This window comes from Cyprinus carpio, chromosome A7 (genome assembly GCF_018340385.1).
Source record: "Cyprinus carpio isolate SPL01 chromosome A7, ASM1834038v1, whole genome shotgun sequence".
Classification (NCBI taxonomy): domain Eukaryota; kingdom Metazoa; phylum Chordata; class Actinopteri; order Cypriniformes; family Cyprinidae; genus Cyprinus; species Cyprinus carpio.
In genome coordinates, this window is record NC_056578.1 from 13,076,849 (window position 1) to 13,609,524 (window position 532,676).

The window sequence follows — 532,676 nt, forward strand, 5'->3', positions numbered from 1 at the left end:
TATTCCGAATTTCATAACAGAATTCAAACAATACAGTGTTGGCGCTCCTTAATGGGGAAGGCGCGCGGGGGGAGCTTTAGCTCCTCAGTTCGAGGCAAGGGAACCATTTAATATTTCTCTTTACTAATATAGTACTAATGACAGGAAATTAACATCAAAAGATAGTCTATTTTATAAGAGATCCGTACCGTACAACTTACTGAAATGTCTCATTAGGCGGGACCAAGCTACACTCAGTGGGCAAGTGATGGCTTATGCTCCTTGATACTGTACAGATTCTGGGTAATAAACAATTCTTTGTGGACTGTAGATACCAAGCGATGGAAAGCCATTTAGTTCCCTAATTTAAGGAACCTAGTCCCAGGTCCTCTACAAGATGATTAAATGCTGATAAAGTCAAGAAAAGAGAGACTAAAACCTGACAATATGATTGAAATGTAAATAAATAATAATAATTGTAAAATAAATAGAACCAAGGTTATTCTATGGCACTAAAAAAATATTGGCTCCAAGTTTTTTTTCTAGGCAGCCAATGGCTCCTTACTCGATGTTTTTTTTTTTTTGTTTGGAGCCCTGAAGGTATTATTTCTCTATATATATTTATATATATATATAATATATATCTATATAATATAATTATAATTGATGGATGTTAAATAGAAAACTCGACAAATAAATGTTTAGAATGTATTTATGTTTTGTTGCAATGAATTAAGAATTTATAGTGCTATATCTCAGCTTAATTAAGCATTGTATACATGGTTTAAAAAAATATGTAAAAATATCACACACAAATGTGCGCTTAAGGAATTTGGATATTTTAATTCATCATTATACAGTCGTGTAAGATAAATATTCAGACAGCATGCCGTGATATTTTTGTCGTTTGTCTGTAAACTTGTAAACTGCAGATCAAAATAGAAAAGGCCTATACCCTAAATAAGGATAAATTATATTGGAACGCATCTCCAAAATAATCGCATGCGTGTTGCCATTACAGTGATCAGTGCAGAACAACAGGCAATTGAAATATAAACCGAGGTAGGCATGGGCCGGTATGAGATTTTGACGCTATGATAACTTTAAGCAAAAAAATATCATTGTTACAGCTCGGAAATGTGTTATTTTTAAATGACTGTCCCCTTGGGAAAAAAAAAAATCCCCACTGGAACACACGTATATTTGTTTTGGAGCAACATACCGAATATAGGAAAATGGTAGAATTATGTTTAGTTTTTCTTTGATTTGTTACACAAAAGCAAGACTGACATCTTTATTTTAAACCTAAATCTGTAATTAGTTTATTATTAATAATTACATATAATTATTATATAATAATAAGCATACACATTTGCGCATGTAGGTACTGTTTCAGGAAACAGTCCATCCTTCATAATGCGGGCACATATCTGTACAATTTGAGTTGAACTTTTCGGAACCAGTGTTGTAAGAAATTAACCAATGATTTTAGTTGTGTCTTTTTTCGAAGGCAAAAGTAGTTTCGCTTTCTCAACGAAACAACAAGCATCTCCAAAACATGGCAGTGGCAGCACAGCAGAATAAATGTTACGCGCCTTTCTTGCGTGAACGTTTGGGTAGAGTTATGCCAAATATTCCCACACGGGCATAGAGATGTGTCCGCGTCTGTGCAGGGATGGGAATATTAGCATGGGTGATTTTGTGTTAGTGGTGGGTAAATCATTCACCTACTGGCCGACCTTGGCGGGTAATAAAAATTAAGCATACTGTTTCACCTGGGCGGTGGACAAAAAAAGTAATTCCATCCCTGGTTGTGTGTACAACACGCACATAAAAGGTGACTATCATCTGAAGCAGCTTCTGTGGGAAGGAGGGAAACCGGGCTCGAAACGGAGGGCGTTGATTCAACAGTTACAGTGTTTGCAGCTGAAGTTAGTGCCGCGGCCAGAGGATATATCTTGTTATTTACAGTAAGTTTTCTAGCACGGCTATGATACTACAAGAGCGCGTGAAGGAGTTGGATTTATTCGCACACAAAATTTCCGCATACTGTCAGGTTTTGTCAACCCCCGGCCGTTCATTCTTCCTCCAGCATTCTGCAACCTTTTAGATTAAATGGCAGGTTTTGCGGTTATCGTATTGTTTTGAAACGGCATGAGGCAAACTAACAAAAATGTATAATCAGTAGTGTCTAATTGCTGTCCAGGGGATGCATTTGATTTTGCAGAGGTCTCAAGTACTTTTTCAGAAGTTAGTCACTTTGGCTAGCTAATTGTTAACCGTTCATTTGTGTTTGTAGAAACAACGGTGTATCGCTACACATGTTGACAGATCTGCATGACGAGACCGCGAAAAACAATGTATAAAAAATGCCTTGCGTTGAATTTGTCGACGGGTAAGAGTTGCGAGCCGGATTTTTCTTCAGTGGATGCAGGGTGAAACGGGGACTTTCCCCACGTGTTCCCGCAACCACGAAAAAAAAAAAAAAAAAAAACCTTATTAATGGTGAATACTTCCTTTGGAATAAATCAACACTATTTTAACTATTTTTAATCTTAAATACATTAACATAAAATAATTATAATTTTTAATTTAGGCGTACGATAAAAACTGTTTCTTTTTTTTAGAAAATTATCGACAGAAAAATGTTTCTGTGCATTAAAAAAAGGTGAGGTGCCAGTGTATCAGCCGGTTGGGCCACATACGGAGTTTGAGGAGAATGAGTATTCAGCAAGAGTAGGCTGTTCCAAAACCAAGTAACGCTGCCTAGATAACGGCAGCCATTTTGACATCACTGAAAGAGAAAATGTCAGTATTTCATTGAAAACTTGAGATTAAACGGCCTTAAATTGGTAGATCTTTAGTATTAATTTTCGATGCAGTTACACCATTTCGGTTAAAAACACGGAGGGAAAACGTGCTGGTAAAAACATTGAGTGGCTTGCTAGATTTTGAAAGCACCAGCCCCCAGGGCAGGTGGCCAAAAAGTAATTTTCCTCCCTGGGAGGTTGGTCGTTTTTAAATCATGGCGGTATACGACATGGAGAACCTCTCCGAACCTGGATCGGAGAGTAACTTCATGAGACATTTGACAGTTTTGATTGATTTAAAACTAGATCAATCACATACACAATGGGGGTATAGTGTAAGAGGTCGCCCGATATATCGGCGGCTGATATATCGGGCCGATGTGTGTTTTTTTTTTTTTTTTTTTTTAATTTTAATTATTTTTTTTTTTTTTGTTTTTTTTTTAATATATCGCATCTGGTCTGATATCAGTGGTTTAGTAGCGCCGATTTACTTCGGCACGTCGGCGGGCGCCGTGTTATTGGTTATTGCGGTGTGGGAAAAAAAGTGCTGCTGATGCTGTGAAGCGACCCCCAAAAAAAAACCCCCCCCCCCCCTAAGCCAAAACTTTTTGCGGTGAAAAGATCTTTTAAGATAGATCTCAACAACAGTCTGGGAGGGGATAAAGGTAGTCGAGGAATTTCACTCTGTAAATGGGGGTGGAGAAGGAAGGTGGCAGCTTTCACACCAAAACAATGGCAGTCGTGGTTGAGGGCTACGTTACTCCGCCCCCGCTCACAGAAAGCACCGTTGCTAGGAGAGACAGCTGTCTGGAGACTGCCCAGAACGGTGAAGACATGTTGTTCGGAAGCCATAGGTGTGATTAAGAGTTCATTTGATTAAAAATGAAGAGAGCGACGCAATACGTCCTGAAGATCAATTTTACTTAGTTGACTGTTTATCGCCAAGGGAGGGCCCACCACACCGAGGACCACTGATATTTGCGCCTCTTTAAATGGTTCGGGTGGGGGATCGCGTTGTTGTATATGTTTAAAACGCAATTGCAATGTTTTCAATGACACTATAGTATTAAAAATAAAATTATCCCAAACGGTAACTGTGGCGCATGTGGCAGTCAAGTGAAACCGCTTTGTTTACATTAACCATTTTATGCGAGTATTATGACAGTACTTTATTTGATCCGTTCTGGATTGCAATGTCCGAAATTAGATTTTTTGCATTACGTAGGCCTATTGTTTTAAACAATCTGCATGTACAGTGATTAGATCGTGACAGTGGGCGGCGTGCAAGACGAGGACGAGTGAGCTGCGGGTTGGCTAGGTGTATTTTGGAGGTTATTGCCCGTCTCTTCTGACATATCCAAATGTGTCCATATTCGCAATTGGTATGCTGAATTGTTAAAACTTTTATTTTATATATATATAATATATTATATTATATATATATTCATATACACACACACACACACACAACACAGAGCGGGTAGATTAATTAGAATTGTAATCAGGTACAGAGTACTGACAAAAATTTGTAGTCAGTTAATATAATCTATTAGATTACACATTTTTGGTAACGTAATATGATTACTTTTGGATTACATTTAGATTACATTTGTGCGAACCCTTATTTGATATCACATAAATTGGAATAGCCTAACTGTATATTTTTGCCATACAAAGAACAAAATATAGTCCAAAAAATATATTTAATTCAACCAACAAGAGCCACAATAGGTCTGTTCAAGTGCAATGTATGGACAGTTAATACTTACAAATACAAACACTAATGTACCTTGCTGTTAGGGTTAGCTAGTAACAATGAAATAAAAAAAAATTACAATCTATTTCATATATTGTAGATTCATTGCACACCAACTGAAAATATTTCAGGTCTTTTATTGTTTTAATACCTTGATGATTTTGGCATACAGCTCATGAAAACCCAAAATTCCTATCTCAAAAAATTAGCATATTTCATCCGACCAATAAAAAAGAAAAGTGTTTTTAATACAAAAAAAGTCAACCATTCAAATAATTATGTTCAGTTATGCACTCAATACTTGGTCGGGAAATCCTTTTGCAGAAAGGACTGCTTCAATGCGGCGTGGCATGGAGGGCAATCACCTGTGGCACTGCTGAGGTGTTATGGAGGCCCAGGATGCTTCGATAGCGGCCTTAAGCTCATCCAGAGTGTTGGGTCTTGCGTCTCTTCAACTTTCTCTTCACAATATCCCACAGATTCTCTATGGGGTTCAGGTCAGGAGAGTTGGCAGGCCAATTGAGCACAGTAATACCATGGTCAGTAAACCATTTACCAGTGGTTTTGGCACTGTGAGCAGGTGCCAGGTCGTGCTGAAAAACGAAATCTTCATCTCCATAAAGCTTTCAGCAGATGGGAAGCATGAAGTGCTCCAAAATCTCCTGATAGCTAGCTGCATTGACCCTTGCCCTTGATAAAAACACAGTGGACCAACACCAGCAGCTGACATGGCACCCCAGACCATCACTGACTGTGGGTACTTGACACTGGACTTCAGGCATTTTGGCATTTCCTTCTCCCCAGTCTTCCTCCAGACTCTGGCACCCTTGATTTCCGAATGACATGCAAAATTTGCTTTCATCCGAAAAAAAAGTACTTTGGACCACTGAGCAACAGTCCAGTGCTGCTTCTCTGTAGCCCAGGTCAGGCGCTTCTGCCGCTGTTTCTGGTTCAAAAGCACACGCCTGTGCACGGTGGCTCTGGATGTTTCTACTCCAGACTCAGTCCACTGCTTCCGCAGGTCCCCCAAGGTCTGGAATCGGTCCTTCTCACAATCTTCCTCAGGGTCCGGTCACCTCTTCTCGTTGTGCAGCGTTTTTTGCCACACTTTTTCCTTCCCACAGACTTCCCACTGAGGTGACTTGATACAGCACTCTGGGAACAGCTATTCGTTCAGAAATTTCTTTCTGTGTTACCCTCTCGCTTGAGGGTGTCAATGATGGCTTTGGACAGCAGTCAGGTCGGCAGTCTTACCCATGATTGCGGTTTTGAGTAATGAACCAGGCTGGGAGTTTTTTAAAAGCCTCACGGAATCTTTTGCAGGTGTTTCGAGTTAATTAGTTGATTCAGATGATTAGGTTAATAGCTCGTTTAGAGAACCTTTCATGATATGCTAATTTTTTGAGATAGGAATTTTGGGTTTTCATGAAGCTGTATGCCAAAAATCACGCAGTATTAAAACAATATTTAAAAGGTACCTGAAATATTTCAGTGTTGGTGTGCAATGAAGCTAAAATATAATGAAAGTTAAATTTTATCAGTACATTATGGAAAAATAATGAACTTTTCACATCGTGCTAATTTTTTGAGAAGGACCTGAATGTGTGGAAATACTACCACGTTGTACACTGAGTAATCACTTACTTTTATTAATAGTTTTTTTTTAGTTGTTAGATCTTTGGTCTATTTGGAAAGGAAACAGAACATATCAGCTGACACCAGTACTTTCCACAGCACTATATTTTAAAAAAACCTTTACATGTGATATACAGTTAAGTAAGTGTACTGTCCCACTAAAATGTTTTTATGCATTTTGTTATAAAAAATATTAATAATAATTATTAATATAATTTTATAATCATTTATTATATGTATAATATACATTTTTATTATACACGTTTACATACAGTTTTTTTATGAAATTTATCATTAATTTGATTTATTCATTTCACATCTTTATTTTATTTTTAGATATATAGACTGCATTTTCTATAATATTTTATTTCTTTATGAATCTATATATTGATTATCAATATTTATATAATTATATGTATCTATTGTAGCACATGTATGTTTTTATATATATCTTTTATTACTTTTACACCCTACACACCTATATATATATTATATATCTATATATATATATATATGATATTAGATATATATATATATATGTGTGGTGTGTGGTGTGTATCTATATATTATATAATAATATATATATATATATATCTTAATATATAAATAATATAAGACCATTTCTAATCAAATATTTCATTTCAAAACACCTGAAGTGAATAAGGTAGTAACAAGGAAACAAAAAATCAACATTACAAAACATTATTGAAAGAACATGAAATCCCAACAATAAATTTGCTAGTCCGAGATTTCGTGGAAAGCAATTACTCCTGGTAGGCAGAGCTTACACTGAACAGTGCCATTTTGCCAAATTTTTTATTTATTTATTTATTTATTTTAAATGAAATTCTGTTAGTACATCCAGTGATTAAAGGCTGAGTTTCCCCTCATTACATATCTTGTGCTATTTCTTCTGAGCCGATTCTGGATAACCCTCACTCCTCTCCGCCGGAAAAACCGAAGAATAACAAATCATATTGTAGCAGCAGGTTTATTATGAAAAATATAAACGTTACCAATAAGGAAATTTAGGAGCATCAAGATTTGTACACAACTTATTACCATTGTGTAAATGTATGTAAATCTGTAATCCAATAAAGTAACTGAGTCTGATTACGAGTATTTTAAAAGTAGTTTACTCAAGTACAAGTACTTGAGTTTGGAATCTGTTTAGAGCGCCAACTAACGATTATTTTCTGTCGATAATCTAGCGATTATTTTTGTTTCGAGCTAGTCGATACTCTAACGATATTTTCTTTACTTGTTTTTGCCTCTTAATACTAGTGTTCTTTTTTTGCTTAACTAATTAATCTTTGGAGAACTTTGACAAAAAATGATAGTACAACTCTAATATAATATGTTTCAACTTTTATTACATTTTTTCCAAAAATACTTCAATGTGGTTTGAAGTTTTAAAGTATACAAAAAAAGTGCCAAAAATACAACTGTAAAACAACACTTAGCATCAGGCATGAATAATGCCATATAAATTCGAAAGCATTCCAAATGCCATATAAATTCACCAAAAGCACTGCTCAAACACGTGGCAAAAATACATGAAAGGGACATATACCAAAAATGAAGTGCCAAAAATTAAATGTAAACAACACTTTAGGGAATCAGGATGAAAAATGCCATATAAAATTCTGCCTAACACTTGCAAAAAGAGATTCTGAAGGCATTATGTGTTTGAATAGAAACACACCACAAAAATACTGGTCAACAACACTATGAAAACATACCTGAAAGGTAAACCAATTTAAAGGAGCCAAAGTCCAACAAAAGCACGCCAACACTGTGCCACACAAATGGCAAATACATGCAAAGCTTACTGAAGCATCTGTAGTTTGAAGAAGTCCACATAAATACAGCCCAACATAAACAGTGCAAAAGGCTGGGGGCCTGGGTTCTAAATTATATAGCTTGCAATGGGAGGAAGGTTAGCATACGACATGCCTCTGAAGTTAGGCTGCTCTTTTTTTATCACACGGTTTCCGCCAACTGAGAAAAAGCCTTTCAGGGATGGGGTTGATGTTTGCAGGAACAGAAACGTAACCTTTGCCAGCATGGCAGAAGGGAAACCTCACTGTCATTTTCCTTCCACCATTTCGCGGGATTTTCTTCCTTTGGAATAGCCTGCGCACTAAAGTACATGTTATCTCATCCTCACAACTTTCACTGTGGTTTCTGATCTTGGATGTGACCAGTGTTTTTTTTTTTCATCCTAAACATACTGCGGTCATCTGAATCTGAACCGAGGCAAAGTTGGCCAACATCACTTGCCTTTCTCTGAAATTTTCATGTCTGCACTGGCTGACTGAACCTGTTCCTCACATTGATGTTGATGGTTTGCTCTCATATCTTATTTTCTCTTCAAGCGCAAGAGCGTGGAAACCTGAGGGTGAACTTTAAACTGTTTTGCTGCAGGAATTTTCGTTTGCGGGACTCTGCGGGTCAGGGCTCTGCAATAAGACATATTGTCTCCATCTCTGAATTAGTTTCCCGCTCCATCTTTTGTCATCTCCTGGGCAGCAACACTCTGGAACGCATTGATGCTGCTGTCTCGCAAATTGTGCTCTGTCGGAGTCTGGAGGCCTTTACAGAGGAGGGTAGAGCGGAAACAGTCCAATAGCACTCTCCACTCAAGAAAACAGTAGCCACTCGAAAGGCTCAGGACTTTTTCCCTTCAAGTAAGCTCCACTGAGAATGTTTACAATCCAGAAGCGCTTCCCTGTGGTGTGAATCAGGTCGGAAATGTTGCAGTCGCAGGCACCTCTTGTTCAAGCAGGCGCTGATCTGTGTAAAGTACTGTTCCATTTACGGATACATTCCCATTGATTAGGGGCAGATCAGGGGACCCATTGTTGCTGTTTGCTTTACCGCTTGTAGGGCCAGCGCACTTTTTTTTTAAATGTTCCACAAGGCCACTTGCAGCCTCATTGTCTTGCTGATATGGGATCCCTCAGGGCATGGTGACAACTAACTGCAATGTATGACCAGCACACTGAGAGAGAGATGCCATGCTTTTCTCCCAAAAATACGCAGAGCAGCTACAACATTTGCAGCATTATCCTGAACAACTACAATTACAATATGGGGGGGGGGCATGGATTCATCTCAAACTTCTCAGATGCTTTTTACACCCAGTTCGCAATGTTTTAAGCTGTGTGACGATCTTCAAGTGGCATGGTGGTCAGATTGGACGAGTACGCTCCCAGTCTTCATTCATGAAGTGGCATGTGACCCCAAGTATGCCTCTGTGGCAATATGGTCCATGCGTCTTTGGTGAGGAGCATTTTTGATTTCACTCTTTGAGTGGACGCTTTCAATCTTTCAAAATTGTTTCCCTCTATTCTTCTCCATCAGCTTAGTGAAATGGGACCTGGAGGGAAGTGTGTATCCTGGGTAAAAGTGTTGATCAGCGCACGAAACCTTGACCGTCTACAAATAGAAAGAGGTTCATACTTTACACTCATGTGAGTATGCTATCGGTAAGTGTAACGGCCATTTGGGGCGTGCAAACGTGACATCCTTTTTATGGAAAGAATCTTGTTACACAGCTTTGCCTCTCTGAGAAAAAAAAAACATAAATTAACATAGGAACATTAAACATGATATTAGAATGCTACCCTATAAAACCCTCTTTTGAAATACTTACTGTATTTCAAAGAGCGGTAGTAAATTCATGCATATTTTAAATTAACCGAATGTGATTAATAAAAGTTAATATGATACTTTACACTATTAAGGTTTTTAGGAAGGTAGTTGAATTGCATTTATTATGCAAACAGAAAAGCATTTAAAACTCTTTGTAATAATGAGAAGTTGTTATAATTAACGAACTTATGATATATTTTATTAATTGCTTGTGCCAAAGGTAAACAAAAATGCAATTAGCTTATTTATCTAGCTGTTCACTTACTAGATTACAGCAATGTTAATGTAAATCTAGTAGTTAATTTTAAGTATGTATGTGTACATAAAACAACTGGTCCAACAACCTTACATGTAAATAAAAGTAAAGTTTGCTTTATAGTCGCAAAGTAACTATACAGTCTATGTACAGTTATACAGTTCGCGATTGCATTACTTATGTACCTAGCATATATTAATTATTCTCGACCCAACACAGCAGGTAAGAAAGCAACAATTCTAACAAAACTAATAAATTTAAATAAGACTTACAAAGATGGCTCGTCCTTTTGGGGTGGAGAGCGTCAGGATGTTTTCTTTGAGGTGCCTCGGGGCATCGCCGTTGTGATCCATGGTACGCCATTTGGTTTGCTAAGCGGAACAAGGACCTTTTATTGGCCTCTGTTTAAGTATTCCATAATTTTGATAAAGCGTGGTCTAGCTTTTTTTGCGATAGACTGGACTGTCTCCATTCCAGGAGCAGGAAGCCGCCATACGCGAGATGAATGAAATAGTGTGAGGTCGACGCATTTCACGCATGTCGAGTATTTTCGTGTCGAGTCATCGATACGTCGACGAGTCGTTGCAGACTGATCTGATTACGTAATCCCGATTACATGTTAATCAGTTACTACCAGGGCCCGGTTCCCGATAACGCTTCACTCGTAGAGCGGTAAGAAGCTCGAAGAATATCTTACCAAAATTGTTTATGTCTAGTGGTGTTCCCGAAGTGTCCCTTAGGAAGCGTAGTAAAACGCGGCTATACTTTCGACGTTACAAAGGCGCTGTCCCAAGTGAAAGGTGCTGAATTAGTTGGCATCGATTGCTCAGGAAATCGATTTTCAACTCATGCGAAGGTGGCATTCGGCGTTAAGAAAGACAACACGTTCTATGCAAAGTGAAACATCCCTCACAATATTACAGTAACATTTATGTTAACATAGTTATCAGTAAATATAGACTATTTAATTAAATAATCAATCGTAGGTAATATGTTACATGATATGTGTGAGGGTAGCCCGAACCGGGTTATCCCTCGTAATCATCACCTCCTATCCCGTTGGGCGGACTTGTTTCCGCTTCGGACTGGGTTAACGACTTCTAAAAATTATGTTAATACCCTTTTATATTAATGGTAAGGTACTTACAATCAGAATTCCCTGCATGCGCAGAGGGGTTGGTGGACAGTGTGGACGCACCTCCACACGCGGTCTTGCTAGGCGTAGGCCCTCTCCACCGACTCGATGAACGCTCACTGTAGCAAAAAAACTTAGCGCTGGCAAGCAGCTGGACTTCGGAGCTTAAAGCAAATTCCGCGCGTCCCTGGCAAGCGCAGGTCTGAGAAGGTCGCGCGCCCATAATGAGTTGTCTTGGCGGAGGCGATTTTTTTAAATATAGGCACGTCAGGCAAAATGTCAAAAGGGCTTAAGTTTTGCCGATAAAGAAATTGACATGGGATAAAAAGCTCCGCTGCCGGCGCCGTCTTGATTCAATACAAGGACAGTTGGAAACACTGTCATAGGTGTTCGCTTACTGGGACAACACAATGCTTAACATGTTATAGATCGTGAGCCATTTAGAGCCAAAAATGTGTGCCAGATTTTTAATTCATCAAAAAGGGAATTTGCCAATTTACAACGCTTAATGACATTCCGAAATTAGGTAGGCTAATTACCAACCATATTATAGTTCTCATACCAAAATAAAGTCAACTTCATAAATAGGCCTGTACAGAGGGGTGTCTACGTGGTGGCCAGGGGTGGCACCGGCCCCCCCCACGAAAATTTGGCTGGCCCGCCCAGGTGACCACCCCATCCACCACACCACCCCCCCAACCCACCACAACAGATGTAGTGCGATAAGACTTGTTTTAAGTAAATGCTAACTGTGACAAGGGGCCAAAAAGTGGAGGATCCTGCCATGTGTAGCTTGCCTACGGCCGCTTTCTTATCCTCTTTATACTTAATTTTAGCGCGGTTTTTAATCGCGTTGATATTTGACATATCGAGAGAGGCATAATGTTACGTGATACATGTAAGCCGCAGAGCAAGAATCTCCACTCGCAAGTGGATTTCCTTCACTCACACAAAAGGGATGTGTGCTTTTTTAAAGTATACATTGTGTTTTATGAATTGGCGTTTCTGCTTGTGCTCAAAGATTACGTGTATGCTCAAACGTTATTGCATCACTGAAGACTCGAGCGCCTTTTTTTCTAATTCAGTTGAGGAGTAGGCTTATCTCATTAAATGGAAAAGCAAGTGATTAAAGTCTGCTTAGTTATTATGTGTTATTAATTCCTTTATTTTAGGTTAAGTGCTTAACTTATAACAATGCATTTATTCAATTGTTTTATTAAGTGCACTTTGTATTTTGTTGTTTTTGTATAGTTTGGCACTAAAAGCGTATGAACCAGGTTCCAGAAATAATTACTGATGGTGCTTTTAAAATTTAGTGAGGGGTGCTCTAGTCTTAAGGCCCATTTTCAACAATATTTCTAACGTCTATTTATTTGGTCATCATTTTTTGTGTCACTCACTGCTACTTCCGAGAGTGAATCCCACATATAAATATGACAGAGGTCCCCCCCCGCCAACCTCTTTTGAGCCCGTGCCCCCGACTGGCCACCCCATTAAAATGCTCGAAGGACACGCCCCTGGGCCAGTATCCATTGCGAACATATTTGATTATTAGTCTTAAAAATGTCCATAACAGTAAAATCATTTTCGTCCACAACATTGTCAACATACCATAGTTGGACTTTTGTACTGCGCGGCGCTGATTTCTAAAAGACCAAAGTTGGCAGGCGGACTAGCGTTCTCGAGCTAAAACAACGCTAAGACGAGAGCTTACGAATGGTTCCAGACCAACCTTACGAAAAGTGTGCACTTAGCAGGAAGATATTACTTAGCGTACGAAGTGTCGCGAAGCGGCCATTAACTTTAAGAGAGAGGTTATAGGAATAGGTTAAGAACTACTTAGCGATTTAAGACGTTTTGGGGAACGGGGCCAGCTCGGTATATGTATGGGGGTGTGTATATATGTGTGTGTGTGTACTATAGATATATATATATTATAGATATATAGATATATAGATAGTAATATATATAAATTATATCTAGATATATATATATATATAGATATTAGGGATGTCAAATTTACGATTATTCCATGATCGATCGTTGTTTATAATGAACGACTAGCATAATCGCAAACCCTAATGCTTGAAAATGCGTCTATTGCAGGCACGCGTCTTTAAATGGTTTTGTGGTGCTCGTTGTATTTTAAAACACAATTGCAATGTTTTCAACTGACAACATTATGGTATTTAAAATAAAAAATTATCCCAAGACGTAACTATGGCGCGCGTGTGGCTGTGCAGATATCTTCAAAAAAAAAAAAAAAACTTTAACATCGGCGATGCTGCACCAAAACAAAACTGTTGCTCACATGAATTTGATCCTGCGGGATCTGTCCTAGAAAATGTCAGATTTTGAATTTTTGCTGAGTTTCGTTAGGCCCTATTTATTTTTAATAATCAGACAGTCCTGCATTAGCTATCGTGACTCCAGTGCATGCGTGCGTGCAGACGACGACGCTGAGCGGTGGCTTGGCTAGATTTTATTTGGAGGGTTATTGCTTCACACGTCTCATTCGGCTCACAATCCCAAATGTTTCCATATTCGCAATCGTATTTGAATGTTAAAACTTTATTTATAATGTAAAAAATAGGCTTGTACTCCTACCACGCATTCGCCAATAGACGGAAAAGATCTTACCTCTTCACATGAGCAAAAACGTGCACATTGGCAGAGTGAACCGGTATTACTGCGGTCTATTTAAACTGGACCAGTGTAAAACCTTTCTCAATCTTGTCTGTGGACTATTTTATTTTGATAATGAACAGACTGCGATGTAAGTTTGAATCACTAGAATATACGTATGTATGCTCTTGTAAAATAAAGCAAACAGAATGCATTGTCATCCTCTTTTTTTTTGTGAACTTATGGAGCGCCGCCACACTTCTGTTTTAAATCCGTTATTATTTAAATCGGATATTTCGCATATTAAAAAAAAAAAAAAATAACAACAAGTATGAAAACCAAATTGTTATTTTTATGTTGGGCTATTACTTAGGCTACATAGGCTACCATCACATTTCCTTAAACGATCCCATTTTGTCCCAGGGCTTGAGAACCTTTTCTGTGCCCTAGTTAGGTCCAGCAGTATGAAACCAACTTGTGATACGACGCTTGTTGTGGCTTCATCGTTTAGTGACATCACTGAATGCTCCGGGAAAACGTATTGTCAGTGTCGGTCACATCGCTTATTAATCGCTGTTTTGATTCCAGCAATTATTATTTTACAAATTATAAGAATATGTTGGTTATGACAAGTGTGGTATAAAAGGTTTGTTTATTAGAGGAAGAATAGGAAAAGGTTAGATGCGACCATGCCTCTGGATTGCCATTCGAGCCCATAGAGCTTTCATTAACCGCGGCTTTGTTTGGTTTGCCGGTTAGTCACGAATTTCCAAAAAAAAACAATCATTTCTTCTCCTAAATAAACAGTCTAACCCTCTAATTTCGCAGGTTTATTTTATTATCTTTCACTTTTAATAACTGTATTCGCATCTCTTACTGTGGTAAAAATGTGGGAAGGGAAAGGAAATTAAAGATTTAATGAATTAAAAATTGTTCGATTTATTAATTTGTCCGTTATTCAACTTAAATCATGGGTTAGGTTAGGGAAACAAAATTAATGAAAATCATGGACAGTTGCAAACAAATTAATAAGTCATAGGAACGAATTAACAAGTTCGTAGGATGAATAGACTACATGTCCTGTCACATTGTGTCCCGCAGCCCTGCAAAGCGCACGATATGAAACAGTTATCTGATGAAATGACTTAGTTACCACATTTCTATTGCTGCATGAGCCGCATGCAGCCCAACTTTAAAAAGTTTAAATCACATTAAAAGCTTAATTTGTACATTGTGAATGCTTTTATATACCGTCACCGTCACTCACAGCCGCTCTCACGTGTTTTGCGCATGAGCCGCATGCAGCCCAACATTAAAAATCGGGATTACCGACCATCGCACAGGCCTTAATCGATTGCATCTCTATCGGACAATTAATCGATCATCGATTAATCCGTGAAATCCCTAAGATATATAAAAAAAAAAAAAATGATAACTATAATATATATTTATCATATATATATATATATATATAATTTTTTTTTTTTTTTTTTATGTAAACGTAGAGGGGAAAGGTTCATCCTCTTCACACTGACGCAAAAAAAACGTCACTGGCATACCAGCGGTAGTGGACCGTATACCTACGGTCTCATTTAAAAATGACCAGTGTAAACTTTTAAATGCTTTTGGTTGACCTGAAACCTTATCTAATAGATGAACAGGACTGCGAGTGTAAGTTTTGAACTTAGAATGAAGCTTTAGATGTTCTGTGTCATTTATACCACCACACAAATGTGCTGGTTGATCGTGTGTTGCCGCAATACTTATTATAGTATTTTTTATAATTTCAGTTACATTGATTTTATTCATAAAAATCGGGTATGTATGTTATTTAATGTATATTAAAGGTTAACAATTATCGTTCCAAACAAACTTGAAAAATTCGGCTTTGAATACACGGTGTATATACACACTCACACACATACACACACACACAAATATATATGATGTGTGTGTATTACATCTTAAAAATGTTATTTATTTTAAATATATATGATGTGTGTGTATTACATCTTAAAAATGTTATTTTGTTTATTTTTTGGACCAAAGGTATTCCAATGTTACTAAACACAAACTGATGATTTCATCCAGATCAAAGTCAAGATTGGATTTTGTGACTTAATCCGATTTCAGAATTATTCTTTTGTACAACCAAATATCAATATACATCAAAATCAATATAAATGTGTTCCTACAATCTATAAAACATCTGTGTTGTCAAAAATAATCAGATTTCAGCTATCGAATTGGATCAAATCTTGAAAATGGGTTGTACAAAAGAAGAATTCTGAAATCGGATTAAGTCACAAAATCCAATCTTGACTTTGATCTGGATGAAATCATCAGTTGTGTGTTTAGTAACAATTGGAATACCTTTGGCCAAAAAAAAATAAATACATTTTTAAGAGGTAATTTACACACACAATAGAATTGTGTGTGTATGTGTGTGGATGGTGTATCTACATTCGTATCAATAGTCAATAAGTACATAAAATGTTTTAGTAGCATTATCAAGCAGAATTTTTTCAAGTTTGTGGAACAAAATGTTACCTTAATAACATTTAAATAAAATTACTACAATTTATGAATTAAAACAATAAATGAAAATTATAAAAATAAAATAATATAGTATGCTGCAAACCACACTAGCAACCAGAAACATTTGGATTTGGTATAAATGACACAGAACATCTAAGTGATTCTAATTTCAAAATTACCTCGCAGTCGTTTCATTATTAAGATAAGTTCAGTCAACCAAACATTACAGGTACACTGGTCAGTTAAAATAGGACCGTAGTATACCGGTCCACTCCGTGTTATGCCAAGGACGTTTTGCTCATGGAAGAGGATGACCTTTCCCTCTAGTTACATAAAAAAAAAAAAAAAATTATAATAATATATATTATTATATATATATATATATATGAATTTTTTTTTGTTTATATCTATTAGGGATGTCAACGATGAATCGATGATCGAATTAATTGCGATAAGAGATGCAATCGATTAAGCGCTGTCGATGGTCGGTTAACCGATTGAATGTGGGCTGCATGCGGCTCATGGCGCAAAACACGTGGAGCGGCTGTGAGTGACGGGGAACGGTATATAAAAGCATTCACAAGACAAATAAGCCTTTTGAATGTGATTAAACTTTTAAAGCGTAATTGTACATTGTGAATGCTTTTATTATACGCACCGTCATCAGGAGGCATGAGCCCATCGCAACTAACATTTCGGACAGCCTTACCTATCTCTTATTCTCTAAATCGTTGAACAAACATTTTATATACATACACTGTCATACATAAGATACTATATAATTTTTTTTTTTTTATGTAAACTAGATCTTCTTCATAATTTGGCATAAATAAATACTACGGTAAATGCTGGAATCAAAACAGCGATTAATAATATATTAATATATATATATATATAATAATTTTTTTTTTTTTATAATATTAGGATGTCGACTGTTTTTTTTGAATTTTTTTTTCCGGACAATTGTCTGACAATACGTTTTCCCGGAGCATTCAAGTGATGTCATGCGCACTTGAGGAAGTGACGATGACGGATATAAAAGCATTCACAACAAGGCAATGTGTTCTTTTACAACAAAAGTTCAACATCTGCCTGGATACCTAACTGCGGCACAGTGGACAGGGACAGGTAGGTTAATCTCATGACTTATAATTTGCCCTGGGACAAAATAACCCATTGGGTGAAATGCTTTAAGGGAAAATGTTTTAAATTCATAATCGCCTAGTTACCACAGTAGCCTGAAGTTGAATAAGCCCGAAATTAGAGGGTGAGGACTGAACATAAAAAAGAAACAATATATTGTGGGAAATCAATTTGTTTTGGCATAATGGTCGCAATCTAAAATTTTTTTTTCTAATTCTTTTATACCACACTTGTCATAACCAGGAAATAAATCATTGTGGAATAAAAAACAGCGATTAACTAAGCGATAACACTGAACGTTTTCCGGATTTAAAACAGACGCCACAACAAGTGTGGCGGCGCTCCAATAAGTTCACAAAAAAAATAGAGGATGACAATGCATTCTGTTTTTTTTTTTTTTTTAATATTTTTTTTGCTTCCGATTTACAAGAAGTGTGGCGGCGATACATACGTATATTTAGTGATTCAAACTTACATTCGCAGTCTTTTGTTCATTATCCAAAATAAAATAGTCCACTAAAGATTTAAAAGGTTACACTGGTCAGTTTAAATAGACCGCAGTATACCGGTTCACTCTGCCAATGACGTTTTTGCTCATGTGAAGAGGATGATCTTTTCCGTCTATTGGCGAATGCGTGTAAAGTACAAGCCTAGTTTACATTATAAAATAATAGTTTAACATTCAAATACATTGCGAATATGGAAACATTTGGATTTGAGCCGAATGAGACGTGAGCAATAACCTCCAAATAAATCTAGCCAAAGCCACGCTCGCTCGTCGTCTGCACGCACGCATGCACTGTCACGATCTAATGCACTGTCGGATTATTAAAAATAAATAGGCCTAACGAAACGCAAAAATTCAAAATCTGACATTTTCTAGTACAGAATCCAGCAGGATCAAATTCATGTGAGCAACAGTTTGTTTTGGTGCAGCATCGCCGATGTAGTTTATGCGCTGCACAGCCACACGCGCGCCATAGTTACGTTTGGGATAATTTTATTTTAAATACCATAATGTCAGTTGAAAACATTGCAATTGTGTTTTAAAATACAACGAGCACCACAAAACCATATAAAGAGGCGCGTGCCTGCAATAGACGCATTTTGCAGCATTATGGTTAGCGATTAATCGATCGTTAATTTAAACGACGATCGATCATGGAAATAATCGAAATTTGACATCCTAAATATATATATATATATATAATATATATATTATATATATATATATATATATATATATATATATATATAGTATATATATATATATATATATACACACACACATATATACACACACACACATACATATACAGAGCTGGGCCCGGTTCCCCAAAACGTTCTTATCGCTAAGTAGTTCTTAACCTATTCCTTAACCTCTCTCTTAAAGTTATGGCACGATTCCCGACACGTTCGTACGCTAAGTATATCTTCTGTAAGTCACACTTTCGTAAGGTTGGTCTGGACCATTCGTAAGCTCTCTCTTAGCGTTGTTTGAGCTCGAGACGCTAGTCGCCGCCACTTTGTCTTTAGAAATCAGCGCAGCGCAGTACAAGTCCAACTATGGTATGTGACAATGTTGTGGCTCAAAATGATTTTATGTTATGGACATTTTAAGACTAATAATAAAAATATGTTCGCAATGGATACAGGCCCAGGGGCGTGTCTAGAGCATTTTAAATGGGGTGGCCAGTCTGGGGCACTGGCTCAAAAGAGGTTGGCGTGGGGACATCTGCATATTTATGTGGGATTCACTCTCGAAGTAGCAGTGATTGACACAATGATGACCAAAGAAATAGACGGGAGAAAATATGTGAAAATGGGCATTAAGACTGTCTAGAGCACCCTCACTAATTTTAGAAGCACCATCAGTAATTATTTTTCTGGAACCTGGTTTAATACGCTTTTATTGCAAAACTATACAAAAACAACAACAAAATACAAATGCACTTAATAAAACAATTGAATAAATGCATATTTATAAGTTAAGCACTTAACTAAAATAAGGATATTAATAAAATAAATAACTAAGGCTGACTTTAATCAGCTTGCTTCCATTTAATGAGATAAGCCTACTCCTCATCTGAATTAGAAAAAAAGGCGCTTCTAGTCTTCAGTGATGCAAGAACGTTTGAGCATACACGTAATCTTTGAGCACAAGCAGAGCCAATTCATAAAAAAACAATGTATATTTAAAAGCACACATCCAGTTTTGTGTGAGTGAAGGAAATCCACTTGCGGAGTGGAGATTCGTGCTCGCGCGCATTACATGGATCACGTAACATTATGCGCTCTCGATATGTCAAATATCACGCTATAGAAACCGCCTAAAATTAAGTATAAAGAGGAGAAGAAAGCGGCCGTAGGCAGCTACACATGGCAGGATCCGCCACTGCCTGATGCAGTTAGAAATTTACTTAAAACAAGTCTATCGCAAGACATCTGGTGGTGGTGGTGGGGGGGTGGGGGTGGGATGGGGTGGTCACCTGGGCTGGCCAGCCAAATTTCAGGGGGGGGGCCGGTGCCACCCCTGGCCACCACGTAGACACGCCTCTGTACAGGCCTATTTATGAAGTTGACTTTATTTGGTATGAGAACTAATATGGTGGTAATTAGCCTACGCTATTTCGTAATGTCATTAAAGCGTTTAAATTGGCAAATCCCTTTGATAATTAAAATCTGGCAAACAATTTGGCTCTAAATGGCTAAGATCTATAAATGGGTAAGCATGGTGGTTGTCCCAGTAAGCGACCAAACTATGACAGTGTTCCAACGTGTCCTTGTATTGAATCAAAGACGGCGCCGGCAGCGGAGCTGTTTAGTCCATGTCAATTTTTTTATTCGGCAAAACTTAAGCCCTTTTGACATTTTGCCTGACGTGCTATATTAAAAAAAAATTCTCGCCTCCCAAGACAAATCATTATGGAGCTGCTGGACCTTCTCAGACCTGCGCTTGCCAGGGGCTAACGCGGCGGAATTTTGCTTTAAGCTCTGAAGTCCAGCGCTGCTTGCAGCGCTAAGTTTTTTTGCTACAGGGAGCTTCATCGAGGTCGTGGGAGAGGGCTACGGCCTAAGCAAGACCTCGGTGTGGAGGTGCGTCCACACTGTCACCAACGCCCTTCTGCGTCATGCCGGGGAATTCTGATTGTAAAGTACCTTACCATTAATATAAAAGTGTATTACATAATTTTTAGAAGTTGTTAAACACCATGTCCAGAAGCGGCACAAGTCGCACAACGGGATAAGGAGGGTGGATGATTAGCGAGGGGATACCCGGTTCGTCTACCCGTCACAACATATCATGTGAACATATTACCTGACGATTTGATAATTTAATTAATAGTCTATATTTTACGGATAACTATGTTAAAATAAATGTTACTGGAATAATTTGAGGAATGTTTCATTTGCATAGAACGTGTTGTCTTTCTTAACGCCGTAATGCACCTTCGCGTGAAGTGGGAAAATCGATTCCTGAGCAATCGATGCCAACTTATTCAGCACCTTCACTTGGGACAGCGCCTTTGTAAACGTCGAAAGTAAGAGGCAGCGTGTTAAGAAGCTTCCTAAGGGACACTTCGGGGAACACACTTAGGAACATAAACAATTTTGGTAAGATATATCTTTCGAGTCTTCTTACCGCGCTAAGAGTGAGCGTTATCGGGAAACCGGGCCCTGGGTAGTAACGGATTACATGTAATCTGGATTACGTAATCAGATCAGTGCTGCAACGACGCGTCGACGTCATCGATTACGTCGACTACGAAAATACGTCGACATGCGTGAAATGCGTCGACGCGTCACACTATTTACATTCATCTCGCGTAATGGCGGCTTCTGCTCCTGGGAATGGAGAAAGTTCCAGTCTATCGCAAAAAGCTAGACCACGATTATCAAAAGTATGGGAATACTTTAAACAGAGGCCAAATAAAACGGTCCTTTGTTCCCTTAGCAAAACCGAAATGGCGTACCATGGCAGCACAACGGCGATGCACGAGCACCTCAGAAGAAAACATCCTGACGCTCTCCGACCCCAAAAGGACGAGCCATCTTTGTAAGTATTTATTATTATAATTAGTTTTGTTAGTAATTGTTGCGTTCTTACCTGCTGTGTTTGGGTCGAGAATTAATTAATATATGCTAGGTAATAATGGTAATGCTAATCGCTAACTGTATAAACTGTAAACATATACTGTATATGTTACTTTGCCGACGATAAAGCAAACTTTAACTTTTAATTTACATGTACTGGTTGTTGGAAGTTGTTTATGTACACATAGACTTAAAATTAACTACTAGATTTACATTAACAGTTCGCTGTAATCTAGTACGTGAACATATAGATAAATAGGCTACTAGTGCATTTTTGTTTACTTTTGGCACAAGCAATTAAATAAAATATAATCATAAGTACGTTATTAATAACAACTTCTCATTAGTTAAAAAGAGTTTAAAATGCTTTCTGTATTTCATAATAAAATGACAAATTCACTACACTTTCTAAAAACAATTAATATTGTAAAGTAATCATATTAAACATTTAATTAATCACATTCAGTTAATTTAAAAATATGCAGATTTACTACCCTCTTTGAAATACAGTAGTATTTCAAAGAGGGTTTATATATTGTTAGCATTCATAGATGTCATGTTTAAATTGGTTCCTAATGTTAATTATTATGTTTTTTTTTTCTCAGGAAGAGGCAAAGCTGTGTACAAGATTTCTTTCATAAAAAGGATGTCACTGTTTGCACGCCCCAAATGGCCGTTACACTTACCGATAGCATACTCAACATGATTGTAAAAGATATGAGACCTCTTTCTATTGTAGACGGTCAAGGATTTCGTGAGATGATCAACACGTTTTACCCAGGATACACACTTCCCTCCAGGTCCCATTTCACTAAGCTGATGGAGAAGAAATATGAGGACAATTTTGAAAGATTGAAAGCGTCACTCAAAGATGTGAAATCAAAAATAGCTCTCACCACAGACGCATGGACCAGTATTGCCACAGAGGCATACTTGGGTGTCACATGCCACTTCATTAATGAAGACTGGGAGCTTACATCGTACAATCTGACCACCATGCCACTTGAAGATCGGCACACAGCTGAAAACATTGCTAACTGGGTGGAAAAAGCAGCTGAGAAGTTTGAGATATCCATGGCCAATGTAATTGTAGTTGTTCATGATAATGCTGCAAATGTTGTAGCTGCTCTGCGTATTTTGGGAGAAAAGCATGGCATCTCTTCTCTCAGGTGTGCTGGTCATACATTGCAGTTAGTTGTCAACCATGCCCTGAGGGATCCCCAGATCAGCAAGACACTGAGGGCTGCAAAGTGCCTTGTGGAACATTTAAAAAAAAGTGAGCTGGCCACTACAAAGCTTAAAGCAAAGCAGCAACAAATGGGTACCCCTGAGCATGCACTAATAAATGATGTATCCGTAAGATGGAACAGTACTTTACACATGATCAGCCGCCTGCTTGAACAGAGGTGGCCTGTGACTGCAACACTTTCCGATCCTGATGTCACACCACGAGGGAAGCGCTTCCTGGATTTAAAACATGATCAGTGGAGCTTACTTGAAGTGGAACAAGTCCTGAGGCCTTTCGAGTGTGCTACTGTTTTCTTGAGTGGAGAGTCCTATGTGACTGGTTCCGCTCTACCTCCTCTGGTAAAGGGCCCTCCAGAAATCCATACAGAGCACAATTTTCGAGACAGCAGCAGTCAAGGCTTTCCAAAGTGTTGCTGCACAGGAGATGACATCAAGATGGGAGCGGGAAACTAAATTCAGAGATGGAGAAAATATGTCTTATTGCAGCAGCCCTGGACCCCAGATTCCGCAAACTAAAATTCCTGCCAGCAGAGGACAGTTTAAAAGTTCACCTCAAGGTCCAAGCTCTTGCTCTTGAAGAGAAAATAAGATATGAGGAGCAAACACATCAACATCAATGTGAGGAACAGGTTCAGTCAGCCAGTGCAGACATGAAAATTTCAGAGAAGAGGCAAGTGTCTCTGTTGGACACTTTGCTCGGTTCAGATTCAGATGACCTCAGTAATGGTGAGGATGACACTGGTCACATCCAAGATCAAGAAACTCACAGTGAAGTTGTGAGGAATGAGATACACATGTACTTTAGTGAGCAGGCTATTCCAAAGGAAGAAAATCCGCTGAAATGGTGGAAGGAAAATGAAGTGAGGTTTCCCGTCTTGGCCATGCTGGCAAAGAGTTACTTGTCTGTGCCTGCAACATCAACCCCATCTGAAAGGCTTTTCTCAGTTGCTGGCAACATTGTGACTAAAAAAAAGAGCAAGCCTAACTTCAGAGCATGTCGATATGCTAACCTTCCTCCATTGCAATGCTATATAATTAGTAACACAGGCCCCCAGCCTTTTGCACTGTTTATGTTGGGCTGTATTTATGTTGGACTTCTTCAAACTACAAGATGCTTTCAGGTAATCTTTGCACTGTATTTGCCATTATTTTTGCACAGTGTTGAGCAGTGCTTTTGTTGGACTTGGCTCCTTTAAAATTGTTACCTTTCAGGTATGTTTTACATAGTGTTGTTGACCAGTATTTTTGTGGTGTGTTTCTATTTCAAACCACATAATGCCTTCAGAATGCATCTTTTGCAAAGTGTTAGGCAGAATTTATATGGCATTTTTCATGCCTGATGCCCTAAAGTGTTGTTTACATTTTATTTTTTGGCACTTCATTTTTGTATATGTCTTTCATGTATTTTTGCACAGTGTTGAGCAGTGCTTTTGTTGAATTTATATGGCATTTTGAATGCTTTCGAATTTATATGGCATTATTCATGCCTGATGCTAAAGTGTTGTTTACATTTTATTTTTGGCACTTTATTTTGTATACTTTAAAAACTTCAACCACATTGAAGTATTTTTTGGAAAAAATGTAATAAAAGTTGAAATATTATATTAGAAGTTGTACGTATCATTTTTTGTAAAGTTATCCAAAGGATTAATTAGTTAATCAAAAAAAGAACACTAGATTAAGCAAAAAAAAAGGAAAGAAAAATAATCGTTAGAGTAGTCGACTAATCGAAAAAAATAATCGCTAGATTAGTCGACAGAAAAAATAATCGTTAGTTGCAGCTCTAAATCAGATTCCAAAACTCAAGTACTTGTAATTAGAGTAAACTACTTTTTAAAATACTCGTAATCAGACTACAGTTACTTTATGGATTACATGATTACATATTTACACAATGGTAAAAAGTTGTTCACAAATCATTGATTCTCCTAAATTTCCTTATTTTTAACGTTTATATTTTTTCATAAACCTGCTGCTAAAATATCTTTGTGATTCTTCGAGTTTTTCCGGCGGAGAGGAGGAGGGGTATCAGAATCGTGTTCAGAAGAAATCAGCAACAAGATAATGGAAAATAGAGGGGAACGCAGCCTTAAATCACTGGATGTACTGACATAATTTCATTTAAAATAAATAAATAAATAAAAAATTTGGAAAAATGTCACTGTTCAGTGTAAACTCTGCCTACCAAGGAATAATTTGCTTTCCACTGAAATCTCTGACCTAGCAAAGTTATTGTTGGGAATTTCATGTTCTTTAATATATTTTTTGTAATGTTGATTTTTTTTCATTGTTACTACCTTATGCACTTCAGGTGTTTTGAAATGAAATTATTTGACTTAGAAATGGTCATTATATATATAGATATATATATATATATATATATATATATATATATACATAGATACACATATATACACACACACACACACACACACATATTATATATATATAATATATATATATATATATTATATATATATATATATATATTATATAGATATGTATGTGTGTGTGTGTAAAATGTATGTATATATATATATTTATATATATATATATATATATATATATCTATATATATATATATATATATATATATATAAGATATATATATATATATATATATATAAATATACACACATGCATGTATATATTTAAGAAAGCTGTCAAAAGATTAAATCACATACAAAATAAAATTATATATAAACACAAAATCATTGTACTGTGTACACTTATGTATATATAAATATACACACATGCATGTATATATTTAAGAAAAATATTTAGTTTACATATTAAATATATTTATATATAATATAAAATATAAGAATATACATAAATGTATATACATGTAAATATTTTCTAAATATATAATTTATGTGTGTGTATTTATATATACATAATAAAATATACCCTGTACACATACATATATTATGTAAACAAAACTTTTACTTTGGATGTGATTAATCGTGATTAATCATTTGACAGCCCTAATATATATACACACATACAGTTCCTTCTCAAAAAATTAGCATACTGTGAAAAAGTTCATTATTTTCCATAATGTAATGATAAAAATTTAACTTTCATATATTTTAGATTCATTGCACACCAACTGAAATATTTCAGGTCTTTTATTGTTTTAATACTGATGATTTGGGCATACAGCTCATGAAAACCCAAAATTCCTATCTCAAAAAATTAGCATATCATGAAAGGTTCTCTAAACGAGCTATTAACCTAATCATCTGAATCAACTAATTAACTCTAAAACACCTGCAAAAGATTCCTGAGGCTTTTAAAAACTCCCAGTCTGGTTCATTACTCAAAACCGCAATCATGGGTAAGACTGCCGACTTGACTGCTGTCCAGAAGGCCATCATTGACACCCTCAAGCGAGAGGGTAAGACACAGAAAGAAATTTCTGAACGAATAGGCTGTTCCCAGGCTGAACAAGGCACCTCAGTGGGAAGTCTGTGGGAAGGAAAAAGTGTGGCAAAAAACGCTGCACAACGAGAAGAGATGACCGGACCCTGAGGAAGATTGTGGAGAAGGACCGATTCCAGACCTTGGTGGACCTGCGGAAGCAGTGGACTGAGTATGGAGTAGAAACATCCAGAGCCACCGTGCACAGGCGTGTGCAGGAAATGGGCTACAGAGAAGCAGCACTGGACTGTTGCTCAGTGGTCCAAAGTACTTTGTTCGGATGAAAGCAAATTTTGCATGTCATTCGGAAATCAAGGTGCCAGAGTCTGGAGGAAGACTGGGGAGAAGGAAATGCCAAAATGCCTGAAGTCCAGTGTCAAGTACCCACAGTCAGTGATGGTCTGGGGTTGCCATGTCAGCTGCTGGTGTTGGTCCACTGTGTCTTATCAAGGGCAGGGTCAATGCAGCTAGCTATCAGGAGATTTTGGAGCACTTCATGCTTCCATCTGCTGAAAAGCTTTATGGAGATGAAGATTTCGTTTTTTCAGCACGACCTGGCACCTGCTCACAGTGCCAAAACCACTGGTAAATGGTTTACTGACCATGGTATTACTGTGCTCAATTGGCCTGCCAACTCTCCTGACCTGAACCCCATAGAGAATCAGTGGGATATTGTGAAGAGAAAGTTGAGACGCAAGACCCAACACTCTGGATGAGGTTAAGGCCGCTATCGAAGCATCCTGGGCCTCCATAACACCTCAGCAGTGCCACAGGCTGATTGCCTCCATGCCACGCCGCATTGAGGCAGTCCTTTCTGCAAAAGGATTCCCGACCAAGTATTGAGTGCATAACTGAACATAATTATTTGAAGGTTGACTTTTTTTGTATTAAAAACACTTTCCTTTTATTGGTCGGATGAAATATGCTAATTTTTTTGAGATAGGAATTTTGGGTTTTCATGAGCTGTATGCCAAAATCATCAGTATTAAAACAATAAAAAGACCTGAAATATTTCAGTTGGTGTGCAATGAATCTAAAATATATGAAAGTTTAATTTTTATCAATTACATTATGGAAAATAATGAACTTTTTCACAATATGCTAATTTTTTGAGAAGGACATATCTATATATATATATATATATATATAATATATATATATATATATATATATATATATATATATATATATATATATATATATATATATATAGATATATATATATATATATATATATATATATATATATATATATATATGTTTTTCATTGATACAGTCATATACACTTCGAGTTTTTTTTAGATTAAATATTTGACCTAGCAATTATATTGCTGTTAATTTCATGTTTTTCAATATTGGTTTTTGTAATGTAGCTGTTTTCTAAATTTACTTATAAGTAAATATGCTTTAAAATCATAAGATGTGATTTTGTTTTATTCAGTGTTACTAGCTAACACTAACAGCAAGGTACATTAGTGTTTGTATTTTGTAAGTATTAACTGTCCATACATTGCACTTGAAAAAGAAGCTATTGTGGCTCTTGTTGGTGAATTAAATATATTTTTTGGACTATATTTTTTCTTTGTATGTCAAAATAGTACAAGATTAGGCTAATTCAATTTATGTGATATCAAATAAGGGTTCGCACAAATGTAATCTAAATGTAATCCAAAAGTAATCATATTACGTTACCAAAAATGTGTAATCTAAGAGATTATATTACTGACTACAAATTTTGTCATGTAATCTTTAACTGATTACAATTCATAAGTAATCTACCCAGATATATGTGTGTGTGTGTGTGTGTGTGTATATATATATATATATATATATATATATATATATATATATAAATAAAAGTTTAACATTCAGATACATTGCGAATATGGAAACATTTGGATATGTGCAGAACGAGACGTGAGCAATAACCTCCAAATACATCTAGCCAAACCCGCACTCACTCGTCCTCGTCTGCACGCACGCACTGTCACGATCTAATGCACTGTAAATGCAGGATTAAAAAAACAAAACAAATAGGCCTACCGGAATGCAAAAATTCTAATTCTGACATTCTCCAGAACAGGATCAAATAAAGTACTGGTCATAATACTCGCATAAAATGTTTAATGTGAAAAAAGCGGTTCACTGACTGCCACATGCGCCACAGTTACGTTTGGGATAATTTTATTTTTAATACTATAGTGTCATTTGAAAACATTGCAATTGCGTTTTAAAATACAACAACGAGCACCACGAAACCATTTAAAGAGGCGCATTCAGTGGTCTCCTTGACGAGAAACAGTCAACTAAGTAAAATGATCTCAAACGTATGGCGCGCTCTCTTCATTTTATCAAATGATCTTAATCACATGCTTCCGAACAAATGTCATTCACCATTCTGGGCAACTCCAGGACAGCTGTCTCTCCGAGCACGGTGCTGTCTGTGAGCGGGGCGGAGTAACGTAGCCCTCAACCACACTGCAGTGTTTGTGAGAACTGCCACCTTCTCCACCCCATTTACAGAGTGAAATTCTCTGACTACCTTTATCTCCCAGGACTGTTGTTGAATCTTCCAAAAGTTTTGGCTTGGGGTCCTTCACATGCAGCAGCAGCACTTTCCACCGCACCAACAACACGGGGCTGCCCGCCGACGTGCCTGAATTTAAATCGGCGCTACTAAACACAGATATCGGCCAATGCTGATATATTAAAAAAAAAAAAAAAATAATTAAATTAAAAAAAAAAAAAAAAAAAAACACAAACATCGGCCCGATATATCAGCCGACCGATATATCGGTCGACCTCTACACTATACCATTGTGTATGTGATATGATGCTAGTTTTAATCAAATCAAACTGTCAAATGCTCATGAAGTGATTCTCAGAGCAGTTCTGGAGATGTTCTCCATGCGTTTATGCCATGATTTAAAGACAACAGACCAGGGATGGAAATTAACTTTTTTGTCCACCGGCCACTGTGGCTGGTGGATTTCAAAATCTACCAGCCACTCAATGTTTTTACCAGCCACTTTCTTGTTTTTAACCGACAATGTGTAACTGCATGTGAAAATTAATACTAGAAGATCTACAATACTTAAGCAGTTTAATCTCAAGTCTCAATGAAATACTGACATTTTCTCTTTCAGAGATGCTCAAAAATGCTGCCTTATCTAGGCAACTTACTTGGTTTTGAAACAGCTGACGCTTGCTGAAGTAGCTCATTCTCTTAACTCCGTAGCCCAACCGGATGATACACTGCACTCAACTTTTTTAATGCACAGAAACATTTTTGCGATATTCTAAACAGTTATCATACGCATTAATAGTGTTGTATTTAATTCCAAAGGAAAGGATTCACCAGTATAAGGTTTTTTTGTTTTTTTTTCGTGGTTGAGGGAACACATGGGGAAAAGTCCCCGTTCAACACTGCATCACTGAAAGAAATCTCGGCTCGCAAACTTTTACGCCGTCGACAAACAAACGCAAGGCATTTTTTATACATTGTTTTCTCGTCATGCCAGAGCTGTCAAACATGTGTAGCGATACAACGTTGTTTCTACAAACAAAAATGAACAGGTTAACAACTTACTAGCCACAGAGCTAACTTCTGAAAAAGTACTTGAAGACTGCAAATAAAATGCATCCCCTGGACAGCAATTAGACACTGATAATACAGTTTTGTTAGTTTGCTCATGCCGTTAAAAACAATAAGATAAACGCAAACTGTCCATTTAATCTAAAATGTTGCAGAATGCTGGAGGAGAATGAACTTGCCGGGGTTTGACAGAAACATGACAGTATGCGGAAATTTGTGTGCGATAACAAATCCAACTCTTCACGCGATCTTGTATATCATGAGCGCGTGCTATAAAACTTACTGTAAATAAACAAATATATCACTCTGCCAGCAGCACTAACTTCAGCTGCAAACACTGTACTGGGAACAACGCCACCGTTTCGAGCCCGGTTTACACCGCCTTTCTCCACAGAGCTGCTTCAGATGATATTACACTTTATTGCGTGTTGTACACACACCAGGGATGGAAATTAACTTTTTATGTCCACCGCCCAGGTGAAACAGTATGCTATTTTTAATTACCCGCCACGGTGGCCAGTAGGTGAAGTGAGTTTACCCACCACAACACAAAATCACCCATGCTAATTTCCATCCCTGCAACAGACGCTGAAAACATCTCTATGACACGATGTGGGAAGATTTGCATAACGCCACCCAAATGTTCACGCAAAGAAAGGCGGCATAACATTTATTCTGCTGTGTCTGCCACTGCCATGTTGTGGAGACGCTGTGTTTCGTTGAGAAAGCGAAACTACTTTGTTTGGCCTTCCAAAAGAGGACAACTAGAAATCAGTGGTTAAGTTGTGCTTACAACACTGTTCCAGAACAGTTCAACTCAAATGTACAGATATGTGCGCGCATTATGAAGGATGAGGACTGTTTCCTGAACCAGTAGCCTACAATGCACAAATGTGTATGATTATTATATAACTAAATGATATGTATATGAATTAAATAACTAATTACAGATTTAGGTTAGATAAAGATGTCAGTCTTTCTTTTTTGTAAACAAATCAAAGAAAAACTAAACTAATTCTACCATTTCTAATATTCTGTATGTTGCTCCAAAAACAAAATATACTGTGTCCAGTGGGGATTTTTTTTTTACCCAGTCATTTAAAAATAACACATTTCAGAGCTGTAACAATGATATTTTTGCTTAAAGTTATCATACCGTCCAAATCTCATACCGGCCCATGCCTACCTCGGTTTATATTTCAATTACAATTTATCCTTAACTAATCAATATAACTACAACACGCATCTGTGTATACAATTACTTTGGAGATGTGTTCCAATATAATTTATCCTTATTTAGGGTATAGGCCTATTCTATTTTGATCTGCAGTTTAAAGTTTAACAGAAAAAAGACGAAAAGTATCACTGCATGCGTTTCTGAATATTTATTTAAACAGACTAAATAATAATTAAAAAAAACAAACAAATTACATAACACAACATTTTTTTAAAAAATTTACACATATTTTTTTAAACCATGTATACAATGCTTAATTAAGCTGAGATATAGCACTATAAATTCTTAATTCATTTGCAACAAAACTATAAAGTACATCATAAACATTTATTTTTCCAGTTTATATTTCACATCACATACAATTTATATATATAAATATATATATATATATATATATATATATATATATATATATATATATATATATCTAATAAATATCCTTCAGGGCTCCAAACAAAAAAAATCGAGTAAGGAGCCATTGGCTCCTATAAGAAAAAAACTTAGGAGCCAAATAATTTTTTTTAGGTGCCATAGAATAAACGTGTTTATTTTTTTGCATTTACTGTACAATTATCAACATTTCAATCATATTGTCATGTGTTTATGTCTCATCTTTTCTTGACTTTATCAGCATTTTAATCCATCTTGTAGATGACCTGGGAACTAAGGTTCACTTAAAGTGGGAACTAAATGTCTTTTCCAGCTTGGTATCTACAGTCACAAAGAATTGTTTATTACACAGAATCTGTACGAGTATCAAGGAGCATAAGCATCACTTGGCCACTGAGTGTAGCTTGGGCTCCTCCTACATGAAACTTTTCAGTAAGTTGTACTGTAGGATCTCTTATAAAATAGTCTATCTTTTGATGTTAATTCATGTTCATTATGTACAATATTAGTAAAGAGAAAGATTAAATGGGTTCACTTGCCCTCGAACTGAGGCGCTAAAGCGACCGCGCCTGCCCCATTAAGGAGCGCCAAAACTGTATTGTTTGAATTTCGTTATGAATTCGGAATAATTTTAAAGCTGGTACTTTTTAAAAGTTACAAAGCACAGAGCTTTTTGCGATTACTGGACGGCAGTTGCACTTCAAATAATGAAGTTCACGCATTAAAAGAACACAGACCAAGATCTTGTTTAGAAGAAGCCATATTAGTAATTAATATAAACGAGAATTGTTAACGATATTGCCAATATTCACACAGCTGACAGCTTTACCTGTTCTAGATTGTTCAAGTTGTGCACGAAATAGACGCTGTATTTTCTGCACTTTCCCTTCTTACGTCTTCGTCATTTCTCTCTCGCTGCACAGCGGAGCTGCGTTTATCAGACTGTGTGCGGCAGAGAAGAGGACTGTCTGAAACTCTTTTTCCACTAAAACTTTAATGCGCATCGTCTCAGTTTAATACGTGAACATAACAAAAGATTTGATCGCAAAACAATTAGGAAAAAAGCCATTACATTCAAATTTTTAAGTTATAACATGTAAATATACCCAGATAGCAATAACACTCGGGCTGATTCTGGCTGAAATGCATCTCTGTCGGTTCAGTCTCGGCATCGGTGAGAAGATAATGGGCCAGAGCCACGCCGACTCTACAAAACACTTCTGGCTGACAGACGGCTTTTTCCCTATGGGCCAATCTCGGCTGAAAGCTGTTGTACACGCGGCAGGTCCACACTCGGTGTAGTTGTGTGTATTAACCTTCGGCCCGAGTTCGTTTTATCACAGACAGGGTGCTGCTAGAATGAAGTAAATCATCCGCCTGAGAAAACTTTTTTAGCGGTTAAATCAGGAGGAGCTTTCGGCGGGTAGTCGCCAGTGGCGACCTCAGCAAAAACATCACTCGCAAATTAATATTTATGGACTAAAACAAAACATATTAATTAAAAATATAAAAATATTTCCTTTATAAACAATAAGGCTCTTAGGTACTTTGACAAAACAAATAATGCTTTTTGGCTCTCTGTTAGGCTAATGTTGCTAAAGCTTCCATTGTCTCTGCCTGTTTTCACTAATGCTACCTTAACATGCTACTAGAATGATCGTAAATAGGAATGTGGTAGTTAAAAATTGCATTTGGAAACATGAGGATCGGTAACACGGTCACCACCAGTTAAACCGTAACACAGAATGCCCGCGGGTATGAGCTCTTGACTAGCTAGCAGGTTTAAAAAAAATAAAATATGAACAGTTTGATTAAATAAGTGCATTAAAAAAAAAAAAAAAACTTATGATAGTAGTACCATTCACTAACATTATGCTACTTCATGCATTATCTAACATCAACTTACAGTGAGTGAATATATTTTCCAACATTAATTAATGTTTGTGCGGATGTTAATACAAACACTAGATCATTCACATTTATTCACTGTGCATTAAATTAAGTTAACAGATAAAAACTTTTTTTATTTTATAAATGTATGAGTACATTTTGAAAAGTATAATTTTTAATCTTTTAAACTTATCTAGATTTATTATAAAAGCTGAGGTTTGCTATTTAAATAAAAAAAATGTTTCATTTGTTCAGACTCAGCCCATTGTTTGACTTCTATACTTATAACGTATATTTATTATATTTTCCTTTTACAGCTGCAGGCTGAGGAAGACCATGGAACACCCCAGCAAACTCATAAACAGGCAACAGTTACAGAAGCTTTTCAGTGGCAGCAAAAATGACAAAAACTCACCTGAGGCAAGAAAGCTGAACCGAGCTGTTGCTGAATTCATATGTATGGATAAAGTGCCCATTTATACAGTTCAAAAATGTGGATTCCAACAAATGTTCCATCATTTCAACCCAAAATACCAGCTTCCAAGTCGAAACTTTTTTATGTACACTGAGATTCCCCGCATCTACAATGAAACCAGAGACCTCATAATCCAGCATCTCAGAGACAAACTGTTTTACAGCTGCACAACAGATCTTTGGCCAAGTAGAACTGCAGACACTCATGTCTGTAACTCTGCAGTACATTACTAAATCGTGGGAATTGCGATCCTGGTGTCTTGGCTGTTGTGGTCTCAACACAGATCACACTGCTGAAAGTTTGAAGGAGGCCTTTGAAGAAAACTTGAAGACTGGAAGTTGGATATTGCAAGAATGTCAGGCATCACATCAGACAATGCCACAAATAACAAAAAAGCCTTTGAGGACTACACCTGGATCCCTTGTTTTGGACACAATCTCCACCTTGCTGTAAATAAGGCATTAGACATAAACAGGGTGTCTGCAGTGCTGTCAAGGCTTCGAAAAACTATTTCTGCCTTTACAAGATCACCAAAACTTTCACGCCAGCTGACCAAGAAACCAAGATCTGTCCTCTCAAGACCACAAACTCATTCATGATGAACCCACTCACTGGAATTCTTCATACAATATGGTGGAACGTTTCTTGGAGCAGCAGCAGGTTGTCTGTGCTGTCCTGGCTGAAGACAGGAAAAAATGGTATCTGATGCCAAAAGACTCAGACATTACAGTTTTAGAAACTGTTAAAGCAGTTCTTGAGCCACTCAGTCCTTTTACTGATGCACTTAGCTGGGAAAAACATACCACCCTGTCTTCAGTCTTGCCATTCTTCTGGAAGATATTTGAGTGTCTCAGTCATGAACAAAGTGACTCTGCATTAGCCCAAGAGATGAAGGAAAAGATACACGAGTATCTTCAGCATCGCTATGATGACCTGCAGCTGCGGTTTCTTTTGAACACTGCAACCTACCTTGATCCACGATTTAAGAACAGCTTTGTCTCTCTAAAGGATGATGTGAAGCAAAGTCTCCAGGATGAGGTGAGGAAAATGGGCAATGAAAAAGAAGGAATTGCATCTCGGGTATCTGGAGGAGAGTCAAGTCAAGAAGTCAGGCCATCAAAAAGAATCCAAAAATGACCTGAAGTTTCTGCTTTCCACCATACAAGGGGAAAAGAAAGAAAAAGGAGAGCCAGCATCCTCAAGTCAAGCACCTCTTTCTGCAAGTGACGAGATAAATGGTGAATTCTTGGTGTACGGTCAGATGCCTGAGGTCAGTGCTGAGGATGATCCACTTTCCTGGTGGAAAACAAATATGGATACACTACCTCAACTATCAGAGTTTACCAGGAAGTACCTTTGCATTGCTGCCTCTAGCTGTTCATCTGAAAGAGTGTTCAGTACTGCAGGGTACACTGTTAGCCCAAGACGCTTAAGACTGAGTCAGGAACATGTTGATATGTTAATGTTTCTTTCGGAAAATCTGGAAATGGCAAAGAAAGTAACTTAAGGCATAACTGTGTAGGCCAGTATTGATTTGGGTGAAACTTGTTTGAAAAAAATGCTTGTTATTTATCTATTTAATTACTCAAATATTTACAATCCTTGGCTTGAAATACTTAAATTATGCCATTGTTTTTTTTTTTTTACATTTATAATAATATTTTAATTTATAACTTGTTGTTCAGTCATGGCATATTTTGTTTAATTTATAAAAATGTTAAAGTTTATAAATAAGAAGAGTGTTTATTCAGTCATGGCTTATTGTTTTGTTATTTATCTAGTTATTTAATCACTCAAATGTTTACAATCCTTGTCTTGAAATACTTAAATTATGCCACTGTTTTTTTTTTGTTTTTTTTTTTACATTTATAATAATATTTTAGTTTATAACTTGTTGGTCATGGCATATTTTGTTTAATTTATAAAAATTGTGTTTTTTAGGTTTGTAATTTATTTTCATTTATTACTTGTGGAAAAACTTGAAACAATTTTAAACAAGTATGAAGAATGGCATTGTTTAACTTTATTAATAAAAATAGTGTGTTGTTCAGCTAGCATGTTTTTGTGTTTTGCTTTGGTACCAAGAACCATGAATTTTTACTGGTAAATTTAGTCTAAATTAAACTTTGGTTTGGTACCGAAATTGGTACCGAGAACCGTGGATTTTCACTGATATCGGTACCGAATACTGAAATTTTGGTACCGTGACAACACTAGTATGTATGTATGAATATATATATCTATTTTTTTAAGGAAGATGAGAAATAATAATAAAAATCCTGTACAGCTATGATCAGCTGTTCGTCAATCTTGACTGAGCTTTCTAATTCTATTTGTGTCTACATTTAAAATAACGCACTTGAGTGGGAAAAAAGATAAAACAAGAAATGCCTCCGTGTTCTGTGTGCGTGAGAACTGTTTACTCCCACTGACAGTCCTACATGCGCTGCAGAGACGTGTTGGATCGTTCAGACAAAGACCAGGTATGTGTGCCTGCGCATTTGTGTGATCATGTTTGTTCCACATTGCATTTATAAGAGCACTTGGGCACATCCAGAAATATGAATTGATCTCTATAGGCCTCTGTGGTTAGAGAGTTTGACTCCTAACCCTAAGGTTGTGGGTTCGAGTCTTGGGCCGGCAATACCACGACTGAGGTGCCCTTGGTGAATATTTACAGATACTAGTCCATATCGCAATTTGATTTAAGTGTAATGACCTACTTTTGATTAATTCATTCAAAATTTGACAAATTCCGTGTTAAACTGTGAATTCCGTTTTTATGACTGGATTCCGTCCGCGTTTTCTGCATTGCAGAAATCATAGGGCCCTACATGAGGACCTGTGCCACATGACTGCGGGACAGTTTTTTCCCCTCAGGCTGTCAGACTATGTTAAAATTAATTATTAAAATAAATTGCTATTGCTAATTGCTAAGTGGCCAAAGAAACCGCAGAGAAACATGCACAAATGTAACGCATAAAAATAAATAAAAACATTGAAAAAGGAAAAAGCAAAAGTTTAATAGAATGATAAACCTCACACTTCAGACTTTAAATCATTTTTTTGTTTGAAGGAGTCAAAACGATATATTATAGGCATTTGATCTGCTCCATAAACAATTCTACATAGGCTGCCTAATCCAAAGTGTTGAGATTTTTAGAATGCACAATACGTTTGTTTTCCATCCACCGGTTAAGACTTACAACAAACATTTGGTCCAATTTTTGCATTATTATAAACTAAAAGAGCAGACAGACTGAATAAAAGCATAAATCAACTGTCTGGCAGAAGTTAAGGCGCAGCAGACATAGAGCTGTTTCCACAGTAACATATCTGTATACAAAACAGTGTCTATTAAGCATAGAAATCAGTGTTCTCTCTTATTTATAATTAGGTCTATATAATTTTACCTCTAATGAGACTTAAACATTCAAAATCATGGAAGCTAATAAAAAGTAAAAGTAATAAAAACCTAGCAATAACACGAGTAAGACGCGCATGCGCAGTAAAGCATCACGTCAAAATACATGACGTCATCGCGCTAAAGTTTGCAGCAAGGACACGCTCCAAGGAAAAGAAAAAACACGCTCTAAGAATCACAAAACGCAAAGAACCAACATTAACGCTGTATACAGATTGCCACGGCAATACACTGTTAAACATGTTACATTAAAACAATTATTCCTCACTAGGAGATGTTGTATTTCTATTTTTAACCATTTTAGGGGGGTGCACCGTTCCCGGAAGTACTGCAATACCGGGTCGATGCGTGGAGTGGACGGAGCAAGCCCCTATTCCATCTCCCAGCTCCAAAAATCAATTTAATATATGGTGCCCGGGTAGGGCACGTATCAGATATTAAACTGATAAGAACAGATACTACACTTGATCTTAGCCAAAAGGCCGAGAAGCGATACCTACAAATCGTCAACAGGAGGAACCACATTCTTTAAGACAGTAAATATGACGACGGCAAGCATTATTATTATTTCTTTTAATCCTAAAAGATTCTTGTGCATAATGTTATCAAGATTGAACACTCACATTGCTACCTGTTAATATAATTTCGTTTTTTTAAAATAGTACTTTCTTCAACAAAGACTGGCAGGACGTGTCGATATTACACAAGGGTACTTGTTTGCCAATCAGAAACAGAGATACAATTCCAGGAGTATTATACAATAAAGCTACGGTCAAAATGAAACGTATCAAATGGAAATGAAAATAAAAATAACTTGCGACAAGACAGCAGAGGTAAAATGCACGGAATCCATTACGTTAACGTGAAATTATGGCTTCAAATACAGAAAGGGTCTGCCCCCGAGTGGACCAAAAAAGAATTGCAAAGAGCTGCCACCAAATCAATGCTGACGCAGGTAAAAATAAATTATGTATAAAACATATAAAAACCAACAACAACAACAACACTTATAGAGGAAACAGCTTTGTACAAAACAACAATATAACTAAAGAGGTTCATACATCGTGCTTTTTCCTAAAGATAAACCAACTATAGGCAGACGCAGTGTTTCCTTACTCAACCGTTTTAAAAACTGTGTACGTTATAAATAAACGTTACAAACATATCACCTGAAGTTCACTTCATGCACACACATAATCAACACATAACCACTTTCGCATCTTCAAATCAGTATTTTTAGAAACGTACTCAACTAACTTACGTTAGCTGTACAAGTTTACCACGCACGACTAGCAAAATGCCATAGGCCTAATCATATTCATCTTCATGCTAATAACATAATTGGAACTGCAGGTAATGTCATCCACCAACCCACAAATTTTGTCAGATAACTCAAGTTAAACCAACACCTCGATGTTATAAAATCATACGTTTTGAGTTCAAACAACTTGTCCAATGTTAGCTGGATAGCGTTAACGGTCCCTGAATTTAAACTAGCAACATCGAAAACCAACCGAACAATCTGTCGACATCTTCGACAAAACATATCAAATAACATTTGACTTTCGACTCATGTGAAGCAAAATTGTTTTAAATTACTTACCTTGCTTCGATTCCGAGCTGTACTAACAGTTGTTAAGCTTAACTACGCAGAACCAAAACCTCACGAGGAGTCGCGCGCGCTCTACACACTCACGTGCGCCCCTTAATGACGTTGCACTTCTTCTTCTTCTTCTTTTTAATGTTTAACGGCGGTTGGCATCAAGCATAATTGGTGCATTACCGCCAATGACGTTGCAGATTTACATACAGATTTACGTACAAATTACAAGACCAGCAAAGCCAAATATTTAGTTTTCCTTTACTTGAGTTTTTGTCTCAAAATCTTGGTCTGCTGGTGTTATTAAAACGTTTTATCAACCTTTTCATTTTCGATACAGTTGAATAGTTACATAGTTTATTTTTTTTTTGTTGTTGTTTTTTTTTTTTACAATAATATTGGAAAGGTATAAACAAGATGATGTCCCTTCAATCACAACAATCTTTAACCCAAACCACTGTTTTAGTTATAAAAACCGTTGCTGAAGACATATAACAGAAATATTGTAACACTCAAGAGTTGTGTTAAATTAATTTATAAGTGTTTTAATCATGCTTGCTTCAGTAAAGATGGTCGAGTGAATGAAGAAGATCAAAAGAGAAATGACAATCCAGAAGTATCAATAACCTTTACAAAAGCATTATAAATTAAGTTATATAATTGCCATTTATAACACAAGATATTATAAAACGGCATTTAAATCAGCGCCTTGTTGTTCTGTTAGGATTCATTAAATGGCGTTACTGTCCCCACACACCTTACACTGATTAACCAGGCACAATACACCTATGTTTAACAGTAATTATACAAAGCAGAAACTTCATCCACCGTCAGCTGTTATGTTAACAGACCATAAATGGCACTGATAAAAGCACTGTAAATATTGTCAAGTCTCAAAGGGCATTTTTTGGTATCAGTCAGAGCCTGTACTGCACAGAGAACACAGCTTTCAACAATTTCTCCTGATTTATAACATTTGGTTTTGTTTTATTCGTCGCAATGTGTACTGGAAAGTGTGCGCGGTTAGTGGGGCTAATACTTCTGCCTTCAGCTTTTTTGTGTATAATAGCAAATATACTTTTATTCTTCCCTAATGGAGAACAGTTGGAAACTGGCCAGATTTCCCTTCAAGTCTGGCTTATGGGAGGTGTTCTTGGTGGAGGATTAATTGTGAGTAATTCAGTTTGTTGTATTTATCTCATCATTAATGTGGTGTTTGTCTGAACTTGGCTGTTTCCTGAGAAAACAAGAGATTATGTTATTATGAGATGCACTTTTAGAAAAAAAGCTACAGAAGTTCTCACCGGGGTGGTAGTTTTTTTGAAAGGTACAAATATGTACCATTAAAGTACAATATACACTTTAGGTATTGATATGTACCTTTAAGATCCTTATATGCACCCTGTAGGGGTAAATAAGGTTAGAATGTGTACATTTTGAAAGGGAACCACCCCAGTGACAGATCTTTTTTTTGAGAATGTGCAATAGGAATTTTATTATTTCCTAACCTGAACATGAACTGACTTGGCCTGATGTTTTAGAAGTGAAGTGAAATGTAGCCAAGGATGGTGTACCATACTCGGAATTTGTGCTCTACATTTGTCCCATCCAAGAGAACACACACACACACACACACACACACACACACCCAGAGTAGTGGGTAGCCATTTTTGCTGTGTCGTCCGGGGAGCAGTTGGGGGTTCGGTGTCTTGCTCAAGGGCCTCAGTCATGCTATTGAGGGTGGAAGAGAGTCATTCACTCCCCCCACCTACAATCCCTGCCGGTACCAAGACTCAAACCCGGTGACCTTTGAGTTACAAGTTTTGACTCTCTAACCATTAAGCCACGAACATCAGATACTTCAAACAGACTGCTACAAGCCTTTCTGTGCCATTTACTTTATTATGTATGTGTCTGATAATATATAGCATACCAATCAATAAATTGGAATGGTTGAATTATCAATATTAGTCAATAAAAATAAAAGAACCTTAGAATTGAGGAACAAAAGCATAATGTCTGCGGTGAGCAAGTACAGTTATGAGGAACAGTGGTCCATTATGCAGAGCTTCACCGCTCACACCCTGAAAAATACATTGACTTCGTACTACACTATCAGAAAAAAATGGTACAAAATCTGGGGCAGAAACCTTTCAAAATGTACATGCTTATACCTTATTTACCCCTAAAGTGTGCATATAAGTACCTTAAAGGTACATTTTAGTGTACATATTAGTACCTTGATGGCACATATTTTTACCCTTTGAAAAGGTATCGTCTAATTTTTTTTTCCTTTCTGAGAGTGTATTGAACATCCTGGATATGACCAGGATGCATTAATCCTGAGGTTACGTAAGTTAGCTCATGTTCCCTTCAAGCAATAATTGCATTTACAAACGACCACGCTATGAGCAAGTAAACATGTTTCAGAAAAAGTAGAGAGAGTTTTCATTTTGAAGAAACAATCACTCTTAAAAATAAAGGTTCCAAAAGGGGATGTTGTACAGTGATGTCAGAAGAACAATTTTGAGTTCTCAAAAGAAACATTTGAATAGTTATTTAAAGAACAAATTTTCTCATTGTGAAGAACATTTTAATAATCTGAAGAACATTTTTCAATGTTCAGAGATGAACAATAAATGCCATAAATGCCAATAAAAAAAACTTTTTTTTTTTTTAAGAGTTTATCATAGAGTAAGTAATTTAGACAAATATTATTTAACCTGCTTTACAGCAACCCTTATCTCCTTGACATTACAGCTGATAAGTTAATTTGCACTCACTTTTATTTATCAGATGATGTGTCCAAGCTGCTCAGCCATCAGAGCCGGGGGCAAAGGCTGTTGCGGGGCAGGTTGCTGTGGAAACCGATGCCGTGTGAGTAAACCTGCCACAGAAAAACACCAAAAAAAATCACTATCGATCACAACTGGAAGCTCATTGGAAAAGCTGTACAATGTGACAATATTTTCAGCAGTTAGACAAAAACAACCTCTTTTGAATATAAACAAATGTATTGTACAGATAAATTACATACAGTGTATATATTAAATTTTTTGATTGTTTTACATTTCATGCTGTTTTTGTTTTGTTCAGATGCTGAATTCTGTTTTCTCGTCTGTATTTGGCATTGCTGGGTCGGCCTATTGTGCATGTGTTGCTATTGCAGCACTCGCTGTTGGGCCAAAATGCCAAGTTGAGGATGGTCAATGGCTGTATCCCTTTGAGCATACAGTAGGGTAAGAACACCTAAAACCTAAAAGAAAAACTAAATGAATGCACTGAAATTGCAGCTCTTTGTATGACCACTAGATGAGGTCTTATCCCGCACCTCAACTAAAGCTCCTTCTCTTTTCTTTCTGTCTTGTTGTAACAGGAACAGCAGTTACCTAGCGGATAAGACTATATGGTCCGAGTGTGTCTTTCCCGAGAATGTGGTTCTCTGGCACATCGTGCTGTTCTCCATACTTTTGGGTCTGTCTCTGATCCAGATGATACTCTGTGTCCTTCAGGTTGTGAATGGATGTGTGGGCTGCCTGTGTGGAGACTGCCGAAAAAGAAAATCTGTAAGTTTTACGTAACAGCATTTACATTAACATTGAAACAGTTGTGAGTTTAATTGCTTGAACGAAAACTACATTTGACAGACTGGCATGTAAAAGAGAATCACTTTTTGCTGTCTCCTAAACAGAATATTGGCAGCATGGACAATATACTGTATTATAACCAGTTACCACTGTAGTCTTTGAGGTCAATACTATAGACAAACAAATCCAAACTGTGTAAACATTAAGACCTCTGGACACTAAAATAATAATGAGATGCTCTATTCATATATTGAGAATGATCTCTTTTCTCTGTACAACAGGATGAGGGAGGTCTGTAAGGTCTGCAGAGGAGGAAAACCAAAACAAACAAATAAAAAAATGATTCAATGTGGAGTCCTCATAACAGGACAAGAGCTTTCACACAATACTAACAACTTGCAATCCATATCATCCCTAAAAAGTGATGTTGTGTGTAAATGTAACCTTAATGTAACTTTATTATGTGTAAGTGCTATTGTAGCAGTACACTATGACCAAATATCAAGCTCAGTAACCTAGATTTTATGATAGAAATTGTGTAGAAATGTAGAAATTCTTTGTCCTTTTTTAATGCAAAACTTTGTGCATTTTCGAATACTAAATCATCAGATCCTAATGATCCAAAACAACCTTCTTTCACAATAAACAATTTGCTGACATATTTAGTCCCTCATGAGCCATAAAATTTAGTTTTGTGTCATGAATTATTAACTTGAGTAATATCTATCTTTAGAGTTGGCATTAGATTGCATGAGAAAAATATTTCCTCTAATCTACAGGTTACAGAAATACCCTGAGTGCTTTCTTTTTCTGGTGTTCTTGGCAGGAAGCATACATTTTTTATTTTTTTCCACACATCTAGAGTCTGCATTTGGGGTGAGACTCTGAAAGCATGGGCTGGCTGTTTTCGATTAGCTTTCTGAATGGTCTGATAAAGTCACAACAATACTTTTTGCTTTCCTCCCTTCATCTCGACACATGTGTGATTCACTCTTTTTACTACTCACTGCTTTCACTATTGTAACTCTGACACCGGAACAAACCGGATCTTGCAGCACACACAGAAAAACAGTAAGTCAAACCCCCTGGTGGTGAAAGGCAGACCTGCAGCTGTGAAAATATTAATTCATTGAAACCAGGGAGTGTTTTAAGAAAAAGGGACATTTTCTATTGCTATTAACTCCTTGAACTCTGAGATGCATATGAATTTATGAGTCTATAGACCCCGTGCTGACATTTAGCCCATAATCATTGTTACCACAGCAGCCCTCCACTCTAAATGCTAATCCTGCACACAAACACCTATTTGAAGCTCATGTTAGGATAAAGGCTGCAGAATCTCAAAACAAGATTACAGATTGCCCAGACCATGCAAACTGATCACTGTAAACATGCCATTCATGTCTCAGCCACAACAGGAGAGAGGTAACAGCATGTCCTAGTACACATTACTACATCAGTATAATGTATAGACCTTGTTCAATCATGACGGAGTGTTCCAGGAAATGATGTTCTGTTCTTGAGATCACACATGTGAACACACAAACACATACCTTTTTTACCTGGAGAGGATTTTCTTCGTTTCTAGTTAATGTTATATTGTTGGACTAAAACTTAAACTAAAACTGGTTACCAACTAAAACTTTTAAACTAAAACTTATTACCAAATATTCACTTCAATCTTTTCACCAGTTTTTTTTTTTACATAGGTTTTGTATTTTCTTTTGGAGCTGATAGGACTTGATCTGAGCTTATGCACCTTTTTTAAAGTAAACATTACCAAAATGATCCACAAATAATGCTTTTTTAACCCAAAATCTTGGTGCATAAGCTCTGATGAATGAGCCTGGTGACCAATGTCCTATGTGATTCTTGAAAGAAAACAATTTGACAAAAAGATTGAATCCAATATTTGGTGATAATGTAGCATAATGAGAAATTTACAAGCACTTTTTAAAAAGCTGGTAATTTTTCTACCAGGAACACCAAATTAGGTTAAGCATTTTCTGCACAGCACAAGGGTTAAAGAAAAAGATTGAGACGTGGCATGGACCTGACCAGACTAATTCAATGACCATCCATCAATTAGACACAGAGAACAGACACAAAGCACTCATTAACATCCACAATGGCTCAGGACAAGAAGGAAACAGACCAGAAAAGCACTGATTTTTTTTAATTCAAACAGCATTCTGTTTAATGGATCATTAAAATTAGTTAAAAACTAACTCCATTAATCCTGATTAATTTAAAAGGATTTGTCTTTGTATGTCTTTAAGAATGTAACACACATTGGATTGCAATCATGAAGAATCAACAGCTTCATGTCACTGCATGTCTTTCTCCATGTGATTCATTCCCTCTAAAATAGACAAGTAACATCATAGGCGTTATTGGCTATGAATGTTGGAATTTGACACTGACTTGTTGTGAGCTCACACACAATCATGGAGTAGTGTGTGTGGAGGGGAGGTGGATTGTTGACAGGGACAAAATTGGGGTGGGAGAGGGGGATGACAATTTTAAGGAGGGGACATTTTGGGTGAGAACAGGGTGGGAAAACTTGTAAAAAGCGATTCAAGCTAGACTAGAGCAGATATTCTGTGCACTGAAGCCAAACAACAGCATGCGAGTAAGCTCTGCAGCTTTGCAGCTTTGCATGAAACAGTAAATACAGGTGCATCTTAATAAATTAGAATGTCGTGGAAAAGTTCATTTATTTCAGTAAATCATCTCAAATTGTGAAACTTGTGTATTAAATAAATTCAATGCACACAGACTGAAGTAGTTTAAGTCTTTGGTTCTTTAATTGTGATGATTTTGGCTCACATTTAACAAAAACCCACCAATTCACTTTTACTTGAAATTTGAGTGAACTTTACAAGGAATAGACTGAGGCTGGGGTCATGGCATCAAGAGCCACCACACACAGACGTGTCAAGGAATTTGGCTACAGTTGTCATATTTGTCTTGATAAGCCACTCCCGAACCACAGACAACGTCAGAGGTGTCTTACCTGGGCTAAGGAGAAGAAGAACTGGACTGTTGCCCAGTGGTCCAAAGTCCTATTTTCAGGTGAGAGCAAGTTTTGTATTTCATTTGGAAACCAAGGTCCTAGAGTCTGGAGGAAGGGTGGAGAAGCTCATAGCCCAAGTTGCTTAAAGTCCAGTGTTAAGTTAACATTTTGGAGCACTTCATGCTTCCTTGTGCTGACCAGCTTTTTGAAGATGCTGATTTCATTTTCCAGCAGGATTTGGCACCTGCCAAAAGCACCAAAAGTTGGTTAAATGACCATGGTGTTGGTGTGCTTGACTGGCCAGCAAACTCACCAGACCTGAACCCCATAGAGAATCTATGGGGTATTATCAAGAGGAAAGTGAGAAACAAGATCCAAAAAATGCAGATGAGCTGAAGGCCACTGTCAAAGAAACCTGGGCTTCCATACCACCTCAGCAGTGCTACAAACTGATCACCTCCATGCCACGCCGAATTGAGGCAGTAATTAAAGCAAAAGGAGCCCCTACCAAGTATTGAGGACATGTACAGTAAATTAACATTTTCCAGAAGGCCAACAATTCACTAAAAAGGTTTTTTTTTTTATTATTGGTCTTATGAAGTATTCTAATTTGTTGAGATGAATTGGTGGGGTTTTGTTAAATGTGAGCCAAATCATCACAATTAAAGAACCAAAGACTTAAACTACTTCAGTCTGTGTGCATTGAATTTATTTAATGACCCAAAGACTTAAAGCATTAGTTCACCCAAAAATGAAAATTATGTTATTAATGACTCACCCTCATGTTGTTCCAAACCCGTAAGACCTCCATTCATCTTCGGAACACAGTTTAAGATATTTTAGATTTAGTCCGAGAGCTTTCTGATCCTCCATTGAAAATGTATGTACGGTATACTGTCCATGTCCAGAAAAGTAATAAAAACATCATCAAAGTAGACCATTTGACATCAGAGGGTCAGTTAGAATTTGTTGAAGCATCTTGAAGCATCAGTGCGTTCACGACGCTGCAGTCACGCCGCTGACGTACGACGCTGCTGACGTGTTTTCTGGTGTGCCCAATAACAAAGATAACACATCAGCAGCGTCGTACGTCAACTGCAGTATTGTGAACGCGCTCACAACAGACCCGGAAGAGAAGAAAATGCTGAATAAAGTCGTAATTTTTTCTTATTTTTGGAGCAAAATGTATATTCGATGCGTCAACAAATTCTGTGTGTGATCAGTCTGTGTGCATTGAACTTATTTAAAACATGAGTTTCACAATTTGAGTTGAATTACTGAAATAAATGAACTTTTCAACAACATTCTAATTTACTGAGATGCACCTGTACTCATTAAATCACTCATCTTTCTCTGAGAGTGTGTATATATGCAACCAAATAGAACACCAGGCATATCATTTCTTTTTGGGTTTCTGCAAATTTTGTCATTCTGTTTAAACTATTTCACTACCATACACTTTTGTTGAAGGTTTGTGCTTTACTAGTAAAGCACAGTTTTTTCCTCTTAAGCTAACATTATTTTTTCCTTTACTATAGCTTATTTATCTCTCATTATCATCTATATCAGTACATATTTTCTGTAATATACACTTAATGAAGTTTCATCTTAGTTGATGTTTTTAATCATAGGTAATTATTCTTCTCACAATGCCACACAAAGCAGGAGAGAGTTGATTAGATTTGGCTAAATCATCAACAATAGTGGAGAAACACAATGGAAAATCCATTTGATTGGATTTATAGAAAAGCAACAAGTGTTTAGAGATAAAGGTAAATCTGGTAAGGCAAAACAAATGGAGTGTATCAACAATAGACAGTTAGGCCTACATTAGGCTGTCAGTGGAAAACTAATGTTAACAGCTGTGATCCATGATCTGATTGCATAAACATGGGTGTTTCTTTGTATGCCTGCTATAATACACTACTATCTGTAAATGTGACCTTAATTGCGTCATCTCACCTCAGTGATAAGTTTGCACAGTCTGCAGTATAAGATGCATTCTATATGAGGTATCAGATCCCCAATCCCATTTAATGCTCTTGACAAACATTATTTTACTTACGTGGGAGAACAAGTTTTAAACAGTGTTAAAGAAGCTTCTTTTTACCGTTTAAACAGAACAATTTTCAAGTTATAAAAATATATTTTGCTTTAAAAGCATGGAAGGAGAGAGTCAGAAATAGAATGGAACCAAATTTCATTTTCTCTTACTGTAAAGCTAGCAAAAACTATTTTCATGCAAGTCTGAGATGAGTTGTCTTCTGGTTCAGGGTTTTTGTTATAGAAAGAAAATGTGGAGTGATTCTACTTTCAGACACTATTTGTTTAAGTGTGTCACTACAGGACTGCACATTTCTTCTTTACTTTCTTCCTGTAGATGTCAAAATTAGGAAAAAAAGAGGAGGAGCTAAACAGGAGAAACAGGTGAGACCAGGAGAGAAAGAAATGAAAAAAAAAAACATGGAACATGAAAATGGCTTCATTCAGAGGGAGCAAAAAATAAGAAAGACACTTTCTGTACCAAGTCAAAAACAATGAGAAAAATGTTACTGTTTTTTTTTTTTTTTTTTGTGGAGTCTAAAGTGAAAAAAGAGGTTTGGGTTCAGATAATAAAATGGATCTCAATTAACTGAAAAAACAAATCCCACCACAACTTTTTTGGGACAAACAATTTCCTGCTGTCCCATATGGACGATAAGAATTCAAAGAAAATCTCTGGATTTATTTATCCTTTTAACACTGTTCCTGAATCAGCCTTCAAACAGAAGCCTACAGAACTAGGACAAACTTCAGACTGCTCTCTGATCAATGGCAAGTGGGTTAATGCTATTGGTGTGAAGTCACACAATTACCAGCAATGGGGGGCCTTGGCCTTCAACCCAGATTGAGCAGCAGGCTTGCTGTTCAGAATTCTAATCTGTTTCTCCTTTGGAATTTGCCTCTGTAAACTTCCACTGCAAAAAAAAAAAAAAAAAAAAAAAAAAAAAAAACACACAACAAACAGACTGTCAGCTAGAAAATAAAAATGAATAAGGGTGGAAATACATATTTCCTGGTATGGTGTTTCTGGAACACCTGTTTCTCAGAAATGTGAATATGAGCTTTCTTTGATCTTTTACTCTTGAGAAGTTGCCATGTTATTCAAATTCACCCTATGAAGTAGCGTCCAATGGTGCTGGAAGCCTGAATTTAAACTGGAGCCATGGGGACTTGTGGAGACTTGCCTGATGCCTAAAAGTGTAGTTATATTAAGCAAAACTGAATTGGCCAGGAGTAATGATCTAAGAATATCTTAAACACACTATAAAACTTTGATTGTGTGAAATAATTTTTAACTTCTAAACACTTTAACAATGGTGATCAATCTTAAACATCATAATGGTCTTGTGAACAAAATTTAAAGTACAGAAAAACTAGGTTAAAATTCTCAATGGCTGAATTCTAAAATGTTCATTGTCCTTAATCTTATATTGTAGCACACAAAAGTTTTCAAAAAGAACTATAATCCCATCTCATCTGTTGCTATCTTTCATTTGAGTTTTTCATTTGAGACATCTTTCACAATCATTCCTTTAAATGTCCACTAATTAAATTAATCAGGCATGTTTGAATTGTTTTGAATGGTTACAATAAAACGGATTAGCTTTTTCAATTTTACCAGTAGCAACATACCAAAGCCAAGATTCTAACTTATTTCAAGTCCCAGTTATATGACATGCTGAATTATGGAAGTCTAAAAACTTAAAACCTTACACATATGAAAATGATAAAAAGTTTAATAAATTGGTCCTGAATAGTGAGAATGTTTTCCTCATGTTTCACTGGAGACGTTCCAGCACAATAGCAAGCTACTGAGTGAAAGAGAAGGAGGAGGAGGAGGAGGAGGAGGGCGTGCTGCTCAGATAAGCTATTTAAAGCTGAAACTTCTGTGTGCTCAGACCTGAAGCTTTCCATGTTGTCATAGCTGAACAGGTTCTATCATCGTCAGTGATTTGGACAAAATTTCAACTATCGCAAGTCACTTGGAATTTGAAGAATTCTTTTGGGTGACAGTGCCAGTGTAAGTGCGTTTCAAGAGAACAACCGGTGAGTCAATTTGATTAACCTATTTAATAATATCTATCAAACTGCATACTGAATTATACAAATATGCAAAATTCAGGGTAAATACCAACTCGTATAAAGGCTGTTAAACAATCTGGAGGTGTGTCAAAGTGGGAGTGTCACAGTAATAATTTTCTTGCTACAGACAAGAAAATGGCTATACATTGTTAAAATGGTTTGTAATTTTAACAAGACAAACGTAAAATGCTACAGTAAAAACGTGTTAAGTGGAAAGCTGTTAATAAAAATATATAACATACAATAATAACAATTTAACTGTAAAACTCCTTTGGTGTATGAATTACCATGTACAGTTTAATCTTAATTGCTTCCAACAAGACAATACACGTATACTTTTACAGTAACATTTTTCAAATTGTTTAGTACAAAATATGATTCACCTTGTAATTTACAATAAAAGTTTACGTAGTGCTTATTTAGCCTTTTTTTGCTGCATTTTTTTTTTTTATTATTGTTTTATGTATGGTACGCTGCAGTGTTTTTTTTTTTTATTTTTTTTTTATTTGTTCTTGAGTAAAGTCAAATTTACATAAATATTAATGTGACCTTATATTTTATCATCCATTTTACGACTTATATAGGATACCTACAAAATATTCAAAGTCACAAAAATAACATCCCACATGCCTAAAAACTTTCTTTAGGCTTTTTAGGCTACATATGAAAGATTATTTTTTATTGTGTAGTACCGTGAACTTCCTGAGGGTTAAATGCATTATTAAACCAATAAATCATTCCACATACTCTCTATCAACAAATATCCTGTAATCTTCAGAGGGCACTTTGCATGTTAGGTTTTCATTCATTACTTGGCACACTAGGGACAGTTCACCCAAAAATGAAAATTACCCCATGATTTACTCACCCTCAATGCATCCTAGGAGTATATGACTTTTTCTTTCAGACAAATCGGAGTTATATTAAAAAATGTCCTGTCTCTTCCAAGTTTTATAATGGCAGTGAATGAATGTTATTTTTCAACTGTCCAAAAGAAGTCCAATAAAGTGCACCCCAGCAAAGGGGTTTTCTTTGCTCTAAACAAAACTTGGTTCTCGTGAGACTAGCATATTCTCACCGAAGCTTACGCTACACCTATGTCACCACCATGTGACTTCTTTTGGACCATTAAAAATAACACCCATTCACTGCCATTATTAAGCTTGGAAGAGCCAGGACATTGTTTAATTCTTATTAAAGGGGTCATATGATGCTGCTAAAAAGAACATTATTTTGTGTATTTGGTGTAATGAAATGTGTTTATGCAGTTTAAGGTTCAAAAAACACATTATTTTCCACATACTGTACATTATTGTTTCTCCTCTATGCCCCGCCTTCTGAAACACGCCAATTTTTACAAAGCTCATCGGACTGAAAAGCGAGGTGTGCTCTGATTGGCCAGCTACCAGTTCGTCGTGATTGGCTGAATACCTCAATCCACGGTGCAAAGTTGATGTATTTCCTCAGCAACCAGCACGGCTCAGCCCCAGGCATGACAAAGCGGATATCGTTCTCTTTTGGAAGGCCTAACAAAGTAGTTTCGCTTTCACAGTGAAACACACAGCATCTATACGGTGGCGTCAACAACAATACTACAATGAGAATAAGAGGTACGCCTTCCTTCTTTGCGTGAACATCTGGGCGGCATTATCCAAATCTTCCAACATAGTGACGTAGAGATGTGGGGGCGTGTTAGAACGAGCCGTTTTAAGGGGGTGTGGACGAGTCTTAACTTTTATAAAGAATATCTCTTTGGATTTGAGACTTTAGTCTTTGCAACTTTACAGATCATCTTCATGCACCAAGAGCTTGTAACACTCCAAAGAGAAAGGAAAAATTTAAATCACATCATATGACCCCTTTAATAACTCTTACTGGATTCTTCCTGAGAGAAGAAAGTCATATACAAGGATGCCTTGAGGGTGAGTAAATCATGGGATAATTTTCGGTTGTGACTAGAAGAGATACATATGACTGGAAGTAAACAAAAAATGACATTTTTTACCTATTAGATTGTGTTTTATTAAGGTCTATACCTACCCCTACTCTAAACCTAACCCTCACAATGATGCAAATACAGTAATTATTGTTCACCGTGACAAAAATTACACTATATTGATGTGCTCATGCCTAGTTGCCCAGCTGTATCGCTTCTAGTCTTAACAGTAATTTAAATTTTTGGGTGAACTATCCCTTTAACAGCAATGAGTTTATTGAATGAATGAATGTAGCTCAACTGCTAGGGTATCTCTATTTTTGCGTAAAGAGCTTTACTTTTCTTCTGAACTCTGGATGATCTCTTGGACCGAGATTTTATGTAACATACTTTTCTGTGAATGATGCATCTGGACCAAACTGCCTGCGTATGGAAATCACAAGAGATCTTGTAAACATTCTTTCATAATTAATATGCATTTGCCTGCCCCCTTTTCCCATCGCCCGAGTAGACCACAGTGTGCCCGAACATCACGTACTGCAAAATCTCAATGGGAAAGCACGTGTGCGCGCACGAGCATGGGAGTGGGGGATGTTCACAGAGTAGCAAGAGAGAAATCAAAATCATAAAACTCATTTTGAGATACTAACAATCTTTTAAAACATCAATAATTCAATTTATGAACTGCCTAAAAGAACTTAAATTCAAAAGTCTTTTTCTATTTATTGGACACCAAAAAGGGCCATCAGCCCCTCATATAGTCTTTATAACACAATGTAAATACTAAAGATAATGAAACTGAAAACTACTGACACTAAAAAGAAGGAATATAAAAAAGTGTGAATTCACAGGTTATCCTTATCTCCTTCAGCTTGTTGAGAAAAAAGCAGTGTGGTTGAAATGATTGGAAAGGCATTCAACCTATCCAGTGCTGCAATTCACAGTCTGCAATTCCAGGAAAAATGCTGTGGAACTCTAAATTAATGACAAATGAAACTGACAGCCCTGGTTTGTTTCTGAGGGCGTGCAATATGTTTGCACTGCTAGTGTCTTATTCTCCGAAAAGAGGCTGGGGATATAGGAGAAGGTAAAATGGAATGAAGTGTCGTAACTATAGATTACTTAACTGTTTTAAGCAGCAGTCCTCCAGAGTTTACTTAACCTATAAAAGACAAAACACAGGCATACCGATACACAAACGCATCTCATAGTGTTTAGTAAATGACATGGAGCGGGTCATCATATTAGGTCACAAGTCTAGATTAAATACCCTATAAGGGTGTTGTGTGTGTGCATGTGTTTGTGTCTACAAGATCTTGATTGTAGTACATTTATAAATGCATGTCTATAGCACTAGTAAACAACTTAGCTCTAAATCGTACACTTCTTACATCATTTCTGGGCAAGAGCCTCCTCATCTACTTTTTCCCAAACTAGTCTGGGCCTTTTTCTTATGCTTTTCAACACAAACTGAACACACAGAGAAATAAGAATGAAAACTAAAATTCCGGTGACGAGCACTTACACAAAAATAATGTTTTGCTTGAGTTATGAAAATGACTGAGAGGAGAAAAGAAGCGAGAGGAATGGTTATGGATAAATGTATAGCATATAATTGGCACAAGAAGTGATGGAAATGTTTGTGTGTGTGTGTATTTACTAGAACCAAGGGAAAGTTAATAAGAAAAACATTTGCCTTTACTTTTCAGCGTCAGTTTTAGAAAATATTTTGGACACAAATGTTCTCCACAAAAAGGTTCTTGGTTTGATGCAATAACTGATGCAAACCATTTGAGGCAGTACAGACAGAAGGCTATGAAGAGGTCATTTTTACATCATTTACAACACAAATCATTTTATCTGCAGTCTCAAATGGTGACACTTTATGCCTATAATGAAAAGAAGACATTTGCAGAAGCCAGAAAACTTGAAAAGAAACAAACTGAGTTAAACCAAGCAGTTCTTTCTTATCACTTAGACTCTCTAAATAATCAAGATCTGAAGATATAAACTATAGAATGATCATAAAGCTAAAACTCAAATCAAACAGCAAAACAAATTTTCATAACATTCTGATATGTTTGCATATCAGATCTGAACAGATGTTGTCCAAAAATATTATTTTTTCCACAATACAAAGAGCTATTCCAACACTTCTGATTTATGAGAGTTCATAACAGAAATAAAAGAGATGGGTGGGAACAGAGTGTTATGTATGACAGTGAACGTCTGTGGCGTGTGGTGACGTGGTTCTGTGACAACGGTTTACTAACACACAAACATTCTCTTGTGTTGTGTGTTAATGTTTAAGAACGACATGTAGTTGGGTGGAAAACATGCCCTGATTTTATTTTTTATGTCATGCCTTGCATTTCAAGCCCAACAACTATGATCTCATGACTTATTTCACAAGCTTGTAGTTTATGATCCCATTCAGCATGTATTTTTTTAATGTGAAAACTAACCTAAGAAAAAATATGCAGGTCAGCCCCTAAAGTATCACGTTGGTTTCTGGGGCAGACTGGATTCATAGAGCATTTCAGAACAGTGTAAAAAGCCAAGTCATTAAAAATTAACCATTAACCCTGTATACTACAAACCAAAGGCCAAACCTGGGAAAAGGTGATAAGAGTAGCACTGGCCACTTTGACACAAAAAGCTCTTAAGAAGACATGCTTGTATTTGTATTTGTATTTGGCATAGGGTTCTAATGGAAATTAACCAAGTCATACACTTAGCAGAAACCACTCTGTAACCCACATACTAAACAACTGCAGGGCATAAATCACTTCGTACACGAGTTCATAAACGAATTATGAATAATACGCGTAGCAGTAGGGATGCACGATATTTAATGCGCATCTCGTCAGTAAAGCAGGTTCTGTAATCAGCCTTAAATCTCTACACGTGCGTGCTTTCACGTGGAGCAGCATTTACTACACAGAGCCGTTGTTCAATGACAATCTGCGCAAGACCACAATCATATTTTGCGCAGCTTGTCGTGCCGATATTTATCGTGCATTCCTACTTAGCAGCTGTCAAAAATGATTCAAACTGAACTCCCTATATCGCTAATATTGTTAAACTGACAGTCTCTATCAGGAGAACTTGACCTGTCGTGTAATACCCAATCACGGATTTATTAGATCGGATGACTCCGTTCAGTCTACACACTTACGTCGCTATATGGGATTAGACACACACAATGCTGTAATGTGATTATACAGTACAGTACATAAAACCCACGGTGACCTGGGAAGTTTTAGACAAGTAACGTTAACAATCACAACAAACAGCAGCGGTTTTACATAAAAGGGTTAGTTCACCTAAATTAGTTGAAAATTAGACTGTTTTACTCACCCTCGAGTGGGGTCTTCTTTCAGACGAATCCTGCCGGAGTGAATAAAGGCCTCCTGTAGTGAATCCATGCCTTTTTGTAAGAAAAATCGTAAGATGTCGGCGTTGCGTGATTAGTGACGAACGCGGAGAGAGAACAAAACAAAACCCGGTCATGAATTAGAAGTACAAACCGAGGATTTGCAAAGAAAAATGTCGGAGGATTTCAATATAAACCAAAAGGAGACTGGTTTTCCTTTGCTAAAGTAACGAAACTTTACGTCATTTGCTCCTAAAAACAACTGTCAAGACTAGCATATCTCTGAGGCGCCCGCTGCGCATACGTGCTGCGTCATCCGCTGGAACGTCTTCCGTGTATGACAGAGAACGGAAGTGAGAGAAACGTGTTTATTACGTTTGAAAAATTTATATTTTTCTTACAAAAACTCATAGATTCACTACAGGAGGTGTTTACACAAGTAGAGTTTTTATAATGCACGACTGCAATGATAAGAGCTTGGAATAGCCAGGGCGATTTTTAATATAACTCAGACTGGATTAGTCTGAAAGAAGAAAGTCATATACACCTAGGATGGCTCGAGGGTGAGTAAAACACAGTCTAATTTTCATGTTTGGGTGAACTAACCCTTTGATGACCACAGAAGCAACTGAAGGGCATTAACAAGCAAAACTTTTGCTTGTTTTGAAACGTTATTTAGTGTTGTTTTGATGGAGCAGGTCAGGCCAGGGATGTGAAACTCAAGTCCTGGAGGACTGTAGCACTGCATAGTTTAGATTCAACCCTAATTAAACACACTAATCCTACTAATCAAGTCTTTCAAGCTTATTTGAAAGCTACATGGTTTCTGTGTTGAAGCAGGGTTGGAACAAAACTCTGCAGGGCTCCGGTGTTCTGACGATTTGTCCTACCCTGTTTGCTACCTCCTATTAAAAACAGTGGGTAGTACAATTCCACAATGAAAAATGCTACTGTAAAGTCATGGTTTATTAACGTCTTTACCCCCCACAACCCTAAACCTACCCTTACAGTAATGCAAATACAGTAATTATGTGTTATATTCGCGGTTGTAACTAGAAGGGATACAGCTACAGGAAACCAACAATATTTTTTTTCTACCTGTTAGATTGTGTTTTATTAAAGTATACACCTACCCCAACCCGAAACCTACCCTTACAGTAATGCAGATACATTAAATGATGTTCAGAATGAGAAAAAGGAGGCAATATTGGTGTGCGCATGCGCAGTATACCCTGGTAGGAAACACCTCTGGGCTAACAGATGTTTCTCTTGTCCTTTAGTTCCTCCTACTGATATGGGTGTAAAAATGCTGCAGTGCTTTCCCTTCTACAGACGCTGCAAGGAGAGGTGCAAAAAACAGTGCCCTCCTGAGACGGGTAAGTAATGTTCTCAAACTTTGTAACTTTTCCAGATAGATCCAAAAGGTAATTTATAATCTGGCCAAATGATAAATTGGTAGGTGACATGAAAATTAAAGCAGTGAAAATTGTCATCTAGTGTGACATGGTATGAAAAAAAAAATTCAATTATATTTTTTATAAGTGCATTAACATTTTATTTTTAGATTGTATTTATTATATTATGATGAGGTGTAACAATTATATATTTGTATATTATTTTTACTTTATATTTTTATGAAGTGAGATAATTATATAATTATTTTTGTCTGCTTATTCAGCAGTAGCAAGTGAAGAGGTGAAACCTCGGCTATGTTCCACTACCTCTTGGGGCAGTGAAGGGGACAGCAGCAATCTGAGCTGCCCACAGGCCTATTTTTCCCACAAGGCTCGGCTCTCACTTCGACACCAGATGGATAGCAACATCAATGCAGTGGATGCAACATACTAACTTTTCTCTGCAGAACCCTTGAAAGTAAACTTTAGATTTACAGCCCCAGTCCAGTTTAAGTCCCTTATTGGAGAGTTTTTGCCGGGAACTGGAGGATGAGCCATTAGGAGGAACAAGCAGCATGGAAGTTTGCCTCTCTTTGAATGCTTATGGACACTCATGAGCATCAGCTGTATGCATTGCAGTAACAATATCAAAATAAGTGTCAGAATTTAATTTAACAATACAGCAGCAAGTGTAAAATGGTACAGCTGAGTGTAATTTGGTGAAAGGGGATATTATGAAACACTCTTAAGAGTTACAGTATGTTTACATGATAACCAATAAGTGCTTTTTTTCCTAGCCTGCATTTGCCCTCCATAGCAACTGCTATACATGAATCTGCAGTATCTGAACTGGATAATGGCTTTATCTGAGGAGACACCGACATCATTATGCAATTGGGTTTTTTGAGCCCGATATAAATTCGTTCCGTAGGATTCTTTGATGAATAGCAGTCTACCTAATAAAATCAACCACGTTTTGCCTTGCTGGTGATAAATTCAGTGTGTATTGTGAAGCAACTGAATGTTTTTCTTCTTTTACATAAAAAGAAAGGAGGTTTCTAAAGCTTATTTTGTTTTCTGTGTAAGTGCCATTTTCTATGCCCTGCAGCTGCATCAAGGTCCATTAACAGTGTGCACAGCTCTAACTTTAATTACATTTTTTATTATGTTTAGATTTCAGGGCTTTTTGAAATATGCCCTGACCATAAACACATTTTGCTTGAGAAGTGTTTTTGAAACAATTCTATAAAAGATGGTTGGTTGGTTGGACTTTATGCAAGAAGGCCTGGTTTTTAAATCTTTATAAGGTTTTCTTCTTATTGCATGTATAAAACCGGTCAAGTGAAAGGAGAAGTTTGTTGTGTTTGAAAAAACATGTTTTTCATTATGTGTATCTGGACTTCTTCACATTGTTGTGTGCATATGTATTAAAATTTGAATTTTTTAAACATTAAAGGTGGATTTTTACACCCTAACCCAGTAAAAGAACAGAATTCACAAGACACTGTTACACACTGTTAAAAAAATGTATAACAAATAAAAAAGACAGAAAACTAAATTACAATGAAGTTAAAACAACACATGAATTGTTGTTTTCACTGATGATTGTAAAAATAATAATTAAAAATAAAACTGTTTTTCAAAAAGAAACAAGCAACTTTTTTATACTTTTCTAACAACAGCAACAAAGAAAATGTCTTTAAAGAATTACCTGTGATATCATTAATTAGTTTGTACAAAAAGACAACAAAAATGTGGTTTAGGATTTTTATGAAAAAAAGAAGAAGCAAAATGTAAAGGGGTATGAAAGTTCCTGAAGCAGTCATTTGAAACTATCTTTTAGTCTTGAATCCTGTGACAGGGTTCAACCAAGAGCTGTTCATTCTCTCACTAGCCCAGTCCTCACATGTTTTTAGGTTTGGAGATGACTCCGTCAGGGTAGCGCTTCTTAAAACGTGCAACTACTTCAGGGTCTAAAAGATGAATACCGTCTAATTGATTGCCAAGGGTTATCCTGGAAAACAAAACAAGGTGCGAATGAGAGAGATCAGAGAAAACAAGCAGGTTAGTAATAAAGAGAACAGCACATCTGATTACTTAAACATGTCCTTAGTCACGTAAGTGATTTGGAAATCAAAAAAAGTTCCTGAATATCTGACTTACCAGTTAGGCTGCACATTGTGTGGTCTCCCAAACAATTCAATTTTTCGTGTACCTGGTGACAAACGCTCAATCATCCCATAGATTTCATCTGGTTTATGACTAGTGGAGCGGACCTTGTGTAGACAGATGACAGATGTTCTTTTAGTGCACTGATCATCACTGACTTGAAATTCATCACTGCTTTATCAGTTATAATGGTTATGACTGACCTCTGCCACTATAACATCACAATCAAGGCCTCTGTTAAAACCTTGTGGGTTTCCTTTTACTCCCACCTGAAAAAAACAAACAGAGAGAGAGAAAGAGGATATATGTAATATATGGTTAATGCATAACAAGAAGATTAAGATTCTTTCATTGTGGAATGGTTACCAAATTCTGCTTGTACACTACGTTCAAAAGTCTGGGGTCTTTTTTTTTTAAATAAATGAATACTTTCATTCAGCAAGAATCCATTAAACTAATCTAAAGTGACAATAACAACTTTAACACTTAAAAGAAAGAAACAAATAAATGCTGTTCTTTTTAACCTATTTATTAAAGAATCCTGAAAAAAAATGCACCACAGTTTTCACAAGAATTAAGAAACTGTTTTCAACTGTGATAAGAACCAAATCAGCCTCTTAGTTCAAACGGATCATGTGACACTGGAGACAGCATTAATGGCTGCTTTGCCATCTCGGGAATAAAATACATTTTAAAATTCATTAAATCGTCATTTTAAATTGTAACAATATTTCACATAATTTTTACTGTATTTTTGATCAAATATGCAGATATGATGACAATAACAGACTTGTAAAAACATCTTATCGACCCCAAACATTCGAACGCTTGTGTATATTCTCACACATACCAAGCAATGCTCTTTGCCATGATTCAGCCAATGTCCAGTCCTTCCAGTACGAATGATTCTCTGAAGCTGGTTAGTCTTCACCCAGATAATCTCATCTACACGCTCGTAGCTAATTGAGTGACAGAATACAAAAAGATTTAGCTGACTGAATCAGTTATATTTAACGAGATCACTCACTTTACATTTTCCACATATAAAATCACCTACCCCCATAAGTTTAGACACTCTCTGCCCAGCTCCATAGCTCTGTAAAGACAGAAAATGAACTATTGTTGACCTGCATTTGGACTGTTGCCAAGATAGCATTACATAACCTCCTTTCAATTTTTCATATCATTTGTTCATAGATTAAAAAAAAAAAAAAATGGAATGCAAAATAAAAAAGCTTTTGGAAAATGTAACTCTGGAATATCAAAAACATGTGTGTTATAATCACAAATTTTAATACAAGATGATTTTATTTTGTATACATTTATTAGTATGATAAAAGTGATGCAAAATCTTGTTACACTGAGATAAAAGGGTCTCAAGAAGCTTTGTGTTCAGTCATTCCCCAGAGCCCCTACCTTCCTGTGACCCAGAGGAAGAGGAAACCGTCATCCTGCAGAATAGGAATGTTGAGTTTCCTCATCTCGTCGTCTGTGAGCGTTCCATATGGAAGCTCCATGTGAATGTCCCAAGGTGGGTCGGCCATCACCACTGCAAACTTCCCCAGGATGGACACATCCAGATAACGGATGTCACAGCAGATCCACTGAGATATGTCAGAGGGCATATATCTGTTATGTCTTAAAATAAAAATGCCTATCACAGTTTTATGTTTGAAATCATAATAAAAATGATTTTTTTAAATATATAGACAAATAGAAGAACAGCAAAAGCAAATGAGAGAATGAGAAATGATTGCTCTGAAAGCAATTACAGGTCAGAAACACATACTAGGGCCAGTTGCACCAGCTGTACTTAAGTTACAACTATTTTTGTTGTAAAGGGGCACTAAGTTACAGCTTACGCATTACTACTACATTTGCATTGCACCATTAAACTTAGTTCAAATGTAACTCTACATACACTCTGAATATTAACAGAAGCTTCCAACCACGTGTAACAGTTGAAAAAAAAAAAATTGCATATTGACGGAATTACCTCAGTAAGCTCTTGTTTAACCCGACAAACTTCAGTCCTCTAGAAATGTAGGATAACGTTGATATTTACACTTGCATATAATTTGAGAGAGAGAACATTATGTGAATGAATTGCTTTGTTAGCGTCTCTTCAACACAAACTCAGAGTGCATCTGTGGTCACCGGTCCATGTTGTGCATGTGAAATAAATAAATCTTAATTAATAAATGTCATTTCTTTTTGATTCTTATAAATTAAAAATACCTATTACGTTATTCATGAGTAAGTCGTATCATATTACAATGGAAATGTATGTATCGTTAGTTACATGAGGCAAAATAAGTTCAAATCACGGATAAACTGAAAATCATGGCATTGAATCTCACGTATTTGAGGGCTGCTATTAGATCACTGAGGGTACACGTCATATTACGTGACTATACATTACTTTCCAGTGCATACAACCTATTTGCTAAATTCTGCCTTAAGAACAAATGGTGCAACTTAATAAAGTACTGAGTTAGTTTCATGCTAGCTAGTAGTTACTAAGACTCTAGTGTGTACTTTATGTTCCAGTAGGAATAAGAACGTAGGAACTGGTGCAACCTTACCCAAGAAACCATGTCTAATTCTATATTCCTATATTATAGTGGTTTTGGTGGATTTCAGCTTCAAGTCAATTACTGTATATTATAGCTTGACAGAAGCTGTGGAACATGTCAATTCTTACGATATTTTACCTGTGAAGGAAACAACTTGTCAACGTTGCTGTCTCCCACCGTGGAGTGCAGTCCAAGCTCAGTGGCCCCTGCCTGGGGCCCCAATGTGTCACCCTCTGCTTCAGGAGGGCTGTCAATCTCATAGTGAACATATTTACAAGTGTCCATGTGGAAACAAGTATTCAGAAAGGAGCAGTCCCCAAGGCTCTCGTCTGTGTGTTTGTTGATGATTCGCTTAGAAAGTTAAATTAGAATTCAACAAATAAAAAGCGTTCAGATAATATTATTATAATCAATAATAATAATAATCAATAATAATATTGGGAAGTCATGGCCTAATGGTTAGAGAGTTTAACTCCTAACCCTAAGGTTGTGGGTTCAAGTCTCGGCCGGCAATACCACGACTGAGGTGCCCTTGAGCAAGGCACTGAACCCCCAACTGCTCCCCGGGCGCCACAACATAAATGGCTGCCCACTGCTCCGGGTGTGTGATCACAGTGTGTGTGTGTGTGTGTGTGTGTGTGTGTGTGTGTGTGTTTGTGTGTGTGTGTGTGTGTGTGTGTGTGTTCACTGCTGTGTGTGTGCACTTTGGATGGGTTAAATCCAGAGCACAAATTCTGAGTATGGGTCACCATACTTGGCAGTTTGTCACGTCACTTTTTTTTTTTTTATAATAATAAAAATGATTAGTTTTACAATTTCTAAGTGTATAATTATATAGTTTATTCATTATTTTAATTTATATACATTTGATATGGCTGCTATTTATTTTAGTTATGTTTTTTAAAGTGTGTGAGTGTGAACTGACCTGAAGTGCAATTTGGTGCAGGGCTGAGGTGTGTCCCCCGACTGCACACACTCTTCTTTCGTCCCATGATCACAGAACTCCTGTACTTGAGCTCTGCCTCGTGATCGAAACTTCTCCACAATCGACTGTTCCTTTGCCGAACTGGTGTTCAACAGCTCTAGGATCTCTTGGCTCACCTGAGGCACAAGCATACATACATCAGACTCCACATTCACATAAACACACAAGGCCTTTGCTGACTTGCTACTTAGTTATTATACCTTTTTGCTTTGCTGTTCCTTAGTGGACTGCTGGCTCAGCAGACTCTCAATTTCCATGTCCAGATGAGACGCTTGCACCTTACTGTTCCGCCCTTTTTTCTCAGGTCCATCCCCTCCAACCCCAGAGGATCCAGTAAGCTGCGAGTTTGAGGCAGGACCCAGTGATGCAGAGGATTTCTTTGGAGGTGAAGATGGTGTTTGAAGCAAAGGGGAGGAACCTGGGGCTCTTTTTTGATGGATGATGTCATCTCCTTTTCTTTTAATGGCAGTTCTCTGTGGCTGGGCTGTGCTGCCAATCATAGCCCATAGTTTGGTGTGGTCGACTGAAGTGACAAGGGTGGAGGAGGAACAGGACGAGGAGGCAGTGATGGATGGCTGCCGAACTTCAATAAGTTCTTGGGCAGAAAATTTGAGGAGGAGACTTTGAATGCAGGCATGGGAAACTGCAGACTCAGACTGAGTCAAAGTTGCAAATGAGGGAGAGTGAGAAGGACAGAAAGACAAAAACATAGATATGAGTGTTTGTGGAGTACTCACAATAGGTTTTTATGATTCACATTATCCATGTACTTCACAGTTTTAAAAACTTTACTATTTTTTTTTTCTCAAATGCGGGAAATAGTAATAGTGAGTACACATCCAGGTTTTTGACTGGTTGTGTATACAAGCATGCACACAGGTCTTACTGTGTTTAACTGGTTGGTGATGGCTAGGGAATCAGTTGGCAGAGAAAGACTCAGTTCAGACAGGTATCCCAGCAGCCTCTTCTCTAGTTCCGGGTCTGGAGGCTGCTCAACTTCCACTTGCGGAGGACTCTGTAGTGCCGGTCCAGGGCTGTCGCTCCTTGCGGATCCACCCTCAACACCTCCAATCTCTGTTAAAAACAAGATCTAATACAGCAGGTGGCACCACAGACCCACTAAACTCACTATTGCAATAAAAAAAAACTAATTCATTCTTCCTCTGGCATGCATTTAAATTTTCAACATCATGATGCCACACTTCTGACAGAATGCTGTGTGGTCTCTATATTCAGCATTTGATATTAAGCAAATAAAACTGACTGTATTATCAACATGGTTTGCAATGGTGACTCATTACATATTTGGTCGTATTTTTTAGCAAATAAATCAAATGCTATTTAAGGAACAGTTAATAGTTTTGCGGATCTCACAGCATGCAGTTGCTCAACGCACCGATGCCCAGCTGAGTTGTGTCTTTTCTTCTCCTCTGCAGCCTCTCTCGCAGGGAATCCAGCTGCTTTTTGTGCGCCTGGATGTGACTCCATGTATCCGACATGGCTTAACTTAAACTAGATAAACAGTGAATTAAAAGACCGGACAAATGAAACAGATTTTTCATAAAGTTCAGTGAGTGTACTCTGCGTTCACACCAAGCCGCTAAACTGGCTGGATTTCAAAATAAAAGACCCTCAAAGCGTTCAGTTTCAAATTGGCACTTAGACACATATAAACAGTTTCATTTATTGGGCTTAATTTATAATTATATAATATACGAAATAAAAAAAATATAAGTTTCATCCAAGAAAAGACCAGTATGTATTATGTAATCAAAGAGAGCAGCTTAAGCATCAGTTCCTGTGTAAGTGAGAGGTCTTCCGGTTACATGAGGAGAGAAGACAAACCTGAAAATACGCGGATTCAGTTATTTACCAATTGGATAAGAGTACAGCTGAAAAACAACCTCATCTAATTCAAGGTACTACTCACGCTCAAAAACAAAACAATCAGATACATTAATGTAGCATGTCGATAATGACGGTAATGACATAGACTTAGCAACCGAGAACAGGTTCCATGCAAAATATACCAGAACCGAATGTTTCTCGACAGAAATGGAACGCAGAAGAAGTGTTTCCTTCTTTTCTGTTTAGCGGCGCCGCAACGATAAAGTGAAACATACAGCGCGACCAGTGTATAACGATTCACGAACGATGACTCGTATGAGTCGGTTCTTTTTATTGAACCAGTAGAACACAGTCCGATTGCGGAACCGATTGACTCATATGAGCCGATTCTTTTAAGTGAATCAAATGAATCAATTCAAACCAGCGTATGAATTAGTCGCCATTAATTTGTAGCTACTCCTAGATATAGACACATAAAAAATTAAAATATTCAGTTGCTAACCTTACTGCCAATTTAGAACATTTATGAGCGCGGACAGGTCTGCTGTGTCATTTTCCCTCGGTGAAAAAAACAGATCATCATTAAACGTTCATTAACGGATGTCTTGTTTTCATTGTGCAGTGATTTGACATGGCCGAGCCACGCAGCCCGGTATCCGCATCTGTACCCCACAATCCGATGGTGTTGCCCACCCCGGAGGGCTCGACCCTTGAGATGGACCCGGTGGAGTACACCCTCCGCAAGCGACTGCCCCGCAAACTGCCCAAACGACGGAACGACGTCTACGTCAATATGAAAACAGACTTCAAGGCCCAGCTGGCGAGGTGTCAGAAACTTCTGGACGCTCACAGGGAAATCTGCATCCACGGTCTGGGACTGGCTATCAACCGGGCCATTAACATCGCCCTGCAGCTTCAGACGTCCAGCCAGGGTGCGCTGCAGCTGGCGGCCAACACATCCACCGTGGAGCTCATAGATGATCTGGAGCCCGAGGATCCGGACGAGGCGGGAGAGCCGCTTACACGCACCCGTAATAACTCTGCCATCCATATCAAGGTGTTTTATCCCAAACTGTAGAGCCAGTTTTAGTATTACCACAATAAATGGCAACTTCAGAGACTCCATAAACATTCATGTAAAGTTCGTGGTGTGTATTAGTTGTTTAAAGGCGATGCCTGTTTTATTTTGGATGACTTCTGTTCTGGTTCAGCCTGAAGCTAAAACTCTCAAATCTTGCACTGGCTTTGCTTATTTATTTATTTATTTATTAATTAATTGCTGTGGTGTTCTTGAATGTTTTTCATTTGGAAAACAAGAAGTAGAAAGGAAATGTGCCATATGTTTTTCCACTTTCAGAAACCACTTTATGTATTTGTTTTCTTGTGTATAGTAAACTCATAACCAAAAGATCATGCAGTTGTGATTTAAAGCTCAGTTTAATGGAAGGTAAAAATACATTGTTAGACCTACCTGCTGTTTTTCCTCTTCCTGTATTTATAGTTATAGCCTATGTTAAGGGTAATTTATTTTATGTATATTGTTTCATAGTAATAACAATAGTAAATGCTTTAATAAACATTGCATTATATGAGTATAAATATATTTAACAATAATATAATTTAAGAATAAAAATAAAATAATGACAGATTTGACAAGGGTCTGCTTTCACCTGCTAAACGGCATATCGCTGATCTCAAGTCTGTTGCTATAACATGGGGCACAAATGTCATCATAATTGCAATTTATATTACCTAATGTGTGGTAAATGGAGATGGCATGTTAGCAAGGTTGGGATGAAAGGCTAAACTTAAATATTACTCAAAGATAAGCCTGGTTTACCAGATGGTTAAAGTCTGATGGCTGATGGGTAATAGATCAAGTCTTCTTTCAATAAGTAAACTTGATCAAAATGTTTGTCCAGCCCTTCATGACTAAACTAAAAGAACAGACCTATTGGTGATAAGTAAAGGAAAGACACAAATGATTGTTCAAAAATATTTAGTTGTGTGACTAAATTACTTCAGTGGAAACGTGACAAAAATGCAGTACTTATTTTATAATCTGGTTTAGTCTTAGGCATAATGTATGCCTATTCTCTCTCTCATATCTAAAAAAGTACTTGTTTTCACATCTAATTCTTCAAAAATTCACATTGGAATCACATGTATTTACAGAATTGCGAGCAGTGTATTGACATTCTCAGCAGAGATGCTTCATAAGACAAAAAGAAAACTTCCTCTCTACTTGTTTTTACAGTTCTATTTTTTTAGCTAAGAATAATATTTTGTATTTGAATACCAAATGACAATGTGATGAAAGAACCACACAACAGCAAAATAACCGGAAAAAAAAATCTACAAACATATTTTGTTGCATCTAGACAGAGACTGATTGACAGATGTAAAAAACAAACAAACAAAAAAAAAACGGCTATTTACGAAAACCACAAACAAGTTCTACAAAAAAAGAGAAACAAGATGTCAACCTTACAATCATTTCCCAAAGGCAAATATGCAGCATCGTGTGTGAAGTGGAAGCAGGCCAGGATGTTCGTCAAACACACACTAATCAATATTTTTCCTGGCAGTGGCGTTATCTGCACAAGACCGCGTAATTCAGACATGAGCTAACACAGCCTCATCAGGTCTCACGAAAGCTTCTAATTCCCCCGACACAAGCAGCAATCTAGTCCTGCTTCCTGTTCACCCCAACTGACCCGTAAGAATCCAGCATTACAACCTTCCTCCCCTGTTGCTTGAAACATTCCCTGCAGCATTCACAAAAGTCGCACATGCACATACAGACACACACTTAACACTGAAATTAATATAAAACCTACAGTGCATAATTAATATTGATAAATAGTTTTCTCTATCAACAGTTCAATGTTTGGAAGTGCTTGAGGCCGAAGAGAGGTCTTCACTTGAACAGCTTCAGAAAAGAATCTGCAAAAGCCAGTGATTCCAGCTCTAAGAAATATATCATCTATATAAATAATGACAATTTCATAAGCAATACAAAACCATTTTTAAGAATCCCAGATAAACCTTCCTAGTTGAGCTGGGCAAGTGCCATCAGTCATATGGGGTGAGAGGAGTGATTTCTTAAGTTTTATGTTTGCATCTGGTTGATTTTGCCAGGTAACGCAGATGAGTTTGCAAATGCTCAACAAACAGAGAGTAGGGCGCTTAGTATTCTGAGGGGATGTCTTCTTTTCCCTTTGTGAGTAAATCTTTCAAAGTGCTACAACTCCCAGTCATTCAAACTCGGCGACATATCCTTTGTAATAGCCCATATCCTGCCTCCTGATACGAGGAGCTCCAATTAGTTTGGCCCTTGCCCAGAATTGTCTATCAGCTGACACCTTGATGGCAGACAGGTGCATTGGCAAGCAGAAGACGCACTTTTCCACGCAGGAAGTTGATGTGGACCTGAAACAGCTCTGAGATCGAGGATACTTTCTGCATCTCTTTGTCTTCTCCATCACTGGTTGGAGGTACATATTCCTGAGAGACAGATGGAAATTAGTAAATATGCAGTGTAACTAACAGTCTATAACGGCTTTATGTTTTAGACACACATATTCATGCTTTTAAATTTGTATTGGCTGTATGAAAAACAGAAAAATTACTGGTAATTTTATGCCGGAACATTTTCCGTCAAGTTTCCGGGCATTTGCTGAAAATGTACTTACCCTCAGACCATCCAAGATATCAATGACTTTATTTCTTCACTGAAACAGATTTGCACTGCATCACTTGCTCACCAATGGATCCTCTGCAGTGAATGGATGCCGTCAGAATGAGAGTTCACAAAGCTGATAAAAACATCACAATAATCCACAAGTAATCCAGTCCACCAATGAATGTCTTGTTTAAAATTTGTAATAAACTAATTCTTTATTAAGATGTTTTACAACAGAGGATGGACTTAATTGTGGATTATGGTAAAAACACTGGATTTGTTTCTTACAAACATGTAGCTTTCCACTTTAATTAAACTGTTAATTGATGATTACTCGTGGATTATTGTTATCATCTGTTTTGAACTCTCATTCATTTGTTTTGATGGCACCTATTCAATGCAGAGGATCTATTGGTGAGCAAGTGATCTAATGCTAAAATTTTTTCCAAATCTGTTCCATTGAAGTCATCGATATCTTGGATGGGCTGAGGGTGAGTAAATTTTCAGCAAATTTTCATTTTTGAGTGAACTATTCCTCTAACCCTTAAACATAATACAATACAATGCATAATTTCAAAGTATGGCAAAAACACCTGTGAAAAATCAATAAAGAAAATTCCTTCATATTTACCCTATTTTTACAGACTTTTTTTAAGAGTGTAGTCTCATAGCCGCTGTTTGTTTTAGCACTACGCCAAAATTATACAATCACCATTAAGTGACAAACATGTTCTCTTCCTGAAGTTGACATAAGTTTGTAGTATACTGCGCTTGATTAGCATAACACCTTGATTAGCATAACACCCATTTTCCTGTTCCTGTAGCTTGAGTGATTGAACATGACGCAAGCAATGCCAAGGTCACACGATTTGATTCCCAGACAACAGATTAGCTGATGTAATGTATGTGTCAAAATAATTTTTCTTTTAGTTTCATCATCATGGAATTTTAATTTGTTTTCTCTGGTTTCCTGTCTTCCTTTGTTCAGTTTTCCCACCACTCTTTAGTTGTAATGGAAATTCATTTAATTATCACAGGTGTTATTCATTAGTTCCCTACTTTGTCTTGTATTAATGTTGCTCCATCTCATTCTTGATTTGTCTGGCATTGTTTGAGTTATACTGTACACAACTGTCTAGCATGAGTAATTTATTAAATAATGCATTTCTTTATATTCATCTTCGTCTTCCTTGGACATTACGTGACAGTATGTATGTTGAATGTAATGAACAGCTTGAATGTATTGCACAATTGCTTTGGATAAAAGGGTCTGCCAAATACACACATATAAATGTAAATTCAGTTCTTAGTGTATTTCCTCAACCAAAATGCTAATGAACAATGTAATTTCAAAACGAACACTATTCTTACTGACTACGGTTCAAAAGTTTGTGGTCAGTAAGAATTTTTATAGTTGTTGTTTTGAAATGAATTAAACTTTATTCAGTAAGGACACATTCATTTTGTTCAAAAGTTACAAAAGATGTCTATTTCAACTCATTTCTGTTCTTTTTAACAAAGAAACTAGAAAAGATTTCAGTTTTCAACATTGATAATAATAAGAAATGTTACTTGAGCACCAAATCAGCAAATGAGAAGGATTATGTGACACTGAAGACTGGAGAAATAACTGCTAAAAATTCAGCTTTGTTATCACAGGAATAAATAAAATTTTAAAATAGAAAACTGTTATAATAAACTGTAATAACATTTTATAATATTACTGTTTTATTGTATTTTTGGTCAAATGAATGCAGCCTTGGTGAGCATAAGAGACTTCTAAAAACGTACAGGTGTCAAACTTTTAACGGCAATATATATGTTGAAATATTTTATGAAACTTTCTCCAAGGGACCTGTGTAACTCACCGGTATGCTGAGACTTCGCAACACTTGTCTGATGCTGGCAATGTTGTTAATACTGGCATCTATGTGGGACTGTAGCACATCAGTCTGATTAGATGCCTGTAGTGAGCTGATGGCCTCGTTCAGCACATGTATGCCTGACTGGACCTCTTGAGCTTGCTCCTCTATCTGAAGTCACATACAGAATATATTCATAAAGGAATGTTAATACTAAATGATTTAACCACGTGATATTAATTTTGGTACTGTCTATATCATATTATAATCTTTACAACAGGAACATGCAGGAAAACTTACATTCATCGCTTCCCAGACGTCAAAATCTACTCTGGTCAGAGGAACAGTGAAGTTTGTTGCAATGCTGCAGGCATCCTTACAAGCTCTCTGTGATAGCAGAAAAATTCAAGTCAAGTCACATTTATTAATACAGCACTATACACAATAGAGATTCAAAGCAGCTTTATAGTACTACTCAAGAAATGAACAGTATTAATGTTGCACATTTCTTCAAGAATAAAATATGATATCAGTGAATCAATGAAATGAAATACAATTTCAGCTGAAAAGCATCTCTAAAAATACAATAGTTCCATTATTAAGCTCACTTTAGTTCAGTGTTGATTCATCAAATTATGAAACAAGCTTAATTCAGCTATACACAGCTCCAAAGAAGCAGCAGTGTCATTATTCATCTCAAGTCCGATCAGTGTTGTTCAATTCATTTCAATAACAGTATCGATTATGAAATGAATTCAAATCAGCTATGAAACAGCTCTACAGAAGACAATTGTCACTGCTAAATTCAGTTCAGAGTCATGTGATGTTCAGTGAGAATTATTTCAGGGGTCATTCACACAGGAAATTATCTAGTGTTCAAAAACAGCAAGAGGGAGCACATGAGAAGAGGATAGAACATGTGTTCTCTTTAGCTTGACATTGCAGAGATGTTTGCCTGGTGCATGTGTAAGATTAAAGATTAAAAAATTGATAAAATCACAGCATCAGCCATCTTGCACATGTCTCTCACCAAAGCAGCCTCCGCATCCCATGCCTCCTTAATGAAATGGTCTAGGACACGCAGGTCGCAGATGGGGCGTAATGGGGAGGACAGGCCTGGACGGGTCCACTCCAGCACCATCAGCAGTAAGGCAAAGAGTCCTGGCACACACAGAACAAATGAAGATCAGTTTAAAACTAACTCAATCTTTGGATGAGATTAAAAACTAAACACCAGTTTTACACTTCTGCTATCTAACAAAGACTAGCAGCACTAGCCAAAATAACCAGAATCCTGAAGAGTTTCTTTCCACAGGCTGTCAGGTTTAACATAACCAACTCTCTAATTTTTATGTGGCAATTACATCGCTCCATTGGTCTGTAATTTATAAAAACTGCAATGAACCCAACTGACTGTCTTAAAGCAAATGTGCTATTAACGCATGGTAACAAGACTTGCCACAAGGTGGTGCACTGCTACATTTTGGTAAAGAAATATAGGAAGTGATTTTGTATTTATATAAAGTACTTCTACTCTTCTGGCTCCTGAACCAGACCTTTCCTAGTCAATGGATTGACACAGAAAACGGAACTCAACCACCCCATCTGTATTTGTATAAAAGCCAAAAGCAATAAAGGTAAATAACAATAACTATATTAATGTCCACACCAATGCATGGTAATGTTTTCTTTATTATAAGGACATGCTTCAGTTATGTCATGTGCTGCTTTTAAATGCTCAAGCTGCAAGATGGATTCTGATTGGCTTTCAAAGTTCTTATCATTCATCAGCTGGAAAAATCATTCTGAAAGTGATTCCAACTGTATCTTCTGTATATTCTTCTGTCAATATCATTAGAGTTGTGGTGTGAACTTCCCTATACTCATAGAATTAAAGCTATTATTAAAAGTATGAATGGGCCTATATACTCTATGACTGTCTTCCAGATTAAATAAGAAGTGTCACTCTGTTGCTTCTTGATCTATAACTTTAACATGTCTTTATTAGTAAATGGGTTAGATTTTTATGATGTGCATGCTGTAAATAACCATCTGATTGCACTCTCTGCCAAGACAAATAAATCATTGTCTGTACAAAACTAACTTAGGTAAACAAGCCAATAAAAAAGACAATCAAGAAACGAATCACACCAACATTATGACCTGGAAAAAAAGAACTAGATTTATATAAGAAGCATCTGAAAAGCAATAAAAATAACAATTAATAAATAAAATTCTATTCATTAAGAAAAGACAACACACGAAACATGGAGACACACCCACACAATGCTGAATCTTCTGTCTTTCTGGAATAAAGAGACAGATTACACAGAAAGAGTGTTTGTGTATGTCTGGTCTGCAGCATCTAATCCTCTATCACATGCGTGTCAGATTGTGTGAAACCTAACGTCTGAGTCCAAGCAAAAATTAAAGCATAAAAATACATATTTGGAGTGGCAACAAATGGTAATTCTAATCCTTTCCTATTGCTTCCTAAGCCACGAGGTTCTACATCTGTACTGCTGGTGTACTTCTAGGGAAGAGAAGTACTGCGTGAATAAGTATTAATCCTATGTAACTAGTCATGTGATATTCTAGCATTTACTTCTTATTGGAAAATTTTGAATGCAGTCTTTCAGCTTTAGCAGGCTATGACGCAATAGGACTATTATCAAAGCAGATGTACCCTCTGGAGATGCTCTGATGTTGAGCACATGTTATAAAGAACTCCAGGTTGTGTCAAAAATTTAAGTAGAACATCAATGATCAGAATTTTCTTCAGACTTCGAGACAAGAAAGCATGTGATTCCTCTTTTGGTCTCACTTTACTGCAGATCTTGGCAAAGAATGGTGTCTTGTCACAAAGGCAACAGAAGTTCTGTTCACACCATGATCCAATGAAAAACCAAGAACTGTATGAATGCTACAAAATGCACGTCCACCATGTAATCAGACCATCTCTAACAGCTTTTCCAGGAACTAGAATTATATATTTTTTTTCTGACAAAGACTCCAGCATTTTCAGTCACATAATTTCATTAAGGGTGGCCTCCTACACTTAAACATATGAGCATAGAGCTCTAATTATTTTAGGCAGCCCCCATCTCCATCTCTCATTCAATTATATTAACTCAGCTACTATAAGGTCACTTAGAGACCACCATGCATGGATGCTGTTGCCTTCCCCCATATATACATTCCGTTCAAAGGTTTGGGCATCAGTGAGTTTTTTAAATGTTTTTGAAAGAAGTCTTTAATGCTCACCAAGTTTGCATTTAATTGATTGAAACTAAAGTCAAAACAGTAATATTGTGAAATATTATTACAATTTCAAAGAACTGGTCTCTTTGTTAACATATTTTAAAATGTAATTTATTCCTGTGATTAGATGACAAAGTTTAATTTTCAGCAGCCATCACGCTCTACAGTGCCACATAATCCTTCAAAAATCATTGTAAAAATATTGATTTAGCACATTTCTTATTATTATCAAAGTTTAAAAATAGCTGAGCTAATAATATTTTTGTGGAGATTGTGATACATTTTTTTCAGGATATTTTGTAAAATACAAATATCCATTTTTGTGAAATTGAAAATTTGCAACAATTTAAAAAGTCGTTGCTGTCACTTTTGATGAATTGAATATATGCTTGCTCAGTAAAAATATACATTTTTATTTTAATGTTTTTTATTTTTCTTTTAAAGAGCTTAATCTATATACTATAAACTTTTAGACAATAAAAGAATGAAGTTGATTATGTTTTCATTAAGTGGTTCTTGAATTACAACAATTAGTTTTTTTTGTCTTGTGAGTCGCAGTGTTTTTGTCTTCATCGCGTCTACCTGTCTTTAAACGCGCATACAGTCGTGTGTCTCTGCTGAATGTTGGCAGAACCACATTTTTAGAGTTAAACTCCATGCACGCGGAACAGCTGCGGGATCTCGGTCTGATCCAGAGGCCTACACCATCACCGACCACAACTGCTGCATCTCACCCACAGCCGAGGCGCCACAAGCGGCGAGAGAGGAAGCAGAAGAGGGGTAAGTGCGAAGGTTTCCGGGCTAGGCTAACGGCTAACCCACACAAGCCATCTATCCCCACCATCGTACTGGCTAGAGTACGCTCTTTGGACAATAAACTGGACTACATCCGACTACGCTCAACTCAGAGGACTATAAGAGACTGTTGTGTTTTTGTGTTCACTGAAACATGGCTTAGCAACAGCTTTCCAGACAGTGCTAATCAGCTCGATCAGCGGATGTGCTATCGAGCGGACAGAGCTCTGGTTGCGGGAGGTAAAACCCGCGGCGGCGGGCTTTGTGTTAACATCAATGACGCGTGGTGCCGCGATGGAGTTTATGATTATTAAGTACCGGCCGTTCTATCTACCGAGGGAATATACAGCCATACTGCTCGTTGCTGTATACATTCCTCCGAACAACAACAACAGCAACATGAACTGTACTAGCACATCAGTGAGCAGCAGACAGCCCACCCTGATGCTTTTCTCATCATAGCTGGGGATTTCAACCATGCAGACTTAAAGAGTGTGTTTCCAAAAATACATCAACCCATTAACTTTCCAACAAGAGGTAAAAACATTTTAGACTTTGTTTATACCACACAGAGAGGAGCTTACAAATCCCTCCCCCTCCCCCACCTTGGTGCCTCAGACCACATCACTGTGATGCTAATGCCTGCCTACAGACCACTCGTTAAAGTCGCCAAACCAGTTCACAAACAAGTGTGGCCGGAAGGGTCGTCAGAGGCTCTTCAAGACTGTTTTGACTGGAATATGTTTAAGCAGGCTGCCACATACAAAAACACCACAGACCTCCAAGAGTATTCAGAGACTGTCACTGCCTACATCAACAAGTGTATTGATGATGTAACAGTCACAAAGACCATCACTGTCCAGGCCAACCAGAAGCCGTGGATGACAAGGGAGGTCTACAGACTCCTGAAGAAGCGGAACGCTGCCTTCATAGCTGGAGATGAGGTGGGCCTGAGGACAGCTAGGGCCAACCTATCCCGCGGCATCAGACAGGCTAAGAGACAGTACTCCAGGAGGATAGCCCATCGTTTCAGCGACAGCAGAGACACTCAAAGCCTGTGGTAGGGGATACAGACCATTACAGACTACAAGCACCCACACCCCACCTGTGACAGCAACATCTCACTCCTGAATGAGCTGAACACCTTCTTCGCTCGCTTTGAGAAACAAAACAGCCCCACTGCACAGAAGACTCCACCTCCTCCCGGTGACCAGGTGATGACGCTTACCCCAGACAGTGTGAGGAGATCCTTCAGCAGGATCAATGCACGCAAAGCTCCGGGTCCTGACAACATTCCTGGGCATGTACTGAGAGACTGTGCAGTGGAACTCACTGATGTCTTCACAGACATTTTCAACATCTTGCTTAGTCAGGCTGTTGTTCCCACATGCTTCAAAGCTACCACCATCATTCCAGTCCCGAAGAATCCATCTCCATCCTGCTTCAATGACTACCGTCCTGTTGCACTTACTCCCATCCTCATGAAGTGCTTTGAACTGCTAGTCATGCACCATATCAAGTCTGCCCTCCCCCTCCCTGGACCACTTCCAGTTTGCATATCGGTCCAACCACTCGACTGATGACGCCATGGCAGCTGACCTCCACTCAGCACACACATATAGACAAAAAGGACTCATACGTCAGAATGCTGTTAATAGATTTCAGTTCAGCATTCAACAAAATCATACCTCAGCAGCTCATTTACAAACTGGTCCAGCTGGGACTCAACACTTCGCTGTGCAACTGGCTGTTGGACTTTCTGACTGGAAGACCTCAGGCAGTACGGGTCTTCAGCAAAACATCCAGCACCATCACACTGAACACTGGGGCCCCCCAAGGATGTGTGCTGAGCCCCCTCCTCTTCACTCTGCTGACGCACAACTGCACACCGTAACAAAACTCCAACCTCTTTATTAAGTTTGCGGATGACACGACTGTGGTGGGTCTCATTAGCAACAGAGATGAGACAAACTACAGGAGCGAGGTGAGCCGCCTGGCTGGGTGGTGCAGTGACAACAATCTCTCTCTGAACGTGGAGAAGGAGGTTGTTGTTGACTTCAGGAGAGTGCACACTCAGCATGCTCCTCTGACCATCAATGGTGCAACTGTGGAGAGAGTGAGCAGCACCAAATTCCAGGGTGTGCACATCACAGAGGACCTCTCCTGGACCGACAACACCGCAACACTGGCCAAGAAAGCACAGCAGCGTCTCTACTTCCTCCGCAAACTGAGAAGAGCTAGAGCCCCGGCCCCCATCATGTGCACCTTCTACAGAGGCACCATTGAGAGCATCCTAACTAGCTGCATCACTGTGTGGTATGGCGCCTGGAACGAGTCCTGCCAGAAGACTCTTCAACGCATAGTGAGAGCAGCTGAGAAGATCATTGGTGTCTCTCTCCAGGACATTTACGGAACTGGTCTCACTCGCAAAGCCCTCTGCATTGCAGGTGATCCCACACACCCGTCACACAGCTTCTTCAGTCTGCTGCCATCATGGAGGAGATTGTGGAGTCTCCAGGCCAGGACCAGCAGACTGAACGACAGCTTCATTAATCAGGCTGTCAGGAAGCTGAACTTGCTCCCGAACTTGCCCCCCCCCCTTCCCTCTCCTGCCCCAGGCACCACTGAACTATGAACCTCACCCCCCCAGTCCCACATCCCCAGGTCCTTCCACTAACATACGAAGACATGCACCAGTCACTTTGTGCAGCATTGGTCTGCTCACTACCTCATTCAGCATAGAACTGACGTCATTCTACTACCTCTTCAGTCAGTTAAATAAAATAACAAATCCCTTAGCCACTTTACACATAAATAATAATCAATAATCTTCACTACAACACTAAAATCCACATCTTCACCACCTCACCACCTCACACGACTACACTCTTATCTGCCATGTGCCTTGTGCTGCTTTATTTAACTTTATTTTTATTTTTATAAAAAATTTTTACATGCCCTTATTTGTATAGTTGTATTTTAGATTTTAGATTTGATCTGTATCTATCTATATTTTTAGGATCTACTGTTAGTGTTATCTGTATGCACCATGGGTCTGAGAGTAACACAATTTCAATTCTCTGTATGTATGTACTGTACATGTAGAAGAATTGACAATAAAGCAGACTTGACTTGACTTGAATTAGTCAATGAAAAGACAATAATTGACTTGCATGGTCTCGGATAGACAGTATGTTGATTTTAAAGGGGTCATATGATACTTTTTTAAAGATCATTATTTTGTGTATTTGGCGTAACAGATTATGCTGACATGCTTTAATGTTCAAAAAACACAAATATTATGTTCAAATATTGTACATTATTGTAGGTCCTCTATGCCCCGCCTCTCTTAAATGAGTCGTTTTCTACAAAGTCCCTCCTTCCGACACGCGCAGTCTGCTCTGATCGGCCAACTGACCCAGTGCATTGTGATTGGCTGAACACTGCAAGCACTGGTTGGAAATGTAACGCCCCTTTCCATAATCGCGAGCTTCATCTTTCAAAATAAATGTAAAGACAGTTAATAATGTCCTTAGTTTTACCATCAATTGAAGCCCGAAAGGGGAACAGAGTCTAGTGACAGACACAGTGATGAAGCTCGTATGTATTTGCAGTACACAAGCCACGGAAGGTTAAAACAGCTGACTCCACTGTGTGACCCTGTCTCTCTCTCTCTCTCTCTCTCTCTCTCTCTCTCTCTTTCTCACACACACACACAACATGCAAAACTCTGCATTTGAACAGTCAACAGCAGATACTTAAACTTATAACAAAACATACTCACAGTAGCTGATTCAGAAGCGCCTGATTGTCGTAGCAAAGTCAGAATTACTTCTTCTCCTAGGTTCACGAAGCGGTCATCCATAAAATGCGTTGCTGTTCTGTTGTAAATAATCTTAACGATTCCTAAATGTATCTACTATCGGAAGGCCAAATAAAGTGCTTTTGCTTTTGCCTAGATACACACAGCATCTCCCTCACATAGCTGCTTCAACACTAACTGCGGTTACAGAAACCACGCCGCCTTTCTTTGCGTGAACATTTGGGTGGCATTACACAAATATTCCCACATAGTGATGTAGATATGTGGGGGAGTGTTAGAACGAGCCATTTAAGGGGGGCGTGGCAGAGTCTTAACTTTGATAAAGAATATCTCTTTGGATTTGAGACTTCAGTCTTTGCAACTTCACAGATCTTCTTCATGCACCAAGAGCTTGTAACACTCCAAAGACAAAGGAAGAATTGAAATCGCATCATATGACCCCTTTAAGAGAATAAACCTCAAAGTCATTCAATGAAGCATGTGCTGACTCTACATAACCTTACACAAACACATACACTTGACCTTACCCCTCTAAATGATTAAGTGATAGCAATAGGAAGAGGGGGAGAGACTATATACCACATCTTACTCTCCAGCAGAGGGAACAGCCAGCTACATTGAGTGTCTATGAGTTTAAGGGCTTGAAGTTAGGATCTTAGCCAATGTTAAAGGTAACAGAGAAAGTGCCAACATTAAATGCCAACAACTAGAGTCTATTTTTGCCTTGCAAGAGAGAGCAATGTCACAGAGGCAAGTCTAACCTTCAATAAAACCAAGGACCTTGACTCTAAAAGTAAAAATTTGATATATTTCAGCATGTATAATTTGAATGTGAATATAGGCCTACACTACACCATTAAAACAGCTATAGGAATTCACTGAAGTTTTAACCTAAGAAGCTCAATAGGAAACTACAATTTAACCTGATCTACAATAATTCTCATAGCATTGTTTTTCTTACAGGGTAAATCTTTGCATGGAGAAGCCATTTGTGATCATCCCATGATCTGCATTTGATTGTTGTTTTTTTCCTGCAAAGTCAATATCTCATTTTCAGAACAGAATTGGCTAGTCCATTGTCAACTTTCGATGATGCAGCAATTTTACAGTGAGTCAACTCTCATTGTAATGTAAAACTCATGCTTAATATAGATGCCAGGTCACGCATTTTGAAAGTCCAACACAAATAGATTGCAAGTAAGTAATGCTGAGTGTTCAAAACAATCCCACTGAACTTCCTATGTGAATAATACATTTATTTTCTGATTAAAAATAATAATAATAAAAAAAAGTAATGTGATTGATCACTATGGGAATCAGAATTTTAAATTATTTTTTTATTTCTAAATGCACTATATTATAATTGCAGAGATAAACTGCCCCACTATACCCTTTCGCGTAGGCCTATATAATGTTCACTTTCCTAGCAAAACAACAACACAAAAAACAATCATAAATTTTCCCAACGACACATATAAACAATAAACATTTAACGTTTTGCTTGCTATTCATTGCTACACATTTTTAAACTCGTGTTTGCTAAATACACGTTAAAACCGTAAGAATCAATTTTATAAAAGCGAAATTATCTTACCTGAACCGTGAAACATTCGCAAAACAACTTTGCATTTTTCAAACACATGATTAAAAATGACAAATATCGCGCAAAGACAGCTCAACTGGTGGCACAAAAGACATGGATAGGCTGGAGCACAGACGCATCCAGTCCTACGCGCTGCTTCCAAGTACTCTGTGGACCCACACGCGATCAAATACAATGACACCGTCCCTTCCTACGAGGCACGTACTGCGATCCGTGCGGCTTTGCAGCACCCTATTGGCAAGCTTTCTATGAATGTAAATTCCCCCTCACTCCACGAAAGCGCACCGCGACTAAGCAGAAAAGGTGGACCTCTCTCATCAATGTTCAGAAAGAGGTGGAGAATGGACTTGTCACACACGAGACGGCTACAGAATGTTAAACCTCAGGAGGGATAAAAAGGCTGAGGCCGTTAAATTAACTCACTGGTTATCTGCATCTCAGAATCTAGTCCTCACAGGATCTTCTCCGTTTCGTCCATAGCCGGGTCTATTGCCCGTTAATTGCAACCGAAGCTTTTTAAGGTATTGTCAGCACTCATCGGCTCCGTAATGCTTATTTATTTATTTTCAAGCCATGACTTTGAAAATAAAAATCAAATATAACAGTCTCGTGATAGTTATCAGATCAACTTCCTGTTTTGGAAGGGATTAGTCTTTCATTGTTACTCACATAATATCTGTTTTCTCAAAGTAAATAGCGCACCAAAAAAAGTTAGCAGGGCTTCCTCTCAAGGCAATTTACAATGATCCTTTAACTGAATTTTCCCCTGTATACTTCCAGACAAGGGTGGTAACACAAAGAAATGAAACAATACTCACAACTATGCATCCCTGTATGCTTATTAGGCTACCCCATGTTGGTATTTGTTTTTAGAAGCAGTTCTTCATATTCATTCAGCAAACCTTTACATTTGCAAGAATTACAGGCCCGGTTTACACAGGCTATATGCAGTTTAAATATAGATAACGGGTTGTATGCCAGTGCAGGGCTCGCAAAATTTTGAAATCCCGGTTAGACCTTCGGGCAGGTACTCTTGAGATTTTGGTAGCCCGAAAATTAATTTAACTAGCCCAAATAAAAAAAGATTTTTTTTTGTTTGTTTTTTTAAATATAGAAAGTCAGATAGGAGTTTAAATGTCAAAAATATTTTTAATACACAAATATTAACAAATATGAAGGAAGGAATTTGTAAAAATAAATTCAAGGCAATTTATGACCCATTTTAAGAGCTGCACAAGTAAAATGAACACCATATAAGTGGTGTTGGAAAATGTCTATGGTAACATACAGTACTGAGCCATAAAAGTACATGATTTACAGTTCAGATACAGCTTCACAAAACCACTTTTATGAAAAGGGATAAATCAAGCATATAAATTATGTCAGTTTAAAACGTATAAATATTATTGTCTTAATTGTTTAGACTTTTAGAAGGCACATTAACTTCTTTTCCATTTACAACTCTGTGTTTGCTGGGTAAAACATGAGTTCATATTTGCATTGATCTGACCATAAACCGCAGGAAAAGCTTGTTGGAAATACCACTAGGTGGCGCTTTAGGAGCGCTGAAATATTGCGTTTTGCCCGGTAACGGCTGTACACAAAGCAGCTCCGCACTCATAAATGCTGCTTTATCAGGAATTATAGGTAAAATTAAATAAAAATGCCAACGACACGTTTCTGAGGACAGTTGGTTCCCTTCAGATACATTCAAATAAAGACATCCGCGCCGCGTTTTGACTTGAAAGAGCATCACTCATATTTATTTAATGACATCATTGCATTTTGCAGTTTAATCCAGCCGCATCGCGACTCTTGTCTTTCCGTCCCCCACCTCTTGAAATTATGGTTAAGACATTTCTTATCCAATTTAACGTACTATTTAAAACTTTTTATGGCCTTAAGTTTGATACTACTCACTTTATGAGTTTTTAAGGACCCACAGGAGATCTGTATTTAAGTAACGTAAACCCGTCGGGCAGAGTGGTGGTACACTTTGGTAGCCCGACTGGAAAACACAATAGCCCCGGGACGTCGGGATAGCGATTTAGCGAGCCCTGCAGTGGTGACCTAGCACCTTGGAGATCTTAAGCCAACGAGGTAAGTCAAACGAATGACTGAGGCTTCAGTTTTGCAACCATCCAAATGCTCCAGGGGAACTATCCACATAGATGTTAAAAACAAGTATAAAATGGTAACTTTCAGTTAAAAACAACATTTAGACTCCCAACCACCTCCACCCTTATTTCTTACATTTATATTACTAATTAAGTAGGGGAACTTAAACATCTCCCTCCACCATGAATCGTGTAATCAGTTTACTTTCATTACTCTCCACGAATACTATAGGAACATAAAGGTTTTTTTTGTCTGCATTTATGGTTCCATGAAGACCCATTAAAGGGATACTCCATCTCAAAATGAAAATTTTGTCATTAATCAATTATCCCCATGTCGTTGCAAACCCGTAAAAGCTTCATTCATCTTCAGAACACAATTTAAGATATTTTGGATGAAAACCTGGAGGCTTGTGACTGTCCCATTCACTACCAAGTAAAATACATTGTCAATGTCCAGAAAAGTATGAAAGACGTCTTCAAAATAATCCATCTGCCATCAGTGGTTCAACCGTAACGTTATGAAGTGACGAGAATACTTTTTGTACAGGAAGAAAACAAAAATAATGACTTTATTCAACAAATCGTCTCCTCTGTGTCTCTCCACATCACCGTAGTGCCATTTTGGAGAATATGAGCCGACGCAGGCTCAATGAACAATGACAAGTTCTTTGGGGAACCAACAAAAAGGTTCTTTTATGGCATCGCTGTAAAAGAAAAACCCTTTTTAAAACCTTGTTATTTAAGAGCCTTGAACTTTATTTGTTGACCAAATTTTGAATCTCTGGAAATTGTTCTGGATACCATTTGGAATTGAACTAATGGATGAACTTTGTATAGCCTTTCAATAACTCTTACAAGAGTAATCTAAAATCAAGGAGAAAATATACAAGAACTACTTTATATTGTCTGGTAAATGGACAAAAAGCTTTAGGAATATTACACCTCAAATGTGTTTAAATGTAATTAGCACAGAATAGTGTAATCCAGGAAGGTAAAGAGAGTCTATCCAGGAAAACATACTGGGTCACTGAGAAGACAAAGAGTGTACGGAGTTCAAAGCTGCTGAATTTATCCTCAGGGATCAATAAAGTTTATCTATACATCTCTAGAGGGCATTCACAAGAGAGAATCTCTATGGGTTTTGTCTAAGGCACAAAAGTTACTTGTGTGGCTTTTTTTTTTTTTTTTTCAGAATAGTTACAGCCAAAAATACTAGGCTGAATTACGTGTCAGTTTCAGTAGTGAGTCTTGAGTACGTTTCCTATAAGTGTATCAACAGAAGAATACATTTTTTACATGCATTTGTATACTTGCAGCACATGTATCTCACGTGCTCTTTCAAGCAGGTCTGTTTGTTGAAGGATGGCAGAATAGAGGTTGTTTGGGCAACAGTTGTACAATGTATTTTTTTCCAAGTATATATGTACTCATGAGGCCCAACTCTTCTCAGTTCTAAGGATAATCAATAAAAAATCTCTCTGCTTAAATGCTTCTGCAGACTACTTTTAACCTTTTAATTCTATCTCTCTATATTTACTTATAATCTCTTCGCCTGTTTGCAAGAGATATTAGACACAGTCACTGAATAATATTTCATCTGTTTTCAATAAACATCAGAATTATAGGCTGTTTATGCACACACACACCAAGTTCTGTATCGCTTAGACTCTTTGTGTTAGATGCCATGGCTCTGCAGCTCACAAAGCTAGAAAAACAGTTTGGATATCGCTGTATATTATTTCCTCTGTTTTAGTAACACACCACAATAATAAGGTGTTTTCACACATGTAGACAAGTTCTGTATTTGCCTACAGACACATTGTTTTGTTGTCATGGCTCTAAATCTTTCTAAATCATTTGTCGCCTTGTTTGATCAAACTACTGTTTGCTCTGCTTGAGCCAAACTGAGAGCAAAGAGAGACAAGGTACGTGCTGTGGAACATGTGTGATGGCTGGGGAGGGGGTGAAGGCGGGGGAGTCTCGGCATAGTGACTCCGAGGCTTGGACCCTGTCATTGAAATTGGGATGATTAAAAAAAAAAGACTGGGGTTTTGTGTGGAGGAAGACACCCTCCCCTTTTTACTAGTAAACAAAGACAGCCATCCATAGCCTGGTCTATTGCCGTTAATTGCACCGGACAAAAAAAAGCTGTTTTTTTGTTTGTTAAGGTATTGTCAGCACTCATCGGCTCGCGTAATGCTTATTTATTTATTTCAAGCCATGACTTTGAAAATAAAATCAAATATAACGTCTCGTGATAGTTTTATCAATCAACTTCCTGTTTTGGAAGGGAATTAGTCTTTCATTGTTACTCACATAATATCTGTTTTTTCCTCAAGTACATAGCGCACTACCAAAAAAAGTTAGCAGGGCTTTCCTCGCAAGGCAAGTTACATGATCCTTTAACTGAATTTTCCCTGTTACTTCCAGACAAGGGTGTAACACAAAGAAATGAAACAATCTCCAACTAATGCCACTCCCTGTATGCTTGTTAGTAGGCTACCCCATGTTGGTAGTTGTTTTTTAGAAGCATGTCTTTTCATATTCATTCAGCAAACCTTACATTTGCAAGAATTACAAGGCCCGGTTTACAGCTATATGCAGTTTTAAATATAGATACGGGTTTGAGGCCAGTGCGGGCTCGCAAAATTTTGAAATCCAGGTTAAGACCTTCGGCAGGTACTCTTGAATTTTTGGTAGCCCGAATCTTAATTTAACTAGCCCAAATAAAAACCCGATTTTTTGTTTGGTTTGTTTTTTAAATATTAGAAAGGCAGATAGGAGTTTCAAAAATGTCAAAAATATTTTTATACACAAATATTACCCAATAGTTAAGGAATGGAATTTTAAAAATACATTCAGGCCAATTTATGACCCATTTTAAGAGCTGCAACAAGAAAATTAACACACCATATATAGTGGTGTTGGACATGTCTATGGTAACCTACAGTACTGAGCCATAAAAGTACATGATTTACCTTTCATATACAAGCTTTTCACAAAACCAAATCTTATACACAACAGCAGTTGCAGCCTTTAGAAACCACCTTTATGGAAGGGTAAATCAAGCATATAATATGTCAGTTAAAAACGTAATAATATTATTGTCTTAATTTTTTAGACTTTTAGAGGCACATTCACGTCTTTTCCATTTACAACTCTGTGTTTGCTGGTAAACATGAGTCATATTTGCATTGACTGACCCCTAAACCGCTGAAAAGCTTTTGGAATACCACTAGGTGCCTTTAGGAGCGCTGAAATATTGCGTTTTGGCCCGAGTAACGGCTGTACACAAAGCAGCTCCGCACTCATAAATGCTGCTTATCAGGAATTATAGGTCAAATTAAATAAAAATTGCCAACGACAACGTTTCTGAGGTCGTTGGTTCACTTCAGATACATTCAAATAAGAACATCCTCGCCGCGTTTTGACTTGAAAGAGCCTCACTCATATTTTTTAAGGAAAACATCATTGCATTTTTGCAGTTTATCCAGCCAGCATCGCTCCTCTTGCTTTCGCCCCCACCTCTTGAATTAATGGTTTAAGACATTTCTTATTCCAATTTAACGTGTACTATTTTAAAACTTTTTATGGCCTTAAGTTTGATACTACTCACTTTATGAGTTTTTAGGACCCACAGATATCTGTATTTAATTAACGTAAAACACGCGGCAGAGTGGGGTATACCACTTTTTTGGTACCCTACTGGAAAACACAATATCCCCGGACGTCGGGATAGCGATTTAGCGGCCCTGCAGGGAGACCTAGCACCTTGGAGATTAAGGCCACCGAGGTTATCGAACCGATGACTGGCTGCAGTTTTGCAACCTCCAATTCCCATGGGAACTTCCACCAGAGATTTAAAACAAGTATAAAATGGTAACTTTCCAGTTAAAACAAACATTGACTCCCAACCAACCTCCACCCTTATTTCTTACATTATATTAACTAATTAAGTAGGGGACTTAAACATCTCCCTCCACCATGAATCGTGTAATCATTTAACTTTCATTACTCCTCCACGAATACGATAGGAACAAAATGTGTTTTTGTCTGCATTTATGGTTCCATGAAGACCCATTAAAGGGATAACTCCATCCCCCCAAAATGCACAATTTTGTCCATTTAATCAATTTCCCCATGTCGTTGCAAAACCCGTAAAATCTGATCATTCATCTTCAGAACAACAATTTAAGATATTTTTGGATGAAAACCTGGAGGCGTGTGACTGTCCCATCGCTACCAAGTAAATACATTGTGCCAATGTCCAGAAAAGTATGAAAGACGTCTTCAAAATATCCATCTGCCATCGTGGTTCACCGTACGTTATGAGTGGACGAGAATACTTTTTGTACAGAAGACACAAAATAATGACTTTTATTCATCAATCGTCTCCTCTGTGTCTCTCCACATCATCCCGTAGTGCCATTTTGTAGAATATGAAGTCCGACGCAGCTCATGAACATGACGAGTGCTTTGGGGAACCACAAAAGGTTCTTTTATGGCATCGCTGTAAAAAAAAACCCTTTTTAAAACCTTGTTCTTGAGAGCCTTGAAACTTTATTGTTACCAAATGTTTGAAATCCTCTGGAATTGTTCTGATACCATTTGGAATTGAACATGTAGATGAACTTTGTATAGCCTTTCAATAACTCTTCCAAGAGTAATCTAAAAAATCCAAGGAGAAACATATACAAGAACTACTTTATATTGTCCTGGTAATGGCAAAGAAAGCTTTAGGCATATTACAACGTCAAATGGCTTACAAATGTATTAGCACGAATTTGTACTCCAGGAAGGTAAAGAGAGTCTATCAGGAAAACATAGCTGGTCACTGATAGCCAAAGATGTACGAGAGTTCAAACTGCTGAATTTTATCCTCAGGATCAATAAGTTTATCTATCCAGCTCAAGGGCATTCACAAGAGAAATCTCTATGGTTTTTGTCTAAGCACAAAGTTACTTGTGTGGGCTTTTTTTTTTTTATTTTTCAGAATAGTTACAGCCAAAACTACTAGCTTAATTACGTGGTCAGTTTCAGTATGAGTCTTGAGTACGTTCTATTAATTGTATCACAACAGAAGAATACATTTTTTACATGCATTTGTACTACTTGCAGCACATGTATCTCACGTGCTCTTTCAAGCCAGGTCTGTTTGTTGAAGGATGGCAGAATAGAGTTGTTTTGGTCACAGTTTTTACAATGTATTTTTTTTTCCAAGTAGATATGTACTCATGAGGCCAACCTCCTCTCAGTTCTAAGGATAATCAATAAAAAATCTTCTCTGCTTAAATCTTCTGCAGACTTTACTAACCTTTTAATCTATCTCTCTATATTACTTATCACTCTTCGCCTGTTTTTGCAAGAGATATAGACAAGTCCACTGAATAATATTTCATCTGGTTTTCAATAAACATCAGAATTATCGGCTGTTGTATGCATACCCACCCAAGTTTCTGTATCGCTTATACTCTTTGTGTTAGATCCATGGCTCGCAGCTCACAACGCTAGAAAAACAGTTTGGATACGCTGGTAATACTTATTCCTCTGGTTAGTAAACACCACAATAATAGGTGTTTTCACACCTATTAGCCCGGTTCTGTATTGCCTACAGACAATTGTTTGTGTGTCATGGCGTCTAAATCTTTCTAATCCATTTGTCGCCTTTTTTGATCAAACTACTGTTTTCTCTGCTTGAAGGCCAAACTGGAGAGCAAGGGAGACAAGGTACGTGCTTTGGAACAGGTGTGGCTGTGATGGGGTGAAGGCGTGGAGTCTCGGCCTAGTGACTCCGAGGCTTGGACCCTGTCATTGAATTGTGATGATAAAAAAAAAGACTGGGGTTATGTGTGGGAGGAAGACCACCCTCCCCTGTTTTACTAGTAACCCAGACGCCAGAAGCTGGTGATGCAGATATGAGAAGAAGAGCGAGTGAGAATAATAGGGAGATCTGCGAGTAAATAGAGATAGACTTGTCTTGATTACTGATTGGAAAGAGAGCCAGATCAAGGGCTCCTGTCTATTTGTAGCGTCACAAGGCAAGGGTTAGCAAAGAAGACGCCACACGTAGAGAACGAGAGGAAAACTATAACTACTACAAGGAGAATGGGGCACCACACACCCACTCCAGGTAGTGGTAGTTCGCAGCGTACACACAGTTATGATCATAGGCTCGATGTTACAAGAAATAGTGTAAAATTTTGCATAGAGCGTGTTGCAGATTGAATACGTGTGTTCATGGGTAAGCTTTCGTGTTCAGGTGTGGCCCCGGTTTATGAGTCCCTTTAGACTCCATAGGGATTACATGTATATAAACCACTGGTACGTACTGCGGTCCATAACACATATCACAAATTAATAAAATGGTGGGGAGATCCAAACGACGAATGCTTTTATTGGGACAATACACACAAACTAAGCAAAACGGCAACATTTCAATACACAGCAACAAACTAAATGCAGCTGTGCCATTTTAGGATTAAATCCATTTTAAATACCTAGCCTTACCTATAAATATATATATATTATTATAGGGAAGGTATATTCTTAACTTATTTTTATAAGTCAAAATAAATGCCGTAAACAATGAATTAAAAAAATACATAAACAGTAAGATTTAATATTCTTACAATTTAAAATAACTGTTTCTGGTTCAGATATTTAAAAATATAATTATTCCTGGGGGGCAAGTGGAATTTTCACAGCCATATACTCCCAGTTTTTGGGCACCTGCATCCTTTAGATAAATCATTTAAATATGCTGATTGGGATTCAGAACATTTTTTTAACATTAAAACCTTGAGAACTAGCTTTACTCTTAAAAACTTTTTGTGATATACACCATTTAATCTCACCACAGATTGGGGTAAGGAAAAGAAATTAATAGTTTTGCAGTAAGAGAATTCTACATTGACATTGATGAAAAGCGTGACTGTAAATACATGTATAATTTGTCAAAATTATTTTAAATGAATGCTGTTCTTTGAACTTTCTATTATCAAAGAAGCTTGAAAAATTCGCATGACAGTTTCCCCTCAAAAATATTAAGCAGCCATAATAATAAACATGAATAATCAATAATAATAATAATAATAATAATATAAGAAATAATAATATGAATAATAATTGAGCAACAAATGCACATATTATAATTAATCTCGAAGGATCATGTACATTTAGAGTAATGCTGCAAAAAAATGCAGCGAGTTTTAATTTACATAGGATGCATTACAGTGAAGCTCTAACTACTCTGATTCAAAAACGAAGAGAAGAGGTCTCTGGCCAATAAAGTAAACCTGTAGATTGTTTGTCAGTGTTCTCGCCACACACAACCGCTGTGGGGCCATACTGATCTAAACAACCGACCTCATTGGTTTCAGGAAACCCTTTCCTCTTGCCCGGACCCCGTACCCACGCCCTTCATCTTCAACATATAAATATCATCTGCCCTTTTGGGAGGTGTTGTATTTAATAGACTGGAAATAGCTTCATTACTGATAAAACTGCACTTTACAATGAGACTGCAGCTTTTTCTGGCCTGTAAATTATAATAAAGTAATTTCTAGATCTTTGGTCTATGCTCTCTTTCCGCAGAAAATATAATAGAAATATTCCATTATCTTTGGCACTTCAACAAAATGATACAATCTTTATTTTCAGAATGAAATTCTTTTTTTTCAAAAAATGTCCCTAGTCAATAAATTTCAGGGTCCTTTCACATACAATCCACAACCATCTTCCACCCTTAACAATTTTTCTCCCCCAATGCATATTTAATTTGCCTTTTTTGCACAGCTATACTGATTCATCCAAAATGCTTAAATAGTTTTTTTCATGCCGATTGGCAAATAGTCAACTGGACTTTTTTTTTTTTTTCTTGAAGGCGTTCATTCGAAAATTAACATTAAGTCAAACCATGGGTTCTAAAGCAGTTTATGTACATTTCCTTCAAAAACACCAATAAAAAAAAAAAAAATAACATTATTAGTTAATATGCGGTTTTTGGTTTACTCTGCTGCCGGCAAAACATGGAACGGAGGGTTAATTGTTGTTAATCAGATACGGGGTTGGTCCTTATTCTGATTCTGCCTGTTGCCTCAGTCCTTATACAGCAAGATACAGGCTAATACATTTTCACTATGCCAAATTCCACAGTTAAGAACACCATAAAAAAAAAAAAAAATGCAGAAAAACAAATAAAAAAAGAATTGACAACACAGCCTGCCATAGACAAAAGAAATCTTGAGGTCATTTCATGATTAAGACCCCAGCATACTTATACCGGTCGGCGAATGTCCCTTACATAAATATGAAATAAATTCACAATTACACTCAACGAAATTTATCCTGTGTGCTTAGTAGGTTTGGGCCACAAACATTCACAAAGATGGCACCTTATAAGTAAGTGTATTCCTGACGACGCTATTTCATTCCATGGTACTCTAAACAACAAATGTACACATATTCCAAAATCCCAGAAAGGGGTGAGTCAAACAAGGCAAAAGTTGGATGCAGCTATGTGCTTTCGGTGATGCACACGCAAAAAAAAAAAAAAACAAAACAAAAAAAGCCCAACAAAGGCTCCACTCACCTACCGGTTTTTCCGTGGACGGGGGTCTTGGTAGTCGGGCGAAGAAACTCTGTGTGGGTGGGGGGGGTCATCCCCTACTGCGCGCGCACAACGTGTGACCGAATTGATCTTTATATATAATATCGACGGTTTTTATTCTTTCTTTCCATTCTTAACCACTGTTTTTGCATCAGAATCGTGATATTTAGGATAGTTTTGAATGTCTTCCATCTCCAGATTGCTTCTGATCTTAAAGGTTCTCTTTAGTCTTCTCAAACAAAACATTCAATTTCAAGCCAGAGCATTCGCAACTCACCGTTAATCATGCATTGTTTAATCGTAGTCTAAATTTGTTTGACCTTGTGATCCTGTTTGTGGTCAGTGGGGCTAGAATATTTTTCTGGTATTTTTTAATATCGTACCTGTTGTGGTAGCGGGGACTGGTGAAGTACCTTTTTTTAGTAATTGTTTAAATTCCTCCTTTCAGTTTAAATGGCTCCTTTATATCCAATCCATAAGATGCTCGAGTTTACCTTTATATCTCTTTAATTATATCCCTACTTTTTGTTTTGGATGGTACAATTCTCATTTTCAAACACTAAACAACCATTTACACGTAGGCTATATGGTAAAATAATGCACTGGACATTTCCTTTAAAACAAGTCATTCTTCATTTAATTATAAAAGGACAAAAAGCCATCTCAATTGCAAACGCCATCATGGCGAAATCAATGTGCATGACTAATCCTAAAACTGACTGGGGGGAAAAAAAAAAGAGGGTGGGCGTAAGCTATCAGACTAGGGTGTTTACCAAGCTCTTTAGAATTAACATGGATGAGACTACATCCGGTTGGTTTTCTGATTCCCTATGACATGGCATCCATCTATCCAGAAGATATTTTGGGGTTTGTTTTTTCTCCTGCTTTGGGAACCTTTTTCATTATTTAACGAGTGATATTCTTTCTGCCAGTGTTGTTTCTGTCTCTGGGTTGCAATAGTTTTGTTTATCTTCATTTGTATGGAAATTTTAACGGAGGTGCAGTCTGATTTGGGTTTCTGTTCCATAAGGAAACAACTGTCGAGAAAACAAAAACATTAAACTCCAATAATTTTTTAAAGATATAACACACAGACAAATGGGTGTGTCGACAAACAAGCAATTTCCACTATAACAATTATTTCCTCAATAATATGATTCCATTGTAGAAAATTATTTCCTCTCTCAAGTACGATGAAAATACATATTTTCTATAACATCTTTATATAGGCGTAAATAATGCCCAAATCTGGACATAAATCTTGTAGTCCAGATTCATATACACAGTGTAACACGTGTATAGGATTGTAAGTCTATTATGTGGGAAAATTATTTCTGTTGGCTGAGTATGTCGAGATAGTTTAGTGGTATGCCTGTTGTATGCTGTAATGTACCTTTGCGCACACACTGTCGAATAAGCGATCTTATTCTGATCAAATCATTATTCCAAGACACGTGATCTTTAAACAAAATCTGTCAGTAGGCTTGTAACATGATGCATCACAATACAATAATGCAATACACAAAATGTTGACCACAAGGTTTGGCATTTATTGCATAATCAATTATTAAAAAAGTGTGAACAGAACGAGCTTACCGTATTCAGAGCACTGGCCAAAGCGAGCAGTGCTCTCCAAGCCAAGTGTACTGGATCTAAGGATTTCCCAAAAGCATTGGCTCCCCACCCTTCTGACGGTACTGGGTAAATCGCTCCAAACACAGTGTGGGCGTGTTTAATATATTAGGGGATGAGTTTTTTTTATTTTGTTTAAACCATAGGCATTTATGGTGATAATTTATCTATGATCTGCAGCTACCTGATTAAATCGACAGGAGGCCGTGTGCGTTAAAAGCCAGTAAAAGATACAAGCTAGTAACATCTGAAACAATTAGCTTATACTTTCAGTGGTCTGTAAATCCAGTAATATACAGCGGCAACAGCAGAATAAATTCTTTTGTATTAAATAAAGTATGGGGGGCGTGGGCTTAAAATGTGATGAGGAAAAAAAGACCATGATCACAGCGGCCTTCACATCACATTGGTCTGTTACAAAAACATCCCAGAAAAAAACAGTAGGCTGCGGGGTGGAAATTCAAAATACACACGGAGGCTAATTAGTATGAAACTTATGGATAGATTATTAACCACCTTCTTTTTAATAATAATTCATTAATCCGTTTACATGGTTGAATCATGCCCTTCAACCGTTACCTGTACAGAAGGACTAGTCATAAAGGAGAACCTCAGCATTTAATGTATTGCCACAGGGGGGGGTTTCACACCACTTAAACAGTTTAGGCTTTGATATAAGGGATAAGCTGATTCAGGGATGTGCGAAGAACTGTGTTTCGTGAGATTGCATGACTGGTGGTTTGTTCATAATACATTAAAGATTCACATTTGCATACAAAAGACTCTTCAAAACCCGTGGTACTAACGTTTAAAGTACCGGTGTGGAAGGAGTCCCGATTGTTTCTGTTGGGTTTTTGTGTGAATCGTCTCCTCTGTGTCTCTCCACATCACCGTAGTGCCATTTTGGAGAATATGAGCCGACGCAGGCTCAATGAACAATGACAAGTTCTTTGGGGAACCAACAAAAAGGTTCTTTTATGGCATCGCTGTAAAAGAAAAACCCTTTTTAAAACCTTGTTATTTAAGAGCCCTGAACTGTTATTTGTTGACCAAATTTTGAATCTCTGGAAATTGTTCTGGATACCATTTGGAATTGAACTAATGGATGAACTTTGTATAGCCTTTCAATAACTCTTACAAGAGTAATCTAAAATCAAGGAGAAAATATACAAGAACTACTTTATATTGTCTGGTAAATGGACAAAAAGCTTTAGGAATATTACACGTCAAATGTGTTTAAATGTAATTAGCACAGAATAGTGTAATCCAGGAAGGTAAAGAGAGTCTATCCAGGAAAACATACTGGGTCACTGAGAAGACAAAGAGTGTACGGAGTTCAAAGCTGCTGAATTTATCCTCAGGGATCAATAAAGTTTATCTATACATCTCTAGAGGGCATTCACAAGAGAGAATCTCTATGGGTTTTGTCTAAGGCACAAAAGTTACTTGTGTGGCTTTTTTTTTTTTTTTTTCAGAATAGTTACAGCCAAAATAAAATACTAGGCTGAATTACGTGTCAGTTTCAGTAGTGAGTCTTGAGTACGTTTCCTATAAGTGTATCAACAGAAGAATACATTTTTTACATGCATTTGTATACTTGCAGCACATGTATCTCACGTGCTCTTTCAAGCAGGTCTGTTTGTTGGAAGGATGGCAGAATAGAGGTTGTTTGGGCAACAGTTGTACAATGTATTTTTTTCCAAGTATATATGTACTCATGAGGCCCAACTCTTCTCAGTTCTAAGGATAATCAATAAAAAATCTCTCTGCTTAAATGCTTCTGCAGACTTTTAACCTTTTAATCTATCTCTCTATATTTACTTATAATCTCTTCGCCTGTTTGCAAGAGATATTAGATACAGTCACTGAATAATATTTCATCTGTTTCAATAAACATCAGAATTATAGGCTGTTTACGCACACACACCCAAGTTCTGTATCGCTTAGACTCTTTGTGTTAGATGCCATGGCTCTGCAGCTCACAAAGCTAGAAAAACAGTTTGGATATCGCTGTATATTATTTCCTCTGTTTTAGTAAACACCACAATAATAAGGTGTTTTCACACATGTAGACAAGTTCTGTATTGCCTACAGACACATTGTTTGTTGTCATGGCTCTAAATCTTTCTAAATCATTTGTCGCCTTGTTTGATCAAACTACTGTTTGCTCTGCTTGAGCCAAACTGAGAGCAAAGAGAGACAAGGTACGTGCTGTGGAACATGTGTGATGGCTGGGGAGGGGGTGAAGGCGGGGGAGTCTCGGCATAGTGACTCCGAGGCTTGGACCCTGTCATTGAAATTGGGATGATAAAAAAAAAGACTGGGGTTATGTGTGGGAGGAAGACACCCTCCCCTTTTTACTAGTAAACAAAGACAGCCAGAAGCTGGTGATGCAGAGATGAGGAGAGAGAGCGAGTGAGAATAAGAGGGAGATCTGCATAGTAAATAGAGAATGACTGTCTTGATTACTGAATGGAAAGAGAGCCAGATCAAGGCTCGTTTGAGGTCCAGTGGCGCGCCACAAGACAGGAAACTTACATAAAAGAATAGGGGACAGGGAGGTCGGAGCCACTAAGGTGGCCTGTCAGAAGTTATTGTTTATGAATAAGAGGCTTTCAGATTTAATACTTGTGAGTTCAATGGGTAAAGCTTTCTTTCAGATTGTTTGCCCTGTTAGTGATTCTCTTTATACTCCATAGGGATTACATGGTATATAAACACACTGTTACGTACTGCTCCTAGACATGAAAGGTTGGAGATCCAAACGCAGCTTTTATTGGGACAATCCAGAAACATAATCCAAAATACAGGCAACATTTCAATACACAGGCAACAAACTTAAAATTCAGCTTTGCCATTTTAGGAATTAATCACATTTTAATACCTATACCTTACCTATATATATATATATATATATAGGTAAGGTAATAATCTGTAACTTATTTTAGGTCAAATAAATGCAGTAAACAATGATTAAAAAAATACAATAAAACAGTAATATTATGAAATATTCTTACAATTTAAAATAACTGTTTTCTATTTTCATATATTTAAAAATATAATTTATTCCTGTGATGCCATTACTCCAGTTTTTAGTGTCACATGATCCTTTAGAAATCATTATAATATGCTGATTTGGTGTTCAAGAAACATTTTTTTAACATTAAAACATTGAAAACTGCTTTTACTGCTTAAACTTTTTTTGTGATATACAACCATTTAATCTCACCACAGATTGGGGTAAGGAAAAGAAATTAATAGTTTTACATTAAGAGAATTCACATTACATTGATGAAAAGCGACTGTAAATACATTTATAATGTTTCAAAAGATTATTTAAAATGAATGCTGTTCTTTTGAACTTTCTAATTATCAAAGAATCTTGAAAAAATGTAGTACAGTTTCCTCAAAAATATTAAGCAGCAATAATAATAAAAATGAATAAGTAATAATAATAATAATAATAATAATAATAATAATAATAAATATGAATAATAATTGAGCACCAAATCAACATATTAGAATTATCTCTGAAGGATCATGTGACATTTAAGAATAATGGCTGCTAAAAATTCAGCGAGTTTTAATTTACATAGGGATGCATTACAAAGTGAAGCTCTAACTCTGTTCCAAGAGAAGGGTCTGCTGGCCAAAAAAGAAACCTGTAGATTGTTTGGCAGTGTTCTCCCACACACAACCTGCTGGTGGCCCTACTGCTCTAAACAACCTGAATCATTGTTTCAGGAAGACCCTTTCCTCTTGCCCTGGACCCCTACCCACCCCTTCATCTTCAGCTATAAATATCATACTGCCCTTTGGGAGGTGTTGGGATTTTAATAGACTGGAAAGAGCTTCATTTACTGATAAAAACTGCACTTTACAATGGTAGACTGCCAGCTTTTTCTGGCTGTAAGTATATAAGGATATTTCTAGCTTTGGTCTTTGCTCTCTCCAGCAGAAAATATAGAAATAGAAATATTCATTATCTTTGGCACTTCAACAAAAGTGAATAACAATCTTTATTTCAGAATGAAATTATTTTTTTCAAAATGTATATTCAATAAATTTCAGGGTCATTTCACATGACATCCAACAACCATCTTTCACCAGCTTAACAATTTTTCTCCCCCAATGCATATTATTTGCCTTTTTGCACAGCTATACTGATTATATCCAAAATGCTATAAATTAGTTTGTTCATGCAATTGTCAAATAGTCACTGGACTTTTTTTTTTTTCTTGAAAGCTTTCAGTTAGCGCAAATTAACATTAGTCAAAAACATGCTGTGCATAAAGTCAGGTAGTGTACATTTCCTTCAACACCAATAAAAAAAAGAAAATTTTAGTTAATAGGTTTGTGTGTAATCTGCTGCCACTGACATAGTTATTGTTGTTAGATCAGTACTCCTTATTCTGCCTGTTGACCAGTCTTATACAGCAGATACATGCTAATCATTTCACTATGCCAAATTCACAGTTAAACCATTCAGAGAATGACCAACAGCCTGCCAATAGACAAAAAGAAATCTTGAGGTCATTTCATGAATGAAGACAGCAGTACTTACTACAGTCGCAAGTGTCTTACATAATATTACATAAAATTCACAATTACACATCAACGAAAATGTTAAGCCTGTGTGCTTAGTAAGGTTTTGGCAACAAACATTTTCAAAAAGTGGCAACATTTAAGTAAGTTATTCCTGTACGCTATTTGCATGCAATGTTTAAACAACAGAATGTACACATATTCACAAAATCTCAGAAAAGGATTCAACAAGCAAAAGTTGGATGCAATATGTGCAATTCGGTGTGACACTGCCAGCCTCCACTCACCTACAGTTATCCGTACAGTCTTGTGTCCAGCATGAATCATAACTACACACCCACAAACAGTGTGACCTCTTTAAGTACGGGTTTTATTCTTTCCATTCTTACCACTGTATTTTGCATCAGAAGCTTGATATTTAGGATAGTTTTGGAATGTCTTCCATCTCCAGATTTCTGTCTGATCTTAAGTGTTAATCTTTAGTCTATCTCAAGACAAAACATTCAATTTCAGGCCAGCATTCACACATCCCTTATCATGCATTGTTTATCGTAGTCTATTTTTTGACCTTGTGATCTGTTTTGTGCATGCTGATATTTTTCTGTATTTTTATTATCTACCTGTTGTGTCTTGACCTTGTTTTAGTAATTGTTTAAATCCCTTTCAGTTTAATGGCTCATATCCAATCCATAAAGATGCATCGAATTTTACCTTTATCCCTACTTTTGGTTTGGATGGTACAGATTCTATTTTCAACCATTTCACAGTAGGCTTATATGGTAAATGCACTGGACATTTCTATGTAAAACAAGTCATTTCATTTAATGATTAAAAGGACAAAAAGCCATCTCATGCAAACGCCTCATGCATCAATATGCAAGGACTAATCCTACATAATGGGTCAAAAACAGCTGTGTTTACCAAACTCTTTGTTTATACTCATACAGGTTGTTTTCTTTTCCCTGACAATGGCATCCAGTCTATCCAGAGATATTTTGGGGTTTGTTTCTGCTTTGGAACCTTTTTAACAGAGTGATATTACTTCTGCCAGTGTTGTTTCTCTGGTTGCATAGGTTTTTGTTTATCTTCATTTGTATGGGAAATTAACAGGAGGATGCAGTCTGAATTTGTGTTTCTGTCCATAAGGAAACAACTTCGAGAAACAAAAAAAAATGTAAACTCCAATAATTTTTTAAAGATAGAACACACAACAAGGGTAACAAACAAAATGTCCACTATATTATTTCCTAAATAATATTATAATTGTAAAAATTATTTCCTCTCTCAAGTACTATGAAAATACATATTTTCTATACAGCTGTATATAGAGTAAATAATGCACAAATCTGTACATAAATCTTGTATTCCAGATTCATACACAGTAATATTTATTGTAAAGTCTTATTTGAATGTTTCTGTTCTTGTGTCAGATATGTTTATGTATGCATGTATGTATGCATGTATGTACCTTTGCGCACACTTGGCGAATAAAGCTGATTCTTATTCTGGATCTAAATCATTATTCAAGACACGTGATCTTTAAACAATCGGTTCAGTAGCTGTAACATGATGCATCACAATACAATAAATGCAATACACAAAATGTTGACCACAAGGTTGGCATTTATTGCATAATCAATTAATAAAAGTGTGTAACAGAACATAGCTTACCTTATTCATAGCACTGGCCAAAGCGAGCAGTGCTCTCCAAAGCCAGAGTGGACTGGATCTAAGGATATTTCCAAAAGCATTGGCTCCCCCTGCTGACGGACTGACGGTATCGCTCCAAACACTTGTGGCGTGTTTAATTAGGGGATGAGTTTTTTTTTTGTTAAACATGCAATTTAGATAATTTATCTGCAGCTACCTGATAAATCACAGCCAGTGCTTTAAAGAATTAAAAGAGAAAACTAAGAACAATATGACATGCACGTATACTGTCAGCTGTAAATCAGCATTAAATATACAGCGGCACAGCAGAAGAAATATTTTAGGCGAGCTGTGAATGTGAAGAGAAAAAGACCATGCACAGCGTCTTTCAGTGGGCTGCAAAACAATCACACGGAACTGAAATTCAAATCACGAGCAAATATATAAACTTATTAACCAGCTCTTTTAATTAATAATTCATTAAATCGTTTACATGTTTGAATCAGGCCGTCAATCCTTTACCTGTACAAAGGACTGTATAAAGGACCTCAGCATTTAGTGTTTCCACATTTCACTCACTTAACGTTAGGCTTTTACTTTCAGTGATGTGCGAAGCTGTGTTTCAGTGTAATTGCTGAATGGTTGTTCATAATACATTAAAGATTCACATTTGCAATACAAAGACTCTTCAGCCCTTGGTACGAACGGTTTAAAGTACGGTGTGGAATGATTCCCGATTGTTTCGGTTGGGTTTTTGTGTGTAAAAAAGGAAAGATCCCGAATTTGAGGCGGAACTGTTTCAGAACGAGCTCATACACCACAGGGAAGAGTATCAGAGATGGACGCGTGTGTGTGAGCTGTCATGACCACATGAGACGTTTATTCGTATTTTTTAGTATGTGAACGCTAGCTATCGGCGCTGATATACACGTACTGACATGGAAGAGACAGAAAAAACAGCGACACACAAGAAAACTGAGTGTATAGATTGGGGAAGACTAGTTTGTGCTCAAACGCCGACAACAGCCAATAACGAAACACGGAAGGATATATTGGTAAAGAATGCCCATGACGGACTGCCCCAGCCGTCTCCAGACTGTGACAGATGCTCAGTGATATCAGGAGAGTGTCTCTATTATCATTATGGTTGTGATGGCAAAGACGACAGAGGTTGGGGTTGTGGATACAGGACTCTTCAGACCATGGCTTCATGGTTGTGTCTTAATCAGCCTCTCACTGTGAGCCGCAGACACCCGCCTGGTCTTTCTGAAATACAACAGACTTTGGTGGAAATAGGGGACAAGCCCGATTCGTTCCTGGGTTCTAAGGAGTGGATTGGGACATTTGAGGCAAGTCTTGTTCTTGACCAGCTCTATGATGTTCCCTGCCGCATACTGCATGTGCGATATGGCAAGGAGCTTGATCAAGCTGTAGAAGATCTCCATGACCACTTCCTTACCCGTGGGTCACCTGTTATGATGGGAGGAGACAGGGACAATTCCTCTAAGGGGATTTTAGGTGTGTGCACTGGTAAACGGGGAAGTTATTTGCTTGTTATGGACCCTCATTACTTCGGCTGTCCCTTGGATAAAAAGTCATTGCAAAGTCAAGGTTGGGTTTCATGGAAAGCAGTTGGTTCTTTGGATCAGTGCTCTTTCTACAATCTTTGTCTCCCTCTTACTGCTAAGAAGTGACAGTGGTGTCAACGAACTGATAAATGAACAGAAATATGTGACTGTACAGTAGACACTGAATTTTATTTTTATATTTACTTCACAGATGAGACTTGTAAGTGTTAACAGCATACTGATGTCTGTCACACTGTTGTGTGTGTTTACATTTAATCTCATTCATTTACCCAAAATGTGCTTTAGCATTACAGAATGTTAAACAACATGTTGACATCCAATAAAGGTAAAGATCATACCAGAAATAAAGCAGTGGAATATTAAGCACATATATTGTTAATCTCTAAAATGTATCTTTGAACTGCTTTGTCCCAAACAAAAAGATAAGAAAATCATTATGTATTTTAATGTGTGATGAAGGAGGATTAAATGCCTTAAAGGAATGGTTGATGGAAAAATTCTTTTAACATTAAGTTATCATCCATAATATTGTTCCAAACCTGTAAGAGTTTATTTTTTATTTTTTTCTGCTGAACACAAAAGAAGATATTTTGAAAAATGTGGGTAACCACACAAATGCTAGTTCCTATTGACTTCCATAGTATGGGGAAAAAAGTGGAAGTCAATGGAGACTAGTAACCCAATACCCAAATTCTTTAAGCTATCTTTTATGTTCAACAGAAAAAAAAAAAAAAAAAAAAAACTAATAAAGGTGTGGAACAGCATGAGGGTGAGTAAATAATGACAGAATTTTCATTTTTGGGTGAACTTTCCGTTTAATTCCATGCATAAATTTTACTATTCATTACAAATGCAATGCAAATGTCTTCATATTAATCTTAATGTAATATCTGCAATTCTGATGATGAACCCTTTGGATTGGTTTATTATCCAACTCTAATCTTTACACATCTGACACACAGTCACTGTAAAAGATCTGGAAGTTCTTGTCCACCTCCATTTTGCCCTTGAGAAACTTCTCCAGATTCTTGATGGGAACCTCCACCATGTGGTTGTTCACACGATCATTAAGACCGTAGGCGCCGAAAGCTGGAAACTTGTACCGCTCTGAGTAGGGAGCGTTGTGATCGTAATCTGTGCAGCAATAGGCTGTCCACATGAATTCTGGGATGGTGACACGATCTAGGTTATCTCGTCGAATCATGTTACCTGATGTTGTCACACCCGTGATCACATAAGCCTTTCCGTGACAATAGTTGTTGAGCCGTTTGCGGGTAACTTCTACCTGTGTGCTCCAGGGACCAGAATTGAACTCCCTTATCAGGGGAACTACATTGGTCAATGTGTAGGTGGCAGCTTTGTCCAGCGGGTCTGCCTGATGCTCATCTGGGTTCATTTGGCTGCGTTCATATTGCACTACATCGGCGTAGTCTTCTAACACAGCCTGCGTGTCTTCAAAGTTTTTGTGCATTAAGGAAGACTGGGGAAAGGGTTCCATGTTACTGCTTCCTTTCTCAGTTGCCAGCTGTGCAAAATGAGAAATGCAGGTGATTAAGATGGATTTAGATTCCCAGAAGCATAACGAGAAAGAGGAATAAACACCCTTGTCAAATCTAATGATTAAAATACCCAGATCACATTCAAACATTTCAGGAGAGAAACATTCAAATTCTGTACACACGGACACACACACACACACACACACACACACACATATATATTTGTATTGAAACATATTATTAATTGATTGTTTGATTGATTGCAAAGTCAGGTAAACATTCAAAAGTTTGGGTGGTATTGTGTTTTTCAGTCTGTTATGCTCACCCAGTCTGCTTTGATTTGATTAAAATAAGAGTGATATTGTAAAATGTTAATAAAAGTTGATTTTAATATATTTTAAAGTGTAATTTATTCCTGTGATGACAAAAATGAATTTTCAACACCAATCATTCCAGTCTTAAATTACATGATCAATAAAAAATCAAAAAAAAATGCATATATTTGTAAAAAAAAAAAAAAAAAAAAATTTTTTATTCGTTAAAAAAAAATTGTGCTACTTAAAGTCATTGTGGAAAATATAATAAATATGTTATTCTTAGCACACACTCACCTGTGGTTCAAACATCCAGGGAAGGTCTACCCATTTCTCCCCATCTGATTTCTTGAAGGTGTATGCTGAGTAGATGGGGATGTGTTTTTTGGGGTCATAGAGGGTAACAAAGCGAGGCTTGTCCACGTAGTGCTGGCAGATCTTTTTTAGGGAAGTACTGAGGTAACCTCGTGGTGGAGTGCCCATATAAAGGAAATCCTTACAGCGATCTACTTGGGAGAAGTCGTCCACCAGCCCGGCTTGTGATTTTAATATCAAACACATCAGTGGGATCAGCAAGGTTCCAAACCAGGACCAGCAAAAGACTGTGAGATTCATGTTTCCGAAAAAGTTTAAATTGTTGTCTTTCTTCTTTGTATAATGTTCTTTGGACTGACCTAGGTAGGACAGTATCACAAGAAAGAATCAGAAAAAAAACCCTCCCTTTTCTGTGGCTGGTTTCTTCACTGTCTCCAATGGACTGTCTTTATCTCTTTTAAAATTGACTGACTTCACTGGTAGGTGGAGAATAAAATAAGAGCCACTGAATTTCTAATGCAGAGTACAAAGTACATGCAAAACCATGTTCGGAAAGTAATACAATACAATTATACAAACTTCAAAATTGATAAGACAAATTTCAGTGTTGCATTATCCTCATCAACATGCAAATCAGCAAGGTAAATTTGCTCACTGCTGGGCGATTGTTCATTGGCTCCTTAAAGGTGAATATAGTTTTCTGGTCAGCCAGCAACCTGAGCCTGAATAGGATGTGATAGAAAAGAACAGTGACTTTAAATTTAACTAAATGCTAATTTTAGACAAATGTTTGAGTAATATGCAATCACATGTGATTATCTGAATGAAACACTCAATAATCTACGCAAATGTGAGAACAATAAATTGCTAATGCTATATGGACTGTTAACTGACTTATCTTTCCATTTTGCACCTAGGTTTGTACTTAGTTCAGTAAAAAACGACAAGTAATCTTACACACCCTTTCCACAATAACAGTAGATCAGACTGTAACTATTGATTAGTCACCAGTGAATTGTGTTCACAATTTCAGCAGTTTAAACATCTTTAAATTCACATTCATAAACACACTATATCAACAATATATATTTAAATGCAGTGCTATAAGCCATGTAAAGTCATGGACACACATCTTACTCTGCAGTATGGCATTATAATATGGAAATCATCTACAAAGAGTAGAACAAAGTCTGACAGGTGACTTCATTCTCTTCTCAGGTAGGGTAGTCTTGGATGACTGCATTTAAATTAAATAAAAAAATATTACAGCACAGGCATAGAGCACTTAGTTTCCAAAAGCTAAATCTGGATTTCCTTAGCTCTCTTGCCAGCATCTGCAGCAAGCCACACTCACTGGACACATATATATATATATATATATATATTTAAATTTCTTTTTTTATTAGTTTATTTACATTATTCTATTGACTGGTTCTTAATTCATTATCACTGAGCAGATGCTTAAATTTTATGTTCACAAATTCTTCCTAACACTAAAATATATCAGCATGATCAAAACCTAATGAAACTTTTTGCTCAGTTTGGGAATAAATTGAGGTGTTTTTTCCTCCTCCATATTCCCAATACTATACACACACACATATTTTTTTTCCCCCAAAGGTTCAATAAACTTTCCCATTTAAACTAAACAATTTTTTCTGACAACTATTACATATGTAAGGCTTTACACCTTACAGGCTTGAGTAGCTTTCATTCACTTCCTATTGATATGTGTATTATCTGTGAGACAGTCTTTGAAAAAGATGCTCACGCTTTTGTCCATGCCTGTCTGATTTTTTAGGAAGGTCTCTAAAGCTTTCAAAGGCACTTCTGTAACACTGTGTCCCGCTATCTCATTCAAAGCATATGCTGCATAAGTGGGAAACATGTACCGTACATCATAGGGTGAATTTCGATCAAACCGTGGACAGCAATAAGTGGACCACAAGTGCTTTGGGACAACCATGCGGTCCTCTCTTCCTCTTCGAATGGTCACCCCTGATACAGTCACCCCAGTCACCACATAGGCAGCACCACGGCAGAAGTTATTCAGGCAGCAGCGCACTGTATACATAATATACATGGTCCAAGGACCCTCTAAGAAGTCTGTGATCTGAGGCACCACATTTGTCCAAGTAGCTGCTTTGTCTTGGTTGTGTGCCTGGTGCTGGTCAGGGTTAAGTGGGCCACGCTCAAACTCCACTGCATCAACATAGTCTGCTTGCACAGCCTGGCTCTCCTCAAGCAGTTGGTCGGTTTCACCACTAGAGGGCAACCCTCTCATGTTTCCACTTTCATCAGCAGAAACCAGCTGGGGAAAAAAAAAAACAAGAAATCAAAAACCATATAGAAGCTCATTTTAACAAGGGGGTAAGGAAGTCGACCGGAAGTTGAAGTCGGCCGCGTGCCGCCATCTTGTAGCAGAACTTCACTTGCGTTAGCATCCCATTGACTCCCATTCATTTTGGCGTCACTTTGACAGCGAATAACTTTACATCTGAGGTGTTTAAAGACTCCATTTGTCCATTATTTATTTCTAAAGATACACGACAATGTATAAACGGCTCCATTACCTTCTATGTTACATTATGGCCCCGAAGAAACAGTTTTTGTAAAAAATAGGCTAACGATTGCGTCATAACCACTCGACTCTCTGTCGCACAGTAGAGAAATCACCGTACAGACAGGAGGAGAAGCTCGCAGGCAATCGGGGAGACGTCAAGAGATATGGCGTACTGGCGTTACATTTTAAAATACTATACAAAATAATTAATCAGAATACTTACTCCTGCTCACTCAGGCCAAAGAACTCCCCGCTCAAGCTCGCCGTCTCTGCAAGATTAACTATGGCAGTTTGCATGCACAGCTACTAGAAGATTTACATCTGTCAGACAGGTTGCTGACGTCATCAAGTTTAGTTTGAGTCTGCGCGTCAGAAACGGAAGTTCTAAAAATCGCTAAAAATGGGCTTCACTTGTCTCAATTGAGTTCCAATGGGGTCGCTGTGTCCATTTCTTTTACTGTCTATGATATTAACAGAGCAATAAAAGTATGTGGACAGTAACAATAAGTGTTATGTGGTGATTTCACTGTTGTCAAAATAAAGACTAATTTGTTTAAATGATGTAGAAGATTTTAAATTTTATAAAATACACAAATTATTTATTTATTTTATTTTAAATATCCAGAGACCAAATTAAAGAGCAGGTCATATGGTATTTTAAAGTGTCCTAATATTGTGTTGGAGTGCCCTACAACAGGTTTAAATGCATCTAAGATCAGAAAACATTGTAATTTTCTCAGAATATACATTTAATATTAGAGTCATTTGCCAATGATTAGGAAATGATTCGTTTCAAGCAAGTTCGGAGCAAGCCCCTCCCTTCCTCAAGCCTACTCTACTCTGATTGGTCAGCTGGCCAAACCTGTTGTGATTGGCACAGAGATGAGTCCTTGAGCCAGTTAGCCAGAGCTACCATTGACAAAGCACCTTTACATAAAACAATAATATAATCAATCCGTTCTTATAATGACATAAAATACAAAAACACTTATGCAAGCGAATCGTGCCCACAGCTAACAGTTAGCTGATAAACTGTGAACACTAGGTGGGATACGTTAGCCGAGTGCTAACGTGACTAACTGATTAAACAATACAGTTTGTAAACCAAAATGTGTCTACTGTAATGTTTGAAGAACAACAGACAAAAGACGCTCACAGGAGCACCAGCCGAAATCACTCATCTCTCCCGCATTAACCCTGTAACTGCCAGTGCAGCACAATAAACAGCAGTTTCACAATTATTATAAAGTCTGTGTGCTACACTACATTCTTCATTATTAAACAAAGTATTTAGAACGACGTCAGTCTACAATAATCGACATATTCTTAGGTTCACTGCGAATTTTTAGAACTACTTCAGTAAGACAGTAATATCATGCTTTACCTGGAAACACATTATATGTACTTTGAAAAGATAGAAAGCATATATAAAAAAAATTAACATAGTAATAGTTATTTAACACGGGCTACAACTACACAGAAACAATTTGCAACTTTAAAATACTGATCAGACAACACAACGACAAACAATTCACATATCTCAATACAATTGTCATTGAAGACCTAGAAGCTAAACGGTGCTTACACAACAAACCAAACAATTATTAAGCATGCTACATAAAACGTAAAAGCAACAATTATTAATAACACTTACAGGTTGTGATACGGAGGAGGAAGCTGATGCAAATACACTTGGAACTGAACCTTCCTTCAATATCAGCCGGCTCGCTAATCCAAGTTTGATTGCATATAAGTTGGTAAAGCAATCGTCTTCAAAATGGCGTGAACAAAGCACAAGGCTCGGACTATACTTCTGTGGTACACTTGTATATATGAATTGTAGCCACTTAGTCTTCAAATGCTCATCCTTGGGCAGATGAAAAAAGTTTGCTTTTGAGTCGCACTTCAGATCACAGCGTCTCGTCGCCATGATGTTTTCTAGTTTTCACTGGCGTCTTGGAGCGCAATAAGTGGGCGTATCGTATTCAAATAACTTGACAAGTTGACGTCATCTAGTCAGAGAAAAAGCTTCGGTCTTCTAACGATTCATAAAAATGACTCAGAGTCGACTCTTACTTTTGAAAGACAATAACTTTATATACGGTGCACTGTCATATTTCAAACTTTGCAGGATGTTTTTGTTCACTTAGATCTATGTTACACACTACATGAAAGGTAAATTTCAAAATTCCATGATAGGTGCTCTTTAAGGTAATCTGCTACCTGTGGTTCATACATCCAGGGTGTGTCCATCCTCCTCTGTTCATCTGATTTTTTGAAGGTGTAAGCCGAATAAAGTGCCAAACGATGACTGCTGTCATGGCATAACGTAGTTTATCTCCATAGCGTTGGCATATTCTCTTCAGGTTGCCCCCTCGGATACCTGTGGGTTCTGTATGCATGTAGAACTGACTGCATTCTTTAAAGCTGTCGGAGACCGTGCCAAGTACACCCGGCTGCAGCCTGCAGATCGAGGCGGGGCTGCACGTGTCGCCCCGCCCCATACCTACTCTGATTGGTTCGATCGTCTTTCATAGACAGACATGATAGGAAATGTGTGTGTAGTTAGTGTAGGACGGATTATGTTGTTTAAAAAGCTAAAAACGCTGTGCAGTTTACAAAGCCTTTATTATAATGCACAGTTGTTTGTTGTTAACTTGTCTCACTATTTCTGATTTATTGAATCACGAGATGTTAGCTGCTGCAAGTTTAATCTTCTGAACCAGTCGAATACACAAATTAATCACTGGGACATTCTAAAGCGCTTAATGTGAAAGTACGTGGCGTTATGCATTAAAGGGTTAGTTCAGCCAAAAACAAGTAGGGGTAACTGCAGCCTGGAGCAATGGGCGTGCCAAAAGGTGGGGGCGTGCCGAAAGGTGTGGGGCGTGCCAAAAGGTTTTTCATTGGTGAAACGAAAGGTAGGGGGCGTGCCAAAAGGTAATGCGAAAGATGGCTGTAAAAAAAAAAAAAAAAAAAAAAAAAAAAAAAAAACCTGGCGAGCCATATACTCTTAATCGCAGATTAAAAGGAAACCATAAATTCAACATAATCCAAATTTAATTCTTCCAAGGTAAAAACGGCGTTAATGATATTAAGAATATTATTTTAAATTACTTTTGAAATTACCTTCAAAACTTCTGCATGGCAGGGGTTACTGACGTCATCGCCGCAAGTTTAGGTCTTGATTTATCAATAATCAAAAACAAATTACAATTATTTTTCGAGAATACAAACGTCTCTTAACACGGTTAGTCGCACTAGCTGTTCTTAAGTTAAAGTCAAAAGTTGTATTTGTTAACATTAGTTAATGCACTGTGAAGTGAACTAACAAGAAAAAACAACGAGCAGCTGTATTTTATAAACTAACAAAGTTTAATAAACACTGTATCAAATGTATTGCTCATAGTTAATGTTAGTTAATACATCAATGTCAACAAATGAAACCTTATTGTAAAGTGTTACCCTCGAAAAATGTTTTGCCTGATAGAGAAAAATACATAGTTGACAAAACTAAATTACTAAATTATAAAATTTAAAAATTAGTCAGAAGAGTTTAGTAACCTTATGTTAAGTGGCATAAGCAAACAGACACACCTTTATCCACTAAAACATTTATTTAGCTTTCAGTTTCAGCCGCCAATTCAAGTACAAAAAATATATATATTTATAGATAGATAGATAGATAGATAAACCACTCATTCATTCATTCATTCATTCTGTAGTAGCAGTCCATAGAACAGAATCCAGCTCTTTGTCTGAAAAGAAAGCTGTGAAGACCCCCTTCTTTCCGAGACCACAGTATCTACAGCCATCACACCTGCTGAGCTCAAACTCACTCTGTAGGTCTTCCTCACATCTGGACTGACAGACTTCCAGTCAACGATACCTACACAAGAAAAAAACAAATGTTGAGAGATTCAAACAAAAAGTAACCAATAAGTAGAACTAAATACAAATTAAAAAAGACCGCAAGTGTTGTCACTAGCAGAAGCGCAAGTGTCTGAGAGTGCAAGTGCAAGTCTGCAGCCAGACCCTTCTCCATTATATTATAATATAATTGTACTGCAGACTCTTCACTGAGACAGTCATTTTTGTTACCAAAAGTACATATGATTCCTGTGCATGTTTTCTAAAAGAATGGAATCACAAAAAAGGTTATACCACAGGTTATACTAAAATTTGGTTCATGTGCATGTACAACTCCAACATGTTGGATTAACTTCAAAAGAGTGAATGTCCTTCGAGTGCACTTTGTGTAATGGTACAGTTGAGGCATGAGGATCTAATACAAAAGGCTGATCAGAGGAAAGTTACTGGCAGTGCAATACTCAAACTTCTAATGCTGAGAATGAGCCTCTGAAGGAAAGTCAGTGTCTTTCTCAGGTATGTTGGATATGCAATGTTGAAAGCAAAATACATCCAGAAGGCTGTTATGAAGGCTTCACCAAGGCTGGTGCACTGACACACGTCTATTCCATCTTCTGTCACCACACTGAACCCTCCTCCTATGATTACCATTTTCCAGTCAGTATCCATCAGCTGTATGGTAGGAAATGGTGTAACAGGGTCCCCCTACATAAAAAAAAAATAAATAAATAAAAAATTATAATAATTTAAAAAAAAGAAGACACTTTTCATATTCATCAGATTCTGTTCCATCCTCTTTGGCTCAGACAGTGTAGCTACATACAGTGCAGAACTGCAAAAACTATTAGAAGCTAATGTATAAGGGTCACAATATACGATGCATTTCATGTTCTTGTATACACTGATAAATCTTACATTGTTTTCTAAAACTATTGTTTTAAATTTTTAACAGATGGGCTAAAAGGGTACAGAAGAATAAAATATTACATGAAAAGATTTGAAACAAGATATTTTATAATTGATGATTTTTTTTTTACTATACTCACTCCAGCAGGTGTCCTTAAGTATGGGTGTGTTTGAGTACATCCTCCACAGACATTCCTTCTGTGCTTTCTCAGCGTCTCCAGGAGAATGTTTGTGCTGTGTGGTCTTTGACAGTCCAGGTGTCTGGATGTGTTTTCTGATACTCCCCAACACAAGTTTCCTTCATCAGAACAACAGAAACAGATCATGCTTAGACCGTGACAGATATGAGAAACATCTAAATACTTATTGAACAAGGTGCTTTAGATATAAAAAATAATAAAAACATTGAACTGCATAAACATTAAGATGATGGTCGGGCAGTGAAAAAGTGGAGTAGATACAAAAAAAGATTTAAATATCTGTAGTACAGTATCTTCCTTACACTGACCTGCACTAAGTGAAAATGTAAAATTGATTAACAGTGCAAAATAAATTATGCATATGGCAGTGTGCCTACATATGCTACAATAACCTGCAAGTGGTGCACGCTCTGCTTTAAATTTCCGATTTAGGGATGTGTCAGGTGTGCTAAAAACACAAATTTGACTGATTGTCATTTTCCAGCAAATAAAGATTACAATATATTGTTACTAAAATATCGTGTGTGATTATGTTGATAGCGATAAACCAATGGATTAAAAACAATGCAACTTACACAGTCATTTCCTTTTATATTTCTCTGGAAAGGGTTCTTCACAACCAGTATGTTGGCAACTTGAATATACTCTGCATTAGTTGGATACCCAGCAGAAAGGTAGAAACAAACTCTAAATTAGTTTTTTTTTATTTTATTTTGTCTAATCGTCTTCACAGATTGTGAATTGATCTTAGTTCAGTGGTAATAGCAGAGGTGGTAATAATTATTATACTTACAGGATGTATTCTGTACTGTATTGCACAAAAAGGACGCAGGAATAAACTATCAGCTCTGAGAGCTTCACCTTCGATGCAGATGCGCTCATCGTTCTGTCTCACTGTACATACAGTATGTCTGTCAACAACAATAAACCAATTACTAAAGCTGCAAGATATAACGCAAAGAGAAAATTATGATCGTATTGTAACAAGCTATCTTAATATACATATTTGTGGTATATAAATTATAGATAAACGTATGATGAATAATTACCTCACGTCTTATCGCCGCCACCTTCTCTTGTCTAAAGGAAATTACGTACATGTATATTTACCGCTGATTGGCCAACACAGTAAAACTCCTTTGACCAATGAGAAACCTTTTGGCACGCCCCTACCTTTCGGCACGCCCATTGCTCCAGGCTGCAGTTACCCCTGTCTCGCCAAAAACGAAAATTATGTCATTAATGACTCACCCTCATGTCGTTTCAAACCCGTAAGACCTCCGTTCATCTTCGGAACACAGTTTAAGATATTTTAGATTTAGTCTGAGAGCTTTCAGTCCCTCCATTGAAAATGTATGTACGGTATACTGTCCACGTCCACAGAGTGAGAAGCCTAGTTATCAGTGTTTGTAACAAAATTTCCAGTTTTCAAATGAAAAAAGACAGGCAGATCCATCTGTTCTTCCATGGTGTTCCAAGCCAGAATGATAACCTGAAAGAGCGAAAGCCACCATATGCAAAGCATCACCTCTACCCTGCCAGTCATACAGTATCTGTTTCTGACCAACAGAACACTGGGAGGTTTTGAAAAAAAGAATAATCACAGATTTAGCTTATGAATTATTTTGGCTGAATGAAATGGCAATGTAGGCTATGTCTCTTGAAACTAAATATAAGCACTGATCATATCCCGTGCAATAATTTACACATGGTTGACAATGGATTTAATTAGAAAGTGGTCATACAGAATTGCCTCATATGCCAAAATGTTCTTTAGGAATTATGGCATTTCTGTAAATACTCACAAGCTGAAGTATGAAGAAATTACAATACATAAAATGTTGTCCTTCCAGCAGGTTTATTCAAGATAGGGCGGGGACATTTACAAGGAACGCATAAGTTTCGTTTAACTTGTAAATGGTTTCGTTTCATGTTTTTTTCCCCCGTTCGGACCAAACCACTGAATAAAACGTTATTGTTACTTTTTTATACACACGTAAAGATTTTAAACCTATAACACTAATTCGGAGACAATACAAATATAAACGCATGCTTTTTACAAAACACTTAAAACAACACGGTAAATGCAGTCGAAATTAATTTCAAATAGACTTGGTTCAGTCTGCTAAACGTCACTTACTGTTGCGTTAGAAAATCTGAGTTACACCCTGAGAAATGCAGAGATTTTTCATCACTGGATGCGTGGACATCACTTGTAAGTATCCTTTGAAAAATTATAAACTATAAAAAGAACTGTTAATGAAACCCACTTAAATATTTAAAAGAATTCGACGTAGGCTACTTACATTTCTCTTTTTTTCATCTTACTATTAGACCAGTGGTTCCCAACCTTTTTCAACTCGCGGCCCAAATTAACTGACCCCGCTATTGTTGGGTTAATAACTTAGTACTCAGAAGCTAGATTGTTAACTGTATTTATTGAATGAACTAGGGCTTTGCGATATGGACAAAAAAAAAAAACTATCGCAATTTCTTTGATCAATTTTACGATTTCGATTTTAATCACAATTTGGACACACACACAGATATGCTTTACAGTCATAAATGCATTCAGGATGAATTTGAAACATATTTCCAAAAGAAAACCAATTAGATATATATATATATCCTGTGTCCAGGGACTTTTTTTCTTTTTTGCCATACGTTGTTCATAGAGCTCATTAATTGTAGCGGTGCCTCAGGTGTTGAAATAGATTTGTTATACATTATACAGGTTCACACGTAGGCCTACTCCGTCTGCAGTGCGTATACAGTATGTGTATGCGGTGCAGAAGCAGCAGCGAGAGCGCATTAATGTAACGCGCAACAAAATAAATCGAAAGCGCGAACCCGAACCCACCCACGCACGCACGCACATTTCTTTTGCTCTGTCACAAAACCAGACGCGCTTGCTCAGATACACGCTGCTCTCGCCCGGAGAAAGTCCGCGCACTCACAACTCTCTCTATGCTCATGTGCTAGATATTAATTATTTTCGCACGTTTTTATTTCTAGCCTTTTACCGCGTGCAGTGTGAACACTCTGATCCGTTAACATGGGCTCGGAAAAAAAGGCGCATCACATCTGTTCTCGCGCTAGGCGCGTTGCATTCTGATTAAATCGGATGGCATACTGCGGGAGGTCAGGGCCGCGGAAAATCGTGCTATAAAGCGATTTAGAAATCGCGCACGCTGAAATCGTGATTTTATGACAATTTCTATCGCACAGCCCTAGAATGAACTGGCAATGAACAGAAAATAACTCGGGCTTATTTAATTATATATATGAAATGATGTTATAATGTTATGACTTAGACATTTTTACATATATTAACAATATTATTATTTATTTTAATAGTAATTGGCGGCCCACCTTCAATACCATCGCGACCCACTAGGGGGCCGCGGCCCACAGGTTGAAAACCACTGAGTTGGACTAATAGTAATTAGTGTCTTATTCCTTCTTATTGTGATTTCAACTAGTTTATAAAGTAATATAAGTAATTTTTTTCACATTAGCTTAAGCTTTCCCATATGAAAATGGCATTTCAGATATTCACCTGGTAGATAATGTTAATATAATTTAGTTTAAATTATTATAATGCTAGTAGGCTAATACTCCTTGAACGTGTTTTTAAATTACCGTTTTTAAGTTAAGTTTGTAATCCGTTTAACGTTACCGTTTTGGTGCCATCTCTACAGTTAAGGTTTGGGTCTGTGTCAGGTGCATCCTCTCGACAAATAATAACCGACTGCAAAATTTGCATAATCCCCGCGAAAATACGAACAGAGTCTGACCTGCCCACAAACACTTCCACTAGTTAGTGCATTTACATCATGTTTAAGAAGACGCTGGCCTTTATCTTTGTTGGCTTCTAATCTTCTTAATTTGGACTAACAAGCTTTCCGAACCACAACCTGTAAGTACGATTAATATGTTGTGTATATTTTCAATTGAATGCTCAAAAAAAGTTTTTGTGCTAATATGTGATGTATACCTAGTGCAGCTTTAGGTTTCCAGGTAAAGCACAATATTACTATCTTACTGAAGTAGTTCTGATAATTCACTGTGAACCCACTATTTCCTAAGAATGTGTCGATTATTGTATACTTATGTTGTTCTAATTACTTCGTTTAATAATTAAAGAATGTAGTGTAGCACAGACTTTATAATCATTGTGAAATTGCTGTTTATTGTACTGCACTGGCAGTTATAGGGTTAATGTGGGAGAAACGAGTGAGTTACACTTGTGCTCCTGTGATACAACTGATCTGCGTTCTGATTAAAAGTTAAGACAGCGTAATTTGTCTGTCGTATTTCAAACATTACAGTAGACATATTTTGGTTTTCAAACTGTATTGTTTCATCAGTTAGTCACGTCGGCTAACTTATCCACCAAGTGTACACAATTTAGTAGCTAAACTTTAGTTGTGGGCACGATTCGCTTGCATAAGTGTTTTTGTATTTTATGTCATTATTATAATAACAGATTGGAGCACTATTTTACTGTTTTATGTAAAGGTGGTTTGTCAATGGTAGCGCTGGCTAACTGACTCAAGGACTCATCTCTGTGCCAATCACAAAAGGCTTGGCCAGCTGACCAATCAGAGCAGAGTAGGCTAATGGAAGGGAAGGGTTTGCTATGAACTTGCTGAGAAGGGTCTGGCTGCAGACTTGCACTTGCACTCTCAGACTTGCATTCTCACACTCTAAGACACTTGCACTTCCGCTAGCGACATCACTTGCAGTGTTTATTTTTTTTATTTTGTTCTATTCATTGATAACTTTTTGTTTGAATCTCTCAACAATAGCCAGGTGGCGAAGACAAGAAAAAATAAACTAAATTACAATGTCACTTGCAATCGCCACTTGCACTCTCCGCTACCTGTGACATCACTTGCAATCAACACAAATCGTGCATGTTGCCAATGGAGACAAGACGCTGTGGTGGTGATTAAACGATTAAAACTAATTCACTATGTGGTGGGGGAGGCGTGGTTCAGCGAGGTCTGCGACGGGAGAGCAAGTGAGGAGACGAGCGGTGGTAAGTGGGCCAAGTGAAAAACGATTAACACCTGGATCTCGTTGCAGTGATTGGCATGGGGAACCGGTATTTAAGCCGGCTGAGGACCGGCGAGAAGGGAGAGAGGGCTGGGGACTCGTGGGAGTGAGAAGCTGTGGAGCTACAAACCCCAAAGATAGGAAGACTACAATAGTGCGAAGTAGAGAACTACTGTGAACTGCATGCGCATGTGGCGCGATTGTTTATTTGTTTTTATTGTTTTGTGTCAAATAAAGTATCCCACGAGCCTCAGCACGCCGACCCCGGTCTCCTTCCTCTTTTACTTGAACGAACTTTGTTACACTGGTGCCGAAACCCGGGAGTATTAAGGGGGGTACCTATCGGGCCTTGGTGGATTCAGGTTGTAACCAGACCTCCATCCATCAAAGCCTGATACAAGCAGGGGCATTGGATACGGGCCGCATGGTTAAGGTGAGGTGTGTGCACGGGGATATAGTGGAATACCCCGTAAAAGCCATAGCCATCCAATTTAGGGGCCAAAAGCATAATGTGGAGGTGGCTGTTAGTCCGCGCCTCCGGCATCCGCTAATCTTGGGAACCAATTGGCCAGCCTTTGAGCAGTTATTGGGGTGTTTAACAGTGGATGCCTCGGGGGAAAAGGGACGGCAAGGGGGGGGGGCGAGCACGCAGGTGGGAGAATCTGTGCCGGGACCTAGTGGGGCGGTCTCAGGGGAACCGAGCGGCCTGGCGAGGCTAAACCTTTCCAGCCGCGATGACTTTCCCCTGGAACAGTCCCAGGATGAGACCCTCAAACATGCTTTCGAGCAGGTCCGTGCCATCGATGGGCAGGTTCTCCACCCTGACCGCGCGCTCTCCCATCCGTATTTTGCCATTATTAAGGACCGGTTGTATCGAGTGACCCGCGACGCTCAGACAAAGGAAGATACAACCCAATTGTTAGTACCTTGGAGCCGTCGGGAAATGCTTTTCCAGACGGCGCATTGTAATCCTATGGCAGGGCATTTAGGAGTGACGGCGACACTAAATCGTCTTATGACCCGATTCTTTTGGCCGGGCATTCACGAGAACGTGCGCAGGTGGTGCGCGTCTTGTCGGGAATGTCAGTTGGTAAACCCACCGGCCGCCCCAAAGCGCCATTGCGCCCTATTCCTCTAGTGCAGGTCCCCTTCGAACAAATTGGTATGGACCTCATCGGGCCATTAGAACGATCAGCACGGGGACATCGTTTTGCGTTAGTCATAGTGGATTACGCAACACGATATCCTGAGGCAGTGGCGCTCCGCAACATCTCGGCAAAGAGTGTGGCGGACGCCCTGTTTCGTTTAATCTCCCGCGTGGGAATCCCGAAAGAGAATCTCACAGACCAGGGCACCGCGTTTATGTCACGCACATTAAGCGAATTGTATGGATTGTTGGGCACTAAAGCAGTGCGTACCAGCATCTATCACCCACAAACGGACGGCCTGGTCGAACGATCCGGAAGTTCGTACAAGAAGACGCGGAAAATTGGGACTGTTGGCTAGAACCCCTCTTATTTCGCTGTGCGCGAGGTCCCCCAAGCCTCCACGGGGTTTCCCCCTTCGAGCTTCTTTATGGAAGCCAGCCCCGAGGGGTGTTAGACGTCCTAAAAGAAACTTGGGAGGACGGACGTTCGGATAGTAAAAACGAAATTCAATATGTCCTGGACCTGAGAGCAAAACTCCATACACTGGGGCGGCTCTCTGTGGAGAATTTGCTTCAGGCCCAGGACAGGCAAAGCCAGCTGTATAACCGGGGGACTAAGTTACGAGAATTTTGCACTGCCAGATAAAGTGCTCGTATTACTCCCAACCTCTAGCTCCAAATTATTAGCAAAGTGGCAAGGACCCTTTGAGGTCACACGGCGGATAGGAGATCTCAATTATGAAGTAGTTCGGACAGATAGAGGCGACTCACGGCAAATCTACCACCTCAACCTCCTTAAAAAATGGAGCGCGGAGGGGTCAGTGTTGCTAGCGACGGCAGTGAGTGAAGAGGAGGATCTCGGGCCAGAAGCGATCATTAAAGAGAAATCCCTCAGGAGTCCCACAGGTATTGGGTGAGCCCGATAGTTTTGGTGCCTAAAACGGACGGCTCGGTGCGGTTTTGTGTGGACTATCGCAGGGTGAACGCAGTATCAAAATTTGATGCTTATCCAATGCCGCGGATTGACGAGCTGCTCGATCGGTTAGGCACGGCTCGCTTTTACTCGACACTGGACTTAACAAAGGGATATTGGCAGATCCCCTTATCTCCCATGTCCAAAGAAAAAACAGCCTTCACCACGCCGTTTGGATTACACCAATTTGTGACGCTTCCTTTCGGTTTGTTCGGGGCCCCAGCTACGTTTCAGCGCCTCATGGATTGAGTGCTGCGACCCCATGCTGCATATGCCGCTGCCTACTTGGATGATATCATCATCTACAGTGGGGACTGGCAGCGGCATATGGAGCATGTGAGGGCTGTCCTCGGGGCGCTGAGACGGGCAGGGCTAACGGCCAACCCGAAGAAGTGCGCAGTTGGGCGGGTGGAGGTAAGGTATCTGGGCTTCCACTTGGGCCATGGGCAGGTGCGTCCCCAAATTGATAAGACGGCAGCCATTGCGACCTGCCCCAGGCCCAAGACCAAAAAGGAGGTGAGGCAGTTCCTGGGGCTGGCGGGATATTATAGGAGGTTTATTCCTCGTTATTCGGACCTCACCAGCCCGCTGACTGACCTCACTAAAAAAGGAGGTACCAGATACGGTCCAGTGGACGGAGCAGTGTCAACAGGCCTTTACCCGGGTTAAGGCTGCCCTGTGTGGCGGACTGCTCCTGCACTCTCCTAACTTTTCTCTCCCCTTTCTGTTGCAGACCGTTCATATTCTGCTGTTCTGTGGCCACGGATTTACCGGTCTTGTCTTTTTCTTGCAGGAGCCAGTACGTTATAGTAGTGAATTAGTTTTAGTCGTTTAATCACCACCACATCGTCTTGTCTCCATTGGCAACATGCCCGATTTGTGTCGACTGCAAGTGGCGTCACAGGTAGCGGAGAGTGCCAGTGGCGATTGCAAGTGACATTGTAATTTAGTTTCTTTTTTCTTGTCTTCGCCACCTGGCTACTGTTATTATATGTTGAGAGATTCAAACAAAAAGTTATTGATAAATAGAACAAAATAAAAATAAAGACTGCAAGTGAGGTCGCTAGCGGAAGTGCAAGTGTCTGAGAGTGCAAGTCTGAGAATGCAAGTCTGAGAGTGCAAGTCTGAGAGAGCAAGTCTGCAGCCAGACCCTCTTGGACTTGCTTGGAACGAACCCTTTCGAAATCATTGGCAAATGACTCTAATATTAAATGTATATTTTGAGAAAATTACAATGTTTTCTGACCTGAGATGCATTTAAACCTGTTGTAGGGGACTCCAACACAATATTAGGATAAGTTTGCAATGATAAGTTTATTTAGCTCTTCCTGTCCTATAGTTGTAAAGCGCTGCAGTCTTTGGGTGCGATGGATGAAGCTGAAGTATTAGACACTGTAGAATCTACATTTGTTATTGTATTTCTGATGTTATCTATTTTATCATTGAAGAAATGCATAAAGTCATTACTATTTAACTGTGAAGGAATAAATAGATTGGGTGGCGTCTGGTTATTTTATTTGGTTTGTGGATATGCTCGGCCCTGGCAGTTTTTAGAGCCTGTCTATAGCTGGACATACTGTTTTTCCATGCAATTCTAAAAACTTCCAAGTTAGTTTTTCTCCATTTGCTATGAGTTTCTTTCTTGACAGAGTGGGTATTACTGTTATACCATGGCACAGTACGTTTTTCTCTAACCTTTTTCAATTTGATGGGGGCAACAGCTTCTAATGTATTAGAGAAGATAGTGCCAATGTTGCCAGTCATTTCGTCTAGTTCATGTGTATTTATGAGTACACAGAGCAGTTGAGAAAAAGCAGGCAGGTTATTTGTGAATCTGTCTTTGGTGGCTGGAACAATAGTTCTGCCCGGATGATAACGCGGAGCCATATAGTTAATATCAGTAATACGCAGAATGCACGATACAAGGAAATGGTCAGTAACATCATCACTTTGAGGTACGATATCTATATCATTGAGATTGATTCCATGCAATATAATTAAATCTAACGTATGATTTAAAATGATGAATGGACCCGGTGACATTTTTCTTGACTCCAAAAGAGTTTATTAGGTCAGTAAACAAGTCCTAATGCATCATTTGTATTATCAGCGTGAATGTTAAAATCTCTGACAATTAGCACTCTATCAATGGTAACCAATAGGTCTGAGAGGAAATCTGCAAATTCTTTTAGGAATTCTGTATACGGCCCTGGTGGTCTATACACAGTAGCCATAGCAAGAGATACAATAGATTTCTTTTGCATATCTGACAGTCTAACTTTAAGCAGAAGTATTCTGAATGATTTAAACCTGTATCCTGTTTTCTGGGTGTCATAACCTGGTTTAAAGGCTATGACAAAAAAGAGGGGTTGAATCAAAATATAATATATTTAACAAGCAAAGCAATAATTAAACACAAACGCAGGCAAAAAAGCAACATAAAAGGTGGTGCACGGGAGAGATTAACTCCCCACACACACCCAACAGGGGAAATTTATAATGAGGAAAGACTCCAGGCCCAGGTGTCCTCCATCGGCATTTAGGCTGCAGCCCCTCCCCACTGAAACACAGAAAAGAAAAAAAACACACAGCAGGCCGTCACAGGGTAACACTGAGAATATCACTATACAGGTGCTGGTCATATAATTAGAATATCATCAAAAAGTTGATTTATTTCACTAACTCCATTCAAAAAGTGAAACTTGTATATTATATTATTCATTACACACAGACTGATATATTTCAAATGTTTATTTCTTTTAATTTTGATGTTTATAACTGACAACTAAGGAAAATCCCAAATTCAGTATCTCAGAAAATTAGAATATTATGAAAAGGTTCAATATTGAAGACACCTGGTGCCACACTCTGCCAAAGCTCCAGCACACAGTGCCAAAGCTTCCAGTACCTGGTTTAAGGACCATGTTATCCCTGTTCTTAATTGGCCAGCAAAATCGCCTGACCTTAACCCCATAGAAAATCTATGGGGTATTGGGAAGAGGAAGATGCGATATGCCAGACCCAACAATGCAGAAGAGCTGAAGGCCACTATCAGAGAAAGCTGGGCTCTCATAACACCTGCGCAGTGCCACAGACTGATCCACTCCATGCCACGCAGCATTGCTGCAGAAATTCAGGCAAAAGGAGCCCCAACTAAGTATTGAGTGCTGTACATGCTCATACTTTTTATTTTTATACTTTTTAGTTGGCCAAGATTTCTAAAAATCCTTTCTTTGTATTGGTCTTAAGTTATATTCTAATTTTCTGAGATACTGGATTTGGGATTTTCCTTAGTTGTCAGTTATAATCATCAAAATTAAAAGAAATAAACATTTAAAATATATCAGTCTGTGTGTAATGAATGAATATAATATACAAGTTTCACTTTTTGAATGGAATTAATGAAATAAACTTTTTGATGATATTCTAATTATATGACCAGCACCTGTATATTGTTGCAACACCTCTGCCATGACCAGTCTGACGGGCCTAATGCTTATAACAGTAGTTCGCTGGAGTAGTCTCATTTAGACCAATATAATCATTTGGTTTTAGCCAGGTTTCAGTCAAGCGTGTACATCAAAACTATTATCTGTGATCATTTCATTTACAATAACTGCTTTGGGTGTGAGTGATCTAATGTTTTTGAGCCCAAACTTTAAAATTTGTTTTTGTTCATTTACTTTACATTTTTCTGGTTTAATCACGATCAGATTTTTTCTTGATCCTAAATTAAATCTATATTTTGACCTCACTATTCGGGGAACAGACACAGTCTTAATAGATTGGACAGCGCAAGTACTTCTATCATTTAAGCGGTTAGAACCATGATGAAAAGCCATCATAGCAGTTATATGAGAATTGGCTTACTAGTCATATGGAGCATAGTGTCCTGGAGATGTTGTCCGACAGGAGTTCTGCTCTGACTCTGCTGGGGTGCAGGCCATCAGCGTGAAAAAGCCAAAGACGCTCACAGAAAAGATTCCAATTATTAAAAAAGAGCAGTTTCTGTACTTTACACCATGACAATAACCATTCATTTAAAGCAAAAAGTCTCCTGAAGCTTTCATGTCCTTGTCGATATGTGGGAAGCGGTCCTGACATGATGATCGTCGCCACGGGCGTTGTGCTGCGCACCATCTCAATCAGGATCCTTTGGCTTACGTAGCATGGACGTGTCAGACGATGGAGTCTCCGATGATCATAGTGTCGCGTTCCGTCTCGCGGAGGGGAGTGAAGCGGTTCTGGGTGGAGATCTCGAAGACTGGAGGTGGCGGAGGGGGAGAGGTCGTCGCCCAGGCCCTGGCTTGCATCCTCCTCCGCTGCGGGTGTACTCAGGGTCCATGGTGTCCCGGGGCCAGAGTGAAGGACATCTGGGAAGATCGCGTCCTGGGTGCACCGGGCCTATGCAGAGAAACACACTGAGTAGAGGTGGTGGGACTATTAGCAGCGCGCTGTATACTTATCCCGGACTTGTGAGCGTCAGCAAGGGAGGTTTCCAGCACGGCTCTCCGCTCTCTCAGCTGGGCCTGCCTCTCCTCCAGGTCACGAATCTGCTTCTCCATGGCCTTGAGCTCGCTGAATGCAGCTCATACGTGTCTTCACCTGCACTCAAAGGTAGACATACATCCGCCATTAAAGCAAGTAACAGTGAGTAAAGCAATGGTAATGTGTGTGAATAGAGTATTAGCAATGCACACGCGATTAGCGGTTACCACGCTGGTGATGCTAACGGGCTATAAGCTAATAGCGGACTCTGGAAATCAAAATAAAACTACTGATAACAAGGCGCTCTGATTGTTTTTGTTGTAGAATATCATATAGGATATATTCACATGTTATAGAAACGAAAATGATGGTGTATAAAATAGATTTTAAAATAAAAAAATAGATGATAAAGAATTAACGTGAGGGAGCACAGACTCAAAACACACGACACAAAACAATGGTAACAAAAATAACTCTCCTAAATGAGAGTAAGCCTACAACACTTAATTAGTTAAAGACATACACTTTACTATCAAACATGGTACCAGACCATCAGATCTTTTTTTCTAATTGGTTTGGTTTGGATGTTATCCCAACTCCAAATGTTTGATTATATCCTTAATATATAGCTGTTTTCACATCCAGTTTGATTTTCTTTTATGTTTGCATGTCTTACTATTAGCCATGATTATTCTGCTAATTAAAAGGCTTTTTATAGCTATGCATATTACCAATATTTTATTAGTCACTTAGTCGCAAAAAAAACAAAACAAAAAAACAATCCACATGAAGTGGTGAAATCACTCAGTCCGTGACAGACAAATTGTTAATGGCTGGTCTGTGTGGTAATATAGCACATTGGGCAGGACATCCATGTGAGATATGTATGTAATAGCAACTTTACATGGCAGCTCAATCTAATGTTAGCCTAGAAAAAAGTGCGCAGGTCACGTGTTTTTGCAGAGTGTGGAAGTTGAACAGTAGCGCTTGGGCTACTGCATGACAGATGGAGGCGCTGCTGCGATCATTTGCTCTTAATATACTTTGTCATTTTTGGTCATACAGGATAAGAGTAATGCATCTTTTGTATCTGTAAAGACTCTACGTTTATTTGTGTGCACTCAGAAAAGCAACAAAATGTTGCGCTTTTGTAAAATAATTAAAGCAAACAGGATGCACTTTCTGTCGTCTCGGACTCTGTGAACTTGAGTGCATCACTTCGAAATTCTGTGGATGCTTGCCTTATTACAAAATCTATAGAAAGTGAAACTTTTAAATGAACCAATTCAAACAGAAATCAAATATTATTTTTATATTTATATATAAATATTATATTTGCCGGGTGCGCTGTGGAAAGCCTTTTTTGCGTGCGCTTGAGCACTTATTAAGCTATGTAGGCAATTAAAGGCTTATTATTATGATTTATATGGTTTATTAATAAAAGTGTGACTAATAGTCGACTAATGCTTAAAATGAACGACTTCTAGTCATTAGAAAACAAGATGGCGGCGTGTCCACACACAGTGGCTTCTCTCTCTTCCATCAGAACAGTGTTTTTGTGGTTTTTTGTCCTGTGAGTCACAGTGTTTTTGTACGTCTTCATTGCGTCTACCTGTCTTTAAGCGCACATGCAGTCGTGAGTTTCTGTTCGATGTCGGCAGAACCACTTATTTAGAGTTAAACTCTGCGCATGCCGAAGAGCTGCGGGATCTCGGTCTGCTACGGAGGCCTTCACCATCACCGACCCCACTGCTGCATCTCCCCCACAGCGGAGACAGCACAATCGGCGTGAGAGGAAGCAGAAGAGGGGTAAGCGGGGAGGTATCTAGGCTACCCTTACCAAAAAGTAGTATACTTCAAGTTTATTTTATTAAGTATACTTAAGTATAGTTCAAGTATATTTAGACTTTTTTTAAGTATAAGTCAAGTATACTTAAATGTCATTTTAAGTATATTTCTGAGAAGTACATAAAGCCCATTTCTGAGAAGTAAATAAAAAGTAAACTAAAAGCATACTTTCCTATTTTTTGTTTAAAAGAAGTATACTAAAACAACACTTGAATAAACTTCTTTTTCGTAAGGGTAGGCTAATGGCTAACCCACACAAGCCAGATATCCCCACCATCGTACTGGCTAATGTACGCTCTTTGGACTAAACTGGACTACATCCGATTATTATGCTCAACTCAGAGGGATGTAAGAGACTTTTGTGTGTTTGTGTTCATGGAAACATGGCTCAGCAACAGCGTTCCAGACTGCTCTCATTGCTGGAGGTAAATCACGAGGCGGCAGGCTTTGTGTTTACATCAATGATACGTGGTGCCGCAATGCTGTTGTGGTCTGCAAACACTGCTCACCCCTGGTGGAGTTTATGATTATTAAGTGCCGGCCGTTCTGTCTACTGAGGGAATATACAGTCATACTGCTCATTGCTGTATACATTCCTCCCAGTTCCAGCAGCAACAACAGGAGTGAGGCACTGAATGAACTGTACCAGCACATCAGTGAGCAGCAGACAGCCCACCCTGATGCTTTTCTCATCTTGAACGCTCGTTAAAGTCACCAAACTAGTTCACAAACAGATACAAGTGTGGCCGGAAGGGTCGTCAGAGGTTTTCAAAACTGTTTTGACACCACTGACAGATGATGCCATCGCCACTACCCTCCACTCAGCATTCACACATCTAGAGAAAAAAGACTCATAGGTCAGAATGCTGTTCATAGACTTCAGTTCAGCATTCAACACAATCATCCCTCAACAAACTGGTCCAGCTGGGGCTCAACACTTCGCTGTCTAACTGGCTGTTAGACTTTCTGACTGGAAGACCTCAGGCAGTACGGGTCGGCAGCAACACATCCAGCACCATCACACTGAACACTGGGGCCCCCCAAGGATGTGTGCTGAGCCCCATCCTCTTCACTCTGCTGACCCACGACTGCACACCATCACACAACTCCAACCTCTTTATTAAGTTTGCGGATGACACGACTGTGGTGGGTCTCATTAGCAACAGAGATGAGACAAACTACAGGAACAAGGTGAGCCACCTGGCCGGGTGGTGCAGTGACAACAATCTCTCTCTGAACGTGGAGAAGACGAAGGAGATCGAGAGTATCCTGACTAGCTGCATCACTGTGTGGTATGGCGCCTGCAACGCATCCTGCCGGAAGACCCTTCAATGCATAGTGAGAGCAGCTGAGAACATCGTTGGTGTTTCTCTCCCCTCCCTCCAGGACATTTATGGAGCCTGTCTCACCCATAAAGCCCTCTGCATTGCAGGTGATCCCACCCACCCATCACACAGCTTCTTCAGTCTGCTGCCATCAGGGAGGAACTGTGGAGTCTCCAGGCCAGGACCAGCAGACTGAAGGACAGCTTCATTCATCAGGCTGTCAGGAAGCTGAACTTGCCCCCACCCACCCTCTTTTTCCCCATGCACTACTGAACTCTGAACCTCAGTCCCCCCACCAGCTCCCACTAACACACTGGGACCTGCACCAGTCACTTTGTGCAGCATTGGTCTGCTCACTACCTCATTCAGCAGTTAACTGTCCTCATTCAACTATCTCTCCTGTCAGTTTAAATAAAGAACTGCTCTCTGAGATTTTTGACACTTTAATCAGACTGAATAAGCTTTTTTGCACTACAATCATTTAGGGCTGGGCGATATATCTAACGATATGATCATGCGCATCTAGTCAGTAAATCTGGCTCCCTGATTACCGCTAAATCGCCATCACCTGCTTTCAAATGGAGCAGCATTTTTAATAGACAGAGCTGTAGTTCACTGACAAGCTACGCAATATTGCGTTCATTATCGCAGATGTATCGCCTTCGATAATGAACGCGATATTGCGTACCTTGTCAGTGATCTACGGCTCTGTCTATTAAATGCCGCTCCATTTGAAAGCAGGTGATGGCGATTTAGCTCTAATGAGGGAACCGGCTTTACTGACTAGATGCGCATGATTATATCGTTAGATATATCGCCCAGCCCTACAATCATTATATATGCACTGTTTACTTCACAGGTTTGCACTCTATCTGCCATGTGCCTTGTGCCGTTACTTATCTGTCTTTTTACATGACCTATTTGTATATTTGTGTAGTTGTACTTTATATTTTATCTATATTTAATGTTCTACTGTTAGTGTTATCTGTATGCACCAAGGGTCTGAGAGTAATGCAATTTCAATTCTCTGTATGTACTGTACATTGAAGGAAGAATTGACAATAAAGCAGACTTGACTAGTCAACCAGAAAAATATTTAGTCAAAGTCAGCCCTAATGCATATTGACTAATTGTTTATGAGAAGCATACATATAAGGGGCTGACAGTTAGCTGAATATATAGCCTACTTGTATAATAAGTGACACTTAGCCTGCATTTTAAAATCTTTATTTAAATGTGGCAATTAACATTTTTATTTTAAAACCTTTATTTGAATATGGCAACATAATATTGCGCTCTACAATAATTCTAGGAATAAATCTCTGACAGAGACTTTCAGCCAATCACTGTGTGCATAGTTAGTAAGTATGCTGACATCATCCATAGCAACGAGGTCAACCTCTTAGGTTAAGACTTGTGTCTATTCCTTAGTAAAAGTTTGTCTCAGCAGCTTTGTGAATGGGTTTTAAGAAAAAACTCTTAGCTAAAACTTTTACTGCTATTTAGGAAAACTCTTAGTGGTAAGATAAAATGTTTTGTGAATACGGGCCCAGGGGTGCATCCTTGCTCCTGGAAATCTACCTTTCTACAGTTCAGTTCCAACCCTGATTAAACAAAACTGTCTGTAATTATCAAGTGCTCCTTCAGATCCTAATTAGTTGGTTCAGGTGTGTTGATCAGGAACAGGGTTGGGCACCCCTGTTGTAGATTAATAGTGTGGGCAAAGGAGGGCTGCCTGTGCAGGGCCAGCACTAAGGGGCCAACATTTTACCAATGAGCAAAATCTCAGAGGCGCTGCACTGGCTTTTTTGCAGGGATAGTTTATCCCATGCCTTCTCAATCTCACTATGACGATCTGGAAGGAATGAGAGGCTCACGGGAGCTGGGTGATTATGTCAAGAAAGAAATTGCTTATCAAGTCTACTGCGATCAAGTTCCCCTTTTTTGTGCCTCCACTGTAGGTCTAATCTAGCAGAGGCTCGATCCATAACCTCCAACAACTTATCATACGTGGGACAGGCAGGCTGAGAATGCTCAGAAATATCCTCTTTTATGTCACGATTTTTACGTCACGCATACCATAGCGGACACTAGTGGACTGGCGCACGCGGAAAGTATAACACAGGCTAAACTCGTCAGCAAGCTCCATCTGCGATCCCCACGATGTCAGTCTCCTCGCTGTCTTGGTAGTGGCAGGTCCCAAGCTGTGGGGGGCAGATGATTGTCCCAATTCCCTTGAGAAAAGGGACAAATGAGAGCAGAGCTTTTTCAAAGAAAAACGCTTACAATGAACGCACTCTGTTCCCTCAAGAGTAGAGCGTGAAAATACTTTTCACAAAATATTGTTTGTTTTGATGCCTTTTGCAAGACATTGCATTTTTTCATACTTTTTATCTTCAGAAAGATATTTCTTCCTCACCATATTTCATGAGAACTGTGACTTGCTTAATGTGGAACAACCTCTTCAAGTAGGGTTTCCATTTACCTAATAAGACCTGGCAAACTATTGAACAAACCTGTCTGAGATTGATACCAGTTATCTAAAAAAAAAGAGGTGAAAAACCACACAACCAAAAATCTGACACTTTATTGTACCAAAATCCTATTGATATATCACTTGCATAATAATTTGGAACGCAGTGTAGTGAGATAAGCCTACTCCTCTCCTGAATTAGAAAAAAAAGCTATTCTAGTCTTCAGTAATGCGAAGACAATATTTGAGGGTGTACACGCAATATCTGAGAGAGAGCAGAGACAATTAATAAAAGAACAATGTATATTTAAAAGGACATGTCCAGTTTTGTGAGAGTGGAGAGATTCGTCCTCACACATTACATGGATCACGTCACATTATGCGCTCTTGATATTTGTCATATATCATGATACAGAAACCGCCTAAAATTAAGTATAAAGAGGAGAAGAAAGCAGCCCTAGGCAGCTGCACATGCCAGGATCCGCCACTGCCAGATGCTGTTAGAAATTTTATAAAAACAAGCCTATCACCAGACATCTGGTGGGGGGGCACCTGGGGTGGCCAGCCAAATTATTATTTGGATCATTTATTTGGACTCCTGCATCATCTGGTGTCAGATAGCGCTGACACGGATCCGCACACTTCCTAAAACGCTTGACAACAGACATTGTCTTACCAAATCACTTCAGAAACAGATTCGACCCTGAAGACAAAAAAGAGGATGACGTATTCCCCAGTTAACCTTTTATAACCGCAGGCATTATTGTTCACGTCATAGGCTGCCCCCTGCCAATGTCATGTTCATTGACTTTTTTTTTCATTCATGCTTCAGACTCTCCCTGCGTCTCAATGTTCATACTATCCATCCTTAATAGTGTGTGAGTTTAGAATAAGTGTGTCCCAAAGCATAGCATGTTGAAGAGAGTATGCCAAAAGTCCCCAGATGGTTTACTATTTGAGGTCGATTTTTGAAGTATGGATCCATGTACACTCCAATGGCTAAAATTGCCCACAATCCATTGCGCTTTGGAAAAGGATTCAGTACAGAACTACAAACACAAATAAAATGCATTAGAAAATCTACAAATGTGGCGTATGCGCACGATCAATGGTTAGGTAGAGAGGTTTACAAAAAGGGGTTTGAGTTACTAATAATCAACATTTAACCTGGTGAAAATGTATATTTCATCTGCAACAGCAATGTGAGCTTTTATAAACATCCATTTGGTCGTTAACTTTTAAATGCATCATTATGCAGAAAATTTGAGCAGAGTTCTCCACATGAAAGACCGACTGGCAGATCAATGAGCTACTTCTTTTCATCTCCAGTACCGTAGAAAGCTAAATTAAACGAAATGTGGACGATGTTAACTGTGACAAGATGATTGACAGGCCAGTTTACAGTGACAGGGTGCGTGCAACAGGTGCGACAGAGCTGTCCTTTAAAGACACAATTGTGTGACGTGATAATATGTCCCAAAGATTGCCTACTCTTCAACTACACACTCAAAAGTGTGTACTTTTTCTTCACTAAAAGAGTACATACTTAAGGGCATAGTGTAAGTAGGAACATTGAGATGCAGGGATAGTCACGCTGAAGGCGCTCCCCTAGCGCCCTCTAGAAGACGAAGTGTAGAGGGAACAAATGGTTCATGCACTTGACAAATGGTCATGAACTTGTTGATTATTCATTATTCATGTATATAGTCTTCAATGACTCTCTTTCTCTCGCTCTCTCTCTCTCTTTCTCTGTTGTTGCTTCAATTCTCTCACTCACATCTCTACAGTAGGCTATGCATTCTTTCTATTCTAAATAACTGGAGAGAGACAGCCAGAATCTCAGTCAAAAGTGTAGCATCCAAACTATTAATGACAGTAGCCTGCTGCAGTGAATTAATTAAGTGCAGACAAGACAAACAGTTCTTACTTTTTTTTTGTGGATCAGACACCTACTAGAGGCACCATTAAATCACTTCACACTTTTAACAGTTATTGAATGTTTCAAACATATTTAAGTAATTAAAACAGCATCTTCTTTCTCTTAGGAGTCTCAACAAACTCCCAATCAGTTGCAATGGACTGTTCCAGTAAGGAAGAAGTAAGTAATAGATCTTCTTTCCTTCATAAGGCAGATTTTCCTAATTATCTTTGCAAATTATTTTTCTTATGAGAGTTTCAGAAACATATTTGGATTTAAGTGAATGTCTCGACACACCTAAGTTTGTATGCCACTAACTTCGAAAATACTTTCAAATAAAGGAAAGTCCAAATGAATCTCCCAGTGAAGATGCTGGAGACAAACAGCAAATATTTCCACATTCTTCTGAGTCATATCAAAAGGAAGAAGTTGCCAAATTACAAGGTAACAAAATTACTCTAGTATCATATTTAAGCTCTAATGAGATGCTGGCCATAGTTTACATTAAAATGTAAATGTTGCAGACATGTTGAATTTTTTTTTCCCCCAACATTTATTAAGTTGGCTTGAGAAAGCCAACTTACTGATCTACTATTTAAACTTATTATTATTATTATTATTCTTTTTCTGAGACTAAAATTTCTGACTCTAACTCCTCCTAGAGCTTTAAACTCTACAGACTTCAAACTCAGCCCAGCTCTTCAGACTGATCTCGCCGGGTGTGCTATATCTTTTCTAACTGATCAGACTTATGGTTTCATAAAAATGAAGATTAAAAATCATAAAAATCCCATAGACTTTTATTGACGGAATGTTCAGATGAGCCAAGCTCCAACTGTCAAAAATTCAAAACTAAACAAACTAAACCCCATTAGACTCCATCAAGCTTCGCTTCTATGTACTATTTCTAATCCATTTAAACTCATTCAAACTCATCTATCTAATATTTCTAATCTATCTATCTATCTATCTATCTATCTATCTATCTATCTATCTATCTATCTATCTATCATCTGACTCTATCTATCTATCTATCTATCTATCTATCTATCTATCTATCTATCTATCTATCTATCTATCTATCTATCTATCTATCATCTGACTCTATCTATCTATCTATCTATCTATCTATCTATCTATCTATCTATCTATCTATCTATCTATCATCTGACTATCTATCTATCTATCATCTGACTCTATCTATCCTATCTATCTATCTATCTAATCTATCTATCTATCTATCTATCTATCTATCTATCTATCCTAGCAACATGCTAATAATGTTAGAAACATGCTAGTCACTCGCTAATCATGCTAAAAAAACATGCTAGCGACATGCTAGTCACTCGCTAATCATACTAAAAACATGCTAGCGACATGCTAGTAACTCGCTAATCATGCTAGAAACATGCTAGCGACATGCTAGTAACTCGCTAATCATGCTAGAAACATGCTAGCGACATGCTAGTCCTCGCTAATCATGCTAAAAAACATGCTAGCGACATGCTAGTCACTCGCTAATCATGCTAGAAACATGCTAGCGACATGCTAGTAACTCGCTAATCATGCTAGAAACATGCTAGCGACATGCTAGTCCTCGCTAATCATGCTAAAAACATGCTAGCGACATGCTAGTCACTCGCTAATCATGCTAAAAAACATGCTAGCAACATGCTAGTAACTCGCTAATCATGCTAGAAACATGCTAGCGACATGCTAGTCACTCGCTAATCATGCTAGAAAACATGCTAGCGACATGCTAGTCACTCGCTAATCATGTTAAAAACATGCTAGCGACATGCTAGTCACCCGCTAATCATGCTAGAAACATGCTAACGACATGCTAGTCACTTGCTAATCATGCTAGAAACATGCTAGCGACATGCTAGTCACCGGCTAATCATGCTAAAAACATGGTAGCGACATGCTAGTCACTTGCTAATCATGCTAAAAACATGCTAGCGACATGCTAGTCATTTGCTAATCATGCTAGAAACATGCTAGCGACATGCTAGTCACTCGCTAATCATGCTAAAAACATGCTAGTGAAATGCTAGTGACATGCTAGTCACATGCTAATCATGCTAGAAAAATGCTAGTGACACTGCTAGTAACTTGCTAATCATGCTACTGACATGCTAGTCACTTGCTAATCATGCTAGAAACATGCTAGTGACATGCTAGTAACTTGCTTATCATGCTAGTGACATGCTAGTCACTTGCTAATCATGCTAGAAAAATGCTAACGACATGCTAGGTCACTCGCTAAATCATGCTAAAAACATATTAGTGACATGCTAGTCACTTGCTAATCATGCTAAAAACATGCTAGCAACATGCTAGTCATTTGCTAATCATGCTAGAAACATGCTAGCGACATGCTAGTCACTCGCTAATCATGCTAAAAAACATGCTAGTGACATGCTAGTCACTTGCTAATCATGCTAGAAACATGCTAGCGACATGCTAGTCACTTACTAATCATTGCTAGAAACATTGCTAGCGACATGCTAGTCACTCGCTAATAATGCTAAAAACATGCTAGCGACATGCTAGTCATTTGCTAATCATGCCAGAAACATGCTAGCGACATGCTAGTCACTCGCTAATCATGCCAAAAAACATGCTAGTGAAATGCTAGTGACATGCTAGTCACATGCTAATCATGCTAGAAAAAGGCTAGTGACATGCTAGTAACTTGCTAATCATGCTACTGACATGCTAGTCACTTGCTAATCATGCTAGAAAAAATGCTAGCGACATGCTAGTAACATGCTTATCATGCTAGTGACATGCTAGTCACTTGCTAATCATGCTAGAAAAATGCTAACGACATGCTAGTCACTCGCTAATCATGCTAAAAAACATATTAGTGACATGCTAGTCACTTGCTAATCATGCTAAAAACATGCTAGCAACATGCTAGTCATTTGTTAATCATGCTAGAAACATGCTAGCGACATGCTAGTCACTCGCTAATAATGCTAAAAACATGCTAGTGACATGCTAGTCACTTGCTAATCATGCTAGAAACATGCTAGCGACATGCTACTGACATGCTAGTCACTTGCTAATCATGCTAGAAACATGCTAGCGACATGCTAGTCACTCGCTAATCATGCTAAAAACATGCTAGTCACTTGCTAATCATGCTAGAAACATGCTAGCGACATGCTAGTAACTTGCTAATTATGCTAGCAACATGCTAGTAACTAGCTTATCATGCTAGAAACATGCTAGTAACTTTGCTAATCATGCTAATGACATGCTAGTCACTTGCTTAATTAAACTTCTTAAACTTTTCAAACTTCAAACTTCAAACTTTTCAAACTTTCCAAACTTTTTAAACTTTCTGTTCAGGCTTTCTCAAGCCAACTTAAAGTTTGTCTTGACAAACTTTTTTATCTAGTCTATATTTACTATTATTTAGTTAAATGTGTTCAATTGGCTTTACTGTCTTCCTTAACAAGTTGATATCATGTTATGTTTTTTGGCTCAAATTTAAACCAAAATTGAACCTAGATTTTTTTTTTTACATATTTCTGCACTGTAAAAAAAAATGTAATGTGCTATTTACTTAAAATTATGGTAAAAAAAATTATGGTAACTTCAAAAAAATAATATCACTATTACACTAATATTATTAGTGAAATGGGCTCATTTATTTTCTCAAAAGTGTGTGATTTTGAGTAAGGTCAGTTTGTATTTCAGTTTGAAATATTTGGTACAGTTAAAAGACTATATACAGCTAAACAACTCAAGTAGGAAAAAAATCATAACTGCACTAGAATAAACAAAGCAACACTCATCAAACACAAAATCATGCCTCATTACAGCAGTACACGCACCCTAACCATAATCCCTACTCTTCTGCACAATGATAATGACAAAAATTGAAAAATAAAAAATAAAAATAACTCTTTCAAATGTCAAACATAACTGAACATGAAACATTTAACTCAAAAACACATAAAATAGCACTTAATTTCAATAGTTACTCTCCATATCCATTCATATGCAAAGCATGCTGGGAACTAACGATCACCAAAATAAAAACTGTAATTGAGCTAATTCTCTTAAAATAAATAGGTAGCTGTAACGTTTGAGCCTGAGAGACGTGAGATGTGCGGATCCATGTGCAAGCTTTTATTGGTCAGAGACGTGGTCATAACAGGCATGGGTCAAACAATGGCAAACAGGTATTTAGAGGGCAAGACACAAGAATAATCCTAGGGCAAGCGTGGGTCTTCGATGAGCGAACAATATCCAGACAGGGTAATCCAAAGGGTAAATCCAAAAACACGAAAGCAAGAATCAAAACCAAGGCAAGGAAACAAGACAACATGGGCTAAACAATACTCAGCAGTGAATGGTGGTGTGAGACTGAGTTATATACTGTTAGGATAATGAGGTAACGAGGAGGGAGGAGCTAATCAATTACTATAGAAACTAATAAGATGGACAAAGGAACACAGAATCAATGGGGAACAAGAACATTTCAAAATAAGAGTCCACAAAACCAAAGACAGGGGAACATACACTGGGATTCTGACATACCCGACCCCCCCCCCCCCCCCCCCCCCCCAAGGGGCGGATTGCAGATGCCCTTATGCAATGTAGGAGGGCGGGTGGAGCGGAACAGGGGGAGGGACGGAGGGCCAGGTCCACGTGGAAGTGGAGTGGCCAGGGACCGAGGCAGAGCCGGCAGAGCAGGAAGCCAGGGTGGAGCCAATGGCACTGGAGCCCACCAGGGAAGAGCAGAGGACCACCACAGCCGAGCAGATGGGACAGAAGCCCACCAGGGAGGAGCAGATGGGGCCGGGACCCATGGCAGAGAACGGGGCCAAGGGAAAGCAGAGACAGACAACACATGGACAGTGTTGTTCATGGACAGCCTCCATTGCCATGACAGGACGAAGTTTCACAGGTGGATACTACTGACACCTCTGGAGGTTCTGCAGTGGATGCCGCCACCTCTGGAGGTTCTACAGCAGTACCCTCAGTGCACAGGGAGAGCTCAGTAATGGTCTCTCTGATCGTGACATGACAGACTGAGAGTGTATTGCTGGGCGCCACCACCGCGCAAGGAGCTGAAGTGAGCGCCGCCGCCTCGGGAGGTTCTGCAGCATTGGCCGCCACCTCTGGAGAAGCTGCAGCAGGTGCCATCACCTCAGGATGAACAGATGAGACACAGTGATCAGCTGTCAGCTGATGACGACACTCTAGAAGATCAGCTGAGATGTGACAAGGCTCTGGACGATTGGCTGAGATGTGACGAGTCTCTGGATGATCGGCTGAGACGTGACAAGGCTCTGGACAATCAACTGAGATGTGACAAGGCTCTGGACAATTAGCTGAGATGTGACGAGTCTCTGGATGACCAGCTGTGACGTGCCGAGACTCTGGATGATCAACTGAAAAGTGACGAGACTCTGGAAATTCAGCGGCGATGTGACTTGACTCAGGAAGAGCAACTGTGATTTGACTTGACTCTGGAAGGTCAGCGGTGACTTGACTTGTGAAAATCAGCGGTGACTTTACTTGACTACTGAAGATCAGCTGTGGCTGCCATTTTGAAATCAGGCTCAGCTGTTACCGTCATTTTGTGCTCGTGCTCTAGTGCGGCTGCCATTACATGAATGAGTGCGTTCGATGAGCGAACAACATTCAGACAGGGTAATCCAAAAACACGAAAGCAAGAATCAAAACCAGGTAAACAATCCAAAACAAACCACAAAGGCCAGACAAGGCAGGATACGAGACAACATGGGCTAAACAATTCTCAGCAGTGAATAATGAGGTAACGGGGAGGGAGGAGCTAATCAATTACTATAGAAACTAACAAGATGGGCAAAGGAACAAGGGAACACAGAATCAATGGGGAACAAGAACATTTCAAAATAAGAGTCCTCAAAACCAAAGACAGGGGAACATAGACTGGGATCCTGACAGTAGCCTTTTTTCTCAATTTTATCAGCTTAATCAGTTCCTCAATTCAAGCATCAAACCTACTAAAGTTTCCTTGAAAATTACAAGACCCATGATTTATTTTTGACAGTTATTGTGAATGATTCACAAGAATCAATTGTGCATGTTATTCAAAAGAAAAATGATAAGATGACTGTTTGTAGCCCTTCTTAACTATCCATGTTGTTGAATCACATACAGAATGCGATGGTAACTGCATACCTATACTGACTGTGATAAATTAGTCAGTACTGGCAATACTTTGTCAAAACTGCTTTCAGATACTGAAAATTTATGATTTTTGTTTACACAGATGTTCCTGCACCAGGTGAAATTTTAGTGCAGCTTATTGGGACCAGTTCTGTTATTCTTGCTTGGGACAGTCCAGACAACATATCTTCATTTGAGTTGACTTGCTTCAGTCCTACAATTACAAAGACCTTTACTGTCACCAATGCTACAGCCACAGAAGTAGAAGATCTGTGTCCAGGGACTGAATACACGTTCAGTCTTGTTTCAGTTTCAGCAAATGGAGATCGAAGTGTCGGAGTTGAAGTGACTGCATGCACCAGTAATTGTCTTGCATTAACTTAAAATTTTATGAGATGTGTAATTTGTGACTTAAAAAAAGTAGCAAAATAAAGAAGTATTTATTTATTTATTTCACAGGGCCAGTTCCACCTGACAAATTCAAGGCTGAGAATGTGGGACCCACATCAGTTACTCTTATTTGGGATGCATCTGGCTGTGAAGACAAGAAGTTTCATGTAGTCTGCTGCCAGAATGGCAGAATCATTCATGAAGAGACGACAGAATCAAGCAGTGTGGTTTTCAGTGACCTAAGTCCTGGGAATAAGTACTCTTTTTACAATACAATAGTGCTTCCAAATGGCATTCGAAGCAAAGAAGCAGTCACATACGCTCAAACCAGTTAGTATGACATATTTGACTAAAAATTGTCTTCTTAAGTTCTTCATTTTGTAGTATTACCAAAACATGAAATTATCAAATTATGAATTAAAATACTTGCTTTTTCAACAGAAACAAACATTCAGAGCCTCTTACAGGATTTGGGGTTGGAGCAATACTACCCAAACAAACTCTCACTCAGCAATGTGCTACAGATTGACACAAGGTCAGTGACAGATGAGCCAGCCCAGTCTCTATCATCTTTACCATGGCTGTTCCTGAAGAAACTGATGATGGTGAATGTGACTGCGAGAAGTGTCAAATATTCATGTAATGACAGTGAAGATTGGTCAAACTTAGATATTTACAATGATACATTTGATTTCCTTAATGATCAGAACAGCAGTGTGAACCCTTTAGACATAGTGACAGCGCTCTTTTTTTGTTCAGATGGTTTCCTCCAACAGGAAATGGTCTCAAAAATGTCAATGTGTCAGTTTTCTGTGCCTTTGCTCCTTCCAGAATCTGATTCTCAGTGTATGTACATGCTTTGGGCCATGAGAGATATTGTGAAGAAATTTAGACCTCATTCATTGTCAGACCCAAGAGGCTTTGTGGAGGAGAGAATTGTTCACTCTGAGCTCCCTCTAGTATCCTTTGTTAGACTTGGAAATTGCAGCATTTCTAAATCTCAGATCTTAAACAAATTGCTCAGCAACCCCCAACAGTATCATGACACTTTTGTACATCGTGATATGGATTGCGGAGACATTCCAAGAAAGATATCAAATGGATTAGTGGAGATGAGTTGGTATCTACCTTGTGGAAACAAAAACATTGATGTTTTTCCTGAACCTGTGGCTGTTGCAAACTTGAGAGGTGACATCAATGCCTTTGAAACACAGTACTCCTTCTTATGCCAGACCTCCACTGCAGTTTTTGTGTTCTTTGACAATCTAGACACAAACTACAAGTTACTCACCAACCAACATGCTAAAGCACAGTTTTTTTTAGTGGGCAATGTACAAAGCAAAACATTTGATTTGGAGCAGCTGAAACGGGCAGCCTTTGAAATGAGTTTGAAGAAAAACAACGTAATTCTGAAAACCAATCAAAATGATGCACATTTTGTGAAAACTCTGCATTCTACAGTAAATTACATACTTAATAATGTCCCAAACAGAGCGTGTCTGGAGGAAATGGACACCATAGCACATGAACTTGGAATTCAAGTTGATGAAGACATCAAAGAATGTCAGAGAGCAAAAAATAATGTGCATGTCTTGACGAAAAGTATACAGGATACACTGCAGTTCAAAGAGAATCAGCTTCCCCTTCAGGGTAAAATATGGAAAGATTTGGCAAAACTGGAAAAAGAGGAATGCAGACTCCGGAAAGCTGGTGACCAAAACATAGAGACATACAAAAGTGATCTCCAGATTAAAAAGACTGAACTCAGGAAACAGCAAAGTAAATATGATATCTCAGAGGCCATGTCCTGTTTTGTTAGTGCATTATCAAGCTCAAACCAGGAGAGGTCCTACTTCTTAAAGTGGATGCGGATGAACCTTGACAATCTCTCCCGAAAAAGCCTCTCTAGCCTCCGAGAGCAATACAAAGAAAAGTGTCAGCAACTGTTAGAAAACAAAGAAGAAATTATACAGCTTGATCAACAAATTTCTAACAGCTCTTTAGGAATAGAGCACTTCCTGCGTGAAATGGGCCAACTCTATGAAGCTGCAGTGTTGCTTCCTGAAAACGAAGAATCACGTCTACAAATGCTACACTTACCCCGGCTATGTGCTGAGCTGATGTTGGATGGCTTCCCTCTGGAGCTTGTTGATGGAGATGCATCAAATATTCCCCTAAGGTGGGTGAGTGATGTGCTCCAGTATCTGGACACTTTGTTGCAGCCAAATAATAAAATCATGGTGGTCACAGTTTTGGGAGTCCAGAGCACAGGGAAGTCCACCTTGCTGAACACCATGTTTGGAGTTCAGTTTGCTGTCAGCAGTGGAAGATGCACCAGAGGAGCTTTTATGCAACTAATTAAAGTCACAGAGGAAATCAAAAAAGAACTTGGCTGTGATTTTTTAGTAATAATTGATACTGAAGGACTGAAATCCCCAGAGCTGGCAAAACTAGATGAAAGCCATGAACATGACAATGAATTAGCCACACTTGTTGTTGGATTGAGTGACATCACAATCATCAACATTGCAATGGAGAATTCCACAGAGATGAAGGACATTTTGCAGATAGTGGTCCATGCTTTCCTCAGAATGAAGGAAATAGGTAAAAAACCTAAGTGTCAGTTTGTCCACCAAAATGTTGCTGATGTATCAGCCCATGACAAGAACATGAGAGACCGAAAACTTCTGCTTGAGCAGCTGAATGAGATGACAGAGGCTGCAGCTAAAATGGAGAACAAGGAGGAGTATAAATTGTTTACTGATGTGATGGAGTATAATCCAGAGACTTGCAATTGGTATATCCCTGGGCTTTGGCATGGAAATCCTCCAATGGCACCAGTGAACGCTGGCTACTCTGAGGCTGTCTATGACCTTAAAAAGAACATGATTGATGTAATTGGAAAATGCAAACACAAAACACCTGGAAACAACATATCAGAATTTTTGGAGTGGACAAGAAGCTTGTGGAATGCAGTGAAATATGAAAATTTCATATTTAGCTTCAGGAATAGCTTGGTGGCTGATGCATACATGAGACTGTGTACAGAATTCCATAAATGGGATTGGTCTTTCAAGAAGGATATGCACTCTTGGTTAACAGTAGCCGAAATCAGAGTGTCAAATTTTGAGATAATCAAACATAAACAAGAAAAACCATACCAAAAACATCTAACAAACAAACTGAAACAGAGCTGTCACAAAGCTTGACTCGTTGGAAAAGATCACCATGGAAAACCTTTCCAAATACTTTGAACAAACAGAGGGTCATGTCTATCTTGTGGAAAAGTACAAAGAAGACTTTGTGAGCAGTGTAAAATCTCTCAGGAGGGAAACCGAGAGCTCTTTGCGGACACAACTTGAGGCAACAGTGGAAATTAGGAGAGCAATGAACAATATGAATAACATCAAGAAAACATTCACTGATACAATGGAGAAAAAAGTGCTGGGCCTACTGGAGGACTTGCGCAAAAACAACAGCTCAAAATGTGATGCACATATGACAGATGAGCAGCTTGACAGATTTTTTGACCAAATATGGCAAAAAACCATAAATGAGCTGTTGTTTACTGGATTGAAGCAAAGAAATATATTCGATTTAGTTTTCAAGCAACTTCGAGAGAACATGAAACAGAAAGGAAGCTCTGTTGCAGAGCAATTAATGACAGTGAAACTGAAAGATCAAGGAAGAGAGGAGTTTAAAATCACTAAAGATGTCTTTTATAAAAGGTGGATTAAACGTATGACCAATAACAACTCTGCAGTGGATCTACAGAAATTAGCAGATAATATTATTCAGACATGCTCTCAGTTTGTCCTGGACAAGACGGCAAAGCATTCAGATTACCATGACACCTACATTCAGGAAATCCTAAACATAATTGATGAAAGATTGACTACTCACAAAAAGATAGGATTTTCAGACAAATTTGAACTGTCCCTAAAATTGCACATTTGTGGGATGTCTGCAAGAGAATTTCAACACATGCATGAATGCTTCATTAAGGATAATGACCCACATAGATGCCTTGATCAGTTTAAAGACAAATATCGCAATGATTTTAAAGACCTGTTCCATGATCGTGATCAGTGTCAGAGAAAGGCTGAAGAATTCACCACACTGTGCTTGATGCCTGCAGTTGAGACATTCATTTACAGCTCCTTGGGTCCAGACATTGTTGACAAAATGCTTCAGGGAAAAAACGCATTTCAATTCAGCACTCGTGCATTTTTCCAGTACACACTCTTAAAGCAACTTTTGAATGAAGACAATTTTGAACAGTATGTAAAATACATCAGCTCTTATGAATGTTTTGTTAAAGTCTGGATATTAGATCGAATCACTGAACAGTTTTCGAATGGCCAAGAAGTTTCTGAGTTGGAGGAATGTCACCTAAGAATAATCACCAAGGAAATACTAGAAGCTGTCAAAATGGCACAGAATGAAACAAATGAAGATGGCATCAAGGGATTTATACAATGCATATGCAGGAAGCTTGGACAAAAGCTAATAATTCCCAAAGATGCCCTAGAAACAGTGATGATCCTAAACAACGCATCTCAAGAACCATTTGCTCGCTGTCTAAACAATTCTGTAAAAGAAATGGAACAGACACTAAAGGAACAGTTGAAGAAAGTCAACATACAGGGCAAACTGTCCAAACTCAAAATGAAACCCCAGGATGAGCTCTTCAAGCGAGTGTTTGGATGTGGGAAACAGTGCCCATTCTGCAAAGCTCCATGTGAGGCTGGTGGGGAAGCCCACACTGATCACTTTGCTTCAGTACACAGACCTCAGGGACTTGGTTCCTACAGAAAAAATAGCTCTAAAACATTAGTGACAAATATTTGCTCAACAAATGTCCAGAGTGAAAAACATTTTATTTGTTTCCAGACTAATGATAAAAGACATCCTTACAAAAAATACAGAGAAATCTTTCCTGACTGGCACATCCCAGCTGATGCTAGCATACAGGCCTCAGATTACTGGAAAAACGTGTTGGCCCGTTTCAACTCTAAGTTTGCTGAAGAATACAATGCTCGTCCTGCTGATATACCTTTGACCTGGAAATTCATCACAAAGCAGCAAGCTGAGAACAGTTTAAAAGAGTCTTTCAGCATCAAATAAACAATTCTTTTCTTTCACAACTATAGATCCAGTGATTTGGCTGCACTCTCACACTCAGTCTACAAAAATATACATTGGTAATATGACCACCAAAACCACTGACTGCTCTTTGTGATTGAAAAATGTTATTGATTACTTCTGAATAGTTTCAGCTGATTTCTGTTTGATGTCTGACTATGAATTTCTGTAATTATTATTCAGTAGTTTATTATAACTTTCTCTATATAAACCTTGCTTTTCATTTGCACTTGTAACACATAAGTGAATCACATGGTGATCTCCTGATAGTGTGTTGATCATTCTGTTTATGACAATCAGATTAATATTTACTGTTATTTTGGTCAAAGAGGACATTTTCATCAAAGTTGTTGTTGGGAAATACACTAAAGGTACAGCAGCTTATTGCAGTTAATTCATGTATTACTTCCAATAAAATGAGTCATTTAGATGATTAGTAGTTTGATGAGAAGGAAACAGAGTCTGATATCTGGCTATGAATTTCTTTAATGTTCCCCAGATCAGAGTCACAGCATACAGTGTGTAATAACTTCTAAATAAAGAGAAATATCATAACCTTATTTATATATTTTTACTTTTCTTCTTTTAAAATCCATTATTAACATGTTTTTCATCAAGTGTGTCATTCTGATTCTGAACATGTATAGTAAAACAGGGCAACAGGTGTAAATTTGCTTTAGGACCCAGTAAAATGTGTTTATTTTCTTAGAGGAATAACATGTGCTTCATTTATTCAGTCTTCATCTTTAAACCATCAGACTTGACATATTGAGATCCTTGCACGCTCTTTATGCCATCTTTAATTTGGCATTATATCGCTAGATGCTTAATTCATTCAAAAATAATAAAATGTATACTTAAGTGTATAAATGTGACCATAAAACAATACTTTCCCCCTATTTTAGATGTCTCATAAAATCTCTACCACCTTTTGGTAAGAATTCAATGCTACAAGTTCATGGTAGATGAAAGACTTTTCACATCCTCCATGGTTTCCAGTGCTTCTTTTGCTTAAATAAACTGGACATTCGAGTCCATCTCCATATCAAAGATTTTTGAAAAATGGCAGGCTTTGTATATGAAACGAACAGCTAATCATACTTGTGCAGAAATATGACTAGCTGATGATTCAAGTGATACTGGTATGCTACATAATACACAATCTCATTATGCTCAAATATAAGAGTAATACATCATCTCCATCCACAGATCTAAAAATTAAAAGAAGCAGCAGAAAGTGAATTTAACAAATGAGATTCATCAATTTTGCTGGTGGCTGAATTATAACTTGCACCTGTTGTCCTGACCACAAAGTATTTCAAATTTCATTAGACCAGAAAAAAATGAAACAAAAAAACAAACCATTAAACAAGTAACTGAATATTTACAAATATTTTTAGTTGATTTGTTCTTACACTTAAAAATGTACAGTTTTTCTCTATTTATCCTTCTCTCACTGTACGCCTAACTGAAGACCCAATGAATGGCTCGTAATGGATGTAGAGTCTTTATTCTGTATGTACCACAACATCACACTCTAGTGGTGGAGCGTACAAAAACAAAGAAGAGAAATAACAAGAGTCTGAACTCATCTCTTAAAACAGTATTGATTATTAGAACTGAGGTTGTTTTGTACACAGCTCTAGTTAACTCCTCATAGTTTGTTTAAAATGGAGTTCAGTTATACCTACAACCACACAGAAGTCCACAGATGGTACATATCCACAGGTCCAAAATACACTCTCGGATCTCCAGAATGTATCTGCAACTGAAGTGTGTTTATTGTCCAGTTGTTGTTGTTTTCAGTCCACACCGCAGAATAAAGTTCTGTTTTCATGGCATACTGAGCCTCCAGTATGTTTGCTCAGCAATGCTTGTAAAGCCTGTTCATGTTTTAGTACATTGAGCAGCATACTGGCATTCTTGATCCATCGTGATGGTCCTGGGCATCTCTGACTCAATACACTGGCAATCTGAGCCAACAGTGAGACATTTCCGGATTGAAACGGTCATCCTCCCTTGACACACAGCAGTGGTAGAAAAATATGACTAACAAGGCATGAACCAAACATAAGTGATTGTGTTAATTTCACAGATACTGTCCTGTGATTCTGAGCCATTTGTTCTTTAACCTGAACATGTATTCTGGAGAAACTATCTGTAAGATTTGTCTACATATAGATCTGGTTTTCCGCAACCACTATTTGCTGTGCTTGTCATAACCAAAAAGGTCAGGTGTGTGGTGCAGATAGATGTGAGATATGTAGAGATGTGGGTAAACTGATAATATGAGGTGCTTCCAGGCTTTTCCTATAGCACAACATATAACTATTCTGTATGTAAAATGGCACAGAGCCAGGTATGTTTTTCTGAAGGAATGATAGAGGGCCACAGATGAGGGAATCTGCAAATTTTGTGTTATGAGACTTGAACTAACTCAGAAGTCTACTTTTCTCTCTCTTGTTGTGCCTCTCTGTCACATATGCTCTTAACTCACACATTCACATTAACACAAATGCACAGGACACCTTGCTATTGCCTAGAAAACACACTCTTTATGTGTGCACACGCACAAATACACAAAAAAGATGCTTATTAAACTTGGTTGTCAAAAACCAAATGATGTTTAACTGAAAGAGCAAGGACAGAGATAGAACTAGAGAGGGAAAAGAGAGCTACAGAGAGAGAAAGACGAGCTGAGGTGTAAGAGCATCATATTTATGCAACTGCCCGGACCATCACAGATGGCTCTGGTAGAGCCACTACATGGTTGATGGTCAAATAATAGCACCAACAACTGCATATGAATGTTAAAAATCATTTAAAAGAATACTGCCAATAGCTTTCCTTCTGGATGTGGTGGGAGGATACCTTCCTATAGAGTGGTCAGAATGAGCTAATGCTGATGAAAACACCACTGGGGAGAAGGCTATTGTAGGCATTTTAAGCAAGCAAACTTAAAAAAAAAATGCAAATAAGCTGTGGGAGTTTACAGCTCAGGGTCCTTCTTGGTGCTTTAAAATATTTCATGCATAGATCCCACCGAGCAATCCATGTAAATATATATTTATATAATTCTTTTATATATTTGTCTTTATATTTATACATAGAAAAATCTTCCTAGGAAACAACACATAGCCAAGTCAAATATGTGTGATAAAATGACACAAACATAGCAGAGCGAGAGCGAAAGAAAAAGGAGGAGGTTGGCACTTTTGATTTCGTCTTCTGTCAGATGCTGTCATTTTCTCTCATTCTCTGCGTCTTTTGTTACAAGGTATGATTTAATACTTGACACTGGACTGCAGGTAAACACAACACATCCAGCTTCCGTCTTTTATCGAATGCCCCTGTAAAACATAATCCAAGAACACAGATCACATTCGGACAGAGAGTGATGGGCTTGTAATGGAATAACAAAGGAGAATGACAAAAAGGATTGATGAAATCTGCACTCTGCCAATTTAGTGAAAGAAGAAAAGTGGGAAAATGTCATCACTGTCAATCACTGACGCCCCATTCCTTTAAGAACAATGTGGAAAAACAAACAGCAAGTTACGAGTCACTGCCAACCAAATCTGTTGCTCACCGTAGAGTCCATAAACAGAGCTCCTCTAGTCTATACAACTTCTACAAAACCTTTGACTGTGTCTATGAGAACGCCAACAGGATGCATTGTCACTGCTCTAGGCAGCTGAACCGAGAGCATCTTAAGTTTAGGAGCTTGAAAAGGTGGACAGACAGAGAAAACTGGATATGTATGAGAGCTAGTCCTCTCTTTTGGGGGCTCTACTATACACGTGTGGTGGAGTGAGGGTGGGGTAAGGTGTTGTTGTGGCCGGTGGTTGTAGGGAATGTGTTGAAGGCATGGAGGGGTTGCATGCCGGTGATGGTGCTAGGAATCATGGTGATAGTATTAGGGGTCATGAGTGGAACATCATCGGGCGCCCGCCTCAGTGCCAATGTGTAGTCGGGTGGGCAAGCGGGGCGTAAAATATCATGCGGTCGCAATGGCTCCATGTCGTGGTGGGCGTCGTGCTCCGAATGCTTCATTTGCAGGGACATGATCTCTTCCTCTTGGCTGTGTGCTAAGTCATTAGCAGGGATGCCTCGTTGCGGGGATAAGCGGTGCCGTCGCATCTCGTGCCGTTTGTCGCGCTTGTAGTAAAGTGCGGCGAAGGCAAGGATGTTGAGAAAGAGGAGTGATGCCCCAACAGCTACCGTCACGCTCAGTTCCGTAGAGTAGTCCCGGGTGTCACCTGGGAAGGGAGGGAATCGAGGGGGCTCTGACCCATCTGGGTCCGATTCTGTAGGGAAGGTTGGGATGGGATGGCGTGTCGTACGGGGTACCTGACCCTTCCTGTGTGGGGTACGGGCGGTTCCTGGAGGCAGACGGGTTGTGGCGGTGCTGAAGACCTCCTCGTGAAGGTTGTGGAGGTGAGGAACCAGTTCCAGCCAGAAGGCAACCTTATTTGCTCGGTAGTTGTCCCGGATGCGAGGCTTCAGGCCAATGTGGAGATACTGCTTGTCTTTAGAGTTGAACTTGGTCCAGATCACTTCCTCAAAGCGGTTTGGCTTGGTGTGGATGAACTTGGTGTCCTGAGGAACAGGCAAGTTGGGATCCCTAGAGAAAACAGATATCTTATGTCAAAAGGGTATTTTAATGAATTCCACACCATGGGTTGTAATTTTTGAAATTGAGAAGCCTTTTTAAATTCTCGAATCAGGAATCAAATTGGAATTCAAAACAGGATACAGAAATTTAATTTGAATTTGGGCCGGGTGATGACAACATCTAGACAATCTGGAACACTGAAACTCAAGGTCTTCTTGGCAAGTTGCCAAAATAAAGGTTTGGTTTAGCCTGATTTTTTTGAGAGAAATATATTATTATTGTATAGTAAAATGTATCTCTCAAAGTAATATTATTATTATTATCATACCAATATGATTTCAATAAATATCATACAACCAAGATATTGTTTCAACTGTGTTTTAATTAATACAACATTGAATTGGTATAGTTTTTGTAAAAAAAATTTAAAATTATATATTTTTTAATTCATTTATAAAAAACAGAATACTGAAAAATAAAACTTAAAACAAAAAATAAAACATAACTTGTTTGTTTACATTCAATTTCAAGGTCTAACACACATGTGGAATTTCCTTCTATATTAATTGTATTAAATAAATATGGACACTGAATGCTATGGAAAAAATGGAAAAAAGAAAGAAAGAATATTTTGCATATTCAGACCCACCCGGTCTTGGCAAAGTTGGTCCAGTATGTCATCACCACAGCGCTAAGCATGACATCATTTTTGGAAAAGTTGCAAGGGAAGAGGTCTGTTGCTCCAATCATGGGCACACCAAACACATATGGTATCTCATCTCCGTGTGCGGCGTCTGCCCATTCGGGTCGAGCCTCAGTTTGGCAGTGGTGATAGAAGGTGTAGAAGTAGACGGGGGACTGGTAATCTGCATGGAGCTTGGCAGTAGCGACGGCTGGCGCCACCCACTGGTGATCAGTGAATAATGCCAGAAGAGTCTTGCGCCGCATTTCCCCATTGTCCCGATCTGCCCAGTCTGTGTACATGAACTTAATAGTCTCCCTCAGGATGTCTTTACCTACAAAAAGATAGAGAATAATTACAGTAAAGAAAGAGCAGACAAGAAAATGAAAGTGAAATTTGAACAATAATGTGAATATGTTGGATAAAATTTGTCCATGAATGCATGCTATTTGTAAAAATAACAATATATATGATAGCTCACATCCATAGAACATTAAATACCAGGTATAAAATCTCTACATCACAGGTCACACAAAGTAGCATGCTGATGGATATTGCTTGTCTTAATCGCCCTCTGGTGGAAAAAGTTAACAACTAACAACTAGCTAATCAAGAGTCAGCAGAATACCTACAGTAGTACTAATTTTATTGCTGTACTCAGCATTGCCCCTCATTAAAAGTCAGAATGATGTTTACCCAACTAGACTTGAGTCTTCACTAAGCAAAATAAACATAAGAACTACAAGGACTGCTCTGCATTAAACCTGTATTCAGGAGCGTTAATGTTACGATTTAATCTAAACATCCATTTTTTCACCCTGATAAAACTGTCATACTCTGGCACAGTTTAATATGAAATATGCTGATATAGAAGCCTAATTGTTTACTTTCTAATGATAACTGTAAAACAGGCAAGAAAAATAAAAGTCAAATAAAAAAACTTTACCTTTAGGGTATCCATAGAGGTTATCCACAAAGTTGGAGATGGTGTAGTCAAAAGCTGCAGCTGAAATGCCCTCTTCACTCTCAGTGCCCCCATCATCCACAAACTTCAGCCCCTCCCCTTGATTTACACCAATCAGAAGATCGTAGTTTAAGAACTCCCCCTAGTGGAGAAAGAATTTAACATTCTCAGACAAACTTAATGCAAGTAACCAGCAGGTAAAAGCAGTTATTTATTGATTTCTTAATTATATGGCATTTTTCAACCCTTCTTCCCTAGAATTATTCTAAAGAAAAGCTGAATTCACAAAAGTTGTTAACAATTTTACTTTGCACTTTTTTTCATCTTAAAAAATACTGACCTTAATTGAAGAATCACACACATATCTGACATTGTTGTATAACATGATTGCATATTATTGCATATCAAAAGTAAATGGTGTCATTTTCATGGAACATTCAATCCTGCATTTACAAAAGTAGGTCTGATCACTAAGATCTGGTTTTAAAGGTAGTTTGGATGGTTTACTGGACATAGTTTAAACCTAATCCTTGGCCTGGAAAGTTACAATTCACATGGAAAAATGTTTGATAGACTACACTGAATTTAAACCAACATAAGTCTTGCAAACCATCTTCACAAATGACAGTAATCTCAAAATCACCTGCTGCATCAAGATCTCAGGGTCATCTGGCACAACGTCTCCGTCCATCACAGGTCCAAATGCAATATGGTAGCGGGCCGGCTGGATGTCCTGATCCACCAACTCTCTGAAATTTTTCCTGCGGAGACAGTCCACCAGGTCTGCAGTCTCCCCGTATGTGCATCCCACTTTACGGGCCAGAATCTTAGTGTACTTCAAGGGCTGGTAGCTAATGGACCAGCTGGAGATGGCTGAACCACTCTGAGCAATGGCTCTCTGAAACAGGCCTGGGACGGAAGGAAGCAATAACAAGCTGTTAACTACACAGAAGGAAACTTGCATACATAATAACATAACATACCTGGTTTATACATGTAAGGATAGTTGAGGCACAACATATCATGGATCTAATATATATATATATATGTATATATAAGAAAGTGTCCTCTAACTGGTCACCATCAGTTTTGCATAAATTATCAATGGTTTGAAATGGTTTTCCTCATTTCCTTGAAGTCCTGAGGTGTGACAAATTAATTTTTGAGCACATACCTCGTAATAGTCTCAAAAATAATATGAGGTCAAAAAAATCTGTATATTAATTAGCAAAATTCTGTCTAAAACAAATTTAAAAGTCTTAAAAGAGTTTAGCATGTCACACTGCAGGACATTTTCAATTCTCAATTTTCCAGAAGTAGCCATTTAACTGTGATATGAAAGTATACTGTAGTATGGTTATTTAAATGTTATTAGTATATCCGGAGCTTGTTAATTGGATGTAATTACTGTCAGTTCCAGTAGCGCTTAACACAGTGTCAGATGGAATTGCATCAATGAAAAAACTGAGAACAGAGGAAAATGAGGATTTGGTTTGGCACAAACTCCATTCTTCAGTGATTATTGAGATAACATTGTACTAATTCCATCTTGCATTGAAATAATAACAATAAATATATTATTCTCTTACAAATACAAACACTTTACAAACAAAGCCTTTTTCCTAAACTCAAGAGAAGAGTAGAAACATATTACCGAATGGCTCTTCTTTTCCTTGTTCTACCCTCCATCCTCTCTTTCTGTCTTTTTAATTATTGAAGAACATGTTACCTTTCCCAGGGAAATCAATAAGGGGCTACTGTAGCTTTGTCTCTGCTAACACGCCTGTGCTTTTCTCTTTACCTAGCTTGTCCAAACAGGCACACAAACAGACATCAAGCATAGCGTTAGTTCTGGCAGGTCACTTGAGTCAAGCTTGCATCAGCTGTCGATCCACGTCTACCAATAGGAATACGACACCTATCACAGCATTCCTATATAAGGTCTATTCAGTATCATTCATATCGCTTGCTCAGGAACAAATGACCCTCCTCCATCCCCAACTCCTCCTTTCATCAAAGTCAGGACTTGGCTGTCTGATATTCCTCATTGAATCAGACTCCCTTTATCTTGAATAATGTTACACTAAATTGTGATTAATAACATTAATGATATCTGGATTTGTTTCTGTTCTGTTTACCCAAAGGGGGTTATTGCTATATTGTTTTTTTATATATAATTTATTGTCTATTCTCTTTATTATTAGTGTTTTTATTACCTTAAATCAGTGGTTCTCAAACATAGTTAAGCGGTGATCAAAAACTGACTTTGTTGTTGTTTTTTTGCTCCACTTGAGTGAACGTTATTCACTTACTTAACCTTAAAGGGATAGTCCACCCAAAAAGGAAAATTCATAATTTACTCACCCTGATGTCATTCCAAATATGTATGCATTTTTTACCTAGACAACACAAGAAGATAATTTGCAGAATGAAAACCAAACAGTTTTGATCCCCTTTGACTTTACTCTATTTTTTGTCCGTACAATGGATGTTAGTGAGACCGAAAAGTGTTCGGTAACTAACATTCTTCAGAATGTTCTTTTGTGTTCCACAAAAGTCATACAAGTTTGGAACGACATGAGAGTACAGGGAAATTATGACAGAATTTTCATTTTTAGGTGGAGTATCCCTTTAACACTTACCTAAAAACCTTTATTTGTTTATTTGTTCCTATCTCCGTTGGCTTGGGCTCCTTACAGGGAAATAACATGATTGGTTGCTCCAGGGTAACAACTGTCATGACTTACCTAGTGTGATTGACAGTTGTGAGCTGTAGGACTGATGTTAGGGGAGGATGACAGTGATGATGAAGATGGTGCGGGTGAAGGTGGACTTTTTTGACGAGCAATGCAGCAAAACAGAGTTGGACAGGACGGTGAGACAATTTGTAAAGTAACACGCACAAACACAACATTAATAATGAGATTGAAACCTGTGCAAAGATAGTATTAGTCTGTTAAAGCATTAACACATAAACAAACACACACATACACCCGTGCACATGCACACACACACACACACACACACACACACACACACGCATTTGTCTTACCCTCAGAGTGGTGGGACAGGATGAGTAGGTTGACACAAGATGCTCCAGCCCCAGAGCCAAAGATAGTGATCCTTTCAGGGTCCCCACCGAAGTGTCCAATATTCTCTTTCAGCCAACGCAAGGCCTGGATTTGATCCAACAGACCATAGTTCCCTTTAGCAGACTGATCTCCTGTGCTAAGAAAACCTGAAGTAACGAAAGGAGAAATGGAAGAAAGGGGGAAAGGAAAAATAAGGACAGATTTGTTAATGGAAAGCAGTATTTTAATTGTTAGCTAAAACTATAACAAATTGTTTTTGGTCATTGAAATACAGCTGATATAAAATAAAAAATAAAAAATAAAATAAAAAATAAATCCTTCCTAATAAAATAAATAATATAAATTAAAAAAATAAAAAAACAAAAACAAAAAAAATATAAAATTATATAAATAATAAATGAGAAAAAATAAACTAAAATGTAATTTTTTAAGATAATTTTTCAAATTTAAAAATACTATAGCATATAAAAATACTAAAATAATTGAAAGAGATGGCAATAATCCCGTCAGCTAGCATTGTTTAGCAAGTTAACTGCTGAACAGTGAGAGAAGACAGAAAGCACTGTAAAGAAGAGAAGAAGAAAGTAAGAAAAATAGTGGACTGAAAAAAAACAACAACAAAACAAAACATAGAAAACATTTGATTTGGCAGTTGACCACTGATCTTTAGTCAAATGTCTGATAACAGCAGGGTAAGAATGAAAGACAGCTTTACACAGCAAAGAGAGAGAGAGAGAGAGAGAGAGAGAGAGAGAGAGAGAGAGAGAGAGAGAGAGAGAGAGAGAGAGAGAGAGAGAGAGAGAGAGAGAGAGAGAGAGAGAGAGAGAGAGAGGGATGGCTGAGACAGGGTGAGTGAGTGGATTCTCTAATTTGGAAAAACTGTTTCATCTGCCTCCAAGTCACGAGAAACTTACTGATCAAAGTCTGACACACACACACAAACCAGCTTTTAAGGCACCATAATTGAACATTCAATGCCTTCAAATGTATATCCTGCTTCTTCGGCAGTTATTATTCAAATCATTCTAATATGCTGATTTGTTGATCAAAAAACTTTTCTTATTTCTAAAAAAGTTGTATTTTTGGGGAAACCATTATATATTTTTCTGGATCCTTGAATAAAAAGTTCAAAAGAACAACTTTTTTTAAATGGATTTTTCTTTTCCAACAATATAAAAATCTTTACTGTCATTTTTTTTGTCAGCCACTGAATGGGTCACTGCTGGTTAAAAATATTAATTTCTTTAAAACATATAGAAAAATATCTTACTAACCCCAAACCTTTGAACGGTAGTGTAGAAACTAATTTACAGTTTTCAACCACTCTGTCAGACACTTGTCTTATTATAGGCTAGAAAAAAAAAAAAAAAACTAAAAGAAGAAACAACAAGATGATGGCATCTTAGTAGTCACAATGTTACGCAAACATTGAACTCGGATGTGCCTTGATACCTTCCTTCATCCATATACTGCCTGTGAAAGTGCAGCTTTCAGACAGCTGTATTCTCACTTCTCAAAAATACATGAGCACATACACTAAACTCTTTTTACTCTTCTCACCTATAACCTTTCTTCTGGATTTTTGTGAATATTGTGACACTACCTGAATTCATAACTACTATGTGATAGTCTGAGGTTGCTATGAGAGATAAGAGAGGGCAGATTATGGTTGTGGAAAGACAGTTAACAATGTAGATTGATCTGTCATGGAGAGTACACAGCTTGACAGTAAGACAGCTGTGACTTGGCATGATCCTTATTTGCTATGAATAAAATAACCATAAACACACACACAATGGTTTCCATGTTTTATGGGGACATTTCATATAGGTGTAATGGTTTTTATACAAACTGTATTTTCTATCCCCTTATTCTGTCCCTACACCTAAACCTACACCTCACACAAAACATTTAGCAGCATTGTTAGATTTTCAGTCACACTTTATTTTAAGGTCCAATTCCTGCTATTAACAAACGTTAACTATGACTTTTGCCTCAAAAAACTCCTAATTTGCTGCTTATTAATAGTTAGTAAGGTAGATATTAAAGTTTAAATATTGGCTATTAGGATATGTGCAGGATATGTGCTTTATAAGTACTAATAAACAACCAGTATGCATGCTAATAAGCAATAGTAAGAATTGGTCCCTATTCTAAAGTGTTACCAGATTTGGTATGATTTATTAGCTGTTGTCCTCATGGGGACCAAAAAATGTCCCCACAAGGTCAAAATTTACTGGTATTACTATCCCTGGGGGGACATTTGGTCCCCATAACATAGTGAATACCAGGTACATGCACACACTTGACCAAGTTCTTCATTATAGAGGGGCATTACAAGTTAACGTTTATGTTTTCAGGAACGATTAAAAGAAAGTCAATCTGTCAGTCAGTCCTCCTTCAACCACAACCACACTTCCTTAATCTGTTCACAACCATTAAATACATTCTGCCACACACAGAATGAATTTCTCTGCAAATCATTCATAAATTCATTAATATGCAAAATTTTGGCAATTTATATAAAACTGTTTTTTATGTATGATTTACACAGAATTTAATTCTGCTCGTGTTTCATTAAAAAGGTCCTTGAAATGTACGCCTTAGAAACAATTTAATCTAACTCATGTCGATTTTTATTGAAAGCGTACGTGGCAAATTCACTAAAAGTTGTTTCAGTTTAGCATGCGTATGATCATTGCTTGATTTGCATAATTTCTTTAGTGAATTGGGTGCTAAAACAACTCAAACAGCACAATGAAATAAATGGTGCTAACAGCGGCACACCATTCATTCTTAGAGAATTGCTCCCAAAGTGAACCATTATTATGACAATTTTTAATCAATTCCAACCCATCTATACACTATTAGCATGCAGTCCACATCCACACACAGAATGCAGAGAGAGAGATTTGGATTATTCCTCAAAGAGCATCAAAATAGACTGTGCAAAAATGTCACATCAAAGAGCGTCAGTTATGGAAATGAGATTATCCGTGGCTGTTTAGATTTATTACATCACCTTTAGTAGATCTCTCACAGCAGTCAAATGATTTGCTAGTACAATGCAACCTCTTGGTCAAACATATGAGTTGGCCTCAAAATCTCCTTGCGGACCTTAAAATAACAAAATTAAATTGTTTTTTGGCCAGAGCTTTGTAAGCAGCCATTAAAACCACCATGATCATTACTGAGATTTCACCCCCTAACATCTTCGGCTTTAGATTTATCTTCATTATCATTATTTCTATGCTCTGTCAGCCACATTATCCTGTTGAAGTGTATGGGTACGCCTCTGTAAAATTGTCTTTAAAAGAATCCTCAGCAGAAATTTGGACTGGAAAATAAGGTCCCACTTTTCTGATTAGCTTCTGTGGCTGTGTGTGTGTGTATATGTGCACAATGCTTGTTGAACTGCATTGAAGACCTTAGGTGACATTTCCCATAATGGCTTTAAAGAGATCATTTGCATTTGCAATGCAGCACAACCAATTATTTTATATCATCATAATATTAAACTGTACCCATTCTGACACTTGACATTTTTGGATCAATTTCTAAATGCCTGGATTTGAACAGAAAAATCAATGTCTGTATAAAGTACAGACAAGTATTTCAGCTCTGGAAACCAATGAAAAGGAAACCAAAAGACTGAACTGATGGGTCATTCCTACAGTAATGTACATTTTCATGTTATCATCAGTTATATATGTCTTAACATAGTGGATAAAACGGTAAACAGTTTCTAAAGATGGAAATCACATGAGTTAAATTTCTCAGAATATCACAGCTAAGGGAACATGGGGTGAATTTTAAATCATTATAGTACTTTGAGCAGATGTTGCTGTGTTTGCCATGTCCCCAGGTGCTACAATATGAAACTTGGAATGGAAAAACAGGCAATATATTAAGAAATATTCCATGTGTCTCTTCATTTTCCCCTTTCCCTCATTGTTTCAAACAAAACATGCTTTCTTGGGCATTTTAATTTAGTTAATCATTTTATCACTTAATATTACTCGTCTGAAGTCGATAGAGTCAGTAAAGTCAGTTTTGAGAAAAATCGAGTTTTCTGAAGGTTCCAAAGCAAAATCAAATAGCAACGTTGCATCTTTTCCTCCATTTCTTTTCTTAATAATAATTACTATATTAGTAATCACAATATAGATATTTTTATTTTATCTTTGTTATTAAAAATTAGAACAAAGATGCAAATAAACAGTAGAACAAATATACAGGTAAGAGAAAAGTGCTATTAAATAGTACATTACTTTTTTCATCATCTACATCTAAACAGAAGCATTAAAGTAAGAAAAACAAATAGGCTAATTAAATGTAAAAATCAGTTTACTGTATTCACTACAAATAAACTGATTATTAAAATACAGAAACAGTTTAATCAAGAGAAATTAGTGATTCCCTCTTTTCTTTTATTGTTTGATTAACATTAATGAGACAGACAACCTACAGGTGCTTCTCAATAAATTAGAATGTTGTGGAAAAGTTCATTTATTTCAGTAATTCAACTCAAATTGTGAAACTCATCTATTAAATAAATTAATTGCACACAGACTGAAGTAGTTTAAGTCTTTGGTTCTTTTAATTGTGATCATTTTGGCTCACATTTAACAAAAACCCACCAATTCAGTATCTCAACAAATTAGAATATGGTGACATGCCAATCAGCTAATCAACTCAAAACATCTGCAAAGGTTTCCTGATCCTTCAAAATGGTCTCTCAGTGTGGTTCACTAGGCTACACAATCATGGGGAAGACTGCTGATCTGACAGTTGTCCAGAAGACAATCATCGACACCCTTCACAAGGAGGGTAAGCCACAAACATTCATTGCCAAAGAAGCTGGCTGTTTACAGAGTGTTGTATCCAAGCATGTTAACAGAAAGTTGTGTGGAAGAAAAATGTGTGGAAGAAAAAGATGCACAACCAACCGAGAGAACCACAGCCTTATGAAGATTGTCAAGCAAAATTGATTCAAGAATTTGAGTGAACTTTACAAGGAATAGACTGAGGCTGGGATCAAGGCATCAAGAGCCACCACACACAGACGTGTCAAGGAATTTGCCTACAGTTGTCGTATTCCTCTTTTTAAGCCACTCCTGAACCACAGACAACGTCAGAGGCGTCTTACCTGGGCTAAGGAGAACTGGACTGTTGCCCAGTGAACTGGACTGTTGCGCAGTGGTCCAAAGTCCTCTTTTCAGATGAGAACAAGTTTTGTATTTCATTTGGAAACCAAGGTCCTAGAGTCTGGAGGAGGGGTGTAGAAGCTCATAGCCCAAGCTGCTTAAAGTCCAGTGTTAAGTTTCCACAGTCTGTGATGATTTGGGGTGCAATGTCATCTACTGGTGTTGGTCCATTGTGTTTTTTGAAAACCAAAGTCACTGTACCTGTTTACCAAGAAATTTTGGAGCACTTCATGCTTCCTTCTTCTGACCAGCTTTTTGAAGATGCTGATTTTATTTTCCAGCAGGATTTGGCACCTGCCCACACTGCCAAAAGCACCAAAAGTTGGTTAAATGACCATGGTGTTGGTGTGCTTGACTGGCCAGCAAACTCACCAGACCTGAACCTCATAGAGAGTCTATGGGGTATTGTCAAGATGAAAATGAGAAACAGTAGACCAGAAAATGAAGATGAGCTGAAGGCCACTGTCAAAGAAACCTGGGCTTCCATACCACCTCACCAGTGCCACAAACTGATCACCTCCATCACGCTGAATTGAGGCAGTAATTAAAGCAAAAGGAGCCCCTACCAAGTATTGAGGACATGTACAGTAAATTAACATATTTTCCAGAAGGCCAACAATTCAGTAAAAATGTTTTTTTTTTTAAATTTTTTTTTTATTGGTCTTATGAAGTATTCTAATTTGGTGAGATTGTGAATTGTTTTTCTCCAACAGTGAACCAGATGTTCACTTTAGACATAACATGTTATGTTTGTGTGAATACTAACCAAGACAGATATATTGAAATACCATAATTCTGTGCATATGCTGGAATGCTGTGCTTCACAACTATACCAAAGTTGTGCTGACAAAAAGCACCAGTCGTCAAGAAGTGAGAGGAGAAAAAAGGTACACCTCTCAGAAAATATACAAATAAAGATCATTTTAGATGTTTAATTACTATGTAGAGCATTGGGATCGCTAGACAAGGGCTTAATGAACCAATTTTTATGAAAACCTCTAGACTGACTTTTTTTTGCCTGTAGTAATGAATGAAGTGACTGAGCTTAACCAGGGCACATTTCTGAAATTTTGTTAGCCTTTTACAGAAATTCCTCCTTGAATAACAACACAAGCATATTCAAGTTACAGAGTTTTAAAGGCACTGCATAACATGAATGACCCAGATGCTCTTATTGTGCCTCCTACCATGATGCCTACCTGTGTGGCATCATTTGACTGACTTCACATGTTGGTACTATAAATGGCAACAATGTGCCTAAAATATAGGCCTATATATAGCAAATTTATAAAAGCAAGCTCATGCAGTATTGAATAACTTGAACATCAGGAGGAATGCACTGCTGCTTTATGAATACATGAATGCTTAGTGATGACATACTGTGTGCTAGTGGGTGTTTATATGTATGTATGTGTGTGTGTGTGTGGTTGCTCACAGTTCTCTGGTGTAATTCCCACTGTGCTTGCAGGGACAAGACTGAGAAAGCCAGACTCTCACACACACACACACACACACACAGACGCACACATACTGTACAGTACATGCAACAACAGATGGCGGGGACAGACACATGGGACTGTTATAGAAACTGTTTACTGAATGTAAGCACAGAGATGTGTGCATGGATCTGTATAACTGCTCAGTTAGAACAAGATATGGACCAAAATAATAGGTTGGGATCTTCTTTTGCTTTCTATTCCTCTGTCTGATACTTTTTAGCTCCCTTTCTCTCTCACTCCCTCTTCCATTTACTCTCATTTGCTGTGCCTTCACACACTCTACTGGCCCTCCTGCCCAGGGTAATTGGGGGTGAAATAGGGGAGACAGTGGGCATTTGTAGTCCAGCACTGCATGATGGAACACAGAACACACAAACGCTCATACACACACCTCCACAGGTGCAATAAATGCCAGCGGGGCTGCCACAATCCGTGTGCAGTATCAGAGCTCTAGAAAAGAGTGAAGGCAAAATGTATTTGAACACACATTCCAGATAAAACAACACTTATTTAAACAAAATCTGCCAGGCTTGCACTGTTCAAGAACAGATGTACTCACTGTTTAAATAATGTGTGTATGTGTGCCAGGGTTGTGTATCATTCAGAACTGAATTGAGCATGCCATTCAAATTTCAATTTGTTTCCTGAATTTGAATTGAGGCAGCATACAGGATGCAGAATTGCAATTTAAATTTGAATGCAAAGAAGTAGAATTACAATGAATTGTGAAGAAATTCCTATATAATAAGCAGCTTTGAAACTTTAAATACTGGCTTGACAAAGCATTGTTTTAAAGTTTAAAAAAAGTTAAACTCTTGAACTTTGAAGCATAGAGGATTTATACAGTAGACAGAAAAACAATTGATATAGAAAAACAGACAGACAGACAGATAGATATACATATAGATAGATAGACAGACAGACAAACAGACAAAGATAGACAGACAGACAGACAGACAGACAGACACAGACACACATACACACACACACACACAGACAGACAGACAGACAGATAGACAGACACACACACACACACACACACACACACACACACACACACAGAGACAGACAGACAGACAGACATACAGATATACAGACAGACAGACAGACAGACAGACAGACAGACAGATAGATACACAAACAGACAGACAGACAGACAGACAGACAGACAGACAGATGATGATAGATAGATAGAAAATGGCAACTTTTTTATGAATCATTAAATTAAATTATGTTTTATTTTGAGATGGGAAAACTGTGGGTGGAACTGAGGTTGGTTAATGATTAATAATTAACATACTCCTTTGTGTGTAACAGATGGCGCTTGAACCATAAATACCATCTCTTAACATCCTGACTATATCGTTCTATCTCCTCTGAACTTTTGTGCATTACTGTCACATTTTTGTTCTGCAAGGCACGAGACTGACCCTGCGTGACTGCTTCTCTGAGAGTGTCCAGGCAGCATCATGCTTCAGTGGCTGCATGACTTCCTGTGATCCTACGCTGTTTCCTCCCACAGCTCTGAACATTCCCTCCTCTTTAACTTTATTTTTATGGCACTCAGGCGAACAGTGGCTCAAACACTCAAACAAATCTTTTTCCACTCATACCCTCTCATTCTCTCCCCTTCCTTCTTGCCTCGCAGCATAATTAAAAAATGCTAATTATATGATAAACTACAATTCATTTTGATGCTGCAGATTGCATCCATTTGTGCTGAATGTGGCGAATATTTGAATAAATCTGTCTGATAACAAGCTGTGTGCACTGATAAGCATGTAATGAAGGGGGACAAAAATATGAGGTTACATCTGTTTGGTGTAAAAAGGTGGAGGATCTGGACATGGAGACGCTGGCTGGAAAGTCAAAGGGTCAGAACTGTGTCCGCATATTCAGGTGAACCTGTCAAGAAATTCTGGGTCATATTCAGTCCCCAAAATCATAGACAAATTGTAAAATTCAAGATTATATTAAGATTATAAAACAACAAATCACATTTTTTATTTTAATTAGGATTTCTTTTTTTGCATTAACAATTCTAGTTACCATAATGAACGTAAACAAATTTTATTCTCACATTTCAGTAATGTTAATATGTGAACAGCAATGTTTTGCATTTTGATAATGAGAATTTGGGATGAAAATATGCTTAATTTTCATGAAAATATGGCAAAAAAAAAAAAAAAATTATATAAAATAATATATTTCAAAAACAAAATATTTTTTTTTTATTTCTCTGATCCGTCCATTCACATCCTTCTATAAAGCCATATAACTCTACTCTTTGTCTGTCTGATTTTTTTTTTCTTTGCCCTGAAAAAAGCTGCCAGTCAAAATTTCCTGAGTTTCTATGATGGTAGTGAAAGTGATGGACTCATGCATTCATAACTCACACTATAAATAAATTAATACAATAAATTATACATTAATGTCATAATGTTTTTCTTCATTATTGGGAATATTTCAGCAGGGAAAGAAAGAGAAAGATATGTACTCACACACAATGCCTGGACTACCGTTGAGCCTTTCAGAATTCACAAACCTTTCATAATATTTTGCAACTGGCGGACATTTATAAATGATCATCTACAAAAATAAATGGCTCATGAATACAGATTAGAATCCCACAGTTTCATATTTTTAAGTTAAGACTTTACACTGTCTAACCAGATGAGAAAGAGAGATAGAGAAAAAAAAAGAAGAAAAAAGCTACTTGGCAGGAAGAACGACATGGTAGACGCTAAAGAGTCTGGTTCACACGGTAGCCAATTTATTTTTTTTTTTCAGAACCATCTGATTAGACAGAAAGAGAGTGACTGATCGACATGTAAATCTGTGTTTATATAAAATAAATTATACCACAATAATAGGCTGATCAATTTAAATTGCAGCATGATAGTCTTCAGGAATAGCAGTACACAAAAATCTGTAAAAATGTAGCAAAATGCATACAGACGCAGATCAGATTTTCTGCCTGTCCAAAAGTAATAAGTATAGACTATCTTACACATACTGTAGATTATATTGCACAGACATAAGAAAACAGTCTGTGTACTTTTGCATCCATTCGTTTTTCGTTTTTTAACCCAGAAATGAAATACGAAAAATGCGGTTTCTTCTTTAATGGTTCAAACACTGATAAATAGAATAAGCAGACACAAACTAATTTCATTATTCAAAATCTGTATTTCATTAAAAATCATAAAAATTATATAAAGCTTGTTTTTTTAATGTACATAAAATAAAATTTTAATACACATAGGGCAAACCTAGTGACAATCTTAAAGCAAACATTCATGTGTCTTATCTGCAGAGGTACCCCCCCGACACACACACACAGCTTGAAGTGTGAAGTTTATTCTTGTACACAGATATGGCATATTCATGGCAGTACACATGAAATTCATGCATTTATTTGTCATTTAAACTGATGTAAACAGAAAAAGAGTAGACTGGATTTTTTAAACCTGTCGCCCACTCTATAGTGGAAATTAAGTGTTAAGGCCTTAATTGCTCAGATAACAAAAGTCACTAGGATTTTTTAAGAAGGTAAAAGTCTGACCAGTTATACAGCAACGAATCAGACGAGTCTGAAGATCTGAGCTGAATTTGGTGGAACATTAAAGTTCTAGTCGGTGTCAATTACTCTCATAATAAATAATAATAATGTTTAAATATATGTTGGCTTTCTCAAACCCAACAAAGAAGACTAAGAAGAGAAACATCAACCAATTTAATATGTGATAAAACTAATATTACTAATTTATTTCATAAATTTAACTTTATTCATTTTCACAATTATTTATTAATGTCACACACATACTTAGTGCCTTTTGACTTAAAAGACGAGAGCGGTAAATGTTACAGACAGATTATCATAGAACTGGTCAGTTTTTTTTTTTTTTTTTTAAATTTCCACTTCACTTTTATCCAAGGAGACAGAACTATTTGCACTGTATTTATCAGTGGGACAATATTCATACAATACTTTAACCTAGAAATAATTTAAAGGGGTCACTTGCAAGTCACAACAGCGCGAATTATGTGCCCAACAACATCTGATTCAATTATTATGCTAATTAACAGTGAGTGGTGGTTGGTCCGTGTACTTTTGCGTCCATTCGTTTTTCGTTTTTTAACCCAGAAATGAAATACGGAAGATGCGGTTTCTTCTTTAATGGTTTAAACACTGATGAACAGAAGCAGACACAAACAAATGTTCATTATTCAAAATTTTTATTTCATTAAAAATCTTAAAAATTATATAAAGCTTGTTTTTTTTAATGTATATAAATTCTAAATTTAATTTCACTCTACCCATTTTTTAGCGTCTCTATACAGACGCTAGCGCCCTCTCGCTCTACTGACGTAGCTAACATAACTGTTTTATAAAAACTTTTAGCGTCAATATTTTTATGATCTTAAACATACTGTACACATACTGGTAAAAAAATAAAAAAAATAAATAAAAAATAATAAAAAATAAAAACCGTATAGCCTGAATGCACTGTAAGTCGCTTAGGATAAAATTGTATGCTAAATGCATAAATGTAAATTATCTTAAAGTGCCCCTATTATGCCATTTCTAAGGTTCCAGAGTTTTTTTTTGGGAGTCTTCTACAATAGGTTTACATGTATGCAAGGTCAAACAACCCTTATCTCAAAATATGCATTTAACATCACCTCCTTTCCCAACGATTCTCAAATGATTTGTTCGAAGCAGTTCTAAGATTCAGTCTCTCTAAACCCCTCGTATGGTCGAGTCTCATTGATTATAAGGATTTTTGAGATCGGGATAAACTGAAATGAATGACAGCTTTATAATTATTATAGGGAGCGCAGAGCACGCTTTCTTGGCCAATTCATTCAGAATTTCAATAAATTTAGTTTTTTCATGATGCTGTTGGACTAGTGACAGCTGCACGCTGCAAACATCTGCATATAGACTGCAACCAAAATGGTCGCATTTTTCACAATTTTTTTGAGAATGTGCGAGTTCAGATTTGACGTGTTCGCATTTGTGCTAGTGCATGGTCTGCCCTGCTCCAAAGCATCTGCTCCATACTGTAGCAGGAGTCAGATTTCACTGATCACATGAAGAGAGGCGCTTTCAGTGACTGGTATGGTTTATACTTGCAGCATCAGCACGAGCGCGAAGGTGCGAGCAACGCTCGGCAAAAATGACGCAAATATTAAGGAAATGATGGAAGACGGCGGATTTGGATTTCACACTAAAATAAAATAAAAGACTGCTTCATAAACCAGAGAAGGTGAACATATTGGTATTCTTGTGGAAACAACAACAACAACAACAAAAAAACATGCAAGTCCTGTCAGCGACAGCCAGTTTAGTTTCACTTTCTTTTTGTTTTCAAAAAGCTTGTTATCTTTGCTGTTTACCTCACGTTACGCCATGGAGGCTTTCTTTATTATTATTATTTGCTGTTGTTGTTTGTTTTTTATTTATTTGATTCCTCGCTGTTTGCTAAACATTCTGTAATTTATTAGTCTGTGTATATAACAGCATGTGGAGCCATGCCTCATCTTACTAGTTTTTTGTTAATAAACGTTAGGCTATCTCGTTTGTCATTATAGCTTATATATATATATTATAGTTTTATTGTTGTTGTGCTTTTTAATTAAGTATAACAATTAATCAAACTTTTGTTTTAGTCTTAAAAAATGAAAAGTGTATAGATATAGCCTAAGCAAAACAGACAATTATCTTTTCTTGTAAAACGTGACACAAAGATCGCTAATTCGAAGTGAAAGCGTCCAAAGTCTGACTTATAACACAGCAAAAGAGGAATTCCCATTCACAAAATTTAAATCACAAATGATACTGATGAAAAAGAACGGGTTGAATGTTGAACAGTCGTTACCATATAACTATAAACTATGATAAAAGTTAATCAGCATGCATTGATTAATGCCATGCTGTAGCAAAAAAAAAAACAAAAAAAAAAACCTGCGACCAAATGATGTGCTCCTGCGACCAACTGAGAAAGTCGAAAAAACAGAGACCAGTGGGAAGAATGAGTCTAGAGCCCTGTAGCCTAAACACAGCATCATGTGAATGCCACTATCAGTGAACAGAGCAAAATATGTCAAAATGTATAAGGCATGTGTAGCCTACACATTGTAGCCTACTGTACGTGCACTGAGCGACCATGCATGGGTCCTCTCCAATAACCCATACAGCACACAAAGTTATGACAAAATTATATCCCAATATATAATTTTATGATGATAGATTTCCCAGGATTCTGCAATGTCTATTTTAAAAATAATATCTGTATCAAGTCTTTGCATTGTTCCAAAGAAGGCTCTAGTTCTCATGTGAAAGTGCGGGAGAAGCATCACTAAATTTGGCCAAAGAAAAAACTTGTTAAAATCGACATTTTTTTTATATTAATTTGTGCATTTTTCAAATGTTCATTAAAAGTGCAAAAAAATCATTAACAAAAATCTGAAAAGAAGTCAATATTTTACGTTTTTCGGGCAGCATTTTGTGTGTACGGTTCTAATTTCAATTTTGGTTTTCAGCATAGCATTTAAAAATACAATAACCGTTCATTTTTCGTTTTTTCCGTCATGGTTAAAAAATGAAAAACGAATGGACGCAAAAGTACACGGACCAGGGTTTCAGACATTATAGTACTGACTCTTATTCTGCCTGAATGAATGAAAAGACCGTGCTGAAGGCGGAGTGATTCGACCAATTAGATGAGATGAGTGTTTCAGCACCGCCCACAAGTGCGAATGAAATATTGAAGGCAAACCAATTTGTAAACCTCAGACAAAAAAATGAGAAATCGAGCCAAAATCTGATTTTCCGTTTGTTAAACTAAACGGAAAAATGAATAAACGAGCCATTTTTCCATTTCTTGTTATTGCATTCTAAATAAGAAATGACATGATCAAAACGTACACGGACCGTACACAATTACACTGGCCTTTTTTTCATTTTTTTCGTCCAATTTTCTAATACTATTATTTGATGACAACAATACATTTGGAAAACAAAATACAGCCATTTCTGCTTTTTTTTCTTTTAAACAAAAAACCAAGCTGCACCCTTTTTTAAATTTCATCTTTCATTCCGAAATAGAATAATGAATGAACGAAAAAGTACACGGACCATTAATTTGTGTATTTTTCAAATGTTTATTAAAAGTGCAAAAATTTATTAGCAAAAATCTTAAAGGAAGTCAATATTTTACTTTTTTGGGCAGCATTTTGTGTATACGGTTCTAATTTCAATTTTGGTTTTCAGCATAGCATTTAAAAATACAATAACCTTTTTTTTTTTCCCCGTCATGGTTAAAAAACTAAAAATGAGTGGACGCAAAAGTACACAGACTGAAAACGTAGCAGTTTCTGGATAACTAGTTAACCTCAAAGTGACTCAAAGGAAACTCTGAATATATTTCAAAGATTTAATGCAAAACTGTGACACTTGATCCTCAAAATCTCGTTTCATCCCGGTATTCCTTGTAAACATGACTTCTTCAGTTTTTAGGTGTACTAAATACAATACTAAAATAAAAACAGCAAACGAAAAAAAAAAAAAAAACTCTGCCTGCACATAATCCTGAAAACTTCTTAGAAATAGCCATTTAATTTTGAACTGCTTTCCAATTCAGAAGTGCCATATGCATCAGATTGCCAGTGAATGGACTGCTCCATCTGAGGCTTAGACTATTAAATGTCACTGATCATAGACTTCGCTCTACAGGTGAAGGAGACTGTCAGGAAAACGAGAGATGCATAAGACTGAATTTGCATGCACTTTACCGCATAGGAAGTTTACACAGTAAACACATTTTCTGGAGTTTTTCCTTCAATGTGCATCCGTCTCTCTTTCCTCCTTCTCCCTCTATTCTGCAGTGTGCAGGGTTAGTATAGTTTGGCTTCTGGGAGTGACGTGAGTTTTTGTGTTTACCCACTGTGTGTAGGGAACAGCGCAATGCACCAGTGCTACCTGAAAACACACAGTTATACACACTTTCTGTCTCTATTTCTCACAGACAAACAGACACAATCAAATACAGACACACTCAGCAGGGTCAACCTCAATCTTTTCAGGATTTACACACAATAATGCCAGTATCTCTGTGTGTGAATATGAGAATGAGACCTGTAACTTCATTCTATTTCATCTGAAAAAAACATAGGCTAAAAATGTTAATGCTTTCTCCTAACCTGCCAAGTTGGTGTTAAGCTTGCTGGCAAGATGGCCTCTCAGTCTGACCAGCTAAAAAGTGCCCCAAACCCCTCTTAAAAAGGCTGTTTTTTCTTTTGCAGGGATAGTAATGGTCACAGTGAGCAACTGCAAAGTAACTGTATCAGTAACATAATGGTAACAATGATGCAATGGTAACCATGCTAGATATATTTCTGGAAAAATAGCTGGAAAATGCAGATGCTCACTGGGAGAATGACAGAGAAGAACACACAGGGAGGAAGAGACAAAGACATGGCAAGAAAGCGATGTTCTCATATTTATTTGATGATGGAGCAGTGGCTTTTACTAGTAGGTGTAAAGGGCCCTGTCCTCTGTTAGATAAACGGTCCCAAATAGTCAAAGAGCTAAAACATTCATCCTCTTTATTTCATACAGGACAGAATATATATATTCATATTCATGACCTCATGACTGGACTAATGTAATGCACTGCTAGGTGGTTGTCCTGCATCTTCAATAAACAAGCAACAGGGAGTCCAAAATGCAGTTGCTACAGTCTTTACAGGTCAAGAAAATATGATCATATTACTCCAATTTTATAATCTCTACACTGGCTACCTATTAAATTAAATTCCATAGCAGTTACAAAATTTGACTACTTACTTATAAGGCCATAAATGGTTTCGCTCCTGCCTACCTAACTAGTCTTCTATCATGCTACAATCCATCATGATTCCTAAGGTCACAAAACTCTGGAATTTTGGTAGCATAGTATTGCATAATATTTTTTGATAATGCTTTTCAGTATTATTTGATTAATAAAAAAAGAAAAAAAAGAACAGTATTTATTTGAAATAGAAATGTTATAACATCATAAATGTATTTACTGTCACTTTTGATCAATTTAAGGCATCCTTGCTGAACAAAAGTATTAATTTATTTTTTCTTTCTTTCTTTTGAATAGTAGTGCATCATGGTTTCCAAAAAAAAAAAAAAAAAAAACAACAACAACAACAACAACAAAAAAATATTAAGTAGCACAACTATTTTCAACATTTATAATAATAAGAAATGTTTCTTGAGTGTCAAATCAGAATTTTACAATGATTTCTGAAGGACCATGTGCCACTGAAGACTGGAGTAATGGCTGCTGAAAATTCAGCTTTGCCATAATATAAATTACATTTTAAAATATTTTAAAATAGATGTAATAATATCAAATAAATGCAGCCTTTGTGAGAATAAGAGACTTCTTTCAAAAGCATTACAATAACTGTAATTATTGCAAACTTTGACTGCCAGTATACAGTTAAATGATCAAGGGTACTGCACAGGGTTCCATTGCTGCTGAAAGGCCACTGTTGCCTGGCAACCTTCCAAAGCTGCTGCAAAGAGACTTGCCTGTGAAGAGACAATTCTTGTCTGTCGACATCTGTCTCTGTCCTTCTGTCTGTGACTTTTTATCTCCCTGTGAGTGTGTACATGTGTATGTGTGTTGGTGCATTACATGTACCTCTCTAGAAGTGTGTTGTATAGGTACTAGTGTTTGTGGGTTAGATTGTGATTAATTTGCTGCTTCAGGTAAGCAGCAAGACCAGAAGAGATTAAACCGAGGAGATACAGAAAGAGTGATAGAAAACATGGAGAAAGATTCATCAAGATGGAGGAAGAGAGCAAATGTGACAGAGCAGACCGCAGAAGGAGCGAAAGGAAGATGGCACCAGGAGTGATTGAAATAGACTAAGATAAACAGAAAACAACTGAATGAGAGAAAACAAAGTGAGACTAAAACACACAAAACGTGATAAACATCAAGATGGAGAGTAAGATTGAGAGTTAGAGTAAAAAAAAGACTACGAGGCTAACTGGGCTTCCATTCACATATTGTTATGGGAATATTGTGACCTAACATTAAATGTGCTGCATGGAAACACTAAGATGTGATTTCAACTTCTACCATGTTTACATGGATATTATTACTATTTAAAAAAAAACAAAAAAACAAACTGATTAATTGATTATACATGAACTACAATGGCACATTTTTAAGCAAATATTGTGATATAACATTAAAGTTGCTGGATGGAAACACTAAGATGTGATTTCAACTTCTACCAAATTTAAGTGGATTTTATATATAAAATAGTAATAATAAAAAAAATAAGACTAATTGGTTATACATAAACTACAGTGGAAAACCCCCCCAAAAATTGCTAAAAAAAAGTCATATGCCTCAACAAGTTCTGTATCTGACAAGGTATATTATTTTGGTTAATTTATTTAAATCCAGTTTATTTATTTTTTTAATTGAATCAAAAATGTTTACTACAAATAAAATAACTACAATTAATTACTACATATGACATCAGAGCATTTGTCTGCATGATTTAAACTGCAAGTAATTTATTATCTTTAATAACAACAAACAAAAAAGGTCAAAATTTGGATGGAAACATTGATGTAAATGACAAGCAAGAAACTCTGCAGCAAAGAGAAAGGAGCAGTGTGGTAAAATCTGTGCATCACAAATGCTTCTCCTAGATAACTAAATCTGTGAGTCTGTGACACCATTCTGGGGTGGTTTATTAGTATTTGACAAGCAGTGTGTGTGTATATGTCCTTCTCTTGAGCTCCATCTATCATTCTCCACACACACACACACACACACACACACACACACACACACACACACACACACACACACACACACACACACACACACACACACACACAGAGAATAATATAGCGTTTTGAAATGATGGATCTCGCTTCATACGTTATAAAACTGATTTTTTTCCCAACCTCTACTTTATGAAAATTAAAAATTCAACATTTTTCCGTCCATCTAATTTTTCAAACCAGAGACTCATTACTCCACTAATTAGTACTGTGAATATCTCATTTTCACCAAAATATTAAATCAAACTCTGATTATAATGAGAAAATTATGATACGATCATTAAATATTCTGATGGTACTGATTATTCTAGGATTAAAAAGGCTTCATATGTTCAATACCCAATCAATGTGTGAGAAAGAGCAATATGGACACATTCATAATCCCTTTCCTTGCATCCCTTCCATTAGGCTCCTTTTATGCATGTATATGTTTTACAGCACTTTCAGAAACAACTTTATCTGTATTATTATTATTATTAACTGTAAGCTAGTGAATACGCATCTAAGTGTTATGAATAGCTGGAGACTGATCTTATCTTGCCTCCTTATTACCATGCTGCATTCAGACGGCCTTATCCAGCCAATGGCAACACGGCCTGCCTCATCATATTCATAAGCTGATTTGAATATGGATTAATACATGCAAAGGCTCAAAATCCTTAGGCCCTCTGCAGTCTTAAATGCTGACTAACTAGAAGTGATTCTAGATGATGCATGAGCAACTACTTAGTCATCTGTGCTGAGAAGCAGCAATAATGCATTTCATTACATACTTTTAGTGGTTCTGATAATCTGTAAGAGTAATGCAGAATTGGACTGACAGGTTTGACTTGTTGTGGGAAGCTCAGGAATTCAGCGTTTTGACAAAACTGGGGAAAAAAGCAAGTGACAGTTCAATCATCATGATGGGCAGGAGCAACTGAACATGCTGCCTCTAAAAAAATTGAAAGAAACTTCATAGATATTCAGTAAACACTGTCAATTTCTTTCAAGCATTGGCAGTTAAATATGTAAATTTTGGTGCATACTGCAATCTGGTTCACTTTTGAGTATGTGGGGGAGTGTGTGTGTGTATTTATGTGTGTATAATCACTCTTTAAATCTTACTTGCCTACCAGCTTGCTGATGCCACCACATTAAGAGCTGCTGATAATCGAAGTTGGATGGAAAAGATTTCTTCCTCTCTTTCTGTCATCCTATTCTACTTTTTACAATTGTTTCATAATCTTGTTCAGCTTTCTTTTATGCTATCGTCTATCATGCAATAAGCAAATCTCAAACATCTCAACGCTCTCCTGTACATCAAGGGCATCTTCGACACTGAGACAACATTTCAGTAACATTTACATAGTATAGAACAACACGTCTATTTATCTCAGTCTTCAACAATAGACTCAACAGATCTGCAGTCCTAGTTCTTATGAGTATGTGTGGTGTGTGTGTGTGTTTCAATGTGTTGATAAGAGAGAAGCACACTGTGCTGAATAATATCTTATCTGTAGCGCCAACGGGAGGAAAGAAAAAGACCAAATGCTCTGATTAGTTATTGCAGACTATAACAACAGCCTCCAACTCCAAGCCTTCGCCATTACAGAATGGGATAGGGAAAATTAAATGGAAAAAGAAACAAAAGCGGAATAAAAATGAATGGAGAGGCTAACAATAAGAGTAAAATGACTAAAATTGAGAAAAATGAGAAATAAAAAAGCAAATGAATCGGCAAGTTAATGAGCTGGACCACTCATGGTTGCCCTTAGACAAATAGGAAGTTGTAGTGGTATATGCAAATACTGGTAATAAGGAAGACATTGATTTATCCATAAGTGGAGGGGCTCTGCCCTGAGATGGCCATTCATCATTGAACTTCTGTCAGAGACTCGGGACATTACACATGAGTGATATTGTGGTGAGTCATAATTCACTTCACGGCGAGAGTTAACCTGGAGCATATGTAGCATGCAGATAATCACAGTTAATGCAATTTTGAATGTGATTTTGCAGAGGAAATCCAAGAGAACCACAGACTTACTATGCACAGAGCTGCTCCGCAGGGGTTAAAACAACTTCAAAGTGATCAACAAATATCAAACACAGGCAAACTCAAATCATTAGGGGGAAAATGCTTTAATCGAATAGGTGCTGATGTGTGATCTTTTAGCCCTGACTCTGCAGCTCCTTAGGTGACTTTTGGTAAATAAATCTCAAATTTAATCTTACCTTCACAAGGGGAACTAAGATCTTTTCAATCCAAATGAAGACAGGGGTCACAGCCTTCAGATGGGTGCGTTCTCACATGCTTGACTGAACCATTCTGCCTCAAAGGATTCATGTGCATCTCTACATGCTGTGGTATAGTAAATGTGCTCCAGGAACTAACCACTTTTCTGATGGCCTGGAGTGGTCAGCTCCATTTGGATTTATTATGTGGATTATCCTTGTGATTTTTTTTTTTTTAATTGAAATGCTAGTTTATACCACAAAGAGAAATCAAAATCTGCAAGGTATTTGTTGTTAATCTAATCCGAAAATTCCTTATAATTTCTTACATGAGCAATTAGAGACCAAAAATTAGTTGGGTATTAAATGGATAGTTAAAAAAAAAACATGGAAAATTCAGACATTTTTTTACTTACCTTTGTTTCGTTCCAAACCTGTAGAACTTTTTTTCTTCTCCGAAACACAAATGAAGATATTCTGAATAATGTTTTCACTGTTTTCGCCCATACACTGAAAGTCAAGGTCCAAAACAATACTGGAACCCATTGACTTTCAATGTATTGTCAAAATATCTTGTTTTGTGTTCCACAGAACAAAGAAACAGCTTTGGAATGACATAAGGATGAGTAAATGATGAAAGAATTTTCATTTTTGTGTGAAATATTCCTTTAGGATTAAGATCTAAAGCCAACAATTCAGTATTTCAGGCAAAAAGTGCTCACAAGTACTCAAAGTGATAGGTTTTTTGAGCTATTTTCTTAACTTTATTTTATATGTGCTGCTTGTCTATCATCTCCTAAGTGTTACCAGGACAGTGGTATTTAAACTGGCACAGCTCATTTGCACATGACACTGCATGACTGGCTGATTTGGTTGAGAGAAACGAGATGTGGATGACAGCTATGATAGAAACATCTGGGATTTGAGGGTGTGAGAGGGAATCTCTTGTTCTCTTCATAGGGTTCGATGGCAGGTCTGTGCCAAAACAGTACATTCCATCTGGACAGAGTTGTCAGCCAGGACAAACCAACATGTTTGTAGAGGAAGAATCCATTTGAAAGAGGATATTCAGTAAAGACAAATGATACTGTATCCTCATGATAACTACACAAACATTTCATTAGTTCAGCAAACAAATGCATTAAAATAGAGGCGCTTTGAAGGTCAGTAGACAAGTGACATATAATACACAATATTTATACTTAAAAGATCAATTCCACTAAAATAGCACTGTACTATTGACATGAGACTGGCTAGCAAATGTATGCACAGACAGAACAGAACAAAATGTGCCTAGAAAAAAAGCTTTTATCGAAAACTGAGTCTCATAATATTTAAGTGGAATTGTATCTCATGAATATATTTGCAACAGTGTTGTTGAATTAAATATGTGAAACTAATCTGTTAAAATTACCATTTATTAAAGCAGAAAAATTCTTAAAATAAAAGACACATTTACAAGTTAGTCAGACAATTCCGGATGCATGAAACAAAGCTCCATAGATTGTGTCCCAAACATTAGGCAGGTCTGTTCATTACAATGAAAATGAATTAGATTAATTAGAATGATAAAAATTGTATATATGTATGTATGTTAAGGTCAGTGCTAATAAAGCTCATGAGGATTAATGCTAGGAAATAGACTTTAGTAGCAAAAATACCGGGGTCAAGAAGGAAATACACGGCAACATAAACGAGGACCAACAAACACGGAAGGAGAACTGAGGACTTATAAGCATGAACCAAACAAAGCAACTAATGAGATAACTAACAAGACAACAGGTGGACAGAATGAATTAATCAGAATACAGGAAAACTAGGTCAAACCATCAACACAATGGAAACATATGACATACATGTTACACATAATAATATATATGTGTATGTGTGTATTTATGTATGTGAATGTTCAGATTATATTATGTTATTAATTATATTAATTAGTGAAAGTGAAAGTGACGTGACATACAGCCAAGTATGGTGACCCATACTCAGAATTTGTGCTCTGCATTTAACCCATCTAAAGTGCACACACACAGCAGTGAACACACACACACCGTGAACACACACCCGGAACAGTGGGCAGCCATTTATGCTGCGGCGCCCGGGGAGCAGTTGGGGGTTTGGTGCCTTGCTCAAGGGCACCTCAGTAGTGGTATTGCCGGCCCGAGACTCAAACCACAACCTTAGGGTTAGGAGTCGACTTCCCCCAGGAGGATTATATATAAGTTAAATGTGTGTGTATATGCATTTATATGTGTGACTATTTAGAAAATGCATGTAAGAATTTAGCTTAAAAAGAGGTTTCCTTTCAAAATAGAGAAAATTAGTAGTTTGTTCTTAAAGAATTAAAGTGCCTTTCATGTAAGGAGAAACCAAGATGACAGGGCAGCTCAGATAAAAAAAAAGATGTTCTTTATGCTTTATAGTGAACGAAAGCTAGATAAATGCGAGTCTGTATTGTATATTTGTTGCTGTTTGTTATAATACACAATTCCATAAAATATATTTTCCCCAAAACAGAAAATCATTGTGAAATTTGAACCATATAGACAGAATAACGATGCCAGCCTGCCATCTGAGAATATTGTTTACATGTAAAACGAAATGCTGATAGATATAAAAAATGAGCTCATTACAAAAACCCAACAAGAGGAATGAACTGCATGTGCATGAGATTTGAAATTGTTGGGCTTTTCTCTAGTTTCTGTAGTAAACATAAACAGACGTGCACACAAGATAAAGGGTAATACCGGTAAACGTGTTTACTTGCAGAGCACAAAATCTGTGCCAATCGTGTTTTGCTTAAACCATTTTTGACCTTTCCTTGATTAAATAACACAGTTTAAGGTGTTTATATGACCTTCCACATTGGGTTATGGAACATAATCAGTAAGAATTTAAATACACTCAAAAGCGCAATGTGATTTTCATACTTTACTCAAGACTGCTCAGAGTGAGTTCCTTGCACATCATATCTCCAGATATGTATGCAAGGAACATGTTGTGAGGCACAAAAGGCCATTTCAGAGGCAATCTGTGATCATTATTTCACTTTAATGGCAAAAATGTGCATTCCTTTGATCGCATATGACAGGATGTAAAAATGTATTCCTGCTGCTCATTCTGCTTTCACATTCTCCTCCTTTCCCAGCTGTTTGACAGTGAACAACCCTGGGAATTCGCTCCCATTTCCCCAGGAATGCATTCTGCTGCCTTGTGTCTTTTAGTGGTTGTTCAATACCACATAATCCACATTGAAAAGCCTGCTCTGGCTTTAAGTTGAGAGGCTAAACAAATTCCGTTATCAGCGTTATTACTATTAGTAGCAATAATGTGGAAATAATTACGGAAAGCATGCCCCCAACCCCTCCTGCTCCACTGGGTAGCAACCTGAATTAATAAAGAGAAAATGAATCCTGTGTTCGTAGGCGAAAAGGCAACGTCGTATACAGACTGGGCTTTCTCACCATGGTAACCATTTAAGAATGATCTATGGAAAGTGCTTGTCTCTCTCTCACACTCTTTCTCTCTCTCCTTCGCCAGTTCGGCCGTCTTAACCGCTCTGTTCATCCATGGAAGGATTCATAATTAATGGCCGTTATAATTGTAGAAACAGAGCAGGAAAGCGGGAATGGGAGAGCAGTAATGAGGAAGGGAGAAAAAAGAATGCGACCTCAACACTTCTTGCCAGTTCTAAATACGGATCTGGCACACATAATCACAGAGACATGAATATACAAGCGCCATGCATCTGGGGATTAAAAACATACGTTAAAATGCAGGATTAATAGATCATACATGCATACAAATAAGGCCTTTATTTAAAATACATTATTAACAATGTAAATATTTAAAGTACATTATTAACAAGTACATTAAAAACAAGAAAATCCATTGCCTGACAAATGCAAAGAGAAAAACATCTACTTAGTTCAAGCCACAACAATGCTTTTGAGGATATAATATCACCCTCCTCGTGACCAATTCTGCCTGTCACTCTAAACATTCATCCGTTTATTCCATGTTGGTGTTACATGTATGCCTTGTTTTCTATTCTCTCCGTTGTGACCTAGTTTCCTGTGTTGCCTGATTATGTCATTCGGTTTACCTGTCATCTGTTAATCATCTCATTAGTTCCCATTTGTTTGGTTCATGCTTGTAAGTCCTCAGTTCTCCCTTGGTCTTTGCCGTTCTCCATCTTAAGTCGGTTTCTGTACATGTTCTCCTGGATTTATCTGATTAAAGGGCTTTTCGTTGATCTCCTTCGTCTTCGTGCAGTTTGTATTACCAATGCGTGACAGAAGAACGGACCGACTACAGTTTTTTTTTTTTTGTGGTGTTTTGTTCCCTTTTTCCCAACTCTTCTGTCACCATGGACATTCCTGCTGTGGACCTGCTATGCTTGGAGCAGGGTGACCATCCACTGGAAGACCACACACGGGACTTTTTACATCTCGCGTGCCTGACTTATTTCCCTGATTGCTCACTTTGTGTTTTTTACCATGCCAGCCTGAGCAAGCGGTCGAAGGCATGCATTCCAGCGGACGTTCCCAGGGACAATTTTGCTGCATTTGTGGAATGGGTGCTGAAGAATAATGGACTGTATTTCTCCATCTACCCCACTGATGAGGACATCTCCAGCCCCACTCTCAAACCAGAGACCAGCCAGCCGTCATCCTGATGCATGGAGGTATAGCCTGAGCCCTCCGCAGACGGAGAGCCTGAGCCTGCCGCGACACGTTTTTTTAGAGAATAGTGCAATGGAAAGCACACATTTAAACACCTTTGTGGGAGTTTGTGTGAGAGTGAATGCATCCAGCATTGGCAAGCCTTAAAGAATTTTGTAGAACACAAAAGAAAATGTTTTGAAGTGCAATGAATTTCAGTGGGGTCCAATATTGTAAGTAGATGATGAGAAAAGTTTCATTTATGGGTGAACTGTGCCTTTAATTACACACATACAGCAGAGTCCCTAATATTGGTTAGTTTCCTTTATTGTGATTTTTTTATTTATTTTTTATCAGTTAATTAAAGGATATAAAATAATGATTGTAAAATGCTAATAATTTAGATCAAAATTTAATTTAGGAATTAATTTTCAGTATTTAAGAATATAAAATATATTAATTTAGCAAAAGAGAACAGGACAAAGTACTTTCATTACATTCTGTGATGGCTGAAATATTGTGAAAAATGTTTAGTAATCTCTTGACTTTTAAGGACATGTACCTACTGCTATAGCCAAATCAACACCCATGTTTCAGACCATCCCTCGCTCTCTTCAACTCTCGACTCTTGGCTTCCTGTGTCATTAAATGTGAATTCAAATACACTTCTCCAAACTCAACCAGCTGCTGATAAAGTCTTGCAAAAGGTTTCTTGCCAGATCTCACCAGGTCATTCTGACCTTCTATCTCTTGCCAATAAAATCTCTCAAACTCTCAGAAATAAGTTGACCTGCTCTTTATCTGAAGTTTACAATTTTATTAAAGTGAAAAATTATATGTTAACCTTTTGTGTGTTGATTCTTGACGAGATGGGGTAAAGAATTTGAAAAGAGGTCTCAAGCACACAGACTGACCTTCTTTGTAGTCGTTACAAACTTGCTTTGTGTTAGAGTTCAATGTTATATGTATAAACAGCTCATAAACCAGTCTGGGAGACCAGAGGCAACTGTGATGCTCTAAAATTCTTCAAAAATAAACAACCTAGTAAGTCATGACACTTGTTCATGCTCAGCTAGTTTCTCTCTACATGATAAAAACAAATGTGATCATGACACAAAGAAGGTTCTGATGTATAAATGTGATTTTAGGGATGTCCTGTAAGATTCCTCCTGGGGTCCTGCATCAGAAACTGCCAATGAGATGAATGAAAATGCAAACAGACAGCTCTTTCTAGGTACTGTAGACCTTGGCAGCTACTATACAAAATGTCATTATGGCTGTCAGATTGGGCGTAATTGTGACACTAATTTCCCATTACATCACTTCCATCAATTAAAGCTGCATGTCTGTAATAAACAAATCCATCACTGTAATTCACCTGTTTTCACCTGTAAACAGGACTTGATCTGTGCATATTTCATTCCTGATTCAGACAAAACAACTTTGAATTTCAAATTTGAATTTTTGATTGAACTTTCCCTTTAAGTAATGTCAGTAAATTACTAAATGTATAATGAACATTATTTCATTAATTATATAGTTGAATACAGTTTTTGACTCATCAACTGATTAGCATATTTTAGTTTTAACCCATTCCACATAATTATAATGTAGGTTCCACTTAGACCTGTGAATAAGTACAGATTATATCTGACAGATAAAAGAACCAGTACCATACAAAAGTGAAAATTATTCAACATTTTATTAATTATTAGCTGTGTCAATGCGATGATTTCATTGAAGGTTTGCTCTACTGTGACATACAGTGGGCAATGATTTTTTTTTTATTGCAATTACAAATAGTTTCAATTGCCCCCAAACACTTTTATAATCACCACTGTTTTTCTTCTGGCAAAGATGACAGGTTTAAAGTACCTAGAGTTAAGAAAATAAGTGTGTTAGAGAGTATGTGTGTAAGACAGAGCATTTAAAGAGAATAATTTAGTACCCTGCTGCTTTTGCTACTGTAATTGTCAGGTTAGTGAGAACAGGAGTTGACAGATAGTCCAAAGAACAAAGGTGATACAGACCTGATTTTTTAATAATTAATTGAGCCAAGTTTAAGTAGCTAAATTCACACAAATGATCCAGTGATAACACAAGCATCTGAACCTGAACGCTATTTCAGCTGGAACACACACAGACACGCGTGTGTGTTCCAAATCGATTTGTTCCCTCAGGGCTCCGAGGGTAATCATAAGGTGTTGAATGGCAACCCCGGCATTTTCCAAACCCGTCCAATTCCCCTTCGTCAATCACCCCAGCACACTCTTTTTCCTTCTCTGCTTATTTATGTCCAATCACAAGGGACACGCAGGTGACATAAGAATCTAAATGCACGATCACGACCAGGTCGCTGTGACTTAATAACTTTGTTCAAGTACAACAAAACCATCCGACCTTTCAACCTATTTTCTGTCTCTTTCCTCATCACTTTCCCTCCTGGACAGCGATAACCATGGGTATAAAGCACTTTTACCCATCATACTTCAGTGATCCGATTAGCTCTATTGATTGTCTGGGAGATCATGCTGGTAACCTTGTTAACTTGTCAGGAAACATTTATACAAACACAAAAATGTGAGCAAATGCACACACACATGCTATTTGATTCAAAAAAAAAAAAAATCATCAATAATGTTTTTCTTGTATCATCAATAATTCTTTAACTTGTAAAGTAATGAGAAATTAAATGGTCACTTTAATTAGCCTACATGCAAGTTTTTTTTTAGCCACAGCAAAGACCCTGCAATTAACCTAAATGGGTAAACAACAAAATCTCAAAAAGTGGTAGCTTAATTCATGCTTCAGAATGTGAAATCAGCTAAAGCTGAAATCTTGCTAAAACAAATTATAGTTATTTTTAGAACTCCAAATCTGACCCATAAAGAGCTGTATATGGTAATAAATATAGAGGCTATGAGAAAAAAGGTCAGGTGACTGAAATAGATGAATAGAATACAATGTTGAAGAGTACAGTACATTAATGCTGGGCAGTGTGTAGAGGACCCAGGATTTAGTCGGGCTGTGTGTGTCTGTGTGTGTGTGTGTGTGTGTGTGTGTGTGTGTGTATGTGTGTGTCCGCACTCCTGCTGTCACTCATTCTAACTGAATATGAAGGCCAACACTAAACAGGCCCTAATGGAACTTGACGAGCAAAAGCTTACTGCTGTCTGAACCAGCCAGTAACACACTTACAAAAACACACAGGCTCACTTGCCAGTGACACACTCACATTCAGAATGTGTCTTGGTTCAATAGAGATCAGCCTTTATTCAGTAGCAGCATTTGCACATGGTTATTCCACTAACAGCAGCTTGTAAGGGTGCAAATCTACATCAGGTTTGAACCGGCACCGTTCAACCCAGAGCTGTGAGAGTCACAGAGGTATGAGAGAGGCGCCAGAGAGATGACGAGTGTTATAAAACTGTAAATGTGTAAAAAAAAAAAAAAAAAAAAAAAAATGTTTTTTATAGTTATAGATGAATGAGCACACATGAGGACATTTTTATGTCACCAATTTATTTTGATAAAACTGACAGGTTTTTCTTTTTTATATGAACATTAAAATTTAGAATCTTTTTATGGCTTTATCCTTTACTTTTGCTATTCTTAAAATTATTTTTTTTTTACCAAACCCGGACTTTCAGTCTTAAACCATGAAAATGTAATGTGTTTTGAAAATTAAAGCACATGATAAAGGAGTATAATCCAAAAATAGTCTTTTAATTATAAATCCACAAGACATACACACAGAAGAACAAACATAGCACAATGGTAAAGAATGTAAGGATCCACCCGCCAGCCCAAAAAGCGGAATCCAGCGGCCTGGTCGAAGGTTTAATGCGTATTCGGTCTTTTCTTTGCACTTCTGAATTTATCAGGATTTAGTTTGAATTTTAGTCTAGCTCCATGTTTAATCTGACTCCAATTTCACGTGATCATTAAATTTAGGCAATATTTCTATCAAAAGCTGATCACAGATATCGATTGTTTATTAATTTAGATATTTAAGTATTCTGAAAATCCCATACTTTCAATTATTCGTTCATTGCAGACCCAGTATCGCTTTAGAAGTAACATTTTGGCCGATTGAATGCTCTTCCCGAACACAAACTCGTCAGTCTGATCTTAAACATTGGATGCAGGGTAAATATCTACCTTTAAGTCGGTCGCGCCCTGCTTACTCGTACAAAAAGTATAGTTTTTTATATATTTACAAAAACTGCAACTTATTTAAGACAGTGATAGTCAGAAATCGAAATGGACTCAATTGATGTGCCCCATGCTCCATCTATTAAACCTTTCGTATGAACAATCCTGAACACAGATTTGACGTAATACCTTTGCTTTAATCTACTAGTAATAATGAATTAAGAATAATGCAGAATAAATCAAATATAACAATTTATTATCAGTCAGGTAAAATTGTATCATGCCAATTACATAATGAAAATAATTAGAAGCCAATTTAGAAAGGATAGTGTAATTGTAAATCACATTGTAGTTGTGTTGCAACTTTGCTCCTGCACAAAGACACTGTAGCCATATTGGGAACGGCCAAGTGATCCATGCAGGAGGCACAAAAATTTAACATAGTCACACATGTAACAGTTATCCTAATTTAAGACACATGGTCTAAAATGCATAGCAAAGCACTCAGGTGTTTTAGAGAATAAACTTAACTAGCCAATGTGTACATGTAGTAGCACAAACAACTATACAGTGTGCTCTGTAGGCACAATGTGTTTAACACAATTACATAATAGTATACCTGACTTCAGGAAGATACATAGTATGGAGCATATGAAATACACTCCACACTACGGGCTTTCTGGCAACAGAATCGCCCAGTAGTGTTTTGTCACTTCCCTTAAATACTCAGACCAGACAACAAATAATCTTCAAATCAGCTGTAAAAACATAAAAGACCTTTTGGTTTTTCTAGGTTCCCGTGGTCACATCAGGGTCACACCTGGCTGGAGATAAACATTCTCACAGACCCCTAAAGGGGGACACACCCCCTTCACAGCAGAACACAATTCTACAAAAGTTTTCAATCTTTCTCATAATATAAATGACTACTTTGAAATTGAGACCATTTTACCAATCGCACAGAGACCTTTAAAATGATACCAAACATGAAAAGTTTACAAGCATGAATCCTGAAGATATAGTAAATGTTTTATGTGAGCGTAACAACTGTTAGATGCCTGGACCATGTGCCCTGGGGGGAAGGATGGGTGAAGGTACCAAAGAGCAAATGGTCTTTCTTCCAGATCTTCCTATCTGTTTGTTTGGTCCACGAGGAGATCAAAGCCCATTGTTTTGGTGCATCTGCATTTGCATTGCGAGAGTTCCTGAAAGTCTGGCTTCACAAAGAATTAATTTCATAAGGAAATAATTTCACTCCTTACAGGAAAAATAACCGGCAATGACTGAATAGAATAGGGAGTATAAATATGGAGAATAATGAATGAGTAACAGCTGCAAATCATAAGTAACCATAGTAGAAACAAGTCAGGACTGAACAGAAACTAGTTTTTAAAAAGTGTACTTCTAAGGTTATTGCACACCGATTCCGAAAATTTCATCCGAATATAATAACTATAATATAAAAATAAGTACATCCTCACGTTATGTCAATCATGTTTACACACTGCCTCCGAAATATTCTTCCGTCATAAAAAAATTTGGATCCGGTTCGATTTTTCCATTTTTCGCATCCGTAGCAAACATTTTGAGAGGTGTTTTGACAGTTCTGAGCCACCGTACAAGCAAGATTGGCGATTGTCAAGTTCATCCACTTTGTCTCACAGCACAAAGCACTGTATATAGATCCTTGCACACTGAGTTCACAGAAATTGGTGGTCGTCTTTTTAATATGTGGCTCTAGTATCACTAGCAAAAGCGTCAAACTGAGCCACTGACATCCTGAAGTAAACTTTAAATCACCCGGGATAATCCCGCTGCTCCTGAGGGGGAACTCTCCGTCCTCTCTATATCTCTGGATTGGATGGACCCAATATTTCCTTTCTTTTGCTTTTTTTAGAAGCGAGTGGACAACAAAATCATCCTCACTGCTTGAAGACTCCATTTAGTGCTGTTTTGTGAATTTGTCCTCAACTGATTAATTAATACGCATTGGATTCAGTGTGCAAGATTTTTGTGCATGACAAATTTTTAAGATTTTGAATACGAAAATTTCGGACTCAGTTTGCAGAGACCTTAGGATTTGAAGCATACTAAAAGTGCAGATTCAATACAATTAAGCACACTTCTTTTTCACAAGGGAATACACGATTTCAAGCTCAAGAAACAATGCTGAAATCAGTTGTTGCTTAATATTTGCATATGTTATAGGTTACATGTCATTTTTGATCAACTAAATGCATCAGTTTAATAAAAGTATCAATTTCTTTCAAAAGAAAAAACGTTTGAACAGTATATTGCACCTAAAATCACATATGAAGTGCACTTTCAGCAGAATGTTGTCTAATAATAAAATTTGTTCTGTGGTAGAAAACACATTTGCTGACTTGAATTACAGTTGAAAAAAAGTTTTAATTCTGTAGGGATGCATGCATGTCTACATTGGAACATCTGATTAATCTAACAAACTAGAGTGTGAAAAGGTTTTTTTTTTTTTTTTAGATTATTAAGTCCACAGGGCCAAAAGTGGCCATAGTTAAAGAAACACCCGTAAATAGGGAGAGGTGAAGAAAAAGAGAAAGAGAGAGTACACATGTATACGAGAGAGAAAGACAGACACAGATGAATGAATCTGGGGTTTAGGGATGTTAGCCTCTGAAAACAGAGGGGATAAAGGAATGGGATAGGGGAAAAGGGAATGACAAACAGGTGAGATAGGAGGAGAGCAAAAGGAGACAGATGTTGATGTGGTGATTTGGATAGACGGGTGGCTATTAATGTTTAAGACGAGGGGAACGGAAGTGAAGCAGACAATGAGAGGATGATGGATGAGGAGGAGGAGTGGGACGGAAAAGTACAACAAGCGGAGAGAGAGCATGAACAACACATTTTCCTGGTGAGGGACACTGAAAGAAAGAGAGCGAGAGAGTGCTGTGAATGTACTCTGACAGGCTGTCATAACAGCCACGGGCCTGGACCTGTTAGTCAGGGTGAGAGTGCATGGAAAAGAAGGATAGAGGGAAGGAATGAACAAAGGATGGAGCTAGAACTCCAGAGACAACATGGTACTTTGTTCTTCCTGGTCAGTAAACACGTCCTGCCCTTGTCATGAAATCTGATCAACGGTTGAGCTCAAGTGAATTTTCTGTGAGGTTGTGGACTGATCTTTTGACTGGAAAAAGTGTAATGTTCCTGATTACCATCTTTAATAAAGCATAGGTAGTATGAGCGTCATCAGACAAAACAGTGATGACTCTTATGAAATGAACTTATTTGTTATTCTGCTCTCTGGAATACTCCATACTTCTATTCAGCACTTAGTTGTAAAAAGTTAAAGTAAAAAAACACAAAGTTGGATAAACAAAATATAAGACATATTACATTGTTGGTAAATATGTTAACTATGACATCACTAGCTAATCGAACATTATTCCTAATACATATCTCAATCTAATTTGTTTTTACACAGCTTTTGTCACGGTTTTATGTGTGTTAGTGTGAGAAACATGTCTTTAGCACGTTTCCTGTATATATTGTATGCTGAATTGTTTTCAACCCATCATTCTGGTGGAAATTTTGTTTTATAATGATTGCATGAGTGGACAATTAATTTTTTGATCAAATTATGCTCAGCGGGGACTGAGATTTCCGTGCGGTGACTCACCCTATAAGAAGTCTTTCACAGACTGTGAGTGGCTACATTAATTCTTCCACTGTTTTCAGTTTACTTTTCATAAGATACTATGTACAAAAAGTATATACTTGCACTGGTGATGGTAAAGTACAAACGTTTAAGTTTGAAGTTAGCCTGTGTGTTACATGCAACCTTGTCACAAAATTGCTTTTGATAAACCTTTTGTCAAATAAATTAATTACATAAGGGATTGTAAGGTAATGTAGTCTGAGCTGCACAAAACCCTATTGTAAGGGTATATTTGACATGCTAGTATTTATAAATACAATTTAATATACATTTTTATATTTGAAATGAACCCCTAATCTGGCATAATGTATAAAAATAAAAATACATAAAACTACACTTGTTATAATAACACAATACATATGCCACACTAAATTACATTTTATTACACTAAAATATACTTTTCGGGAATTTGATTGTATATATATGCTTCCATGAGCTACAGTGTTGGGATCAAAAAGATCAAAGGTCACACATTTGCCACCATAAGTGCTGAGAGTCCCTCCCTGACAGCACTGAAGTAAAAAAATTTAATTTACAGTTATTTTTGAACTGATTAGAACATGAAATTCCTCACATTCATGGTAATGTTACCAAAAGACTAACTGACCCATGAATTTATCCAGTGACCTACAAAATCCCGGGACTGACTGTGGCGAATGTAGGAATCAAGTTAATTAAATGTGTCAAGTTCATTTGAGCACTCAAAATGTTTGACAGGAATGATTCCTCCGTCACATTACTGGAATAAATATCTAGTTATATGTTGAAAAGTAACTTGATATTGAAACTGAAAAACATTTTGTTTTGGCTTGGAACTTTTCCCGGACTATTTATCTAATAAATTACTAATAAATTACTTGTGCATAACCTAATTAATATTTATATGCCATTTTATGACATCACAATCAGCAGTCTGTTAATTCTCCCACACTGTCTGTCCCTACCACTTTTTGAAACTGTGACACCAAAGGCATTACCTATTGAGGTTCAGTGTAAGGTAATCCTACAAAATGACAACATTTGTTTAAAAGTGACAGTTCTCAGGTTGACACACTGTGTAATTTTCTTCACATGAGTAATTTCAGCAGTATTGTTGAAGTGAAGTACTGGGTGCCAACTTCAAGATTCATATTGAATAATACATCATACGAATTTATACATATTTAAAAAGTATGTTAGAAAGCAAATAGAGCGAATGTAAATGAAATGAAACTGGAGTGTAGGTACGAATGAGAATGACAGAAAAAAATTATTATGTAAATGTGTAAAGGTATAGAATGGGAGAGAGAGACAAAAGAAAGATGAGGTAAAGCTACATTTTTAATTCAGCACAGTATATAGTGCCGTATGGTTATAAAATACATCAAATGAGACAGCTAAGTAAATGTGAACCAATATTTCTGTAATTTCCCCCTTCCATTCTTTATGTGTAATTCTTTAGCTGCATGTAGATCTTTGATTTGATCTGTAACTGTTCTGCTAGTTTCGCGTTCCACATGAAAAATTCAAAATTTGGTACAAATCCAGACTGATTAAACAAAAGCAAACCTCAACGTGAAGCAAGAGAAATGCTGTTGGGAATGAAAAGACGCTGTGGAAGACTCCTCTATCCAGGGAATGCAGCCAAACTGTCAGCTTGCGAAAGTGTCTTAATTGGGCTCACACAAACACATAGTCAACCAACCAGGACTCCCATGTCTCCAGTTATGAAAGTCTCATATCTGAGGTTATGCTTTTGGACTTGGACTCTATTTTGTTGCCTCATATATTACAAATTACCTTTGACCAATCCAAAAAGTCATGATTTAGTTCTTAACCTCAGATAAAAAGATTTTCTTGATATCATCAGTGTTTCTTGTGCCCATATACATACACACGTGTATACTGTACAGTGACCTCAAAAATTATTTGGATACTTAAAAAAATTATTATTATTTTTTTTAAGAAATATAGCACAAGCACACCTTTCAATCATAACATTTCAGAAAATGTAGTTTAATGGGCTTCAATTATGAAGCAATAGGTGCATTTTGAACAACAGTTCAAAATGAAACAAAAAGTTGGTTTTTGGTTGACACATTTATTGTTAATGAACTACACCTTTGATTTTTATGATAGGACACACACACACACACACACACACACACACACACACACACACACACACACACACACACACATCTGGACACTTTAACCGGGAACTAACACTAACATCATTTAAATACAATTTTATTTATTATATTTTTTATTTGTTATGAAAACATATTATTATATACATATCATATTATTTTTTAATAAAAACAAATAAATAAATACAAAATCAACCCAAGACTCAAGACCCAAACTTAGCAGGGTGTCTGGCAAACAGATCAGCACAGAATGGCAAAGTGGACAGGGAACTCATGGCTACTGTGCTGTTGGCAGCTCTGTTTGAGTTAATAAAGCTCTCATTGTTGAATTTAACTCACATTGATTGTGTGAACAAGGCTGTGATTACATGATGACTTCTTTCCATGAGTAAACACAGCTCAGTGTGGTACCCTCAGTGGAGGGAAATATTTGAGAATAAAGCAGCCAGTTTGCTGAATGTTAATTGATTCTGAATGCTGAAATGTGTAAGATGCTTAAATATCCAACACTGATTAAGCAACAAAATAAACAAACATACAAAAAATACTTTGGGCTACATTGACTGCAGTGCTCTTCTAGATACAAGCTAAATTTCATCAAAGCTGCTTCTCCAATGAATCTCAGCCCCAGACGGCACATGCACCAACCTCTGCTTATAGACCACCTGATGCAAACGCACAAGCACTTGGGAAAATCACATCAATTGCTGCTTGCAACCTCCATGAGTCAGGGTGCACCATTCAGAATTGAATTTAGAATGCTCTTTAAATTCCAATTCGATATACATTTTAATTGAGTTTGAAATGAGGTAGGAGAGGGGCTGCAGGATATACATTTAATTAAAAGAAATTCATATGTTACAATTTTTAATTATAAAAGCATAGATCGATAGATAGATCAGTTTGAACTCAGTATCAAATAAACTGCACATCCATGACTATAACTATATATTCTGCTTTTTCCTGTGAAATAATCAGTGCTTATCAGTTCAAGCAATTAAGACTTGCCACCTATGAACTAATTAACACAAAGGTTGTTTTAGTAAGCAAACCTTGAAGCATTTTCTGAGTGCGTCACGATGAGCAGAGGGGGTTTGAATAATTACAATTAGTGGCAGATGAATTATAAAGAAAACAAATGAGATCAGGCCGGACTTAAAAAGCCAAACATCTCATTGCTGATTCTAGCCGCTCTCTGTCTCCTCTAAACTGTTTGTATGCAGAAGCCGCAGGCTAGAATTCATTATCAAAAAAGCTACTCTGTCTGCATTAAGGATGGGAAAAACAAACACATGTTGATTTCAAATCATATACTAGCGCTTCTAGCACTGTCCCGTCCAATCCCACATCGACACGGGGGCTCCGGAACACCTGATTGGCTAGAGGTGTGCAGCTTCTAAAGCCTTCGATTTGTCTCCAAGTTCTGTCCGAGGAACACTGCTGTTAGATACTTTAGCGCTGTCTGACGGAGAATGAAACAAGGAGCCTTGCTGAGCACCGCAAACTGAAGAGAATGGTTCGGGTGTAAACACGCCCCCCCCCCACCACCCCATAATTCCTCCTTCTATAGAAAAGCATTGCTGGAATAAGTAAGTACCGATAATAGCGGTGGAGGTCATTTTCTCTGCTCAGCAGAGTGTGGGAGGTTTATTAAACACTCAGTGCAAGACAGCGGAATGAAAGTAGACTGGCAGAGATATCACCATCCCCTGAGTCTGCAAGACCAGCGTGAAAACACGCTGACAGGAAATGGGCTGCTTCTCCAGAATGCACCAGTTAATTGGTTAATGAGTTAATTAGCATGAGGAGCCTGTAAACTTGGAATTTTGCACCGAATGTACAGTAGGTGTGCTAGGGCACACAGGTATGCAGCCTTACTCATTTAAACACACGCAATATGGCGTATGCAAACCTGATTATGCCAAATTGCAGCCTGAAATGAACCTTAAACCAACCTCTCTCTCACCATATGCTACTTTCCATCAGTCATCCATGTGCTATGTGTGTGTGTTTAACCTGCAGTAATTGCGGCTTTGTATAGTCCTTTCGGATCTAATTTGCATGCAAGGAAAATTGAAGTTGAGGGAGGGGAGGCACCTGATCTCCACGGCTATGACCTCAAAATGGAGAGAAATGGAGGATATCGAGGCACAAGGCCAAGAAAAACAGAGGGAGGAGAAAATTGACATTTTGCGGATCTTTTTACAAATATAAATGGGCTGGTGACATTAAATAATTTTGGGGAGACATAGGATAGTTGGACTTTTAAAGATTCATTAGTCATACTATCTAAACTGACTAGTGCAGGCAAAAAGGTGATTAAAAAGTTAGTCACACCCTTTCTTTTTCTTATACATTCATATAAATTACAACCTTAAATCTTGATAATTAAATTACAACCTTAAATCAGTGGCCACTAAAAGATTCAAAATGCTGTCAATGCAACTGATGCAAAATATGAAACCAAGTGGCATCTGAAAATTCCTTGCTTGAATTTATTATAATTACTTTTAACCTTAGGCCCTTAAAACATTTTTTTTTTTTTTGTGTCTCCTAGCAAAATCACACAACTCTGGAGATGGGAAGAACTATAGAAACTTTACCTAAGTCTGATATCCAGAAAGTTTCCAAATACCTTTTGTCTTAAAGGAATAGTTCATCTTCAGTCAAGCTCATCAGACATCCAGCTATCAAATGTTTCAGAGAACTTTGAATATAGAGCATGAGTCTTGACACTTTTATTGTTTTTTTTTGTGTGTGTGTTTTTTTGACAGTCCCAGTTCTCATTCACTCTACTTATATGAAAAAGAACAACTAGGATATACAGTAGGTATAGTAAAGAACCCCCCACCCCATTAAATAAATAATATTTAAATAATCACATTTTGCCTTGCAGCCTGAAATGGAGACGGACAGTTTTTTTCCCCACAGCTGTATTTACTCAGTGCAACTTATAACATCCAAGTGAGAGATAAAACACCAACAAATAACAGAAACACTGAGTGGGAAAAGGGATCACCCCCTTGTGTCAGTATTTTGTTGAAGCACCTTTTGCTTTAATTACAGCCTTTAGTCTTTTTAAGTACTGTATGTCTCTACTAACTTTGCAAATCTAAACTTTGCAATATTTGCCCGCTCTTCTTTGCAGAACTGCTCAAGTTCAGTTAAATTTGATGCTGACTGTTTGTGGACTGCAGTCTTCAAGTCATTCCACAGGTTTTCAATAGTCGCTTTTCCACTGTTGGGCCAGAAGCTCCGCTGCGCTAAAACCCGCCCTTTACACACCTCTCTGGAACAATGCCATGCAACCCCATCATTTCACCAACAAAGAGAAGTTATCATAATTAATCAGAAAGAAATCGCTGGAACTAGCGAGATCACAAAACGAATGTGATAAAAGCGGATGTTTGTTTGCATTTTTTGTTGTTTACTTTAAGATTTAAATCCAAAACATCAATGTTTTACCGGTTTTACAATAATAAGTGATACATTGATCATAATGAATTATTTTTGTTAGGACTGGAAAAAGAGTCATACAGAAATAAAGTGGTATTTACTGTTATTTCACAAAAGAAAGAGGACACACATCAGCCGCATCTGTTTCTGTTTATTTGTAGTCACAGTTTACATCACATTTAGAAAGAATGATAATTTCTATAATTTTTCCATCAAAAATATGACCATGGAGCTAAATATGTACATCAGACAGTCAGGTATATAAAAAGGAGACTTACTGACAGATAACTTTTTCTATGGTTACGACTGTTGTTTACACTTCAAAAATTCGAAGACCCCGTTTTAATTTGAAAACTCTGGGGTTGCGTTTCAGTGTAAACAGACCAAAACGGAGACTTTTGAAAACAATGGCGTGGATGCCCACATTCGCTCAGTATTTTATAATACAGCAGTTACCTACATGTGCCATCATGTTCATTGTTGAACCTGCCAGTGACAAGCAACCAATTTAATGTTTATACTTTTACACACATGCCCAGTGTGCATAAATGGTCATGTGACATGCGTTTCCGGTTGTGTAGTGTGGACTGAGATCGTTTCTGAAACGCAGTGAAAACGCCAGTTTAGAAGAGGATTATTTTAATTTTAAAACACTAAGGCCCTAGTCTCATCTGCCTCAAGGTGCGTTTTGGCAAAGCTCAGTCGTGACTCGTGACTGCATGTGGCTTTTCTTGAGGAGTGGCTTTTTTATTTTATTTGTGGAGAACTTGTGATATTGTTGTCACATGCACACACATGACCACCTTTTGTCATAACTTCCTGCAACTGCTTCAGAGTTGCTGTAGGACTTTTGGTCACCTCTCTCACCAGTTTCCTCCTGGCTCTTTCATCCAGTTTGGAGTGATGTCTTGATCCAGGGAGGATCTGTGTTGTACCAAATACCTTCCACTTAATAACATGCATGAGATAAAAACTATTGATATGGAATGGGTAATAATTGTAGTTCTTAAAAATGATTAATCTGATCAGAGTCAGTTACTCCATTTTTAAATATTTTGACTGAAATTGAACAAAATATTAAATACATTGGTAACACTTTAGATTAGGGAACACATATTCACTATCACCTGGTTTTCCCTCAGTTAACTGCTAATTTGCTACTTATTAATAGTTAATAAGGTAGTTGTTAAGTTTAGGTATGGGTTGGGTTAAGGGATCTAGAATATGGTCATGCAGAATAAGGCATTAATATGTGAATAATAAGTACTAATAAACAGCCAATATGCTAGTAATATGCATGCTAATAAGCAATTAGTTAAGAATGAGAATTGGTCCTTAAATTAAAGTGCTACCGATACATCTAAAAAATATAATGCTACTTGAATATTAATATATTTTCTTGAAATTCCTGTAAAATAAGAGATGTAATTCTTAGACAAAATTAAAAGATTTTTAAACAAAAATAGCATGCCCTTCTCAAATAATAATAATTTCATATAGCTTTTTATTATTGTGATACTTATAAAGACACCAAATTATTTTCTAGAATAAATAGCTAGGGCCAAGCAGCTAGAAAACATGCTTTGGCATGTCAAGCTTTAGTGCTCATCTGCTTGACATTCTCGCTCATATCACTCCGTACTATATGAATAGACATGTAGACATGAATAACCCTGAGAATTTCTGATGAGTCACATAAAGAAGAGTGAAAATCGAACTTGGACCTATAAAATTATATGTATAAAAAATGACCAGAGTTTTGTTTTATGGTCTATGTTTATTCTATACCCTAATACATCTACTACAAAATCCCAATACGGAGATGAGCTGAATTCAACCGTCAGTCAAACTCAGAGATGGCTGATACATATGGGCCTGTGTCTCCTTCTGTACCCACTTAAAATCCAAAGCTGTAATTCCCACAGGTTAAAGCACCTGTCAGGAGGAAAACTCCAAGATCCGAACACTCGCTCTATAAGCACAAAAGTTGTGTCAGCTGTTTGAAGCAAAGTTGCTCAAATCCGACTGAATTCTCTCCTGTCTGTCAGAAGCTTCAGGAAACTTATCTCCAACTATAATGGAACCATAAGTTTTCAGGAAGTTATAGAAAACATGTCTATGTTGTAATACATCCATCAGTACCGTTAATCTTTTTTAAAATCTCGCTGAGAAAGTTGGAAAACAAAGAAATAGATAATGAAGGGAAAGGGAGAGAGGAAGAAAAAGTATATAAACTTTCAGTGGTGTCAAACAGCTGAGACTGAATGAAATTTTGTGATGAGGGCAAAAGAGCAAATAAAAAAGGAACGCAAATAAATGGATAAAACACATGATGAGAAATGTGTTTCTTGCATAATCAGTAATGTGTTTGTGTGTGTGTGCAATAGTGCAACTCTCTGCTTCAAGATCAGACCACTTATTTATGTCATCCTTCCATCTCTGTCTCCTTCATTACTTTACCTGCCTGATCTTTCAGTCTCTCTTTTGAGTTTTTTCCCATCTCTTCCTCTCTCTCACTCACACTCTTGGAGTCAAGAGGCCTCTGCTTATCTGTTCTGCCTCAGGTTGCTATGGAAACTGCCTGGATGGTCAGGATTCAGAGTTTGGCTCTTCGTTCACATCTTAATATCTCTCTCAACCTTGTCAGGACACACACTCACACGTAGAAAAAGACACCCCACAAACTATAAGGGTTTCCACTTTCCCCATGAATGTTTTTTACCCCAAAATTAAAAGAAAGAAAATGTTTTTCTTAAGAAAAAAGGAAAAGATCAAGTTAATGCATCAACTACTAATAACTAACAATGAGCAAAACAACTGTTCATTGTTACTTCACGTTAGCTCAGTTCATGAAATAATACTAACAGATACAACTTTTGATTTAATAATGTATTAGTAAATGTTGAAATTAACATTATGAATACTAAATTAGTTTGTGGACCAATTCTTATTGTTAACTAACTACAAACTATGACTCTTGCCTCAATAAACTCATAATTTGCTGCTTATTAATAGTAAGGTAGTTGTCAAGTTTATGTATGGGTCGGATTAAGGGATCTAAAATATAGTCAGGCCGAATAAGGCATTAATATGTGTTTTACAATTACTAATAAACAGCCAATATGCTAGTAATACGCATGCTAATAAGCAACTAGTTAATAGTGAGAATTGGTTCCTAAACTAAACTGTTACCTTAATTTTCAATAAAATAATTTTAACAAATGGAAGTTTATTGTAAAGTTTACCATTTTTTTTCTACATAATGGTACTTTAATTAATTAATTTAATTAATGTGTGATGCTAAAAATGATTTCCTTAGATTCAACCTATTTTTTCAGCCTATTATAATTATTTTTTAAATGTACCCTAACAAAACAGTACTGTACCATAGCTCTGCACGACTGCCTATTTTAACATTGTACTCCACAGTACTTCAAAGAATAACGTAGTGTAAAAAGATAGTACCATCTTTTACTATAAAGTATCTCCCTATCAATATATAATTTTAACTAATATCTTTTAAATCTCTCTTTCATGTCTTTTCACTCCTCTTTCCCACTCTCCTCCTCCAAAAATCCTCACTGTATTTTCAGTATTTAATTGTCATTTTTTTCCATCTCTGTCTCTCTCAGCAAAGCCAAGGTCAAGCTCTTAATGACTTTACAAGCACCTGATTTATCCATTAACAAAGGGAGATGAATTCCCTTCAGAATGCACTCCAAACTGAGAGAGAGCAAGAGACAAACAGAAATCAGAGAATGATCCTACAAAAAAAAGACAAGAAAGAAAAGGAACAGACAAACAAAAAAGCTACAGAGTAAAATATCCACTGGGATGTGCTTTTTTGTATAGGTACTGATGTGATATCCAGCACGTGATGGTTGGGGTCGAGACACCATTTCCACCTTCAGCCACAGAAAGACGCAGTGCAAGTGGAAAGCCTAAATCATTACCTCCAAGGCAACCGCCGTCATGGCAACCACTATCACGGTAACAGGGGATGCTGTGAAAAAAAAAGAGCCACATGGCTGTGTTGGGGAATATGAAGATGGCACTTCTACCTGCAGCTCACCACTCACCAGAGCAAAAACAGAGTGTAGCAGGAGGGGAAAAAGATGTATGAACAAGTGATGGTGTCAAAGCAATGATGAATGTTGGTGTAGTATTCAGAAAAACCTGCAGCAGGGTAAGAAAAGACAGGCAGAACTACCAAAAAGGCTAAAGAGAGAGTAAGAGGTGTGTGTAAATAAGGAATTTATAACTATCACTCCTTGTTCCCCCCAAGCCTTTTCACTATGTGTGTTTGTGCATGAGATATATTATGTGACAGATGATATAAAAATAATGAAATGTGGTTTTGCTAAATTGGATCCAAGAGAGTTTCCAATGCACAGACAAACATATACATTCGATACTAACAATAGCAGACATTCAGACATAAATATGAGCTAAACTGAGCTATATAGCTGAGCTAACAGACTTGGGTCAGTTGTCAAAACCAATTGAAACAAATCACATAAAAAGATTCAAAGGATATTTAAAGTTCTCTCATCCTCAGTTTAGCTCTTTTAGATTTTAGATGTGCAGCTCAACTATTCATTTTGAGTATCCACATCAGTTTCACTGGATATTAATGTTAATAGCACCATACAGCAGAGTTGGGGTACTTGGACTTGTGACTTGGACTGCAGCTAAGAATGAATTCGGACAGACACGGGTGGATTTGTATTCAGACTTGACATGGACTTCAGAGTTAAGATGAATCCACGTCATGTGTAACATGAAAGATGATATATATATATATATATATATACACACACACACACACACACACACACACACATATATATATATATATATATACACACACATACCCCTACCACACACACACACACACACACACACACATATATATATATAGTTAACAGCATAAAATTAAGATAAAAAGACATTAATAAACATCTCTCACTCAAACTCAATTGGTTAAAGACTAGGACTCGACTCTGACTCAACAAGGTGGACTCTGACCCAACACTATCATATAATACAGGGCAAATGAATAAAGTCAGTAAAATCACATAAAAAATGTGATCAAATATTACGTACTCGATAAAAATGGAGATAAATTTAATCTGGATTGAAATATGAGAGCACCAGATCTAACTGAAGTTACACTCCCTAACACTGTATAACAAGGTTCAATTTGGTAACCACAAGTTAATGCATTAAGAATCACAAACTAACAATGAAAACCTTTTTTTTTATGTAATTTTTTTTATTATTTTTTTTTTTACATTTAATAAATGTAAAATTCTTAATAAATGTATTTTTTTTAACATTTTATAAAGGAACATTAGTTTACATTAGTGTTAATTTATTAAATCACGCATGTTCATTCATAACAGATCAACCTTATGTTCATTTATACATTTTGAAATGTTAAAAATGTATGTGTAAAATTAACATTAACCAATTTAATAAATTCTCCTATGCATTACCTAATGTTAACAGATTCAATGTTTTTGTTACTGATTACTTCATATAAACATTTTTTTTTCTTTTTTATTGACTTATTTATTGATTCAATGGTTATGATGGGTCAGTAGCTGCTTTTGAGTCCCAGTTTGCCCTTCAGACACTTGGCAAAGCCAGTCGAATGACTATAGGGTATACATGACCTTGGACAGTAAGCACAAGTCAATGTCTATAACATAAGATCTCTGGCAGCTATTAATTATTAAAAATACCATCCAATGGCTTATATAATCTTCAAACGACCAACACAACCTTCAAATGACCTGTGCAACTATACGACCTTTAAATGAATGAATTATGCAATCTTCCTAAACTCTAAAAATGAAATCGAATTCTTTCAGTTGGATGTGGTTTGACTATAAATTGAATCCATAACTCTAATGAACAAAGCATCTGTGACTGAACAAGTGACAGACTGTGTGCAGGCCAATGGTTTTATCTAAATTATAGTTTGATTCACGTCACTCATTCTCATTTCAAATGACGGCCCATGATGATAGAGGATCTGCCATTCCTTGAATCACTGTCGCCTCTGTGCTCATTTTGCTGGCCCTCATCCAGAATCATGATAGAAGCTGATAGTTGAGAGGAGGGGCATGACGACGGAACACTGCTGCCAGTGCATGATGAGATGTGCTGATGTTAATTGCATCCTGTCACTGCTGCTATATATCCTACATCATATCTTTCCTTTGTGGAGACTTGCATGCACCAGGTGTCCTTGAGGTCCAGATTTGGCACGACTCAACATAATGACTTAAAGTAAAGCTTGCCTTCTGAAAAAGTACTTAGCTAAGCTACAGGCTACTAAAGAAGCTATGATGGGGAACAATATTTTTATATACACTATCGTTCAATAAAGTTTGGGGTCGAAGATTTTTTTTTGTGTTTTTAAAAGAAGTCTCCTATAAGGCTGTATTTATTTGATCAAAAATACAGTAAAAATGTTACAGTAATATTGTAAAATATCATTCCAATTTAAAATAACTGTTTTATACTTGAATTTATAGTAGTCTAAAATTTGATTTACTGTATCTCTGTGATGCCAAAGTTAAATTACTACAGTCTTCAGAAATTCAGAAATCATTCTAATATGCTGCATTGGTGCTTAAGAAACATTTCTTATTATTATCAATGTTGAAAACAGTTGCGCTGCTTAATATTTCTGTGGAAACCCTGATGATTTTTTTTTTAAGAATTCTTTGATGAATAGAGAATTCAAAAGAACAGCATTCATTTGAAGTGTCTGTACTGTCAATTTAATGCAGCCTTGCCATATGAGAATATTTATTTATTTTAAATACATCTTACTGACCCCAAACGTTTGAACAACAGTGATCTCAATATGGGTGACAGCATTAAACCAAAATTAAAAGATAACTTTTAATGAAATACAACCATTAAAACTAGAAAACACACCAAATTCTATAACAGTTAAACAGTGATGAAGAACATGGTTTACCTAAATATTGTTAAAAAATAAATCTCATAAGAACTTCAATACAGAGCCTCAAATAAGTCAGTGATTTATTTTAGTGATACTGTTTGTTAACATAGAATGTTACCATAAAAAGATAACCATCTAATTTATACAAACTGGTTCACAAAAAGTGAACCACTTGTTTCAAGTGAGCCAAATTAAACAGTTTGCTAAACTTAAATGTGCAGTTCAAATTGTATGAGAGAAAGAACCATTTAAGAGAGCACATAAAAAAGATTCATGTGCAAACAATGTGATGATAAAAAAAAAAATGTATGTAGATATGCAATGTAGCAATGTCACAAATAACTTTAAAGGGGTCATGAACTCCCTTTGTTTATTATTTTGTACTGATCTCTATGGTCCACTTATAATATTATCAAGATTTTTACATCAAAAACATCATAATTTAGAAGTAATAGGTTATTTTCTGTCCTGTTTTGATGCCCCTCCATTAGAATGCTCTGTTTGAATAGGTGTGGCGAATTGTAGACTTAGAAGTAAACACCCACTGCTATGATTGGCTAACAGCTGTGTATGTTTGACAGCTTACTACTTTCTTAGATGGACGCTGCTTTGATTTAGGTTAAAAACACATAAATACTCAATACATATCAAACGATCTGTAATAACAGACAAAGTAATAGTGACCATGTAATAAAAACAGTTTTGTTGTGCGAAATTACTGTTGGATCCAATATAGTCACACATCATCATCTTTTAGTTTCAATCTCTCTGAAAATCCTGCGTCAAATTGTACCTTGTTTGTAAATGAATGAGTGGAAAAAATGAAGCAAAAAAAAAAAATGCAGTGAACAACTCAGTGGGCAGGGCTAAACAGGCAGTGATGTAGAAGCAGATATTGATCTTGTGTGGAGGTGGAGTTTAGCCACACTATTATGTCATAAAGTGGCACATTCCACCACCTGTCGTCTTGGCAGATTGGCTTCAATATAAGCTGTTTTTAGACTAACAAGAAAGTTTTGAATTCTGAAACTTACAGGAGATTTTTATAGTACAATGACCTCTTATATGTCAAAAGATCAAGGGAATTTTGATTTCTCAGTTCATAACTCCTGAAAAAAGCTACACTGGTTTGAAAACAGCTTAGCTACTATCAAGCTATCAATAAGCATCTCTACTTTTATTTAGTTACTCCGCAACACAGCTCCATAAACGGTTTTGCCAATCAAATTTATATATTTATTTAAACAAACAGGTCACCACTAATCCCAATGCGGCTTCACTGCTCGTCGCACCAGACAGACATTTTTCATCAGTATTTTAGACACACACACACACACACACACACTCTCTCTCTCTCTCTCTCTCTCTCTCTCTCTCTTTCTCTGCATCAATTTAAATTCCTCGTGCTTTGCATTATATTTAGAGGGGAAAGTCTTGAGTCTATGAGAAGACAAACAGGTAGTGAGAGAAAGGCATTTACAAACAAACATAAGCACTCTCTTTTGCATGGCAGGAAGAAATGAGCTGAGAGGCTGACATTTCTAAGCTTCACTATCTGCACTAAGCTCCAGAGCCAAGTACATAACGCGCTAATATGCCAGAGAAAGTCAAAATGCTAAAGCACCACACCCAGGGCCTTAGAACCATCTGACTCAGCCTCAGCCCTTCAGCTGTATTTGTGTGTATGTTATATATTACAAGTATTACGAATTCAAACTGGCACCAACTTTTCTGCAGTTTAGCAGTAAAGCTTTGAACATCCCAAGCGCCTTTCTTTTTTATTTCCTTGTCATTTTTTATTTTTTTTATTAAGTGCAAATCTAAAGGCTGCCTTATCCCCGCTCTGGGCAGTGCCGCAGTTAAAGTAAGAAATGGAAAAATATATTTCTAACTGCTGTGGCCTAATAAACCCGTCAGAGCCAAAGCTAATCTGCATGAATATATCACTCTTCAATATTTCAGACTTGTAAAATAATAAAAGAGAGAAAGAGAGGAAATAAGAAAGGATTTAGCACTTTAATTCAAAAACGCTTTCATAAGACCTCATATTACCCTTAAGAAACTTGCACACTTCTGAACTATGCGTATTCAGCTTTGCGGTCAAAACTAATGAAGAAACTCAGTCTAATGACAATAGCAGGTAGCCTCCCTGGGGAGTTATTCTGATCCAGGATTCACTTCCATATAAGCGACTTTTATATAATAAGAACAATTAAGCAGAAATTGACCTATAGCCTGTAATTGGAGCACTGTGGGATCTGCTGGTGCTCTTTTCTGTAGAAGATTAAACCATTAACTAAAAGCTAACTATCTTGACCAAACCTGCTAAAAGTGACCCCACATTAGAGTTGTGTAGTCAGAATGTTAATGCACATGCCCTAATATACTGAGTTTAAATCAGTATTCCCTCATCTCATTCCATCTTTTCCTTATAAATTCTAGTCATTGATGTAATGTTCACATAAACAAAGCAGTAAAACTTCCTCAAATTAATCAGTAAATTGGTTCGTTCAGACAAAAACCTTTGCTTGATGTACATTAACTACATGAACAAAACATGAAGCACTTGATTTACATGAACAGTCCAAATGAACAGTTCAAATGAACAAATGAATAAAATTAATGAATCCCAAAGCTGAGTATATAAACATAATATAAAAAGGAGCATAAATGCCTAAAATAAAAAAATAAAATAACTTGAGTCAGAACTCACTGCTAACTGATCTGCCATATGGAGCAGCTTCTGTGCCTCTTGCGATTTCAGACCTACATGAAGGGTTAATGGGAAAAAATAAATGAAGTACACTTACCCAGAACTCCCAGCCTATAGTTCATGGTGACTACAATGACGTTCCCATATGCCGCAAGAACACTGGCGTCAAACATGTTTCCGGTTCCTTCCATATAAGAGCCACCGTGAATGAACAGCATGACTGGTTTCTTCCTGCGGTCACGGATGTCTAAAAAAAAGTCAAAATGATGAGAAAGAGAGTGTTGTGTAAGTGAGAGCTACAGAAATGAGTCACTTTGTGAAACTACTTATTTTATTTTATTTTTTTATCTGAGGGTGATGGTTGGATCCTTTGTTTGAGAGTAAATAGCTAGACGTTAGGTCACTTTAGACACCAATAAGCTCTTACTCTTCAAGATATAACAACACATACACACACTCACACACCGAAACAGATGCAGAGGCAGCTGCAATGAAGCGTCGCTATAGTAACTGCCTCAATTTGATTTCCCCATCTACCCAGCAGAGGCCATTCCATCAATGTGACTCGCTCCCATTGACTGTTGCCGTGGAGATCTATTATACAGACACACATACTTTCACTTTTCTAACCCCTTGGCACCTTCAATCACCATCTGAATCTCAGTCGATTTCATTAAAGCAGATAACTGATAAAGTCAGGCGCTCCAAAATGCAGCAGGAGCCAACAAACACAAAAACACAAATGTATCCAAAGCATTACTAGATTAGAGCATTAAACAGACGGTCAGTCAAGAAGGATTACTAACTTATTCATCCATAAAACAAATACAGACAAATACTGTCATACATGACTAGACAGACACAAAGATGCTGTGACATGAACACACATTTTCAAACTGTGCGATTCCAAGCGTTACGTTATCCACAAATTTGTTTCAGTTATGGTCAAACCAGAACACTTTTCCAAAATGCACACAGGCTCCAAAATAAACTCTGTCATTAAACCTGCCAATGGAAAATACTTCCTGAAACTGTATTGTCATTAAAGTGATGAAATGAAATGAAAATTCTGTCATCATTTACCCCATACTACAGAATTTACTCCATAGTGGAAAAAAATACTATGGAAGTCAATGGCTACAGTCAACATTTTGATTACCAATGATGACAGAATATTCTTGGGTGAATATTTCTAGGTGAACTTTCGCTTTAAGAGGAATAATGAAATTTAATCAATTACATTTTAAATTCAGATTCAGTTGCTCATATAATATTGGTGGTTGGGAAAAAGTTAAGCAGACTGATAAATACAGTGATAGAAAAAATGATAGATAGAACTAAAGACAGAACGGCAGAATGATAAAACAAACAATAGAACAAGTGAATGATCGATAGATGCAACGAATGATAGATAGAACATAGACAGACCAAACGACAGACAGAACGTACAACAAGTCGAACAATAGATAAAACAAATGATAGATAGTCCAAATGATGGGTATAATGGATAGAACGATGGAAGGATAAAACAATGGATAGAGATCTATCTATCTATCTATCTATCTATCTATCTATCTATCTATCTATCTATCTATCTATCTATCTATCTATCTATCTATCTATCTATCTATCTATGTTTTGGTGGTTGGAGGAAAAAGTTATATAGCCATCATAAACTTATTTTGTGTTGCAAAATAAGTAATAAGTGTTGTGTTGCAGTTCCTATAAGTACCTAATACCCTCAGTAGCAACTTATATTATATATTCAGTATAAAATATATTATATACTCTCCAAAGCCATTTTTACCTGCATGAATTGTTTGACGGGTGTTAATTTTGGACCCTGCGCATGCACATCGTCACATGTCCCCAGAGGCGGCATTCAAACACTCAATCAGTACCGTATATCTGTGTTCATTGTGATTCATTTCCAACCTGTTTTTCCTCACTGCCTCTTTCTAACCCTTTTAATAGATTCATTTCAAGTCTCAATGTGTTCTGTCTTATAACCACCAAAACATCCTGTTCTTTTATTTTGCCCCCTGGAGTCCTACGTCCTCACATTCAAACATACCATAAAATAGGTGTACAAAGGGAGGACGAGCAGGTTTGCAAGCACACTGAGAGATGGAGGGAAAGAAAGAAAAACATGGAGATTAGAAGGGAGGAAACAGGGGCCGATATTAAGGAAAAGTAGGAGAGGGCGTGAAAGGGAACAATCTAAAAAAAAAAAAAAAAAAAAAAAAAAAAAAAAAAAGGAACATGTGAACTCAGAGAGAGAGGCCCACAGGAGCTTGCTGCTCACCTCTGATCCTCTCATGCAGAACGGAGACAATGGTGTGATTAGAAACAAACTTGTGTTTACTGCTCAGTGCGTTCGCATGTGTGTGGGTGAACCCACAAACACGTACACATTCTGCCATAATGTCACTCTGATGGTGGCGAGCCTCTATCTCTTGTGTGAACTTAATTAGCTCTGAATCCATTAGACACAGCCACATAGACAATTCCTTCCTCTATTCTCCTGTCACCCGCATCCAATTAAACTGGTGCTAAAACACAATACCATATTTCTCACTTGAGACAACATGGCCTGATAGGCTGGCTACCAAATGCCATCATAGCTAGCACTTGTAAATTTTGTGTTCACTAGAGCAAATTCCAAAAACTTGTGATTTTGTACATATAAATGTAAAATGTATCCTTTTTTGTGGGTAAATTTGGTTTCGTATACAAATTTGATTGACAGTCCATGACTGACAGTCCAAAAGACTCCATTAGTATGTATTATGTTGGCTTGAATGACAGATAGAATAACAGATGGACCGATAGATAGAACGACATAAAGTTAGAATGATATACTGTATAGACAGAAAGAATACACAGACAGACAAATGATAGATAGATAGACAGACAGATAGATAGACAGACAGACAGACAGACAGACAGACACTTTTTAAAAATATATATATATAATACGATATGGTACCAGAAATGGCAAAACCCTGTTTTTCTGTCATACCTTTCTAGAGGACTACCTGCGATTGCTGCTATTTTTGCAGATGGTAAAGCAAGAGTTACTTTTCCTGGTTATAAAAACCGCAATGCTATTGCTTTATTACAGCTGTGGAAATTTTCTTCAGTCTCATCGTTATACTGAATGAAAGAAGATACACCACACGATTGAAAGAATGGAGAGGAGCACAAGAGAAGAGAGAGATAAAAAGGAGGGAGCCTTTGGTGGGGTTTTTGACTAGTGAATGTCAAGCTAGAGAAAATGATGGAATTTTCATTTTGGGGTGAACTATTCACCTTCGCTCATTTAAGCACAGCAGCACTGTTTGTATGTGATCTCAGTTTGTCTGAATTCAAGACAGAAGAATTCCCAATGACATTCTTGATACTGAAGAGAGAGGGAGGGGGTCAAATATAGTGAAAAAGAGAGAGAAGCGTTTTTCTCTGAAACAAAGAGCTCCCTATCTTTTCATCCCCACGGCCTCCTCATACATCCACTGAAACAAGAGATCTATTCATCTTATTTATGATCTCCTGCTATAGCACTTATGAACTCCATCACTTCTTTCTGTACACTTGTTTTGACTTTTGTTTTCTCCCACATAGTTAACTCATTTTTATTTTTCAGTATTCACCACATCCTCCCCCACTTTATTTAAAAATACCCCAATATTAAAATTCTGTTATTATTTATTCACTCATATGCGTGTATATTTTTTACGTGGAGTATATAGGTAGAGTTTTCATACTTCTCTTTTCCCATACAGTTTTTGTCAAGCTTCATGTCTGTCAAGCTCCAAAAGGACAAAAATGCCCGATAAACTTAGTCTATATGACTTGTACACTATATAATAATTCTAGAAGTCACACAATAACTTTTGTGAGAAATGGACCTGAAATATAACTTATTCACTGATAATCTTATGCTGGGTTTTAAAGATTTTCAAAATGTGAGAGACCACAAACATGAGGACAAAAAGTCCTAGATTTAACCATTTTGCTCCTATAGTATGTGGTGTGACACGATGTGACAAAGACAGCACACCACACACTCCCGACTGTGAACACAAGAAATCTCACAAAATCTCTTGAGACTTGAGAATAAACATGGCGGACAATAGGCAGGAAGAAATTGCGATGACTGTGTTTGTTATGCTTCTGTCTTCAGTCAGCTTGCTTTCTGATTGGATATTGTTTCATTTCACGTGATAAATCTCCAGATCGTATACGCGTTTGTCCTCGGGGTTCCCCCACACATTAGGATTTCTGATCGTAAATATTCAACGTTGAATATTTACGATTCGTAATCGGGGCACCTCCGACGTTCTTCCGAGCAGATTTATTCACTCTTAACAAACCTCACACCACAGGAAAATCTGATAAGATAATCTTTAGAACCACCAAGATAATCGGGACATTACCTAGGGGAGAAATCAGCCCAGTTATCTTGTGGTGGGTACCCAGCATTACCAACCTCTGAGGTCTTCGTTTGAGAATCTTTGACCTCTAGCAATAGTAACTGAGTTAAATGCTCACTTAAAAGGCAGATTAATAATGAATAATGACTTAAATTTCCAATCTGTATTGCACAAAAAGATAGCATATGGCTTCAGAAGACTTGAGATATAGCGCACAAATCATACGGACCACATTTATGTTACTTTTACTGTGTTTTTAAACATTTTTGGAGCTTGGTTCATGTGGTTACGTTGAACTTACTAAGAGCTGCATAATGATTCTTCATAATTTTTTTCATATAAAAAACAACAACTAGGGTACACTAAACCTTTTAAATCTTTCTCGTGCTATTGCTCGGCACTTGTCTCAGCACTTCTCTCCTTGACTTCTTAAAGGGCTTCCAAAATAGCATGCTTAAATTGAGCTGACTTGATTTGTTTTTATTTAAAGAGGATCAATTACTGAGATCTAGTAGCGCAAAAGTTCTTCAACCGTGAATAACAACCATGCACTTTAACACACACCCGAATCAAACCACACATGAACTATCACAAAAAGCACATATGAAGGCCTCATTTTTCAATTCCTTTCTTGCTCATTATTTTCACCCTCATTCTTCTTCCCCCACTTTCTTTATTCTCTTTCTCCCATGCATGCTCACTCTTGTTTGTTTCAGGATAATGGTGAGACCAACAATAATAGACTGGACTCTCCTGGCAGTCGTTGTGAGAATGTCTGTGTTCGTGGAAAGGGTGTCCTAATTTAACCTCATTAAGTCCCTGTCTCCCCTTTCTCCATAAACTTCCCCTCATCCAGCAAGCCCCATTTAATTGGCAGTGAATTCTGAGGGAATCTGAATGGCGGGCCGCTTGACTGGATGAGGTTCATTAAACCTATCTCCATCCTCCTCTCATTTAGATTACAGAGAAGCGCTGTGAAGAGTACCGCTGTCTGGCCTGTTGACAAGAGAGAAGCATCACTGACTGGTGAAACAGAAAAAAACTCAGCATCCTGTTCAATCCTGTGATTGGAACTCACATGAATTTACTTTAAGGATTCGCTAGTTTTATACTGAGAAATAAGAAAAAAGTTTCAGAGAAAACTAATGTGCATGTGCTGTTGGGTGAATGAGCTTTATTACATGCAATGACTAATAATTTAAAGACATTTACTGAACACTGCAGTTCTCAATGGAAACACAGACAGATATTGATCACGATTTTAAAATTTTCAGCTTTACTTTAGGGCCTATTGAAATGCACTGATAAATTTTAAAATGTATTTACACACACTTATTTTATACTTTCAATGTCTGCTATTCTAAATGTTATTCGCAATATGTATTATATTTTTGCAGATGATATTGTAAAAGAAGTGTAAAAGTGATCTCTGACAAAATTCAAAGGTTCATACACTGACATACAGAATACATTCAGTAATTTTTCATTTATTCTTAAAGACCTTTTTGATCTATAAGCTTGTTTAAATTAAAGGTGCCTATGAATTTCTTTACATCATTTATGTTAAATATTCTATAGTAAATAATTTTAAAATAAAATAAGTGACTTTTAAATATATTAGTTTAGTAATAAATATCAAATAATGTATAATTTAAATTAAATAAATAATATATAATTTGTTATTTATAATAATAAATTGTGTCCAAACATACGGTACTGTTGGTGAAACTCCACTTTCAATTATGGACTATACAAATTAAGATATATGTCTTTCAGAAAGAGATAAAACATTTTAGAAGGTATCTATTGAGAATAATAAAAGAAAGCCAGAAGTCAGTGACACCAAGAGTCTCTGTTTGTGCCCCAGCATATTTATTACTAAACAAATGTTGAATGTTGGAGATGTTGCGAGTACACTGCTGTTCCCCTCTTTGAAAATGTCTGTTGAAAAGCTCGCTGGTAAAACTCAAACATGAATTATTCTATTACAATGTGAATGTGATTTGATCAACACTTGCTCTCTCTCTCTTTCTCTCTCTCTCTCCCGCTATGTCTTTCCCTGCCAGCTCATCTAACCTGCTCTCTTAGACAGAGATCTGACATAAGTAGGACATACCTGTCTTTCTCTATCTCTACTGTAATGGTTGTATAGGTAAGTGAATCTCTCCTTTTATTCTATTATTTCTGCCTTTAATGTTCCTTTCGGACCATTTTTTCAGCTCTTTTGTTCTCTCTCGATAGCTTTCCTCCTGCCTCACTTTAAATCCTCTAACTTACAAAATGAACAAGCAGCAGATGTTGTTCTGTGGTGTAATGTATAGGTAATGTGTTTGCCCCTAGGGCAGGGCTGTTCAATTAGTTTCATTTGAGGGCTGTATTATTGAATTGAAAATTTGAAGGGGGCCAAGGGGGTGGGGAGCCATCCTGATCTCTTTCTGTGGGGCCTAAAAAATTAGAAATTAAATGTAAATGCATATTCAGCAGTAATGAACTAACATTACCAACACCAACATCTATAAAAGGCTAACATTAATGCTGGCTGTCAGTCGATTAAAAAAAAAAAATGTGCAAATTTTTCTGTAATTAATCGTGATTAACTGCATACTAATATATTGTCATACTTTCACATTGAACCTTCAAATTAATGTAGAAACAACATAAAGGTGGTATATTTTAAATGTGCGTTTAAAGGGATAGTTCACCCAAAAATGAAAATTTGATGTTTATCTGCTTACCCCCAGGGCATCCAAGATGTAGGTGACTTTGTTTCTTCAGTAGAACACAAACAAAGATTTTTTACACAAACCGTTGCAGTCTGTCAGTCTTATAATGGAAGTGGATGGGAATCACTGCTAAAACATACAATAAAACAAAACAAAACAAAACAAAAAACATAAACAAACAAAACCAAATAAACCCTGCGGCTCGAGACAATACATTGATGTGTAAAGACACAAAATGATCGGTCTTTGCAAGAAATTGAACAGAATTTATATAATATGTTTTTTTTGTTTGTTTTTTTTTACCTCTGATTCACGCAATGTCCGAACTGTTAGAAGTCTCCTGTGCATGTCCTCCTGAGCGCGTTCTCATCAGCAGGTGTGTGAGGCATTGTCTTCTTCTTGCTTTATGGTAGATCGCTGACTTATAAGTGCATTACCGCCACCTATCTCTCAAGTGGACCATTGACACTCTGTCTACAATTTCAATTAGGAGTGTCATTGTTCCAGTGCTGCTGAGAACGCGCTCAGGAGAGGTTTTTTTTAGTTTTATTGTATGTTTTAGCCGTGATTCCCATCCACTTCCATTATAAGACGGATAGACCGCAACGGTTTGTGTTAAAATAATTGGTTTGTGTTCTACTGAAGAAACAAAGTCACCTACATCTTGGATGTCCTGGGGGTAGGCAGATAAACATCAAATTTTCATTTTCGGGTGAACTATCCATTTAATGGCATCTCTTTACTTAGTAGCCTATTATTAAAAAAGGGGCAGTATTTTTTATACCAATACTGCTATTGATGTCTCTATTAAATGCATTTTCATTTTAGCCATTAATTATAACCATTCAACATTACAGTATAATTAAAAGCCATTTTTTTTAACATTTAGTAGGCTCTGAAAAATATAACAACTTTTAATTTAAGTGAACTTAAAACAATCTTCACATAAACTATAAATTGTATTTTATAGTTTTGACATAATTGTGTGTTTTTGTCGGTTGAAGAGCTACTGGAAGCGGCTCAGCATATATAGCCTACAGCAGAATGCACAGCCTTTCAAACTATATTCCATGTGGTAATTATCTTTGTCCAGTGCATGTGCTATTTCTCGCCAGAAGTTATGACCGAAAACACTGCCATACTCGTTTAAACTAGAGTTGTGGATATCTCATGTTGTTGTTGCGTCTCTTCCTTTTCTTTTTTGGCTGTGTGAAACAACAGGCTGGACCAGTGTTGCCACCTTGTGGACAAACTAATTAGCGCAAAAACAATTTAAGGCATATTTGCAACCTGCGTACTCTTCCTTTTGGTCTGGATGAAGATGATTGACGGGCCAGACTGGGGCCATGGGCCACCACTTGAATAGCCCTGCCCTAGGGGGTGCTGTAAGGCTCAGCACTCTGTGGATGAGTGATCATGGAGGGTAGTGCACTAATGCTAATGAAACAGAACATGCAAATAATTAGACGTAAGCACACATCAATGCCAAGAGGCAAATACATTACAACACACACACACACACACACACACACACACACACACACACACACACACACACACACACACACACACACACACACACACACACACACACACACACACACACACACCCATTTTACAAATGAGAAAGTCCCTAAATGGAGGTTTTTGGCAATTTTGTCAGATTTTGCTCACTTCTGGGTACAAATTTGTTCCCAAAATATGGTTAAGTAGGCACACACACACACACACACACACACACACACACATTGCACTCAACACAATCAATCCCAAAGGGAACTCTGTGCGTGTGTGTTTGTGTGTGCATTCAGGTCGACAGCAAATCTATTGCTTGCAGGAGTGTGTCGGCACTTCTGTGGCACTAGAGTTCTAATGATAAATGTATGTGCAGTCCTGAACACTGTAGAGGTTACAGAACATCTCATCACGACGTGTCAACAACAGCAAAGTTAGTTTTCATGGGTCTCTTTGCAAACTTAAACTATGCTACTTCTTATTATGTAGCTTATATTATGCTGCATAAACATTTTGCTAAAGTACTGAGTAGGCAAAATGAGGCTTAGGTGTCAAATATCAAAAATGATTGAGAATATTATCAATTAGGCCTAAATTTGGAGGCAAACTCAGACAGATGTGCCTTTTAGCTCAAGTAAATAAACAAGCAAATCTATATGCTGTGGGATCATCCCACTTTACAGATTTGCTGTCAATTTGTCTTTATCTGAAGGATTGCTGTCTACTTAAATGTATAGCACATAAGTCTTGTCACCAGAGTTGTTACTGTTAACTAAAACTAAATCTAAAACTTTTAAAAATGGCTTTCCTTAATTTAAATAAAGCTGAAATTAAATAAAACCATTAAGCTTAATAAAAGAGTAGCCTTGGCACCAACGGAATTGAAATAAGTTTTTAAGTTGAAGTACTAAGATGAAAATTGAAATTAAAGTTGCCACAGTAGTTTTGTTTGTGGTAATGTGTTTTGTAAGTCAGGGTAAACATGCGTGAAAGACTTGTTCAGTAACCAATGAAGAAAAATAGTGTGAGATATAAAAATAACCTTAAAAATAAACCTATTTTATATATATATATAATACTGAAAAGTTTTGTGTGGACTGTGTGATGTCAAATTGGCCTACAATATCTCTACTGGAGCGATGCATAATCATATTCGATACAGGCACGTAGGCGTTAGCTTAGAGACTAGCCAAAGCCAGATAATGCTAATTTTTTCATATAAAAAATATTTGACATTGCGCTATGAGGCGGGATAACTTGACTAGCAGCGGACTGCACGATCTTGTTCCACAGCATCTGAAATTTTGTTATGGTCGTTCTGAAATACCTGAGCAAAGTCTGTCATCTAAGTATTTCTGTATAATGTCTTGCTCGACTGCGTTCCCAAACAGCAGCATGCATCCGCCTCCTCCGAAAGCAATGACATCATTTATTGTGTTTCATCTGCTCACCCTTAGACTCAAAAAATACATCATATATGAAAATTATTACATTCAGTTCTACTAGTTTTCTTACTGATATTTAGTGCCAGTTTAACAGGAAGTGACGATCTTGATCTCTTTGATGCGTTGGATGGAAACAGTGCTTGTTCGCAAATGTTTTATGTGATATTCCAATTTTGCGCATAGCCTAAGTTAAATTCGCAACTTTGGATGGAAACCCTAATCGCCTCAGGTCCTGTCTTTCTTTTTGGTCGTTTTGTTTTTAGATGATATAGCCTACATGACAAAGAACTGTATGTTTTTAAAAGCTGTTCTAATGCTATTCCTTGATAAAATTCCCTATTGTTTTTGTCTTGTGTTTTAATATGTTGGCTAACGTTATATGAAGATGAAGGATTCTGTTAGGCTACTGATTGATTTTCCATTGTTCTGCATTTCCCCATCATATTAAAAAAAAAAACAATTGCCTACATTTAATTTTTGCTTTCTTCTATTTTTTTAACGACCACCTAAAATTAAATGATGATAACGCGAGGCAAGAGTACAGCATAATTGTGACCTATATATATATATATATATACACTGAACAAAATTATAAACACAACACTTTTGTTTTTGCCCCCATTTTTCATGAGCTGAACTCAAAGATCTAAGACTTTTTCTATGTACACAAAAGGCCTATTTTTCTCAAATATTGTTCACAAATCTGTCTAAATCTGTGTTAGTGAGTACTTCTTTGCCGAGATAATCCAGGTGTGGCATATCAAGATGCTGACTAGACAGCATGATTATTGCACAGGTGTGCCTTAGGCTGGCCACGATAAAAGGCCACTCTAAAATGTGCAGTTTTACTGTACTGGGGGATCTGGGGATGGGGGTCCAAAAACCAGTCAGTATCTGGTGTGACCACCATTTGCCTCATGCAATGCAACACATCTCCTTTGCATAGAGTCGATCAGGTTGTTGATTGTGGCCTGTGGAATGTTGTTTGACTCCTCTTCAATGGCTGTGCGAAGTTGCTGGATATTGGCAGGAACTGGAACACGCTGTTGATATGCCGATCCAGAGCATCCCAAACATGCTCAATGCCACCAATAAAATGCACCTGTGTTCATTTGTCCATAACATATGCCTGACCATACCATAACCCCACTGCCACCATGGGCCACTCGATCCACAATGTTGACATCGGCAAACCGCTCACCCACACGACGCCATACACGCTGTCTGCCATCTGCCCTGTACAGTGAAAACCGGGATTCATCCGTGAAGAGAACACCTCTCCAAAGTGCCAGATGCCATCGAATGTGAGCATTTGCCCACTCAAGTCGGTTACGATGACAAGCATGCAGATGATCTTCCCTGAGACGGTTTCTGACAGTTTGTGCAGAAATTCTTTGGTTATGCAAACTGATTGTTGCAGCAGCTGTCCGGGTGGCTGGTCTCAGACGATCTTGGAGGTGAAGATGCTGGATGTGGAGGTCCTGGGCTGGTGTGGTTTCAAGTGGTCTGCGGTTGTGAGGCCAGTTGGATGTACTGCCAAATTCTCTGAAACACTTTTGGAGATGGCTTATGGTAGAGAAATGAACATTCAATTCAAGGGCAACAGCTCTGGTGGACATTCCTGCAGTCAGCATGCCAATTTCACGCTCCCTCAAAAATTGGGACATCTGTGGCATTGTGCTGTGTGATAAAACTGCACATTTTAGAGTGGCCTTTTATTGTGGACAGCCTAATGCACACCTGTGCAATAATCATGCCGTCTAATCAGCATCTTGATATGCAACACCTGTGAGGTGGATGGATTATCTCGGCAAAGGAGAAGTGCTCAGTAACACAGATTTAGACAGATTTGTGAACAATATTTGAGAGACATAGGCCTTTTGTGTACATAGAAAAAGTCTTAGATCTTTGAGTTCAGCTCATGAAAAATGGGGGCAAAAACAAAAGTATATATATATATATATATATATATATATATATATATATATATATATATATATATATATATCTCACTTTTGATGAATTTAATGGACCCTTTGTTGAACAAAATTGCTGTAATAAAATTATAAAAATAAGAAAATGAGATGGGAGTTTTTCAACATACCCTAACTGTTTCGAACGGGACTGCACAGAGTATGTATGTGCATTGCAGAGCTACACAACACGAGAGTTTGAGGTTAAAAAGTACATACATTTGTTTTATTTTTATTTAAATGACCGATCGTTTCACTAGATAAGACCCTTCTTCCTCGGCTGGGATCGTTTAGATCACTTTAAAGCTGCATTGAAACTACATTTTGTAAGTTCAAACTCGTGGGCACCATAGAAGTCCACTATATGGAGAAAATTCCTGAAATGTTTTCCTCAAAAAAAAAAAAAAACAACAACAACAACAACATAATTTCTTTATGACTGAAGAAAGAAAGACATGCACATCTTGGATGACAAGGGTTGTATCTGTAAATTTTTGTTCTGGAAGTGCACTACTCCTATAGTAGAAGACTCTTATTTAACTCTTATTTCTCACAGTATTTACTTAAAATTTAAAAATAGTGTTTTGCATTGCCAAAGCTTTCAGTAAACTTTGGAACTGACAAATCTGGGGAATTGTATTAATCTTTTTTGTTGTTTAGGCCACATGGGAACATATTTCTAAATATAATAAACCAATAAGTAAATAAAAAAAAAAAAAAAACTGGCTGATAAATTGGTTTATGAGTAATACCATTAATTGATCTCCAAACCTTAAAAAAACACAAACATTCTTTCTGCTATGTTGCATAAGTCTCATATATACTAAAAGGAAAGACCCTGAGTGAGGTGAGCCATGAACAGCATAACCCCTAAACAGATGGCTTGTATCATAGCAGTTAGGTCTATTGTGGACAGGGATGCATGGATTCAGGGTCCTAAAGTCTTTGCTTTTCAATCCAACTGATCTAGACTGAGGTGCTGATAGACTGGTGTTGAGTGTGAGGTAGTGCTTGATGCTGTTGGGCTGAACAATTTATAAAATGTGCGTGGCACAGATGGAGTGTGAGAGACGGCAGAGAAATCGAGCATGAAGCTGTATATTTCAAGTGTGTGTGAGTGAGTGTGTGTTCACGTTGATAATGATGTGACACACAGCCTGAATAATGAGCTAGGCTCAGGTGGACACACACCTTTGTCTCGACATTCGGCCTTCGGCTGAAGCTTACACTAATCACGCACTCACTCACTCGGACACATGCACAAATTCGAGCTCAGATGTCACTCTTTCTCCCTCAGCAATAAATTGATCCTGTTTTTTCAGCAGCTTAATGCTGCCATCTTCACAAATAGCATTTCCCATAAACACCTGACAAACACTCACATACCTATTTACCTATTGTAGTTAAATGAAGACAGAACTATATTGCATGTACAAAAGCTAATTATGTTGATGATAAACCAAACATTTTAATGATTCATAAAGTTTGTGTTTCAGACTGAGGACAACCTCATTTAGTCATTTTTTCCCCATCTGTAAAAAAATAAACAAATAAATAAAAAAAATAAAAATGTCCACAGACCTAATCTGGCAAAATATTCTTCCTTATTTGGTAAAACAATTAATAAATAAAGTATATAATTACATTGAGTACATACTAATGAAAATGAAAACTGTATATAATTATATATTTTATTTATGATTTGATAAATTGACGGACAGATCTTTTTTCTCCACACTTATCTTTATAATCTATTAATGAAGTGGTAAAGAAGACTAGTCATGACTGGGTTATAGTTCAGTACAGTTCAGATATTCAGTACTAATTACAATCAAATTGGTCAATAATTCAGTTCTAGAGAAGCCACAAGCTTTTAAGGATCCAACCAACAGTTTATCAATATATTAAAACCATTGAGTGTCAATTTGCATGAAACTTATTTTCAGAGCTTTTCCAATCCCATTTTTTCCACATTCTCAAAGAATTATAAGAAACCCAGCAAGAATAAGAGGGAAGAAGAAGAAGAAGGAAAAGAAAAAAAAAATTGTAAACACAAGAAAGAACATCAGGGCAAAAAAAACCACACACTGCTTTCAAGAAAAGAGCTAAAAAAAAAGAACATTCATAGCAATATCGAAGATAAAAGATGACAACATGTGCTGATCCATGTGTGTGTGTATCTGTGTTTTTCTGGCTTTTCTCCCCATGGTAGCATTTTATTCCTTAGATTTATTGGCTGGTCTTTACTACCGCATCCAGAGAACTATTCACACTGACAAAACACCTCTTTGTCTTCGTGAGAGTTGGAGATAAGTTTAAAGCCTAATAATCGCTCTGAGTCTTGAAACACATCATAAAGCAACTGCTGTAAAATTGTGCTTCAGACAGCACTATCGAAGAATTACATTTCAAAACCACAGTTCTTCTCTCATTTAATGAAAATAGCTTTTTTTTCTTCCATCGTCTACAACTTTCAGAAATCAAACAAGAAAGTTTCAGCTCACTGCACACAGACATACACAGACATATATGCACACGTGGTTCATATACTCTTCATCACTACCAAGGAAAGGCTGTTTGCTTTTTAATTTTCCAAAAAAGACTTTTCTAAAAAAGACAAGAAAAAAGGAAAAACATGCAACAAAAATACCTTCATCTCGTGGCCGGTTCAGTGTTGATTCATCATGTTTTTTTGTGAGTGGACCTAGGGTTAAGAAAAAAAGGAGGGAAAAAGAGAAAAGAGAAAATTCAAAAAAAGATTACTGTGGCAAGAGAAAAATCAAAAAAGAAAACAAGAAAGAGCAAAAAACAAGAAATCAGCAAGAGGTTATTGTTCTCATTCTGTTCAAAAGGTGACAAAAAAGAAAAGCAAAGGCAAACAACAAAAAGCATCATAAACACAGAATATCAAGAAAGACACAAATCGGCTACAAGATCAAAGAAGTTTGATGTTAGCTCTGTGAATATTCTCTCTCGCCATTGTTCTGCTGCGGCTCGCAGGCCTTTCTTTAACACCAGCTTTACTTGATACCATTCCGATGGGGGATGAAGGAAAAATCAATGTGGAGGAATCAGGAAGTAACCTCTGAAGTATGAAAAACAAGAATTCCCATTCCCACCGCAGTCCCCCTCCCTCCTCTGACGTTCCTCGTGCTCTGGTCAAGCTATCAACCGCATCGCTTTGAAAATGTGAGAGGTGACAGAAAAGAAGCCCTGAGGGAAGGAGGGCATAACACACCAGGCACGTGTCCGTGTTCTCACACAAACACCCTTTAGGGAAACAGGAACAGAGGGGGCTGTGCTCGCACATACAGTACACACACAGTGTTGACACTCTTGTCTTTGTTTAGCCTTTTTATACATACACAGCACAAAAATAAAAGTTTAACACCATCTCTCATTAATAAACCCTGAAAGTGTTCTGAATGTTTGTGATTGTGCAGTGCAGACAGATGAGGAAGAGTATAAATGAGTGTAACTTCATGAAACAGATCACTTTTGGTGCTCAAATAACAATTCTTATTATCAATGTTAAAAAAACAAAACTATTTTTGTGGAAACCATGATACTTTGTTCTTTGATAAACAGCATTTATTTGAAATAGAAATCTTTTGTAACATTCTAAATATCTTTACTGTCACTTTTGATCAATTTAATACAACCTTGCTGAATCAAAATAGCGTCTTGGGTTTCTAAATTTCACTGTAAACTAAACAGGTGCAGATAGAAGTGGAACTTCATGAAACAAATCATTTTTTTCAGCAAATGCATTATAAAGATATTTTTAGACCCCTTTTAGACTTCTTTCTGTGTGACTTGACCTGAGAAATGCTTGTCAAAGAGAGAGAGAGAGTGTAAAAGAGAGAGATACATATAGAAAAATATTGAAGATTTCACTTTACTGGACATGACTTTCCTTCCCTGACATTAAAGAGGAAAAAGGTAAGAGTGCATGTATGTGTGAGAGAAAGAGGTCAAATCACTTTCGCTCTGGTAGAGATGGAGAATAAAATCAGGGGACAATGTGTGTATTTGCTGACTGAGAGTAATATCATGTCAATCAAACACACACGCAAGAAAGGCAGTCCGGCCAAACAGGAAGTGCCATCTGCTACAAAGTTTACAGGCGCATCTGTGAATCCACTACTGTCTCCCCTTTCCTGCGATGACGGGAATACTCTATGGACCACTTGGTGTCAGAAGGGAATCTGATTGGGTGGAAAACAAAATGACAGGATGTGGAAGCCAAATTTAATGAGATTCAATAAAGGATATTGTATGTGAGTATTAAAAAAGAGGAGGGAGTGTTATATAAAGTTTGAATTTTGGAAATTTCTAGTATTATTGCACTATAATGCTTCCCACTTTTGTTCATAATCATTGAGGACTCAATGCTGTGCTTAGTTTGCATACATTTCCTACCCTTATATAAATGAAGGTCAATAAAAATAAAATTTTGCATAAAAAATATGTATGTTACAAACTACCAGGCTCAGGGCAGGGTGACATAAATGGGGAGGCCACGCACAAAGTAAATTAACTCAAAATAAACTTTTATTAATGTGATTTATACTAAAGTTAAAAGGGGAAGAGAAAAGAAAACAACAAAAGATCAAACATTAAAGAAAGCTCAAAGGGCCCTATTTTAACGATCTAAGCACATGGTCTAAAGCGCATGGCGAAGGTGCACTCAGGGCGTGTCCGAATCCACTTTTGCTAGTTTAACAATGGGAAAATGGTCAGCGCGCCCAGACACATGGTCTAAATGGGTTGTCCCTATTCTCTTAATGCATAATGGGTGTTTTTTTGGGCATAACGTGCAATAAAACTATCAGAGTCTCATCTCCCATGCCCTTTAAAATCCAGTTGCGCTCATGCCATGGCAGGTTCACTAAATACATGGCGAAATTAAATTTTTCATTTTTAAAAATGTGTTGTGTGCTGCTCCCTGTGTGTTTAATAAGCAAAGTGCATGTGCGTTGTGCACCCACCTATAGGCGCATATTACTAACATGCTCTTTAAATAACAAAGAAAAATATTGCGCCACAGTTTAGACCAGGTTTGAGTTGGTCTATGCCGCAGTCTATTTTCAGTTCCTCAAAACAGCAATGCGCCAACAATGTGCCTTAACACACCAGCATGCCCATTGGTACACAAATAGGCGCAAATGCATTTGCTGTTTAAACAACGCGACACTGTACTGGAAAATGAGAACTGCATTGGGCTTAAACTAGCAAAAACACTTGCTCATCATTGCGCCGGGTGTATGATAAGGCCCAAAATCAAAAACTCATTATAGGTAATCCACTGCACCTGCCGCTTGTCTCCACCCTACAAACAGACAAAAGTAAAAACACACGACACCAGAACCTAGAACGCCACCTAGAGGCGAACAGATCCTGTTTAGGGAACAGGTGCTACATGATATAATTTTTCATTTCTATATTAAGACCCCAAATGTTTGAATGATAGTGTACACACACACACACACACACACACAAATTGAGCCATTTTCCTAATTTCTTCATTATTATAATTTCTCCATATATAGACTTACTGTTACAATTATGGACTTCTGTTCCTTTTGTGTTCTCCTTATTTGGTCATGTTCCATTCCTCGTTTTGTTAATTGATTACTCCCCACCTGATTCCATTCCTCTCATTACGTTCCTTGTGTGCTTAAATACCCTGTCTGTTTAGTTCTTCCTCGTCCGTGATTGATGTTGTTCTAATGTTGTATTGTAGTTTATGTTGGATGTGCCCCTGTTCCTCCGCTAGCATTAAAAGAAACTCTTTATATATCTTCTTCCTCGTGCGCTTTATTTAACACACCAGTGACTGTAACAGAATCACGGACCCAAAACAGTTTAGCGGCGTTTTTCTTTTTGTTTTGTTTTCCCCCCTCTCGGAATGGCAAGCCCAGCAGTCCAACTCCTGTGCCTGGAGCAACTGGATCGTTCGCTGGAGGACCATACCAGGGACTTTTTCGATCTGGCGTGTCTTACAGACTTCCCTGACCGCTCGCTCTGTGCATTCTACTATGCTGGCCTGAGCGAGCGGTGTAAGGCATGCCTCCCAGCGAACGGTCCCAGAGAGGATTTCGCCGCTTTCGTGGAGTGGGTGCTGGAGAAAAATGGATCCCCATTTACCATCTGCACCGCCGAAGAGGATATCTCCAGCCCCACTCCCGAACCGGAGACCAGCCAGCCGCCATCCCGCCGCACGGAGCTAGAGCCCACCGCAGCCGCAGAGCCCGAGCCTATGACAGACAGGGAGCAGGAACTCGAGTGCGCGACTGACCAGGTGTGTGAGCCGGCAACACCGTGCGTCGTGGGACGATTGGTGGAGATCGAGGGCGTGGAGGAAAGCCCTGCCCACACTCCTGCGACTGAGGGTGAGCTGCATTTGGTTTCTGGGAAGTATACAGAGGAATTAATGGACCTTATAGACTGGTTTGGGGAGGCAATTCCTGATCCTCCTGTTTCTCCGCTGGTTCCGTCCAGCCCTGACCCTCCTGTGTTCCCTCCCAACCTCCCTCTCCCGCCTCCTCTTAGACCTGTCAGTTCCTCTGTTTCTCTTCCGCTGGTTCCGTCCAGCCCTGATCCTCCTGTTTCTCTCCGCTGGTTCCGTCCAGCCCTGATCCTCCTGTTTCTCCACTGGTTCCGTCCAGCCCTGATCCTCCTGTTTCTCCGCTGGTTCCGCCCAGCCCTGATCCTCCTGTTTCTCCGCTGGTTCCGCCCAGCCCTGACAATCCTGTGTTCCCTCCCAACCTCCCTCTCCCGCCTCCTCCTAGACATGTCAGTTCCTCTGCTCCTCTTCCACTGGTTCCGTCCAGCCCTGACCCTCCTGTTTCTCTTCGCTGGTTCCACCCAGCCCTGACCCTCCTGTTTCTCCACTGGTTCCGCCCAGCTCAGATTCTCCTGTGTTTCCTCCCACCCTCCCTCTCTCATCTCCTCCTAGACCAGCCAGTTCCTCGACCTCATCTCCGCTGGTGCCAGTCAGTCCCGCAGCTCACCCTCAGTCCGCGCCATCTGGCCGCGATGGTTCGCCGCAGGACTTCCAGTCTCCAGCTCCGCCTTGGCGTGTGGATTCCCTGTCTCCGCCTCCAACCTCCGAGCCCTGGACTCCTCCTCGGTCCTTCGACCCGGCGGCTCCACCTTGGCTCTTAGCTCCCTCGTCTCCGCCGTGGCCCGGCATCCCACCTGCTCCACCGGGCTTCCTTGTCCCTCCGGCTCCACCTTGGTCAGTCGTCGACCATCCGCCGCCTCGGGACTCCATTCCTCTGGCTTCGCCTCGTCACTCCATCCCTTCGGCTCTGTCAGGCTCCTCCTTCCCCCCGGCTCCACCTCCATCCTCAGTCACTCCGGCTCCGCAGCGGTCTTCCGGTGCCCCGCCTCCGCCTTGGTCGCCTGAGCCCTCTGCTCCGCCTTGGCCCTCCGGATCCTCGGCTTCACCCTGGCTCTGTGGCTGCTCTGCTCTGCTCCATCTTGGGCTCCTCACCCACCGGCGCTGTCTCCGTCTGTCGGCCCCCTGGTGTCTTCGGCTCCTCCTCCACCATGGCTCCTCCCGCCGTCGACTCCACCGTGGATCTCCATCCTGGCTGGTCTCTGGAGCACCATCTGGCTCCTCCTGCTCCGGGCTCCTCCCTGGCTCCTCCCTCCATCCACTCCGCCCGGGTTCCTAGCTCCTTGCTCCCTCTTCGCCTGCCCCTTGCCTGCCCCACGCCCGCCTCCAGAACCCCCACCCTCCCTCCGCTGGTATTCCTCTTACGGTGCAAGGACGCACCGTTCCGGGAGGGGGCGAACTGTTACAATTATGGACTTCTGTTCCTTTTGTGTTCTCCTTATTTGGTCATGTTCCGTTCCTCGTTTTGTTAATTGATTACTCCCCACCTGTTTCCATTCCTCTCATTACGTTCCTTGTGTGCTTAAATACCCTGTCTGTTTAGTTCTTCCTGGTCCGTGATTGATGTTGTTCTAATGTTGTATAGTAGTTTATGTTGGATGTGCCCCTGTTCCTCCGCTATCATTAAAAGAAACTCTTTATATATATATCTTCTTCCTCGTGCGCTTTATTTAACACACCAGCGACTGTAACACTTACTGTCTCAGGATGGCCCTTCAACCTTCCAAAATCAGTCCAAGAGGCTCATTTCTACTTTCCACTCTCTGATTTTTACCTCGATGGAGATATTGCACCCAAATTCCTCCTCCTCCAATCCATTTGACCGTACCTTGCCTCTCTCATATTCATTTTTCTCTCTCCTCTGCTTCACACCTCCCATCCTATTTTTTTTCTGATCATCTCTTCTCATCATTTCTCTCCTCATAACCTATTTTTCCAAACCTGTCTTCTCTCTATTCTCTTTGGTGAAGTGCTTATGCATTATTATTATTATTAAAAAATGCATAATTAGCTTATATAACCATTGGTATTTCATTAAAAAGAAGACCATGTTCTTGTTCTTTATGAGAAGTGGTTTTATTTAATTTTAACATCAAGGCATGTTGTATGTCACAGCAGTTAAATCGGTGTCTATCATGATAAAACCTTAATATCAAACCTATATAATGAGATTGGAAATTTTAGAGAAATGCTTAATAAATGCACTGTAACTAAATCCATTAGGTTTTAACCGACTAAATTTACTGTAGATTTAGTCGACTAAAATCTTATGATATAAAGACTAAAAAAACAAAAAAAAATAAATACTACTAAAATACAAATAAAACTAAATAAAATAAAATTAAAAATACCATTAAAAAAAAAAAATGCAAAATGCTCTCTCAAAATTAACACTGATGCGTGCATGTGATTGCATCTGAGTGTGTGTATGTGTGTATATGTGACCAAAAACAGATGAACGCTGCCCAGGAGTTACACGAGGTCACTGTTTTGCATGGATGAGCTGTTCACACATACACACACACGCATTCACACACAGCGAGCCTCATCAGCAGATGCCAGTCGAATTACACACTCCCTCAGTGTTAGATGTCAGGGCTCGTAATCAGGCAGACCACAGGTGTCTGTGGACCGGAACATTCTAGCAGGAATCAACCCTCTCCTCTGATATCCTAGTCTCAGACGTCACGCCCACGGACCGTTGGCACACAAAAGTGGAAACACTTCAGGATTTTCGAAGTCGTCATCGGATTGGTTGAATTATACAAGATTTCCGGGAGACGTGCGTGTCACATTCTGTCTGGAAACGAAGATAGGGTGGCACAAAACCCCCTCACGAAAGAAGAAAGCCAACAATTGTGACAACGAGCACTTATCAGGATCAACTAAACGCTGGATTCTCAAAAGTATGTGAAATATTGAAAGTTTGTGGCATAGAATCTTTAAAATATTTACACATAGGTCTATTATTGTGGCGACATTTCCACACCCCGAAACGTCATGCTGAAACGAAACTGCCATGGATTCCAGACCTTCAGCCATCAGTCTGAAGGTCTAGCTATGCAAGACTACTGATATCCCAAACAGGGGGATATGAGTTCAATCTGCTACCTGTGGCTCATCCTCTTTACAGAAATATAATTCAGAAAATCAGCTTGAAAGAGGAATGAGATAGCCAGATGGCTTCCACCTGATGTTTTCATGCCTCTCAGCTTCTCCTGAGTGGAAATTGGTAGAAATTAGAGCGGAGATGGAAAAAGAGCACCCAAGTGACTTAGATAGACTGGATATAATTGAGCTCTATTTAACAGCATTAAAGATGCCTGGCCGACCTGGTGTGAAGTGGGTTTCTATTATACGACATGGGGAGATGTAAATTAGAGTTAGATTAAGCATTAGAGGCATTTTAGAGGCATTTCTATTAAACAGAGTATTGCCAGAGTCCAGCATTGATCTATAATGAGTTGAGTGTTTTTTTGTTGTTGTTGTTGTTGTTGTTTTTTTTTTTTTTTGATAAAGTGGTGAGGTATATTCTAACTACTGAGAAAGGAAATATGTACCAGTTTTTAGTATCACTGAGATAGAATTATAGTTTTATTTAATATTTTGAATTCATTTTTATATGGTCAATTTTTTTATTTTAGTTCAAGTTTTAGTAATTTAGTTGCATATTTTTGCCATTTTTATTAGCTTTTTTTTTTACTTTCTAAAAAATATGCATATATATATAGTTTTTATTTATTTTGTTTAGGTTTTAGTTTTAGTTGTTTTAGCACATAAAGTTAAACTAAATGAAAATGAGAAATGTTGCCCTGCAATCAAGATGAATATTTTTTAAATTATTATTTTATTTCAGCTATCCTTTATTTCAATTCAAATAACAAAACTTTTTTTTTTTTTTTTTTATGGTTTTAGTTTTAGTTAACTTTAGACCCTGATAGATGCACAATAAAAAGAGCGGGATTAAAAGAGAGACAGAAAGTCTTATTATGGTACAGTTATAGTATCAGTTGGTAATACCATAGAGTTTCAGGGTGTTAGGGTTAAGTTATTATGAAAATATGACTATTAAAAAAATATTAAAATCTAAATGTAACATTTTTCTGAGTGAAAGTGGATATTCAATAAGGAAAAAGATGGGACATGATTGATATACAATCAGAAAATTGATGGAATGGCTCACTATACATATCAGAAAGGTGGCAAAGTAAATTTTAATTTGATCAACAGCAATCCCTAACTAGCTGCTACAGTATTTGGTTATTACTTGACATTGTCCAATAACACGCACAGCCTAATACAGAGTTTCTCATTCCTGGTCCCGAAGAGCCACTTTCCTGCTGAGTTCAGTTTCAGCACATGAATAAACTAATCAAGGTCTTTGGTTTTGCTTAATTAAAAATACATTTAGGTGTGTTGGAACACGATTGGAACTAAACCCTAGCTGTGTCTGAAAGCTGAAAAATGCTGCCTCCTCAGGCACCATAAGGTAAGAAGGCAACAAGGAACATCTGAATCCTATGATCATGTCAAATCCTGTCTAATCCTTCATGTGATCGATTTTTGAAGGCACCATTGATGTATCCTTCACCGCCTATAATATCCCACTATGCTGTGCATTCAATGCTGTGACAGATGAGAGGAAAAGGAAAGAAATTAGTATTGTAGTAAAAAGCTCCCTTTATTTTGTAGGAGATAATTAGACTATTATGCTGTCTCAAAGCCTTTTCTAAATAAGTTTCAGGACGTAACTTTGTGTGCAAACACTGGCTGTGGAGTCACTACCTGATAGGGCAGCAAGGCAACAAGTTGTCGGACACAGCATGTGTGGGAAAAAAATCTTGGGTCTTGTATGATTATCAGATTCATATGCCATTACATTAACATGGAGCTCCAAAGCAGTGGTTCTCAACCAGTGGGCCAGGAACCACTAGGGGGCCTTAACCTAACTACCAAGGGTGGCTTACAAGTATTTGAATTAAGAAATTATTAATTTAATAAAAAATTTCAGTCAATAAAAAACTTTGAGAATGAACAGCAGAAATATTGTGTTGGACTTTCAGTCAAAAAGGTTGAGAACCACTTCTGCAAATGATTTTATATAACCCTATTATATTACCATCAAAGTAGTTTCACAGTATTGTCATGGTGCCATGTACAAAAAAAGAGAGAAAGTAATAATTATACAAAGGAAAGAGAGCACAAATGATAAATGGAGAAAATGAGGAGGCTGAATGAAAGTGTTTGCTGTAGATAGAGAGAAAGTAAGGGAGGTACACACAGAGAAAAGGTGACTGGAATGGAGTGAATGTGTGAAAAGAGGAGTATTTGAACAGAGCAGAGCTGGATGGGATGACATTTAGGTGCAGTGGAGATGCAGACAGCATGAAGGTTAAAACTGTTTCCCCGGTAACCCCCGCCACATGGAATTAAAGCTGGTTCTCCAGAGAAAAATGATGCCAGGCAATATATCTGCCTGTTCAGTCATAAAGACTGCAGAGAGCTGTCATAAGACTGACATTAGGCTCTTCACGTCCTGCATACAATTGACATGAGCCAAGAGCTCATTATAATGACTCTTGTAATATTATATTCTAAGAACTAATACAATTAAATGGTCCACTACTACACTGAAAAAACTCAATCAGTATCTTTTTTTTACCATAAAAATATCTAAGCATTCTTAGAACAAGATCAATATATCTGGAAAGCAAAACTGCATAAAATATTGTGTTCTATGTATTCAGAGAACGTACTGTAAATATACTTGAATTTGTCTTGCTTGATAACTTCTTTTTTTATAGCAAAAATCTAATTAAATTCATGTTTAATTCCAGTGTATGATATATACACTACTGCTTAAAATTTGTCAGTAAGATTTTTTTTTTTGTTTTTTGAAAGAAGTAACTGTTTACAGCAAGGATGCATTATATTGATCAAAAGTGACAGAAAAAAACTTTATTTAAAAAACAATCCCGAAAAATGTATCACCGTTTCCGGAAAACTATTAAGCGAAATATTAACTATTATTCATTTTTAACATTGCAAATAATATGAAATGCTACCTGAGCATCAAAACAGCATATTAGTTATATTTTTTTAACTGGAGTAATGGCTACTGAAAATTTAGCTTTACCATTACAGGGATAAAATGACATTTTACATATATACAAAAAGACAGTCTTACTATTTTTACAGTATATTTGATCAAATAAGCACAAGCTTGGTATGAGCATATATGACACATATATGAATCTCAACCTTTTGAAACGATGGGTTACTTAACGTAAACCCAGGTTCTTTGATAACAGAGTGAGGTGTTTCACTATGGGAATTGCTTTGGGCGCGACCAACTGCGGAAGCTCCTATGACACCACGTCTGTCTTTGACATTATAGAGAGATTTCTTCCCGTACCCGTGCAAGGAGGGAAGTGCTGGTGAAACACCTCACTCTGTTATCAAAGAAGCTGGGTTTACGTTAAGTAACTCATCGTTCTTTTTCTAACTTTGCTCAGTGTTTCACTATAGGAGACATAGACCACTCTCGGATTGCACTCATACCAATGCTAACTTCCATAACAATTAAATGGGCACGGAACACTTGGCTTCCAGCACTGCATGTGCTAAGGAAGGCTCAGACATGTCCAGTCTATAGAACCGCACAAAAGTATGTATCGTAGCCCAACTTGCTGCTGAAGAAATATCTTGAATTGAAATCCCTCTGAGTAAGGCCCAGGATGTAGCCATCCCCCGGGTAGAGTGGGCTCTCAAGCCCTTAGGCGGTTGAAGACCCTTGCAAATATAGGCTAAAGATATAGCCTCTATGATCCAATGAGACAGCTGTTGACGAGACAATGGCTTCCCCTTGTGAGGAGTAGACCATGACACAAACAGCTGGTCATGAGTCCTAACACCTGCTGTTCTTTTCACATACATATGAAGTGCCCGAACAGGACATAATGAATTCGTTCTCTGCTCTCCTGGAGAAGAGAACAGAGAAGGGGTGAAAAGCTTCCAGTTCAGTAGATAGGCACCTATACGCTGAGTCAACTACCTTAGGCACAAAAGCCAGGTTATGGCAAAAGGAAAACTTAGCGAGCCCTGCAGCGATCTGCAAACAAGACGGGCTAACAGACAAAGCATGTAAGTCACTTGCACGCTTGGCCGTTACTAAAGCCCTGAGCAGAAACTTAGAGAGAGAAACTTAATACCAATTCCCTCTAATGGCTCAAAAGGGTGTGGAGAAAGGGCTTGCAGGACAATGGATAAATCCCATAAAGGAACCATCTGTCTGAACACAGGACGTTTATGGTGTGCCCCTTTCATAAAACGACTTATCAAGGGGTGCTGACCTGCTTATTTCTCGCCAAAATCTACATGACAAGCTGAAATAGCTGCTAAATGCACCTTAATGGTGGAGAAAGCCTTCCCCTTATCTAGAAGATCCTGGAGAAAGCATAGAATATCCCCCACTGAGCATTGAAAAGGGATAATATGAGTCTGTTCACACCATCTTTCAAAGTCTCGCAATTTATTGCTATAAAGTGAGCGAGTAGAGGAGGCTCTTGCACTCTGTATAGTATATATGACTGATGGGGGCAGACCTGCTGCATTCAAATTCCACCTGTCATGGGCCAAGCCCAGAGAGCTATCTTGTCTGGGTGAGGGTGGTAAATTTCTCCCCTTGCCTGAGACAGTAGATCCCTTCGTGGAGGGAGGGGCCATGGCTGGCTCGAAAGCAGTTGAACTATCTCGGCCACCCACTGCCTGGATGGCCAGCATGGATCTATCAGTATTAATGACAGACCCTGTTAGCTCACTCTGGGTGGAGTGGGGGAAATTAAACACAGAGGAGGGAATGTGTAAAGAAGGACGTCTGGACATGGGCGGGCTAGAACATCCACACCCAATGGTGCATTTTCATTTGCTAGAGAGAAATACAGAGGACATTGAGAGTTTTCTTGCGAAGAGATCTACGGCTGCCTGACCGTACCTCTGCCATATTTGGACCACCACCTGGTGATGGAGTTCCCATTCCCTATACAGGGGGTTTCCCCTGGATAATAAATCTGCTCCTCTGTTAAAAATCCCTGGAACATGAGTTTCCCTGAGGGATAAAAGCCTGAGAGCTCCACACTATCAGCCTCTTCGCCAGCTGATGCAGCTGAAGGGAGCATGTGCCCCCCTGCCGATTAATGTAAGCAACCACTCTGGAATTATCAGTCTTCACTAACATATGCTGCCCTCTGATGAAGCTTCGAAAATGTTTCAGTGCTAACCACACTGCTAGCAACTCTAGATAATTTATGTGTTTGTGAATCAGCTGTGGCGGCCACACGCCGTTCAGAGCTCTGCCCATCAGAGTAGGGCAATCGCGGGAGAATCGCGGGACTTTTCCAGTTCCTGAGCACTCTGACGCACGGGTGAGTAATTCTCACCGGCCGGCTGAGATGCCGCCGAGAGCACAGGCGTAACTGTGGGATCCAGCTCTGAAAATCCCTCATTTTGAGCAATCCCCGATGTACTACTGAAATCAATGAAGCCATTAAACCCAGCATTTGTAAGCATAATCTGTATGGAACCAGTTTCCCCATCTTGGGCGATGCATTGTTTGAAAGACGCGACTCTCCCCTTTGTCAGTTAGACATGATACGAGAGAGAGTCTATGCTGAACCCCAAATATTCTGTTTGTTGTGAGGGCTCCAAGTGGCTCTTTATCATGTTGATCCAGAACCCCAAGCTGCTGAGGTGATTTAACACTATCACTGGGTATTTCACCGCTTGCTCTCTCGATGACGAGCATATCAGATAATCGTCTATGTAAGAAAATATTCTTATTCCCTTATTCCTTAACAGGAACAGGGCAGCTTCCACACACTTGGTAAAAACCCTCGGAGCTAAAGCTAGCCCGAATTAAATAGTTTGAAACACATAAGCAGTGCATCTGTAAGCAAATCTGAGGAATTTCCTGTGTGAGGGGTACATGTCTATGTGAAAATAAGCATCTGACAGATCGATTGTCACAAACCAATTGTTCGGACGAATAGATCGACAGAGTGCTTTTGTGTGTTAACATTCTGAACAAATATTTTCCAAGGTGCTTGTTTAACACACGCATGTCCAGAACTGGACGAATGGCTGTGCCCCTTTCTTTGGAATTACAAAATAACGAGAATAAAAGTTTGTTTAAGAGTTTCGATTTCAGCCATCAGGACATGAGCCGATTTTCCCTTGGCCACTGACACAATCACCCCGTTGAATTGAGGTGGTTTCATGGCGAACTGAAGTCTGAATCCCCGTGAAATTGTTGACAAAACCCACGGATGAACCGCACATGCTTGCCAATTGGCTATCCGGGCAGAGAGAAGTCCTCCATATACAGTAGGTGGATAACCAAAATGGGTAATACCAACGCAGGGCCGCGTCGTTAACTGCAAGTCAGTCGCGTGTTAAAGTTATTCGCGAAACTGCCGCCAGGTGGCGCAAAGGCATGGGTTGCAAACTGATAATTATAATACATTTAATATATCATTGTAACATACTTAAAAACCATTAGAAAATTTACAGTGAGTTAATTTCAAAACGTGGGATAGTCTTAGGCTACAGATACGCATCAAAAATTAAAAGAAAGACCTTTACACAAAGGCTCTTACTACTTGCTATTGTTATTAAACATATATATAAATACACAGATTAAAAGGTAAATGTTTTCATTTCAGTTCATTCTTGGCAAAAAAAAAAAATATATATAAAATCCTTCCGGCTCCATATGCAGAGCGAAATGAGAAAGGTCCATCATTTAGAAATAATTCTTATTAACTCTGCTATTATTCTTGATTTTTCAATTCGAATTATGCCTTTACTGTGTGACCAAAAATGGAGTATTATCTGTTTCAGCTATTTGACCGCGCTGGTGCCTCACGCACACACATTCATTCGAAACAGCGCAGCCGTTCACAGTGCCATAAGGAGTGAGCAGTGGTCCATTTTGGTATATTTTTTGCTCATTATGGTTTTTTTCTGTCGATACTGAAACACGCGTGAACTGCAAAGCCTATTTTACCTAATGAATAATAGTTTAGCTTCAAAATGTGCAACATCACAAATGTCCCAAATGAAAGAGGTAAGCCCAACCTTACCTTATGTTTCACTTTAAATTATTATTATTATTTTGTTGTTTTTTGTTTCTTTATAGCTAAGCCTATATTATTATATACTGCAATTATATTTATCCATTAGAATTATTTTAATTCTTGCTCTGTTAAATGTAAAGGATTTGTTGTAAATTGAGGGGAACTAAAAATATCCTGAGGTACATTATAACATTATTAGGCCTGCCGTTATTATTTCTGAATGTAATAAAATGCGATTTATACATGACATATTTTTTTCCCTCTTAAAAACGTAATTTATTTTTAGCGTGTTTTTAAAAAACATGCAGCAAATGAAAATAGGCTATTAATCGGTTAAAATTTGTCAGTGTGGGTTAATCTAGACCAGGGGTTCTCAACCTTTTGCAAGCTGGGCCCCCCCAAAGCTGGTTCATTGCAGTTGGGACAAACCGTTTGAGTCAAAGATTCAATGACCCATTCACAAACATCTGTCTCATTCTTGATGAATTGGCCGTTTGAATGAATCGTTTAAAATGAACGACTCAATGACTCGCTTAATAAAACCGCTTATCACCTGCATTTGCACTCACTATCGACAAACCAATCAAATTTGTCCAAATTTTTTTTTTATAAAAATCAGTCCAAACACATTTTAATTTTTATTCAGGAGTTATGTATATACAAAACTATACATTTTAATGACAGTAGTTTAGTGGAAAAAAAAAAAATTAGAATTTTTTTTTTTTTTAGTTTTTTTTTTCTCCCATCCTGTAGCCTACTCGCGCCCCCCGGGAGAGTGTCCGCGCCCAGAACCAGTGTTTTAAGGAATAGAATACACTCCTGCATTTAAATGCGTCTAAATTGTCGATTATAATGAGAGAACTTGAGTTTAAACGTGAGGACATTTTATTAATCCATCCATTCTTTTCAGTTTCAATGATTTAGCTAAATCGTGGCCAGGTTTAATTTATTCGTTTCTTCTTTTAGTTTGGCCTAAATAATGGGAGCGAAATTATTCAGTGCCTCGTGTTTTACTAAAATAATGGAAATAATTTATAAAACAGGCAACAATTTTTAAATCAGTGTACAAACAGATATCTTTTCCCCAAGAAGTTATCTGCCAAAATAAAGGACAGGTAACGAATAACAAAGTATGTGCATGTTTCATTCTGTTTTATTCGTTCTAAGAAACTAACATAACTTATTAAATAGGCTACAAAATTTTCATGTGTGAATATTCAATATTTTAACTACAGCGTTTTTCTTTCATTTTCCTCTGACTGCAGCCGTCAAAGCTGACGGCTATTTACGAAAATGTACTTTGATGCGTTTGTTTGATAACGTGGTTAAAGCGCCACTTAGTGGTCAAAAACTGCAAATGCACTTTGCAGACACGGCGGCGGCAGTACTCGCGGTGGTAGAAAGCACACACTGGTTGGCCACCTACTGTATTTCCGCCCGGCCGGCATTGCACAGTGATGACATAATCACCGCGGCCATGCTGGTTCCCACTGAAGGAGCCAGCACTACCTCCAGCGGTGAGACTGGGGTAGCGCTTATCATACCTTTGGATTTTTGTGCATTTATTGAGTCTCTGGAACATATTGCCCTCGGCTGCTTGCCTGGCTGCGATAATGCAACATTTATTAATATGTTTCTTGAACTCGGGGAGCATATCGCCTTCAGCCCGTGGCATGGATGCGATGATGCATTTTTTATTTTCAATTTCCCTAAACTGAAAGGTGTCTGAACACACAGAATGAGTGCTTGGTGACACTGTTGAACATGACTCTGAGCTTCCTCGTCTCTCAGACTTCGAGGAGAGCTCACTGAACGGGCCCTTACTTAACTCAGAACAATATGGCTGTAATCCCACCTTCTTCTCTTTGCGGGTGGAGAGAGAAGGGCCGGGGGAATACCTGCATGTCAGGTCACATGCCTCTTCTTCCTTATCCTCGGGGTGGGACAGGCGTTTTTTTGCTGCCATGGCCACAAACAAGTGCTTTCCCCAAGGCCCAGAGCGATCCGGTCATGAGCGCTGGCCAGCTTGCTGCCCGCCGTGACCAGGTCTTTGAGTCCTAGCACCCATTGGTCTCCCTCTCACTGCTGCCTGACCCAAGCCTGACAGGTTTAGCCATAACACTCTCTCACCTGACACAGCCAAGCCTATCACATGGCCACAGCCCTGAACCGCCGTCGGAAGAGCACAGAATCAGATCATTGACCACACAAATTTTGTCCCAGAGCGCTGGGTTCAGTGCTCCTGAGTCCAGCTGCCGCCCTATCTCCTCCAAAATCTCCGCTTGATTTGCAGACAGTAAAGTCACGACGTTCAGCGAGCACATGGACTCCCCTGCATATTTGTACATCCTCTGATATACTGACACATTCAACCACTCCATTTTACTTGGCAGCGCAATCTGAGAGGAGGCAGAAATAGAGCGCCGTTTCGGATGGAGATGATAATCCACTGAAGACCCTACCGCTGGGGGTCCGGCCAACCCCAGCTCTCCCATCCCCTGAATCTCCAACATGGAATGGCCCTTAGTAGGGAGATTGCTTTTAAAAGGGCTAGACCAGTAACGGGACATTTTCTTCATGCAAGCAGTCATGGAAGGAGTTGTCTCACTGCAGGCTGAGCGGAAGGCAACATTTTCCCATCAAAAAGGTCCCTTTCCGCTGCTTTGGCATCTTTGTCCATGGGCCAAGCTTGGCCCAATTCACACCTCGTGCAAGTTACTGTCAACTTGTGAAGCCGAGTCATTGGTGCTAGGAGGCCTAGGCTGTTGGGCGGGGAAGAGGGAGTTGTCTTTCTCCTCATTGTAGTCCATGTCTAAATCGAGGAGATCACAGTTAGCATCACCCGCTGTGTCCTCGTCCCTGGGCCCTCAAACAGGTGAGGCATATCCGGGGATTCGGCTTCCATCATGTCCACCCAGCTCGTACTAGCCCGCGGGAGATGGTCAGTCACTGAAGATTGTGTGGCCGCTATGGATAGACATGGGTCCTGCTTGTTAGCCACTGCCACTCTCAGCCTCCTTTCCTGGATTTTTACCAGCAATGATGCACAGTGAGTGCATGTTTGTGGATCTGCCAGCGATGTTTGAGTGTGTGAGGGTCCCTGCCTGAGATGGTAGCTCCACATGAGGATAGACATGAGCGGGATGCAACCTCCCTGATCTTCAATTCTTTCCCATTGGCGAGGGTGATGGTCGTCGACATAATGGCTGAGAAGTGAGTAAACCTCAGACTCGTCACAACACATAAGCTTGTTGGTTTAAGGTAATTAAACCTTCTGAGAGCTTGCCTTGAGGCGTAAAATCCTAGTTGACTTGACTTCGCCTACTGCAGTAATTTAATATGCAATAGGCCGATTAGAATAGCTCGCCTTGACGCGGACACTATCTAATGTTAATGATGTCACTCAACACAATCCGGTGCAACTGACCTCACATTCGGTGACGGATTCCAATGACTGCCCGTCTGTTGAAAAGTTTAGCGAAATCAACAAAGTCAGGATATACCGAGAGAGTTTGCTGCAGTCTCCCAAGGGAAGAAAGTGTGAATGATTTTGGCAGGGGTCGACCTGACTGATTAAGGTGATTGATATGACCTGTCTGTCAAAGACATACATGGTGTCATAGGAGCTTCCGCAGTTGGTCACGTCCAAAGCAATTCCCATAGTGAAACACCAAGCGAAGTTAGAAAAAGAACGTAGTGTAATTAGATTTTTCTAATTCCTAGTCCCTAGCAGCCAATACATGCAATACATGAGAACAGGGTTCAAAATTAACACTCACCAAGTAAAAATTTACTTTGGGTGAATGAACTGAAGGCCAGTTGGCCAGTAAAGTTATTAAGAACTGCAATATAATGCATGATTTAAGACAGGGCTATCCAATCTGCTCCTGGAGGGCCGCCTTCCTGCAGTATTTAGCTCTAAACCACTCCAATACTCCGGCCTGGAAGAATCTTGTAATCCTCAAAGCCTTGATTAGCTGGTTCAGGTGTGTTTAATTATGAAGGGCCTTCAGGAGCAGAACTGGACATCCCTGATTTAAGTCAAATCTGAAAAAAACACCTGTCAGGACTAACACACAAATTTGTGTTGTGTTGGCGACACATGGTACAGTGCTTGCATTACGCAATCAAATATGAGGTACATATGGGTCTTTAGTTTTTGATCTGCATTGTCACAAAGATGCAGAGAAAAACCACTAAAAATACAGTAGATAATTAATTCTAGGAGCAAATCTATATTATTACAAATCTAATGTAATGATAATATTATAAATGGCTTCAAATAAAATATAAAAATAAAAGGATAATTTATGGAATAAAAAGAAATATTTATGGCTGTGAATATTGTCATTTAATATTGATATTTTAACTAAAAATATATTTACGAGGGGAAAACTATATTTTAGGTGCTGGTAACTGTTCACTTTTAATCAATAATAATAAACAAAAACATTCTAAATAGTACTACCATGTGAGAAATGCATTTATTGGAGTACAAATCTAATAATAGTATTAATCTCAATGATCTAATTATTGATATATCTCAATTAAAATGAGATTCTAATATATGCATGCATAATAATTGCATAATGCTGTTGTTTGTAATCATATAGTGTCTTGGAGAGCAAAAACATAATAACTCTACAATAATGGTTTGTGTCAGCTAAGTCAAACACTCCATGGTGACTTATGAGGCCTATTCATGACTTTTATGTGTGTGTGAATGTAAGATATTGTGTGTTTGAGTGCACAAATGACAGATGCAGGCTAATCTATCTGATTTAACATAATCTAGCTCATTTTAAGTGACTATTGTTTTCCTTCCTTTCCTGCTGACATTGCTGTAATCCTGTTAAAACACACAAAAGCAGCCGCTAATCACATGGATCCTAATAGAACATGTTACTGTCACTGACAGTGTTCCATCTCATCTCATCTCATCTCATCTCATCTCATCTCATCTCATCTCATCTCATCTCATCTCATCTTCTGCTGTGTCCCCAACAAGAGTTTCAATACCTCCATTCCACATAAATCTACAGTTTTTCTCACAAAATCATCATAGAAAATGGCAAAAAAGTCTGCAGAGTCTCGCCTGGGCCTGCCTATGGGACGTGTATAAAATCTTTTTTTCCAACAGTAAAAACTGATATAAGGTCAGACTAGTTTGCTCTTCATACATCCTCAAACTCTTATCCTCTTTATTTTCACCATATTCCATCTTTCTCCCCATTGCTCTTTCCTTCTTTTTTTCCCACAGTTTCTACTTCCACATTCATCCTTCTCCGAGGCATGAGGAGAGGTACAAGCCCTGTGTACGAGTGTGCATTTGTGTGTCTGTTTTTGAATCTAATTTGCATTCAAATCCACTTGCCGCCTAAGCTGCAGCAGGCACTGAAGAGATGGCCCTTTGAGCTACACTGAGAGAGAGAGAAAGAGAAAGAGAGAAGGAGAGAAAGAGAGAGAAGAAACAAGTGTGAAAGAAAGCAGCAGGAGGAAAGAGAGGGAAAGAGAGACAGAGGACAGAGAAACAGAAAGGGAATGAGAGGAAAGACGCAGGGTGGCATTTTTGAAGCTTGTTACCACCTGAGACAATGAAACTGTAGTAGTAAGTAGTAAGAAATAATTTTTCTGTGAAAAAAAAAAAATATTCTTGCAATTAAAAATATTAATAAATCTGTAAAAGTATCTTAATGATACTAGAGTAACATCTCGCGTAGGGCTGGGTATTGATTCAGATGTCTCGATTTGATTTCAATTCACAAGCTCTCGATTGGATTCAATTCTCAATTTTTTAACATTTTTTATTACATTTAGTGAATATAGTTTTAATATAAATTGCTATTGATATTTCTAAAAAATGAACAGTAAACATAGTTTTACAAATGGTGAATTTATAAAAAGAAGTTAAGAGCCATAGGCCTGTATTTTAAACCTTTTCTCTTTTTTAAACAATAATAGGGCCATAATGTTATTCTTAATTTTCTGGTTATCAGATGAAGGCATAAAACAATTTAATTTATCTTAATCAAATGAAAAACCCTTTTATTTTTTGGCAAACAAAGTACTGCACAACAGAGGTTTACTGTTAAAATTAAAAAGAAAACAAATGTGATTATTCCTTTAAAAATAAAGATTTATTGATATTTATTATAAGTAGTAGTAGTAGCATTGTTGTTACATTGAGTCCTAAGACTGCTAAATAGTAATTCACATGAAACTAAACTTTTATTTTGACGGGTTGCCGTGAGGAACTTGCAGATGCTGTGTATGAGATATGATGGTAGTTTTGTCAGATTAAACAGTAAAATGCTAATGAAGTGACTCTCAGAGCAGCTGGGGATGAAATTCGTGTATTCATATCATGATAGTGAGATGACAGGCTGAAAACACCGCGAGCGTCATCTGCGCTTGTGTAAACAAAACCACCACCATCCGCCATTCATTCATTCATTCATTCATTCATTTATTCATTGAGGAAATTATATGACGCCTTTACACGTGATGTCAAATGCTTCCGCAGATTTTTAGTATTACTGTAGAATTTTACCCGAGCATTGGAAAAAAACGTGCATATTGCTTTGTTCTTGGTTCTTGTAAACAGTATCTGCGCCATATGCCGCTGCTCCGGAAGTGTCTGGACTCCACAAGTTTGTGTAGTGTGTGCATAAACATTAAAGAGGTCTCAGACATGACTCTGGGATGTCAACTCAAGGACATGCGAGCCTGGAGTAGCATGAATGTGTGTTGGGAGGACCAGCCTGCCGCATCACACACTTGCTGCAAGGGTACACCTTTTGCTAGGGCCTTAGAGGATGCAACCCCCCTGATTGAATGGGCCATAACTCCTAGAGGCGAAGCACGTCCGTGCGCCTCTTAGGCTAGGGCAATAGCATCCCTCACCCAATAAGATATCATATGCCTAGTGGCAGCTGACCCCGGTTGAGGGTGCAACAAATGCACCTGTCCCAGTTTCATGGTAGTGGAGACCATGCCGCTGAAGGACACACCCCCACGGTCCTGGGCGCATCACCCTCAGGATTTTTTTTTAGGTCCCTTAGGTCCAGCCTCTTACTGGGCTGTGGAGAGCGACAAGCTGCTCCTCAGTTCCTAAGAGGGGCGCACAACACACTACGCTCTGTTTTTGTGACTCTCGCCGCAGAGGGTCGAGGCTGGTTGGCCGACAGCTTTGACGCCTGAACATGGTGGGGGAGAAAATTATCAAAAGCTTCTGCGAGTCTCGCATAAAGAGACAGATCCATGGCACGGTGTAGCTCTGAAAACACCTTCTCACAAACGCTCAGGGCACAAACTGTGTGTTCTTCTCTCAGACACTCCAAACAGAAATCTTGTGGGTCATCATCAGGGATGAGTTGCAAACATGGTGACAAACATCTCTTGACAGACTCGCTAGACATGATCCCGTTTTATTTTCCGCTAAACACTTTCTGTTTTACAACAGCACACACTGAATGCACTGAACATACAGCACACACAGACACACAATGCAGTATCTGAAGACAAAGAAACCTGAAGTTGTGTCCGTTTCATGTCTATTTATAACCCCACAGGTGCATGCAATCCAACGACGTCACCTACTAAAGTTATTTAAGCCAAATTCTTGGCGTGTTTGCCACACATGCTTCATAATCGGTTGAACAAAGAATGTTCCCATAGCGCAATGAGCGCAGCATTGAGAGTTGAAAGGGAACACTGGTTCTAAGTGACCCTGGGCTATCAAGTGCCAAAAAAGACAAAAGGCACCATAAAAGTAGTCCATCTAACTCAGGGTGTCTCAAATCTTGCCCTAGAGGGTCAATGCGCTGCAGAGTTTGGCTCCAACCCTGATCAAACTCAACTACCTGGGATTTGATCCTGAAGACATTGATTAGCATGCTCAGGTTAGTTCCATAATTGATAAACCCAGACCCAGCAGGAAAATGGATCTCGTGGGCCAGATTTGAGGATCTGAGTCTACAGAACTCATACAGTAGTACAGTAGGTACAGACCACAGTGTAATTAATTTCTTGTAATAATCCTTCTTTCTGGTGCAGCTTTTAATTTAAAACAGTGGTTAATGTAGATGGAATGTCAATAGCATCAACGTCAAGTGTCTCATAACAAAACACCATGGCATCAGACCTGTGATCCTACTGATATGAAATACAGCACACAAGACATACAGTATGAACTACTTTTATTTCTACTCTAAATCAGTCGATATCTGCCATTATACTAACACTATTATACTTTTTTAGTACACTGTCGGCATTCAGAAAATACACATTTGCATAATTTAAAGGGTGGCAAATAGTATAAAAGTTTGTTTCTCTTTTTGCATGTTTAAACCTGTTATTTTAGCACTATTTGCTGTGTTCTTTGAATTACAAAATCAAAAGAAGCAGTGAATACCTTTATTTTCCTTGAGTTGTCAGTAGGTGGTGCTGTGTATGTTACGTATAGGAAATGTACATGCGCTCTCATCCTTGGACATTTTGTGTGATGTTACCAGCGGCAAATATAATGTTTCCTGCTAATATTCTTGTTAAATATCATTTCTGAATATATATGTATACCATGCAGTGTTCATTTGTAATTTTACAAAACGTTGTACACTTCATTTTGAAAATGTTTCATGTGTTTTCATGTGATTTATAATTTATGTGATGATCTACACAGTGTACGGCATAATGTTGGGGATTTCAGCCCTTAAAAAGTGAACATGAGGTGTAAAGTAGGAGCTCATCGTTATGTGAGTGTCATTTCCTTTTACTTTTCGCAAGTGATGTGTACGTGGGTAATTTAACAATGTATTTATGATGCTTTTTTTTTTTTGTACAGTATTCCCACTGCCGTAGTGTACCGTATTATGCCATATTGCTTGTGTAATACTTTTTCAGTATTTTATTAAAGCAATCTTGTGTCGTGTCGTGTCGCATTGCATTATTTATTTGTATGTCAGTATTTTCCTTTTGTATTTTGTGACGGCTGTATTTTTGTATTGCCATGTTCTGACGTATAAGAGTTTTGTTTTTGCTTACACACAAGAAAGTAGTGCATCAGAGAGATAATTATACACTGAGTAATATAGATCTTAGAGATTTAATTGCATCACTAGTTCTGTATATTTATTTATTTATTTATTTTTGTTTATCTAAAATCTGTTTTACTTCATCTTTTTCCAGTCCTTTTTGTGAAAGCTATGAGCCAGAACTCTACGTTTTTGAGAAAACAGTTTAGAAAGAATCATAATTCTTGAAAATAGTAAAAGAATACATTTCAAATCAATTCAATTCAGTTCAATTTATTTATTTTGTTTATTTGTTTAGCCATTAGTGTAAATACTGTCCTCCATCTTACATACGTAGCAATTAGAAGGTCCTGAAAAACCGCTTCTTTAGAAACCCGATCTATATATGTTTATTAATGGAGTCCATTCATTCACAGTACTTTCTGTAAAAGTCCCAGAAGTCAGTGGGATCTTTAGGAAGCTCATTTCCATCAATTGCCTGCAACTGTACAAACACTTCCAATGACAACTGGTGTCAAAGCAATTAGCTTTTTAGCATGTGAAGAGAGTTTCTGTGTGGGGCAAAGAGGAGAGGGAGAAAGAAAGCATGGCACGCACTAGCACAATGTGCCATCTGCACATCGACGCCCTACGTCAAGAATAAACACACACACACACACACACACACACACACACACACACACACACACACACACACACACACACACACACACACACACACACACACACACCTAATAACTTTCTCTCAAGTGGATCTCTCTTCTGTGGCTATAAATAGAGTGTGTGGCAGAGCTGTTGCTAATTCCTTCATTGACAGTCTAGTGGTAAGGAGACACACACACACACACACGCTCACACGGCTCTGACGTGCTGCCTGACAGCTACACGCAGAAAGAGCTGAGGGGTTGCCAAGGCGACCCCTTCCCCTGCCAAATCCTTGTTCTGTGTCAGCGTTATCTATCCATACATATCTGCTCTCATCTCATTCCCTCTCCATTTTCCCTCTCTTTCTCGGCATCTTTCTTGTTATAATGTTTATTTTATTTTAATACTCTCGCTTATTCAGTCTCACTTTGCTGTATATTCACTCTTGCACTTTACATCTTTATTACTCACGACTCGTCTTATTCTCTTTCTTGTGTCCATCAGCTGTTATCTCATTCTTTTAATTGAGTATTTGTTATTCTCTTGAGCTGACAGCCGTGTAGACACATTCATTAACACACACTTCCTTCCCAAAATCTCATGGCCCAGCAATCTAACAATATAACAGTTCTGCTCTGGGATTTCCACACACACACACACTCACACAATTTCAAGTAAGCCTGCACACATTCTCCACTGGAAAGTTACCAATTTGTTCTCATTACCTTCCACTAAAAACTATAAGCTGAGAAACTGACCTCAGCTGATTCCATTGGTTTGACCTTGCTGCAAAATTGAAGCCTTCCTTTGGTTTTCATTTAGCGAAAGAAAAAAGCACTATAGAAAAGAACAAGCTACAGTAGTTTAGGTGAGAGAAGGCTAAATGATTCTTTTCCCTCTAAACATTTATTTGGTCATAATGCTTTTTGCTAAATGCAGCCCACTGACTCTACTAATCCTGTTTAAATTCAAAATCTCAAACATTCCAGCTGTAGCCTGTAAAATTCTGTTGGAATACTTGTTTTGTTGTCTTACATCGCAGAATTGTTTGCGTGAATCTCGGCTTCTAATACTTCAAAGGGCCCCGCAATGGTCCATCTATATTCAGAATACCTCGGAGCTTATAGGAGCTAATTAAAAAACGCCCTCTACACCAACACCCAGGTGCTCTCCAAAGTAGTTTTGATTTCCCTTCCATAGAAAACAATAGTGCTGTTCAATTTCATCTTTTGTTCAAGTGTTCCCTCATTTCTTTCTTCCATTTCTCATTTCTATGTCCTTGGCCTTTGGGATACTTATATATACTACAATAACATACCATATATTTAATATATGGTGTGTTATTGTAGCTCCTTAAGGCAGAATCATATTATGTCTTCACTGCTTTGCTTTGTGTAAAGCCAATCTATTCAGATTTTACTTGCTTGTTGATTTACTGATCAATTTATATTCAAATATATTTTTACTTAAAACAATGAGAAAATTCTGTAGGCTTTGTGTTCTCTCTTGGTCAAATCGATCTGACAGAGAAGAGTGAGTAGACATGCCTGTGACAGTATCAGGTGGGCTGCAGAGTGCACAGTCATGCTAAAACCAACCCATCAGTCCTGCTCACACATGCCTCTGATTGACTAGGCCACCGGACAAGAGAAAGAAAAAAGCAATTTGTGCATCCAAAAACAAGAAATAGGCTTATAATAATAATAATAATAATAATAATAATAATAATAATAATAAAAGGGGAAATATTTAATCTCTTGTTGCAGAAGGTAAATGACTACTGCAGGAAATGGCATATTTAAAAGTTTGGGTTTTATTACTATTATTTTTTTTAAATCAAATTAATACTTTTATTCAGCAAGGACACACTAAATTGATCAAAAGAGACCGTAAATACTTTTACACTGCTACAAAGCATTTGTTTTAAATAAATGCTGTTCTTTTAAACATTTTATCAAAGAATCCTTAAAAATACATCGTTGTTTCCACACAAATAGTAAGCATCACAACTGTATAATTTCTTGAGGAGCAAATCAGCCTATTAAAATGATTTCTGAAGGATCATGTTACACTGAAGACTGGACTAATGACTGCTGAAAACTCAATTTTGCCTTCACAGGAATAACTAACATTTTAAAATATAGAAATTAAGAAATTTAAAATTGTTATTTTAAATCGTTATAGGCCTAATAATTCATAATAGTTTTGCTGTATTTCTCAACAAAATAAATGCCTTGGTGAGCTTAAAAGATGCTATAACAGATGTCACTATATATAGTCAGAGGAACAAGAACAAAGGGAGACAAATAATGAGACTATATACTGCTGTATAAGTTGCCTGGGGCAGTTTGGGGCCAAGATGGTCCCCACATATAGCAACTGATGTAGTAGCTTTGATCTTCTGTCCACCCCCTCTTCCAACTCTCACACAGATCAACTGCAGCACAGCATGTATACACTTCTGCTGTATATCTTTACAGCAGTTCTAAGGCATAGACTTTCTCTACATATGTAAGACTAAACAAAAAGCTCGATTATTTGATCTGAATTTATATACAGTAGTCATGTAAAGCTTAAACATACTCTAAATTCATGAATGACTCCACCAATTGGTGCAGATACAGGATGCATTGGATAACGTATTTTATTCTAAATAGCTACTCTGATGCGCAGGATTGCAAGCTGGCTTGGGAGAGACTGAGTGGATTAAAGGGAGTTTGGGAAAATGGGAACTGGCACATTTGGGAATCTAGGAATCGGCAGATTTGCAGAGGGCTTTGTGAAAGACACATGGCGAAGAGAAAGAGATAATGTGGAATGAAAATGTGTGTTGGAAGACAGAACGAGACAGAGAAGTAGAAAGGCAAGGAAGGAAAAGAGACATATTGCTGATGGTGTCAAAAAACAAGAAAACAACACTGGCATCTTTGCTGTGAACAAACACTTACACGCCTATGCAGATGTTCAGTCTGACTGTAATGTGCTGGAATATGCTGATGTGCTATGAGGCATTATACACTACGCATTGGCATGTATAGTGCAAATATTGAGGTAATAAGTTTGATGACTTTTTTTCTCATTAACACAGGTTGCAAATTACAAAGCACTCTTTCATTATAAAAAGAATTGCTTAAACAAGACAATTACCATTGTAAACACAAATCAACTACACTGGCTGCCAAAAAGAGGTAAAAACTGAGAGGAAAGGAGTAAAAAGGGCTCTGAGATTGCAAATTAGTGCCGATGTCAATAATTTGTTTCTTTGGGCAACTTGGCGGCTGGAACCTTAATTGCGAGAGAAAAACACCTCTTCGCAAATCAGTTCTTTCCATCCTCTGAGAGTATCTGTCCACTTTGCTCTCTCTCAAAAGAAAAAAAAAGACAAAAAAGAACTAGAAGAGGAGAAGAAAAAAGACAAATGTTGAGGGGTTTTACCTCAGTATAAAAAGTCAGTCACTTATTTGGTTTGTTAACTCTCCATAAATTTACTGCAATTTGTCGTAAATGTACCTTTTATACTGGAGCACAAGTAATTTCCCAGAACACTTTAATCTTTTCAGCTGGTCTCACTCTTTAAGTGAATCATAGGGTAAACTATTCCTGACAAGTCCTGATCCAGAGTGCAGTGGACTGATTATAACTAGGAGAAGGCAAAGACATGTCCTTAGTCAAGGTCTGGTAAAGCTGCACTGAAGTTCAAAGGCATCTCATTTTCACTGTATGGTACTTTGTAGTGTTAAAGAGGTAGTCCAGTCAAAAATGAAAATTCTATAATGATTTACTCACTTTCATGTCATTCCAAACTTGTATGGCTTTCTTTCTTCTGCAGAACACATACAATGATGATACTGTGAAGAATATTTCAACTGTTTCTGTTCTTACAGTGAAAGTCAGTGTGGCCCAGAACAACACTTGACCCCACTGACTTTCATCATATGCACAAGACTGTGTTTAAAATATCTTTTGTGTTCCACAGAAGAAAGTAAGTCATATAGGTTTGGAACAACAGTAAAATAATGAGTAAATGATAACAATTTTCATTTTTGGGAGAACTGTCCCTAAGTATTGTAGTATCTATTATGAAGCACTGTAGGCATGTAAAAAAGCATGTCTATAGGTTCCATTACTCTATAGAGTGCAGCAGCTGGGTTTCAGAAGTAAAATCACCATTCATTTTCTTCATAGGGGAATTGCTTTTTAACGATAACTTATAAACCTTTAAAGACAGACCTTCTGTGATCTATGAGGTGGCTAACTGAATTAATTACCTGATTCTGCAAAACAATCCCCACCAATCAGAGAATCTAAACAAGCAGATTTTGCCAAAAGAACTCATTAGCACCTGTCCACTCCCATGAGGCACTGCGAATGTTGTAGGGCGAGTCTCCCTATTTGTATATATTCGTAATATCTGAATATAGTGCATATTTTGCAACAAATATAAACTATATTGTTTCTAGATCAATAATCAACATCAATAGGTTTAGACTTATTCATCATTTTTTAATATTTTGATAATTTATTTCGCAATGCCTATTGGGAGTATTGTTACCTCCCTTATTAAAGACCCGTCTTTTTGTCTAATTTTCAAATACTTTTTGCTTTACATCAAAGTTTGTAATGTTTTGATATACCTCATAGGTGGTTGTTTTGGTTCATGGCTTATAACCCTTGAACTTCTTCAAAATCCCTATGAGAAAATGCTTCCTGAACCAAGGCTGCTGAAAAAGTGGATGGGCATTGTTGCACTCTACTCCCCTATTAGATATAACCACAATGCTTTGCTGTGTTGTGTCAGACACTCACCATCCTCTGTGGGCACATAGATATTGAGGTAGAGACAGTCTTCGCTCTGATTCTGAATGTAGGTGGCGGCCACGTCTAAGTTGTCGGTAAACCACACAGGCAGCATGATCTCGGGCAAAACACCATGCACATTCTGCGGGCAAACAGGGGCGAACTGTGTAGCGTTCCGCACTTCCTGCCAGGACCCGGGAGCTTCAGGTGGCTGAAAACGACGGTCTCCAATTGGCGCCGTGGCATAGGGGACGCCAAGGTACTGTTCCACGGGACCCAAAATCTCGTTGTTAAGCTCTTTTTTAATCCCACGCAATTTGCCGTAGTTTGTGGTGACGGTGGGATATTTGGAGCTGGGATCAATGCGTTGACATGATGCCAAGGTGATCCACAGTGCCAACCAGAGGAAAGTACTTGCGTGGGTTGCCTCTGAATTGTGGGCATGGCCCAAATCACGTTTACAGGCATGGGGCAGATACATGACTGTCTTGTTTTCTCCTCCTTCACTTTACTGGTTTATTGACCTATGCTTTGCTTTTTCATGAGTGAAAGTAAAAAGGAAAGTAAAATTATTATAACAAATTAAGAAAAAGTGATCCTGCTGGTTTGTTTTGGTCTTTCAGGGAGCAAGAGGGAGGACAGGAATGGGGGGACTGTGGAAGGGTTGGGGTGGATGTGGGGCAGAGGTTGTGCTCAGCCCTGGTGGGTTATCGTGGTAATGCCGCAGTAAGTAAAGAAGAAAAGTCTGTTACGTTCCATCTCCCTCAGCCGTCCTCATGGGGTCAGTTAAAGAGGTCACGCAGATGATTGCAGATCCTGTCAAGAACAGCAAAAAGGGAAAGGGTTAGTGAGTAAAGGTTAATTTACGAGTTGCTACCCTTTGCATGCACATATCAACCACATGGATTTGTACCATGTTGAATGCTGCAACCTGGATTAAAGGGATAGTTCACATGAAGATGAAAATTTGAAAATCAATTACGAGCCCTGATGTCATTCCAAACCTATTTTCCTCCGCAGAACACAATAGAAGATATTTTGAAGATTGTTTCAGTGTTTTTGTGTCTATCCAGTGAAAGTCAATGGTTATTTTGGACCCAGCTGTTTTACATAGTTACGGTGTGGTCATAATTACCATTGCTCAACAACATCTTATGAAATGAATTCTTTTCAACAGGAATTTGTGTGATCGGGAAAAAGTTCTCCAAGCAGATTTCGCTAGTGTTCATATTGGTAACATAAATTTTCCATGTTGACCAACAGAAAGCTGCTTGGCTTGAAAGTGACTGCTATGTGAGCAATGATTCATACATCACTGCACTATTAATAATAGACAATGAAGCTTCATTTGCCTGTGAAGTTTGCTAATGTGACCACACATGAAGTCCAAAAGCAGCTGCAACCTTCTTCAAAATACCTCTTTTTGTGTTCCACAGTCATACAGGTTTGCATCTACTCATTTTTAGGCAACTATCCTATCCTAAGCATCTTGCTCACACTGGTGATAAGTGAAGGATTTCCAGGAGGTTTGAACTTACAACAGTTTTTTAGCCCAGATCTTTAATGACAAGGATAGACTGCATTTGAGACAGAAAGAAGTGCAAAATCCTTTAACATTTCCCATCAAACATTAATGGTTTTCAGTGTTTATATGTAACTTAAGAATTCAATGACTCAGCAGCTATAGTGCCTCCTGTAGTGTTCTACGTCTAAACCTTGGAAAAAAGGAATACTGCAGGCAAATGACAGCTCAGACGACTCGTTCAGGGCATTATGAGGATCATAAACACAATAAGATAGAGACAGGGAGGCAGCGATGCAAAGGGAAACATCTCGAAACACCCACACAAAGAGCCTCTATCAGTCAGTTGTGACTAACAAACTAAAAATAGATGTTTTAGCTCTCACATCCTGAATGAAATCATCTGTGCGGATATGAAGTCTAATTAAGAACCGACGCATTTCGCCGTGAATGCATCTTTTGTATTTTAAAGCCTCTAATCGCCTGACAGAGCTGATTGATGCTTTAAAACTTTGATGTTCGTTTCACATGGTGTTAGCATTTAGCCAAGAGCGCTTAGCTCAGACGCTTAAGCATTTTAATGGTTAGCTAAAACAGAGGAAAGAGAGATTTATGTGATGTGAATGGATTTAACGTGGGTTTAGATTTGAAGTCCGGACAAGATGGAGGGCAAAAGGTCGAGCATAAGCAGTGAACTTTAAAACTAATGGAGAAAGAGGCATTAAATCTCAACTCCTGAGATGACAGGAATGTCATACATAACAGCACTGAAGGACAAAAATAGGTGCAGACCAGAGACATTATAAAAGGTAGGAGGGGAAACAGATAAAAAATTGAATGAGAAATCATAACACTCAATATGCCTGCTGTACAAATGGATTCAGCATTGTTGTGACATCATTTCCTGTGGCTCCAGAGGTGATTGGCTCAAAAAAAAATAAGAAAATAAAAAACCATTGCAAACTATGGCAGATTTCAAACTGCGCAACTGCCATTGGGGGGAATGGGAATGCTAACAGAGAGCTGCCTGCAAGTATTATAGACCTCCTTGGCGCAGTAAATGTAGATGGCAAGCTATTTAAAAGGCAAAACAATGCTTCCTCATCATCATCACCATCATCATCACCATCATCGTTAATGTCGCAACAATCATCATGCAGAATGGACTCCTCCAGTGATATTACTTTATCACCATCCTATAATAGTCTCATTTAATGTGGCCATTAGCGTTTCTAGTGCAGCACTGTCACCGCGTGTGTGTCTGTCTTTTTGTTATGCCAATAAAGCTATTTGAATTTGAGAACTATTGATTGGAGAGAGAGAGAAAAAAGAATGAAGGAAAGATAAAGGAATATGAGAGAGAGAAAACTGAGGTGTGAGGATACAGTAGGTATTTGGCTCTGGGGCCTGTACAGGCACTTGCGCATTAAATACAGATAAATGCTGTAAAAATCCAATCGCAACTCTGGTATAACTCCCCAAGTAGTCTATAGGTAATGTGGTATTTAAGGAGGTCATGCAGAAATGGGAAAGGAATAAAACAGTTGAGCTGCCTATTCCTCTTATTACTGCACTATAATTCTTCCTACTGTCGTTCATAATAATGTAAGACTCAATGCTGTGCTTAATTTGCATTCATTTAAATATCCATCCAAGTAAAGTAAAAATGTTGCATAAAAGATATGTATATACATTTAGCCTTTGTATGCAATAAAGAGTGTCTCACTCATGTTATGCTATATGTATATGTTGTTCATTCCCCTACAATTTGTATATATACTATACATACCCCTACACAAAATATATACAAAATTTTATCTGATTATCTGATACAATAATATCCCTTATAAAACCTTCATTTACTTAGGTTCCTTAACTAATATTTCAATGTACAATATATCATGTAATATAAAAAATATTAACATAAAATATATGTGTATGCATATAGATTTTGTATGCATTAAATGTTGACCAAATTACCTTCAATAAATTAATTATACAATTAAATCTTTTTAAATATAATATACACACACGCCTTTATACAAAATGGATTGACTGTAAATCTTTTAATTTAAATGTTTATTTATTAAAGGTGCTGTATGTAGGATTGACACCGAGTGGTTAAACTAGGTATTGCAGTCCAAATTCAAAATATTGGAGAGGTTTTTTTCACCCGGCCCCTCCTCCTCAGACTTGACACACAGGCAGGTTGCCAGATTGACGACACAAACAGGAACGAGCACACTTGACAATGAATGAAATGAAACACGCTGTGTTTTTCGCCAACTGGCAACCCGGGGGTGCCAAAATAGAATTGGGTAAACTGGCAGTGGGCGGGTTTCACAAAACAACAACAAACATTCCGGCCAGAACGCACATTTTCAAAGGAGAATAACTGACTGTAGCATTGTTTTTCAGATAAACAAGTATGTTAACAACATGTTTCTTAAATATCTACATATTATGGTATTTTATGCTTTAGTTGAGTCATACAGCACCTTTAATATTGCAATTTTATACCATATTTTTATAATATCTAAAATAAAATTATTGTCTGTTGTACCTTATACATCTTCAGTTTACAACATTTATTTTTCAAATTGCAGAGTTCAAAGTCCTGCCAATAAAACTGAAAACCCTCTCTCTCTATACTATTCCTCCTATAATTCTTTATCGTCCGTCTCTCTCTCTATGTGTGTTCTGTGAAGTGTAAAATAGAAGAGGATGACTCTGGGGTTCTGAGGAGAGTCTTGGGACCATTGACAAGATTCTCTGGCTGCTCTTTAATTAAACCTTAGAGACTAAACATACTGCACAACACACACACCCACCCACCCAATCACGCACTAAACACACTCTTCTTAATAATACACCCGAATTGATCTGGAGAAAAGCAGGACAGTGAAAAACACTAGACAGAAGGAGAAAGATTAGGAAAAAAGCATGACAGAGATTAGAGATGGAAATGAGTGGCAAGAGCATGACTAGCTTCTGGTCAGTGTTTCGTAAGTAAGTAGCAACGCTCTAATAACTCAATAACTAAACTGCATTCTCAGTAGCGTGACCAAAGTTTGGCTGTTTTCAAAATTGTGTAGCTTTTCAAATAACAAGCTATTTTTGCCAGCAGTGTTGCATGACATGCCTGTTTTTATGTCATACTGTATTGGGCAAACTGCCTTACAACTGAGCAAGCTGAGGCAATAAAAATCTATTCCGTCTCTTATGTAGTGCTCTGATATCTGATATCCATCTTTATTTTTAATTCCTGACAAATTAATTGCCCAGTCATCATTCACAATTACACTCTTAAAAATAAAGGTGCTTCAAAAGTATCTTCAATATTGTGCGCGTGATCCAATTTCCAAACACCTTTATTTTTAAGAGTGTAATTGTGAATGATGACTGGGCATTTTTGGTTCCACAAAGTCAAAGGTTCTTTAAAGAACCACCTCTTTCTTACCTTTTTATAATCTGAAGAACCTTCTTTTGCCACGAAGAACCTTCTTTTGCCACAAAGAACCTTTTGTGAGACAGAAAGGTTCTTCAGATGATAGAGGTTCTTTATGGAACCATTTAGACAAAAACGTTCTTCTATGGCATCGTGAAGTACCTTTATTTTTAAGAGTGAACTACTAATAACAACAACAGTATATTACAAAGCAGAACTTATTTCTTGCAATAAACAGCAATTTGATGAGATATAACTAATAAATAGATGTAATTAATATTAATAATAGGAGTTAACTATGTGCTCTGCCAAGTAATAAGAGGCTAACTTATTGTATAGTTACCAAGCAACATGCAGCTCCTCTAAAACATAATTTAGTATCAGAATTACGAATTTTTATAAATCGTTTGCAACTGCTAAATCCATAAATATACCTACCTTCTAAAGTAAATGAAAAAACAAAAAATGAAATAAACATTCAACAAATATCGGTTAGGTTATAAAAATAATGACATTTTTAAAATATATATTCCGTTTTCTTTTTAATTTAGGTTTTATGTCATTTTTATTAGTTTTAGTAATTTTAGTACTTTAAGTCAGTTGCCAAAATGTTTAGACTGTTTACATTTTTCATCATTAGTTTATTTCACCTTTATTTCAATTAACCAAAACGTTACTAAAGCTTAACTGAAACCTTTTTAAAAGTTATATTTTTAGTTTTAGTTAACAGTAACAACACTGGTTACATACAATCAACAACAACAACAAAAAAGTCATCAATTATCCATCCTTGTGTTGTTCCAAACCATTATGAGGTGACAAACCATTCTGCATTTTTTAAATATAATGAAATGCCCATATAATGAAAGCCAAAGGGTAATATGATGAAAACATTTTTGGATGAACAATCCCTTCAAAGTTCTTGACCACACTTTTTCTTTTGTGCAACAATCAAATAGCCAATAATCAATCAGAGAAAATGCAGAAGTAAATCTATTTCAGAGAATTCATTTGACATTTTTTTTTTTTTTTTTTTTATTTAGTGGGATGATGTCCCTTTTGGATGGGCACCTCTTACTTGTAGCCACTATTTGACTTGAGGGTGGCATTGGCTTCATTTTGTTAGCTAATAACTTTTTCAATAGTGCAGCTTGCCTGTATTCAACTACTTTGTGGGCAGTTTGAAGCTTAGCAGGCTACATTTTCAAACTAGTTTTCCTACACTGCACATGATGCATGCAAAAGGACTCACACCAGGTTCCTGTGTTTCATAACCCTGCTGAACTGTTGCATTTACCCTCTGACAGTTCATCACATATGTCAATCAACTCCCATGCAATGACTTTCCCACTATCCATCTGCTATTCCATTCCACGCTGATCTAGAATCAGGCGCCACAGTAATTAAGGCTTATGTCAGACTAATGAGCTTGTCACCTCCCTGATCGTGAGCCAGTGTGTGCTGTGTTTAATCAAAGGACTGGATGGGTCCAGCAGCAGCTGATGCCCCTGCAGCCGGGGCAAGAGAGTAAGAAGAGCGGCAGGACCGGAGCGAGCACAAAGTTGGCATTAGCAGAGAGGCTGGAGGGGGGCACACAGGTTGTTTGGGTCTTAATTGCTTGATTGGCATCATTACAAGGCTTAAATTGGCCAATTGTGGCCATGCTGTGTGCCCTCCGGGTGTGATGAAAAATGATGAATGGAAGAAATAAACAGAAAGAGAGAGACAGACAAAACAGGCTATGAGTGAGAAAATAGGCGAGAGAGATAGAGGAACACACACTTGCACTCTCACACTCACTTATACAGTGCGTTATCTGAATGGGGAACTGTGAGGTGTGAATTGGAGACACTAGCATCAGGCCTGTCTGTGTCTGAGACAGCAGATACCTGCAGCAAGTGTCATAAAGGAGGACAGATGTGTGTAGGACCGGTTCTGAGAATCACCTTCATTCAGACCCTCAAGGTTTCGCTGCTTCTCAGTGCCCTGGGAGATGACAGTGGTTACGATTTGTATGAGTGTGTGTGTGTGTGTGTGTGTACAGTATATATGTGTGTGTGCAAGTGTGTGTCAGACAGCCAACTGATAGCAGAGCTGCTGACGGTCAGGTCAAAAGACGTTCACAACATGTCGGTACCACAAGTCGATAACACAATTTTATTGCATTTTTATAAAATAAATGCAGCCTTAGGAAGCATAATAGTTCTCAAAGGTCCTTCAAAACTTCTTTCAGCTTCTTTCAAAAACATTTTAAAAATCTTATAGTTATAGTTATATTTTACTATATGAAAAATTTTTTCTCCAAAAACAATAAAAATAAAATAAAAAAACATTTAGCCTATTAATTGCATCACTTCAATATTCTATGAACTAAAGGGATTTTAAATAATTTGTTAATTTGAGTAAAACTATTCATACAAGAGAGGCATGTTTAGATATTAATACATAAATCATTTATGTTTCATTGTTTTTGTAAACTAAAACACTTTTCATTATGTAAGAATACATATAATTACTAATGGAATAATATTGCCCCTACTTTTTGTGCCAAACATAAAAAAATAAACCTGTCTATATTTAACACAAATGATTTAACACAGTTATTTGTCATGCCAAGTGCATTAATCTGAAACAAAATTTTGATTTTTTTTTAAAGACTTTTCTGAGAGTTTTTAGGAGAGAATTAACCTCTAATCCCACTGACCATTCAAAGTCCCCTCCCCCAATTTTTAAATATATATATATGTGTGTGTGTGTGTGTGTGTGTGTGTGTGAGTGTGTGTGTGTGTGTGTGTGTGTGTGTGTGTGAGTGTGTGTGTGTGTGTGAGAGTAATATCACATGAGTGAGCTTTGAATCCGTGTGAGAGTTGAGATTAGAACTCGTAGCCATGAGACATAGCTGTATATCGGCACACTGTGATTACCTACGGCACGAGGCCGAATCTAAGCCATGCTGATATACAGCCGTATCTCATGGCTATGAGTATGATATTGTGTTTATACAACAGTTTGACAGCACGAGTGTGTAAATATATAAGAAACAACAATGGGGTGTCTTTAAAAACCCTCTTTTGTTAATTCAAATCTCAGTTTGACAGTTTAACAGCTAAGCCCAAGCCTCCACTACTAATTTGAAAACGTCACTTTAGAACTAAAGAACATTGAGTTGCTTCATTGAAAACTTACTGTATTGTATTAAGCTCACTGTATTAGGTAGAGTAGAGTATTATGAGAGAGAAATGGACTGAGCCAGTGTGATTATTACCTGCATCTGATACAGGATTCATTCTTCAGATCAATCTCATATTCACATTAAAACATTAGTTTGAATGTCTGCTAAAGAAAACGGTATCTTTGTCGTACTATCCTTTCATCTGTTTAGTGTGATTCTCGATGACAGAGCTGCTTAGTGCATTTGTTGATTACGTCTTACAATGTGTTGTAAAAAATAAAAATAACTTCCTAGTTTACAACAGCGTTTCAGTCTCTTTCAATATAAAAGTCTTGTCGCCATCTAATAGCGGATGTAACTAAAATCACCATCACTGTTTACCAATACTAAACACTAATATTATTTATATAAAATATTATTTATGAATATGAATACTAATATTTAATAAACAACAACAACAGCCATCATAAAAGTTGCTGGGCAATTCAGTCAAAAGCGCTATAGATCACTGAAGTTACATAAAATATAATGTGATGAGATTTTGCTCTCAGCCAAACTATTTGAAACAAATAATAGATTAATGAGACCAAAGACTGCCAGTTAGATTTATCCAAAACAATTATTTCTCACGTTTAACCACTATATCGGAGCCAGCGGCAAATTCCAAAGTCTGGCAGAGGTACGGCTGCTCTCGGTGGGTTCATGAGCACTGAATGGCCGCTGATGCCCTGGCCCTCTCGAAGAAACGTCGAAGAAAATTTTTAAATAGATGTTATCTTTATTAACAAACCGCATATTTTAAGTCTAAACAAGTACATTCTCGCCTAAAGAAAGCCTTAAAACTACATTCCGTGACACAAAACAGTATTATTTTAAAAATTATAGTGGATTTGGGTGTCCGTCATGACACTCACTGTGAGAAATACTGCAAGCGGAGTGATACAAACGATGAAACAGTTGGAGTTCTGTTATCATTCTAATGTCACACTCTTATCAGCCAATCAGATTCGAGGACATACATATATATACATATATATACATATACAAATATACATACATATATACATACATAAATACATACATACATACATATATATATATATATATATATATATATATATTTATATTAAAGACAAGACATTACTCTATTCCTCACAACCAGTTTAGAGAAAGAGAGAGAGATGAGGAGTATAACCTTAGTCCAGACACAGGACACACACACAAACACACTGGACTAAATGAGTGGTCGCAGCCCACCAGAGCACAAAATTGGAATCAACAGAAGAGGAAGAGTTAAAAGCAAATATTTACAGGGGTTTAATGTGTGCTGGGACACGGCCGTTCTGTGAAGGGTCAGCGACAGTCAGCACTGTGCTAATTAGACAGAACCATTACTCACACACCACTCATATATGCTTAATCACTGCCTGATGAAGTGTGTGTGTGCCTGTGTTAAACTGGCAGTACATTTGTAGTCAATTTACTGTATAACAAAAACCAGCAGAGTAGCTCCTAAAAATGGTAGAGCACAATTTCTCCTTCATTGATATTCAAAACCAAGTGAGGCTGTAACAATTGCATATTCAACACATGTGCTGCCTACAGAGCCAACACCCTCTAGCCAATTAGAATGTATTCTCCTGTACAGAGAAACTCCAAGCAATAACAGAGAGAGGAAAGGATAGAAGGAAAACCAACAGAAAGAAGACTAGAAGAGACATCAAGAATAGCCAAAAGAGAATCTCATCCCAATCACTCTTATATAAAATCAATAATAAATGGGTTTTTGTGTGTTTCATAGAGACAAAGAGCACAAGTGAGAGGAAGATAGAGACTTTTTCTCTACTTCTCTGTGTGAGTAAGCCACTGTTTAGGCCTCAGGGTAGCTCACAGCCTGAGTCCTTTATCAATGATGAATGACCAAGTTTATGTATAACCGTGTATGTCTGTATCTGTGCATTTTTAAGTGAACATGTATGCAAAACTGCGCCATAAAATATGGCAATGCTGTTTTGCGGTGCTTTTCTCAATTTCAGTTATTTAGTGGCTGATACCATCTTTTTCTTCTCTTTATTTCTTTCTCTCCCTTTCTATCTGTCAGATGGTATGAAAAGTGAATAGAAATAGATGCAAATAATGTTGCTCATGTATCAAGCAGTGCTGCTGCTGCTGCGACTGATGTTGCAGTCACTATTGTACAGTCTCAATCACATATTGTGTCCTAACCAGGTGCTAACAAGTAATTTGTCTATCTACTCTTAAAGTAAAATGCTGGGCATGCAAAAATCAGCCATTTAGAAGATACACTGCATTCAAATTTTGGGTGACAGAATTTAAAAATAAATAAATAAAATAAATAATAATTTTAATATTTAATATTAATACTTTTATTTTAACATTGAAAATAATAATAATAATAGTAATGATATATATATATTTCTTGAGCACCAAATCAGAATTCTAAAATGATATCTGAAGGATTGCATGACTGAAGCCTGGAGTGACAACATGTGCCCACCAAAGCAATTTTAGGCAGCTGAAAATGGCATGCACTTTTTAGAAAATGCCCAGTTGTGGGCGATTGAGAGTGCTTTGGAATACAGAAATAAACTGCATTTTAAAATACATTTAAAAAAAAAAAAATCAAATAATGGAGCTTTGATGAAAGGAAGATACTTCTTTCTAAAACATTTTAAAAGTGTTAAATGCAAACCTAATTGGTAGTGTACAGAAATTTTCATTTAGTTTGAAATACTTAGTAGCAGGTAAATTTGAAATTTCAGACCCCATGCTGTGTATTCTTGGACAGAATAGGCAGTAAATAGTACCAACCATCGAAAGTCTGAGTCTGCAAGGGAGTACACCCCCAACACAGTACAGCAAGTGTGTGTGTGTCCTTACATTTACATGCACATACAATGCATTAGGCAGAGTGTAACACAGTTCATAGTTCAGGAAGGAGGAGGCGGGAACCGGCGAACATTCAAACAAAAACTTTAATAATAAAATAAACACAAAGTAGAGCGACAGCCCCTCGCGGATGACTGTCACACACAAACAGAACCAAAATACAATACTTATCTGTTCATGCATTCCCCAAAAATCAAACCCATGACCTCGACATTGCTACCATCAAGCATCATGCTCATGCTTGGAGACATGGCAAATTCTCTCCTTTATACTAGTTTTTTTCAAAATCCAGCAGTCTCACCAACTGCATTCAACTGCATGAATATTAAATTATTAATGCATGCTAACTGGAATGGAACCTCATATAGACAGGAACTGTTCACAAAAAAAAAAAAAAAAAAAAAAATTGGAGAAAAAAAAAAAAGAGTTCTTTTTTTCTGGAAATACGGTTGTTAGATGACACTGATATTTTACCATTATAGATTGTACACAATACTAAGAGAGCTGCATTCAACTGCATGAATATTAAATTATTAATGCATGCTAACTGGAACGGAACCTCATATAGACAGGAACTGTTCACAAAAAAAAAAATGGAGAAAAAAAAAGATATTTTTTCTGGAAATACGTTTTTTAGATGACACTGATATTTTACCATTATAGATTGTACACAATATTAGCTTAACTAATATAAGTAAAGGGTTCTCAAGTTTATTAAACACTTGTATATAGTCTGTATTAAATAAAAACAAAAGAAAACAATCACAAGATATAGGACAAATAAATAAAACAGAAAAAAGTTAGAAATTAAATAAAAAGTTAGTTTGTTATAAATAAAAATAGTTTATTGGGTATCTCAATCTAACAGAATTAAAAAATATTACAGAAACTGTAATATGTAAAACAGAACACTGCACAGTCTTCATGTAAGTTAAATGTACAATGATCTTTATTAAAGCTACAAAAGTTATTTAAAATCACTTGAAAGTTTAAAGTGCCAAGGTATAAAATCGCATAAAACAGGATAAACTTTCATGTCGATGCAACCCTGCAGTGTCACATAAGCGTAACTGAAACAGAGATGAAAGTATAAACTAATTGTCATATTCATACCTGTTTACTAGAATATCACTCACCACTATTTAAACTGAATATACATCTCAGATCATACACCATGCTGGATTAATTGTTTTCACAGGAGTTGCAATTGCATTCTCAGTGAAGCATAAATGCAATGCTGCTTTAGAATTTGGCAAAAATGAGGTGTTTTAGGAGGCAGCATAATTTAGTTTTGACAGTCTTCATGTTGGAAGCTTGCCTACGAGGCCTTAAAATGCTTGCCTCCATAGGCAGCTCACTAGGTTTTGGAACAGAGCTTATTTGTCGGGTTCCTCCAACTATCCTTTCAAATACTGCTGGGACGCGATTTTCGCTCCACACCTTTTCAATTCATCCCTCTATCACATCAATACACTACTCCTGATTCAGCCTCTGTTTCCACACAATAACAGCTGCTACACAAATTAATTACCATGGCTAATAACGATTACTGGACGGACCTAAAGCTGAGGCTGGACATAGGATTGGGCAGAGAACATTAAACTGGAGCTGTGTTTGTGCATGCACATGTGTATGCCAGTGTTTGTGTGTGCCTGTGGCAAAGGCAAAGCACAGCAGTGGCACCAACAGCACATTAAGTAAGAGATCCTATTTATGATGCCAAATGATGACCACCGTATTCTGCTCTGAGCACTTCACATGAGAGGTATAAGGCTGAAACATTGTTTGGGGTATACTATTTAAAAAGCATCAGATAAATCTCAGTCTAAATACCTTGAAAAGTGAGTTCAGCATTGGTCTCCATGTCAAGGTTTTCCTTAGCAAACAGCTTTCACAAGAATGCTAGATAAGCAAACTACTCTGTGAATGTTTGTACAGTCCCATGTACTGTATACTTATTCATATTCGTAAACGGATACATATACAAAAAATAAAAAATATAATATAAATATATACAATAAATAAATATAATAAAAATATTTCAAGTCTGTTTCAATAAAGAAGAACAAGAAAGGGAAGGAGGGAGGGAGAAGAAGTAGAAGAAGGAGAAGAATAATAAAAAATAAGTAGAAGTAGAAGAAGGAGAAGGAGAATGATAATAAGGAGGAGGAGGAGAAGTAAAAGATGGAAGAAGAAACATCATAATTTACAATTAGTTGATTTTCCACAAAATGCAGAAATTTGTTCTAAAATAATGAAGTCCAGTCAGTGTGTTCAGAGAAAAAAGACATATGTTAGAGAAAATGGGCTGCTAGAAGAAAAATGAATCACAATACTCAGTGTGGGATCTGTAAGAAATGAAGTCCCGCCTTTAAATTTAAAAAGCCAATTTAGAATTTAGGCATCGGTCTGTTTGCTCTAGAGCACATTTAGCATTAGCTGGACTGGATTTGCATTTGTTTTGGTGGTTTTGGTCTTTATCCCATTAGGAAGAAACCATCCATGCGTAGCAAGAAAATAGTTGCCAAGATGGATGTTGAGTGAAGTGTCTTACTCTAAAAAAGGACTTCAAAAAATAAACCTATTATTCTGTTCAGCCCTGTACTTCCAGCAGGTAGAAATAAATCCCAACCCCAACCAAGAGATAATGTTTCCACATATGTGCCTATAAATGATACACACACACACACACACACACCTGAATAAATACAGCCAGCATCATGAATCTCAACATCTTGCGTGTGAACTCTTCCATGGAACCATGCCTGAATGCACAAACCTAAACATTTTCATGTGCAGTGAAAAATCACAGCGCACAGGTGACATGAGCAGGTGTCTGACTGAGCTTTAAACGCTCATTGCTCTTAAAGAACAGTACTCTTCATCAGTCCATCAATGTCTTCGTCACGTCGATCCCTCTATCACTCCATCACAGCTTATGCTACAGAGCCAGAGAGGATCAAGCAGCCACCCCACCAGCACTTGTCCTAGTTACATATATCTACTAACGGAATGATCACAGGGTGCTCGCTCTCAAAACAACAACCCCTCTCAACTGACAGTGCACAGATTTTAAGCTCAAATTCTGCAGTGCATTAAAAATGATTTGGGATGCAGTAAAACTAAATGTCAATTAAACTCGTAAATTTACAGTAGTATGATCAATTATACATAAATCTTATTTATTAACTATTTTATTAATATTCCTGTGATTGCAAAGATAAATTTTCAGCAGCCATTACTCCAGTCTTCAGTGTCACATGATCCTCCAGAAATCATTCTAATATGCTGAGCTGACTTGGTGATCAAGTAACATTTATTATTATCAAAGCTGATACCAGTTGTGCTCCTTAATATTTTTCTGGAAACCATGACAGAATTTTTCAGGATTCTTTGATAAACAGAAAGAAAAGCATTTATTTGAAATAGAAATCTTTTATATATTATATATTATAAATGTATTTACTGTTACTTTTAATCAATTTAATGCATCCTTGCTGAATAAAAGTATTAATTTCTTTAAAAAAAAAGAAAGAAATTACTGACCCCAAACTTTTGAACATAGGATATATAAAATATGGCTATCCGCCATTTGCAATCGCTATCAAGCATTGTTGTGGACTAAAGGGCAGGCTTATGTTCAAAAATATAGAAATAAAACAAACAATATATTGACTTCAAAAACCCCCGAGTGTCTAATTGTGAATACGCTTCATTCGAGCTGTTCTCATCAAATATTTATGTATGTGATTACAATTAATTTGATTAATCAGCATATCATGTTAATTGTATGCTGGTTAATGATATGCTGAATTGAAATCGTTAATCGATTGACAGCCCTAATTAAAACAAAAGGATTCCATAAACAAACTAAACAGAAAGAGTGAGGGTAGCCAGTTTGCTCCAGTTTGCAAATAGCAGAGGTTGTGTTTCACATTACAAGGGCCGCTAGGCTGCCTTGGGCCAGACAGGGTTGGACTGCGTCATCATCAAGGGGTTCAAGCCAATATTAATTATGCCAGCCTAGGCTTGGAAAAATCAGTCTCAATGCCACGGCACTGGTTGCTAACCACCGTGGCAGCTGTCCACATGGCCATGACCTTTGCCCCTGAACATGCTTGCCAGAAGCCTGGAAGTAAACAAGCAAAGTGTGTGTCTATGTGTGGCACTAGGGATGCCATCATCACACATCTAGACATCACGTAATTTCTTCACTTAATCTGACACTGAATGATATTCATGCCAGCGCGTGTCTGCATGTGAATGTGAGAGAAAAGGAGGGGAAGCGATGGCTCATGGTGCTGCTCATCTTTTTGACATGTTTTTAGATATTCTGCCAGCCTTTCTGCCACCAGGGAGTCTTAGTTTGTGCTATTGACTGAGAGCTGAGAAGCAACACAATCCCAAAGTAATCAACACACATGCACACAAACACACAACACAGGCCCTACCGCATTACGGGAAGCACTGAATGAACAGAGGTCACCCTTCTGAGTCTCATAATATATTAAACAAAATATCAGCTTAATAATCTTTAACACATGTAACTGTGTGATAATTAATGTAAGACAGAAAAATGATGAATTATTTGGCCCACGCATTAGATATATTATTATCTACTGCCAGACAGATCACTGCGGCACGCAAAACCATATACAACAGGACTCATATCTTTCAGTATTCAAGGATTCAAGATTCAAGCCTTACTGTAGCTCAATCAGTAGAGCACGACATTAGCAACGTCAATGTCATGGGTTCGATTTCCAGAGAAGGCAATTAGTGATAAAATATGTACCTTGACTGCAATGAATGTCGCTGTGCTAACTTCAGAAGATTTTGGTTGATGGATCTCATGCAATCTAAAATCATAGAAAAAATAATCTTTAAATGTCACTATTTCTCCCAGATTATAGTAATAAGATTAAATGGAGACCAAATGCAGACTTTTGAATCTAAACAATATCACTCACTCACAAGACTGTAAATTCTGCAATCAAAAGTCTGATATTATATGAACGTTTGTCAGCTAATTGTTCCAAGATCGATGCTGCCCAAATTACTTTTATTTCACTACACTCTTTCTGTATATCAACAAATGTTTCATTTGTTTTTACTTTTATTTCAACAGAAATGTATTTCAAAAGCTGCTATTGAAAGTGTTTAATTTTGGGGCTACTAGTTGCACCAGTGGGAATTGTAAAAATACTGAGTGTTTTTTAACAAACACACCAACTATCTTACAGTAGTGAGAAAGTATTTTAACATTAAAGTACTACAAGCCTTTAAATGACAAATATCTGAAACCTCTATTAAGTCTCCTGAACTTCTGTACAGTATGAAAGAATAACCTAGTAACAAACATTTCCTTTTATTTATTTTTATCCTATCACAGAAATACTAAGTTTTTCCTTCTAAGTAAAGAACTTTATAAGCCTTATTCAGATGCTACTAGTTTTCCCTGAGTAAGTCAGGTTCATTTGTGTTTCACAGATGTACTTAGTGTTTTTAATAATGTTATTTACTTACAAATTACACAGCAAATTACCTACTGTTATTCATAAGGGGTCCTCTGAGGAATCTTACCCCAATCATATAGGAATGTCTGTGATTACAATACATAAATTTTTCACAATGTTCTCCTATTTTGACCAACACTGAATACTATAGCTAAAGCAACATTTTCTGTTTTTCTCCCTCATAAACCATATGGGGACAGGCCTTTTGGCCAACTTTTAAGCATTCAAATGAATTCCTTACCTTATTTATATACATAATGTTATAAATCTATCACATTAACTTTTTCAATTAGTTTCATGATGCACACATCCAGAATTTACCAGGGCTTAACATTTAATCCTGGGTATTCATAAATTGACATTTCATGCTGTATGTTTCTAAAACCCAGGTAAACGTTCATATTTGTGGTGTCAGTATCATTGATTGGACAAATGTTTAAATAACGGCTCTAGCATTACACATCCTTATAGACCTTAGTCAGGGTAGTGCCATATTTAATTTTTGACTGGAATGAAAATGAGGCTATGAGAAATGGAAGTTCAGTGCATTTAATTAATTGTACTGTTCTTTAACAGCATACCGATTGTTTATCTGGCGAAACATCTTTCTGATAAAAACTTTCAGTGCACAAAGACTACATAAAAGAGCTGGCAAAAAATAATGTAATTTAAGACCATTATACAGCACATGCCATTGAAAAGATGGTAAAGGCCTGTTCAATGACAATAACTATAAAAATAACATACAGTAAACATATAGTTCTAAAAATCGTTCTTAATATTAAAGAATAGCAGAGTCCACATCACAGAGATAACTTAAGGTAAAAAAGGGAAAAATAAAATCTTTTTCACTTGAATTCATATGTTTTCTATCACCATTTCACATTTTCCCCCTCAAACCTGAAACAACATGCAGTGTTTCCATGACTGTCCAAAGCAAAAGCAATGCTAATTCAGATCTGACCAGGGTTTCATAACCCTGGATATAAAGCAGTGATAACCCCACTTCTAAATTACAAGTGTGAAACAGACATTTACCTGGGATTAAAATGGAGTTAGAATGACAATAATCCGGGGTTAAGCACAGTGTAAAAACCCCTAGAGATTCCAATTATGTACAAAGCAGTACGTCATGTGTTAATAACTCTCTGTTATGTATGGTAACCTTCGTTCCCTGAAGGAGGGAACAGAGACGTCACACCGGTGACCGACGAATTGGCTGGGCCGTCAGGGGATGGAGTCGCCATTCTCCTCGGAGCATTGCTCGAGACAGCTCGTCGGCTGCATGGTTGAGCAGGCCTGAAATGTGAACAGCACGAATTGACCTCAGAACCTTCTGACTCCAAAGGAGGCGACAAGCAGGCTGGGGTGCTGTGGCCGGCGGACAGGTGGAGGCAGCAGCTGCCCGCCAGGCAGAAGGTTGGACCACCTCAGTCTGCTCCTGTGCAACCGAGAACTGCTGGGCCAGGTTCTCGACCGCATCGCCGAAGAGGCTGGTCTCGGACACAGGGGCACTAAGGAACCGATCTTTGTTGACGTCCCTCATTTCAACCAGACTCAGCCAGAGATGGCGCTCCTGGACCACAAGCGTGGACATCGCAAGACCCAGATAACTCGCGGTGACCTTCGTCGTTCGGAGTGCGAGGTCAGTGGCGGTTCGGAGTTCTTTCAGAACTTCCGGATCATGACCACCCTCATGCAGGTCCTTCAGTGCCTTGGCTTGGTGCACCTTCAGTGCCTTGTCTTGGTGGAAGCAGCTTCCCCGCAAGCCATATAGGCACTGCCGGTTAGACCAGATGAATGCCTACAGGCCCGGGAAGGAAGCACCGGCACCAGGAGGCAGACTCAGGACACAACTGCAAGGGTGGTGAGGGAGGAGGAGCCCACCAGCCGGTTTCTGGCAGTAAAAGGTGCCATCCACGACCTGATGAGCTCGTCATGCACTTCCTGGAAGAATGGCATGGGTTGGGGTGCTGAGAACCAGCACGAGCCACCTCGAGAAACTAATCATCCTGCCCGAGGACTTGGGACACGATGGAGATTTCCACTCGAGCCCTACCCTCTCGTTGGCCCGGGAAAGCATAGCTGTCACCTCCGGATCCGATTCAGGCTTTGCCACTGTCCCGGAGGGCAGCAGCGCAGCCGAATCTTCATTGGACAGCTCTCTCTCCGATGCTGAGTTCGACATCTGGTCGGGGGGATGCCCACTGGATACTGCTGGCACGCTCTTTGAAGAGGGCCCAGCGCATTCCGTGGGTTGCTCCATTGGATCGGAGGTGCAAGAGGAGTGATGGTCCCCAGAGGGTTGGTTCCCTGTGGGGTTTGCCACCACTGTAATCCTCAAACCACCCACGCTACTGCCAGAAGTGGTTCTTGTCTGTCGGCCGCCAGAACGAGCCCCAGATCACGGCAACAGGACTCCACCCCCCTGAAAGTAGAGGAGCCTGGTTCGCAGCTCTGCGATGGTCATCTTCCCACAGTGGGAACATGACTCATCCATGAAGGCCAACTCAGAGTGCTTGATGCCCAGACAAGTGAGGCAGCGATCGTGACCATCCCCCGTTTCCAGGTAATGAATGCACCCAGAAACACACGGGTGAAACAGCATCCTTATAAGGATGATCCGTCGTCTTTACAAAGACACACCTGTGAAGCTCTTTTAGAGAAATTTGCTCTTTAGGAAGTGCTCTTTTAGTGCTGAGGCGCACAGGGGAATTGGCTGCTTGCAACATGACAGGGGGTAGTGCAGCCTGAATTGTGCAACCCACTCAACTCGGGAACGACCACCGCTGAAGCGCCGTCTCGCCAACACACGAAGCTTCAGAGAGCGTGCTGAACTCATAGTTCACAGCAGACACAGTTGAGCAGAACGATACTAACATTCGGCTCCGAAGCGAAAAGCTGGTATGTATTGCACCTGCTGGCTTATTATACTCACACTGTGATCAGCGGCAGCTGGATGCAATAATTGCATGCCAATGTGCATTGGCTCGTTTAGTTTACACTCGAAGTAGATTGGTCTATCGAAGCGATATCCCAATTCATTGTTCACCAACGTGATGTTGAGAGTGACTGACTAAAAGGGAACTCAAATGTTGTTTGGAAAATTAATCCTGAATAGCGCTTTAGTGTGGAACAGTTTCTGTGCAGCCATTAAGATTCTCTCAGTGTTAGTCCTGTGTGGGGTGTCATCTCGATTAGATTTTAATATCAGTAAGGTAATTTTCACTTAAAAGGGCCTGCGATACTAAACTCATGCAGTGTGGAGTGAGGAGGATTTACTGTCACCTGATGCGACGGTGTCTCATAATTCTTGTGACCTGGCTGCTGCTGTGGCCCTTCAGTTTCTGCTGGGATCAAACGCTCGCAGTAAACGGTCTATTAACCAGCACAGGATGGGCCGACACACAAACACACACGCTCTCTCATATCTCATATCCTCTATCTTCACAAAAACACTTATACTCTGTACACATGCTTTCAATTTATCATCTGATTACTATTCAGGTGCCCACACATTCTCACACCCCACCCCTGAGCACACATACACACATCCATATAAACTTAAAATACACAATGTTTGAAGCCATATTAGCTTTGATTATGGAAATGAATGCAGAGAGAAGCATGCCAGTGTCATCTTACTCTCTCTGAGCCAAGCAACGTGTGGATGTGAAGTGTTCAAACAGACTCCATCTCCCGAACACACTTGTATACACACATATGCATGTGGCTAAATGACAAAGAGCAGCATTTTATTAGTGCTTGTGACACATCTGATAAATTGACTTCTTTATGTGAGTGGAAAGTTGGCAGGTATATGTTTGTGTGTTTGTCTATATGTGATTCAACATGTTCATTGGCAGTAAGGAAGCAAATGTAATAACAACAAAACACAGACATTGCATTTCATGATAGAAGTTCCCATTGATGAAGTGCCCTGAACACAGAAATCTGCAAAACAAAAACTTATTTTTAAAAACTTAAAAATTCAAATGAATAAATAAATTTGAAAAAAATAAAATAAAAAAATAACAATTACAATAGTGTTGATTTTAAATTTTATACAAATGAAAGAATTAATGGATGGATGGATGGATGGATGGACGGAAGAATGAATGAATGACATCCATTGACAATACAGTTTTTTAAATGTTTCTTTAAAAACCATCTTTGCAAAATAGAATAGGTGCCTGTTTCAAATAATGACTCCACAGTTAGGCCCCCACACATGCCTGAGGAGTGCTAACATATGGTGAGTGTGATAAATGCACATGCACACACACACACACACACACACACACACACACACACACACGCACACACACGCACATGATGTGAATACAAAGCAAGCAAAGAGTTTTAGATAAACCTACAAGATCCAAATGAACACAATTTGCCCCTGGTAATGTTCTTTCTGCTGCTGACCAAAACATCATCATGGCAAATTAAACTTGGTAACGACCTCTGCCTTTATAATGATACTGAAATGAACCAGAGAAATCAGCTGATGCCTTTGCGTGAGTCACCTTGGTCACGGATTAGTAATAAGAGCAGAGTCTAATTGTTATAAATTGTGCTGTATTTGTGTGTGATACATTTGTCACAGATCAGTAATAAGGACATACACTAATTGTTCTAGAATTAAACTGTTTGTGTTTTTTTGTGTTTCTGACCTTGCTATAATTCTTGCTGTAAATATCATCTGAATTGAGCAAAATCTGACAAAAAGAGTAATTGACATTTTTAATTGACTATTTTTCCTTAATTTATGATACTTAATTAGTTTTCCGCTGTGCATAAAATAGCACAGACCAGCACAAACCAGCCTGGTTTAAAACCTGACATAAACCAGCTCTTTTTAAACTGTGTAAATCATATCCAACCTTTTAGACGTTTTTGGATGAGTTCTCTCATGTCATTCCTATAGGAAAGAAAAACTCTTTAATGTCTCAGTTACTTTTCATAGAAATCAGTGAGAACAAATGAAGACTTTTGCTGCTGCTCAGAGATTTCTCCTGAGCAAAAAAAGCCTAGCAAGCTCCAGGGTTTCAGAAGAGATCTAAATACAGATCTTACTTCTAAAAATGCCAAAAGCTGCATTTTTAACCATGTGTTGATCTCCCTGCTGTTTGATAGCAACTTGTTAAATTAATGGAGTTCAAAACATTATGACCAGCCCCTGATCAGTCTCTGGTATGTTAAAGACAAGCTTTCACTAATGTCTTGAATAATAACCTCACACAGTTCCCAAATCAGCAATAAGTGTGCGCCATTAAAGAGTCAGAGTATTTAAACACAATGACCTGGAATCATGTTTCCCAGTCAATCATGAGTCTACATGGTAGAACTGTAGAACATTAAACTGATGATAAGATGTGCTGTCCAAGGTCAGATTTAAATTTGTTAGGGGCAGGGTTCTAAAATGCTCTTGACGGACACAGATGAACCCTTCAGCTCTCCTGCAGACAGCAGATTGCCCACTCATACTATATATACACATTCAGAACTGAAAAACTGGGTTTCAATTCATGAATGAAGTATGAATATTGTTGGCTCTTTGATGAATTGCTATGTTTCTCCTGTTTGTCCCTGCACAGGAAGTTGAAGAGGACTTTACTGAATAGTACTTCAAAGACATTCAACAGGTAATGCATTCTGGTAAATTAAGAGCATTTTTTTTCTATCTGTCCATCCATCCATCCATCCATCCATCCATCCATCCATCCATTTATCTATCTATCTATCTATCTATCTATCTATCTATCTATCTATCTATCTATCTATCTATCTATCTATCTATCTATCTATCTATCTATCTATCTATCTATCTATCTATCTATCTAATCTTCAAGTTCTTTAACTTTTTTTAAACAAAACTTTCAATCAAAGATTTGACAAGTCTACATTCAAAGCCAAAATATGCTTTTCTAGTTTAAAAATTTCAGTTTTATTAATTTCTCTGAATTTCAATTAAATTCTACCTTGCATTCTAATTCGAATAGTAATTCTGCAATTCTGCATCCAGGGTATTACCTCAATGCATGTCCTTGAATTTTTTTCAGTGCTGACACACACACACACACACACACACACACACACACACACACACACACACACACACACACACACACACACACACACACACACACACACACACACACACACACACGTACATGACTGCACAGCCCAAAAATGTCGCAAATCTATGGCAACTGCCCTCAGCAACAGACCACGATTCATCAGAACAGATGTTACATGTCAAAACAGGCCTGGGTCAAAACTGTAAACTAACCGTTGCAGAGTTACTCAAGCATTTTATGGTACAAGTGTCCATTTCAGATGTTATATAGTCTGTAAATGTCTATAGAAATGAGCATTTGGATTAGTAGTTCATGAAACACAATTTAACATCACTAGCTTACTGTTCTGTTAACACCTGTCCAAACAATTACCTCTCTCACACACACAAACACACCTTCTCAATAATACACCTGGCTCTCAGTTATAAACGCACTCAGAGTTGTTAAGTTCTTAGCTCATCATCTCCTCTGACCCTGCAAAATCTTTCAATGTACCACGGTGGGACACCTTCTAGTCTCCAGTGGTAACTGAAATATAAAAACCCAAGCCTGCGTGACACTTATCGCTGCCTCCTAACAAAGTTTTTTCAACTGAGTGCATGGGGAAAGAGAGGGATATGGCACTTCAGATCAATAAAGACATCTGTTTATTAGATAGAGTGGCGCTGTGACATGGTTGAGCTGGGGAGTGCAGCGCTGGGGTGTAATATTATAGATGTTTCCCTGCTGAGAGCTGACAAGACACACGGTGGCCTGGAGTTATATGAGCACTGCAAATTTATTCAGTTAGAGAACAAGCAAGGAGACAAGGTGTGAGATGGAGGGAAAAAGAAAGGGAGATTGGATGAGGCTGAGAAAGAGAAGATATAGGGTCTTAGCAAAACTACAATAAACTTTTATATGCTGGCTTGCTAGAGTTTGCACAACACACAAAATACCGTTCTACTGTATACATCTGCATATCTTGTATGCTTATTAAACATATTTATAAGTTAGGAATTATTTCAGCCATCGATAAGAGTCCAAAAATATTTGCTGAAAACAGGGCATCTACACCTTTTGACCAGTGTATTTTCATAACATTTCCATGACATTTTCTAGTAATTTGTGGTTACTGGATAAGGATTGTTCTAAATGTTTTTACAGAGTTTGCATTCAGAGAGCACTTTCAAGCCAATAATAATTTAGTGCAGACCATAACTAAAAAAAAAAAAAAAGAAAGAAAATTCATGACTTTTCAAGATTGTATTCATTTTAGGGATTAATGATAAATCACCTTGTTGGTTATCTGCTGAGATTGGGATTTTTTTAAATTATTTATTTATTGGATTCTTAATATTTCATATAAATATAAAATATATTTATTACATACTTAATATATGTATCTTACATTAACATGTAACTATGTATTTAAGAAACCTGGCTTATAAACAAATATACTGCAACATAAAATAACAGTTTTTAATATTTGAAAATGTAATATTTCTGTGACCGCAAAGCTGAATTTTTAGCAGCCATTACTCCAGTTTTCAGTTTCAAGTGATCCTTCAGAAATCACTCTAATATGTTGTTTTGTTGCTCGAGTAATATTCTCATTGTCAGTGTTGAACAGTCGTGCTACTTAATATTTTATGTGGAAACTGTGATAAATATTTTTCAGGATTCTTTGATGAAACAGCATTTATTTGTAATACAAATGTTTTGTAACATTGTAAATGTCTTTACTGTCATTTTTGATTAATTTAATGTGTCCTTGCTGAATAAAAGTATGAATTTCTTTCAAATAAAACGTTTTTCTATTCATTATATCAAGCCATTCAATGGTAGCATACTCTGTTCCTAAATTAAATGAAGAGCAGATTGATTAGAAACCTTTTCAAACAAGTTTTTGTAACATATCTTCAAAAACTAGCTTGTCTAAACTCAGCGTCACATATAATTATTGTGCATGGTTTTCAGATCACAAGCAGAAATTCTAAGACAGCATCTATTAAATTCCCTTTCTACTGCAGAGTTTGACATTTTGGCTTTCAGCAGCTGTGGAACAGAACAGAGAACTCTATTCACGGTACGAAAAGTCTGGCACCAGACCTAAAGCTATCTGTAAGAAGATAAAAAAAAAGTTGCAGACTAAAAGTAAGCATTACATTCGCAGAAGGCAACTTCTGGCACAGGCCTGGCATGTATCGTAGCGATGGTGTTGTGGTCCATTCATTCCATACAGCTGTGAAAATGCCCACTGGAGTTTCACTCTAAATAAGAGGAGGCGTCATTGAGACAAATGCATGCTGCTGTTCAGATGGAGGCGGCCATAGATCACAATGCTTGTGGCTGTTTTATCTAGTGTGTTATTACATTAAACTAAATCAAAGGCATACACACAAGTAAGCCCTCGTGTAATGAAATGCCAGTCTGTGTATCAGCTTAAATGGTATATGTTCGTTCTTCAGCTAGCGAATTGGTGCAAAAGCGTATGTGTTTTTCTAATTCGGTTTCTGAAGATGGCCTATTTCAAGAGAAGCACAAGACGCTACTCTCTAAATATTTTCTTTTCCCTCAAGATCCTGTCTGAACACAACTTGTGAATGTCATTACAAACACTCCATCTACACAGCATTAAAATATCTCTCCCTCTCTCAGGCTTTCTTCCTGATTCATGCCATAGAATACAAAGACAAAAACTTCAGTCATTTATAGCAGGCAACTTCCTCCAAAATAATAAGCCACTATAAATTTAAAGTCTCTCCATAAACTTGCAAGGAAAAAAAGGAAATAACTACCTAAAAAATGGCTGAGGGCTGCACAAAGCACTCAAGATGGCAACATGTCCACAATTTGAGCGTCGCAGGGCATGGGTGTGATTTACAAACCCATTTGGCTGTACTTTATGATGGCGATTGATTTAATATTTTGACAGGACTCTGGAATTGATCGGGAAATAGAAATCGCAGAAAATATTAGGCGCACTTTGATGAATTGTAACTATAATCCACTGAGATGTTGCTGATGTAGAGATGCTTCAGAGTTATGCAATTATAATAGTTAAATGCATAATCATTGTGCCGCTGGATAATGAAGAGTCCTGATTTAGTCTTTAGATTGCGTGTGTGTGTGTGTGTGTGTGTGTGTGTGTGTGTGTGTGTGTGTGCAAATGACTTCTGATGGCTTGTTTTCTCAGTGGTCGCACAAAAGATCCATTGCTCTGAGCGTGCAGACAGGGGGTGGCCATGGCAACACAGCCATTAAAGACCCATTGAAGAAAATGCCACTAAGTACGAGAAAACACATAAACACACACACACATACACACGGTAGTCACCCAAGCACTTAGAGGAAATAATACACTTCAAAAGCTTGTGTGTACGTAGTTCACACATACACACACAAGTCTTAAAAGCATAAAATACACTTTGAAAATCAGAGACACACACGAACATACAACAGGTTTACATCCCTATTTGATAGCTAGCGGAGTGAGTGAATAGTAAAAAGTGTGTGTGTGTGTGTGCATTTAAAGCACTCTCCTCCATTCCACTGCATTCGGCTCTTTCCATCCCACTGACTGTATCTTAGCATTTACTCTCTGGCTTTCATCTGGTCTGATCTCTGATGTGTGTGATGGAGTTATTGGAAGTGAATTGCAGTGAATTACACATGTGAAATATACGTCCCTTTTATTAAAGAGATTTGTGTGATGTCATACATGAGTGCAAACATGTACGGACACTCCCGGGATGTGTTACTTTACTGTATGTGTGTGTGCATGTAATGAAGGCTTGGCAGTGATTCTTTTTGTGCAGAGTCCACTCCTTTGGAAAAGTACGCTAACACGCAAATAGACAAAGCACAGCTGTGCTTGAAATAGAAGAGTGGTGGTCTTTAATAAAAGATGACATAGAGCAGGCTCATCTACGTGTAAATGTCTGACACAACTAGTGAAGTGCTTCTATTTTGCATTTTTCTACTTTAATACAGTTTTTTTTTTCTTTTTGGTACACATTATAACAATTTGCTTTCATGCAGTAGCACTGAAGCTGGATTAATTCTTCAAGTTTGTGTAAAACCTGATATGCATGCTCTCTAGCATGATTTGAGAATGATCCAAAGATCGTCTTGTACTTCAGTGTAAGCAGGAACATCTGACCATCTGTACGAAAGAGTCACATGATAAATGTCGTAAATGTACTCGTTTGATTAGTCATCTAAAAATATTGTACAATCTTAAATGTTTGCGATTTATCTTGTGACATTCTACTGTAAATTTAGAATGAAAAAAGATTAAGAAAAATGTGGAAACATTACCACAATATTTTCAGTAGTCATAATTATGATAAAAGGTTCCATTATGACATTAAAGTCATAAAATGTTGTGAAGAAAGTAACATCAAAGGGGATATTCCTGTAAAACCACGGGGAGTGTTTTCCTCTCATCATAAAATTAATTACTGTGAAACAATGATAGTATAATGCAGGAAGAAATGCGATCATTTCTAAAAACATTTTATTCCTGAAACCTTGTTAATAAAAGGCCTTGTAAATAAAAAATTCCTTGTTAATAAAAGGCCTGTTATGAGATTATTCTCAAAACACACCAACTTAATTCGTGAAATCTTTTATTATTTATTTATTTTTTGCACTACAACATTGTCATTCTGTAAATGTAATTTTGGTAACACTTTACAATAAATTCTAATTTTTTAACATTAGTTAATGCATTAATTATCAATAAAAAAATTTTTTTTACATTATTTATTAACTGTCATTAATGTTACTTACTATCTACTTACTATGTTACTATCCTAAAACTGTTAATTTCCAGGTTTAAATAATGCATTGAATCCCAGATTTTCTATGTGGATTGTTGAACCCCACTGTATGCATATATATACTCTTTATAGATGTGGGTCTTTGGGTGAAGGATGCATATCTATATGTAAAAAAAAACTATGTAAACAAAGTTTCTGCCTTTCTCAAACACACACAAACACACACACACTCACCTATTTCTATTTCATCTTTTTATATGAAGTACAGCTCTGCGTTGAGCTCTATACATGTTGAATAAACATATAAATAATAACTGTATTTTTGTTTTCTCTTTTTTTTGTTTAAAGGTCACAAATGCAATAGCGCTCAGAAATCGAGTCTATATAATTTTCTCGAAGGAAAAGTAGGAACAAAAAGACGTGGAGAGAATAACATCAGGCCACAGAAAAAAAAAGAAAGAAGATGTGAATTTTTAACTGTTTGAATATCTGAGCCTGTCGACAGTGGCTCCGGGACACAGTGAGCACCCTTGAATCTTTGAAGCAGCTGTCATTGTGTAGTGCATACTCAAGGGAGCACATTTAAGCATACTTCAGTGTAAGGGAGAGTAACTGGGAGTGTGTGAGGGGGTGAAAGGCACAGGCCAGGCTCTGTGTGATTACTGCTTCTGATCACTCAAGTGTTCTTAATAAACCCATCACTGTCTCTGCAGCACTAATACACCAGAAAGCCTCCTTTTTCATTTTCAGCAGGATGGGGACAGCAGCGTGCATGCTTATGTGCTTGAGAATGTGACAGAGCAAAAGAAGAATTTATGGGAAAGTCTGTGTGCATAGGTAACACCTGCCAGCTCAGCTTCCAGAGTAGCTTCCAAAAAAATAAAATAAATAAATAAATAATTTCCATAGTGAGCAATAGAACACACACACTTCACATACACACCAAGACGTAGCAGCCATTTCAAAAGTAGGGGAACACATCTGTCAGAAGTGATGGCCCTCACATGTACAATATACTTCACGACAGAATCACGAGAGAAAAGTACAGCAGTGAGTGACTATTTAAATCAATTAAATCTGCATTTGCTAGACAGAGTTAAACAAATCAGCCATAGAGATCCATCCTTAAAGTCAACATGAAATTATTTTGCATTCATAAACATCTTGTTTTGTATGATTCATTAGTGCACATCATTCTAAATTGGGAAAAAAGTCTTCATAATCTTTCATGAAAAACGTAAGATTTCAGTCTGCCTATTTGTGTGTGTGTGTGTGTGTGTGGTGTCACCAAGTCCTCTTATTTTTCAAAACTCCTGCTGTCATAGAGGGTAATTTTTCAATATTCTTTCAATTCCTTGATGGATTAAATTAAGCCCCACACCCCTTTTCTTGTTATATCCAGAATATATTGTTTCACTTAAAAATATATCACATTATGGGGATGTTGCAAGGATTCTGATGTAGGGAAAATGAAACTAGTTTTTTGTTAAAAGCAAACAAAGATATTTTTAGAAATGCCTTTATATATATATATATATATATATATATATATATATATATATATATATATATATATATATATATATATATATATATCTTACGTTCTGCAGTAGAAAAAAGTAATACAGGTTTAGAACAACATGATGTTGAGTACATGATGACTTTTTTGATTTTGGGATTGAGTATCCCTGTACTGCCATTTTCACCCCAGCTGAAGAACACAGAAATAATAATAAATCAGACAATGACAATGTATTTAGCTCATGACAAGTAACCTGCTTAAATGAGCAATAAGAACCAGTCAAAACTGAACTAATATCCTCACAAACAGGCATTATAACCTAAAGCCGAAGTGTGTAATTTTTTTGATGTTAAATGTTTTTTTTTTTTCCATCCCATCTTAATATGCAGAGACACAACCAACCCTACACAGAAACAGAAGCTGAACCAAAAGCACATGAAATTAAACAAAAGATAAAAAAGTAAAATAAAAAATGAAAACAATGAAAATATAAAAGCTAAATCAAAATATTAATACTATAATGGTATAATAATACTAAAACAACACTGGTCGGAAACCTGTTTGCAATGATAAAGCAAAACCTAATATAAGATGGAATCATGCCGAGTGCTACAAATGTACACACTGCACACACTCTCTCATATATAAACACCACCCACCACACACACACACACACACACACACACACACACACACACACACACACACACACACACACACACACACACACACACACACACACACACACAAGCCATCTTATTTTCCATTCCTGAATTATTTAGCACCTTTTCCATTCCAAGTATAATGTGAGAGAAAACCCTTCCTCTGACTATTTGTCCAGCTCTTTCTCTCTGTTGCCATCCCCCCTTTTCTCACTTTTTCCACACTCTCTCTTGTCCCTTTCACCTGCCACAGCAAATGCATCTTTACTCAACTCCATTTATGAGTGACTGGCCCTCCTATCTATTTTTAGGCCTTCATGCCCCCCGCCCCACCACCACCACCACTCCGTTCAACTCTCTCCCTACATTATTCCGTCAGACGTTTCTGCTGAGCCATGGCCGTGGTTGATGAAACACCCCTGTGCACCCAAGTATTAGAAGACACACACACACACACCCCTTGCAGAGCTGAAGGAGAGGAAGGCACCTCTCTAGAACTCATCTGAGCTTTTTAGGAGCCAGGCTGAGGAGAGTCGAGATTAAAGGAAGAGTGGAGCGGAAAAAATATAGTTAATAGTTATTGAGAAGGTCCTCAGTAAAAGGAAAATGGAAACAGAATGGAAGGGCTACATTAAGACAGTTTCTATGTTATCCTTCGGATGCAATCCTGGAGCCAAAGATTCACCTACAATCTCTGCTAGCGAGTCTTGCTCTTTAAAGTATGACTAACTGGATGGCCAGTGTGATTTAAAATAAGTCAATAAATCAAAAGAAATATTGTCACGTGGAGTCCACAGACAATTTCCAAATTTAAGAATTTTGAAAAAAGAAAAAAATATGCAAAATGTGCTGTGAAAACATACTGTAAAACTCAGAACACACCAATTACACTTTTATTGAAAATTTGTGAATCTAGGCTGCAAAAAAACAGATTGTTCTGTGACCTGATATTTAGATGACAGAAAGCTGCAAACATTAACATCTGATCGCCCACATTTACTGTACATATCAACAAGTCATGTTCAATACTGAGGAATGTAGTACGTCCAGTCATGGTAAACTAATAGATCTTAGCAGGGTAGGTGTCATATTGACTATTTTACACATTTATCATGTTTTACACAGGTGAATATAAGTCTGTGAGGAATGGCATCCACTTTATACTTGTATAATGGTTTATAAAAGTGTTCTGAAAAGATGTATCATCAGATTAACAATCCTTATGTTGCTCAACAAAAGTACAGTCTGTTAAACACACTGTACGTCTATCCCTCAATTTAATTCTTGTCAAACATTTAATGACACTACCCTCACTAAGGTCTTTAAGGAAGAATTAGAATGGATAATTTAATATACAAACTTTAGAGAAATAAGAAAACCAGTATATAACTAACAATAACTGCGCAAATGTTTGAAATTTTGCCAAACCTTGAGATTCTCCTAGTCTGCAAAAACCTGTGGCCTTTAAAAAGATCACAAAGTTAGAAATTAACAACCTAAATAAGCCTGACATTAACCATTTGAATAGCACATTTCAGCCTGTTTTTTTTTTTTTTTTTTTTTTTTTTTGTGAACCCGTCACAATGTAAATCCAGCTTTGAAATGGAACAAGTGGGCGCCAAATATATTGGGCTTCACTGCAAGCCTGCAGACTGTGATGTAGGATTGTTACTCAGTCTGAGTATGACTGATTTTGGTGCACAAACCCATGACTAATGTTATAAGTGAACTCCCAGGGAAATACAACAACATAAAAATAAATTAAACTCAAAAAACAACAAAAAATAAAATAACACAACTTTAAGATTTCACATCATTATTGGGAAAACCCATGCATTGGCACTGAGATTAACAAACAGTGATGTTTACTGTAGGGCCACAGGAAGGAATGTGTGACAGTGTGGTGATGTTCAAATTTATGCAGATTTATGTAAATGTTCTCACATTCATGAGTCGTGACATTTTGGGCTTGTTTTGCACCATGCAGCTCTGAGTATAGGGGGAATGAAAGCCAATTTAGGCTTGATTCTAATTATGACTCATCTGCTTAGCTGAGCTGCGAGGGGCACACTTACAATAACGCAGAGGCGTAACCAAGTTGTGGCTTTCCAAACTGCAAGTCAAACTTAAGTATAAGGGCTCATGCCAAATAATTGGTTTTATGTGTCAAAAATAATCAAAGCAAATTCAAATTTCCTGTTGATTCAAATCTCTATCACCACACCCATTGCTAATTTCAAAGATCAGGATATTTGATTGTAAATCAATCCGTTACGCAGTTGTTGTTTTTTTTTTTTTTGCATAGATTGTACATGCCATTTTACTTGCCAATTCTCTAAAGAAATTATGTAAATCAAGTAACAGCGCCCACAATAATCTGTGCTAAACAAAATTTGCATGGCAAATCAATAAAAAAAATTTACACAAACATAATTTTAAATTAATTTTTTAATCTACTCTCATTCATCCACAGGCAGAAATTGTGGTAGAAAAAATATTATATATATATATATATATATATATATATATATATATATATATATATATATATATATATATATATATATATATACACACAATTATTTTTTTTTGGAACTCGCGATCTATAATCCCACTAACCTTTGAAGTAAAGGGGCGTGTTTGCACTTAAAATAAATGACAGTGATTTGATTTTAATAATTAAGCCACAGCAATATTTCAGCACATTTAAGTAAGGAATAACTGACGACGGGCCGTTGAATTATTAAACAAAAACAATGCACACTCGAGGTGTGCAATACGTTACACCTCGGGTGTGCATTATTTTTCTAATAATTCAATGGCCTGGAGTCAATTATTCCGCTTATACTACGGTTACCACTCCTCAAGACATTGATCAGATGATATATTTAAAGGGATTCGTCTGGTTTTTGTACTTAAATTGCTATTGTGAGTAGGATTATTTCTTCCGGATCTCATCCAACGCCTCTTTTGCTAGTTCCAAAACGTTCGTTAGCCAATCAGATTCAAGCATTCACCGTCCCCGTAGTATAATGCTGATTAATCTGTATTGGTAGTGGTTATGAATATATGAATATATGCACATTCATTTAGGGATTTGTCTCTAAAAAATCATGAATAAACAAAAAAAAAATCTACATTTGCAACATTGTAACTTTTAATAAATGTGCAGGCAGTTGGTGAACAATTTGTATAAGCAAATAAATATAAGGTAGTCACAGGTTAATTGACTTGAGTTACATGTCAATATAACTCAAATCCAACATCCAATTATCTTCTAAGCTCTATCAGACAAAAAGATTGCAATAGCAAAATTCACTGTGACTACTGTTTGTTTGAGATTCCACCTTTTGAGATGCAGCACGGTTGGTTTTTTCCTAGAAGCTCCTCTTTCCGCCACATTTTTTTCTCAGACTTACATCTACCGTTTTACCATAAATCAACATGAGCATTTATCTTATACTACCACATAGCATCATTTTGGCAAATGCAGGCAGATGGGTGTTAGCTAATCTGTGGAGAAAACAGGCCATATCCCAAATGATGAAAGATCCATTTCACCACTTAAATAGTGTTTCTAAGATGACACAGTAAAAATAGCCAACAGTAAACAATATAGAGTGGCATATGTGTTAGCATCTGTTATAACGGCAGCTAATTTAAATTCCATCTATCTCTTTATCTCTCTGCACCTGTTTGAAATACCATGCTTTCTATGATTTTATGCTTTTCCTTTTTCTCACTTTCTCAGTTGCTCTCTTGGAACTGACCCCTTTGCACATTAAAGAGGAGAAAAAAAAGAAAGAAAGAAGAAAAATATGTAAAAATTGTGTAACAGAAAAAGGACATAACACTTGAACAAATAGAAGTGGTGGAGGGAAAAAGAGGAATTATAGTGGACAGAGAAGGTTGTAAGAATAAAGTAGAGATACCAAAAAAGTTACAATTCCAGTATTTTTACTTAACTAATATTTAAACTAGCTACATGTAATTGTTGTGATTTAATTCAATTTATTTATAGTTGAGAGTGGGAGCTTCATGCACTCAGACACTAGCGTTATCAGCACTGTCAAAATAAAAGTCCCACTTATCATACATCAGCTAAATATAAAAACTGATTGGCCCATGCCAGCAATAAAAAAATAATGCCAAATATTGGCCAATATATCGGCCTTGCCGATATATTGTTGTACCACTATAGTATATTAGTTGCTGTTAAATACAATGTTGGTATCATCGTGAAATTTCATTGGTATTAGAATTAAACACTGAAACTCCATGACAACCCTAGAACAGACACAAAATGGCACAGGATAAAAGGAGTAAAGTGAGAAATGGATGAAACATAAAAAAAATCCAATTTAAGTGAATATGGCAGAGACTTTCAAAAAAGTAAATAGATATGGATGCCAAGCACAGAAAAAGTCTTTGCCTACAGCAAAAGACCATAAAGTCTGAGGAAAATAAGGCATAAAATGAGGACTTCTTGAAAAGGTGGAGCCCTGCAGTGATGCGAGTGATGCCTCCATAGTAACAGGCTGTTTTGATTTAAACCACACCTCTGAGCGCTAGCTGCTGAGTCAATATGCCTGGCAGAATAATCACCAGTCCACGTTCTCTATTGCGTTACTGAGGAAAAATCACTGGCTAAATCATCAGTGCATGAGGAAGAACAGAGATATATGAGGAAGAGGGACAGAGGTGTACAGCGAGGGAGGAATCCAATGACTGGTGCTGAGAGACAGTAGTAATGAATGAGAAATACAAAATATGAGGAGAGATACAAAACAGAGAAAATAACTTGTGGTCAAGCACCTTGGCCCCTAAATTATATTGGCTATTTTGGGCTATATGATCCTGGGTTAGTAATTATATAAACTTATTTGCATATTTCTGTCTCAGCATTTTTTTTGGTGCTTTTTACCTTATATACTTTATAAACTGTCCATACACACATACTGTACCATAGATATGTACAGTATAAGTAGATGCCTCATTAGCAACTGTTTCTATGGGCTGCTATAAGTATACCATCCGCCATATTCAACAGGTCAACTTGACGTCATTCACCATAACAGCCGATGGTCTGTGAACCCTTGAGTACGGTGGCCGTGTTGTTGTTTAAGAACTAACTAAGAAGTTACCACTGTTTCAAAACTTGTAATATAGAGTTAATACATTTAAAAATCCCGTCGGTTTTTACAACCATCGGCTGTGCAGGATTTTGGCATCTTTGAATATTCATTGATTATTATGGTGAATGACATCAAGTTGAACGTTAAAGATGGCGGACGTGTCTACGTGCTTGGCGCAGTCGAATGGGGCAGCTACCTATACATATCTGCACACACATACTGCATCTTGCTGAATCTCAAAAGCATTAACAGTGGCTGCATTCACACAGTCACTGTTTCTCCTCTTCAGAATCAGCAAAAACCTTGAAATTCTTTCTCACTGTCAAAAAAAAAAACCACGTTATCGTTACCTCAGATAAAGAGCAAAAGGTCTATATCCCATCTGAAGATTTTAAAATTACAAGGCTGTAAATGGCTGATGTAATTCAACCTGTCTTCTTTCAGAAGAAGTCCATCAATGAGACATTTTAAGCATTATCCTCCGTGAGAGTTTGGAGAGGATGGTTTCCAGAGGAACGGAAGATGTCAATTGGTCATAATTATCATCACTGCTGGAGAGGATAAATACCCACTTCTCAACATTTCACCCACCTGTCATCTTAACACCCTCTCCCCCCAAACCACCACCACCACCGACAATTTGAAACCTCACACTCGAAGGAAGTGAGAGCCCTTTGAAGAGACCACTGAGAAACCCTTCAGGACAAAGTGAAGAGCTCTGATCATGAGGTGTTTAAAACAGGGGCGAGAGAGATGTTCATGAAAGGAAATAAATAGCACCTCACGCTGAGGAGGAAACTGACTGCTGGGTCAAGCGGCTGCAGTTACCAGTAAATTGGAATAAATTTAATCAAATTATATTTTATTTAATAAGTGAACTTGCATATGTCATTCAAGTAGTTACCACATGGGGAGTTAATCACAAATCTTCTAGACAGCAATGAGCCAAAAAGGAGACCAAATGGAGACTACTGCTTACATTAAGACAAGAATCATGGAAGTAGTTTCCGCTATGAAAGGTCAGGGGAATCACAAATCGGCTCTCTTTAATACTGTAACTATTTATTTTAGACAAAAATTAAACAATGGAGACTATATAATGTCTTTTCCAGAGGTCTCAAATCTTACTGACCCCAAACCTTTGAATAATAGTGTATGCCTTGTCTTTTTTGTGTCTATTTTAATATCAAGTTATCTCTTTTGAGCTATGAAAGAGACAACACTGAGCAATACAATCTCCAGGATAGTTTTGCCCCCTTTACAAGAGGAACTAAATGCATAGCCTGCCTATTTATGCAGACACAGAGCTATGCTTCACATTTAATTGAGTTGTGATTGTATTTGCCTGGTTTCCATGGCTTCTGGTCTACCTGTGGATAACTGCGGGCTGTGACCTCGATGCTGCAGTCTCTGTTGTTCCCACATAGCAAACTTTATCTACAAAATTAAGGGATGGATCAAAAGAATGTGCACAGTAGGAAATGAGAAAATGAAAAAAAGGATGAAGAGACAATGGGGAGGGGTCTTTTTTTATCTCCTCTGGCGCCATATGTGCCATTGTCTCATCAAAAGCTCATAAAGAATTACATGGAACCGCTAATTAATTTAATGGCTTTATATGCATCACTTGAAATACCCCCAATGCACAAAAAAGCTAGTAAAAGTTTATATGTCTAATAAAGAAATCATAATAACTGTCTCAGGAACAAAAGAGCAATATACTTAATGTTATTTCAATCAAATACCATAAGTCATGATAATTTCTTGTGTAATAATCATAAACACAATTTGTTATGTTCTGTAAATGAATTAGTAGCTATTATTTGACCAATATTGCTCAAGACACAGCAGTCATATTGCAGCAGTCCACTTCCTGTCTAGAGACACCACGACTCTGAGACTTTGTTGACTGCTCAAGTGCTCTTTTTAATTGATGAGAAAGAGATTAATTGGTTAGCTTTGAATGGAGGATCAATCATCAACGATTGTCAAAGATTACGTTGTGACATTTGCAGGTACTAAACCAGTACTATTTTTGTGAGACAAACATTTTGCAACAGTGAAATGCATACAATTTAATTTGTACACAAGCAATAATGTGAAGTATAATTACAATATAAAATAACTTTTTTCTATTTTAATATATTTTAAAATGGAATTGAAGACACATTTCTCATTTATTTTTGTACGTTTTTGTTATATATATATATATATATATATATATATATATATATATATATATATATATATATATATATATATATATATATATATATATATATATATATATATATATATATACATATATATGTATGTATGTATAGTTGGAAACAGGATGGATTAGTAAAAAAAATTCAAATAAATGCTTTTCTTTTAAATTTTTAACAAAAAAATTAGAAGTTTTAACTTCTTTTACAACTTCTGAACAGTAAATAATGTTTGGAGTCTAATGCTTTTGGAGAGTCTTGCATCGCTGATGTCAGCATAAAATGTCTTAAAAAAAAAAAAAAAAAAAAAAAAAAAAAAAAAAACACCATAACTGAAATAATAATTACAGTTCATCACATTTCCAGAATATAAGGGTTCTCTCGTTTGCCCAGTTCTAATTGCACTGCCTCTGTCAGGTAACAACAGATTAAAAGAGCTCTTAGTCCCCCTCTAACAGTCACCAATTTCAAAACAAGCAGCGGTGGAGGTTCATATCATGATGTAGCCCCACGCATTAAACCAAAATTACCATTCATCTCATGCAGGACTGTTCAAATTCATATAATTTCTTTAAAAATAAGGCTTACTGTGGCTTATGAGGTGCCTGACAGCTATGAGATTCGGAGAGAAATGATATACATTAAAAACAGATTCACAATGAATTCAAACACAGTGAATAATCACACGCACTATTAGTTGTTTGGATTCGGTAAAACAGATTCCCTTATACTGAGTGATTTCGTTGTACCTTATTATGTGAAAGTCTTAGAGCATGAAAATTGACTTCAAAGCACTGTTCACAAAGCCAGCATTAACCAAAGACTGACCTCTAAAACTTAAAATAACATTCCAGCTGACAAAATAGTCATTTTTTTAAGGTTTAGCAGTGGACAGTCTATATTCTTTCTATATAAAATTTATCGTTATGACTGTAGGCTCTCTCTTGTGGCCAAGGTCAAATCTGAGGAGGCTATAAACCACAGGAATGAGCATAAAATGGACTTGTAAGGGAGGGGCACTTTAGCAGAGGTTTTACGTAGTAATCGAAGGCGATTCAAACTTTTCTCGTCTCATTTCCCCCGATCACTCATGAATAACCCCCAGTGCCACAGACCTGATTACAGGTACCTCAGATTGAATCAGTCCACTGTCTTTCTGCCTCTCTCCATCTCCTCTCCTTTTACTCTTCATTTCGCCATAATCCTTTTTGTTATGTACCCGTCTCTTTTATAATCTCTTTCTCTGTCTTTCATTTGCAGGTTCTTGCATGAAATCATCCATTGATACTGTTCTCTCTTTCGACATTTTTCTCTTTTCCTCCTTTCAGCTCTCCCCACAAACCCTTTCCATTACCGTATAACATCCCACTTGTAACAATCAGCTTCATATCTTCCTCTCTCTTTCTCCTCTCACTTCATCCATGTTATATTTGCTTTCTGCACATTTCTTTCCCCCCATTTCAATCCCTCGCTCTCTCTCTCTCTCTACAGGTCATGGTAAGGGGGTATAATCCTTTCCCATTCCACCTCCACATTTACTTCCATTCTCTAATAGCTGAAACCAATCCTCTATGCGCCAACCTAATTTAAATTCATATGCAATCCACTCTATCACACTGGGAATCCGGCTTCCTTAAATCACATTTGACCAACATAATTTTTAAAAAATTAGACACAAATAACATGAAGCCTTTGGCATATTCAGAGTGATGAAATTTAAACAGTTTATCACAGTGAGTAGAAGAATTTTGATGCTAATTTAGTGTGCGTGATTCATTTATTGGTGGGCCTCTCCATGGTGCGTTACTACTAGAGGCCTGATATGCTCAAGCTATTAGCAAGTTCCAATCCTGAATAGCTCTTGGAGAAACAAAAACAACCTCAGGGCGTGGCATTTACTTTAGTATGATTCAACAATTGATCTGTGAAGTGAATTGCCATTTTGTGTCAATTCTATTATGCGGCAACAGTTTCTCTATGCTAAATGTCTTCTCCTGTTCACTCCAGCATACTACATTCAAGGACTACACTGGTGCTCGACTATTATTTCAGTAAAGTGAGTGAGGACAAAGATAAACATCAAATTAAATAACAGGAAACTCTTAAGAGCTTTTAAAACAAGGGTCACACACTCACACATTATCTGGGAGCCTCTAGCCAGGTGAATTTCTCCATCGAGAATCTGTTAAACAGTTACAACAGATGCATTTTTACAACTTTTCTTTAACTGTATACAGAACTAATGCCATCTGAAATTGTATTCCTAGACAACTAATTTAGTCTTTGCACTGCTTGCATCCAGTGTGGACAACAATTATGTTTGAAATTGCCCCTTTAACTGTTTAGTGGCATTCACTATGTAAAAAAGAATCAATTTGTGAATTTAGGAAGTGATATGGGAATAAAATATATATATCTATATTTTTTTATTTTCCGGGTCATCAGTCATCAAAGCTCAGTAAATATTGATCACAGACACAGAGATTTACTTCATCAAGATGATTGCTCACTATAAACTCCCAGATCATGTTTCCATGACATTTTAAGCCTTATTTTGACGTAACAAAGTGGTTATATCTAAGTGTGTGAGTTGTTTACTTACAGTATTAAATTAGTCTTCCCATTAATGCCATTATATTGCTCATTCAGACTGATTTGCAAATGCACACAAACATAAGAGGCGGGATTCATCACATGAGCAATTCGAACTCGATCTGTTAAAAACTCAGTGGGCTCAGGGAAGGTGAGAGAGATGTAAACTCCCACTGTAACTTTAGCTGCTGGTGTCGCTGTTTGACAATGTTTCTTTAGAAAAATTTCTTTAGATTTTAACACTTTGTAACTTATATTTTGTAATATTGGCATTGTTTTATTTTTGTACGACAAAATATTTTCTCATCCAGTATTTTGAGGAGGCACTGCCTGTCACGGTTGGTAGAACCGTCGTCTCTGTTGATCACTATGTGGGTGGAGTTATGTGTGTCTCTCGTTTGCACTGATTGTTTCATGTGGGCGTCTCCGTTAATTGTTCATCAGCTACAGCTGCCACTCATTACCTGCTCCCTATTTATTGCCCTGTCTTCCGTCTTATGTTTGTCAGATCGTTGTTTGAAGCTCCTTGTGTTCATGCCTGGTTTCTCGTCCTTGTTCTGCCTGTTTCTCCGCTACGCTGAATCGCTTCACTCCTGTAACCCCATTCACTCAGCTCTCCACTGGATCGCCCATCTCAGTTCTTTCGTTACGCTCTCCTGCTGTCAGGTTCCATCTCTACTTCCTGGCCTCCCGTGACTTTACTTCTCAGCATCCAGTTGTTCTGTTGGTTTCCTGTCATCATCTGTGTCAAATCATTAAACCATATTTGACTTGCATTTGCTTCCACGCCCATTCCTTTTCATTACAGAACGATCTGACCAATTATGGAAGCAGCAAGTTCACCTTCTCTCTCTGAGTTCATGCACCACAGTGTTTCCCGTATGGATCAACAGCAGGAGAGCATCGTCAACACCGGACACACAGTTCAAGCACTTGTGACGCAGGTGTCCAAGCTCACCCAACAGATCCAACAGCTAACCATTCCTGCTGCACCGTCTGTTCCCTGAGCTGCCGCGGAGACAAGCCAGCGGCCGGAGCCCCACCTACCTGTTCCTGAGAGTTATGCCGGTGAGCCGAACTTCTGTAGAGCATTCCTTACCAGATGTTCCATGCATTTCTCGTTGCAGCCTCGCACCTTCGAGACGGAGGAATCTAAGGTGGCCTTCATACTTACGTTGCTTACCGGAAGGGCAGCATTGTGGGGAACGGCGGTGTGGGAGAACTGGGATCCATGCTGCGCCTTGTTCCATTCTCTCGCGGCTGAGATGAGGAGGGTGTTTGATCGAGCGGTAGCCGGCAAGGAGGCTGCCAGAAGACTCGCGGATCATAAACAGGGAGACTGTTCCTTTGCTGACTACTCCATTGAGTTTCGCACAAAAGTTTCGCAGTTTCTGGCGGCCGAATGTAAATGGAATGAGGAGGCGCAGTGGGATATGTTCCTGCATGGGCTGGCCGACTGTGTTCAAGGAGAGATTTTTATGCTGGAGTTACCACCGAGTCTCAACGGATTGATCGACTTGGCTCTGCGGGTGGATGCCCGAATTGAGCGACTGGAACAGCACACCCGTTCTACACGTTCCCTTGGCAACACTGGGGCTGGCAACCCAGGCACAGCGAACACGGTAGGGCCCATTGTCGATCTCGAGCCCATGCAGGAGGGAAGAGCTCAGCTGTCCCGGGACGAGAGAGAGAGGCGGAGGTCCCAGGGACTGTTTATACTCCGGTCAACAACAACACCTACTCCTGTCAAGCTCCCTGGATTCCGGAGCTGAGGGTAATTTCATTGACACACATCTTGCACAGCAGTTGAAACTCCCCATCATGTCTCTCTCACACCAGATCTCCGTCAAGGCACTTAACGGTCAAGAACTACCCAGCATCACCTTTACCACTGGACCCATAACCCTGATCACCAATCACAGTGAAACCATTCCCTTCCTTCTCCTGGACTCCCCCGTGGCACCCATTGTCCTAGGTCAACCTTGGCTGGCTAAGCACAATCAACGAGTGGATTGGGGTTCCAACTCCATCACTATGTGGAGCGAACGTTGTCATGAGTCCTGTTTGGTGTCTACTTGTACTTCTGTGTCTGGTTCTGTGTTTCAGGAGAAGGCAGCGGTTCTGTCAAACGTGCCTGCAGAGTATCTGGACCTGAAGGAGGTGTTCAGTAAGTCTCGCGCTGCTTCTCTTCCATCGCATCGTCCCTATGACTGTGCCATAGAGTTAGTACCAGGTAAGTCCCCGCCTAAAGGCAAACTTTACTCTCTTTCTATTCCTGAGAGGGAGGCCATGGAGAAATGTATTTCTGATTCTCTAGCAACGGGGTTCATCTGCCCTTCCTCTTTTCTTGCGGGGGCGGGATTCTTTTTTGTGAGTAAGAAGGATGGATCTCTGCGACCTTGTATTGATAACCGAGAGCTGAACAACATCACGGTGAAGAATACTTATCTTTTGCCGTTGATGTCTTCAGCCTTCAAAAGGTTGCAGGGAGCCTCCATCTTCACAAAATTGGATTTACGAAACGCTTATCATTTGGTTCGCATCAGGAAGGGGGATGAATGGAAAACAGCTTTCAACACCCCCAGAGGGCACTTTGAATATTTGGTTATGCCGTTCGGCCTTTCCAACTCCCCAGCGGTTTTCCAAGCTCTCGTGAATGACGTGCTGAGAGACATGGTAGACCGATTCATATATGTTTTACCTGGATGACATATTGATTTTTTCTTCGTCAGGTGAGTACTTCAGAGGTTGCTAGAGAATGGTTTTTTTGTCAAGGCGGAGAAATGCATTTTTCATGCACAGTCTGTTTCTTTCCTAGGTTACATCATCTCTTCTGAGGGAGTACGTATGGATCCTGACAAGGTTAAGGCTGTGATAGATTGGCCAAGTCCAGATTCCCATAAGGCCCTACAGCGGTTTCTGGGGTTCGCCAATTTTTTATCGGCGTTTTATTCGCAACTTCAGCCAACTAGTCACACCTCTGACCGCCTTGACCTCCCCCAGAATGACGTTCAGGTGGTCCGATACAGCCAAAGCTGTATTCACCAACCTAAAAAGTCACTTCGTTTCGGCTCCCATCTTAGTCGCCCCTGATCCCACATGTCAGTTCGTGGTGGAGGTCGACGCTGCAGAGGTAGGGGTAGGTGCAGTGCTTTCCCAACGCGCTTCCTCAGATGACAAGATGCACCCTTGTGTGTTTTTTTTCCCCATCGTTTATCACCCGCTGAACGTAACTATGACATTGGTAACAGAGAATTGTTGGCCGTCAAGTTAGCATTGGAGGAATGGCGTCATTGGTTAGAAGGGTCAGGGGTACCTTTTATCGTCTGGACCGACCATAAGAATCTAGACTATATTAGATCTGCCAAAAGACTCAACTCTTAGGCAGGCTCGGTGGGCACTTTTTTCTGACGTTTTGACTTTTCTCTATCGTACCGCCCGGGTTCTAAAAACATCAAACCAGATTCTTTATCTCGCATTTTTGATCCATCCGAACGCCCGGTGACTCCCGAGTGTATCTTACCCGATGAATTAGTTATCTCCACACTCATATGGGAGGTCGAGTCGAAGGTCAAGACGGCCTTAGAAGGGGTAACGCCTCCGCCCGGGTCAAAAAGTGTGGCTTTCTACCAACAACATTCCACTCCGTTCCATTTCTAACAAGTTAGCTCCTAAATTTATTGGCCCGTTCCCTGTCACCAAGATCGTTAGTCCAGTGACAGTCCGCCTCAAACTTCCTCCTGCGTACAGGAGAGTTCATCCCGCCTTTCATGTTTCCAAAATTAAACCCGTGTTTTACTCCCGCATTAATCCGCCTACCCCGGTTCCTCCCCCGCCTCGTCTCATAGATGGGGAACCTACTTATTCGGTAAATCGTATTCTGGACTCGAGACGGAGGGGACGAGGATTCCAGTACTTGCTGGACTGGGAAGGTTACGGTCCGGAGGAGTGGAGTTGGGTACCTGCTAGAGACATACTGGATCACTCCCTTATTGATGATTACAATCGACAGGTAGGATCGTCAGGGAACGCCAGTTTGAAGCTCCTTGTGTTCATGCCTGGTTTCTCGTCCTTGTTCTGCCTGTTTCTCCGCTATGCTGGATCGCTTCACTCCTGGAACCCCATCCACTCACCTCTCCACTGGATCGCCCATCTCAGTTCCTGCATCACACGCTCCTGCTGTCAGGTTCCACCTCTACTTCCTGGCCTCCCGTGACTTTACCTCCCAGCATCCAGTTGTTCTTTTGGTTTCCTGTCATCACCTGTGTCAATTCATTAAACCATATTTCACTTGCATTTGCTTCCACACCCATTCCTTTTCATTACACTGCCTCCCTTGCCTATTCCAAAAGATACTAATATGTACATTTTGTCTGCATGTGTACCCAAAAGTAGTTTCCAAAAGCCACTGTCTCCCACTTGCCCTCTTCCCACACTACAGGTGTTTGATGGTGCCAGGGCCTGATTGTGAGTGTTTGTTTAAATGAAAACGCTCTCATAGCACATGGTCTACTTGACCTACATGCTTCAACTGAAAATGCCTTAATGGTGTTATATTGCTTTGACTGGCAGGTGCATTTAGCCCGAGTAGCTTGAAAAAAATAAAAAATAAAAAAATAAATAAGAGAGACGTGGATAATTAGTGCCAATCAACTGCAGGCGAATCATCATGCTCTTGTCAAACTGTTCATTTTCTATGAGATGCCCTAGCTTGCACGGCAGTGCAAATAACACCTGTATCACTGAACAATTATGGCACAGTCAACCGCATAGATGTTTAAAACGCCCTTGAGGCTGTGCAAGAGAGTGCGTGTATATGTGCAGGCTGGGTTTTGTGAAGCATGTGTAAGTGTTTTCCAAGAGCAAATATGTGCTAATGTCCAATTGCATACAGCTTGCATGTGTGTGTGCATTAATCTGCCGCCACAAACTAAGTTTGACATGCATTGTGTGTGTGTACTTCTGCCTTAAGGATTATGTTTACATTTACATTTATATTCCTAGAAAGTGCTCGCGTACCAAAGCAACTTACTATAAAAACCCCTGGTGCTGAGCACTTTTTCCCCTTTCCACCATCTCCTCTTTTTCCCCCTCTTTTCATTCATTTTGTAAAGTTCTCACTCCAGGGTGGCTGTCGTTTTTTCTTCATCAAAGTGCCGGGCTGTTTATTCTGTGTAGGGTGTGCTGATGTTGAGTATAATGGGACATGAGCCTCGTGCGATTATATGACAACACACACTCGCTCCATCAATGACACGCACTGGATAACAGATGAGACGCCCGCCCGTGAGTGCTCCTTTACCCACAATCCCTCTGGCCAGCCACGCTCTGAGTGTCCATATCAGCTGGTGGAAAAAGACCAGAGTGCTCTTAGGTAGCTCCCGCGTGTTTGTGTGTGCCTCCCGGGTCAGTAATGTTAAGTCGGTGTGTGATTGTGAATATGGAGCAGTGAGGGAACAACAAGCTGGGGTAAAAATAGAAAGGGAGAACTGCAGTCTAAAATATGGTAACTACTGTATAAAGTATTTTATGCAGTTTTTAAATACAATATAAAAACTTGGGCCGGCAATACCACGACTGAGGTGCCCTTGAGCAAGGCACCGAACCCCCAACTGCTCCCCGGGCGCCGCAGCATAAATGGCTGCCCACTGCTCCGGGTGTGTGTTCACGGTGTGTGTGTGTTCACTGCTGTGTGTGTGCACTTTTGATGGGTTAAATGCAGAGCACGAATGATGAGTATGGGTCACCGTACTTGGCTGTATGTCACGTCACTTTCACTTTCACGACACGACAGTCTACAGTACAGTGTTGTCATATTGCAATATATTAATTTGAAATTATTTTATTAGTATAATTGGGTTTATAGATAAATAACACAACTACGATTTGTTTCATGTGTTCAGAAAAAATATTATTATTTTTACAGATTTTTTTTTCTCTTTCTGTACCAAAAGACCAAGAAAAACTGCACAAAAACAGTGTAAGGATAACTTTTTAAGCTTTTAAGAATAATACTAAAGGATAAATGGCTATTACTTAATTTAATTTGTTGGAATTCTTAATGTATAAAACACACCAGAAAGTGACATATTCTGAGTGAAAAGGGTTTTAAAAGGGAAAAATGTTGGTTCAAACTTGATTTTATCCATAAAGAATCAACTGAAATGTTAAAAAAGGGTATTTCATCCCAGAATGGACCCAGATCTGTCTGTAGGTTTTCGAAAGCAAATAACGACTTGGCTGTTGGTAAATATAAGTGATGTCAGTGGAAAAATAAAGTATTACATTTTGTTGAAATACTACACAGACAAAAATGTTCTCCCTTTGGAATAACATGCAACAGTGAAATCATTCACAATAAGACTTGTTACAAATTTGTGATAACAAAGTACATATCTTCAGTTTTGATTGCATATTGACTTAACAATGCCTTAAAAAAGTGCAATTGTCCTTGCTTGAAGATTTGATACAACAGTGAAATAACACTTTCTTCTCCTCAATACTATCATCAGGATTTCAGTCTTTTATAACAATCCACTTTACCTTAAAAATATTATTTTGCACAATCAGATTTAATCTTATTCCAGTGTGTTTTTCATTTGACAGCATGTGCTATAATCCTGTCCCAGGTTGGCGGTCTGTAATATAGATTCATGCGAGCAAATGAAACTTCACTGTCCAATGCCCTGCAGTACAATACAACATCACATTCATACATCATTACAATGACTGCTGCTCGTGAAGAAATAAAGACAGAAAGCAAAATGAGTAGACACAGCAGAACAGAGCTTTTCTAGTAAAGTTAAGCTCTGCAAGCGATGAGTAGAGCCTCACATTTCCAGTCCCATCATACTTTTATGTTGTAGGTGACAGTGTTGGGTTGGTTCCCATTAAGCCTCCTTGGTGCAGACGGTCTACAAATTTATCATTGTCCTGTGACTAACAGCCTGTCTGCAATATGTTCATATTCACCTCATAACTGATCCTCAAAAACAGGCCTCCCACTGCCAAGCAGGACTACAGTAACACTACACAGTAAAAAAAAAAAAGATCCTAATTTTAATGGTAAAAGGCTGTAAAAAATGCTACAGTAAAAACCTATTCATTGGTTAATGGTAAGTTCCCCCACTATATACGGTGAAAACTGTATTGGACATTTCATTCACGTTGACATTCCCAGAATTCCCTGCATTACATTTCAAATTTGGTGTTTTTCATTGATATAATGATGTTTCTTCTTAGTTTTTTTCTTATCATTTATGGTCATTGTGGTTTTATGTTACATATAATGTTGTTAAATTATTTATTTATTTATTTTGCATTATGTTAGTGTTTTGTGTTGCCATGGTGGTGTTTAGTATTTGTGTGAATGACACAGCATACCTTCTATATACACTGCTCAAAAAAATTAAAGGAACACTTTGAAAACACATCAGATATCATGCAGGATATCTATACTGATATGGACTGGGTAATTTGTTAGGGATGAAAAGATGCCACATTGTTTAATGGAAATGAAAATTATCAACCTACTGATAATTCAAAGAGACTCAAAATTAATGTGAAAAAAGGATGCAGCAAGCTAGTCCATTAAGCTGAAATTTCATTGCAGCAACTCAAAATGGTACTCAGTAGTTTGTATGGCCCCCACGTGCTTGTATGCATGCCTGACAACGTCAGGGCACGCTCTTAATGAGACGAAGGATGGTGTCCTGGGGTATTCCCTCCAAGATCTGGACCAGGGCATCACTGAGCTCCTGGACAGTCTGAGGTGCAACCTGGCGACGTCAGATGGACCGAAACATAATGTTCTATTGGATTTAGGTCAGGCGAGCGTGGGGGACATTCAATGGTATCAATTCCTTCATCCTCCTGGAACTGACTGCATACTCTCGCCACATGAGGCCGGGCATTGTCGTGCACCTGGAGGAACAAGGATCCAATGCACCAGCGTAGGGTCTGACAACGGGTCCAAGGATTCCATACCTATACCTAATGGCAGTAAGTGTGCCATTGTCTAGCCTGTAGACGTCTCTGTGTTCCTCCATGGATATGCCTTTCCAGTCCATCACTGACCCACCACCCAACCGGTCATGCTGAACAATGTTACAGGCAGCATAACATTCTCCACCGCTTTTCCAGATCCTTTTACATCTGTCACACGTGCTCAGGGTGAACCTGCTCTCATCTGTGAAAAGCACAGAGCACCAGAGGCGGACCTGCCAATTCTGGTGTTCAATGGCAAATGCCAATTAAGCTACACGGTGCCAGGCAGTGAGCACAGAGCCTACTAGAGGACGTCAGGCCCTCAGGCCACCCTCATGAAGTCTGTTTCTGATTGTTTGCTCAGAGGCATTCACACCAGTGGCCTGCTGGAGGTCATTTTGTAGGTCTTTGGCAGTGCTCATCCTGTTCCTCCTTGCACACAAAGGAGCAGATACAGGTCCTGCTGATGGGTTAAGGACCTTCTACTGCCCTGTCCAGCTCTCCTAGAGTAACTGCCTGTCTACTGGAATCTCCTACATGCTCTTGAGACTGTGCTGGGAGACACAGCAAACCTTCTGGCAATGCACATATTGATTCGCCATCCTGGAGGACTTGGACTGCCTGTGCAACCTTTGTAGGGTCCAGGTATCACCTCATGCTACCAGTAGTGACACTGACCCTAGCCAAATGCAAAACTAGTGAAAAACAATCAGAAAAGATGAGTAGGGAAAAAAATGTCAGCAGCTTCCACATGTAAAACCATTCCTGTTTTGGGGGATTTCTAATGGTTGCCCATCTAGTGCACCTGTTGTTAATTTTATTAACACCAAAGCAGCTGAAATGAATTAACAACCCCCTCTGCTACGTAACTGACCAGATCAATATCCCAGAAGTTTAATTTACTTGATGCTATACTCTGATTAAAAAGTGTTACTTTAATTTTTTTGAGCAGTGTATATAAGTATTTTTCTTCTCAGTGTAATATGTGTAGGTGTGCTAAGTAAATGCTTGACGAAGGAAATAACAAATAAGGCTTTTTAATAATACACGGGAGGAAAAAGGGCACATCCAAACACAAATCCAAATCGGGGTATCATACATCAATAGCGGACAAACTGGAACTAAACAGACAGGGTATTTAAACACAAGGAAAGTAATGAGAAGAACGGGAATAGGTGGGGAGTAATCAATTAACTAAACGAGGAACAGACCATGACAAAATAGGGATAACACAAAAGAACAGAAGTCCATGACTGTGACAGTTCGCCCCCTCCTGGAATGGTGCGTCCTCGCACCGAAAGAGATAGTCCAGCGGAGGGAGGGGGTTCAGGAGGCGGGCGTGGGGCAGGCAAGGGGCAAGCAATGGAGAGGGAGCATGGAGCATAGTACCAAGGTGGAGTGAATGGAGGGAGTAGCCAGGGAGGAGCCTGGAGCAGGAGGAGCCAGATGGTCATCCAGAGGCCAGCCAAGATAGCGGCTCATGGTGGAGTCGACGGCGGGAGGAGCCATGGTGGAGGAGAAGCCGACAACACCAGGGGGCCGACTGACGGAGACTGCAACGATGGATGAGGAGCCCAGGTTGGAGCCAAGCAGACGGAGAGCCAGGGTGACACAGAGGGTCCGGAGGTCCAAGGCTGCGCTGAAGGCACCGGCGACTGAGGTGGAGGCGGGGCTCCGGAAGCCCGCTGCAGAGTCGGAGCGACTGAGGATAGAGGTGGAGCCAGAGGGAAGGAGGAGCCTGACAGAGCCGGAGGGATGGAGTGACGAGGCGAAGCAATAGGAGTGGAGTCCCGAGGCAGCGGATGGTCGACGACTGACCAAGGCAGAGCCGGAGGGACGAGGGAGCCCAGTGGAGCTGGTGGGATGAAGGGCCACGGTGGAGACGAGGGAGCTAGGTGCCAAGGCGGAGCCGATGGGTCGAAGGACTGATGTGGAGTCCAGGGCTCAGAGGCTGGAGGCGGAGACAGGGAATCCTCACGCCAAGGGGGAGCTGGAGACTGCAAGTCCCATGGCGAATCATCGCGCCCAGATGTAATTGACTGAGGGTGAGCTGCGGGACTGACCAGCACCTGCGGAGATGGGGTTGAGGAACTGGCTGGTTTGAGAGGTGGCGGGAGAGAGAGGCTGGGAGGGAACACAGATGGACTTGGGCTGGGCGGAACCAGCGGAGATACAGGAGAGTCGGGGCTGGGCGGAACCAGCAGAGACACAGGAGATTCAGGGCTGGGCGGAACCAGTGGAGACACAGGAGGACTGGGAGTTACCTCCCCAAACCAGTCTATTAAATCCATTTCAGAAATGTCCATAAGTTTCTCATAATAAACTCCAGAGACTAGTTGCAGCTCACCCTCAGGGGCGGGAGGGTGGGCGGGGCTTCCGTCCAAGCCCTCGATCTCCACCAATACTCCCTCGGGAACGGACGATGTTGCCGTCTCACGTGCTTGGTCAGACGCTCAGGCTCTCCGTCTGCGGTGGGCTCAGGCAGTAAATCCGTGCCGCAGGATGACGACTGGCTGGTCTCTGGTTCGGGAGTGGGGCTGGAGATATCCTCTTCAGCAGGGCCGACGGTGAATGGAGATCCATTTTTCTCAGCACCCACTCCACAAAAGTGGCAAAATCCTCTCTGGGACCATTCGCTGGCAGGCGTGCCTTACACCGCTCACTCAGGCCGTGATAATAAAAAGCACAGAGCGAGCGGTCTTGGAAGTGGGTAAGGCACGCCAGATCGAAAAAGTCCCTCGTATGGTCCTCCAGCGAACGGTCCGGCTGCCCGGGATATCCATTCCGGGAGAGGGAGAAAACAAAAACGAGAATGAAAGAAAAATGCAGCTAACTAACTTTTCGGTCTGCTATTCTGTCACACGTGCTGGTGTGCTAAGTAAACGCTTGACGAAGGAAATAACAAATAAGGCTTTTTAATAATACACGGGAGGAAAAAGGGCACATCCAAACACAAATCCAAATCGGGGTATCATACATCAATAGCAGACAAACTGGAACTAAACAGACAGGGTATTTAAACACAAGGAAAGTAATGAGAAGAACGGAAACAGGTGGGGAGTAATCAATTAACTAAACTAGGAACAGAATAGGGATAGGGATAACACAAAAGAACAGAAGTCCATGACTGTGACACTCAGCTTGTGGAAAAGCTGCTTGTGATGAGCTTTGGTTCATCATGTGACTTTCTCACCACCTGCTTTTGGTAGTAATCAGAGTATTACAAAGGTACTAAACAGATTTCAGACATTCAATATGTTGGTATATTAACATTATATCAGTTAATAAAATATGTTTTTTTAAAATGTAAATTTTAATTAAATCCGTAAATCCAAACGTGTTGCTACCATGTTTTTACCGTAAATTTTTTTTGTTTGTTTTGTTTTTTTACCATAAATTTAACAGAATTTATATTTTATACACAAAGCAGTGTTTCAGCATGGTGCTGGAATGGTCGAGTAGTCATTTGATTATAAATAACATGAATACGGCTAACACTGTGCTCAAAATACTCAATGAGAAAAAAGAAAAAAAACAGAGACAGACAGACAGATTGATTATTAATTAGATCGATTATTAAGAGATTATTAATGTTGAAAACAGTTGGCCTGCTTTATATTTTTGTGAAAACCGTGATATTTTTTTTTTTTTTCAGGAATGTATGTTGAATAAAAAGTTTGAATAAAAAATAGATTTTATTTGAAATGGAAATCTTTATTAACAGTGTAAAAGTTTTGATCAATGACCTTGGCTTTCCGTATCATAGTTTCCCAGAGTTAAGCAAAATTCAGAATTGAATTTAACTAAACTTATTTGACCACACACCAAGGAAGTTGAATTTAGGGTTGAATCGGAAGGTTATTTAAAATTTAAATTGTAATAAAAAAAGTTTAATATAAGTAATTAATAAATAAAGTGTTGCACCACCATGTTCCACAAAAGTACATTTATAAAATATAAACTAAACAGAATTTTCTGTAGCTTGCCCTCCATTCTCTCTGTTTGTGAGGAATGTTAACCTTCAAACCTAAAACTTTTCAAACAATGTTTGGCAAGCCAACATTCAGGGTTTGACCTTGACGAACTTTGCTTTCCTAGTTCTAGTTTAGAAAAATACAGTTAAACTGATTTCATTTAATTTTAAATCTACTTCCTTGCATTGCACTTGAATTGCAATTATGCATCATGCTATTCAAGAATTGAAAGGCATTCCCAATTCAATTCAGAATGGTGGTTTGGCACACCAGCCATAGCACGTGCTTGCAGAAATATCTCTGCAGATCTGTGGGAAAGATCTCAACCTTTCGGCCTTTTCGACGGCAGTCAGCAATCTAGTAATGGAGGGAGAGTGGTCCTGCCGTAGCCTCGGCAGTAAACAAGAAAGAAAGAGTGAATAGTACTCCCCAGAGACATGGGCAACTCTCCAGGCAGTTAACACGGGCTTCGGAAGGGCACATGAAAGGGAGAGAGATGAAGAGAGAGGGGATGAGGAAGATACAGAAAATAAGAATCAGTCAAACTTTATACCCATCTATGCAAAACAGTCTATACTAAAGCAATCCTCAACATCCTGACAGCCTCATTCACAGCATCTAAGGTGGATTGTTACACCATGTCCTAACCAGATGTGAAGTGACAAGTTCCAGGAACAAGTCATTTGTCTGTTTTCATTGGAAGCAAAAGTGCAGCATGATGCAATATGATCACAGGCAATCAGAACATATTTGATGTTTAATATGAGGTAGAGAGGGATTTCATCCAATGGGATTTTACAAGTGGGTGTGGCTATCTAGTGCAACGTCATAAACATACAGTAGAGGCCAAATAACCAATGAAGTGTTCTGTCACTTGTCGCAGTCATGGCTGGTTAGGACAAAAACTATGATTTTCATGGAAAATACAGCTTTTATGGCCTGCCATTTTATTGTGCTGCATCTGGTTATATGATGCACAATAACATCATGAGGTTTCTACTCTGTGATTCAAGGAAAGCGAGAGACTGAACAACTAAAACTGTGATGCTAAGTTCACATGACAGATTTCATTTAGCTTCTTTGCCCCCGCCATCAATCATATAGGCGGAAATGTGCATGTACACCCAGTGTATGGTTTTGATTTGCTTTTCATTGTACCTGCCAGAACCCAGCCACTACGAAGACAAAATATTCATATGCGACAGCAGAGGTCTGTTCTGATGGGGTCAAGGACAGAAGGGGAAAAACAATGCTGAATGCAAATAATTAAATGTAGCTGATCAAATAATCATCCATAGTTATGGATATAAATTTATTTATACAGTATATGCATTTGAGAGAACCTTGTATATTGAATTTCATTGCATTCAAGACATACATCTCACAGGTTAATTCTCAAAGAATCAAACTCCTGACCTTGGCTTTGCTAGTGTCATGCTTTTTAAACTATACAGTAACACAATATGAAAAATAAACAATATTAACATTTAAACAAAATGCTTCACATACACTACCATTCTAAAATTTGGGGTACGATTTTTTTTATGTTTTTGAAAGAAGTCTCTTATGCTCACCAAGGATGCATTTATTTGATCAAAAACAAAGAAAAACAGTAATATTGTGAAATATGATTACAATATAAAAGTTTTAAAACATTTATTCCTGTGAGGAAAAGCTGAATTTTCAGCAGCCAGTTGTCAGTGTCACATGATCCTTCAATAATCACTCGAATATGATAAAATCATTGAATGATTTGCTCAAGAAACTTATCTTGTTATTATCAGCTGTTGTGCTGCTATATTTTTGTGGAAATTGTAAAAAAAATAAAATAATAATTATTCTTTGCTGAATAGAACATTTAAAAGAACAGCATTCATTTGAAATATATTTTGTTTATTGTCACTTTTGATTAATTTAATGCACCTATTTTTACAATTCTTTATAAAAATATATTTTACTGATCCCAAACTTTTGAACTATGGTGTATCTTCAAATTCTCTGGTCTACAAATGACTACAACAAATATATTTAAACTTACAACAAGAATAAATAAAGTTTGTGACAACCACAATGTGTTTTGTTGGAGAATTATTAATAATTGTGACATTAATAAATTAATTAATAAATTTCAGCATTCTGTTATACATTTTTATATGATAAACAACTTTGGTACTGTGTAATTTTGGATCGCCATTTTATGACCAATATAATATTTGAGTCCTGAAGCGAAATCAGAACCGTTGCCCAATTGCACACTTCACATTATCATTAAATGGGGAAAACAAGCAAACAAACAAACAGAATAATAGAACATAAAAAAAGTTTACTCTATAATCTTAATAATACAGGAAAAACAGTGTATTCTTTGTGTGAAGGAACATCACTACTCTATAACTGAAGCGTGACATTACAAACTCAAGAACTAAACAACTGCTCGGAGGAGCTACAAAATTATCAATGAGTGAGGCAACTCAATACTCTTTTATTGAACCACCCTCATTTGTACACCAGATAACATCCTTCTGCGGGAGAAAGGAGAGAACAAATGGAAATAAAAATTCCAGCATGTGCACTACAGCAAGGTAATACAAATGATCTGGATGCCTGACTCATTATATTTTCCTCATCGAACAACGACAACGGACGGTTATTAGAAGATTTCCCCCCCGAATTGAACAAAATAACTCCTCCATATATCACAGCAACACTGTCATGCATTTAGCTTATTAGAGATATGGTGAAATGGACATGCTAATGTGCTTCACAGTGCTGTACTTTCCTCCGAGGACATCTGAGCATTAAACCCATAGTTCTGCGGCTCAGGGAGGCCTCGCCCCACTAAATCATGTCTGCTGATTGCCCCCACAGACACATGTTCCTGGTCCTGATCCATTTAGCAACCAGCTTGGCTCATTAGGTTCTGACACAGCGTGCGTGTGTGTGTGTGCGTGAAGAATATGCTAATGGTTAAGTGGGAAGCGGGATGGTTTGGGTGAGGGGGATACCAGTCTATCCTAATTAGGCTGAAGCTCAAAGCTCAACCCCCATTCCAGTGGAAGAAATAAATGAAAACACTGATGATTAACCTTTTATGGCCTCCGAAGGAATGTGCATACATTCACAAATAACAAAAAAAGTTTTTAAAAGACAACGAGAAAAGGTTAAGGAAGTGAAAAATGTCCCTCGGTCCATTAAAAATGACACATCTGTGGTTAAACGCAGCAGTTCAAGCCCTGTCTACTGAATTACAGGAAGGAATGGATGAAGCAGGAGGCTTAGAAAGCCTTTCTCTGGAGGCCTAATTTATGAGCATGCTGATCAATGGTTAATTAAGCAGAGAGACTTAGCAGCATGAATGAAGGAAGAGGGGTGAAAGAGCAAAGAAAAGCTGCATGAATGAGGGGTGGTCATGGGAAATGTAGTCTCCTATAATTACAACATTGTTTACATTGGCCGTATTGGCTTTGAAATTAATATTAAAACGGCTGACATTTCAACTGAGGGGCTTTAAGAAAGGCTTACAAATGATTCATTATGTCTGAAAGCTTTGAGGTTGCTGCCTGTGTGCCTCCTTGATGCATGGATCTACTCTGTGTGATTAACTAACAAGGACTTTATAAGGCAAGGTTTCGATAATTCAAATAGGCATAAAGGTATGTAAGAGAGAAAGAAAAATCTTCCCTCCGAACACAAGATCAATACAAAGATCTTTTCATCATAATGTTATAAACCTTTCTAACTTGTCACAATCATCTCTGACACTTCTACTCATTTAAAAGTGTTTCAAATTGATTTTTTTTTTCATAAGTAGTTACATTAAATGAGGTCAAAACTGTACAATGTACTTATCTCTGCAGGTTGTAACTTGGCCAGCATTATGATTTAAAATAATTTAAAGAAGCAATTAAAATGGGCTGACTTTTTACAGCAAGAGAGAGACTATCAAGATCTTATTATTTCTCTTTTCACAGAGGGGAATCATGATTTGCAAAGAATCAGCCTGAACCTTGAAAACATGTTTAGTTTCCTCACAGAAAAAATGGGGGTTGGGGGGTAGAAAAACAGGAGAATTCTGCTGACTTGTATTTATTTTCACCCTCCCGCCTCAAACTCAATTTTCCTTCCCACTACCAAAAACTCTTCCCCTTCTCATATCATCCCCTGGTGTTTTAGCCAGCCGTGGGATTGCATAAGTGACATCCCACTTCATTGGATTAAGCCATCCCATGTGCTGTGAACAAAAAAACTGTGACATATCATGTGCCATTCCCATGAGCCTGTCAATGAGTGACATTAACATCCTCCGTTGTCCAGCAGTGTGTTAACGTGTCCATGTCTCTGATGCAGCACACTTTGTCCCAAATGACTGTCACTCTGAAATTGGTGGAGCTGGCAGAACAAGCTGCAATATCAGATGCACCACAACCAACTGCCCATTATTTTTAGTGCAGGTAATGGCTTTTTTGGGGGAAAAGGCTTTTTTGCCCTTTTTAAGAACGGTGCTTGCTAATGATAATGCATTTGTAAGCAATCACTCTCACCTGGCAGACAATAACACGGTTGAAAAAACTTCCAATAGAATTTCATAGACATCACTGCATACTAGATTCAAACTTGCATTATCCACCTACGCAACACAGCTTTGTGTGTCCAAGCAAATGTACAAATAGCAAGAGACACAAATGGCTGTTTTAATATTAACTGAATTCAGTAACTATTGACATTGCAATTAACTCACTATACTTACAACTCAGCTCTACTGAGAGAAGTGACTTTGGAAACCTAAAGGTGAACATGATACAAACTCATCTGTACTAGCACTTACCGTATCCCCCATCTTTTCCCGCTTTCTTTTCTTTTACTGAATTGATTTGGCCTTGAGGGAAGAACGAGCCTTCTGATTAATGAATCTTGAAAAAGCCACTGTTTCACATGAAAAATGGCAGCGCACCAAACACAACGCCCAGCGCTTGAAGAGAAGGAAGAGACGAAAAACTCAACAAGCTGAATCGGCCAAGAAAACCGTGTCATGCTTTTTTTATTGGAGACTTGAGCTCACTTAATTCCCTCCCTCCTATTTTCTCTCTGAATCCTTCCCTCAGTCTCTTTTACTCAGTCTTGGCTCAGTGTGGACTTTGTTTTTTTTTTACTTCGCTGATTGTGACAGTAACAAGGATGAACAAAAAGACAAAACACACTGGTAGTCTTTCACAATTCTTTGCTCTCATTCCTATGTCTAGGTAATATCTCAACCCCAAATCAACAGAAAAAAAGAAAACAATTATTTCTTTCAAAATATATGCACATTATTATTATTATAGTGGATTTTTTATTAGTATTGTATTATTTGTATTTATATTTTATTATTGTTTTTTAATATTACTTTAGAATATGTTATATTATTTTATATTGTATATAACAAATATTTATATTATAAATGTTACAAATGATTCACAGTATTGTTATAAGTATTCAGTTAAGCAATGACATCCTCCTTTTGTCAAATCATATTTTTTAAATGCTTTGTGTTTTTATTACTGTATTGTACATACTGTACTACCTTTAAAAATTTATAATTTTAAACATTGTTTTTGCATTTGCAAAAATTCTTAATGCCAGTTTTCTTTTGAACTTAGGGTGAAATATAACAGACAATGTTCTTCAGAAGACTTGTGACAAGACTTTCATCTTTAAAGAATAGCTACATACAGTACTAGAGTCTGAAACAGAGCACTAGAGTGAAAGAGACAGAGAGAGAGAGAAATGGGGGGGGGGGGGGTTCAAAGCGTACATAGTGCATCAGGGAGTGAGTGCAGATCCTTGATTAACTGTTCTATTCTCCGTCCTCTCTTCTTTCACTTCAGGTTCAACCAATACACCTGCTGCACTGATCTAGGACCAGCTGCGGTGCTCTAATATTGACACAGGTCAAGTGGCCAACCCTGCACTGCAGAGGAGTATTTGGATCAGCAGGGCTCTAAAGAAGAAAAAAGAAAGTGTGTGAGAGAGAGGGAGAGACAAAGAATAAGAGAGAAAGGCTTTAGCCATCACATCATCCTCCCATAGTGCAGCACTGCAGCGCTCAGTCCTCAATGCCTCTGTCACCCTCCTTAACCTACATAACCATCCAGCCAGAGACACACAGTCATGTCCTCAGCATGAAAATGCCTCTAGACACAGAGGAAGAGAGGGGGTAAAAAGAGCGGGTGAAGCTTCATGAAGTGGAAAACAGTCTGAGAAAGTATACGTATATGTTTATGTATTTGCCAACTACCTCACGATACAATACACATCATAATATTATACTTACACAAAATACAGTTATTTAGACAAATTGCTCCTTTAATAACTAAACTGCTGAAAATCAGTTGTTGACGGATATAGATTTATTTTTATTATTTTTTTGATGGCTAATGCTAATGCCGATATCTTCATATATATATATGATATCACAATCATTTAAAATAGTAAACATATGCATAACAACTGCTGAAATTAAATTGAAATATACATACATTGAAAATTAATAAATGAAACAATAATTTGAACCGGATAAAAATAATCTGTAAAATAGATTTATTTAGTTGGCAATTTCTTGATTTTTGATTTTCACAAAGTAAAGAAACTGTTTAAAATCTGACTAAAATAGAAATAAATACTATAACCAACAGTGCATTCAGTAACCTGGTAAGTATGTGTGCAATGGGAATCCTTTTTTTAAAAAAAAATAAATAAACAAACACAATGTAGCTCTGATTTTTCATAATTTAAATTAAATGTTTATTAGAAATTAAAACACTTGTTGTGATCCTTCATTAGACAATTTTATTAGATGGAAGCTCCATGCACTCAGGTGCTGGTGTTTTTAGCACTGTCAAAATCAAAGTCCAGCTTCTGACACATCAGCCAAACAGAAAAAGGTATTGGACAATGGCAAGGTATGAATAATATTGAAAAATATTTAAGAATTGGTTGTTTTTTATTGTCTTTTTTTCCCATCAAACTAAATAATCTGAAATTTGAAATAACTTTTCTTTTCATTTAATGTCTCTGTAACGGGGCGAGAGAGACAAGAGATGTGCGAATCCATCTGCAAGCTTTTATTTTAAGGCGTGGTCATGAAACAGGCATGGGTCGATACACAGCAAACAGTAATAGAAGAGGCAAAACAACGAGTAATGCAAAGGCCAGCGTGGGTCTGAGATTGGACGAACAATGTCCAGAGAGCTAGGCAAAAGAAGAATCCAAGACAGGCAGGAGATCAGGAAACAGGCAATCAGGCACAAACTAGACGTGACTAGACGAAACTCGGAAATGGCTCCGTAACGTTGCTAACCCAGATATATCGCAAACAATACTCAGCAGTGTGAGAGAGGAAGTCCATGGCTTATGTAGGGTGTGTGATTGGCAGCAGCTGTGTGTGTAATCAGTGCAATGGATGCTGGGATATGTAGTCCAGGATGACATGCAACAGTTTGTGTAGTGTGAGAGTCAATGTAACGGAAGGGTGTCCTCTGGTGGCAATCGGACAGAAGTCCATGGACAGGATTCGACAGTCACCTTATTTTTCAATCCCTCCTCTAGGGATTGTTTTCAAAATCCAATCAGGTCCTTGATTGCATCTATTTTTGTCCTGTTCTTTTATCTTTTTTTTTTTTTTTTGAAAATCCTGTTTGACTCATAAATATGGCACATTATAGAAGTAAATGTTGACTTTAGGAAGAAAAAGAAAAAGCTGGGCAGAAAGGCAATAGAAAATACAGACAGAATGTTCAGTGCTTCGTTATTGTTCCCGGCAACCTGCCTGTGACAGTCGGTTGTCATATCTCTGGCCGTTATGATGGTAGCACTTATTATGTGTGTTGTCAAATGCCTTTTATACATTAACATTCAGACAAGGACAGAGACAAACCCAAACATCCACAACAGTCAAACACACACACACACACACACACACACACACACACACACACACACACACACACACACACACACACACACACACACACACACACACACACACACACATATATCTAAACATACACCCTGATTGGACAGAGAAGAGAGAAATATGAAGAAAAGGGGTTGTTGTACCAATTTAATGGCTTGATCTTGATCTTATTGTGACAATCAAACCAGATTACCATCAATACGGACACTATATCTGTTTCCCAGAATTCACAGTGTTAACAGGAGTAGCCAGGACCCACTTGCCATAAGAGCAGCCATTTGGCTTAAAAAAAAAAAAAAAAAAAAAAAAAAAAAAAAAAAAAAAAAAAAAAAAAAAAAAAAAACCCCACCAAAGTGAAAGTGATATATAGACAAATAACCATGCAAAATTTTAGGGTCACAACTGATCAAAACAGTAAAGATACTTAAAAGATTTCTATTTTAACTGCTGTTCATTTTATCGCCTATTCATCAAAGAATCTTGAACAAAAGTAAATAAATAAAAAATCTTTAGCACCAACAAGAATAAAATAAATATAAATTAAATACAAACAGACACCAAAAAAAAAAATAATATCTAAATAAAATTCAAACATGCCATCTCAGGAATTAATTATATTTTAAAATACATTAAAATAGAAAACAGATATTTTAAATTGTAATAATATTTCACAATATAACTGTTTTAATAATATTTCACAATATTTCTGTCTTTACTTTAACTTATATCAAACAAATGCAGCCTTGGCGAGCATAAGAAACAAAAATTCCTACCAACCCAAAACTTTGTGTGTATATATATATATATATATATATATATATATATATATATATATATATATATATATATATATAACAGATTTCTATTAGAAGCACTGGAAATCTTTTTAGGAACAACAAATTTCTGCAGAGCTGCTACACTTCACACATTACCTTTAAGTCTTACAACCCAACAGGTACCTCACATACTGAGGGATGTGAAAGCGAGTGTGTGTGAGTCTATGTGTGTCCAGTGGTTTCATTCATGTCTTTAATCTGCTTGGCCCTCTTCACTGGTCTGTTTTATAACACCGATGTGTGAGTATACTTCACACACCATGGTAGAGGTGTGTGTGAATGTGATTCTTTTGAGCATTTGACCTTCCTCTAACCTTAAAACGAGAGCCTATGAGAAAGAGATAAGTGAGGTGCTGTGAACAAAAAGAACAGAACAATCTATCAAGGGGGGGACACAAACCAGAAGAGACAGGAGGACCATCACACCCTAGTGAGGACACAGATCTCATTAAAATGGCTGCCGAGTGGTGACATGATGGCCAGTGTTGACTTAAAGCTCTGAGATGCATGACCAGAGAGAATCCAGGATGTGTGTGTGTCTGTGTGTGTGTGTGTGTGTGTGTGTGTGTGTGTGTGTGTGAGAGAGAGAGAGAATCCTGCTTTTATCTCATTCACTTTCCCCCTCAATCTATCCCTTACATCTGAGCATCACACAGGCTCTGATCCAAGACCACTAAACACCTGGATAGGTTCTGTAGATGAAAGCCCCCACACATACAACAAAAGCGGATAGAAATTACATAAACCAGGAGAAACCATCAAATCTGACCTTTTGACAGCACCACCTTTTATCCCCAGCTTAATTCATCCATGACAATACAACACACACACAAACCTCACAGTTCCATCCGACCATAAACGAATCCAACGAGCTGTTCTGAATGAACAGATGCACAAACAGTGAGGTAAATATCGTGTACACAGTCCTAGTATTAGACTACAGAGAAGTCAGTAACTATCAGATGAACACATGGAGATTCAAGAGCCTGGTGTCCAACTCCCTATCTGGCTCAGTTCAGCCCATCTGTTACAGAGTACGAGACCAGCACACACACATACACTTCCGTGTGCATCTATACCCATATGTTTGGGCTCTTCATCTTGTGAGATCACAGAGTCTATACTCCAGCAAGGCATCAAACACATTAAATACATGCACACATGCTCATATATCCTCCTACCACGTGGCCTCCTGCCTCCCTGTCTTTAATCAGTTTATTGAAATCAATTAAAACTCACTGATCTGATGCTTCTGCATGAATAAACAAGACATGCTGTCTGGTCCAGCTGCTAACACACAGCAAAAAGCTGAAATGACACATCTACATATTGCACTACTGTACACAAATATGCTATTGAAGATGGCCAAAAGTATGTGGATCCTGCCTTATGAAATGGTTTCACTATTTAAGTTGAGATTAAACTGGAAGACTTTCTGAGTGTATATGAGTGGCAGGCTATTTTAGAAAGGAACATTTCAGAGATGAAAAGAAAGAATTTTGGGAGAATCAATAAATTATTAATAATTTATTGCTATTGTGAGAATTAATCATGTAATCAATAAAAAGTAACTGTAGTCTGATTACGAGTATTTTAAAATGTAATTTAATCTAATTGGAATTATTTAATTTTTGGAATCTGATTACGTAATCCATATTGCATGTAATCAGTTACTACCGAGCCCTTTCCATGACAGTGAAGTTGTGCTACTACTACTACTACTAATAATAATGACAGTTATTTAATGACTTTAGTAAAAAAAAAAAAAAAAAAACTATATAGGAGTTTTCTAAATAATCCAATCATTGTCAATCACTGTGAACAGTGAATTATCACCAGTAAACTTAATGTGCTTTGCAGGTTAATTTACCCGAACACATCTTACACATATGACATTAATCAGAAATATACACAACATAAATGTATCTCCACAAAATGACACAAAAGAACAAATGCACTTTAACCTAGTTACAGTACATACATGTCAGAATGTGTCACATTGTGAGTAGAGAGGCACCGATTGACCGGCCAGTGATCAGAATCGGATGTTTTTTTGCATCACCGGCTCGGATCGGTGACCGGCCGGTCAGTCTCACGTCTTGGCGATTCCGAGCCAATCCTTTTATTGCCAGCAGCACTGGCAATGATGTCACAGCCACACGCACACTCACAGTCGCATGTAAACATTTCGTTTCAAGTGAGAATTGCAATCAGTGTAAACGGCGACTGATAATATATGCAGAGGCATAGCAATAGGGCAGGCAAGGCAGCCAATTGCCAGGGGCCCTGCATTTTGAGGGGGCCCCCGACAGCTGACCATTTAAACAATTGGAAATGTAATTATTAAAGGGTTACTATTATGCTTTTTCAACATTAGTTAGTCTGTAATGTTGCTGTTTGAGCACAGCAAAGTTACAAGCTCAAAGTCCAATTCACTATCAAAATCACTATGTCGGTGACAAGCTAGCTTTCCCAAGGCAGACGCATTTAGAGTGGTTACAATCATCTGGGTTTAAATCGCGCTCAAATTGATTTGATTTTGAAGCAGTATTTACACTGAAGCTCACAGCAGGCGGCTATCGTAAGGGGCATGACATTTCCTGACCAGGTGCTGAGTGCTGCCAATCACAACACACACTGGCCCAGCTAACCAATCACAGCACATTTCTTATTTCAGAAGGCGGGCCTTCATTTGATACAGGAACTATTCGAGCCGTTCATGCCCGACTGGGGAGAGAGGTGTTGTAATAATGTAAAATATGTGAAAAATAATGTGTTTTTCGAACAACCTAGTATGAGAGCCTGTTCTAGTACACCCCCAAAACAAAATCAAGACTTTGTAAAAGAGCATAATAGGACCCCTTTAATATAACATGGAGCAATATGTCTGCATCCCCCTAGGGGGCCCCCTCTCGCGTTACGCTGGATGTGCTTGCTTTTTCCTTGTGATGCGTCGGCCACCGTTTTCAAACTGGCACAGCGTGCATTTGCTAATTTAAACATAAAGAGGACTTAACCGTCTGGCAGCCAGAAGCGGGAAAAAAGCAAGAGGAGGAGGACAAGAGGAAACAAGACAGCGGTGAATGATGGAGATAAGATTGACTTAAGGATACTTATATGACAAACAAATGTTTTAGTTGTTAATTCCAGCTTATTTTCATTTAATGAATTACTGGTAATAGTCCAATTACTAATAGGGTTACTGGGAAACAGGTTAGCTAGGAGTGCACTTAGCAGCAGCAGCATATTATGAAGTGTTAAGCAGGTATTAATATAGGCCAGTCACAGGCATCTCTGTTGAATGCAGTTGCCAATTAGAGGTGTTTACAGAATGGTTAGTCAGAATCCGCTCTGATCTAATTTTATTTTTTTTTTCTCGCAAGTTTACATAGTTCTACATAGGGCTGGGTTTTAACACAAATTTCACGATTCGATATGATTCTCATTCACAAGCTTTCGATTAGATTCGATTACCGATTCGATTAGATTCGATTCAATATTGATTATTTTGGATATATATCAGGTACGGTACTTGCCAAATTTTCTCAAGGAAAAAAATCTCTCAACTAATGCTGTAAAATATACATGAGAGTAATTTGGTGCTGCATTACTATAAAATTGAAGGTTAAAATTGACTGATTTGTAAGATATAGCATACAACTGTTAAAATTACACAATTAAGTTTTTAAAATAATAAAGTTACAATTACATAATAATATTTCTACTTCAGTTCATTTTTTTAATATAAAAATTTAAATGGTGGCTGTCATAAAAAATATATGGATTTATTCAAACATAAATTAAACATAAGACAAGTAATATATATATATATATATATATATATATATATATATATATATATATATATATATATATATATAATTAATATATGTTATATGGTGCATATATTTAGCAAAATGCCCCTCTTTACATTTTATTTTTCTATCTGACTAATGAGTTCATGGTCACCGAATATGTTTGTTTCTGAGGTAAATGTGACGTTACATGACATTGTTTACAAGTCTTTATATTGACGTCTTTGCACGGCTGAAACACTGATTGAGCGATTACATGAGGCAGGATACAGATTGTAAAGTTGTACTCTTAACTTACCTTCGGATGTTTAGTCATGATTATTTTGTGCTGAAACTGGTATTAATTTGGAGGAAATGATTAGTTGCCTAATTGTGCGCCTCGTGCTGCAGCGTCTGTTGAACTGAGGTGCTACAGCAATCTGTCATTCCAGATTAAACAGCACCAAAACTGCATTTATTGTTTGAATACTGCAATACAATGGACATAAATTGAAACCTGAGACTTTGTTTCATATTAAAAGCACCAAAGCACAATGCTTATTGCTATTTATTGGATGGGAAGTGTCCTTTAATGTTCTGTCCATTAAATGAAAACAGGCTACACTAATCGATTCTTGGGATTTAAGAATCGATATCGTTACCGTAATCAATACCATAAAAAAGTGAATCGATTAATATCGAGATATCGATATTTTTTACCCATTCCTAGTTCTACACCCACACATATCTTCCTATTATAACAAGACAAAAAGAAAGCATACACAATGTAAATAAGATATTCATTGTATAGTTAATAATTGATTATATTAGGAGTTTCCGTGTGAGCAAGCTCGGTCAGATACGCTATAATTGAAGCACCCTTTGCTCGGTATCTCTTACATACTACATTCATAGTTTGAAGAAAAATTAAGAGGACCGTCCACGTATACTGTTTCAGGAATGACAAACACAAGTGTAAAAAATTATGCGAGTGAATCCTCCAAATTTATCTGCTATTAACAGTGATAAGATAACTGTACCAGTGGACAGAATGAACTATGTGACAAGCCAATGTCAAAACAACAGAGCTGTGCTTTAAGTGATGCAGAATTAATTCAGAGTAACAAAACTACACCAGCAACAAATCTGTGTTGCTTTTAGAGGTAAAGATAACTTAAAGGTCTCCTTTGATGTGTCCTTTTTAGGCAATGTTTCATTTTTAAATTAAATCTAAGCCAAAATATTTAATGCATTTTTCAATTATTATACCATTAATAATTAACTTAATTTGTAGTTAAATATTTAAATAATTTACCATACTAGGCTGTTGGTGTCTGGGCTTATTTATTTATTTTTAAATGACATGAGACTTTGTGACTTCTTGCACTTGCTAGACTTTATGGTCATTTTATAATAAATCCGAGAGCAAGACGTGCAAAAAATAAAAAAAAAAAAAAAATTAAATCGCAACAGAGGATCACTCGTTAGCTCTGTTGCCATTTCAGCTTTTGGATTTATTATAAAATGACTATGAAGTATACTGTATCTATTGTATATAATAGTAATTTCATGTCATTTTCATCTTAAGTCTTTGTTTTCCACCAGGAGACAATCCAAATTCTGCCATAAAGATGAAGATTGATATTTTGTTAAAGAATAAGCACTTTGTTTAAAAATAAATAAATAAACGATTTGTTCTATTATATGTGTTTTTACTACTTTTGTATGTTGTATAAATACTGTATATATCAAGGTAACGAAGATATATTAACAAAATAATCTTTTAGAAGGGCCTCATCTATTAATTTTGCCTGGGGCCCCCATTTCATCTTGGTTTGCCTCTGAATGTATGTCGTGCCAGATGAGGCTTGCACAGCCCGAGTGAGTGAGTGTGAGAGAGACAGCACATACAAAGTAACTCACAGAAATGTATAGATGCATACTGCGGTAGAAGTTTTTTTTTATTTATTTTTTTACAAAATATGATTTACGTACTGTAAGCAACATAATACGGTCATGAGGTTTCCCCGAATATCAATATCAACACAATTGCAATGTGACACTGATTTTATACAATACTATTTCAATAAACAAGAAGTTAAAATTAAGTGACTTAATTAGGCAGTCGGCTCCGCCCATTGTGGCGGGCTGAAATGCCATTTGTTCGTGCAGCTACACGAACGTAAACAAATCAGGCTTCAGTATTCAGAGTAAACAGGAGTTTCCCCAAAGCGTTTCATGCAACGCTCATTCCGTGCTCCCGTTATCTCAGGGAACCAAGGTTACTTTAGTAACCGGATGCGATTTGCAGCGAGTGGAAAAATGAGCATCTACAGTAACAAATCAGTCCAACACAAGGACAGTCACACAGTTGCTTCCATCCATTAAACTGCTCCCAAATGACACAGTGAGCTCCATATCTGCTATTTGGGCCAGAGAGAAAGAGAGAACTCAGCATTCCCTGCTGACAGAACAGAGAGCTTCTGTCTCTTCCCAATTCTGCTATCCACTAGGTTTGGAATGGCCATACTAGGATAGCATATAAATGTGGCCCATTCTTTCAGACTGTGTGTGTGGGGGGTAACTGCTGCTCTTGATTTGACCTCTCCTCCCATCAGATGTTCGGCACATCAGTGAAACAGCGATTACATGTATTTGATATACGGTGATAGGTTTATGTTCCACTGTGTGTGTGTGTAAGTGTGTGTGTTGCAGTAGGACAGAGAAGGATGCTGGGGGCCGGAGTGATTCTTTGATAATCTAATTTTCGTGCTCTATGACGTCAAAGCATTTTCAAATATACTAAGGGAAAAAAGAGGGAAGACCGAGCAGTGTTCTAACACCAATTTAACAAATTGTACATGGTCTACATGGGGTGAAATCATTACAATACATGAACAAACATGTATCAGAAAAGATGTATGCCTCTTTGTGCAAATATAAAGGACTTATAAGAAAAAATTGAGGTAAAAGAAAAGAAAAATTTCACATCTGACTTGGATTCTGAATTGGATTTTTGATAATAAATGATATATGTGATACTGTATGTATATATATATATATATATATATATATATATATATATATATATATATATATATATATAACTATAAACTTGGCATGATCAGCTAATGCATTCCTATATTTGATAATTTTATTTGCTGTTTTGAATTTGAATACATTGCCTAGGTGGGTGATAGTGATGTGGGATGGCATAGAAATTAATCAGAAAAAGTATGATTGACCAATAATTCCTGGAAAGAATTTACAAGTCCATGTTTTCGATTGGTATTTCAGTGCAGTGAGGCTGGTAGCTACTCTTTACACGTGACATTTACCTTTTACCTTCCCGATTTCTAAACTAATTTGAGTTAGGCTATAGCAAATTAATTGGGAATATTATATCAAAGCTTGAGATATAATGCAAAAAATATTGAAAAAAAAAATGTGTGAAAACAGTGTCGGCTTTCTCCTAACAGAATTGGAGGGAACGTAGATATGAATCTGTCCTGGCCAAAAAGGAAAGACTAATTTAAAGCATTTCAATGCTTAGTATTAAAATGGGTCAATATGCACGTTTAATATCCCGACACTCACAATCATGCACGGTACAGCACCGCGTGCCCGTTATGCCTCAACTGAAACGCGCACGGATGAGGCGCCTGTCGCCCTGCATTTCGGAAAATGCTTTAGAACAGGTTGCAGCACCACGCAGTTTAAACAGCAAAAAGTGACCCTCTCGTTTCAGCCTCATGCCAACAACATTTTATGTACTTTTCATCTGAAAACCCTGTTTAATATACAACAGCCTAACAAATAGTAAATTGCAGAAAGAGTTGAATTTGTAATATATTTTCCACAGAAGTGCCGTTACCTGGGAATGCGCCGCAGTCAGAAATCCGAGGTCTGTATACAGGAGATGTGTGGGTATTTCCTCGTTTTCTCAGTCGTCGCTCAGCGCAATTCCATCAGCCTGAGCTTGGAATAAACCAAAAGATTCTCCACTACCCGAGAACAGCAGGAAATGTTTCACGGTTTCACCCGACAACACCCAGATAAGACAGATTCAGAGGAAACGATCTTAAAAGTGAAGAACTGTGTACGCGAGCCGCTCGATCAACAGAACGTCTGCGTAAATGAAGTCTAGTTGGATTTGTCCGCTGAAAAGCTTGTTTGGAAACGACCGCCAGCTTCTCCCATCATAGCGCAAATGGGGAAAAAATGAAAACAAACACGAATGCACTTCTATGACCTGTTTTCCCCTCTGTTAATCTAATCAACACTTTATTTCCGTTTAAACGTATTTGACGTGATGTAGTTCGTTTTTTCCGGCAACAAACGCCGATTTAACGCGTTGACTTTAGCACTGAAGTCTCGAGTTTAATCAATCGGCATCTCGAGCATGTGATTCCGGCTACTGAAGGCGGTCATGGTGCTCACCGGCTCCGCTGTCGTTTCCCCGTGATTCCGGGAGCTTTTGCAATGAAAGATGCTGTGAGGTTTTGATTGCCCATCTCTCTCGCCCCCTCTCTCTATTATGCGCGTTCACGCTCTCTGTATCCAAGCTGCTCTGAGGCTCTGTACAACGCGCGCATTCCACACGCGGGCCTCTCAGCATCCCTAAATGATAAAGCTCTGCTGGACAGTGGACACAACACTAACAGACCTCGACGTATAACGGCGTGCTAACGGCCGTAGTGCTGTCAAAAAACATGGCTGGATTTCATATGATATGAAACGTTTGATTTCTCTCTCCTTCCTCGCGCACGAGGTCATCTTTAGTCCTGCATCAGAATGACGTCAGGGCATATTAAAGTGGCAGAAGCCCCTCTTGTTCACCATCACACGATCTCAACCGCGCCTGATGATGGGGGACCTTCGTTTATATCCCTGTTGTGCTAAGGCTTAGTGGGTTGTTATTTGTATGGAAACGCGCATCTTTGGCACCCAGATCGCACTCATTCTCAGGAAGCTTTATTTATTTTTTATTTTTTTTGTATAATGGTAAAATAATATCATTGTATATAATGTATATAGTGTGATGTGTCATAATATTATCAGTCATATAATATTTTACCATTATTTCAAACCATATATTTTCTCAGAAAATACATTGAAGAAATATTGATTTTTCAGAAACAATTTTCACTAAGAAATAATCATAATAAGCTAATAAGCTAATGAATTTCACAGTTAATTACAAAAATAAAAACGGCAAGTAACATTGAATTAAAGGTGAAAATAACCCCGAGTTTTATTATACATTAAAATGTAATAGTGATTGGTTGATATTATGATTGAGAATAAACTATTGAAACAATGCACATTTTCTTAAAAAAAAAAAAAAAAATGTACACTACATTACATACTAAACAGAATCAAACCAGTCAAATGTCAAATCATGTCTGTAAATTCAGTATTCTGATCATTATATAATGGCTCGTGGGGACACAAATGACACCTGACAATGACCTGGATATTATACAGGACTGTCAGATGTTTGGTTACATTTACAAAATAGAATGGAAACACAATCCATTGTTAAATAATTACTTAAAAATCATTCAATTTATGCAGAGTTAAAATTAACACAGTAGACTCTAATTGTAAACTACATTACATGCAATAGTTTCACAATCCTCCATCACTTAACATCAGTCTGAGAAAGCAGCAGTTTGATAAATGTATTAATCATTTAATAACTATAATCTCTGATTCTGCTCCAGCTGCACAAACTGCAGTACTAATATCTCTACACTCATGAAACAAGGACATTTAGGGAACATCTATTTCTTGTGGAAATATCTATTTTCTAATTCTGCTCTATGATGTGATGAGCATCACCATGGGCATCAGTGAGACCCAGCTGAAACATCCAGTAAGTTACACAGGAATAGATCACATTCTAACTACCTGTAGTCTCCAAACAACACTGAGGAAGTTCAGGAGATCTTAAACTCATGCACACTGGTCTCACCTTAATTTGAACTGAAGCTGAAGGCTGCAGGTGTGTCTGAATCTGTTAAAGCAGCAGAAAAATCTGCTCTGGGCAGAAGAGGGATTCATTCCTCCTGCCTCTCGCAGCAGGAGGGAGACACTTACTGGCCTGCCTTGCCACAGTATCCCACCCTACAAGACCATACACACTAGAAAACAACAGATGCAGTTCTCCAAATGCTCCACAGACAATTTATCTACAGTGTGAGAGCCAGAGTCAGCATGCACTATATAAAAATAAAAATTAAATCCTGTTGTTTTTACAAAACAAAACTGGCAGATGTGGTTGCCAGAACAATTCTGTGAAAAGCAAACAACTTTTAAAGTTTAAAACTGCAAAAAAAAAAAAAAAAAAAAACCTGCTACCAAACTCTGTCCACCATAATATTAGAGGCTGTAAAGAGAAAGGAACATGGTGAATCAAAGTTCATCACAAGTAGCTTTTCTGCAAGCTGAGGTATAGATGATTTACATAGTCATACACACATATACAAAACGCTATGATGGCAACACACTTGACACTAAATTAATGCAATAAACATTAGATAAACAAAAAAAATATGTAAAAAAAAAAAAACAATCAAATGTGATTTTTTTTAATAGATAGATTTAATAGATTTTTTTAATAGATTAGTAGATTAAAATCATTTAATATGTAAATAATATTAATATGACTGTATAAAGGTAATACTGACAAAGTATTTAAAGTATTTGAAGCACTTGTGTTGATCAGAACAAACAAACAAACCATTTTCACAGGTCTCTTCTTTTCTTTAAAAAAGCAACAACATGTAGATCCCACAGACTACTCAAGTTTGCCTGAGGAAGGTTGATTGACTGAAATTTGCTCATTAAAATTTCTGTTATGATGAAAACTTGAGAAGTAGGCAGAATCTATATTTTTTCTAGTTTATGTTATAATTTCATCACCTATGATTGATTCGAATATGCAGGGCACTATATATATTTTTTAGGCTTAAAGAAAACCATTTAAACAATGTGAAGTTATATTCTGTGTACAACTTTGTTTACATAAAAACCCTAAAACAAATGTAAAAATGATTTAAACAGTTTCAAACAGTTTCAAACAATACAATACAAAACAAAGCTCTAAATTTTTGCTTTTAAATCCTCAAAAAATCATCCCCATTTACCTTCATTGTAAATATTCCCTTATCTTCAGCATATTTTTTAAAAGAAAAAAAAAACTGCATTAACTTCCAAAGCTCTTTCATCAAAAAAAAAAAAAGTCAATATTTTTAAGAGTCATGCTGGCAGATTATCAGTGATGAAGACAAAGAAAAACATGCAAGTCAAGGGATGAGAAAAAAGGAAGGACAGTGTTAGATGGATGCAAGGAGAAAGGAGCAATTAGGTTGGGGAGGGGGAGGTGGACTATGCTTGACGACACTATCCAAGATGGTGACAAGGAAGATACTGTCCGAGACAGAAACAAAGCTGTCTGATGTCTCTGAGACATATTACCTATATATAACATGTTTACTGCACTAAACCAAAGAGAGTTCAGAGCTGAGGAGCCATGGCAGTTCTCAATGGATAAGAATCAGCCATCAAAGGTTATGTTCCACAGAAGAGAAGACTGACATATGTGCAGAGCTAGAGTTGATGTAGCCACACAACCTCTTTGATATTCGCAACACACAAGCATCTCACACACATACACAGCGTTTGCCCGTTGGGGGTCATCTACAACAGGAGAGGAAACCTCTGGGGAGTTGTACATTCTATAAAGAAATATTCTGCAATGCTCTCTCTCTCTCTCTCTCTCTCACTCTCATTTCTACTGAGGGATGTTTGATCTTTCTCATTCTCAGTAAGTGACCGGTGAGAAGAATCTTTGATGTGACTTATAAGATCCTCTCTTGCTGTCAGCTCCCCAGAGGATGAGGGGGCTTTGTTTCACAAAGATGCTTCAAACATGCATGCAAGCATTCTTACAGATTGCACACCTTCAACAATTCATCCACCCTTACCATCTCATTGTAATCTAACAGCATTTTTTATTTTTATTTTTTTGCATACACTCATCATTGCTCTTATACAACGGTAATGTAATAAGCTAAACCGAATGTATAGACTCAGTGGGCAGGGTCTTTTGGATGTTTTAAGTCATCATCATTTTAATTTTGGGGTGAAATATGAAAGGCTTTTTTTGTGAAATACACCCATACGGTATACAGATTTATTTTCATATTTTAGAATAAAATACCATTTACATTCAGATGCCACAACATTCTCAATAGTGTATTGGTAATGAAATCACTGATGTAATTATCATGCTGCCGGGAGTCAGAATACAGGGTCAGCTGCAGTTCAGCAACCCTCTAGAGAAGAGGTCAAGAGGCATCAATTGCAGGATGAGTTCAGGGTTTAAGAAAGATTAAATATTGGCCCCACTCTGCTGTCTGGGACCAGGATTTCTAACCACTGTGCCTTCCAAATTATCTGCCATCCACCATGTTCACCAAAAACAAAATATGTACTGTTGAAGCAGTGAGATCCTGTAAAAGCAGTTAGTTATCCTACACATGAGGGAATTGTTTTTATTTCTTTCAGTTTCAACAAGCAATGGATGCCTGGAACAACACTCTCACCCCCGTGTCTATGTTCACCAGTCATGCTTCAAACGCCTCACAAATGTGATTGAGTCAAAGCGTATGCAAGGAGGTGCTGCTGTATCACACACACTCACACACAAACCGGCATGAGAACATGAACAGGCATATAAAGATCACACACCCAGACCTGCATGTGTTCGAATGTGTGAGCATCTCACTTTCCAATCAACACGTGGGACTAAATTCTTCTTTACACCCCGGTGGTAGTGACGCATCACAGAACGGTGCCAGTGGAAAATGTAATCTATCTTTAAGCATTAACTTCATCAGGCTTTCATTACCTTGCTGATGGCAAATTTGTTTTAGACAGACAATCTGACAGGTCTCTTCTCACACAGTATTTGAACGGTGGCGTGACACCTGTCAAAACTCAGAGCATCTGAAAGTATAGCAGCAACTGTCAAGACACATTCAGGGATGTGTGTGAGATACTCAGTGAAATTGTGCGTTTAATGAATGTAAATTGTCTGGTGACTGATAAAATTAGGAAGATGGCATGATGTAAATATGATAGAAATACTGTTGCTTATGTAAGAGCATTTGAGACACAAGTTAATGAAGACTGGATTAATACTGAGTAAGACCATGTGTGATGAAATGCTATAATTAACCAGAATGTTAAACAAAAGCACTGCCTTCGTCAATTGTTTAATTGTGTTAGTAACCGTAATGTTCTTATGATTTAATTGTGGGGTGTACTAATTACATTACATGTATGTTTGTATTACATGAGCTAGATTTTAAATGGGGCTGGCCTGTGAAAACTTCACTGCTGCAGTACTTGAGTGTTAAACCTTAGCAATAGCCATGCTATGTGAATGCTGGCTTTTATTGAGTGGTTATTAGTATGTTGTTCTGGGGACATCAAAGCGATTCCTTTGGCAGAAAGAACTTTTAATTTTACAGCTGAATCGCATCTTTCAGCATCAACACTGGTATTAAACTGATTTGAACTGAATATCAACATTGCTGCCTTTTGTAGATCTGCTTAAATACAGTAGCTGAATTGAACTAATTTCAAATCAATGAATTTCACACGGTTATTGATCTAAACTAAACCAACGATGAACTGACTTGAGAAAATAATGACACTATTGTCTCTTAGAGCTACTTTACAGCAGAATTTGAATTGTCTCAACTGATTCTGATGTTTTCCTGTTTATCTCTATGAAGCTACATTAACACAATTTGTATTGTATAAAGCACTATAGAAGGTGACTTGACTTGACTTAAAGGGATGCTTCACCCAAAAATGAAAATTCTGTCATCATTTACTCACTCTCAGGTTTTTCCAAACCTGTATGAGTTTCTTTCTTCTGTTGAAAGCAAAAGAACATATTTTGAAGAATATGGTAACCAAACAGTTGATGCTATTCATTGACTTCCAGAGTATTTTTTCTTCCATAGCCTACTATGGCAATGACTACCGTCAACTGTTTGGTTACCAAGATTCTTCAAAATATAGCTGGAAGACAATGTGAACCCTGTTCTTTCAGCTGAAAGTCATTATCAAAAAAGTTCAGTATAACCGTTACTGCTACTTGTCAACAGCAGCTGTCACAGTTGCCAAGTGATGAGCAATTCTCAATAGACTAGACCATAAATAATGCTTGGTTCGAACTTCATGGACTTCGAAGGCATGTCCTTAGAAGTCTGTGATCTTCTAAGGATGCAGCTCCTGAACTTGGACACAATTATTTTAGCTAACTATATTAGCATCCACACCAACCCATGTTAATGTTCTGTTTATTATAAGCATGCGTGCAGTAATGGGATAGCTACCACTTTAAATGCTTGAGCACTTATATCAGAATTGATTCTGATTGGCGTTTTTTTTTTTTTTTTTTTTTAATCAGCTTGAAAAACATTGTTCTGAAAGTAATTCCAACAATATCATTTCCCTGTGCTGTTATAGTTATACTCCAATATTCTAATAGAATTAAAATGATTATTAAAACTTTATAATTATGCTTATCATTTTAGTTATTGCCCTTGGTGCAAACAGACCTTTATTCATAACACTGGACTGCACACTGGTAAAATATAAATGGTAAGTGTGTTTCTAAGCAGAGATAAAAACATACTACAAAGTTTGCAGTAGCCTCCAAGGCAAATTGTTGGGTTTCTCTACAAGAGCTTGGATGAAACGGCACTGGTTCTTTTATCTTGCTGGAAATACGTAACGTTCATTACATTCAAGGCCAGTTGGGTTGACAAAACCATACTGGAGACACTTTATTGTGCAGTCTTAAGAGTGCCTTATCTTAATGTGATTCTGGCAACTAAGTCTGTCTCCTCTCTGTCCTTCTTAAATCTTAGTTACATATCTCTTAGTTCTAGGCAGTTCACTAGCTTCAAACAAGCAGCCATCAGGTGTCCATGAGTCAATACCACCTGGCAGGGTCACAGGGCAGTCACCACAGGCAAGAAAACGGGCAACCCACTGTGCCCTACTCTCTCCTGCCATTCTCTCTTTGTTCCTCTTTCTCAGCTTGCATGACAAGAAACAGATTAATATAGCAGCTCTAACAGGACGAGGTGGGACACGCTTCTATAGTGCATGTGTGCGTGTGTCTCGCACTTTCCTGGCATCTGTTCATAATTGAAGCCCATATGAGATCTGGCATGAGTAAAATAGACAGAGTTAGAAGGGGAGAAATGGATACTGGATACATCCACCTGCCATCAATATACACTCATGGGGAAAAAGAAAAGGATGGAGGGGCAATGAGTGAAGGGGATACAGAGAAAATGGAAATGGCACAGAAGAGAGATTAGATGAACAGGGAGGAAGAGACAAAAAACAAATACAAGAAAATCCTTTTTCATGGTCATTTTTCTTACTGATTATGCATATTTGTGAAACAGCGGGGTGTACGGCAGTATGACTCGTGTATGCATTTTACATACAGCATGAGCAATGTTTTCTTGTGTGGGCCCTGAACAAATGGCTTTAAGAAAATGAGACTCTTAAAATAAGTCTCTTAATTATGGAAGCTATTTCCACCTTATGAGGTAATTATGAGATTAAAAACAAAAAGAAAGTCACATTGACAATGTTTTCAGACCTGTAGATTGTTACAGTGTTGCACTTTCTCCTTAATTTGGTTCGCTTAGAAGGCAACATTTAAAGTTGTACTGTATCAAAACGTGACACATGCAAGTCATACATGTGAGTAAGGCATGAGTAATTTTTACATATAAACACGTTACTGTGTGATATAAAGTTGCAATTACAAGAAAAAGTTGCAATTGTTAGATGAAGTTTCAATCATGAGAAATAAAGTCAAAATCTTAAAATATTAAGTTGTAATTATGACAAATTAAGTCACAATCTAGAGGTATATAGTCAAAAACTTACAATTACAAGATATACACTTTCAATTGTGATATAAAGTTGCAATCACAAGAAAAAAAGTCACTATTTACTAAAAAGTTACAATTACCTTTTAATTCTTTTAATCTTAAAGGTGACCTTTTACACAAAATTCACTTTTGCCTAGTGTTTGGAAATAAATGTGTGTTGGCAGTGTGTGTACACAACCGCCCTATAATGATAAAAAACCATCTGCTCCTTTTTTTAAATCCCCATAAATCATAAGCAGTGTCTCCCAGCTACCTGTTTTCCGACTTGGTGCTAATGTGACATCACAATACCCACAGGCCCCGACCACGAATGTTGACAGACCCTGCCGTTTTAAAATAGAACCACCCTGAGTGAGATCACAGCGAGTTGTACACAGTCTGCCAATGATGCACTGACGAGAATGTCTCCCAAGCGTTTTAGTTGTTCGGTAGCTGGATGTATTAATCCACATAGCTCTCTCCTTACTCCTGAAATCTGAGCCGCTGAAGACAAGGTGGATTAATTTTGTTTTCGAAGAAAATGCTCCCTCAACTCTACCGAAATTTGTTTATGTCTGCGTAAATCATTTTACACCAGACTGCTTTGAGAATGAGGGTCAGTATAAAGCAGGTTTTGTGCAAAAGTTGCTCCTGAAGGATGGAGCAGTGCCAACTGTTCATGATCCAGCTACACCTCCAGAAGAAGTAAGTATCACGCGTTAGTTTTCTAAATTGCCTTTCTGAAAGAGCTTCTTTGGCACTTTGTAAGGCTAATGTTGCTACCATTGTCTGTCTGTTTTCACTGATGCTGCCTTCACGTGCTACCAGAATGATCGTAAATAGGAATGTGGGAGTTAAAATTGCATATGAAAGAAATGTGAAGTCGACCGCTGGAAGGGCTTATAAAGTTTGTATGGCACCATGAGTTATTTTTATCGTGCCGTGCTCCCTGTCTGTGTAATTCATAAATGTATATTTATTATGCATAGTACAATCAGATTACAGACTTTTAAACCGAGTATGTTTTCTGTAAAGATAACAGGCTTGTACTAATAGTGGAATGTTTATTTCTAAAGGCTAGCATCGGTATTGCCGGATCTTGAGCTCTTGAAGCTCCGCCCTCTTCTCTGGGAACACCAGCTCATTTGCATTTAAAGGGAAATACGAAAACGGTGCGTTTTGGCTCATACCCTAAAAGTGGCAATTTTAACAAGCTATCCACACGTTTGCGGGGGGCGCTACTGTAAAAAAGAACATAGGTACAACATCTGGTGAGGTGGCGGAAGTAGTATATATCAATGGTATTTTATAGGGATGCACTGAAATTTCAGCCGCTGAAAATGGCATATTTGGTTTTCAGCCGAAAGAGAACAACGGCCGAAAATATATGTGGCGCTGCACCGCCAGCAGTGTTCGGCGCACAGGTTTCATTCTCCCTCGTATGTAACGTAACATGGTGTAGTACTGTTGTACTGGGCAACGCATGTAAAATGACTCTACACTCACATTCACTGATCTGCTCTTCACTAAGCTCTGCTCACATGCTCTGATAATGCTGAAAAAAAAAATGTTGATATTTAATATTAATACATTTTCTGTCCAATTGTGTCACTTTCATTAAAAGTCTTACAAAATTACTTTGTATTATTTAAAATAATAATAAATTATTACAAACCTTTTTTAGGTTTCGGTTTTCAGCCAAGTGCATCCAGAATTTTCTTTTCGGTGCATCCCTAGTACTTTGTGTGCTAATTTTACCATCCAACAATCTTAGACTAAAGATTTTAAGTGAAGGCTACTGTGAAGCAACATATGCAAAACATGAATGACAAACAGTAAACATTTCAGTTTAGTGAATTTATTAGTTAATTAATAATATCACAATACAGTAAACAATTTTGTGCCCTTAATTGTCCTTACTTTACTGATCTTCCACAAAAGTGCTGCTGCATACCTAGAAGAGCGTCCTGGCCCTGCAATACACAATGTTTCTTATCAGTGATGCTAGCACCCAAGCTTTATGATGTGATGCGTGTAGGCTCTGGTTTGGCTCAGTGTCCGCTTTTAGAATCATAAGGTAGTTTCCGACATCCTTAAATAACACCAGACCGACTTTAACACTTTGTAGATAGTGATATGCCTCTGAGCTTTTCAAATTGTTCATCGACTTACCATCAGAGGCTAAGTTACTGAATATATAAAATAGTTTAAAATATGACTGTACGTGATACGAGGCCATCCTTCCAACCTTCTACCACGGAGAGTAAAGGTGCTGTTATTTCACCCATTTTAAGTTCGTTGAAGTTGTGTTCCCACATCGTTAGCAAGTTTGGATCGCTAAATCTTAAATGACTGACTGCCAACTGTTGAATGAATGAGTGTCACGTCCAGCTTGTTTACTTCGAACCGGAAGATGCTCCCACTTTTGACGACTTGTGGATAAAAAATAATCTGTAATGTATTTTGAGCTAAAACTTAACGCACACACTCTGAGGACATCAGAGACCTATTTTACATTTTGTAAAAAGGGGCATAATAGGTCACCTTTAAGTACAAATGAGCCTCCATACTTAATTTAAAAAATTTAGTTTCTTCTTCTGTCTTACTGTCAGATTTATTGCAGTGTGATAGGATGCACAGTGTGTGAGTATGCACTCCCATATGCACTTGACCTGCTGCGTGAACAAGTGTGTGTGTGTATACATGTGTGAATATTGTGCGTCTATGTGTGTATGTGCACCTATGTTAGCGCATGTTCACACCCTCATGCATACCCTGGGTCAATGAATTATTCATCATACATATCTTATTAAAGAAAAAAAAAAATCAAGGCAGGAGGAAATATGGTTGTTTGATATTTCCATGAAAGGAATTTTCTCCATCCCAGTCCTCTGAAGAAACAGGAAGCAAGAGTTTGAACACACCAGTGGTTTGAATGTAGGCCACCGTGATGTTCTAACATACTGATTGATGCTAATCATGATGACTTGTGTTGTCTCCTGCTTTCATTCCAATTTATGACAGAGTAACTGTATGCTGTACATTGTTTTAGCATTTCTGTCTTTCGGTGTGTGCGTTTGTTCACACAGCTCCACTTTAAATAGAGCACAATTTCACAGGTTATTAAGTCAGCTCATCCTGCTCTTTACATAGTGCTGATTCCTGTAATTAACCATGATCATTTATTTATTTGTTTATATAGTTAGTTATTTCATCCAGTTCATTTGTAAGTCAGATGCATTATTTGCATATTAAAGACGCAAATGAAAATTCAGAGTAGGCTAAATAATGAAGCAATGGCCTAAAATAAATCATGACAAACTCAATGATGATTTCAGCGCTGCGTTTATTTAAATAGACAAAAAAAAAGTAAAGGGATCCTTGCATGGAGGGATGAAAGGGAATGCAGATGATCTAAGAGAAAGGGACATAAAAATATACAGGACAAACTAAAAGACAGATGAGGTAAGATTAGCTCAAACCGAGATATCATTGGGCACAATAAACAATCACTCTGAGAACTCTTTCCATCACACTTATCGCTGTGTCCTCTAAGATGTCAATATTTCTTTAGACACAACACCAATCCCTCTGACTTTGCCCAGCAGTTTCAGATAGGCTATTTATCTAGCCACAGATATTACAGTTATCTCCAAATGTACTCTGCTGTGAATGCCAAATAGAATAACCTGCATGTTGCATGACAGGATAATGTTATCACACATTGCAATATGTAATGTTATTTACAGATATAAACTTTATTTAAAGGTGAAGTGTGTATTGCATGAGTCACTACTAGCAGTAAATAGAACTGTCCAAACTGTTTTTCACCACTCAAACTCATGGTTGAGCCAGAAGTGTACATTGGACTTCTCAAACAAACCAGCAATATCACTAAACAGCTACTTTTTTATGCTAAAAGTCTTTTTCAAAAACCACAGGTAATTCAGTCTATAGGTGTTATCTGTGCTGGTATAGCACAGCAGCAAGCATATTTAAATTGAGTCATCTGCATTCTTTTCAGCTCATATCTTTTCTATAAAATTTGGCTCATTATAGATTAATTAAAAAATACTCTTATTAATAAAAGTCTGTGCTATATTTGTCTGGCACAATTACTGTCATTAGTGCTTGCATAAAGGCAGTGACAGTTTCTTTATAAGAGATGCTTGTGTACATTTTCTATTGATCATGGGAGCATTCATTCAACAAGAAATGTTCAGATGACATCTTGTAGTTGCAATTTTATTTGGCTAATAGTTAGATTAATAAACTAGAATTGTGATTATGATTCATTGATCAAGAATAATTTTTAAATATTTCATTACACTTTCTGAATCCACAAAACTTTTACCTGAATTTCACAAATAATTACAAAGAAAGAGGAAGCAAAATGTTGAATCAAATGGGAAACTTTGAGTAGAAAGACTGAAATTGTATTCTTGTAAAACATACTTCAGTAATCTTTGTTTTATTTACAACTTTGAAAAAAAAAAATGTTTTATTTATTTATTAATTTTATGATAGTTGTACAATGATGTCCAATGGGCCAAAATTAATACAATTAAAGTAAAACAAGAACATTTTTATGGTGGAAGTGTCAAAAATCTTGGTAACACTTAATAGGGAACACTAATTCACTATTAACTACTACGTTTCCCTCAATAAACTCCTAATTTGCTGCTTATTAATAGTTAATAAGGTAGTTGTTAAGTTTAGGTATGGGGTCAGATTAAGATATCTAGAATAAAGTAATGCAGAATAATGCATTAATATGTGCTTTATAAGTACTTATAAACAGCCAATATGCTAGTAATATGCATGCTAATAAGCAACTAGTTAATAGTGAGAATAGGTCCTTAAAATAAAATATTACCGATCTTCTTCGTAAATGAATCAGAATCCAACACAATCTCATGGCAGTTCATAATTTTGGTAAATTGATGGTTTTGGTCTGATTCACACTTACAAATTCATATAAAATCAGCACCTTGTAAAATAGCTATGCTTTCCAGTGAGATAAGGTTGTCAGAATTATGATTCTAGATTATTAGCCAAATAATATCGCAATTAATATCATAATTAAAAAGTAATTTGACTACAGGCTTAGCTCCAAAGGGCACAGTAAACCTGCCATATCAAATGGATGGTTATACAACACACAAAATATACAATATAAACTTAGAATGCCCAAAAATACAATATATGATATACAATATAATATACAATACTGTAGACCTCCAGGGTGCAATCCTTTAGGTGAAGAGTGCAGCTCCACTGAGCAGAATAAATAAAGCAGATAGAGTCTAGCAGCAGGATCCAGTGCAACAAAACAAGCATCAGTGATCCCGAAGGTGCAAAATATTCTCTCGAATATCATTTTATGAGGATGTGAATCTATCCAGATGGATATTTTTACAGAAGCAAAAGTTCTGTTTGAGTTTTGTGGTGCGGTTATGGAACCAGCTTAACAAGGCAAGGACAAACAGCAGTGGGAATCTGCCCTGAAGGGGGCTCAGTGAAAATCAGCGGAACTTGTTCTTCTCTTCTTTTTTTCGTCTTTTTATCAGAATAAACAAGGTGTTGATTGTTGCCCAGCAGTGCTGCTGAAGTCTGTCTCCAAATCCGTGACTGCATCTCTGAGTGTTTGCGTGCATTAATACAGTATAGGGTTGGTGTTTGGGGGGTTGTGTGCATGTTTATTTGCATGAATGGATGTAGACGTGGATGAATATGAATGTGAAAGTTTCATGGACAATGTCAGCAACATCCTCATCTGCCCATTGCCCCAGGAAACAATACAGCCTCTCTCTCTCCTCTTTTAATTAACCTTGTTAATGAAAGTCATTGTAACTATTTGCAAGAAAGGGATTGAGAGGCTCTCATATATATATATATGAGATATATATATATATATATATATATATATATATATATATATATATATATATATATATATATATATATGAGATATATATATATATTTTAAACAATGATAATGTCTTGCTTGAGAGGCTGCATCTGAACCTCAAGAGGTTCTCTTAAGGCCCTCATAGCGCATCAATCGTCTCTGAAAAATCAATTCAGATTCTGCTGGAATTTATCTTAGAGATGGTGAGAACTCAACAGGGATGCCATTATTTCTGTCTGCAGCACAGGCTGAGGCTGGTCAGATGATGTAAATGATGGCCTCCTGCAAACAGCCTCTTAAAAATAAGATGAATCAGTCCATTTTTCGAAGCCTAGCACTGAGATATGTCAGTCAGTATGAGGAGAGCGTCACCTGGCAACCGTCCAAATATCCTTAGAACCACAAGACGGGTTGCATAGCAATATGAAATTGTCACTACAGAGACAACAGCTGGCTGACTGCTGTTTCACCAACCTAAAAAGATGCCTTTGGAACTCTTTGCAGTGTGTCTATATGTTTATTTTTAAATATATACTTACTAACACTACTTATTATTTACTTATTAACACTTATTCACAAAGGATGCATTAAACTGATCAAAAGACGTATAATATTACAAAAGATCAAGTATCTTTCAAGTAAATGCAGTTCTTTTGAACTTTCTATTTATCAAATAATCTGGAAAAAAATATCATGGTTTCCATGAAAATGTGAAGCAGCACAACTGTTTTTAACAATGATAATAAGTAATGTTACTTGAGCACAAAATAAGCATATTTGAATTATTTCTGAAGAATCATGTGACACTGAAGAAGTAATTATTGCTAAAAATTCTGCTTTCTCGTCATAGCAAAAAAAAAAAAAAATGTTACAAATATTAAAAAACACAATAATTATTTTCAATTGTAATAAAATTTCTGTTCTTCCTTTAATTTTGATAACATAAATCCATCCTTAATAAGTATAAGAGGATTCTTTTAAAAGCATTAAAAAATAAAAATCGACTCAATCAGCTATTTTGAAAAAGAAGATAACATTTTGGATTAACTAGTAAAATCTTTAATATAAGCATTCCTATGACATTTCTAAGCAAGTAAGTGCTACAGGTCTGTTCACCACTGAACTTTTCAAATGAAGGTGTTGGATAAATCCTGTCAATTTGCATGAGTTGCCTTTGAAGCAGGATGGAGATGAGCCTAATGAGCTTTGCTAATTACTGTGCTGATCACTGTCCCTATCTTTTTCTTGCTGTCTCTAACATCTTCCTTTTCCACACTTTGACTACTGCTAACATACAGTATAGGCACTTTGTGCAAACGGTGCATTTCAGTGCTTAGATCAGAGTACATTACTGAAATTCCCAGTGCACTCGGTGTGTGTGCCTTCATCTCCAGCATAATTTAAATGCTTGTGAAGGCCAAATTTTACAGGGAAAGTTCTGAAGATTTAAATTTTAAAAGCAAATTTCCATAAACCGTCTAATTCTTCATAACCTATCTTTGTCCAAAGCCTCTGGGCAAAGGGTAAGGTTGTTCTCGTCCATAAAAAGATTTTTATATAGTTTATGAGGCTTCCATAATTGCATTACTTTAAACATGATTTTCCTTTGTTTCTACCAGATGAAAGACGAGTGAAAATTATTTTCTCTCAAGGGGTTAAGGTTTGGCTGGTGCACATGGCCCAATTATTCCCTGCTGGTAAGCAATTTAGCTACAATCTAAACCTGAAAGCCTCTTTCTCCATTGACAGCCTTTAATACTGATCCTGATGTTTTTTTTTTTTTTTTTGTATAAATGTGTTATACAAACTTGCAATGCTCACAGAAAACCAGCCATAATGTTTTTATTTTGTGGCAATATACATATTGCTGTGAATATTAAGCCAGCACATGTTTAGCTTTATTGATTGTTTAATTGACAGACAACAGACCAACAAAGGAATATACTATAGAGAGAATTATACTAAATTATGTTTTAATAGTATGTATTATATCCCTTATCATTGCAAAGTCATCACAATATTATATGTCTTCATGCTGATACTATCCAAGACAGTTGTACGGTCATGAAATCAATGCAGCTCCAGATTGATAAATCACATGGCATTTAAAAACTGGGGGGGATTGGCTCAAAAACTTCTGACATCTTTGCTCATGGGAACCACAGATTTCAAATCCTGCACCATCTGAGCAACTGCCATTGAGACAAATGGGAATGCCAATGGAACTGTCTCTGGGGATTTTCTTGGTGGAAACTGACAGCAAGACACACATGATAGCAATTGGTAGCAATTGATCTTAAAGGGTTACTTCACCCACAATAAAAACTGTCACATTCTTTCTTCTGTGGAACACAAAAGGAGAAATTCTGCACATTTACATTTTTGCATTTACTATATGTCAAAATAACTTACAACAGAGAAACAAAAGCAATTCACCACAGAGCCAACAATATTCACAATCTGTTGTTGTTGTTTTGGACCCCATTGATTTTCTGTATAAACAGAAATTTAAGACCTTTTAAGAACTATTTTCATTGCATGGACAAAATAAGATATTCTGAAAAAAATCTTCTTTTGTGTACCAAAGAAGAAAGTAAGTCATACAGGTTTGAAGTAACATGAGGGTAAATTATGACCAAATAAATAAATAATTTTGGTGTGACCCTTTAAGTTGATGTTATAGCACTGATGACATTATACCACTATATACAGCTAAGAGGCTACTATTGATTCATCCGCTTTGATTCCCACCAATGAAGTTTCAAGAGACAGATGTTTGTGTGGTATTAAGCTCAAAGCCCAGAGTCAGAAAGACAGCCAAGTATCTATCAACAGCTTGATCCCTGCTGATAACCGGTATCCTCTCTTGCTCTGACACTCCCTGACTTGGCAAAAGTAAGAGTTAGAGAAACTTACAGTGCATCCTCAAGCCCTCATTTTCCACATAGCAGTAAACCAAGAAAGCTGATCTCAGACCACAGCTACGCCAATCACACACCATGTGCTAAAACAATCCACTGAATCGGAATCAACTATTGGCACCATGTTGTTTCGGCTGCAGAGCTCATGTGGTGCTCTCTCTCAAACCTGATGTTACCAGAGGTCAGGGTTGTCTCCTGAACTCTGCGAGGACTCTTTATAATTTAACGGCATACATGGGGGCTGCATCCACACACCTGCCGCACTCACACACAAAGAGAGAGTGAGCGAGAGAACCTCATTTTTGATCTATTATTGAAGCTTTGTATTTGAGTAAGCTGTCTATGTTGAAGGATGAAGATTTATGCATGCGTCATGGAATTCACAATGCTGAGGATGTCTTTCAAAGGATGATTACATGTTGCAAAATATATACAGTAATAATTTGTTAAAACAGAATTCATGAATGTGGTCATGGAATCAAAGTAGCAGAATAAAACAGAACAGAACAGAATAGAATAGAATGGAATATAATAGAATAGAATATAATAGAATGCTTTATTTGCTCTTCAAGATATTTGACTTTCTTTGCATGGAGAAAAAATCACTGAGAATGTTTTTTTTTTTATTTTTTTTTAAATATCTTCTTTTTGTGTTCCATGAGGTTGGGGAAATGATGACCATTTTCATTTTTGGGTGAGCTATCTCTTTAATAAATGTTATTAAAGCTTGTTGCCTTTTGATTAGAAGAGAGATGATTTACAGAACTTGATAACAAGTATATAAAAAAGCAGATTTGGAATGCTGGACATCTTGTGGCTTGATTAATTATTCTGAAGTTTGTTATTGTATTATTCTTTTTTGTGAGCATCTGTTTTTAACAAACAGAAATGACCTTGTCAGATGAGGATTCTGATGAAACCTGGAAAAGACGCGGACAGGCTGCAGGAGGAATTGCTTCAATGAAAACTAGTGTTTGGGTTAGAAAGCCTTGACAGAGACAGCCACATCAAGTGCATGTGTTAATACTATTATGTGTCATGGTTGTGCTGTTCTGCTTGTCATTTTGTCTACTGTTCGGGGCTAAATAGCGCTATGAGAAAATAAAGCCATTTCACTGGAACAGACTGTCAGGTGTAGTCTCTTAATGTACTCTGAAACACATACTGTACATCTCTCTGCATCTGCCTGACTGCCTTATTCCCACACACACACACACACACACACACACACACACACACACAAAAACATTATGCAGCCTATTAAGAGAACTACAGAATTTGCTAAACAAGAGTATGCAAACTAGCACACAGATAATGCAGACACAAGCACACAAGCATCATCTTATACACTAGTACTGCCCAAGAGGCTCATCTACAGTATAGGTGGGTCAGGCTGTGCCTACATTTTGGGGACTAAATCTCCCCATAGTAAAATATAAACTCACCTACATCACAGGGACCAGCCTCATATGGAAAACAACTTACAAAACATAACAAAACTGTAAAAAATTCTAAATGGTTTGTGTGACTATAAACACAAAAACACAATGGTCAATGGAAAATTCTAAGAATAAAAATCCATATTTACTGTATATTTTCAAACCTAAATCTAACCTTTACACAGCACTCCTGTACAGAAGGCATGAAAATGGTTTAATTGACTGCGATTAGAATGTTTACATCCTACTTTACATCAGCACAGTTGGACAAATGAAAATGTAGGGCCTAAAACTTTTTTGTTTAGTTGGTTGTTTTTTAACAGATTAATTATTCTGGTTAATTACAAATTTGGACCAAAACCTTGTATTTAATCAAGGACAGGATTTTTTTAAAATGTAATTTTCTAGGTATTAAGAGGTTTATTTTGTACACCCACTGACGTTTTACCGAGATTTGAAAGACTGCGTTTTAGCAACAGTCAAAGTAAAACAGCGCCCCTCACTGGACATTACAGCCTGCGTGCTTCCTTCAGTACACTGGGAGAAATCGTAAACAAGCTCCAAAATGGCTTTATCCCCCCAGCAGACGAACAGAGAAATTAAAACCGCACATGTTCTAAAAATTCTGTACACATTCATGCAGAATTAGAATTTGCATCACCAATCTACGTTTTGTGTAGAATATACAGAGATGTGCACGAACCTATAAACCACAATAATTAGATTTAATAACTTTTTTGAGGTGAAATGGTGGATTATTAAAAATTCATACGCACTACATTATGCGTGCGGCGCGCCAAGGTAGAGAGCTTGTTTGATGAAAGGGTGAATGAGCCGTCACTGCAGTTGCATGTCAGGGTTTCAAAAGAATATGGGGTATATGGGGTTGCATATCTAAAAGAGAAAATTATTTAAAAAATAATAATATTAAGGCATAAGTGTTTCTGTGACCTTCAATGAAAAAACACATCTTTTCGCAAAGTATACTATTTTAAACAAAGAACTCTCAATATTTCTATTTTAATTGTTGTACTTACCCTATGGAATAATTTGTTTGATCTTAACTAGTTCATGGTCACCTCACTGAAGAGCTTTATCGCAACGCTCACGTGACGTGAAACTGTGCCTTTGGACGCCATCTTGGCTCGGCGCTCGCAATTGCGAGTAGATAGCATCATTCTTCCTGTTAGATCCGTAATGACATCAGTTTCCTGCATGTGCTTACAGTTGTTTCCTGGTTATTTCAGGAGTCATGAACGCTTCTTCACTGGTACAGAGGTTAGCAGGGATTTCTGGAGCACTTGCTATCGCGGCAGGTGCATATGGTGCTCACGGTAGGTCTCCTTTCTGATTGATTGTGTTTTATTTTGCTGATGGGTTTCGTCAGGCGAGTGCTGCGTTAAGACTAACGTTACTCTAAATATTAACGGTACACTACTGGGCACTGGGCAGGTCGAACGTGACTGAGCGCACGCCAGTGAGCAATTTCTTAAAGATTTATAAAGCTTTTCTGCAACGTTTTCGTGTTTTTCTCTCCTGAGCAGGATTCAGACGCAGCGAAGCGAGTGATTATCAGAAAGAGGTGAGCGTATTTGGCTAACGTTATTTATGTTATGAAGCTTTGTCACTGTTTATCTTGACGAATTTATCAAAACTGGTTTGTTTTGTACACAGAGAGGACCTTTGTATGGAAGTCAGTTTCCACCGAAATACAGTAGAAAAAATTATTTGATAATTAATAATTGACATGAAAAGTCAAAACTCTGAAAAAATAGTTGTCATAATTATGACAAACATTTTCACTGTCAATGACTTAGTCATAATTTAACCCCTTTATCTCAGTTATGACTTGGTATCAAAATTTTGATGTTTATGTAATAATTTTGACATTTTATGTCATAATAATAACTTTTTTAATCTCATAGTTATGATGACCTATCTCTTTTTTTTTTTTTTTTTTTTTTTTTTTTTTTTGCTTAATTATTATTTACCAAAGCATTTTTTTTCTTGTGTGGCGGAAATAGGCTTCCATAGTATGGGGTTGGGAGTAATGTAATTCTTTATGTCTCTTCAGTTGTATGATACAGCAAACAAGTATCACATCTACCACAGTCTGGCATTGTTAGGAGCCGCTCGCTGTAGAAAACCTGCTCTGGTAAACACCTCTTATCATTATTCTTATATTAACATGAAGCTGAAATCTGAGTTATGAAAACTACAATGATTATTGGTATTGTTAAAATTTAGGCTGATTTCAGGTAAATCCAGTCACCTTAATCTGAGACCTAAATGTCTCAAAGTATGCATTATAACCCTTATGTCTACTGTACACCTGTCAAATATATGGCTGTTTGCAATATTTTATTGCGACTGGTCAGTGGCAGTATTCTGTGATGTAATATTGTCTAATAATTCTAAATTGTATAAATTAGCAGTTGTCCCTCCCAGGCAACCGATTTCCTAATAGCAGTGTTTTATGTCTCTCTGTCCCACTGTGATCTCTTGTTTCTCACATTATTAAATGGTAGATAATTTAAATCAATATATCATGTCTATTTAATCATTTATTTGCTAAGTAGCCTTGTAAAAAGCAGGATAATGCGCTGTCAACCTCTCATCATAAAATAAATCCCTTTAGGGTTGTGGGTGATACAAGTCCCCTGCACTTTGTGCATTGTTAAACTGTAATCTGTCAGTGATAATGAATTATAATGGAATTGTGATAAAGTCACTGCAAACCTGTATGCTGTTAAATTTTCTCTGAAACAAAAAAATTAATAATTGAATTACAATTCTTGGATTTTTAAAATGGCCTTCAGAAGATAAATATGCTTTCACCACCTATAATGTTTTAGCTACGGTATCTGGACCATGGCTACATTTGAAATCGCATATTCTCTGAGTAGGTACTTACTCTTAGTAGGTTATCACTCCATGACTGCTAAAAAAATTTTCTTTATGGTATGAATGTGTGTAGTGTGAATGTCATCCGAACATACTATTTTACATTATATTTATATATTACCATATTCCGTACTGTGTTACAGAATACAGCATATATTATAATATATAATATAATATCACCTGCCAGCATCAGTTGAGTCACTTTACTGCCATTCACAAATCCTCTCCTGTGGCCTCGTGGGATAGTAAAGTGTCCATCGCAGGTGTACTTCAGAATCTCACCAGAACGAGTTAGTCATCAGGGTATTTTTCACCTAAAAACCAGTTTTGTGAATACTGTGAATTTGGACATACAACTATTTTCACAAACTGTTAGTCGCCTATTATATAGTGCAGTATGTGATTTCAGATGCAGCCCATGTTAATCTGCCACTCTTTTGGGTTGAATGTCAGTAACGTCATCAAATGTTACTGATTTGTGAAAGTGTCTAATGACTGAACATCACTAATAACAAACCTGGCACCTGCCTGGCACCCAATTTAATTGATTTCCATGTCTGCATGTATTATCAATCTATCCTGTTTTATCAGTTTCCATGTTTAAATTCACACAAACCCATTCTTCTTTTAATTGTCAGGTTGAATAACATACCAAGTGAATGAATAGAGTAGTAGAAGAATGGTACTCATTATGCTCTATTTTACTTGATGACCTCAATGGAAACAGAATGTCACCAAAGCTTAAGTAGAGTTTATATTGAGAACTGAATGACTTTGATATGGAACAAATCAGCTGCAATCACATAAATGAACGCACTTCTTCTTTTTTTGTTTAGGCAGGTGCAGTCCTCCTCGCTGGCATGGGCTGCTTTTGCGGTCCCCTCTACCACCAGGCCTTAACCAATGACCCCAGCTTCAGCAAGCTGGCTCCAATTGGAGGCTCATTGCTTATCGTTGGCTGGGCTGCGATGGCTCTTTAAACTTTGACCCCATTTGGCAGACCCTGACCCTGTGATTTTAACATTCTCAGAGATCGTTCCGTTTTGTCATTTAAACAAGAAAACAAGAGCTACAGGGTGGATGAAGAAGAGAGGGGTGGAGAATTTCACATCTTATCTAACCCCTTTTCAGTCATGTATGGAAAGTGATGATAAGGCTTTGGGATCAAACATAATTTTTTTTTTCCTACACTGTCACAGGCATCTTTATTTTGTCAGCATAAGAAAAAAAAAACTTTTGAGAAGCTTTCCTTTATGGCTTATAACTGAGAGTGAATGAGTCACACTCTGGGATTGTTCATGTCTTGAAAGTGTATGTACATACTTTCCCTTTGTTTGAAAAAATAAAGCTGTCTGCAAAGTTGATTGCCAGTTTGACCTTCTGATGTTGGAAGAAAAATCTCTCTGACCGACTCACCCAGGTCAACGATCTAAATAGCTTTCAGGCTTTTATCCTGTAAGTATGACAGTACAAAGCTTTCCATTATCGGCAAACTCACTCTTAGCGCTTCTAGTGTCCAAACTTATCTTTATTCAAATGAAAAGTGAAATCCAATGAGGTTCTAATTCCAAGACCTGTGTCTGTCGGCACATAGCTGGATTGGGGGCCTTTGAAAATTGCTTTATAAATCCTCAGGTCAATTTGCAAGGGCAGCTTCATAAGCCAACTCTATTGAGGCGAGAGGCTTCTATAGACACTGCACGCCCCAATAAAGTGATCACACCACTCGTAAAACCCTCATTAACTTGGGCTATTAGCAGAGCCGTGCAAATCGGGCCAAGGCAATCAAACCACTTCAGTACCGTCTTCACTATGGTGATGGAAGAATAAGAAAATTCACAGTGCTTGTAGAAAGAAAGACATTTAGATTGGAAGGACTGATAAGTATAAAGGAATTTTCGATTATGTATGTATAATTAGGTATGGTTTTGTTGCCTGTATGGCACCAAACTGAAGCCTGATTTGAAAAGTTTCCTCCTTTTTGCCTCTTCCTCCTTCCTGACATTTCAATAGCACTGGGAATTCCACCATTCGCTCATTACTGAAGTCAGATCAGGGTCTCCTCGTTAAAATCCATAAAGCCGTATCGCGCTGTGCTCATGAGGCAGTGTTAAGTGTCTCCTCCCTGGCTCTGTCTGGATAGATGCAGCCAGTAAAAATCTATGTTTAAAGCAACCAATAGATTGCAGTGGCCCTGTGGTCATTCAGTCGTTAAATTATCATCGCGCTTGAATGATCTTTCTGTGTTTGAACCAGCATCTAAGGGGCAGCGCTGTGGGCAAGCAACTTTTAACTTGGTTTTGCTTCAGTTGGGTAAGAAGCGGTCAGTGGCAGTATTGTTAATTGCGACTCATGGGATATTAAGTCTCTCTTTGTCTGTATACATGTGGTTTAACTTCCTCCCCTGAACACCAACTGACATTTTGCATTTACCCTCAGTGCAAGTTCATTTCCCAGTCTGGTTTAGCGTGACCTCGGTTGTCGAAAGAGGCGTTGTCTGAAAGTGTGGGAGGTTAGGATTTTTTAAAAACTTTGAATGAAATGCCCACACGCACTGATATTACTCAAACCCTCTCTTTCCCGCTCCCTTTTTTGAGGTGCCAATCATAGCAACACATTCAACAGAAGACTACTAAAACAATTTCAACATGTCAGTCTCTTTTCAACCCCTGCACCAAAAAGATCATCATTCTTTCTGATGTGCTGCTTCAAAAGCTGTCACTTAACATTCTTCAATGTTAAAATCTCATTTGAACTGCTGTCCAGCCTTTTTTGGGCCATAAACATGGCCACTGCAGTTTGCAGTGGATTGTGTTAGTGCAAAAGCTTGATTAAATAATTGAATAAAGAAGAGTTTTGTATTATAAATGAAGATATAATTACATGTGCATTAGATTACAGGGTTCAGTCATTAATTAGAAGGTGTAGAGCTGTTGGGGATGGTGCAGAGAGAATGATACTGCAGAAGTGAAGAATTAAAAGCACTTCGCTGTCTTTGGCCTCCTCCGTTTCTTCTACGGCATCAATTATCTGCGCTGTCAGCCTCTCAGATGCTGCTTCAAAGGGGAGGGATTTCAAGGTGACACCACAGCAGAGGGGGTCGGAATGGGACGGGGAGAGCTGGCGAGGGTTTTGAAAATCTTTTGATCACTCTTCACCTCCTGGAAAAAAGTATTAGAGACGAGGAGAGGAGGAGTTTAAAAGCTGTTTCCTCAAAGAGTCGCAGTTCTCAGACCTTTTCCGGTTGCAGACCAGATCACCAAAACAAAAGATGCGCACCACCTAAAACTCCAAATTTGAGGAAAACATTAAGTTACCTTAAAACAATCACATAGCTATATTTTTAAGTGCACAAGTTATACTTTGTTTACTCATTAATCAAATAATTGCAATAAATCTCACATTGTCTTGAAAGCCTTTACCTTTTAACAGAAGTAAAAACAAATCTACATTCAGTTTTCTGAAAAATGATGTTTATGAAAATGTTTCATAGTTTCTCCTCACGATCACTTTATCTTGCTCTCTGAAGATTCCAAGACTGTATTAAAGCTGCTTTTGAACAATACTTGTTATGCAAAGCCCATAAAGATACAAGGTTCAAAAGTTTGGGTTCAGTAAATGTTTTTTTTTTTTTTTATGTTTTTATTATTATTATTTATAATTTGTTTTAAAGTCGTCTCAAAATCTTGCCAAGGCTGCATTGATCAAAAATACTATAACACACAATAATATATATTTTTTTAACAATTTAAAACAGCTGTTTTCTATCCCAATGTATTTTAAAATTTATTTCTGTGATGGCAACATTGAATTTTCAGTCCTCAGTGCCACATGGTTCTTCAGAAATCATTCAAATCCTGATTTGGTATGCAAAAAACTTTTTTTTTTTGTTATCAGTGTTAAAAACAATTTTGCTGTTTCATTTTTGTGGAAACTGATTCATTTTTTTCTTTGATTAATAGAAAGCTCAGAAGAACAAATGTTTGTCACAAATGTAAAGAAAATGGTATAACTTAATTTACATATATTTAATTTATGAATTATGTTAACCTATTTGAAAATTCATGTATACTCTTTTTTTTTTTTTACATTTGTAATTTACATTTATTACAAAAGATTTCAAATAAATTCTGATATATATATATATATATATATATATATATATATATATATATATATATATATATACATATATATATATATATATATATATATATATATATATATATATATATATATATATATATATGGCCTCAGGAATAGGTGTCTACTTTTTACCAATGATAATTTCTGTCCAAGTTTCAAAATTAAACTAAAATTATTATAATAAAATATATAGATATATTTATAATATAATAAAATAGCAGAACCTAAATATTTAACAGCGTTGACGTCGATTGTTTATTGTGAGACATAAATCAGTGCACATAAACTATTCTGCATAGTTGCACCTAAAGCTGATGGCCTGGATAAGTTTGCGTCCCGTTAAAAGTACTACTAATCCCAGGATTCTCGGTGGAGCTCCGTGATTTCCGGGAATAGTATTGCCAGTGGGAAGGTGCGCGCGGGGGGGACCTGTTGGAAATGACGCAGGCTGAAATCCCGTTTCAGAAAAGAAATCACAACAAACAACCCGAGGTCTAAGGCAGAGTGCGCCGAGCCAGCGGAAACCAGGGTGTGTGTCGACTATAAACACTGAATCTCATCGCTGAATCTGGTGAAGTTTAGCTGGTTAGCACGTTAGCTCGCTCCACACCTGCTGCTAGCCTGATCTTCACGCGTCTCATGATCGTTTGTCACATGAAAATAATCTATTCCCGCTCATATAACACATGTCAGGTGGAGTTCTTGTTTAGATGACATATTTCAGAGGTGTTGCTACGTTTATTGACCTGTCAAGTAACTTAGTTCAGTAGTTTCGTTAGAGAGACATTAGCTGGCTAATTAATTTAGCTGATTAACTTAATCTGCCCACTGACCTACATTCCGCTTCAGCCGGTATGAATAACTAACCTGCGTTTAACTATTTAGGTGGTATTAAAAATGAATCTGAGTTTGAGTTGGGTAATTAGTGGTTACGTTACTGAGTAAATACGTTTTTTTTTTCCTGCATCAGCGGTTTAATGTGTTTAAACGTTTAATTTTATCAAATTCATACAATTATTGCGAGTCGTTAATATTCATGTTGATACGTGTGATGATTTCGTGACAGTATGGGGATATTGTTATGGTTTATCTCAGGTAATGTTCAATGGAGACTCTCATGAGTGCCGTGGCCCCGCGTGCACCGGCGACGGTGAAGCGGGTGTCCGAGGTGGACTTCCGCTCGGGCACGACGCTGGAGCAGCTGTCGGCTCAGGTGCAGGAGCTCGTGCAGCTGGAACAGGGGGAGTTCGGAGACCAGACCGCGCTCGAGGTGCACACGGCCAAAGACTTCATCTTTAATATGCTGGGTGAGAATATCACAGTGTACATACATGCATGAATATAATGTAGAAGATTTTTGTTAATGCTGTCCTCCATACATCTTTATATTACGTATGTAATTGTTTGAGTAAAGTCAGAACAATTAAATCACCTTGTTATACATTAAGGCATGGTCAGCTTCATAATGAAGATGAAAGTTGGCACTGTCTTTTCAGAACAAGGGTCAAAATGTTTGAATTGGTGTGTATTCTCTCTCGCTCTCTCTCGTGTCTAAGTAACAGTTTATCTGTCTATATAAGGTTAATAACATTTAATAAGTGTGTATATATATATATATATATATATATATATATATATATATATATATATATATATATATATATACACACACAAAAGGCAAATATCTTCATTATTCACATTCAGGGAAAGGATGTTAAGAATGAAGAAAACTCTTCATGGCAGTTGTGAATTTTCTAAAACAGAAAAGGAAGATTTTCATTGTACTGATAAGCTTTATTTATCCAGGCCTCTGATTCAGAGCTTGGGCCAAGTGAAGCTGTTTGTCCAGCAGATGTCTCTAGTTCCCCTTGTTTTTTCTCAGTACATCATCAGATCTCCCCCAACACCCATTTCTCGCTCTCCCCTGCCACAGTGTAAACACAATAAATGTCATCCTTTTTGTATGACATAAGTGAGGGAGAGACAGATTTGCACAATTGTTTTGTTCTCTAAAAACATCACTGAAGATGCTTCACATAATCCTGTCAAAAGATGCCCCCCCCCTTGATGTTCAGCCAAAAACCTACTACTTATTGTTGCCTACTGTTTCCATCTCTTGCTCTCTAAAATATGCAGTCATTTTCAAAGCAACAACCATCACACACCTGCTGAGAGTGATGGGTAGAATTCTGCCTCGTTATGTATGAATGAAAAACTGATGATCTAGTTTTGGTGACCCTTACCTGTCCATCAGGATTTAGATGCTAATTCAGAAGACCATAATAGATACATGCCTTGATTTAAATTGGCATTGATGTTTGCTTCCTTTTTTAGCAATCATCATGATTTCTATTTTCACGCCTCCATGACCTGCAGACATTAGCATACCGTCTGCACGCCAGCCTCTAGACTCACTACCATCCTGCAAACGTGTTTCTCCCAGAGGAGCTAATTAAATCGGAACAGTGTTAAAAATGTAAATGGCAAAAGAGATCATTGTTATTGTAGAACAACAAAAACAAAACAAAAAAAACATTCTGCTTTGTTGTCCTGGAGTAAAGGTCACAGGGTCCCCAGAATAAACACCATAAACAATTTTAAAATTGTATGTATTCCTTCATCAGAACAAATTAAAAATTTAATAAATTTACTATTTATCAGGGAATATTTTGTTAAAGGGGTCATATGATGCTATTTTTAAAGATAATTTGTTAGTGTATCGGGTGTAATAGAATATGTTAGCATGCTTTAATGAAAAAATAAAAATAAATAAAAACCATTATTTTTAACATACTGTACATTATTGTAGCTCCTCTGTGCCCAGTCTTTCTTTCTGTTTTTACGGAAATGTAATGCCCCATAACCAAATTCAGCTTCCCAAGCAATTATAAAGACAGAGCCCGAGTTTGAGCCCGAGTCAGATAAATCTGAATATGCAGATGACTAAGCCGATTGATCGGAACCAACTTTGCAAGCGTGACTTGAGCAGAACGTATCACAGTGATGCCGCCAGCATGAAAGTGAAATGGGCTCATGCTGCTTCAGCTCTCGTTGAGCGTCCAGTGTGAAACAGAACACGTGGTGCGTCTACGTTTGCCGTCTTTTTGCCACCAGTTAAAGCGGAGAACAGAGGATACTGTGTTTGTAAACATAAATCCATCTCTGCACTTGTGATCGTAAGAACAACAAACAATATGCATTACTCTACACTTCACCAAACTCCACATTTGAACAGTCAATAGCAAGTAACATACTTACAGGCTCTGATTGAGAAATGTATGTGAAATTGAGACACTTTTGGCAGGTCTGGATCAGCCTTCTCTTTTAGATCCTTTTGCGGGAGACTTTGAGCTTTGTAACATTGCAGATCTTATGCATGCACAAACAGCTACATACCACACTAAAGAAAATGGAAAACATGAAAAATGCATCATATGACCCATTTTAAAAAAGAATTTAAAAAGTCAGTCTTAAAGGGATAGCGCTTCATTTACTCACCCTCATGTCATTCCAAACATGTCACTTTTTCCCAGTTGGCACAGAGTACAATGAAAGTCAATGGGATCCAAAGTTGTTCATCCATCATACAATATACACACATTAATAATCATGTATGTGTGCTTTGACAGACAGATAACTTTGCATCATTATAAGTGTGCATCTTGTGTTATTTAAATCCGTAATGTTAGTTATTTAACTTGGAAACATCACAAATGTCCTGTAGAGGTGAATGAGTTCAAACTCTTAGGCTTATGTGTAACTCATGCTTTGACAGCAGTGCATGCTGGGCTCTGATATATGACTAGTACTTATGTATGCTAACCAGCTTCCCTTTGGCATCTGTCAAGGAGAGTGATGTTTCATATTGAAGGCATTATTTTGTTTTCAAGTGGTCAATAATGTTGAACGTAAGAGGGAGTGACGAGTGAAATGCACCTGGTGCTGTTGGCTTCTGCCTTACGGACTAATGAACATAACAAATTCATTTGTATAAACGAACTGGTAATTAGTCATCATTTACTCACTCTCAGGTTGTTCCAAACCTTTATGAGTTTCTTTCTTCTGTTAGACACAGAGGAAGATATTTTGAAGAAAGTTGGTAACCAAACAATTGTTGGTAACTATCTACTTCTGTAGTATAGAAAAAAAAATGTCAGTGAAAGTCAGTGGCTACCAGTAACTGTGTGTTACCAGCATTCTTCAAAATTTCTTAAAAAAAAAAACTCAAAGATGTTTGGAAGAACATGCAAACAACAGCATAAATATTTTTTTTTGTTTGTTTTTGTTTACTATCCCTTTAATTTGTTTAGAAGTATGATAACATTGCCCTTTCCTCTCACTCCTTCCCATTCAATGTCTTCCCACCCTTCTATTTGTCTTTTAAAAGTTAGGGGATATTACCTCTTTTTATCATGAATATTCTTCATCTTCACAGGCCTGGTGCAGAAGGTAGACCAGCGACTGCCAGTTGCCAATGAATACCTGCTGCTATCAGGTGGGGCCAGGGAAGGTGTTCTTGACCTTAACCCAGAGGACCTAGGTGACTATGCCAAAGGTGTTGACTTTGATATGGACTTCACTCTTCTGGTGCCTGCTCTTAAACTGCATGACCGCAATCAGCCCGTGACACTGGACATGCGGCATTCCCCACCTTGCCATTCGTGGCTGAGCCTGTGCCTCTGCGACCCTGCAGTGCTGACGCGCTGGAGTATCTGCTGTCAAGACGAGAAAAATAGAGACAAAGTTGTGGAAGATGAGGAGGAAGAAACTGATGCAGTACTAGGCTCAATCCCATCCCTGCAGCCTCTTCAGTCATTAGATGGATGTTACTTCTCTCCGCTGTTGGTTACTGATTGGTTCTGGAGTGTAGTTGGGATGGCGGTGGAAGAGTTGAGGCGAAATCCTCAAAGAGGGATTCCTGTTCCTGATCGTGTGGAGCGGAATGGTCCACTAACAACGCTGATTCTCACTGCAGGAACTAGCCGTATCCTTTACGACTTGCTTCCAGTGGTGTCATTCCGTGGCTGGCCGGCTGTCGCACAGGGCTGGCTCACGACTAACCATTTCTGGGATGGCAAAATAACTGAGGAGGAGGCCATCAGCGGGTTCTACTTGCTTCCTTGTTGTTCTCCAGCTGCCAGCCCCTCAACCAGACCTGACCGCGAATGGAGACTTGCCTTCTCCCGCAGTGAGGTTCAGCTAAAGAAATGCGTGCCCTACCCAATGGCACAAGCCTTCCAAGCAGCTAAAGCTGTACTGTCAAGACTATTAGCTCGCCCTCGCACTGGCCTTAGCCTCTACCATCTACGTACCTTGATGTTTTGGGCTTGTGATCGCTTGCCTGTGACCTACCTTAGCTGTGCAGATCACGAGACTCCTGCACGGCTGTTCCTTGGTCTACTTGATGACTTGGCTCACTGCATTCTGGGCAAAAACTGTCCTAATCACTTCTTCCCCCAGTGCAACATGCTGGAGCACCTCACGGACAGCGCTGCCCTGCTAGTGGCACGAAAACTTGCACATTTACGTTCCGATCCCGCAGAGCACTTAAGAGCAGCATTGGAGCAGGCACAACAGGCATGCCAGCTCAAACGTGAGGCCGCAGTAGCTGCAAGCAATGGCCATGGGCTATCATCACCTAGCCATGGATATGGTGCAGGATCACCACAGGACGACCGGCTAGCACAGCGTCTACAACAGCTGGTGACAGAAAACCCTGGCAAGTCTATTTCAGTCTTCCTCAACCCAGATGACGTTACACGCCCGCATTTCCGCATTGACGACAAGTTCTACTAAGTGGACTGAGCTGGTTTACACTTATGCCCAGGGTATAAATGACAGAAACCCTATACGACAGAACTTATAGAGAACATAGTCATGTCACTGTGCTACTGTATCACACCAAATTGTAAAATCGAGTCTCCACAGAGGGTTTTCTTCCCTCTGATTGGCTCAACAAGGCTGACTACAATCAAAGCACTTGCTTGACACTCCAGTGAGGGATTGTATATTTCACAGTTGTCACAAATGTCACGGAGTAACCAGGGAAGAATAGATTTTAGTTAGGCAACTAAACTCGTATAAAATCTAAATTCAGTCAGATCATAAGGAAATCCCCATTGGCAGACTGCACATCAAGCAGACTTGATTCAATGATGCTATTCTGTAGAGTTCAAAGAGTTTTTTTTATTTATTTATTTTTTCCCTGCTACTCAATACTACTGAGAAAGGAAACTACTACTTTCCGCTGTATTCCACAATGAATCTTGAGGGCAGTAGAACTGGAAAACCAACTAGGCCAGGGTACATTATGATGAAATCGAATGTAATTTTTGTGTGTGTGGAGAAGTTTGCGACTGTTGATCACATAATCTTCCCTTTCTTTAGTCCATCAGTTACCCCGCTTGTTCTCGTTCTCAGGTACTTTTTCTTTTTTTTTTATTTTAACTGGTGAGTCTTGTTGTTCTACAGTCAAAAACAACAAAAGCAGAAAGAGAGAAAAAGGCAAGGAATAACTTGCAAATCTAGACCTTGCCTCTTATGCATCAGAAGCTGTTGTATAGCCCATAGAAACGATTATTTGAAACAAATGCTGTTCAAAACTATTTTTGTTGACTTTTTTTTTTTATTTTTTAGATTGTTAAATGCAGATGATGCTGTATCAAGTTTCAGAGACTATTTTAGATTAGTTGGATAATGATAGGTTGAAATGACGATACTGATTTGATGCAGATTAAGTATCTTGGTTCCTGATTGGATTCTAAGATGCACAAAAATAAGCAGTATGTGTTAGTGTTATTCTAAGGGCTTTCTTTGTCATTCATTGTTGCCTATGTCCGGGTAAAATGGAATATGAAAGATGCTTTGGAATGTGGGATTTTGTGGTGATAAAGGTTTGCCAGCACTGTGTGAACTGGAATAGAAAGGCAGATCTAGAGTGGGCAACAGAGGTTTAGAGAAAGGATAGAATGAACATGTAAAGAGACAGAGAAATGCATCTCAATGATTTTTGTGCTTGTGAAAGGGTCCTACAGTATCTCACTACTTCAGATTTGCATTGGTAGCTGTGGGAGGCAGAGATGGATGGAGAAAGTCAAACATGTCGTCCACTGGATAGATTAGGCTGAAACAATGGGACTCTTGGGACTGTAGACATCTGCTCTCTCTCGCTCAATTTTGTTTTCTGTCTGCCTCCTAAATCCTTCCCTCTTCATTGGCCTCCATCTCTGGCTGTGCTTTATCCAGCTCTACCTTTTTGACTATGCTCAAGGATTAAAGTGTGTTACTTATATGTGTATTCAGCATAAAGCACCCTGTGGGAGTTGGCAGACTATTCGTGTGTGCTGATGACATGGCTGCTGCACATATACAGAGCAATCAGTAACAGCGTTGCCTTCGAATGATGGTGAAAATGGTGAGGAATAGGCTTTCTCTAGTGGCTTTCTGATTCCAATATGTGAGATGTGCTACTGAAAAGAATTTGTGTAGTGTTGCACATGATACAGGTTGGCTACTATACATAATGTCTGCTGTATACCAAGGAAAAGACACCAAAGAGCGTTTAAAAAAACAGAATGCTTGGATTAAATTTCATGAAGGAAAACAGATTTCTCTCGATTGTATATTGTGAGGGTTTGACACTGTATACCATAAAAGGCCTATTTAGTGGGTTTAAAAATTGTAAAATGCTTGAATCAATATTTGTTTTTTTCTGCATATGTTATAAACTGTCGTTGACCACAATGTTGGATATCAAATGAACAGTGGTACTATGCAAGATTTCATAATCATCTCTATGAATGAGAGATAAGGGCCTGCCATGCCTGTGATAATTACCAAGAGTGTTTTATACAATGATTTCATTGTGGGAAAAAATAATGTTCCTGCCTCAGGGCATGATGAAATATTCTGGACACATTTCAGGTGAAATATCCGAAGGAAACCAAAACACATTCATTTTCCTTCCCACCTTTTTAATGATGTGGACCCAGTTTGTCTTTATCTGACGGCATAGTCCCTTAGGTCATGCTGTTGTGTAAAAAACAAAAAAAAAGAATACGAATGTAAACAACATATTTTACCTCTTGAATTAATCTGGTCATCAAATCAAATTGAACGATGGAAAGATGCATATTTAAATGGTCCCAAATATTTATATATTTCATATCACTTCTCTAATGTGCCTCAGAAGGCTTTTTCTGTCTTGTTTTCTTTTGTGTAATTATGTGAGATGATGCTGGTCATAGCATGAAATAAAACATTACATCTATGAGGATTTGTACTGTTTATACTTGATATCTAAAAATGTTGGTCATCTCAAATCTCAAAGACATTATCTATTCTCTAAAGACCATGTCAGGTTAAATTTATTTCTCCATTATAGCATGTATAATTTTGTACTAACAAATCTATTATTGTGTTTCTGTGACTTGACAGATACTCTGCTGGGCAAACTTATGTTATGGACTAAAACATGATAGGAGCTTTTAAATATGCCAAACTCCAGGTATCACGCCTAAAAACAACGTGCATTTGTGCTTCATGATTTGTATCAGTGGAAGAAAACATACAACATAATATTTAGAATTAAAAGGCAGGGTAGTCCTACAAAAAGTCTGAGATTTGGTACTATATGTGCAATTCAACATTGGTCCAACAGAGGATGCTGTTTGACTCAAAGTGTTAGCTTCTGTACCCATTCTGTCATACTGTATCTCTGCTCAGTCTCACAAAACATTATTTTGTATTAGTACATAGATATATACACAGTTGAGTTCAAGAAGTCCACAATGATTTTTTTTTTTTTTTTTTTTTCATTTATGCTTAAAAAAAATAAACTTAGGATTTAGAAAAAGTGCAACCCAAGATAAGCTATGATATAAAATGCAGAGAAAAGAGGATTCTGCACAAATTCTGCATCACTATTCAGAGGTAGTTTGTGGTGTTTACCATGTTAACTCTGGAAAAAAGCTGGGACACGTGGATTTTCAGAATTTACACAAACTTGTGGCATCCATGCCGGCTTGAGTGCAAAAGGGAGATATACCAAATACCAAGACATTCAAACTTTCACTCAAATTACTCCACTAATATTATAATTTGTAATATTAAATATAAGAGGAGCAAATATGGAAGTGTTCACTAATGGACATTTGGAACACACTGTTCATATCATAATATAAATTCATTGCAATAACTAGACTGACCCTAACCATAATTATCTTGCTTTAACATTTTAAGTGAATCAGGACATTGTGTATCCCCTTTAGAAATGTAGTTTGGTCATGTTTTGCTGTCCTACTGGGTTCATTTTGATATTCCATACCCTCAAAATGGCAGAATCTCCCCCCACTTTCTCACCTCAGCCGACTCGCACACTCCAGCTAACCTGTGATAACGTCAAGATGTGTATGTTTGAGGTTGATTGTTTGTGAGACAGACTGAATGATTGCACATTCATTATATAATGACAAATTTATTTAACGCAAATTAATTTGTTATTATATGCTGTCTAGTGTTTAATAATTTAAGGCTGTGTATCTCTTAAGCACAGCAGTGGCTAAAGGGCACTTTGGTTGTGGTTGATGGATGGATGGATGAATGAATGATGTTAAGCAGATGCTGAAGAGCTTCAGACACTTCTGAGAAAGATGAAGTTGCAGGCTCATATTTTCCCACATATTGGACACACACGAATAGTCTCACTGATACCTCAGCAGTCTGTCCTGTTTCATAAAGAGGATTGGGCATCCGGCACAAGGGGATTTCTTGGAATGGGACACTCACATCCTGTCTGTCACCTGTCTTTCAATCATTCAGCTGTTCCCATGGTAACATTGCTCTTGCTGGACATTTCTTCACTGTAACTGCCAACTTGACTCATCCCCCTCAAGGTTGAGTAGGGGACAGATGTGAGATTTGATCCTCCAGGGTAACTGAGGGGAGGGATATCTCTCTGTTTTTGTCATCCTGCTAGTGTAATTCGTTTCAGTATTCTTGGCATGATGTTACTAGAGTGATCCTAATGGAATTAATATAAATGACAGTGATCTCTCTCTCCTCTCCTTCCCTTGATGCAGTGGAGTCATTAAACAGAAATTGAAGGCCCAGGGGCCAAATCAGTTCTAATTTTGATGATGACAAAAAATATGATTTTTTTTTTTTTTTTTTTTTTTTTTTGCATGATGAAAACGGTGGTGATGAATGTCCAAGGGTACGTTTCCCAAAAGATTTGTTGGTGCAGTGGTTTCTTTGATTTGCTGCTTAGGCTTACAACGCTTTTGGAAAATGAATCCCTGGGTTATTTTGCACTGGTGAAACAATGTTCCAAACTCAGCCAGAACAGCTCTCAAATCCATAAAAACAACGTTTCCTCAAGCATTCAGTTTTTCATAGTCATTTTTGTTCTGTACTCCTTTGTGAAACTGAACCCTTTCTTAATATCTTTGTAGTTGGATCTCTGCACTAGCTTGTACCCTTCTGGCCAATTTTGTATTGCAGTACTGTTAATGTAATTATTTCATTTTGATTAATAGTTTTTGTTGCATTATTCCTCACTTGCAAGTCACTTTGGAGAAAAAGTGTCAGCTAAATGAATAAATGCAAACTGAAATCAGAGAATTTAAAATGCAGGCCTTCAGATTCTTAGTTCTTGGAGAGGTATTACTGTATGATGATTAACAAAAAGCTAAAGTAGAAACTTTGGTTGAATTCACAGTATTGGTTGTATGGGCAAAATTGCTTTGAAGGTCTTAATTTGTCCATAAACATTTACGTGTTTGGCAGACAATTTTATCCAAAGTGATTTACATTGCATTCAAGCTATACATTTTATCAGTGCATGCATTGCTTGGGGATCAGACCCTTGAAATTGGTGAAGGAATATCCACATTCACTGCCAATCAGGTAAACTTCTTCAAAACAATTTCAAAACTAGTATTCAGCAGCTGGGATAAAAGTACAGAGGTTGTGACATTATGAATATATATATATTTTTTTTAAAATTTGGGGTTAGCTAAATATTGTTATGTGGGAGCTGATGGAAATGAGCCAATTCAACAAACTTATTATAAAAGATGTCTCTAGCATTTAATTGACTGTTAAGGTTATTTGTGAGCAACATTTGTTTGGTGTCATGCTAAACACCGCTACTCACAAATAAAAAAGGGCATTGCTTCTTGCAATTATAAAAGTTTACCTGTAACACAGTGCACACGTTTCTTGCCAACCTCATCCTGAACAGTTTTCTTGGACTACACACCTTATAACTCTGCAGTGAATTTCCAATCTCTTCTTGCAAAACAGGTGCATTGTCTAGGCCTGCCTTAGCTCTTTATGCTGACAACAGGCCATTGGCCCTCATTTTGTATGTGTGTGTGTGTGTGCCTAGATACAGAGTGCCAGCTTTGTTACCTGTTCCAGTTAAAGGGGACTGGGACAGAACTGAGCCCTGGGCATTCTGAGTAATTAGGCCACTGTGTAACTTTAACTCAGCTCATAGAAATCAAATTACCTGGCCAGTATCATTGTAGTTCATTTTCCTGTGCTCTACTCATATTTGAATAGTTCCCCTCTAGTTCTGTAACTCCAATTACTGACTATTCTAAGATTAAGAACTTTTATGTTCCTGTGTCCATAGACCTATTTGAATGGTTTCCCAACCCATATGGAGATTTTGGTGGAGTGAAGTGTAAAAATATTTATATGGTTTGTGAGTTATGCAGCTTGTACTGTACGTCTTCATGTTGAGAGGAGGGACACTGACAATTATAAAAGTTAAAAATGAAACAAATGTAAGTGTGTAATTACATAAATAGTTTTATGTATCTAAAATAAATGTACATTATTTTTCATATATATATATATATATATATATATATATATATGCAAAATTGCTATAATGTAATTCAAAGTCTGTAATTTAATTATAGTTTATACAGTAAGTTATATAGTTTATATATAAAAAAGTAATGTAATTTTAATAAAGTTGTAATTTATTATAGCTACACTAGTCTATTAATTACCCATAAGCAATAGAGTCAAAGTGAATTGATTGTCTTTAACCTTTGTGCCACTTCAGCACAGGTCAAGAGACACACCTAAAATAGAGCACATCTATTTCACATGGTGTTTTGTCATTTATCTTTCATGATGTTAGATGGAGATACTTGTGTTTTTCCACCTCCACAACAATGTTTCTCTCTTTCACTCCCTCAAAAACCCGCTCCATCAATCTTTCATCCTTCCACCCAGCCCCCTTCATCCGTCTCTTTTTCCCACTGTCTCTCTCTGTTTTATCCCCCTGCTCTTTTACTGGTCTACATTTATCTCCATTAGAGATGCACATGTATTAATAGTGAGGATCCGAGGGGAAGAGAATATCGTTCATCGCTTTCTTTTCTTCTCTCTTTGTTTACACTGAAAACAAAAAGACATGACTAGGTTGAGAGGCTTTCTTCCATGAGACTTGAATTTCTGCTATAATCTTGTCTTTTTCCCCTTGTAAAACCTTATTTACCTCTGTCTCACTTCTTAGTCGTTATCTGCTTTAGTTTGTTATCATTATTTGTTATCAGTTGACATTAGATTTTCTAGTAAAGGTGGTTCAGCCAAGTTTTTTTTCCCCTTCCATGGAAGGTTGTAGGTGATATTATTTACTGTCCTTCAGCCTCCTCTGAGGAATACTGTTTTGGTATTACTTTTTATGCATGCATGTGTCTTGTTTCTAGATCTTTACATTTCTTACGGTCACACTTTTGCTCTGTTCCAACAACTAGTGAACTTTTGATCTATCAAAGGCACTGCTCTAGAAGGTAGGCATCTTAATCGTACTGCCTTCTAAAACTCAGCCAAAATCTAAGGCTGTGTCACATGTATCCTTTATGGAGGACACAATCCCATAATGCATTGTGATGAGCTCAATGTTGGGAAAAAACTGGCATAGTCAGATACATTTTTAAGAATACTCATGGTTACCAAGGCTGCATTTATTTGATCAGTGCAAGCTGTAATATTGTGAAATATTATTACAAAAACAACTGTTTTCTGTTTTAATATATTTTAAAATGTAATTTATTCCTGTGATGGAAAAGCAAATTTTTTTTTCAACAGCTATGGATTTTTTTTTCCATGTTGAGATGAATGATGTATGAATGACAAATCTTTACTGTCACTTATGAACAATTTAATGCATCCTTCCTGAAGAAAAGTCTTAATTTCTTAAAAAAAAAAAAAAAAAACTGACCACAAGCTTTTAAATGGTAATGAACACATTATAAATCTAATTAATATTCTTACTGATTCAATAATATTTTAACTATAAAATATAAATATTATACTTTTTTTTTAATCTGTCTATTTTTACCCCAATATTAATCTGTACTACGTATAGCCTACTAATGATTATAAGAGTGTATTTCTTGTGAGGATACGTGGAGTGGTAGCCTATGTTGATTGTTTCAGATCACTCCTTTATAAAATTGTAATTTATAAAAATGTATAAAACAGAGCCTCGTTTGATCATGTTTACAGTCTGAAAAACACTTGCCTATCTTGTATTATCCATTTACGTTTACAGCTGCTGTGGGCCCTGATTGGTGGTCAGGGGTCATGTGATGGAGATAAGATAAGAAAAGGATGGAAGGCATTAGTAATGAGCATAGTGACGTGGACCATTTCTTCCACTGAATGCAATTAAAGTTTATTGATCGAGATGCTTCCCATCTCTCCGTCCATGGATGTGCTGCTGTAGGTTACTCTCTCTCTCTCTCTCTCTCTCTCTCTCTCTCTCTCTCTCTCTCTCTCTCTCTCTCTCTCTCTCTCTCTCTCTCTCTCTCACTCTCTCCTCTCTCCCTCTCTCTCTCTCACTCTCTCTCTCTCTCTCTCTCTCTCTCTCTCTCTCTCTCTCTCTCTCTCTCTCTCTCTCTCTGTGTCTCTCTCTCTGTGTCTCTCTCTCTGATTGCTTGCTTTTGGCAGTCTCATCTCTTCCCATTGTTTTCCTAGGGGACAAAATGGGACTTATTTGAATTACATTTCCTCTGTTTTTCCTCTGCCTGGCCATTTCAATTATTATCACTGTCAGCCCATCCGTAGTTACTAAGTTCATTTAATCAGTTGCTGGATAAACTCATACCTTGTCTTATCTGTATCTCGACAGCACTGACTGATGCAACTCTCTAGCATTTCCTCCAGGATTATCCATTATAGTCAGTTTGCAAGTCACCATGAATATAGCTTTGTCATTTAATAGTGCTTCATTTATTCAGGCTATCCATATAATAATTAAATGTGCACTCAGTCAATTTTGTTTGTTATGTAGGCTTGGATTTACATTGCCAGTGAAGTGGTGCAGATGCAACATTGTGGAATATTAGTGCTAACCTGCGAATGGATCATTCACAATTTAGAAATGGCCTGTTCATAGTGAGCCATAAATAATTTACTGAAGGAGTTGAACTAAAGTAGTTTGAGTAGTATTTGACAGGTCACATGATCTCCGCGCCCATGAAGTGACCTGCTCTGTGAAAGTGAAAGTGACAAAGTGACGTGACATACAGCCAAGTATGGAGACCCATACTCAGAATTTGTGCTCTGCATTACCCCATCCAAAGTGCACACACACAGCAGTGAACACACACACACCTTGAACACACACCCGGAGCAGTGGGCAGCCATTTATGCTGCGGCGCCCGGGGAGCAGTTTGGGGTTCGGTGCCTTGCTCAAAGGCAACTCAGTCGTGGTACTGTCGGCCCGAGACTCGAACCCACAACCTTGGGTTAGGAATCAAACTCTCTAACCAACAATCAGTATTAATCATGATTCTACATGATATAAATATATTTTTATATACTTTTATTATTTTTCTTTACTTTACAATTACTTAAATCTATGCTTCTGTACCATTCCAAATTTTCAGGTAAATAAGTTTTGTTTTTATTAAAATTAATACTCTTTTAATACTTGTTTTTATTAAAAATGAATACATCAAAAGTGACAGAAAAGACTTATATTGATAAAAAAAAAAACCCTCCCCCCAAATACTTTTCAGTTTAATATTCTCTTTAATTCTGGAAAGAAAACCTCAGTTTCCACAAAAATATTTATCAGCACAACCATTTTCAACATTTTATAATAATAAGAAATGTTTCTTAAGCATCAAATCAGCATGCTATAATGATTTCTGAAGGATTATGTGACATTTTTGCAGTATTTTTGATCAAATAAAAGCATTCTTGTGAGCATAAGAGATTTTTCAAAAATATTTTTGCTGCAGACCCCAAATTTTAGTCCATCTCATATTACAAACCAGAATATCAAATTTGGGGGACTTTTTGGCTTTAACCAATTAGCCTCCTAGCAACCATTCAAAGAACCCTAGAATGGCCTAGCAACAACCCAGAGCACCCTAGCAACCATCATATAAAGCAAAGCCTGCCCTGGCAGAACACCCTAGCGTAGAGTCATGGGCAAGTGTCTCTAACATTTTCATAGATGTGATGGGAAATGCCTGTTATAAAAATAATGAATTGCAATGTTTTATCAAGATATTTTTGTGCACAAAATGAGTTTAACCAAGGCCGTTGAGCATCAGATGATCTTCTCGTTTATTTACAGATGTTCAGGTGAGATTTGGGTAGTGGTATGAATGTAAAGTTTGAGGCTGAGGAGGGTTGTGTGTGTCTGTACTGCTCATTAGTTCCTGCTTGCTTGAGTGTGAGTTTAAAACTTCATTATCCTCCCGAGGAGAGGGTGGTGAGACTTGAAGCGTCAGCCTCTGCCTTCTGTTGCTCCCATCGCCTGAGTCACAGCAGATGTACTGCAGAGAATACTCACGAACCACACACATGCACCATTTGCCTTCTGCTGTTTAGGTAAAGGCAAGGGAATACTATTCTCACCCACCTTAAACGCATACACACATTTACACCTTTTATTTTTTATTAAGTTCTGAAAAACACCAGTGAATACTAGGAGAGACTAACAGTGATTAACGGTCTCATCTGGTCTTAAGCTGAAGTTTTAATTACTGTTTCTGAGACTAAAAGATCTTTAATGCAAAATTGCTTGTAGCATATGAGCTCTGGACTGATCTGACTGAGCTGCGGCGCTCATGCTGGTGTCAGGTTTGAGTCTGTGGTGTGTCGGTATGTTTGTTCATTGATAACCTCGATAATTTCTGTTCTTCAGTGTTACTTTAATCTTTTATATTAGATCTAATTTCTTATTGTGGCTTATTTGTCCATTAACATCTAGAGCTGGGCGATATAGCCCAAAAAATCATATCCCAGTATTTTTTTGGTTGAATTACGATATACGCTATATGTCTTGGTATTGTCTACGTTTTTCTATCTGGATTAAATGTAGAAACATTTCTTATTATCATCAAATCTGAAGAAAGTTGTGCTTCTTAATATTTTTGTGTTTGCATTTATGCATTTATTTCAGAAACATTTAATAAATAGAAAGTTCAGAAAAACAGATTTTTTGTAGTTAAAAATTTATAAAATTATTACTGTTGCTAATGCATCCCTGCTGAAAAATAAAACATATTCATAATAAATAAATAAATAAATAAATAAAACCTTTGAATTGTAGTGTACCATTATTTTGTTATTTCATTCATACTACATTTGTGTTAATTGATACAACATGAATTAAAAAAAAAAGTGTATGTTGAAATGAACAGCAACCTAGATTAATAAATGCTGTAAAAATATTGGTCATTAAAGTTCACAATACTAAATATGTTTACTATGTTAACAAATTGAACTTTACTGTAAAGTGTAACCAGTATCAATCATAAGTCTTTTTCCATCACTTTTTTAGATGAATGCATGAGAAATAAACAACCATTTGGCAGAGCAGTAAGCCCTGCCATTTTTCCTGACCTGTGTGGAAACATAACTTGTCTGTTACTGTTAAAACAACTTGTTTGATAAACCCTTACATAATTTCTGGCCCCCTTCTCCTTCCTTTCATTTATTGAAGGGTGAGCAGATTTTCATTTCTTTCCTGTCAACTTGCTCTCCGCGTGAACTCTTGTCTGTTAAGTTTCAGAATGAACAGCAGAGCAAAGTATCAGGCTTTTTGTGTGTGTGTGTGTGTGTGTGTGTGTGTTTATTTTATTTATTTATTTGGAGAATGAATAGCCTACTTGCATGACATAAATCATGGTGAATTTTTTTTTTATTGTGACATAAAATGCTTGCAATTAATTATACTGGATCCTGCATTAATGTTACTGGAATTGTTGGGCGTTTCTATAGAATCGTTCCTACCATTCATTTCATTAGCTATGGCCCTGTGAGCATGTGCATGCTATATAAATGCTCAAGGGCTGATAAATTTACCTCAACAGTCCAATCTTTTTGAGCACTCGTGCACACTGGTTAATGCCCTGTGAGACCAGGCAAGTCCAGCCGCACCAGCGGTGGCTAATGGACTAAATGTGATAATGTTACAATCAATACACTTACGTTAATGCTAACCACACTAGCTCCCTACGGGCATCAAATACACTTGCTGTGTTTACAAATAAGAGCCTCATGCTGCATTAGCTGGTAAACCACATGGCTACATTTTCCCAACACTCAATCTCGGATTGCTAGAGACCTCCGACTGTGTTGGGTTGCAGTGAAACAGGTTTGTTAAAAACCAGTTTGTTAATCAGCATTTATAACGCCTAATTCTAGCTACTTTATACAGTATAGCTATTATAGATTTTTTTTTTAATTACCCACAATAATTTATTTTAATTTAGTTAAATTAAAGTTTTTGATGGACAGGCATTTGTAGTCCCTAAAATAGTTTTAAAGCCTTACAATTACACTTTTATTTTGGAATGCTTTGGCATTTTTTGTTTGCGGTATGCTTCAGATGATCTGTGAACGGAAGTATATTTTTTGAAAGTATAAAACTGTCCTATGTGTGATGGTGTAAAAATCAAGTAATGTTCTGGTTCCTTTGGTCTGGTGATGCAGTTCTGTGTTAGAAGCTTTAGTTCAGGGATGCTCGATGTCTAGCCACAGTGTTATCAATAAATCACCAGTCCAGCCTTTATTACAATTTAGTTGCTGCTTCTGTGTCTGCATTACAAGACATATTCAAATGTCAAACCATATGCATTTAATTGGACAGCAAAAATAAGTCATAACAAACACAGAATTTGACATCTCAGACAATTTTGCACCACATGGACTTATGAATTTGCCTTTGTCTTGTAATTCTCATTTACTGAATCCAGAGCACCATCCTTGACTTTACTGATGAATTACTGTATAGTGTATTTAGTTATATATTTATTTATGTTTTTTTTTTTTTTTTCTTGAATGTTATGTTCTTATTGCATGTGAAATGGGCATAATTGAGAAGTAAACATGGTTTTATAATTTTTTTATACTCTCTGTCTTCTCTCTCTGTTTGGTTGGAGAGGAGCATGACTAATTCTGGATCATTGCTGTATTTATTATTGCACTTAGGATAATGGGACTGCGTTTCAGAGCCAGAGAGAGAGAGAGATATTACTTATTTTTGTCCAACCCTCCTTCCTATTTTCAATCCCTCTTGTCTGAATGAGTGAGCATGCTCCACCCACCAATCGCATTGCTTTCCTTTCATCCTCACTCCCGCCGGAAGAATTGATTCTGTGAAGGGAAAGCCATTGAGAAGAAATGAAATAGCACTAAATTTATGTGCATACATACACATATACATACACATATACACACATACACACAATAGATACGCATTCTTTTGTGCCACACAGTCGTGCACAAAAACACACACAGCGGTCCATTAGGGCACACAAAAACCACCATATGTACTCACATGCACACGAAAACAAACGTGCACACTGAAATTGAAGTTAGATTCTTGTCTGTAGAAAATGGATTTTGTAATGGGGTGGCCAAACCCTGAGCCATGTTACGGAAGACAGAGCCATCACCGGTGGCCCTGCAGATACTGACATTGAACAGGGGAGAGAGGACAACGAAAGAGGGATAGAAAGTAAGGAGAAATGGACAGAGAGATTGGCTTGAGCAGTGATGTGGTAGAGCAGCATCTATTGCAATTTAAGGACACTAGAAAAAAAAAACTCAGGACAAACAGAGACAAAACACACAGAAATCTGTCTATCAATCATTATATCTATTGTTCATTATATCTCTTTTGTTCGTTATATATATTGTTCATTCTGTCATTACATATAGTGTTTTATTTATCTGTCTGTCTGTAGTTATATCTATTAATAAATCTGTTATTTGTTCAATCTAGTGTTCATTATATTATTATATATTGTTCTATTGTTCATTTTATTGTGTTTGTTATAACATTCTGTTGTTTAAATCATTTGTTCTGTCATTTTATCATTGTATTGTTTCTTCTTTCTATCTTCCTGACCTGGGTTTTATGTATTGTTCTGTCATTCCTTCTATCTAGTATCCATTCTTTTTTCTACCTTTGTATTGCTCTATTGTTCTGATGTTCTATTCATCATTCAATCAAACATGAACATGGTATATGGTACTTATATACTGTAGAAGTATTAACATCTGATACAATCACTGTAACTTATAATCATTACTTCAATTACAGTTGTAAAGGAGGAAAACAATGGAAGAACTGTATTTTACTGGTTTATTTGTGTGAGATATATGAAAATAAATCTGATTTTTTAGAGAGAGAGAGAGAGAGAGAGAGAGAGAGAGAGAGAGAGAGAGAGAGAGAGAAATGACACAGTTTCTGCTTCTCTTTATCTAGTAGTGTGATCACAGCAGAGAGACCGATGCTGGTTTTGTCTGTATGTGAGGTTTAATACATATGTATTATATAGTTATATAGTTTGTGAACTTGCACTTTGAATCTATTGACACAGATGCGTGTACAAATATTTTAAGATGTTAACATGTCAGCTAAAAGTAATAGAACACACACATGAATGACAGGCACAAGTCACAGTCAAAGATCATGCTTATTCAACATCGTACCAGAGCAGATATTGCAGGCTGCATGCTAATTTGCAAGAAATAGAAAGAGCGCAAGGAGGGGATGTAGAAGCTGCTGTTTGTTGTATTTCTCGTATTTTGCATGGTACAATGACTCATCTTACTCATTACTACAAAGAGAGTGGCTGGTGGCAGAGCCCTGGGACAGGTCTGTGAAATCAGGGAGCTATGGCTGCTTAAAACAGTAGAGTATGTGTGTGTGTGTGGGCATCAGCAGGAGAGAGAGTGCACCAGTTCTGCCTGTCATCCCCCATTCTGATATACATACATCTCACACTGTATTCAAGGCCGGAGCAAGCACTTCAAACACACACACACACACACACACACACACACTGGCTCTGGAGTGTAGTCGCACCTCAAATGCCACAGAGGCAGAAACAGCCCCCCCACCCTTCTTGGACACGCCATGCTAATATATTGAAGAGGACACAGTTACGCACACACATACACATGCTTTGTAGAGGACTGTGACTAAAATCACTTTAGCACTTAAGCGTTCAAACAATCAATAGGTCCTTCAAACAAAAGTGTCCATAAATGCCCCTGTAAAGGTGATTAAGGACACAACCAAATAACATATACACATATAATTATCTTTTTATCCATCCATCTATCATTCTGTCTATTCTTCTGTTGTTATATCAATCGTTGTCTGTCTACTTAACCATCGATCTATCATTCCTTTGTTTGTTTGTTCGTTCATTCTGTCATTATATGTAGCATTTTATCCATCTGTCAGTCTATCATTATATCTGTTGTTTGTCCTATCGTTATATATTGCTCATTCTATAATTATATATAGTGTTTTTTCTTCTGTTTGTTATATTCTTTTCATCTGTTCTATCATATCATTCTACTGTCATTCATTATATTATTGTCATCTGTCTATTATGTCTGTCTGTCTGTCTGTCTGTCTGTCTGTCTGTCTGTCTGTCTGTCTATCTATCTATCTATCTATCTATCTATCTATCTATCTATCTATCTATCTATCTATCTATCTATCGTTTGTTTGTTTGTTTGTTCTTTGTTTGTTCTTTGTATTGTTCTATCTTTCTGTTTGTCTATGTAGAGATTGTTCTTTCAGTCTCTCTATTTGTCTGTCTTTCTATCTGTCTTGTATCAATCGTTCTGTAGTTCTGTCTGTCATTTGCTTGTTTATTTGATCCACATGTCATTCTTTCATTTGTTCCATCTATTGTTTGTTCGAACCATGTAAACTTCAATTGTATCTGTAAGAGATGTAATGATTATCTATGCAAAATTGAAATGTACAGTTTGCCAAGCACAGTGTGGTATGCATTTGTGCCAGGGTTAATATAAAATACACATTTGGGGCATCTATTTTGCCAGTGTAAACAAAACATCAAGACTTTTAGAATAGACTGTGTATCATTCCATCTAATGAAGTAAAAAATGATTAGACACATGTATATTGTTCTGCTGTGTACTGTATATGCTTCTTTTTCTGTGTCCAGGTAGTTTGACCTCATGGCAAAGCTAGTTGAACTGATGAAGATTTAATATAGCACTGTGTGTGTGTGTGTGTGTGTGTGTGTGTGTGTGTGTGTGTGTGTGTGTGTGTGTGTGTGTGTGTGTGTGTGTGTGTGTGTGTGTGTGTGTGTGTTTGAGCGTGAATTAGGATGTGGGGGTGGCAGATGTCAGAATCACAACTGATGAAGTTATCTGCTGCTGTGATGGCAGTAGGGTGACCTTGAGAAGTGCTGTGTATAGGTGGGTCAGGTTTTCCCTACATTGTGAGGACAAAATATCTTCACAAGGATATTAAAACCTCAAGTTACATGTGTTGTGGTAAAATAGTACATATTAAATACTTAAAGAGTCTTTTTTAAATTTGGAAAAACTATTTGTGTGATAGTTTTTTAGGGGCAGGTGATAGAAAATGTCATTAGCTCAAAATATAAAAATGGAACTGAAAAGAATAAAACGCTGTGATAGAAAAACAAACATGTATGTGTAGGTGGAGACAGAGGGAGTGAATCGAGACTATTGAATATTTCAGAGAATACTGTGATATTGACTAAACTGAAAAGAAAGTGCTTTGTAAGCTGTTGTTAATTGTCTTTTTTGTACGTGTACATAAAAAAAACTGAGTGAGATATACTGTACACACATATGAATCACCTAAAGAGAAACCTAGACAGAGAGAAGGAGAGTCTCTGTAAAGGTCAGTTGAACACTATCCTCTACTAAAGCTACATAAATCACTTCAGAACACACACTTACACTCAAACAAAGTGTAAGTGTAACAAAGATATATCACTTGAAACCAGTACAGAATTACTACCGTTTTCATGTGCAGTGCCGCATTCTCTTGCATGCTTATCATATTCTCCTGCAAGCTCGCTGTACATGTGTGTGTTTGATCATTTTTATTAGTTTTAACCTCAGAGAAGGGGGGATTACCCCTGAGTTTTATCGTTAGTGGAAAATAATGAGAATCATTTTTCACTATCAAGGCTTCACTTTCTTCCCTACAACAACACACACATACTCCCCGATGGCCAGATGCTTGCAATTTCGACTCTGTCGACTATTTACATCTCTGCAATCACAGAGTTATATGAATATTCATATAATCAAATCAGCACAAAAAGGCACCTCCACTTGCTTGTGTGTGTGTGTGTGTGTGTGTGTGTGTGTGTGTGTGTGTGTGTGTTAAACAACATAATTATGCAATATCAAAAGAAAGAGCTTAGTGGATATATAAACATTTTTTGTTAGCAAACATTGCATTTTTAAGGATGTGTGTGTGTGTGTGTGTGTGTGTGTGTGTGTGTGTGTGTAGTCTCAGCTCCACATGACATGGCCATGGACCATTAACTAATGGTTTGATGCATATTGCATTCAAAAGCTTTCCCAAAGGCATATTCAATTCTTATTGGCTGTCTTTATGCAATTTCCTGAGTCAGGGTGCAAAGGTTTGATTGATTTGCTGTGATACAAAGTCCTGGTTATAAGTTCCCAGACTGCTACAATGAGCATTTTCAAGGTATTCTAGTTCACTACATTAACCAACATTTATATATATATCCATACATTCGCTATATATATATACACACTTTCATTAAATAAAATCATATTTGTTTCCTCCACAGAAATGGCATATGCTTATGTTGCATACGACATACTATAAAAGCTACTATATGTTTTTATGCATTACAGTATATATGAATATCTTTTGGTACATTTAAAATATATTGTTTTAAACTACAGATGACTACAAATCATTAGCTTTCTATTGTATAGTCATTTTTATTTGATTGTCTCTTTTTTCCTGATTTTCATATACTTTTCCTTCAACTCAGTATTTGTGATTTGATTTATCTCAAAACTGGTTAGCCAAAACTGGTTTGGTTTTGCACTTTTGCACACCTAATGTAATTTAAGTTGCATTAAAGTACAAAATGTCCTATACTTTAGTCAAAATCGGTGACATTTGCCTTTTCATAGAGTTTAAGTGAATCAGGCTCCTAGTGTCATGTTATATTAATCAAAATAAGATGGAAATCTACACAAACCTATCAGCAGTGACCACTAAAGAGAGACCCGGAGTGCTCTCATACATGCAAAACATACCCGCCACACTCAAACACACACTCGTCCAGAGATGACAACAGGGATTGGATGATTGAAGATAAAAGTCTGACCTTACTGATCAGCCCCCGTCAGTCTAAGATGTGCCTATTGCTTTTTACTTGAAAGCCAGCATGCTCTGATGCACCGATGGTAAACTCAAGTGCAGGGCCATGTCAATATTACACCTGACAACACGAACTCTGTGACCTTCCAACAAATCAGGTCCACTTAAATCCTCTCAGCATCATCTCATGTCATCATAATTTTAGTCACATATTCTGTGACTTAACGTGACACATGAAAAGGACTATTGTCTGCAAACACAATAGTTACACTTTACAGTAGTTGAGATTAAATTACTGTTTTGTTTTTAGTACTGTAAAGGATCGCCACTTTCATTTTCAGGTTTCAGGTAGAATTTGGCTTCTGAAGTAAAAGCATAATACATTATTATTATTGTTATTATTATTTGAGTTATGGCAACTTCTAATAAAGTTGTTCAACCATCAAACTACATTGGAACTTAATTTGTTGCAAGAACAATTTTATTGTTCATTACTCATTTCAACATAATTCATCATAATCCACTGTCCAATTTTCCTATATCAAGACAATTTCATTAAGTTAGTACAACTTGTATAATTAATATGTAATTAACACTGAAATTTCAGTTTAAATTACACACAATACTGTTTGACATTATGTCAACAGAATTCATCAAAATAATGCTTGCATATATATATATATATATATATATATATGTGTGTGTGTGTGTGTGTGTGTGTGTGTGTGTGTGTGTGTGTGTGTGTGTGTGTGTGTGTGTGTGTTTTAAATGTAATTTTAATTTTTAACTTTCATGCATTTGTGGTAATAGGCACCCTGTGTTTCTTTTTAGAGTGTATTTAAAAAAAAATACTATTATAAAACTCTGACATGTAGTAAGTGGACTTGTTTGATAACAGACATGATCCTGTGTGTTTGCAGAAAAATTGTTGAGGGTAATTTTCCATTGTAACAGAACCATCGTCACACATCTCTCTCATTTCAGTCTTTTGAAGCATCCGGTTTGATAATTATTCATTCTGCATGCATTCAAGATTGTCTAATGGCTTAATTCTCCTTGATTCTCCACCTTTAATATTTTCTCAGCTAATTTTGTTGGGCCTTGCCTTAGGAGGGTATATGAGACTCTGCTGAAACTTTGCTTTCCGAGTGATTGCAGCAGTTGGCCATTAAACTTTTTCTGATGTTTGCTGAAGTGGTCATTGACAGTGAACATGAGTGTGCATAATCAGCATGTTAGCTAGTTCTGTCAAAACTTTTTAAGTCACACCATCTGTCTTGTCTCAGCCATGAGTAAACACACACTGTTTACTAGCTTGCATAACAAACAGCTGCTAATTATATGTGGGTGTATTTGAAATACTTCCATATGATACTTTTGTATTATGGACTGAATTGTAGTTCTCACGTCAATCAGATTCTCCAGACTGATTAAAACAGGTAACTTGTGAGTCTTTCGGAACAATTCACTCAAAGGACCAGCTCAGTGTGGTGTAGTGACATAAAACTTTAGGATAGGTATTTTATAACTGAATTTTATACATTAATTTAGAACATACTGAAGAACAAAAGTAATTTTTTTAGTTAGATACTTTTGTACTTTTTTTCATTTTTAATGTAACTTGTTTATGTAAGGGATAATGAACATCCAGCCAGTTGCTATGTCAGAATAAACCCTGACAGGGTGATCAGGACCCTGACGCGAAGCGGAAACCTTACCAGTTTGTTAGTTCTCTTATAATTCATTACAGCGTACAAAACAATCGTAGCAAAATGGCAGCAGCTGCATTTGTATGAAACAAGAGCGAGTCCGCGATACCAGTATGACATAATTAAATAATTGTTCACCATTTTGAATCAAGTTTTAATATTTTATTAGCTAAACAAATGTAAAGCTTCCACCAAGAAAAAATAGTTCAAGCAAGAGTACAGCACCGACTGCTGTTACCCAGATGAGCCTGTGTTCTTAACTTTTACAGGTTGTTATCTAGAGGTAACGTACCTCGGAATGTCGCGACTGACCAATCATAATCAAGCATTCCACAGAGCCGTGTAATAATAATACGTAATGTAATTGACTGCAAAAGCAACAGTGGTGAGAAGTGTCGCACAATGCTACACATAAGGTAGTTTTTCACCAGTACAATAACTCCGCTATTTAATACTAGTGAAATAAATCACTTATTTTATCACTGATAAAATGGACTGCAAAGTGCCTGTAATTAATGTTAGTTATTGCTTTTATTTATTTGTTTGTTTGTATTATGTGATATTTTATTTTCTTGTAATTGTACATCGCATTGGTACACTCAATTTTGACTTTAAGTTAAAGTGTCGCCCAAAACTTGAAAAATACTGTTTCACTTTTGTGACTGACAGAAAAGAAGCTTCTGAGTCTGTTTTTGGTGCTAGGCTGCTGCCGGCTCGATTGAGTGGAAAAAGGGTATAAGAGAGAGAAAGACTCAGATGAGGTCTGGGAAAGAGTCGCTGGCAGCATATCTGTGAACAACTCTGTGGGACCAGGCTCTCTGTCTTCATTGAAGTCTGTACCAAAGGTAAATCCTTCTTAAAAAAATAAATAAATAAATAAAAACATGGCAAGATGCCTCTATTCCTCCATGTCTCTATCCTTTTGCCTTATTTTCTGGAGCATAAGCAACTAATCTCTATCTGTTTCACTGTGATATGACAACCAAGCTTGTCGCTGTAAAGCCATCTGATTGGCACAGAAACATATTCAGCACGTCTCCATGTCCTGGGTCTCTTAATTGCTTTAGGGGTTTTCACCCCTCTAAAGCTTTCCCTCAGTTCATCTTTGATCTGCTTTCTGTTATCTACATCTCTCCTATTCTCATCTCCTCACTCATCTCCATCTCAATCTCTCCAGCTTTTCTCTTCTCACTTCATGAAGCATGATGATGAAGATAATAATATATTTTCCCCTAATTCTAAACTAAAATGTCATACAAAGCTTCCTACAGTTTGACATTTTCCATTAAAGGGGGTAGTTTGCTCAAATATCAAATCAAATCAAATCAAATCAAATCAAATCAAATCGACTTGTCATCATTTGCTCACCTTAATGTCTTTCCAAACATGTATGTCTTTATTTGTCCAGAAGAACTCAAAAGAAGATATTTTGAAGAACCATACGATGGAATATTGGAAAATATATTAAAACTGATATTTTTATCCATAAAATGAAAGCCAGAGGGATCCAAAATAACACTGGACATCACTAACTTCCATTGTATGGACAAGACAAAAATAAATAAATAAATAAATAAATAAATAAATATCTTCTTTCGTTCTAGAGAAGAAAGTCAGACAGATTTGGAAAGACATTAGGTGAGTAAATTATGACAATTATCTTTGTGTGTGTGTGTGTGTTTGCGCGTACGTGTGTGTGTGTGTGTGTGTGTGTGTGTGTGTGTGTGTGTGTGTGTGTGTGTGCGCGTACGTGTGTGTGTGTGTGTGTGTGTGTGTGTGTGTGTGTGTGTGTGTGTGTGTGTGTGTGTGTGTGTGTGTGTGTGTGTGTGTGTGTGTGTGTGTGTGTGTGTGAAATATCCCTTTAAGATATTTAGCATGTTTCTTAAGCCATTTTCCTTGTGGACTGTTTGCAGCTTCCCACAATGTAGGTGAGTTCAGCCTAAGCCACACATACCCACACAGCTGAGCTGGCTGCTTTTTTAGGCAATAACAAGACATGATTTGCTCCTCAGTGGACTGGAAGAGGCAATTACATTATCGGACCTTAGATGGATTTTAGAAATCGCCTGAATAACACTTCTGCTAAGCCTTTAATCCAAATCGTGATAATGGGATGGTCAACTCCCTCAGCATGTTCTTTTATGAGACTTGACCTTCCTGTTACAGTGTTGGACTTCAAGAAACTTCTGGTCAGCCATGACTGAAACTGCATACACGCACACAGATACACAAATTAGCTTGTTCAGTTGGCAAAGTTGAACTATAGTAATCCTTGGGTCACCATGTTCTCAATTTCTATTGAATTATTCATCTCTCCTAGCTCTCTCCCCAACATGTCTGTCTTTTTCCATGTAATCTATTTATGTCTGCACTCCTCATCATGATCCTTTCATCTCATAGTTTGAAAATGTTTCTATAACAGCAGGCCTTTTTGATCATACAAAAAATAGCCTCTGCCTGTTAATCCTCTGACCAAATTAAGCATTTATGTAACACTCTCGAACACTTCAATTAAAATAAAGGAATAAATCACAATTTTAAACGGCTCTTATTAAGGCTGGAAATTTGGCAACGGGATGAAAAACGCTCAAAGCGAACAAGTGAGAGAAAAACAATCCCTCTTTCTATCGTGTCCCTCATTCACATTGCAGTGTCTAGCAGAAGGAGAACTTTCATAAGCGCTTTGATCTACTGGGAAAAAACTAGTCAAAGCTAATTCTCAGACCAACTGTGGTTCTCTCCATGATTTGTGCCACTATAATGTACACACACAGATGGGCGACAAAACCCCATCTGAACCTCACTCTTTGTTCATTGTGCACGCACACACACAGACACATATGCTGATTGGCTACACTATGGCTACTTTATAACATTATATAATAATTTCTTTATTGTCACTTTTGACTTTAATGCATCCAAGCTGAATAAAATTAATTTCTTAAAAAAAAACAAAAAACTGAATACATGTAAATTACATTTTCAAATTTATTTTAAATGTTATTTTTCAATATCAAATTAAATATATACTAAAGTCTGTATGGATTGCATTTTTTATGTATTTTTAAATACTCTGATAAATAAGGACAAAGGTTTTTTGGTCCAAACATTTGTCATTGTACAGTTTGTGCAACAAGGGCACTCTCAGCACTCTTACTGTGTGAAGATATTGTGGTAAAGTAAATTATGGAGTGTTACAAAACACTATTATGCAATCTCCTTTTTTTTTATCTATAACTGAACATTTCCTTCAGCATCCTCCCGTCTTTGATCACCCATGTATTTTCTCTGTCTGTCTTAACTGCGCACTGTTTAGCCCTCACACTTAAATCAGTGTTCTTTTGATTGACAGCTCAACAGATGGGTCCTGTATTATCCCATTAAGTAGATACTGAAACAGCTGGAGTCATCTCTGTAAAACACACAAACACACAGGCAGCTGGACACTGGGAGAGGACGGCGCTCAATGATCCACTTATGATATCCCTGCCATTTGTCATCGAGCTGCAAAGGCGGACGTTTCTCTTCTTTCCACCCCACGGGTGAGTGCCGGATTGAGCGATGTACTGCTCACAGAGCTGTAATACATTGCACAATGACTCTCATCAGTTCATTTACTGGGTGAACAGAGATTGAGATGGTGTATTATGTAGCCGTATTGCTATCTGCCAGCTAATAACTAACCTGAGGCTAGACAGACTGGACACAAAAAAATAAAATTACACACTTGCTCATGGTCACATTCAATAATGACTTCTCTGCTAAATTCATTTATTTATATATTTTTTAGTGTCTACTGAGTTCAATTTGAGACATGCAGATTTGATACATGTGGCACATGTGTGTTGATACTAGTCAAGTCAAGTCTGCTTTTTTGTCAATTCTTCCACATGTACAGTACATACATGCAGAGAATTGAAATTGCGTTACTCTCAGACCCTTGGTGCATAGATTAACACTAACAGTAGAACATTAAATACAGATAAAATATAAAGTACAACTATACAAATATACAAATAGGTCATGTAAAAATAAAGATAAGTAAAGCAGCGCAAGGCACATGGCAGATAGAGTGCAAACCAGTGAAGTAAACAAATGGTGCAGAAATAATGATTGTACTGTGTTGATACTATTGGCTGGGACCAGATTCTAGCACAGCTTCCTGACTGTCATCAAGGTCTTTATGGTGGAATTTGGTAGACTTTGGTTAATAGTTATGCCAATATTTAATGTAGTATAACACAATCGTGGAGGGTCAGTGTCCTGCAGAGTTTAGCTCCAACTCAAATTAAACACACCTGAACCAGCTAATTAAGCTCTTACTAGGCATATTAGAAACTTCTAGGCAGGTGTGTTGAGGCAAGTTGGAGCCAAACACTGCAGGAAATAGGCCTTCCACGATCGAGTTTGAAGACCCCTGATGTAGTTGTTTGTTCCTCTTCAGGAACTCGAGCTGTGTCGAACGCTATGGGGAATGCCTCCAGCGTGAGCGACTCTGAATATCGTGTGCAATCTATCCAATGGAAGGGCGTGATGTCACAGATGGGGTGACTTAAGCGACCAGGAAGCTATAAAAGCATGTGCCGTGCAGCTGGCATCAGCTTTTTTGTCATTCAGCAAGCGTGCTGTGTGTGCAAATGTTATCAGTCTGTCTTGTGAGTCTTATTTGGTGTTGTCTGTCCTCATAAGCTCCACTATGTCTAAAGCAACAGCTAAGAATAAACATATGAGCGATAGCAGATCATGCTTCAGATTGTGTGTTACTCCCTGCCCGGCGCTACATTACGAGCAGGGATACACACAGTCTGAGCAAGGTCTGCTTGGGAGCAAAGCATGCTGAGTCAGCTCTCAAGCTATCTTTCTCCATTATCTAGGCATGGTGTGGGATTCGACCACGATGCAGGCACGTCTGTCCCCTGGCTGTATCGAGTTGATCCTCACATCAGTCAAGAGAATCAGAGAAGGCCAGTCACTCACTGTAAAGCAGTTTCAGAGACTGCTGGGTCTGATGGCAGCTGCGTCCAACGTGATACCTTTTGGCCTGCTGTACATAAAGCCCCTACAGTGGTGGCTCAGGACCAAGGGATTTTCCCCGAGGGGGAATCCACTTCGAACTATCAAGGTCACTCTGCGATGCCTCCATGCCTTAGATATGTGGAAGAAACCTTGGTTCTTGAATCAGGGCCCGGTGCTGGGAGCTCCTTGTCACCATGTAACGCTAGCGACGGACGCATCCCTCACCGGTTGGGGTGTAGACATGAATGGCCACCCCTCATGTGGTATGTGAAGCGGTCGCCATCTGATGTGGCATATCAGTTGTCTGGAGATGCTGGCTGTGTTTCGAGCACTGAAACACTTCCTCCCAGACCTAAGAGGTTACCATGTGTTGGTGCGCACTGACAACACATCAGTGGTCTCTTACATTAACCACCAGGGAGGTCAAGCTGGTGCACCAGATCCTTGTGTGGTCACAGGACAAACTCCTCTCAATCAGAGCAGTATACATTCCTGGACATCTCAACATGGGAGCAGACATCCTGTCGATACAGGGGCCAAGGCCCGGGGAATGGATGAATATGGAGATATGGAAAATGTTTGGAAAATGTTTGGCCAGGCTCAGATGGACCTCTTTGCGAGTCAGGAGACATCACAATGTCCCCTCTGGTTTTCTCTAGTTCATCCAGCTCATCTGGGACTGGACGCTATGGTGCAGACTTGGCTGAGGCTTCGCCTGAACGATTTTCTCTCCGATCGCTCTGCTCCCGGGAGTTCTGGCGAGAGTACACCGGGACGGGGTTTGGCTGTTATTAGTGATACCTGTTCTGGCTGGGCCGAGTATGGTTTTCAGATCTGATCTCACTCCTTGACAGCTGTCCATGGGAGATTCCAGTCAGAAGAGATCTACTCTCACAGGTGCGGGGTACAATAATTCACCCCTGCACAGAGTTGTGGAGATTGTGGCTGTGGCCCCTCATAGCTTCCGGTCTCTCAACTAAGGTTGTTGAGACCACCCTCCAATCTAGAGCTCCCTCAACGAGGAAACTGTACGCCATGAGGTGGAAACTTTTCACCTCATGGTGCAGAGACCGCCAGCTTGAATCAGCTAACTGCCCAGTTGGTACAGTTCTCGAGTTTTACAGGCCAGGTTCTCTGCAGGGTTGACCCACTCCACCTTAAAAGTTTACGTGACGGCCACTGCGGCCTACCATGTCCCTCTCGGTGGCCAATCAGTGGGCAGACACCCCCTAGTGACAAGTTTCCTCCGGGTGTGCTGAGGCTGAGGCCACCAGTACGATCCCATGTTCCACCCTGGGACTTGGTTGTGGTGTTAGAGGCTCTCTGTAAAGCTCCATATGAGCCGATTGAGGAGATATCAGATCGTCATTTGACTATAAAGACCGCCTTCCTGTTGGCGATTACTTCTCTAAAGAGAGTTGGAGACCTTCAGGCCCTCTCAGTGGCCCCTACTCATCTTGACTTTGCGCCCGGCACGGCCTAAACATTTCTATACCCTCGAGCGGGTTATGTTCCAAAGGTTCCCTCTGTCACACCACAACTGATAGTGCTGCAGGCCTTCTGTCTTCTTCCCTTCTGGGGGCCCGACTAGAAGAAGCTTAATTGTATGTGTCCAGTTTGAGTGCTGGACACATACGTCCACAGAGCTGCTCACCGATGGGAGTCAAGGCTCACTCCACATTGGGTATGGCGGCCTCCAAGGCCTTCATAGTAGATGTTTCAATGCAGGACATCTGCAACACTGCGGGATTGTCCAAGCCCTCCACCTTTGTGAGGTTCTATGGCCTTGATATGTGAGCCACTCCGGGCTCTTCTGTTCTCTCGCCTTAGTTGTGCTCTTCGGATACACACTAGACAGGGACTTGGAAGTCTGGCGGCAATGCAGCTTGAGTTTCTGAAGAGGAACGTCTCAGGTTACGCATGTAACCATGGTTCCTCGAGGGAACGTGACGCTGCGTCTCGAAGCCATACTCCCGGCATACTGCCAGTGGTTGCTTCACTCCTAGAAGCTGATGCCAGCTGCACAGCACGTGATTTTATAGCTTCCTGGTTGCTTACATCACCCCGCCCGTGACATCATGCCCTTCCATTGGACAGATTGCCCATAATATTCAATCGCTCACGCTGGAGGCGTTCCCCATAGCATTCGATGCAGCTTCTCATTCCCTCGAGGAACCATGATTACATGCGTAACCTGAGACATTTTTATTGGTTTGGGGATTTGATTCTACCACTTACAGTAGGAGCAATGATAGAGAAATCACTCAACCTAGACAAAAGTGTGGCATAGTGGACTTATGATTGCTCATCTGAGCCTCGTAAGGTACACACCATGAACTATTGCCACTGTGTCCTTGACCAAAGCACTTAACCCCACATCTTCCACAGGAATTGTTCCTGCAATAAGTGATTGATTAAAAATCAAGGGGTTTAAACATAAATAATTATATAATAATTGTTTATATTACAATTTTAAAAAATAGAATAAAATAATTGCAATAATCTAGTAAGTATTTTTGAAAGAGAATAAAAATTAAACATAAATATGATCAAATTTAATTAATGTGCCAAATTTAGTTTGTAACCCTGTAAAGGGTGAAATAACATTCAGAAAAAACACTTTTTTTTTTTTAAAATGGAATAGTTTATTGAACATTTAGTCAAAATATAAAAAGAAAATACATATAAAGAATGTTGTTTGAATGTGTTTTTGTTGAGTTATACAGTATTTGATACTACAGACTATTATGGCTCATATAGTGTGATATGGGAGAATATGGAGATCACATTCAAGGAGGATAATAAACAACAACCCAATTTTGTTTTAACTGAGCAAAAATATGCAATTTGGTGCAGTTGCTTTTTATTGATTTATATGGCCAAAAAGCAAGATACATTTCTTATAGCTTGTAATGTACTGTACATCAATGAGATATTTATAACTGTATAGCAGGCAATTTGCATAAAATCCATATAAATACCAGTTGTCACTCTATTTGTCCCAATAATATTTTAATGCTTATTGTTATTATCAGAGCCCTGTTAGTTGTACATTGTATTGCAAAACATATAATGCAATGCAATACAATGATGATTGAGATATGTGCAAATAAACATTCCTCAGAAACCTGGTGTATGATATCTGATACTCACATTTCAACATGATTTTTCTAAAAATGATAATCAAGTAAACCTAAGTTGCTTCAGTCCAGTTTTACTTGCTAAAAAAGTATAAACTATCAATCCAACATCAGAAGCATGTAGATTGTGTACTACTGGATTCTAGGCAAAGTTTTGACCATGTTCAAAATTTAAAGACCTTAGAAATTTGCGTATCATATATAATACATTATTTACACCTTCCAATTTCTTTCCTCCTTTGATTTTCCACCTTCTTGCTTTAATACCCAAGTTTAAAAACTTACTAATTACCTCCTATTTAGAAGCTGCAACTCTTTAGGTGTAACTTTTAGAAGTAATCTGGCTGGCGTGTTTGTCTTGATGAAAGATTTTAATGTAGATGAGGCTATTTGCAGGTGTTAAAATGATTTCCAGCAGGGACCAGCAGCCAGTGAAGCAATCTGAGCAAAACTGTGAGTTAGCAGGCAGAGAGCTGAAAGCAAAAGGATGCAAGCACGTGGCAGTGAGCATGCAACTTTCCCTAGTTAGTCGCTGCTGTACTGAAATGCATGGAATTAGTCCTGCAAAGACACACTGGAGATCCACTAGCACACACAAACACACATGCAAATTCATGTCTACAAACACACTTGTGGACATTCACATGTCATCCCATCCCTCAACACAAACACATAAACATGCAGCACCTCCAGCATGCCTGAAGCACTTTGAGGCTATGTTCCTGTGGGGTGCTGAAGTTGCTCTCTCTTCTTCTGTGTATGTGCTGATACCTCAGTGAGGAACTAAACGGAATTGAGAACTAGCACATCCTTGTGAATCTTTAATGCAGTTTTCGTCTTTGCTCAGCAGATTCAGTGTTTTGTAATGTGAAACAATGACAGAGAAATAGAAGCCTCTGTACTGGCTGAGCTAACTTTACAAAATAAAAGTCACTACTAGACTTGTTCCCTCAAGTGTAATTTAATATGTGAAACAGAAGACTACTTAGAAACCAGATACTACAGTAGTATTGTTGTGTACTGTATGTACTGAAGCTCTCATATGAACTCTTATTAAAATGACTGTTCTATTGTGCTTATTTTGTCATGTTTTTCAACTTTGGTCTGGTGTGACAGTTTCTTGAAGATACTGTATTTTGAGAAAAAGTACTTCTTGTATCTACACTGGGAAGCAACATTACAAGTAAGTATAATCATGCAAAGCTACAATTTCAATTTAGAGTAGTTCAGCTTTATGAACACATTCATTTACATGATTCATCTGAATGAACCAGTTCACTAAAATAACAAAAATAAGGGATATGAGAATTTTACTTTTGACAGATTTAAAAAAAAAAAGTTTTCAAAAGTTAAAGTTTTAGGGAAAAACCTTCCATGATTGATGTATAAATGTGTTTGTGCTAACATTTGTAAAGATCAGATAACTTTGTACAAACATTATGTTAATGTTAGTGCAAAAACATTTGTTCATACATTTTGAAAGAACCTTGCCAGAACATTAGCCAAAATTCTGAAAATGTTCCCTGCTGGGCAGCTACTATCCCAACACTGCTGTCTGTGTGCCTATTGTATAGTTTACTGTCTTTTTGCCTCTAGCTCATTGCTTGTGTAGGAAAACATATTGCATTTTATGGGTTTTTCTTTCTCAGAAGCTGCTGCTGAGCCATCACTCCATCTGAAATATAACTCACCAGGGCTCTTTCCTCCTACAGAACAATCAGAGCAGAGTTCCCACTGAGTTAAACCATTATCTACAATTTGCTGTTTCTCCTCCTTATACCGGAAGGATTGTGACTAGATTGAGGGAACCAGCTGTTTGTTGTGTTTTGATTTAGATGAACATGCATCTTTCAGACATTCATTAAGAACTGCATATATGCAATTTGTGCAAAACAAACACTCTAAAGTGTTACAAACGAAGGTTTACAGACTTCAATATCTATACTACCATTTATTTTTAATGTTTTTTAAAGAGTCTCTTAACGCCTGCATTTTTTTTTTTAAGAAAAATAGTAAAACAGTAATCATTTTGAATTATTACAATTTAAAATAACTGTTTTGTATTGGAATATATTTTAAAATGTAGTAAATTCCTGTGATGGTAAAGCTGAATTTTCAGCAGGCATTACTCCAGTCTTCAGCATCACAAGATCCTTCAGAAATCATTCTACAGTAATATCCTGATTTGGGGCTCAGGAAATGCTTTTTAATGCATGTTAAAAATGGTTGCTGCTTTTGTCAAAACCATGATACTTTTATCATGATACTTATTATTTTATGAATAAGAAGTTCAAATAAACAGCATTTACTTGAGATATAAATATTCTGTAACATTGTAAAAGTATTTAATGTCATTTTTTATCAATTTAAAGAATCCTGGCTGAATAAAAGTATAATTTTTTTTTATAATTTTAAAAGCTTACCAACCCCAAACTTTTGAACAGTATGTATGTTCATCTTGAGGCTTGCCTCCTGCTTTTTCACTTCCTTTCACTCTCCCTCAATTTTCTCCACCTTCCTAATGTGTGTCATCCATTTAGAATAAACTGCAGACTTCAGAGGCTCAGCACTTTCTCCCTCCCTCTCATTCTACCTCACTCTCTCTGTCTTTCTACACTCCCATAGATGTTTACAGATTAAGCATTATGCTAATTACCTCTACCCAGCTCTGTCTTCCTTCTTATTCTTTCCCAGCTTCCGTTTTGTGTTTTTCTTCTTCTTCTTTTTTTTTCACTCCAGTCTTCCCTTCCAAGTCCCTAAGGATCAGGTTACAGTTGATGCTCTTGCCATAGAGAGCAACCTGGTATTGCCTGGAATGGATTTGGAAGCCCAGGCAGTTAGAAAAAAGTATTTGGACTTTCCTGAACTAAATTTTTGCCTTCATAGCATCTTCTTGAAGCTACATTTTGTCAGGGAAGATAGTGTGAGTGGGTGAGTGTGTTTCTCTGTGTATGTGGTTTGTGAACGGAAGTGTCCCTGAGCTAAGGACACACTTCTAAAGTCTTAATCAGAAGAGTCTCTCCCTAGGAGCAATGATCACCCTCTCAAGGGACCGTGTGCTCAGTGAACACATTTGAGGAGAAATTAACCTGGATACGGTCCTTAGCGTGTTCCACTGAGACTGAGAAGTATTCACTCCATAATCTCTCTGACAGACACAGTCTGCGTCTGAAGAGGATTTTAAACCTTTAAATCTGTTCCAGTCTTTGCATGAAATACAGATTACTTTTAATGTGTTTGAGTGAGTGAGACAGAGAAAGAGAGAGGAGAGACTTTCTTCATAATAGCATACAGTATACTACAGCACTCATGGGACTTTTTGTTATTTGATTTGATTTGATTTGATATTTAATTTACAATTTTATATGTATTGGTGGTTATTATAGATATTCCTATTTAAAGTTTGGGAAATGCAGTTCTTCAAGTATTTGTGCATTTTTTGATATTATTTTAATTTTTTTTTCTTGTATTTTTTTTTATTTTTGCACAGACACTGAAAAGTTCATTATTGACAGAATCTACAACAATTTGCTTATTACAAACACACAGCTTCTCACTTTACATGGCATTAATTGATGGACTGAGGTTATTTGAATGACTTATGGATTATTGTGATGATTATATATCAGCAGTTTGGACTGTCATTTTGATGACACCCATTCACTGCAGAGGATCCATTGAAGAGAAAGTGATGTGATGCTTAATTTCTCCAAATCTGTTCTGATAAAGAAACAAAGTTTACGTCTTTGATATAGGTCATCTAAGTGTAAGTAAATTTTCAGCAAATTTTTATTTTGGGTGAACTATTCCTTTAAAATGTATTAGTACTGTATATTTCACAATAAAGGAGCATAATTGGGATAGGAGCTCATAAAATGATAAATAAATAGTATTATGTTTCTAAAGCTTTACATATACACCTTTATATAAATACATAAATACCTTTATGGTTTAGACTCTGTCAATATACTAAAATGCATAAACATTAAAGTGACATGACGTGTGGCCAAGTATGGTGTTCCATGGTGCTCTGAATTTTCTGCATCACTAATCACAGCAGTGAGTAGTGAACACACACCGTGAAAACACACCCAGAGCAGTGGGCAGCTATTTTCGCTCTGGGAGCAGTTGGGGGTTCCGTGTCTTGCTCAAGGGTCTCCCATCAGTCGTGGAACCTTATCTCATCCGGTACTGAGACTCAGACCCGCAACCATTGGGTTACAAGTCCAGCTGTTTAACCATCAGGCCATGCCTGCCCCTGAACAGCGGCTTCAAAACTGCACGTGGGCTCGTCCAGGATATGAACCCAGGACCTCTCGCACCTGAAGAGAGAATCATACCCTAGACCAATGAGCCACACAATTTATATATAAATACTAATTAGATCAGTCTGAATTTTTTATTAGCTGGAAATGTTTCCTACACACAAAGTCACTATCTGTTTGGAACTTTTGGTAAATTATTGGACTGAATTAGATGCTTGAGATGCATATGAATGTTTGTGTCTTACTGTTTTATAATGCTTTTTGCAGTCTACAGTATATACTGTAATCATGAAGTCTATATAACAGCAGGAGTTTAGTGCTGTATTTTAACAGACTGATTAAAATGGAATAGGTCTGTCCTCCCTGCCAGTGTAGTCTCCATCCTTCACTGGACATGCACTATTAAAATTAAAGCATTGACATTTGCCAAAAAAGAAATACGTTTGTTTACGCCCTACCCTTGAGTAAGGCCCAAAATTTTCTCAAAGACATCACAAAGACTGCTGCAGTAACTTTTTAGTGTACAGACCCACATATACATACACATAAATACAATTGTTTTGTTCAATAACAGTCATAATTTTCTATTGATTTCCATTGTTTTTGTACTGAGCTAATGATATTTGTTAGATCGCTCCCTAAACCTAATCCCTTGCAGAAACTTTTTTATTTTATTTTATTTTATTTTATTTTATTTTATTTTATTTTATTTTATTTTATTTTATTTTATTATTTTGGCCTGGCCTGGCTTGGCTTGGCACGGTACACAACCTGACAAATTTGAGATGATGATACAAAGGAAAAAACTGACAAACATGCACACCTCAGATTCTCCAGGGTCTCAGTTGAGTCTAATCACCTCTGGCAGACTGGACAACCTGGTTACATCATGTTAGTGGATTTGACAGTAAAGAAATGGCTACATGTAACTGTTCACGTTGTAGTCATCTCTGTGTCCTCTGTGTATCTTTGTCCTTTCCCAGATGTTTTGCTTGTATTAGTCGACTCGTCTCTGTCCAACATCACCATGGATGGATGTCATAGTCATAACTGTGATGATTAAAATGACTTTGACTCTGTGCCTAAAAAAGAAAATCCTCCACCGCATCAATAAGTGCGCTGGCGGCAGAGCAACACGCAAATAGAGGCGTCACAGGCCATGACTAATTCAAACTTGCTGTGGGTTATAAAACCTTATTATAACACTCATTCGAATTAGGCTGCTGGTGAAGGGATCAGAGCCCCATTCAACCTATGTGCATACTGCTGCTGCTCAGCTAGCTAAATGTTTCCACCACTGAACTGAGGCACAGAAGGAGAAAAGGAAGAGAGAGGTATATTAAAATCAGTATTCACAGTGTGTATTTTAAAAGGTGTTTTTAGAGCATTCCTGTCCTTTAAAAGCGGTAAAAAGCTGCTGACGCAAGTCAATTTCCTGGTTTTCTAAGTTGAATGAATTTTGTTTTTATCAGCTCAGACATGAATATGAGGGGAAATGTGATAAATTGAGTGTGAAAAAGGGGAGCGGAATAGAGGTGGGGCATAAAAATAAAGTGAGTAATTTATTTTGTATTCCAGGTAACATTTGAGAGACAGATGTGGGACAGTTTAAGACTGATGGTGGCAAGCAGAATTTCTTTTTAATATACCTTTTCCTTGCTTAATACACCAGGGTTAAGAAAAACACATCTGTCTGTCATTCTATCTATCTATCTATCTATCTATCTATCTATCTATCTATCTATCTATCTATCTATCTATCTATCTATCTATCTATCTATCTATCTATTGTTGTATTGTTTGTTCTATTGTTCGTTCTATCGCACTATCGTTCTGACTATCATTCTATCTGTTGTTCTATCTATCTATATTTCTATAGATCTTTCTATACAATTTTCTGTCATTATTTCTGTCTGGAAGGCCTATAAACCTTTCATAAGGTCTGTTCTTTTTTTTAACTTTGCTTTTCTAGGTAAACAATTATAAAAGTGAACTTTGCATTTTAATTGTAATACTTAGCAAAATTTTAATTGCAGTTCTGCATCCTGTTTGCTTCCTCAATTCAGATTCAGGAACCAAATTGGAATTTAGAAAAGGCATTCTCAGTTACATTTTGAATTGCACAAACCCCTGATATAGACATATATAAAACAGATTCATATTGCCCTTCAATTCTTTAATTGGAACTGTGAGTCTTTTAGTTGTCTCTATGTTTGTAGTATTTATGTAAGTTCACAATATTGTGTTCATATCTGTTAGTTTAAGTGGCATGTTTGTGGTACAGAGTGTAATTAAGGACTCTTTCTCCCTCTCTCTCTCTCTCTCTCTCTCTGTCTCTCTCTCTCTGTCTCTTCTGTCGCTTTAAGGAAGCATGAGGCAGGTTTAATTTTTTAACGCTCCAGACCACAACAGCAGCCAGCGAGAGAGAGAGAGAGAGAGAGAGAGAGAGAGAGAGAGAGAGAGAACAGAAGAGGGGGAGGGAATGGAGGAATGAGAGGGGTGGGTGTGAGGACAAGAAGAGAAGGAGGGATTTTGAGTGATCGGAAAAGAAGGGTTCTGATTGACAGAGAGGGAGGGCAGAAAAAGGTAAGGGGAGGTTTTACAAAGAGATGGAAAGAGAGGACAAGGGAGTAAAGCAAAGCATGTTGGCAGTGTTGGCTCCGTAACTCACTGTGAGCGGGGACGGGAGGGAGAGCAAAAGAGAGACTGAGAGTCACACATTCACACACTCTCTCAATCACTCTCATACACACACACATAAACTGTTACATTCTCACACAGATTCAGAGGTGCCTTGCTGAAGAGACTCTGTTACGCACGCCTGCAGGGGTGAGAATACAGAGAATACTGGACTAAAACAGAATAACGGAGCACTGGGACAGACCCGACAGCACCTAGGGACTTTCTTCAAACGGTACCTTTACAACATGTGAAGCCGGACGAACAGATATGTGCACCATCTATCCTTAACATTCCTTCATTTCATCCCTCCATCTGTGCCTCCCTTCCTCCCCCTCTCCTCTCAAGTGGTGTGAAGGACACGGAGCTACGAGTTCCTCAGTGCTTTCTGCCTGGTTGCCTTACGGGAGTCTGGGGGAGGCTTGGTGCTCCCCTTCGCTCTCCTGTGCTCTCACTCGTTCATGAATGTCACCTCTATCTGCGGAAGCCCTTGGAATTTACAAACACTCTCTCGGGAGCTTGGGGAAGGAAGGCAAAGGAGAATGTCAGAAGGGCTGAGGAGGGAGAGAACTTCCGATTCCTTTCATCCTTATCCATCTGATCATCCACAGACATGAGTTCCAGGGTTGACAACACCAGTTTTTGATTTTTACTTAGTGTGTCTGTCTGTCTTTGTTTTTTTGTTTTTGTTGTTGTTGTTTTTTTGCAGTCATAATGTCATAAATGCGATTCTTCGGAATCAGGTAATGGAGTTTCACTAAGATTGTCTCAGGATATTGATCCTTTTCTCAGTAGGATCTGTATTTTAGTTTGTTTTATGCATCCATCGATCTTCTCGGTTTTACGAGGATAGCAATGATATGTGGAATCGTACAGATAAAACAACTGGGCAATTTACACCTTTTTTTTGAACTGTGACATTTCTGAAGATCAATCCCACACTAAACTGTGAAAGGGAAGTGAGAGACCAGGGCTTCTTGGAGCTCGGAGCTTCAGGGATTAGAGTCGAACAGAGGGTATAGTGGTGCTGTGATGGCTCACTTATCTTCCAGAATTCCAGTACGGCTCCATGGATCATCTGGTGCCACTTGTCCAGTCTGTAAGCTGTGCAACGAGACCTGAAATACAACAAACAATCCCAATAACGACAGCTGCTATTCATCAGAATCACAACACCAGGAACTCTGCATCCCAGGGACTCTGCATCCAAAGAAACAAATAAAGTTTATTGTGAACTTCAAAAGTGTTTTGCCCCACCCCCTTTACCCATCTAAAACCAAGCCCCTTTTTGTTCTCTATCAAGTTGTGACACATTATCCCCTTGGTTATTGTGGGAGACCCCGCTGTACTCTGAACATCTACAGACTCCTGCTCCTGTCCTCCGTGGCCCTGGGTGATCGGACAGGTGGGCAGCCCACTGACGCCCTCTGCGCCCTACGGGTGAGCGGGGCACAGCAAAATGGCTGCCCTTGCCAGCTCGCTGATCCGGCAGCGAAGGGAAGTCAAGGACCCCCAGGCCAACAGGCAGATTTCCACCAAACGCAAGCCTTGCCCCAAGAGCAACAAGTCGCTCTGCCAGAAACAGATCCTAATCCTCATCTCCAAAGTCCGGCTTTGTGGCAGTCGAGGACGAAAACTAGTAAAAAGACCAGGTGAGTTGCCCAAAACACTTCAATGTTCAAACCTTCTGTCTTGCATGAAATACTCAGAGTTCTGCTATATTCTAAGGCCTTATAACACAGAACGTTTTTTTGCAGTGAGAGACGCCTTTTTAAAAATTGTTTTCTATTGGCAGTGACTGTTTTGCACGCTGTTTATGCGCCCGGCGTGCCTTGCGTTTCGGCCGCCTGCTGCACCTCTCGTTTTTGACGTAAGTTTAAAGTTAATGGGAATGTGGGAACATGCTGGGAAAATGACTTTTTTCAAGTTTCTGCTAATATGACATTTTACAGCAAACCAACGATTTTAGAGTGCTCGACTATAATCCTTGATTAGACTGACGGGACAGCTGATTCGGTGGTTGACTAGCAACATTAAAAAATTTAGCTCACTGCTATTTTCTAAATTAAAAAAAGTAAACCAAAAAAAGGCAGTGCGGTGCACCTCGCATTTTCAAACCGGAAAAACGCGTTCTGTGTGATCAGGGCCTAAGTCTGTTGACTTCCATTGGGTTTAAACAGTTAGGGTGGCATTAGCGAACAGGATTGACATGGACATAAGAAGTAATCTCTTTTAGTTATGACATGATAACTGATAAGTGATTGGTTTTGAAAGACCTCTGAGACCATGGTAGTTCAAAAATGAGGCTGTTTAGATGGCATATAAAATATAGAGTCAGTCAAGCATTATTTATTCAGAAAGTATGACCGATCAAATCTAAACCCTTCTGGGTTCTCTTTATTTGCTGGCATGACATTTAACAAATTAATCAAATCATTACCCCACCTTCAAATTCTGTATTGCTTTCTTTCTTCTGTGGAAAACAAAAGAAGGTATTTTGACAATATGAATCCTGTTTTTTTTTCCATGCAGTAAAAGTCAGTGGGGTTCATTGTTGTTAATAAAAACCATTTACCAAAACTTTACAAAAAAAAATATTTTAAAATTTTCAAAAAAAAAAATAAATTAATACAAGAATAAAAAAGAAAGTCATACAGGTTTGGAACTGCACGAGGGTGTGTAAATGGTTAATTTTAGGGTGAACTATCCCTTTAAGAATGGACATTTCCACTGTATATCATAGTGTGTATGAGTGAATGTGATCCTTGAGACTTTGAAGGTTAACTATCGTCTAGTCTCTACTGAAGAGCGTGTGTCGAAATAGCGAGTTTATGTTATCTGAGACCCAGAGCTACACATCGCTTTGTAATCGTTCTGATCATTTCGCTGCATGTCTATGTACTGCTATTGACAACACCTGTTAATTTATGTTCACCAGTGAGCATGATACACACCGTGATCCTTCACACGCACATAAAAATGTCACAGTCTCATTTACGATGAACGGTTCCAGTCTTTCCCTCCCTTCTGTCTCCCCACCCACCACTAGAAACCCTGTGTTTGTGAGTGTGTTTGTGTGTTTGTGTGTGTGTGTTTGTGTGTTTGTGTGTGTGTGTGTGTGTGGAGGGGGGGGGGTTATATGTTTACATAATTTTTTCATAATTTGCCCTGTCTGACCAATCATTCAACTAAAGAGCCAGGTAACATAGGACTGTTGGCTTATATTTTAAGATATTATGGGAGAACAGATAGAACAGAATCACATCAGACTGTTTTAGTGTGTGTCTTAATATTTCCTGAAAGATCACTTTCATTTTATTTAAATGTTTTTATTAATAAAACAAAGGCAAAATTTTGCCCCTATATACTTACAAACATAAATTTTCAGAAACGTGCACAAATTTATAAAACATCAAACTGTTTACGCCACTAAAAGAATGGGGGACTGTAGAGTTTGATAAAGTGGATAATTGCTAACTGAAATTTACATTTATCCAAAGTGACTAAAGCATTTTATCTTTAGAGGCAAAATATTAAGTATAAGCTACATTAGTATACATTATAAGGCAGAAGTGAAATGCAGTATAGAGGAGAAAGAGTGAAAAATTTATTTATTTATTTATTTTATTAAATATCATTATATTATAAATATTATTATATTTATATTTAAATTTAATTTAATTTATTTATTTTATAATTTTAAATATGAGGTATAGGAAGTACTTTTGTTTATGGTTGAATAAACGTGATTTTGCTGTATGCATTTGACTTCATGACCCCTCTGGCTTTCTGGTTAAAACATGGGAAGGGATTACCCAGTAAATGGGTAATTTAAAAAAAAGAAAATAAGAAACTTTATTTTTAAATGCAAAGTACAATATTTTGCATGGCCTGAAGGAACATTGAATGTAGATTTTTAAAATAGAACAGTGAGCTAACCATGGCACATTTCAAACAGCAATAGTAATGGTCTGAAGAACTGTCTATGAATATTTGCATTTGTGCTTATGTTGCTTATGTAGAAGTACAGGTGAGACCTGGGTTGTATTTCTCACTGGGGCTGATTTTGGACCAGATTATGGACTAGACCAGTGGGTGCCATACATAGGAGTTACTTAAGCTGGTTGTGGGAAATACCTGGAGTTCAATGGGATTTATTTTGATTGTTGAAATTCATTACAAAATATTTTGAGAAAATATTAGCTAAATAAAAACTAAAATAGTAAAGTGTTTTTTTATAATGGCGATTTTTAACCAAATTAATCCTGATGAAGGGGTGGTTGAGCCTTGCTGAGGGGACTTTGTGGATACATACAGTAAGACAAGAAAAGTTGGGAAATACTGAGCTAGATTCAGTCATTCACAAATCCACTCTCCTGAAGGGCCCATTCTTTCTTAGGGCCCGGCTGTGCACGTGCCACCAGGGTGGGATATTTATGATGTGTATCCCAAGTTAATCACAGTAATCACCATGGAAACCATAGTCCCGTAACGCGGCATCTGCTGCCGCAAAGTACCTTACGCCAAGTGGTAATTACAACTATGAAAAATGATGGCAGTTGATGGTATTTGACGCAGTAAAGGAAGAAATGTTTTCTGTCAGTTTGGGGTGTATGTACAATATAGCTTGGGCTGCTGCAGTAAAGCTCACATCCTATGCTTTTGTTATGTTAACGGTGACTGGATGATTTTGCCTGCCTTTTGATGGAAAGGATCAGAGAGAGAGAGCACTTACATAGTGTTGGCTTCTCAAAAGTACTCTTTTGCCTGTCAGCACAAAACTAGAGAGAGAGCTGCTTAGTTCATGGAGTGCTGTCTGCTTCTGTAGTTCCCTTTCCTTCTCTGAGTCTGAATAAGAGTTTCTTACACAAACTTTAAATCATCTTACTTTTTATTTTTGTTGTCTATTTCTGTCTTACTCTGTCTTATATCTCTCATGCTACAAATGGGTTGACCGTTAAATAAAGTTTAACTTAATTAAATAATTAGCTGCTAGGCTAAGATGTTGTGGCTTAGAGGAATGATTCTAGTTTTCAGTGCAAGGGGTGAAATTGATAGACATTTCTACATGATGTATATCAGTAAATGTGGCACATTTTTATTTAGTTCACATTTTAATTTTTGTTCCTAATGTAATGTAATAAATATAAATATATCACATTTCACTGCTGGTTATATATGCTCTATATAATTGTGTATGTGACGAATAAAATCTTGAATCTCAAATATACTGTATTATATGATACATATAATATAATATAATATAATATAATATAATATAATATAATATAATATAATATAATAATAGTACTAATATAATAACATAATTGTAATGCTAAGTATTAAATAAAAAAGTAAATCCTACATTATAATTGTAATCCTATAACTATAATTATATAGAAAGACACACATCTATATAGCTAGATTGATTTTTTAGGGGGTGGAATTGAAACTGAAAATTTGAATAGACTCTGATAAATCACATGATGTTGACTATATGACAGATTAAATATGTGTCAGTGTTCCTGAAATGTTGTGTCAGGTGAGATTAACAGACATTAATGACCACTGATCACCAATCACAAAAGCCCACCGAGCATTTAACAAGGTCATCCGCATCCCCCCCAAGCCCAACACTGCACCAAAATACACTCACACACACACACGGAGCTTGAGCTAAGAATTCATTTGTCACTTTTAAATAGTGAATGGGATTTTAATCAGCAAACTTGAAGGAAACTGTAATGATGCAAAGTGTCCTAATCAGAGACTGAACACACACACACACACACACACGCACACACACACACAGGAGTGACAGGGGGACAACTAGCGATTGATAACAGATATTTGTATGCGTTGCGTTGTTTGCAGATTGTTGGAGCACTTCATTGTTACTGGGTGATTCATTTGTCCACACAGTTTGCCTCTTATTAACACCATCTGATTCATCAATAACCCTCTCCTGTCCTGCTCTTCTCTTTTCATTCATCTCTTTTCCAACACTTTCCATTACAATTCCTAATCTCACCCAGGTCTCAATATCTTATGGTGTAGCATCTCTTCTTATTGTAAGTCTGTCCTCTTGTTCATGCTCTCCTGTGTTTTCTCTCTCTGAAGCTGTAATAATGTCAGCTGGTTAGGGCCGTTTGTCTCGTGTTGATAGTGGCACAGACAGTCATTGTGAGTATATAATGGTGAAGTTGCCCGTACTGTTTCTGGACTATTGTCCTGTTGTTATGGGGCAACTGCAGACTACTGCCTTCAAGCTCATTAATCTGTGTTTGTATGTGGACATAATTCTTTCTCTTTGGCTGTTAGTAACCCAGGTGACATGTATTCACCTATTGTCTTTCTCTTTTCTGTACTCAATTGTGTGCTCACAGATGAACAGCTTTACTTAATGAAGTGTTTTGTTTAACTGCGTTTGGCTAAAGGAGCCCTTAAGGCCTGTTCACACCCAAGAATGATAACAATATATAACTATATTAATGTCCACATTTACATACTATGACATTCTGTTTTTTGTAAGTGTGTGGTGCAGTTTTTTTTGTCTGAGCTTTAATTGCTTAACCTCTTTAAAGCAGAGATTCTGATTGGCTGTAAATGTTTTTATCATTTATCAGATGGAAAAATTTGCTCTGAAAGTGATTCCAATGATATTGTTCCTCTGTGCCAATATCACCATAGATGTAATGTGGACTCAAACCATAGCTTTATTGTTATTGTTACAGTTATCGTCATTTGTGTGAACAGGCTTTTAGCCATGATATTTTTATCTGTTTTATATAAATAATCCAGCGATTTCTGTGAATTTATAGTGTCACAAATCTAAAATCTCCCATGAGGTATGTGATAGAACAATATTAGATGACAGTCATTCATAAAAGGACTCTAATGTGCCATAACATATAGCCTATAGTGTAAATTTATGGGATTTGGTGGTGTTTATTGAATAGTATTGTTAAATCTGTTATAGGAGTATGTATAAATGTTAATGCTGGCCTGAAACTCTACAGCATCCATCATAAGCTCTGCTGTTTGATAGATAGTGTTTCCTCATCCTCTTTATTTCTTTCTGTCACTGTTTTTTCCATCCCAGGATAGTGGTAGGTCACTGCCTCATGCTTTGTTTTATATTGATTGAGTGCTAGATGTTTTTTATCAGGGGATAAATTATACTGGGGAATCAGAGTCTGGGTGACCTCCTATCTTTGAAGAGCTTCTCATAAAAATGTGTGTGTAGTAGTTGTTTAAATGTGTGTTGTGGATATTTGTTGTTGTAGCTTTAGTTTACTACAAATCAAATTAGGTCCCAAGAAAGAACCTATGAAATGTGAACTTAAAAGAAGTTAAATCTTGTTTTTACCAATTCCATGTTAGCATGCTTAATTTGACATTTATCCTTATTATCCATACGTTTCTGTCTATAAAAATATAATTTTCTTATTAAACAGTCATACTGTAGTTTTAAAAGGATAGTACACCTAAAAATGATTCATACAAATTATGTCATAATTTACTTACCCTTGTATTGTTCCTTGTATGACTGACATTCCTCTATGGAACAAAATGTATATATATATATATATATATATATATATGTATATATATATATATATTAGATATTTGAACAAATGTTTAAACTGTTTTACTTGAACAATGAATGTCAACAAGGTACAAAAATCATTGCACTCCACTCACTGACTTTCATTATGTATAAAACAAAGAGAGAGATAGATTTCTCATTATATCTTTCAGTATTTTATGTTCTGCTGAAGAAAGAAAGTCATAAAGGTTTGGAACTAAATGGGTTTAAATGACATAATTTTTGGGTGAAATATCCCTTTTGAATAATAATGCATTATTTTGGGACATAGATCAGAAAGCTAGACACTTACACACTGGTCAATGACAGCAATCAAGAACATCATCAATTAAAAAATGACAAATGCTGGAAATATTACAATGTGCAACCTCTAAAGTCAGCAAAGTAGCTCTGCACCATATGGTGAGTATAATTCCATTATACTGTATATCACAATTTTTGTGAAATGGAGTATTCGAAATAGAGATGTCAGTAAAAAAGTATGGCAGGTCAAATAAAATATTTTAGATCACTCATTAAAGGCAGTTTTCTTTTTGCCAGTGTTATTGAGAGGATAGTTCAGATTTTGTTTTGTGTGCCTATATATATATATATATATATATATATATACACACACACACACACACACACACACACACACACACACACACATTATCCTATTCTCTATTCTCCATATGAGGGAGGGTCAAGATTATTGTGGTTCTTATAACTGTTTTGAGAGTGGGTAAGATCTCTGCCTGGAGATCTCTGCCTGGATAAAAGCATTATTGTGCTCGACGTAATCACATAATCTATGAAGCCGGTGAGATATGTGTATTCCTGTAGCTCTGAGACAGCCTCACATGTACCACAGTCTTAATATACATTCCTGTGGGTACAATCGAAACAATCTTTTAATACTGAAACAGCCCCTTTGGCAATATTATGTTGGCACTTGTGTCAATTTTTTCATGCTTTAGAAGCAGTAGATATGCAGAGATTAACACAGAAGAGTGATCTGAGTGGCTGAAGTGGGAGCATGAAAGGGTTTTGTATATGGCATGGATGTGGTTGTAAACATGATCCGCTGTTCTGTCCTTTGTCGTCGGGACAGAGTCATGCTGATAGAATTCGGCTGTAGTTATGTATGTGTGTTTTATTTGGATCGGTTCTTCCACTCTTAATGTGACCTCAACGCTTTCCTGCCAAACTCGCAGAGGGACCTTAGCAGAGGTCACTTACACATACAGAAACACACTGAGAGCTTCTTCTTTTATGGTAGTGTAACCCAACACAAGATGACCAACTTAACAAGAGAAGAGGCATCAACAATTTAAAGGCACCGAGAGCATCTTCTTTTTAAGGTGTGGTGAAACCTTACCCCAACATAAGAGGTAACAGAGGTGTTTTTTGATTGAGAATAGAGTGTAATGTCCAAATTCGATTTTGTACCTTAAACAGAAAATTCTGTCATCATATTTGCTCCTTGTGTCTCTCAAAAACCATGTGATTTCTCCCATTGAACAGAAAGGGGTTACTGAGAACATGTCAAAGCTGCTCTTTTCTGTAAAAAGGCAATTTATGTGCATATGCCAAGTTCAGTTGTAAAAACAACAACAACAAAAAAAACATTTAGGTTGGATTTGAACAATGCTAAATGAAATCTGTACAACTAGACTAACACTTTATCACACATAATATAATGTAGTCTCTTGTTATTGGTTTTTGTATTGACAGGCCTTAACACAAATACTCAGATTTAAAAGGACGGAAAACCCATGTAGCACCTACCCATAAACCGTCATTGCCCTTTAAAACACACACTTGATGCATTTAGAGCACAATGTCCTAAAACAGAAATGTCATTGTATTCCAGAGAGGTGTTACTGTTAGGTTATTTGGATTTGAGTCTCGGGTTAAATCCCTCAGTGGATCAAATATACAAGCGAAGACAGAAAGACACGCACACGCACATACAAACACTCACAGCACCTCATACAAGGAAACTTGCATGTCGTACATTCCTTTAGAAGTTTGCACCTGCTGGGGTGATAATCCCTGCGTATCTTATGTGTGTGAGAGTTTGTGTGCATGTGTGTGTGTTTACTTCTGCACACATCTCAACTGTACAAGGAAGGTTTTATAACAGGTGTGTTGGAGAGGGGGGGAAGAATTCTTTTGATCTTATGTAATGCTTTTACACACACTGCTTTTAACACAGGCTCATAGCTAGCATATGTGTGTATGTGTCGGTCTCTCAACAGTCCGTGACTTTGCCAAGGTCTTCGCTCCTCACTGTGACCCTAATGTACTCTTGTGTTTCTCTCAGATCAAAAATAAATAAGCAGACCACCATAACACTGACTTTCTAATGTCCTTTATGGTGTGTTAAGGCCAGGGCATACTTCTTTTTCTGCGTTCTGCTCTGTCTCGTGCACAATGTTCAATGTATACTCAACTGCAAAAGCAGATGAGCATGGATAGATGAGTTTGACACATGTGCAGTACCACCTTGTGCACTTGTTCTGTCTCAACATTCACCTCATGTCTACGCTGTTGTATGAGGACTCTTTTGATGATGAAAATTACGGGCGAAATAGAGAATTAATATTTAGTAATATCATCGACATGACGACACTGACACTATTCGATGAGAGCAAAACTTGAACTTGAGCTGCTTTATAGCTGAATCGAATTTGTTTGTAATTGATGAACATTGCAACATCAACACTGTTATTGAATAGAACTGAATTAACATTGAACTGATTTGAGCTGAATAATGAGTTAGTATGCGCCTATAGCGGGTGCACAATGAGCATGCACTTTACTTATTACACACAGGTATGTGCAGCAGCACACAAACATTTTTAAAAATGAAAAATTAAATTCCGCCATGTAAATAATACATTTAAAGGGAATGGGAGATTTGATTTTTTTTTATTGGTTTTTGGCATGTTACACCCAAAACACACCCATAGGGACCACCCTTTTAAACCATGCACTGTGCGCGCCGACCATTTCTTAAACATGACCTATCAGTAAAAGCAGTTAACCAGTTTAATATGGAGGGTCACTGAAATGTAGACCTTTGTTTATGTGTTTTTGACTTACATTGTTCATGATGTGAGAACAGTTCGCTGTTTAGGTTTGTAATAGTATTGACTCACTAACTTTAATGTTAGCTGGTTTTAGCCAGAGATACCTTGCTGAAGCACAAGATGTCATTAATGTTCTGCTTGAGCAGAAGAAAATTGTAACTTATTGAGAGTATGACAACCAGAAAATGAACGTTTTTGTCTTCGTTGGGATTGGGGTTGAATGCTTAGGGATATTTTGATCTGTTTTGTTTGGGTTTAGGTAATAAAATAAGTTCTATTGCCCATCCACTCATGATACCTGGAATCACTGTTACAAGTACCACAGGCACATCGTTTTTCCATTTTCATAGCATAAACACCATCAAACCGATGAAAGCTTCGGATCTTCCAATGTTTCTCTATGGTGCTGAAACCAAAAGATGTCCGGGGGGGGGGTTTACCGATAGGTTAGTTGCGCCGTGCACTTTAGACTATCCACTTAAATCGTTAAAATAGGGCCCTAGAGCTGCATGACACCATTGTCTTTTTAAAGCTGCTTTACAGCAGAATTTAGTTTTGTCTTATATTTGATGAAGTTGGCATCACTGATTCTGTCACCTCCCTGTTTAATACTGTGAAACTGCTTTTTAAACTGTGTACAAAGTGCTCTATAAATGAATTACTTTAAGAAATACAACTTCTCTGAGAATATTTAAGTGTGCTATATCATGCTATTAGATCATTATCATCATAAACTCTTTCAGAGAAGCAGAATTTCTAAATTCATCATTTTTTAAACCAATACAACATCAAAGCAACACAAATTCACAATATTCAGAAAATTACCATCAGATTTCAAATTGCCTGTTACCATTATAAGGCATAATCTGAATGTCGTTTTTTGTTGTTGTTTGTTTTTTAATGAGAACTATAGTTTTGTGTAATAACATTTTACATATATTAAGCCTTTTTATGTGCCAGTCTATGCTATTTTTAGATGCTTTTTTCTTTTCTTTTCAAACATTGGATTTTAAATGTTGCACTCTGTCCAGCTGCTTCTGAATGCAACATTTTTTAAAATTTGGATATATTTTATATGATCAAGGCAGATCAAGTAATTGGTCACATGGTTTAGTTGTTATGTTATGGGATACATTGGTGTTTTTATTTTATTTTGGATTAACTCTTATAGTTTCTCCTAAATAATACACAAAAATTCTAACTATAGAATAAATTCAGTGTGAAAGAAAGGAGAAAAGCATTATTACTGTACTGCATTTGAGTGCTGTCAGTCATTAAAAATATAAACAACACTCTCAACAGAACACGTTTTAGAGTACACTAGAGTTACAGAGACCCTAAGAGGGGAGCATGGCACTTTCTGTACATTAGTATGGTACTTATGCCCGCTGTGTGGACTGACTCAGACACGTGTGTGTGCTTCAGCATGCATGTGTGTATCTCATGGGTGAAAGCGATGAGTGGAGTTGTGTGTAGATGCTGGTTGTTGTGCATATGTATGTTTGTGCGTAAAATATGTTTGTTGTTTACATGGTTGCACACCAAGGCGTCTAAAAGTATAAGACAACAGATTTAATTAATTAATTTATTCATTTTTTAGAAAGAGAGTGATATAAAATGAATAAGAAATATTTAAACACCCTTTAAGCTCTCATGCACAAACAGGTTCCCTTCATGCACATAAAGCTAACACGGTTGATCATATTTATTCTGACAGATGGCCCATGGGGTTTTCATTCTTTCTGCAGGAAAACATTTATTGATATCATTCCTGCAAAAATAAGGGATGAGTGGAGAATGGCAAAAATGTGAACTGCCCATCCATGCACAGAAAGAAATAAAGATGCGTGTATTGATCGCAAGGAAATGAGCTCCTCTTGGCACAACTGTAGATAGCGTGCAGTAAACAGCTTTTAGACTCTATGGATACAGACTGATAAATTACATACTGTATGAAGGCAAGTGACAGTAAGATTTCACTGAGATTATAAATTGCTAAAAACCGAAATGATGATATTTACTGAGGACTTAAATTTGAGACTAATTATTCAATGGTTTCATTTTATAAGTTTGTCAAATTCGCACCGGTGTTCTGACCGGGAGACGGCATCACAGTATGGTGAGGGGCGTAACATTTTTGTCACATGCTTTTGGCATCCGGCCAATCACAACGCACTGGATAGCTGGCCAATCAGAGCACACCTCGCTTTTCAGACTGATGAACTTTGTAAAAAAGCTACGCGTTTCAGAAGGCAGGGCATAGAGGAGAAACAATAATGTACAGTATGTGGAAAATAATGTGTTTTTTGAACCTTAAATTTTCACATTAACACATTTCATTACACCAAATACACAAAATAATGTTCTTCTTAGCAACATCTTATGACCCCTTTAAAAATTAGTATCCCCACTTCCACACTGCAAAAAAAATATTTTCTGATTTAGTTTTTGGTCCTGTTTTATAGCATAAATATCTAAACATTCTTACATCACAATGCATTTACTGACTTAAGATATTAAGTCTTGTTTTCTGGAAAATGTATCAACATTTTGTTAGTTTTTGCTTAAAACAAGAAAAAAAATCTAGCAATGGGGTAAGTAAAATAATTGTAAAAATCTCTCATAATCTCTCAAAGGCAATACAATTACAAATTTTAATAAATTTTTCAGAAAACAAAACTTAATATCTTAAGTCAGTTTGCTTCTGAAGTAAATCTATCTTGATTTAAGAATGTTTAGATATTTGTGATGAAAAACAAGACAAAAATACTAAGTAAAAAAATAATTTTTTGCAGTGCAGAAACAGCACATCATTAGTAAATCTTTCATTATTTATTTTATTCTGGTTTTAAATCACGTTATCTTTACACAGAGTAGTACATCAAACCTATTTATTTTAAAAGATTTTTCATGATATGTTCTATTTAACTATCTTTTTGTCTAGGTGGATTTTGAAGAAATGACTGGCACATGTACTGTACACACGTGATAAGTCAGCTCAGTTTAGCCTTAGAGACAGGGGAGATTCAGAGTTCCAGTTCATTACAGCTAGTCTTAATTAATTCAGGAGCTCCAAATGATGTCTGAAAATTCAATTCAGAGTTGATCTAAACACTAGTTTACCTTTGGGTAAATCTATAGAAGGCAAAGGGACAACAGGTACATGTTTCTGTCGCTAATAGAGACCCAAAAAATAGCACTTTCATAGCACTTTTCATACATGAACTGCAACTCAGTGTGCTTTACATGGGCATAAAAAGAAACATTGATAATTTCAAACAATATCAATACATTTTACTCAAAAACAAAGTTCACAAAAGGAAGGAAGGAAGAAAGAAAGAAAGAAAGAAAGAAAGAAAGAAAGAAAGAAAGAAAGAAAGAAAGAAAGAAAGAAAGAAAGAAATCAAAGAGTGCTGAAAAAGTTATTACGGTTTCCAAAAAAATATTAAGCTGCACAAATGTTTTCAACTTTGATGATGATAATAAGAAATGTTTCTTCAGCACAAAATAAGCATATTAAAATGATTTCTGATGGATCATGTGACACTTAAAACTAGAATAAATGAAAACAATTTTGAAAGACTTAATAAATTAATACAGAAATAAATTACATTTTAAATATATTACTACAGATAACAATTATTTTAAATTGTAATAATGTTTTATAATATTACTGTCTTAACCATATTGATCATAAATCTTATCCAACCTAAATTTTGAACAGTAGTAAATTTAGTACTTAACTTAAAGTAATTCAAGCCAACATACAGTATGTGTTTTTATGTGTGTGTCTAATGAGAGGTATAACATTCTCTCACTGAAGCTAAAACAAAATTTATAGATATTTTGATTCAAGTTGACAGACATAGCCTCTCCAGAGATAGACGGATACAGAGCGTGAAGGGTGGTGTTGGTTCTTGGGAAGATGGTTGGGAGAGTGCAATGGTTGTAAGTTTGTAAGTGTGTCCCTCTGTTTGTAAAAGGCTGTGTTAATGGCTATTTTCTCTTCAAACCCTCTCTTGAAAAATGTATCCCCATTTTGATTCACATTCTGCCAAAAGTTAACATAGTCATTAACTTTCTGTGATTGCTGTACTGCACATCATATCCTCTGTCTTTGCCTGTATTGTTCCCATCATGTCATCTCAATGTCTCGAGGTGTTAGCTAGTCGATTGCAGCTCTGTTCACTTGAATCTCTCTCTCTATTTCTCTCCATCCTCCTCCAGTATTCGTCTATCCATGCTTGCTTGTCATTAATCTGTTTTCCCATCTTCATATTTCGTTTGATGGAGGAGTGAGAAAGTGTGCGTGGACCCTCTGAGTTCTGTTTGGGCTGACTCAACACACATTCACTTATAATTCAGACTCCTGTCACAGACTGACTCGCAGAGGTTGGGATTCCATCTAATTGCATTGTGGGGCCCCCTGCAATGGTTCTGCGGATGGGCAGGGCTGCTCTCTGCTTTCAGGGACTCCCTCGTCAGCAGAAAAAGTGATAGGCGGTACAATGGTAAGGAAGGGGGAGGCGTGGTCCGGTCGGACAGAAGTGTCTCTCTGGGAGAACAAAGTGTAATTAAAAGACTCTCAATGGATCTATTAATTAATTAAACTTCCAGGAGTGTGTGTGTGTGTGTGTGTGTGTGTGTGTGTGTGTGTGTGTGTGTGTGCGTGTGTGTGTGTGTGTGTGTGTGTGTGTGTGTGTGTGTGTGTGTGTGTGTGTGTGTGTGTGTGTGTGTGTGTGTGTGTGCACTCAGCATCTGCTAACACTGCTTCAATTTCATATGGTTTCTGCATAAATGAATATGCAAGAGAACATTCTCCAACATTATTACAGCTTCCTTCATTTTTGCTGTACGCTAAAAGTTAAAATCCAATTAACGCATAGCACACCTCACTATTCAGGAACATGATTTGTGAAGCTTCATGGGGATTTAAAAATCTTGACTCACTCTTTTTCAATCTGTTTGGTTTTATCTTACAGTTTTTCTTGAAGAAGTTATGGAGTATTGTGGTAAGCAATATTGTTTTAGAGGTTTATGTCAATTTTCTGTTCCATCTAATTCAGACTGAATAATTATGCTATTAGAGAAACATCTTTAACTATTGAAATAACACTTTATTTTTTAAACCAGCTCTTACTGTTAAGTAGTTGCTAATTAGCATGCATATTACAAACATATTGGTTGTTTATTAGTACTTACAAAGCACATATTAATGGCTTATTCGGCATGACAATATTTTAGATCCCTTAATCTTATGTCATTACCAAACTTAACAGCTACCTTACTAACTATTAATAAGCAGCAAGTTAGAAGTTTATAGAGGAAAAAGTCAGAATCAATAATTAGTTAAAGTGTAATCATGTTAGACAGCATTGGTGTACTTCTTATGTACATACAGTGAGTCTGGTCATCTTCTTTATCAATGATTATTTGGATTTACACTTAATACATATTCATTTGCTTGTTTATTTTTTTAGACAGTGCTGAACTGTTAATAGACAGTAAAGCAGAATAGCTTACAGTTTGTCAGCCTTGAATGGGAACCCATCCCAGCCTCCGCTTGTCCTCTCATTAACCATTAGCTCTTTCCAAGGTCACTGGCTGTATGGTGAACAACATCTAAAATATAAATAATATATATATATATTTTTAACTGCAGGTTACACAGCCATTGTTCCTAATAGGTTCTTAAGCTTTGATTTGCCATATAAATGTTAAATGGTAGTTGAGGGAGGAAGTGGAAGATGTATTTGTGTGCTTATGGAGGGGTTAGCATGGTGTGTCACTGGTCTGTGTAGGGCGACAATTTTGGGGTTGACAACCAAGTGGAAAAAAAAAAGAATGAAGCTTTGGGTTAATTAAATGGTGATGATGGAGAGAAAGATAATCCCTTACATTTACATTAGATTTTTAAACACTTAATATATTTTTTTAATTGATAAGAATAATTAATTGAAATTATATAGGATTGTTTGTATTTTTGACATGGGAGGCATGACAGAGTTGAGGATTTAAATGCAGCTTTACTTCACAAGAGTGGTCAAAACAGGCAAGGTCAAACACCAGCAAACAGGTACAATCCAGGGCAAGACAAAAAGAGTGATCAGATAAACAGTCCAAGGTCAAAAAACAAGGCAAGGCAAAGCAAAGCAAGGAAACACGGATACTAGGAACAGGTTACAGGCTAAACAATTATCACCAATGTGTGTGTGACAGAACAAACAGCATGACAGGTAGAGGAGGTTGATGGAGGTTGGGTGGGACAACAAGTTCAACATAGTGACTATTCAGCGTGGTAGAGCAGGCAAAGAGTTCCAAGATGGCCTCCTTGGCCATGACTGGACAATCAGAGAGTTCAAATACGGCCATGATAGCCATCACAGGACAGGCAGAGAGTTCACATACGGTCTCCATAGCCGTGACTGGATCATCAGAGAGTTCAATAATGGCTTCCTCAGCCGGAACAGACAGTTCACCGAGATTATCACTGAGCCCCATCACCGCGCAAGGAACTGAGGCAGGTGCCGCCATCTCCGAAGGTTCTGCAGCTTGTGCCGCCACCACTGAAGAGACTGCAGTGGACACCATGGCCTCTGGGAGCACAGCAGCAGACACCACTACCACGGAAGGTTCTGCAGTGTAAGTCGCCACCTCTGATGATGTTGTAGCCGGCGCTGCTGCCTCTAGCCAATCGATGGTGGTGTACGCAGCCCAGATACACCATAAAGCAACCCCCCATACAGGAAGTGCTGCAGACAGGGGAATGAGTTCATGAGCAGGAGGACTAGAGTGATTTGGTTTGGGGATACCAGCTGTGCGTGCTGACACCAGTAGTGGATCCTCCACGCTAGAAAACAGTCGGGAGTACCGACAAACTGACCTCGGACATCTGGTTGCAGCAGACAGGAAGTAACCAGACTTTGGATGATCAGATGTGGTGTGACGTGACTGTGGCAGATCTGCTGTGACATGACGTGACTCCGGAAGATCAGCTGTGACTTGACGGGGCGTTGTGTCCACCATTTTGTGAGCATACTCTAATGCGGCAGCCATTTCACAAGTGAGTGCGATATCGCGTTCCTTTTCCACTTTTCCTCACCCACAGTAAACAAAGAGCCAACAGAGAGTAAAGCAAAGTCCATAAAATCACTTAAAGATGAACGGGGATCATCACGAATTAGTCGTGATTTGAGTGGCTGGATAATGCCCTTGCATAAAAAATCTATCAGCACACAGTCTGGCAGATCAGAAAAATAAGCGAGTTCTAAGTACTCTAGTACATAGTCCTCGAGCGATCCAGTGCCCTTGTTTGAAGGCTAATAATAGGCTTGCCATATCCATACCTGGCCAGTATCCGCGTGAAATGCTGCTGGATCCTGATGTGGCTGATTATTCTGTGACGTGGGAGGCGTGACAACAGAGTTGAGGATCCAAATGCAGCTTTACTTCACAAGAGTGGTCAAAACCAGCAGCCATATCACACTGCAGCCCAAGACTGGTTGCCCACTGAAGCTAAGCAGGGCTGGGCCTGGTCAGTACCTGGATGGGAGACCTCCTGGGAAAAATTAGGTTGCTGCTGGAAGAGGTGTTAATGAGGCCAGCAGGGGGTGCTCCCCTGTGTGTGTCCTAACGCCCCAGTGTAGTGATGGGGACACTATACTGACAAAAAGCACCGTCTTTCGGATGAGATGTTAAACCGAGGTCCTGACTCTCTGTGGTCATTAAAAATCCCAGGATGTCCTTCCTAAAAAAGAGTAAGGGTGTAACCCCTGCATCCTGGCCAAATTTGCCCATTGGCCTTTGACCATAATGGCCTCCTAACCATCCCCATATAAACTGATTGGCTTCATCACTCTGTCTCCTCTCCACCAATAAGCTGGTGTGCGGTGGGCGTTCTGGCGCAATATGGCTGCCGTCACATCATCCAGGTGGATGCTGCACACTGGTGGTGGTTGAGGAGATACCCCCTTCTATGTAAAGCCCTTTGAGTGCCCAAAAAAAGCGCTATATAAATGTAAGGAATTAAAATAGGCAAGGTCAAACACCAGCAAACAGGTACAATCCAGGGCAAGACAAAAAGAGTAATCGGATAAACAGTCCAAGGTCAAAAAACAAGAAGGCAAGGCAAAGCAAGGAAAAACGGATACTAGGAACAGGTTACATGCTAAAAAATAATCAGCAATGTGTGTGTGGATGAGTGTAACCTTTTTAGTGTCACTGATAAGAAAACAGGTGTGGTGCAATAATGAGTTCCTAGGCAGGGTTTATGGGAAATGAAGTCCGGAAAGAACAAAGACCCCTTATTGTGACAGTATAACTTCTTTGGCTTTTCCCCCTCATTAAAGCATAAACAATTTAAGCATAAAAAGCACAATTTAGTGTTGTCTACACTTAAAACAAAACAAATACTAATTTTCCAGGGCAAGAAATGATAATAATAATAAAGATTGCTATTATAATTTTCATATATACATTCACAAATACAGTAAAAAATTATATTGTGAAACATTATTACAATTTAAAATAACTGTTTTCTGTTTTAGTATATCTTAAAATATAATTTATTCCTGTTATGCAGCGATTAATTTTCAGCAGCCATTATTCCAGTCTTCAGTAACACAATATCCAATCCTTCAGAATGAAATAGAAATCTTTTGTAAAATTATAAACATCTTTACTGTCACTTTAGGTCAATTTATTGAATCCTTGCTAAATAACAAATAAAATGTGAAAAAAAAAAAAAAAAAACAATAAAAATAAAAAAATCACACCAACTCCAAATGTTTGAACGATATTGCACTCTGACCACTTATTTTCTTAATCTATACAATTTCACATTCCTTTCACATTTAAAAGCTGTGCTGCATGTCATTACAGTTATCATTGTCAAAAAAAAAAAAAAAAAATCTATTTGTTTAATTCTTATTTGAGGGATTGTACTATTGGGCACTGATGCTGGCAACTTTGTTTGGATGTTATTTTATGATTTCACTGGACTGTGGAGCATTCAGATTTATAGAAAATTGTGTGACCACAGTATGTGCAGAATATTGATTAGAGAGAAGAATAATTTTTAATATAACCCATTTGAATGTATTTTAATGACTGGTAAGAGGTGGATTTACAGTGAACAGTTTTTAGGGGAACAGAGATGAACAATAAGAGGGTCTATTTATTCCTATGTTACCAGTTGAAAAATACTTTACAAACTTAAGGTGTGGTTATGAGTACATCACATAAAAAAGATTGGTGAGATCTCTAACTTGTAGAACCACTTCTGTATCATCAACACAAGGAAGACACAAGTGTTATAAAATAGATTTTATTAACAAAAGATAGACTAGAGTTATCAACAACTACTAAATGAATATCATAAATGAAATGGGAATAAAGTGCATAAGATGCATAAAATGCAAGTGATTATGTTGGGTGTTGCAATGTCAGAGCTACATTATTTGGAAAGATAAACTGTTGCTACTCTGAAAGAAATAAGGTGAAGAACCTTATTATGCATCAAACAAATACATGAAAGTTTTGCTATAAACTGCAATCAGCTACAGTATATAATATCTAATGTAAATTAGAAAAATCATATGCTGATAATATCTAACAATGCCAAGGTCTCTGGAAGAGGTTTGGATAAGTGATATTTACATTCTCTGTGGTTGAGTGAGCAGTCCGGTAGCGGTGACTTCATTCACTGGTTGTGCTGGTAGCAATGCAGTGGGGAAAGGAGCAGGAATCCATTTCGACAGCCTTGAACACGAAGTGCTGGAGGATGCTGATCTCCTGGAGCACCAAAGGGTCCTAAAATCTGGAACACGCAGATGTGGCCCTGGAGTATAGGTGCAGAAGGTCCTTAACCTGGAACACGCAAGCAAAGGTACCTTGGAGTGAAGGTTTGCTTGCCAGAGCTTAACCTTGTTGCAGATGTCTGTGTGTCTTCTGTCTCTCTGTGCTAGAGACTTGGTTGATCCGCTTTGTCTCTGTAGGCTGGAGACTCAGGATGTGCTGCATCTGTTGTTGTCTCCCTGGACGAAGACTCTAAATGAACATAGATTATCTCTTTCCTCACAGGCTGGAGGCTCAGAACGTGGTTGTATCTGTAAGCTGGAGACTTAGGACTTGGTATCTATTATTGTCTCTTCCCTCACGGGCCCGAGGCTCAGAATGTTGGTGATCTGTTGCAGTCCTTTCCTTCACAGTACTCAGATTTAGAACGGAGGTTGATCTTTTGCAGTCTTACCTTCACAGGCCAGAGACTCAGAACGGTTGTTGATCTGTTAGTGTCTTCTGGATGTGTCAGAGACTCAGAATGGAGGTGTCTTTTGGGAAGGTACCTTTATCCCTTTCAGATGAGGAGGAGATTGCAATCTGGTACCTCTCCATTTCCAGGCTGTGATTGGCGGTTTCCATCAGAGTGGGGGGGACACGGTGTGGCCCACCCTTCTTTCCTCCTGTGGAACTTATTTGCATAGTCCAAACACACATTCAGAAAAGTGTCACTTAATGTTTTACCGGTGTATTTCTCACTTACCAAACCAAAACCATAATACCTTTGGCACTATTACGAACACATTAAGTCCAAACATGATGGGAAAAGATTGAACTGTCATGCATTCATTCATTTGTCCATTAACAGCTGAGTTTGTGTAAGATGTTGCACTACATGTTGCTGTCACTGAGAATACTTATTTCTCAGAATAAGTATAAGACGTCTGTGTTGTAGTTTGCATAAGTTTAAGGTTTGAGAACATACTTATGAATGGATTTGGATGGAACTCTGTGATTCCTCTTTGTTTTAACCACTGCTGCTATGTCCAGAGATCCTAAGGAATTTTTATGGCCACAACACAAAAAAACATGAATAATCATTCTGTTGGTTGAAGAACAAAAAAAACTGCATTTTGACCAATAGGAAATTCTGTCCTTCCTGGGCTTTGTACCAAAGGTCTTCTTCTTACCCTATAAGATGTGTCTGGCTGTTGTCCTGGCATCTTTATCTGAAGGCGTTGGACAGTTTGCTTATGTTAGTCCACCAAGATCCAATCAAAATGTAGCAAACCTTTGTCCACTATAGTGGTCAGAGAGGGGCCCTGCCATAAACTGGGCCCTCGAATGTGCTGTCCACTACATTCAAAACATAATAAGCACTTTAATCTAGCTTGCACCAACAGTTGTACATAGAAGCATTTCCAGGAGCATGACGTATGGGGTCAGCGTTGCACATGCGCTGGTGAGTCTCGTGAAAACCAACGTTTGTTTACAAGATCAAAAGAAGCAAAGTTTTCTTAACAGTCTCCTCTTGGCTTATATCGAAATCCTCAGACATTCTTCTTTACAAATCCTCGTTTTGTACTTCTAATTAGTGACTGCTGTTTTGTTTTGATCTCTCCGCTGCGTTTCCAGGTGCATCACTTCTGAGCGGCGCACGTGCAAAGCTGACCTCATACATAATTCCCCGGAACTGCTTTCGTTTACAACAGTGAGCGCAAGCTAGATTCAAGTGATTATTATGTTTTGAATATGGATATTTTTCTTACAAAAATGCATCGATTTGCTACAGGAGGCCTTTGTTCACCTCCCGGAGCCATTTGAGACACTTTTTTTTTTTGGAAGGGCGCTTTTTATTTAACTTCTTTTGGACTGAAACAATGCAACACCCACTGACTGCAATGATAGAGCTTGAAAGATTAAAGACCATTTTTAATATAACTCCAACTGGATTCTTCTGAAAGTAAGTCATATACACCTAGGATGGCTCGGGGGTGAGTAAAACACAGCCTAATTTTTATTTTTGGATGAACTAACGCTTTAAGCTAAATAATAATAAAAAAAATCTTCACCTTTAAATTACCTTGGAGAACAAGAACAAGGGCTGTTATATTATTGAAATCCTGCTTTTCTCCCTCTTTGTTTTTTCTTTCACTGAAAAAGCACTTTCTTACCCACACTAACTAAATCCTCTGGGATAAAGTCAGGCAATTAGTTGTATTTTGTCCAGAATTCCAAGACAATTATTTCATTGATAAGCCTCATTATCATTACATACAGTCAGGAGCCAGCCTTTAAGAAGCTGCCAGACATTTTCTAAGGGGGTTTCCAGATCCCTTCAAGGAAACACTTAAGGAAAGCCCTTCCCCGTGTAGCCTGGAGAGATTTGTGCATTGAATACCTGGCAACCCAGATTTCGCATTACCGCAGTGAATCAATGCAAACGTGGCAGCATTGAATGAATCACCTTTGAGTATAGTGTGAATCAGAGCAACAGAGATAGAGGATGGTGGTCACATGGGGAAGCCTCCGCGTGTGTGTGTTTTTTTTTTTTTTTTCTCTTCTCTTCTTTTTCAATTTTTGCTTGTCTGCAGTCTCTGCAGGGTGTGTTCTCATCATGTCTAAATGAGAACAAGTAGTGTACATAAATGCAATGAAGACGCATCACAATTTTGAACGTGAATCACATCTTCATGTGATAACAGATTCATCAAGAGTGATTCAATTAAGCAACAACGTCATTACCTTCTCACACATCGCACAAACACATATATTTTGTCATCTATAGCATTGCAGCTTGTCCTGAAAATTGATGGTATTCAGAGATAGATTTAAGTGTGTGTACGTGTGTGTGTGTGTGTGTGTGTACCTACTTAACTATATTCTAAGGACAAATTTGTACCCAAAAGTGAGCTAAACCTAACGAAATCTCCAAAAACCTCCCTTTGGGGACTTCCTCATTTGTAAAACTGGTATAAAAATAAAGTAAACAAAGTTTTTTTTTTTTAAATTGTAAAAATGCTGAAAGTTTTCTGTAAGGGGTAGGGTTAGGTGTAGAGTTGGTTTAGGGCAATAGAATATACAGTTTGTACAGTATAAAAACCATTACGCATATGGAATGTTCCCTTTAGATAGCTAAGTAAACGTGTGTGCACTGTAAAAAATTTCAAGCTGTTTCAACTAATTATTATTTAGTAACAAGTTCCACAGAAATTTTACGTTCAGTCAATTTATGTCTTCAAAGTGTTGCCTGAATTGTTATTTTTTAGTTGGCTCAACCTTTACTGAAATAGTGTTATAGTCCATTCAACTAATATTATTTAATTGGTCAAACATTTAGAAAACTACGGCAAATTGGGTCAATTAAAATATAACCATTGACAATGAACAGAGGTTTAGATGTTGATATTTATTTCTTTTGAAATAACCATTGTGGTGGGCAGTGTTTGCTTTAGCTGGGATGTTGGTCCTACTTCTTGTGCTAGCTTTTCTGTGATTGCTGTAAAAGTGTGTTTGTAAAGCACAGTTGTTGTGGCAAAGAAAGCTGAAATCAAGGGTTAACTTTTTTCCATTAATGATGACAAAATCTTCATAAAATGAGCATCCAATGTTGCGATTCAACTTTGTGTTTATATTTATGGATAAAAAGCATGTACACAAAGCATTTTATGTAATCATGTAGTCACATACAGACATCAAGATTTTGCATATGAATCACAACAACGGTGACAATCAAAACAAAAAAACAATCTTGATTAATTATAAATTCACAATATAAATCAATCAAACACAAAATCCAGATATTTTTGTTTGTTTCGATTATCACCGTTATTGTGATTCATGTGCAAAATATTGATGTCTGTTTGTCACGCGTTTATGATGCGTTTACTCAAAATATTTCATACGCATGCATTTTGTCCATTTTCAGAATAAGTGATCATTTCAATGCTCTTGGTGCCTGTGCTGCAGCTTCACAATGTGGTGGCTATAAATGCCAAATATAAAACAAAACTAAAAACACAACATCAGATGCTAATTTTGTGATGATTTTGTCATCATCAGCAAAGGAGCTGATATCTTGCTTTATTTTGGCTGCCTTTGGTGCAACAATTGTGTTTCAAAAACAAACAGTTACCACAGCCAAAGAAAAGCTAACACAAGAAATAAAAGGACCAAGATCCCAACTAAAGCAAAAAGCGGGCGTGCTAGTGCGTGCCAGGGCCAGTCGTGTTTCCACTGTCACTTCCGGGGCTTGATCGTGCCTCATCGGTGCTTCCTTTGAGCCAACGGCCCAGGTTTTTTGGCCCGACGAAAACCTTGGGCCAAAGCGGGCCAGCTGGGGCTAGAGGAGTGGTTATGAACAAAGGCGGAGTTTCTCCTTGTCTGTAGCACGTCAGCGCCGCGGATCATTTCATAAAGCTAATGGCTATAACACCAGCATTAAACACTTTTTGAAATAAGTTGAGCTCAAAACTCACTTTCAGTCAGCAGTGAGTGTTTGAAATAACTTGATCCGATGTGTAATATAATCACCATACAAGGTCAGAAATATTTATAAGCATGCAAAAGACTACGCATGCTAGCCATTAACGTTACCACAGTAAACATGATAAATGTGACCATTTGAAGAAATCAGACGTCAGCTTCTTATTCTCTATCACAACAATGTATTTATTTATTAACATATTTTATCTGTCATAAGTCTCGACTCGAGTTTAGCTCCGCGTAGCCTATGTGGTTTTGTTCGGGAGCTTTTATAAAAAAATAGAAATTATAATTCTTTCTAAATGTGATGTATGTGACTACAAATAAACAGAAACCGTCTTGACTGAATAAGCAGGCTATGTTCATAACGCTTTATTTCTGTGTGACTAATTTTAAATCCTGATAAATTAATTAGTTATGATCAATGTATCACTTATTATAGTAAAACAACAATGCTTTTGGATTTAAAAAAAATAACAAAACATGCAAACAAATGGCCGCTTTTATCATGTTCATTTTGTCATCACGCTAGTTTCTGTGACTTATTTCTTATTAGTTTTCTGATAACTTCTCTTTGTTGGTGAATGATGGGGTTGCGTGACGTTGTTCCTGAGAAGCGTGTAAAGGGCGGGTTTTAGTGAAGTGCAGCGAAGCTTCTGGCCCGACGGTGGAAACTCAGCGCTATTTTGGCCTGGTGCTACAGGCCCTAGGCTATTAGCCCCGCTCGGCCCGCTTTAAGCACTGGCTCGCACTGGCCCGACAGTGGAAAAGCAGCTAGTGGTGTCTTTAAATGAAACATAAATGTGACCCAAGACCACAAAACCAGTCATAAGGGTCAATTTCTTGAAATTGAGATTCATACATTATCTAAAAGCTGAATAAATAAGCTTTCCATTGATGTATGATTTGGGACAATATTTACAATACAACTTTTTGAATATCTGGAATCTGAGGGTGCAAAACAATCAAAATATTGAGAAAATAGCCTTTAAAGTTGTCCAAATGAAGTTCTTGGCAGTGCATATTACTAATCAAAAATTAAGTTTGGATATATTTACGGTAGGAAATTTACAAAATATCTTTATGGAACATGATCTTTACTTAATATCCTAATGATTTTTGGCATCAAAGAAAAATCAATAATTTGACCCATACAATGTTTTTTTGGCTATTGCTAAAAATATACCCCACAACTTAAGACTTAAGTTTTGTGGTCCAGGGTCACAAATATCAACATCTACACCCCTGTTAATTCTCAATAAGATCTTCTCTAGACGTCAGTTTGGTTATTAATAAGTGAAGCTGGTAAGGCTGTTTGTGGAGTTGTTTGATCATCCTTTGCTGAGATCTTCAGAGATTTATCTTAAGTTGATTTTATCTAAGGTTGTGGGTGCAGTCAGTTGCAGTTCGTAAGTTTCTGTTTGTCTGTTTTTTTTTCCTGTTCTCTTCTTTCCTTCAGTTATTTTGCTTGTTAACAAGCTTAGACAAGCTGAGAGGACTCTATAAATAATATATGAAGATTTTGTAATCACATCTAAATATTCACTCAAAAACATCGGATATGCTGTACGTTTATGTTGATAAATGTAGTCTAAAAAAATATATTTTATTTAGTGCAGCTTACCTGATGCATGAACTTGACAAGATGGTGCTACAGTTTCTCCCACGAAATCACTCAGGCACGGCAACATGCAGAATGATCTCACCGTTGGCTGGATTCATTTTTATTAGTTCAGTCAAACATTGGCATCCTGAATGTTGACTGGATTTTAAAATAACTGTTCATTCAATGTTTTCCAAATATATTTGTGTAGACTTAATTTAATATGTCCTCTCAACTAAGCCCAAGCAATAAAATTAGCTCAACTTAAATATTTTTGCCCTTTCAACATTTTGTTCATTGGATGATTTTTTTACAGTGTGTGTGTGTGTGTGTGTGTGTGCATATCAGTTTGTTGATTTCCCTCAATTGCATCAGCATGTTCAGTAATTTCTTGTCATAATTGCTAATTTAGTCAACATTACAATTTTTTTTGCATTAAATGATGTAGTATTATCATATCAGTGACTTGATCTCCTCAGCCCACATAAGTTTGAATGCCTTGTAGTACATCATATCACAGCAGTGTTTCTGATGTTAATGTTTGTTAATTATCCCGTGCATTTGAGTTCCTGTTTGTTCCTTCCTTTGCTGTCGGGTCTACTCGTTGAGTTTGTGCGTTTGCGTCAGCTTCTATGTTGGAATCTCCCATGTGTTTCGTCAATAAAGACGGTTTATGATTACTCGTGCCTCCTGCGTTTTCACTGCAATGACGTATCATGACAATATATAATGTCATGTTATTTTAATTAAATTTATTTATTTTTATTTTAGAATAGTTTTTTTAAAGGATGTTTAGAAATTTGTACTCTAAAACAAGACAAAAACCTCTCCCCTGACCTCAAATTTCTTTCAAAATCAAGACCTAATCTCATAATTTTGCTTCACAATTAAATAAATAGAATTTTATTTGATTGTAAAGCAATTAAATGTTTAAGGATCAGTAAATTTCAGTAGATCATGCTATTTAATGGTGTTGAAGTATATTCTGGCATACTTTCTTGTACAGACTTTATGAACTCCTGCATAAATTCTCACCATTGTCGTAGTATGTAGTGTCTATTCCTGAGGTTGGTGAGTTGTGAATGAGTCTAAGTGATGAGGTTCTTATACAGCGATGGTAGTCCAGTGCAGGTGAAGTGGCAGGAGGGTGGCCAGTACACCTTGGGTCTCCTGTTGCCATGGTGATGCCAGCTGCTTCTGATGATGTCATCACGTTTTAGCATCTCCTGCAGCCTGCCCAGTATGTCATGAGCAAGTCCTAATTTAGAACGTCAGAATTAATACATACACTTAAAGCGGAACATTATGCACACCTAAACTCTAAAAGCTACAACACAAATTCACACTTTTTGCTATGTGAAGAATACCTCAAATAGTGCTGCTTTTTAAAAATAATCTCTGTTTAAATTAAATAGTAGCAAGAGGGAATTGAGAGGTGCTCTCTTTTACCATGGTTCTATAAGCACACACATTCAGAAAATGTTAAATCTAGTCTTAAAACTGTCATTTGTAAGTGTTTATCACTAGATTAGGGCCAACACATGTTAGTCAACCTGAAATAGTATTGTTGTATGTGAATGAAGGACTAAGTAAATGAAAGTGAAGGGAGGAACAAATGCGCAGGCCAGCTGCTTTCTTGCTTTTATGACTTCTGACATCGCCAGCGAGAGAGAGAGTGAGAGTGGCAGAGACGAAGAAGAACACCTGATTAGCATTGTGTTCATGTCCCACTGCCGTGACTCTGAATGGCTGCGAGAGAGCAAAGAACATGGGCGAGAAGGGAGGAGAAGGACAGAGTGAGGCAAAGAGCCACCTCAGCACTTTCTAGAGGCCAGGGCACAGGAAAGAAGACAGGCTGGTGGACCTGGGAAGAGAAAAAAAAAGCAGACACAGGGACACACACGCACACACTCCTCACAAGCTAATTGCTTCCCTCTCTTTTCATATCTCTATTTGCTGATACTTTGGGTGAGGTTAATACAGCAGGATGGCAGTGTCAGGAACAACTGTTGTTTTTTTGGTAAACTCTGTCTAAGTCTCTTTGTCTGTCTTGGATGTTAACAATAGAACAATATCTCACAGCAGAATAGAGCAAGACTCCTTACAAGACACCCACCGGGGCATCATGCACCTATTAATTTGAAGGGTGAAATAAGCATATATATATATATATATATATATATATATATATATATATATATATATATATATATATATATATATATATATATATATATATATATTATAATACATAAAAAATTATATGCACAGACCTCCAGAGGGTCATGGGAAAAATCCAGGTCTGAGGGCAGGTGGGCTCCCCTTGATAGAAACCATGGTCCAGCGGCTGGTTTGTCCCCCCCGAGTTTCAGGGGTACTTATAGGACCGATAGGGCACCTTAGTGTTGCCAATTAAAGGGGCAGGGGCTTGAGTGTATATACAAAACTGTATATTTGTGAGTCAATGTTGAAATTACATTGTTTATTTAGTTTTACATTTAGATTACTTTTGCAATTTTTTTTAACCCTCTCTTATACAATTGTTAACCTTAAAAACACTAATCGTTTAAAAACAATAATATCCAAAATTATGATAACCAATTTTAATACTTTACATTATAATGTTGTGGTAACTAAATTCATTTGTACAGTAGCATTTAAAACAATAAATTCAATTTTGTGTGTCTTTATTTATTTGTTTAGAAAAATCAATATAGAATTTTATAAAAATATAATTAATTCATAATAATTATAATAAAAATTAAATTAAATGAAAAAAAAATATGTAAATGTATTATATAAATATATAATACTCCCCATATTGTATTGTATCATTCAAATGTTCATGGTTTGCAAAAACAAAACAAACAAAAAAAAAACTATGCAGCAGCTGTTTATAATATGTTTATAATATGATTAGCATGTTTATTGAATGCCCGTAATTGTTGTGTTGTCATCATACAAATACATTTCTATATTAAAATATATTAAAATAGAAAATAGTTGTTTTGTTTTACTTTATTTTGAACAAATAGATGCAGACTTGGTGAGCATAAGAAACTTAAAAACATTTAAAAATCCTACTGACCCTAAACATTTGAACAGTAGTGTGTACAAAGATAAACATTATTTATAGCCATGTGAGATTTGAGAGACATGGGGGTGGGTAAATCTTAACAGAAACAAACGATCTGCTGAAGAATTTTTTAACATGATAGTGTGTGATTTCTGCTAAAGCATTTTAGACAAACACTTATTTTTACCAACAATAATTGTGCAAATTGATTATTCAGATTAAAATAATTGTATTTGAAAGTTGCATTAAAAAAAACTGAAGGGGTTTTGAAAGGGTTTTATGCTTTTGCAAACACACACAATTATCTAACAAAGGAAAAAGTGGAAAGGGATGCACACACAGCAAACAGACTCAGACGTGAGATGTGTGTGTATGCAGCAGTAATGGTCATTAACTAATGCATGGTGGGAGTGTGTAAGGCAAAGAGAGCTTTGGGTCAGAAGGCACTGACGCAAATACTCACACCAGACCAGCCCTCTATCATCACATCATCTGTCTCTGTCACGCTGTGTGCCAGCATGACCACACACACATACACAAAAAGCCATTGCAGTTACACAAGCAAAGGGATGCTGGTGCGTAAACCTTCTGTAGCATTCATTTCTTTATTTAACCAGGTTAAAAACTCATTGAGATTAAAATCTCTTTTGCAAGAGTGATCTGGCCAAGAAAGCAGCAACAAATAACATAGTACTGTATATACTGTACAAGTTTACATCATAATACAAAACACAAAAATCAAAGATCACAACAACAATTCACCAAAGGATAAAACACACAGCTTGTTAAAAATAGCTTAAAATCATGTAATGATGGAAACACTGTCAGCTTTAGAATGCTTTGTAGATTATTCCATGCCAAAGTAGCGTTATATCCAAAACCCCTTTTCCCTAGCTCTGTTCGAACCAGAGGGACTTTAAAATATAACACATTGTTTGAGAGTTGATTGTAGCATACCTTTGATTTAGAAAAACTCAGATACAAATAAGATGGAGTTAGACCACAAATAGACTTATAAATAAAACAATATAAATTAAAACTTCTTCGGGTATACAACGGTGGTAACTCAGCCTTCTCATATAAAGTACAATGATGTGTTTGATAACTACAACCAGTAATAAAATGTAAAACACTATGAAATATGTTCATATCACTATGAAATCCTGGGGCATTCATATACAGCAGATCACCATAATCCAAAAGTGGTAAGAAGATACCAAATATTTACTTGCTTTCAAAGAAAATAAAGATCTATTTCTATAGTAAAACTGCAATTTGAGCTTAAATTTTGAAATTAAATTATCAATATGTAACTTAAAAGTTAACTGACTATCAAATAGGATGCCCAATTACTTGTAACTTACAACATATTAAATTTTTGTTCACTGGAAAAATATAATGTCAGGAAGATTACTTGGCACAACTTCAGAATTTGAAAAAATAATTAAACTAGTTTTAGCTGTGTTTAAAAACAGCTTAAGCTGACATAAACGGAACTGAAAAATATCAAACGCTGACTGTAAATAATTAAGGGCTTGTGAAGCTGATGGAGCACAGCAGTAAATAGCATTGTCATCTGCATACAAATGGAACTTCACATTTGGAATGTTATCGCATAAATTATTTATATACAAGGAAAATAAAATAGGTCCTAGAACAGACCCCTGAGGGACACCTTTGGAAAGTGACAAAATAGATAAAGTACAGTCTATTAAAAGCACACAATGTGTTCGCCCTGAAAGATAGTTGGCAAACCATATAAAAAAATCTTAACAAAAACCAACAATCAAAATACTAATCAACATTATACCACTTACAACAGCATCTAAAGTAATGTATAAATCGCAAGTCGTGCAAGGATAGATGGATGTATCTGGGTTGCTGTGTCCTGAGGTGAATGTTCAGTGAGCTCTGGATGAATCAAAAGAGAAAAGAAAAGGTGCCTGGATTGGTTTTGTAAAGCACTATTCATGCTGTGTTGTTGGTCACTAGATGGTTTTTCTGGAATTGTATGGGTAACCAAACATGATTGGTTGGCTGTGTTACGGAAATGTTGAGAACTTGATGGCAAAGAATAGGAAGGGTAAGATTCTATTTTGGAAGTTTGGAAGTTTTCTTGATTCTTAAAATGCAATAGAGGCATAAATAAATACAGAAGTGCATAATGAATGAATGTAACTCAGAATATCAACAATCTCTGACATGGTTTTCCCACACATATTTTTTTAAAATCCATCGCATAACTATTATCGCATATACTGTTATAACATTAACAGTATCATTCATCTTCTTTCTTCCTTTCTTTTTTCTTTCTCAGTGATGTCTTATCTTTTCCTCTCATCTCATTCTTGTTTTATTCTCACTTTGTTCTCTGGTGGCAGCTGCTTTTCTTCTCCATCTCTTCCCTTTGACTGCATTCTCTCATCCTGCTATCAGCAGGCCTCAGACATGTCCAAGCTCGTTTAGACACAAATCATTAAGCATTACAGAGGGAAAAAGGCCCATTAGTCCGACTTTAATTAATCCCTAACTGCACATTTCTGTCTGTTGTGACCTCTATGTATATGTATATGGCTGTTTTTCTTGACATTCCCTGCATTTACATCCATTGACAGAAAGACTGATAGAATGAATCTAACAATGAATGGATGGATGGATGGATGGCTAGATGGATGGATGGATGGATATAGATTTAAATGGATGGATGGATGATAAGGTTAGATTTGAATGGATGGATAAAATGAAAAAATGATCTAACAACAATAGAAAGAGATGAATGGATAGATGGATCCAGAGATTTGAATGGACAGATAGAATAATATAATGATCTAACAATTGAAGAATGAATGGATGGATGGATGGATGACAGAGGTAGATTTGACTGGATGGATAGAACAATGATCTAACAATGATAGAGAGATATGGGTGGGTGGGTGGATACAGAAATTTAAATGGACGGTAGAATAATACAATGATCTTACAACTGATGGATGGATGGATGGATGGATAGATGGATGATGGATGGATGGATAGATGGATGAAGGGATAGAGATAGATTTGTATGGATGGATAGAATGATACAATGATCTAATGATGGATGGATTGATGGATGGATGGATCAGAGTTTGGGTCAGTTGTTTGTTGAGAAATATGAAAGTGGTAAGTGATTGATTGTCCAGCTAAATATTGTCATTACAGCCTTGGTTAACACAGCCCTGCCCACCTTCATTACTCACAGTCACATTAGGCCACAGGGAGTGTCCACTGTAATTTTATACACTTTAGCCCAATACGTCCTCTGAATATGAAGCACGAACTTGTATGCTTCCACTCCTGTTAGCTTGGCACAGACAATATTGTGCTTGACATGAATTTTGTAATTCTGCGCAAAACAAGAAGTAGTCTGCAGGTTTTTAATATGAAGAGGCAGTTGAGAAGAATCAGAATTATGTTTATAAGATGATCTGATTTACGTGATTTTAGTTTTGTTGAGTGGGACTGTTTTTTTTTTTTTGTTTGTTTTTTTGTGCAATATTCAAAAGTTTGTGGTCTGAAAGATTTTTAAAAATGTTTTTAAAAGAAGTTTCATGCTCACCGAAGCTGCATGTATTTGCTAGAAATACAGTAAAAACGGTAATACTGTGAAATCTTGTTGCTGTTACGGTTGTGTCCAAGAAAGGCAGATGAAGGGAAACGACTGCAAAAACCAATGATCGTGTTTTAATTCAAAGAATCTCAAGACACACACAACTTAACTTAAAGTCGTTTAATAAGGAAATTCAACACTGATGTTCACAAAAGCCAACATAACATAAACGAGAATGGACCCCGACTAAGGGAAAACTGAGAGAATTTGTAGGGGAGCAAACAAAAGGAATTGATGAGATAATTAATCAAACAGAGTAAAACTAGGTCACAAGGAAACAGGTGAACTGGAAACACAAAGAAAACAGAACAAAAACTAAACATAACCCTAACAGTTGCACTGTAAAATGTGTTTTCATTGAATATATTTTAAAATGTAATTTATTCCTGTGATGGAAAGCTGAATTTTTTAGCAGACTTCAGTGTCACATGATCCTTCATAAATCATTATCATATACTGATTTGGTACTCAAGATTTTTTTATTGTTTATATCAATGTTGAAAATAGTTGCTTAAGTGCTGCGTAATATTTTTGAGGAAACCTTAAGCATTTTTCAGCAACTTGTTTCAGCATGTTTAGATGAATAGAAAGTTCAAAAGAACAAATTTCTTTGAAATTGGAATATTATATAACAATGCCTTTACTGTAACTTTTGATCAATATTGAATTTTAATTTGTTTAAAAAAAAAAATCTTACTAACCTCAAACTGAAACTGTAAATATTGATGAAAGTGCACTTCTTACAGTCACATAAAAAAAAAAAAAAAAAAAAAACGGATTTTAATATTTCTAACTTTTAGAGAAGAGCAAGAAAGCGATCATCAGATTTGTCTGTTTTTGGCACAAACACATTGTAAATGGACTTCAAAAAAAAGTTTGAACTAAATCTATGATATGACCCCTTTAATGTGCTCATGTACATGATGGATAATAAATGCAGTTTTATTTTTGTTTGTGTCTCTCTTCATTTCTCTCCTCCTCTCTCCCTTTCTTTCCCAGAATGAAATATGGCAGTGGAGAAGCCAGACTTTTGTTAGGATCTGTTGTGCCTGAAAGCTTTATAGATGCTTTGCGTGAAGTATGAGAGTCTTCCTCTTTTATTTAGTGTGTGAATGTCTTTGAATAAAATAAAATGTCATAACTTCTGCCCACTTTCTTGTTCTCCCTCCGTAACACTCGTTCACTTTTCTCTCCCCCACGGGAAGGCGACAACTTCATCTCCAGCTGATTGGTTGATGTATGGTGTTATTCAGTAAGATGTAAAACCACATAACTCACCCTGATGCGGTTTATAGGAGAGATAGCGATGCACAGAGAAGGGAAAGGAGATCTCTAACCAGGTGATGTCCCCAGTGTGCCAATGTGTCTGTGTAACTTTTGTTGAAGCCTGGGCTCTTGGCAGACTGGCATCCCTGAGCGGACACACTCAAACACACATCAATATCACCCATCAGGAGTGCCCTTCACACCCTTTGTCCCGGGAGATGGGTTTTATGGTTATGCAGTGCAAACTGAAGACAGAGAAGGTTTGTGTATCAGTGCCGCTCTGTGTGTGGCTTTCAAAGCATGTCATGGCTGCGCTACTAAAGAGGCCAACAAAGACGGATCTACAGGGAATTTCCTACACAACCCGAATCAACCCTAGTCATAGGAGATGAAGGAAAGGTGCCTTATTGTGGCAGAATACGCCGGTTTAATCTGTGAATATCTTTATTTGCCCCCTCTTTGCTTTGTGTGGAGCCTTTAATGCAAAGTCGTGCACATATTTCTTTCCCGGCTTCTGTGAGCGGTGATTTGTCTGTGGATTGTGGCGGTGGCAGACACTGTGCCATGTAGCTGAATGTTAAAACTGTAGTTTGTTCTCTCAGGGCCTCACCTTCAGAACTGATCAATGGACAAGAGCAAATAGAGGCCTGCAAAGAGAAAGTCCTAACTATTTCTGTAATGTTTTTCGTGGAGGGAGTGCTGAGAGAAAATGGGAGAGGCACACAAAGTGAACGTTTGTGAAAAAAGAAAAAGAGGGGAAAAAAGAGATTGCTAAAAGCACTAACACTGAAAAGTTTGGAGTCAGTAAGATTTTTCTCATGATCAATGAGGCTGCATTTGTTTGCAGTAATAATGTGACATATTATAACAATTTAAAATAACAGTTTTCTATTTTAATATTTATTTAAAGTAATTTATCCCTGTGACCGCAAAGCTAGATTTCAGCAGCCATTACTCCAGTCTTCAGCATCACATAATCATTCTAATATGCTGATTTGGAAAGATTTCTTTATTTTCATATATGTCAAGCTTTTGTTTGTTTGTTTTGTAAGTATTTTTCTAATATATTATTATTTATTATATATTATTCACAATTTTTCTCTCTCTAGACTTCTCCGAGCAGCTGCCCAACAATAGACACTGTACCTGTCATCTGTGCTTTTAATGGGATTGCTTAATATTTAAAAAGCAGCCTGTGTTTACACTTAAAATCCAAAAAAGCTGTGTTTTATTTTTGTAGAAAATTTGTTGAACGTAGTTACATAACAAACACCATTTGTCCACACATTTAAAATGGCTTTTCTTTTATTCACTTCAGATTTTCAGACACAGTGCACTTTAATGTTAATATTATTTAAAATATTAAAAACATAATTTCTATAAATATATGCCAGTTTAGTTACCATTAAAAATTAAGCAACTGCATGCACATCAATAGCTGTTAGTTTCCTGCACAGTTTTGATCATTGGTTATGTGCTTTTAATATACAAGTTTTAATATACACAGTGACATCTCATAATACTGCCTTAGCCTTCCTGTTCCTTTACCACTGTCCCGTGCTATTTTACACAGATCTCCAACAGACTGCTAGGCACACTGTTATAGTTTATTTGAACATCTATCACCTCACTTCTCCTTCAAAAAACCAAAAAGCCAGAATATATTTTATTTGGTCTTTTTAATTTTTAGTAACCCTTCTATAGCAGAGCATGCAGCCCAAAATATCCCTTTAAAAAAATTATGTGGAAGTACCATGGTACAGTGGTATCAGATATGACCGTGGTATGCAGTACTGAATTATTACTATACTGTCCCATGATATTTAAAGGGATAGTTCACACAAAAATGAAAATTCTGTCATCATTTACTCACCCTCTTGTCATTCCAAACCTGTGTGACTTTCTTTCTTCTGTGGAACTCAAAATAAGTTGACTTCTATTTGGATGGTCCAAACATAAAATGGAAGACAATGGGAACCTAAACTGTTTTTCTTCAAAGTATCTTCTTTTGTGTTACACAGAAGAAAGAAATCACATGTTTGCAATGACATGAGGGTGAGTAAACTATGACAGAACTGTCATTTTGGGTTGGACTCTGACTTTAAGGTACTTATTTGTACACAGATCAGTTTGAACAATTCTTCTATTTTGCATCTCTTTCTAGAATGAGTTTAGATCATGTTATAACAGTTCACTGAACTCTTTTGTGTAGTTTGTTTTGTTGGTGCTGTAAACTCTGAGAAGAAAAGCAGATCAAAGACAGAGAAGCCCTGAATGTTTTGTTCCTGTTATTAAACAACAGTCTATTGTCCAGTACAGACAGAAACAACTTCTCATCTTCCTAATGTGCTTTGTAAACATGGATGCATGTATTTTAGTTTGTTATGACTGACACTGTCTTTTGAGGTAAGCTGTAAAATTAAAGACGCATCAACTGGTTTGTGTTTGTTAGTGTGTGTGTTTTGGCTTCTGTCTTTCTTCATTCATTCATCCTGATATAACCTCCACTTTCTGTTGTATCACCAGCATGTATCTTTCAAGATGCATTGAGATGTTTCCTTTTTTTAGCATAAATAGGCACAATGTTTAATGAAATGTTCTCTGTGTTTTCTCAGAGCCTCAGCTGAAAGGTATTGTCACACGTCTGTATTGTCGGCATGGCTTCTACCTGCAGATGTTACCCGATGGCACCTTGGACGGTACAAAGGACGAAAACAGCTCCTTTTGTAAGTCTGTGCTCGTAGATTTGTGGGTGGGTGCGTCAGTGCGTGCGCTCAAATCTTTTTTGAACACATTTTAAGAGCTTTAAAAAATCCTGTTAACCTTACCTGAACTCACTATCACAATACAACCCACAGATTATAATGGCAAACAAACATCAAAGTGTGGCAGGTCTCCTGCTCACTCTCTCTCTCTTGTCTGCCCGTGTCTGCTCCTGTGGAGTATAATACCTTGCCCTCCTCACAGCAGTGTAAAGCAGCATCCACATCAGCCAGATATGTGAGATGTCCTTTTCACAGCATGTTTAGTAGAATTTTTTGTTCAGAGGTTGCTCTTTCATAGCCCAGGAGACCTAATGGAGACCAGGCTTGGGCAAAGTTTAGAACTGAACTGGTTCATCTTAAATTCATGAATGTGAATTTGAATTAAATTGGTCACATACTATCTATCTATCTATCTATCTATCTATCTATCTATCTATCTATCTATCTATCTATCTATCTATATATCTATCTATCTATCTATCTATCTATCTATCTATCGTTCTATCTATCGTTCTATCTATCGTTCTATCTATCTATCGTTCTATCTATCTAGCAATCTATATATCGTTCTGTTGTTCTTTCTATCTGTCCGTATGGCCTATATTTTTTCTTAACTTTTACAGGATTTTTTAACCCAATATTCAACACTGTCTTGACAAAACTGTTTTTTTGGAATTTCAGCTATTTAAATTCATCCTTACCTTCAAATTTTAATTGAAAGTCTAAATTCAAAATTATTTTATATTCAGGAACATCATTGATATTTGATTGCAGTTTTGGCATCTTGGAAAATCTGAGCACAGTTAAATATATTTTTGAGAGCCCAGAAGAGGCACATGTGAGATGACTCAGCTCTTTTTTTCATAAGAAAACGTGTGTGGGGGGAGGCATCAGCAAAAGGTCTCAGTTTGCTCTTTGTTTAATTTCATTGCTGCAGAAGATAATAATTTCATACATTAATGAGATCTCATTTGATACTTTTTATTTCCTAATGTACCTAATGTTCCGTTCCTAATGTACAGTATGGGTTCTTCTAAAACACGCAGCACTCTTCTCATAAATTACATGTTGCCTTTGTGAGACACATTTCTGAGCACAGCTAAACAGATGCCCCATAATGTCTTTTTAATATGGGAACATAATAAACAAAATAAAAGTCAAATCCCACAAGGTTTTTTCACTTTTTACTGCAGATGTCTTGAAATCCTTCCAGAAGCAAAACTGTTATGTCAGTCGATGAAAGGATTTTCGTAAGTGTTTCTATCCATAAATCTTGCATAACAGTGATTTAACGGTGGCTTTTCAGCTGATGCAGTGCAGGTGAAGTTTGTGTCAGATATTGTGTAAGTGTGTGTTCACTAGTAGGTTTGACAGAGGGGAAGCATCTGGGAACAACTGTTTGGTTTGTGTTGAAGAGTGTGAAAGTTAAATAACTTTTTTATAAAGCTAATTAAAAGGTTAAAGAAAAAGAAAGTAAGCAGCAGAGCTGTATGATTGCTGTCTAGACTTTATGCTTATTATATACGGATTGTGCACTGAGGTGAGAGAAAGGTGAAATTGCTGTGTTAACTGATGTACAGTTTCCTTTGCTTCCTGAAATTAGGCTTGAACCTGTTCTGAAGAAAGGCAGTGTTTGGGTCAGGATTTGTCTACGTTATGAACATAGCCATTGCTAGACCCTGTTTATATTGCTAGGCCTTGTTTATCCCTGTCTTTCAAACTCAGACTTAAAGAGATTTCACCAACAAATGAAAATTCTGTCATTTTGCCAAATCATTTAGTCACCCTCATGTTGTTACATGTATGACTTTCTTCTATGGAATAAAAAAGAATGTTTCAGGTTATTTTTTTGGTCCACTGAGTAAAAGTCATTGGGGTCCAAATTAATATTTGACCTCATTAATTTTCATTGTATGAATAAAAAACACTGAAATATTCTTCAGAATATCTTCTTTCATGTTCCACAGAAGAAATAAAGTCAAACGGGTATGGAACAACATGATTGTGAGTAAATGATGACAGAATCTCCTCAAAGCACAATATATCAGTACCATATCATTTATCAGTCGATAATAGAGTTTTTTTTTTATTGAATAGGCCATTATTGAACACAAAAATAAAGGTTTCAAAAGGGAATTTTAGCAGTGATGCCGTAGAAGAACCATTTTGGGTCCTCCAAAGAACCTTCCAGTAAGCAGTTCAGTAAAAGTTTATTTTTTCTTAGTGTGAAGAACATTTTAATAACCTAAAAAAACCTTTTGTGCAGTTGAAAGATTACATGTTAAAGCGTCTTATTTTAAGTTAATATTTCATTGTGCATGTTCAGTCCTCTGTTTTGGTGTGAGTGTTCACATTTGCTGTGTAATAGGATCAAGAAAGAGCAGAGAACATTGACAGACATCTGCACAACACATCCATCTCACTCTTTCTCTCTCCCTCTGTCTATCTGTTTCTTTGACTGAGGTGAGAAGTTAGAGGTGTACCCTCTCATTAGCAATGAGGGGGTCTAGGTGAAGCTGTTCTTTATGCACCACACTGTGGCGTATGCTAATTAGTCCCAAAAACGGCCAAATCAGCACAGAGAGAGAATAAATAATTAACATGCTCTGATTCATATATGGAACCCTTCTGTTATAATGGTATAGAATTCCGTTATTAAACAGACAAACAACTTTCATGCTCTGATCCATCCTGATAAATTCCATTCAATGGCTTTGGAAACTTCCATAGTCGGTTAGCATGTAAAGCGACAGTTTACTAAGTGATGAGACAGTCCAGCTCAAGAGCACAACAGAGAAACCCTCTAGTTTGTGACTCACACCTGTGTTAACACACATTATGCCTTCCGCTGTGAAAAATCCTAGATGCTGAATTATCTTGCTTTCTATAGGATACATCACAAAAAGTAGACACTGTAGTTGGTGGCTGGCTATGCTGATGGATTTCAATTCAAATTGAAATTCATATTTACTTGTTTTGAGTTACCCAATGCTACATAGCCTTCCCATCATGCACCTCTCTGATCTTTATATTGGCCTCAGAACCAGGCCTGACCTGAAACCCTTCATTAGCTGCTGCAAACATGCTCAGTATTTGTGAACAAGGTTAGTAATCTCTGTGAAGAGGGTTCATGTTCTCCAATTCATCTACTTTAAGATACGGAACAACATTTTGTCTTTAATTTATTCAAGCAAACTTTGTAATTCTACACAGATTAGCATCAGGTCCCCAGATGGTACAGTGCTTGTCCCAGCAGTTCCAAGCAAAGCCAAAAGAACAGCTGGTATGGCAGTGATAGGTGTTCCATCACAGAGCCTGTTCCCCCTTGGAGGGAAGGGTACGGACTGATGGACTGGCACTCCTCCTTTCTTTTTCATCTTCACTTGAACCACAGGTTGATTATGTAATGTCTTAATGAGCAAAACGGGGGAGGATTGATAAGATGTTTGCTATGTGTGTGTGTGTGCTCTCCTCACCTTCAGCCAATGAACATCTTGAGCTGATCGTGCATTTCACCCTTGCTCAAGTACTTACACTTGAAAAGATAAGAGAGAGAGAGTCAGGTGGAGCTGGTTTCTTTGCAACTAAACTTGATTCCTTATTACAGCATTTTTCTACTTTTTTGCCTCACCTTCTCCTGGTCTCAGAGGCCACATAGACAATGCCAAATTTTGGGCAGAATAACACCATTTCAATATAGGAGTGATTCCTCTACATTATTGTTCTTTGTGTGGGTGGAATATGAAAATCTGTTTCTATTTCAAAGTGAATAAAATAAATATCTCACATATGCAACTGTATTACTTGCATTTGCAACTTTTCAAGTGTAGTTTTTTTTTTTTATCTCAGAAAGTTTCTTTACACAGTATCTCGCAATGGGACTTTTTATCTTCTAGCTTCAACCTGATCTCTCATAATTGCAACTTTATTTCTAGTAACTGTGTCTTTATATCTCAGCACTCTGACATTTATTTCTAATTTCCAACTTTATCTCACAATTATTTTTTATTATTTACTCTGAAGTGGAAACAGGCTTCCATAAAATACAGCTACCTTTCTGAGCCAGTGATGGATATAGTCATGTTTGGGAACAAGAAATCTGGATGGCAACTAAATGTATCAATTTTTGATGAAAGTAATGTGTGAATGGTGCTATTTATATACACAATTTAGGGTCTTTTTTGTTTGTTTGTTTGAAATATCTTTATTCAGCAAGGATACATTATTTTGATTAGTATACTATACAGTAGTAATAGTAAAGAGACTTACAAAAAATGTCTATTTCGAATAAATGCTGTTCTTTTGAACTTTTTATTAATCAAGGGGGAAAAAATGGATCACATTTTCCACAACAAATATTAAACAGCAATAAAACTGTTTTAAATATTGATAATAATAAAAAAAAGTTTGAGCATGAAATCAGTATATTAGAATTATTTCTGTAAGATATAAAAAAACAATAATATATTTAAATTGCAATAATATTTTACAAATTTGCTGCTTTAAATGTTTTGATCAAATAAATTAACAAATACTATACGAATGTATTTATATTATATATACTAGCATATAAAGCTCAGAAGAAAAATGACAACTGTATTTATCCGCAGTGTGTATATGGCCAGAGGGCGATAAAGAGAGATTCTAAAAGAGCAAGATTCTGGCATTGTTTTTTGGCACACAGAAAAGGTTAACCAAAGAGAACAAGACAGCAGTGAGAAAGAAAAGATGGTTTGAGGCCAGTGTCTAGACAGAAAAAAAGATCATAACTGAAAAAAAGTTTAAACAAAGGTAAATGACAAACATGTTAGTGAGGTAATGTGACTCTGTTTTGTCATGTAAATGCCCATCTGGTGATTTTTTAGAAGAATCTGGCAGATATGGTCAACTAGAGATGAAACATACAGCAGATATCATTTCCTCAGCACTGCCCCCTTAAGAACATTCAAAAAGTTTTACTAATGTCATACCAACATTTAACAACTTCTCTTCAACCCACCCAGGAGGGAGGGAGAAGAATGCGTAGAGAAAGAAAAAAAGAAAAGAGAGTAACTCTGAAGGTCTTTAACAGACAGCAAGATGTCAGAGCTGTTGACATTGTACTAACACAGTGTGCTGAATATCCCTATACTGAAAAAAAGAAAGAAAAGATTCTCCATAATAGAGAGAGGAGATGAACGACAGGCAAGTTTTGTGCCCTGACCCTTATCCCATAATGCCTAGCACAGATGGACTTTGACAGGGGCATTCATTTCTTTGTGTCTCCAAAAGTCACCAAGGCAATAAATAAAGATTGACAGTCAGTCTCCGTAGTGATGCTTCAGGGTGACAAGACACAACATGTTAACACAGAGACACTCATACACACTTCAAATGTTGTTTAATAGCTCAAGGTGTTTAACTGTCTTTGGATGAACATTCATTGATACTGAGCCACAATCAAAAGCTTGGTAAAGCTAGTGCTGCTATCATTAGTAGATGTGGTGCTAATTTTAAAAGGGACTTATTATGCCCCTTTTTACAGGATGTAATATAAATCTAAGGTGTCCCTGGAATGTGTCTGTGAAGTTTCAGCTCAAAATATCCCACAGATCATTTATTATATCACTTTGAAAATACCCATTTTGAGTGGAAGCAAAAACATGCTGTTTTCATGCATGTATATTTAAATGCAAGTGAGCAGCTGCTCCCCGCCCCCTGTAGCGAATCAATGCCTTTTTGTAAGAAAAATACCCATATTCAAAATGTCATAATCACTTTATTCTAGCTTATGCTCACTGTTGTACACAGAAGCAGCTCCAGGAGGTGGACGTATGAGGTCAGCGTTGCGCAACGTTTGTTAACAGGAGCTAAGGAAGCAAAGTTTCTTTACTTTAGCGAAGAAAAACCAGTCTCCTCTTGGCTTATATCGAAATCCTCTGACATTCTTCTTTACAAATCCTCGTTTTGTACTTCTAATTTGTGACCGTTGTTTTGTTTTGATCTCTCCCCTGCGCTTCCGTGTGCATCACTTCTGAGTGCCGCATGCGCAACGCCGACCTCATACGTCATCCACTCGGAGCTGCTTCCATGTACAACAGTGAGATTAAATTGATTATTACATTTTACATATGCTTATTTTTCTTATAAAAACGCATCAATTTGCTACAGGAGGACTTTTGTTCACTGTTAAGCCGTGCATCAAAATGAAGTTACAGTGTCGGTTTGGAGTTATACGGTTTTCTGCCTTTTTTTTACTGTCCATTAAAGTCTGCTTCATTTTAATTACTGTGTAGACAAACAAATTAGATAGATCACGATCTACCAAACAGCTCCATTTAACAAAGCACTGTAAAGACTAGATACCTTGGCAGCAATATGTAATCGTGAATAACCATTAATTTTTTTTTTCCCCTTTTGTAATGCAGATCATTCACCAGGCTGTCACTTAGTTGGATGCGTGTGGACTCGAATGCCGTAGCTAGCATGATCAATCATAAAATCAGTAGCCTAGGCTACTAACAGTTCGCAATTAAATCCATATCCTACCTTTTCTTGTAACCCGATAAAATCAATCCATGGCGATGAATTTCTTTTTTTTGTTAATGAGCATAGCAAATAAATTGGTATCCACGGTATCCACTCATGTTAAACTTTTAGTCTGCTTGTTACGGTCAAAAATAGCCTATATGAGATAGCCCATGATCACTAGATTTTATACAGGTGTTACTATAATGATTTTGTAAATGGTGATCAGCAACCAAATACTGATAATGTGGAAGTTACTGCCTTTTGCCTTGGTGTGACTTCTCACGTTTTGCAGACAATGCAAAGGCATAGTACATTAACTTCAAAATAGGGGTAAAAATCAAGTTTGATCTCACAATTTTTTAATGTAGATAATTTTCATTACTAAAACATCTAATTGTTAAATTTCCAATGTCCTACCTATAGTTAAGTTGGCTGGACAAGTAAAAAACTTTAATGACTTTTTTCTTTACAGGCGGGGCCTGTAAAATCTGACGTCACATTTTACAGATTATGCAACTGGCTTGCTCTGAGACACTTCTTTTGATTTATGGGGATAAAAAAAGGAGTTGGTGTATTTTTATCTTTATAGGACAGTTGTGTACACACACTGCCAACACACATTTATCAAACACCATGTAAAAGTGAACTTTGCATGATAGGTCCCCTTTAAAGATCCCATCTAATCAAAATAAAACAAATTTAGAAGACAAGACCAATTTTATTTTATTTTATTTTATTTTATTTTATTTTATTTTATTTTATTTTATTTTATTTTATTATTTTGTATTTTATTTTATTATTAATATGATGTGAGTCATTATAAAAATAACTATTACACTGCTTTGCTGGCAGACAAGGATTTAATTAAATTTTATTACATTTTATTTTATTTTATTGATGTGTCATTTTATTTTATTTTATTTTATTTTATTGATGTCATTTTTATTTTATTTTATTATTCATATAATGTGAGTAATTTTAATTTGTTTGTTTGTTTTAATTTTTATTTATTTATTTTGTCACTGCCTGAAAGTACATTAAAACATCTTACTTCATTATATCTTAACATCTTAGTATGAAAGAATATTTCTTTTCAAAATACTCACTACTATGTTCCCAAGTTTTCTGTGTTTGTCACATCAGCTATGCTATACTTCATCTTTAACTACTGATGCATTCTTTAATCTGCTCTCCAGTGATTTTTATTTCCTTGAAGGATGTGAGGTTTTGGGTTCAGATGAAGTCTGCATTGTCATGCCCATGGTTGTCACAACACTAGGAGGGTGCTACTCAAATCTGCATCGCTCCCGTGGAGACACATTGCCACAGGCCAATTGTCAATACTGCTAAAGTCAACATGTCGCTCAAGACATTTTTCACCAATGGTCCCGTCGGTCAACACTCCGCACCAAAATAGACACACTTTCATCTGCAGTGAAAAAGGCTTATGAATGAGCACGCACAACTGCCCTGGTGTCACACAGAATGCACACGCCTCAAGCTAACATCCCAGTTTTGGAAACACTGGAAATCCTGTTGGCTATGGCTGGCAGAGTGATGGCAGAACAAAGAGTGAGTTGTAAGGAGATTTGTCTGTTTCTCTTTAATGTGCCTCACCGAATCTGAAAGCTCATTTCACTGGGGTCTGTAATTTCAGGAGGTTTCTGCTGAAACTGTCAGTTTTGGGGGTGTGTGTCACCTTGGGTGCACTGGAGAGAAATTCTCATCCTTCAAACATGCTGAAAAAAAAATATTGAGAATCGTTCATCATTTATTTCATATAAAGCAAAATTTCAGACTGTCCATGCTGATGTTTAAAATCTCTCTCTCCCTCTCCCTCTCTCTCTCTCTCTCTTTCTCTGAATTGCAGTACTGTTCAACTTGATTCCTGTGGGTCTGAGGATAGTCGCCATCCAAAGCACCAAGACAGGACTCTACATAGGCATGAATAGCGAGGGTTACCTCTACACATCAGTAAGTCATATTCATCAATACAAACCTTTCCAGATCTGTTGTAACCAGTGGCGGCTACTGGTCTGTCAGAGAGGGGAAGCTCATTTTCGGCCTACATCATAAAATTGTCTATTTATTTAAAAGTAAATTCTGCCCTACGTTCCTTTTCAAGAAAATGGTCTGTGACCCTGTCGTACCAACTAGGAGTCTTTTCAAGTGACTTGACCAGTGTCCTCTCAATGGCCAGCAGTACATTTCATCAAAAGGCATGGCCAGCAGTACATTTTATTTGTCACAGCACTTCCAGTCAGCCAGTTAACTTTGTCATACCAGGAGAGCTGAAAAGACCTGTTATTTTTCCCTATCTTTTGCACTAATCAATCTTAGGTGTTGATCTGCCCTGCTGTTTAATTCTAAGTTTTTTTCCTCGTAAGGAACACTTTCAAATGGCTTCGCCAAAATCAGGTCGACAATATTAGCACCGTCTGCCATCGTGCGCAGTTTCACCCACGACGCTAGCCTAGCCTACTAACGTTATATGAATGAATGAATGAATGAAGGAATGAATGAATGAACGATCTAAAAAAAAAAAAATACTCTGTAAAACTGAAAACAAGGAATGTGGTGTATAATTGTGTGAAATGTATGATGAAAATCAAGCAATTTCGCCAAGCAAATATCAAAGAAATAGGTTGCAGCAGTTTTTATTTCGACTGAACTTGAGAAATCCGCGATGGGACTGAGCGCGAATAGCTTCAGTGATTCCTTATAGTACAGAATCGCTGTCAGTCAAAAGGAGATGCAGTCTTTCGACAGACCCCCCAATCATCACGCAGAAGCTCGGAGTCCGGGCCAGCCCACTCCCCATTCACCCCCAGAGACGCTGAGCGTCCGTGGGCGGGACATAATCGCAGCGTTTATCTATGGAGTCAAAGTAATTTCATATATATACGCAAAAAAAATAAAGTTTTGCAAAAGAAAATAAAGTTTTGCAAACGAAAATTAAAGTATTGAGGAAAATAATTTTGCTTTTTGCAAACAAAAATAAAGAACTGCAAAACATAAATGATACCGCGCAAAATAAATGATTTTGCAATACATATTTTCCATGGTCATATCTATTAATTTATTTGCAACACTGATTTTTATTTTGCGTGTCGGTCTAGTTTGAGCTTGCGCTGCAGTTTTTCGCTGTGCGCTTCATTTTTCTGCGCGTCTCGCTTTGTGGCGCTGTTTTGACGTGGGGGTGGAGTCAAGGGGCAGGGGGCGTGTACAACATGCCTCCCTGGAAGTGACGTCATCGGCCCGAGACGCAGCTCACTGATCCAGGTACTGTCATGATGAGCAGATGCATGCGAGTGGATCGCTTCCTTTCATTCACTAGCATTAAAACATGCATGGTTTCGTTTTATTAACTTTATTAACAAATGTATATGTGTATTAGCAGCGTTTGCTCAAGTTAAAGAAGTTGTTACCATGCACATCTGTTGTTTATTTCTCTCGATGTGCACACTTTTATAGCATTAAAATGTGTATTGTTTCATTTGGTTAACTGCATGTGTATTAACAGTTTTTGTTTAAAATCTCTTAACCTGTGGGAGGACACCAGCGCACAGAAGCGTTCTTTGTTCACATTAGTTCAGAGTTACTGCTAGTTTAACGATGCTTTTGGAAAACGCAGCCCTGAAGAGTTTTGTAAATAATAGCCTATACTTGTAAAAGCCCGACATGTCAATAAAGATTTTTTACTGGAAGTGCACGCTAGAGGATGAATTTAACAAAAACCCTATAATAATAAATACTAGAACTATAAATGAATAATTCGCTAGTTCATTTGTAAATGAAAACACTAGCTAATTTAACAAAGAACGTTAATTAGGTTAGCAATACACGAATTAAAAGGGGAAATAAGCATAACAATAAATATTCAAAATATAGCCCTATTTAATATAATATTATTATCAATTATTATATACGGTTAGCCTATATGAATAAATGAATGATGCATTTATATAGCGCTTTATAATGTATTGTTGTACACACAATTCGCTGTACGATCATGTGGGGGGTCTCTCCTCAACCACCAGCAGTGTGCAGCATCCACTTGGATATATTATATATATATATATATATATATAATGATAAAAATAATAAAAGCATTATATGCACATATATTACATAAAAAGACACGATCAACGGACTGTGGGATGGATAAAAATATTTGATCAATCTCTGATAATCTCAGGTTGCTATGGTCACACGGGTTTGTTTATGCATTAAACTCGTGGCAAAATTAAACCAAAAAGATTCGAGCTTAATTTTTTTTATCTTACAATGACAGTCATTTATTAATTTATGCCAGGAGTTAGGTAAATGAAAAACGAAGTCGAGATCGATATAAAACTTGAGTCGTAGACCTCTTTAATGATGTACGTTATAGTTTATGAAGTGAATTGCATAATTTTACATTAAAAATAGCAGTAACTCTGAACTAATGTGAACAAAGAACGCTTCTGTGCGCTGGCGTCCCTCCCACAGGTTCAGAGATCTTAAACAAACACTGTTAATACACATGCAGTTAGCCAAATGAAACAATACATATATTAATGCTATAAAAGTGTGTGACTGGCATAAAAATTGGCTTGACGTTGGACGTTCGTATATTCGCAAATCTAGGGACCGTCTCTAAAGTTACATGCGAAACTACTATACACTTCTCTAAGTCATTAGCATGCAAGTAGAATGACTAACAGTCATGAAAACAACTGTTAACTGTTCATCCAGGTGTCAACTATAATGCACACCTTTTTATATTTTTTGATAATTATTAAAATAAACTGTAAATCAAATGTAAAATATTGCTAATTTTTCATTACCGAATGGGCTCAAATTTAAAATATGCCATAATTTGAAGCTCAATAGCATTTAAACAGAATTACTCACTTTCATAAAACATACTGTAAAGTGTTTATCTAGGTGTCAACTATAATGCACACCATTCATATTTATCATAATTATTCATCAGTAAACTGTAAATCATATGTAAAATATTGCTACTTTTCATTACCGAATGCACTTAAATACAAATTTAAAGCTCGATAACATTTGAACAGAATGACTCACATTCATAAAACATACTGTAAAGTGTTCATCTAGGTGTCAGCTATAATGCACACCATTCATATTTTTCATAATTATTCAAATAAACTGTAAATCATATGTAAAATATTGTTCATTGTCATTACCGAATGGGCTCAAATTTAAAAAATGCCATAATTTGAAGCTCAATAGCATTTGAACAAAATGACTCACTTTCATAAAACATACTGTAAAAAGTGTTCATCTTCGTGTCAACTAATGCACACCGTTCATATTTTTCATAATTATTCAAATAAACTGTAAATCATATGTAAAATATTGCTATTTTTCATTTGAGCGTTAAATTAGTGTTTACGTCCATTTGGTAATGAAAAGTAGCAATATTTACATATGATTTACAGTTTATTTTTATATATTATCAAAAAAATATAAAAGGTGTGTGCATTATAGTTGACACCTGGATAAACAGTTAACAGTTGTTTTCATGACTGTTAGTCATTCTCCTTGCATGCTATTGACGTTAGAGAAGTGTATAGTAGTTTCGCATGTAACTTTAGAGACGTTCCCTAGATTTGCGAATATCGAACGTCCAACGTCAAGCCAACTTTATGCCAGTAAAAGACTGCACATCGAGAGAAATAAACAGCAGATGTGCATGGTACCAACTTCTTTAACTTGAGCAAACGCTGCTAATACACATATACATTTGTTAATAAAGTTAATAAAACGAAACCATGCATGTTTTAATGCTAGTGAATAAAAGGAAGCGATCCACTCGCATGCATCTGCTCATCATGACAGTACCTGGATCAGTGAGCTGCGTCTCGGGCCGATGACGTCACTTCCAGGGAGGCATGTTGTACACGCCCCTGCCCCTTGACTCCACCCCCACGTCAAAACAGCGCCACAAAGCGAGACGCGCAGAAAAATAAAGCGCAAAGGAAAAACTGCAGCGCAAGCTCAAACTAGACCGACACGCAAAATAAAATCAGTGTTGCAAATAAAATAATAGATATGACCATGGAAAATATGTATTGCAAAATCATTTCTTTTGCGTGGTATCATTTATGTTTTGCAATTCTTTATTTTTGTTTGCAAAAAGCAAAATTATTTTCCTCAATACTTTAATTTTCGTTTGCAAAACTTTATTTTCTTTTGCAAAACTTTATTTTTTTGCGTATATATATGTGATATTATATTGACTCCATATTTATCCAATGACCGTCTAGTTTCGAAGCGCTGAAAAAAACCGTTCAAAGCAGCCCCATTGAAGTCAATGGACGCTGGGCTTCAATAGGGAAATGCAATGTGACGCTGCGGGAATGTATGAGAAGGAAATCGAGTCAGCCGACCTGCTATATGTAACTGATTCTGAACGAACTCGTCTTTGAGATGAACGTTTTCTAACGCATTTTTAGTCATTAATACAATAGTACATATTTGACCATTAATTTTGTGACATTATAAGGGAAGCCGAGCTTCCCTTGCAGTCTTAAAGAAATCGCCACTGGTTGTAACATATCATATCATGTTAAAGATGTCAGCGACATACAGTTGAGGCCAAATATCTAAGACCACTAGTGAAAAAGCTTTTAGTTTTTCTAAATTAATACTATTTAATGGAAACATATTCAATTAAAAAAACATCTTAGGATGTCTTAGTATTTGGTTGGTCCTCTTTTTTATGACCATAGAATTAAATTAACTGCAGTATTACATTTTCTCAAATGTCTTTTTCGTTTATTATAAACTATCAATAAAAACTTTGGAATAATTCATTATTTTTTTATGTTATTTAAAGTCTCTTATGCTCACCAAGGCTGCATTAATTTGATCGAAAATGCAGTACAAAAATATTATTATTATTACAAAATTCTACTTTTAAAATGTAATTTATTCCTATGATGGCATAGTCTCAGTTTCATGTTTTCAGCAGCCATTACTTCAGTCTTCGGTGTCACGTGATCCTTCAGAAATCATTCTAATATGCTGATTTGTTGCTCCAAAAACATTTATTATTGTTTCCAAAAAAAAAAATAAAAAAGAAAAAAATTATACTTTTTTTCATCAAGAATGCATTATACTGATCAAAAGTGACAGGAAAGACATTTATAATGTTACGAAAGGTTTCTATTTCAACAAAATACCGATAAGCATATTCAAAATTTGAAGGATCATGTGACACTGAGGACTGCTGAATTAATGCTGAAAATTCAGCTTTACCATCACATTACATTTTAAAATATATTAAAATAGACAACAGTTATTTTAAATTGTAATAATATTTCACACCATAACTGTTTATATTCTATTTATGATTGAATAAATGCAGCCTTGGTAGGCATAAAAACAATTTAAAAATCTGATTTATTTTCCCTGGTAGTGTATATAAAAACTATGAATATTATTTTATTTCAATAGTGACATGAAAATAGCCTTAAATATTAGAGGAGTAAATATTTCTTATTCAATTTATTTTATAATGTCCCTTTACATAAAAGTTTTCAAAATCCTAAAAATTTAGAAGATTTTAAATCTCAGATTTTAACGAGGTCTCAGAGATTGGGACTCCACTGTATTATACTCATGGAAACCTTGCACATTACTTCATGTTCTTTAATTATGTGTCAGGTGCTGCTAATGAAGTTAACTGTTGTGCATTTGTCCTCAGACAGCGAGTGTAAGTACTGTCGGCCTCAGTTCTCTGTGACACACTCCATTAGTCTGGCCTATTTCTCTCTACCAACTTTTGTAAGACATGCTTCTGCTAATAGATGCATTACTTTGCCGTGTAGAGGCACCTTTCTTCTGTCTTCTCTCTCTATCCATTCCTCTGATCCATTCTCTCTTATTTGTAGTAGAAAAGAGTATTTCTTTCATCTTTAAAATAGATCATAACATGATATACTGTGCCCCCATAACATGCTCTTAAAATGTATGAATTATTACATTGCATGGACAGCAGAATATCAAACCAAATGCTATCTGCACACAAATACAGTAGTGTTAGATTTCAAAAAGACCTCTAAACTACTGGACTCATTTTTCATGTTTAAATCATGAACTGTGTATTTATTTTGTACTTTAAATCCAACATTCTTTTGTTGTCAAGTATTTTGAATTAAAAGTATGCATGTGCTTTCTTTAAAATAAACACCACTTCATACTTTTTTGTTTTGTGTAATGCAGTTTCGTTTTTCACATCCATGCATTTTTAAGTGCACTGCAAGTGTTCAGATATTGTTTCTGCACTAGTATCTGCTAAACCCTGTGTAAATTTGAGTTTATATGTATAGTTACTAGTTTTTTTTTTTTTTTTTTTTTTTTAGGTCCAGATGCATGATTTTAATTTTTTTAAAAAGATATATAAAATAATAAAATATAAAAGAATAAAATAAAATAAATACTAAAATCTATGGTAACTTAAACAGTTAGTGAGATAAACCAAAAAAAAAAAAAAAACAAGTATTTATATAAGTTATTACACAAATTACAACTGTCACTTAGTTGTGAACTCAATAAGTGACTCATTTCTAATATTTCCTTATCATGTATCCTTCTCTCACACACAGGAGCAAAAATACATTTTCTATCTCTCTTTTTCTCTACTCTTGCAACTATAGAAAATGTATACAACTCATTCTAATAAATTCAACAAATTCAACACATATTTAAAATACCAAAACTTAAAAAAACTAAAAAAAAAGAGAAAATCCCTATCCTAGAAAACCTCATGCAGAGCGACCTCTTTTTCTTTTCTCTTTTCTGTGCCTTAGTCTGAAGAGCTGAAACCGCTCTACCTGTGTCCTAACTTTCATCTTTTTTTGGCATGATATTTTAAACCAGAGACTAGTGTGAAGCCAGTGAAGCATGCCACAAAAAGCAGTGCAAACAGAAAACAGGAGACAGCTTGCTCCTGAGCTTTAAAATATTCTGAAAAAATAGAGCCAAAACACATATTGTTGCCTTTTGAAACGTTATGTGAAGAATGACTCACTTCTTCCTGTATACTGTGCCATGAGAAGAATACACAAAGCAAAATAAATGATTTTCCCTGGATTGAATCAAGGTGCATCTGAAATTGCATGCTATCGGAGTGGCTATTGATGTGGAACAAACTACCTGAATGTTAAAAAAGTATGTTGTATATAGAATGAATGTGTGCAGTATGAATGAAATCAATACTACATCCACAGTGTTGGCTTTGTCATGTGACCTTTCACAACTCCTCTCCTGTGGCCACATGGGTGTCCATCTCATGCACACTTCAGAATCTCGGTGGAAGTAGTAGTTTATGTGTGTACTTTTTGCCTATTGTTTTACGGAGACTTTTTTTTTTTACCTTTGGTGGCAAATATCTAACATTTTAACTCTGTGTGTGTGCGTGTGTGTGTGTGTGTGTGTGTGTGTGTGTGTGTGTGTGTGTGTGTGTGTGTGTGTGTGTGTGTACGTATGTACATGGGAATTTAAACCTGAATACACACTGACTCATGGGCATTTGTATCCCTGTGGGGACCTAAATTGAGGTCCCCATGGGAAACAAACTTATAAATCATACAGAATGAGGGTTTTTTTTTTTTTTTTTTTTTTTATGAGCACAGAAATACAGAAAGTTTTCTGTTGGTGTAGAGCAATATAATATATGGTTTGTACAGTATAAAAACCATTATGCCTATATAAGAAACCTCACAAGGATAGTAAAACGTGTGTGTGTGTGTGTGTGTGTGTGTGTGTGTGTGTGTGTGTGTGTGTGTGTGTGTGTGTGTGTGTGTGTGTGTGTGTGTGTGTGTGTGTGTGTTGCATAACAGGATTTGTTCACGCTCTGTCACAAATGCACCTCTGTGTGCGTGTGTTGTAGGATCAGATGACCCTGAACACATGACCTCTCCCTGTCACACATACTTGCCCTAAACTCTGAGCCTATCAATAATTCATGTTTTCCAGTGGCTGACACACTCGGACACAGCCCTGCATGGGGACTAAATCACTCACACACACCTACAGCCTCTTCTCTCTCTTCTTCATGCTCGTACAACTTCTACTACCTCAGTCATGCTCTTGTCCTTTATTCCTACAGATCTCTCATTCTCCTTGTACCATCTTTATTTACTGCCACACAACAACAGCATGTTGTTGCCAAGGTGTTTTTAGCATGTTACTATGCAGATGCTAGAGTGTTCTGAGTGTTGTGTTCTACTGTTGCTGTGTGGTTGCTAAAGTAGTGGTTCCTATCCTTTTTGATTCCCCTGTTGTCCATAACAATATTGGAAGGCCCCATAACTTTACCAGCTTGTCATGATTTACTTTATTGTACTCACAATTTCTGCCTGATCTTTAGAGAACATGGTACATTTCAGAGCCATATATACTATGTGCCTGCTCCGTTTCCAGGGCGACGCTGACGAGAGCTCGGGACACGTGTCACAATATATATATATATATATATATATATATATATATATATATATATATATATATATACTGTAAATTAAGCTATATATCCTGGTTTTCAATCCCCGATTAAGCCTCAAAATGAAATCTCTATCCTTACCTGTTTAAATGTTTTGAAATTGTGTCATTAATGTGCCCCTCAGAGATCTTTCCCATGATCCTCTGCTCAGCTGTCTCGTGAGCGTGCTTTTTGGTGAACCATGATGATATACTGTAATCAGGTTATCATCGCCCTCATCTGACAGAACGGTGACGTTTTAGAGGAATATGAAGAAGCTGAATGGTTCATGAGAGATGGAGAGATGGGGATGGAGGAGTACGTGCAGGCCAGCAGGGTGTCTCACAGCAGGAACAAAGGGCTCTGTCATCCATAGGAAGGAATATAGAGAGAGATGGATTGACAAGAGAAGGCATGCAGAGTGCAGCCCATGGGGTTGCGTACATCATTCACTTTCATAATTTATTTTAGCATTTATCTCGATCATTCATTCTCTCCTTTTCTGCCCTTCTCTCATATCTGTTCCGTCATTGTCCAGTGATGCCCTGTTTACCTTTCTTTCATGCTCTCATCATTCATTCCTGTCTGGGGTTAGATCTGGTGAGAGCTGTATTTAAAGGTTAAGGTGTTTGAAAAACTCTGTGTCATTGCTGTGTACTGTGTGACCTGTAGGGGACCACTAGAAATTGATTTTCGATAAAAATAGTGTTTTGTATCTATAACTTGACCCATTTTTTAAACTCAACACTCAGTGGAAGCCCTCATGGAACAGAAAAAGAGAGAGAAGGTGGGAATAAAACAGCACACACACACACACACACACACACAGAGAGAGATGCATATTTGCACTGATAGAGGTGACCTGACAGAATTGGGGCAGATTTTGCTGAACTGACCAGCTTTTTCATGACAAAGTTTTAAAAGATACTTGGAATGAAGGTTTAAGCCATTTAATATGGTGGCCATGACATTTCACATATTTAAGCCATACATTCCTTTCAGTTTTCCCAACCCTTTCTTTCCTTCCTTGTTATCTTTCTCTTCCCTTTCTTCTTCCCCTTTACCATCCTTTTCTGGTTTCCCTTTCTCTTTCTTTTTCCCTTTACATCTTCCTTGCAGTTCCTTTTCTTTTTCTCCTTTTGGTCCGAGTACTTTGCGTTCATTCATTTTTTTTTATTTAATTTTAAAAGTAGAAAAATTAGAAAATTATGTTTTGTGTTTGTGTGTGTGTGGGGGGGGGGGGGGTGGAGGGGTTGTGAGAATTTGACTTGATTTTATGTTTTTAGGCTCAGGAGTAGAAAATGGATCACTTTTAATTTAATTTATTTATTTATTTTTGTAAAACAAATAAATATGCCATGTGCTCATACTTTCAATATTAAATCGAAAAAATGCGAAAGAGTGAAAGATACAATACCAGCATATCAGAAAAAAAAAATAATAATAATAATAAATAAATAAATAAAAAACAGAATCACCGAATTGGAAAAAGGATCACCCACTACTAAAAATGACTTGTAAACTCAATCAGGTTTAGCTAATCACCTTCTCAATGGCACACAAAGCTATTTGACTTTCAACTATGATCAGCTGTGGTCATTTTGATTAGTTCAGCAAGAAAAGCGCTTTCTTAGACCATTTCAGTCCTTGGTAGTGCAACTGAAGCAAACAATCAACTGTGGGCAAGGCACTGTCAAAAGATCTCCGGGTTAAAGTGGTAGACAGTCAGGAGATGGATGCAAAAAACAAATTCAAAGTCTTTATCAATGCCTAGAAGCACAGTAATGTCTATTATTAAGAAGTAGAAGGTATTTGGTACAACACAGATCCTCCCTGGATCAGGACGTTGCTCCAAACTGGATGAAAGAGTCAGGAGAAAACTGGTCAGAGAGGTGCAGCTGCAGGAAACAATCCACAAGGAGTTGCTGGAATTTATGACTGAGTGGTCATTGTGTGCATGTGACAACAATATCACAAATTCTCCACAAATGTGACTTGAATGAGAGGGTTACAAGAAAAAAGCCACTCAAGAAAGGTCACATGCAGTCATGAATGAGCTTTGCCAAAACACATCTTGAAGATTCTGAGGCAGATGAGACTAAAATGAAATTATTTGGCCTCAACACCAAATGTAAGTAATTAAGTACATTTTATTTATGTAGCACATTTAAACATAGCAAAGCTATCCAAAGTGAGGAACAATGTGAAATAAAATTAAAAGAGAAATGGAAACACAGAAAAGAAGCAAACAAGACAATACAATAAAACAACAATGAAGAGAAATTGAAATGCTAAGGAGAAAAGATACGTTTTCAACTTCGATTTAAAAATGGTAATGGAAGGTACAAGGCAGCAGTCAACTGGTTCCACAGACAGGGGACAGTGACTGAAAAGGTTCTGTCACCCTTAGTTTTCAAACGGGAACAGACAGATAAATAAATTATGTCTGGTGTAAATCCAATACAGTTCCTGATCCAAATAACAGTATTCCTGTAAAGCATGGACGTGGCAATATCCTGTTATGGGGGAGTTTCTCTGCATCAGGGACTGGAGTACTTTAAAGTTGTCAATGGGAAGAAGGTTTACCTTCCAATATGACAATGACCCAAAGCACACAGCAAAACTGAGCACACAGTTGTTGAAGGAGAAAAAGGTGAATGTCTTTGCATGGTGTCTTTGTAGTCAGAGTCCGGACTTAAACCCCATTGAAAATCTGTGGAATGACTTTAAGACTGCACTCCACAAATGGTCACCATCAAATTTAACTGAACTTGAGCAATTTTGCAAAGAAGATTGGGCAAATACTGCAAAGTCTAGATGTGCAAAGTTAGTAGAGAAATATCCCAATAGACTAAAGTCTGTAATTAAAGCAACAAAATACTGAAACAAGGGGATGATCCCTTTTCCAACAGTGATTCTGTTTTTTTTTTGTTTTTTTTTGAGATGTTGGTGTTATATCTTTCGCTTGGATGTTATAAGTTGCAAGAGTAAATACAGCTGGATGAAACAAAAACTGTGTCTGTCTTCATTTCAGGCTGTAAAGCAACAAAATGTGATATTTTTAAAGGGGGATGATTCTTTTCTACGCCCTCTGTACAGTGTTGATGTGGGGTTTTATATAAATTTCACAGATTATAGTGAGCTTCAGAGAGCAGTCTACACAATAATTAATTCCCTTTCCTATCTTAGGCAACTTAGGCATCACTACTCACTACTAAGCTTGTGTTTTCCATCCCAGTACGTCTGGATTTTGTGTTTGTTTGTCTTTCTGTCTTCAGAACTTCTAAGGACATACAGGCACTGATTATTCCATTGTCTCCACTTGTAAAACATGATAAGTGTGTTCTATTGTCTAAATTTCATTGTTCACATCACCAAACTACAGTACGCTACTAGCGTGGTCATTTCAACAAGGTGAAATACATTGAGGGAGGTTGACCCACACCATAATATTAAGCTATTATGAAAACAGTCTTCATCTCAAGTGAAAGAACACCATTCAGCTGACTCTTCAAAAAAACACAATGTATTTCTTAAAGGAATAGTTAAGCCAAAAAGGAAAATTCTGTCATCATACTCTTACCCTCATGTCATTTCAAATCTGTATGACTTCCTTTCTTTGCACATAATAAACCATTCCCAAACCATTCAAACCACACTGAGACATTTCTCAAAATATCTTCTGTTATGTTCCACAGGGGGGAGAAAAAGTCATACAGGTTTGGACATTTGATTTTTGGGTGAAACATCCATTCAGTGTGTAAATGGTTTTAAATCAGCACCAAGTTGTGCTGAATTCAAATAAGTTGTACATACATAATCTTAATTAATGGTTTCAGGTTCCACAGTGTGTTGGTCTTGTTACGTACACACTGTTCTGACAATCTCTGTATAATGATAATAATGTTGACTACTGTATAATTGTGTGGCTCTTTGATGCATTGTCTCCTGCATCACATGCACACAGTTGGAAATTGTTTCGGTAAGCATGACTGGACACCAATAATAAGCCAAAGACTTGGAGTGGATGAGCTGCAGACTCGAGAGAGCACATGTCAGGAAATGTGTGTGTGTGTGTGTGTGTCTCTGTGTGTTTGTGTTCAGTGTGTGTGTGTGTGTGTGTGTGTGTGTGTGTGTGTGTGTGTGTGTGTGTGTGTGTGTGTGTGTGTGTGTGTGTGTGTGTGTGTTTTTTGCTGTGCCCTGTAATTCTGGCAGTATTATTACTCATTTCAAGTAGAGAGTGTTTCTGCTCCTGGCCCTCAGCACCCTGGCATTGACACTCACACACCTTGATCCGAGCCCCAGGTCCCCTCACACCCACAATGATGAAATAATTAGTCTAACTGCTGATCCCGAATGATTCTAGCTGACCTTAGACCACCTAGTGTGCACACACACTTCATTTTCTTTTTCTTTTCCTTTTTGTACACACCTGCACTCTCTCAGTCTCCTCACACACACACACAGACACACACACTTGTGACCTTGTCCTCCCTGTTAAAAAAATGGACTTGATGGCTCCTTAATGAGTCAGCAGTCTTTTCCTCTTCTTCAAGTCAAAGAACTTAAAGGAATCGTTCACCCAAACATGAACATTTGCTAAAAATTTACTCTCATTCTACATTCTAGATGTAGATGAGTTGGTCTTTTCATCAGAACAGATCTGGAGAAATTTAGCATCACATCACTTGCTCACCAATGGATCCTCTGCAGTGAATGGGTGCCATCAAAACGAGAGTCCAAACAGCTGATAAAAGCATCACAATAATCTTCAAGTAATCCACATGACTCCAGTTCATCAATTTACATCTTGTAAAGTGAAAAGCTGCTTGTTTGTAATAAACAAATCCATTATTGAAATGTTAACTTCAAACTGTTCCTTCCAGATGTCCACAATATTGCTTTCTCAAGTGTAAAAATTGTCTCATTTGAATCAGGAGAGAAATATGCACAGTTTACAAGCAAAAACATTTCTAAATAAAAATATATCGGTGCATTTTGATGTGAGAGGACAACAGAGGATGGACTTTTTCACTGGAGGAAGAGTTTTTATGGATTATAGACTCGAATTATGGCCTGAAGCAACGGTTTGAATTTAAAACCATCTGAAAGCACCTAATCAGTGCAGATGTAATGCTACATTTCTCCAATGAAGAAACAAAGTCATCTGCATCTTTGATGGCCTGAGGGTGAGTCACTTGTCATCAAATTGTCATTATTGAGTGAACTGTCCCTTTAATGCCTATGTGTAAGCGACTGCCAATAATGTGCTGAAGGAGAAAAGAGCAAAGGAGTCTGTCTTGAAGGGGCTTGTTGTGTTATTTGTCTTGGAAATTCCCCAAACACTCAGCTGGGTCTAGCCAAGGAGAAAGGCAGAGGACGAGCGTGCCGCTACAGCTGTTGTGGGGTCAGAAGTGCAGGGACGAGCAGGTGTTCTGTCAAGGAAACCCACCTCTCGAGCTGACCTGAGGTCAGTCTGTTGTCGGTCTTGTAATGGCCTCCGTGAGAACAGCAGAGTGCAGGACTGTTCTCAGACCTGTGCTTGAGGAAGTTTCGTATGGTGTCTCAAGTCTGGTTAAAGGAAGAAAACACGGCTGCTTGCTTTATTTTTAGTGCTGTCAAATAAAGGGTGTTACTGCTGGTCTCTGCAATTACAATCTCATTAGATCTCATTACAACATAACAGCATGTTTTTGCTAATTAATTAGACTAATCATTATGCAGTAAAATACTGCAAGAAAACCTTCTGTTTATTTATTCCCTATTTATTTATTACCAAATCATTCATTCAGTTTTCTCCCACCTTTAAGTTCATCTGACATCTTCCTCATGCCCCCATCATTCTGCAAACTTGTCAATGCTCAGTGATGTGTTAAACCCGTTCTTAGTAAGCAGTTTTTGAATCACTTCATACATGTGCACACATCTATTCAGCTACATCAATGTCTTATACCAGCTTTTTTAGAGGAAATTCTCATTGACGTTTTGCTGCGGTCTTACATAAAATCAATTCACCCTTACTAGTTACAGATTTTACAGCCGTAGCAGTGAAAAGTTAATGTTAAAGCAAGCACTTTTCACTGTATGTGTGTCTTGAGTGTGTATGTGTGGTGCTCTGAAGAGGATTTTATGGTTCTGACTTGATTGCCACAGTCTCAGTCTTTCTTCTTACCCCCATATTGTTTCCTCTCTCATCCATTTCTTAACTTTCTTCTTTTCCATCTTTCTTTACACTCAGGTTTCAAAATGAACACTCAATAAATACTGCAATTAGTGAATAAAAATGACTATGGTGAATAAATGAATCAGCACTCTCATAACTTACGATCTGCAACATAATAACATAATACATGGTTTAAATGGTTTAATTTGAATTGTGAGCATAATAGTCTGGCCCTTAATGATGTCAACTAAATAATAGGGCGGAAATATATGAATAAAGTGCAAAATACAGTAAGCCCAAAAAGATAGATAGATAGATAGATAGATAGATAGATAGATAGATAGATAGATAGATAGATAGATAGATAGATAGATAGATAGATAGATAGATAGATAGATAGATAGATAGATAGATAGATTAAATGTAAGAATAATAGTCTATACTTTACAGATCAAAGCTAAAAAATATATTTTTTGAATAAAATAATATGCAAAATATAGTGAGACCAATATTTGTATATTACATTTATTTATTTGTTTGTTTGTTCATTCAGTCATTCATTTGTTTTTAATTATTCATTTTAATTAAATTTTAAATCAACCATTCTCATTCAGTATCTTATAATATTACAGAATTTTCTGAATTTTTCAGTATTCTGTCAATATTTTCTCACCCATTTGTTGTTTTAAATCCATATGCTGTTGTAAACACAAAAGCAGGATTTTATTTTTTTTAAGTATCTTTATGTTGATTTTTTTTCTCTTCAATTAGTTCAACTGTTACGCTCCATAAGGGATTACAAAAAGAGCAGTGCATATGTCACTATTTTCAAAGTCTGAAAAAGCATACTTTGTGTTCCACTGAAAAGCAAAGGTGTGCAGATTTGGAATAATATGACTAAGTAAACAATGACGAGATATATATTTGTGAGTGAACTATCCCTTTAAATGTTAGTGGAAATGTTGTGCTCGTCTAAGAGGCTGATGAGGCAGCTCTCCTGTCAAAATGCCAGTCCTCCCTCCTGATTGCTAGGGGATTCCGAGGATTCAGCAGACTCTCAAGCATCCAGCATCTTCATTAACTTCATGCAGCATAACATGTCAAAAATCCTTCTGTAATAATCAGATTTCCCTAAATCGCACAATCCTAGATTAAAAGTGCAGGGGGGAGAGGGGAAAAGAAAGTGAGAGACACTGTGCTATGATGTGTAAAACTTGTATTTTTTAAGCCAGTGAAAGTGGCCGAGCAGTGAAGCAATGAGGAATGAAGACACTAAGTTGTCAGTACACTCACTGAGCCTTGTGTGCTGCTCTGACACCTGCTGTAGGTTCAGAGCACTGCAGGATGGGAACCAAAAACACAGCAGAGGTGGAATAAACTGCTAGAGGTCAAACTAATCCCTCTTCTCCTTTAAGGAGAACAGATTTCCCTTCATGTTGTATAAGAAATAGCTATTTTTATGGTTTAATGCCACCTGATTAGGCTACACCGTAGATGATCTCAGTTTGCCCCAAAAGGGCCCAGGATAACAATGTCCCATCCTGATGACAGCTCTGTACTCAATGATGTTTAATGTCCAGTTCAAGCCTAGATGAAAGTTGACAAAAAATAAAAATAAAAAAATTATTATAATCCTCCCATAAATGCAGTTAAATTGTATTGTTGATTATTATATGAATAATTATATATGAATTTTAGTTATTATTTTAAGTTATAAGTTATAAGTATATAATTAGTATGAAATATAGCTTATTTAAATATATAGAAGTCAGTATTTAAAATACTTCCTGTATTATAATAATATTCATATAATTATTATAAATGATGATGATGATGACGATAAAATTATTATTATTATTCATGAGATGCTTTTATTTAATAGCACACTTTAAAACAGGAGAAAATATCAAAAGCATCAGGAAGACCAAAAGCGTAAATGACAATGATTTAATTTTTGCAAGTTGCAATTAAACCAGGTAAATTGTGAAAATTAATCTGTTTTATGAAGAAGACTTCATTTTAACTGAGCTCTTTACCATTGAAAGGTGTTTAATGTCAATTTTAAGGAAAAATGTCAGCTATTATTATTCATTATTATATTAATGCATTTTATTCATAGTATTAAATAACTTTAAATACTGCATGTATTAGAATATTATTTATATTATATAATCATTTATTATTATTATTAATTATTATTATTATTTTTAATAGCACACTTTTAAGAAAGAAGCAAGATTTTCAAAAGCATCAGAAAGATCAAAGGCCCAAATGGCCACGATTTAATTACAGATATGCAATTAAACCAGGTAAATCATGAATCTGTTTTATGAAGAAGGCTTAATTTTCCTTTGGTGACAGAGGGGAGTGTTTCAAAACAAATACATTAGAGCAAGAGAGAGGGGAAGAGGTGTAAACCCCTTATTCAGCTGCTCTGCTCACCAGTCACACCAAGGATCCCAATCAATCCTGGAAATTGGTTTGTTCCCTGACAAGGTTACAAAATGACAGGCTTGGTAGAGAGAGAGAAAGATAGACAGATGGGGTGGGAGGAAAGAGAGAAAGAATGAAAGAGAGAAGTTGGTGTTTGCTTACTGACAGGCTGCTATCTCCAGCGGGATTCAGAGAGGCAGGGAGTTTGGCTGTGTTTGTGGCAGAGATTACACGGAAACACTTAACAAAACACATGTGTTCCATAAATATGTAATAAGAAAGTGTAGTGTAAAGGGATTTCACTTCCTTCATTTACTGTTCTTTAGTACACTACTACTGAAATTAAAATCTGAGGCCTATTTTCCTCCTGTCCCATGCTGAACTCAGTGTACAGGCTACATATACAATAACAGTCAGCGGCTGCAGTCTGTTATTCTGGTTAACTCACTGTCTGTCTATCTCTGTTACAGGAACATTTCACGCCAGAGTGCAAGTTTAAGGAGTGTGTGTTTGAGAACTATTATGTGACATACTCCTCGATCTTGTACCGTCAATCACAGTCGGGTCGAGCCTGGTACATTGGCATTAACCGGGATGGACAGGTCATGAAAGGAAATCGGGTCAAAAAGACTAAAGGAGCAGCCCACTTTCTGCCCAAGCTTATAGAGGGTATGTCTTTGTTTCTAATAATTTTAATTTATTTTTTTTTGTCATGTGTTGACAGTGCATTGCAAAGGTTTGGATGAGAAGTCTGGTGAGATTTTTGTTTTAATAGTATATATATATATATATGTTAATCTTTTTAAAAGAAGTATCTTATGCACACCAAAGCTGCATATATATATATATATATATATATAAACAGTAAAAACAGTAATATTAACAAAAACTATTACAATGTAAAAAAATAACTGTTTTCTAATATATTTTAAAATGCAATTTATTCCTATGATGGTCAAGCTACATTTTCAGCCTCCAGTTTTCAGTGTCACACAATTCTACAAAAATCACTCTAATATGCTGATGTGGGGCTTAAGTTTATTCTTATTATGTTGAAAAATCTTTCATATTTTTGTGGAAACCATGATACATTTTGTTCAATATTTGTTGATGAATAGAAAGTTTAAAATAATAGAATGTATTTGAAATTGAAATATTTTGTAACATTATACATGTCATTACTGTCACTTTTGATTAGTTTAATGCATCCTTGCTGAATAAAAGTATTAAAGGGGTCATATGATGTTGCTAAAAAGAACATTATTTTGTGTATTTGTTGTAATGCAATGTGTTTATGTTGTTTAAGGTTAAAAAAACACATTATTTTCCACATATTGCACATTATCGTTGCTCCTCTATGTCCCGCCTTTCTGAAACGCCTCAATTTTAACAAAGCTCATCAGTCTGAAAAGCCAGGTGTGCTCTGTTTGGCCAGCTATCCAGTGCATTGTGATTGGCTGAATACCTCAGGCGTGTGACGGAAATGTTACACCCCTTACCATACTGTGATGCCGTGTCCTGGCGCGATGAGACAAAACCAGAAAACCCATTACAAACATTGAGGCATTTGTTGCATCCAGTGGGGACATGATTACTGATTATAATGACTTATACTGTCTTTTTACACATTGCGTTGCATCGCGCCATGTAAACATAAAAGTATGTCTGCATTTTTTGATCGGAGAAACGACAAACAACAAGGCTACTCTACACTGCTCAAAACTCGTGTTTGAATCATCAGTGGCAAATTCTTTAATTATGAAAACTTACAGACTGTGAGTCAGAAGCACCAGACTGTCCTTGCAAAGTTGGAATTGCCCCACTTTATAGAAACAACCTTCGTGCACAGCCTTCCCAGGTTCAGGAAACAGTCCTCCGTAAAATGCGCTGCACAGTGTTATAAATACAACTTAACCACTGATTTCTAGTTGTGTCCTCATTTGGAAGGACAAACAAAGTAGTTTTGCTTTCACAGTGAAACACACAGCGTCTCCACGACATGGTGGAAGCAACAATACTACAGCGAGAATAAAAGTTACGCCTTCTTTCTTTGCGTGAACATCTGGGTGGTGTTGTGCAAATCTTCCTACACAGTGACGTAGACGTGTGGGGGTGTGTTTAAACGAGGCGTTTAAGGAGGGCGTGGACGAGTCTCAACTTTTATAAAGAATATCTCTTTGGGTTTGAGACTTCTCCCCAAAGATCACATCTATGCATGAACAGCTTGTAACACTCCAAAGAGAAAGGAAATTTTGAAACTGCATCATATGACCTCTTTAATTTCTTTCAAAAAATCTCACAGACCCGAAAATTGAGGTTCTGTTATCATTTAATCATGTTGTGCCAAACCAGTATATGACTTTCTTTCTTCTGTGGAACATGAAGGTATAGTTAAGATGTTTCAACATTTTTTGTCCATACAATGGAAGTCAATGGGGTCCATTGTTTTTTTAGTAGAGGAAGAGACAAAAAAAAAACTTTCATTGATTGTATTGACAAAAGAGCACAGAGACATTTTCAAAATTTCTTCCTTTGCATTCGGCAGATGAAAGAAACTCAGGTTTTGAACGAGGGTGAGTAGATGTGACAGAATTGTCTTTTTTGTGGGGTGAACTGTACCTTTAAGAGTTTTCCCCTATCTCTCCAGTTGCCATGTACAGGGAACCATCACTACATGACATTGCTGAGCAAAGCCCGCCTAGAAAAACGGCCAAAACGTCAGACTCCCCCGTCCATAAAAACGGCAAGAATGACCAACTGCTTCCTGTCCCCACAGCCTCCTAGCGGCAGTAGAAGAAACACTTTGTTTGCACGGACATGCCATGAACGCCAACAGTGGCACAGAAGGTTTGGTACAAATAATGTTTGTAGTCCCTCCACCGACACTCAGAACTTTGATATTTCCAACAATGCATCAGGGCTCAAAAGACCCTTGCAGACAAGTCTAATGCCCACCGCACTTCCTTTTGGTCTCTCCTGCTCCTTAATCAAAGGAATACTGAGCAATAATAAGCGCGCTGGTCTGGGGTCAGAGTGTCGCTTTTGTGAGAACAGCAGCACCTAATAGAAAGGATCTTTGTCTTCCTCTCCTTTTTTAGTATTTCAAGAAGAATCACTTTTTCTTGTGAAGCAATTCGTGCTTGACATTGAAATCCTCCATTTCCTTTGTTGAAGCATTCATAGATTTTTTTTTTTTTTCTTTTTTTTTTATAGAGATCCCCCATCATCTCTAAGCCTCGTTTGTAATCTCCTCTCCCTTCTCTACCTCTTCTGCACTTTGATTAGCTTGAGACACGGAGGCCATTTTCCACTTCACAACACAGGAAAAGCCCCACACACTCTTCCGGGGACCATTAAGGATGCCACCACATGCACACACACACACGCACACAAACTACATAACTAAATAAATAAAACTTACCCTCCTCTTAGGATGAGGATGTTTAGAGTCATTCAGCCTTAGGCATTGCAAACCTTTTTCTGCTCATCGGCTCCTGCGCTGATGAGTCTGCGGAGGCTGGACATGTGAGTGTGTGTGTGTGCGCGTTGAACAGTAATACAATATCATTTGTAAGATGTCTCATAACAGAGGGAGTAGGGTGGCATAATTGTTTCTTTTTGTTATGATAAGTCGTTGCTTTTCTCATTGCAATATGCCCAGAGAGCAATATCGGTACAGCTGCACTCTTTCTTCTCTCTTTTTAGCATGTGTGTTGCTTTAAAACAAGGTTTTTCAAAGTAGATATGCTGACTACTGAGGCTGCAAGTTTCCTTAAGTTCATGTCCTTACATTCAATTTTATTCAATTACATTTGCCTTAGAGCAAACATACTTTACCCAGCCAAATAAAACAACACAAGTGCTGAAAAGGTCCAATTCTGCTTTATTTTCTTTTGATAAAATTGGGGAAATTGGACCCAAAAGGAATCATTTTGGGAACCCTTGCACAGAGTCCAAACAGACCTGTAACTTCTGACCTTCAGCTTTATTTGAGGTGAGAATATCAGGATGTAAATGGAATTGTGTTTTAAATGCTTTGAGGTACCTGGTGACACATCGCACTTCTGCCTTTGCAGTTATATTTCTGATAAGATTTTCATGCATATCACCTACATGATGGAAATATGATTTATTAATACACTACCGCTCAAATATTTGGGGTTGGTAAGATTTTTTTATGTTCTTGAAAGAAGTCTACTCTGCTCACCAATGCATTCATTTAATGAAGTATACAGTATAGTGTACAGTAATATACTTCAATTTCAAAAACTTGTTTTCTATTTAAATACATTTTAAAATATAAATTATTCCTGTAATTGCATCCATTACTCCAGTCTTCACTGTTTCATCCAGTCACATGATCCTTTCAGAAATCATTCTAATATGTGCATTTGGTGTATAAAAACAAACAAACAAAACATTATAAGCATTATTGTCAATGTTGAAAAAAGCTGTGCTGCTTGATATTTTGCTGCTTAATATCTAGAGTCTTTGATTAATGGAAAATTCTAAAGAATAGTATTTTTCTAGTAGTGTTTTTTAGTATATAGTACTACATTTTTTAATAGTATTTTTTGGGGGGATAACAGTATAAAGATCTTAATTGTCACTTTTAATTAGTTTTAATGCTTCCTTATTGTATAAAAGTATTAATTTCTTTTAAAATATATATCTTATTGACCCCAAACTTTTAAATGGCAATGTATATTGTATAATATATATAATATAATTTTGGAGGCAGAAAATGTTCCCCATTTAAAAGCATAATTATTAGGGTCCCTAAGAGAGTAGAGAGTATTTTAGCTGGCTTATGATTTTTAGTCTAATGTTTTTTTGGCTCTATTATTAGTTATATCAGAGCACAGATCCCTTGCTGGTTATATCTTCACTGTGATTTCAAGTGCAAAGCTTAAACAAAATGCAAAAAATCTAACTTTTCTCTTGCTGAGTTGAATAATTTATCATACCGTGCACCTGGTGTTGAGGAAATTATGTCTGTGATAATTATAGATTCAGTCCCCTGCAGCAATGGATTACTGGGAGAAAAAAAAGGTATTAAGACCAAAACGGAAATAACTAAAGAAATTTTAGACTTTTGGAATATTTACTAAATTCTTCCACATTTATATCAAGCTGTCAGTCTTTCCCAGATTACAGTTTCCCTACTGCGAATCACAGCAGCACCTGCAGGTATTTCACAATCCCCCATTACAGAAGTTGGTGTTTACGGATAACGTCTCGAGCAGATTGTTTTTCAGAAGGACTGAATCAAAATGCTCTGCATCTCATAGCTTCCGGGTACACATTAATAAGACTACATCTTGATTTTTCCTCATAAACTATAATTTGTTTTGTAGTTTTGCAAGCAGCAATGTTCTTCTCAGACTATAGCTTTTCTTAAGTCTTGCATTGTCCACAGCTCATTTAAGTTTAAGTTTCAATATTACCTGAAGGGCTAATTACTTAAGGTTAGCAGGTCCATGTAATGCTGTAATCACAGATAAGCAAAAAAAGGGGACAAAATTTTGCCACATTGAAACAAAATCCAGTAGCCCAGACTGCAAAGGTTACATAAATGATAAAGGATATCAAGTCACAACTGCACTTTGATTAGCATCCCATGGTTTATTCATTCAGTTTAATCTCAATTAGACCATGAAATTGATAGTTACTTTAAAATGTATCACTTCTTGTAGCCTTTCAAACTTTGAAATGTCACAATAGGACTTGTGCTAACGTACTGACTCAATAAAAAGGCTCTTGTATTTGAAAGGGCTTTCTAATCCAATACATGAGTATAAAATGAGATATTAGTACTGCTCTTTACTTCAAATATGTCTAATTGACACTTAACTTATGATGGTAACATCATAAGGGTTTGCTCTGGGTCAGTTTGAGTTGATTGTGAATGTGTTTACAACATTATGTTAGAGGAAAGAAAATAAAGTTAGTCTTTTTCTTTGCTTTGATATATTTGGCGCGCACACAAGGGCCAGATCAGGTGGTTTCACAATTACTTTAATGAAACCACTCTCTGTGCGCAGCTAAGTGCTTCTCTCTCAATTTCACTGCTATTTTTCAGTCATAAACAAAGAGGCCAGAAGATGAAAGCTAAGGGCTAATGCTTTTCAAAAGAGCCAAGCCATTAAAACACTGTACGTGTATACAAAGATAGAGATGACCTTGTAAACTGCAGTTTTCTAAATTTGCTAAACTGACATTTTTGTGCATCATATTAATTAGTTTCTTCGTGTTTATTTTTTACTTTGAATGTCCTGTTCATGATGTCAGTGTTTGTGTTGTCCGTAACTTTTGCATATGTCTTTCACTGCATTCAATAGTGAATCTGTCTGTTTATTGTAATTTGAAGAATCATACAGGAACTTCAGCTGTTGAGTATTTGGAGCACAGGGTCATAAAGACAAGTGACTTACAGTGATTATGTTACACATTTTACACATGAATTTTTTTTTACTAAAGCAGTAATATTAACAATGCAATTGCAAAGCTATCTCCAAATGATAGTATGCATTGGTCTTCGGTATTAGTGCTTAAGTAAATGATTTAATGTAACATCCACACTGTGATGCCCCCCACCTCTTCCCAATAAAAGAGAGTCTTCCATGTTCCATCTTCACTCCCTTTTATTGACCCATTGTCGATAAATGCTTTAAAAACGGTGTTACTTTTCTCTCCGGCTTATTTCAAGTTGATTAGACAATACAGACTTATTGGTTTTGTTCGGACAGGCAGCAAAAATCTGCTTGGTTCTGTTGTTGTTTATTAGTTTTTGCCATTTCTGACTCAAATTTAGTCTGAATAGCAAAAACATAAACAAACCTAAAAACCATGTGGTTTGAAATCAGACTGGAGTTGTGAATTTAGAATTATTTTCACTTACTTTTTCCTTTTATAGCAAACCGCATGACATTCACATTGCAGTGAATATTGAACGAGTCAGCATTTTTTTTTAACACACTATATGTGCATAAAAAGCTGCTTATGTTCTCTCATGTGCCTCTTGAATTGAGCGCTGTGGCGTAATGTCACGATAAACGTGAGCTTAGGTTAACACTCTCTGAACAAACAAATCAGATTTCAACATTTCCAAATTGAGTCTTAAATATTAGATTTGAAAACCTAATTCAATTTGTGTGCAGTGTGAACGAAGCCACTATCATTTTTGGGAGCTGCTAATATGAACTGTTTTTGTATGTGAGTGTTTGTCTACATTTTTTTAGGTAGTATCTAAGCATCTGTGTTTTAGTGGTATTGTCAGTGGTGTGTTTTAAAATCAAATTTTCTAGAAACAGTCTTATTGGAGATTGTTTCCGCCACAGAATGAAAATAAAAAAGGTAATTGCAACTTTTAACCTGACAATTCTGATTTTTTTTTCTTGCAATTGCGAGTTTACATCTCACAATTCAGACTTTAGAACTGTGAGATTTAAACTCGCAATTGCAAGTTATAATATCAGAATTGCATGATATAGTCACAATTCTTTCGAAAAAAAGGTCCGAATTTCAAAAAATAAAGTCAGAATTGCAAGAAAAAAGTCTGAATTATCAGAAATTTATCAAAAATCTCAGAAATTTCTGAGAAAAGTCAGAATCGCCAGATGTAAACTTGCAATTGCAAGGAAAAAAGTCAGAATTGTGAGATAAAAAAGTTGTAATTACCTTTTTATTCAGTGGTGGAAATGGGCTTCAAAGCAGCACATTTTAAAAATTGTGTATTGTTTTGTTTTATTTTTCAGAGTGATGTGGTTTGCTGTGGTTTGTGTCATATATACATATTTTATGTTATGGTATGTTGATATCTGGGCTTTTTAAAAACAGTCAGACTTTAGCTCTATAGCATTAGCACCGGCAGTGAAAGTAAACAATACCATTTTCCAGACATTAAAGGTACATAAATACCTGTTTAGTGTAAATTCCTGCTTGTACTGGGAGAATACTGAAGGGTCAATCACTGTAAACTGAGAGCAGAAATATTTTCAAGATGTGTGGTGTGATGATTTTACATAAGATAATTGTTAGCTGCAGAGACCCTGTATTTACAGATCATCAGTGTCATCAGTGTCTGTAATTGTTTTGTGTGTGTGTGTGTGTGTGTGTGTGTGTGTGTGTGTGTGTGTGTGTGTGTGTGTGTGTGTGTGTGTGTGTGTGTGTGTGTGTGTGTGTGTGTGTGTGTGACTTTGAGGAGTAGCCCCAACCTGGTATCTTCAATGCAGCAGAAAAGACAAAAACTCAACCCTCCTCCCATGTTTGGACCAGTCTCATCCCCCAGGATACATCTCTTAGCTCTCACAACAGTACTGTGTATATGCGCTCCCCCTCAGCTGAATGTCATTGCCTTTGTATGTGTGTGTGACCACGAAAGAGAGAGAAACTCTGCTGCATTTTAAACGCACAGACTCACACCACATCTGCATTGCATATTCTCTCAGCAGATGTGTGTTGAGAGGGTGACCTTTAAAAATCTGAGTTCCTCAGCTCCATCCCAGCTTTAGGTTAATCACAATGTTCTCATGCTCCCTATGAGGTAACCTTTAGTTTAGAGTTTAACTGCTGTTTATGTGACTATAGAGATGATGTTTGTGCAGAATGTGTCTCCCTGGGTCAATTTTATGTTAAATAATCTGAAATGCAGTCACCATTTATTTTATTTTATTTTATTTATTTTTTTGTTTCTAATAAATATTATTTTGAATTGAATATTAAATATTTGAATAAAATTATAATTCTAAAAGCATAATTTTTATTATAATTATCAGTTATGCTTTTAAATGGCCAAAGATCAAATAGAAATCACTCCAGTCACTCCTTGTTCCATCTCTACAGATGTTTGTTGTCATATTCATGTGACACTTTTAAACATATGAAACATAAACCATTTAATGACTTTTACTGTAAAACTCACTCACTCAAACTTTGGCTTCCCCATCTCACAGGATGAAGACATATATATATATTTAATTTTTTTTTTATAAAAGTAGCATAATTATTAATTTCAATTGAATATTAAATATCTTATTAATAATAATAATAACAATAATAATAGTAATTATTATTATTATTAGTAGTAGTAGTAGTAGTAGCAGTAGTAGTAGTATTAGGTGAATGGCCAAAGTTTAAATAGAAGTACATCTCTCTTTGTTCCATCTCTTCAGATGTTTGTGGTCATAATCATGTGACACTTTTAAACATGAACCAATGTGACTGTTTTAACTGTCTAAAATGTCTGTTTGTGGCTTCAGTTTTTGTGTCCCTTGAAACAACATGTCATATGTCTGTTGTTTGTAATTTATTTGCTTATTTGGTATAAATTGGTGAAATAGTATGGATATGAGTTGCCATTCAACCTTGTGGGGCAAACAGTCACAGTTTAGCTTACTTGTATCAAAAAACAACTGGTGACAAAGAGCAATAGGCCAGAACTCCTGGCCTGTGTCATGATGAACATTGATCCCTGCTCTACCAGACGAAAGAGGTTGTGATCTTTTATACCCAATGGACACTGGTTGGAATCTACTGCAGCAAAACTGACTGCTGGTTTGCTGCTGTCGACGTAACACAATGTACACACTAAACTGTGTGCATACTAAAATGCCCACCTCTTATATCAGTACAAGCGGGTGATTTGCTTATGGACAATAAGAATCTACTTTATATTGAAGGAATCCCATAATTTTTGTAAGTTCTGCATGGATTATCGAAGCTATTGTAATGCAGTCTTCCAAAACAAAGGAAACTAAACCATAGTACTTTTTTCTTGTCTTCCAAACCAAGATAAAGCAAAGGTCTTCCAGTCAAAGCCACAATGACACTATTTTTATTTTTTATAGATACAGAAATCAATAACCACCAGGACAGACTCAACAGAATCGCTCAAACTTTGGCTTCCCCCTCTTACAGAATGAAAAGACATAAAACTGGACCACTTGGACGGAAATGGCACATCTGTGGTTTTTTGCAATGTTGGAAGGAACAACCCAATACAGTCATGCATGAACCAATATTTACTGGACACATTGAAAATTAAAATGAAAAAAATATATATATTATGAGGTCGATGATTCCTGTTTTGTATTTATTATTAACTCACTGTTACTCTTAATACTCTGTTCTGCATACACTCTCAGCCCTGCATTTGCAATAGAATCTATATCTATTTCTATAAGTCTATAGGAGACATATTACTGAACATTATTGAATAAAACTAATATATTTGTATGATTGTAAAACCAAAGTGTCATTTGTTTTATTTTCTGCTGGTGAGTCTGTTAATGCTCTGTGACAAAAGCAATTCACATGTATATGCACTTCCAATGTCCTTATTTAAAGTAAAGCATTTAATTGGCGCTCAGGTAAGTGCCAGAGTTTGCCATCTCAATAGAATTTTACAGGCGAGTCTGCATTAGTTATGGGTTGTTAAGTTGACTTCTATAATGATTAAATTGGCAGAGGACCAAACAATGAATGTGGTGGGCCATTGCCACTTAAGTACAGCACGGCTCGACAGGAGTGCTCAAGTGAGGATGAACAGGAGACAGGTGGCATGTTTTCCAAGTATCGCTTTGTTCACTTTGTTCCCACGCAAAAGCAGGCTTCGCTAAAGAGCCATTTCCACCTTTTATCCCTCTAACTGTGTAGGAAAAACGTCAGCAGTCCCCTAACCTCTGATTTCAAAAGGCCCATCAAAGTGTCAACACTCTAGAGCAGCAGAATAAATCTCATCCTTTAATCTAATTGGTGGGGTAAAGCTGCATAATTCATTTTAACAGCTCTGATAAATTACATAAAAGTACAGCACATTATTACTACTCCTCTCGAGCCAAATGCACCCCAGAACTGTATAAATATGCTGGCGTGGATTCAAAAACATCAAAACACTTTGCCTTATTTAAAAAGCACATTGGGGAAAGACTCTCAGTGACGACCTCAATATGGGTCGACATGAGCACTCTGCCTCTTTTGTAGGATGCAAGAAGTAGTTTGAAATGTTCATGATTTTTAATGTGTCAGTGCAGGGGTGGACTGGCCATCCATCATCAAAGAAAAGTGTGAAATTAAGTGACGTTGAGGCCGACAAAAGGAGGCACAAATGCAATCTATTTTTGCTTATAATAAACCGAAACTGAGCCGAAGGAGAGAGGGCTTGTGATGGCAAGCAAAAAACGTGAAGATAAAGGCGGTTGGCAGAAGCTAAAGAGTACGTAGCCTATAGCCAGGACACCCCTAGTCCGAGTGTCCAATGTTATTTATCACTCCGCATTGTCTGACATGAAGATTCCATTCATTCATAAAGAGACAGCAGCGATTATACAATGGGTTACACTTGAGAGATATTGAGTTAGAAAATAGAGTAAAATGAAGTAGCCTATAAGGTGACTGCTCTGATTAACATGACACACACACAGAGACATATGAATACTCAAATTGAAGAATTCTGTAGTTTCAGATTTCTAGATTTTGTTTATAATTATGTCATTCATTTTTGCTTTCTGCTCTTTTTACGTAGATTTCAAGTATTTAAGTCCATATAATAATACATTTATGTCAACCCCCTGCTGAAAAACAACAAAAATAGAAACCATCAATAGAATTGTTTTACTGGTTATAATGAAAATTGTAATGAACCCTATTGGGAAATTGGTTGCCTATTATTGTTGTGAAATATTATTTTTAAAACCACTAAATCCTAATGGAACACGTCCCAAAAAACACTTCGGGAAACCATTATTTAATGGTTTTAATGATTAAAAGTTGATGGTTTGTAATGTTTGTAATGGTATTTGCAGCGGGAACAATTAGAATTTCTGTGATGGTTTCTGTTATTTTTTTCAGCAGGGTCACCATGGGTTTTGTGATGTTATTTGCCATAGATTTATTTATTGATTGATTGATTTTATTTATTTATAAGGACAACAAACATTAATCAAAATTTCTGTGCCAATGTTAGCCAGTCTGCTAATTTTAAATCCCCCTTTCGGTTCGCATAGTTCTTAAACATAACTGAGATATTTTTCTGATATGAAAGTACTATTTTGTCAGTCAGATGTTTTAGTGTGGGCGCACGGCCGAGTGCGCGAGTCTGTAACCCGAGCGCAGTGACAGCGGTCTGACTTGTCGCCCACTCTATGTTGGAACAAACACGGATGGACCCGCACGTTAACTTTCTATGAAAATATCACTGTGATTTTATTTGCTGAATCGCCATGAAGGCCCAGGACTGGTTTATTGTCACCTTCTGCCTCTGTGCCCTGAGCGCAATCGCAGGTAAGGTTAAGTTTCCGAAGTTAATTTGTCGTGTGAACACCCAGTAAACTTTCAAGTAACGCCACGTGTGATCTGATATATTTACCTGATAGTAAATCCAAAATCTGACGTCCCCTACAGCACCAAAGAGGGCTTAAAAAAGAGCATTTTAACGTTACTTTCTTGTAGGCGTCTTGGAATTTCACATGTAAGTTGTACATGTGTTTGTTAACTCTCCAAACAAATCATCGAAAATGTTTATTCAAACATTAGCCTACAGCATTTTAACTCAATTCGCAAAGTAACAGTTTACCTTTCTCGATACTAGTAAGCTTTTGATTTATAAATATTTTACCTTTAAAATAAAATGCATATAGCCTGTAATTTGCATATATTCTCCTTTGTTTAATCCCAGGACATTATTTTACAGTATACCATACAGTTTGATAAACAGAGGTCTTAACGTGACAAAGGCTGTAAAATTACTGTAACTCGCCACAGTGTGAAAAGGTAAATTGCAGTATCATGTCAGTCATACTGTTAGAATATTTTGTCAGGAATGGGGGCTGTAGTAAACCGTAAGTGGCATTACTGTACAATTATTAAGTCTTTCACAGTTCTACTTTAAGAATAGGCACACAACCTCATGGCAGTCATTGATCACACCTTTGGATAGATATTAAAGTTATTAATGTCATTGTTTTTTCTTATATGATGTCTGTAGCATACATTCTAGTTCTGTACTATTTTTAATTCGAAAACCCTAAGGGTGATTTGAAACATGTATCTGCCAGTGTTTTCTATCGGCTTGACTGATACATAAATTAATGTTTTTGCTTAAACCAAACGTTCCCATGGTATGTCACAATAATGGTGTGAAAGTATGATAGAATGAGTCAGGCAGAATAATTGACCACCTGTAATGTTACTAAAGCGATTTAACGTAAAAGGGACATTTTCTAAAGAATAGTTTTTACGAGTACCCATGGGAAAATTGTAAATTAACCTCAAGTCAGACTGTCATGATCATCAGGAACTCTTTGTATTAAAAGTTGATTTAAAGGTGTTTCAGAGAGGTTAATTGTGGTAATTATTTTAGGGAAGCTTTCAGTGGGACTGTTGAGCAGCAGATGGCATAAGGCCTCATTTATTTCACAATTTAAACACTCACACAGGAAAAAAATAAATAACGATTTCTCATTTCCATAAAGTTTATCCCATGATACTGTCTTTTAAAATTGGAATACAGCATTGGGGTTTATTTTCTCAATAAAAGCCACTTGAAGTCATTACTCAAAAGAAAAGTCAGTCAAAACACAGTAAAACTGCTGTTAATGTGTACATATGCTCAAAGCAGCAGCCATTGGTATGGTGGTTGGTAATGAAGGTGGCGCGTGGGGTGACGTGTCATTTGTAACTGTCAGTTTGTATTCTGGAGGGGTCGAGGTGGCGAGACTTGATGAATATGGCACCCCTAGAAGGCCCGCTTATAGATGCATCTAACCTTCGAAAGCTGTGGGAAAAAAACGACAGGCGTGATGCATAAAAACATCAGCCATGGCTGAGTGAGTGGAGTAAACAGTCGCCCTCAAAACTGTGCATGATGCAGGTCTAAGAACACCCAAGGCTGTGTGATTGGCTGAGCCTCTTATCTGTTCAGCTTTATGTTCAGATTTTTAGATCCATCCATCCATCATTATACAGTACTATATTCAAAGATTAGACAGTAAACTGCCCAATACACATGACATTCTGGACTTTAACCCACAAAAATACTCAGATTCTTTAAGATTAAAGGCTAAATGTTGGAGAGAGTTGTGCTGCTGTATCTATCTGCTTTCTCAGAAACACAACAACATATTTTCTAGGTGCATCAGAAGCAGAAGATCGGCTGATGAAGAAACTCTTTTCTTCATACAATATTAAAGTGCGTCCTGCAAGGAGGCCAGAGGAAAGAGTCGTTGTGAGGATAGGCATGACCCTTTCATCATTCGTCAGCCTGGTATGAAGATGCAAACACACATATTTATGTAGCTTAATGAGTACATACCATTATTATTTATAATGTTGTTTTTTATTTTTAAAAAGTGTTTCATTTTTAATAGTACAACCTTATACTTTGAAATGAAGCATATTGTCAAAAATGCTATAAAATTAAGTTTGACTTATGATATATTCATTATTATTTTAAAATATGATCACTATTATTATTATTATTATTATTATTATTATTATTATTATTATTATTATAAAGCAAATTATGGGCAAAATCATTATGAATGCTTGACAGCTAAAAGATGATCATAAGATTTATAAGATGATGTGGTTAGTTTCTTTAAACAAATAGAGTGTTAAATAGTGTTTTAATAGTCCATTGTTACTAATTGAGTCACAGTGTATAATGCTGGGATTCTTAAAGAGGGAGTCAAAAAACTTGGAGTCATTTTATTATGAATTTAATTTTATTTTCCTTGGTCTTCCTCAAGAGTTTTTGCTCATGTCACATATATTTCTTAAAGGCACAGCATAAAAAAAAAAAAAAAAAAAAAAAAAAAAAAAACAGAGTGTTTATATCTAAGGGCAACGGAGTATGGGAAAAATAAAATATCCCTGGTAATAATCACAGTAAAAATGAAACCATAAAAAGTATAGTATGACCCCTTATAAAATGCTATTAGTTAGAGTTTGCAGAAGAACAGCTTCAATTCTTTGTATGCCCATTATAAAAGCTAGTTTGAACCAAGTCTGACGGCTGGTTCAGCTGTTCAGTGTGTGATGTGAATCAGGTCATGCTATCCTTCACTTCATAACAGGGATTTAATAACCAGGTCTCGTGTAACAGTGCAAACGCATATTTGCATTTTAGCAAATGTCTCAGAGTCAAAGTTTCTAATTACCTTTTCATTACTCGGAACAGAAAGGAACATGACACTCTACACGCTTTATGAACAGTGATTTGACCAATCATATGTGTGTCTAAAACAAGATACATATTGAGATAGCATTAATGTATCACTTTAAATAACTGTATTCAACCCGGAACCATCCACACATTTAAATCATTGCTTGTATATTAATAATATAAATGGCATATGAAGTGTATATACAATGTCTATATGAGTGTTATGGTGTGTGTTGACCCATCCCCCAGCTGTTTGTGCTCTGTAGTGAGACTGGGACAGCTGACATTCCTACACTAGTTTTAAATAGCATTCAGGACTGTGTACTGATCTGACCATTGAGCCTCAGTTCTTTCCCTTGTCTTCTAATCATATCCCATCACCCCTTCTCCCATTGCAGCCAGGGTTCCCATTATTTGTCTTGATTCTAAACATACATCAGAGGCAGAGAATTCAGGGATCCTTCTTCATAGATATGCTCTTGTTTTTCTTACAAATCGCCCATTTAAATGACAACCATCAAAGAAAACACAGCAGTTTTAGAAATAATAAGATTTAATGCTAGTATAATATAGTGTTTGGTGGCTACAGTGTTGTTTACATTCACTATGGCTCCTGCTATGGAGGTACCTTTAAAGTTATTGAATATGATATAACATACCCAAAAATAGCATAGTGTTTAAATTACTTTAAGATAAAGTTATTGAATATGATATAACATACCCAAAATAGCATAGTGTTTAAATTACTTTAAGATATTACATCCCAAAGTTCATTTTATAGCATTGTAAGTTCCAGATTGCTGATATTTCTTTGAAACTATTCTCATTGGTGAAGAAAATATAATCTAAATATTTGAAATATCTAAAATGTGAGTTGCTCAATATATAACTTGTTGTTTATTGAACGCTTGTAATCGTATTGTTGTTTGTACCTGTGGCCAAATCACAGCCATGCACTTTTAAATGTAATATTAATACTAAAACAACTGATTACTCTGTCTTAACTCATGTGCATCCACTAATTGAATTGATGAATTATTTTTATTTGTTTTGTTTCATGTTTTTTGTGTTCTAGAACATGAAAGATGAAGAGATGAACACTATTGTTATTATGAACTTGGTAAGTCAGCACTATTTCTTCTGGCTCCTTTGTGTCATTTTGAGAAATAACATCTTGAGTGCAATTCAAATTGATAAAGCTTTATTTGCACTGAAGAAAAGTTATCTGTCATCTATCATAATAATGTCCTGGGCTAAAGTTACCACACAAGACAAACTCTGACAATAAGAACTAGGATCAATATACAGTAACTTTGAATGCAAAATCAAAAATTATGCAAATGCTGTTGATAATATGTATGGACAAATGAGCAGAGATATTGCATTTGGTATAATTAATGACACAAGCCAGATCATTTGAAATCATTTGATTACATGATGAACTGGTTGTACTTATAATTTCTTCGATAATCATTTATCTGCACATGAACACATACACAAACACACACACACACCTTTTGTGCTCTTGCAGGAGTGGAACGATTATCGCCTCTCCTGGAACCCAAAAGATTATGGGGGAATTGATGTGTTGCGCATCCCATCTGGAAAAGTGTGGCTTCCTGATATTGTTCTCATTAATAAGTGAGTTGTGTGTCTGTGTGTGTCTGTGTGTCTTTGTATATTATCTCAGAGAACCTATGAGTGTCGGGCACATTATCTTGGAGAGCATTTGCTGAGTTTCTGCAAGAACAGCAGAAATAACAGAAATTATCAAAGCTTTTGTGAAGCTTGTCAAGAGATGTGTACTTTCTCTATCTGTTCCTTTCTCATACACTCCCACTTTAATATCCAGGTAGACCCTCATCAATGCTGGTGTAAACATACTCCCTCCTTCATTCATCTCTGCTTTATAGCCAATTAAACAACGCTGCTGTCCACTAGCAGTCTTGCTGGTCCTGCATTCACTCCAACACACACACACACAAATGACATCCCACACACTGTTCAATAAGGGACATCTTCAAGTCCCACAGCACCATTACCGTAATAGATGGGAATTTTTTAAGGCCTGGTTTGTGTCCTATGAGGATCATATACCAGTGCTCTATGATTTAGGGCTCAAATTGCGAATTGAATTGTAGGTAGTACTCTTACCTATTATGGAACAGCCATACAATATGTGGAAAAATAGCATAATTTGAAAGTGTGTACTCAAAGAAAGCTCCAATGCATTCGTCACCTTACAGACTTCTTATAAGCAACTTATTGGCTCTCGGAGACATAAGACCATGCAGAGACCATGTTTCTTAGCATTACTGAGTGTCTGTAACTAGAGCCAAATAATCAGTGGTGGAATATCTGTAGTGCCTTGCAAAAGTATTCATATCCTTTCATTTTTTTCACATTTTGTTATGTTGCTGCCTTATGTAAAACTGCTTTAAAGTACTTTTTTTCCACATCAATCTACACTTGATACACCATAATGAAAAAGCAAAAACAGAACTGTCACAACTTCGTACATTTATTAAAAATAAAAAATCTGCAATAAGAACATTGCATAAGTATTCATACCCTTAACTCAGTACTTAACTGAAGCGCCTTTACAGCGTCAAGTCTTTTTGTGTATGATGCAACAAGCTTTGCATATCATCATTTGGCAATTATCTACCATTCTTCACCTCGCCTCTTCATCTCTCGATCTCTGTCAGGTTGGATGGAGGCAGACTCACATTTTCAGGTTTCTCCAGAAATATTTGATTGGGTTGAATGCAAGCTCAGGCTCTGGCTGGGCCACTCAAGGACATTCACAGTGTTGTTTATAAGCCACTCTTGCTGTGTGCTTAGGGTCATTGTCCTGTTGGAAGGTGAACCTTCTGCCCAGACTGAGGTTATGAATGCTCTGTACTGGGTTTTCATTAAGACTATCTCTATATTTTGGTGCACTGAGCTTTTATTCTACTCTGACGAGTCCTTCAGTCCCTGCCGCTCAAAAACAGCCCCACAGCATGAGGCCGCTACCAGCACACTTTACTTTTGGGATGGTACTCTGCAGGTGATGAGCAGAGCTAGTTTCCTTCAAACATGATGCTTGGAATTAAGGTTCATCAGACCAGAGAATCTTGTTTTTCACAATCTGAGGGTCCTTTAGGTGCTTTTCTGTAAACGCCAAGTGTGTTTTCATGTGTCTTCAGTGAGCAGAGGATTGAGTCTTGCCACACAAAGCTCAGATCGGTGGAGTGTTGCGTTGATATTTAACCTTCTGTAGGTTTCTCCTGTATCCAGATATGATCATGGAGGTCAACTGAAGTGACCATCAGGTTCTTAGTCAGCACTCTAACCAAAGCAATTCTCCATCAATTGCTCAGTTTGGCGAGGAGGCCAGCTCTTGGAAGAGTCCTGGTTGTTTCAGACTTCTTCCATTAAGGGTAACAGAGACTACATGCTTCTGTGAACCCTCAGTGCAGCAGAATTTTTTCTGAACTCTTCCCTACATGTGTGGCTTGATGCAGTCCTGTGTCTGAGCTCTACAGCAGTAGTTTTTTTTTTTTTTTTTTTTTTTTTTTTTTTTTTTTTTACATTAGGGCTTGGTTTTTGCTTTGATATGCATTTACAGCCGTTAGACCATTTATTAAGATGTGTGTACCTTTCCAAATCATACCCACTCAACTGAATTTGCCACAGGTTATCTTTACTCGAAGTGTAGTAACATCTGTATAAGCAATATAAATGCTCCTGAGCTAAATGTCAAGTGTCCCAGATAAGGGTATGAATACTTATGCAAAGGAATCATTTAAGTTTTTTATTTTTAATAAATTTGCAAAGATGTTAAAAAACAGTTTTTTGCTTTGGCATTTTGGTGTATAAAGTTTAGAATGATGTGGGAAAAAAAAGTAATTTAAAACAGTTTAACATAATGCTGCAACATAACAAAACGTGAAACAAATGAAGGGGTATGAATACTTCTGCAAGGCACTGTAATAATGCTCCAGCAGTGATGATGCAGCAAAAATCTGCTGTCCATTTCAGGTTTTTTTTTTTTTTTTTTTTTGTGATTCTAATCAGCTCGTGCTGTTTGTACTGATAGAAAATATATATCTGTGTTGTTCTGAAATGAGGAGGCAAAGTCAATTATTATAAATTTTTTTTATTTTATTTTTTTAATCAAATGAAAATTCATGTCCCAGTCACATTTTCTTGGTTAAATAAACATTACTTGCACTATCAGAAAAAAAAAAAACTATTTTATATTTTTACATTAAACCAAGTATGAATCTCATCAAGTTAGTGTTTTTAAGTATTTTACATTTATTCCAAAATAATAACTCAATGCAGTAACAATTTAAACATATTTTATTTGTGAACTTATGTTCAGCTATTCTTTTTAACAGTTAACTTTTAACTATTTTTTAATTTTTCTGTCATCAAAGCTCGGTAAATATTGGTCACAGACACAGAGATTTACTTTAAATTTCACCAAGCTGATTACTCACTAAAAGCTCCCACACAGGAGATTTCAGAAGTTAGGGGGACAGAAATTTTTATTTTATTTTATTTTATTTTATTTTATTTTATTTTATTTTATGTTTTATGTATTCTTTTTTTTATGTTGTCTAATAATAATAATAATTATTATTATTTTTAACTCTTACTTTTAATTGCAGCTGGACAATAACCAATACATTTGTATTCTATAATATTTTCCCTATATTTTCCTAATGACAATTTTATGATTGATTTATATACTACAAAAATTTTTTTGCCCTTTTTATCACAGAATAAAGCAGAAAATATATTTTATAGATTATAAAGGCTACTGTAATAAATGTCAATAATCACTGCATTATACATATACTTTATTTATTTATTCCCTAAAGATGCACATCACAAATTTACTTCTAGGAGGCATTGCCTCCTCTCTCATGACGTACCCCATTCATTCTCAATTACCCCCCAGCAAACTCACGCCACACTTTCGGGGGTCAGTTAAAACTCAATGGGCTCAGGGAAGGTGAGAGAGACGCGGACTCCTGCTGTAACTTTACCTGCTGGTGTCACTGTTGGACAATGTTTCTTTAGAAAAACTAGTCATTTGAAGTCTGTTTTTTGTTTGTTTTTTATGTTCAAACTTCTCAAACTTGCTTTTTGAATCTAATACTGTCAGTGTGGACTCAGTCTTTTAGAATTTCAGGGGGGATGTAATAGAAGTGTAACCATCTAAATTGGCTTAATTTTGAGGTTCCCGTTTTTAGTAATGATAAACAAGTTTATACTGCATTAAAAACTCTGTTTGTGTGTGCAGCAATGATGGCATATTTGGTGTAGCTCTACAGGTCCACGTGCAAGCCTACAGTAACGGCCGTGTGACGTGGACTCCTCCAGCTCTTTACAGGAGTTCCTGCGGAGTAAAGGTAAATTCTGAAATACAGCAGAAATTTTATATTGCAAATTACTGTAGATGATGATGATGAAATCAAGTGCTCTACATTCTAATTCTTTAAATCAGTGCTGTGAAACATTAACAACATGTCATAAAAATTCTAGATGTGTATTATATATTACAGGTTCCATTATCATCAATACTTTAATGTTTTCTTTTAAGCACTCATTTTTTCGGTATTGTTATGTTGATGAATGTTCAGCATCTTTCAGTAAATACTGTAGTAATAAGAGTAAGTTATGGACGAGACCTTTAAATACTGTAATGAAGTGTAAAATCATAAGAAGTTTAATGACGCGTTAAATCACTAGTGTTTATGCTCAGCAGCACTATGAATATATTACAGTAGGACACTACTGGGGAGAATTTCTTGTTGAAAAAAGTCTACCTCATATAAGTGAGGATCTCTCTCTCTCTGATTATTTTGTACTTTTTATACCGCTTTTGTTTGGCCTCGCTCTAGTTTGGCTGCGTTTTATGTTCCGACTGGTCTTTGCTTGTGTGAAAAGCAGAAAGAGAGATGATTAAAGGAAGATCTGAGAGGAAAGATGCTCATCAGACAAGCACACATACTAACATGCACACACTATTGGTACCTTTTTCTCCATCTGCAGGTGACATACTTTCCTTTTGACTGGCAAAATTGTACCATGGTTTTCCACTCGTATACATATGATTCCTCAGAAGTGGATCTGCAGCATGGCCTTGATAAGAGAGGAAATGAAATCCGAGAGATAGTCTTCGACACAGGCTTTAGTGGTAATGGCACTCTGACACTAAAACACTGCTACCTCTTGACATTCTTACTGAAAAGTCTGTGGTGTTCATGAATGAACATTAAGATCGTTCAAAAAAATTAATCTAAGACTACAATATCAACCAACTGTAAACACCCTTGAAATGCCCTATTAACCTTCCATAACATCTTAACAACAGCTTAAAAATACCCTAACAACCACTGGGGAAAAAAACATACTAGCAACTGTTAAGAAACCACATTAAAACAGGGGTGTCCAAGCCTGTTCCTGGAGGGCCACTGTCCTGTAGAGTTTAGCTCCAACCCAACACACCTAAATTAGCTAATCAAGGTCTTTAGACTCAGTAAAAGCTTCCAGGCAAGCTCATTTTTGCAGGACGTTGGCCCTCTGGGAGCATGATTGGATACCTCTGAACTAAAACAACCCAGCAACGCCCTAGACACCATCTAGCAATGCTCAGCAACCTTTTAAACGTTTTGTGAAGCCCTTGTTTAAACCTCGCTTTGTACATGATTTCAGCCTATTGCCCATTGACTTACACTGCTTGAATTCATTTAGAATGACAATGATGTTTTTTTTTTTTTACTGATCTCTCATCCAGAGAGTGGAGAATGGCACATTCGTCACAAGGTTTCTAGGAAGAATGTGCGAGAGGACCTATATGAGGACATCACCTTCTACCTGATCATCGAGAGGAAGCCCATGTATTACGTGTTTAACATCGTCCTGCCCTGTATCCTCATCACCATCATTGCCATCTTTAACTTCTACTTGCCACCTGATGCAGGTGAGGAGTGTTTGCTTTTTTTTTTTTTTTTTCAGATTTGTTGTAAATGGCAAAATAAATCAAATCTGCTTTAAATCCAGGACATAAAACAGGAGAGAATCAGTATGCACAGAAAATAAATAAACATCAATACAAATGGCCTTAGATTAGATTCACGTTTTATGGACCTTGAACTAATGAATGTCCAATTATTGTCCATTATAAATAGAGTTTATACCTGCACAGTTAAGCAGGATCAGTCTTTCAGTTATATCAGTTAAAAGTGTAACAAATCATGAAGGGATCATTAGCACAAGCTAATTCCACAGCTTATATAGTTTGGCCAGTTAATTCCATTATATACAATTAACCTTATCACAAAAAAACACATTAAGACTCTGTGTAAGTATATGCATGAGTAGATCAAAAGAAGCTCTCTTTTTCTTTTCAGGGGAGAAGATGGGCCTTTCCATCAACGTACTGCTGACTTTAACTGTCTTCCTGCTTCTGCTGGCCAACAAAGTCCCAGAAACATCACTGGGTGTTCCCATTATCGTCAACTACCTGATGTTCACCATGATCCTGGTCACCTTTTCTGTCATCCTCAGTGTTGTGGTACTAAACCTTCACCATCGCTCCCCCAACACACACCAAATGCCCCTTTGGGTGCGCAAGGTCAGTACAGAAGCCTCTAGTCACAGTGTAAATGAAGATTTCATTTAGCATTTGAACTTTTTCTTTCTACTGTGATGAAAATGTTTTAGAATAAATAAGCATTAGCAAAACACAAAACTTTTGTTAGGAGATGGATATCCTTTTGTGAAAATTTTGTGGAGTCGGCTGCTTTCAACAAATCGATGGCAATAATGTTAAAATGCAGAAAATGTTTCCATTTAGCATTTGCTTTTATTCATGGGCACTCCAAAACACCCCAATCTGCCAATTACAAACTTATGAAAAAAGGATAAAAACGAAAAACAGACAAAAATATATAATGGTTCAAAATAGACAACAATTCAGTTTAGCAAAGAGACCATGCAGCAAAATAAAAGCATCTTTCCAAAAAGCAGCCAATTATGTTAGACTATTAACCTTTATCAATGGCTGTAAGCTCTACATTATTTAAACTTATTAGAGCCATGGCCTCTTCATCACACCACAGTGACCCATTTACACCTTCTATTAACACCCGCTTCAAGCTACCCAATCACAAGTGGATTGCACAATGTTCTAAAGATTATAGTAAAAAAAAAAAAAAAGCAGCATTTCTTTACTCACATTCAGTACAGTTTTCAGGACATTCACCCATGACAGCAAGGCCATGTGAAAATAGATGTGTGATGCAAGGCTGAAAGATTATTTGCGGGCCAAGTGTAATCGGTCTCTTTCTTTTAGAGCCTTTGTGAAGTCATGCAGATGAAGCGAGGACTCAGCCATCTCTAGGCAAATGTTGTTCCACAACACGTGGTTTTAAGAAGCATTATTAATAAAGTGCACTAGAAATTATTGTTTTGCTTGCATAATTTTTATTGTGCTGGGAAAAGAGGATGGACAAATAGCAAACATGCAGTTCAAACAGTTCAAAAACCATACAGTATTTCTCTACACTTTTATTACACTGTTATTACAATAGATGAATAATAATGTAGAAACTTATAACACTGTAAAATTGCATTTCATCTAGATATTTATCCACATGTTGCCTCCATACCTGGGGATGCTGCGACCTAAAGTGGAGACCCCTCTGTTTCTTGAGAAACCTGCCAAAAAGGAGAACACCCAAGCCATCAGCAGAGTGGCTGATGAGTACTTCATCCGCAAGCCCAATAATACCAACTTCCTCTTCCCCAAACCCCACAGGTAAGCTCCTGATGCTAAGATATTCTGAAAACTCTGGAATTGATTGGCTGATAATACATTTTATAATGAAAAACTGTAGTCTGTTTAATTAGAAACATGCAAAATAGAGCCATTTTCACTGCTGATCTCTGACTCATGGACTCCACTGTGTGTGTGTGTGTGTGTGTGTGTGTGTGTGTGTGTGTGTGTGTGTGTGTGTGTGTGTGTGTGTGTGTGTGTGTGTGAGTGTGTGTGAGCACAGTTAAACGCCTTAGGGTTTGATTAATCCTTTACTCTCGCTCTTATACACTTTAAATCACCTCAACCAGGGAATTTCACTCTCTGTGCATCTGGGGTATATATGTGTGTGAATGGGGGGTGAGAAAAAAGGAAGAAATCATCACTAAAATAAAAAGAATCAGCACAAATCGACTCCGACACATTAGACTTGCCTTGCATCAGGCTCAAGAGAGGCAGGAGGAGATGTAGAGACAGGAGAGAGTGTGAGAGAGAAAGGGAAGATGAGAGAGAAATTCGATGAGGCAGCGGTGTCTTGCTTTTTAATTGGTTTTATAGCGTGTTTTGGCACCATTGCCACCATGTTTTTAGTCAAATTAGTTTTTCCCGATTAGTCATCTGTGTCTGCTGACGTACAGAGTGAGGAGGGAGCGGGAAGGAAAAAGTATTCAAGACTGGCAAAGGATGCCATTGACCTTTTGTTTCATTATTTTAATACCGTCGTCATGGTCACTTTTGATCAATTTCTGAGAATCTGCGATTTGACTTTAAAAAAAATAATTGTAGAAAATTAATTTAGACTTTGTCTGAAAATAATCTTAATTATTTCACAGACATACTCTCATACATACTCTTAATATCTTTGAACCTTGCAAACTTTGTAAATCCAGTGTTCATTTCTTCCTTCGAAGTTCTCGTTTTAGCAGCCTGGAGATCTTTTTTTCCTGGAGGACTGATAACATACTGTGTTCACTGACTTCTGAAAGTTGTGCAGAAACCAGTAAAACAGATTGGAGCTTTGCCATTCTGAATATGCATCCGATGGTAACTTATGGCTGTAAGTGTAGAAGAAAACTTTTAATGAGTGATTAACAATATGTTGTACACTTTAATTTGATTTATCATCTGCTATGATCATGTAAGTACTGTTTCAAGTCCTAGATGTAGGCACGTTTTAGCACACATTCCTCAGCTGGGCTAAAGCTTTCCTCTGCTCGCTTCTCCCAATCCACCGTGCTCTCAGCCTGGCATTAACGTATGTCTCAGTCTAATGGGGTTCCATTCAGGTCACTGAAGCTCACTGGGGAACCACAGACTATCTGCAATGAGCTCCTGTACCAACACCTGAATACACAAGTAGAGGCGAGAGGTGTGAAAAAATGAAGAGTCACACTGACCCCATGTGGTATGAAAGGGAGGTGTCGTATCTGAAAAATGGATGAAGAGAAAGAGATGGGCCAGTGGGAGAGCAAGAAAGGGAGGGGGGTTGTCATAATGAAACAGATGTTAGCAAACAGATTCACAAAAGAGGAATGCAACACATCAGTGGTGATAAGTATTTCATCAGCACATTGGAAGGATTTCAGCACCATCAGCATAAAGCAGGGATTTGGAAAAAGAGAAAGGAAAGAAAGAGAGAATGACTGGGTGAGTGGCTGAATGATTGAGTGAGTTAGTAAATGAAAAGTTGAAATTTTGAATCGGTCAGTGAATGAATATGATCTGCAGTACACATTAGGATGGGTCACCTTGACACAGGAGTTTTGGGAAGCGGCCTTTTTTCTGATTTGGGATTATGTGGGTGCACACGAGCACACAGCAGGAAGGGTGCACAGCCCAATGCATTCTAAGGCTTTAAACGCTTGCACCCTTTTCTCAAGGACAAAGTAATGTGATCCACCACAGATTTAGACTTGCTGTTTGAGGTTTCAGCCGGTGATTTATAACTTCCTGATACAGTCCAAGAAATTTACTGAGGTTAATTCTTAAAGTCGACATGGTATCAAAATTGACAATTCCTATTTTGTTATGGATTATTGCAGTGTTTATCATAAACAAAGTGTTTGTGCATATCATTAAATTATTGTGCTCATGATTTTTAACCAAAATAAGTTCCTCTTCCCCTCACCTCTAGCAACACTCACATGAGATTGCAGCAATAGCAAATTAAATCCTGCATTGATATTTTTCTTATTCAACAAGCTGTTACACTCGGCTATACATCACAATAGGGAAGAAAAGATGATCATAACTTTTGTTTCATGCTAAGTTTAAACTTCTGAAAAAAAGGATATTTAAAATAATAGTCCTCCCAAAAATTACAATTTTGTCATCATTTACTCATGTCGTTCCAAACCTGTATAAATTTATTTTTCTACATAACACAAAAGCAGATGTTTTGAAGAATGTTGGTAGCCAAACCGTTTTGGTTTCCTTTAACTTCCATTGTATTTTTGCCCATATAATAAAATTCGATAAGAACTGAAATGGTTTAAACTCATACAGTTTTGTTGAAATTGCTAGTAAATTTCACAAATAATTACAAAGAAATGGCAAGTAACCCAATGAGTTAAACTTGAGATTTTGAAGTAGAAAGACTAAAACTTTAGAGTTTTTTTTTTAAACATACTTCAGTAACCTTTGTTTTATTTACAACTTAAAAAAAATACAGTTTACTTGTATGAGGACAAGTTTTACCACAAACAATAATGTTATATTTTATATTACATTTCTGCATTTGGCAGATGTTTTTATTCAAGCAACTTACATTGCATTCAAGGTTTATGTTTATTCAGTTGATGCATTTCCTGGGAATCAAACCCATTACCTTGGTGTTGCTTGCGACATAAGAATAGGTTTCATATGGAACAGGGCATTTCGGGTTTAATTGTGCAAATATTTGAGGGTAACTATCACTACAGCTGAGTTAAAGTATGTACAGTAAGTATGTTCAGTGGGACCTTGAGCTTGCAGTGCATTGGTTAAGCATTCTCATAAGCGTTTGCATGTTTATATAGAGTAGGTTTCTGGGCAGTGCACACATGCCAAGCATGTTCTGAATTCTGAAAACAGTGTTGTAATGTGGGGTTATATTCCTCCAACATTCCCTGTGCTGCAGGTACCAGCCTGATGGTCCATGCACAGACCTGAGGAAGTTCATTGACGGCCCCAGCCATTACCTCGCCCTTCCTCCAGATCTCAAGTCAGCCGTAGAGGCCATCACTTACATCGCAGAGCAGCTGCAGGCGGAGAAAGATTATGAGGCTGTAAGTGATTTATGATAACTATAGCCAATTGTGCTAGATTTACTTTTCCTGCTTCTGTCTGTGTGTCAGAGCTTTGTAAATCTTTGTTCCCTGTGTACTCACTGTTTGCCATTACCAATCATCTTTTCATTTTCTTTTTTTTTCTTTCTCTACTTTCTCTTTTTTTTTTCCTCCCCCTGTCTGCCTCTCAGTTAAAGGAGGACTGGCAGTATGTTGCCATGGTGGTTGATCGACTCTTCCTCTGGATCTTTGTGATTTTTACCACCCTTGGGACACTGGGCATTTTTGCTGATGCCAGCTTCAATGCCACACCTACTGACCCCTTTCCCTAAATCTGATGGTAGTCTTGAACTTTTCACCTCTAAAACATTGGCATGAGATGTGTTAGACACTGTAATGTACTCTCTGTCCATCTGAGAAACGTTTATTTTGCTCAGATTTACACCACTGTTCGAACGTTTGAGGTCAGTAAGATTTTTTTTTTTCTTTGATTAGAAACTAATCAAAGAATCCAGAGAAATGTGTATTGAACACCAAATCATATACCAGCATATTAAAATGATTTCTGAAGGATTTTATGGCACTGAAGACTGGAAGACTGGAGACTTTGTCATCACAGGAACCAGTTACATTTTAAAAACCCTTATTTTAATTGTAATGATATTTCTCAATATTACTGCTTGTGCTGTATTTTTGATCAAATAAATGCAGCCTTGGTGAGTGACTTTTTTCAAAAACTTTACCGACGCCAAACTTTTGAATGGTAGTGCATTTGCATCTATGCATAATGTGCAAGAAATTGTTTAGATACCCAGTGTGATCTTAAATGTGTGAACGCTGTTCTAGTCATTATCTAGTCAATATTTTTTAAGAAACTTCTATGTGATTAATAAGAGCAAAGAAGGTGTTTAAAAAAATCTGCTTTTTTGTTTCAAGAACTGTTTCCCGCATATTTTACATACTGTATATGAATTTCCTCTACCATGTGCTTGTTTGTGTATGCAAATAAAGTGTGGCCCAAGATATAACTAGTGTAACTAGTATATACTTTTATATATTATTTACTTATTCGATACAATATTTCAATTAAAATTATATGATTAGCATAAAAATGAGTAAAAAAGCACCTGTTGAATGGAACAGGTGGAAAACAAATACATATTGGGGTCACTTAAGAGATTAAATGACCTGCTGCACTCTTCTCCCATTACTTCAGATATCCTTATGAGACGCTACTGTCCTTTACCTACAGTATATAGACACTACAGAGAGAATAGATGAAGGAAAACATACGGATTTACCTTAAAGTGCCCCTATTATGCCATTTAAAAGGTTCCTAATATTGTTTTGGGAATCTCCTATAACAGGTTTACATGCATGCAAGGTCAAAAATCTAAGATTCAGTCTCTTTAAATCCCTCCTTTTCGTGAGCCTACTCTGCACTGATTGGTCAGAAGGTCCGGTCTGTTGTGATTGGTCTACCGCTTGCTGTGCATGTCAGAAATGATACACCCATTGCCATACTTCTGTATTTTGAACACTCAATAGAAAATATAAACATCTATTATTTATCATACTTACAAGTTGTGATTGAGTGGAGCCAGCTGGTCCAAATAAACTGGATACTGGGTCATCTTTCAAGAGCAAACGTTTTGTGATCTCTCCAAGATTAGAGAAGCAGTCGTCAGTAAAATGATGGGAACACAAAAAAAGCTTCGGGGTGTACTGCTGTGAATATTAACCACTGATTCTTTGCAGACTCATCTTTCGGAAGTGAAAATAAAAATAATTGACTTTCACAGTGTAGGACACAGCGTCTTCTCAACATGATGTTAACCACACAAACAAGCAACAGTACAGTGTTTGAGGGCGGGTCAAGTTGTTCGCGGCCGGCCAATGTGGAACATAGCGGGCATTAAGCGAATGTGTTCCCCTGTGACATGTAGCTGTCACGGAAGTGGTATTTGAAAACTGATGACTCATTTAGGGTGTTCAGAGTCGATCCTTTCCTTTGGGAGACAATGACTTTTTTAATTCACTTTCAGCTTTACAACTTTGCAGATCGTTTACATACTGCTACATTACACACTGCATGAAAGTCAATTTGAAATCGCATAATAGGGGCATTTTAATTTGTTGTTTAAATTGGTCTGGAAATGTGGTCTGTTCTTTATCTCACAACAGAGAGGCATGGCTTATTACTTCTCTAAAAAACCTGAAGTCTAATCAATGGTCAAAGCCAACCTGCCCTTAAAAATAAAAACACAACATTTAGAGTTTATTGACAGTTGCCTAATGTGAACTGTGCCTTACACAAAAGAGATCTCAGAATATTCAGAATGACTGACATAAGGCTTAAAAGATTTACAAAAGTATCTCTAACAACTTTGATGTTTATCGACCCACTTTAAGACTAGTTATGTATAAATTCTAAGTTGTTACTCTGCCCACTAACTCTGTGGAGCTTTGTGTTTGGGGATGTTTGGAATGGGATATTGACCAGAGGAGACTGTTTTGTGGGGCTTGTGTTGCGCTTGTCTGAGACTTATTTATAGCCTGTTTGTACTTCCCATCAGCATCTTGCCTTACAGACGACTAAAGCATATTGACTGGGGTCTAAAATCAATAAACAGCAGTTACTGCATTGATCGTTATCACTAACATTACGCTGCTCTCTACTATTACTTATGACAAGAACCTTTGCATGTTATAGAGTGTAATAGTACCCACCCCCTTTTTCAGCAGCACTGGTTCCTGAAGTATTTTTTTCCATTCATTTTTCCCATAGGGTTTTTTAAGTGTTTTTCTTTCTTTTTTTTTTTGAAAATCGGACAAAAAGACAAAGGTACAAGACTGATCCCGTGAACCACTGTGAATGACATAAATTAAAAACCGTGTATATATATATGTATGTATGTATATATATATATATATATATATGTGTATATATATATATATATATATATATATATATATATATATATGTATATATGTATGTATGTATATGTATGTATGTATGTATGTATGTATGTATGTATGTATAATTGTAATTTTTTCGGAACAAATTCAATATATTAAAATATTCCATCAACTCTTTTTTTTTTTTTTTTACATAATCATGTTTAATGTAGTTTTTCACCAGGGATTCCGCTGTTAAACGTGATTATTTAAAACATAAGTTAAAAACAATGCAAACTGATAGCATGAACAAAAGCGTATACCATTAATTAACAACCTTGTAGCTCACAGTAAGTCTGTTTTTTAATAAGTTATCTTTAAAAATCGATTACCCTATTAAGACAATGAATGCCATTTTTACTTCCGAAAGCCGACTGTATTGCTCTTTTTAGTTTGTAATATTCAGTTGTCATGGCTGATCATTACTGAGCTAGACTGTGAGATGCTAAGAGTGTATGTGTGTGTTTATTTGGGAGAATGTATATCTGCTGTCGCCTTGCAGCCACAGCAAATGCCTTTACCACAATACAGACAGAACAAATTGAACAGAGGCAGAGAAACGGGTATATTGAGAGGGTGAAAACCTCATGCCTTCATGTTGGTCACTTTGTTGCATGCATGTGTGTGTGTATGGGGACACAATTTCTGACAGTGTCCTCAGATGAATGGCAATAAGCCAATTTCTATGCGTCAGATGAATACCACAAGGCAAAAAGGTTCTCAACACTTGAATTCATTTCTAATAATGACAAAATCAGCATTTTAGAGTTGGTCTTTAGTAATTATATTTTGGTTATGTTAAGAACAAGTGTGAAAGGGAAGTCCCCACAAAAGTATTTGAGCAGTGTGATTGTGTGTGTATGTGAGTATGTTCACTCCTGTCCTTTCTCACCCTCCGGAAAGGAACAGTCGTGCCCACCTCTTCCCTTTGTTCTCCCACAAAAATATCCACACACACACACTTACACAAACCATCAACAGGTGCCTGCCAGGGCAGAGTCCACACATTCCTTTCTCCGTCCCATAATTCCCTTTCCTCCCAACCAATCACAGACCAGCTTTTCACAAGTTGCAGGGAGGAGAAAAGTGATGAGGTGACCATGTCAGGGTTTGGTAGGAAAGGTTTGGCACTGTAATTAACACAAGGTTCAGCACTGTAATTAGCTGTTGGTTAGAGAGAGGACAGACACTGTGGAGTGGGATGTGCAAGTTAGTGTGAGTGCATGTGAGAGCTTGTTAAGGTGTCCTTGTACATGGTGCCAGTGGTGACGGCTGGTGCCAGACTGTGGATATACCGTTTGTACTTATAATGAAGTCTCTGCTTTGGGTCCTGTGGTGCTGCTGGCTTCTGACTCTCACAGGTAATACAGATCTGGTATTTCTGTGTCCTTTTGATATGTTTGTGTTGACATATTTACACTAGCATTTAAAAGTTTGGGGTTGGATGGATTATTTGATCTCAAATACAGCAAAAATATTTGTGTGAAATTTTATGTAAAATAACTGTTTTCTATTTTCTATTTAAAATATAATTTATTGCAATTTATTAATTATTATTAATAATTTATTCTGGCAAAGCTGACTTTTCTGCAGGCATTATTCCACATGATCCATCATTCTAATATGTTGATTTGGTGCGCAAGAAACATTTTTTATTATTATCAATGAAACAGTTGTGCTGCGTAATATTTTTGTGGAAAAACATAATGCATTTTTTCAGCATTCTTTGATGAATAAAAAGTTCAAAAGGGCAACTTTAAACAGAAATTCTTTAATGCCGCTTTTGATAAATTTAAGACATCCTTGCTTAATAAACATTAATTCCATAAATAAAAATATAAAATAATTACTGACCCCAGATGTATGTATATATGTGTGTACGTATGCATGCATATGTTGTTTATAAAAGCATTATTATTATACAAAATTATGTATTAATACATTTTGTGCATGTACCGCTTAAGTTGAAGTACGTATTAAAATTTTGTGTGTGTGTGTGTGTGTGTGTATAATTACAATATTATATATTTTAATATTGCAATATTTAATACATTATAGTTATTAATTATTTTGGAATTTGAAATCAGCATATGGTCAAGTTTATCTGAAAAGACGTGATTGCAGATAGTAACAGGTGTATATGTCACCAGTGTGTGTCAGTTATGTGCTTTCATGAACTGCATGTGACGGACTGCATCTCTCTGATATACAATCCATATAATGTTTAGAATGTTACAGCATATTTGACCTTGTGACCATGTTGATCTGGGTCAGCCCATTCTTAGAAAACCCTTTTTATGTCAGAAGAGACAGGGAGAGAGAGACAGACAAGTCTGTGGTGGAGTTATGTTGATTAAGAAACAAGGAGAGGAAAGGAGTTAATGACCTGCTGAAATAAAACAAGCATTTGTGTGTGTGTTTTCAGTGGCATCCGAGGCTGAACGGAGACTACTGGAGGATTTGTTTCAGGATTACAACCTGAAGGTGCGCCCAGCACGTACCTGGAATGAGCGAGTGATGGTCCGAGTGGGAATGACTTTAGTACAGCTCATCAGCTTGGTATGATCCACATAACCCTCACGCATAAACACATCCACACACACACGTTTTCCTATGTGGAATTACTCACTGATCCTCTCATTATTCATTGTTTATTTCCAAAGCGTCTCTCTCTCTCTGTAATCACTCACACAGTTTGTGTTCGGTGACATTCACAGCAGGCTGTTGGAGATCAGCTGCCCAGCTGCCTTTCTCGAACCCACTGGGCCTTGCAGTCAATGCTTCAGCAACATTTCCCTAACATTAGAGAAAGATTAGCATTTAGTCCCCTGTCAGCAAGCACTTTCCAGCCATGAGGCATCAAGCCATGCATAGAACATTAGCTTTCATATGGAAGGACTGACTGTGACAGCATGCCACACTCGATGCGTTAGAGCCGTGCTAATGTCACTATCTCTCCTCTCTCACAGAACGAGAAAAATGGAGAGATGACAACAAACGTGTTCATGAATATGGTGAGAGGCAGATCATTTATCTCATCCGTCCTAACCGCTGTTTATTTTCTGCTTTGATTGACTTGTCACTTTTTATAACCGCAAGTCATTTTTGGCTGTTCATTTCTTTTTTTAAACCTGTCTTATGTGCTTTCTTCAGATGTAGAGCAAATAAGTGTGCTCAGTAGAATGATGCTGTATGTAAGAAAAAGAATCGGTTTGATTAGCTAAGGGAATAAGGTTTGGGGAATTTGTTCCAAATAGGTTAATCAAAATGTCCATTTAAGGATATCCTGATTTGGACAAATGGTTAAAGGGGACATCGGATGCCCATTTTCAACAATTGGTATGATTCTTTAAGGTCTTCAAGAAATGTTTGCAACATACAGTACTTTGGTTAAAATTCCTCAATTGTCGTGTAAAACAACCCCCTTTTTAACTTGTCAAAAACAGCTCTGTTCACAGCAAGCCATTTTGGTGCATGTCTCTTTAAAAGATAATGAGCTACTGCTCACCCCCCCCCCCCCCCTTTCCATTTTTTGAATATTTGGTGGCGCATTACCATCAAAAACAAAACTAATTCACTGCGTTCTCAGTGGCTCTCATGTCGGGAGAAAATAAAGTCTCTTATGTTCACTTTTACATCTTACCACAAAACACCTGCATTGCTTTCGAGACTTTGTTGTCGCTGCAGGTGCTCGAGTGCAGAGAAAATGGCATATAGCATACAACTAGCTGAGAGCTGAAATATGCTAACATGGGCAGTCCATCAGGGGTTGTGGGAGGGGCCTGAGCAATATGACATCATACTGCTCAGAAAATCAAAAGTTTTTTTGAGGATTAATGGATTGAATGGATTTTTATCTTTGTTGGTTGTGTCCACACAATACTAAAACACTTTTATACGCAAACACCTTGTAAATGTGAATTTTGCATCCAATGTCTCCTTTAAATAATGTTTTAAAGACATGTGTCTTAAGCACTAAATCAGCATATTAGAATAATTTCTGAAGGATCATGAGACACTGAAGTCTGTAGTAATTGCTGAAAGTTCAGCTTTGCCATGACAGGAATAAATTACATTTTAAAATATATGAAAATAGAAACAGTTATTTGAAATTGTACAATTATTTCACAATACTTCTTTCAAAAACATTAATAAATCTTACTCACACCATACATTTGAATGAGTGTTTCAGGTTTTTCTGTAAAAATATGAAGATCAGCCAAAGGTTTATATGAGGAAAATGCCTAAATAAACAGAAGAAATGTATTAATAAAGATTCAGTATTAAAAAAAAAGTAGAATTTGATGGAAATTCCATTCCCCCTCCACTTTTTCTCTCTGTCTCTCTTATTTCAAGAATGGACAGATTACAGGTTATCTTGGAATCCTGAGGACTATGACAGTATTGACGTTGTGCGAATTCCTCCTTTAAAAGTGTGGCGTCCAGACATCTACCTAATCAACAAGTGAGAACATCCTTCTGCAGTGCCACACTGACAAACATTTGAAAGATTTAGTTTTAAGAAGTGCATGATCAGGGTACCTGCCACAGTATCATACTTCAGTTGAAAACCTTTTGATCTCTTTTCACTGTGAAAATAGCTGTTAGGAAATAAAACCTACAAGAGACACTAAATTTAGGACTCGACTGAGATGTTCTCTTTCTGTTTAATAGTAATGATGGTCAGTTTGACGTTGCCCTGTATGTGAATGTGCTAGTGAGGAGTGATGGAACCGTCTCCTGGTATCCACCAGCCATCTACCGCAGCTCCTGTTCCATAGAGGTACATGTAAACTTGTTATTATGCTAACATATTAAAGCAGTGTTCTGGAATCAGTAGAAATAGATTCTATTGTAAATGCATTGAATGCATATACAGTATGTCATTTTATAAATTATTTGTCAGAATCACAGAAGCTATTGTTGGTGTTTAACTTGTGTTTAACCTTGAACCACAAATCAGTTTTGGCATATTGCTGATTTAAAAGGATATTATTATTATATTGTACTATTATTGTATCATAGTGTATTGTGTTTAAATCTGTGTTCTCCATCCCTATAGGTGGCATACTTTCCATTTGACTGGCAGAACTGCACGATGGTGTTTCGTTCCTACACATATGATTCCTCAGAAGTGGACCTTCAGTATGGTCTAGATGAAGATGGCAACGAGCTCCATGAGATAGTGATTGATGAGAATGCATTCACTGGTTAGTGTACCCTTCCTAAAAGTGACAACTTCCTGTCCAAGGTCAGGAACTATGGTATAATACAACAATGTCAGTGAATATTTACATTTATTTATAAAAATAATATTAGTACATAATTATTGTTCAGCAAAGTAATATAGTTAATCTACCTGTAGTCTGTTTATGGTCGCCAAGCAATGTAGCAACTTGGCACATGGCACACTCTCTTCTTCCTTCTATCTCTCTTTCTCTCATCAGTCCTCTCTCTTCCCTAAGAGAACGGTGAGTGGCAGATTTGTCATAAGCCCAGCAGAAAGAACATCCACGATGACTTGTATGAGGACATCACCTTCTATCTGATTATTGAGAGGAAGCCCCTGTTCTACATCATTAACATCATCGTGCCCTGCATCCTCACCAGTGTGCTGGCCATATTTGTCTTCTATCTGCCACCTGGTGCAGGTGCCCATCTTTAATTAGAAAATCAGTATGATGGATGTAAATTGTGCTGTTTTATGTTCAACTTTGAAGAACTTTGTTTTTTGTGGTCAGTAAGATTTGTAAAAAAAAAAATTTTTTTTTAAAGAAGTCTCCAATATGTTCACCAAGGTTGCATTTATTTAATTAAAACTACAATAATATTTTAATATTGTGAAATATTATGACAATTTTAAAAAAACTTTTTTCTAGTTTTATATATTTTAAAATATAATGTATTTATGTGATGCAAAGCTGAAATTTCAGCAGCCATTACTCCAGTCTTCCTTGTCACATAATCCTTCAGAAATCATTCTAATATGGTGATTTGCTGCACACAAAAATAAATAAATAAATAAATAAATAAAAACTTGTATTATGCAATGTTGAAAACTGTTGTGCTGCTTAATATTTTTGTGGAAACCACAATATATTTTTTTATGAATAGAAAGTTCAAAACAGTGGCATTTATTTGAAAATATAAATCTTCTCTAAAATTACAAATGTCTTTTCTGTCATGTTTATTCAGTTTAATGCTTCTTTGATGAATAAAAAAAAATCTTACTGACCCCAAACTTTTGAATGGTAGTGGGTTTTTTTCTTTTCTTTTCTTTTTTTCAAAACTACAGAAGTATTTTAGCTGTATGCAATGCAAATGCAAATGTGGATGACATTATTTAACTTTAAATTTTAAATTAGCCTACTTAATCGTTTGTAATTGTATTTATACAGAAAGTTAATTCAATACAATATGTGTCTGTATGTGAGACATGTTTTCTGATCTCTCCCTCAGGTGAGAAGATGACTCTGTCTATCTCAGTCCTCATTGCTCTCACAGTTTTCATGCTGTTGTTGGCTGACAAAGTTCCAGAAACATCACTTGGCATTCCTATCATCGTTAACTATGTAATGTTCACCATGATCCTGGTGACGTTCTCAGTCATCCTTAGTGTGGTGGTCCTGAACCTTCACCACAGGACTCCCAGCACACACCACATGCCCGTATGGGTGAGAAAGGTGACCCTTAAAAAGATTCAGATTCAGGAAGATCTTGATATAGAAAGCAGCTTATTTACATTATTCCATAAACGTACATAAATCTGAAAGCATTTCCTGTCATGTAACATTCTGTAGATTTTCATCAACTTACTGTCCCATTATTTGGGTGTGCTGAGGCCCCAAATCGAGGAACCAGTGGAGGATGAGCCAAAAGAAAACATCCCATTGGGTTGTCTGGACAAAGGTCTTAAACCTGGAGGTGAATATTTCATCCGAAAGATCAACCCAGAACTGGTATTGCCTTGGAGAGGAAGGTTAGTACTGTGTGCAATAAAACATAATTTAATTAGTCTCAGTCAATCACAGAATAACCCTGCAAAATAACCCTAAAAATATAATATATGAAATAACGTATATACTGTATGTATGTTCTGCAGAGCTGTGTAGATTAACTTATGATTTGGTTGTGGTTAGAGTTTATAACCACAAAGTAAAGTTTACAATAATTTGCCATTTTTTTTACCTATTTGTCTTGTCTTTTTGTTTATTGATCTTGTCAAATCTGTTTGACTGCAAATGCTAAGTACAACTCTTGCTAGACACAAATAATGAACACTCACTCAGACAAAAACACACATAGATGCCAAATCAATATGCAACACTTTAATGTGCTTGTACTATAATCTGCTGGTGTTGGCAATATTGCTCGCTTTTAAACAACTCATAAATGCGGATCAGTGTGGGCGAATGATGAAAGTCTCTGTGCTGGCTGTTCCTCCTCTCAATCCAAGGGCAGATGATTTCAGCCCAGTTAAGCCCAGTCATCCCTCCAAAGTCACCAGAATCTAAGCCCTCGTTGAGCTGAGGCATTAGAGTGTAATGCACACAAGAACAGCAGGGGAGGGCCAAAGATGGAGGATGAACATAAATGGATAAATGGACATTTGGATGGACAGATGGACAGGTTTTCTCTGAAAACGTGCAAAAGAATCTGTTTTAGTATACAGTGTGTGTGTGTGTGTGTGTGTGTGTGTGTGTGTGTGTGTGTGTGTGTGTGTGTGTGTGTGTGTGGGGCAGAGACATGTCTTTATCTGTCTGTAATAGAAGTAATGAACTGTTTTGCTGGCACACTGTTTGAGAATGACTCGTGACCTGTGCCCTGTCACTCTTGCTCCTGTAATTTGGTTCTGCAGAGTGTGTCACCCTTTAGCCAGTCTAACAGGTGCCAGTCTAACAGGTGTCAGTCTAACAGATGCTGTAAGATGTCTGCATGCCACTAGAGCTTTATTAAAGTGCTAAGCTCACAAGTCCTTCAAGACATGGCACCGGTCTTTAGGGCTATAGGATTACAGAAGTGACTTCCAGAAAAGTTAATATTGTTGTATGTGATCCATTTTTATTAGCAGGCGGTACTTGCTATCCAAACAACCCAAAGGCCCAAATAACCTAAATTTCTTGCTAAATCTAATGATGTTTTGACAGTAGAGTTTGATGGGTGGTCACAACCGTGTTTGATATCAGAGTTTGGTTGGTGTGAAAATGTGTAATGAATGAGTCTGCAATACAGACTCATTTTAGGAAATTAATTGCTATTAAAAATACATGATTTGAGTTTGTATTGTGGTATTTTGAGAGCAGAGTGTCAAATGCATTTGTCATTGCTTCTTGTCAGAAACTTGACTAAAAATTAGTTAATTATTTAATTTTTGGACATTTTAACATCCCCTTTATCCTCCTGAGTCCTTAACAGAGTTGTTTTAGTTTTATTAATATACTAAAATATCCTATTTTTTTAATTCACTTTTAATCTTATATTTTTGCTTTTTATTATTTTTATGTTTATTGTTTTTTGTTTGTTTGTTTGTTTGTTTTTATATTTCTTTCTACCTTTATTTTTAATTCAGTCTTCAATTCATTTTAGTACTTAAACCTATTTCAGTTTGTTACTTATGCATTGTATCCAATTTTCAGTTATTTTTTAAACGTTTTTAATCTAATGTTTTTTTTTTTTTTCTTTAATTAATGACAATATATTTTTACAGTTTTATTTTAGTTAGCAAACTAAAGTACCACACAGCTGCCACTGGCAATCAAGGTGGTACTTGCATCAATGATGCAAATATAGAGCAGTCCAGAGCAAGACACAGGGAAGAGTAGCCTAACATCGATCAACTAGTTTTTCAACCACCAAGTAGTTTCTGTAGTTTTTTTGTTTTTGGTTTGTTTGTTTTTTGTTTTGTTTTTTGTGGTTTAAATAGCATGCTGCCAACATTACAATTTTTGCACATTAAAACAATCCTTGAAGTTGCATTCTGTTCCATTCCTAGCCATTTTAGAATGTAAGAACACACTCTGAAGAAAATGTGTGTCTCATCAAGTGAATTTTAATGGGGTCTATGCAGATAATCACGTGAGGATGGGTCTTTATATATTAGGTGTGTGCATGCATCATATGCATGGAAAAGTGAGTGCATACATCACACATACCTGTGGAAACAAACATTTGTATGAGTTGTTAGAGTTCCTGTTTATACCAGTATGTATCTCATTGACCGTGCATATCATGTGCTGGACGTGTGCTGCTCTCTGTTTAATCCCTGTTGGAAAAACACTCACCCTTGAAAGAATAGGAATGTGAGAGAGGAGAGGTCAGTCCCAGACACAGCACTGCTATAATTCATTCTACACTGTATGAAAGACTCTTTCCCACTATAGCACAGAGCAACACAATACTAACCTCTACAATGAACTCATGCTAATGTACAACACGATATGCAAAACTACATTACTGCACAATGCTTTATGTTATTAGTGATACTTACTAATTGCTATTGCTCATACTTCGTTATTTATTTCCATAGAATATTACATTTGATGCAGAACTCATCCTGCATGCTTTATACTATTAAGTTATGTGGCTTTAGTGCAGAGATGTTTGCTGTTACTTTTAGTAGCTGAAATCAGATGATTTTCTCCTAGAATTATGGTGCCATGTTTTTCATATAATAACTCATTCCTGTTTTTAAAATGTTTAAAAAAAAAGCAACAGGTGCAATGCATAATTTTAAATAAGTGCATACTGTCTAAATGTTGCTTTGACGTTTCAAAGTGTGTCAATGTCACTTGCAGACTGGTCAGGTCATGGACAGGTCATATATTTCAGGATAAAAGAGGAAGACAAGAACATGCAGCACAATTAACCAATATACAGTACCAGTTTTTTTTTTTTTGTTTTTTTTTTCTCAGTATTGAGTAAATTAAAATCTTGAGTGCTTAAAAAATGTGAGCAATATAATGCCATATCCTAATTAATATCAAAGTGCCAAATTGTTGCTCATATTGAAAAGCAATTTTTAAAGGAATAAAAAAAAAATACATTTGCTGAAAATGTTCTCATCCCTCAGGGTATCTAAGATATTGATTAATTTGTTTCTTCATTGGAACAGATTTGGAGAACTGTAGCATTACATCACTTGCTCACCAGTGGATCCTCTTCAGTGAATGGGTGCCGTCAGAATGAGAGTCCAAACAGCTGATAAAACATCACAATAATCCATAAGTAATCGACACAACTCCAGTCCATAAATTAACATCTCGTGAAGCAAAATGCTGCTAAAATATGAGTCCTCTATCCATAATTAGCTGTTTGAACTCTCATTCTGGCGGCACCCATTCACTGCAGAGGATCCATTGGTGAGCAGGACATGGTCTAAGGGTGAGTACAAATTTAAACATTTTATCATTTTGGGTGAACTATTCCTTTCATGGATAATTGTTATAATTTTATGAACTGTTAATAATCCAGTAAAAACAGTAAGTGGACATGGAAACACTGCAGCATGACAATTTGTGTTTTGTTAGTACACTTATGAACCTTTGTTTAGGGTTAATCATTCTTTCATTTGTGTGTATGTGTGCCTTTCAGTTATAATGAGAGTACTGTGAAGTTGCAGAGGTTTTCAAACAGTGACAACTATTGTCTGATTCTGCCTCCGAATCTCAAATCTGCAATCGCCGCCGTCACGTACATGGCTGAACAACTGAAGAAACAGGATGTGGACGATACTGTAAGTCTATGAACAATCACAAACACCATGCAGACACATGCTCACAAACCACACACGTTCATTCACTTTCCTTCTCTGTTTTTTCACACATACTCACAGATACACAAAGAGACCTTTATCTAAGGCTCTTCCTCTCGGTCTGTCCCTGATCCTCATGATTATTCATAAATTGACAATACACATCCTCCTGTGTTAGTGAGATAAACATATCCCATTGTTTCTGTGTTTGATGTGTTCACGTGTAGATGACAGATGACTGGCAGTACATTGCTGTGGTTTTGGATCGTCTCTTCCTTTGGCTCTTTGTCATCATTACCACCCTGGGCACACTGGCCATGTTTCTGGATGCCAGTTTCAACTACACTCCTGACCAACCTTTTCCATGAGTACATCCCGACGACAAGCACACAGCTACTGCACAGCTCCTAGTAAGACTGTAGTTTGTGTGGACTGTCTCTAGGGGGCACCAGAAAATCATCTTTCTTTCTTTCCTGTTTTTGATATGTTTCCATGACAATATATTTGTTATTTTCAAGCTCTTTCAGTTCATCAACTATGTTTATGATCATACATTTGCTTTTTACCTATCATTTATTACATACTGTATTATGTCACTTTATTTAATAAAACTTTAAGAATAATTATTTTACTTCTTAAGATATTAGAAAAATGTTTTCTTGCCATAGTCTGGATTACATGTTTTCTTAACTTTTTCATTGATTCAGTGTTCATAAAACAGGGAGAGCATGTAACTGTTTAACTGTTTAACTGTTGTTGTTGTTGTTTTAATTAATTTATTGTTTGTTTACTTTGAAGTTCTTTTCTTTGAGAAATTGGGCATCTCTAATGCCCTAGAGAATATATCATAAAGATTATAATCACATGTATTCAGCATAATCTAAGCAACCATATTTCTCTCCTTGTTTGCAGCTCTTTTCTGTCTGCCAGCAGTGGTTTGTTAAATCCTTCCTGGATCTGACTTGTCATTGAACCATTAGGATATAAAGTCTGACGAGCATGCTGTAACTCCATTTTTAGCCAGTCTAGCTACGGTAAAGATAATGAACTGATGACCAGTCAGTTCTAATCAACATTACCTGACAGTTTTCTGGCTGGCACACCTCTTTTTTCAGGTAGCGATTCAAACATTAACTAACATTATGTTGTCCATTTATTATAATTGTGATGAACCACATACTCTTGGCTAATTCTCAGATAATATGAGATTTAAAACTTAAAAAATCTGAATAAACAGGCAGAGCCAAACTTGTGGCTCATGTTTAGCCTAAATTCCTAAAGCAACACAATATATTAGTTCATGATTACCTTACAGCAGCTTTTACTAGGTTAACATTAAATTATCTGGATTAACCTGACCAATTTCAAGCTAGTTTGTTAATATTTTGTGTTGGATCATTTACTGTAGCATGCAATTAAAGTTATTATTTTTCTTTTATTGAGTCATGGAAGTCTTTAAAGTCAGCATGAAAACAAAATGAACATTACTATATTTTTTCTATACGTTTCTGGTCTTGGTGCACTTTTTTTTTTTCAAGACAAATAACAAAGTATTTTTGATCATTTAAATGCAGTCTTTGTAAGCACAAAAAAACAAAAATGTTTTTCGTTATGTTTAGTTGAAAGTTATTATCAGTTGAAAAAAGACGAATTCCTTCAAATTCCTAGATTACATCAGTTTGGCTTGTGTGCCTACATTTCTGTGAGAAGGCACCTATTTGCATAAGAAGTAAAAGAAAGAGGTAAGAAATAATGAAATAAGAAAAGCTCATTAGCCGAGTCACTGCTTTTGAGGGGAAACCAGAGGCCTGTGTGTTTTATTGCTAACGGTTCAGTGGGCTTCTAAGGAGGCTTACACCAGTTTAATCACTGTTTTTTTCACTGTTTATAAACTTCAAAAAAAGCCCTGGAGCCAGTCAAAAGAAAAGCCATGAAGGGAGTTTCTGTTCTTCTTGGGGCTGATTTAGCACTGTCTGTTCCCCCTTTACTGAGTGTTGTCTGTTTACTGGAACTAGGTGGGGACAGAAGCTTCGAAAAAATGTCAAAGTTTCTTTTGTGTGTCAAGGCTACTTGGCCCAGTGCTCATGAACCAGCCAACTGCGTGACAGATAAATCAGGTTACCAGGGTTGACTGGAGTAGTGTGTGCTAATGTCAAGATGTTACTGAAGCAAAGGCATTCCTTCTAATGTATCTTCTAACTGTTGTTCCTCCTCCTCACAATCTCTTCTCTAAGAATTCTGAGAACAAAATTGTGATGGTTAAATATTTGTTTAAATCCTATATGTTACCTTTAAAATTCTTTAAATGAAACTATCAACTAAAAACATCAGGGTGTCAGACATAGACTCTTTCTGGAGGGAAAATTATTTCCCTTTGAAAAGCATTATTGCTAGGTTATAGATATTTCCTCTTTACCTTTGTGTGATGATTGTAACATTGGCGCCAACTCTACTGCAGACAATAGTTGATAGTGTTCCAGATTTTTTTCCCCCTTTCACTGGAAGTCCAGAGGTCACCTGATGGAATGGTTGAACGTGTCCTCAGAATCAGAATCAGAATGAGCTTTATTGCCAGGTATGTTCACACATACGAGGAATTTGTTTTCGTGACAGAAGCAAGATGTAAGTTGAGGTCCCGAGACTGGATAGGCAATAGCAGTGGATTGCATTAAATGTGAAACTTTTTAGAGGTAAACAAACATAAATGGAAGGTTTTTAAAATGTATCAATGTAAATTAAAGCATGCAAAATAACAATAGGCCTGATAATAGGCTTATTAAATTGCAATAATTAGGCTAATAAATAACTATAACAAAAACAATAGTGTTTGTTTTATGGAAGCCCATTTACAGCAACTGAAATCATAATGCAATTTTTTTTTTTTTTCTTCATAATTATCTCCTAATTGGCACGTACCTAGTATCTCATAATTTAGACTTTCATGTCATTATAGCCTATGATTTAACATGATTGTTTTTTGGTGAAAGCGGGTTTCCTTCTTAAAGCCACTTGTATAGAAGAATTTTGTTTCAGAGAAAATATAACTTACACAAGTTTGCTACCCTATATTTTGTGTAGGATAACCGAAGTTTAAAACTTAAGTGAAGATGATGCGAGTGATTCTATGTTGTGTGACGTCACGACTCCGGGCATGGCACAACTGGCGTCGCGCGCCCTCCAGCATTTACCCTCTCATTCCCCCTGTCGCTTTTGTATTCTACGCAACACTTCGACTGGCAAACACCGCAAGCTGACTGACAGACTGCCGTTTTTCCTCGGAGAGTTGGTCACTTTCTCAACTTCGTCGACAGTTTTTTCGGAGCGGTTCTTCAAAGAGTAACAGGTGCGGGACAGGAGCGGTGAGCGGAGTCAGACGACGTTTATTGCCAACTGTTGCTCAAGTTGCCATTAAGTGTCAAAAATATGGCAAACTCGGGCGTTCAGTTGCTTGGATTTGGTCTCTCTCTGATTGGCATCATTGGACTGATCGTGGGCACCATCCTCCCGCAGTGGAAGATGTCCGCGTACGTGGGGGACAGTATTATCACGGCAGTGGCCACATACCAGGGACTCTGGATGTCCTGCGCGTTTCAGAGCACCGGACAGCTTCAGTGCAAGATCTACGACTCCATTCTACAATTAGACAGTGAGTGTCTAATCTATCTATCTATCTATCTATCTACCTATCTATCTATCTGACTGGTTTATCTTAAAAAAAAAAGAGAGAAATTGATAGAAAAGCTGTCTGTCTGTCTAAGATTTTTTTCACTTACAGTATTTATTTTTATTTTAATGACCTGTGATGTAGAATGTAGAAAATCCCAATGGTTGTTTAAAAAACACGCTACTGTATCACAAATTTGATCCATTATGTATATAAATTGATCAAGTGCCTGCCTTGTATTAGCCTACTGTAGGTGTTTATTGGAATTCTCTGGCATTGGAAGCCGTAGTTTCCAACTCTTCACACACACTCAAATAAACACTAGTGCTATTCCCAGCCAGTGCTTGATTAATGGATGCTGGCATCGCCAGTGGGACTTTGAATCTACTGTATGACTGTAATGTAAGCAGGCAGGACAGGTAGCCATGGTGACATCAGCCCATGCTTCTCCAGGAAGAATGTAATCCATTGTTTCTATAGTTGCCAAAGTATTTTTATTAACACACCCAACTACCAGTAATGAATTATGAGTTTATTCATTGAATCGAGTGCTTCAGTTTAGGGCTGTTACAGAAACATTCCCCATTCCCTGAGTTCCCCGGAGATTGGGATAGGAAACCACAACCTCACGTCCCTCCTCAGAGTTTGCAGAAACACTCTCTAACACAGATTAACACAGGTGTTAAAAAAATGTTATTTAGCTCTCCTTGAATTTATGTATTTACCGAGGGGCTCTGTGCTGAAACTTATTATTAGGGGTTATTTCTGAGAAAACTGCAAGGACACTTCCAGCTGAAACCAGCTGGAACTGCACCTGACAGCAGGTTGAATTAGGATGGAGGGAGGAGCAGAAGACAAAAGAGAAAACAGGAGGATGAAGGGTGACCCGCTGAATTCCACTGCTGACTGTTTTCTGTGCCTGGCAAGAGATGCCTCATTGTGTTTTAATGAATAAAGGAGAGGAATAATTCTTCCGCTTCACTACAGCTTGCACCCCTGCCCTGCCCCTCGCACATTCCCTTTTTTAATCTCCTGTCTTGGTGGGGTTTGTGTGCACATGTACAGGATTGCACTGGCACAGACTGGTTCTTGTCAGAATGGCTTCTTGCGCTCTTTATTTTGAAGTAGAAACTCAAATGTTTGTACAATTCACTTTAATTTGTTATCATTTAATTTAAAGCGATAAATAAATAATTCAATATTATGTAATATTCAATTATTTTCTTTTTTTATAATATGGCTGTTAAGGTCTCAACATTCAGTTTTAGGGAATATTTTAATATTTTAAGTTTTAACATTATAAATAATAACTCAATATTAATTATATAATATTAAATTATTGTTATTTACAATATGGTTTTTGTACAATTAAATTTGTTATTATTTAATATTATATATAATTTTGAACTTATTTAACAGCTATATCCTGGTGGTTTGGCCATTTTCATGACTGACAGTTGTTAAGATCCCAACGTCTGCATCTGTTTAATGTCTTTCTCTATCTGTCTGCTGTAGGTGATCTTCAAGCGACCCGTGCTTTGATGATTGTGGGTATCATTGCATCCATTGCCGGTCTTGGTGTGGCCTGCATGGGCATGAAGTGCACCACTTGTGGAGCTGATGACAGAGTTCGCAAGGCTCGCACGGCCATGACAGGGGGCATCATACTGCTAGTGGGAGGTGAGTGTGTGTGTGAGACAGGCTGTTCATGCAAGTTAACAGTGAACCATGCTTGAACTGCTCTTATATAACATCAGTCTCTGCTCAGTCTGTGGGTCAATGAACATCATTAAAAAAAGATTTGGCAAAAAAAAGAAAGATCTTCTGTATTTTTTTTTTCTTCTTTTAAAAAAAAAGTTTCTCTATTTTGTTCTTACAGCCCTCTGTGCAATTGTTGCCTGCTCATGGTTTGCCCACAATGTAATCCGAGCTTTCTACAACCCTTTCACTCCAGTCAACACCAAGTGAGCACAAGGAATTTTACTTTGCACAATTTCTGGAGCACAGTGTCCAAACTCTGTTCCTGGAGGTCCCCCAAAAAGACACATTTTGGATGTCTTCCTTATCTGACACACCCATCTCAGTTCTTGGAGCACTTCTACTATTGTTGATGAGTTAAATTGGGTGGGTTCGATTATTGAAACATTAAAAGAGGTGCAGTGATGGGAGCATCTGGGAACAGGGTTAAGAAACACTCTAGAACTTTGTCCAAAAGCAATTATTATAGTAAAAACAAAATAATAATAATGTATAATTTTCACAACATTTCCCATATGACTCTTTTTTTTTTTCTTTAGGTTTGAGTTTGGAGCAGCTATTTTCATTGCTTGGGGCGGGTCATTTCTTGATGTTCTTGGTGGAGCCATGTTGGCTGCCTCTTGCCCTCGAAGTAAACAAGTGTCAAAGTATCCTAAAAGTAACCCTGCACGGTCTGCCAGCAGCAGCAATAAAGAGTATGTGTGACCAACACTGCCCCCCACTGGACAGATACTGCACCAAGAAGGTGAAAATTTCTTCAACAAAATAATGAACTGAATAATGAAGGTTGAACCGCTGTCACTGAGAAAGACAACAGTTTACAAACTGTCTAATGTCCCATTATAAAAAGGGCAATCAGGTGTCCAAAAGTTCAAATAGATTATGTATTTACAAACTCTCTGGGAGTTTTGGAAATGGAGGACTGTAGGAATCAGTATTTCAATGAAGAGAACAACTAGGTTGGTTTCTCTGTTTCAAAGAAGAGAAACTTTGGTAGTGGGTCATATATGTTGGTGTTTTTAAAGTACCCACTAGGGAGCACTATAACCAACACAATAAGCAGGTGTTGCCCAAAATGGAGGCGGATTTTTTATTTTTAAGAATTGCTTGTTTTCGAGTATTTATCCCACAGAAATGCTAACCTTTTTAATACTCATTTGAGCCACTGTTTTGTAATCCCATGTAATTGAAGATGTTCAAAAAAGATTCAGAACATCAAAAAAAAAATTTTCATTTGCTTAACACATTTCAGTATTAACTCACCACCTCATGTTCATTTTATTATCCATGAGCCTATCTGAATATCTTATACTCATAAAAGTTTCTTGATAATGGCAGTGTTAGTTATTGTTTACACACTTGTTTTACGTGCTTATTTTCAATAAAGTTGGCTTTCATTGTATCAGGCTGGTTATTATTCCTGTGGTTGAAAAAGACAATCACATCCCAAATGTGAATTTGCATTACACAAAAATACAGTAAGTCTATATTGAAATCTGCAATTCAGAATGTAATTTAAACATGGAAATAAAAGATTATTATAATTTTATTATTTTATAAACATCAATAAAGATCACTGATCAAATAGAAAATGTAATGCCAGCCTGCAATGTCCTAAAATGTAATTTTTTGAAAAAGTAAAAAAAAAAAAAAAAAAAAAAAATTTTAGGGACGTCAAAATTAAAGTGTTAATTGTGCATTTTTTTCTTTTTCAGTTTAGTACATAAAAAATATTTAAAGCAGCATCCCTTTTTTCCTGCCATCCTTTGGCTAGTGTTTTCGTAGACTATACGAACACACAAAAGAGAACTTAATTCAGTACTGGTGTACTGTCTGTGAAGCAGCTCTAATTTCATACTGTAATGCTGAATGACTATATTTAAAGGCTATAACTGAGGGAAATGCATTTAATGGAGACATTTGTAGCAGTATTTTTATCTTCATTAATAGGCCAGTATAACTGATGCCATTAAACACATTTTTAAAACATGCCATGTTTTTCTTGTTTATACATTAATATTCGATTAATCTGTATTAATTAAAGAAAAATGTGTGATTAATTTGTTAATTTTTTAATCGATTGACAGCAGTAACACCTTTACAAATAGCCTGTATTCAAACATAAACAAATGTTATAAAGTTACTCATGCATACTTTATTACTCCCAGCCCACTGCACTCTTCCAAAACAATTTACAAAAATCCATTAATTTCCATGCAAACATTTAGAAGTTAAAAGCATTTTTATGAGCAACGTACTTCAACCTACATCTGAGATCAGTTTAGAAGATTTGATTGTTCATCTCAGCATGCGTTCAAGATTGTACTTATTTAAATTCAAACAGTGACTAAATAAAAGATCCTTACAATTAACAAGTAACCAGTGTCATTCCGAGAAATGTCAAGGTAACCACCAAATGGCGCGTTACAGGTTAACTGAGTTTGACAGCAAAATGTCCTCTTTGGGAGATGAGTAATCCAACCTGCTGAGGTTAGCTTTCTTATTCTGAAGTAAAGTGCAAATTTAATAAATATAGCCCTGTTGCATTAAAGATCATCAAGATCTTCATATCAAGAAAGAAACATCAAAAAACTGAGAAAACCAGACAGGACCATTCAGTGCTACAGAAGCACGACATCAGTTAAGTGATGAGCAAGCATAAAGTGAACAGGAAGCAAAGTCCATAGTTCTCTTGTTTGACCTTGAAATGGTGAAAGCTTTAAAAGCTGTACAGTGAAAGGTGATGTCAAGTGAGAACGTGTGAGAGGGAGATTTTAGTTCAATTCTGTAGGCCTGCTTTGGTGTGTTGGCCTCTTTGGCACAGTCAACCATGCATCAGGCAACAGGTGATACTCTCTGAGAAACCGGGAAGCCTCTGTTATTGTTTATAATATCATCCAAGTCCTCATCATCAATAACCACTGCAAAAACAAAATAAGAAATGTATCATATCTGACAACAGAGTGGAAACAACTTCCTCCTGGGAAGTTCACGTTTATGTATTGGTAATCACTTTTTAAAACTCTACATCTACAAAAAGATTTAAAACAAAAAAAAATGTGTTTTGCTCAGTGTTTTCATTAGATTTATGAAGGTTCTGTAATTTGAGTCATTATATAACTTTACAAAAGGCTACTTTATTTTTATCTGCAACTTTTAACAAATTTACCATTATTACAGATGCTGCACCCATTGTGTCAAACTTGATTTTAAAGTTTTCCACACATAATTACGACTTTCTGGTTATGTGCATTCAACTTGTAAACAATCATTCCGACATGCCTTCAATGCACAATTAGTACCTCCCTTCAAAGTTATTTCGATAACTAGAAAAGGGACATGCAAACAGTTTCAGTGTATTAACTAGGTAGCTTCCCAAGAACTGTATATATAGTGAATTTTTCCCTCATTGGACGCACCTTGATGAGTTAACAAATTCAGTGAGGGGAAACATCCAAGATTTGTAGCTCTGGGGAGGCTTCAGGAACAATTTTAAATACAAATTTTGATTTAAAGGTTTTGGGTTTATGTCAAGGATTTTAAAGGGGAAAAACTGTACAGTGACATGATGAAGTAACACAACAGCACAGGCTAATATCAAACCCACCTCTCGTAGACCGCCCGATCTGTCCGAGTTTGGGGGCTCGCTGCATTCTTCGTGGGGCGGACAGGAGGTCTGGTCTGTTCCTCCCTGCCTGTCCGTGGTCGTACGGGATTACTGGACTGGGTTGTAATGCACCTGCCGGTGGTATGAGATCGGGCATTTCTGCCATGCCGTACATGTCCTCCTGCTGCTGTACTTCGGTAGGTCTATTCATAAAAAACGGCCGCAAGTCGGTTGTCTGTGTACTTCCGCGACGCCGACAAAATGTTTGTCAATCCACCTAAACAGGTTCCAAAATTAGTGTTTACAACACCTGGGGAGGGTGAAACACGGGAAAATGAAGACATCAACCGATTATGCTCTAAAATAAATAATGAAATCAAGTAACCAATATTCGTAATAAACCACACAGGAGCCCGATAAACAGTCAGATTATATAAGCTATATATATACACCTTGTATAGACACAAGTAAAACTGATATAATGCACCGGATGAGCTCGAGAGTCAGAGTGTTCACAACATTCACACCTGTCAACAACAAAGCTTTCGCTTAGATTACGTTATGTAGTAACCGAAATGTATCACATATACAAATATAAAACAACGAAACATATCCTTACCTTGTATTTGTCCGGAGCGTGGACACGGTTCACACGTATTTGGCTTCGTTCAGCGCGAGTAGGAAGTTGCCCACTATCTACGGCGCTGAGAGTCTGTCGTAACTCTCACTTGGGGATTTCCTTGGTCGTTTCTGTATGCGTCACTGCGAGGGAGGGCCCGATCTCTTGTTGTGAGCCCGTGGGGAGGTGATTATTGACGGTTAAACCACCTTGTGTGGGTTTGCGAACTGTAACCTACGTACGTGAGATCCCACACTGGACGTTACAGATTGTTTCACTCGAACTTTATCAATGACACGGTTTGTTGGAAGTGGTTTTATCAACATGGTGTCCGTATCTTTTGTACGCGTTGCCAAAGCTTTACATGAATAGGGGAGATAAAGTAATTAAAAAAAATTGGCTATTGCTAAGTTTCCTTTCCGAACGTATTTAGGATAAGGCACAGGATAAATATTTTATCATTTGAATTCTGTCAATCAACGCTGGGCAAGCTGGTAAAATGTGAAAAAAAAAATATATATCTTGACATTTTCTGGAATTTTGTCGATAACGAGAATTAGAGGAGCTTGACGGCTTTGGCAGGTTTAGGACTGCCGTGGACAGCTGACTAAACTTCTGTAACTTTTTCATACTTTCATTTTATGAAATGACTTTATGATTTCACTTCAGCAAAATCTGCTGATTGTCTTCTTTAAAATGAGACCAACCTAATGTGTGTATTCCAAAGCGTTTATTATAAACCTGAAATCGCCAGTAGGTGCAGCGGCAAATCACTAGCTATATAAGTCATTGAGTCATTCATTCAACCGATTCGTTCAAAGGGCTGATTGATTTAACACACATTTATTTAGAAAATAAAGTCCAAAACAAATCAAGCAGAAAAAAATATATATTGCCAGTTTTGCGTAGCCTATCTTCACATGACTACATTGTTAATGTTGAGACGACAGCTAGCCCTAGTTTAACGTTTTTATCATTCCCCGTTTTACACATTACATCTAATTAGCTACATTACTGTTTTCAAAAGTGTTTTACAATGAAATGCCATCAGAACTATTATTTATACATTTTTATTATCATTGATTAGAACGAAAATCATTCCATTACACATCTGACCATTAAATTGCATTCAGTAGCCTACTCATTTTAGTGTCTGGGTTTTCATTTCTATTTTGGGCTCCTAAAACACAAGCATTGAATGAATTATGTTCAATAGCATGTACAATTTTGTTTACTAGTCATCAGCTTTTTTAAAATAAGCTGTATTTCAGTTTCTCTGTTTCCACCTCTTATTTATCTGAAATTGTGTCTGTGCATACGTTGATGTTACCCTTGTGTTTGGCTTGTCTTAAGTCCTTTTTAATCTTTCTCATCATCTTTGTGCATTTGACATGAAGGGAAGTCATGGCCTAATGGTTAGATATTTGGACGTCTTTTTGAGTCTTGGGCTGGCAGGAATTGTAGGTGGGGGAGTTGAATGTACACGCTTTCTCCACCCTAAATACCACGACTGAGTTGCCCTTGAGCAAGGCACCAAACCCCCAACTGCTCCCCGGGCGCCGCAGCATAAATGGCTACCCACTGCTCAGGCGTGTGTTCACGGTGTGTGTGTTCACGGTGTGAGTGTGCACTTTGGATGGGTTAAATGCAGAGCACGAATTCTGAGTATGGGTCACCACACTTGGCTGTATGTCACGTCACTTTCACTTGACATTTGTGACAATAGAGAAATATCACTTATTCACATATTCCCTCCTTGTTTAATCAGCTTCTCAGAAATGGCCCAAGCCATCGTGATGTTCTCATATTAATTACAAAGGTTTGGACACATCTTCTGAACTCAGTCTCTCATGTGTGATGCTTTAATATGATGTATTAGGTGAACCACAATACCATGATATTTACACCAAGCTTCAATAAATGCCATGGCAGTCAAAAAAAACATGGGAATGCAGTGTGTTGTAGTCTGTTTTTGTTTTGTTTTGCTTTACATTTTTACAGCACCTGGTAGTGTTTGATGTTTGCTAAATAAGAACATTAACAAGCTGCACATTCAGGTGTGTAAAAACTTTCTTCATAACTGGCAAACCATGCATATTTGGTTTCAGTTTGTTGTACGTAAATATTTACTTAATCCAGTGTTCTCTTTGTTCTCTGTGTTATGAAGCAACACCTTGTTGTATAAAATACCTTATATAACACACACACAATAGGTGGTTTGTTTAGTCAGAAACACTGATCAGTTGATGCCTTACCAAAATGTATTTTTTTTTTTCTCTCTAGGTGATGAGTTTGATGTATGAGTGATGTATGGTTTTGTGTCAAGTGGAGTTACAAATGGTGCTGCAAGTTAAACATAAATCTCCACTATTTGCTGCACATACAAGGGAGAAACATGTAGTTTGACCATACATTCTCTTCTTTCCTGGACATGTCCTGGCTGGGATTTTTCCGATTTTGGTGGATGCAAGAAGGTGGGATCTACAGAGAACAGTCAAAGCAATGCCAATACAAATACATAATGTGTGAGGGCTGCAGATTAAATGACAATAGGAGAACAGAGACAAAACTCAGACATTTGTGACCCTGGACAACAAAACCAGTCTTAAGTCACTGGGGTATATTTGTAGCAATAGCCAAAAATACTTTGTATGGGTCAAAATTATTGATTTTTCTTTTATGGCAAAAAAAAAAATAGGATCATGTTCCATGAAGATATTTTGTGAATTTCCTACTCTAAAAATATCAAAACTTAATTTTTGATTAATAATATGCATTGCTAAGAACTTAATTTGGACAACTTTAAAGGCAAGATTTTTTTGCCCCATCATATTCCAGATTTTCAAATAGTTGTATCTCGGCCAGATATTGTCCTATCCCAACAAACCATACATCAGTGGAAATCATATGTATTCAGCTTTCAGATGATGTATAAATCTCAATTTCAAAAAATGTACCCTTATGACTGGTTTTGTGGTCTAGGGTCACATTTTAAGGCAGGACAGGACATGCTTGGGGAAAAGAGGATGTATAGTCACACTAATCATTTATAGTTTAGTGCAATGTTTCAGTTAAAGTTTCATGGCCAAAAATAAATATTTATGGAAAATGTTTGCAATTCATCCCCCAGGTGTGATGGAAAAAAATAATTTCGAACTCTGAATGCTTTTAATGTATATATATATGCCATATAGACCAAATGAACCATAAAAGCCTATTATAAGGCAACAAACTAGTGATTCATAACAGATGCTCTGAGTCTGACCTCCACTCACAGCTCCACTGCTAATATATTGCAGTTATTCAATCCCACACATTGTGATCTAAGATCAGCTTTATCAGATTTTAACGTGTTTTCTCTTGAGTGTTGTTATTTATGTTAGAGAAACAAGCGGTATCTCCTTTCGCATTCAGGTGGAATTGTGGTATGCACGGTGAACATGTTGAGACTCATTTTTGTCCTTAAATTTAAACCCTCATGAATAGTTCAGGGTATAAAAGGGGTAATGTGGCAAAGGGGCAGGGGAGATAACCATTTCACAGGGGGATAAAAAGAAGGTGGAAATCATTCCTTTTCAATAAGCTGCAGCAGCGCCAGCGTGAAAATGTCCAAACCAGTTTGTCTGCTGTTTGCTCTGGTGATTCTGACCACAATTTTGTGCTACAACTCAGGTAATTTCTGTACATTGCTTACACCATTTATTGTAGTTTCCACATGAGTATTAATAACCATAAGGGATTTTTTTTTTAACATTAATGTTTACCCTTTCAGTTTGAGACTAATGTCACCTAATATATCTCCACACAGTCTGTTCACAGAGGGGAACTTGGAGACAAGTCGCTGCTTGTGGCTGCAAGAGTAAGAAATAGGTCTTTTTGCCAAAGCATAATGTAGTATTAATATGGATCACAAAATAATTAAATTTTCTTTAATGTAATATATAAATCTCTCTCTTTAGTTCATCCTAATGGGAGTCTACGGTGTACTAAAAGACACAGTTCTAAAACCAGCTACAAGTACAATGAAATTGTCAAGTGTATTTGCAGGAACACCATAAAAGGTAAGCCAACAGATTTTGTTTTAAAATAATAGCGGTTATGGGAAAATTTTTGTCATTAATCATTAAAATAAATCTATTTTCATTTTTACACAGATTTAAATGAACACTCCTGGAAACAGTTTAAACGGATGTGCCGCTCAGAATTAAAGTCTTTTTCTATCCCCTTGTGATCTGATGGAATTGTGCAGCTTTTTATAGAGCTTCAATATGATTTATCATATCTATAGCCAAAATGCATGTTTAAAATCTCTATTATGAATTTACTTTAATATAATATAACCATGGAAATGCTTTGGTTTCAAAAATGTTATAATTGTGATCTTTTTGATTGTATCTTACAGCAACACAATAAAAGTATGTAAAGCGTAAACAGTTGAGACATGTTTTTCTGTCATGACTGTGTATTTGATATGATAACAGAAGACATTGTGTTCTGTATCTCCACTGGTCATCCTTGTTTACAGCAGCCTTTATACCACTAAAAGTTTCTTTGGCTAGATTTAGAATTTATTTGAAGAATTATGCATGTTCCAACATGCCACTTGCCCCTCTCAGGTTTAACTACTATGTTTGGACCCAAAAGTAATTTGTTTTACTCCTGTATCTTTAAAACAAATCTCTCTATGTCTGAGATCTTTCTAAAGATATCCCATGTGAGGCTGAAATCTGTTGCTCAGCATTTTAACCCCTCAGCATTGTAAAATCTGATAATATGGTATCAGTTTTCATGATAACGAAGATTTCCTGGAGTTGGAGTCATGTCTGTTACACTTCTATGAAATGAGAATGTGCATTCTTATTGTTCATTTGCTACTTCAGTCTTTTGCTTGTTTACAGTTTACATTGATATTACACTACTGTTTTCAAAAGTGTGTTTTACATTGAAATGCCAGCAGAACTATTATTATTTATACATTTTTATTATCATTAATTAGAATGAAATCATTCAATTACACATTTGATTATTAAATTGCATTCAGTACTCGTATTATTGTCTGTGCGTTTGTATTTTGGGCTCCCAAAACACAACAATAACCTTGAAGCATTCAATGAATTATGTTTATGAGCATGTACAATTTTGTTAGTCATCAACTTTTAGCCAAACTCTTGAGGACTTGTTTACAGTCAGCAGCTGAAGTTAACAGCTATGTTCACAATCCCCAGTAATGTCTGGTTACAAAGGGTGGTGGAAGAAAAATAATTCATCCAAATAGATTACGGCTTCAGCTAACAAGTATATCTGAGACTATAGACTTGGCTTTCTGTACATAAAATATCCCTGGTTATAGTATTTTATCCAGGCTACTGGTAAGAATTCATGTTGTTGTTTATACATTTTTCAGTGTCACTGAAACTGATAGATTTTGAGTGTTCCTTTTGTTAGTGCATGAACCTTTATGGGATGGAAGCATAAAGCTTAGAATTTTAACAAATGATTATTAATTTTGTGGAATAATTAAACTGTCAGGATCATTGAACTGTCAAGATGCTGCTGAATCAGATTAATTTTAGATGCACTGGAATATGAATTCAGAAGTACAAATTTAATATCATTCAGAGTTTTCAAAGTCAAGTCAAGTAACCCATATTTGTATAGCGCTTTATACAATACTGGTTGTGTCAAAGCAGCTTTACAGTGTCAAACAGGAAAATAGTTTGTCAATGATGCAAGAAGACAATAACAGAGTCATTTTTCCATCTTAATTCAGTTCATTGATGATTCAGTGATGTCATCATCCAGTTCAGTTCTCTTCTTATAGTGTCTGTGCAATCAGTCAAGCGTCCCCAACTAAGCAAGCCAAAGGCAACAATGGCAAGGAACCAAAACTCGATTGTAGACAGAAATGGAGACAAAACCATGGTAGAAACCAGGCTCAGTCGGGGAGCCAGATGAAACCAGCATGGTGTGGTTTAATTTCAGGCTGCAACACAGATGCAGAGGACTCATCTGGTTCCCGTGGTCTTGTGCCGATGGTGGTCAGGTGAAAAGTTCTTCACAGGGGATCTGTCTCTGGGGCGCATCTAGTTGACATGTTCTCCACTGACATTGAGGGCTGTGGAGGTCGTCTCTAGGTTCTGATACACCATCAGGTCTGGATACGGACTGGGTATGGGTGGCTACAGTGATCTCTGAATAAGAATAAAAGAGACTAGATGCCATTCTTTTTACAATGTAACGAGTACATTGGATGTTATGGGAAGTGTTCCCGGTTCCGGTTGACCTAATTAATGCAGCCTAACAATCCTTTAATGGATTTTAATTATTGAAATGTGATAGTGTGTCATGTGTATGCCAGGTTAAAGATGGGTCTTTAATCTAGATTTAAAGTGACAGAATGTGTCTGCCTCCTGAGGAAGATTGTTCCAGAGTTTGGGCGCCAAGACACAGAGTTTGAAGGTTCAAGACTCCAGAAGGGTATTGAATAATAGAATACAATAAATGTTTGTAATATAGTATTGTATATTAACATTAAAATTGCACAGCTATGGAGAGAGTCAGTACCCCCTCCCCCTGCAGCTGAGAGTGGTACAGTACTGTCCCAGGCCAGCAGAACAGGATAGCAAATGGAGCATTGGACTTTGTGAATGCTGGGGGTATATGGATGATTGTGAGTGTCTATTCACTGTACTAACAAAACAAAAACAAAAAACCTTGTAATCTTTATCATTATGTGAAATATCAATTAAAATATACACATGTATAATTTGTTTGTGTTTGAAGCAACACCTGTGTGTGTTTTCAGGTTGCTTTGCTTTCTGGTGCTTGCCTTTATTTGTTCTGAAGACAAACAGAGCTGCAGGGGGATGCCCATGTCTGCTCTTGTTGGACTGTGTCAGTTGTGTGTTGGCCATGTGTACAGCTGTAAGAGAACATTACGGCATTGAGGTGAAATGAAATCACTCGTGCAATGACGTTAAACTACAATTACATGTTCAAATACTGTGACAAGAAACAAAAAACACAATCATTAGTACAAATATATGATTGTGTCATATATTTAGTTATGTTCTCATACAAGATTAGTAGTATAGTAGCCTACTATTATATTACACCAAATTTATTTTTGGAAGTTATTTACAACAGTTATGCAAGCATGAAAACTTTTACACAAAAAGGCACCCACACATGCACACACACAAACATCCACGCACATGACCCAGTGCCCACAGATACACTTACATTCCACCCATATGACCCCCTTCTAAAACCAAGTGGATTGGCTGTGATAAGCATCTTTTCTCAGTACCAAACTAACTGAAAGTTCTTATGGAAGCAAACACCCACAACAAAAACCATTGCTCCGTGACTAGATATCGTACATTACAGATAACATGTGACATGAGAAATTGATTTGGTGCAGAAAGAAAGACCTTGTCCATATCAGATTGGAATCATAAAGTGGTTACTTTCTTAATTATTATTATTTTATGACAAAGTGAAAGTATTTAAATTCAACTTAAATTATTTTTGTTATTAAATTGGATTTAGTATTAAAATAATCTGTATGTGTGGAATGAGGTACTCATGATCAGATGATCATACAAATTGAAAACCAATTAAAGAATAGTACAAACAAAAATTAAAATTTGTTGAAATTTTTCTCATCCTTAGGCAATCCATGATGTAGATGAGTTTGTCTCTTCTTCTGTACAGATTTGGAGAGATTCAGTGAATTTTTAGCAGTGAATGGGTGCCATCAGAAAGAGAGTCCAAACAGCTGATAAAAACCTCACAATAAACCACAAATAATCCACATTACACCAATCCATCAATTAACATCTTGTGAATCAAAAGGCTGTGTTTATAATCCTTAAAAATCTCAAAGATTCTGTGTAGAGGCCTTTGTCAAAGCATTGCTAGAGTAATAAGAAGTATTTCATTCTACCACTAGATGGAGATGGTTTACATTTTTTGTGATTACAGGGATTTATATGGTTTTGTTACACAAAACTATCCAAAACAAGAGTTGAGAGTTGGGTCATTCATTCAGTCTGCAAAATATACCAAAACAGTATTAGCTTTCAGGAAGTTATGACTCTGGCATCTTTGGATCTTTTCAACTCTCTTTCTCTGCCTCTTTCCCAGTGTGATGTGTGCAGTGACTGTTTTTATGACTGTTCTTGCTTTCCGCTGTCCTGGTGTCAGATCTCCTATTAGATTAGGAGACAGGCAGCGGCATGGGCCAATGCCAATGCTTTATCATCCTCTAAAACCCATTACACACCACTGGTGGATCTAGACGATCTCAGTTCAGAACATAATGAAAATAGTTACAAAATCACTTTAAAATCACTATTAAAATGTGAGTTAAGTCATCAAATCATAAACGTGTTTAAAACTTGTGATGTGGGATTGGTATGGGTGGAAAAACTGAAAGAGGAGCTTAGCTTGTAATACAAGTCTGTCCAGCTCAGTTCAGTTAAAAGCAATTACAATAAACAAAATTTACTCATAATTGCCCATTCCTGTAATATGATTACACATATTTTTTCCCGCATGTTATTATAGTATCAGTAAGAAAGATTAATAAAAAAATGAACAATCCCTTATAAAATGAAAAAGAATAATAATAAAAACAAATATTAAGAAAAATAATAATAATCTAAACAAAGAGTTAAACAGTTTTGTTTTTACATTTTTATTTTTACATTAATTATTATGTCAAAACTGTCTTCTGTAAAAGATATATATATATATATTGTACATACACTCTGCAGATGGACATTGTTAGTGGACAAATTAATTGCATTTTAGTGTTTTAGGAGTACTTGTTTTCTGTAAGTCAACAGGGTCAGTTATTAATCATATTAATCATCCCTATTGTTTCTATTTCTTCTATAGTTCACCTTAATGTTAGTGCTATTTTTTATTTTATTTAGTTTTATTTAAATATTTTTCTTTCTCTTTTTTTTGTTTTGCAGATGTTTCTGCAAATATTATATTCTTAAGACTAAATATAGTGAATTTCTTTAAAATTAATTAAACAACGTGGGAATTGGAAAGGCTGAATATGTGTTAAAGGTAAAACAACATGTGGCATTGTTAAGCAGTAGGCCTTCTACTGTAAGCTGTTGATGCACATTTGGCATTTGTCCAACTTGGACCAGCTAGAAGTCTGCCAGCTCCCAAGTCCAAAAACACTGTCACTGAAAGAAAATGTTATCTGGATAGTCCAGCAACGTTCAGCAAATTAAAGACAGATTGTTGCTCTTGACTGAGTTTTACATCTTTTAGAGACTAAGTTCATCTGGAAGTATTGTTCTTAAAAATAATTGTTACCATGACTAAAATGTCTGTAAACATGTCTGTAAAAATGTCTTTCGTAGGAATCTACAGCATGTGAGGAAAACACCTTTTTGCAAACCTGCATTGTTACGTCTGACATGTTTTGTAGGGGTGGGCGGATTGATCCTAATAACAATAGTATCTGTAGATATCAACGTTGGTATTGGTATCGGATTGATACCAGCCTGATGAGATCAATACTTTATGTTAAGTTTTTCTTTTCTATACTCAGTACATTGCTCCCGCTTCATCAAAGAGTAGGCCTATACACGTGCCACCTGGAGCCTTCTGCTCTCCCTTTTCTGCTGTTTTGTTGTCATGCCATCATGTGGCTCAGCGGCGCCAAGTGCAAGCAGACACTTTTAGTTGTATTAAGAAAGAGATATGGCAGAAAGAAAAAAAAGAAAAAAGAGAGCAAGAGAGAGAAAGAGAACTCAGAGTTGCAAAATAAATTAAGAGGGAAGGAGGGAAATTATTTGTATAATACAGAGGCTAGATTTTTCATAAACTGTGTACCAAATTTGACCTTTTTATAAGGCTATCACTTTATCCATTAAGCCACGTTGATTTTCTATGAGGAAAACGCTTAACTTGCAATTGAACGTGTTGCGTTCATATTCTGGGCCTATTCTGTTAATAAATTGTATTTCGAATTTGGTCTTTTATATCACTGTCTGCCTCCATTACGTCATATTAGACATTTTTTTTAATGGTTTTCAATGAAAGGAAAGCACTTAACGTGCAATTTAGCGATTTGTGTTTATATTCTGGATTCATGTGCTTGCATGTAAATAGTTTATATTTTTAATAAACTGTATACCGAATGGTCTTTTTATTTCACTGTCTTCATCCATCAAACCTTTAAGCGTTTTATATGGACTGTAAAAAGATGGACTAATGAAGCAGAGCCTGCTTGACTGCACTGATTGGATTGTTTTTGAAGCTGTAGCAGCCAGTATGGATGAGCTCAGACTCTGTAACATCATACATCAGTTTCTACATTCTTACATTACATTCTTATATTACATTCTTATCATTCAAAAATGATAAACTGCGTAACTCAAACAGCTTAGTCACACCAAAGAGGATCCTTACAGAAGTGGGGATGAAATCTTGTATAACCAGGCCAGAAACAGACTGACAAAGGAGATGAGAGTGACTACAAAAACTACTCTGTAAAGCTGAAAAACCAGTTTTCAGCCAATGACCCGGCATCAGTCTGGACAGGCCTGAGAAGGCAAGGCAAGGCAAGGCAAGGCGAGGCAAAGCAAGTTTATTTATATAGCACATTTCGTACACAATGGTAATTCAAAGTGCTTTACATACAAGAAAGTAAAATAATCATGAAAAAACTAATCACAAAAATAAAACAAGGAATTTAAAAACTGAAAATGAAATGTATTTAAAATTAAATACAGTTAAAAATAAAAAATAAATTTACATAAAATACAGTGAATATATAAAATACAGTACAATCAGTTCGGACATCGCACAGTGCTCATTCAATAAATGCACAGCTAAACAGATGAGTTTTGAGTCTAAATTTAAAAGTGGCTAATGTTTTAGCACATCTGATCTCTTCTGGAAGCTGATTCCAACTACGGGCGGCATAATAACTAAAAGCGGACTCCCCTTATTTTGTGTGAACCCTTGGTATTTCTAACTGACTCGATCCTAATGATCTGAGTGGTCTGTTAGGTTTATATTCAGTGAGCATATCTGCAATGTATTTTGGTCCTAGGTGATTGAGTGATTTATAAACGAGTAAAAGTACTTTAAAATCAATCCTAAATGTAACTGGAAGCCAGTGTAAGGACCTGAGGATTGGTGTGATATGCTCAGATTTTCTGGTTCTAGTCAGAATTCTGGCAGCAGTGTTCTGTTTGAGCTGCAGCTGTTCTTGGGAAGGCCGGTGAGAAGACCATTACAATAATCCACTGCTGGTGATAAAGGCATGAACAAGTTTCTCCAAGTCTTAACTGGAAACAAAACATCTAATTCTTGAAATATTTTTGAGATGATAGTATGCTGATTTAGTTACTGCTTTGACATGACTACTGAAACTAAGGTCTGTCTCCAGAATCACACCAAGATTCCTGACTTGATTTTTAGTTGTTTGACCCCTAGAGTCAAGGTATGCATTCACCATGAAAATTCATCTTTGTTTCCAAATGCAATTAATTCAGTTTTTTCCTTGTTTAACTGAAGAAAGTTCTGGCACATCCAACTGTTAATTTCATCAATGCATTAGCAGAGGGAGTCAATGGGGCTGTAGTCATTTGGAGATAAGGCTAGGTAAATCTGGGTATCATCAACATAGCTGTGATAGGCTATTTGGTTCTCTCTTATTATTTGATCTCTTATTATTTGGGAGCATATACAGGCTAAACAAGAGCGGTGCAAGAATTGAGCCTTGTGGGACTCCGCATGTCATGGACGTCGTCCACTTAGACTTATGCTCTCCTATACTCACATAATAACCTCTCCCTTCTAAGTATGACCTGAACCATTTGAGTACCATCCCAGAAAGCCCGACCCAGTTTTCCAGTCTCTGTAGAAGTATGTTATGATCAACAGTGTCAAACGCAGCACTGAGATCTAGTAATACCAGCACTGATATTTTGCCAGAATCAGAATTTAAGTGAATATCATTTATTTATGAAAAGTACCCCCCCACCCCCCCTCTATGGGAGGAAAACACTTAATGTGAACCTGCGCGTTGCTTTCATTTTCGGGGCTCATCTGCTCGTTTGTATATAGTTTGCAATATTAATAAAGTGTAAACTGAGTTTGGTCTTTTAATATTACTTTCTTAATGCATTAAGCCACATCAAGCATTTTCTTTATAACTGTTTTCTATGGGAGAAAAGCGCATGGGCTTATAAGCATTTTACGCATCAATACCAATACCAATGGTGCATGCAATGTTTTAGTCAGATCAGCATTAGTATATTGTTAATTTTCAAAGTGTAATTAGTTCATTGAAATGCATGCTTTTAAAAGAAGAACACCGGTATCAGAATCTGTGATACTGTCTCTGTATTTACTTGCAGTGACAGAAACAAATATAGAAGGTATAGTAAAAGCCTGTGTTTATGCTATTAAGAAAGTGTAGGCTAATTTTGCCAAAGAAGTACTTTTGTTTTAGAAAAAAAAAAAAAAAAATCATTTAAAAGCAGCCTACGATCAGCCTATTATGTTAGGCCTATTGTTACCGTTACACTCTTAAGGCTCCGACTAGGTTTTGTTCCGTCCTCCACTCCACGCGGGATTTACCTGCCTGTCCGATGTTGTTTTTCTTGATTTCCGTGTTTTTCTAGATTTGGGGGTTTTCGCCATGGGTTTGTATATTTCTATATTTCGTCCGGTTGAATTGTGTTTATTGTTGTGTTTATTACTATTTCCTTGTTGTGCTGTAGCCTGAATACAACGTTATATCCACTTAAAAGTTATGAACACAAAGATAAAAGACTTGTAGCTGTTTTTAGTCGTTTAAAATACATCTTCAAGTAGGCCTAGCCTATCTAATTATGCGCGGCTTAGACGCGTTATTCTTAAAAAAACAAAATAGAGGCGCCATAGCTTCTGGGACGCCTTGGAAACGTGCCGCGCGTCGTGTCTGGTATAAACATTATAAAAACATGTTTATGGTATAAACAAGCATTGTCTATAGTGGCCGGGATCGGCTCCGGTGGCCAACGCGCCGCAAACATGTGCAATTCAGCTGAAACGTCACTGAATGTGCTGTCAAAAATGAACTATCTATTCATCGTATCATCATGCAAAACTAAGAATTCCCTTAATTTCACTGTTGTTTTGCAACACGTGAAGCTACGATGGAAAAAAAATATAGCCTATGTAGGTGTTGATAACCTGTCTGTCCAGTTCCATTTTATATAATGAATGGAAAAGCTCTCTCCTTCCCTTATCTCTTCACACATTACTTTTATACACATTGATGCCACCAACAAACCAAAGATGTCGACTTATTCATTTTACCATGCCCATGCTTGCAGACAAACAAAGTCTTCATTCATAAAGTGAAACTATGCCCCTGTTAAAACAACATAATGATGGATTTTCAGGTGGGGGGTCATGGGCGTTATCAGCAGTGACACATCACTAACCTGACCAGTGACTTTAAGGAAGTACTTTAATTGAGAGGCACACCTAGGCTACTTGTGCCTTTTTATAGGACTCTCTTCTCCATCATTTTATCAGTTTGAGTGTGAATGAACACAAATCTGCCCGTCCTCCCTATCTCACGCTCAGGTAAGAGCAGGTTATTTTTGATTATTCAGTTTTCATTATGTTAGTTAGTGACATGCATTCTGTGAGACAGAAAAAAAAAATATTGGAGTATATTTTACAAGAAGATAGATAAGTTTTTATCGGTTTAATTTCACATTTAATTTGTGTAACTTGCCGTATCTTTGTAACTTTTTGTGATATTTACTAACAATTACTAAATGAAAATTGTTTCTACACCAAAGGTTTTTCAGTGCAGATTTAGAAAAAGACCAAATAAGATGTCTTTTTAAAATAATATTAAGAACGGATGGCCTGGTGGTCCAGGTCTTCTTGACATCCAAGTCTTACATTTGTTGATCAGGTTTCTAAAAATAATTATTTCATTTGGTGTGTTATGTGTGTATTTGGTGAACATTATTGTCACTATGCACTGATTAAAATGTCTAGCTGGGTTTTTGTCAAAAATTCAGGAATAGCTAGAAACAGTCAGTTTGTTTCCAGAGCATTTTTGTGCTGATGGTAATAAGCAGATAGTAAACCTCAACTGCTGTTCTTACTGAGCTGTAGGATAAATTAATTTTTATTGTCGATCTCTGACTACTTTTGCATGATCTGTAGTTTATGTTTAAATGAATTAAAAATGATTCAGTTATGACTAATTAGTTAGATTTCATTTGCATTCAGATCTGATATGTGTACAGCGAACTGCTAAATCAAATGTAATTTTACTAATTTTTTCTTCTTTCTGTAACTGTGTGTGTGTGTGTGTGTGTGTGTGTGTGTGTGTGTGTGTGTGTGTGTGTGTGTGTGTGTGTGTGTCTGTGTCTGTTGAAGAATTTCGTAATAAACAGGATGACTTCTCATCAGCCCAGGCCCTTTGTCATGGCACACACCTCTAACGAGTGGAGCTCTGGAATCTGTGACTTCTGTCAGAATGTACCAGAGTGTGAGTTTCTCTCTGTCTTTCTCTCTCTCTTTCTGTTTTGTTTATTTTGGTGTGCCTTTTGGGGGATTATTTCCTTAAAGAATGTCACTTTGCAACTATAAAACATCATTAAAATGTGTGTTTAAAGGCTACCCCAGAGGAGTGCCCGAATCATTGCTAAGATAGGGATAACATGTAGTCAGTTTATTTTACTGTCAGACTGTATATTATCCTTCTTACTAAACAGCTTCCCACCAAGTAAATGCATACAGTTGAGTTTACTTTGAGTTGCTTTGAGTTTAATTATTTTATAGTTTCTCCTTATCTTAGAGCTTCAAGATGTGCTTTATTATCATTCTGCTATACAAAGGTACAAAATGCACCTCACATGTCCATGGTGCTACATAGATATGAATCTAGCCAATAAAAAAGTAGCAGTTTAACCAAACATAGCCTTTATAGCCATTTCATATATGTAGTGCAGTGGTACAGGCAGGCAAAAGAAAGATTCAGGGAAAACAGTACAAGAGGACATTCGGGCATGAGGGTGGTAATACTCAATATTTACATTTATGCATTTAGCAGATGCTTTTATATTTATAGTACACAATAACAGGTTGATTGGAAAGCTAGATCAGAAAACTAGCTAGTGCAAAGGACAATTGCAGAGAAGAAAAAAGATGTATTGTGTGTGTATGTGTGTGTGTGGGGGGGGTTGGGGAATTGTGTCTTCAGCTGCTTCTTAAAAGTTTCACCGGAGAGGAGTTGAGAGGGTGAAGGTTTTGAGGAGTCTATACTCAACATACACAATAAATGACAGATTTAGTAGTCCAAAAAGGTTCATTACAGTGTACTAAACAATGGGCCTATCAACAAGATGAAAACTGCTAAAATATCACAGTCAGGGCCGGACTTACCATTGGGCTTGACTGGGCTGCAGCTGGGCCTTGTAGGGGGCTCCGCCTTTGCCCGTTTTTTTACATTGGTTTGATTTGTTCAGTTATGCCAGTCAGAAATTATTAGCCAAGCTAAATGAATTAGCATTTTAAATGAATCGATTGATTTAAGTGTTCAACTCACTCAAGACAGTTACTTGCTGCCACCTACTGGTGGTTGTAGTTTCATATTTAAAAAAGTATGCTATTATTTCATGTTTGCAATCATTTAATATTTGTACATTAAAATGTTATATTTAAACTTCACATAATTTATGCAGAATCTGTCTATGGATTTTGTTGATGGTGATTTCATTTGATTGTTAATAGCCAACATGTCTTTTTATCTGACATAAAGGACACACGTAGGTCATGACAATAATTTTTTATTATACTAATACATCTCTGTCTTTTTTGCTCAGTGTAATTTCAGGGGTTTGAGCTCTCAACTTATAGAACACATCCTGTTTATTGTATTATAATGACTATTTAATATTACATCTCAATTTTGACTAGGCTAGACATGTTGTATATTAATAGTATTATATATGAACCTCAAAGCATATTGTAATTTTTGTGTATTTTGTGTTACTCTATAATGATGTTCTAGTTGAGGGCATTTATAGTGTAGGCCTATAAGACATTTATACTAGAATTGACACCTGCGCTTGTTTGTAGCAAATGAAAGCAGTAATACGAGACCTGAAAGTGCATTGGTTGATCACTAAGATCACTTTGAATCAAGTAGGCTATTCCATAGAGTCGTGTTATACTATTGTAATTATGCAAAGGAATGAATATACCTCACAGGACATAAATAACATAAGTAGGCGTATTGACGTCAGCACTGATATTTCACATTTGTTTAAATAGCCTACAATTACACAACCCTTAATGCATTTAAATAAATGTCAATACTTCTTACAACTCTTTCACTGTTTAATTCATTCACATCACTAACGGAAGTATTATTTGTAGGTTGCTTCGCATTTTGGTGCTTTCCCTGTTTTGCCTGTGCGACGTCTCGTAAGCACGGCGAGTGTCTGTGTCTGCCTCTGCTCGACGGCTTTGGCTGCATTCCTCCAATAACAATGGCCATGCGGGTATCAATGCGCAGTCGCTATGGAATCCAGGTTTGGACAAAGACAATCTGTGTTATAAATCCTGTTCTATCCAAGTAATAGCTCATGATGTATATATAAATGTGGAGAACTCATAGTTTTTATCTATCTCTCTAGGGAACTATCTTTAAGGATTGCCTTTATTCCACCTTCTGTGGTATCTGCACCTGGTGTCAGATGTCTCGAGAAATGAATGTCCGTGAACAAAATGTCAACCTTGTCCACAATCGAGCAAAATAAAGGCAACTGGCAACCAAAAACTTCCTTGATCCTCAGTATTCTGTACTAGTTACAAAGTATGTCACCTGAAAATGTCTCAGTGACATTAGATGTGTACCATTGTTTTTGTTCTATTTAATTAAAAAAAAACAGTTTTATGTTCAACTGGTATGTCTGCATTTTAGTATCCGTTAATAAATCTTTCTACTTTGTACTTTGTAAAATGTGTTTAATAACCAAGGCCTGTATCCAAGCTTCCACTTTACTAGATTTATTTTAGAATAGCCACATCACTCCAAAGGGTATACTGTAGAGAAAAACAAATGTGCACAATTGTTATTGCACCGTTTGGGGTGATCACATCTGGTTTTCTGCAATAAAATTGGAGAAGGGTGGGTCACTGAGAACCATCAGTGGGACATCATACAGACCACAACTGTTACAACAGGAGAAACTTCATTTACATATGGTAAACTTCTTACATATTTGAGTTGAGGATGTTAGGGGATCAGTTGTGCTTCATGTACTTTGTAACTATTATTCTGCAATAAAACTTCACCATCTTCATCAGAAAACTCAATGCCCATCCAGTGTGTTTTTATCTTGCCTATTCTAATGAAAATAATTACAATCATTCTATTTGCTAAAGTTCTCATAATCACAGACATTAACTGGGTCTCAAATTCAAGTGTACAGTATGTGTTCATACAATCTGTATAGAAAAATCCATGCAGTACTCTTTATTGCATGTCATATCGCAACATGTCACTTGGTTCATTGGTTCACTCTGGCTGGCACGATGTTCTCCACTGAACTGACAAGCATGAGCTTTTCCACAGAATGTCATTCAGTGTTCTGTGGGATTCTTCATCTTCATCACATACACAATCAACTGGACCAGTGACTTTTAGAAAGTATTTAAAGTGAGATGTGTGTGCATTTCTTCCATCTTTTTCACTGAACACAAATCTGCCTGTCCCCTCTACCTTCTCGCTCAGGTAAGTTTTTGGGATAAGTGAACTTGCCTTTGATATGCCTGGTGCTGAATTTATACTGCAACAGATTAAAGAGTATCTTAATTGTCTTTGTGACCCATTTTCAGTAAAGAATAGCCATACAATATAAATACCACAGTGTCTGGAAATAGAACTAGCATTTGTGATACTAAGAAGAATATCTAAACAAACTAGAGTTGGAAAAATACACGTTCATTTTTGCATTTAATAACTGCATTATAATAAATATAATTTGCATTTAGTCTATTCAGAATAATTAAACCATGATTACAAAATATAATGTTAACTGATTATTCACCATTAATCGCAGAAATATGTGCAATTAATTTGTTTTTTTGTTTTTTTTTTTCACACCTCTAAAATCTCAGCAGCCCAAGGCCTCCAACCAGTGAAGTACTTAAATCTTTGCCTGAAATTGAAGAATAAAAGAGACTTTGAGTCTCTTTCGATTGTCAGCATGTGATTGTCTTTGCCATGTGTTTATAACACTAACAGTAGAATTTCATGTATAGGTTGCATTTCAATCTTCTGCTTTCCTTTTGTGGCGTGTACGACGGCTAAGAGGTATGGCGAGTGTTTTTGCCTTCCTCTGATTGATGAATTTGGTTTGATAAGGGTATCCATGTGGCATCGTTACGGCATTGAGGTTTGGACACGTTTATCTTTCTAAAGGCTCTCCAATGAATGTTTTGTAAAATGTCTTACAAAACACCTTAAAAATTCCTCCCTTATATATTTGTCAATTAATCTTTCTCTATGTCTGGGGTAGTCTCATTAATGACTGCTTGCTTTCCTACTTCTGTTGTCCCTGCGCATGGTGTCAGATGTCTCAGGAAATGGATGCACATGAAACTGTCACAAGTCAACCTTCATAAAGACAACTGCCACTCGACAACATCCTCATTTTTCCTCATTACTTTTTGGTACAACACATTCCCATGTAATATATTATTATATAAATATTACTTCCAAATATTACTATATATTATGTCCCAGTTGGTAGAAACAATTTCCAACATTTCTCAGCATTTTTCTCAATGACACTAGATCTGGACCTGCATACATACCTTTATGTGAGATTATCATGTTGCCTTGTGCTGACTGTATGTTTAGGCCTAATAGTTTGTACTGTTTCGTGAATGAATAAATAAATAAATCTTTGCACTTTACTGGTTTGTGAAAATTACTAATATGGAATAAAAGCTAATGGAGACTGATGAAATCGGTATAAATATGTGTTTAACACATAGACTGTATAAAAAGGTTTAACACTGCAAAATATGCTCGATGTTACAGTGATTGCCCTTGCCCTTCAGAATAAAAGAGAACATCTCAATCGAGTGATGGGATTTGTGGAAACTGTGGTCCCTAATCATTGTGATCCAACATTTGCCTCGCATTTCAGGATGAAAAGACAAACATTTCAGGTGAAGGATAATCCACTTCTTACCTCCGAGACTGTGTTGTGATCTATATGACCTTATTATTTTTATTGTGAGTATTAGGTTTATCATTATTGCTGATCACTGTTGTTGTGCTATGATATTGTAATATTTACCATTATATAATCAGAGGGGTATAGAAAAGTTTATGAAAGTGTCACTCCACAATACAATAACAAAATATATAAATATGTATAGTATTTTTATGTTACATTAATCAGTATTTAGCACACCTTCCTAAAGGATATGGACCAGAAGACATTGCAACTACTAAATGATATTTAGACAGACTTAAAGAAGTTCCAGATCTATACTTGTTCTTCTATTATTTTAGTTATTTTGCCTTTAATGCAAATAAACGTGCAAACAATATACTTGCTCTAGTGAATTTATTTTTATGTTAATTACATTGTCCCAGCTGTCTCTTTAATAAGCGTGGTTTATATATAATTGCTGCTGATTGGGATGACATGTTTGACACATCCACCAGACAAAAGAAAACTCATCTCAAACCCCTTGCACATCGTTTCCAGGAAACATGTCGTTCAAACCGGAAACCATAGCAAAACGGTGCACACCGGTTTGAGTTCAAACTTGCCCCTGGATTACTAGTGCTCTACGGAGCCCCTAAAGGGACATAGTGATGGGAAGAAAAAAATTAGATGGAAAAAAAGTGCTAATGTTTTGCATTCTAGTTTTGCATTGCATTTACACAAAACTACTTATGACTGGCATCTCTGATGATTGTGCCAATGTAGTTTACAATCAGTGATTAAAAAAATAATAATTAAATATAATATTTTTTGATATTGACAGCTGTTTGGAGATTTGGGGATATATTACATGTTACAAAAGTTGTATTTTTTGGACCAGTTTTAAAGTTTAATTACATTTTTGTTCCTGAAATCCACCCTTCTGCTGGGATCAGAATAATCCAGTTTTTTTGGACCAAAAGTATCCAAATCTTACTAAAACGTTATGAACAACACAAACTGAGGATTTTTATCCAGATCAAACCCAAGACTGGATTTTGTGATCTAATCCGAATTCAGAATAGGCCTACTTCATTTTCAAGATTTGAGATGGCCAAAATACGATCTGATTACTTTTGAACAACTAGCAAATCCGCATCAGAGACTAGAGGTCATGAGTCTGTGAAGGAGTAAATCAAATCAAATAAAAGTATCTGCCTAAAGTACATGCTAATACAGTACTTTAACTAAACCGATACTTCACATGTGTTGTGGCACATGGCAATGCGCATAAATGAAGTTAAAGGAAGCAGTTCTACAATAGCCGTGATTTTCGGTAATCATGGCAAACATGCAGTGTGATGGAATCTGACTTTCGAGCTTAAAACATGGTATTCATGTTTAGGCAATAAATAGAACAGCTCAGACACGTACAAGAGCTTCAGCATCTTTCAGCAGTATGCGGTGGAAGCACGTATTGTTGGACATGGTTTGGTCTTAACGCGAGAGAAGATGTGTAGCCTACATCAGAAGTGAGAGATGGGTCAAACATTATAGAAACATGTCTGTGAGAGAGCTTGACATAAACAAAACTGATATTAACGTTTTGTTTATTTCCGGTAGGTCAAATTATCATAAGGCTACTCTTTATAGTCTAGGTTTACTTTTACAAACCTGGAATTTATCAATTTACTTTTATACATACAATTTTATGTGGCTGCCAAATATTCATACACAAATGTTAAGCGAATCTAAACGAACGAAAAAAAAATACATAAATGCTTGCCTATTGTGGATTACATCTTACTAACCACTAGAGGGAGCCTAAACCTTCATGCATCATGGGTGCACGAGGTTGAGTTGAGTTGTGACTTTGTGCCAGTTATGTTAAAGTGTGAATGTTTACATGCATATGTTATGGCGCTTATTTTATATCACAGAAATCAAGCATAACAAACAGATTAGTAAGGACAGCGTTTATGACAAATAATAGTTTAAATGTTTTGTTATTCCTAATAAAATTAACTAATTGTGAAAATTAACTAAGTGTGAATTCCAGCTAATGCAATAAAGTCACATCACCCAAATGGCTTCATTATCATGGACAAAAGCTCACACCTGTTTGTCGCCTCACTTCTAGGGTGGTCTTACCCTGAGGGACATTTCTTTGCTTGCATGGTGGGTAGCTAAATTGTATTATAAACTTGCAGAAACATTTATGTAATAACAAACATTCACATAATTTTTTCATGGCAAAGTTGAATTTTCAGCAGCATTACGCCAGTCTTCAGTGTCATGTGATCCTTCAGAAATCAAATCTAATATGCTGATTTGGTGCTAAAGAAACATTTCTTAATATTATCAATGTTGAAAACAATTTTGTGCTGATTAATAATTTGATGATTAAAATGAATTTCAAAAGAACAGCATTTATTTGAAATAGAAATAAATGTTTTTTGAAATAATTATAAATGTTTTTAGTATCACTTTTAATCAATTTAATGCACCCTTGCTGAGTAAAAGTATTCATTTATAAAAAAATAAATAATAATAATTAAATAAAAATAAAAAAAACATGCTGAGCTCAAACTTTTAAATGGTAGTACATGTTTTATTTTATATACAGGTCCTTCTCAAAAAATTAGCATAGTGTGAAAAAGTTCATTATTTTCCATAATGTAATGATAAAAATTAAACTTTCATATATTTTAGATTCATTGCACACCAACTGAAATATTTCAGGTCTTTTATTGTTTTAATACTGATGATTTTGGCATACAGCTCATGAAAACCCAAAATTCCTATCTCAAAAAATTAGCATATCATGAAAAGGTTCTCTAAACGAGCTATTAACCTAATCATCTGAATCAACTAATTAACTCTAAACACCTGCAAAAGATTCCTGAGGCTTTTAAAAAACTCCCAGCCTGGTTCATTACTCAAAACCGCAATCATGGGTAAGACTGCCGACCTGACTGCTGTCCAGAAGGCCATCATTGACACCCCTCAAGCGAGAGGGTAAGACACAGAAAGAAATTTCTGAACGAATAAGCTGTTCCCAGAGTGCTGTATCAAGGCACCTCAGTGGGAAGTCTGTGGGAAGGAAAAAGTTTGGCAAAAACGCTGCACAACGAGAAGAGGTGACCGGACCCTGAGGAAGATTGTGGAGAAGGACCGATTCCAGACCTTGGGGGACCTGCGGAAGCAGTGGACTGAGTCTGGAGTAGAAACATCCAGAGCCACCGTGCACAGGCGTGTGCTTTTGAACCAGAAACAGCGGCAGAAGCGCCTGACCTGGGCTACAGAGAAGCAGCACTGGACTGTTGCTCAGTGGTCCAAAGTACTTTTTTCGAATGAAAGCAAATTTTGCATGTCATTTGGAAATCAAGGTGCCAGAGTCTGGAGGAAGACTGGGAAGAAGGAAATGCCAAAATGCCTAAAGTCCAGTGTCAAGTACCCACAGTCAGTGATGGTCTGGGGTGCCATGTCAGCTGCTGGTGTTGGTCCACTGTGTTTTATCAAGGGCAGGGTCAATGCAGCTAGCTATCAAGAGATTTTGGAGCACTTCATGCTTCCATCTGCTGAAAAGCTTTATGGAGAAGAAGATTTCGTTTTTCAGCACGACCTGGCACCTGCTCACAGTGCCAAAACCACTGGTAAATGGTTTACTGACCATGGTATTACTGTGCTCAATTGGCCTGCCAACTCTCCTGACCTGAACCCCATAGAGAATCTGTGGGATATTGTGAAGAGAAAGTTGAGAGACGCAAGACCCAACACTCTGGATGAGCTTAAGGCCGCTATCGAAGCATCCTGGGCCTCCATAACACCTCAGCAGTGCCACAGGCTGATTGCCTCCATGCCACGCCGCATTGAAGCAGTCATTTCTGCAAAAGGATTCCCGACCAAGTATTGAGTGCATAACTGAACATAATTATTTGAAGGTTGACTTTGTTTGTATTAAAAAAAACACTTTTCTTTTATTGGTCGGATGAAATATGCTAATTTTTTGAGATAGGAATTTTGGGTTTTCATGAGCTGTATGCCAAAATCATCAGTATTAAACCAATAAAAGACCTGAAATATTTCAGTTGGTGTGCAATGAATCTAAAATATATGAAAGTTTAATTTTTATCATTACATTATGGAAACTAATGAACTTTTTCACAATATGCTAATTTTTTTAAGAAGGACCTGTATTACTGTAAAAAAAATAGTACTTTTGAACATCCCATAATGCATACTGCATGCACTAAGTTATATATTTTGTGTATGGACTGATAATTTGACAAATGGCAAACATGTTTGCAAAAGTGCCATGTGTCAAACTCAAATTTGATGTCCAGAACTTCTGCGTACCACTGTTGTTGTTATTGTAATGAAATGCTTGATACACTTAGATTTTGAATTATTTGGTTAGAGTTTGTTGGTGAGTGGTGCATTTTTCTTGTTTTCATTCGCACAGTTCTCAGTATCAGTACAGTCTCATTAAGATGAGTCACAATGTCTCACGTCAGCAAAACTTGTAATCACTTAAAATCTATCGATAAAAAGAAAAGCATGTACCCAACTAACCTGCTCTGACTCTGTGGAGACGTGGTGTGATAATAATCTTTTGTCTAAACACGTGTGTTTGGTCACTGATGGTTCTATAAAGTCTCACACAGATTGTGGCCAAAGGCTCAGTCCTAATCTCCATCGTCATCCCCAACTGTCTCTCCTCTTGCACGGTAAGAACTGCATTGTAACTTAATGTGACACTCCTGTCTTTTAATAATACTTGCTTAATTTAATTAATGCACATAACTATAGACTTGACCCTTTAAATGCATGTTTCATTTTTAACCAATGATTTGTGTTGTCTTCCAGAGCACAAGTCATCATGGCAACTAAAATAGTTATTCAGCAGCCTAAGCCACTTGTTCTGGCTCCTGGTTCAGACCAATGGTCCACTGGCATCTGTGAATGTGACAACCTTAATGACTGTGAGTGTTTTTTTTTTTTTTTTCTGTGTCTTTATATAATATTAGTGAATCTGAATCTGTTATATCTGTACGTTTCCTGTCTTTTTCATGTGGTGTCTGATTTTCCTTGTCTTGTTCGGCAGGTTGCTTTGCGTTCTGGTGCTGCCCATGTTTCGCCTGCATCACAGCCAGAGATCACGGAGAGTGTCTCTGCCTGCCTCTGCTGGACAGTTTCGGCCTCATCCCACCTATCACTATGGCAATGAGAGTGTCTGTCCGCCGCACCTATGGAATTGAGGTAATGACTTTACTGCAAAAGATGCATTTCTAAATCAGTTTTTCAGTAAAAATATTTAGACATCCTTTAAACAAATAAATTCATCTATAAATGTTAGCAAGAAAAGACTTATTTTCATATATAGCATATCTTTGATTATTTTGAAGTATATTGCTACAAATAATTAAATATAAATAAACTTTTTAATTAGGGGTTGAATGAAATATAGTATTTACCCAATTGGCAAGTTACACTTCAAAGAGAAAAAATATATTTTCTTTAAGTTAGTAGTTATTCTTCGATGGAGTTATGAAGTTTTGAAGTAGTTATTCTAGATGTATAACTTACATCAGATGTCAGTTTTATGTTCAGTGACTGACTGATTTCTTTTCCTCTCTAACAGGACTCTATTTGCAATGATTGTGTGCTATCCTTCTGCTGCGGGCCGTGCTCCTACTGTCAGTTAAGACGTGAGCTGATATCTCGCAACCACCCCGTCACCCTCTTCCGCAACCGAGCAAAATAAAGAACTTCATCATCAGTCACTAATTGTAACCTCAGCTCTGAAAAGATGTAAGCTTTAAGCGTGTTGGAGAGGTGCAATACTCTGTTTGGAATTCAGTTCTGACCCAAGGAAGGATTTCAGCTGTAGTCTGCTGAGGAATGAAGACTGAAAACTCTTCTCTAAAAATACATGATTCTTTAGGATTACAAACTATATTGATGTTTTGTGTATTGATGTAGATTTGGAGCACTGTTTGTATCAACTTTGAGACTATTGATTTGAACCATGAGGTCCTTGTTCATTTTGTTTCAAAGCTGTTGCTTTTAGCTATGTTTTTTTTAATGTTATGAATATTTTTTAATATATTATGTCATTGTACATGTTGAAATAAAAATTGAGACAAAAACTGTTATCATTTTGTATGCTGTTTCATTGTTTCTATTACGCCTGCGTGCGTGTGTGTGTGCGTGTGTGTGTGTGTTTCACCTTTCTTATTTATTAAATAAAATGAATAAATATCACATCTAATAGTAGGGCCTATATCTAATTAACAGTGTAATTATCTATCAAAAAAGTCAGTAAGTGAATTAAAATGTTTGCTTAGGGCAAACCAGCTGAGTCCTGAATCCTCTCAAGGTTTCATCCTCACAATTTAACAGAGAGTTTTTCCATGTTACTGTCACACTTACTTTCTTTTTATCTTCTTTATTTTTCCATTGCCTGTCATATGAATAATTAAAATGTTATCGGTTATGATTTTAAACATTTGTCAAAAGCACTAAAAGCACTAAAAGAAAGAACACAATATCTTCTAATAAACAGTGAAATTCGAAGATTCAAGCTCAGGGAGTATTTTTTTTTTTTTTTTTTTTTTTCTAAAACTGTGGCAATAGTAATATCTATTTTGGCAACACTTTACAATAAGGTCCCATTAGTTAATGCATTAGCTTATATTATCAAAAAAATAAGCAATATGTTTGTTAAAGTATTTATTAATCGTTGTTGACACTGGTTAAAAATCCAGATGTTCATGTTAGCTCAGGTCCATCAAATAATATTAACAGATACAACTTTTGGTTTTAATAATGTATTAGTAAATGTAGAAATTACCATAAATTAAGATTAATAATGCTTTAGGAGTATTTTTCTTTGTTAGTTCATGTTAAGTGAGGTAGTTAACTAATGGCAGCAAATGGAACCTCACTGTAAAGTGTTACAATTCTTTTATGACTTATTTTAGTTTTGAATGACTTTATATTGTTATGTTCATGTATGTTCAAATGTCACACATGACACAGGCTTGATAAAAGCTGTTTACTATAACAGATTTGTTTTAGTCCAGAGTATTATAATATGACTAAGTTCTGAATTTTATTTGAGTTTAACACAAAGCTGTATACCTGAATATTATTTTATGTTATTAGTCATTTGCAGGTTAGCAAATCATTTTTATCCAAATGTTATACTATTTACTGTATCCTTGAAGTATGTACCAGCAGAGTGAGACATGTAAACACCAAGACATAATGTACTAGGAGTTAATGATATCTCTTTACATAATCAGTACTTCAAGAACAATAAAATGATTTCCTAAAATGTTCCTCTTGATTATGTTATGTACTGTTTATTAAATAATAATTCTGTTGTCATTGCAATGATTTTTGGAGTACTCTGAGTTTCACTACAACAAATAAAGCCCTGCATCTGTACAAAGACTGTGACATTAATTTCACCTCATTGTACATTTCAGGTACTTTCTTAATTACAAAAGATAATACTACTGACATCACAATACTCTAACAGTCACTTTACTTGACCAGAAAAAGAACCTGAAGTCCTTTGCATTTGGTCATTTTTCAAAATCTATTGATCTGGCATGTTTGTCATTTTTCTCATTATTACAGTGTTCCAGTCTGATGAGAACACAGCTAGAAAGCTGTTCTTTGATAAGCATCCTTTACTACGTGCATGAGTGTGAATCTACGTCTAGACATTCCCGACTTTCTCCCTCCCCCTCTTAATAAAAGACAGCATCCTCCTTTCAAGGTGTCAGTCACTTGCTGAACTTGCCTCTCTTTCTCAGGTAAGACAAAATATTGTATTTTATTGTATTGCATTTACTTATTTTACATAGTGTCTGACTTTTGAAGTTATGTTCACTCATTGTTAAAATTGTGATTTAGAGTCTTCATTATAGATTTATTTTTGGATTTCAGAGTGCTTGAATCTGAAAGACGTTCATCATGGCAAGCAAGATGGTGATTCAACAGCCTAAGCCATTGGTAGTGGCTGCTGCATCAGACCAGTGGAGCACCAGCATCTGTGAATGCGACAACGTCAATGAATGTGAGTTTTTGTGTGTATATTTTTGTGTTTGGATATAAGATGGTGAGTTTTAAGAATAAAACAATGACAAAATGTAAAGCTCTCATTCTGTGAGAGCCGTAGAAACACTCTCTTCAGTCACATTCAGATTTATGTTTGTAACAGTTGCTTTCCAATCAATCTCACAGTCTGATTATTGTGGAAGATTAATTAATCAGTGGTTATCTGGTACTTCTGCAGGTTGTTTCTCTGTGTGGTGTTTCCCTTGCTTTGCCTGCATTACAGCCAGAGACCACGGAGAATGTCTCTGTCTCCCTCTCTTGGACAGCTGCGGGTGTATTCCCCCAATCACTCTCTCCATGAGGGTTTCCACACGCCGACGTTATGGCATCACGGTAAGAACAAAACAACAACAACAAAAGAACCAAAGTTTTTTTTTATTACAACAGCTGAATCAGTCAAGCCTTTTATATCTTATTAGAGGCAATAAATCAAACTCAATTACATTATAACAATAGCCTATTTAATACAACAGGAGAAAATTGAATACAGAATATAAGAGGTTATAAGAGTCTTATATTCCGGTTCATTATGTTTAACATTTCCTTCTTTCATTCAGGACTCTATCTGCAATGACTGTGTGTACTCTTACTTCTGTGGACCGTGCTCATGGTGCCAGATCAGACGAGAGATGAAGGCAAGACTCCATCCTGTCACTCTGTTCAACAACAGGCCAACCTAAAGATCACCATCGTCTTCCTCACCTTCATCATTTTCACAGTGCATTCTCTAAAGCGCTCTTTGTCCTTATCGGATCACGTCATGTCAGACCTAAAAACAAAGACTTGCTTGTTCTGTGGTTGTAATCATAGTTTTTGATCTTCCCCCCACACACACTGACCTGAGATCAGCCCTTCAACATGACATTGTAGTGGAATGTGTTTTACATATTGTTGGTGTACAGCTTTAATCCAGGATGTGAGGAATTCTGAACAGAGGATTCACCTAAGTAAAATGCAGATTTGGGATTTTAATGTTGCAACATGTTTAGTGACACCATTTTAGTTTATTTTTGTAATTATTTTTATTATATATTGTTGTAATCTGCTTGAATTTTTAAAGACATAGCACATTATTTCCATTGTTTCTCACAGTATGTGTCTCACATGCTGTATCTTTATAAAATATCTGCATAATATGATTTTCACTGTAGTTGGAAAGTTGTTAATATTGAGCCATTGAAATGTGACACTGGAGGTTTGATATTACTAAAAGATGTTTTAGTGTGTGTTTTTGCAGACCTGTAAATTATTGAATGTAGAAATTATGAAAATATGTTGGGGCACTCAATAAAGCTTATTGCAAAAACATAAGAAATTGCATTTCGTGTTTTGCACATACATTTATTCGTTTGGCAGACGTTTTAATCCAAAGTGACTTACAGTTGAGGTATACAACAAGCGATTTATCATAAGATGGCAATAAACACAAGAAGTGCCCGTTATACAAGGTTTGATGAGTTTCAGTTGTTTCTTGAAGATTGGGAGGGATTTGGCTGTTCGGATGGAGTTAGGTAGGTCATTTCACCAACAGGGTATGGTGAAAGAAAATGTCCTTGAGGGTGATTTTGTGCCTCTCTGCGATGGGCACGAGCCGCTGCTCATTTACCATATACAGGCTTCTGGAGGGGATGTAAACGCATAGGAGAGAGTGGAGGTAGGAGGGTGCGGAGTCCATGGCAGTTCTGTAGGCAAGCACCAATGTCTTGAACTTGATGTGAGCCATGACCTGAAGCCAGTGCAGAAAGGTGAGAAGCAGTGTGACATGAGCTCTCTTGGGCTCATTGAAAACAAGACATGCTGCTGTATTCTGAATCATTTGCAGAGGTTTGGACATTGCACATGTTGGAAGTCCAGCCAGAAGAGCATTGCAATAGTCCAACCTAGAAATGACAAGGGCCTGGATGAAAACCCTTTTAGCAAGCTCCGTTAGAACTTCCCTGATTTTTCTGATTGTTGTGAAGTGTAAATCTGCATGATGATGCTGTTTTTGCAATGTGATAAAGGTCAGCTGATCATCAAGGATCATCCCAAGATTCCTGGCTGATCTCGATGGGATTATCGTTGATGAGCCCAGTTGGATGGTAAACTGCTGTACTGATTGGGTGGCTGGGAAGATGAGAAGTTCTGTTTTTGCCAGGTTGAGCTGCAGGTGATTCTCTTTCATCCATGCCAAGATGTCCATCAGGCAGTCTGAGATCCAGGTAGGTACCTTTGAATCATCTGGTTGAAATGAGAGGTAGAGCTGTGTGTCATCAGCATAGCAATGATAGGAAAAACCATGCGCCTGAATGATGGGTCACAGTGATGACGTGTAGATAGAGAAGAGGAGGAGCCCAAGAACTGATCCCTGAGGAACCCCAGTGACCAGTTTTTGTGATTTGGAAACCTCTCCTCCCCAAGCCACCCTGAAGGACCTATCTGTGAGGTAAGACTCAAACCAGTGGAGTGCAGTTCTGGTGATTCCCAGCGATGAGAGGGTAGACAGAAGGATTTGATGATTAACAGTCAAATGCAGCAGATAGATCTAGGAGAATGAGAACTGAAGATTTGGACTCAGCACTTCCACTCAGTAGTGCTTCAGTGACTGACAACAAGGCAGTTTCAGTTGAATGGCCACTTTTAAATCCAGATTGGTTATTGTCCAGCTGGTTGTTCTGTGAGAGAAAGGAAGACACTTGGTTGAAAACAATGCATTCAAGTGATTTTGCTATACAAAACTAAACCTAAATCATGACTTGTTTTGTCTTATAAATATGAGAGGCTAATAAAATACATTTTTTGCATAATATGTAAACAAGGTATAAACATTGATTCCAAGCATTTAAGTCATCTAGAGTGATCTTTACACCTCAAAATCTAAAGGAATACTTTACTGAAAAATGAGAATTCTAAAACATGCAGGTGCATCTCAATAAATTAGAATGTCCTGGAAAAGTTCATTTATTTCAGTAAGTCAACTCAAATTGAATCTCATATTAAATAAATTCAATGCACACAGACTGAAGTAGTTTAAATCTTTGGTTCTTTTAATTGTGATTATTTTGGCCCACATTTAACATCTCAACAAATTAGAATATGGAGACATGCCAATCAGCTAATCAACTCAAAACACCTGCAAAGGTTTCCTGAGCCTTCAAAATGGTCTCTCAGTTTGGTTCACTAGGCTGCAAAATCATGGAGAAGACTGCTGATCTGACCAGAAGACAATCATTGACACCCTTCACAAGGAGGGTAAGCCACAAACATTCATTGCCAAAGAGGCTGGCTGTTCATAGAGTGCTGTATCCAAGCATGTTAACAGAAAGTTGAGTGGAAGGAAAAAGTGTGGAAGAAAAAGATGCACAACCAACCGAGAGAACCGCAGTATTTTGTCAAGCAAAATCGATTCAAGAATTTGAGTGAACTTCACAAGGAATGGACAGAGGCTGGGGTCAAGGCATCAAGAGCCACCACACACAGACGTGTCAAAGAATTTGCCTACAGTTGTCGTATTCCTCTTGTTAAGCCAGTCCTGAACCACAGACAACGTCAGAGGTGTCTTACCTGGGCTAAGGAGAAGAAGAACTGGACTGTTGCCCAGTGGTCCAAAGTGCAAGTTTTGTATTTCATTTGGAAACCAAGATCCTAGAGTCTGGAGGAAGGGTGGAGAAGCTCATAGCCCAAGTTGCTTGAAGTCCAGTGTTAAGTTTCCACAGTCTGTGATGATTTGGGGTGCAATGTCATCTGCTGGTGTTGGTCCATTGTGTTTTTTGAAAAACCAAAGTCACTGTACCTGTTTACCAAGAAATTTTGGAGCACTTCATGCTTCCTTCTGCTGACCAGCTTCTTGAAGATGTTGATTTCATTTTCCAGCAGGATTTGGCACCTGCCAAAAGCACCAAAAGTTGGTTAAATGACCATGGTGTTGGTGTGCTTGACTGGCCAGCAAACTCACCAGACCTGAACCCCATAGAGAGTCTATGGGGTATTGTCAAGAGGAAAATGAGAAACAGGAGACCAAAAAATGCAGATGAGCTGAAGGCCACTGTCAAAGAAACCTGGGCTTCCATACCACCTCATCAGTGCCACAAACTGATCACCTCCATGCCACGCCGAATTGAGGCAGTAATTAAAGCAAAAGGAGCCCCTACCAAGTACTGAGTACATGTACAGTAAATGAACATACTTTCCAAAAGACCAACCATTCACTAAAATTTTTTTTTATTGGTCTTATGAAGTATTCTAATTTGTTGAGATAGTGAATTGGTGGGTTTTTGTTAAATGTGAGCCAAAATGATCACAATTAAAAGAACCAAAGACTTAAACTACTTCAGTCTGTGTGCACTGAATTTATTTAATACACGAGTTTCACAATTTGAGTTGAATTACTGAAATAAATGAACTTTTCCATGACATTCTAATTTATTGAGATGCACCTGTATATTCTGTACCACACCACCACAGAACCTAATTTCTAAAGGTAAGCTATAACTGAATAAATATGTAAGTACAGTAGTGAAGAGGACAGTCTAATTACATATAATATGAGTTTTCTGTAGTGGGACTGTAGTTTCACCTAAAGGCGGATTGTAAAGATTGAATGTGCTCAGCCAGGACAAGATTATTTTTCACAAATATGAAGTTGTTACACGTTTTTATTTTGTGACTAATTGTAAGCTAAAACAATGTAATTATTTTGTTACCTTTTACATTTGTGGTGTTTAATTAATTGTTTTGTGTTTCATAATTGTTTTACTGTTTAATAGGCTGCTTAATAGCAGGGTGAGACAATGTGTATTCAATGTAGAATAATCCTAGAGAGCAAAATAAATGTAGTACTATATGTTTTTATCATTACACAACCACCATGTAGTAGTATAACAAGTTCTCTTATTCTCTCTGTAAGCACCATATGTAAAATGTTAAATATATATATGTAAAAATTAAACTCTTCAAATTTTGTTTTTGGTTTATAATAATTAAGTAAAAATGTGTGTCTGGACTTTACATGTACATTTCCTCATCAAATTACATAAGCTGTTTTCTTAGAACAACAAGAGTAAACTTTTCTGAACAACTACGATTTGCTTCTTTACAGGGGCTGGGTCGGCATCTGACTGCATGTGACCTTCTGCTACATTTGCTCCTGGAGCCAAATAGCGAGGAAATGAAAAAGACGACGTACAAGTCAGATGGTGGTTAATGCTCAGCCTGCTGTAATAGCCATTCCCTCAGTGGTGGTTTCTGCCCCACAACCTGTTGTGACAACCAAGGTAACAACAACAGGTTAACTGATGATCTCATCAGATTAATCCACTGTGGAAGGTGGATGAAGTGATAATCATATGTACAGCTACACACATATTCCTATATTCATTTAATTTTTAAGCAAATTTGGTCAGGACAAGGCGGCATCCATAGAAGTTTGCAAAATATGATAAATCATTAAGGTGCAGTTCACAGTGTGCTCCAAATATAACATTAGTATTCCCAGAGGCAGAATGTTTTTGTACCAGCTAATATGTAAGTAACAGAGGAAAGAGGAAGCTGTGGCTTTGTGATAAAGTCCATGCAGTGAGTCATAGCCTGGAGTCAAAGTCACTGCTATTGGCAGCTTGTCTCCTCTTTTAAACTTCTCACCACAGCAAACAAACCTGAATGCTTGAGATCTTTCCAAGATAAGATCATCTACAAGTTGTTTATTTTGTGTCTTAATTAGAGAATTTTGCTGCTTGTTTGCTTGTTGGACTGTTTTAGACGTCTTCATGTATCTAAGTTGAAGACATTTGTTGATATCTTCTTGCTACTTGGTTCTGAAAATAAGTAAGTTGGTTCTTAATTAAGATAAAATGTCAAGGTTAATCTTTATTTAAAGTCGTACCCAGTTGTTTTAAACATTAAATAAAATCCTAATTCCTTTTACCTCTTTGAGTGTCAAAATAACACTGAACTTTGTACAGTTAGTAGACCATTGCAGGTAAACAAAGTGTTCTGGTCAGCCAGTTTAACACCGCAAAGTCTCGGCTTTTAGCACAAAAAGTAATCTTTTTTTTTTCAAGATCATTTTAAACCATTTTGTTCACAGTGTTTATTATAAAAACAGCCTGCCTATAGCAAAGCGCAGTACAAAATTAGATGAAGAAACTCATCTCAAGATTTTTAGACTGGATATATTATGTGGATGTTGGTTTCCATTTAATGCTATTTGAAGTCAAATCATACATTTAAAAAATCGATAGTTGATAGTTTCACAGAATATATTTTTCTTAGATCTGGCAAAAAAAGTTATTCTGGTTTTAAGCATTAATCTAACAATGTTTAGTGAGTGTTAATGCTAAAAACAAGATAAAACTATAATGAAGTTCAAAATTATTCTCAGAATGTACACAAATATGTTTATCAGGTAGATTTGTCTTGATTTAAGAATGTTTAGTTATTTTTGCTGGAAAACAACAAAAGCTAAATGATTTTTTACAGTGTTAAGTCATTTGATGTTTCTGCAGGATGCAGTAACCTGTATGCATGCTCACAATTCTGATTGGCTTAATATAGTTCAGTCCACTTCCTGGAAGCTGCCAGAAAAACAGCAGAACTTTATCATAGTCTGGATGTGGTAACAATTCTGTTGTTCTCTTGTGTTTTTTTTTTACTCTGTAAGTTTCTTTACAAGTGGATCTTTGCAAAAAAAAAAAAAAAAAAAGAGAGAAAGCAGGATTAGTGGAATTTTTTGGTAGTATATCCAGATTTCAAAACCAGTACTGCAAGATTGTATGACTGATTTAGCTTTTCTGCAATGCAATGTTTATTTTTTAATGGTTTGATAAAAAATTATGATGGTGATGGTTGCAGTCATAATCTCAGTATTTACATCAATTGTATTATGATTATGTTAATGGTGTAAATCAAACTGACCATTTTAAATAAAATTTATTTTATTTAATAAATGCATCAAATGAATCTGAAGAACAATTTATGTGAAAGATACAGAACAGAATAGACAACTTTAGAATGTCTGTAATTAAATCAATAAACGCATCAGTCCAAGAGTAACCAATCCAAGCTGTTTTCTGGCAAACAAAACCTTGTGTGAGCTGAGTGTTGATAGCCCTCCATGAACACTTTCTTTTGCTGTGCCCCAGTTTTGCCTGGTAATTCAGTTCAGAAGTTCACATTGACATCAAATTAAGGAAAACAGAGAATCAATGAAGATATTTCATATTCTTCCCTCCTATTGAAAGCTGATCCAAATCTATGAACACAGGCCAAATTAGATCTCAGGTTACAAAGTATACTGAGTGAAGCGGGTTTGACGTAGATAGCCTTTTGCCTGTTTTGCCATGTCTTATACAGTGTGGCTGGATATGATCATATCTGTGTTGAATGCGTCTGTATAAATTTTGGAAATCCAAAGCTTATTTTGGCTGTGTTCGCACCACAAAACTGGAGCATTGACAGAATTGGAGTCATACAAAAGGTAAAGTAAAACTTCCTGAATGTTTTAGTTCATCACGTATACTGCTAATGCTTCGAACAAAGATCAGTACTCATGTGCCAAAAATCAGATGTTTTCATAAGGTGTTTTATAATGTCTAAAATGTTCATTCTTTGATCTATAGGCACATGGGATGATATAGCTTGCTGAAAAGCCTCCTGAAGGCGTGTTTTTTTTTTTTTAAGGATTAATGGGGTGTTTGAAGCCATCTATTGTGCTGAACGCGGGTGTTTGTGCTGCAAATCCAAAGTGACAGGGCAGACAGATGGAGAGAGAAAGCCAATGGGAGGAGCTGGAGGGGATGTGGGATTTAAGAAAGAAAAAGAAAGGGAGAAGTTCCTCACAGTAAGGACTTAGCAATTAAGGATGAGACGGATATCTTGTACTAAACACTTAAGAAATCCAGAGCATTTTTTCTTGTTACCTCAAGATCTGGAGATTATCACTCTGCACAGGGTCACCGGTATCATTTGTTCCACCTTACAAATGGATTATTATCTTAAAATGCAAACCTGTAATTCCAGTAGTGATGTCGATGCGAATGTGTATATGGGAAATGGCTAAATATTTATTCTGGGTTAAAATGCTCTGGCTGTAATATTGTAAACATCTTGTACTTTCTCTTCTCTCTTTGTGTTTTTTTCAGCTTTCTGAAAGATGAAAGAAATATCTTTACTGACTTGTCTACTCTTTGTGATCTGCTGCTGTCATGGAGGAAATATCCTGGTGTGGCCTGAGGACGGTAACCACTGGCTGAACATGAAAGTCATTTTGAGAAAACCCCACAGCCACAGTCATAGCCTTAAGGGCCGTACACACCGGGACGAATATCGGCGCGCATTATTCGCCAGCGTTTTTCAACGCGTTTTTTGTGTTCACACCCAAGCGATTTTCGCTGACGATGAGCCGAGTGAACATGCAAATTCATTCCCTGACATTAGATGGCGCTTAATGTAAAACAGAAATACTCCAAATACTAGTTCTCTTTTATCAAGATTTTTGTAATTGCTGTGGCGTTTGTCATATAGTTCTTTGTGTTCCGACACCAACGAGACCAGCAACTCTACATTCATCTTGCCTTGCATCTTCTTCGTCTTATTTTTTCCCGGCAGTGTAGACGCTACTTGGCGTATATCTTCTTCGCCGTTACGTATGTGCGCTCAGCAAGACAGTTTTGTGTTTGAGCGCCCCCAAGTTGTGTTTTACTGTAACTTCAGAAGCTCCAGACACGTGTGCAAAAGCGCCATTCTCATTGGTCTTATAGTTTTTTGACGCGGTGCGTCAAACCAAAAAAACGAACCCGAGGCGTTTTTTAAAAAAAATGACGCTTTTACGCGTGGCGTTTTTTCGCGTCGGTGTGCACACTCACATTGGCGCCCTTTGTTTAGTCACGAGGCGTTAAACGTCGGCGAATATCGTGCGCGAAATTCGTCCCGGTGTGAACAGGCCTTTACTGTGGTGCGTTCATCTAAAAGTTGGTATATCCAAGAGTATTCTTCCCTCTACAGCTCCATCACGGTCAGCCCAATAGAGACTGAAGATATTAGCCTTGACTAATTTAAGATGTTGACAGAGAGGTTGCTGGCATTACAAAGGATGTTGTCGTTTTTTCATTTCTTGGAACAGCAGAAAGATATTGCCAACATACTAAAGGTATTTCACAACGGAACGTTTCGAATGGTGTCTGCCATTTAGGACGATGCAGCACTTGTCGAACGCTTGCGAGATGCTAAGTCTGACCTGCTGCTAACAGATCCTGCGTTTCCATCTGGTGTCCTGTTAGCCAATTTCCTCCACCTTCCCATGGTTTACAATGTACGTTAGCTAAATGCAGGGGATGCCCACATGCAAACTGCACCCTCTCCTCCATCCCATGTCCCAATGTACAATTCATTGCTCCATGACCAAATGAACTTCGTGCAGCAGATGGAAAATTTCCTACGGTATCTTTTCAGCCTCCCATTTACAGAGAGCTGCTTGAGCGTCACTTTGCACCCGGCACTGATCTTCTGACAATACAACAATCTGCTAACATTTGGTTGATGAGAATGGACTTTGTTTTTGAGTTTCCACGGCCCACCATGCCTAACGTGGTCTTCATGGGTGGCTTTCAATGTCAGCCGGCTCAAGCACTTCCTACGGAGCTGGAAGAGTTTATACAGGGCTCTGTGGAGCATGGAGTATCCATCATGTCCTTGGGAGCAGTAGTCAGTGCTCTTCCTACAGCAATCACAGAAGCCATTGCTACAGCCTTTGCTGAGATCCCTCAGAAAGTCTTGTGGAGGTACCAAGGGGAACAACCTTCAACTCTAGAAAACATCACTTTAATTCTAGAGTGGTTTCCACAGAATGATCTCCTGGGGCATCCAACAACTTGTGTGTTTGTATCTCACGGCGGCACCAATGGTATCTACAGTATGAAGCTATTTACCATGGAGTCCCCGTCTCAGCTTTGCCACTCCTCTTTGACCTGTTTGACAATGTTCTGCGACTGCAGGTTCGAGGTGCGGCTCGAGTGCTTCAAGTCACAGTGCTCACCTCGCAAGAGTTCCTCGAAGCCCTCAAAGATGTCCAAACTGTCAGAGCTTAATTGTGATCGGCCCTGTCTCCTCTCGATAGCACCACTTTTTGGATTGAGTACGTTATTAGACACAAAGGAGCAGCTCACTTTCACTCAGAGGGGAATAATTTGCCTTGGTACTCTTACCACAACATAGATATGTTGGCCTTTCTGCTGACGTTCACTGTGATTGCTCTTTTGACCTTAGCATATGTCTGCAAGCTTTTGTGTTGCAGGAAGTCAATCAAAAAGAGGAAGGTGGAATGAACATCTGATATGTACTTTTTGAAAAGCTGATGAAACACTGAATTAAATGCAGTAGCCAAATATCAGTTCAGTTTTTTTTTCCTACCCAACTCTGTTCCAAAACATGTACTGCTAATATTATTCCTGTAGCATAGTGCTAGCAACATTCCCATTGAAAGCATGAAAGCAATGTGATTTGCTTTGATTAAAAGTGTCTGCCAAATGCGAAAATGTAGCATGTAAATGGAAAGTCTCATGCATGGTGAAACTGAGTTTGTTACTGTACCAACCAGTGTTTGCAAAAAACAACTGTAGTCTGAACAAAAACCTGAACTGGCCACATGTAACTTGTAAATGGAATGCCAGAATATCATTAAACAATACTTTAGGATTATCTTTATACTTTACAGTTATGGTTATGACTACTCAAACTAATGTAAATTGAATAATGAACTATAGCCATCTTTGTACATTTTTGTGCATCAAATTCTTACAAACTTTATGCTATTCTTTTTGTGGTGTATTCACCAAATCCTCAACATTTTATATGTTCTTTAATCAACATAATCTAGTGCCTGTAAAGAAGCCAACAATACGTATTTCCATGGCAGCCTTGATATTGTTCCCTCTCCCAGTGTGAATGTGTTTTAAATCATCATTAAAGGTTCAATTGGCAACTTCTTTGCTTGTTTCAGTTCTAATCCACTTCCTGGTCTTTCTTATCTCAGGTCATGAATTCCTTCCTGATTTCATTCATTTACCACATGTTCACATCTGTAGAATAAAAACCTCCATTGTTTGGAATCAGCGGCATTCCTAGCACACTTCACAAAAAAGCATGTTTAAAAATGTATATATTTTAATAATATTAATATTTTATATAATAAATATATTAATATAATAATTTAATACATTTAATTTAGGCATACAAGATGTGCATCACAAAACCAAAATTTCCGTAGGATTACTTGGTTCATAAATGTTCAATGGTATTTAAAACTTCTATTGTTAGGGAACTTTGCTTTTACATTGTTTAGATACACCATTAACAACAGTGTTCCAGAGCAGGCCAGTAAGCTAGAGCAGGGGGGCGCAGGGTAGAGGGGTGTCATAGGGGACATGGAAACGACTATAAGGGTGTTACAGCTTGTCTCTCAGTGGCCCTTCCGTCTGAAAGAACAGCCTGGACTCTCTCATATCTTGGCCTCACATAATAGCCAGCAGGCAGGAGGGTGTTTTTGTTCTGAAGGAGAAAGGCTTCAGGATGTTGCTGCTCTAAAGCAGTAGAAGTGGCTTCCTGCTGGGGGAAATGATCAAAAACCCAGACAAGCCCATGGTTGGACACGGCAGAACTTTCCACTCTAATGCATGCAGGTTTATCAACATGTAGTGGAGCAGGACATGCAGATGACGCTCTCCAGACCAGACAGAGGTGAGAATATTTATATTTTTAATGAATATAAACATAGGTTCTGGAACAAACAGTTTGTTGTCTGTCCTTTGTTGTGTTGTCTAATGACAGACATAAATTTCAAAGTGGACCAGTATTGTGTGACATTTCTGTGTTCTGCTCAGGTTGCTTAACCATTGTCAGAGGTGACTGGAGAAACTGAGGAGTGGTCTGTTTCAACATGTATAATGAACATTTTGAAGATTCAAATGTCATGGACAAGTCATAACCATAAAACCATGCTTCTGAGTAGGTTACCATTCCTCTGCATAATATATTTAAAACAACTAAAGATGTACAATATTAAAATTGTCTGATGTTGATTAGTGATTTTTTTCATGTTATGGTTGATATTAATATTTGGTACTATTTTGTCTGAATGAATTAAAAATATTCAAAATAAAACAATAAAATAAATCATTTAAAATGAATTTTAACATTGCAACATTCAACAGTATACACTATTGTTCAAAAGACTGGTGTAAGATTTTGGCAAATGAGCGTGAGCAATTAAATATCCAGTACAAACCAATATGTCCAATACTTATTCATACCAACGAACATAAAAAATGTCTAATATCTTCCAGTATGGTAGCGTTACATTGTGCAACCCAGTTGTTAACCTATACTCTTAAAATTTCAAATTTTCCACAGACCTGACCAATGGGAGCTGCCAAATCCCTCTGGCAAATGACAGAGTAGTTCTGACCTACATCTACAGCCTTGCCTTCTCTGCTGGACTCCCAGCTAACCTGCTCTCCCTCTGGGGACTGTACCAGCTTGGCCGGTCTGGTGGAGGCGGCTGTCAGCTGGTCTATATCCTAAACTTACTGCTTTCAGATCTTCTCCAGCTACTCACCTTGCCACTGTGGATCCTATACCTGCAGGGAGACCACCACTGGCCTTACGGGTCTGTGACCTGCCAGTTAGTGGGCTACGTTTTTTACGTTAACCTCTATGCCAGTGTCATATTTCTTTGCCTCATTGCTCTGGACCGCTGTCTAGCAATCGTGTACCCTCTCAGCAGCCGTGGTGTACGGAAAGTGCGGGTGGCAGCATTTTCTGGTATGGTAGTGTGGACTTTGATATTTCTGTTCTGCCTAACTGGCCTCTACCCATCTGTGTTCGAGCCCCAGAGAGAGCTGTGTCTGGAGCAGTACCCTGTGAGCACCAGATATGCTTACTTTAAAATCGCCACAGTTGCTTTAGGGTTTCTGATGCCCTGTTCTATACTAGGGTAAGTGAAATGCATTTTCATTCACGTGAGTGTACCTGGGTAAAATAAAATAATGTTCTTTTTAGTCCAAATCTAATAATTTATTTAAAAATACATTTAAAATGCTGTTTACATGTCCATTACATCTCTTCTTCGATAAGCATGTTTTTAATTTCTGAATTAAATTAATATATGCTTTTAGGGAGGGGGTCATAAGGTTAACGTCAGGGTGATAAAACTGTACTCATCTCATAATGCAAAAAAATATATCACCATTAAAGGAATGAAATTCCCTAGATCACATAGTTTATTTTATGTTGTATTTCTTAGAAATGTATTCCGAATCAATATCAGCCGAATCAATGTGGCGCAACCTGCAGGGAAGAAAAATCATAAAACAGGAAATTATATCACTGAGAGGGCCTCAGATGACCCTGTGTGTCAAGGTCAATACATCTCTGAAAATAAGATAATTTAACCAGTTAGTTAGTTCAGGTTGTAAAATATCATGTGGCATGACTACTTAAAAATGCAGTGATGTATACAGTATATATGAATAATTCATGATATTTCTAAAAAAGAAAATTCACCTTTGAATTTTTTTTTATTTTTTTTTTTACTTTTCCATTTGTTAATTTTATTTCTTAATCACCTGTTATAACTATTTTATGATTCTTTTTAATGTTTTTTTTTTTTATATATAAAACACTGAACCTTTTACCATTGTGTATAAAATGAACTATATAAATAAATTTGCCTTGCTTTTCCTTTAAAAATAGAACATTTAAAGAATGAAAAAAAAACATGTTATGAATTCCGGGGGTCAAGAATATGCTTTTATTTTACTTATGTATTTGTTATATATTTGTATATGTGGTTTTAATTCTTTCTCAAATATAAAAGGTATAAAAGGTTTTTAAAACCCTATGAAACCAACATGAATACTAAGAGTATGAGTACATTTGAGTACAAGAACTTGGCACGTGTGATTTAAACTAGATTTTTCAAATATTTATTATTGCAGTCACGCTTGTTTGTCATTGAATCCACCTGCATTGTTTACCTTACAAAAACCTTTTACCAACCCGTATTTATAGGCACGTTAGAAACATGTTGTCTCAGCACACAGGCCTAGGAATGAATTAGCATGCCATCAAAATGCCACTGCACAGATGACAAACACAGATACAACGTCTGTCTCTTTAAAGGAATGTTACTGTAAAAACAATCATAACTATATCATTCATAACCTTTTGGCCTTTCTTTCCTCTTATTCACATTCAGGTACACCTCTGGCCGAATCGGGCTGACTCTGCGGAACTCCCCATCTGTCACGGATCATGAACGCCGCAGGATTGTCGCAACCTTGGTTGTCATCACTGTTATCTTCATTGTCATTTTTGGTCCCTATCATCTGGTGGTCGGCTACAGATTTGTCACCCTGCTTCTCACGGAAAGTGAAAAAGACCAGTGTTTGGTGGAAGTTTCTCTTTACCTTTACTATCGAATCTGCTATGGGCTCACCAGTCTCAATACACTTCTAGACCCACTTTTCTACATCTTTCTTTGCAATGATGCTCGCCAAGAGCTCCGCAGATCCCTTCTCTGCCCTTGCCGGGGTCATAGGGTGCACCAGGGATCACGAGTACCGTCTTTTCCCAAAAGTCGTCTCAACCGCAGTGCAGATGTTTAGTGGCCTCATACAGATGCTAATCAGTGTTGGAGTCTTTGTAAGACAAGTGCTGAAAGTTTTTCACATATGACGTGAAAATGGCTTATCAGGCTGAGATTTGACAAATTACCTGTTGCCACTGTGACAACGGCAGTGATGTCATTAAGACACGGCTGGTATGAGGCAGTGGCACGTGATCACTGGATCACACGTGTCAGAGCTACACCTTCAGCCTCTAATGTTTAGACTCCCATACAGTCTGAGGAGATTTTAATACATTCTCTGTATTGCTTAAAATACTTTATTATTATTATGTCTGTACTGAAGTCAGGTATGATTACACTACCGCTATGATGGTGAAACTGAATTTGTCATTACTCCAGTCTTCAGTGTCACGTGATCCAGAAATCGTTCTTATATGCTGATTTGGTGCTCAAGAAACATTTCTTATTATTAGCAATGTCGTTGTGCTGCTTAATATTTTTGTGGAAACGTTGATACTTTTCTTTCGGGATTCTTTGATGAATATAAAGTTTAAAAGAACAGCATTTATTTGAAATAGAATTTTTTTGTAACCATGTAAAAGTCTTTACTTTGGAAACTTGTTTCCACCATGGGATAAAAAAAAGGTAATTGCAACTTTACATCTCACAATTCAGACTTTTTTCTCAGAACCGCGAGATAAATTCTGAGGGAAAAGGTCTGAATTGTGAGATATAAATTTACATTTGCAAGAACAAAAATCAGAATTGTGAGATTAAAAGTTGCAATTACCTTTTTTATTTTTTATTCCATGGGCAAAAAAAAAAAAACTGAGCTGCAAGATATAAACTCAGAATTCTGAGGGAAACCAAAATCAGAATTGTGAGATATAAACTCAGAATGGTGAGAAGGTAAGGCAAAGTTTTATCTTGCATTTCTTTTTCAGAATTGTGACATAAAAAGTTGCGATTACTTTTTAATTTTTTTACTCCGTGGTAAAAATTTGCTTCCAAACTTTTCATAAATAAAACCTTCATTAATAAAAGTATTAAATTCTTGCTTTCAAAAAAACATTTTTTTACTGACCCCAAATTTTTGAATGGCAATTTTGTGTCCAACATCTGTAAAATCTGCTATACCCTGTTGTTTTAACAGAAACATAAGATTGTGATAAAAGTGAGAAATTAGCATATAGAACTGGTTCAGGATTATAGAAAAAGCTGCTTAAAAACCAAAGATCCTGGATCACAGCAAGTCAGAAACCAGAGCAAAGGTCAAGCTCTTCTGAATTGTTTTACAGATTTCCAAATCAGGTCTGACACCTACTGGAGGACATAAACAAAGGCAGGCCAGTACATGTGCTGTCAGATTAGATTCTGCACTGCTAAAATGAAAAAAAACTACATGCCTAGTGAGACTGCATGTGCTTGCTTTGGGTGCCTTTACACAGATGGCTGAAATGTATCAATATGTTCACCTTCGCAAAAAATTGGCTGTTCAGAATAGAATAATAAAGTACTGCTTACTATGCTGTACATACCGCCTACTCTTTTTTAAAATAGAATGTAAAACAGTATGATTATGCAACAATAAACACTGATAAACAGTAATGTGCTGCATTATTTTCCTATGCAAAACTTTTTTCCTTTTTTCTCATTTTTTAACCTTTGGTTGAAGTGAGTGAAATCGTTAGTAAAAAAAATGGTTGATACAGCTTCTGGTTCATTTGTCATACTGAAAATGAAAGCTCACATAAGGTGCATAAGTGCATATATAGTGAAGTAAATGTTTGCAGTTCCTGATTCTTAAAGGGCTGTTAAAGAATGTGAAAGGCACATATTAAAAGGCTTGAGACTATGTGTGTTCCCATGTTGCTATCTAACAATCCGAGAATTACGTTAGTTTTCTGTGCCTCCAGAATGAGTCTCATGCCATTTACAACCCAAATAACTGGCTCAGAACCTGGATGTGGAACATAAGTGAAACATATGTAAACAAATAAATCAGTATAATAACACTGAGCAACTGTAAAGCATGGACTATAATATATAATGAAAGAGACACTTTATTCTCACAGCTACATAACTGCAAGACCACTTGACTGTACCGAGAACCGTTGCCTTAACAATTCAGCTCCTTAATTCATAGATGCACCCAATACTGCTGCTCTGTGGAAAAAAGATGCAATTCAATTTGACTTCTCTTTAGGTTAAGATATTTTCTACAGGCTCTAGTACCATCACCACCCAAAACCTTGTGAGAGCAGACATATGGACATTGTGGCGCTACATTACCCTCTGTTGGTGGTAAAATATCACTACATATATGAGTGTGTTTACTACAGAGGGTTTTGTGTTGTTTTCTTTGACTAGTCATCTCAGCTTGTGTCTGACTGTTTTCCTTGCACCTGTTGCAGACTGACCGTGGCGTCATGGAAAATTATAAATCTACCTCAGTGGGAAAATTCTGTCACCAACCTTCAGTGTATAATCCCTCTTTAAAAGATCTTTAAAATATTTTAAGGTTTTTATTTATTTTATTATTTTTTTAAATTGATATGAAACATCATATGGTAAGAAATGTGCATTAAATTTATAAAAAATGAAGTAAAACAGCTATATTATGAAATATTATTTTAATTTAAAATAAATTCAGTTCAAAAGTTCAAAAGAACAGAATTTATTTAAAATAGAAATCTTTACTGTCACTTTTGATCAATTTAATGCATCAGTGTTTAATAAAAGTAGCCGGTTCATTTTATTTTTTTTAAACTGTTTTCAACATTAATAAGAAATATTTCTTAAGCACCAAATCAACATATTAGACTGATTTCTGAAGGCTCATGTGACAGATTTCTCTTATAAAACAGTAACTTCCAAGTTCACTTTATATGAAACCCTTCACAAATGAAGTTGCTTGGATCTGTTCAGACGTCCTCACATCCTCTGATGTTTGAGACATGTCCTTCAACATCTGCTGTCTGCAGCTGTCTCATGCCTTTAACCCCCTCCTGAGTTCCTCACCCTCTCATTTGGTCAAAAGGTTTGGCGTGTCATTTCTCACTCATCAGTAAGTGACATTAAATCAGCCAACATCCTGGAGCAGTTTACACCTTCCACAACTATTGTTAAGCATCCCAATATCCTGTAGAATTTATTTTTATTTTTTTCTTAGGTTACCTTAATGGTACCTTTGTTTCATTTTTTATCAGATATCAGTCCAGAGAAAATATCATAGCATGTGCTATTAAAAAATACATTTAAGCGCCACTCATGAAGCTGTGAGATTTCAGGATCCAATATCTATTACATAAAAGTATTGTGGGATTATATCAGTGATTATTCCATGGTGTTTGTTTACATATTCCATGGTATTCCAATATTGCCATAAAGTACTTCAAACAGAGACTTGAAAGGGTTATAAAAAGCAACAGTTTTGAGTACATTAGTTTAGGACTCAAGACTGATTCAAAAAGAAAAACAGGATATTTTAAAGAATAAAAAATGTCGTACAAAATCAATCGGTTGTGCATTAAGCACCAAAGCCTTCAAAGTGAAACCAGTGTGTTTCAAATTTAGTACATTTCA

The 532,676-nt window shown here is 37.4% G+C and overlaps 21 protein-coding genes, 2 long non-coding RNA genes and 1 other non-coding gene across 43 annotated transcripts; 16 read left to right on the top strand and 8 right to left on the bottom strand.

The window, feature by feature from the left end:
* Positions 1–37,614: 37,614 nt before the first annotated feature.
* On the bottom strand, positions 37,615–37,805 carry LOC122145831. The gene has a single exon (XR_006160565.1). It is a non-coding gene; the product is annotated as a U2 spliceosomal RNA (small nuclear RNA).
* A 2,002-nt stretch (positions 37,806–39,807) lies between these two features.
* Positions 39,808–43,157, top strand: LOC109058417 (transmembrane 4 L6 family member 5-like). The gene is made up of 5 exons (XM_042759730.1): positions 39,808–40,081; positions 41,708–41,788; positions 42,008–42,150; positions 42,288–42,477; positions 42,780–43,157. Exons 1-5 carry the CDS (start codon positions 39,911–39,913, stop codon positions 42,795–42,797), a joined length of 603 nt encoding a protein of 200 aa, XP_042615664.1. The 5' UTR covers positions 39,808–39,910; the 3' UTR covers positions 42,798–43,157.
* LOC122145597 lies at positions 39,973–42,382 on the bottom strand. Its single transcript, XR_006160418.1, has 3 exons — positions 42,243–42,382; positions 41,981–42,167; positions 39,973–41,798 (listed from the first exon to the last, which is right to left on the bottom strand). It is a non-coding gene; the product is annotated as an uncharacterized LOC122145597 (long non-coding RNA).
* Positions 43,158–49,443: 6,286 nt separating the features above from the next.
* si:ch211-237l4.6 (uncharacterized protein LOC446130 homolog) lies at positions 49,444–57,995 on the top strand. Of its 6 annotated transcripts, none has more exons than XR_006160419.1 (3): positions 49,444–49,603; positions 56,232–56,327; positions 56,630–57,995. XR_006160419.1 is itself a non-coding variant. In XM_042759744.1 (3 exons), the coding sequence occupies exons 1-3, from the start codon at positions 51,237–51,239 to the stop codon at positions 56,797–56,799; spliced, it is 279 nt and encodes a 92-aa protein (XP_042615678.1). In that variant the 5' UTR covers positions 51,197–51,236; the 3' UTR covers positions 56,800–57,995. The 6 variants fall into 6 exon arrangements, 2 of the variants coding, with proteins under 2 accessions (XP_042615678.1, XP_042615677.1); XM_042759744.1 differs by lacking the exon at positions 49,444–49,603 and adding an exon at positions 51,197–51,249; XM_042759743.1 differs by lacking the exon at positions 49,444–49,603 and adding an exon at positions 51,424–51,561.
* A 104-nt stretch (positions 57,996–58,099) lies between these two features.
* On the bottom strand, positions 58,100–64,560 carry LOC109096172 (N6-adenosine-methyltransferase subunit METTL3-like). 2 transcript variants are annotated; one of them, XM_042759735.1, is made up of 12 exons: positions 64,426–64,560; positions 63,472–63,587; positions 62,962–63,149; positions 62,276–62,731; positions 62,016–62,191; positions 61,229–61,442; positions 59,931–60,118; positions 59,572–59,610; positions 59,365–59,473; positions 58,718–58,783; positions 58,509–58,621; positions 58,100–58,359 (listed from the first exon to the last, which is right to left on the bottom strand). In XM_042759735.1, the coding sequence occupies exons 2-12, from the start codon at positions 63,572–63,574 to the stop codon at positions 58,248–58,250; spliced, it is 1,764 nt and encodes a 587-aa protein (XP_042615669.1). In that variant the 5' UTR covers positions 63,575–63,587; positions 64,426–64,560; the 3' UTR covers positions 58,100–58,247. The 2 variants fall into 2 exon arrangements, with proteins under 2 accessions (XP_042615669.1, XP_042615668.1); XM_042759734.1 differs by lacking the exon at positions 64,426–64,560 and having other exon boundaries at positions 63,472–63,715.
* On the top strand, positions 64,555–65,393 carry LOC109096183 (ribonuclease P protein subunit p20-like). Its single transcript, XM_042759742.1, has one exon. The coding sequence runs from the start codon at positions 64,555–64,557 to the stop codon at positions 64,999–65,001; it is 447 nt and encodes a 148-aa protein (XP_042615676.1). The 3' UTR covers positions 65,002–65,393.
* A 512-nt stretch (positions 65,394–65,905) lies between these two features.
* On the bottom strand, positions 65,906–98,150 carry LOC109096195 (erythropoietin). Of its 4 annotated transcripts, none has more exons than XM_042759739.1 (5): positions 97,529–98,150; positions 70,501–70,631; positions 69,771–69,857; positions 69,477–69,641; positions 65,906–67,430 (listed from the first exon to the last, which is right to left on the bottom strand). In XM_042759739.1, the coding sequence occupies exons 2-5, from the start codon at positions 70,609–70,611 to the stop codon at positions 67,278–67,280; spliced, it is 516 nt and encodes a 171-aa protein (XP_042615673.1). In that variant the 5' UTR covers positions 70,612–70,631; positions 97,529–98,150; the 3' UTR covers positions 65,906–67,277. The 4 variants fall into 4 exon arrangements, with proteins under 4 accessions (XP_042615673.1, XP_018965393.2, XP_042615672.1 ...); XM_019109848.2 differs by lacking the exon at positions 97,529–98,150 and adding an exon at positions 79,376–79,510; XM_042759738.1 differs by lacking the exon at positions 97,529–98,150 and adding an exon at positions 78,944–79,264.
* Positions 98,151–98,286: 136 nt separating this feature from the next.
* LOC109100066 (ufm1-specific protease 1-like) lies at positions 98,287–99,578 on the top strand. Its single transcript, XM_042759737.1, has one exon. It carries the CDS (start codon positions 98,446–98,448, stop codon positions 99,199–99,201), a length of 756 nt encoding a protein of 251 aa, XP_042615671.1. The 5' UTR covers positions 98,287–98,445; the 3' UTR covers positions 99,202–99,578.
* A 326-nt stretch (positions 99,579–99,904) lies between these two features.
* On the bottom strand, positions 99,905–106,202 carry LOC109100063 (endonuclease domain-containing 1 protein-like). The gene is made up of 5 exons (XM_042759736.1): positions 106,011–106,202; positions 103,122–103,535; positions 101,880–101,946; positions 101,207–101,583; positions 99,905–100,621 (listed from the first exon to the last, which is right to left on the bottom strand). Exons 4-5 carry the CDS (start codon positions 101,522–101,524, stop codon positions 100,040–100,042), a joined length of 900 nt encoding a protein of 299 aa, XP_042615670.1. The 5' UTR covers positions 101,525–101,583; positions 101,880–101,946; positions 103,122–103,535; positions 106,011–106,202; the 3' UTR covers positions 99,905–100,039.
* Positions 106,203–108,161: 1,959 nt separating this feature from the next.
* On the bottom strand, positions 108,162–109,869 carry LOC122145454. Of its 2 annotated transcripts, XR_006160337.1 has the most exons (4): positions 109,813–109,869; positions 109,339–109,674; positions 108,704–108,861; positions 108,162–108,362 (listed from the first exon to the last, which is right to left on the bottom strand). It is a non-coding gene; the product is annotated as an uncharacterized LOC122145454 (long non-coding RNA). The 2 variants fall into 2 exon arrangements; XR_006160336.1 differs by lacking the exon at positions 109,813–109,869 and having other exon boundaries at positions 109,339–109,777.
* A 1,026-nt stretch (positions 109,870–110,895) lies between these two features.
* LOC109058638 (interferon-induced very large GTPase 1-like) lies at positions 110,896–140,035 on the top strand. The gene is given in 7 exon segments (XM_042759745.1): positions 110,896–110,978; positions 128,124–128,176; positions 128,338–128,440; positions 134,277–134,534; positions 134,633–134,893; positions 135,005–137,750; positions 137,752–140,035. Coding segments are annotated over 6 exon segments (5,331 nt in total). The 5' UTR covers positions 110,896–110,978; positions 128,124–128,152; the 3' UTR covers positions 139,691–140,035.
* A 141-nt stretch (positions 140,036–140,176) lies between these two features.
* LOC109058635 (neuroligin-2-like) lies at positions 140,177–308,651 on the bottom strand. Of its 2 annotated transcripts, XM_042759746.1 has the most exons (9): positions 307,712–308,651; positions 239,771–240,577; positions 211,399–211,452; positions 196,757–196,906; positions 149,022–149,207; positions 146,613–146,878; positions 145,952–146,111; positions 144,973–145,339; positions 140,177–144,332 (listed from the first exon to the last, which is right to left on the bottom strand). In XM_042759746.1, exons 2-9 carry the CDS (start codon positions 240,240–240,242, stop codon positions 143,501–143,503), a joined length of 2,487 nt encoding a protein of 828 aa, XP_042615680.1. In that variant the 5' UTR covers positions 240,243–240,577; positions 307,712–308,651; the 3' UTR covers positions 140,177–143,500. The 2 variants fall into 2 exon arrangements, with proteins under 2 accessions (XP_042615680.1, XP_042615681.1); XM_042759747.1 differs by lacking the exon at positions 211,399–211,452.
* An 18,596-nt stretch (positions 308,652–327,247) lies between these two features.
* On the top strand, positions 327,248–330,357 carry LOC109058409 (transmembrane protein 256). Its single transcript, XM_019075596.2, has 4 exons — positions 327,248–327,423; positions 327,634–327,671; positions 328,164–328,244; positions 329,830–330,357. Exons 1-4 carry the CDS (start codon positions 327,342–327,344, stop codon positions 329,971–329,973), a joined length of 345 nt encoding a protein of 114 aa, XP_018931141.1. The 5' UTR covers positions 327,248–327,341; the 3' UTR covers positions 329,974–330,357.
* A 3,130-nt stretch (positions 330,358–333,487) lies between these two features.
* Positions 333,488–341,411, top strand: LOC109058408 (protein MB21D2-like). 4 transcript variants are annotated; one of them, XM_042759748.1, is made up of 3 exons: positions 333,488–333,668; positions 334,235–334,446; positions 337,575–341,411. In XM_042759748.1, exons 2-3 carry the CDS (start codon positions 334,245–334,247, stop codon positions 338,933–338,935), a joined length of 1,563 nt encoding a protein of 520 aa, XP_042615682.1. In that variant the 5' UTR covers positions 333,488–333,668; positions 334,235–334,244; the 3' UTR covers positions 338,936–341,411. The 4 variants fall into 4 exon arrangements, with proteins under 4 accessions (XP_042615682.1, XP_042615685.1, XP_042615684.1 ...); XM_042759751.1 differs by lacking the exon at positions 333,488–333,668 and adding an exon at positions 333,701–333,724; XM_042759750.1 differs by lacking the exon at positions 333,488–333,668 and adding an exon at positions 333,721–333,832.
* Positions 341,412–373,439: 32,028 nt separating this feature from the next.
* On the top strand, positions 373,440–446,744 carry LOC109113282 (fibroblast growth factor 11-like). 3 transcript variants are annotated; one of them, XR_006160423.1, is made up of 7 exons: positions 373,440–375,268; positions 389,285–389,314; positions 410,771–410,881; positions 419,301–419,404; positions 436,998–437,196; positions 439,175–439,374; positions 446,376–446,744. XR_006160423.1 is itself a non-coding variant. In XM_042759752.1 (6 exons), the coding sequence occupies exons 1-6, from the start codon at positions 375,076–375,078 to the stop codon at positions 439,309–439,311; spliced, it is 774 nt and encodes a 257-aa protein (XP_042615686.1). In that variant the 5' UTR covers positions 373,440–375,075; the 3' UTR covers positions 439,312–443,156. The 3 variants fall into 3 exon arrangements, 2 of the variants coding, with proteins under 2 accessions (XP_042615686.1, XP_042615687.1); XM_042759752.1 differs by lacking the exon at positions 446,376–446,744 and having other exon boundaries at positions 439,175–443,156; XM_042759753.1 differs by lacking the exons at positions 389,285–389,314; positions 446,376–446,744 and having other exon boundaries at positions 439,175–443,156.
* A 1,852-nt stretch (positions 446,745–448,596) lies between these two features.
* LOC109053041 (acetylcholine receptor subunit beta-like) lies at positions 448,597–464,806 on the top strand. The gene is made up of 11 exons (XM_042759754.1): positions 448,597–448,809; positions 450,657–450,790; positions 452,766–452,810; positions 453,222–453,331; positions 456,990–457,098; positions 457,742–457,886; positions 458,487–458,672; positions 459,103–459,326; positions 460,336–460,511; positions 463,627–463,774; positions 463,966–464,806. Exons 1-11 carry the CDS (start codon positions 448,749–448,751, stop codon positions 464,104–464,106), a joined length of 1,479 nt encoding a protein of 492 aa, XP_042615688.1. The 5' UTR covers positions 448,597–448,748; the 3' UTR covers positions 464,107–464,806.
* Positions 464,807–467,285: 2,479 nt separating this feature from the next.
* On the top strand, positions 467,286–480,272 carry LOC109085589 (acetylcholine receptor subunit beta-like). Its single transcript, XM_042759755.1, has 12 exons — positions 467,286–468,093; positions 469,158–469,291; positions 469,702–469,746; positions 471,088–471,197; positions 471,407–471,515; positions 471,795–471,942; positions 472,198–472,383; positions 473,192–473,415; positions 473,533–473,711; positions 477,323–477,464; positions 477,710–477,892; positions 478,395–480,272. Exons 1-11 carry the CDS (start codon positions 468,042–468,044, stop codon positions 477,848–477,850), a joined length of 1,470 nt encoding a protein of 489 aa, XP_042615689.1. The 5' UTR covers positions 467,286–468,041; the 3' UTR covers positions 477,851–477,892; positions 478,395–480,272.
* A 409-nt stretch (positions 480,273–480,681) lies between these two features.
* Positions 480,682–484,306, top strand: LOC109085599 (claudin-7-A). Its single transcript, XM_019100129.2, has 4 exons — positions 480,682–481,128; positions 482,662–482,826; positions 483,026–483,110; positions 483,444–484,306. Exons 1-4 carry the CDS (start codon positions 480,906–480,908, stop codon positions 483,607–483,609), a joined length of 639 nt encoding a protein of 212 aa, XP_018955674.1. The 5' UTR covers positions 480,682–480,905; the 3' UTR covers positions 483,610–484,306.
* A 733-nt stretch (positions 484,307–485,039) lies between these two features.
* Positions 485,040–487,302, bottom strand: LOC109085598 (calcium/calmodulin-dependent protein kinase II inhibitor 2-like). 2 transcript variants are annotated; one of them, XM_019100128.2, is made up of 3 exons: positions 487,131–487,302; positions 486,512–486,788; positions 485,040–485,825 (listed from the first exon to the last, which is right to left on the bottom strand). In XM_019100128.2, exons 2-3 carry the CDS (start codon positions 486,720–486,722, stop codon positions 485,740–485,742), a joined length of 297 nt encoding a protein of 98 aa, XP_018955673.1. In that variant the 5' UTR covers positions 486,723–486,788; positions 487,131–487,302; the 3' UTR covers positions 485,040–485,739. The 2 variants fall into 2 exon arrangements, with proteins under 2 accessions (XP_018955673.1, XP_018955672.1); XM_019100127.2 differs by having other exon boundaries at positions 486,512–486,821; positions 487,131–487,295.
* Positions 487,303–500,592: 13,290 nt separating this feature from the next.
* On the top strand, positions 500,593–504,504 carry LOC109085605 (cornifelin homolog A-like). 2 transcript variants are annotated; one of them, XM_042759756.1, is made up of 4 exons: positions 500,593–500,750; positions 501,564–501,675; positions 503,568–503,722; positions 503,828–504,504. In XM_042759756.1, exons 2-4 carry the CDS (start codon positions 501,582–501,584, stop codon positions 503,948–503,950), a joined length of 372 nt encoding a protein of 123 aa, XP_042615690.1. In that variant the 5' UTR covers positions 500,593–500,750; positions 501,564–501,581; the 3' UTR covers positions 503,951–504,504. The 2 variants fall into 2 exon arrangements, with proteins under 2 accessions (XP_042615690.1, XP_018955682.1); XM_019100137.2 differs by having other exon boundaries at positions 500,611–500,750; positions 501,581–501,675.
* Positions 504,505–510,967: 6,463 nt separating this feature from the next.
* LOC109085600 (cornifelin homolog B-like) lies at positions 510,968–512,517 on the top strand. 2 transcript variants are annotated; one of them, XM_019100130.2, is made up of 4 exons: positions 510,968–511,089; positions 511,229–511,344; positions 511,467–511,621; positions 512,004–512,517. In XM_019100130.2, the coding sequence occupies exons 2-4, from the start codon at positions 511,242–511,244 to the stop codon at positions 512,124–512,126; spliced, it is 381 nt and encodes a 126-aa protein (XP_018955675.1). In that variant the 5' UTR covers positions 510,968–511,089; positions 511,229–511,241; the 3' UTR covers positions 512,127–512,517. The 2 variants fall into 2 exon arrangements, with proteins under 2 accessions (XP_018955675.1, XP_042615691.1); XM_042759757.1 differs by having other exon boundaries at positions 511,044–511,079; positions 511,228–511,344.
* A 1,549-nt stretch (positions 512,518–514,066) lies between these two features.
* LOC109085601 (cornifelin homolog B-like) lies at positions 514,067–515,803 on the top strand. The gene is made up of 4 exons (XM_019100131.2): positions 514,067–514,188; positions 514,322–514,451; positions 514,671–514,825; positions 515,050–515,803. The coding sequence occupies exons 2-4, from the start codon at positions 514,349–514,351 to the stop codon at positions 515,170–515,172; spliced, it is 381 nt and encodes a 126-aa protein (XP_018955676.1). The 5' UTR covers positions 514,067–514,188; positions 514,322–514,348; the 3' UTR covers positions 515,173–515,803.
* Positions 515,804–523,927: 8,124 nt separating this feature from the next.
* LOC122145598 (UDP-glucuronosyltransferase 2A1-like) lies at positions 523,928–524,930 on the top strand. The gene has a single exon (XM_042759758.1). It carries the CDS (start codon positions 524,006–524,008, stop codon positions 524,678–524,680), a length of 675 nt encoding a protein of 224 aa, XP_042615692.1. The 5' UTR covers positions 523,928–524,005; the 3' UTR covers positions 524,681–524,930.
* A 1,059-nt stretch (positions 524,931–525,989) lies between these two features.
* LOC109085604 (probable G-protein coupled receptor 132) lies at positions 525,990–529,594 on the top strand. The gene is made up of 4 exons (XM_019100136.2): positions 525,990–526,201; positions 526,345–526,468; positions 526,874–527,456; positions 528,720–529,594. Exons 2-4 carry the CDS (start codon positions 526,408–526,410, stop codon positions 529,126–529,128), a joined length of 1,053 nt encoding a protein of 350 aa, XP_018955681.1. The 5' UTR covers positions 525,990–526,201; positions 526,345–526,407; the 3' UTR covers positions 529,129–529,594.
* Positions 529,595–532,676: the final 3,082 nt, after the last annotated feature.

Coding starts and splice junctions, on each gene's coding strand:
- LOC109058417 (XM_042759730.1), top strand. CDS start 39,911: ATGTGTACTGGAAAGTGTGCGCGGTTAGTGGGGCTAATACTTCTGCCT. Junction 41,789..42,007: donor GCTGTGGAAACCGATGCCGT/GTGAGTAAACCT, acceptor TGTTTTGTTCAG/ATGCTGAATTCTGTTTTCTC. Junction 42,151..42,287: donor CCCTTTGAGCATACAGTAGG/GTAAGAACACCT, acceptor TTGTTGTAACAG/GAACAGCAGTTACCTAGCGG.
- si:ch211-237l4.6 (XM_042759743.1), top strand. CDS start 51,492: ATGACCCCTTTAATAACTCTTACTGGATTCTTCCTGAGAGAAGAAAGT. Junction 51,562..56,231: donor TATACAAGGATGCCTTGAGG/GTGAGTAAATCA, acceptor CTTGTCCTTTAG/TTCCTCCTACTGATATGGGT. Junction 56,328..56,629: donor ACAGTGCCCTCCTGAGACGG/GTAAGTAATGTT, acceptor CTGCTTATTCAG/CAGTAGCAAGTGAAGAGGTG.
- LOC109096172 (XM_042759735.1), bottom strand. CDS start 63,574: ATGTCGGATACATGGAGTCACATCCAGGCGCACAAAAAGCAGCTGGAT. Junction 62,732..62,961: donor TCACCAACCAGTTAAACACA/GTAAGACCTGTG, acceptor ACTTTGACTCAG/TCTGAGTCTGCAGTTTCCCA. Junction 58,622..58,717: donor GTGATGTTATAGTGGCAGAG/GTCAGTCATAAC, acceptor TGTCTACACAAG/GTCCGCTCCACTAGTCATAA.
- LOC109096183 (XM_042759742.1), top strand. CDS start 64,555: ATGGCCGAGCCACGCAGCCCGGTATCCGCATCTGTACCCCACAATCCG.
- LOC109096195 (XM_042759738.1), bottom strand. Junction 69,642..69,770: donor ACGTCTGGGAAGCGATGAAT/GTAAGTTTTCCT, acceptor ATGTGACTTCAG/ATAGAGGAGCAAGCTCAAGA. Junction 67,431..69,476: donor TGCGAAGTCTCAGCATACCG/GTGAGTTACACA, acceptor TCTGTCTCTCAG/GAATATGTACCTCCAACCAG.
- LOC109100066 (XM_042759737.1), top strand. CDS start 98,446: ATGGAAGAGACAGAAAAAACAGCGACACACAAGAAAACTGAGTGTATA.
- LOC109100063 (XM_042759736.1), bottom strand. CDS start 101,524: ATGAATCTCACAGTCTTTTGCTGGTCCTGGTTTGGAACCTTGCTGATC. Junction 100,622..101,206: donor CCTGGATGTTTGAACCACAG/GTGAGTGTGTGC, acceptor CATTTTGCACAG/CTGGCAACTGAGAAAGGAAG.
- LOC109058635 (XM_042759746.1), bottom strand. CDS start 240,242: ATGTATCTGCCCCATGCCTGTAAACGTGATTTGGGCCATGCCCACAAT. Junction 149,208..196,756: donor CTATAGGCTGGGAGTTCTGG/GTAAGTGTACTT, acceptor TCGTTACTTCAG/GTTTTCTTAGCACAGGAGAT. Junction 146,112..146,612: donor CTGAGATCTTGATGCAGCAG/GTGATTTTGAGA, acceptor TTTCTCCACTAG/GGGGAGTTCTTAAACTACGA.
- LOC109058409 (XM_019075596.2), top strand. CDS start 327,342: ATGAACGCTTCTTCACTGGTACAGAGGTTAGCAGGGATTTCTGGAGCA. Junction 327,424..327,633: donor AGGTGCATATGGTGCTCACG/GTAGGTCTCCTT, acceptor TCTCCTGAGCAG/GATTCAGACGCAGCGAAGCG. Junction 328,245..329,829: donor GCTGTAGAAAACCTGCTCTG/GTAAACACCTCT, acceptor TTTTTTGTTTAG/GCAGGTGCAGTCCTCCTCGC.
- LOC109058408 (XM_042759748.1), top strand. CDS start 334,245: ATGGAGACTCTCATGAGTGCCGTGGCCCCGCGTGCACCGGCGACGGTG. Junction 334,447..337,574: donor CTTCATCTTTAATATGCTGG/GTGAGAATATCA, acceptor TCATCTTCACAG/GCCTGGTGCAGAAGGTAGAC.
- LOC109113282 (XM_042759752.1), top strand. CDS start 375,076: ATGGCTGCCCTTGCCAGCTCGCTGATCCGGCAGCGAAGGGAAGTCAAG. Junction 375,269..389,284: donor AAAACTAGTAAAAAGACCAG/GTGAGTTGCCCA, acceptor TTTATCTTACAG/TTTTTCTTGAAGAAGTTATG. Junction 437,197..439,174: donor TCTGCCCAAGCTTATAGAGG/GTATGTCTTTGT, acceptor CTATCTCTCCAG/TTGCCATGTACAGGGAACCA.
- LOC109053041 (XM_042759754.1), top strand. CDS start 448,749: ATGAAGGCCCAGGACTGGTTTATTGTCACCTTCTGCCTCTGTGCCCTG. Junction 448,810..450,656: donor TGCCCTGAGCGCAATCGCAG/GTAAGGTTAAGT, acceptor CATATTTTCTAG/GTGCATCAGAAGCAGAAGAT. Junction 457,099..457,741: donor GGAGTTCCTGCGGAGTAAAG/GTAAATTCTGAA, acceptor CTCCATCTGCAG/GTGACATACTTTCCTTTTGA.
- LOC109085589 (XM_042759755.1), top strand. CDS start 468,042: ATGAAGTCTCTGCTTTGGGTCCTGTGGTGCTGCTGGCTTCTGACTCTC. Junction 472,384..473,191: donor CTATCTGCCACCTGGTGCAG/GTGCCCATCTTT, acceptor TCTCTCCCTCAG/GTGAGAAGATGACTCTGTCT. Junction 473,416..473,532: donor TGCCCGTATGGGTGAGAAAG/GTGACCCTTAAA, acceptor AACATTCTGTAG/ATTTTCATCAACTTACTGTC.
- LOC109085599 (XM_019100129.2), top strand. CDS start 480,906: ATGGCAAACTCGGGCGTTCAGTTGCTTGGATTTGGTCTCTCTCTGATT. Junction 482,827..483,025: donor CATCATACTGCTAGTGGGAG/GTGAGTGTGTGT, acceptor TTGTTCTTACAG/CCCTCTGTGCAATTGTTGCC. Junction 483,111..483,443: donor TTCACTCCAGTCAACACCAA/GTGAGCACAAGG, acceptor TTTTTTCTTTAG/GTTTGAGTTTGGAGCAGCTA.
- LOC109085598 (XM_019100128.2), bottom strand. CDS start 486,722: ATGAATAGACCTACCGAAGTACAGCAGCAGGAGGACATGTACGGCATG. Junction 485,826..486,511: donor GATCGGGCGGTCTACGAGAG/GTGGGTTTGATA, acceptor TTGTTTTTGCAG/TGGTTATTGATGATGAGGAC.
- LOC109085605 (XM_042759756.1), top strand. CDS start 501,582: ATGACTTCTCATCAGCCCAGGCCCTTTGTCATGGCACACACCTCTAAC. Junction 501,676..503,567: donor CTGTCAGAATGTACCAGAGT/GTGAGTTTCTCT, acceptor TATTATTTGTAG/GTTGCTTCGCATTTTGGTGC. Junction 503,723..503,827: donor GCAGTCGCTATGGAATCCAG/GTTTGGACAAAG, acceptor CTATCTCTCTAG/GGAACTATCTTTAAGGATTG.
- LOC109085600 (XM_019100130.2), top strand. CDS start 511,242: ATGGCAACTAAAATAGTTATTCAGCAGCCTAAGCCACTTGTTCTGGCT. Junction 511,345..511,466: donor ATGTGACAACCTTAATGACT/GTGAGTGTTTTT, acceptor CTTGTTCGGCAG/GTTGCTTTGCGTTCTGGTGC. Junction 511,622..512,003: donor GCCGCACCTATGGAATTGAG/GTAATGACTTTA, acceptor CCTCTCTAACAG/GACTCTATTTGCAATGATTG.
- LOC109085601 (XM_019100131.2), top strand. CDS start 514,349: ATGGCAAGCAAGATGGTGATTCAACAGCCTAAGCCATTGGTAGTGGCT. Junction 514,452..514,670: donor ATGCGACAACGTCAATGAAT/GTGAGTTTTTGT, acceptor GTACTTCTGCAG/GTTGTTTCTCTGTGTGGTGT. Junction 514,826..515,049: donor GCCGACGTTATGGCATCACG/GTAAGAACAAAA, acceptor TCTTTCATTCAG/GACTCTATCTGCAATGACTG.
- LOC122145598 (XM_042759758.1), top strand. CDS start 524,006: ATGAGAATGGACTTTGTTTTTGAGTTTCCACGGCCCACCATGCCTAAC.
- LOC109085604 (XM_019100136.2), top strand. CDS start 526,408: ATGAACATTTTGAAGATTCAAATGTCATGGACAAGTCATAACCATAAA. Junction 526,469..526,873: donor CCATAAAACCATGCTTCTGA/GTAGGTTACCAT, acceptor AATTTTCCACAG/ACCTGACCAATGGGAGCTGC. Junction 527,457..528,719: donor ATGCCCTGTTCTATACTAGG/GTAAGTGAAATG, acceptor ATTCACATTCAG/GTACACCTCTGGCCGAATCG.